The sequence below is a fragment of the Myotis nattereri genome, assembly GCF_964212035.1.
Source record: "Myotis nattereri genome assembly, chromosome: 12".
Classification (NCBI taxonomy): Eukaryota; Metazoa; Chordata; class Mammalia; order Chiroptera; family Vespertilionidae; genus Myotis; species Myotis nattereri.
The window spans coordinates 66,983,117-67,557,325 of record NC_138087.1 but is presented as its reverse complement, the minus strand read 5'-3'; the positions used below and the strand labels follow the sequence as shown (position 1 = coordinate 67,557,325).

General features: G+C 49.7%; 7 protein-coding genes across 10 annotated transcripts; 3 read left to right on the top strand and 4 right to left on the bottom strand.

Annotated features, from left to right (window-relative positions):
• The first annotated feature begins 169,900 nt into the window (after positions 1–169,900).
• Positions 169,901–195,020, top strand: DAB2IP (DAB2 interacting protein). Its single transcript, XM_081103370.1, has 13 exons — positions 169,901–170,047; positions 171,677–171,775; positions 172,697–173,251; positions 174,801–174,945; positions 175,031–175,175; positions 176,949–177,185; positions 178,926–179,127; positions 180,954–181,132; positions 182,875–183,763; positions 184,428–184,580; positions 186,502–186,695; positions 191,245–191,332; positions 192,106–195,020. Exons 1-13 carry the CDS (start codon positions 169,904–169,906, stop codon positions 192,271–192,273), a joined length of 3,198 nt encoding a protein of 1,065 aa, XP_080959496.1. The 5' UTR covers positions 169,901–169,903; the 3' UTR covers positions 192,274–195,020.
• Positions 195,021–217,753: 22,733 nt separating this feature from the next.
• Positions 217,754–405,122, bottom strand: TTLL11 (tubulin tyrosine ligase like 11; the record flags this gene model as incomplete). The annotated part of the gene is given in 10 exon segments (XM_081103361.1): positions 217,754–218,552; positions 240,872–240,978; positions 250,774–251,025; positions 320,822–320,937; positions 321,683–321,778; positions 332,410–332,985; positions 361,057–361,190; positions 368,337–368,433; positions 404,452–405,083; positions 405,086–405,122. Coding segments are annotated over 10 exon segments (2,331 nt in total). The 3' UTR covers positions 217,754–218,268.
• A 27,530-nt stretch (positions 405,123–432,652) lies between these two features.
• NDUFA8 (NADH:ubiquinone oxidoreductase subunit A8) lies at positions 432,653–446,173 on the bottom strand. Its single transcript, XM_081103366.1, has 4 exons — positions 445,974–446,173; positions 440,237–440,400; positions 436,756–436,921; positions 432,653–432,967 (listed from the first exon to the last, which is right to left on the bottom strand). Exons 1-4 carry the CDS (start codon positions 446,022–446,024, stop codon positions 432,830–432,832), a joined length of 519 nt encoding a protein of 172 aa, XP_080959492.1. The 5' UTR covers positions 446,025–446,173; the 3' UTR covers positions 432,653–432,829.
• Positions 445,598–470,353, top strand: MORN5 (MORN repeat containing 5). 2 transcript variants are annotated; one of them, XM_081103368.1, is made up of 5 exons: positions 445,598–445,686; positions 448,604–448,751; positions 450,464–450,575; positions 452,188–452,319; positions 470,082–470,353. In XM_081103368.1, exons 1-5 carry the CDS (start codon positions 445,682–445,684, stop codon positions 470,159–470,161), a joined length of 477 nt encoding a protein of 158 aa, XP_080959494.1. In that variant the 5' UTR covers positions 445,598–445,681; the 3' UTR covers positions 470,162–470,353. The 2 variants fall into 2 exon arrangements, with proteins under 2 accessions (XP_080959494.1, XP_080959493.1); XM_081103367.1 differs by lacking the exon at positions 445,598–445,686 and adding an exon at positions 446,236–446,355.
• Positions 470,354–472,263: 1,910 nt separating this feature from the next.
• LHX6 (LIM homeobox 6) lies at positions 472,264–496,561 on the bottom strand. 2 transcript variants are annotated; one of them, XM_081103362.1, is made up of 10 exons: positions 496,343–496,561; positions 495,135–495,206; positions 494,581–494,763; positions 494,137–494,258; positions 485,652–485,872; positions 483,032–483,132; positions 482,702–482,797; positions 482,321–482,495; positions 479,272–479,375; positions 472,264–474,394 (listed from the first exon to the last, which is right to left on the bottom strand). In XM_081103362.1, exons 1-10 carry the CDS (start codon positions 496,424–496,426, stop codon positions 474,374–474,376), a joined length of 1,179 nt encoding a protein of 392 aa, XP_080959488.1. In that variant the 5' UTR covers positions 496,427–496,561; the 3' UTR covers positions 472,264–474,373. The 2 variants fall into 2 exon arrangements, with proteins under 2 accessions (XP_080959488.1, XP_080959489.1); XM_081103363.1 differs by lacking the exon at positions 479,272–479,375.
• Positions 496,562–507,292: 10,731 nt separating this feature from the next.
• RBM18 (RNA binding motif protein 18) lies at positions 507,293–529,185 on the bottom strand. 2 transcript variants are annotated; one of them, XM_081103283.1, is made up of 6 exons: positions 529,036–529,185; positions 525,356–525,484; positions 517,825–517,951; positions 514,771–514,857; positions 512,991–513,076; positions 507,293–509,255 (listed from the first exon to the last, which is right to left on the bottom strand). In XM_081103283.1, the coding sequence occupies exons 2-6, from the start codon at positions 525,466–525,468 to the stop codon at positions 509,096–509,098; spliced, it is 573 nt and encodes a 190-aa protein (XP_080959409.1). In that variant the 5' UTR covers positions 525,469–525,484; positions 529,036–529,185; the 3' UTR covers positions 507,293–509,095. The 2 variants fall into 2 exon arrangements, with proteins under 2 accessions (XP_080959409.1, XP_080959410.1); XM_081103284.1 differs by lacking the exon at positions 525,356–525,484 and having other exon boundaries at positions 529,036–529,177.
• MRRF (mitochondrial ribosome recycling factor) lies at positions 528,948–571,963 on the top strand. The gene is made up of 7 exons (XM_081103282.1): positions 528,948–529,263; positions 533,077–533,273; positions 535,371–535,526; positions 539,817–539,935; positions 546,200–546,291; positions 563,458–563,617; positions 571,085–571,963. Exons 2-7 carry the CDS (start codon positions 533,090–533,092, stop codon positions 571,160–571,162), a joined length of 789 nt encoding a protein of 262 aa, XP_080959408.1. The 5' UTR covers positions 528,948–529,263; positions 533,077–533,089; the 3' UTR covers positions 571,163–571,963.
• The last annotated feature ends 2,246 nt before the right edge of the window (positions 571,964–574,209 follow it).

Genomic DNA, 574,209 nt, shown 5'->3' with positions numbered 1-574,209 from the left:
GCTTGGAACTGAAGCCCCGGTGCCAGGCCAAGCACCCAGCTCTCATTCGTTCATTGACTTCTCTATTCAAGGATGCCTCTCTCCACTTTATAGCTGAGGAAACTGAGGCTGAGAGAGATTAAATAATCTGTGCAAGGTCAGGAAATCAGTAAGCATCAGCGCCCAGATGCCAACACTGGTCTGAGGTCCGGCTGATACCGAACTTCAGGCTTTTAACCAGAGCAGCAGCTGCAAACTCAAGTTTTCAGGTGCTTTCCACGGAGGCTCGCTGCTGGCAACAGCACAGGCCCTAAGACTGGGCAGAAACGAACTCCCCCTCAACCCTCCACCCCCATTCACCACCCTCCACTCCCACCGGCTTCCTCTTCTGGAAGAAGAGCAGAGGGAAATGGGACAAGCTGCCGCTATTTCTACCGTCTTTTCCACCCCATTTCTCCATGGAAGGGGAGCAGCTACACCAGAGCAAGGTCTGTCCTGCAGGGAGAGAGGCCCACAATGCAGTGGTGGCTGCATGGTTCTGGGTTGGGCCCCAGACACTGGTCCTTTAAGGAGCAAAGCCACCCATTCCTCCAGGACAGCACAGGGGAAGAGGATCCCAGCAGATCCTGAGCACCTACTGCGTGCCAGGCACTGAGTACCTTCTATCTATTGTCTCATTTACTCCTGACATTGACCCAGAATACTTACCTGACATTGACCAGCTCAGGAGGCCCAAGGATCACCCCTGCCTGCTACATGCTGCTCCTGCTGTTTCTCAGCTCACGTCTGCCCCAGCCCCTTCCCGCCACTGTCCCCAAGGCCTCCATCTGCAGCCACAATGCCAGAGGGCACCCTAACCATACCCTGGCCTGACATTTGGGAACACTCTAGTGCCACCTTCTGGCTGACACGGGAAGAACAAGGGGCCAGGCCTGAGCCTCCGGCAGCTGTGTTGCAGGTAAGCTGGCTGATTGACTTGCTCCTGGACCTGCTGCAGAAAGGACCTCGGGCAGCTTCCTACGATGCATAATATTCAACCCAAGCAGAAGATAAGAGTGTCGGGGGGAAAAGAAAAACACAAGGATGGGGAGCACAAAATACCGACCTTAAGGTTCTGCTGTGGTGGAAAGAAGACCACAGACTCAAAAAAACAACACACACACACGCACACAAACGTCGAAGATGTTTAAAAATCATCCATTCAAGGCACAAAGAAATGAGAGGCGCATGTGCCAACCACATCTGAGTGATAACTCGTCTCCGCTCTCACCCGCCAGTTTTACAGGTTCTTTCTATGTGGGCATAGCTCATGATTTCATGCACAGACCACACACACATGTGCACACGTCTTTCTAGAAATCCTATTGGGATGCACAGGGGAGGGAGAGCCTTAGAATGTATATTTGAAAAGTGATTCAAGGTATACATTCTGAAAATAAGGAGAGTCATTAAACTAAATGAGGTATTCAGACGGAAAAGGATTCAGATATACATTTGAAAAGACAATATTCTTAAAAAAAAAACAACCCAAAGGGCGTATAATTTGAGGGAGTAAATCATTAGGATATTTCCATTGCTGAGGCTCTAACTTTTGGGGCACGTGGCACACAGTTCTTTTGATGTGAGGTGCTGGGTTCCCGCCTCACTGCGTTCTTGCTGGGAGGGCCACGCCTCGGCTCTAAGCCTCCCGGCAGGCGGCACAAAGAGGGAACCACAGCCACGTCAACAATCCCCAAAGTCTATGAATGAAGACAAACCAATCGCTCAGGACAGGCATGAGGTCGGCACTAAGACAGGACTAAGTAGCTGGCAGGGCCGGGGGAGGGGGTGTCAGGAGAAGAAACCGGAGTGGAGAAGATGCGGGCCGCTCTGGCCAGACTATCCCTTCTACTCCCACTAGGGGGAGTGAGAGCTCCTTGCCAAGACCTCAGGAAGCAGAGAGGGAAGAGGTCTGGACAGGGAGGCCTGGCCAGCCAGAAAGGTGCAGCCTGCAAGAGGGGTGGGATGGGGGTGGAGGCGGAAGGCGGGGGTGTGGGCAGGAGCCTGGCATCTGGGAGGAGGCTGCCCGGCTTGAAGGCCCAGCCCAGCTACTGCTTTGCAAGGCCCCTCCCCTCTGTGGGCCTGTTGTCTTTCCTATAAAATGGGCAGTGAGGTCCACTGAGAGCAGCGCTTCTCACCTTTTCATGTGCATTCAAACCATCCGGAATATTTTTAAAAGGCAGATTCTGATTCAGTGGGTCTAAGGTGGGATTTGAGAAGCAAGCAGGGAAGACTGGCCCGGGTCCCACACCCCCCCACAGAAGTGGCTGTCCATGTATTCGTTCGTTTGTTCCTGCATTCAGCAAGCATTATCTGGGTTGCTCTCTGTGCCAGGACCTGCCTGGTGCTTGCGGACATAGAGATGGACAAGACCCAGCGCTGCCCTTGAGGAACTCATGGACACAAAACCAGAGCCCCATGTGACCAGTGCTGAGGAAAAAGGAAGCCCGAGGTGGGGGTCGTGGAACACCAGAGAGGCCCCCGGCCAGACATGGGGGTCAGGCTTCCCAGGAAAGACGATTCCTTCATACACTTTTAATGAGCACAGGCAAAGGTGAGGGTGGGGGAGGGGAAGGTGTTTCAGGCAGAGGAAATGGCATGCTCAAAGGCCCAGAAAAGACAGAGCCAGGTTAATTGTGCAGTGAGAGGTGCCACGCACAGACGCACATGGCAAATGCACACACTTGCACACACACACACACATCCCTTTGGAGGTGCAGATGTGGGAAAGAAACAGTATCTTAAAAGAGGTGAGATGAGAATTCTTATTGAAGGAAACTCCGTGAGCTCCCATTGGAATGGGTTGTTATGTATGGGATGGTTTCCATGGCAACTCTCTACTTTCCTCACCAAAGACTCTGCAGGTACAGCTTCCAAGGCTTTTTTAACCCCCATCTGCCAAATTCCAGAGGTTGCTCCTACCCCCACTGTGGGTCCCCACGCCTGGGAGAACCCAACGTCAGGGAGTGTCCTGTCACACACAAACTTCACACCTACCCCACCCTTGTCTGCCCAGACCCTGCCTACTCTTCTCCATCCTTGGCCCTATGCTTCTCCCCTCAACAGCTTTGGGAGATGTCTGGTTATCCCTTTTGGAGGCGACTGAAGCTCAGGGAGAGGCAGAATTACCCAAGTTTGAATCCTTTCCATGTGGAACGGGAGGGGTGTGGTCTACAAAAGGTCAAGGTCCTAGATGCCCTTGCATTACCCCCACCCCAAGGCTAGAGCATGCATTCATCCATCCCATCCATATTGCAATGTCTAGGGCAGCGGTTCTCAACCTGTGGGTCGCGACCATCGGAAGACACATATAGCATATCAGATATTTACATGACGATTCATAACAGTAGCAAACTTACAGTTATGAAGTCGCAACGAAAATAATTTTATGGTTGGGGGTCACCACAACATGAGGAACTGTATTAAAGGGTCGCGGCATTAGGAAGGTTGAGAACCACTGCTCTAGGGTGAACACTAAAAGAATGGAAACTAACAAGCTAATAAAGAGATGACATGGATTAATAAAAAATACCAAATCCATGGAGAGTAAGGGGAGAAAGAAGAGAAAAAGAAATACATTTTCTAACCAAAAAAAGAGTAAAGCACAAAAGAAAATTCAAAGGTAATACAAATATTCTTAAACTGAGTGGTAGGTGCAGAGTGTTCATTTTGACCTGATATATATATACTTTACACATATTAGCTAAATATTCTTTTGTCTCAACCCAATAGCTAATAAGAACAAATTGAAAACACAAAGCAAATGTTAGGAGACTAGGCACATATACAGCAATATGATCTCATTTGCATATATATGTATATATAGAAAAGAAACAGAAAATAGGTGGGACAAACAGAAATGTATACATGTACTTGCAATTGTGGCTGTCTGTGGAGGTGTGCCTGTGAGGGGGTGGTGAATGCGGGAATGGGGGTGAGGGGCTGGGGGGAGTTCATTTCTGCCTTAAAGACATCTATGAAGTTTGCATATTTTTTCAGTAAGCATGTATTGCTCACATAATTACAAATTACACACAGGCTGAAAGTATATTACCATTTTGAAAAAAATAAAAATTTAAAAATATAATGAGAATAGGCCCTGGTGTGCCTAGCAGCTCGGAAAGGCCTTTATAATGTGGGTTCCTTCTCTCTCCCCAGCACCGACCTCTAGTGGAGTGACCGACTCCTGCTGTCGTGACCTGTCTCGTCCACACGGTGGCGCTGGAGGGCTGGTGGTGGGAGTGGGAAGCGGGGAGTGGAGCGTTGTGCGGTGGGGCGAGGCGGCGCCTCTTCCTGAACAGATTTATTTCTTCAGCCCGCCGCCCACGGCCTTACCAGGCGGCATCCGGATCGCCCGCACGCAACAGGTCAATCGCCCCCTGTAGGTGGCTCCGGAGCATCCAGAGCATCTCAGCGCCAGCTTCCAAGCCATTCTCCACGCGTGGTGCCTCCCATCCCACCTCCGGGCACTGAGTTAAAGGATCTCCTATCTCCCAGCGACAAGACTGGATTCCCAGAACATGCCTGCAGGGACCTCACAGGTCTTGTTACATCGTCCTTGGGGCCTGTCTCCAGAGGTAGTGAGCACCAGGTCCCTGGAGGAGTGCAAGCCATGTTGACCCACCTCACCTGTCAAGGGAGCAACAAGAGGGTGGGGGTAGGGGTAGAGGTGAGGGTGGGAATCCTGCCTTGGACCAGAGGACGCTGGGTCCCTCTGGGCTGAGACTGGGTGTTTCTGATCTGGCTCTGAATTCTCCTACATGCAAATCTGAGCAAGTCCCTCTCTGCTGAAGACACTCCAAGGTTCCCCATTGCCCACAAAAAAGGTCCAAGTTCCTAAGCCTGACTGCTGAGCTTCCTCACCACCACTACGCTCCCCAGCACACAGCCACCTCACCGCACCCCTGCTCCGTCACTCCGAATCCTTTCATTCCCTCCACCTGCCATGCGCTCTCACCTCTGAACCTTCCACATGCTGTTCCCATTCATTCAAACACTTGCCCATCTCTCTCTCTCTCTTTTTTGCTAACTCTGATGTGTTCTTTAGACCCTATAGTTTTAAATGTTGCCTCCTCCTAGAAGCCCCATCAGGCTTCCCTCTCCTAATACCACACTTGACTCAAATTATGTATTTATTACTTGCCTCCCTACCCTTGGACAGGGGGCCCCAGGGGGGCAGAGGCCTGTCTGCCTGGGCCGTCACTGCTCCAGGGCAGGATGGTGGGATGGTGTAGTAGGTGCTCCGGACATCACTGTTTCGTGAATGAGTGTTCATGAGCGTGCGTTGTGGGGTGGGGCCCTTTCTCTGAGGTGCCTCGGGGCCTGGCACGGGTGCTTCGGATTGTGGATGGGAAGGAGATGGAAGGGACTGGGTACAGTTACAACAGCCCATCCAGAGAAACCACTGGGCTCCCCTGGGCTCTGGCTGCCAGAGGACATGAACCACAATGGCTGGCAGTTGCCAGGCCTCTCCCCAGCACACAGCAGGTGGCTGGCCAGGCTGGCTTCCAGCAGCACTGGGAGAGGTGAGTGCCTGGCACAGCTCCAGCCAGCTCTGCCCAGTGTCGTCCCTAAGCATGCGGTTGCCTCCCAGACCCCCATGTCCAGTCCACGGGCTCTGCTGACCACCCCGAACATTCTCAGCACCTAAACTCATTTGAATTCATCATCCTTCCCCAAACTGCTTTCGTCCTGGGCCCCCATCCCCCAAGACACTGCCCTTTCCTCCCTCTGCCACGCACTCACCTATCACCAAAACCCGGTCTTTAATCAAAGACCCCACAGCTGCTTTGCTGACCACCCTGGGGTCCTGTGAGGACAACACCCCCTCCCCACCTGCCCCTCCGCCTCATCTTACAACCAGACTTCTTCATGCTCAGCTCCCCAAATGGCTGTGACTGCTCTCCCCTCCTGGCCTTTGTGCGGAGCCCTAGGCCTGGACACCCCCTCTCTACCTGGCAAATGTGTATGTTTTCCTCAGGCTCCCCTTCCTCCAGGGAGCCCTCCCTGGGCCAGTTCCCTTCCTTTCGGCTGCCACGGTCACCTTGGCTCCCCCCGTCTCTGCCTGGGTTGCACTGTGTTGCCAAGCCCAGTGGTCAGTGTTGTGTCCCCAGCTCACTCGGCTGCTCAGCATCGCCTGGCTCCCCTGGCCGTGCCCTCCGTGCCAAAACCCCTTCTCCCCTTGGCTCCGAGGTCCCACTCCCCTCCTGCTCCTCTTCCTTCTGCTCAGCGGCTGCTCCTTCTCAGTTCTCTGGCAGCCCCTTCCTCATCTCCCTGCCTTACCTCGAATGATGGCATGCCCCAGACTGGGCCCCCACACTCCTCTCGCCTTCATCTACTCTCTCCCTCGGTGCCGGCATGTTGGCACGTTAAGTCCCCTCTACGTGCTGACAGGCTCCATGTTCCTGTCTCCAGCCTGGACCTGATTCCTGGCTCCAGGCCCCGCCCTCTCACCTGCTCCTCGCCTCTCCCCTTGTTGGTGTATGTGCACCTCCAGCTTAACAAGTTCAGGTTGAGGTCTTGTTCAAACACCCTTCCCCCAACCAACTCCTCTTCTGGAGTCCCCGTTCTTCTGGTTCCTAAGCCTAAAACCTTGGCATCATCCTTCACTCCTTTTTATCACCCTACATCCAGTGTATCAGGAAAGCCCATGGCTGCCTTCAAAATATGCCAGTGCCCCGCCTCTTCTCACCACTTCCATCCAACCAGCTGGTCCAAGATTCCTCACTAGGTTAACCTCAGTGGCCTGCTGACCTGTCTCCCTGCTTTAACCCTGGCCCACATTGGTCTAATCTCAACCCATCAGCCAGCCTGTCAGTCAGGTCATATCCTGCCTCTTCACTTGGAGTAGCAGCCAAGCCCTTCTCTGCCTGCGAGACCTTTGGGAGCTGACCTGCTCTCCGTGGCTGGTACTTGAACATCCTGCCTCAGACCCTTTGCACTGGCTGTTCCCTCTGCCTTTTTTTATGTGTTTTTATTGCTTTCAGAGAGGAAAGAAGAGGGAGAGAGAGATAGAAACATCAATAAGGAGAGAGAATCATTGATCGGCTGCCTCCTGCACTGGGGATGGAACCCACAATGGGGGCATGTGCCCTGACAAGGAATCTATCGAACGGTGACCTCCTGGTTCGTAGGTCAACCCTCAACCACTGAGCCACGCCAGCCAGGCTGTTCCCTCTGCCTTTCACACTTCCACCACCCATGTCTGCACAGCCCCCCACATCACTACCCTCACATCTCAGCTCAGAGGGGCCTTGCCTGACCATATACAACTCTCCTCCCAGTATTTCCTACCCCTTCCCTCTGCCTTATCTTCCTTATGAGCTCTTCCCGCCAACCCACATATCATATTTGTTCATGAGTTCATTATCTATCTCTTCCACTAGAATGTAGATCTGGGAGGACAGGGATTTTTTTCACTTGAGTTCCCTGCTGTATTCTCAGTATCTGGTACATTTAGACCCTCCTTCACCAGACAGTGAAGAGTAAAAAGACAGGAATATGATTGTATTCACCACCAACACCAGAGTACGCAAGCCATCATCAGCGCTCAACAAATGCTGAAGGCATAGAAGAGTGGATGGGTGGGTAGATGGAGGAAGGGGGTGTGTGTGAATAGATGATGGGTCGACGGACAGGTGGATGGGTGGATGAAGGGATGGACCAAGTTGTCGAATGAACAAATGTTGTCCCAGGCCCACCTCTGCAGGAAGAGGCAGGCCTGTCTACCTGGAGTCACCTGAGCCCCAGAGCACCTGAGATGCTGAGGTCTCAGATCCTGACTGGCCCCAGCAGATTTGCTATGCTCATTACCAGCAGCGAGAAGAAACTGATCTAGATTCTAAGTTCTCATGCCTTTTGATACAATAGTTCTGCTTCTGAGAATCTTTCCAACAAAATACTTTCATTGGTGCACAGAGATAGATGTGTGTGGAGGGGGTCATGGCTGCACTGTTTGCGACCATGCAAAAAGGGGACCAGGCTGATGTCCCTCAGTAGAGGACCACAGGTGAATGGTGGTGCAGCTCACTGCATGGAGCTTGGTGGTTGATACACAAATCAGAGAGATGGATCCATGTGCTGGGATGAGCTGCTAAGCGACAAAAGCATATCAGAGAATAATATAGAATGAGCATGTGTGGCGTGAATAAATACATTGTGTGTGTGTGTGTGTGTGTGTGTGTGTGTCCATGTGTCCATGTCCGTGTGCATTGGAAAGGGATTGGACTCACACTCACCCACCACCCAGCCACGGCCATCGCTGGACACAGAGTGGGATTAGAAGGGAAATTTCCTTGTTAGTGTATATACGTCCTTACTGACTTTTCTGTTCACAACAAGCTCTCCTTTCTATGTAATTGGATACATGTTTTCAAAGAAATTGTCCCTATGTATGTTTTAGTACTTAATCTAAACATACATATTTCTAGCTTCTTGATGGCAGGCAATGGTTTGATAACAGTTGGGTTGCATGGAGGGTGGGTTGATGGGTTAATGACAAGTTCACCCCTTAGGGTGGTGGGTGTAACGAGGTTCTGACCCAACCAATCCTGAAAGCATCACCCAGGCATTCAAGGACCCCTTCTACCCAAATTTCAAGTACACTCTCCCAGGATCCCCCAACATACAGGTCTGTGGTAGGCAGTTAGACAGGCATGAGCAGGAGTTAGCATATCCGGCCCTTGCCTGTTTTGTACAGCCTGTAAGCTAAGAATGCTTTTTACATTTTTTTTAATGGCTGAAAAATAATCAAGAAAAGAGTATTATCTCATGACACGAGAAAATCATGTGAATTTCAAATGTCAATGTCAACAAATAAAGTTGTGTTGGCAGACCGCCTCGTTCACTCATTAGTGTGTCATCCCTGGCTGCCTTGAGCTATGATGGCAGAGCTGAGTAGTTACAACAGAGGCTGAGAGACCCGCAGAGCCTCAAATATTTACTCTCTGGCCCTTCACAGAAAAAGTTTGCTGATCCCCGAAATATAGTCTCTTCTGTCCAAGCAAATCAGCCAGCTGTGTGGCCTCACTGCTTGGCCTTTGCTCTCCTGTCAGGGGAAGGGACAGGGCCCCGAGTGGGTCTGCCTCGGGCCCACCTGTAGCGTGTGGGTTCTTGACTTTGCGCAGGAGAGATTTTACAACGCAAGTGCAGGCGGTTTTGAGAGCACATTCGCTCCAGCTGGGACAGTGAAACAAGGGAAGGGCTTGGGATACACGCAGCAACGGGAGGTATCCCAGGCGTCGCTCCGCTTTGGCCCTCTAGAAACATTCTCGGAAAGAAGTGAGCCACGCTGGGCTGCATGGACTCCCCGAGGAGTAAAAGTCACAGTGACAGACGTGAGCCAAGGCAGGGCTGCTGTTACTCCCTGAGAAGGAAGAGAAAAGGGGGCCTTGGAAACAGGTTCAGGAGTTAGCCCTGGACGAGCTGCGGCTGCCCACTGCTCTCCTGATTGCAAGTCTCACCAGGACCCTTAGAGGTTAAGAGAAACAGGCAAGAAAAGACATGCCTAAAGGAAGAAGGCTCAGTTGGCTTGAGAGAGGGAGAGAGAGAGAGGGAGAGAGAGAGAGAGAGAGAGAGAGAGAGAGAGAGAGAGAGAGGATATCAGCCTTCCAGGTGTGTCCTTTCAGGGTCTCGGTCTCCACGGACTGGTTGGCACTGGGAGAGGGGGCCCTTAGTCATTGCCTCTGGTCCTGATGTCAGCCATGGCGTTGCTCTGTCTAGTTTTGCTGCTTTTCTGGGTCTGGAGCTGAGGTCTAAATGTCATTTCTAATTTAACCAAAACTCTGTTTCTGCGGTTAATAGACCGGAGGCTTTATCCCCAAGATTATTTGCTGCGGATCGGAACCTCATTGTCCTGAGGCCTCAGTGCTTAGGAGAGTGGTTGCTGTGCAAGGGCTTGCTTGGGAGTCATACGAGGCTCCTCTCCGGCCTGCTGTCCCTCCTCTAAGGGCCCAGATCCTGTGAGCAGCAATATGAAAGGCCAGGGGGTCTGAACCGAGCGATATGCCAGGGGAGGGAAATCCCCAGGTGGGGGCCCTTGCTTTCCTAGCTTTACCCACTGCTAGGCACCGGGGGCTTCCCGCCCTGGTGGTCTTCCTCCCCTGGCCTATTGTTCTCGCTCTGCTCATGCCTGTCTAACCGCCTACCACAGACCTGTATGCACTGTCTGTCTGCCATCTCCCCGTCTACCTGCTGGAAATCTCGCCATCCTCAGAGATCATGTACAACCCTCCCCACGGCCAGGATGGCCCCTCACTCTGCCGATCCCTGCCCCTCCCGGCTGATGCCCGGGTGCCTCCCCACCCGCCCACCCCCTATTCTAGTGGTGGTCCTCATGGGCTCTGATTCCTTTCTGTGTCTCCAGCACTTGGCACAGTTTTTGGCTAAAGTTTGTTGAATTGCATGGACTGCCATCATGGTTGGGTTGGTAAAACGCTTCCAGACTTCTTGGTATTGGTTTTTTTGTTGTTGTTTTCTGAATCACCACAAAACCTGAAAACTAGCCAGGAAGTAGAGGCGGGGAGGGGGTCAGGTGGAGTGCAGAGAGCTGAGCACATATGGGGGTTCTGGTGATCGCAGGGCATCCGCCAGGGCAGAATCACGCCGTGTGACCGTGGAGCACAAGCTGGGACCAGTGTGGAACAGCAGCAGGACTGCATTGAGGAGGGCCCTACTTGGAGTCAGAGGAGCTGTCAGGAAGTGAGTTCCCCGTTCTTGGAGGTAAGCAAACACTGTTTGGACCGAGGATGTAATGGAGGAGATTCTTGCTCTTTCAGTGGGGAGGTGGAGGCGGGGGGGGGGGGGGAGGGGGGGAGGAGCACTGGCTGAGCCTCCAATCTGGAGCTCTGGGAAGCCCGAAGTTCTTGGGAACCACGCACTTGGGCATCACCAAGGTCACACTCTGGAGCCTTGGGGAGGAGAGGAGATCCCCCTTATTTGGTCTCATCCTGCTGCTGAAATGCAGGGTGTGCAGTGTCTCCAGGGCTTCCCTAAGGAGGAAGGGCCCTGGGGTCTGGCAGCCAGGACGTGGTTTCCAGAAAGTGGAGGACCCTGGGCCACCATCCCCCTCCCCACAGGCTGGAAATCCCCACACTCCGGCCTTCACTTAGGGCTTGTCTTCTGCCCGGAAAGGCTTGAGGTTCTTTAATGACAATCCAGCCTCACATTGGTGCGGCACGAGGAGCCACCGCGCTCTGGCTGAGTGGACGGCCTTGCAATCCACTGCGCGACCACCAACCACAGGGTCCAGTTCCTTCCCCTTCCCCAGGAAAGACTCACATTTCCATCCCCTCCCACCCAGCAGTGGTGGGAGGATGGGTTGGGGGGGTGAGGGGGTGCTGGGGGGTGAGGCAGGTGAGCACTGCCCTTCTGGAGTCCTGGTTTCCTTCCCGAGAGAGAGCTCTGGGGAACCCTGCAGGCCCCATGTAGGCCAGAGCTGTTGTCATCAGGAGACCAGCCTCTCATGCATGCCCCGGGGAGCAGATGACAGGACCAGCCTGTAACTGCCCTCGTCCCCTGCCAGCTGGCTCAGAACTTGTTAAAAGAAGCCAACCCTCAGTTTCAAGGCCTTCGGACAAGCCACGCAAGCAGAGCCAACCCTTCAATGCAGGGCCCAGGATATAAAGCGGGCGGGGGTGGTAGTGGGGTGCGTGTGTGTGTGTGTGTGTGTGTGTGTGCGCGTGTGTGTGATCAAAGGCTGGCTGGACATTCCTTCTCAGTGACCCTGTCGCCCTCTAGCCTCCCGGCCACCCCCGCCCAGACACGCTTCTTTTCTCCGTGGCTGGGAGGCGCTGCTGGGTGCTCAGTGGGCCAGCAGGGCTTTCGGTCAGGCAGACACGGTCTCCAGCCCCAGCTCTGCCACACCTCGGGGACTTGGTGCTGCCTCTCAGTTGTCCCTTCTGTGAAATGGGGCTCAGAGCACCTCTTTTGGAAAGTTTGCCAGTGAGGCTCATGGAGAGTGCCAGGCTCACAGGACGTCCCCCCCCCCCCCCACCCCAAGCAGAAGACCCTCTGGTCTCCCTCCTGGGGCCCCGCACTTCATGAGAAGGAAGGACCCAGGCCACCCAGACAAGCATTAAGACACGGGAGAGACGCAGGCGGGGGTATCTGGAAGGGTGGTGCCCTGGTGCTCAAGTGAGTGCCCCTGGGTTTGTGCTGATAAATCAAGGCCAGAGGCAGTGGGGGGGCGGGGGGGAGGGGAAATAATTACAGCTCCCGCTGATGCCTCCCACCGATATTTCATCCCGCACATATTTATTGGGGCTCCCCGCTGCTGGGCACTGTTCTAAGTGCTGGGGTACAGCATGGAGCTTGCATAAAAGCAAAGAGGGGCTGGCAGACCACACGCAAATAAATATGTAATGCGATGTCAGGTAGGAGCCTGTGCCAGGAAGAAAAGTTAAGCGGGGGCAGGGGTGGCTAGAGAGTCATGGGAGGGGCGGGGGGTGGGCGCGGTGTCAGAGAGGGTGGCAGGGAAGTGGCATATGACCAGAGACTGCACATAGAGAAGGACAAGGCTCTGGGGCATCTCTCTCCAAGCAGAGGAAGCGGCCAGGCCCCGGATGAGAGAGTTGGGGGGGCAGGGGATGGGAGGAGGGGTGGGAGGGTAAAGGGAGGGAGAGAAGAGAGGAGGAGGAAGGGGAGGCAGGAAGGGGAGGAGATGAAGGGCCAGACCATGCAGGGCCTTGAAGTCCACGCCGAGGGTTCTGGATTTTAGATTTCCTACGCCCTGTTCTAAGCTCTACCTGTATTCACCCACTAATTCTCCTACCAGCCTTTCAGGGACTACCCTTATCCTCTGATCACAGATGAGGAGACAGAGGCAGGGAGAAGTGAAATCACTTGCCGCGGGTCACCCAGCTGGTGAGTGGGGCTGGGAACTGGACTCAGGCAGGCTTACCTGCCCTCACCTGAGAAACCCAGGATGCTCCGGGGCAGACTCAGGCCCAGACTGGCCTGTGTTCTGGAGAGGCAGGCGTGGGTCAGGCGCCATCCTCACTCAGAGCCCCAGGAGGAGCGAGACCCTGTGGGCCCCCATGGGCTCTGTTTGGCCCTGGATAGCAGGATTTAGCTAGAAAATCAGGACCCAGGGCAGGAAATTAACTGAAAGCTCACACAGCCCTGGACGTTGGGCCTCTCTACCAGGAGTTGGTACGTACGATAAGTGCTGCCTACCTTTCCTCCTCATGTCTGCCTGGCGAACTCTACTTCATCCCTCACTGGCCAGCTTGGCTAGCGCCTCCTAAACTAAGGCTTTTCTGATTCTGCTGAGCAGGTGGCTCTCCTCTGGCCTGGCTTTACCCTGCAGGTTCCCTCTTCCAGCATTCAGACCCCTGGGTATGCATTCTTCCCTTTATGTGTCTGGCTCCTGGGCTTGGCCCAGCCCGGGCGTGGCAGGGGCAGACACAGCATCGCTCCATGCCAGCCTTCTGGCCTGGGCCTCCCCAGCAGGGAAGGCAATAAACAAGCCAACCATGAATGCCCACCATCTCTCACTATGCCCACTGCCGGGCTCTCCTGCCCCTATTCCCTCCTGCTGGCTTTCCTCCATGCGGTCCGACTTGGGGCCAGCTGCCATTGTGACTACTTAGCTCCTTCTCGTCACATGCAGTGACAGGTCAAGTCTGGAAGCAGGAGGTTCCTGCTGCTGCTGCTGGAACAGGCTGGTGCAGCCAGCTGTGCACTGGGCTGTGCCCGGAGCGTCTGGACCCACCAGGCCCACCGCTCTATTGAGCTCCGATTCTGCAGCCAGGAACCGCCTCCTCGACATCCGTGTGTCTGCCTACATTTCCCACAACAGAGCTTGAGGTCCCCATCCCCAAACCCTCTCCTGCTGGGTCTCCTCCAGCTCTGTGTGCCCATCTAGGTGCTCCGGCCAGTCAGGGTGCTCTTTCACTTCTTCCACATCCGATGGCTCCGCCACACCTGAGGGCCCCACACGTACCCTGAATCTGTCTGCCTTCCTCCACCCTGTCACCACCACCCTGGGCGAGTACCAGCGTCTGTCACCTCAAAGACTGCAGCAGTGTCCTACCTGGCCTCCCCGCATCTGCTGTGACCCCTCCTCTGACACTTTGCACCCAGCAGCCTTCATGTCACTCCTCTGGCCCACAGAGCCTTCTGGGAAGCAGCCACGGTGGCTTTCCTCTTCCCTCAGACCATTCTCCTGCCCAGCCCTGGCCACCTGGGCCGTCGCTGGGAGCCTCCTACTCTGCTCACTCCTGGTTGTTCTCCCCAAACCTCCTGGCCAGGTCACTGCTCAAATGTCACCCCCTCAGACGGGCCTTCCCCGGCCCCCTGACTGCAAGCAGTGCCCTGTCCCACTCTGGCACGTGGCCCTGCTTTAATCCCACGATTGGCACTTCTCTTCCTCAGAAGGGGTGCGTGCTGCCCACGGCTAGCACGTAAGTCACATGAGGGTAAGGACGCTCTCATCCTGGCCCCTAGCACAGGACCGGGCACAGAGTCAGCATCCGTAACTGCTGGTGGGATAAATCAAAGAACCGGTGGGGCAGACGCCCTTTGCTGCAATGCAGGCATCTCCACATGCCGGCACTCTTTGACCCAGAAATTTCACCCCAGGAGGTCACGAGGTAGATGTGCAGAGAGTATGCCTGAGATGGTCACCACACTGTGGCTTGTTGTGCATCGGCGGGGCAATGGCTCAGATCGGGCATGGCCCAGCCAGAGGGTGGAACGCTGTGTGCCACTGAGCGGGAGGAGATGGGTCTGTCCGCATTGTCATGTCCCCAAAGGAAGAAGTCAGAGCCCAGTGCTCAAGACGGATTTGTTGTAAGTGAGTTCCTGGAGCCGGGAGCTCTGGTTGCACTCAAATTTTGTCTAATTCGTAGAAAAGAGGGGAATGGATTGGGAAGCTGGGAGCTGCCATGCTAATGCTACCCTGACCTTGACGTGTGAGAAAAGCGAGGCCCCGGCAGGGAAGTGCCTGTCTCTGGATCACACCAGTGCCTGGAGGCACAGCCAGAACTGGGGCCCAGGTCCCCCTTCCACCAAGCTCCACCCCCTGCTTTCAGCCAGTTCTGGGGCACAGCCTGGTGAGGGGTGCATCCTGAGCCTCACCGTGAGGCCCTCAAGGCAAGTTCTGTCTTTCAGATCCTCAGCTTCCTCATCTGTAAAATGGGTCCATATCCCGCCACCCCCCCTTCCCTACCTCTTTTGTAGGTGTCAGGACGGTTAAAGTTTAGGTTCGGATCAGTATTACCCTTCCTGAGTGCTTAAGGCACACCTGCCCAGTCCTGCCTTGCCTTTTGGCTTTGATGCACCTTATCACATCCACACAGCCATCCCGTGAGGAAGGGCTGAGTTGCCCCATCCTACCAATGAGACTCCCAGGGGTGAGGTAGCTACCTCAGTGTCATGTAGGTGGTAAGCGGAGAGCCTGGCTACGAACCCAGTGGTCAATTTCAGCCCCCCTGCACCATGTATAATGTTCAGATGGGACCCCCAAACCCCAGGGGCCCTGGAGAGCTGGACCAAACCCCAACTCCTAGACCCCCTCTCCCTACCACAGCCTGCCCCCCACACCCTCTGAGTAATAGACCAGGGAGCCTGGTGCCTGCAGCTGCCGGGGCAGGGCCTGGCCTCCCTGTAATTAAGCAGCGGGAAGTGGGGAGCTGGGATCTTTGTCATCCACAGGGTGCGGAGGGGTGAGGCATGACGGAGGAGCTTCCCTGTGGCTGGGCCAACCACATCAGCAGCCACTGGCTGCGCTGGGAGCAGCTGGGCAGCAGGGGGTGGCTGGGGGCAGCCCAGGTAGGTGTTTCCCTCCCTGCCACCCCCGGCCTGGGTCCGCCTGTGGCCTCCTGGCTTGTCTCTTGTCTCCCATCTCTCTCCTCTGGTGGCCCCTCTGCCTCAGCATCAGACCCTTGTCAACAAAAAGGTAGTCGCCGAGGCTTGGCTTCTAACGGTCCAGCAACGCAGCAAGGTTTCTCCTGCTTTAAGTGCAGAGTGGTAAGAGGGGGCGGGGGGAGGGGGAGGCTCTTGCGGGAATACTCAGGCATCATTGGAAAGGAGCCGTTCCCTGCAACAGCTGCCTCCTGATGCTGCATGTCGCCCCCTGGACCCAGCCCACACGCCCAGGCTGTCATTCAGGTCCTTCCTGCTCCAACCCCAACCGGCTCATCGCCCCTGACATTCTCCCAGTCACTCGTCATCCCCCATGGCAGCTACCCTCCTGTCTCCATGCTTTCCCTCCTGCCGTTCCTTCTGCTCAGCCATCCGAATTCTGCTCATCTCTCTCTGCTCAGTTCACATGCCTCCTCACCCAGGCAGCCTTCCCTGATTGAGCACAAATGATGTACTCTTTCTCCCCCAAGCCTGGGGCCCTCTTCTGTGTTCTGCATCTAATGTATCTTTGTCTCCCCCGCAGCCCCATCCCGTCCCCAAGCACCAAGGCCTCTCTGGAGTCCAGGCCTGCCCCAGAGGCCACTCACGGCCTTGGACAAGTCATGTCGCCTCTCTGAGCTGCACTGTCCTCCTCTTTAAATAGGCGAGCCCGAGTGTCTGCCAGAGGAGTCATTGAGGACTGTGTGAGGCAGGTGGGTACACACTCAGAACAACACCCAGCTCTGGTGGCTGCGTAATGAGTGGCCCCCGGAGTCACAGTAGCCAGAGAGGCCTTTTAAAGAACTCAGAACATGTCACTGCCATGGACCACCCGTAGGGTCAGGCCTGAGAACATCCCCGCGAGGCCCTGCCTGACCCTCCTCCGCTGCCTTCCTTGGTCTCTTCTCTCTGTGCCATCTCCTCCTCACCCACTGCTCCGGCCACCCGGAGCTTATCTGAGGCTCTAACCACCCCATGCACCCTCTCAACTCGAGGCTTTTGACCAGGCCATTCCCTCCATCTGGTACACCTTGCCCCCTTGCTCCCTCCTTCTTCACCTGGCTAACTGCTACTCATCCTTTAGACCCCTGCTTAGGTGCCCATTCCTCTAGGAAGCCTTCCATGACCACCTCCCCCAGCCAGTGCTCCGGCAGCACTTACCCCACACACTGCATGGAGATGACCTGTTTACCTGGGAGCTCTGTGAGGCGAGACTGGCTCCCAGCTGTGAACCCAGCATCTAGCATGGTGTCTGGCACGGAGTAGATGCTCAAAAAAATTTAGTGACTAACTGAATGGATGGATGAGTCAATTTCTGCATCCCCCACACTGCAGGAAATGTCTGCGGAACAGATTTGAGTGGGCGGTTCCAGCAGGGCCTGGGAGAAGCCCCTGGGATTTGGGTGCTGGGTGGTGAACAGAGCTGACCCCCATCCCCTCCCGCAGCGGGTCAGCCCTCCCCCTTCCCACAGGCCCCCGGGGCCCCAGAGCCAGCGTCCAGATGCTAAGCCCCAGCTCAGACTCACCTCTTAGCTTTTCCATCTGCACAGCTGGGCCAGATCCCCGCAGCCAGCGTCGCGGGCAGCCAGGCCCATCGTCCCCGGCGTCTTCCTATTTTAGACATCTCGCTGCCTCGGTCCCTTCTAATGTTTCCAGTCAGGCTGCGGGGGGAGGAAAAAGAGGTTACTGCTACTTTAAATGTACTGTATGAAGGAGAGGGCTGGAAAGGGGCCTGCTTGCAGGAGTACCCAGTCATCTAGTTGGAAAAGCCGCCAGATGGAATACAAAAGGAGAAACCCAGACGCTCATGGAGACAGCCTCGGTTCATAAATCAGGTGGGGCCGGGGGCTGGGGGCCCAAACGCCATGGAGCCCGACTCCCTCCTGGACCAAGACGACTCCTACGGTAAGAGTGGCGCCGGCAAAGTGGCTGAGTGGGGCTTCAGCCGCTGCTCAGGCGGACTTTTCTCTGCTTACGGCAGGAATCTGAGTTAAGCAGGGAGGTGGGCAGGCAGCTGGGCACTGTCTGGTCTTGGGAGCCCGGGGTAGGGGGCACAGGGCTGCAGGGTCCCGAGTGGAGCCTTGGGCAGCCTCCCTTCCCCCCCATCCCCCACCCCCAGATTCTGGACATTGGGGAAGGGGGGGGGGGGCGGGGCGGCGGGAATTCTGCTGCTTCTGTTTTGCTCTTGGCCAAGAAAAAAAGGAAGGAAGTTTGCAGCCCCCCTGCCCCTCCGCCGCCGGCCTCCCTCGCTGTCCGCAGGCCTGCTGGGTGCTGTGGGGAATTTAATTAGTGAGATCCTGCAGATAAATATAGATGGTCCAGCAACAGGAATGCTCCCTGTAATTAAAGCCAGGCTGAAGGCGCTCCCCCCTTTGTAGGGCCCCAGGGGCTGCACTGGAAAACCTGGGCTGATGGTTGGGGGAAAGTTGTTTGGGACGGAGCCCTTGATGAACGCCAGGGGCAGGGACTGTAAGACTGGAACAGCTTGGCCGGGGCAGTGGCTGCAGGCTTGGGGCTCCAGGGGTGCAGTAACTAAGACCCTGATTGCTCAGCCGGCCAGGCTGCTGCCCGGGGGCTAGGAGCCGGGCACACTCTGGATATCTCTGGGCAGCGCAGAGGAGGGAAACAGGAGGGCAGGAGTGTGGCCGAGGGACTGAGGCAGGGTGTGGGGGCAGCCGGTTTGGGGGCTCAGTAGGGAGAAGGCCCTGTCGGCCTCGGAGGAGAGGCCCAATGGAGAGCTGGCCTCACCCCAGCTTGGGCTGGGCGTTGGGAGCCCAGGTCCTCCTGGGACCGCAGTGCCTGCTAAGAAAACTGAGTTCTCTTCCCTCCCCTCTTCGCCCCCGGCCAGTCTGGGCACAGATTCAAGGCCAGATTTCCTTCCTCCTGCAGGAGCGCAGCTCTTTCCAGGGAGAGGGGCCCTTTGCCACGTTGGGAGCTGCAACCCTCAGGGTAGCTTGGCGAGGCCCAGCCTGTGGCCCTGGCATCGTTGGGCAGCTGGGTGGCCATTGGACACAGCCAAGTGACCATTCAGCCCCATCTCCTCTCCCCACATGCCAAGCTGTGTGCTGGGGTCAGGGGTGCGGAGATGAAGGACTCGAGGCTAAGAAATAGTTGGTGCTTAGTGAATGGAGGGAGGAAAGAGAGAGAGGGAGGGAGGAGGAAAGAAGGGAGAGAGAAGGGCCCTGGAAGAGGTCCCAGCCTCGAAGGGGAGACAGACAAATGATCCGAGACTGGATTGAGAGTGATGAGCTCCCCGGGGGAGCCTGGGGAGATTGTCTGGGTGTGTGACAGCCTGCCTGTCTCCAGGGCTGTTCCCCGGGCCTTGGCACAGGGGTGCTTGGATGCTGCCCCTTGGAGGGCACAGCACCGTGTCTGGGGGAACCAGCCCATGACTGAGCAGGGTTCCAAATCTCCATCTCCCCACCTGGAACCCAGCGATGTCTCGGGAACCCACAGCCCCACCTGCTGTCCCAGGTTGCCTCTGGCAGCCTCTGGGCAGGGCAAGGCTGCTGCCCTGGAGACGCGGCTGCCTCGTCCTAATTGTAGGGCCCCGGGCACAGAGCACCCCTTGTCTTCACCTGCTGACCTTCTAGAACAGCGGTTCTCAACCTTCCTCAGGCCGTGACCCTTTAATACAGTTCTTCATGTTGTGGTGACCCCCAACCATGAAATTATTTTCATTGCTACTTCATAACTGTAATGTTGCTACTGTTATGAATCATAATGTAAATATCTGATATGCAGGATGTATTTTCATTGTTACAAATTGAACATAATTAAAGCATAGTGATTAATCACAAAAACAATATGTAATTATATATGTGTTTTCCGATGGTCTTAGGCGACCCCTGTGAAAGGGTCGTTTGACCCCCCAAAGGGGTCGTGACCCACAGGTTGAGAACCGCTGTTCTAGAAGCTGGTCAGGCAGTGAGGTGCCTGGGGGCCGGGAAGAAGAGGCACAGAGACAGAGGACATCGGGAATTGTCAGGCAGGAATGGAGAAGCCCAGGTTCTCCTGGGGAGTGGTCCCAGGTCTAGCCAGCAGGGGTCTGGCTTCAGGGCTGTCCGGGGCCAGGCCAGCAAAGGAAAAATGTGGCCTCAGAGTCACTTGTTTTCCAGGTCCTGGTTCTATGTTTTCCAGGTCCTATGTTCATTCATTTAATAGCTGCTATTCTCAGGTCCTGTTCTAAGTTCTGTTGTTGGAGAGACAAGTCAAACCTTGTCTCTGCCTTTGTGACATTCCTGGGCTACTATGGGAGACAAGTAAGCACTCTGATGAGGAAGGCCAAGGCACTGTGGAACCCTTAACCTCACATGTGGAGTCTGGAAGGCTTCCTGGAGGAGGTGTCTCCTCCACTAAAGAAGTAGGCGATGCTCCTTCGTGAAATACTTTCTTCACCTGGCTGCTGGAATAGGCCATTCTCCTGATTTTCTCCAACCAATTTCTCAGTCTCTTTTTCTGGTTTCTTTTCTCAGATGCCTCCCCCCCCCCCTTTTATCCCCATGGTCCCTTCACCAAGGTCTGCTGCTTCTGCTGCCCACATGATCTGACCCTTCCTCCCTCACTGGTTCGCTCTCTGGGCTTCCGTCACACTGATCTGACTTTCTGCATGCTTATCAAACTAGTTACTACCCCAGGGCCTTTGCACATTCTGTTTCCTTTGCCTGGAGCACTCTTCTCATTCTTCACTAGTCTAACTTTCCTCCACCTCCTCCCAAACTCAACCGAAAAGTCATCTTCTTAGAGAAGCCTTCCCTAGACCATGTTCCTCCAATCCATCCATTATATCCCACCCACATTGTCTCTTTTCCTTTGTAAGACATGTTCCTCTTTGCACTGCATATCATTGTATATGTGCACGTTTCACTGCTGTATCCCTCGTCCCTAAGATCTCTGACAGCTGTTATCCCCAGAGCATAGCTGTCTGGCATGTAGCAAGCATCCAACAAATACTTGCTGAAGGAGTGAGTGGATGCATGCAGTTTGTCCAAGCAGAGGTGAGGAAAGGCATTCCAGGCAGAGAGAACAGCAGGTGCAAAGGCACGGAGGCTGGAGAACTTGGGAGAGTTCTCCGAAATGTCCCGTGAGGGTGATGCTTTTGGTTAGGGGTTGGTGAGCTGAGCTCTTTGGGGGACCCTCGGTGGGGACAGGGTTGGCAGAGGCACAGCTGGGCGTGGGGCTCTGGGCACCCTTCCCTGATTCAAACTGAGCAAGACTTTCTTTAATCTGGTGGACATCCTGCGCTCGAATTCCACTCAGCAGGTGCTCAGGGGCCGAAAGGAGTTTGGTGTGGAGCCCTCAGACTGTGTGAGGAGTCGGTTGCCGAGGAAGGGCCAAGAGGGAGGCCTGACAGTGGGCCAGCCCAGGGAGCAAACTTCGCCCAGCAGAACGCTCTCTCTTCGGGTCCTCACAGGGTCCTGCCATGCCCCCTCCGCAGATGCCACCTCCCACCTGTGCACTGCCAGCAGCCCTTGGAGCCTCCCCAGCAGGGCACCGGCAGTGTTTATCGCCTGGTGGCTGGCGTGACTCCCACTTAAGACCCTGTGATTCTGGAAGGAGGGGCTGTGTCTTATTTGCCATTGTATCTACAGGGTCCTGCAAAGCGCCGGCCCTGAAAAGGTGCTCAGTACACATTTGCTGGACCAATGGACGAGTGAAGGAATGAATGAGTGAGTGAATGAGTGAATGGTACTCATTCCGGCGTTGACTGGCTGCATGCCCCCAGGCACCCTCCCCTCTCTGCGTCCTGTCTCCTTAGCTGCCAGTTGAGGGTGCTGTACTGCATAACACCGGAACGTTCCAGCTCTGACCACCTGAGATTCTAAGTCTGACCCAGCACTCCCATCCGCTTCCCTCCCTGTGGCCTGAGCCCCATCCCAGGTCCCTTTGCCATTGGGTGGCCTGGGCCACGTCCCTTCACCTCTCAGCCTGTGTTTTTGTCTGACAAATGGGCAGACTCAGGCCTGACCTGCCTGCTTCCTTGGTTGTCCTGGGGCTTCAGAGCAGTGACAGAGGTTAAGCCATTTCGGCCGGACACCTGTTGGGGGGAGTCTGTGGCTCATCGAGGAGAGAGTTGGGCTCAGAGAGATGCTGCATTAAACGCTCTGGAAAAGGTTGTTTGTTTTGGAAATCCTGGGGGTGGCAGGGGCAGCTCAGACGCTTGTTTCTTCACAGCAATAACCAACCAGCAAGGACACCTGCCCCAGTTGGGGCCTGAGGCCGGGCAAGTGGAGGTGACTTTGTAAATTCCCCGGTGCTCCCGGTATCACAACCGGTGCTATGTACCTCAGTAGGCAAAATGCTGTGTAAGGGCTTTTATGTCTGTGCCTGTCTGCTAAGGTCCTCACAACAGCCCAGGTAGATTGCTGTTAGATCCATTTTCCAGATGAGGACACAGGCTTGGGGAATTCAGTGATGGCCAAGACCAGACAGGGAGATCAGTGATTCGAACCCAGGTTGCTCCAGAGCCCCGATACTTACTTTGCGGAGCTGAGGGTGTGACTGGGCTGGAGCTGCCTGGAGCCCCTCTGTCTGCCCATGACAAATCCGGCCTCCCCGGGAGGGTTGTTGGAGGAGTTTAAGGGACGAGCACCACGTGGCAGGAACCGCAACCGGAGGCGATGTCAGCTCAGATGAAAACAGCGAGCACAGAAGCCGCCGTAACGGGATAGGGTCAGACTAAAGAGAGGGCTATTTTGGGCTGGAAGCTGTCAGGAGGCCTGATGTCACCACTCCCAGGCCCTTCCTGCGGGAGCGGGGAGCTGACGATGTCATCAGGCGGGTCTGCCTCAGCTGGTAACAAACAGACAAGAACCATAAAGTAAGAGCATGTGCCAGGCCGCATGCCTCCCATTCATCATCACCGCTCCTTTCCTCCAACCCTGTGAGGTTGGTGTTACCGTTCTCAGGTCAGGGATGAGGAGAAACGTTCAGAGAGGCTGAGTGACTCACCCGAAGTCACACAGCTAGTGAATGGCTAAGCTGAGAGTCATGTACCTGAGTCCCACCCCAGAGCCCATGCTCTGAACCCGTGCACTTCTCTGAGGCTGGGAGTGTTGGGACAGAGTGCTGGGAGGTGGGCGCTGGTCAGGCTGCCCTACTCCTCGGGGACGAGCACCTGGGGCCTCCTCCTGGCTCTGCCACTCAACTAATGATGCCAGCCTGGACGACCTGGAATGGGGAAGGAATGCCAAACTCAGGTTCCTTCCATCTCACTCTAGGGCTCTGTCCTGGACCAGCTGGCTGGGCCCTGGGGCCTGATGCAACAGAAGCCACACTCCTACATGAGGTCCTTTCTCAGGTGAAGAAATGAGGCCAGGGAGGAGGAACAGGGACCCCATTTACTGAGCTCTTCCTATGGGCCTGGCTCTGTGCTAGATGTTCCACATGAAATCGTTGAGCCTTACTGAGGAAGTAACAACCCCATTGCTCAGATGAAACAACTGAGGCTTAGAAAGCAAGGCTGTAAGCTCGTGGGGGCCCTCCTGATTGAAACCCAGGCCTCCCAGGTCCTTGTGCTTCTGCCCACCACTCCGGGCTGCCCATTTGCTCTCCTAGCCCCCAATCCTCAGCCCAGGCGAGGCTCAGTCCTGCTGGCCGGCTACGCCTGAGCCTCTGACCTTCCCCAGCCGGGCACGTGGATGAGAGGTAGAGCCCCCCTCTTGCCCCACAGGACTCTGGGAAGAGGCTAAATCAGGAAGACTAGTCAATAAAGAAGAACAGCGAGCCCAGCCAGGGAGGGGCTTAAATCATCTATGCACCCAAGTCTGAGCAGCTGGCTGCACAGGGCCGCAGAGTGAGGCCCAGGAGGGCGGGAGGGCCACCCCTGGACTGGGAGCTGGGCCAGGCAGAGCCGGGATCAAGCTTGGGAGAGAGGAGCTGGTGTCCGCCAGAGAGAGGGGCTCCTGGTGGGAGGAGGGAGAGGCTCACCCAGGAGCTCCTGATGTTTAGAAAACAAAGATATTTCACCCTCGTCCTCTCACGGGCTCTGGTGGGCTCCCTCCTGAACTAAGGAGGGTCACACACAGCACCGCCCTCTGCACCTCCTGTGCCTGGGCCACGTGGCTGTCAGCCTCGGTCTCCTCATCATAGGGTGGGACAGTGCTAGCCACCTCACCGTGCTCCCACTCGCAGGCCCAAGGGAGAGGTCTTCGGGGCCCTCCTGTCCACCCCCCATTATGAGATGGGAAGACGGGGGCCTGAGAGTTGAGGAACCAGAACCACTCAAGGTCCATTTCACCTCCAGAGTGGTCCTGAAATCTGCCCTGATTCTCCAACTCCCAGACCCACCTTAGGCCAGGCTCCACCATGGACTTCTTGCCCCTTCCCAGGGCTCCCCTTTCCTCCCCTCCCCCAAACTCCTCCTCCGTGCACAGCCAAGGGGGGCCACTCACAGACATCTTAAAGTCCCACGGGGCACCCCACTGCAGCAGGGAACATCCCAAACTCACTGGCACAGCCTCCAGTGGTCCATCATCTGACCCCTGGATGGTGCCGCTGTCCTTGTCTCTAGCCACACCCCTTCTTTCTCTCCACTTCCTCATCACGAATTATTTTCTGCCTTGAATGTGCCATCTCTCTCTCTCCTCCCTCACCTTTGCACTTGCTGTTCCCCCGCCTAGAGCACTCCCCCCATATCAGCTCTCCCCACTACTCCTCCCCCAACCTGGACACTTCTGTTCACTCTGAAGTCTCAGTTCCGATGTCACCTCCTCCAGGAAGTTTCCCCTGACTACCTTGTTTGAGCCTCTTTAGGTGCCTGTCTCCACCTCTGGGCTGTGAGTTGCTCCAAGAGCCAGGCTGAAAGCTGGGAGGCTGGGTGGGGTGGGGTGAGGAAGGAGGTCAGGTGACCTGTCAGGGGAAGTTGGCGTCCACATTGAGAGGGGGCCACAGGTGGAAGAGCAGATTCTGGGAGGGCGTGGGGAGTGATGTCCTGGGCTGGTTGTGTCTGAAGCGTTTTCTGTGGGAGAGCCTGTGATGGTCATCTCAGGTGTGGCCTCCGAGAGGCCCCAGTTCCAGCGTGGAGGACCGGAGTGTCCAGGGCCTTCCCAGCTGCACCGACAGCACTCCCTTTCCTAGGCTCCTGAAGTCCTCACTCAACTGCCCAGCCACGGTCCTGCCACCTCCCCCAGGAAGCCAGCCCTGACCAGCTTCTCTGGTTCCTCCTTGACTGTGCCCTCTTGGTCACGCCACCTCTGGTCCTAGGACATCTCACAGGCTATGCCTTGGAGCCTTTGAGGTGGGGCCACACTCCTCCATCTCTTGCAGACTCCGCATTGCCCCACACAGGGACTGACACACAGAGAGAAAAACCCTGCACAGAGCAGCCTCAGCCAGTGGGATCCTGGGGAAACCAAACAGAAGCCCAGGGAGGCTCTGGGTCAGATTGACATGGGCAAGCAGGCGGAAGAGGCAGGCAGAGGGAGGAGCATTCCTGTCCAATCTGGAAGCGTGAGTCTGGCTGGCTGAATCCTCACAATCCCCGGCCTGAGGCGCTCTCGCCGGTGACCTACATCCCAGCCCACTTGTGTATGTGCGTGTGCGTGCGCGCGCGTGTGTGTGTGCGTGTGTGCGTGTGTGCGTGTGCGTGTGTTTGCACGCATGCATGCGACCACGTTCCCACCCTGTGGTTGCACAGACTGCGCCAGAGCCAGTGGGTCTGTGCTCCAGGGATCACGGTTCCTGCAATGGCCGGGGGCGCCTGTCCCGCAGCCCCCACCCCACCTCTGCTCAGGACTCTCTTTCTCTCGCCCTGGACCCAAATCTCGGATAAATGGCCTCATCCTGCCTTTGCGAATGGTGGGATATTAGCGGAGGTGGCCATGGAGGGAGGGGACCTGAAACCACAGCATGATGCTGACACGCAAGGTGGCCACGCAAGCAGGTGGGCTCTGCCTCCTGAGGCCTGGGGTTGCCGGGGGCAGGCCCTGCTCAGGAGCCCTCTGGGGGCTGTCCCGGGTCTGTCCCAGGTCTGTCCCTCCTGGTGTCTCCCTGGGGATGGGAGGGTGGGAGTGGGGTGGAGATCCTTCTCTCCCGGTGAGACTGTCCTTCACCCAGTGGCTGTGCCAACTCTATGGCCTGGAAGTCAGGGCACCTACGAGGGTGCCTGCTCTAGGCCCTTTATTCCCTCCTTTTGCCAGCTCTGTGGGGGAAGGAAGGGTGGCTGTACCCCTCTTCTAGGCTCTCCCCAAGACTGGGCCTCTGGCAGCTTGGAGGGATAGATGGTGCCCATTTGGAGCCTCTCTATTTCTCTCTCTCTCTCTCTCTCTCCCCCCCCCCCCACCCTCTCCACCTCCCTCTTGCTGGGCCTGCTCAGCTCCCAGCTCTACCCCCTCCCTTTGTGCAGGGCTCCCTCTCCTCATTCAGTGGCACAGACTTAGGCACAGCAAGGGGCGAGTGAGCTCGAGATCCCAAAGGGCCCAGCCTGCAGCCTGAATGGCCTGTGCTCCAGCCCTTGTCCTCAGCCCCTCGATGCCCACATCAAGCCTAATCCCTCAGCTGACCTGGGGCTCACTGGGTGCCAGGAAAACCTCCACTAACACAGACGCAGGGCTGAGGGCTGAGGGCTGAGCTGGGGGAAGTAAGGGGACAAAAGAGCTTGTGTTTGGGGATAGAACCTTCCCTCCCTCCTCAGCATGGGGTGGGGGTGGGGGTGCATTGGGCAGTGATCCAGGCCAAGAGGGGCTGCAAGGCTGGGGCAGGCGCTTGTCAGAGCAGGGGGGTTCGGATAGAAGGTGCTGGGAGGGGGTGGGGAAGCTACTGACTGCCTGTTCCTGTTCACAAACAAACGCTGTTCAGGGGCCATGAAACCAAAGCATCTCAGCCAGTTGGATGGAGTTTTGACCAGACATCCTGGGGGTGAAGGGGTCAAGGGCTTTCTTCCAGGCAGGGAGGGGAGGCAGGCCCAAGTGGGAACAGCCAGCAGCCCAAAGCCTTTCTGCTCCCCTGTCTGCAGGCTGGGTCTCAGAGGGATCCAGGGATTGGAGGAGAGTGTTGAGGGGTGGCAGGGACTGAGGAGGTGGCAAGGGTGCCAGAGGCCCCATTTCACCATCTCCCCAACCCCAACCACATGTGCAGCCAAATGAGCTTCTAAAATGCATGCTGAGCCTCCCCGTCTCTTCTGCTTAACACCTCTACTAGCTCCCATGAGCCTCAGGGTCAAGTCCACAGCCCTTGGACAGCCCCTTAAGGATACTTACCTCACCTAACCTGCCCTGGTCCCCGAACCCCACACTCCAGCTGGACCGAGTAAAGGACAGCACCTCAAACACTCGGCCTCACTAGCTTCCGTGTTTCCCACCCCTCTCTGCTGAGCCTGGACCCCTGCCTCCTCCTACGCTGGGCTGACTCCCCTTGGTCACCGCTGCCTCCAAGAAGCCTTCCCAGCCGCCGTGAGTGGGTGCCTGGTGCTTTGGTGGCAGCCCAGGATCAAACAGTCTCTGTGTGACGTCTCTTTCCTGAGGGTATCGCCCATGTCATCTGGTTTCTCTACAGCCCGAGGCCTCGAACGGCAAACTGGGGACTAGCAAGCATTTCGTGAAGGAAAAGCATGTGTTTAAAAAGGGGGAGTAGCCTGGCCTTCGGGACACTGGGGAATGTGCAGGTTAGACCGACCCCACAGCTGCTTGGAGAAGCAGGTGTCGTGTCTCTGTGACCACACTCCCGGGCAGCTCATTCACCCACAGGCAGTGTCAGCACAGCCTGGCCTCGGCGACAGCCCCTCTCAGACGTGGCCCTGATGCCACCACCAGGCAGGACAGGTGCTGGGGAGGGGGGGAAACAGAGGTCCCAAGGGGGCCTTTAGTGGCCCACACTACACTTTGGGCCTCCCTGCCCATCTGTGGAGCCCAGTTTCCTGGGTTCTAAGAACCCCAAGAGCCAATCGACTGTCCAGGCCTCTGGTTTCCACCTGTCACAGGAGCCCTGAGCTGGCAAGGAGATGCCCACAGGTTGCCAAATAGGGGAGACCGCCCTTTCCCCTAACACTGCTCTGCCGAGAGCAGCTCGCTTTCATCTGATGTGAACGTTGGGCCTGCCTGAAATTGTCCACAGAACCTTTGAAACCAGGGTTCTGAGGCTCAGTTTAAAACGGGCTGGTCTAACCCACCTCCTTCTCGAACACATGGGAAGAACAAGGCCAGGAGAGGAGCAGAGGGGCGGAGCCAGGCTGACCCCCTGGCCCTCCTCTAGCACCGCAGCCTCTGCTGAAGGCATAAACATGTGAGTGAGTGAATGAACAGGATTCTGAAAGTAGGTTTTGTTTGGGAACATGCAATGACAACAAAGGACACTGGGTTTCTGGGGCGAGGGGTGGGGGATGGGCAAGAAGAACTGCCCCAGAGCTGGAGGCCGGGGCCCTGGGTCGCCAGGCACTTAGTGTACCTCCACTACGCCCAGCCTGTGCACAGACCCCACACAGGCTTCCCGGCTTTAGCCAAGGCAGCCCGAGGTGTAGAACCAGAATCTCAGGTTCAAGTCCCAACTCCTCCTTTGCCTCCCTGTTGCCCTTGGCCACATCAACCTCCTCTTGAGACTCAGAATCTTTCTCAGTGACGTGGGGCCAGCAACACCCCCATCCCAGAGTAGTTGTGAAGGTTAAAGGGGAGCATGGAGCAGGGGTTGAGCAATTCCTGGGGGGTTCAGGATCCTTCCTTGTATGTGAACACGAGGAAGTTCGTGGTCTCAGGCTCACATTTCAGCTGTGCCCCTTACGAGCTGTGTGACTTGAAGCAATTTCTTAACCTCGCTGCCTCTGCTTTCCTGTCTATAAAGTGGGGATAACAGTAGCACCACCTGCCCCATCGGGTGTAACGAGCTAACCTGCCAGGTGCCTAGAACAGGGCTCCCTAAGTGTTTGTTACCAATATTTGTACTCACACGACAGCGGAGACTAGATCTTACCGAGGAGAGGCCCCCGAAAGTGGAATAAAAGAAGATGAGACCGTGAATGAATGGAAGGAACGTTCGGGTTCTCCCAGGGAATGCCTGTGGTCCCAACCACCCCAGTGCTCACCCGTCAGAGCTGTCCTCCATGGTGGGAGACCCCAGCCCCCGCCACCAGCTCCCTATCCCGTGGCCTCTCCCGCATTTTTTCTGTAAATGCAGAGGAAGGATTCCATTTGCCCCCAGATGGCTTGGGGTGATAAAGAAGTAACTTCAGCCTCCCTGAATCAAATCTTCTCTCCAGAACGTGAAACAAACCTGCAAATTGGAATGGCCCTGGCGCTGACTGTTCTGGGAGGGCACCTCCTGGCATTAAAACTAAATTACCGGTAGATCAAGGTACCTCTGTTATTAGCAAAATCATTCCCTGCGATTACAGAATGCAGCCATGAATCCTGATGGCAGATGAACTTCAGGCGACTTACCTGAGACGAATAACTGCAAAAATCCCAGGCTCATCTCATCGCTTCTCTGTAGCGTTGCAGCCGGGTAATTATGCTAATGGTAGAAGAAATCACCGCTCCTGGTCTGGGATTGGGAGGGCTGGAGACGGAAACGCGTGTGGAGGGTGTCACCGGCTTCCAGCGGGAGCGGCCGGGCGCTATGTTTGGGTCCAAAGCGGCCCTTTCTGAGGAACTGGTTTGGTCCTTTGTCAACTGGAGAGAAACCCATTAGGCAGTCAGAACTGCAGTGGCTTTTCAGACCATCTCACTGTAGGAAACTGAATTTGTCTAAGTCCCACTATCGGGCATGGTAATTCCAAGAAGCAAGTTAAAGTCTAAAAGCTCAGGACCTTGGAGCTGAGTCAGTTCAACTCATGTCGTGCCCACTGGGTGCCAGGCACTGGCCTAGGCGCAGGCGAGGGGTGAGTGCCAGCATTGGGCAGTGCTTCTGTTGCTTTCTGAACGCGGTTTCTTGTCCCCTCGCTAACCTGAGAGCTGCGGCCCCATCCCCATTTTAGAGACAGGGAAATATTGCCTCAGAGACAACCAAGGTGCGTCCACCCACCCAGAGCGACCTGGGAGGCGTCCTGGAAGAGTGGGCAGAGGGGAGGGCATGGTGGGCAGAGGAGACAGCCTTTCCTGTGTGTGTGTGTGTGTGTGTGTGTGTGTGTAGGTGTAACAATGAACAAAACTGGGCATGATGGCTGTGCTCAGGGACATCCAACCCCAGGAGGGGGATCGCACCACAAAGGCATAGCCACCAACTGTGGTAAATGCCACGAAGAAACGTGACCCAGGCTGTGAGTGTGCAGTGTGCAAGGCCAGGGAAGGCTTCCCTGAGGATGTGACACCCAAGCTGCCCTGGGGAGAAGTGAACTGGGCCACGGGGCGGACGGGGCAGAGGAGAGTGTCCGGAGGGGGGAGCCTGGTGCGCAAAGTCTGTGTGATGGGGGAAAGCATGGCGTAACTGGGACCTGGGAGCTGGCTGGGTGGCTGAAGGCAGAAAGGGAGGGGAGATGGCAAGAAGCCAGGACGGAGAGGTGGGCTGGGGCCAGAGCGCCCAGGGCCTGCTAGGCCACATGGAGACAAGAAGCCACTGAAAGCTTTCAAGCTGGCTTGGGGTGAGACGACTGAATCTGTGCTGTGCAAACCTCCCCAGGAGAAGCCACATTCAGAGACCAGCAGGGAGGGCCAGGTGGACGCAGGGAGCCGGCTAGTTCCTCCTGGAGGCCAGGCAAGAGAACCCAGCCAGAGGCTCGCCGGGCCTGGAAGTAAACATTTGGGGCTCGCCAGCGTAAGGACGGCTATTGAGGCCACGGGCCTGGCTGCAGTTGAAGTGGAGAGTCTGGAAGGATAAGAGGGACTCAGACCATCTCAAACTCCAGCTTCTGTAGCCCGGTGGGAGTAAAAGGAGGGAGCCAAGGAGAGGACCAGAGAACTAGGAGAACACCTGGGGGAGGGCGGAGAGACAGAAAAGATCAGAGAATGTCCAGGGGGTGAAGGGAAGCCGAGTCAGGTGAGAGGAAGATGGAAAGGTGTCCTTGGCGTGACTAACAGGAAGGTCATCGGCGACCTTTCTGAGGAGCATTGAGATGGGAGACCTTCAGCTGGGTGGGTTCCTGCCTGGCATGGCCATTTGCATGGAACAAAGAGCCAACTGGGCTAATGTCCATGTCACGAGAATAATATTACATTGTCCAGTGTGATCTGGATCGAAGAGGATCTGCTCATTAGTTCAGAAAATCTCCCCCAAGCCGACGAAATGCACAGTCTTGTTCTTTTCCAGGGCTCATGTAGCCCTGGCGACTTTACGTATTTGTTTGCTCGTACAACATGTACCACTGGCCAATTCATCTTCCAGCGCCGGGGCCAGAAGCAATGTGCCAGCCTCTGTGTTGCCTTGCTGGAGGCATCTGACGAGCGGACATATGTGGATTTTGCATATATAGTGCGGACGATGCATTTGGTAAATCGCTTCAGACGTGTCCCCGGGGAAGGTGCCGCAGGCTCTGTGGCCCCTACAGATGGAAGCTGGCAAGGAAGAGACCGGTCCAGATTGCGATCCCTGGGCTATAAGCAAGAACAGATTGGAGGGGCCAGAGTGGACGTGGGGAGGCCGAGAGGCGGCTCTGTGGTTCTGCGATGCTGCACAGCCCCTCACCCCGGGGAAGGACCAAGGCCAGGAGGAAGCGCTAACTGGGAGCGCACTTCTGACCCTCCCACCGGCTGGGCTGGCCTCCAGGTGCATGTTTTTGTTCATCACTGGAGAACACTCCCTGACATAGTTTTCAGCCGCCCACTTTCTCAGTCACTCCATTGGGTTCCTTCCACCCTCGCCTGTAAACATCTTCCTCTTGGCCAATATTCATATAACTACTATAATTACTACCTGCTCCAAAAATGGGGCCGTGCGTTTTGCCTCCATTACCTCATCGAGAGCCCCTTGCAATAAGCCGCAGCCACACCCCGGTTGTGCAGACACAGAAACCAAGGTGCAAAAGGATGCTGGAGCCTGTCCCAGGTCACACAGCTGGCAGGTGGCTCAGCCCAGGTGTGAGCCCAGGTCTCTCGGACACCAACGGTCACGTGACCTCCCGAGAGCACTCGGTGAAGGTCCGTAGAGTGGGACTGCTTTCCTTTGGGGAGTTTGGCATGACCCCCTTTTTTGTTTCTGAGTATTTGCGCCCATTCACCCCTTTATTCGTTCAACAAACCTCCCTGAGGCCAGACTATATGCAGGTGGTGGGGCGCCCGTGGTGGCTCAGACAAGGTTTGTGACGGGGAGGGGCTCAGTCTGCTCGAGGAGACCCCTGCACCACTGGCTGCAACAATCCACAATGTCATAGGCACGGACAGAGGGGTGGCAGGCGCTGTGGGACCTGCTGCCTGGGAAGGCCCACGACGAGCTCCCAGCGGCTTCACCTGGGTTACAATGGCTCAGCTGGATTGTACTAGGAGAAACAGGCCCTGGCCCGGCAGACAGGGAGGACAGGACGTCCAGGAGTAAAGGCTTTGTGCAAAGGCATGACAGAGGTGGGGGTGGGGAGGGGGCTTGGGAGACCGGGCTGCATGGCGGTGCTTGGGTTCGGGAGACTCAGCTGGCTGGGACTAGGGTGGGAAGGGCCCCAGTGGAGACTGGGGAGCAGGCTAGTCATGTTCTTATGATTTATTGAGCGCTTCACAGACGCAATGACCGCATTATTAGAATAAGAAATCTGAAGTTCAGAGCATGACTGGATTTTATGTAGACTCTTACCATGCTTGCGCTGTCCTTTAAAAAAAAGTTATGAAGAGTTAAAAAACAACACCACACACACACACACACACACACACACACACACACATACACACACCTGTGTAACTACAGTCCAGGTTAAAAAATCAAACCTTACCAATATGCCCCTCCCACCATCCATCAGGTCTCCCCCTCCCCCGAGAGAGAAACTCTTCCCTGAATGGTGTATTTATCATTCTTTTGAATTTCTTTATACTTTTTCCACGTATGTACATTCCTAGCAATATATGGTATCATTTTGTTCTGCACGTTTAAAAAAATCTATATAAATGATATCATACAATTTGATCTTCTGCAACTTGCTCCCCACCCCCCTACTTACTATACTTCAGAAGGAGCGCCAGTCATTCCTTTTCACTGCAGTGTAGGACTTCACTGACAGCCCCACAGTGGATTCTCCCTCCGATGAGCCTCGAGGCTGTTCCGATGCTTCAGTAGAACAGACACTGCTGCCACCAGCGGGAGGTTCCCAAGTCTGGGCCATGGGGTGCGTGCATCGCCAACATGTCTAAATGCGGCCGAATTGTTCTCCAGTTACCCTTGTCCCCTCCCACCAGCAGTGCATGGAGTGCTTTTTGCTATTTCCACCCTTTTGCTGGTCACACGTGGGAAATGGCACTTTCCTGGGCTGTGTTTTGCGTTTTCCTTATTCTGAGTGAGACCAACTATCTTTTCATATGTTTATCGGCCATTCATGTTTCCCTTCTTCAAACTGCCTGTTCATATATTTTGCCCAATTTCCTCTCCCTTCTTTTGAAATTGATTTGTAGAAGATCTTTGCATATTTTGGATATTGTGTTCCAAATATCTTCTGTTGATAAAAAGGGGTTTTACACTTTAATTAAATATATCAATCTTTTTCTTCTGCCCTTGACCAGAATTGAATCCAGGATGAGTCCACAGGCGGATGCTCTATCCATTGAGCCAAATCGGCTAGGGCTTGAAAGATTTCTTAATGGTTTGTGTTAAAGACATAAGAGACTTTAAGAAATCTTTCAAGCCCTAGCCAGTTTGGGTCAGTGGACAGAGCGTCAGCCTGCAGACCGAAGGGTCCCCAGTTCCAGTCAAGGGTGTGTGTCTGGTTTGCAGGCTTGATCCCCAGTGGGGGGCATGCAGGAGGCAACCAATCGATGGTTCTCTCTCATCATTGATGTTTCTATCTCTCCCCCCTCTCCCTTCCTCTTTGAAACCAATACAAATATATTTTAGAAAAGAAACCTTTCAATATTACAAGGTTTCTGCATTCAAGTCTTTAATCTACTTGGAAGTGATTTTGTTTGTTAATCTTCACTTGAGAATATTTTTTCCATTGAAAAAATATTGAGTTTTAGAGAGAGTGGAAGGGAGGGCAAAAGGAAGGGAGGGAGGGAGGGCAGGAGGGAGTGAGGGGGAGAGAGAGAGAGAGAGAGAGAGAGAGAGAGAGAGAGAGATGAGAAAGACATCAATTGGTTGCTTTCTGCAGATGTCCAACCGGGGCTGGGGATGGAGCCTGCAACCCAGGTACATGCCCTTGACTGATGGATAACCGAGAATCAAACCCAAGAACCTTCAGAGTGAAGGTCGGTGCTCTGACCACTGACCCACACCAGCCAGGGCTAGAACTGATTTTTTTATGGGTGGCATGAGGTAGGGATTCCATCTCATTTCCCCGCCAATATGGACAACCAATTGTTCCATAAAAGTACCTTTCATAGATGTTTCTATCTCTCCCCACTCTGCAGCACCACCTCTGCATCAGGTTTCCATACATGTGTGGGTCTATTTCTGCAGCCTCTATCATTGGCCTTAGCCATCTCTCCTTGTGCTCATATCAGATGGTCTCCGTGTACCTTTTTAGTCCCCGAGAACCTCCTCCCTTGGATTAGCAGGGCTAGTGGCTTCCGGAGAGCACATACATGTCTTATTCATCTTTGCATCCCTCTCAGCACCATGACATGAACATTCACCTCATGCTTTTGTTTGCAAAGTCCCCTCACACTCTTGTCTCCTGGGCTCCTAAGACTCTCTTATGCAGAAGAGGAAATTAAGGCACGGAAGTGAGATGGCTTGCCAGGGTCACACAGCAGGAAAGTGTTGGATTCGGGGTTCTGTGGGATCTTAAAGCCGCCCTATACACTCACCCCATATGCCCAGGCTCTACTTGACCCTCCTGCTCTTCTGGTCCCAGATGTTCACTCCTTCCTCCCTTCTTTCAACAAGTAGCTCCTGAGTGATGTGTGTGTGCCAGCTTCTGTCGGTGCTGGAACTCAAACCCTGTGTGTGTGTGTGTGTGTGTGTGTGTGTGTGTGGTGGTTGGGGGGAGGGGCTCTCTCCATTGCCAGAGACCAGTACGAAGCGTGGGAAGTCGTCTGAGGCCTGGGGTCAGCAGGAGGAAGTCCGGCAGAGGTCCAGAGTCCATTGGAAGAGCTCCATCCTGGGTGTGCATTGGGCCCAGGCGCTGCCTTCGGAGAGGACGCCGGCTTCCCCCAGGAATCAGGCGTCCTCCCGCCCTCCCGCCTCGAGAGGCAGGAATGCGAAGGATCAGCTTTCAGCGGAGCTGCGGCTGCCGTTCGGGGAGCTCCAGGTGCAGGCCCTTCCCCAGCGGCCGAATTAACTGGTTCTGTCTGTCCAACTGGGAGAGCAGCTCTCGCTAAAAATAGTGCCCTGCCCCGCGCGCCTGGTGCCCGCCGGGAGCTGGGGCAGCGATCTGCGGAGTCCGAGCCGCCGACGCCCCGCGCAGCCCGGGGAGCCCCGCACGCCCCCACTCCGGGCCTGGCCCAGGTCCCGTCCCTGAAGCCGAGTCCGCGGGCACAGCGCTTCCGCCACAGGTGCCGCGCAGGGTGGAAGGTCCGCGGGCCCAGGCGCGGCCGGGGCGGTGCGGGATGGGAGCCGGCGGCACGGCCTCCCGCGCGCTCGCCTGGGCCTCCCTGCCCCTGCTGGGGCCTCCCGCCGGCGCGCTCTGCGAGGACACGCTCTGCTGCCGAGGTAAGGCCGCCGGCCGCGGGCGTGCCCCTTGCTCTTCCCAGGCACTTGCTGGGGCCTTTTGCTCCTTCGCCACGCCAGGTCCGCAGCAGGGGGGGGGGGGGGGGGACGGGACAGGTCGGAGCGGGTAGGGGGCGGAGGGGGACCCCAGGCATCCGCAGAGGGCTGGAGAGAAGAGCCTAGCGCTCTCTGCAAACGCGCCTTTTGTTTGAAAAAGTTGCGGTGTTGCCACCAGCATCGGAGAAGTGTTTACCTCCCGTTGGCCTCAGCCTTCCTATCTGGAAAATGGGACAATGAAATCATCAAACTTTAATATTTGTTGTGACCCCCCCAAAAAGTTGGGGTCCCCGCTGAAGCGGACCGCTAGCATTCTGGACAAGTTTTCCCGAACCAGATGGGGTCCTCGAAAGAGTAGGAGGGTTAGAATTGCCTTTTCGGTGACCCCCCTCCCCTCCCCCACCCCCACCCCCTACCCTCGCGCCGCCCATTCCCTCCCAAAGCTCTGGACTTGGCATCAGATCCTGGACCCTGTGGTCGGTCGAAGATGAAGGCAGGGCGCACAGCAAAGTTTCAGAGTTTCAGGGGTCAGCTGACACGCGAAGACCCTTGGGGTGTGGGGGGGAGGGTGTAGAGTGGTAGAGGGGTGAGCAAAGCAGAGTCCTATTCCTCAGTCGCGTACACCCCAGTAGCCCACAGCCTAAAGCCGGGGTTTTATCTCTGAAATCCTGGGGTCCGCACGGAGGGCCTTGGTGGACCCCGCGGGCCCGGGTGCGGAGGGCAGTGTGGCCTGGCTTCGATCGGGGGTGGGAGGGAGGGGGCGTGTGGCCCGGCCCAGACCCTGAGCCAAAGCGGGGACAGGGGGCGTGAGCCAGGAATGAGGGGTCCGCCCTGCCTAGTCCGGCCTGGCGGGGTGGCAGTGGGGGGGTCGATTGGTCTAACAGGTGCGCCCCCGCCCCTCCCCTCCCGGCCTCCGCTCGGTGCCGGTCTGGCGGGAGGAGCTGCGGTGGCTGGGCCCGCGATTGGCCGGGCGGGGCGGGCCGGGTGGCCGGGGGAGCCGGGGAGCCGGGGAGCCGGGAGCCGGGGAGCCGGGCGGCCGGGGAGCCGGGGGAGCCCGGGAGCCGGAGCATCGCGGCGCAGGCGGAGGCGCGGAGCCGGCTGGGCGCGCTCCTGCGGGCCGCCGCCTGCCTGGCCAGCTCGCAGCGCTCGGCCTGGCTGGCGCTACCGAAACTTTCCTGCTGCCTGGCGATCCCGCGACCCCGCCGCCTCGTGACCCTGACCCGGGGCGGCTCTGGCGCCTTTGGGATGGCAGCGCCCAGCGGCCCCACAGGCGTCTAGAGGTAAGAGCTAGAGTCTCTGAACCAAGATGAGGGGGCCCCAAGGGCATGCAGGAGTACCCCAGAGGGATCTGGGGCTCGAGAGGGTCTGGAGGCCCTGATAGGAGATACGGGGATGTCGGACAGAGGAGTGAGCTGAGACTTTGCTTTACTCACCCCTCTTCCACCTTACAGCCCGCTGTGCTGTAAGGCTCTCTAGCCAGTGGGTTGACTCGAAACTTTCCTGTGCGCCCTGCCACTATCTCTGAGTCCTTGGGAGAGAACGGTTCTTGTTGTTATAAGGAAACCCCCTCGCCCCCCGCATCAGCTGGGGCCCATAGCTGGCCAGGAGGTTGGGGGGTTCTATACTTCCCAACCTCATCGTTTCCAGTGGTCTCCCAAAACTTCAGACCCTCCTTAACCTCACTCTGAGGCAGTGGTTCTCAACCTTCCTAATGCCGCGACCCTTTAATACAGTTCCTCATGTTGTGGTGACCCCCAACCATAAAATTATTTTCGTTGCTACTTCATAAGTGTGATTTTGCTACTGTTATGAATCGTAATGTAAATATCTGATAGGCAGGATGTATTTTCATTGTTCGCGACCCACAGGTTGAGAACCGCTGCCTGAGGGTCGATCTTTGGATTGCCACCCGTGGTGGCTGTGCAGAGCTCGGCACCCCAGGGCACCCAAGTTTGGGGTGTTGTTTTGTTCAACCCTAGCCACTCCTACATTTTCAGGGGGTGGGGTCATTGAAATGGGGTTTCTTTGTTTCCTGGGTGATTGTACCCTGCCCTCCATTAAAACACCTTAAGCTAAGCAGAGTGGGAACAGGGATCAAAACCAGCCAAGTCCCAATTCCCAGCCTGGGGGCAATTGCTGGCTGACTGGTTACCGATGGTCCATTCTTTTCAGCTGTCTGGCTCGAGTCATAGGGAAACTGTACCCCTCTCCCCAGGTCCCCTTCTGCTGCTTAGGGGGAAACTAATTTTGACTTGAATTTAATTTTGATTGAGGCTGGATGAGTAGATGGGTTGTCACTTATGAGGATTATCACTTTGGCATGATTTCCCTTCAGTATCAAAGCCAAACTTCTATTTTTTCTTGATCTAAGACCATATACCTGAGAGTTAAAAACCAAATCAAACACCAGCTTTGGAGCCCAGAGAACCTGGGTTCAAACTTCAGCCCCACCCTCACTACTGTGTGTCCTTAGGCAGGTTTCCTAACCTCTCTGAGCTCAAGGATCCCACGCCAGGGGGATCTAGTAAGGCCTTTGAGAGGTAAGGCACGAAAGGCTGCCAGTCTGTAACCTGGAACTTGGGCCCTCTTTCCCCTCCTCTCAAAAGTTGGTGTGGACCAGCCCCTCTTAATAAACTCTTTTGAGAAAAGTGCACAGATGCACATGCCTTCTGAGGCATATGATTCCAGTGGGTTTGTAGGTCTCAGATTTAAGACAGCCCCCTCCATCCTCCTCCTTGTCATGAACTATTCAGAAGGTATAGGCTTTCTGTCTGTCACTGATCGCTCTCCTCATCCCTGTTGGACACGTGGAAGTAAAGGTTGTAAATATCAGGGAAATGTGAATGCACCAATTAACCAGCATGACAGAGCGGGGCTGACCTGCAGAACCTGGTCCAAAGTCACCTTCGAGATCATCCCCTCGCCGTTCTTCCTTCTCTGGTGTTGTGTCTCCACCTGGTGAACATCTAGTCCTTTTTGCTGGAATCCTCTAGCGACAGTCAGCCCACTAGGCAGCTGGCTTCATGATTGGGCAACTCCAGTCTGTTAAAAAAAACACACACAAAAAAAAACCCCTTCCTGTTTGGAGTGGAAATCTGTGTCCCTGTTAGTTCTACCCACTGGTTTTAGTACAGCCCCGCAGGCACCTCTTACTGGCTCAATTATTCACTGCAGTCCCTGTGCCTGGCATTCTCTTCCTTCCTTTAGGCATGTAACACAGTGAACTGAATTTGGCAATGATCACAGCACCATTTATTGAGTGTTTATTATAGGCTAGGTCCTGTGCTAAGGGCTTTACACACATATCCTTGCATCTTAAAGACAACCCCATGAGGTTGAGACTTTTCTTATCCTCATTTTGCATATGAAGAAACAGGTTTGGAGAGGTTAAGAGATTTACTCAAAGTCAAATAACCCGGAAGGAACTGGAGTACATCCCAAACCCAGCGTCTGCTTTTAGAGCCCAGGCTTCTAACGGTTACTTTTGTCCTGTGCCATCACGTGTGCCCACGGGGGTGGGGTGGGTGGTTGCCTGGGTCTGTGGGATATGCTGGCGATGCTTTTTATGGCAATCCCTTGGGCACTTGTTGAAATGCAGATTCCTCACCTCTACTCTAGACCAGCTGTGGGCAAACTACAGCCAGCAGACCGGATGCGGCCCGTTTGAAATGAATAAAACTAAAAAAAAAAAAAAAAAAAGACCGTACCCTTCTACGTAATGATGTTTATTTTGAATTTATATTAGTTCACACAAACACTCCATCCATGCTTTTGTTCCGGCCCTCCGGTCCAGTTTAAGAACCCATTGTGGCCCTCGAGTCAAAAAGTTTGCCCACCCCTGCTCTCAACCTAAGAATCTGTACTTTTTAAACTCCCCTGGCCATTCCCCTGTACAGCACCATTTGAGAAACACCGCCCTAGGGAGAGAATATGGGATATCGGTTCCAAGAGATCTGAATTTCAGTCTTGTCTTCAGTCTCTTGAGCTGGTTACTTTTCCATTCGGGGCCTTTCTCCCAGTGGTAAAGTGGGCACGATGTCACACGCAGTGTCTGCTGATGGTTGTGGAAGTCTCCTGGGCGGATGGCAGGCATTATAGGGTAGGCCTTCGGAGAGCAGAGGTGCCCAGGACAGAGGCTTCTCCTGCCACACATGGATGTGTGTGGTAGCAAGCCTGTGGCTCTCAGGAGGCCCTGCTCACCTCTCCACCCTCCACGGCCTCTGGCCTCTTCTTTTTAGAAGTATTGGAGCATCCTGGATGAGGCCCTTGTGCTCAGATTTCACTGCAAGTATGGTGGGGATTCAGGAGAGGTGGGTTAGAACACACACACACACACACACACACACACATACACACATCTTCCTCCTCCGTGGCCCCATGATGGCCTCTGACCTCTCAGATAGGAGGTGCTTCTGGGGGAGGGGGAGGGGGAGGGGTGGACCTGCCATGTGTGCATCTATATTGTAAAACCCAGTAGAAACCTACCTTTTCCCCTGGGTGGCTGCTCTGCTGGCCCACGGGAAGCTCCAGAGAAATGTGTGACGGGAGGCTGGCTGGGCAGGGCTGGCTGCCAGGAGGATGAGGGGGAAAGGAATCGCCCACCTAGGCCTGGGACTATCGGAGTCCCGACCTCAGAGCTGTGGCGTGCACAGAGCATTTTCCATCTCAATCCTGTTTGATCCTGGGAAAGGCGCGGATGTATTAAACACCCATTTTTATAGAGGAGGCCATTGAGTCCAGGAAGCTGAGTGACGTGTCCAAAGCTCTGATGTCTGTGTGTGTGTGTGTGGGGGGGGTGGTGGGGTGGGGAGAGGTGGTAAAGTTTGAACTTGATCCCAGGTCCCTTGACAATGAGCACAGGACTGTTTACACTGGATCCCAACCTCATTGTTCCTCTGCCCCACCTGGTCTGGCTTTGGTGCCAGAGCTCTTACCTGGAAGCTTGAAGACCTGGGTTCCGACTGGGCCACCTTCGGGCTGTGTGATCCTAGGCAGGGCTGGCCATCTTTTCAAACTCTAGTTTTCGGTAAAGGGGGAAGGGAAGGTGTTTAGTTAGATCTCTTGTTCTCTTTCTGCATTTACAGGGAGCGGTGTCCATGATAGGGTCAGGGCTCATGGTGAGTTACTGGGTTGGATTGGAGGGCAGATGGCTTCACTGGGGCTTGCTCTGAAACCAGCCAGAAAGGCTTTTGTGGGCTCAGTGTCCAGGAGCCTCAGGGAGCTGGTTCGGGGGATGGTAGGAGGTAGCCCAGGGTGTGGGAAGGTTGCTCACCTTGGAGTTAAAAGGTATTTTGCACTCTGAACACTACAGGAGGTGATGGTGGGAATAACGGGGAGCCGAGGGGTAGCATGGGGTCTGAGACCAACCCAGCTGAACGCCCCTCTCAGCCCAGAATAACCTTGGCCTAGACCAGGAGGATGTGTACTAGTCCCTTGTCTCTCTCCCGGCGTGCCCTGCCTTCCTTGAGCCCGACCCCTCCCGACTGGTACCTGTGCCTGGATGGCTGGAACCTCTCCCGGGAGCCAGAGCCGAGCATCTGGCTGAGGGGGTCCAGTTGTCCGTTTTCTAGGCCCAGGACAGGCCCCCCGGCAGCCTGGCTTCCTAACGCAGGCCCCGTTAACTGCAGCCTCTGCCAGCCAGCTGCCCTCAGTTTCCCCCTCCATCATGCCTCTTCTCCCCCCACCCCCAGGGGGGGCTCCCTGTTAGCCACCCACAGGATCAAACCCGTACTCCCTGGCCTGGCCATCAGGCCCCATCCTGCTCAGCATTCCTCCCTGCCTCCCTCCTCTCTCTCTGCTCTGCAGGGCCTGTGCCTGGCCTCTCTGCCGGGGACTCCTGGATGTCCTTCTCTCTCGGCCACTGCGTCACTGACCAAATTTTCCTGCCCCTCTGGGTCTGGCACAAATGTCACCTCTACTCTGTCTCATCACCCCACTCAGGGCGAGCTGTCCCCCTGCACGGTGCTGGGTGAGCTGTCCCCCTGCACTGGGGCTTGCTATGAAATCAGCTAGAAAGGCTTTTGTGGGCTCAGTGTCCAGGGGCTTTATTAACCACCTTGCCTTACGCTTCTTCGTCTCCGAGAGGCACTCTGAACTTCTGGAGGGCAAGGCCCTGGCCTTACCTCTTGTCTCAGTGCCCACGAAGTCGGTGGGGTCCGGCGTGGGCCTTCCTGGGTCTAGGAAATGCTCAGAAAGCCTGGTAGGGTTGGGCTGGTTTGTAACCTGGCTTGGTTTTTCTGCTCCTGACTCAGAGCATTTGCCTGCACCCCACTTTGCAAGGCAAACAGGTAGGGGTCCTCTCAGTGTGTGCCCTGGGCCAGGCTGGCTCCAGCCGAGGGACAGACAGAGAGGTGCCTTTGGTGTGCAGAAAGACTTTCCGGCCTCCTTTGGATCGCTCTTGATCAGCTTTTTAAAAAAGTCTATTCAGGCTCTGCGGCATCAAAGACAGAGCAGCCTGGAAGCAGGTCTGAGAAGGGCGCCCGTCCGCTCCCCCGCCTGCTGGCTGCGCTTCAGGTCTCCTCCAGCCCAGATCCACCTGATTCCTTAGAATTCGTAGGGGCGTTTGCAAAGCAGTCATGAAGGGTCTTGGGGGTCACTGTGATGGCTCCAGCGGCTCCGTGGGGTCACATGACTTTCCTGGGGTTGCAGGTATTTGTGGCCAGAACATCCAGAGAAACTGTCTGTCCCGAGGTCAGAGGGGGTTCCTGAGCCCCGAGGCCAAAGGGGAAAGATAAAAAATGAGGACAAAGAACTTATGCAGAAGCACACATTTCTGTAAAACACTGGGCTTGTAAAGCACTTTCACACGGCCGGCCTTGTTTAATGTGGTCCTTCAATGTGACTTTCTGCCGAGGAAACTGAGGCTCTCAGAGACGCGAGGCTGAGCTCGCGCAGCCAGAAAGAGGCCACCCCGGATTCGAACTGCCTCTCACTCCACATCCAGCGCTCACTGCACTCCCCTGGCAGGGCTCGGAGTGGGGGGCCAAGAGGAGGCGCTCCACAGTGACAGCTCCTCATTCAGAGCGAGGCTTTTCTCTGTGACTCTTGTGTTGGAGTCACTTTCCCCGCTGACATCCTGTGATGAGAATGAACTCAGGCAGAGGCAGGGGGGCGGGTGGGACCAGGGAGAGTGGGCCGTGTCCTTACGGGTTTAGTCAACACCCACACAGGTGGGCCGGTGACCAGGTAGGAGCTGTCTGTCCTAAAATAGGAAGCGCCCATCTCCCTGTCAGTCACAGTGGCTGCTGCCATGTGGGAGTAAGGTCCGAGCGATGCTGGGAGTGCTGGAGGGAGATGGATGATGGTCTGGTTTTCGTTCAGATGCTGTCCAAGTCCCTTGCCCAATTGGAGGCTGGCAGGGGCCCTTGGAGTCCCATAGCCTCCATGATGCCTTTGCAGTTGAGGGTGCCACCCATCACCTTCATGGACACCTTCAAGGTGTGTGTGTGTGTGTGTGTGTTCTAACCCACCTCTCCTGAATCCCCACCATACAACACGTGGGGGTTAATGAATAAGGAAATGAATGAATGACCTCTCTTAGCATCTTTGGTGACTCTGTCGGGCTGTCACCAGCTGGAGAATATGTGACAACCGAATCTACCAGGAAATGGCTGTTTGACAGGGGCTGTGAGGACCCGGCCAGGCCAGACATAATGGGAGCTGGGCCCAGCTGGAGTCTTTCCCAGCAGAGGGTGAGCCATCGGCACTGGCCTGGCACTGCTTCCCGGAGGAGAGAATTCCCAAAAGTCTCTGCCAGCCCCCGATAGGATCTGCAGGGTGTGTGAGGGATTTGTTTTCGGCCAGGATGTGGGGAGTTAAAAATAGCCGTCCCGATCCCTTGAGTTTGTGTCACGCTTGAGGCTGTGCAGAGCTCTTGGCTCCATTATCTCACTTGAGCGGCTCGGCAGACGCTGACGTAGGTAGCGGTCGCACTGCCCACTTTAAAAATGAGCGCGGAGGCGTGTGCCCATTCCTCACGTGTCCCGAATTTGGTGGCAGAACCTGGGTCTGTTTTCTGCCCCCTACATCTGTACTCTTTACTCTTGGGAGGAGCCTAATCAAGAGGCTCCAGAGGAGAAATGGGGTGGTTGAGACAATAGGGGTAGATTGTTAAGCAAAGCAGCAGGACAGTGAGAAGACTACACGAACCTAAGGATGGATCAAGGCCCCAGGGGACAAAGGCTCATGATGGGGCTGGGGATCAAAGGCTGTACCTGGCTGGGGCAGGGAAGTGGGGGAAGGCAGGGTGATGGGAGTGGAGCAGAAAAGTGCCATCAGGACCCCAAATCGAGGTCCCAGATACAATAGTAAGGAGCATGTGAACATGATGCTTTAGGCAATAGGGAGCCATTGAGGGTTCCAGAGCACAGCAGTTCCCACTTTATCAACAGTGCACTGCAGTGCAGTGGTGTGCCCCCCAACCCAGCGTTGCTTCAGGTGTCATTCTATGGTGTTTGGTAGAGAGGATTTTTTAAAAATCCTCAGAAGACACCTTGTCCTTCCCTGCCGTTCCTTCTGTACCCCGGCACCACGGGAGAGGGAGGATCCCATGTTCTGCTGCCTTTGGGTTCTCGGAAGAACCAGTTCTAGGCAAAGTCTTTATCTGGGTTTCTTGGATTTTTCTAGTTTTTGATCCAGGTTCTTCTGGTTGTCTGTCTGTCTGTCTTCACCGTGGTGGCAGGAATTAATTGAGAGGAAGGAGGCGGCGGCTGAAGTTCTGGGCGAAGGCTCTTCTCCTCCCCTGGCTTGATTCACTGAAGCCTTTTCAGGCTGCTCTAGTGCCTCTGGCTCTGGGCCCCTTGCTGCTGACACGCTCCCAGACCCCAGAATCCATTCTCTTCCTCCCAGCTTCACCCCACCCCCGCTAGGATCCCTGATCAGACCCCAGCTCCTCGCGGCAGGCTGGGCAACCACTCCAGCAACACTGGCCTCTCCTTCTGCACATTCTAGTGCCCATTGTCCTCTACCCCATACCGGTATCCCCGCGCCACTCCTTCCCCGCTAGGCCAGAGGCCCCTGAGGGCTGAACCAGATCTGAGCTGGACAGACCATTGGAAATCTACAATCCACCCATTTTAGAGTTGGGCAGACAGAGGCTTGGGTTTGCCTAAAGCTCATGAGAAGCTCATGATCGAACCCCGATCTCCAGCTCCATGCTGGCCTTCAGCCGTAGCACCAGCCTGCTTTTCAGAACCACTCTCTCCTTTCTGTGCTCCAGGAGCTGGGAAGCTCTGTGAGAACCCTGGGTTTGCAGCCTTGTCTCCTCCCGGGGCTGGGAGCCAGCAGCGCCAAGCCTGTGGGTTCCCAGAGAGGGCTCCTGGCGTCGGCTTAGTCACAGGGATGAGATCACTGCTCACCTCTGGATGGGGGAGGATGCCAAGCTTTGGGAACTTTCACTCCGAGCCACTTGACGGTTTTGTGCCTGTGTGTAAGAAAAACAAACCTGTTGGTTGGAGCTTTGCACTTGGCCTGCGGACTGCCGGCCTGGGGAAGCTGCTGGGCCATGATAAGCCCCTGGGCGGTGCCGTCTCACAGGTTCCCAGGAGAGTGGCTCTGGGTTGAGAAAGAGCTTGGACCGGGAGCTGGAACCGCACTGCTGCTAGTGTTTGCTCTGCCTCACGTTGGCTCCCTGACCCTGAGCGAGGTGCAGGACCTCTCTGGGCTGTCACAAGGATTGCTAGCAGCTCAGACATTCCGAGTATTCTCCATGGGCAGACACTGGGCTCAAGACTCTCCAAGAATTAGCCCATCGGGTTCTCGCACCTAATCCATGAGATCCCCTTATCATCTCAGTTTTGCAGACAAGGAAACGGAGGCCCAGGGAGGAGGAGTGACTTGCCTGAAGTCACCCAGCTGGAAAGGAGTGCGGGTAGAGTTTGAGTGGAAGTCTTCCCCACTCCACAGCTCACGGGGTCAGTCACTGTGCTCCCTGCCCTCAGCTGCCGGGCCGACTCCTCTGGGATTGTGAACGTTGACTGTGGGGATATGAGGTGTGATGAAGCAGGAGTCTGGTGAAGGAAGCTCTGGGTGTGGAAAAGTCTGAGCTAAAGAGACAATATGAACTACTTATTTATTTTTCTTGTAAAGATACACAGTGACTCAAATCAGCCAAACAAAAAGGCTTTTGAGCACGGGTTTTAAATGATGCCAGAGAAAGAGGACAATAGAGGAAGAGATAGCTTTCTTGAACACACTTGAAGTTTCCTTCTCGCATGGCATTCAGATTCCACTAGGGCTTGTTTCTGTGGTTTCGTCACCCGGGTGAGTGTTTGTTGAAGCAAGCCTGTGGGGTGAGTGGGTGAAGGTGGGGTGGGAGACTCGAACCAATTTGAGGTTCCACTCCTCCCTCCTTCCAGAGAAACTATGGGTCCACCCTTAGGGGGAAAGGGTGCTCCATCTTTGGTGAGCTCACAGGTTGGTGTGTGGGGAGGGCAGGAAGTCTGGGGGGGGGCCTTCCTGGAGGTGGTGTGGCTTGGAGCTGGTCCCAGGAGGACAGTTGCCCAAGTTCCTACAAATAGGTTTGCAAAATCACTTGTCTGGTTCTCTATGGCAGCCTTGCAGCCTGGTCAGCTGGGAAGCCTGGCATGGAGGTCACTTGGGGGAGGAGTATCCAATCCTGCCTCAGTTTCCCCATTTAGGCCAGAGCACCCCTAGGTCCCCTGGCATACCTTTGGAGAGGGAGCAGAGGGGTATGGGTGAAGACGCGCGCTTGAATTCAGGGATGAGTTTGCCACTTCCACGGCGTGCCCTCGGGCGAGTCGTTTCTCCGCCTGCACCCCAGTTTCCTCCCCTGTCAAATGAGGATAATAGTGACACCTACCTCATCGAGTTGTTTCGAGGCGTGAGGTAATGCACGCAAAGCGCTTATCACAGAGCTGGCACCGGGTCAGTGCCTGTCATTATAAACTGCTGCCTGCGCTGTTGTTTTTAGCTCGGGACACACCTCTCCACCTTCACCTCTCCCCTCGCCAGCCACCGACTTCCTGTTGTTGACATCCTCCTCAACAACCAGCGCAGGGATTTTAAGTATTTATATCCTTGCTGGAATTTCTCTTTGTATTGTCTAGTTAATTTCTTGATTGAATTAAGGCAAACAATTTCACTTCCTTTCCCGGGCAGGAGCAGGAAGAGGCCTGGTGCTTTCTTTGCTGTGATTGAGAAGATGATTGAAATATTTGATGAGGAGGATGCCTTCTCCCCCACTCCTGCTCCGTCTTAGAACACCTCCACAGGCTCCATAAATCAAGCAGCGCCCACGTGCTTGGGAAACATAAATCTTGTTGAGGATGTTGATGGGTTTCTGTTGGTGCCAACTCACTGTTTTGACACCTTCCTGTCCATTCACAGAGGGGTGGTTGAAGAGTCATTTTAAATATTTAGGATGAATGGCCTGTATATATTGGGGGAGTACTGGCTGATGGAGTGTAAATCAATACCTAGAAGGCTTCCCATGGGGAGGAGTAATCAACTCTTCTCCATGCCTTGATGGTGTTGCTGGCATTGGGTTCTGGGAAGTGCAGTGGTTAAGGGCCTGGGTTCTGAAATTGACATGCTGGGGGCTTGTACTCCCTGCCCTGCCACTAACCTGCTGTATGAATTAGGGCAGCCACTTAGCTTGTCCTTGGCCCTAAAGCGAGGGATACAATGGCACCTGCTTCCTGGGAATGTTGTAAGAATTGTGCTTTGCACGGTGCTGGCACGTGGTAAGTACTCATACAAGTAAGCCTTTATTTTCACTCAAAGACATCACCTTCTTTATTTCGAGACCCTCCCCAGTCTGACTTTCCAACCTCACCTCCTTCTCTCCAGTAACAACCAGGACCAGCAGGCCCAGGGCTCTCCTGCTTCCGGCTCCCGCTTGGGCAGTCCCCTCGACATGGAATGCCCCCTACTCTGTCTTTGCTCCTCCTTTTTCCTTCAGAATTATCTCAAGCACTGTAGCCTCCATGAAATTTTCCTATAGTGCCCCAACCGGTCCCCTTGAAATGCCTCCTTAATCCCTGTTACGCCTCATGTCTGCCCCCGTTGTTGGCCCAAGTGGGTTCCATGGAATGGCAGTTGGGGAAATGCTTTGTTAACAAAGGAGTTTTGGGAAAGGCTTCGTGTTTTATTTATGCCCATTCGTACAGCAGCAAGTCACCTTAGCAGTTTTAAAGGCTCTGAGAAGTCCTGCAGTAAAGAAACCTGCTGGACTAGTTTACTCTGGAACTCTCCAAATCCCTCCCCGGAGGACTTTCTTCTTGGACTACCCATTGACAAGGCGCTGTGACATTCTTAGGGATGTCAAGGCATTGTGACATCTATGTAATATTTTGAAGTTATCTCCCATTTGATATCAAGGCCCAGAGGGCTCAATAATTGCTCCTGGTAAACCTTGTGTCCCACCATCACCTCCTGGATGGATTGACAGGTCCTTTATGTGAATGCCCAGGGCCAGGTGGTGAGGAACGGCTGAGACTGACAACCAAGAACTTGCTTTCAAAGAGCTTCTGGCCTTTGAGGGGATAAGAAGGACACCTGGAATAGAGAGAGATTAGCTGCCAGTCCTGTATCCCCGAGCCCTGTGTAACAGGAGCCCCGGCCCTGTCTGTGTAGCCACCAAAGAAGGACAGAGAGTCAGATGTCCTTCAAGAGCTCAGCACTGTCCCCGGGGCCGGGAGCCCTCCTGCCTCCCATCCCAACGCCCGCGGACTCCCATGACCCCACTGTGGGTTAGTCCTGCAGGCGCATAGCCGAGGGAGGGGAGGGACGACAGCAAGGAAGAGAAGAGCCGTCTGTTTATCAATGCACAGGCTTCCCTTCCTTTCTGGGGAAAAATGCTTTCTTTTAAGATTCCCCTTTATTATCTGAAATTCTCAAGGGAGCAATTACCCGACGGTGGGAATTATCCGCTGTCTTTATTCCAGCGCCTGTCTGCCTGAGTTCCTTCTTAGGGTAATTGATTTTGGTAATTCAGAACTGGATGTTGTTTTAGGCTGGTGCAGAGGCAGGGGGATGCCCACAAAGGCATCTTCCGAAAGGAAAGGCGTTGGCAGCCAGCGGCGCTGCTGGTGATGGTGATGGTGGGGGTGGGGCGGTGACTGCATTAATGTATTTCTTACCTTTGAATTTTCTCCTTCTTGTATTGAAGGTGCGTGGGTTTCACGGGAGCTAGTCTGACTGTGGAACTGGGGGCAGGTTTGCTGTAGGAAATGAGGAGCTGAGAAGTAGGCCTCAGGCCTGATGGATTTGGTTTCCCCTCACCCCAAGCAGGTCAGTCTTGGGCATTGGCCCTAGCCTGACCCTGACCCTGGCCCTCTCACCCTGTGGCCTCCCAGAGAACCAGGGAGGCAGTGACGACTCCTTGGAGAGCCTGTAGGGACAGGACAGCAGCTGCTGTGAATCGGCTGACCTTTCTTCTGGGCAGACCGAAGAGCTGGCTCCGGGTCCGGCCCCCCCCCCCTTTCACCCCCCCCCCCCCCCCAGCACTGCTGTCCTCTGCAGGAAGGGCAGGTTAGGGAGCCTGGCTTAATGGGGACACGGAGAACAGCGTGAAGGGAGGACCTCAGTGTGAGGAGGCCCGATGACACTGGGAGTTTGATCTGCTCAGTGGATAAAAAGGCAGTGGGGGGCCCTAACCAGTTTGGCTCAGTGGATAGAGCATCAGCCTGCGGACTCAAGGGTCCCAGGTTCGATTCTGGTCAAGGGCATGTACCTGGGTTGTGGGCACATCCCCAGTAGGAGGTGTGCAGGAGGCAGCTGATCGATGTTTCTCTCTCATTGATGTTTCTAACTCTCTATCCCTCTCCCTTCCTCTCTGTAAAAAACCAATAAAATATATATATTAAAAAAAGGCAGTGCGGGTATTTTCTCCCCAAAATGGCACCCCCTGGCTAGTGCCCCAGAGAAGGCCCAATTTCAAATGAGCGAACGCTCTGGACAGGAGAGGAAAAGCTTGGACTAGAAGGTTCCTCAGGTCTTTTGCTTCTGGGGCTTGTCTGGAGGAGGCAGCATGGTGCAGTGGCTTCTGTGGAGTCTCCTCCCTCTGCCTCCAGCCCTCCCTCGTGAGGCCCGTGGGGCAAAGGTTTGGGTCCAGCCACAGAGGTGGCCTGTCCTTTGTCTAATGATCACCCACCCCTTCCACAGCCTTCCGTCTGGGTGTCATGGGGCATTTTCATCCCCATTGTACAGGTGAGGAAATTGAGGCCCAGGGTTCAAGTTCCCACCTCACACCTAGTCTCCTGACTCCTGGTTCAGGACCTTGGGGGTTCTGACGGAGGGGGTGGGAACTCACAAGCTGCCCAGCAGAGGAGGGGTGGCACTCAGGGGGAGGGGATGCTTTCTCTGGTTCCATCACATCTCTTAGCTAGAGTTGGTGCTATATTGCAAAATTCAATGGATTTTTGTAGAAACTTTTTTTTTTCTTTCTCCAAAGGAGGAATTGACAGTGGAGGCACATTATCTCCCATGAGCAAAACAAAGCAGACACTGGGCGCTGAGAAGGATCCAAAGCCACTTCTTGGCTCGGCAGAAATATGTGCTTAACGATGTGTGCCCGAGCCTCGGTTCCAGGTGTGGTGGGGGTGGCGGGGGCGGAGGGGGCTGTGCTAGCCGGTTTGCCAACTCTGCTCTACATGTTGGGGTGATAGAAGCGCTTTCAAGGATTGAAAACAACTTGTTTGAACCTACATGTTGTTGTGAAAGATTCCCGCAAACTTTAAAGGGTCAAATATATGTGCTTAGAAGCCCTTTCTGGCCAATGTAATACTATCCTGTAGAATCAACAGATAGATTGTAATGTGATGGGATGTGATGGAGGGGTGATTGTTGGAGGGTGTGGCTCCTTGCTCTCCGAGGCTCCAGGGAGGCCTTCCTGTCCTGACTGTGACCACAGGGACTGCATAGTCCCTGACTGGAAGGCACATACTTATTGAGAGCCAGCCATGTATCAGGTTGACTCCTACCTGGAGACCACATATGCTTGAGTGCCTACCATGTGCCAGGCACTATGTTAGTGCAGATTGAGAAGTGGTATGATTTTAGGAGCCCCTGTAAACCAGCTCTGTTGCCTGAAATTCCACCATTAGGGATGGATTCCTTTGGCTTCAACATTGCCCTTCTAGTTTAGGTGTTGGGTACTAATGCAGTACTGAAGGGGGTCTCATTCATCTCTAAGCCCTCCTTGGGGTGGAAGTTATTTTTGGAAATGTGGAATTAGGGGAGTTAAACAGGGAACCAGGATGCAACATTGGGCTGGTAGTGGAAGTCAAGGTTTGTACATTGTATGCCATTGTGTCTACCCCACCCTAAGTGCTAAACTTAGCAACTGTCAAAAATTTTAATCATCAAATCTCTTTTAGTGGTCATTGTTTTCCAAGTTTGGATCCTAAAGGCAAAACAAGAACTAAAGGTCCTTCCCGGCCCTGGTCTCCTTCTACAGCCTTCCAGATCCTTCCGCTCAGATGGGTGGCTCCCACTCTGGCCACTTGGGGTCAGCGGCTGGAGGAAGTTACCAGAGCCACCCTCCTAGTTTTCCTAGCTGGACGAATAGTTGTCTGCTTCTACCTGTTCGCCTTCCGGCTCCTAGGGACCCCTCCCCTAATGAAAATATGGGTCACTGGCTGTGTAACAAACACTGACCCTCCCCTCACTCCATAGAGTGGTTAAAAGTATGTGTGGCCTCTGAAGCCCCACTGGGTTCAGGACCAGGCTTGACCAGCTGAGTGACTGAGCTGCGCTTTGCTACTTTCCCATCTGTAAAACGGGATCACAGTACTAACCCCAGAAGATTTTGGAGGTGTCAGTGAAGTAGACAATGCAGGTCAGCCCCCTGGGCCTGGCATGTGAAAGGAACTCAATACTTGGGATCTTTCATGATTATAGTATCACTAGAGTCCTGGTGCACGAATTCGTGCACGGGTGAGGTCCCTAGGCCTGGCCTGCGATCAGGGCAGTCTCGCCCAGTCCCGATCAGGGCCTGCCGACTAAGGGGAGGGCCGCAGGAGGTTGGCTGGCAGGGGGTGGGGGGTGGGGGGAGGGGGAGGTTGGCTGTGGGAACGCACTTACCATCAGGGGGCAGCTCCTATGTTGAGCATCTGCCCCTTGGTGGTCAGTGTGCATCATAGCAACTGGTCGACCAGTCATTCTGGTCATAACAGTCGCTTAGGCTTATATACATATAGATGATTGCTCAGGGCCTCCGCCAGCCTCCCCAGCGTGGGTACGGGCCCTCCAGCCTTCCCAGACTCTGCACCCTCCTGGCTTCTTGCATGCATCTCTGTGGATGCCTCCTGACCCTTCGATGGCTCTTCCCTGGGTGCCTCCTACCAGCTCACCTACCAGCTCTCACCTGGGAGCCCCATTCATGCTCAGGGTGCCAATGACCCTTGGGCCTGAACTACTCCCAACCCTGATTATAAATCTCTCACCCTAATCCTTCTCCCAGTTCCAGATGCAGAAGCAAGCGATTCTCACTGGATGCTCTGAAGGCACATCAACATGGAAGTCCTTTTCTTTCCACTAAAACCACTTCCCCCAATCCTGTTCATCCCTCCCCGTTCAACGTCCCTCTTTCAGGTGAAGGCTGCACTGGCCAGTCCCGGGGCCAGGGAACCCCAGTCCGGGGGTCGCCCTCTTCTCCTTCCTTCCTCCCTCGTGCAGGACTGGTAGTTCCCCTTTGACACTGGCTCCTGGCTCCATCCCTGCCCCGACTCCACTTGGGACAGCCCAGCCACAGCCTCCTGTCACATTGCCTATTTCCCCATCCCTCTCCCCTCTGCCCCAGGGGAGGGCTCCAAACCTTGGTCTGATGGGGTCGCTCCTCTGCTCAAGGGTCTTGAGGAGCTCCCTATTTTCTCATATAGTCTGGGGGTCTCACATTGATTTTCAGGGTCTTCCGAACTCTGGTAGAAGCCTCCTTGCCCACTGTTCCTTTCTCTGCACCCAGGAGCTCACCCAGCTGAATGCTCCATGGCCTCCCGCCCGTCCTGTTGCCATGCCGTTGTTCTTGCGGTTCCCCTGCCTGGAATGCCATCCCCTCAGCCTGTGCCTGCCTGTCAAGATCCTACCCTTGTGTGATCAGAGGCACAAAGCCGGAGGACGTGCTGGCGTCCATGAGGCCCAGCCCCCTGCTTCCAACCAGAATAGCGTGGCTGTTGGTGCTTCTTACCCTTCCCTTGCCTTCCGTGGAATGTTCCTTCCATAGAATCTATAATATTTGCAGCTTGGGCTCAGCCCAGAAATCTCCGGAGTTTATAGGAGAAGGGTGTGGCCTGACTAGCAGGGCCGCCTCTGCAGGGACAAAGTGGGTCTTGAGGGGCGGCCAGAGAGGGACCTCCAGAGCCTGGCACAGAGCTTGCTCTGTTCCTTACAGTTCAGTACTTGAAGGCCAAGTGGGTTTTGTCAGATGCATGGAGTCTAATGACTGAGAGCCCCCCACTGACTGTGCGGGGCTCTGCTTCCCCACCTCTTTGTTGGGAGGTAACATTCCACTTCTCAGGACTTGGGCTGCCAGCGGATTGAGCAATGGTGTGGGTGAGAGCAAAACAGAAGTGGACAAACTAATAATTAACAGATGTCAACTGTTAATAGCTTAAAAATACCGCCAGCGCTCCACCCTCCACCCCCAGGGAAGAGGAAACAACATGGTCACTTGGCCCCTTAGAAGAGGTTGATTCGCGGCCAGCTTGGGACAGGTTGGGCAGAGAGAATGACAGGTACTGTGGGGTGTGTGGGTAGGGGGCGGGGTAAGTGCCATTGCCAAGGCCACTGGGCTTGGAATCACATTGCCTACCAGGGTTTTTCTTGGGGTGAGCACAGTGGCTGCTGAGTGAAAGGGGAAGTTAGAGGGGAGCTTGGGAAGTACCACGAATCTGTCCATGCCCTGGCCCCCAGTGCACCCCCATCCAAGCTGCCGTCTCTGTCCCAGGGACTGTAGGACGCTTCCAACTGGACTCACTGCTGTGTGTGCCTGACACCCCCCCCCCCCACCCCCCACCCCCGCCGCAGCCTGTTCTCTAACCGGCAGCCAATGTGCCTGTGGTTTTTAATTCAACATGGATTGGGTGGGATTGCTCCCGGCTCCCACTGCTCTCTGGCTAGGCCTGCCCAGCATGTACCCCTTCCCTGTCCTCACTGCCCTTTGGCCCCTCTGGCCTCTCCTTCAGCTCCTTTCATGCAGGTTTTGTCCACCCCTGGACCTGGCCTGGATGGTTCCTTGGCCTGGACCCCTCACCTCCTTGGCACTTCCCGCTTCAGCTCTCACCTTCAACGTCCCTCCAGACCCCATGTCTAATAGAGGGTGACCCTCCCCAGCTCATGTCTGCCCGGATACTTGATTTTTCCTTCATAGCATGCATCAGCTTTAACTTATATGTATATACTTGCATACAGGAGTGAGATTTTTAATGCTTGCTTTTCTGTGTTTCCCCCGGACCGAAGCCCACGAGAGCAGGCTTTTCCGGTCTGGCTTTTCACTTAGTACCTGGCATCGTTTCTGGTACGTTGCAGGCCCCAGATAAATATTTGTCAGAGGAATGCACGGGTGAGCCAGTGGAGAGCCAGTGGAGGCCCAACCCTCCGCTGGGTGACAGCCATCTCGCTTTGCCCAGGACTCCCGGGATGTGGGGCCTTCAGTTTAAAACGAGACAATTGCAGGGAAACCAGGCAAATGCCCCTCCCTAGGGACTGGGTGTTGCAAGTTGCTCGTGCTGTTTAATGCTCACAGCCTTAACAAGGCCAGTGTGTGGGTGCCTGGGGTCCTGCACGTCCCTGCTAAGGAAGCAACCAGCTCTTCACCCCCACTTTGCAGAGGAGGTGGCCTTGACAGTGAGCTCCAGAAGGCCATGCCAGGGTCCTTGCTCTGACTGCCCAGCTGGTCCCCACATGGATGAGTCTGGCTGCCGTAACAGAATGCCACCTGGGGGCTTCAACAGTGGAAACGTGTCTTCTCACAGTTCTGGAGGCTCGAAGTCCAAGATCAGGGTGTTGGCAGGGTTGGTTTCCTTTGAGGCTTGTCTCCTTGGCCCATGGATGCCACCCTCTCGCTGCCTCTTCACATGGTCCTTCTCTGTGCACGTGCCCCCCTGTGTCCGTGGCGTGTCCAATTTCCTCTTCCCATAAGGACACTGGTCAGATTAGACTAGATCCAGACTAATGGTCTCATTTTAACGTAATCTCCTCTTTAAAGACATTATTTCCAAATACAGTTGCTTTATGAGGGACTGGGGATTAGAACTTAACATATGAGTTTCGGGGGAATACATTTCAGCCCATAGTACCACCTAGGCCTGAGTGACACCCCGCCCCTTCCCCCCAATATGACATCTAACGTTCTGGTACCAGGCAGGTGAAGCTTTGCCTGGGGAAGAGGTCTCCACTTTTGGGGGCTGGGGGACCCCAGGGGTAATGTTTAAACTTTAAAGTTTTGCTCAGCCGCATGGCTCAGTGGTTGAGTGTCGACCTATGAACCAGGAGGTTGAGGTTCGATAACTGTTCAGGGCACATGCCTGGCTTGCAGGCTCGATCCCTAGTGTGGGGCATGCAGGAGGCAGTCAATCCATGATTCTCTCTCACCATTGATGTTTCTGTCTCTCTCTTCCTCTCCCTTCCTCTCTGAAATCAATAAAAAGATATTTTAAAATAAAAATTTAAGTTTTCTTTGCCTCTATATTGTTTGTATATTTCCTTTTCTTCCACATTTGTCTGTTCTCTCATCCAGCTCAGCTGGTTCTGTCTGGACTGCAGTTCCCACCCCAGCCTCTAAGTTTGGGGGTGCCTCGGGCTCCCTCCTGGTGCAACGAGCCCACTGCTCACCTCTGCCCTCTGACCCTGCTCCTCCTCACCTCATTCATGGCCCTGGCCCAGGTGTCTGTCCGCACTGAAACAGCCCTTCCAGACAGGAGTCCATGGTCCCAGCGGGCTGCCCTGAGCAGGAGGGGGTCTCATTCCTGTGGGCCTGGGGCTGGCCGGCACCTGGCACATGGTGATATTCACAAAGGTTTATGGAAAGCAGAAAGGAAGGTGTCCGTGGAGCAGGCTGGGGAGGGTGCTGGAAGAGCTTCTCTGAGCCTTAGTTTATTCATCTGTAAAATGGGGAGGTAATAGTGACTGTGTCCTGGGATTGTTGAGAACGTGAGATGAGAGGAACTTATTTGAAACCCTCAGCATGGTACCAGGCATGTACTACATGCTCCATAGGGTTGATTCTATTACCTGGGGTTCATCGGCTTCCGTAACAGACCTGCCTGGGAAGCTCTGAGGCTCATTGTTTCCTGCCCCATCAAACGCATGGTTGCGGGGCTGAGGGAGAAGGGGCCCCGCTGTGATGTGTCTGCATCCCCCATCTCCTCTAGGCTCAGCTGTTCCTGTTTGTCATGATAAGAATGCGCCCTTACAGGTATGGCCCTTTCCTGGGTCCTCTCCCTCATGACCACTCAGCATCTTTTCAACACCCCTATTTTTCTTTCCCCCCATTTTGCAGAGGAGGAAACGGAGGCTCAGAGAGGTAAAGTTATTTGCCCTGGGTCACATAGCAGGTAGCCGCAGAGCCACTCTGCTGCCTCTAGAACGCCTGGTCTCTGAGTCTCCCCCAGGGTGCTAAAGGTTGGGGGTGGGCTAGGGAGGGCAGAATAAAAATGAACCTTTTGCCTTTTTTCCTCCTCTTCCCCCTCCTCCCCCCCCCTCCTCCTCCTCCTCCTCCTCCTCCTCTTTGTTTGTTATGGCTGCTCTGAATTCTGAGCTGCCACTCCCTGAGGCCACCAGAGGCAGGGAGTCTGGGCCGAATCTGATCTGCAGCCTATGAGATATGACCTGTCTGGTGCTTGTTTGTTTTACACTGCGAATTAGTTACCTACGTTTAACAGTCAGGAGGCTTTTACATTAACATCTGGTAGCTGCTCTGGAAATGGGATCACCTGGCCATCCTGGCCTGCTTTCCGGCGGCACCTCGGTGGACTGTGGCATGCATGCTCCATCTAGCCTGGCCAGCTTGTTTCGCTCACCCCTTCCCTTCCTGGCTCACGCTGGCATTTGTGTTCTTGAATCCTGAGCGGGGTGAGCAACAGGGCTGGTGTGCGCCCAGGAGCACCCCTGAGGAGCTCATGGCTGTTAAGGACAGGCAGAATCATAATTCAAGGCAAAAAGAGTGGCCCCAGAGATATTCAGACAGTGCTTGGGGCTTTTAGAAATAGTAATGTGGACCAATATCGCCCCAATAAATTTAATAAAAAACATAGTAATATGTTCAGAAGGGCATCCATGGACGGGGCACATGGTTCATGTGCTCCTGCTCTTTGCCAGGCACTGGGTAACCCTGGAGGCGACAGAGAGTATTTGGGACACAGACTGTCCTCAGAGAGCCTGCATTTCAGGGGGTGGGGGTGCGTGGCATCACTTTCAGGGAGGATGATGCTTGAACAGGGCGTGCAGAGGCATTCCAGGCAGAGGACATCGCGTGAGCAGAGGTTCCAAGCTGGGGCCTCAGCGGGTTCCCAGTTGGAGCTTTAGTTGGGGGCCCTACCTTCATGCCCCTCCCCATGGGGAGCCAGTCTGGGACTTAGGATGTGCCTGAGAATGAGGAAGGTACAGGGAGAGGCAACCTGGAGCAGCGCTGATTTGGGAGGACAAAGTTCTGTGTGTCTTTGATTCCTAAAGGCTTGTAATCTGTTCTTTTTTAAAAATAGATTTTATTTTTTAGAGTAGTTTTAGGTTCACAGCAAAACTGAGCAGGGAATACAGAGAGTTCCCATATACTTCCTGCTTCCCCGCACGCACGCCCTCCACCATCAGCAACCCGTACTGCGATCTGCTTCCTAGCATGTAAACACAGCATATTCCATGACTTAGGTAAGATTAAACATTTCCAAAGGGTATGCAGTGAAAATGAAACCTCTCTCCTTTCTTACCCCCCCCACTCAACACACACACACACACAGGCACACATATGCACACACATACATACATACAACACGCACAAACATACATGCTATGCACACACATACACACAAAACATATGCACAAACAGCACACACACACACACATGTCCAAACATGAATACACACATGCATACATAAAAATATACACACACACATATATACACACAGAACACACAAAAATATACACATACACTCCCCAGAGTAACCACTGTTTGTTTGTTTATTCATATTTAAATCCTCACCTGAGGATATGCTTATTGATTTTAGAAAGGGGAAAGGAGAGAAAGATATATATAGAGAGAGAGAGAGAGAGAGACATCAATGTGAGAGAGGACATTGGTTTGTTGCCTTCCAAAGGTTCCTCAACCAGGCATCAAACCCGCAACCTAGGTTTGTGCCCTGACCAGGAATCGAACCCCCAACCTTTCAGTATATGGGACCACACTCCACCCAGCTGAGCCACACTGGCCAGGGCATCGCTGTTTATTTTTTTGAAGAATATGTGAGAACCTGTTTCCATACTCCCAGGGACCTATCCATCGGGTCATCCCACATGCCCTGCAGTGTCACCTGGCGGTGTACCACGTCAGGACCCGTGTCTGCGCCTCCTGCTGCAGCGTGGCCACCAGGATTCCATGTTCAGAAGGCACTGTAATGTGCTCGCCAGGCTCCCGTGATGGACGTGAGGACTGTTTACAGATTTTCCTCCTGCAAACGGGGTGTGTAAACATCCCTGTACACCTGTTCTGCATGCTTGTGAGAGTTTGAGGGACAGGATGTTTGAAGGAGAATATATGAATTTAAAATGGATATTTTACAGATTTTAATTTTTTATATGCGTTGCTGAGTTGTCCTTCACGAAAGTTGTGGCGGTTTCTGCTCTGTCTACGGTGGGTGAGAGTTGATGTGGTCATGAGCTTCTCCAATATCAAGAGCTGGACTGAGCCCGGCCGGCGTGGCTCAGTGGTTGAGCGTCTATCTGTGTATGACCCAGGAGGTCATGGTTTGATTCCTGATTCATGCCCGGGTTGTGGGCTCAAGCCCTGGTGTGGGGTGTGCAGGAAGTAGCCAATCAATGATTCTCTCTCGTCATTGATGTTTCTGTCTCTCTCTCACTCTCCCTTCCTCTCTGAAATCAATAAAAATATTTTGAAAAATAACTGGACTGAGCTAGGGCTGGGGTAGGTTTGGGGTGGACTCCGTGAGGCAGCCAAGGTGGGGGACTCAGGAGGCATTTGGAGTGTGTTTTTCTCAGGGCACTTCTGTGCCCTCGTATACCTATGAATCCTCAGAAAATCCACGAGTCTAACAGTTTTTAAAAATCATTTATTCTGTAACTTGCCTGCTTTTGCTCAATAAGATATTGTGGAAAGGTTTTCCTAGTCACACATGGACCTCTACCTTGCTATTTCCGTCTGCTGCTTAGAGCTTCTGCAGTTGTGGGTGCAACGCTTGATTTTACCACCCTCTGTGGGTTCTGAGGCCCGCACGGTGTTCCGGGGAGCACCCCTGTGGGCCTCATCAGGCTCAGGTGCCAGCCTCCCTTTGTCCAGAGAAGGCACATTAATTCGGGAAGTGGTGATTCCTGCCGTGAGCTCAGAGCAGAAGTGATGGTTTTACCTTGCTTTGAATTCAGGTCTAGCTCCGCTCTGGGTTCTTCTTGAGTAACATGCGGGTCCAGCCCATGCAGTGCCAATTCCTAGCCCCCTTAGCTCTCCTGGTTGACTCGTCAGTGGGCCCCCATCCGATGATCCTGGGGGAGCTGTCCCCTGCCTGTGTGTGTCCCCTGCCTCTGGTGGAAGGTTGGCATTGGGCCTGGCTCACTCTTTTATCTGCCAGAATGATTTTCTTCATCTTTCCTTCTGAAAGAGCCCCTGTGGGGTCTCTGGGTCTGGCCGGAGGTATGGTAGTGGGGGGTGATGAGGAAAAGACTCATTCAGCCCCTACCCACAGGCAATGCTAGTGGCCATCCCTGGTGCTAAGAGCTAGGAGGCTCCGGAAGACGTCTGACTCTGCAGAGGGTGGTCAGTCAGAAAAGGCTTCCTGGAGGAGGTGGTACGAGAGACCGTGGGGTTTGGAGATGGTCTCTGGACTCTGAGGGAGCCCCTGGGCAGGAGGAGGGGCAGGGGCAGGAAAGGGAGGGAGGGGTGTGTGGAGGACTGGCTAAACCTCCTTTAGAGAGACTCTCTGGCCACCTGTGGTTGCAGGGAGGACCACTGTGGGGGTGGGGGTGGGGGTAAAAAGATGCTAATGGGGAGATCTGGAGCCAGATAAACTAGGCTCAAACCCTGGCTTTGTCTGTTTCCAGCTGTGCCTCCTTGGGCCAGTCACTTAACCTCTCTGAGCCTCAGTTACTTTGTCTGTAAAATGGGATCATAATAGTGCCTTGATTCCAGGGCTGGCAGGAGTGTTGCCTGAGCTCTTGCCTGAACACTGGTTGGCACAGACCTGCACAGAGTAACTGGTATGGGTACCCTGTGGGTGACTCAATTAGCTGGGCATGGGATGATGACTAGAGTTGGCAGTGGGGTCCGGATGAGGCCAGAGACACATCCTGGGTGGAGTTCATAGGCAATGGACTCATGCTGTGAAGGTGACAAAGATGATAATGTTGAGTCCCTTTCCTCCCAGGTCCCACCCTGCCTGGGGAGCACTACTTGGGGGCCCTGACTAAAGAAAGCAATCCCTTCAGGGACAGCAGAGAGGTCAGGAGCCTTCGTGAGCAGAACCCAGGTTGAAGGGTGGCCCTGGGGGTATGGGAGGGAAAAGCCCAGACTGCTGGTGCCAGAGGGAGGCGCGGGTTGACAGCGGCCGCCAGACGCGGTGCTGCATTCAGAAAATGTAGCCAGAGATGCTCCCCGAGCAGCCTTTGGGCGCGGCCCCATGGCGCCCTTTCTTTCTGGGTAATTAATGGTGTGTTTGACCCTCCTGAGAGGGCCGTGGTGGGTACAGCAGGGTGGCTGGGCGGGCGCCGGGCAGACCGTCTGAGTCCACTCCAGCCTTCCTTGGCCATTTATCACCTGTCAGGCCTGCTCTTTGGGGACATAAAACAAGTTCTCTGGGTGGCTGCCAAGGGCCCGAGGCCCTGAGCTGGGCTGTCTGGGGCACAGTGTCTCCAAGGGGTTGTCCTCCAGGGGGCTGTGCCAAGCCTGGCAGGGGTTTGGTTCCTCGGTGATCTGACTGTGGCAGGTGGGTGGAGTCCGAGACCCCCAAAAGGTTAGGGACATGTCAGGCAGCACACAGACAGAACCTGGGCTCCAGGGCCAACCCTGCTCTTTTCCCTTCAGCCCCCGCCTCTGAGCCAGGGCTTCTTAACCAGGAACCCCAAGTCTCTGTGGAATCCAGCCTCCAAGAACTTGGACAGAAAAAAAAATTGCATCTCTCTCTTCGCAAACCTCTCATCACAATTGCAAATTGTAATTCTTTCAATTGCAAATGTAGGTGACTAACCACAGTGGCATTAGCTGTTTTATGATTTTGTGGAAATCACAGACACTATCATGTCATAGTGTAGTTCTGTGGGAATCTTGAAGTATTCATACTAGGTCTTCTTATTTAAGGCATAAATACAGAAGCACACATACAGGGTGTACCCAAAACATGTATGTGCACTTTAACAGCTGGTAGCTCAATTGATGTTCCATTCTTTTCAGCCAGACTAAGGTTTGACAAACGAAGGAAATTCACCCTAACAGGCCGCTGGAAGTTTGAAAATGCAGATGAAGTACAAACACTGCCTTTATAGTCATTCAAAGTGTGTCTACACTTTTGGGGACACCATTTATATTGCTGTGAATGTTTTTTAAAATATTTTGATAACCGTGTTTCAATGTAATTGGCTTCCTTTGTAATCCTTGGTATTTTATTTTCTACATTTGAAAATATTTTTCCGAGAGGAGGTCCGAGGCCTCACCAGAGGCTAGGAGGCCCAAGAAAAGTAAAGGACTCGCAGGCTGGGCACTCAGGCGCCCCTGCTCCCTCACTCACAGGGCCAAGGTGTCCTGTCCGCAGTGACTGACTGCGCTGAATCAGCTCCCGTGTCCCCAGCTGTGGGCTGGGCCTGGGGAAAGGAGCGCCCGCCCTCCTGGGGCTCCTGGGCTGGTTGGAAATGTGTGTGTGTGTGGGGGGGGGGGGGGCGGGAGGGGGGCGGAGCAGGACCTGTACACATACAGCTTCCACCCTGGGGTGCATGGGGGGACACTTCCCGGGAGCTGGCATTGGAAAACCCATGCAAGAACTGGCACAGTCCTGGAAGGGGCCAGTGCTGTTGGGGCTCTGAGGAGGGAGAAGTCACTTCCATTGCAGGGACCTGATCCTGGGAACGGCTTCGTGGAGGAAAGTGACATTGGATTTGGGACTTGAGAACTTGGGAGTGGGAGACATGGGGGAAAGCACGCAGGCCCAGGCAACCACATGAGCAAAGGCACGGGGACCAGAAGGCTGGGGCACACGCTGTGAACGTGGAGGAGGGGACGGCAGAGAAAGCAGAGGGGAGGGTGGGTGGGAGCCCCGAGTGCATGGCAGAGAAGCGGGCACCTTCTGTCAGCCCGGAGCAGCCGGGTTCTCGGGCTGGAGTGCTGGTGCTCAGGTTTGGGTCCCAGGACAGGCCTGGCTGCTGGTGGGAGGGACAACTGGAGGGGAGGGGACTGGAGGCTGCCTGGCCAGCGAGGAAACGGAGCCGTCCGAGGAGGGACATGGAGACCTGAACTGAGCCCAAGTTGGGGGTCCTCATGGGACCAGAAAGGGAAGTCAACAGAGTCGAATGATGGGTTGGAAGGTCCACGAGACACTAGCGTCTGAACGGCAGGGTGTGAATCCCACTCTGGGGGTCATTAGCTGCGTGTCCATTATACTCGCAAGGTTTACTTGCTCACCCGAAACGCTGGCTGATAACAGCACCCGCCCGGCAGGGTGGTTGGGAGCCGGAGATGCGACGATGCATTTAGAGCTCGGCACAGGGCCTAGCACAGAGTCAGTGGTGGCCACGCCACAGTGATGACTGCTTGTATCACCAGGAATAAAACTGGGTCCTGGGGGTGCATCGGGAGGGAGGGGCCGCTGGGAAAAGAGGCCAAGTCTGAGGTTTCAGATCTGAGAGGGGTGCTCAGAGAGAGCGACATTAGGAGCTCCCTTGGTTTCCAAGTCCCAGAGCAGGGAGGGTTGAGACCAGCATCCTGCTGTGAGCCCAGAGTGCTTGCTCAGCAGGGACATTCCCGGTGGGGTGGGGGTGGGGGGCGAGGGAGAAAGGCTGGATCTTCAAACCCGGGCCCTGCTCCCACTGGGACTGAGCCTCGGTGCCCTGGGATTCCATCTTAACCTCCCACACTCAGCCGGTCCCTGACTGCGGCTCCCACCCCCACGTGGCTTCCCTCCCTCCTGGGTCCAGGGGCTCCAGCTTTAACTGCTGAGCGATGGCAGTGCTCTGGGCAGTGGGAGCCCACTGACGCCGGAGAATAAATTTGCCACGTTTTGTAGAGCATGCGGAAGCATATTGGGGGGGGCCTTAATCTTCTTAATAAATCGTTCTCAGATTGTACACCATTAAGCCCCCGGAAAATTCATGAGCACGCTGGGAATAGAGACCTCGTCGGGAAGGTTTGACACGAACAACACAATAAACGCGGCTTCTAAATTGGGTCAGGGAAGCCTCCGAGGCCCAGAGAGAGGACATTCCCGCTCGCTCGGCCCTCCCCAGGCCTATAAATTAATCATGCAGACAAAGGGGCCTTGTCCTCTCTTGTCAGAGCCAGGGTGGTGTCTGCCCACTGACCCACCCCCACTCCCACCTCGGCTGCAAACAGTGCGGCCGGTGAGGCATTTCAGCTTCCGTGCTTTGTAATTCCTGTGTCTCCAGAGCAAGGTGGGTGTCCATTTCAGCAAGAGAGATGTAGGTTAGATAGGGGGAAGAACTTCCTGGCGGAGGGTGGGGTGGTGTGAAATCCCGGAACGGGCTGCTCAGGGAACTTGAGGAGACTCCTTTCTTTGGGGCTTTTAAGACCTGGCAGGCTCTTTCCCTCTTTGGCACTCGAGGGCCACTGCCCCGTGACAGCAGTGACCAGAACAGACGTTGCCCCGAGGTCTGGTCTCAGGAACCAGCTTGGAAAGTGCCTCTTTCTGGGCCATCTTAGGAAATGTATTACCTGCCTGGCTTAAGCCAATTGGACCTGGGGCCAGTACCCTCTAAGCCCAAGCCCTCACCATGGTCTAACCACATAGGGAAGTCAGTTAAGACTCTGTGGTTCCCAGGTTCCTGCTAATCCTCAGCAGGTTCCCTCCCTTCCCTGCTGCTCTCTGCCTGTTGGAATCCTACTCAAAAGCCTGGCCTGGATGCCACCTCCTCTGTGAAGCCCACCTTGATGTCCCCCTGCCCTGCCTGTCAGAATCAGTTACCCCTTCCTTATGCTTTCTCTGCTTGGGTCATTGTTGGTGGGTTCCTGGGGGAGTTCATGTGTCAGGTCCCGGAGGACAGGGACTGTGCTGGAGTCCCCTTGGGCCCACACAGTGTCCCTCCCAGGACTGTGCCAGGACTTGCATGGGTTTTCCAATGCCAGCTCCTGGGGAGTGCCCCCCACACCATGCACCCCAGTGTGGAAGCTGAAGGGCCTGGCTTCTCCATGCCAGCTATGGGAATCCCGGGCTCTTGAACTGTAAGTAGAGCAGGCACAGAGGTGGGCACAGGGGAGGAGGCACAGGAGGCTGCCACGGCTGGCCCTGCCTTTACTCCCTCAGTTCTGACACTTCACAAGTCTTTATTCTTTATCCTTTTTTTCTTTTTTCTGAGCCTGCTCAAAGCCCACTGATTCTGCAGGTCTTTGAGGAGGTGAAATGGTCCCCAGGTGTTCACAGGAGGCCCCACCCCTGAGATGCCATGTTTTGAGGAGTCCCCGTGCACATGAAGACCAGCCCAGCCTAGCACAAGCCTGGGCAGGTGCAGCCTCTGAGCAGTCTGCACGGGGTGACGTGTGGGTCTGAGACTGGGCAGACAGTGGGGGTGAGGTTCACCTAAGGGAAGGGGGTGAGGCCTAGTGATCCAGCCTCCGGGCAGACCTGGAAAGGAAGCGGGTGGTGGGACAGGAGAAGGCAGTGGCTAGCCTGGTCAGTCAGCTGGGGAGCCCTTTCTGGGGCTACCTCTGGCCCCAGCCCCCAGCCCTGGCTAGGCTGGGAAGAAGCTGTTTCTCTACCCCCACTCCCACCCCCTACTCACTTGGGCCTCAGAGGTGCCCTCAGCCCCCTGGCCAGCCTGTGGGCCCCCAGGTGTGTCAGTGGCTGTGTGTGTGTGTGTGTGTGTGTGTGTGTGTGTGTGTGTGTGTGTTGGGGAAGCTGGTGCTGGTGAGGTGACTGCATCGTGGAGCGCTGGCTATGGTGTGAAGTGGCCAGACACGGGCAGTAAATGCCGCCCGAGGTCAGCAGGTGGAGAAAGAGAGCCATGAGACCTGTGGGGTCAGGGAGGCTTTGGGGCTACTCATTGGATGCCACTAATTCAGTGCCTAGAACCAATCCAGCACTTGAGAATTTTCCAAGCTCTTTCAGATCCACAAACTCACTCAGTCCCCGATGACCTGGGAGGAAGCGCATTCCATCTTTATTGGGCCAAGGGGAACATCGTGTTCTAGAGAAACTGTGAAGGGCCTTTGCCTCCTGCTGGGTGACCAGCCGGAGCTCTGGTGTCGACTGCAGGTTCAGCGTGATCTCCTGGGGACCTGCTTGGACATGGAGTGAGGGATGATTGGCTTTGCTGTCTAGGGGCCCTGCCCTCAGGGAAGACCGTCTGGGGGGAAGGTTAGGATATGGGTGAACAGACACAGTGGGGGAGAGAGGAGCTCTGATGGGGGTGGGGGTGGGGGTGGGGTGGGGGCAGGGCATCAGCAGGGCCTTCCGGTGGGGTACTTTGGAACAGAGCAGAGAGAGTGGGACACGGGGGTGGAGGCCATCCAAACACAGGGCACTTGTGAGTGAAGACAAGACAGTGGGAAGCGGACTTAGGCCCAACCAGCTTGCAAAGCCTACTCAGCCTGAGCATCTCCTGCGGGCTGGGCAGTCACATTTGAGGAAGCTGCTGTGGAGGACCCTGTGTGCTGTCCCGGGTCCAGAAGTCATTTGGGGGCAAACTGTGGCTGCACCAGTCCCTGGCTGTACCCCAGAGGTCCCCTCTCCCCTCCTAGCCTGGCCTGCTCTGTCCTTCTCCTGGCCAGACCTCCTGCTCCAACCCACTTTTTTATTCTCTCTTTAGCATTAAGAAGAGAGAAACTTGTTTCTTAAGATGGCAAAGTGACTGAGGAGAGGACAACAGTCAAAGGAAGAGAGGTGGTTGCCATGGAAACTAGAAAGTAGAAGCAGAAACTTTCAGGAGCAGGAGGGGAGGAAGCAGGCTGTGGGCCTAGGAGAGGGGTGGCCTGGCCCAGGCTGGCCTGGAATACCCCTCCGCCCAGCACCCCCGCCAGAGGGAGCAGGTGGGCCGCCTGGTTGCTCCCCAGCCTGGGTGTGAGGTGCCTGGCAGCAGAGTGAGGTCAGCAGCTTGTGGCCTGAGGAGGAGCTGGTGCGTTCTGCCCAGATCCCTGCACGGTGTGGAGCCACGGTCACACTTCGCCAGGAGCAGCGCAGGGATTCGTTCCCTGCAGGTCTTTGCACGATGTCTCACCCACTGTTCTAACACGCAGCAATGACGTGGCCCAGGACTGGACAGTTTACAAGGCAGCTTCCCACAAGTTGCCTCATGCAAGTCCCGTGATCGTCCTGGGAGGACAGAGTGGGGAGATGAGGCCCAGAGAGGTTAAGGGACTTGCCCCAGGTCACACAGCTGAGGACCATCAGGATGGGAGTGCAACCCCTGGGCTGTCAGACCGTGCAGCCCTGAGCTCCCCCTGCTTCCCTGCTACTCTTGGTTTGTGAGTGGGTAGCTCTGCCTGGAGCTGTGCCCTCCCTGTAGCCTCTGGAGCCTTCTCATCCCTCACTCCATAGGACTTCCTTCGGGAGCTGCCATTGCTTCCCGTACAACCCTAGGGAAGTTGCTTCTCTCAGAGGCTTGATTTCTCCATCTGTAAAATGGGCATAACAGTACCTCCTGCCGTGAAAAGTAGCTGTGAGGATGCAGTGAGACAATTCAAATCCAGTACGAGGCACAGTGCCCGGCACAGAGCACAGCCTCAGAAACCTCCTTCGCCACATTTGACCCTCACAAGCACCCAGTGGGGTAAGCAGGGCTGGGGTGCAGCCTCCCTGTAGTGCAGAGAAGTGAAACAGGTCTGATGAGTTCCTGCCTCGACCAGGGGAGTTGGAGAGGGAAGGTCATAGCTGTGGAGCCTCTGGAAAGCAGAGGCTGGATGGGAAGTGCCAGAGTCTCCAGCCCTAAAGGTGACCACCAGGACCCCAGTGGGCACTGGGCATCTCAGCCTCCATTCTTTCTGCGAGGCTTCCCTGTCAGAGGGAGTGGGGAGGGGAGAGGAGTTGGGCACCTGCCCAGTCAGCCCTGAATGTGAGGCTCGGACCTGCTCACAGGTTTGGTCTGAAAGGGGCCCTCAGAATCCCACGTGGCCTCGAGGGCCTGCTCCTGAGTTGGAGCCAAGTCTTAGATTTCTCCTGGGAGAGGCCCAGGGAGCCAAATGTATTATTAAATGGCAGAAAGGCAGCACGCTGCGTGTGAAAGATAGTGGGGGAAATTTATTGGATGGACTATAAATCATAGAATGAAAAGCGCTGAAACCTGCGGGGCGGAACATTAATAAGTCCTGAGCTGTGCCTTGTTTGGGGTGCGGGGAGAGGCTATTTTGCCCCATTTTGCTGTGAGCCCAGGAGCTTTAAGGTGCAGGGAGGCCCAGCGGTCTGAGGACTGCAGTGTACATGCACGTACGCTGTGCTCTGCCCCAAACACGACTGTGATGCCCCTCACCCTCCTCTTGATTAGCAGCAGCCCGGTGACAGCCCCAGGTTGGGCACAAGGGTTATGATGGTGAGCCAGGCAGAAAGGATCCGACCCTTGGGGGCAGGGGGGAGCAGTGTGCCAGGAGAGAAAGATGTGAGATGAATCATCAAAAAATAGTTCTCATATAACAGCCAGAAACTGGTAAGTGTCCATTAAAAAAAAAAAAAAAGATATCATTGCACAATGTGATGGGTTCCCTGGAGGAAAGGTGCAGGGAGCCTAGAGAGAATGATGCGGGGAAGCCATGGGTTGTGGGGGAAAGGGGGGATGCAGTGAGTTTGGGGAGAAAGGGGTGGTTTCTCTGGAAAAGAAGAGTGAGTGGGAGTCAGCCAGGTGACTTGGGAGAACCCCAGGGGCAGAGATGAGCCAGAAAAAGTGTCCAAAGACGAGCGAAGCCAGGAGGGCTGGAACAGAGGGCTGTTTGTAAAATGTTTACTTTGGCTGCTTTGTGGAAAATAGACTCAGGGGACAAGAGAGGATTTGGGGGAACCAGTTAGGGGCTGTGGGAGTCCCCAAGGCTAGAGATGGTAGTGACCTGCATCCAGGTAACAATGGTGGAGATAGAGATGGACAGGCAGACTCCAGCTGGAGTTTGGAATTAGCAATAGTCTGTTCACAGAGGGGGCTCCGTGTCTAGGAAGCACACCCCAAGTCGTGTGTCCTAGGAGTGGGCACTGTGGGAGCAAAGACATGAGGGAGAGAAGTGGGGGCAGGGAGAAGGCTGGGACCAGTGTGGCTGAGGAAAGGGTAGGTGTAGGGGGTGATGAGAAGGGGAGGTCGGGGAGGGCGCTGGGCAGCATCCACTGACCGCTACCCCGGGCTGGGACTGGAAGCCAAGGCTTGGGCTTTATTGATACAGGACACTTTTTTACAAACGGCTCTATCTTCTTGGCCCCTAGAAAGGGGCTGGCAGGTTACTTACCAGGACAGGTGAGGGGAGCCCGTTTGTGGCAGCACAGGGCCCCCGGGGCCACCGTTAGGAGCCAGGCTACATGAGACCGAGTCCTGTCGCTGCCACAATCGCCGTTCTGTGCTGTGAACTGGGGCAGTCACAGTGTCTGCCTCTTCAGGTTGCTATAAGGACGCGCGGAATTCATTCTGCCTGGCAGAGAGTGGGCACTGTACGGGGGTTCGTCACCCGTCCTGTGTGACCTCGGGCAGGGCTCTCCCCTTCCTGGGCCTCGGTCCCTCCTGGCTGGTCTGTGCAGACACTTTGGGTGGAGGTCCTCTAGTCTCCCTTGTGCCAGCAGAGTTGCGAGTGCGTCCCCAAGCTGGCCGTGTCCCTTCAGATGGGACTGGGTCCCTCCCAGCCCTGTAAGGAGACACCAGGCCTATCGGGGCTGTAAGGGGATACTTTCATCAGCCCAGGACGCGGTGAGGTCACAGGGCACAGGGACCAAGACAAAGGGGACCAGTCAGGACTGCTGCCCGGCCTGAGCTGACCCGCTGGACCCCAGGATCTAGATTGCGTTGGGGAGCCTGGGGAGGGAGGGGAAGCGGGGTGTCACACTGGAACGGGACCTGGGCGAACTGTGAGGTTTGAAATCCTGCATTTTAACATGCTCCCTGGGAGACACAAGTGTCTTAATGCCTGAGAACTGGGGTTCTGGGCCATCCCCTTTACACCAGTGGGAACAGGGACCCAGAGGGGCTGTGGAAGACACCCAAGTCACTCAGCAAGCTGGGACCCAGTGCCATGCCTCCCTGGGGCCCACAGGGGGCAGGCACAGCCCCGGGAGCCCTGGAGGCTTGAGCCTCCCCAGCCAGGCTAGTGCTCCCCATCATAACACCTGGGCCAAGATAGACTTTGTCCTGGGCCCCCACAGCCCGGCAGGGGGCAGCACCTGCCAGCACCTCCTGAGGACTCCAGGCTGCCCCGAGGGCCTGTGCCTGGGCCTGGCAGAGAGCGGGAAGGCAGGTCTGTGCGTGCGTGCGTGGAGCCTGTATGGGGGTGTATATGAGGGAGGGGGCACCAGGAGGACACAGGAAACATGAGGTCAGAGAAAGGTCCAGAAAATTCTGAAGCCACCTTGCAGCTTCTTGGGGCAGATGCCAGAGAGGGAGAGGAGAAGGCCATCGTGACAGAGAGGCTGTGTAGAGGCCTCTGTAATCCAGGCTGCTTCCCCAGGGATCTTGATAGGACTAGGATCAATTCAGTCCCATCCATGTCCCCTAGGCTTTCTACTAAAGGGGGCTGGGAGAGATGAGGGGGTGGGGCTGAAGCCCAGACTCCAGCCCTGACTGCCCTACTGGCTCCCCTTGTTGTGCCTGTAATAGCTTCATCTGCTGCTGGAAACAGAGGGAGGACCCAGGTGTGTCTGAGTGACCTTGACCAAGTCCCAAGTCCTCTGAGCCCTGGTTGAGGGTGGGATGACTGCTAGATCTCTCAAGGCCTCTGCAATGCTTAGCTGTGGGAAAGCAGCTTCACTTTCAGACTTTCTGAGGACAGGGACCAGTTTGGTAATGAGCCCCCTGTCATCAGAGGTATGCCAGACAAGGCTGAGTGAATTTTACTTAAGCCTTTGCCTGTGGTCCTGAACCATCCCTCCATATGCTGACTGTCTTTCTATGTTAATTTTTAACACGAGGAGAGCCACACCTGGGTAAAGGGACAAGTCCCCAGCTATGGGGGGGAGCCTGGCTGCTCATTTCCAGGGTGACCTTGAACTTGTTTTCCTTGGCCCCAAACTTTCAGCTACTTCCTGTACAAGCAAGCGCAGAAATTCTAGGGCCCCAGCCCTTCCTCCTCCCCCTGGTGGAATTTCCAGACAAAGTGCTGTTCCCAGGGTGGGGGCAGGGCCAGCATTGTTCTGGCGCTCAAAAGGAGTCGAGGGGTGACATATTGCAGAAGCTACACTTAATGCTCACCTACACCTTAGAATGCCAGCTGTGGGCTGGGTGGGATCTCCAGGAAAAGTCAGTTAAGTTCAAAATCATGGCTCTGGCACAGGCTGCCCCTCCTTTAACACCTGCTGTGGCTCCCATTTCTGTCCTGGGCTGGGCACAGAGGCTCTGAGTATCAGTGCCCGAGGGTCCGAAAACCCACCCAGGCCCACCCCATTTTATAAGAGGGGGAGCTGGAGCTGTGATGGGAGGGGACTTGTTCAAAGGCATTTCTTCATCCATTCATTAATTCTGTGCCAGTGCCCTGCAGAGAGTCTACATGTACAGCCTGCCTCCTGACCAACCTCAGGCTGCTGCTTGAAAGTCAACTCTGCAGCCTGCTGTCTACAAACATGTCTCGCAGAGGAAAGCATAGGGCCGGAGATGTGAAGTCCCTTGCCGCTAGTCCCACAGCTGCCCTTCTTGAAAAATAATGGGGGCTTTGAGCCCAGCTTCCTCCATTCACCTCATTCATCACATGTTTACTGAGTACTGTTCTATGCACGGGGGATATGGCTATGACAGGCCTAACAAGGCCCCTGGTCTCATTAAAGTTTGCAGGAAGACAATTAGTGAACAACTGAATAGACAGATAAGATAGTTTCAGGAAGTGATAAGTTGAAGGAAATAAAACAGGGCAATGGGAGAGAGGGGATTGGGGCAGAGGCACTTGAGATAAGGTGGCCAGGGAAAGCCTCGGAGGGTGTGACATTTGCGCTGAGGCCTGAGTGACAGGGAGGTGCTGACCATCTGAAGACCTGGGGTTAGTGTGTGAGGCACAAGGGACAGCAAATGCAGAGGCCCTGAGGTGAGACTACGTTTGGCAATTTTAAGGATTGGCAGGACCGGCTGAGTCTAGATTAGAACCATCTTAGCCAGGGACTCGCTGGCAAGCTCTTTTAAGAATGTGGATTCCGCCCTAACTGGTTTGGCTCAGTGCATAGAGCGTCGGCCTGCGGACTGAAGGGGTCCCAGGTTCGATTCCGACCAAGGGCATGTACCTTGGTTATGGGCACATCCCCAGTAGGGGGTGTGCAGGAGGTAGCTGATCGATGTTTCTCTTTCATCGATGTTTCTAACTCTCTATTCCTCTCCCTTCCTCTCTGTAAAAAAAGTAATAAAATATATATTGTTAAAAAAAATTTGGATTCCTTGGGCCTACCCACCAAGATTTGGATTTGGTGATGCCGGGGAGTCTATTTCTGAACACTCCTGTGTAGTTCCTGGGCATCCAGCCTTGTCCCACTCCTGCAGGCCTGGGTCATAGAGCCAGCCCCCCCTCTCCTAGCTGCAGAGTGAGGATCAGAGAGGGTTGTGACTTATTCAAAGCCCTGCAGCCAGGCCTGGAGCTCAGACCCTCTGCCTCCCAAGCCAGGGTTCCTTCCTTACCACTTTACTTCTCCTCTCTGGAGGGGCTGCCTCGGTCTCACCCCCACTTGGATCTATCTCCTCATCTCTTCTCCCCAATCTCACTCCTCACACACCCTGCACAGTCTGCTCCCAGGGACCACTCCATCCTCTGCTCCGGCCACAGAGTTCTACCTCTTCTCTCAGCTGGCTGTCCTGCTGTCTCCCCCTCCAAGAATACACTTTTCTGCTCTCTACCCATGCAACTCCGACTCAGCCTTCTAGCTCAATGCCACTGCCTCTTCCTCCAGAAAGCCTTCCGGGACTTCCCCCTCTCCTGCATTTCCTCAGTGTGGACTTCAGATCAGAGGGGCTCAGCCACTCTTCCCAAATGCTGCTACCATCTCTCTCCGTCAGTCTTACTGGAGCCTGCTCTGGGCTGGCATCTGTGCTGACCAGCTCTGGCTGTCCTGCTCTCCAGGAGCCCACGGGCTAGTGGGAAAAGAAATGGCCTGGAAGGGGCAGATGTTGACCAGTTTATACTATCCACAGGGCTTTGATTCACTATGCTATTTGATCTTCCGCAACCTTACAAAATACTAGTATCATCATGCCTGTTGTATAGGTGAGGAAACAGAGGCACAGAGAGGTGAAGTCACTAATCTGGGGTCACACAGCCACGGTGCTGGCTCCTGACTGTGAATCTTACCCTCTCTCAGCTTCCTTCCTAGAGCTGGCTACTAGATCTGTTCATCTGTCCTCCTCACTGGGATCTGCTGGGATTGAGTAAGGCCCGTCCCCCTGGGACCCAGGCCAGTGCCAGCCATGAAATGGTTCACAGATGACCAGGCAGGCCTGCCTGGGAAGGAAGGGGCTCTCTGACCTCACACTGGGACCATATGTCACCCCCTCTGGTGGCTCAGTAGGCGTGGAGCTGTCTTCGCCCTTCAACTGGAAGGGGAGGAGGAAGCCTGGAGACTTGGAGTCCCTGTCCCAGGCCCGGGTGGGAGGAGGAGGGAGGTGGGTCCACCTGGAGCTTGGCAGCGTTTCTGGGTCAGGGCAGGGAGAGGAAGTACATGAAGAGAGTGGCTCCAGGCCTGGCCATCTGGGCTGAAATGCCGGCTGCTAGTGTGGGGGTGCAGAGGGAAGGGCCAGGCTGGGGCCTGGAGACTGGATCCCAGCCTCCTCCAGCCACAGGATTGGAGTCCTCAGCTTTGGGGGTAGCCGGCCTAGAGTGGAGGCTCAGGGTACCTGTGGGCAGACTATATTAGGTATTCTAAGAGGGGTGGTCCAGGTAATTGAGGGAGGAAAGTGGGTCTTGGCAGCTCTGTTTGGGACTGACCCCCAGCTCCCATGTGTGACCTCAGCCAAGCCACTGCCTGTCCTAGGCTCAGTGCCCACGTGCAGGGAGCCATGCTCTTCACGCTGGATGGGAGGGGAGGACGGGAGAGTTGATGCCGCATCCCCAGCTTGCCAGGCTTTCGGCAGGGTCCTCCAGGCACATGGCCATCTGAAGGGCCTCAGCTTCCCCGGTCCACCATCTACTCTGACAGTCTGGATTTTATGACAGGCTGTTGACATCTACAAGGGAGATGTATGTCCCCTTTTCTGGACAGAGGGAAATGTCTAGATCCTCATGGAATCCATGGAGGTGGGCAGGACAGAGAGATCACGTCTCTGAGGCCCAGAGATGCCAAAGCGCCCAGAGAAACACAGCAACCCTGCCAAGTGGCCTTCTGCCCCTGTTAGAGCCCTGGCCTCCCCCAAGGCCTCACACCCTCAGCTCAGGTTTGGGTGACTTGATTAAAAAAAAAAAAAATTTTTTTTTTAAATTGATTTCAGAGAGGAAGGGAGAGAGAGAGAGAGAGAAACATCAACGAAGAGAGAGAATCATTGATTGGCTGCCTCCTGCACATCCCACACTGGGGATCGAGTCTGCAACCGTGGCATGTGCCCTGACGGGGAATCGAACTGTGACCTCCTGGTTCATAGATTGATGCTCAACCACTGAGCGGCCAGGCTGGGTGACTTGATTTAAAAAACGCTCACATGCCCAGAGGCTCTGTCTGTGTGTGTTGAAATGTCCACGCTTGACTGGTTCCCCAGTTCCACCTCTGTTCAGGGGCACAGAGCCATCCAAGCCCCCAGCTGGATGTCATTACACTCGCTGGTGGCTTTAGAGAGGAAGCCCCTAGGGCAGTGATGGCGAACCTATGACACGCGTGTCAGAGGTGACACGCGAACTCATTTTTTTGGTTGATTTTTCTTTGTTAAATGGCATTTAAATATATAAAATAAATATCAAAAATATACATCTTTGTTTTACTATGGTTGCAAATATAAAAAAATTTCTATATGTGACACGGCACCAGAGTTAAGTTAGGGTTTTTCAAAATGCTGACACGCTGAGCTCAAAAGGTTCACCATCACTGCCCTAGGGGGTGGGGCTGGGGCAGGGGAGGCAGTGGACTCCGGGCTGGGCCTTGAGTGTGACCTCACAGGGCTTGTCTGCACTTTCTGCTGTGTGGAGTGAGCCCCCATTCCAGCCTCCCCCATCTACTGAATAAAGGTCCTACTCCTGGTCCGGCCTCATTCCCGGATGAATGGTGGACTCAGGAAGCCGTCATTGCCTGCCAGATGGGCCACCTCCCAGGGCAGAGGCCCATGACCTTAACCATGAATGATCCTGCAGCATCCCCACTCACACCCTTGCCCAGAGTTCCAGCTACTCCAAGGTTGAGATCTGCCTAGGAGGCGGATGTATACAGGACTGTCTGGCTGGGGACTTCCTGGTCACCACTGCCCACCTTGTCCTGACAGGAAACCTGACAGGTCTGAGTCCTCCAGACACCCATTGTGTGGGGCCTGGTGTGGGCTCTAGTGTTTCCCCTGTTAGGACATCGGTCCCTCTCCACCTCCTGCTGGTCCTTGTCAAAGCTGTGTCTTACAGAAAGTTCCAGGCTGTTGCCCCTCCTCCATCTCTGCGTTCAATCCTGTTTCAACCTTAAGACTTTTCTCTTTCCACCCTGCCTGGGTTCAAATCTCGACTCTTAGTGCAAGCTGTGTGACCTTAGGGAACTTACTTGCCCTCTCTGTGCCTCCAATATTTTCTGTAAAATCAACATGGTAACCATCTGCCTCATAAAATGCTGCAGACAGGGTCTAGCACACAGTACATGGAGAATAAAAGTTATTAGTATTAAACTCAAACTTCACCCCCAGACAAACCTTCGGAGGCCAAACTTGTAACCTTCCTATGTGAGCAGTCTTGCACTTCTGTGCTCCCCTCCAGGCATGATCATCTCTCCTCCTGGGGGAAGCCTGGTGTTGGATAACTGGCGCTTGTTGCTCTTTTTTCCTCCTGCACAAAAGGGTCCCCTCAGGAAAGACCAGGCCCTTCTGCGCTGTGTTCAGTGGAAGAAATGGGTGATCTGCCCTAATACTGGAGGAGAAACTTTTCTTTATGGGCAATTTAAGTTCTTTCAAAGGTAATTCTGGCAGCAGGCCTTTTGCTCCTTCCTCACTGGCTGTCAACCCAACAGCCCCAGTGCGATGTGAGGCTGCACTGGGCTGGCCCCCACCCCTGCGCCGGGCAGCCCTCCTGCCCCAGCCCTGGCCTGGCGTATGGTTTACCTGGACTTCCAGCCCCACTCTCAGGCCACCCACCGCCTCCTTCCCCCAGGGTGTAATTCTTGTCCAGACACTCGCGTGCTGCTGGTTCTCTGCCCAGAGGGAAATTGTGTGTGTCCATTTCTCCCTGATCGTCTCCTGTGTCCTCATTATTCAAACCGACTGGTGGGGTGTGGAGGGCTTGGGGAGTGTCTCTTGTTGGGGCTCAGACTTGTTTAATAAGGGGATGTTTGAGCGGGAGTCCGGAGGGATACAGAGGAGCTCACCAGGTGGGTGCAGAAGGGACGGTTTAGCAGCAGCCATCTGACCAACAGGGCAAAGGCCGGAGGCGGGAAGAGCGTGGGACCTTTGGAAGCTGAGAGCAGAGAGATCAGGTTGGGTGGATGGGGGAGGATACAGGGGTGCTAGGTCCTTTTTGGTTTGTGGGAGTTCACTTTTGGAGGCTTTGGAGGATCAGTGAAGGTGGTTGTTGGGGTTGGGTCCGATCTGATTTAGCCTGCATAATTCCAGGCCCACCCAGACCCACTGAATCAAGAGTCATGGGGGAACCCCAGAAATACACATTTGTAATGAGCTGGGGTGATTTGGAGGCTCAGACTTGTGAAGGTTGCAACCTTGACCCCCACACAAAGCAGTACTCAGGGGAGATGGGAGCTGGGCCTATTCTAGAGCCCTCCTGAAGGCAAGACCACTGACAGACTATATCAGTCCTGGCCCGAGGCACGCCCCCTTCACCTCTCATGGATCAGCACGGCTTGGCAGGGGTCTGTAGCAGAAGCAGTGTGTGGGGGGGCATTCTCCGCTGCCCCTCCTCCAGTCTAGGCCGTCTCCGGAAGGGGCTGCTTCTGTTTAAAGGGAGGAGGCCACAGGGGCAGCAGGAGGGGGTGGGTGGCTTGTTCCACAGCAGGATTGATTCCAGATGCTCTGTTGGGCTTGCAGGGAGCAGCCTTTGTCTGCCTGCCTGCCCCGGGGTCCTGAGCCAGGAGGAGGGGCAGGGAACCCAGGCCCCTCTCTCCTAGCTCCTGCCCTGCCCCCTTCCTGCTCAGCACCCCAGCGGGGACCTACTTGGTACCCATCGTATGGAGATGTCCAACTTCGGTGGTTGGCAATGCACACCCCACCCCAAGGCCTGACGCTTCCTCTTCATTAGCTGACCCTCTCCCCTCCATAAGGCAGATAGGCTGGGGTATCCATAGCTTCTTCTTGTGAGCAGGGAAACTGGGCCACAGAGGACTTGAGAAACCCAAGTTGAAGGAGAGAGACCATAACAGACTTTCGGAGCCCAACTGTATTTACAGATGCGTTCTTGAGTTCCTGGCTACTTCCCCCCTCCCTCCACACACACATACGGAAATCTGCTTGTTGGGGGGCCCAGGCCAGGAGCACTTGTCCCCTACCACTGTTGAGCCAGCTGGCAGGAAGGCTAGACCCTGGCTGATGGGGGATTCCTGCTCTGGGACGGGAAGTGGTCCAGCTGAACTCCAGGCCCTGAGCAGAGAAGACTGTCGCCCCCAGGAAGACTGAGCTAGACTTCCTGGGGATCCTCCACCCACTCGACACTGGTGGACCCAGCCACGGAGGTTGTTCATTCTCGGAAATACAAGGGTGGGCAGGTGGCTGCAGGAGCCCCACCTGAGTGGGTAAGCTCAGGGCTGGGGAGGAAGATGAACACTCACACTTGCCTCTGGACTGAGGGCCAGGGTCCAACTCTTCCCGGGAGCCGCTGCACTTATAAAAGATGCTCCTTGCAATGTCTACTGTTGAGAATAAGCCAGAAGCAATGCTTAACTCAAAGGGGACTGATGGGTTGCAAGCCCTGTGGTTTTCCATCTTCCCCAGGGATGGACCAGTACTCTGGGGAGAGAAGCCGAGGGAGCTGATAGCTTTGGATCACCCTGTGTGGGTTTGGAGGAGCTATAGACCTCCTGCCCCTCCCCCCTGGGTCCTGGGAAGGCGCCTGGCTTCCAGCTGTGATCCCGGCTTCTTCTGACCTGGGGGCCCTCCCCCTGACTGAGGTAGCAAGGAAGGGGGCTACCCTTGTGAGGTGCAAAACCCGGCCTGGATTCCTGCCCAGACTGCCCGGCCCCCTCCAGTGCCTCACCTTTTCAGCTAGCTGTTCTGGAGGAGGACATCAAGACCGCTTAAGGCACCCACATGTGGCTCTCCCACAAACACACCCGGAAGCCCTGGGCTAAGACCACTTGCCTTTGTTACTTCTCCCTGCGACTGAGGCCGGTCAAACCTTTCAATCAGGGCCTCGATCTCCCTTTCAGTACTTGAGGGGGATAGAGCTCAGGCAGGTGATTGTGTGAATAATTTAAAAGATAAATGCAGATAAATGCAGCTGTGCAGGTTAGGGAGCACGAGAGAGAGAGAGAGAGAGAGAGAGAGAGAGAGAGAGAGAGAGAGAGAGAGAGAGAGAGATGCCACCCAGGGCCAGGAGAGTCCGGAAGGCTAGAGGAGGTGGGCCCGAGGGTGGGCCCGAGGATGGACTTTGGCCAGACGGAGTAAAGCCAGTGCTGGGAGTAGGGCAAAGACGGGTGAGAAGTAGGGGGGTGGGAGTGGGGTCTGGAGGGTGTTTGGTTGGGGCCAGGTAGTTGGAACCTCAAATACCAAGGGAAGTTGCTTGGACTTGTTGCTTTTGGACGCTGGGGAGCCAGGGAAGGTTCTTGAGCTGGGGAGTGAGTGGCATGGAGAAAGCTTTTCAGCAAAAGACTAGAGCTAGTAGGCATCGTCCCTTCCCCCAGCCTCAGTTTCCTGGCGCTGCAGTGGTAAGGGTTGTTCTGCCCTGCCCGCAGGCCTGCCAGGGCTGCAGTAAATGCCCGTGGGAGGAGACTTCACAGCATCTGTGCGGTTTTATTTGGGGCCCATCTAGATCAAATGAGGGCAAGACCTGCTGGATACACATTATGTTTTCTCTACTCTTGGTGTGTTGGAAATAGGTACCATGATTTTAATTACATTGAGAGTGTATCAAACAGGATAGTTTTTAAAATGTAAAGACTGCGTGAAGGGAAGTCTTTTTAACCTGGGGCAGCGGCCAGTGGAATGGTGTCTGCGGGTGGATAGGCAGCCTTGTGGGCTGGTGGCAGAATCGGGCCCCATGGCTTCAGCCTCATTTGGACCCTCACTGAAGGTAACCGGCACCGGAATACAGTGCCCCCTGTCCTCCCCTGTGCGCCCTGGCCAGTCCCGGGGAGCGCGCACATGCGGGTGTGCACCCTCCCGCGGAAAGGGGCACCCAGGACGTCCGGAGTTGGGTATCGGTGCTCAGGCGCGGGTGACCCTCCTGGGACCTGCCTGGGGTCCGGGGCACTCCAGGCCGCCTCGCCCCGCCGACTCCAGGCCGGGATTTCTCCCGCACTGACTTTTCGGGCCGGTGCCAGCCGGGCCCCGGTCCTCGGCCCCCGTGGCGGGGCCGGCTGCTCCGGGGAGGGCGGGGGCAGGAGGAGGAGTTTGAGCGACTTTGTGGGGCAGCCTTGGCCTCGCGGCGGCCGCACCGGCGCGCGGGGAAACGCTGGGACGCCCGCCGGGCCGGCCGGAGCGGGTGATGGGGCCCGTGTGAGCGCGCCCAGGCCCGGCCCGGTGCCCGGCGGGCGGCAGCATGTCCGCGGGCGGCAGCGCCAGGAAGAGCACCGGGAGGCCCTCCTACTACTACCGGCTCCTGCGGCGGCCGCGGCTGCAGCGACAGAGGAGCCGCTCCCGCAGCCGGACCCGGCCCGCCAGGGGTAGGCGCGCCCCGACCCCTGACTCCCAGGGCCCCTACCGCCACTTGCCCACCTGATGCCCGGGGATGCCACGGACCCTGGGATTCCCTCCCCGCCCCTTGGCGTGGCTCATTTCTGTGTTTGCTTGATGCTCGTTCCCCCAGCAGCTCCCTTCCTCATTCTCCCTCCGCAGTGGGGAAACTGAGGCTCCAGGCCGTGGGTAGGGAACGGGAGAGGGCTCCGGGCTTCTCTTCCTTCCACCTCGGAGATCGCACCTCCTGCTCCCCTGTGCCTCAGTTTACTCAGCAGCTGGGCAGTAACGCTGAGGGCCCTGGGCGTTGCCTTCACTGCCCTGGCCTCTCAGCTTCGCCCCGACCCCCACGTCCTCTCCGCAGGGACTTCGCGCTCCACCTCTTGGGTGGAGGGACAGGTGCTTGGACTTCAGGGGACCCTGTCCCCAGGGGTCCTTGGTTTCCAAGGAGCCTAGGCTTGTAGGACTTATCTGGGACCCTCCCAGTGGGTGGGCGCCGCCTCCTGTGAAACGGAGTTTCTCTGTTTCCAGCCCTGGAGGCTGGACGGGAGGAGGGGGCGGCTCAAGCAGCGTTTTCTTTTTCCAGTAACTGGATCCTCAGCTGGAAACGGGTGTGATTCAGGGGGCTGCCGGCTGCGGGGGGAGGTGTACTTCCTTCCACCGCTGGGAGAGAAGGAGGGAGGGGACCCCTGGAAGGAGGAGCTTTTAGAAGCTGCCTGGGAGGCCTGAGTCCTGGGCCAAGGCTCAGGCCCACGGAGGTGCCCACGGTGGGAGGGGGGAGGTGGGTGGGTAGCACCTAGCAGAGACCTGGGCCGAGGTTGCACCATCAGGTTGTCTTGGGAAGCGGGAAGGCTGGCTCGGTGCCTGCTCGCCTGCTCGGAGAGGTGTGTGAGCAAAGCTGTGCTTGGAACCCCCAGACCTGGGATCAGATCCCCGCCCCTCCCGGTGCTGGTTGTGTGGCCTGGGCCCACGGTGTTTCCCGTGGACCCCTGTTTGCTGGTCGCTTGGAGCGTAAATGAAGCAGACAGGCAGTAAACGTTCATTTGCTCCCCCCCAGAATGGTGAAGACTTTTCCCTTGGTCAGAGCTGAGCAACAATATACGGGCTTCCTCAGGAAGCAGGTAGTTCCTGAAGTAGTGACTCCCGGTGCCTGGAAGGGTTCACGTTGAGGCTGGGAGGTGTGCCCAGGTGAGTGCTGGGCGCTCAGTCCACAGGGTCTCTCAGGGCCTGCGATCCCGCCCTTTCTTAAAGGGGCCTCGGCTAGTCTCTTCCTCCAGGTTTGGTCTGGGAGTCTGGAAATCTGGGTTCAAGCTCTGTGATTTTGGGCAAGTCATTTCTCTTTTCTGAGTCTTAGTTCCTTGAACTGTGAAAGGGGGGGCTAGTAGTATGTGGAGGATTTCATGAGAAAAGGAGTTCATGCTGTGAGACATGGTAGTTGTACAAATGCCCAGTCATGCTTGAGCCACTCCATTCATCCTGTACCCCCCGCCCCCCTGCTCAGTGCCCCAAATGTCGTTTCCCTCCACTCTTTTTTTCATTGATTTCAGAGAGGGAGGGAGGGAGGAAGAGAGAGAGAGAGAGGGAGAAACATCAATGATGAGAGAGAATCATTGATTGGCTGCGTCCTGCATGCCCCTTACTGGGGATTGAGCCCGCACCCAGACATGTGCCCTGACTGGAATCAAACCATGACCTCCTGGTTCATAGGCCGATGCTCAACCACTGAGCCATGCAGGCTGGGCTCCCTCCACTCTTCACCTCAGCCTGGTTCCACCCCTGACCACAGAGGCAGAGAGGACTGGAAGTCCCCCTTCTGCTCAGCTGACTGGGCTGGAGACAGTCAACATGTCTGGGTATCGCCGGAGCCTCAGCTCCCAAGCCCCGACTGTGCAGGAGCCCCTCATTGTGTCTCAGCCTTGAAGGAGCTCAAAGCCTGCAGGGAGTAGGGAGGAGATTGTTGCTGAACAGAAGTTACAACTGGGGAAATCAAGGAGGCCTTCACAGAGGGGGTGACATTTGGGTTGGGTCTCATAAGTTGGATAGGATTTCCCTTTGCGGAGGGAGTGGTTAAATTAGAGCCAGATTCAAGCCTCAGCTCTGCACAAAACTATCCTTTGGCCAGTTACCTCTCCAAGCCTCAGTGGCCTTGTCTGGTAAATGCGGGTAGTGATGGCAGGGTGGTTTAAGAAATGAGGGCAAATCAAGGAAAGTTGCAAGTCCATGCTGCCTGGGACTTAGGCCACAGTTGAGTCTGAACTATTGTTGTCCTTACCTTGGACTGAAGGAAAGCCCGTGCAGAAACAGGAAGAAGGAAAATGTCTTAGGTGTTGTAAACATTTTATCGTGGGATGGAGGAGGGAATAGCTGGAACAGTAGTTTGGGCCTGATAAAGGGCCTTGAGTGATGGGGAGTCATGGGTGGGGGGTGAGAGCTTCCTGGCAGTGTGAGACGGGGAGGTTGGAGGACTCCTGTCCACCTGGGTAGGGGGTGGCTAGAGCAGCCACTGACCTCCCTCCACCATAGCCCCAGATCCCTGAACCGGCCCCTAGGGCCACCCTTCCTGAGGGCAGTGCCCCCACCCAGGTTGTAACTTAAGTTGGGGGAGGCCATCCCTTCTGGTCTCAGGCCTCAGTCTCCCTATCTGCTTAGGAGCTTGGTCCCCAGAGGAAGGGGTAGTACCCAGCACCGCAGCCCTGGTCAGGCCTTTGCTCCACACCCATTCTGGCCTCTGCCACTAACAAGGAAGGACAATGACCGAGAACTTGGAGGGTGTGTGTGTGTGTGTTTGTTCAGAAACAGGAAAGTGCAGGGAAGAGTTGGCTGTTGGTGGGGCCCACAGCTGGCCTGGCTGGGGAAATGGCTGTGGCCAGGGTGCCACCTCTGAGGAAGCTCCCTGCCCACCACCCCCTCCTGCCCCTCTGGAGTGGTGGGAGGGGGCTCACTGCGGACTTGAGAGCAGGACTTTCTCCCTGGTGGGGCTCCAAGTGAGGGACAGTGTTGGCAGGGTTCTTCCCTTCTCTGGGCCCCAATTTCCCCATCTGCAGAATGGGCAGTATAGACCTGTTGGCGACTGCCAGAGGCAGGGTGGAAACAGTGACCCTTGGATGGCGGGTCATCTGGCTCTTTCACTTTGTGCTTTGTGACCCTAAGTCCCCTTGAAGGCTGGACATGGCCGATGGGTTTCAGGGGGTCCTCTCCCCAGTAGGGTGTCACCAGCCATTTGCCGTCCCACCAAGGTCAAGAAAAGGTTTGTCTGTCTAATCTATCTGTCCCTCCAGGACTGTTGGGGGAAATGCAAGTTTTCCTCTCACTTTGGATGAAGCCTGGCCCATTCATTCAGCAGGCATACATACTGGGAGCACCTACTGTGTGCTGGACTCCAGGCTGGGCACGGGGACAAGGGGATAAATGGCTTGTGCTCCCAGCCCTTGCCAAGTCCCAGTCTGTTGTGGAGACTGTCTTGATGGGGTGTACTGGGGCACAGAGCATTTTTAGGGCACTGAGAGCTCAATGGTCAGTGGGAGGTAGGGGCTCTGAACTCCCAGCTCAGCCACAAGCTTGTGTGACTCTGGGCCCCACCCAGGGCCTCAGTTTCCCCATCTGTCAAGCAGGGCTAATAGGGAGAACTCTTGGAACACCCACACCCGCACTCATGGAGGGTTTGGATTCTTCTTTTCACGTCTTCACCTGAGTGTTTGCAGGGGTCCAGCCACATGCGAGGCCTGCCTGGGTGCTGGGGTCTTGGTGAATGTTTTCTCCTGAGACGGTCAGTCCCCCCTCTGCACCCATCCAGGCCTCATGGCGTGGCCCTGTGTCTTGGCTGCTGTGTGGTCCCCTCCCTCTTTCCACCAAGGCCTATTTCCTTTCAGGATCTGCTGGAGTCTGTCTGTGGGGTCTTAGGAGGGGGTTCCCAGGAGCGCCCCGGCACACTCTGAGGAATGCAGCCCTCACCAAGGACTGCCGGCCCCCAGGAAGATGGTGATATGGTTGGGAAGGGTGCTGGTTTGACACAGCTGCTTTCTAACTGGTAGCAATGCTTAGGGAAGGACCTCTGGGCCACCGGAGGGAAGGGCTGGGCTGGGACCTCTCCATGGGACCCTAGCTTCAGCAAGACCTACTGAGTGATCCCTGGGCAACAGCTCGGACCCTGTGGGCTGGGCAAGCCCTTGGGGTGAGGGCTGGTTGTGTGTTGTAGCCCCATAGTCTTCAAATGTATACCCAAGGGCCCAAGGCCTGGCTTTCTGTCCCTAACTTGGATGTGCCCCTGAAACTGTATATATACCTTTCTCTGACTTGTCTCTTCCTCTGTTCCCGCTGAGACACAGTCCCTCCTTTGGAGCTTGACCCCAGCTTCTCCAGGCCCTCCTCACCCTTACACACCTCAGAGACTGGGAGGCTCACTACTCCCTCTCATGGCAGGTAATAAAGGTAAAAATGGCTTCTCTTTGCTGAGGGCCTACTCAGTGCCTGCCAGTGAGCTTAACTCTGTACTTGCCTTATCTGATTTGATGCTCACACCAACCCTGTGAGAGGGACACTGGTATTACCCTTATTTTGTAGGTGAGGAAACTACATCCCTAGAGTGCGAGACTCGCCATCGTCACGTAGCTCAGGGACAGTGGAGCCCATCTCTGCCGGACTCCAGATCCTGAGTGTGTAAATGCACCGCCTCACTGTCCAGATGTTTCTGGGGTTAGGCCTGAGCTTGGATAAGGCCACCTCCTTCTCCGGTCTGATCTGCACAGCCAGCGACTCTACCAAGTGTTCTCGACCATCCTTTCCCACAGTCTTGGCCGTGACTCAGGGGGGAGGCAGGAATGGCCTTGTTGGCATCAGTGTGGGGGTCAGCCCTCCTGGTGGCTCCTCTGCCTGCCTGGCTGACTCAGGTGATCCCCAGGCCCCATCTCTCCCAGGACCCCCACCCCTGTCTCCTGCTCGCAGTCATGCCTGCCCACCATATGCATTCCCTGGACAGGTCTCAGGCCTTATGGGCTCAGCCCTGTTTCTCCACCACGTCCCTTTGTGCTGACAGCCTAGTGTTCCCTGGTGTGAAACCCCTGGAGACGGGCAGCCAGCCTGAGACCCGCCTCCCAGAGCTACCCAGGTGCTGGACAGAGTCCAGAGACCCCAGTTCATCGGCTGAATGTCGGCCTCTTGGCCTCTGTGCTTGTTTCCAGCCCTTCCTCATCACCTTTACGAGGAAGGAAGGCCGTAGCTTCCTTTTACCTAGCTGAACGTGTGCCAGGCCCTGTGCCCAGAGCTCCCCCTGATGATCTCATACCTCATTTTTACCTTTCCAGCCCTCTCGGGAGGTAGGGGTCATTGTCATCGCTTCCCTTTGCCAGGTGAGGAAACGGAGCTCAGGGTGGTCCAGTCGCTCGCTCGCCGTGGAGGCCAGCTTCGGACCGAGGCCAGTGGGCGCCGAAGCTGACACCTGCAGAAGCCAGTGCTCTTTTCTTCGGTGCGTGTAGTCCAGGGAGGACTGGGCGGGCCCAGTGTGTGCCTTCGACCTCAGGGGACAACGTTTAGAGTCCTGGTTCTGGGTGCTCTGTCTCTGCCCCATGGCGTCTATACTTCCTGAAACTGGGTGGTACAGGGAGGGGTCGGAGCCTGCTTTGCTTGCCTGCTGTCAGGAGGTTGGAGAGATTGTCCTGTGCACTCTTGCAGCTCAGCTCAGCACTGGGAGCTACCTGTTCCCCTTGACAACTGGGGAAACCGAGGCCCACAGAGCCAAGCCATTTGCCCAAGGTCATGTAAAGGTGGTAGTGCGAGACCCAGTCTGGAGTCCAGATGCCTTGATTTTGTTTGTTGCTTTTCCTAAGATTAGCCCGGCTAGGGAAACTGAGGCAGCTGGACTCCTTGTTGGGTCTTCTCGGCGGGGGACACTCCTGTGTAATTTGACACAAACATGCTCATATCCTGGACCACATATGTGTTTCGCTTAGAAATGACCCGAAGTCTCTGACTATTTTTAACAGGAACGAACAGCTACGATATTTCCCCTGCACCTTCCTGTCGAGGCCACTTGGTTAAATGTCAGGAAAGGGAGAGTATTTCCTGGTCGGGAACATTCAGAGCTCGCTGGGAGCTGAAGTTTTGTTTTCTGTGAAGTAGGTGTTTGGGGAGTCACCCCTCTTATCCCCTCTCTGCTGTTCCCTGAGAAGGTTGGCGTTGACAGTTGCTGGGAGGAAGGATTTGAGAACGAGCAGGCGAGATGCCCTCGCCTGGAGTGGCAGGGTGGTTATTTTTAGCCATCCCGAGCCCGTAGAGGCATTTCAGCGTTTGTTCAATATTTAATTATCCATCTGAAATTGGCCCACGTGGCCTTCAGTTGGGAGCAGCTCTCTGTGTTGCAATTTCCTCTGATTGCATAAATGAGGAAGCAAGGGGAATCTCAATGGCCCTCCAATAATAATAATGGGGCGGGGGGTAGGGGGGGCAGCGGCAGAGGAGTCGACTCGGTTCTCGGAAGACAGGCTCGTTCTGCAGTCTAGACGGACCACCTGTACGTTAGCAGAATAGCCGAGCCTGCGAGGACACCCATCGCGCCCTTGGAAATGCAGCCGGGCTTGGTCTGTGAGTCTCCGACTCCACGGCTGCCTGGCTTTAATTCCGGATGGTTCCCCGCCCTCGCCAGGTTCCTGTGCTGACTTTGACAGCTGCCGGGTACCGAGAGGAGGTTTGGGGATTTGGCTTTTGGAAGTCCTGTTGGCTTTTATTTCCCTCCTCTCTTCCTCCTGACAGACAGGAGAGCACCGTCGGCATCTGGGCTGTGTTAGTTCTTTTTTCTTGGCCGTTGGAGGTGACGCGTTGACACCGCTGTGAAATGAAAAAGGCAGAGCGCAGGGAGGAAGATGTGGGGGCTCTGAGGCTCTGCCCCCCCCCCAAGTCCCTGGAGGATGAAGGAGCAGAGGGGAGGAGAAGAGAGAGTGGGGCCAGAGTAGCAGGGTAGCCAGACATGGGGCTGCTTCTTCGTGTCCCTCTTGGCACGGAGATTTATAAAACTTGGATTTGGAGATCAGAAACCAATAAACTGGCAATCTGTGGAAAAAGCGGGATTCTGATTATTTGTACCTCTCTTTTGGAGACTGAGCTGGCTCAGGAGGGTGGCCAGGTGAGTCCCAAGTGCACCATAAATACTGTGTGACCTCAGACAAGTCCCTAAACATCCTAGGGTCAAAAGCACTTCTAACAATTAGATGCGAGGGAGCATAAGCTGTCATTATAGGTTGGGCGAATTGTCATTATCTGTTCATCTAAAGCCTGAGGGGTTAATTGCAGCTCTATTAGGGCTGCTCCAGAAATAAAATGTGATGCCTGTGGGGGTCAAACCTTCCAGATGATTCCTTGGCATCTCTTTCCCCCAGAGGCTGCTACAAGTGTCACTTGTACCTGTTTATGTTGATGTTTCTCTGCTCCTCCTCCTCCAACTCCCAGGATGAAAAAAAAAGCAATAAAATCCACAGCAGAAGAGAAGAAAATAAAAATCACCTTTAATTCCAGCGCCCAGTGATAAGCCTTGGGTGTATTTGGGGGTTATTTCTAGGCTTTTCCCTTTCTTTCTTAGATTTTTGGAAATTCTAAAATATTGAAAAGTATAAAAAGTATAGAAAATAATATTGCAGACACCCGTGCACTCACCTTTCAGGTTTAACAAATGTTAACACAGCCACACTTTCTTCTCTTTTCTTTTCCTCTTTCTTAGAAGTAAAGTGATTCAGGGACAGCAGGGGTCGGCAGAGTGCAGCCTACAGGCCAGATCCAGCTGCCACCTGTCTCGGGTGACCTGCGAGCTAAGAATAGCTTTTCCATTTTTCAGGGGTTGAAACAAAATTCGAAAGAGGAATAATATTTTATAACACGTGAAAATGATATGTCATTCTCATTTTAGTGTCCATATGTTAAGTTTTATTGAACACAGCCACACTCATTCATTTACCTATTGTATTGTCTGTGGCCGCTTTCACGATCTGTCACCAGAACTGAGCAGTTGAAGCTTAAAATACTGACTTTGTGGTCCTTCAGGGGAAACATTTGCTGACCCCTGAGGGAGAGCTAAAGCCTCCCACACCCTCTCCAGGGGTGACCAGCCTCCTGAGGGTGGTGTGTGTCCTGCCCACACTTGCTTTTTTATACTTTACTACATATGCAAATACTTCAAAACGTGTGGTGCTGTGTTGTGTTACAAAGACGAACAGAGAGAGACTGCACACAGCCGTGAGGAGCGAACCCTGGGACCTCCTTACTTTCCTCAATTTCAGCAGCACAGAAGAAAGGCCAGCTCTCTGCCAGCATAGGCCCTGTGGCTGCAGAGCGAAGAGTCGCAGGCAAACACTCAGGAATGAAAATGGGGAAGGTGACACTGAAGTGTGCAGGGATCCTCAGAAAGCAAAGGGGGAGAAAGAGACTCGGGGATGAGAGAAGCCTTCAGGCCCCTTCACCGATCCCTGGAGTGCCCAGGAAACCTGGAGTTTGCTGGAAGGCTGGGGAGTCTTTGAAAGTGAGGTGCATGTCAGGGGGAGGGACGGGAAGCAGGTAGTGTCAGAGGCAGTGGTTAAGGGGCTCCAGAAGAAGGGCGTAAAGAAGAGCTGGTCACTGTCTACAGAGGCTGAAAAGTCTGCAGGACTTACACGGAGCCAGCCAGGGTCCAGGGCGCGAACCCTGCACGGCCCTGTTAGAGGCCTACACGGGTCCTGGGACAGACCTGGAGGGAACACATCTCCTAGGCTCCCTCTTCCCCCGACTCCCTGAGCACCAGCAGCTTGACTGCTGGATGCTCTACATTAAGGGTTCTCAGGCCAGGTAGCGATTCCCTGGACCCCAGCCCTGTCGGGTCATCTCTGTGCCTCTCTCCCAGCAGACCCCACCCCGGCAACAGTGGGTACCCTCCACTGACTCTGACCCACATCCTGGACTTAAAGACAATGCGAACTCTGACCCATTTCCACTCGAGAGACGACAAGCATCGAAGTTCCATAGTCTCATGACACCTCCCCTTCCCCACACCCAACAACATCATGGACACAAAACACGAGGTACCAGGCGAGGCATCCTTTTCTGCCTGTTAGCCAGGCTGGGATGGGCCTGGAAATGTAGGGAGACGCCAAAGGCAGGGAGGAAACGCAGATTCTGGGCAACTTGGGACCCGCCCTCTCACTGGCCTGTGCACAGAGGCTCCTTTCTCATGGGGCAGCCCCTAGATTTAGAGGTTGCCGGGCTCGAATCCCACCTCTGCGTTTTCCAGCTGTCTGGTCATGTTTTATTTTTCAGGCTTGATGTGTCGGAGCCTCACTTTCTTCTCATTAAAGTTGGAGCTGATTTTTCTTACTTCAGGAGTCAGTTTTAGGCTAAAAATATGCCTATATGGCAAAATCAATGTCCTTCTTAGATTTATTTCTCCATGCTTTCTAATAGTCCTTTAAGAAAGAAAAATGATCTGAGAGAGAGGTAGGGAGGGGGGAGAGAGGGAGAGAGAGAGACAAAGAGAAAGAGACATTGATGTGAGAGAAACATCAGTGCATTGCCTCCTGAACTCGCCCCAACTGGGCATGGAACCCGAAGCCTGGGTATGTGCCCGAGCTAGGAACTGAACTGCCACCTCTGGTGTGCTAGACAACACTCCAGCCAACTGAGCCACACCGGCCAGGGCTGGTAGTCCATTTTTATTGCATGCAGAAATCTACTTGTTTTAGACTATTTGTAGAGAAAACTATCTTTTCCACCGTCAATGGACTTTGAACTTTCCCCCCAAATCAGTCGACCATATCTGTGTGGGACTATTTCTGCCCTTTCTTCTGTTTCATTGGTCTGTATGTCCATCCTTATGCTAAAACCATACTGCCTTCACTACTTCAGCTATATTTCAACATTATAACGTATGTTTTGAAAACAAGTAATATACGCCTCTCAACCTGTTTCTTCTTTCTCCAGGTTGTTTGGCTATTCTAGGTCCTTCGCTTTGCCATCTGAATTTCAAATTGAGCTTGTCGGTGTCTTCAAAAAGCCTGCTCGGATTTTGACTGCAATTGCATATTTGAATCTACCAATCAGTTTCTAGGAGGGAGAAATGGCATCTTAACAGTAGTGAGGCTTCCCAAATGTGTATATCTCCATTTACTGAGATTTTCTTCAGTGTCTTTCCGCAATATTTTTAAAGCTATTGGTCTTGTACTCATTTTGTTACATTTATTCCTCGGTATTTTTGATGCCCTCTGTTAATTACTGTGTGGGTTGGAGAGTTCACCTTACTTGCAAGCCAACAACCTAACCTGGTAGAGGTTCCTGGGTGCTGTCAGGAGACATGAGACTCCGGGGTCAGAGACAAAGGACTCTGGGCTCATGGCACAGCGGGTGGCATGAGCTGCATGTAGGCATCAACTCCCCTTTCCCCCAAGTTCCCAGGCAGTCACAGGTGGTCTATCCTAAGACATAAAATGGTCCCCTCTGTTGTTTTTTCCAAATTATAACTTCATGTCCCTTCCTGGATCCGATATGTAATCTATGGGTCAGCTCTTCCTCAGGCTAAAAATTACACAAGGAACTGAAATTCAGTTTGCTTTAGTATTAAATCATTAACTTAGAAACTTGGAGATAATTTAAAACACAGAAAGGTAAAGAGAGTTTAAAGTTATATGTAAAAATCAATCTATACACATTTAAAACTTATGCCCATCTAAATTTGTTGGAAAAAAAATAAGCCTGTTATATAGTTATGTTGTTCTGATTTAATAATACAGTTTTTGAACAAAAGTGCAGAATATTAAGCACTAAGGTGGAAGTTGGGGGCAAAAAGAAATGGTTTGTATTTTCTGCATGAATGGAAAATAGGATGAATTTAATAATACATATGGATATTCTGTTTGGATCATCATGGTTCCCTCTGGGGTGCTATCATTATGACTTATAAACCCTAAAGAAGTGTTATTGATGTAATCAGCATCTATTCAAAGGATAAATACACAGGGTGCTGAGTGAGTATTAAAAGATGAAATGTTCTTTATGTGCAGACATGAAAACATCTATTATGACATAGCCAACAAGGTGCCATATACTTTTGTGGTTTTCAGGTATAGTATGTGGTTATCACTGATGTCATTTGATAATGAATGCATGTGAAGAAAGACATTTACATTATATATGGTGATGAATGTTATATTTCCAAGAGGAAGCTCGTCTCTTTTTCTTTAAAAAAATTTTTCTAATCCTCACACATGAGGATATGTTTTTATTGACTGTAGAGAGAGAGGAAAGGAGAGGGGAAGAGAGAAACATCAATACAAGAGTGAACCATTGATTGGTTGCCTCCTGTAAGCACCCCTACTCCTGTACATACCCTGACCAGGGATCAAACCTACAACCTGGGTATGTGCCCTGACTGGAATCAAACCTGCTCCAACCAACAGAGCCACACGGGCCAGGGCTGGTGTCCTTTTCTAAGGCAGCTGTAGATTTGGAAAAGGAGAGGTGAGAGACCTTGCGAGCACACAATGCTAAATCGGCCAGCATTCTGCTACCGCTCTCCCTCTATCGTTACTTCAGTGTAATTGGAATAAGTTGTGCTTTCATCAGTGGGTGGATTGGTTTCCTATTGCCACTGTCAAATTTAGTGTCTTAGAACAACATGGATTTATTATCTGACAGTTGTGGAGGTCAGAAGTCTGAAATCAGTTTCCTGGGGCTACAATCAAGGTGTCGGCAGGACTACATTCCTCCTGGCAGGTCTGGGGAGGATCCATTTCCTTGCCTTTTCCAGCTTCTAGAATAGCCGTGGGCAAACTACGGCCCGCGGGCCGGATCCGGCCCCTTTTGAAATGAATAAAACTAAAAAAAAAAAGACCGTACCCTTTTATGTAATGATGTTTACTTTGAATTTATATTAGTTCACACAAACACTCCATCCATGCTTTTGTTCCGGCCCTCCGGTTCAGTTTAAGAACCCATTGTGGCCCTCGAGTCAAAAAGTTTGCCCACCCCTGTTCTAGAAGGTGCTGTGTTCCTTGACTCATGGCCCCACATCATTCCCACCTCTGCTTCCATCACCACATCTCCTTCTCTGCCTTCCTTAGTCCTCCTATCTCTCTCTTGGGACGTCCCTTGTGATTGCAGCGGGCCCACCTAGATAATCTAGGACCATCTCTCCATCTCCAGCTTCTTAATTCAATCACATCTGCCATAGAAAGTAACACTCTCAGGTTCTAGGGGTCAGGATGTGGGCCCTTTATGGGCCATTGTTGTGCCTAGCTCAGGTGGGTAAGGTTTAATGACCTCTAAGGAACACCTCTCCTCACTCTCCCAAAGATGGATGACCAAAGGCTGATCTGGAAAGTGTGCAAGGAGACCTACCAGCTTATCAATGCAATATTTTTGCAAACCCACTATTTGGTTAACTGTTAAGAGCGGATAATAACAGTACAGATGTGCTTCTTTCACACACACACACGCACGCACGCACGCACGCGTGCATCAGCTGGACTACTGTGTCTGGAATGTCCTATCAATCTGGAGACTCAGTGCCCTGTTGGCATGGTGATTTCACCTTTGGCTCTTCCTCAAGTTCACCTGGCCACTCCCGAGGTTGGGGACCCAGGGCAGTAACCCGTAGGCACTCTAGGCTTGGGAGCTCTTATGTTCCTTTACCCGCAGGTTACTTTGTGGCCTTTCCTGATCCACTTTCTCTCTCTGGTCACTTGGGCTGCTGTTGATGTCACTTTTTTTTTCTTGTTTCTTTTCCTTTTTCCTCCTCAGCCATACTCAGAAGGCACAGTTTGTACTGAATCATCATACCACCACCTATTTATACTTTAGTTTTACTATTAGTTTTGGGAAGCCTGTTATTCTTCATTCAGTAAATAGCACCATCATCTGTTCCCACCCGTAGTCTGTCCCATTCTCCAAAGAAAACCTCTGGTAACAAGTGTGTGAGAACTGTTTGTGATATTTTTCTATGAAGCGCACACATCTACAAACAGAAAGGGAAACATCGCATTAGCTGAACCACATAAACAGCAAACATAGGTGCGCCTGGAGAGCCCCACTTGGCAGGGATCTTTCTATTCCTGTGCCTCTCACCGCTCGATGGCTGGCCACTCTCCCCTCAGGTAACACTGGACACCAATCCTTATGCAGCTAGTTGCTCGGGATGGAAACCTCAATTGTTTACACACAGATACGATTATTCCATATAGTTCAATAGGCTAGTCATGAACCTTTTATTTTGAAATGATTACAGATGTATAGGCACTTGCGAAAAAAGAGGTTTTCACGGACCCTTCACGCAGTTTTCCTGTAATTGTAGCACAGTATCCTCCCGCGTCAGTGCCCTCCAGACAGAGGCCCGCCAGGAGCGCACCTCTAGTTGAACAAGTCGGATTTATCAGTCATTGCAGCGAAGGAGACCACACACTGGGGAACCGCGGGGCGGTAGAAAGAACCTCCTGTACCAGGAGGATTTGAGCGTTGGTCAGGTGATTTTGGGGAAGTCTAAGGAAGCGGAGCTTCTGCTAGATTGGCTGCTGTCAGGAAGGGTGGCCAAGTGTGTGATGGGTGATCGCAGATCTTATCTCCAGGGAGACGAGGCAGCATGAGGAGAGCTGGGCTTGTGAGGCAGCAGCAGCCACTTGTTTTAGCCACGGCTGGTGTTTGGGACTTTGTGGGTGGCATGGCTTTTTAAAAATATATGTATTTTTATTGATATCAGAGAGGAAGGGAGAGGGAGAGACAGATAGAAGCATCAATAATGAGAGAGAATCATTGATTGGCTGCCTCCTGCATGCCCCACACTGGGGATCAAGCCCACAACCTGGGCATGTGCCCCGACCGGGAATTGAAGCATGACCTCCTGGTTCAGAGGTCAATGCTCAACCACTGAGCCATGCCGGCCGGGCTGTGACCTGGCTTTTGTCAGATGCTTAAACAAAATTATGCAGTGGCCTTGTTTGGCCTCACTTGATCGTGGTGACCTTGTCTCAGGTTGGTAGCCTGTGGGATTGTTTGTGTCCAACAGGAGCATAACATGGCAGAGCTGCAAGTGCCAGGCAAACTTCCAGATGTCAGGGGCTGCTGCTGTCCCTCTTTTCTGCACGTCGGTGAGATGTGTGCATATACTTCCGTGTCATTTTATCACACGTAGATTCGTGTAACCACCATTGCAGTCAAGATGCAAGACTTGCTCTGGCCGGTGTGTCTGTCAGCCCATGCACCAAAGGACTTGGGTTTCAATTCCCAGTCAAGGGCAGATACCTTGGCTGTAGGTTCCTTCCCTGGCCCCAGTCAGGGCGTGTGTGGGAGGCAACCAATTGATGTGTGTCTCTCATATTGATGTCTCTCCCCTCCTCCTCCCCCCCACCCCCCGCCACCCCCAAACTCTCTTTAAAAATCAATGGAAAAATATCCTTGGGTGAGGAATAATAATAACAACAAAATAAAGTCAAACTCGGCAATTTTGAATTAAAAAAACACACAAGACTTTATCACCACAAAGATCTCTGTGGTGCTGCTCCTTTGTAGTTACACCCACCTGCCTGCTGCCCACCCTCCCTAACCCCCCTGTGATCACTAATCGATTGCTCATCAATGAAACTCCACCGCATTGGGCATGCCATAAGTGGAATCACACACGGTGTGGCCTTTTGACACTGGCTTTCCCCCCTTAGCACAATGACCTTGAGATCCTCCCAAGTTTCTCTATGTAGCAATAGTGCATTTCTTTTTCATTGCTCAGTACTTCATAGTTTGTGTGTTAGCTTTCTCTTGCTGCCATAACCAACTAAAACTTAGAAGCTTAAACAATACAGATTTGTCTTCTTGCGGTACTGGAGGTCAACAGTCTTGCAGGAATAAAACCAAGGGGTTAGCAGGCTGCCTTCCTTTCTGAAGGCGGTAGGGGAAAAAAATCAACTTCATTGCCAGTTCCTGGCAGAACTCAGTTTCATGTGGTTGTAGGACTGAGGTCCCTATTTTCTTGCTGGCTGTCAGCTGAGGCTGTTCCCAGTTTCTAGACGAAGGTCACCCACATTTCTTGGCTTCTTCCATCCTTCCTATCACGCTTAGACTCCCTCCTGCCTCTTCTTCATCATTACATCTCTCTGACTCATCTTTCTCCCTTCCTCTTCCACATTTAAGATGATCCCCACCTGGATACTCCAGGATAAACTCTCACCTCCAACTTCTTCATCTTAAATATATCTATGAAGTCCTTTTGGCCATGTAAGTAACAGCCACAGGTTCTGGAATTAGGGTTTGGACTTCTTTGGGGCGGGCATTATTCTGCTTCACACTTGATGGATGTACCAGTTTGTTTAACCATTCGCCTAGGACATTTTAGTTGTTTCCTGTTTGGGGCTATCACAAATGAAGCTGCCATGAACGGTCTTGTAAAAAAACAAAAAAACACTACAAAGTGGGTTGCACTCTTGTTTCCTTTTGAAATGTACGTTTTTCACTCGACCTCATATTTCTGAGTATTATTTCTGTTGATCCTATAGAACTGGGTCTTCTGTAGCACTGTTGTGTTCCATTGCAGTTCTGAAGGTCAGAACAGCGTCCCTTGGTGTTGTACCCTCTTCCTTGCTGTATAGTATTCCACTGAGGAATTGCCTCAAGGTGCAGTCATCTCTCCTCGCATTGGCACTACGAACAGTAGCGCAGTAGTCATCTTTTGTGCAGATCTCCATGTGCAATGATGAAGCATTTTTCTAGACTGGACATGTAGGAAGGAAATGTCTGGTCCCAAAGTCAGTGTGTCAGTCAGTTTCAATTAGTTATTGTCTAATTGTTCTCCAAACCCTTTTCACTTCTCCTGCAGTGATGAAAGATTTTTCTACATTCCTGTCAACATTTGGGGTCAGTGTTTTTTCATCTTTGCCTATTCGGTGTGAAAAAGGTGTGAAATGGTACCTGGTAGTTTTAATTTTCATTTTCCTGATCACGGTTGAGGTCCAGCACACACATGCACGCCTTCTTTTTCCCTTGTGGTGACTTTTCTCCTGACGCTGCTATTAGAGGTTACTGCCTCTACCTGTTTTGAAGCATTAAGACCTGGGCATTGCAACCCGACAACTAAAATTTGGTGTCTTGTCTGAAATTACAGGATGTTCCTCAGGCCTCCATGTTTCCATGGGAACAAGTAACAGTCATCCTTCCTGATTAGGTGGTGTCCATGGCAACCAAGCCAGCAGCATTTGAATGAAACTGATTTTATTTTATTTATTTTTTTGCAAACATGTGAAGGTTAAAATGTGTTTCTCTGGCTGTGGTTTCCAAGAATAGGAAGGCAGCTTGGCCTTCCGGGTACAGTGGAGACTCTTTTGACCTCTTAGTGAAAAGGGGATCCAGGATCAGCTGGTTCTGTGACCTGATTTTGCAGACTGCAGCCTGGGAGGTCATGTGGAGGTCACATAGTGAGTCTGAGCTGAGGGGAGACTCCTCGACCAGTGCTGCAATGTCTTGGGGAGACTACGAGGTCGGCCAGCCAGTTCTCCCTTCCTAGGATCTGTCCCTGGGGGTGCCACCTTCATGCTGTACCATCTATGTATATACCTGTGGGGGCATGAGGCCCAAGCCTCTCAGTGTCTGCCTCCCCAAGTTAGAAAAGACAAGTTGCTGAAACAAGGGCCAAAGGCAGCTGTGTTTTTTTAAAGCTAAATCCCTGGAGGCACAGTTAGGACTCAGGGATCAACTTCCCGACTTCTTTGCCCATGTCAAATAAAGAAGGTTTTGTTTTGGTTGTGGTGGCGGGGAATGGAGATGGTCGCTGCTCTGACTCCCCTGATCACTGCACTGCTGAGAAATTGTGAGCTCAGAGACGGAAAGGGCATGGCCTGGAGGCACACAGCAGAGCTGGGGTTGAATCCTGTCTTCTCATCCAACCTTCGGCTCCTCCCCGCACCCCTGCTCCAGGCTCGCTCAGCCTTCTCTGAGGCCTAAATGTGGGTTTGGGGTGGGGACAGTTTAAGGGGATATCAGCATGTACTCTTACTTCCTACCCGGGGGAACTTTAGTGGAAGTCACTTGCCTCTCAGCACCTCAGTTTCCTCATCTGGAAAATGGAGCTCATCATGGCTGTTCATTTGTCATGTGGGGGTTATATTTGAATGGGTCCAGAACTTGCATTCTCAAAGGGGGCAATATTGAGTGGGCAAAAAATTGGTTCTTGGAGGGGGGCGGTGACAAAAATTTAACTCTTTTTCTGTATAAAGCTCAATATATGTGCAGTGCATAAAAGTTACTTTCTAAATATGTGATATGACATTTTTTATGGGGGGAAACTAGGGAAAATGTCTTTAAAAAGAGTCATTAGGGAGAAAGATAATGAATAAGAGGTAAGGAAACGCTGGCCCAGAACCCAGGGACCCATGAGGTTATGACTATGAACTTTGTGGTTAGAGCTCATGGCAGGCTTGCGGGAATTGTCCGGTGTGTTTGGTGTGTTGGTGAATAGCAGAGCCCCTGATATTCAGTGTGACCACATCGCAGCTTCTCTCAGGCCTGGTTTCCTGTCCAGACGGAAAGGAGGTTCCATCAGCTGCACGAATGGGGACTGGTTGGTTCTCAGCCGCTGAGATGGCGCCTGGTGGCTCGGTGGGGGTCCAGCAGGAAGCAGATGGCACTTACACTAGGATGATTTGAGGTGTGGGTGGGTGTGGGGAACCGTGAAGAGGAGTGCAGGACCCCAGAGCTAGTGACAGCCGGGGCTGATCCACCCAGGCCCTGAGGGAGGGGAGAGCCTGGGAAACGCAGTCACTGTGGTAGCTGGGGCTTCACTGGAGGGAGCCAGCCGCCCAGGTGCCTCTCCTCCCTCCCCCGATCCCCCACCAGCGTTTCCCATTGGCCAGACAGACCCCATGAAGCTTGGCTGGTGTGGTCTGCACAGGTCAGCAGCCCCTGGAGCAGAAGGCAGGATAGAGAAGGATGGAGAATGGAGCTGGGGCCAAGAGAAGCTGCCTGGAAAGGGACTAAGGATCTCCTTCATTTCCTCTGGAGTGCAGGCCCTGCCCTGAGGCCTCCTCACTGCCTTTCTACCTCTTGATGTAGATGGGCTTGCATTGAAGTTTAAGGCCATTTGGCAAGTCCCTGAGATGATCCTTGCTATAGACCTAATGGGTTAGGGGCTCATGGGCAAGTTCCTCTCCTCTGGTCTCAGCTTCCTCACTGGTAAGATGGATGGTTGGACCAAGCCATCTCTGAGAACCCAGGTTGTGGGCACATCGGAGTTGGTCTCAGAGGAGAGGCAACTTTGCTGGGCTCCTCATGTTCTACTGGGTGACTCCTTGTGTCTCCTGGCTAGAGCCATGAGAACCTGCCTGCCCAGGATGGGGTAGTGTGACCGTGTGTGTGTGTGTGTGTGTGTGTGTGTGTGTGTGTGTGTGTGTTGGTGATAGGAAGGGAGCTCCTAAGAGGCTTCTGGAGGCTGAGAATAGTGCCTCACTCATGGGTAGGACACCATGGCTGTGGAGGTGACTGAGGTGGGGTGTTGTGGTGGGGGAGAGGTGAAGGCAGACTTGTGAGCATGGGAAGAGATTTCCTAGGAAAATCCCAGGAAAAGGGGGTGTTCCCTAAAGTGAGAGGAGCAGGGAGCCCAGAGGAAATGTTAGAAAGGATCTAATTAGGGAGCACAATAAGAGAAGGGGTCACCGGGCTGAGAAGGGGTCGTGGTGGCCCAGGGGTGGCCAGTCCACCTCCCGACCTGGTATCAACCCCTGCCCCAGGGCTGCCCGATGGTCAGCTGGGCCTGAACCTGTTCCCACTGGCCGATGGCCCACCTTCCCTAGCCCCAGGTGGCTTTGTCTGCTTGACCATTGCTAGAGCTCAACCCTGGCGCCTGTCCTAGTGGGGGGAGGGCCAGTTCTCTCCTCCCACACTTCTGGGGCCCCTGTCCAATCAGCTGCATGGAGGGAATGGCCCATCTTGCCCCTGGGAAAGCCTGCTCCTCAGCCTGCTCCTCGGCATCTGCCCGGTGTTTGTGCGCCGCCCACGCGTGGATGTGACCTGGGGGTGTGGGTCTGAGCCGGTCCGTGCTGGCATTTCTGCATGGATGTGAACGTGTGTGTTTGCTGGGCGTGCACCTCTGACTGTAACTGTGTGTTCACAGGCATCAGAGGAACCTCCACCCTGTTCCTTTCTTCCTTTTGAGTCAACAGGTCTTTCCCAAGCACCTGCCAGGCAGCAGCCTCCACGCAGGGGACTGGGGACGTGGAAATGCTTAGGCATGGATGTTAGGAGTTCTGCAGGCAAGCGGCGATCCCCACCCCCCCCCCCGCCCCCCTCTCTGTGCAAACGTTGATAGGAGAGATTCGCTCTTGGCCGTTGCTATAGGAGCGGAAGTGGGCCAAGAGCTGGGGGCAGAAGGGGTTACCAAGGTCCCCTCCAAGGCCTCTGGGCTGGTTCAGGCTGGAAGGCACAGGAAGGGAGTCCTCTGCAGGGCCCGTCACTGGAGCCGTGGGAAAGAGGCAGCCGGTGCCAGGCGTGGTGTGGGGGAGCCAGTGAGGGAGCAGCCAGGTCGGCCTGACCTGGGAGGTTTTCAACAAGCAAGCTCAGGCCAGGGCTCAACGTTTTGAATGCGCCGTCACTAGATAAAATCGGAATATTTCATATTTTAAGAAACCCAGATTTCCAGCTTCTCTTGAACTGGGGGAAGCTCTAGCTACGCTGGGCCCCGTTACCACACTGACATAACCAGCTGGAGCTAAGCTCTGGCTGCTACCCGTGATTCCGTTACCTGCCAGGCCCTTGAACTTCTCTCGAGTTTAAAGCCTGGAAAAGAAGGTCTGAATTGGAAGCCAGAGATCACAGGTTCTCATGTTGGAAGAGTCTTCTTGCATTCCTCCAGTCACAGGGAGCTCATTGCATCTCAAGATGGATGGCTCCAAGTGTGGGTTTTAGGAGACCTTTTATTTATTTATTTATTCTTAAAAATACTTTTTATTGACTTCAGAGAGGAAGGGAGAGGGAGAGAGAGATAGAAACATCAATGATGAGAGAGAACCATTGATCCGCTGTCTCCTGCATGCCCCGCACTGGGGATTGGGTCCGCAAACTGGACATGTGTCCTGACCAGGAATTGAACCAGAGAACTCCTGGTTCCTGGGTCAACACTCAACCACTGAGCCACACCGCTGGGCAGAACTTTCATTCTTTTTGATGATGGAATAACCATCCTATTGTGTGGATGCACGGCTGTCTCTGTCCATTCCTCTGTTAATGGACACTTGCATTGCTTCTACCTGTCGGCTATTGCGAATCACACCGCACGTTTGCATACAAGTATTTGTCTGTGTCTCTGTTTTCAGTTCTTTGGGGTATGTACTTAGGAGTGGAATTGCTGGGTCATGCGATAATTCTGTCTTTAATATTTTGGGGAACTGCTAACCTGTTTTTTTACAGTGACTGTACTACTTCATGGCAACCTGCCGTTCTGGCCAGGATGGGATGACAGGAGGACCTGATGGGGTGGCTCAGTTGTCCGTGCTTACCCTCTCTCTCCCTCTGTTGACAGAGTCGCCCCAAGAAAGGCCAGGCTCCCGGCGCAGCCTGCCCGGCAGCCTCTCAGAGAAGAGCCCCAGCATGGAGCCCTCAGCCGCTGCGTCGTTCCGGGTCACGGTAACTATCTCTGCGTCACCATCACCACCTGGCCTGGGGTGCTGCTCTGTGACCCCACGGCCCCCCTTCCTGGAGCCTCATGGATCGGGAGACCATCCAGCCTCCCTTGTTCTAGGTATCCGATCACTCAGCTGCTCCCCCCTCTGTGGCTCAGCCCCCACCCCTGGGGGCCATATGGGGGTCCCATCCTGTGAGGGAGGGGGCTGGTGGAGGGCAAACAGCCCTGCAGCTGAGGGGCCCAGACCTGAGCTAGGAAGAGAGAGGCTAGTGTTAGGTCAGATAAAGACACCCTCACATACACACACACACACACACACACATACACACACACACACACACACACACACACACCATGCTTCCCCGACTCTTGAGGTGCACAGATTTTGTTTCTACATTTTAAGATCTCTCATGTTATAGTCCATGATGTGTCATAATTTAATTGCTGTGTTTTTTCTTGGTGGCACATAAAATAATGCTGGGTCTTAAAATTGATGGCATATTAGAATCAACAAAATGCAGTATATATATATTGTAGCTATTTATTTTAGTGGTCCCACTAGCACAAACCTAAACAACTTTACAGAAACAGAACCGAGGAGCCTTCATACCTGACTCTCCATGCCCCTCTGTGCCCCCACCAGTCTTGCTGCACACACACAGGCAGTTTTGTGTCCCTTTGCTTCCCCGTTTAGTATGTTACTACGTGTCCCCTGTCCAGTATTCTGCTAGCCACAAGAGACACGGAGGGGTAGACACTTTCTCTTCCCCTGGGAGCTTACAGAGTGTAGGGAGATGGATTTTTGATCATTTGTTTACCCATTCATTCATTCAAAAATGTTTATGGAGTGCTTGCTGTGTGCCAGGCGCCATTCTTGGGACTGGGGCTGAGTAGGAGGAACTGGCCAAGACAGGTGAGGTCGTTGAGGCCCCTGGCCTATGCGTTCATGCTCTCACGTTGGAGCTACATGATATCCAGGAGAAAACCAGGAGGGCTTCCTTGAAGTGGTGTGATCGGGTCTGAGGCCCGAGGGATGAGGAGCCAGCCCTCTGGGGAGCAGAGGAAAGAGGCTTTTGGTAGAGGAAACAGAGGGGGCACAGGCCTGGCTGTCACCCTGCACTGTGAAGTGGGGGTCAGGTGAGCTAGGAGTGACTAACTGCTCCTGTGGCTTGGGAAGGGTTTTCCCCCAGGGAGCTGACTTTTGAGCTGGGTCTTAAAGGGGCACTAGATATTGGGTAGACAGGGACAGTGAGAGGGAGTCCAGGTAGGGGGAGCATCAGTTGCAAAGGCATGGAGGCACACAGGACATTGACCTGTGTGTAGAATGGTGACATACTTGGTGGGACCGGAGGTGAGAGGTCTGGAGGACAGGGTGGGCGGTGAGGCGGGAAAGCTGGGCTGACTCTGGATCGGGTGGAGCCTTTGAGCCAGGCTCGGGGGAGGGGCTTTCCTCAGGGCCACTGGTTCTCCTTCCTGGCGATATGTCATTAAATGCTGTCAAAACAGATTCTTGAGCCTCCTCAGGATTCCAGTGCAGTGGGGCAGGGGCAGGGCCTGGGTATCTGCATTTTAACAAGCTCCATGAGGGAGTGGTTCTGAGCCCCAACCTCTGGATCAGCCTCCAGGAGGGAAGGGAAGGAGGAGACGGTAGCCAGTGCTGAGAGAGGACTCAGGGTCCCTTCCCTGGGTGTGGCCAGGCCCCTGGGAGATGGTCTCCAGCCTGCAGGCAGGGCCAGGAGGCTGGCACAGGGGTGACCCTGTCTCGAGTCAACTGCAGTAGAGGCCAGTCCTGCCTTCCCTGGACCCCTGGAGCCACAGCAGCTGGGGCCTTAGGGAACAATGACCACTAATAACATAGCCAGCTGCTCTGTGCTCAGAGTCTTACACATATGCACTCTTTGACTCCTTGAGACAACCCTGCAGCTGATTTTTTTGATCACCCCATTTTACAGATGGGAAAGCTGAGGTTTAGAGAGGTGAAGTCGCCCAAGCGCCAACTGCTAATGGTGGAGCCAAGACTTGAACCCAGACTCTCTGGCCCTAGAGCGTGAGCACACACTTCCTCTTGCTGGGAAGAGAAGCTGTTGTCCCTACACCCTCCCAGCACCCCATCAGCATCACTTTTTACCCTCTTCCTTTTCTTTTGCTGCTCTAATAGGTGTGTCATCACACCTTGAAGTTGCTATAATTTGCAGCTCTTTAATTGCCAGCTAGACTTGGCATTTTTCCTGTAGTGGCGCCTTTGCTCTGTTTCCTGGCGTGGAAACCACCTGTGGATCAGAGCCAGCACCAGCCCTCTGAATTGCCAGGCCCCCGGGACTCCTGGTCCCGCCTGCCCAATTAGGGTCTGCAGCATGGCAACTGTGCTCAGGCCTCGTTTACCCTCTTCTCTCCACAGCCCTGAGGGGTGGCGCTATTAGTATGCCTGTGTCCCAGATGAGGGAACGGAGGCTCAGAGAGGGGACGTTGTTTGCCCGGTGTCATGCAGCTGCTGAGTGACATAAGCAGTCCTGGATGCCAGGACTGTAGGACATCAATGTTTTTTGTCCTTTTCTGGGCACCTCGGTCCCTTGCTGTGTGCAGCAGTTAGGAAACGGTTGTGAGTTGAGTTTCTGTCCTGAGCTGGTGCTGGGAGCTGGGGGAGGGGACTGGAAAGATCGGAGGTGGGGACCTTCAGTGACTTGTGTGACCTCATTAGTCACGGAGCCTCTTTGAGCCTCCTGCCCTTGCCTGCCTCGAAGGACGGTGTGTACCTTTGCATCAGCCCAGGTCTGACCCTTGATAGGTGCGTAGTAGATGAAACCCATCACTAGGGCTGATGGTGCGTCCCTTTGTGGCTCCAGCACAGCAAAGACTGGGGGAGGGTCGGGTGGACAGCAGAGGGCAGGTGTTTGAGGGGAATGTCTGGCCTGGGCCTTGGAAACAGACCCAGACCCTTTGCAGGACCAGAAGCACACCCTTTCCCCCTCAGCCAGGGCTCCCACCAGCTCCCACGTGCTCGGCCGACTGCTGCTGGGTGCAGCCCCACGGGAGACCCGGGGACATGGTGTTGCCAGGGGAGGCGGGGGAGACAACACAGGACATACCTGAGCAACTGCTGTCTTCACTGCCATTTCAAACTGGATGATGGGATGTCCCCACCTCAAACAGGAATGCACGCCCCTTTGCAACCATGTAGTTTAACGGAGAATCAATGTTTTGGGTTCTGTAGGACTCATTCTGTTCACCTCTTCCATGAAAACTGATGCCTGTCCAGGGTCACCACCCAGCTGGGGGCGCTTCTGAGTCTGGGCTGTTTGCACCCCTAAAGGTGGCCCTTGCTCCTTTGGTGAGTTAGGCTAGGACCGCAGCCACCCCACAGGACATCAGAGGCTCGGTGCTGGTTCCACCTCCACTTCTTGGGGACCAGGGGGCCCTGGCAGAGCCTCAGTTTACCCTTCTGTAACGTGAGTGGAGTGGGCTTTGGAAGGCAGCGTGTGGTTTGGCACGCGGTAGGCACTTAAATGTTCTGAGGCAGTCACTAAGAGAAAGAGCTGTAAAGTCAGCAGGCCTGGGGCTGAGCCTCATATCTGCTTTGCGACTTGGGCAAGATATGGAACCTTTTGTCCACCTGGTGCAGCTTCCTTCTACCTACAGGTGGAGTTGGGGTGGGGGAGTGGTTCCCCAGGGCCGCATGGTGCCAGCAGGCTGGTGTGGTGCTATGGGGGACCCTGGATGAGGGTAGGATGGAGAAATGAGCTGGGAGCAGGTGAGCAAAGGGACCTCCTGTCCTTTCCTGGCCTTCAGCTCTCAGGCCCCAAAGAAATAGTGAGGTCAAGATTCAAACTGAGGTCTGTCTTCACTGCACTAGTAGGGAGTCCTGGAAGGGAGAGAGGGACGGAGGGAGGGAAGGAAGGCAGGTGGCAAGCTGGCAGGCTGGGCCCAGGGTGCTGCCCCTCTCACCTGCCACCTCATGTTAGAGGAATTCATGGTTTGATTTGGGGGTAAGGAGATGGTGACTGTTACAGGTCTCCCCCTGATTCCCCTCGGCCCGCTGCCTTCCCCAGACCTACACTCCCCAGGTGCAGGCTGGGTCCTTCCTCTGCCCCCACCCCTCCCAGCGACCTTGAGGAGAGCTGACAGGGCCGGGGTGTGGGAGGTGGCAGAGGCTCTGGGAAACTTGACAGCCAATTGATTCCTCCTCGGGAAGTTGAAAGTGGAGAGTCGTGTTTGAAGGTTTAGCTGAAATTAGGTCTCACGGCTATTTTTTGCGAGACGGAGAAGAAGTGTCAGAGAGGGGAAGGCACAGGGGACTGGCGGGAGCTGCAGATAAACTCAGTACCCGGTTGATTGCAAATGCCTCTAGAAGTGAGGCTTATTTCCTTTCAACCACCCACTCTTACTGGATGCGCAAATGTCGTATCCTAGGTGGTTCTGAAGCTGTGATGGAGGTGTGCCTGTGGTGCCGTGAGAACCCAGAATAAAGGGCAGTTAGAAAGAATCCCTAGAGGAGGGATCTTTGGGGCTGGGCTTTGAGGGATGTGTAGGAGTTTCTCAGGAACAAAGGGAGAGGAGTACTTCAGTTAGAGGGGGATCTAACTGAATAGGAAGAAGCCAATGGCCCTGTGTGATTAGAGCATTGGGTGAGTTGGAGGCATGAAGGAGAGGAGCCTGGAGGGAAAAGGAGAGGGTAAAGCGTTTGGACTAAAGCTTTTGGACTTCCCCCTATAGGACACGAGCCACAGGGGATGATGGGCAGGAGTGGAGCCAGCAGATCTCTGGGATGTGGACTTTGGGTTTCCCCGGCTGCTCACCCCTCTCCCCACTCCTGCAGCCTCCCTGCAGCCTCCCCATGATTCAGTGCCCATCTTTCTCACACACACAGAAACAGGTACATGAGCACACACTGCAGACCTGTGGGTGATCCATTGTGGAAAGGCTATTGGAAATTATCTGGTCCTCCCCTTCTCTGTACAGAGGAGGGACTGAGGCTCAGAGAGGGGAGGGTCCTCTGCCGAGGTCACACCACACATCTGGGGCAGGGCCTGGAATTGAGCCTAGCCCCCTCCATTCCCCATCCAATGGTCCAGAGTCCTGCTCCTTCCTGTCTTCTCTTCCCTACCACTGAGCCCTTCTCCCAGCCTCCTTATGTTTCCTGGCGGGGGGGGGGGGGGGGGGAGGCCTAAGGGAAGGGACATTTGTGGGTCTGACTGTCCTTGGAAGCCCCTGCTCGCTCCCTCCCACTCCTCAGAACACTGCCACCTCCTGGCCACTGGGTCCCAGCACCAGTGACGGCTGGACTCACAGTTTGGACTGGAGGCTGCCTGGAGGAGGAGTGATGAGGGGCAGGAGAGTGGCGTTCTCTGCTCCCTACGGGTTCTGCCTCTCTGTTCCCGTTAGTGTCCCTTCTCAGCGAGGGCGACTCCGTTGGGCATTGGGGTGGGGACAGAAAAGCTGGTCAGGCTCAGATTAGACGAACCAGCTCTGTCACTGCACATACGGGGAAACTGAGGCTCAGAGAGGGGGGGTTTGCCTGGAATACCTGCCGGGGCTCCCTCCACCACCCCAGGCTGCTCTGGCCCATCTCAAATGCACATGTACATGGGACGCATCCACACCTGTGGCCCACACACCAGTGGAAGGCTGTGCCCGACCTGGCAATAGTGCTGGGTTGGGGTGCTATGAATGGGTGCCCCGAATTCTTCCTCATAGCACCAGGAATTTGCCCCTGAGGCCAATGTCCCGGGGGTGTGAACTAATTTTCCTCCCTCTTTCTCTGCCATTTTTGTTTTTTTATTTTTATTTTTCAGTTGAGCCTTGTGAGCTGGAGTCTCCTAACCCAGCGTGTGGCTGGTGTTCCCAGGCGGAGACAGCAGGCCCCACACCCTCAGTCCCTTCCACCTCTGCCTGTCACAGACCCTAATTGCTATTAAACTGTTCCAACCCAAAAGGAAAGTTACTATCATCTTGGTCTGTGTCCGCCTTACACAAAGAGAGGCCCCCTTTCCTGCAGTGGGAAAGGCGCCTCCCAGGCCTGGGCGCTGCCCAGATGGTCTTCAGGCAGAATGCGGGCCCAGGGGCCATTTGGAGACTCGACTCCTGAATCCGAGGCCAGGCCAGGGTCCGAGGCCCGAAATGGAGGGTGGGAGGCTGCCCCATTAAGAAACAGGAATGTGGTTTCATTTGCTCTGTTTTAGAGATCAGGAGAACTAGGCTCAGGGACTGTCCCAGGGTCGCATAGCCGGTGAGTGGCAGGGATGGGGATCAGACTCTGGTCTTCGAGTCCCACGGTGGGTGTGAGCTAATTTTCCTCCCTCTCTCTGCTTTCCCTTTTTCTTTCTTTTGATAAATTTTTAATGAGCATCAACCATGTGTTGGGACCTTTGTAGGGCACTTGACACATAGTTGCTACCTGCAAAAATACAGAGGGTCACCTGGGGCTTGAGGAGGTAGTTTCCAGGCAGGTGAGGGGAAAGGACACAGGCAGCCAGGGCAGCCCCTGCAAAGGCCAGGGGGTGGGAAGCAGCCTGAGCAAGTGATAACAGGAAACAGCTTAGGGGGATGAAATTTTAGGAAGTGGCTGGAGTGCGAGGGGTGGCCAATTCACAGCAGTGTACAGAGCAAAAGGGATCAGGGGCTGTATTCATAGGAGTATGGAGTCCCCAGAGAGGGAGGTGAAATGGGCCAGAGCCCGTTTCAGGTTGTCAGGAGCCCATCTGTGCCCCCCAACCCCTGAGCGTAGAATGCTCTTTGTAGGGGTCCCTGAGGGCAGGGGTAGAGAGAAGGATCCACTCAAGGAACCTTGGAATCTCTTTCCTCATCCTGGGAGGTGTCAGCTTGGCAGCTTGCGTAGAAAGATAGAGAGGGAAGGAAACAAGGACAGCCTGGGGCACCCCTCCTCTTTCTGCCCTGGGGCTTCCAGGGCCACCTCTGGGCCATTCCTGTAAGCTCCGTTTCCCCCTCCTTGCCCTGGTGGGCAGCAGGAGTCTGATAAACCGGTCCCCCCTAAGGTGTCATGGCTGAATCCCTGTGTTACAGGTTCCTAGCACAAAAGGAGCCTTATCAATGGGAAGCTTCAGTCATTCATGGGAATGTCGGGCTCTGTGACGGCCAGGTGGGATGCTGTTTGGGGGCCTTTCTCTCTCTCTGCCCTTCCCCGTCCCCCATTCCATTCTTCTGGTTTCTCCTAGCAGTCCACCCAGGACAGGCAGGATTTGAATCTTGGTCCATGGCTTCCCTCAGTGGGATCGCTCAGGCAAGTTCCCAACTCTGAGCCTTTGTAAATGGGCAAAGGTGGCTCCCCTTTCTGGTGAATGGGGCTCACCTCTACTCCACACCTTCCCCAGAGCCTCAGGTCCTCCCTTCTGCACCCCTCACCTCCTGCCTCAAAGACGTATTGCAGAGAGTGCCCAAGGGGCCCGGAGACCCCGCTCCCAGTGGTGAATACAGATGGAGGAAGCCCGGGTGTGCGCAGGGCCGTTTCCCACCAATTGGGGGCAGCAGAGTGCAGCAAGTGGACGCCTGGGTGGCTACTTCCAGAGGAGAGTTGAAGTCCCAGGGGTTTGTGGGCCCCCCCTCCATCCTGTGTCCCTTACCCCAGGGCTGCAGGGAGCCGGCTGAGCTGAAAAAACCAGAGCCCACCGCTGGTTGGAGGGAAAAGCTCAAGTCAGGGAGTACCTTGTGTTGGTGGCTGAACTGACTGAGCCTGGGTTGACCAGAGACCTGGGACTTCTGAAAGGGGACCTGTGTCAGGGACACTGGAGGGGACGAGGAGCCCAGGCAGCCTCCCAGCAGGAGGAGGGGCCAGGCTGAGGCAGGCCGGTGTGCCACTGCCAGGCAGTGTCGCCCTACTGTGGTCACCTGGCTGGGCCAATTAGACACTCTTCATGGTGGTCCTTCGAAGGCTTGCAGGTGCCTTGCTCCATCCTCACCTCTGCTTTGAGAGGAAGGAAGGCAGGCGTTCTGGGGCAGTCAGGATGGTGGGCAGAGCTTGGACTTGAACTGCGTAGCTGGGTTGGAGCCAGCTGTACCAGCTCTTTGCTCTGTGCAACGGGGGATTGTAAGGCTCATTTTGCACAGTCTGCGGGGTTGGGCCCTGTGCCGAGCACTCCCCAGGCATCACCTCATTTAGTCCTCACAACCCAAGGGGCAAAGAACACACATCCCACTTTTTTAAGGTGACAAAACCAAGGCAGACGGAAAGTGAAGAACTTGCTGACGATCACTCAGCTCATGAGTGTGGGTTTGAAGGTCTCGCAGAGCCGGTCCACAGCATGCAGCCCAGGCTCTGCCAGCCAGAGTTGTTATTCTCTGTTTTATAATTGAGAACGCTGAGGCCCAGAGAGGGGAGGGGCATTGTCGAGGTCACTCAGCCAACCAGGGACAGAACTGGCGTTTGCACCTGCATCTCCCCATCTTGTCCTGCCCCTGCCCCTGGCCTGGCCCCCACTGGTCAGAAGGTGTCTGTGCAGGGTGGACACCACCCTTCTTCACCCCACCCTGTGTCCCTGGCAGGCCTGCCCCTCTTCCAGGGGGCTCAAAAGAGTGGGTATAGGGGGCTAGCTCAGATGCCTTCATGCCCCACCCCCATGGTATGAAAATAAAGTGATTGTCTCTGTCATATCAAGTGACATTTGGGTTGGATTGCAGACATAATGACATCTGAGTCTTCTGGGGAGAACTGCTTCCCAAGCCAGGAAGCCCTCTTGCGGTGGCAGCGATGACATCTGTTTCCGACACAAGGTCCCACACTGGGATGAGTAACTTTTCCTGTGGAATGTCTGAGATGAGCCATGACTTTTACTGCCCTGCTCTGGTACCTTAGATGGCTCCCAGGGGTGGGATCCAGTTCCCCAGCATTTGAGGTGCCCTGTTCCCCTACGCCCCCCCCCCCCCGGCTGTCCTAACCTCCGTGCCCTTGCACAGCTGGCTCTGCTGCCACAGTTCCTCCCCATTCCTCTGCCTCGAGAGCTCCTTCCCTGCTCCGTGCTCCCCCTGGACCCCAGCAGGCACCCCCTCCCTTAGGCTCCAGAACACGGATGCTGAGACTTAACCATCGCCAGACCTGGGGACTTTCTCAAGGGCAACTACTGTTTCTGATGTATCTGAACTCCAGGCACTGGGGCTGGGCACATGGAGGAGCTTGTGGGGTGAAGGTGTGTGAGAGGCAGTGGATGGATAAGCAAGTGCAGGGTGAGGAGACGCGAGGCGGGCATCCACCTCCTTCCTTCTGAGAGCCCCACACCTTTTGTCTTGGGAGGAGAGGTCAGGACAAGTCACCCAGACCACCACCCGGTGGCAAAGCCCAGCAAGGGCACCAGCCCTGGCCTTGAAATTGACCTTTACTCCACCCATGGGCTCCCATGATCCCTCAGGGCAGGACTCCCAGGTGAGCCTGACCTGCAGATGGTAAATCACCCAGAAGCAGAAATAGCCTATAAAATCCTCTCCCAAAACAGTGCGTTTTGTATCCTGTAGTGAAAGGGCTTTTAAAAGCACTGCTCACTCAGGTGGATTTATGGGGCTGCTGCCTGCCTCTCGCCTCTCCCTCCCGCGAGTGTTTTCAGGTCCCTGGGACTGAGGCACCCTGGGGCCCGGTTGCTCCTGCCGGCTCTTGGTGCAGGGAGAAACAGGATTACACCTCTTCCCTGCCTTGCTGGTCTGGACTGACTGGGTGCCTGGGGGGACAGGGTGGGACCACCTGACCCAACAGAGGCTCCTTATGGCCCAGCACAGAGCTGAAGTCCCACCATCAGTACCTTTCCTCCGGCAAGTTGTTGTCTCCAGAAGGTCCTTCCCATTTATTGTCATCAGATGGGTCACCATGGAGGCGAAAGATACCAGTTCAAGCTGGAAAAGAGTTAGAGATCAGCTAACCAACTCCCTCATTGCACAGATGGGGAAACGGAGTCAGGCTAACAAGCTCGCTCAGAGCCTCCTAGGGCAGCGATGGGATTCTAGAAGAGCGTGGGCTCTGGGTGCAAGCATTCTGGGTTAGACACAGCCCTGCCTCTTCCTGGCTGTGTGGCCCTGTGGAAGCAGCTTGACCTCTCTGAGCCTCCATTCTCTGATCTGCACATTGGGTTGTGAGAATTAAATGATGGGAGCCGCATAAAGCTTTAATACCGAGCCCGAGGCTTAGAGCTTCATAACTATATCTGGCTCACTCTGAGCACGTTGGAATAGGCTTCACCATTATTAATTAGCAGAGCTGGGACCAGATTTCCTGGCTCTGAGCATGGCTTTTTTTTTTGTCACTCTGTGGGGTGGCCTCTGCTGAGAGCGTGCACGCACACAGAGTGCGCAGAGCACAGGTTTTGATGGGGAATAAGTGCCGAAATCAGTGAGTCACCCTGGGAAGACTGGCCTGGTGAGGGGACCTTAGTGACAGGGCCTGGAGGGAGGCAGAGGGAGAAAGGGGTGAGGCTCCCTGATGGAGTCGCTTTCCCTGCAGCCCTGTGGCTCTGCTGCCAGACTCCCCACCGAGAGGTCAGAGCTGGCCGAGGGCTTAAGAGCTGATGGAGTGTCTGTGGCATCCAGACCTCTGGGATGGGCTGATTATGCTGAGGCTGGTGCAAGATTTACAGAGCAGTGAGTCACTCCCTGGCTGCTCTGGGCTATCACGTCCCTGCCTGGACCACAGGAATGTGTGTCTGATTTCTGGTCAGTGATGCTACCCAGTCCTGGGCACTGGCAGGTACCAGGAGGGCCTCTCCCCATGTCCTTATCTCCCCATCCCATCTTCACCCTCTACTCTTTTCCCAATCAGGCACCCTTCCCACCCCCTCTAGACTCTCAGGGTTCCTTAAGGGCCCCCTTTGCCTGGGCATCCTCTGCAGCCTATGTCATAAGCCTGGCCTCGGTGTGTCACTCGGAGGTCAGAGGGACCTGTGATCACTGCAGCAGCCTCCGAGGCGGCCAGGCTCGCTGCTGTCCTCACCAGTGCTCGGCCGTGCTTCTGCCTGGAATGCCTGTGTGTGGCTGCCCTGCTCTAGGTAACCTTGGCCAGCCCACCCAGATTGACCCCAAGTGGGAGCCCTTAAAAAGCCTCCCAGATCCCGTTCTCTGCCTTCCTCCTTTCTCTTTTACACCATAAATATTTGTTAATCCATTCAGGAAGTATTTATGGCATACCTGCCAGGTGTTCAGCACTGGGGACTCTGGCTGCTGGGGCCCCCACCATCCTGTGGGGGAGACAGACATTAAATAAATGCACAATTACAACTGTGATGAGTCTGTAAGGAGACGTGGCCTAATCTGAGGGCATGGGAGGCCCTTGAGGAGAAGATGTGAGGAGAAACTGAAGGGTGTGCCAGGCCCTCTGGGCAAAGGGGTCCTCTGTTCCAGGCAGTGGGAACAGCCTGTGCAAAGGCCCTGTGACAGGAGAAGCTGGCAATTTCAAAAGTCCCATTGAAGACAGGAGCTGGAGCACAGGGTCAGGGGCAGGTCATGAGGGGCCATAGGCCTCATAAAGGAGTGAGGCCTTTATCCCAGGAGCCCTGGGGAGCTGTGCAAGAGATGGAGCTGGTCAGTGGTAAGATCTGATCTGCTTTTTAAAGGCTCCTTCTAGATGCCCTTGGAGAATGAACGGGGGGAGGGTGTCAGGGCTGGAGGTAACAAAAGCAGTGAGGAGACCCCTGCAGGTGTCTGTGTGAAGGTCTAGGCCTGCCTTTGCAGCTGAGGGCAGAAAGCCGGCTTTCTCAGGGCCCCGCACATGGCGAGGCTCAGGGGACACGCCCTGGTGAGCTGTGGACCAGCACCCTGCCTCGTCAGAGGAGATGTGGGTCTTAAAGATGGTTTCCGTTAACTCTTGCTTTCTGTTTCCTTCTGGCTCATGGCTGGCTGGCTCCTGGTGGTTAAAGTCCAAGCCATAAAAAAATAAAAAATGATGACAATGCCAGTGAGGATGATAATAGCTAGCATTTACTGCGTGCTGGGAAATGGGCTAAATTCTTTACATGCGTGATGTCAGACACCATTACAGCAACCTGTGGTGGCTGCCCTTCTCCTCATTCTACAGAAGAGGAAACGGGTCAGTCGGCCAGGTCACTGGCTTAAGGCCCAGAGCCACAGGCAGTGGAACCCGCTGCTCCCCTGCCTCTTGGGGTGGGGGAGGAAGCCTTTGCCTTTTACCTGGGATTCCTAGAGACGGAGGTAACCCAAGCACCTGGTGGCCTTTGAGGTGTGATGATGGCAGCGTAGAAGTATTTGGAGCAGGGGTCCCTGGCTCTGAACAACCTGCTGGGCCGCAAGACTCTGAGAAACCTCATGTTCAGGGAGCTGCCAGGACAGCTTTCAGGGGGTGAGAGCAGCAAACAGGTCATCCTCAGAGAGGGGCACAGGGTGAGGGCCCTGCCCGCAAAGCAGGGGGACCGGGAGGTCACCAGCATGGGCTTCCAGCTCTGAGGTCACCCCAACACTCTCCCTTCCTTCCCATTGTGGTTGTGAGCGTGAGCCTGGTGGGCCTGTGTGTTTGGCCTGGTGTCAGCGTCATTCTGTGAGAGCCTAATGACAGCTGAGTGTGTGTGTGTGTGTTTGTGAGCTTGTATTTGCGAGCTTATCTGTGCGTTTTATGATTGTGTATGTGTGTGTTGGTCAATGTGCACATGTGTTTACATGGTGAGGGCGATGGGGAGACTTGTATATTTACACATGCATTTCTTGTGGGTACTCTCCTCCACCCCCTTGCCTTGTGTCCTTGATCTTGTGTGTTTTTCTGGCCCTGCATATTTGTCCATGTGAACATGTTTAGGTATCGTTATCCAGGTACTATTTTAATTCGGGAATGATCCTTGAGTGTCAGGCTCCACCCCCTCCTGGCTCTCATGGCCCATGAGTTGGTTCTCTGAGGGACCCAGGCAGTCTGTCTGCCTTCTCGGGGTAGGGAAGAGTATGGAGGTCTTACATTTCAAGGGCACATTGGCAAGGGGTGAAGGAGGGTTTTATGGGTATAGGATGGCCTGTGACTAGAGAGCCACCAGGAAGGCACCAACTTAATCCTGGCTTAACATGCAGTTCCTGTTTCACCTGTCACAGTGTCTGACATTCCACCATTAGTGAGTCATTCCCATCTCTTTGATGATGCATACCTCCCAAAGGAGGAGGCCAGGAGGCCTGAGGGCTTGCTGAGGGTGGAGCCCCGGGAACAGAGAAGGAGGGAGGAGGAATCCAGCATTTGAAGGACTCCGTGAAGCCGGAGAATTCACTGGTACTGCCGTGTGGGAGGGAGAGCCCACTGTGGAAGGCAGCTGCTCTAGCTTTCCAGAATCAGTTATCAGCACTGGAAAGGAGCTTGGCCATCATCGAACCCAGCCCTCATGCTACAGATGGGAAGAGTGAGGCCTGGAAAGAAGAAACACGGGGAGCCTGGGAGGCCTTGAAGGGTGGGGTGTGGGCGAGGAGAGGGTGACTCTGGGCAGATCACTGCCTCTGGGCCTCCGGTGCCTTGTCTGTACCATGTGGACATTGGCCCGATTGCCCGCATGAGCCCTCCTGGCTCTCACCCTGTGACTCTGGTAGCAGGACTCCTCACTGCCCCCAGCCCCTTCCCAGAGCCTGTGTCCAGGTGGGGTGAGGTGTCCAGTCTGCCTGCCAGCCTGTGTGCCCCACAGATCTCCTCTCCTGGGGTGCTATCTGGATGGGATCTGCCCCTCCCTTTCCTGTTTACTTGGGCGTGCTGTTGGCATTTGCACAAAGCCCCAGAAAGATACTGAGACACGACTTCTGCTTGGGTGCCAGCCTTGGAACTGGCCATGGGAGGAGGAGCTGGGCCCGGCAGAGGGAGGGCTCATGAGGTGAGGTGCTGCCTCCATCCTGACCACTGCGTCAGCGGCCCAGGGTGGGCAGCCCGGGGCTCACTGGCAGGGCAGGCCCATCCATCTATTTGCAGTGACCTAGGGTCCGTTTGCTAAAAGGGGAGCAGCTGAAAAAGGCAGGACCAAGTAGATGGTGGAGCTGGGGGAAGGAACTCGCCCTTCAGAGAGCACCTACTATGAGCCGGGCGTGGCGCTTGATGCTTTTCACTTAGGGTGAGAAAGTGGCCCAGAGACCAGTGGTGACATGCAGCTCCCAGGTGCCCAAGTGCTGGAATGCAAACCCCTAGGTGCCTCCTGGTCAGGGAGCGAAGCACATGTGAGGATGGGCCAGGCTTCCCTTTCCTGAGCCTCCAGGTCCTCACTTGTGAGTTCCAGGCTCTCAGTGAGAGAGCACACCTTCCCTTTGTCCTCCCACCCAGAGGCCCAGCACAGTGCCTGGGGCTCCGTGGAGGGAGGATGGGCTGAGCTGTCAGTTATCCTTCTAGCCTTTGACTTTTATGTGTGCACGCATGCAAGTGTGTGTGTGTGTGTGTGTGTGTGTGTGCGTGTGCATGTGTAAGAGGTACCCACCCTGCCCATGCCGTGGGCTAGAACTCTCCTGGTTACACGCCCAGCTCTACTGCCTATCAGCTCTGCCACTGGGCAAGTGGCTTAACTTCTCTGAGCCTCCATTTACCCACTTGAAAACCTGACACACTCTGAATTCTGAGGCGCACAGTTTCCCGAGGAGGCCCAGGAGGAGGCATTGGGCCCTCCTTGGGACGTGCAGCGGGTGTCGGGGGCAGAGCGACTTGGCAGAGCCGGAGCACGATAACGGGTAATTTATCATCATCATCATCGCTTGGAATTGATTGAAATGGGTGAGTGAAGAACTCATGTGTCTGGAATTCTGAAAGGCCCTTGAGAAAGTCTCAGAACATCCTGGAGAAGGAGCAGGGCTGTGGGCCCGACGCCAGGATGGTGGCGTAGTGGCTGGAACAGGCGTGAAGGAGCTGCTGAGAACTGCGGTCCTTCCAGCCGGAGACCCCACAGACTGCTGTCCTCCAGTCAGACTGCCTTGCACTTTGGTCAGTGACCCGGATGAAAGCCCAGGGGTCCCCTGGATCAGGCTAGCCGGAGGACTTCCAGATGGGCAGCGGGCATTCACAGCTGTCAGCTCCCAAACACAGGGTTGGACTGGGGGTGGGGGAGGCATGGCACCAGGCAGCAGCCTTGTGCAGAAGCCTCCGGGGCCTGAGTTGACCTCAGTCAGTGACAGCTGTCTGAGAGGCACGGGGAACACGGCTGTGTGAGGAGAGGCAGAGCGCCCCATCTGGGGAGGGCGGGGCTCGCTTCCCACGGACTGTGCGGGACTGTGCGGGACTGTGTGGGACTGCGCGGGACTGTGTGGGACTGCGCGGGCTCCTCGCTGAGCTTGAGACATCAGTGCCTGTTCGAGTGAATGGGAGCTGGGGCCGCCACCTGAGCAGCCGGCCCCAGCTCTTTGTATCTCCAGAGTCTCTGTGAGGTGCCTTTAAAAAAAAACAGCGCTTGTTGAAAAAAGTTCAAAACTACCCAACTGGATGAGAGCCTGTAACTCCAGCCTCACTTTGCAAGCATGCTCGTTCCTTTCCTAGGCATGGCGTCAGGCTGCCAGGCCACCGTCAAGCTCCTCAGATTGCCAGACAGACTTCTACCTGCGGTGGCCACATACCTTCTCAGAGCAGAAATCGGCGGTTGCACTAGAGCCACAGGATTTTAGGAGTTTATGTGTGCCACAAGAGGAAGAAGGTTGAAAATCGCTGTACTAGAGGCAACATCAGTGATAATAATAATAAAGCTGGCAACTACTATGTTTAGTTGCTTAATAGTTACCATTTTACTGGTGATCTCTTACCTCATGTAATCCTTCCCACCCTGTAGATGTCATTAGCCCATTTTATAGATAGGGACACAGGCTCAGAGAGCTCTAGTAATTTGCACGCCCCCACTCCCCCCTCCCTTCAGTCCTTGCTTATCAGAATTAAGATTTGAACACAAGTGGTGGGAGAGGACTTGTGCAGGGTTTGATCAGCAGGGCCATCTTACATTGGATCTGCCTCCTGGAGAAGGTGGGATAAAGTCAGGCGCCTCGGGTGTGGAAAGAGGGGTCCAGAGCTTGATCTGTCCTACTTAAGCCTCACTGCAGTCCCCACCCATTTCACAGAGAAGTGAGGTGAGGGCCTGGCCAGCCATCCCCCGGCCAGGGGGTCTGTGGAGCCTGAGTTGAGCCCCGTTTGCCTTCCTCCAGCTCCCAGCGGGCTCGGCTGCAGTCCTAGAACCTGTTTCACTTAAAGAAGGAACATGATTTTCCCACTGCCCCTCACTAAAGGTTGACTTGGGTCTAGAACAAGATTTTCTGTCTGGAAGACTGCCACTCTCTCTTCCTGAGTTCGGGGCTGCAGCTGCCTCCAGAAATAATGTCTGGGGACCTGCCCGTGAAGGGACAGGAGAAAAGGCTCAGCTTCCTTCGTCCAGCACTGAGTGAGGAGCCACCCTTGAGCCCTCCACCCCACGAAGAGGTCAGTAAGCAAGCTGTGAGGCTGGCCAGAGCAGGGCACTGGACTAACCTTTGACTAACCTTGCTGTGTGACCTTGGTGCCTCATTCACCCTCGTAATGCGTTCTTTTGGATTGGGGTCCCCTTTTAGCTGTGGCTTTCTGGGGTGATGAGCATTTGTTAAGCCTGGCATAGACAGGGACAGGAGCTGAGTCCTCTGGGGGACACAAGGGTAGACATGTGCAGTGTGATGGGAGTGAATGGGGGTCCTCCCCGTTCTCCTAAACTTTGGTTCTCAACCTTCCTAATGCCGTGACCCTTTAATACAGTTCCTCATGTTGTGGTGACCCCCAACCATAAAATTATTTTCGTTGCTACCTCATAACTGTAATTTTGCTACTGTTGTGAATCATAATGTAAATATTTGATATGCTATATGTGTTTTTCCATGGTCGTGACCCACAGGTTGAGAACCGCAAAGAATCACTCTCCCATGATCTGAGCTCTCTGGCCTCTTAATCTGTACATTGCTCACCTCCTAGTGTTCATGACCATCTTGGTCACTGTGTCTGACACATAGTGGGCTTTAATAGATGGTGGGTGAGTGACCGTTACAGAGAGTTTGAGTCCCTAAGTTCATGGTCAGTTGGGAGGCTGCTTGTCAGAGGAGTATTAGGTGTCACCTTAGGAAAGGTGGGGGGAGGAAGTGACACATGCCTCACTCAATCTCCTAGGAGGGGGAAAAAAATTTTTTTTTCACTAAAAATATGGGTAAAGCTGTCAATATTGCTACATAATAAGCAACATAGATTTTGAAACATGTCTTGTGGTTCTTTGTGCCACATGAGTGTAAAAATTGTGAAATTTCCATCAGTGTAGAAAATAAAAAACAAGAAAAAGTACAAACCCATTGGGGGAACTTGCTTGACAGCAACACCTGTTCCAGAAGAACCCATCCAAGTTAACCAGGTGCATCTCCCCTCCCCCCATACCTGGCAAGAGGCCAAGATTTGGAGAGTCAAGAGCTTGTGTGAAGGTGTGGGTTCCTGTCTCCATGCTGTGTTCCCCAGAGGGTCTAATTCCCCCCTGATCCGCCACCTTTTGTGGTCCCTCTGCATTGGGCATTGCCCTGTGGGTGACCCCTCAGGATTAGGGTCCCTCCTGCAGCTAACACCTGAGAGATACCTGGTGAATTGCAGCTGGTGAGAGCATCTTCATGGGTGGGTACTCTGAGCTGCAGAGGTGAGAGGCTTTTGGAGTCCAAGGCCTGAGAAGCCTTCTGGATGAGGTGGCATTTCAGTTGGGCATGTAGAATGTGCAGAATTCTGACAGGTAGCCACAGGGATAGGTCTTCCATGGATGTGAGAGATTGAGTAGGAGGGAAAAGTAAGGGGACAAAGGAAAAGGAAAGCTTGGAGAGGGTGGGCAGAAGTGGGGATCCTGTGGGGAAAGCTCTGGCTTTAGGTTGGCCTGGAAGCTGTGTGTCCTTGGGAAGTCATTTTACTTCTCTGAGCAAGGTTTACCATCTTCATTTTTTTTTTCTTTTTCTGTGTGGGTGATGAGATGATGTATACAACCAATGCTTGACCTTGTCATGTCCAGGGTGCTGGGGCCATAGAGAGGGGCAGATCCCGTACATGGCATGACCTATAGCGGATGTCCACTTTTCCACTGGACCAGAGAGGGCCCCTAAAACTACCCTCTGTTGTGAGATGGATGAAATGTGATGTTCAGATCGTGTACAAATAAGTTAATATCCCATTCGTCTGGAATTGAGGTGGGGGTGGTGAAGCCCCGGAGCCCTCTCAGATAAATTCTCCCTCAGGGTATCTCCCCCCAAACCCCAGTTTTCCTCCCCTTCCAGCATCCTGTGTGTTCCAAGTTCAGAACACCCCAGGCTGTGGCCCCTTGAGGCTCCAAATCTACCCATTCTCTTATAAAGGGAGCGCTGGTTCAGCCTGCATTTCAGTATTGAATGAACGCCTGTCTCACTATTGGGCTAGGAGTTCTTGGGGCTGGAGGTGGGATTAGGCTCTGCCCTGAGTCCAGGGAAGTCTGGTAGATGGAGGAATGACTTGAAAGCCCTCCCCCCAGCTGAGATCTGCCACACTCCTTCCAGGAGCAGCCCCTGTCCACCATGAGTCAAGAACGCACCCAGGCAGCTGTTCCTCTAACGAAGGCCCCCCCCCCCCGCCCCATCCCTGGGACCTGGCTCCACATCTTGAAGCATGCAATGGAGATACTCAGCAAATCCTCAGCCCCTTGGCTCTCCCTGAGCTAGGCACTAGGGACCCTGAACCCAAGGTGGTTGCCCGGCTGGGATACTGTGACTCCAGCCAAGGGCTACCCCCTGAGGGCCAGTGATGGTCATCCACGGGAGGAAGGGCACCCAGGTTAAGGGTCCAGGTGGCCAGGGTAGCCTGCCGGCCCCTGGAGGACCTCACACCTGCTCTCAGAGCCTTCGTTTCCCCGATCCGTGTAACCAGGGTTGTGGGGAGGAAGGCACTTTGTCAATCTGGAAAGGTGTGGGAGGCGTGGATTTTTCAAGGTGGTTGGGGGGTGTGACCTCGTTTCCGGTAGAGGTGAGGGGACCGCGGCCGTCCAAGCCCCCGGGGGTCCCCGCCCCTCCGCAGCCCCGCCCCCTCGTCCCCCGTCCCCGGCGCCCGGGGGGCTCGGGCAGCCTCGGCCGCGGCCGGCGCGACTCGGCTCCGCGTCGCCATGGCAACAGTGGCTTAGGGGCGGGGGCGATGTGGCGGGCTGGGCTGGGCTAGGTTGGGCCGGGCGGGCGGCGCGGGGTGGGCTGGGCCTCGCAGCGCGGGCCGGGCCGTCGGCGCTCGGTCGGCGGGCGGGCGGCGCGGGCTGTGAGCTGCTGGGGCCGAGCCCGAGCCCGCGCCCGCCCTCGGCCGCGCGGCCGCCCGAGCCGGGGCGCGGGTCCCGCGCGGGTCCCGGGCCCAGCGCCGTCGCCGCGCTAACCCCGCCTCCCCTTCCCCTTCTTGTCGCCCCGCGCGCAGGGCTTCCTCAGCCGCCGCCTCAAGGGCTCCATCAAGCGCACCAAGAGCCAGCCCAAGCTGGACCGCAACCACAGCTTCCGCCACATCCTGCCGGGGTTCCGGAGCGCCGCCGCCGCCGCCGCCGCCTCCGCCGCGGACAATGAGAGGTGAGCCCGCCGCCGCCGCCCGACCCGGCCTCCTCGCGCCGCCGCCCCGGGATGCGCCCCGGAGGGCGCGGGGACAAAGCGGGAGCCGGCGCCGGAGCGCGCTGAACGCGGGAGGGTGCGCCACGCCGCCCTCCGGCAACTTGTGGGGCCACCACGGACTGGGGGGTACGACGGGCGGACCCTTCTCTTACCCGCCTCCCCCGGGGTGAGGCCGGGCAGGACGTGCCCTCGGCGAGAAGTCCTGCCTCGCCTGGCCGAGGTGGGCATTGTTTCCCGGGCGCTGCAGTGCCCGGCGCTGGGGACAGAAGTGGCGCCTCCATCCACAGGACTCACCCTCCCCGCCTCTGGAGCCCCTGGGTGTCCGATACAAAAGGCATTTTCTGCTGGGTTTTGCTGAAACCCAGTGGTGAGGAAAAGGGTGAACATCTGGCAGGGAGGAGCAGGGGGCTGGGCCGCTTAGGGGGCACATCTGCTCTAAGTAGGGCGCACGCTCTTCTGGGGGCGGGGGTGAGCAGAGCGGCAGTGCCGGGGTCCTGAGCTCAGGGCATCGCCGGAGGCTGTGGAAGAAGGGCCTTAGCCTCTCCAGCCTGGGCAGCTGCTTCCCTTCCTTACCTCTCCACTCCCAGGGGTGTCTCCTGTTCCCTGTTTCCTTTTCCTGGGCAAGCCAGGAGCAGGGTGTGGAAATTCCAGGGGGAGGTGGCTGTGGGCCCGCGGAGGAGAGGGGGGAGGTAGTTGAGCCTGCCTGGAGTCACCGGGAGCTGAGCAGGCTTCAGCTCGCAAGGGCAAGCCATCCTGTGCCCGCCTGTAGGGGCACTGGGCAGCACAGTCCCTCGGGGCCCAGGTCACACTCCTTGAGCCCTGCCAGCCACCACAGCTTTCCACTTGGGCACAGGTACAGTGATGGATTCCGGTGCCAGTTAGAACGTGTCCCTCCCTGCTCAGCTAGTGGAGGTGAAAGAACGGGCAGGCACCATTCAGCCCCACATCTCAGGCCGCTGGCATCTGCCTTAATAGGGCTGTGCCTTGTGTGTGATCAGCGAGTTGGCGGGTAGGGGAGGCACGGGAGGAATGAAAATGTGTTTCTGCTCCCCCTTAGTTCCAGCAAGGAAAGGAGTACAAGTTATAGCCCAACTCCTGCCCAAGGTTGAGTGACTTTAACTGACCCCTAGCATCTTTCCGGAGAGTCGTCCCCAGTAGAATTTCTAGACCTGTAATTTCTACCAGCCGAGAGCTGCTCTTCCCAGGGTATCCTGCCGCTGCCTGCAGCCAGTTTCCTGCCCCAGCTGCCAAGCCTAACCCGAGGCAGGACCCTCAGCCTTTCTCTGATGGCCGTGGAGCCCCAGGGGACCAGGCGTGCCGTGCCAGGCAGATGCAGCCAGGCCAGAGCTCAGTGCTGGGTGCAGCCACTGCGTCTTTGAAAATCTCGCTTCCCATCTTTGTTATTGTCTCGGAGTCAGGCCACCGGGTTTGCTGCCTTCCTCCCTACGCCGGGCCCCGCCTCCGGCTCTCTCCCCCAGGAACATGCCTTTCTCTGCGCTTTCCTTGGCGGGGGTCAGGAACCTCTGCACCCGCATGCGGGGGCTTGTGTACGTACCCCGTTTTGTGTGCATGTGTTGATTGTCGGGGAGCAGGAGAGACAGCAGGCAGTCCGGCCTCTGAGTGTGTCTGCCCTCCCGGGAGCAGACAGCGTGCATGCCATGTTTACCTCCTTTCCGTGGAGAGCCTGCACCGAGAAGCTGGTGAACGCTTGGCCGGCAACTCTGGCTGGAGGTTGGGGCATGGCCGAGATGCCCTCAAGCAGGTCCTGCCCAGCTTGGCCTCAGGTCAGCATTGCCAAATGCTGGAGGGGCTTGGAGTTGGGGGTTGGGAGTGAATTTGTTTAAGCCCATCTCTAGAAATGGTGGTAAACGGTAGTGGTTGGAGCAGAATGGCAACGGCAGTGGTGTGGAATTGTCTTATTAATTTTCCATAAACAAAATCTGGCTTGGTGGCTTCTCTGGCACAGGAGATTTCCTACGGACGGGCAGAGAGACTGAGTTTGAAATCTCTCTTCCCAGCCTTGGAGCTGAAATAGGCTTGGCTAGGACTGGGGTCTCCTGTTTTGCTGCTTTGGTTAGAAATAGACTCATTGGCTGCTGCTGGGATGGATGGGCAGATATTTCTCTGGGGCACCCCCTGGAGTCATCCTATGTGGAGTTGAGTGAGTAAAACCGACTTTGGCGACCCAACTCCTCCCGCAAAGCTCTTGGTCAAACCTGGGTGAGTGAGGTGCCTCCCTGTACTCTGACTTGGTGTGGTTGTGCTGTTGAAGGCTGGGAGGGCAGAAAGGCTGCCTTTGGCTTGGTTTAGGAACAAGGAGGGGGTGGAATTCGGCTTCATGGGACCCCCACTGGGTTGCCACGCCTTCTGCTGGGGTGGTGGGGGGGAGGGTAAATGCATAGATGCCAGTCTCCGGGATGTGAATGGGAAGAGGGTGGGGCTTCTAGGTGACAAGTGAGAGCCCTGGTCCCTGTGGTCTCCCCATGTAGACAGACAGCACAGGGCGCTTGGGGGCGGCCACTTGGGTTCTGACTTTGGATAAACCTGTCTGCTTTGTGGCTGTTGAAGTGGTTTTGTTGCATGCTGTCTGCGTGCTCTACACACTGCTGTGTAGGGAAGGTTATTTTTGCACTGGAATTCTCTTACTTGGAGGGTGGAAACCTCCCTGGGCTCCCCGGGAAAGGAACCTGCCCCAGGTGTGGCGACACTGAGGCTGGCTGGTTGGGGAGAGGGCTGATGTCTAATTATGAGGCTGGCGTTAGGCCAGCCAGGGCTTGGTGGGCACACTTGGGTACTGGGGGTCCCTAGGGCTACAGGACAGGTTTGAACCTTTGTATTTAATCCCCTGAAGTGGCCTGGGGGAGGTTCCCAGCTGGTCTCCAAAATCCCTGGGCCCCTACACTCTCATTTCTTCTTTGGAGATTTTGAAAATAAGCACCAAGGACAGGTAATCATTGCTCCTGGATAACTGAAATGAATGCTGCTCGGAGGCTTTCCAGGTGAAAGGTGTGCTGGCCAAAGCATTTTTGTTTTGCAGGCTGGAAATGTTGCCGCTTCATTTACAAGGCTATTTTAATGTGGGTAAAAGCGGTCCAGGATGTGGTGGTTCTGCCTTCCCAGAAGATAATTTCCAAGTCACTCGTTTATTTATTAATGTTCCTGAGAAGCTGGGAGGGTCAGCTGGCAATATTACGCTGTCTTCATCCCTTTTCTCCCTGACACGGTTTCTGGGTGACCCTGCCCCCCCCCCCCCCCCATGCTGGGATTATGTCCTCTCTGGCTCTCTAACTATTCCCCTACACCTATAGTTTTTCTGCAGTGATTGTATTCCCCTTCCCATTCTTCCAGTGTAGAGCTTATCGAATAAACGTGGGCAGCCCAGGTGCAGGGATGCAAAGCTGCTGTGTGAGGAGTTAGAGATGGATTATCCCTCCCAGGAATTGAGTTCCCATACCTGAAAGTTATTAATGGTGGGATTCTAGGCTGTGTGAGGCTAGGAAGGGAGATACTGGAAGTTTCAGGTGAGGGCTTTCAGGGACCCTCAACTGGCCCTGAGTAGGTAGGAATTGGTTCTGCCACTTGGGGTGAGGTAGTCCCTGGAGGGGGAGAGGAAGCTTGATGAGGAGCAGGGAAAATGGAAGACAGGATCTGTTTTTCTGCATTAGTGTTGACAGTAGGTGCAGGAGGGGCTGGGCATCCAGGCCTGGTTTTTCTTGCCTGCCCTCCTTCCCCTGTTCTTCTCTGCCTTCCCTTGGGTGACTGTGCAGTATGGACAGTTTCTAGGCATTATGGGAAGTATGCGACCTTTGGATTTGAAGCCAGGCTTTCCTGGAGCAAGTCACTTAACTTTTCTGGGTCTCAATTTGCACATCTGTAAAATGGGCCTGATGGTAATGTTGGTGGAAACATTAATCTTAATATATTTAGCACATACTTAATAGGAATTGTCTGTCCTGTTCAGTGCTATTTCCTTTGCAACTAACACTGGGTTTGCCCATTTCATTTAAGTATTTCTAAAATTTTAGTCAATAAGTAATAGCATGCAAAAGAGGCTAGACTAGCATGTTGCAGGCTTTCGATAAATTGTAGTTAATATTGGTTGGGAAAAGTCGCCTCATCTTGGTAAGCTTCAGTTTTCTCATCAACAACATGGGAATAAAAACAAGTAATCCTGAGGTGTTATTTCAAGGTTCAAGGGAGATATCAGATGTTGCTGTCCCTTGTAAGGTGAAAAGGGCTGTAAAGAGGGTCATTATTACCTTGAACACAAGTAATAGAGTGACCTTTGTGCCTCTCTACACCTGGGGAAGCAAACCTCTTCTATGTGTGTTTTAAAAATCGGTTTTAAACGTTACATTTTATGTTGGATCATACTTGTTTTTAATCATTTAGGCATTTAGGTTATCTAGCTTTTATTAAAATTAATACTGGTATTTAAATCCTTGGATATTTATCTTTGTCTACTTCTTGATTGTTTCCTTAGGATAAAGTCTTAGAAATGGAATTATTAAGTCAAAGAATAGATAGAAATGCCTCCCACTGAAAGCCTGTAATAATTTACACTCCCTTAATGATTTTTGAGAGCGCTCGTGAGCACCTATGTCCTCACACCCTTAAAAACATTTTGGTGTCATCATTAAAACAATCTTTGTTATTTGAATAGGCAGGAAAAAAATGGTATTTCTTTGTTATTTCCATTTCTTTCCTTGCTAGTGATTGAATATTGTTTTCTGAGTTTAATGGCCAGAAGTGCTTTTCCTTTTGAGTCTTGTCTATTCCTGTCCTTTGCCTTCTGACAAGCCCCTGGCAGGATTCTTGGTTGCCTTGTATGGCCTCCCTCTGCTCTGAGAGGCCCCATGTAGGTGGATCTTTGTTAAATGGGCCTCTGCCTTCTGAGAGGTATGGCAGGGAATTCATTAATTATCTACAAGGAAGGCTCTCAGCTCTCTCTCCTCTCTCTCCTCCCCTTCCCCCTGCCTCTTCATAAGGGAATCGGATTTAATTCTTAATCCGATAATTATCATAAGGAGGCCTGGTGTGTACTAGTACACAGCGCTTGGAGAGGTCTTCCGCCCTACTGGGTAGTGGGCAGTGAAAGCCCTGTTAGATTCGGGGAAACTGAGGTACACGGTCACAGGCATGGAGGTGGGACTGTCACGGAAGCCGGGCCTTGCCTCGGGGTCCTGACCACCTGCAGTATTGTGCTTGGAGCCCTGGGCACCTTGGCAGCAAGGCTGACCTGAGCCCCACACCTGAGCAGGTGATTCTGAGCCTTGTCTCCAGAGAGGAGGGGGAAGCCACAGAACACGACTCGGACGTACAGAAGAACCAATTTATTTTTTGCCTTTTCATTTTTATCACCCTCCTTTTAGATCTGCAGCTCCCTCGTGTATCTTCCAGAGATCCGAGCCGGGCAATATTTTTAGGAACGGTGGAAATTAGCTAGTAAGAATGTGATCAGCCCCAGGCTCGCGTTTCAAAGACTAGAGAACCTTCCTTTGTACTGGCATCTGTAGATACATATATGTCTGTGTGTGCACATCTGTGTATGTCTTGCAAGTGCACACCTGCCCTCATGAGTGTTGTGTGTGCGCTATATGTAAATACCCTGTACATGCCTGTGCACTGGAAATGAGTAATGACATGTAAAATGTTTGGACTAGTGCTTGGCACTTCATGTTGGGTTGGACCATATGAAGTGGCTGTTTTTGTAGGTCAAATGTGGGCCTATGGTTCAATCTAATAAGTGCTCAATAAGTGCTGACTACCATTATTGTTATTGTGTCTGTTTATTCTGTGTACATGTGTGTATAGTATGTTCTGTGTTTGAGCTCTCACATGGGCATATCTGTGTGCAGTTTCTGTCTGGGTGTGTGGCTGCTGAGCTGGCCTGTTCTGTGACAAACCGCCCACCTTCCTGGGGAGAACCTTCCAGGGCTCAGCATATACCTGGGCCATCAGGACAGCAGCCCTCTTGCTTCATTCCCTTCAGCCTTCAGGTGCCAGCAGAGCCCAGGCTGGGGTGTCAGGCCTGAGGGGTGCCGTGGGGCCCATCACATTCTCCCCAAGTAACTCTGCCTATTTCTAAGCCCCATGTCTGAGGACATGCAAATCGACTCTTTAATGGAATCCCTTTGCAAAATATTACTTGAAGCAGAAAGTTAATTACCAGGCTCTAATGAATGGCTATTTTAGAAGGCCACAGAAGAGATCCTAGGGAGACTGAAAAGGCAAGAAGGAAAACATCCAACTCCCCTCTGGAGTGCCCGGTACTCCTTCCCAGGCGGCAGAGCACACTTGGCCTCTCCCTGCCTGAGCTGCCGCCCACTCCCTTGGGATTGGCTAAGGGGGAGTGAAAGGCTCTCTTTGCATGCAGACCCTCTGGTGTCCTCTGAGGAGTGGCCTGGGTGCATTCCCACCGGGCGGTGGGCTGTGTGAGTAGCTGTGGATTGCAAGCCTGGACGGAGGTGAGGCCGTACCGCCTTATCCGCACCCCCGGGCCTCTGAGGCCTCTGCCGCCAGGTGACACGCCCAAGACCTGGGCTGTGGGAAGGACAGTCACTGACCACTCTTCAGTAAAACCGACCCCTCTCCTACCCTTCCGGGGTACTTTGGGCTGCTGCCTACAGACCCCCTGTGCTCTCCCTCCGCCCCCACTGCCTGAGGCAGCTTCTGGAAAGGCTAAATCTCTACCAGGGGCCAGCTCCCTCCTCCCGGTGCTCCCCCAGTGCTCAGTGTGGAGTCATCTGTGATCATGCCTGCCCACCCCCTCAGAGCACTGGCTGAAAGCCCAAGGAGATTATTGGGATAGAAATGATGTGCAAGTTTTTCCCTTCCTAGCTGGCGGTGGCCTGTGATCCCTCCCCTCTGAGGTAGAGGGCATCCTATCCTCTGTGGGCATGTGTGGGTATGAGCCTATGGCTGGGCACACAGCCATGGCGCCCCACCCAGTCTTGTCTACAGGCCTCACTGCCTGCCACCCGGCAAACACTTGTAAGAACCTTCCAGGGCGGAAACCGGTTTGGCTCAGTGGATAGAGCGTCGGCCTGCGGACTGAAAGGTCCCAGGTTCGATTCCGGTCAAGGGCATGTACCTGGGTTGCGGGCACATCCCCGGTGGGGGATGTGCAGGAGGCGGCTGATCGATGTTTCTCTCTCATCGATGTTTCTGACTCTCTCTCTCTCCCTTCCTCTCTGTAAAAAATCAATAATAATATATTAAAAAAAAAAAGAAGAAGAACCTTCCAGGTCCTCGTGGAAGCCACCACTTGTGCACCAGAGGTCCTCTCTGAGCAAGGCGGGTGGCGGGGTGAGGACCCAGGGGAAGGACAGGGAGATAGGATTCCCCACCTGCAAAGATCCCTGGCAGTCTGCCTGGGAATATCCTGGGCAGTGGAGGGGTGGGAGGAAGTGACCCCAAGGCTGGAGGTCAAGCCTGATTCTCGGGGTATGCCAAAAATAGGACCACCCTGTACCCCCACTTAGACCTGCTCAGGAAGCCTGCTAGCACCTGACTCCTAGGGTTGTCCCCTCAAAGATCTTCGCCGATGGCTGCGGCCTGGGTGGGCTGGAGGAGGAGAGGAGCTAGAGGGCAGCCCAGGACCTCCTTAGACGTTCCCCCAAAGGCGCCCTGAGCAAGGCTTTGCCACCCCACCCTCCTGCTGCCCTTCCCATGCTGCCACTTGTCCCTTGACTGCTACAGGCCAACCTAGAGCGAACAGAGTTCAGGGGTTGCAGGAACGAGGCTCCTGGGCCAGGCTCTATTCCGTGGGTTTGGAAAAGTCACCGAGTGTCAGTTTTCCCATCTCTCTAGTGGGGCCAGTGGGCAGGAATTGGCCCAGCTAGATGCTCTGTGGGGTGAGTTACTCCTGTCGCAGTGATTCCCCACCTCCCTCTTCTAATGGGCAGCCCCCATGGGAGAGGCTCCCCCCCTGCCCCCACTTCCAGCTGGCTCTGACTACCACCCAGTTAACCCTTGGACCTGCCCTGTTGCCCTGACTTTTCTTGCATCCTCTGGACCCTCGTTGGTAGGCCAGACATGATTATGAAAGAGAGCAGTGGGCAGAGCTATAGACGCACGCTGGTAGCTCAGGCCCTGATTTAATGTGACGGTGTCGTGGCGGGGGTTTCATATGAGGGCAGTGAATTAGTGCGGCGGCTCCCTGTGCCCACTGACTAAGGGGAAGTTAATTTCATGCTCTGTCTTTTTGACATTCGTAATCAAAGCAGTGTATTGCAGCTGCAGACTGTTAGCACGTGAAGGATGTGCAAGCCTTAACAATTTCTGTTTCCAGTGAAGGGGATTGATTAATAGATTGTTCACAGCCCCGCCCACTCTGTTCCTGTTCCCTTCCTGCCTTCTTCCTCCCTCTCCAACTTCCCCAGATCTCATCAGGACACCCAGCCCCAGGCTTGACTGACTACACTCTTGTCTTGGAAGCATAGGGGCTGGCCTCTGAATTGGACTGACCAGCCAGCCCAGCCCAGTAGGACTGACCCTTCATCCTCACAAACCAGTATGAAGAGAGATTGCCTGGGACACCTGGTAAAATGCAGATTCTTAGGCCCCACCCCAGACCTTCTGAATTAGAGTCTGGTGGAATAATTGAGTTTCCCCACAGTTTGAGAACTGTTGCCCTAAGTTTATTTCTTTTGCAGAGGGGCAGGAACTGTGCCCTAGTTGTGGGCCAGTGACTTGCCTAGGAACTGCCCACGCTGTGTTCTTAATGACTCCTTATGGTGAGAGGTGTTTTTGTTTCCCATTTCACAAACATAGAAACAAAAACTTCAAGAGGCGGAACGTAACTGGTCCCGAATCACACACTGGGGGACCCATGTCCAGGCAGTCCATTCCCTGGTTGGTGCCCCACATACCCCCGTTAGCAAGCAGACCCTTCCTTTTTATGGTTGTGGTGCCTTCTTTCAAAAGTCTTTTTTAAAATTTATTGGGGTGATATTGGTTAATAAGATTGTATAAGTTTCAATTATTATAATACGTGATCTGTATATTGCATTGTGTGCCCACAACCCAAAGTCAGTTCATCTTCTGTCACCATATATTTGGCCCCTTTACCCTTAACTCCCCCACCCCTTTCCCTCTGGTGACCACCATATTGTTGTCTAGATCTATGAGTTTTTTGTTTGCTTGTTTTTCTTGTTTCTTCATTTGTTGTTTTCAGTCCCACATATGAGTGAAATCATATGGTTTTTAACTTTTTCTGACTGACTTTTTTCACTTAGCATGATCTTCTCAAGGTCCATCCATGTTGTGGCAAAAGGCAGTATTTCATGTTCTGGCTGAGTAGTATTCCATAGTATGTATGCATCGCATCCTCTTTTCCCAATCATCTATCGAGGGACTCTTCAGTTGTTTCCATGTCTTGGCCACTGTGAATAATGCTGCAATGAACATAGGTGTGCATATACGTTTGTGAATAAATGTTTCCTAATTTTTTCACGTAGATACCCAGAAGAGGGGTTGCTAGGTCAAATGATAACTCTATTCTTAATATTTTGAGGAACCTCCATACTGATTTCCATGGTGGCTGTGCCAGTCTACATTCCCAGCAGCAGTGAATGGGTGTGGTGCCTTTTGAAATCAATCTTCGCCATCCTAGAGGAGTGGCCAGGAGCCCCTGTTGTGCTCGCACAGGAAGGAGGAGCCCGGGGTCTCCCAAGTACGCTTGCATTTTATAGGGAGGTGGAGAGGCTCAGAGAGGTGAAGAGCAGATCTAGAGTTGGAACTTTACTGCTAACGTCATGTCCAGTGCTTGCTCACCTGTGCCAACAAGGCTCACTCTTCTTGCTGTCTCCCTGGTTACAGGTGAGGAAACTGAGGTGCAGAGAGGTGGAGTCACTTACCAGGAAGGAGAGAGTGACAGTATGGTTGTTCAAGCCCAGGTCCACTGAGTGAAAGCTCGGGGAACAGGACTAGCCAACATTTCAGGGCTGGACCTGGTGCCCTTGACCCCCACCGGGACAGTGGCCGGCTGCGAGAGGCCAGGTACCTGCTGAGGGTTTGGGGAGGAGGGTGTCGGGAGGAGAGGAGGAGTCTGGGCCGTGGGGTGTGGAACTAGAATTTGAACTCATGACTGCCTTACTCAAAGCCCTACCCCCCAACACTGCCGCTTGCTGAGGAGATGTGTCAGTCACTCAGAGCCAGTCCAAGGCCCAACTCCACCTACTGCTTCTCTCTGAGCCTCAGTTTCCCCATCTCAACAAATCACAAACCCAAGACTAATACATTGGGAGCCAGCATTCTGGGATTTCTTGAAGGAAAGCAGCTAGCCCAGGGTGCATCCAGTCCTGCCGAGGCTTTGCTGTCCCACCTTCAGGTCATGAGGCCCCAGGGCTGTTGTAGAATGGAGCGGTGGCAGCAGCGTGGGACACAATGTTTTCCATCTTCGCACTCGTCACACGGCCAGCCAGCTGCTCTTGGTGCTGTGAGAACCCCCCAGTGCTCTGGAGTGGCCACTCATGATGGGCCAGCTTCCATGCCCAGCGCCTTGTTCATTCTCTCATTTCGTCATTTTCTCATTTCGTCCTTACAACAGCACTAGGAGGATAGAGACTGTTACTGCCCTCATTTTACAGAGAAGATTGAGGCAAGACACAGACTGCACAATGGGCCCATCATACAGCGCGGAGGTAGCCAAGCTGGGACTCAAACCCAGGTGGTCTGGCTTATTATAGAAAAGCCCACCATCAACCACACATCTGTTCAGATGCCCTGTTTTACAGACGACATGCTCCGTCAATAATAACATCAGTGAACTACCTGCCACATAGAAAGTGCCTCCTATGTGCCCAGCATCGTGTGTTGTATGCATGTCATCTCTGATCCTTCTGGCTACTCTCACAGGTGATGAAACTGGCCTGGGAGAAGTGAAATCACTTATTGGGGATTGCCCTCAGGATGAATTTAGAATCTAAGTCTCTATGGGCCCAGGGCCAGGGCTTCTCTAGTGGAATAGCTAACAGGATGAGCACACCCTATGGGCCAAGCCTGCTCTCAGCCCATCACTGGGAGGAACTCTCATCATCCTCACAAAAGCCTGTGTGATACCCACTGTTGTCATCCCTGGGTTACAGCCAGAAAAGGAGGTGCATAGCTGGAATGGTAGACCTAGGATTCGAACCCAAGTAGTCTGGCTCCCAAGCCTGTGCTCTTAACTACTGCCCGGTACTGCCCTCTCCCTGTTTTACAGATGAGGAAACTGAGGTCCAATAAGTGAAAGCCACTTGCCCTGAGTCAGACAGCAGGTGAGTGGCAGAGATGGGATTTGTACCTAAATCTTTCCAGAGTGCTTATGTCTCCCACCTGAGAGTGCATAACAGCTGTCAGTGGGGTGGAGGAATGTCCCCGGCCACCCATAGCGCGCTGCAGGGCTTCTGTTGCTGAAGTCCCGGTGGTAGAGGTGGCAGCACAGGCAGGCCTTTCTCCCAGCCTCAGTGGGTGGAACCCCCCAGGATGTGATTTGTAATTCATCAGTGATTATAAGAGTCTTTCTCTGTGGGCTGCCCCAGGGTTCTGGGCCCCACATCTCTTTTCTTCTCAGCAGAGCTGACAGAGCTGAGGAGCTGTGCTGCATTTGAATCTATTGATTTATGATGCCTGGTGGGGTGGGGCAGGTGGAAGAGTTCATGGGTAGGTTACACTGGTTTTGCATAGCACCTCCCCTTCCTCTCCAGGTCAGCTTGTAGAGGACACTTTCATCATTGCCCAGGAGGGTAAAGAGAAAGCAGTGATGGGGGCAGGCAGGCATTCCCCCAACCAGCCCAGCCCTTGTCTGGACCTGACCTGAGGGAGGATGGGAGAGTCTGGTGCTGAGACCTCCAGCAAGACTGTCTGAGGGCCACTGATCATGCCGCCAGGCTCCCTGTTGACACACCGTCCGTGTCCCTGAGATGGCGCTGGGCATAGGCGTAACTGTTTGCCTGAGGCCGCTGGAGGTAGGTGTGGGGCAGTGGTCATGCTGAGGCCGGGTATTCGGGCCTTCCCACGGTGGTCTCGTCCAGTTGTCCGAGGCATGTGAAGTCCACATGTTTGGCCGTCTATGAGAGTAGTGAAAACCTGCTCCAAGGGAGTTCAGATCAAGGGATAATGGAGCTGACAGGGGCTTTAGTGAGCAATCTGCCCAAAGGTTCTCAAACTCGGTTCCTGGAGGCGACACTAGGCGTTTTCCTCCACAGGTGTGGGAGCATCCTCACTCTAGAAACTCACTCTTAGGATCCAGGACATTGAAGGCCCTGAGGGGTCCTGCAGTCTCACCTCGGTTAGTCCTGGGCCTTCTGTTCCCGCACCCTTACTCACCCGAGGAGCGGCTGGCAGCATCTGCTGAGTAGTGATGCTCTGCCAAACATTCTTTGATAAACACTAATTGGAAGTGTTACCTCTCCTTAGAAGTGGGTTCCTTAGGAGGGAACTTTGGAAGTATTCCATGCCTTTAGGACCCACAGGAGTAAGTCTTGAGGGATGGCATTGCTGGCCCAGAAGCAGCTACTGGGATGTGTTTTTCTGGAATAAGGCGTCCCCAAGTCCTCAGAACCGTTCCTCAAGGCAGCTACCAGCTCTCCTGTGTGTGGGGTGGGGCCTGGCTTCTGTGGGCCCAGAGCCTGGAGGGGTTTATTTCCCCTTTTGTGGGCTGGGTGCTCCCTCCTGGCACCCAGCTGCTTGGGCTCTGGGCATCTCCATCCCCCACTGGACTCCTGTGGAAGACGGCAATCGGGCAGAGGCTGCCCACTGATTTGCATAATTGCACTGTCCCCTGAATAATTAATAAAGCTCTGTCCTTGCTGGGAGCACTGTCTGCACCGTGATGGGTGGGTTTGCCAGTGCTCTTCCGGAGAGCTGATGGTTCCCGGACTCCTCGGCCTTTCCTGGCATGAGTCCCCCAGAGAGAAGAGAGGGCACTGGATTGGAGGGGGTGTGTCCATGTCACTCATACCGGGCGGGGCTGGCAGTACAGGCTTCTTTCTCCAGGACCCACAAATGGGTCTCGAGCACACAGATGACTTGGGATTCTATTCTTCCGCTTTGTGTGGTTGGTCTCACAAGCTCTTCCCTGAAGTGTGATCAGCTGGTGTGGAGACTTGGTGTCCTTTTTGGTTAGCCTGGCGGGAGGGGGGGTGGGGGGCACTGCTGACCCAGCAGGTAAGGGCAGTGATGGGCGTTTTCAGGCAAAGGCAGGGGAAGGGAGGCATTTCAGTTCGAGGCCTTTCTTCAATCCCTTCAAGTTTTTGGCCTTGGTAAGATCTGGGTAGCCGGGAAGTGACTCCTATTCGAGGCTTCTAAGTCCTTTTTTTATGTCGTTTATGTTGTTGAAGGGAATTTTCTCTCTGGGCTAAGGGATGTTGAGGGCTGGCTGTACTCCTGACATGTAGTTGACATTGGGAGAGGTCCTATAGTCTTTTCAAGCCAGGGGTGTACTTGAAAGGCCTTGCTGGGGTGGAGGAATGTCCCCGGCCACCCATAGCCACCCATAGCGCTGAGGGGCATCTAGGGGACAGTCTTCACTACCTTCCCTAGTCACTGTCCAAAGTGCCCATAGGACTGTTTCTCAAACTGAGTTCCACATTCTTGCAGACGTTAATGGGTGGGTGCTTGGGATAAGAGGATTCCATAGTCCAAACAGGTGAGGGAAGCAACCAATGAACCAAAACAAGTTAAGTCTCTTCAATGCTTGACTCCTAGGAGCCTTTAATGTTAGTGTGCATCTGGGTGTATAGGAGGATATACAGGATGCTCTGCTTTCCATCCACACAGACTGTCCAGCGTCTGCTTGCACATCTCCTGAGATGGGGAGGTGCTCAGGCCATTGCTTGACACTGCCCACCCTTGGAAACCCACCTCTTTGTTGAGTTTCTCTAGCCAGCATTTATGTGGCACTTTATCATTTACCATTTGGCCCTCCTACCAGTTGGGGAGGTGGCAGGGCAGGCATCATCCATTTTATAGATAAACTGAGGCTCAGAGAGGGTAATTATCTCACCCAAAGACACATAGATGATGGTAGAGTTGGCAGTTAAACCATTGTCTGCTAGATGGATCTTCACCTCTTGCCTTTGGCCACCAAAAAACCATTTATTCCTTGTCCTGCTGGTGTGGCTCAGTGGTTGAGCATCAACTTACGAACCAAGAAGTCACGGTTTGATTCCCGGTTGGGGCACGTGCCAGGGGCATGTGGAGCATGCAGGAGGTGGCCAACAGATGACTCTCTCTCATCATTGATATTTCTATCTCCCTCTCTCTTCCTCTCTGAAATCAATTAAAAATATATATTAAAAGAAGAAGAAACCATTTACTCTCTGGGTAAAGGTCGTATGTTGGCTGGCCTTGGTCCTGAGGACTTTGGGGACCTGTTGCTCCGATAGCTCCCATCCCAGCTTGCTTAGAGTAAGTTTCTGGGGGTAGGAAGTAGGTAAGCTAAAACCCTGTTTAATAATGTCTCAGCTGCAAGGCCTGCTTTCAGAGCCATACCCAGATAATGGGCATAAAACTCTCAGATGTCCTGCTCATCAAACCATTCTTGACTCACGCTTTTCTTCTGCCCTCTCTTTTCCTAGGGTGGGTAGGCTCTTGCCTGTGGGGAGGAGGAGGGCAGGGGTGTCCAGCTGCAGGCCTTTCTGAGAGCCATGCCCAGGCCTGGTGGGTGGCCAGGGACAGCCTGTTTACAGAAGGTAGACTCAGAGGTTGCACTTAGGCTGAGGGATGACTTCAGGACCTCAACCAACTGTTTTATGTCCCAGGAGTCTCCTTGGGTCACATCATCAAAGGGACCGACTGCATTGCCTCCAAGTGACATATTTACCTTAGTCCCTAATGAACAGAATTCTTCTGTTGACACGTGGATCTTCTGTTGACCCTAATTTCCTTTGTGATCTGGGCCAGTCACCTAATCTCTGAGCCTTTTTCTCCTCATCTTTAAAATGGGTGTGATACAAAGACCTTGTATGCATATATGCATAACCCATGGACACAGACAATAGGGTAGTGAAGGCCTGGGGCACGGGGCTGGAGGGACAGGGCAGGCTGGAGGGGGTTAGTGGGGGGAAAAGGGGGACTTAATACTTTCAACAATAAAGATTGAAAAAACAAAAACAAATGGGTATGACAATGGTGTTGGCGTCTTAGGGCTCTGAGGTCACATGGGATCGTATATGTCACATGATGATTTTATCATATCTCATGTGCGCGCACACACTCTCACACTTGCACATATCATGCTTTTGAGCTTCTGTTTGAGACCTCAGAATCCTGCCAGCATATCTGGCCGAGCCCTCACAGGGTCCACCCCATCATGTAGCAGGAGACAGCTCAAGACAGACATGAAAGATGTTTGTGCGGACATTTCTCCCACTTAGAAAATCGATACTCTGTGGTCTGCCTAATTGCTCTGTTGCTGCTAAATGAGTCATTATGGAGGGAAAATAGCAAATGCATTGTGAGATTAATGGGAGAAAATAGTTGGCAAATGACTTGCTTCTAAAACTCCAAGAAGGTGTGACTATGAGAAATCTGGAGAGCCACATGCGGCCGAGTCCCAGGAAGCAGCTACTGGCATTGAGAGGCTCCAGAGGTGCGGAAGGTCTGGGGGGCCCCTTTCTGGGCACTGACTTGAATGTCGAAGGGGCTGGAAGTGGGAGTTCCTAAGCGGTCAAGTTTGGAGCCAGCGATGGGACAGGGACCTCAATGACCTACTCCTGAGGAGATGGCCCACTCCCTGCCAGGCACGATGCTAGTGTGGAGGGAGCAGTGTTGAGGAGAACCAGCCTGCCCCTCCTTTGTGGAGGAGACAGGCTGGAATGAATCATCCCACAGGTAGAGTGCAGTTGAGGCACGTGTCCTGAAGGCACTGAGAGCCCAGAACTGGAGGGTTTGATGTGTGGGGGTGGTGGGGACAGCTTCCTGGAGGAAAAGAGGAAAGAGCTGAGCTCTCAGGGAAGAGCCGTCTAGGCAGTTGGAGGGGCTTGTGCAGACCCACTGGGTCTGGGAGTGAGGGGCTGAAGGTCCCTGTGATCTTAACCCTACAGCAATCCTGAGAAGTAGCTACTTCCTCACTTTCCAGGTGAGGAAGCCCAAGCTGAAGTTGGTTAAAAGACTTGCCCAAGATCATGTAGCCCTTATATGGCAGAGTCTGGATTTGAACCCAGGTCCGTGGAGCTCCAAGCTGAGGTGCATGCCCACCTGCATCAGGGAGCTGGCCTTGGCACCTGCTGCCCTGCGGGAGTCTCTACAGCCAGTGTCAGGGACCTCACCCCTGTAGGTCTGGGCTCCGCAGAGGGCTGCCTAAGACTCTCCTAATCTGGGGAGGCATAGGGTGAAGCGGGGGCTGCCAACCCAAAGCCAGGCCTCTCCGCCTTGTTGGGATTTTGCTTCCTCTTCAGGGCAACAAAACTTGGGTAATTTTCTGATGATCAAAACACATGTTGACTAATGACTCCTCTTTGAAAAAGCTCTGTTAATAGCGCCCGTCTCCGATGAAGTGGGTTGATTTATTCCCTGCCATTCTTCCCAGCAGGCCTGTCATCTGGGGCCTACGGCCTGCCAGCAGAGGTGGGTGAGGTGGTCAGCTGAAGGTGCTTAGAGACCTGTGGACTTCCAAGGGTTTTAGGAAGCTCAGCAGCAGATGGGAGCCACCAAGCATTCCTGTGGGCACTGGGAAGGAGGCATTGGGGCATCAGAGGTCATCCGATGTGTCTTGGTTCTTGGATTTAGCTGAGCGTCATGGTACCATGGCAACCTGGCAGAAGGAATCCAGAGCCCTACCCAGGAGTCCAATTCTCAGGTCTAGGGGTGGCCCCAGAGCCTGTGCTCATGACAAGCCCCTGGCTGATTCTGAGACCCACTCACGCATTGAGACCTCCAGCTAGCAGTTCTGGATACCCCCTCTCTGGAAGGATCCCATGCCTCCTGGGGGTGGGGGTGGGAGTGCCGGGTTATCAGGCTGCAGAGTAACCTTGGGACTGGATATACCATTGCCTGCTCCAGCCTGGGACTCCAGGCCTGACCCTGCCTCGTGGGACACTGGTAGGGCAGAGCCAGGTGGGCAGCTGAGTTCCAGACAAGGCAGGAACTGGGCCTGGGGTACTTTGCTACTGCTGTTGGCTGAGAGCCAGTTTCAGCCCAAACTCAAATCCGATTGGCTCTGCCCGGCCCCCTGGTGAGAGGCTGAGTGTTTATTTGGTCTGGTTGAAGAGCCCTTGCTGAGGGCCCTTTGTCCTGCTCAGATTTCACTTCCAAAAGAAATCTGCTTAGTTCTTCAGATAAACAGCAGGGCATCCCCTGTGGGGTTCCAGAGAGATCTGGGCTGGCCCTGGCCCTGAAGGTATAGAGGGTCCAGCCCTGCCCCAGCACTTCTGAGGCTCCCAGAGGGGGACATGGTGGTTCCCTGGAGTTGGTGCCCCGAGGTCAGCTTTCTGGTCTAGTTCCTGCTCCTCCAGGAGCCAGTTCCTCCTTCAGAGAGAAAGCCAGGCATGCCAGACCCGCTCACAGCTCTGACGCCAGCCACCACAACAGCTCTGGCTCTGGGTACCAAATCATGGGTCTCCCCATAGGCAGTCCTTGTCCCTCCGTGGCGGCAGGCTCGGGCCACATGACATGTGAGTCCAGGCATATGTGAAGCAGAAGGAGCCGGGCCAAGGCTTATGCCACACTCTTTTCTCCGCTTGGGCTATGGATGAATTCCAGAGTCTCACTTCCCTCAGTTTGTACCCCAACGTGCCCCCCTGGGACCTGCTTGTTTACACACGTGCTCTGTTCACAGGTAGACAGCGGGCTGTCCCCTTAGCTTGGTTCCGTGCCTTCCATTGGTCTTTGACCAACCTGGGGAACCTGGGCTGCTCACCAGAAAGCCTGGTGGTTGGCCCCCGTTCGTTTCTGATTTGCCTTCCCTGTTTTCTACCCCTCCCAGGTCAAGGCAGCTGCTTAGCTCTTGTCATGTTCCTTTGGTAACATGTAGTAACATGTAGCCTCTGACTGTTAGCAGTGGGTGGGACTCTTGCCTCCTTTGCCCCCAGCTACCAGGAAGAGTTTCAGTGAAGACTGCCCTGTGCACACGTGGTTTAGGAACTCTCAGACAGTCCATGGCCTCTCCAAAGCCGGGGCAGCCCCCCACTCTGTCCTTCCACCCTGGAGAAGCACCCAGCAGCGTAGGTTCACTCCCAGGCAATGCCACAGCTTTTCACGGCAGGGACTGCCAGTCTCTTTAGTGGCTTGGGGGACAAGGTCTTCCCTTGTGTGATGGTACTTGGGGCAAACAGAATTCTGGACCCCAAGAGGCTACTTGGAAAGGGTTGGCTTGCTGCGTTTGCTGACTCTTAGGGCAGGTTCAGACAGGATGGCGATGCCCTATGGTCTTTTTGTCTGGTCACGTCTGAAGCCACTCTGCACAGTGGAAACACATTTCTAAATGAGAGGACACACTGCATCCTATCTAGTGCAGCTGTACAGAAAACTACTTAATGGGCCTACTGTAGCTACCCCTGTGCCTGGAGTCCCCATCAGGGCCCCTGCAAATCTGGCCTTGGGTAGGTTCACTTAATGTTTCACACATGTTTATTACAGTGTCAGTCATTTGCCTTAATATGTTTCAAAGGGGCTGACATACACCTTGGCAATACCCAGGGCTCTCTGAACTAACATCACCCTCTGCCTGGAGTTGTTCTAGCTGCTGTCTGACCCTGCCCTGTGGCAGCCAGGTGCTGGGCACTGAGAGGAGGCCTGGGTGAGAGTCCCATCAGGGTCCTTCCTTCCTTGGATCATTCTCATCCCAGCCCCACCCACCCTCCATCACTCTTCTCTCCTCTCCCCTTTTAGTCCCATGGCTGCCTGTGCTGCAGGTCCGGCCCCCTCCTTGGAGGGGCAGGTACTACTCAGGAGTGAGCATCCTACGAGATGAGCTTGGGTTGTTGGAACTCCTGGCCCAGAAGCCTCAAGCCCCCAGCCATGGTCCCTGTTAGCGACTTGTTTTCACCATGTGAGGCAGGCCCCTGCTTTCTGTCTTGACGGCCTTTTGTGCCAGCGGCCCCACTACCAGGCCCCTGGCATTTTGTGTTGAGGTTTTGGAAGGGCCAGGCGCTCACCCCCGAGCTGGTTGCCCAGACAGAGCAGCCAGTTCTCAATCACTCTGCCTGTGAAGGCAGAATCGCTGGGCTGCCCTGGCAACAGCTCCGCACCAGCCTGTCGGTGTGGCCGCTGACAGCCGTGGCTCCTGACTGGCTACGGCGCCTCCAGCTCCCTCCCCTGCTCGCTCACTCATTACCAGCAGCTTCCTGCATCCTTCAGGCAGAGCGTGCAAAGGAAGTGCAGGGCTGGGGTCCTCGGACTCTCTTGGCTTGCACACTCCGTGCGTGGGTGGGGTCACCCTCCCAGGATTTCATCAATAACATCGGCCTGGCTTGGGCGCCATTCGAGATCAGGCTGCAAGGAAAACGGAGCCTGGCTTCCAAGGTCTTAATGAGTCTCTCGGGAGCCCCCAGACTCTCTACCTCACTGCCTCCCCACTCCCCTGAGCCGCCATGCCCTCCTCATCTCCTGTTTACTCACACAGATGCAGCCAGCATGCCCGGTTCAAATCCCAGCTCTGTGACTTGGGGGAACTTGCTTAACTCTGTAAAAGGGGGATGATAGCAATTCCTATCCGAAGGGCTGTGGAGAGGAAGAGATGAGATTTGTAGCTGAGCTTAGCAGAGTGCCTTGAGACAGGTGCAGTGGCACCTCAGCTGTGTGAGCGTTACTGTGCCGTAGATTGCCTGTCTCATTTTGTTCCCTCTGTCTGAATGCCCCCTTCTCTTCCTCCCGCTCTTCCTCCTTTCATCCTGTCTTTCAAGTCCTAGCTCCTGCTTGAAGCCTGTCCCGATCCCACCTCATCCCGGATAGACTTCCCTTTGCTCTGCATTTTCTGTGCTTTATTATGGGGTCTGCTCCCCATAGCAAGTGAGGCGGCCTGAGGGCACTTGGTGGGATCTCTTGAGCTGTACTGGTCTTGCTGGCTTGCTGTCCTGGGTAGAACAAGGCAGTGTCTGGCACCTTCCCAGTCCTCCAGAATCTCGGTGAACCTGGAAATTCCCCACGCCCCCACCCCCCCCAATAGATCACGTGACCGAGCTCATTCATAGGGCTTTAGAATGAGAAGTCATTCACAGGAGAGAAGCTGAGGCCAAGAGTGAGGAAGTGGGCATGAAGATGCGCACTTCCTCTGTGCCAGGCGCTGTCTTTTTTTGAGGATATTTTTTCCATCGCTTTTCAGACAGCACAGAAAGGAGGGAGGGAAGGGGAGAGAAAGGGAGAGAGAGAGAAACACATTGATGTGAGAGATACATCAACTGGTTGCCTCCCGCACGGGCCCCGACTGGCACAGGGAGTGAACCCACATCCTAGGTACATGTCCTTGACCGGGAATCGAACCCACTCTCATAGTGCACTGCCCTGCACTCTAACCACTTAGTAACACCAGCCAGAGTGATGCTTTATCTCTTAAAAGCTCACTGTTCCCCAAGTAGGTGTGCAGGTCACTAACAGTGTATATAAAAGGCAAGGCAAGGGGTCTGGCCACACAGGTGCTGTGTCACTGCCAGTTCCCCAGCACTCATGTCCAGATGCGCACAGCCCAGATGTGTGTATGCACATGGGCGCCTTCACAGAACTGGGTTGCTCACCAAGGCTGACAGCTCTCTTTAAATGAGGCTGATGGGAAATGGGTGGAGTGGCAGGCACCTTACAGCTGGGCTGCCCCAACTCTGACCTCTGTAGCCCGGCAGCCAAGGGGTGGGTCCCTTTTCCCACCTTGTAGAGCCCAGGGTATGCTGTGGGCCTCACGGCATTCGTATCCTTACTTCCTGGCAGCTCTCACAGTATGACATTGAAGGATAGACCTCCTGTGCACAGGGCCCAGGTCTTCATTCTGGGCCTCTGGCCCCTTCCATGCAGCCTGGTTCAGCGCAAGGACCCAATAAACGTATGCACCATGAGGGATACAGTGAGCCCCAACTATGCAGGTGCGGGTGCAACGCCAAAGGCGGGAGTAATTAACTTTGGTGACACTTCACAACTAACAAAGCTCCTCCCAGTTCCTTTAGGAGGTTGAATGTCTCAGGTCAGGTGTTTATTTCCCTGTTTGGAAACAGAGGCTCAGAGAGAGGAGGCAGGTAGCCTGAGGTCACTTCACCAGCAGGGAGGGGCAGAGCCAGGCCAAGCCCATCTCCCAGCCAGTCCTCCTAGCAGGTTCCTGCTCTAGGCTGTCGGCTATTCCTTCTTCTCCAACCAGCCTTTACCAAGCACCCTCACTGAGAACCAGAGTGACACTCCCAGGCCCAGGAGGCCAGGCCCATGGAGACCCGTATCCCAGGAAGCATTGTCCCTGGGGCTCGTCTCGTTACTCCACCCCAGCAGGGGCAGGGAGGGCCTCCTCTGACACTGCCCTGCTGAGGAACTGGCTGTTGGGAACAGTGACTGTGTTTGAGGTAAGTCAGAGGCAGGAGAACAAAGAGAACCAGCCCTTCCTGCCAATGCGAGTCTGACCTTGAAAACCCAGGAAAAGGGAAGAATTGGCCCCGGCTTCAAAGGGGGCAGGCCTCCTGCAGACGGGCAACGAAGGAGCGTTTGCTTGGTCAGTTCCTGCTGCCAAATTTCTCCTTTTTCAGTTTAACAAAAGTCCTGGGATCAGTGTCTGCGGGCTGGCCCAGAATCCTGCCACTTTTATCAAAGGCGCGGAGACGGCAGGATCCCTGCTGTAGCTTTGACTGGCCTACGGAAGACACAACCACTGAAGCGGAGGTCAGATGTTGACGTGAGAACCTGGACGGAGCCCTGGAGGCTTACCCCAGTGTCCTGCTGCAGGTGTGCGGGGACCCAGGACGGAAGAGCATTGTCCTGTCCCTGCTTGGGGTCTTTCGGGGAAGCAAGTAGAGATCAGGAGTCCTGGGCACAGTGCGGCATTGGGTCTCTAATGGCCTGAGTGTGTGCCTGGAGATGTGTTGTGTGGGTCCTGCCCCATGTTCTGGCAGCAGCCACACAGGAGCCACTGGCTGGGGCCATCACAGATGTAGACACTGGCAACCTGGAGAGAGTGAGTCCTGCCAAGGGGGACAGCTGCCACTAAGCCGTGGCACTGGGCCTTTGGGTTCATAAGAGACAGCAGACATATAGCTGTTTTTGGGTGACATTTTGAAATTTCACATCTTTAAATGTTGGCAATTGATTCAAACCCAAAAATGTCAGACACGATGTGGGCTAAACAAAACATGCATGTTGACCAAATACAGCCTTTACTTCTTCGAGACCTTCATCATAGGTTGGATAAAACCCAGGTGGGCAGAGAGGATCGGTAAGGCCAGGGAGCCGTCCGGGCAACGGTGTGGCCGTGGTAATCTGCATGAAGGTGTTCAGGACAGTGAGGGGACGGGAGCAAAAGGGGACGGGAGCTGCAGGGCCGATGGGGCCAAGCGCTGAGGGAAGAGCCTGATTGGTGTGAGACGCCTGCGGCAGCTGTGTCTCCTGCTTCTGTCCAGCATTGTCACCTTGAACAGAGGCTTTGGTCAGGAAAGAGCGAAGGGAAGAAAGGTCGTTTCAGCTAAGGTGTAAGTAACTACACAGCTTTGGGGGCTGTCTGTCTGTCTGTGTGTCCAGGCTCACGCTCACCTTCCCCTTCCCTTTGCAGTTCTCCTGCAGGTTGTGCAGCTCCTCAGGCACTAGAAGTTCTAAGTCCTTGGGCGCAAGAGGGCTCACTCCCCTCCCCCCTGCCCAGTTTTGCATTCTTCTGAGGGTTAGAACTGCTCTGGCCAAAGCCTGTTTGGGTGTCTTCCTGTTGGGCCTGTAGGCATTGCTTTTCTTTGTTTCTCCACCCTTTCTGCCACATCTGCCACTCCCTCCATAATCCAGATTTGAGTTTCTTTTGAATCGGAGGTAGGGAACATCCGGCCCTTGGGTCTTGGCCATATAAGGCCTGCTCAGTTGGTCGGGCCCTGCCGAGCAATGAAATGTTTGACCAGCCCTGGATAGAGCGTTGGCGTGTGGACTGAAGGGTTCCAGGTTTCATTCCAGCCAACGGCACATGCCCAGGTTGTGGGCTTGATCCCCAGTAGGGGGCATGCAGGAGGCATCCAATCAATTATTTTCTCTCATTATTGATGTTTCTGTCTCTCTCCCTCTTCCTTCCTCTCTGAAATCAATAAAAATATATTTAAACTAGAGGCCCAATGCACGAAATTTGTGCAAGGGGCTCGACCCTCGCAGCCCCGGCTTCGTCCGGAAGGACGGACATCTGGTCTAAGTAACATATTATGCTTTTATTATAGATGTTTGACCAAGTATAGCAGGCTAATTTTTAAGTTAATAATTTTGTATGGACTGCAAATGATGCTATAAATATCCAAATGGCCCTTGGCAGAAAAAAAGGTTCCTCACCCCTGTTCTAAATGATCACCTGATACCGCCGGTCCTTCAGAATGTCCCCTATCTAGCAAGCTTTCATTGAGCACCTGCTTGTGCAGGGCCTTAGGTCAGAAACTCGCAAGTGACTGAAGGAGTAGACAGACACATGGACAGTAGTGGGGTCTGTGTAAAGGAGATCGAGGCAGAAAATGAGGGGGGATGGTCAGGGAGGAGGTGAGGTGATGCTGCCATCCCCAAATGCCTGGGTCTGAGGCAGGGGCTCCTGGCTGGTTTCCCAACCTTGCCTCCTCCCACTCTTGCTCTCTCCTCTGAGTGTGCAGGGGGCTGGCTGACCTGGGTGGGGACCAGGCGGAAGAAACAAAATGTAAGGCAGGCACTTGGCCTTCTGGAGCTCATGGGGTCACGGAAGAACAGATGCCAGCGCCTGCCAGGTGCCCTCTTATTCATTTAACTTTACATTTAAGCCTTTTTAAACATAAAGGTAATTAAAAATACAAACATAAGTGGACCAATTCCAGGCATACAGGAGTGTAAAGCAAAAAGTGAAATTTCTCCTTCCACCTCACCATTGACTGCTGGTTGGGGACTTTTCCTGCAGACTTTCGGTGGCTTATTAAAAAAATGTATCTATGTACGTGTGCTGAGAACATGTGGCCTAGCTTAATCTTACCTCGTTGGCCAGTGAGAGGGAGGTGGAGACCGGTTGTCTGGCCTAGAACCTTTGGGTGGGGTGGGGGCATATCATACAGACCCCTCCTCCCAGCCCCTCAGCTCGGCCGGGGGGGGGGGGGGGCGGCAGGGGGGGAGGGGAGGAGCGTGTGCAAGGAGGGAATGGTCTTTTCCTAGCAGTTTCCCCCAAACTCGGAGGTGGTGAGTGAAAGAGGAAAGAGGCAGCTGGATGGCTGTCTCGTGCAGACAAGACTCCCCAAGGGACCCTCGGGATTCAGTTATTTCTGTTTTTGCTCACCTGTGCCCGGCCCTGGGGACAGGGACAGGGACAGGAATCAGCTGCGGCCCCTGCTTGCCCTGGAGGAGCTCCCAGCCTGGGGTGGCAGAGGTGCATCCAGCCTTAGTGACTCTACCTGGGGACTCTCATGGGGGCCAGAGGGCTGCCGTGCAGAGGCCCTGGAGCCTGGCCCCAGGGGGTGGCTGGGGGGCCGCCAGGCCTAGGCAAGAGTGTTGGCTGCGCTCCAGGAAGCTCTTGGAGGAGGTAGAATTAACTAGGATTCGAAGGAGCTTTTCTCAGTTCCTCAGTCCTAGTCCATCATCGATGGGGCTTGAAGTACGTTCCTGTTCGCAAGTGATAACACTGGATAGAAAGCCCTCGAATCTGTGAGGCGCAAACACTGGTGCTGTTGTTTCATTTGGAGCCTGATTTTTTCCCAGTGGAGGCCCCGTGTGGATTGAGACACAGAGCTGGTTGAGGATGGGGCCTTTCATGGGGGAAGGGAGGGCTCATGGAGATCAGCTGCTTAGACCAGAGAGCCCAGTCTGGGCAGAGTGCTGGCCCTGCTCGGGAGACCTTAGCGAGGAACTTGGTCATCTGTACCCCGGGCCGAGGACATCGGCCTGACTCCCAGCTTCGGGACCAGCGGAGTCCTCCCAGTGCAGCGATAGGGTGTTGATGGTGAGGAGGATGGTGATGGTGTGGAGGAGGATGGTGAGGAGGACAGGGACGAGAAGAAGAATACTGAAGATTCACCTTGTGCCAGGCACCGGCCCTGTGCTTCGTGGACTGCCACCACTGCCACGTCCACGCCAGGCCACCTCATACTTGGGTCCTGCAGCCGAACCCTAGGTTTCCACCTCCAGCTTTGCCTGCCTTGCTGATTTCACTGCCCATGCGCATCCCTGTCCCCCATCCCTTGGGTGCCCCAGACCAGGATCTTTGCCCTCATTGTTCCCTCTTCCCAGGTTGCTCTTGGCCTGTATGTCTGTGACCTGCTTCTTCATTCCATCCAACCACACTGTCAGTCACAGCCTCCTCCCCTCCCCTAGCTGGGCCCTACTGTCTGTTTTCCCAGCCTTTGTGTCCCCCCCATAACATCTCCCAACTAGACGAAGCCCCAGGGGAGCAGGAAATTGATGTCTTCTTCCCTAGTGTGTCTCTAAAATAGGGCCTGACACAAGATTGAGGAATGAACAGATCAACATATTTCATTTAATCTTACCCCCATGCAGCAGGCACGTTGCTACCTGCATTGTACAGAGGAGGAACGTAAGCCCAGAGAGATGGATTGACTAGCTCATGGTCACACAGCTGGAACAGGACAGAGCTCCAGGGTAGGACAAGACTGAGGGGGATTGTTTCCCAGGAAGAGGTTACGGGTGGGGGCAGGAAGGGAGTGAGAAAAGAAACTGGGGGGTGTCAGAGGGCCAGGGGCAAGTTGAGGACATTAGCAAGGGTCTGGACCGGGAGTCTTTGCAAGGGAACCCCAGAGCAGAGTCCCTCTGGGGCCTCACTGCTCCCAGAGACCAACGTGCCACCAGAGTCCAGGCTCCTTGTGCTGGCGGCTCTGGTAACTGACATCATCCATGTCCCCAATGAGCTCAGGCCTCCGCCCTAGGGCGGAGAAACATGGTGAGGGAGGGAGAGTGTGTGTGTGTGTGTGTGTGTGTGTGTGTGTGTGTGTGTGTGTGTGTCCAGCCTCGCTATTTGCCTTGTTGTCACGTCTTCTTAATCAGTTTATATCTGGGAGCGATGACTTCATCTCCTGTGGTTCTCGACAGCCATTGTCAGGCCTCTGTGGAAAGATTGGGCCTGGCACTATCTGAGTTCTGAGCTGGGTTGGGAGAGCCAGTTGGCTGGCCCTAACTTGACCTGGGCCAGAGGTTTATGGTCAGATCTCCTCCAAGAGCCTCCCCTCCCAATGGTCACCCTTAAATCTGGCCCTCATTGTCCATGGGGAGCCCAGGGCAGCAAACTCCAGCCAGCACACCCAGGCTCTGCCCTCAGGGGCTCCTGCTGGCTACTAGAGGAGGCAGATGGGTCACCAGAACCTATGGTTAGAGGGGCTTCTGGGAGTTGGTGGTCTGGCCACAGTGGGAAGGTGAAGGCTGGTGGAAGGTATCCCTGCGTAGAGGAGGGGAAAGGCTTGCTGACAGGCTACGTTGCTGGTCACGTGTGATTGTATGTTGGGCCTGGGGCATGGCAGGGAATAGGGAGGAAGATAGTGGGAAGGCAGGCAGGGTTTGAACTTGATCCTTAAGGTCACTGGGAGCTGGAAGGATTAGAGGAGGTGGGAACTGGTCAGATCAGTGATGTGAGGAGCACCTCCCTGGCTGTGTATGAGGGTGGGTGCTGGAGGGTGTCTGGGAAGAGGAGGAGGAGCAGGAGGCTGGCAGTTGAGGGCTGGCCCCATCTTCCCTATCATCCTCAAGGGGAAGGGTCTCCTCCCTGCCCCTACCTCATACAGCCAGGGGCTGCTGTCCCCACCCCTGGAAAGCTTATAGACCAGGGATGGGAGGGAGGATGGGAGAGGAAAGAAGTCAGGGTCCTAGTCCACTTCCTGAACCCCCAGGCAAGTTATTCATCTCTCCCAGCCTCAATTTCTGGGCCCAGAAAGGAGTGAGAAAAGCAAACATTTCATTTTGCTTGAGATGGAGGTCTGAGCCTTCAGGGGCTGGTGAGGGGCTCACATATCTGTTAAAACTTCTGTTTTCATTTCTTCCAAAAGTGAGAATCTAACTGCCCGACTCCAGCAGGTGTCCAGCAGGGAAATGCTTTGAAAGGGGTCCTTGCCCAGCTGAGGACGCCAGGTTCCCCCACAGAGAGGAGGGCTGGTCTGCTCTGTCCCTTGTGCCCAGCCACCACCCGCCTTCACCGCGCCCCTGGTTCAGCGTTGTCTTTTGGGGCAAGAAAACAGTTCAGCAAACCTTCCCTCAGCATCTTTTATCTGCGTGGGCCTGTGTTGGGCCCAGGACAGGCAGGGGATGGTTAATATACTGAGGCAGCTATTAAGCGGGAGGAAGATTGTTGTGTTGTCTTGTGTTTAAAGTTCTGGATGCAGAAGCAGCTACCCTTGGGGCCAGAGGCCCTGGGTTCTGGGCGCTTCTCTCTTCTGCCCGTGGGACGCTGGGCAGATTACAGGACCTTGGTGTCTTCAGCCCCAAACCTAGGTCAGTCTGTGGTGATCCCTTCCCGGTCAAAAGCTCTGGGACCAGTGTTGGATGTGCGCACACCCCGTCTGAGTGCAGTGTCAGGGCAGAGCCCAAAGAGCAGACTCCGATGGAGCAGGCGGACCTAAGTTTGAACCTGGTTGTCCAGCTTACTGTTTGTGACTTTGGACACATTACTTCCTTCCGTGTCTCTGAGCCGGGGCTTTCTCCGATGTAAATGGGTAATGGGGTATGCCTGATAGGCTGTGCCCGGGCTGCTAGGGAACCCCCCCCCCCCCCGTCATACTCATGCTGCTCAGAGCCTCTTCTGACAGTGCCTGCTCCCTGCCAAGAACACACCCAGCCCCACCTGTCCTCTTCCCAGCTGCGCTGTGCTTGGCGGAGTTAGCCAGTTAGCCAGGCCTCCAGCCTGACCTCCTGGGAACGAGGGCGGAGAGACAGAAACTGGCAGCCCCAGGCCTGCAGCTGCCCCCTGAGCCCTAGGAGGGGCCCCCACAAACAATTCCAGGTGGGGCAGGCAGGGTCTCACATGGCTAAAACCCCCCCTTGATTTAAATACGTTGTTCTTTGGAATTGTGTCTTGCTTTATGAAGAAAGTGTTTGCTAATGAAATTAATAGTGTAAACAAGATTTGGGGAGGGCGGGCAGCCAGGGGAGAGAGGTTATTTAAACACACTTCAAAGAACACCCTTCTGCAGCATCTAAGCCACACCATTTGCATGCATAACGATGGTGCTAATTATAGGTGGCCTCCTCTGTGAACAAGCTTGCCTGGTTGTGCTACATTCTTGTGATCACGCCGTCAGGATTCCCCGGCTGCTCCTCACTAAAGATAACAACAACAGTAATAATAGTGCCTGTCATTTTTGATCTCTCACTATGTGCCAGGCATCCTACCAGGCACTTGATCGTCTTCATCTCATTGAATCTTCACAACAGCTCGGTGTCCCTAAGATTCCTGAGGGTGAGACTGAAGCACTCTGGTGAAATCAGTTTCCTGGGCTCACACAGCCCAGAGCTGGCGGTTGGGGAAATGCCCCGAGGCCTTACTGACCCTTCCATTCTTTCCTCTCTGTGACAGGACTTCTCTAGGACACAGGAGTGTGCTCGCGTTGTGTCTTGAAGCTTTCTGCTGGTGGTTTGGTCCTCTCAGAAACCTTCTTTTGCTAAAGAGGAAGCTGAGACTCTAACAGAGTTGAGGGCAGTGCAAGAGGGGAGGCGGAGGTCAGGCATTTCTAGGGTAAAACCAGGCCCAGCATCTCCACCCACCTTCCCACAGTGAAGGGCGCAGCCCCTCCTCGCCCTCCCCGAGGTCCAAAGGGGAGGGTGTCTGCCTTTCCTACTCCAGCTGGGCTGGGCTTGGCCTCTGATCAAAGGAAATGAGAGGGCAGTAAACAGGTGGGAGGACACTGGCATGTCATCACGTCACCGATTGCTTGACACTTTGTCATAAAATGGGAGGTTGCACATGAGTGGCTCGTGGCCACAGGTAGCCCACAGGCAGGTTTCGTTTGGTTTGAGAGGGTGGAGCGGTGTTTTTTGGTGTGTATTTTTTTTAATTGCTTACCAATACTTAACCACCCCTAAAACATGCACTGGAAAAATCTGGGTTTTTGGGGGGTTTTCTTTGAAACAAACAAAACACAGATGTGGCAACATTGGGCCTCTATTCCTGTAGGCAAAGCATTGGCCTCGGCAGTTCACCCAGACTCCTTCACCCCACCTTCAGGTGCTCACCTGCATTAGCTCTTCCCAGCCGTCCTGGGAGAAGTGTGTGTGGGGGTGGGGGTTCCTATTCTATAGATGCCAACCTAGGGCCCAAGGGGACTGACTGGGCCACTCCACAAACTGCTGGTGAGGCCAGGACTTAAACCTCCAACCTCACTGCCCACCTTGTATGGTTTTCACCTCCTTACCTCCCAGCCCTGCCCGACCCCCCCCCACCCCCCCCAACCGCCACGGAAAGAAGGAAACCTTTCACAGGCCTAATGATTCAGAAATAACCAACAGGGAGCCCGCGGAACTGTTCCTGTCTCCCCCTCTCGCTTTCCACCCTCCTCGAGGCCGGAGGGGACATGGGAAACCTATTCATTTAAACTCAATTATTTTCTCGAAGACAGAACAGAACTGAATTGGGTCAATGCTATATTTGCTGTGCTCAGCTGTTTCCCCTGCAACACCATCACCCACCGGGTGTATTGCTGGGCTCCGTGCCGCCAGGCTCGCCAATTAGAAGTCCCTGTCAGCGGCCATTCCTTGGCAAGCTTGGCTGGGGAACAGGCCCGTCCTCGGCGCATTCCCCCAAAAGGCTGTAGGTATGGGGGCGTTTAATGTCCAACACCAGTCTGCCGTGGAGGTGCTCCTGACAGCGCAGTTTCTGCAAGTGGAGAGACTAAGGCCCGGCGAAGGAGAGTGCTTGCTGGAGAGGCAGGCCTTGGAGTCGGACCCGACGGGGACTGTGCCAGCCGTGCAACTTGGGCAGAGTACGTGACCGCTCGCAGTTCTGTCTCCCACCTGTAAACGAGGCACGAGAACTTGGCACACCTCCTGGGGTGGGGCTGTGGTGAGGTAAATGTGACACAGTATGCCAGGGGTCTGCCTGGGTGCACCCACCTGTCCACACTGCACAACGTACCAGGCTCAGAGCTCGGTCGGGACCCAGGTCTCAGCAGGAGAGGATGTGCTGGGACTTCCTCCTTCTGGTGAAACCTTCCCCAGTTCCCTGCACCCAACCTGCATGTGCCCCTGCGCTGTTACAGATCCCCTGTTGGCCAGGCCTTGCAATGGATACCTTTTGCAGCTTCCTCTGGGCCCAGGGCTTGATGAGTGTGTTTTTCTTTAGCATTAATGTCTGTGTGCGACCCTCCCCCATTGGAGTGCCACCTTCTTGAGGGCAGAGACCAGGTGTCTCATTCACCTGCTTGTATTCTGGCTGTGTGACCTTGGACTGGATGTTTAACCTTGGTGGGCCTGTTTCCTCATCTGTAAAATGGGACAGGATGCCTCCCTCTGGCACATGGCACGGGAAGGGGCGAGGAGTATCAGACATGGCCCGCTGTGGGAGATGCCTGCAGCGGATCAGAAAACACTTGGAGGAAATAAAATCAGATGCTTCCTGTTAGGTCTGACCAAGTAACTGAATCATTACCCCCTCCCCTGGGAACTGACCTTCAGGCCACTTCACAACTGGCATTCCCTTTCACTGAGACCACATTCCACTTGCTGAGACCACATTCCACTTGCTGAAACCATTATCTCTTCTCTCCGGACTATCCCAGGATTCGGACCCGCCCAGAGAGTTCCCCGCCGAAAAAGCCCGCCTACAGTCCTTTAAAACCACCGACTCCCCGTCCCTGGGTGCTGGCTCCATTTGGGGGCTCAGCCCATCTATTCTCCAGATGACCTAGTAAATGTATAATCCCTCACCACTTTGGCTCGTACGTTCCTCCTTCGATGACCCTAACATCTCCCTCCACTCTCTTCACGCCGGGAACCTAAGAGCCGGATTCGGGGGTCCTGGGTGGGTTGGCAGTGCCATCTTGTTGCAGAAGTACCATCGGACTACAGGAAGAAGTGTGGGCAGGGTGTGGCCTGCGGTCTCCCCGCCTCTGCTCCACCTTCTCTGCTGCAGAGGGCTGGGCCTGCCCCAAGGCCAGGTACTCCAGCCTCATAGTCATCTCCAGTTGCCGGTGGTAGGGCTGGGACCTCCCATGCCCTGCTGACCTCTAGGCAAGGCATCCGGGTCCAGTGCCTGCCACTGACCTTGCCTTTTAGCAGTGCTGGAACCTGGAGGTGAGGCAAGATTCCCCACCCCCACCTCACAGTGTTGTCACTGGTCCCAAGGGTTTGGGGTGAGTAAGGGGACACAGTTCAGGGAGGTTTGAATTCCTTGACCTTTTAGGAGGCGTGTGTGAACTCGGGCATTGGGCCTGGTTCTGACGTGGGGTAGTGGTGATAGTTCTGAGAGCAGAGTGGGGTGGTGATAAGACTTGGGTCCTGGCCCTAACCGGTTTGGCTCAGTGGATAGAGTGTCGGCCTGCAGACTGAAAGGTCCCAGGTTCGACTCCGGTCGAGGGTATGTACCTTGGTTATAGGCACATCCCCAGTAGGAGGTGTGCAGGAGGCAGCTGATTGATGTTTCTCATCGATGTTTCTCTCTCATCAATGTTTCTATCTCCCTTCCTCTCTGTAAAAAATCAATAAAATATATATTTTTAAAAAAGACTTGGGTCCTGGGCAGCAGGTAACTAGTCAGAGACAGAAGCTGGGCTCTGGTGGGAACACAGTGAGTAGAACTGGAGCCTGGGGACAGTGCTTAGGGATGAGGGGGACACACACACACACACACACACACACACACACACCCACTGACCCCAGCATACTGTACCGTAGGGGCTGGCAGTCACAGGCCCATCAACTGGAGCCATCCCCTCTTGCCCCCTGACAGCATTCACAGCATTCAGTCCCTGGACCACCGTGCTGGGTGTCACCCAGCACATGGCACTATGACAACCAGAAAAGAGAAATGCTGACCGTGTCTCACCGTCTGTTTGAGTAAATTTACTCTGCGTTTTTCCGAGGAGCCTTCGCATGGGTGGGAATTTACTCCCCTGAATGGAATCATCATTACGTTTTTTGAGTGAACATGTGTCAACATCTCTGTCGAGGGGAGGTTCCAGGATTCTCTGCCGGCTGAAGTCATTTCCACAAGACACTGGTTGGGCGGGAAGATAGGAGTAGTACAAACTGGCTGGCCTGATGGGAGGCGGGGATGTGAGCTGGGGGGATGTCTGAGCAGGTGAAGAGGAGGGAGCGGGTAGTTGGGAGGCTGCAGGCTGACAATATACATGAACCCCCACACATCGAAAAACAAGGTGAGCGGAGAACACATGCGGAGCGGGCAAGGACAGAGAACGGGGCACTGGCCGCTCGGACCAGAAAGACAGGCTGGGGCCAGACCGAGGGGCCTGAATGCCAGCTCCCGACAGTAACTAGCCGTGTGACCTTGGGCAGCTGTCCAACCTTCCTGTGCTTCCGCCTCATTTTAGTACAATGTAGCTGTGGACACCAACAGTAGTTATGGCTCTTTGGAGGGTTAATCAAGATAATGCATGTAAAATACTTAGCACTGAGCCTTACACATGGCTGGTGCCAGGACACATTTGTTGTTTGGTGGTGATGAAACCACACAAGCATAGATGTGCTCATATAAATTAATGGCTCAGCTGCTTTGAAACTGTTACCCAGAGTTGGCCCCCAATCTACCACCGCATTTGCTTCTCATCCTCCGCTGAGGAGAACCATGGTCTCTTCAGAAGCCCTTGTCCACGAACAGCCAGGCTCTGGGGCTGACCGTCGTCTGCAGGGCGTCCCTGTCTGGTCCTGTGTCTGCTTCTGTCCCGCTGATGCCTCCTCCTCCCGCTCAGGCAGTTCTTAGGCCCCCCAGAGAGGGCCTGTCCCCCCACAGCCTCTAGACAGCAGAGCCGTGGTCACAGGAAAGGTCCCTCCCAGACATGAGCCTCTCTCTCCCCAAGGGGATGCCTGGCCCTGCCTGGAAGTGTTCCTTGGCAGTCTTGGGGCTGGCTCTCTCGCACCCCAGGAAATGCAAAGCTTTCTGAGGGAGGAGGGGTCCAGAGAGCCTTGCCCTGTTGGTGAGACACCCTCAGATCTGAAATGATGCGACATCTGGGCTCTGTGCTTTGGGGAGAAGATTGGCCTGCAGGGTGTATATGTCCATCGCACAATTACTGAGTCCCAGGACCTGAAGAAACAGAGATGACTAGACCCCCAGCAGCACCCAGGAGAGGGGGAGGCAGGCCAGGGATTCAGGAAGAGGGAGAGAGCTTGCACACTCCTGTTCCTGGAGACCTTGAGAAAGGCCCCCCCTTAGGTGGGGGCAGTTGAGCTGTATCTTGGAAGGTGAATGAGAATTAGAAATAGGAGGTGTAGCCTGAGAAAGGACAGGGCATGCATGGGGAAAGTAGAAAAGGAGGCCCTGGTGGCTGGATGGAATGGGTGTAAAGGTGAGGAGTGTGTGGTGGGTGGGGCCTAAATTACGGAGGCTGGCTCACTGGAGGTGCTGGAACCAGGAGGGACTGGATCGGGCAGCCTCTGAAATTCCCCAGCTACACATGGTCAAGGATGGTCAGGTGTACTCACTCTGCTTCTGCATATTGTTCGAGATGACTGTGGGAGGAGCTTGCAGGAGGTTATGCAGTCCTCTGAGCTGAGGCTAAGAAGGGGATGGAGGAAGCAACTTATTCATGGCCAAATAGCCGGTAAGTGTGAGAGCCTAAGTTGGGATGTACATCTTTTGACCCCCAGATACAGGCTTATTTCTTTTTAGTTTGTGACACCCCCTCCCCCCCCGTGACAGCTGTCGTGCAGAGTGAGAGACCCTGTCATAGGAGCCCATTTTGTTACAGATATTAGAACTGTGTGGACCAACCAGCAGGGGAAATCTGGGAAGGCTTCCAGGAGGAAGGATATTAGACTTGGGAGGGCGGTAAGAGGGGACGAGTAATAGGTACAAATGGTTGTCTGCGGTGAGGCACTTCTTTCAGATGAAGCTGCATCAACTTGTGCAAGTGACTGAACTCTTTATTGACTTCTTTGTCTATAAAGTGGTCACAGCATCGGCCTTGCCTCTTCGTTGCCACAATTGAACTCAAGTGGGAGGAGGTGGGAGGAGGTGCTCTGCTCCCTCCTGCGTCATTGCCTTGGCTGCTCTGGGAGCCAGAGGGGCGTCTCCTGAAATTTTATTAAGACATTGGATAGGCCCCGATGAAAACTGTGAGGGGGAAACGCCACCTCAGAGGAAAGAGAACCACTAAGCGCACTGCTTGGCTTAGAGCCCCCTGGAATGGGGGAGGGGTGGGGAGGACTTGGGCATTGTTGGATCGCCTGTGCCCAGAACAGGGCACAGCAGGGGGTGGAATGAGTTTGACTTCCCAGGTTGGGGGTTGCTTTGGACCACAGTCAGACCTGTTCACCAGCCCTGCAGGCGCCCCAGCCAGAGTCCTGCACCAAGTAGGTGCCTGTTGGTCTGGCACTTAGTAGGGGTTCAGTTGTTTGCTGAGGGACTGGAGCAGGGGACTTAAGCTGGGGCTTGTGATGCCTCTGGATACAGAAGCCATGGAGTGGGCAGGACCCCAGCAGGGCTCTGACCCCCCAGGGCCCCTCTTTACCCATATTTACATGGAGGGATTAGAATCCCTTATCCCACTGCATCAAGGAGTTGTGCAGCAGCCCCTTCGGTGGAGGCCAGTGGGTGGGGGGCCTCAGTTGAATTGGTCCCACTGGGTGGTGGCTGTCAGGGACGCAGAGTGGTTCCTACCTGTGGTAGAGGTTCAAGGCATTGCTTTGGCTTCTCTAGTGGACAGAAAAGGGGGTGACCCCAGGCAAAAATGTTGGCTTACCTGGACTTGCCCTTCCCTAGGGACTTGTGTTTCACTGAGGATCAGGTGCATGTGACCCAAGGATGAAGGAGCAGGCCAGCGATGGGACCCCCTTTGTGGCGTTCACAAACCTGGGCAGCTCTCCCAGCTCACCTGCCTGTGTACTCCGTCCCTCCCGAGATTAACCCTCCCCCTCTCTGCTCTGGCTCAGCCCAGGAGACCAGGCCCAGAGGAAACTTGAACCCTGGACTGCTGCTGGGAACTCAGTTCCTCCCAGCTGGGTGCCTCTGTTGTTGACTCCCTTAGTCAGGCGGGAGGGCGGGAGTCAGGAGCCCAGCTTCCCGGGCCCTCCAGTCTGGTGACCTTGGTAGGCAAATCGCTGGCCTTGTCTGCACCTCCGTCTTTGTTTGAATTTTTTAAATGTTTGAATGAAAGGGCGGGGGCGGAAGGGTGGGGGCGGGGGGAGCAGTCTACCCCCCCCCCCCCATTGCATTGAGCTGGGGGTGAGGCTGTACTTCCCTGTGATCAGAGAAGAAAGTGTTTGCAGCTGGGGGCAGCTGGCTTCGGAATGTACCCAGCTGCCTGGCCCGGGAAGGGAAGGGCCTGTGGCTGCAGGTGGGCGAGCCGCCTGGCTGGGTGGCGGCGGGTGGTGGGGCGGGCTGGAGAGCATGTGTGTGTGTGGGGGGGGGGGGGGAGGGGGGTGGCGGGAGGGGGGGCGGGGGCGGAAGTCTGGAAGGCTCAGTGTGCAGTGCCCAGGGAGGTGGCTCTGGCATCCCTCCCAGTCTTTTGGTTACCCCCACTCCCACCTGTACAGCTTTAGCTGGCCCATCCCAGAAAGGTTCATTCAGCACATCTGTCAGTGCCTACCTTGTACCAGCATCGGCCTACGGTGTGCCAGGTTTACCAGGTGAGCAGGTTTGTTCCTGCGGACCTGAGATTCTCATGGTGGGAGAGAGGGGGCAAACAAGGTGATTCCAGGTCAGTGCTATGAAGAATATGAAGCCAGGTGATAACTTGACGGTGGGGGAGTGGGGGGGTGGGGGGGTGCTCCTTTAGCGGGAGTGCTCAGGAACGCCCTGTCCTAGGAGAGGACACTTGATCTGAGACAAGAATGAGGCAAAACCAGCCTTGCCTAGAGCCAGGGCCAGCGGAGGGAATGTCCAGTGCAAAGACCCAGAGGCGGGGCTCCCGGCCGTTGATGACCCTGGGCGGAGCCAGCGCTTTAGGGGAGGAGCCTGGGAGGGACCTCTCCTGGCTGTGAGTCTCAGCCAGGCCCAGAGCTCCCTGCTCAGGTGCCCTGGGAAGGACCCTTTCCTGAGGCCGGAAGTGGCGGTTTCCAGGCGTCTTTCTAAACTTCTTGGACCTGGAGGTGGTGCCTACTGGTTACCTGTATGGAAGGCTGTAATTTTCCACTGTTCTCTGGAGGACCCGGAAATCTCTTGATGTTGTCACCGCTGTATTTTTTTTAAGACGTTTGTGAAATTTCAACTTGGAAGACAGATTCAACGTGTACTTTGCAGGAAGGGGAAAGCCTGACTGGGCACGCCTCTTAGATGCTGGCCTGGGCTGAGAGGTCTCCTGATCCGGCCAGAAGTGGCACCTGGATGCCAACCATCCTTGGGGATGAGCCTCTGTGGTATTGGACTCCTTGGTGACAACCTCAGCAAGATCCTGGACCGGGCCAGAGGATCTGCGCTGTGGAGGCCTGCCCATTCTCAAAAGCTGGATCTGACTCCCGGGTACCTGGTACCCAGACCTGGGTCTGCGGAGAGGCCAGGGTTCTCACCGCCAAGGTCTGTGGGTGGCTTTGCCAGGGCAGGGGCACAGGAAGCTCCTTCCCCCGTGGACCTATGATGGGGGTGGAGGGAAACGAGGCTGTGGGGTTGTTTCTCCTGGGAGCCCTCTCCTGGGGCCAGGGCCTCATTGAGGAGTGAAGGTGGTCAACAGCCAGCCAGGACCCTTCAGGGGCTTGAGAGGAAGTGCAAAGGTGGGTGCCCGGGGTTGCTAGGCTGGCTTCTCCTCCTTCTGGGAATCAGGCCCTGCCCTCTGGGAGCATCAGGTCTCGGGGAGGGGAGGCAGTGGGGCCCCTGGAAGGTGATCTAGGCCCAGGGAACTGGTGGGGTTGGCAAGGCAGGCTGTCAGGAGGGGGCTTTGACCTCAGGCTGTGTTCCCAGTGAGGACCCCTGCCTGCTCTTTAGCAGGAGGCTGCCAGCGCAGGTGAGGAGAAGGGGCAAGCCCCTGGGGCTCTTGGACCCAGATTTAATAGTCCTAGCCTGTCTCTCTGGTGGTTAGTATTGCAGGAGAGGAGCTTGACTCCAAAAACTTGTATTGATCCAGACACTAATGAAAAGTAAAGGGGTTTTTGGAGCATGGTTTTTTCTTTTTTTCCTACTAGAGAAAAGGACATCAGAGTCCTAAACCACAGTTTTATTTTTCTCCCTCTCCCTAGATTTGGGGGCTCTGGGGGGTGACGTGGCCTTGCTCAGATGTCACCTCTTCAGGGAGCCTTCCCTGGCTGCGCAGGCCTGTGGTCATCCCTCTGTTCTCCAGTCAGTGAACCGAAGCTGCCACTCTGCATCTAGTCTGTCTCCCATAGGGGCTGGGGGGCGGCAGAAGCCTCTCGCTCACCTGGGACACTCCCCCTCCCCCCCACTCCCCAGGGAGCGAGAGTCATCTCCCTAAGAGGCATTGAAGGCTGGACTCTTGACTTGTGTCTTTCTAGGCTTGGTTTCTTTGCTGCCATGCTGTTTTTTTTGCACAGTCATTATTTTAAACACTTACCGAGCTCTTACAGCATGCCAAACCCCACCCCCTGTGCCTCAGGATGTGGAAAACACAGACGTGGCCCTGGGGCATCCCAAGCTCTGGAAAGGAATTCCAGGTTGGGTGAAGTTCCCTAACTGAAATATAAGTCAGGGATTTCTGTCTGCTTAGTTCAGCACCTGGATTCCCAGCGCTCAAAAGAGTGCCTGGGACATAGTTTGCATTTAAATATTTGCTGGCTGAATGAGCACGGTGCAATGAAGGAAGCATGCTAGGTGGTTCGGTGGGGAGTAATGGGGATGTGTCAAGAGCTGTTGGAATGGGGCAGTAGGGGGAGGGCTGAGTTCCAAAAGATTCCCTAAGCCAGCCAGCCTTTGGAAGAGAGGGAAAATAGAGGAGCCACAGTACAAAGTCCCGGAGGCAGACGAGCCCAGGCTGCCTGCAGGTGCAGGGTGGGGGTTGCTGGATGAGGCCTGAGGGCAGGTAATCCACCTGGCCAACGTCTTCCACCTGGGGAGGACTTTGGATGTATTCTGAGTGCTGATTGGACTAAGTGATGGGTTTCTAGCCCTGGAGTTAAATAATGATTTGCATTTCTAAAGGGTCCCAGTTCCACCCTAGTAGGGAGTTGGGGGGTGGAGTGAGGCTGCCGGAGCAGGTTCCATGGAGTGGATGAGTGTGGGATTTCAGAGGAGGTAGCAGTCGGATTTGCTGATGGGCTGCATTTTAAAGCCAAGGAGAGGTAGGGTTTGTGGCGTTTGAGACTCTACGCTTTAACCACCGAGATGGAGGCCCACTTTGGACTTTCAGGGGTCCAGGAGATGTCAGCCAGCATTTAGATCTGTGAGCCTGGCGCTCAGGGGAGGGGAGGGCTGGAGATAGAAACACATGAGTCCTGAGCACACTGGACATACTTAAAGCTAAGGAGTGGTGAAATCACCAAAGGAAAGTATCTTCCTGGAGGAGTGTCCCAGATCAGATGCTGAGAAGCTACACCTGGGGGAAAGGTGATGCGGGTGCCTGGGGAGGAGCACAGTGGCCTGTGCGGGAGGAGGGGCGCCAGGTCAGGCCACCCCTTGCTGACTAATAACCCTGTGGGTGAGGAGGTGATGGTGGCGCCTAAGTCACCCGGGGCCCTGCTGCCCCAGGGATAGTGGCCACATGGTCTGCCAGGGCTGCAGGGCATTGCTCCCGCCTCCTACCTTGTTTCCTCTGGTGCTCCACACCCGCCCTGCCCGCCCTCCGCACACATGCCGGTAGCTTTAGGCTCCGGGAAGGTAGAAGGAGGCAGGCCTCGAGCCTGGCCCAGCCTTGGGGCGCTTGGGGCCCTGGGAGGCTGTTTGTGCGGCAGGTGTGAGGTGGCTTGTCGGACTGCTGCACAGCTTCCAGCTGCACCACAAACCCCGGGGACACCTGGGGAGTGAGGGGACGGCAGAGAAGGCCAAGTTCGGGCTGGGCTCCACCTGGAGAGGTGACACTCTTATGCTGCCTCCTGATGACAGTCAGTGTCGCTGCTTGGCTGCTTCGTGCCCTCTCTTTCCTCCCCCCTGCCCAGCAAATCCCAATTGGCCTGGGGGTGGGGCAGAGGCAGGCTGTTTTCAGGTTTCAAAGTATTTGGGCCACAGCCTAGCCTTCCTGTCTTTCTGGCCTCCTGGGAGAGGGTGGGCATTTGAGAGGTTCTGGGAGGGTGGTCTTGCCTGGTAGTCATGAGGGTCCCAATTGGACTCCCTCCTTTTTTACAGAAAGAAACTAATGCCCAGAGAAAAGTGACTTGCCCAGGGTTACTACCCAGGACTGGTTTCCAGCTGTGTGCCTCCCGGGATAGCCTGGGCTGGTCTCTCTTCAGTGCTCGCTCTGAGCCACGCTTTGTCTGCAATCAGTGACTCCTCACAGCCACCCCGTGAGGTTAATACCATTACTGTTGTCCATCTGACAGAGGGGGAAACAGAGGCCCCGAGAGGTGACTGGCCTTGTCCAAGAGCACACAAGTTGTATGTGGCACAGCCCAGATTTGAACTGGCCATTCCGGCTTCAGAGCCCATGTTTTTAACCGCCAGGCTGTAGCCTCAAACTTATGTGACTGGGGGTTCCATGGAAACAGGAGGAGGGTGGTAAATCCTTGCGTGGCTCGCCCCTGCAGCTTTAGGCCTGAGGACTCCGCCTGGCCTTGGCCTTTCAGATAGAGGATGGCATCTGAGAAACAGCGTCTACTGCCTGCCTAGCTACCCCAGGTCCCAGGAAATGGCCCGTCTTTTTCAGAGGGCTTGTTAGAACAGGTACTGAGGCCCAGGCAGTCAAGTCTCTTCCTTTCCTCCCCTGGCCCCTTCTGTCTCGCAGTTGAGCAGGCCCTGCCCACCCTCTGGAGTCTTGGGGCCCCAGGAGAGCCTGCTGAGCCCCGGGCTCCCCTCACCTGCCGCCACCTCTGGCCATGCAGCCTGTCCAGGAGGGCCTGGGCCTGGGTGTGAAGTGCCCACCGCTGCAGGTCTGCCTGTCTCCTTCGTGTCCTGCCAGATGTCATGATACAGTGTTCTCATCCGTATGTGAGAAGGGGAAAGACTGGAACCAACCTCACAGGGTTTTGAGGCCCAGATGAAAGCCCCGTGTTAGGGCACCTGTGACAAGTGAGCCCTCATCCTCACCCCTTCCTTTGCCCATGAAAGAAAGGTGCTATTGGGCTGGGGAGAGCTGGGCCTCCGGGAGTGGGAGGGAGCAAGTGGGGGAACGCATCCTGGCTTTGGCTGACCTCTCGTGGCCGGGTCCCAGCTTTCCGCACACTGTATGAAGTCCTGGGCAGGTTGGGAACCTCTGCCCATGGCCGTTCCTCCTCTGAGATGGGGCCAGCTATTGCCTATCTTGTGGGGTGGTTGTGAGGAATAGTGAGCCCGTGCCATGAACTGCTAAGCGCCGTGCCAGGCGTGAAGCGAGTGCTTAAAAACGGCTGCCATTTCTATGCTTATTCTTCAAGATGTAGCCCCATTGTTTTGGGGTTCTTGGAGCCTTTGGGTGAAATTTGGATTTTTTTACTATTGTGCATTCTATCTAAAGTCTTCCTTAGAAGCCCAAGACCTTCTATCTGATCGTGACTCTTTGGTTTTTGTTGTTGTTTGATGTCCTGTTTTCTGTAAAGAAAAAGGGATCTGTGCCTTTAAGACCCTGGTTGGGCCAAGCGGGACACTGTTCCTTTAAAAGCACATTACGGAGAGTTGGAACTTAGCCTTTGTTTAACTAGCCATGATTAGTCCCAGCGGACAGGGCTGGAGTGGCATGTCCAGGACCCGAGCTGGGTTGGACTGGCTGGGCCCGGTGGGGAACGGCGGGCGGCTGGCTGGCTGGCCCGGCCCCCTGGTGTCCTGGGCCTGGCGGGCTCGGTGGCCACGCTGAGAGATGGTGAGCGGCCTGAACAGAGGTTGGAATGAGGGAGGCCGGGAAGGAGGAAGGAGGGAAGCTGCTGGCCCTGGGGCCACCAGCCAGCCTCCTGGGCCCAGGGCCACCTCTGTGAGATGGGTGGGCGCCACCTGTTAGAGAGGGACTGCCCAGGTGCCAGCCTGGGGGGTGGCGGTGGGGGGCTCAGGAATTCCCCGGGGATGGTGTGTCCGTCCCTCTGCAGACATGGACAGCCCCGCCAAAGAGCAAGAAACAGAAAGTGCCGCGGCTGCTTTAGTCTTTAACAGAGGAAATCGGTGTGTTGTTTCTTTCTGTGAGCAAGGCCCGGTGGCCCGTGTGGCGGCCCCGTTGAGAACCGGGAAGCGCCTGGAGCCGATGAGAAGTTTTCTGAGCTGAGGAACTTGGCCTTTGCCCTGAGTGGCCCGACCCTGGCCAGGCTGGGTGGGGCTGTGCAGGGTTTGGGGGCCATGTCATCTCCTTCCCAGCCCCCCAGTGGGTCTCTCCTTTCCCCTCCTCCCTGCCGGTGCCTGTCCCCTGGTCCGTCGGCCTGCGGGGTGGGGTGGTGGAAGACCAGGCAGGCTGTGTCTGGGCCTGGAGTGTGTTTTGCTCCAGCGTAAATATTTGAAACAGTTGTCAGGAAGGAGCCGGGTCCCTGTGATGCAGCCTCTTTGCTGGGGCAGTCCTCATCTCTGAAGCCAGAAACTGTTACAAACTTTCCTGCGGATGGGTCATGAGGAATAACTGAGCTGCCTCGTTTGTCACAAGTATCCGTTGGTCCTTAGCCGCTTTCACTGCCACTGCTGGGGCTGGCAGTGGGTCAGATTCCTACCAGCTTGATGTCCTCCTCACCTTTTTCCCGACGGGGGAAACGACTTGCCCAGGGTCGCACAGGAGGTGAGCGTTCTGGTGACCAGAGTTCCTGTACGTTACCGGAAAGTTGGTTCGGTTGATCCCACGGTTTCTGTCGGCTGGTGAAAGCCTGAGGCAGTGTCAGGCAGTTCAGACAGGGTGGAGTTGGAGCCCGGAGGCCAGGCCTCCAGCCCTGGTCCGGAACTTGACCGAGGGCGAGTTGCAGGACCCATTTGAGCCACCACTTCTTTGTGTAGGCGGAGGTGGGGGCCTCAGGGCAAACCCTGGAGGGTCTTGTCATTTCTGCTGGGACAGCGTGGAGGTGGTGGTCTTGGGGCCAGGCCTGGAGGTGGACAGCCCCGAGTGACCGGAGCCAGATGGGGCTGAGCAGGGCTGCTGTGGCTGGGCTGGGAGGTGCCTGGGAAGCTGCATTTAAAGTGTGTGGCGTGATGGGTTGGAGTCCATGGGCCAGGTGGCAAATGACAGAGCCAGCTTAGCCCAGAGTCAGCCCCTGTGGGTGGGAAGCAGAGGTGGGCTCTCGGAGTCTCATGCACTATCTGGGCCTTGGCAATCCCCAAGGTCTCGGGGCCTCTTTTTCTTAACTGTAGTTGGGCGGCCGGGCTACTTGAGGGTCAGCGATGTGGGATGTGTTCAGTGTGGAGCTGGTGCCTGCCTGTGCACTTCCCAGGTGTGTGGGCAAGTGGGGGTGTGTGTTGGGTGAGGCAGGTACTAGAGAGCCGCAGAGGGCTTAGCCACAACCCAGTTTTCTTTGACATCATTTCTCTGAGTGTCTGCCTTTGCTGGTGGCCTGGGAGCTGTGGCCTGCTGGCACCACCTTCTCCTGTCCTGTCGAATGTGACAGTGGGAAACAGAGCTCTGAGGTCCCCCCTGGGGGTCCCAAGGCCCCCCGGCTCAGTGCCGGCGACTGAAGGTGCTCAGTAACTATACTGGGGTGCTGGACTCGCTAGCCCGGGAGGAGGGGGCATCAGCATAATGAACCTCAGAGCAAATCCTGGCAGGAGGTAAGGGAGGTCCCATTTGTTAGATACAGAAGTTGAGGAGCAGGAGAGGCCCTGTGGGGGTCTACGCTCCCTCGAGCCAGCACCCCTCCCCCTCCCTGCCTTTGCCTCTTGTCTCCCTGCTGCCACGAAGCCCCTCTGTCCCTAATGGTGGCTGGGATGGACACAGCTGGGCTGCAGGTGAGCACTGGGGCTGGAGCGGAGGGTGCCGGCGTTTATTCTGAGCTATGTCTCTCTTCTTCAAGGGGACTTGAGGCTCCTACTTGAAATGTCAGTCTCCTCCAGCTGCTCTGGGAGGCCGTGGGTCGGTGCCTCGGCTGAGGGTCTCGGGGTCAGTCGGCAGAGGCTTTTGGACAGCCCACATGCAGGGAGGGCCAGGAGGGCTCTGCCTGCTGGGCAGAGTGAGAGGCGTCTTGGAAATGTCAGTGGGCCCAGGGAAAAGCCCGGAGCAACCAGAGAGGCGACACAGGGCCGAATGCCCAAGAGAGGCAGGGCCAGGCTGCACACAGGCTCCCTCTGTGGCTCCGAAGGTACTGTTTCCCCATTCTACAGAGGGGATAGCTGAGGCGTGCAGGCTAACAGAGTCACAGAGCATTATGTGTATGTGTTTGTTTCTGAGGAAGGAGGCCTTATCACATTCGACCAGTCATCAGCCAGTGTGGTGCCAGGAGCTGGGCTGTGTTGACAAGGGCCTGGTCCTTGGTTGACAGAAAGCCTGGTGCCCAGGGATGGGGGAAGGACTCTCCCAAGGTCATACTGTCACTAGCATGAATGGCCCACACAGCACCAGGAGACCACATGGCATGATGCCCGGGCATTGGGTGGAGGAGATGAGGAGGGAGATGCTGCTCCTGCCCCGCCCTCACATTCCATGGGGGTACAGTCTGAACCTGGGAGGGCTTCCTGGAGGTGGAGAAATGGGAGGGAGTTGATAAGCCAGAGGGGACGTGGCGTCTTTAAGGAGCGGAAGTCCTTGGTTTTCAGCTCGTTCGTTTATTTATTTCATCATCCATTCCTACTTGGGTCATGAGTCCCCCGAGCCCGAGGCAGCTGTTGGAGGTGTTTCTGGTTTCTGGTGGGGGTGCGGGAACCAGTCCCACAGTGGGTGGTGTGATCTGTGGGGACTGAGGGGTGTGTTTACATGAGAGGTGTGTTTACATGCGTGAGTAGGAGACTGAGCTGGCAGGGAGGGAACGCCTTGGCCAGGCCTTGAACCATTCTCGAGAGCCTGCTGTGCACGTGGAGGAGCTGGACGGGCAGCTGGCCGCGTGCAGTGGGCTGCTCTGGGGTTGACAGTGTCCAGGCTGTGGCAGATGAGGCTGGGGTATGTCTTGGACGCTGTGCTCCTGGGTCCAGGAGGGGGAGGGGCTCTTTACTCTGGATGACTAGGGGTGGCTTACGGTTTGGGGGTGTCACCCTCTCTAATCTGAGTGGCTGGGCCAGGCTTGGTAATTTCTTTTTTTTTTTAATATATATTTTTATTGATTTCAGAGTGGAAGGGAGAGGGAGAGAGATAGAAACATCAGTGATGAAAGAGAATCATTGATCGGCTGCCTCCTGCACGCCCCCTTCTGGGGATCGAGCCCGCAGCCCAGGCATATGCCCTTGACCAGAATTGAACCTGCGACCCTTCAGTCCGCAGGCCTACGCTCTATCCACTGAGCCACACCGGCCGGGGCCAGGCTTGGTAATTTCTCCTGGGGACCAAGAAGGGGATAGAGAGCTGTCCCTACTCAGAAGAGGAGGGGCGCGAGGCCCTCAGCTAACTTTCAATTTGCCCAGATCCCATCCTATCCAATGAGTGCTCCTCAGATTCTCTTCTCTTAAAATTCAGGGCACTTCGCAGTTCCACTGAGGTTTATGAATGTTTAAAAACTGCTGTGAGGTCCCCAAAGTAATTTGACAAGTCTGGCAGCTATTGATTAAAAACCCAAAATTATTCAGGTTGCAGGAGAACGTGAGGGATTAGATGGAAAGTTTTTTTGTTTCTTCTTTCTCTGAGTGCCCTTTGCCACCTCCCTCCCATCCCCCCCCCCCAAAAAAAAAAGAAAAGAAAAGAAAGAAGGGGTGGGGAGGTAAATGTGTCCTGGGATGGTTTTGAAAACTCCATTAGGCTGTTGAATTATACTGGCAAGGATGGGGATGGGGACGGGGGATGGGGGATGCGGGATGGGGGATGGGGGCCTCTCCCCACGTCCCTGGTCTCTCCTCAAGCCTTGTGGCCCAGGTCACCAGCAGGCAGCAATGAGGTATCACTCTGTGGGTACTAGGGTGGCGGTGGCGGTGGCGGTGGGAGGAAGATATATGGCAGTTAGTAAAGGGTCTTATGTTTATACGGAGTTGGCATTAGGAGGTGGGGTTGTGGTGCTTTGTGAAGTAGCTCAGGTGAGGAAATAGCAGCCTAGAGAGAGGAGGAAACCTGTCAGGGCATTGCAGCATCTGTGGATCCAAGGGAGAAAGGGATGCGCCCGAGGTCACCGGCAGATTCAGGGCGTACGAGGACAGGAGCCTGCTGGGGCACTGGCTGACTGGATGCCGGCCCCCAAGCCTGCCCCCGTGTGACGTAGGTTCCAGGACAGTCCCACAGAGGGTGATCTGGCCGTTAGGGTCCCAGCTTCCACTTGTGGATCCTGTGACCCAACCAAGCCACTCCTCTCTCTAAGCCTGGCGTCCTGAAGCTTCCATCATCGAATCCTTTAAGTGATCTGGGGGTGTGGGGAGGGTTGCCCCATGAACCAGGGCTCATCAACCTGTTTGAGTTCCTGCTCTCCCTTACGCTGGGGCGACGCGGCCTTTTGTTGAAGAAGGCTGTGCATCGATGTGTTACACAGGTGAACACATAGTAGGTGCTTAGTAAGTGGCTGCTCAGTGCAGGCTGCTGTAGCCACAGCACGTGATGCATTGCCAGTACTCCTGTCTGGTTGCCAGGATGTGGAGCCTCCTTTGCCAGCTCAGCCCTGTGGTGACAGGGGGAGCACAGGCTCCCAGGCAGTAGACCAGGCCTCTCGTAGCCCAGGGCTGGTGTGGGTATGGGGACAGGGTCATGCTGGCTCTAGTGACTGCTAGGACCTGCCCCCTCGCCTTGGACTCAGGGAACCCTGGGCCAAGAGAGTCCGTGCCTCCAGGCCAGGCCCTGTCATCCCAGGGAGCCTTCCCAGGCCGGACGGGTAACCTCCCTGCCTTTTAAGGACAGGCTCTGTCTCCCCAGGGCCCCGGGTGCCGCAGGGCGGCTGCATTCTTCTCCCTTCCCCTGGGACTCCAGTTGGGCCAGGAGTTGAGCGCTGGCCGCTGAGCAGCCGGTTCCCAGGCCTGGAGGGCGAGGCTGGGCCTGGGGGGAGTTGGCTCTGCTGGGCATTCTGGGTGGGGCACTGTCCTGCCACTAGATTCACTGCATTCCCAGGAGGTCGGCGCCCTTTCTGTGCCTGTGTGCCAGGACCCGTGGGCAGATTCTCAGCACGGCCTCCTGGACCTGCCCGGCTGTGACAGGCAGAGGCATGGTTGGCACGCTGTGACCTGACTCCACAGTCCGCAGGTCCTGCCAGCCCTTAAGTGGGCACCTCCTCTCTGGAGACCAGCTTTATCCAGGATTCTGCCCCTTCCAGGCCTGGCTATGGCAGTGGCAGTGGCAAGGGCCCACACAGGAAATTAAGGGCTTTTTTTTTTTTGAGACATCCCTGCATTTGGGTAGAAGGAGTTTGTCCCATTTTGTAGATGGGGAAAATGGAGGCATGGAGAAGGTAAGGGATTTGAGTGGTCAGAGGAAGGAAACAATGGCCTGGGGATTCCCTATCTTGTCACCCCAAATGTCAGGAGCATCATCTGCCGTCAACCTCGATAACAGCAGGTACATCTTTCCTTGTTCACAGCCGTTCCCTGCTCCTGCCACTGGAACTGTCACAAGTGACTGATGGAGTCACCGGCATTTACCCCTGCTCTCCCTAGCATCTCCCCCACATTCTCACCTGATCCTTACAGCAGCCCCCTGAGGAAGAGATTCATTCTCCCCACTTACGGATGGGGAAACTGAGGCCTGGAGAGTTGAATGATTTAAAAATCTCAAGGTTGCATGTTTTGTAAGGAATGGAGACTAGATTACAGCTGGGCACCCTTGACACTAGGCCCTCCTGCCTATTCCCATCGACAGGTGTATGTGTGTGTGTGGGGGGGGGCAGGGGGGCGTGCGTGCTCACTCCTGGGCTCCTTTCACTGCCTGCCTGCATGTTCTTACTGCCCGCCTGTTACCCTAACAGCCCCCTAGGAGTGTAGGCATCTCCTCCACAGCATGTCTGAAAGGGTCTCCCAGTTCCTACCTGCACACCATCAGAGACTGGGTGCTGACTCTCCTAGAACCAGCCTGGCCCGTGTGGGGCCAGCTGTGACTGAGCTGTAATTGACCTCTCCTGGTCCCAGCCCTACTCCCTGTGGGCATACAGGACAGCTCCCTCTGCCTGCTCTGAGGCTCTTACTTTCCAGGCTATACAACCCCACTTTCAGCTCATTCCACCCATAGCTGGCAAAGTCCTCACCATGTCAGGAACTTGATAATTGCAGGTTTTGTTTTGGGGTCTCCTCCCTCCTTGAAATAATGGGGAATTTGCTAAACTTCTGTGCCACTAACATTTTAAGAGAAAAAAGGGCGGGGTTGAAAAACAGCTCGTGGGTTGCTGGAAGGCTATCAGATAAGGCTGTGGCCCAGGAGCTGGGACAAGGTCTCCTTGTTCCTGCTCCCTGGCCGCACAATGAGCTGCTGTTGGGACCTGGCTGTATCTCCAGCAGCAGCTCTGCCTCTGCCCCTACCCATGGTGTGCCCACGTTTCCTGGGCTCCTGGGAGGGGTGCCCTGCCCCAGCCAGTCTCTTTAGCTCTTTCTCCCAGACCTGGAAGGAGTGGGTTCCAGTGAGCAGGTCAGCTGGCTGTGGGCCTTTCTCTGCCCATCACCTGTGGGGAGATGAGAAGACGAACCTTGTGTTGATGGAGTTAGTCTTGGACTCTGCTGAATGCAGTTCACATCACACGCGGCCTTTGCCACCTGCCACCGTGCAGTCATGGGCGAGCCACCTGGCCTTCCTGTGTGGAACCTCGATCCTGATGGGTTGTTAGGAGAATTAATTAGGTGAGGAGACAGGTGGGACGTGGTGTGGAGTGGGGCTCAGCCACATGGCCTGAGTGTGAGCGCTTGTCCGCTGGAGGGACTAGGGACAGCGTGGTGGTGGTGGCTTTTGGCCTGGGCTTTGAAAATGGAGAAAGGTTTTTGTGAGGCGGAGAAGGTTGGGGGAGGTAGTACGGGTTCGGGAGAAACATGGTCATGGATCCCAGAGCAGAGGAAGTTAGGGACCAGCTAGGAGGAGCATCTTTCCAGGGTGGGTTGTGAGAGCAAGTGCAGAGGGGACATTCCAGGGCGGGTTCAACACCAGATGGAAGTGTGGTGACTTGATTATCTATAGGCCTTGAGGGGACTGTAGGTAGATGGGAGTGATGCCAGTTGGGTAGAGGGGTCTGGCCAGAGGGTGCTGCTGTGGCCTAGAAACGCTGGGGAGATGAGGAGGATCAGGGCTGCCCAGCTGCAGCCAGGATGCCTGAACGAGAGTTCACCCAGGAACCTCCCCCTGAGGCCGGGGCCAGCTGGGGCATGTTTGTGGGACAGGATGTTGGGGAAGGAAAAGTGGGTATTGCAGCTCCAGGCCCCAGGCTCTGGCCACTTTGAGGTCATGTCTGGGCCTGCTGGGCTCCTGGCCTGTCAAACCAGGGCCCTTCGGTCTCCTGGGCAGGCGCAGTCCACTGAACTGTGCCTCCCTCCTCTCTCTGCAGCCCACCAGCCCCTCTGTTTGCACCTCATGGGTCCCTACTCCACCTGCCCTGGTTCCCAGCGTCTTTACCCAGCAGGGTTTCTGTGCTGGGCCAGAAAGCAGCCCGATCCCGATCTGCAGGCTGGGTTTCCAGCCCTGCATGGCAGGCCCAGGGCCTGTGGGTCCCTGCCGTTCCTGGCCTGGTGACTTCCCCAAGCATCTGAGGCAGGTCTTCTCTTGCACTGGCCATGAAGCCCCATGAGGAAGAGCAGCCCTGTGTGGAATATTGACTGGGCATAACAGACCCACCCAAGGCATTGGTCAGGAGTGTGACGGGGGAGCAGGTGGAGGGCTTGTCAAAGGCAGCAGCCTGTCGGCACCTAGCACTGGGTGACGTGTTCAGCCATAGCGCATGTGTGTGAACCACTGCCTCCCAGAGAGGGGGCGCTGGAAGAGCAGAGTCACCCCAGCTGGGATGCTGGTGGGCTGGGCCTCACGGAAAGTTCCACACGGGGGCCCTGTGGAGGTTCGGGTGTTTCTAACTTGATTTCAGTCTGCCTCACAGCCTCCCTGTGGTCTGTCCATTCCCTTGGAGCTTTCAGAAGCTCTGCCTGAGGACATCAATATGGCGCAAGTGACCTGAGCCCTGCCATGTGCCAGCTTCATGCTGGGCCTGGGGGAGCAGGTGCAGGGAGGCTGACTGCCTCTTGGGTTGGGCTGTGGGGTCCCCAAGGGCTGGGGTCCCAGTTCCAGCTCTCATTCCCATGCCTCGCCCAGCACAGGACTCCATGTCAGGGTAGGCTGCTGCCATGGTGACGTGGAGTTTGGGGGTGGAGGGTGGCCTCTGCCAGCCTGTGAGTCCCTGTGAGCAGGACCCGTCCGCTATTCTCTGGATTCCTGATTGCACACATAGTAGCCTCCGCCTCCCTTACTCTGGCTGGTCATGGAAGTAGGTTACAGGTGTGTGTCCGGCAGGGAAGTGTGTGGTGACCCTGCCAGGCCTCACTGACATGAGGGCAGGGAGAGATTGATGGATTGGAGGCTAGGAGCTGAGAGGGAGAGGGATTGGGAGATCTGCGTGAGCAAAGCCCACAGAGGGTTTTGTGCCAATGCCAGGGGTCTGGGCCGTGGACGTGAAGAGGGGCAAGGCCTGCTCAGCTTCCACGCCAGAGGTGGTCTTATCAGGCTTGGCTGGCTCTCCAGCTTTTCCTGTGCCCAGCCGTGGGAGGCAGCTCCCACGGGCACTGCTGTGTGCGGTGGCTCTGAAGAGGGACTTGCACAGCTCTGAGGCAGACTCCACTGGTGCAGGTGCCATCTGAGGCTCTTTCCATGGCCTGTGCTGAGAAACCGAGGCTCAGGGAAGGGTAGTGACTTGTCCAGGGCCACATAGCAGGCGAGAAGTGAGGCCAGATCTGTCAGCCAGTCCAGGTCCAGGCTCCACTTCGGCACCAGGTGGCATCCACTACCTCCGCTCGTTGTGTCTGTGTTGGGCCCACTGTCTCAGGCCTGGGCCCCCAAGGCCCGGCATGTGGACTGTCTGGATTTTGGCATTTTGAGCCTCACTGCCCTCATCTATAAAATGGGTACAGCAGAGGTCCCTGTGACTCTCCTGCCTCAAGTGGGGTGGCATATGAGAAAGGCTCTGTTGACAGTAACATTCTGGACAAATGGGTGACTGCTCTGGTCTTGGACGGGGACCAGGGCGGAGGGGGTGGGATGGGGTGGGGCAGTCCACCTGGGTGAGCTCAGCTCTTTTATGTGGGTCTCAGAGTCTGCTTGGGAGCCAGGCAGACCCTGCCCTGCACTCAGTGCTGACTTTCGGCTCCTGATTGGTTCATCCTCAGCCACTTGCTCCCTTAGAGGCTGAGCCAGTCACGCAGCATCCTGCAGTGGGCAAAGGGACCGGTACTGGGTCTCTGTGACTCCTGCACAGACGTACCCCTCCCCCAAGTCTGCCTTTAGAGGACAAGGACTTGGGGGTTGATCAAGGAGTGACTGCCTCCCACTGGGGGGTCTGGGCAGGCTTCCTGGAGGAGAGGGGACAGGGCAGGGGAGGGGAGTGACAGGCCCAGCCTGACACACCTGCTGCCCACCCCCCAGGTCCCATCTGATGCCCAGGGTGAAGGAGTCTCGCTCCCACGAGTCCCTGCTCAGCCCCAGCAGCGCGGTGGAGGCGCTGGACCTCAGCATGGAGGAGGAGGTGGTCATCAAGCCTGTGCACAGCAGCATCCTGGGCCAGGACTACTGCTTCGAGGTGGGTCCGCTGGGGGCAGGTAGGCTCTGGTCACATCTCCGAGCCAGGCCGGTCTCCAGACCCCTCCTAGAGTCCTCGGAGGCCTCAGCTTGGGGGCAGTGGCTGGAAACTGTCCATTGTTTTTGGCTCCTAAGAGACCAGGTAGAGCTTGGAGATGGGGGCTTCGTTCCTTCTCTGTGGGCTCCTTGGAGACAGACCAGCACTATTCTCCATGCTGGTGGGGGCAAGAGCTCCCGGCAGTAAAAGGGGGTAAAGGTCCATGTAGAATTGCTTAAGCTCCAGGGCCTGTGCCTGAAGCCTGCTCACCCTCCTTAGAAACCCCCTAAATGGTAGAGAGCACCCCCTTTTCTGGGCCAGTCTCCCCCTTCTATAAAGACATCAGAATCTTTTGTGCCCCAGCATTCGGTGACGCAAGGTTTAAGAGCAAGCAGAGGGCAGCAGCCCTACCTGGCAGGGCTGTACCTGGGGATCACCTGTCCAGTCTCACGGTAGACGGGGAATCTGAGGCCAGAGGGGCAAGATGTTAGAGGTCACACCACAAGCCTGAGGCCACGCCAGAACCGGGGTGATGAATGTCGTAGGTGTTCCTGGGAGTTCCTGACTGCTTCTCTCATCAATCAGATTCCCTGCCCACCTCACCCTCCACTCCCACCCACAAGGAGCTTACATAATTAGGGAGCTCTCTGATGGAGGGGTGAGCCTGGTAATGAAAGTCAGCCATTCGGGGACTCGTGGCAACCTCCTGGCAACCCAGCCCCAGGGAAAGAGTGGAATGTGCCTGGCATCTGTGCCACCCCTTGTGCCCATTGTTTCTGCATCAAGACTCCTGGTCCAGCTGGGCTCCATCTGGGCTCCGGCTTCTTTGCCTGGGACAGGCTGACGGTGCCGGGGGACTGGTCCACAGTGGGTGCTACGGCTTGTGCCGGCCCTTGAGTGGCTGGATAAGGAGTCTGGTTCCCTTCTGTCGAGCCCATAGGATGATGCTGGGGGCAGTGGAAGAGGAGGAGCTGCTTGGGCTGGGCTTCCTCCCCGGTGGGGATTGGAGGAGGAGCGAGAGTCCGATGGCGGGGGAGGGTACAGGTTCCAGGCAGGAGGACCCCAGGCCCAGCACACCTGGACAGCCCAGTTTTCATTTCTCCAGTCTGGCCCCTAAAAATGTTAAGTTTCTGTGACCATCGTTGTTACTGTCACTCGGCAAAAGATAACCGTCAGCAAGTGTCAGCTGAGGACGGAGGCGATCCTTGTGCCTACCCAGGGTGTGTCCTTGGTGCCCGTGGCTCCACTTAGAGAGGGAGCAGGTACCCCGTGCCTTCTCTCTTCCCATCCTCGGAGAGTGAGGTTAGAGTCAGAAAGATACTTTCCCGTGGACAAAGGATGCCGAGGAACGGGGAGAGGAGCCAGGGCCAGGAGCCAGATGGTCAGGGCTGGGCCACCCTGTCACCCACTTGGGACAGTGATCTCACGGCACCACCTGCCAATGGGAAATAGGCCATTCTGAGCCTCACTCTGCCCCCTCCCAAGGCAATGCTGCAGACCTGGTGGCTCAAGCCCCAGACCCCAGAGGTCTTCTGTCCTGCCCTGCCCCTCGCTGTGTTCCCCCCTGTGACACTGTCCTATTCGGCCCCACAGGTGACAACATCGTCAGGAAGCAAGTGCTTCTCCTGCCGGTCAGCAGCCGAGCGGGATAAGTGGATGGAGAACCTGCGGCGAGCAGTGCACCCCAACAAGGTAGGCTGCGTCCCCTCTCACCAAAGCCCGGGGATTGCGGTTAGACCCGGAGCAGCGCAGACTCTGACACCAGGGAGCACAGTGGGGTCTCTGGGGTGGGCTGGGTGGGGGCGGGGCAGCCTGTGGGGGTGGGGCCTGAGTGGGCAGTAGGGTTGGGCCCTGGAACAGGGGTTCGAGGTGGCCAAGCCGACTCAGGTGCTGTGGGCCTCTGTCCTCGAAGCTACACCACGGAGGCTGGGCCAGAGAACTGAGAATGGGCTGTTAGGGGGTTGGGTGCTGGTGGCCTTCTGCCTGGACCTCTTGTCTCTCCTCCCCTGGCCGATTCCTGGCCACCCCCCCAATTCCAGCTCAGACCTCTGTCCCATCCTCCAGTGAGCACCGCTGGCCCAGCCTGGCGCCCTGCTGTGTGTTCCCACTGCCCTGGGCTTCCCCCATCAGGTTCATGGGCCCCAACTCTAATCGCCTGCTTCTGTGTCTGCCCTCGTGGCTGACCGGGCCTGGGCTGAGCCTGGTCACCATGACATCACTGCGGAGGGGCCTTAGCAGTGGCCCCCTCTTAAGTGACTTACAGACCAGCAAACTAGAAGGCCTGATACGTAGCACAGTGGCCTGCGGTGCCAAGCGCTGTGCTAACCTCTTACTTGATCTCTCACCATTTGTTCCTATTTTATGGGAAAGGGAACTGAGTCTTAGATTAAGTCACCTGCCCAAGGTCAGTGAGCTCGTTTGAGGCAGAGCAGAGATCCAGCCTCGTGGCCACCAGACTCCAGAGTTGTCCCTCCCCCCGCCCCATCCTGTCAGTGCCTGGCCCGTCCCCACACCTTCCAGGGCTCTCCTGGATCAGAGCTCCCCCAGCTCTGGCCGGCCGGTGGGCAGGTGGCCGGCCCCTCAGTGACCACGGCTCACCTTGTGCACATGCAGGACAACAGCCGGCGTGTGGAGCACATCCTGAAGCTGTGGGTGATTGAGGCCAAGGACCTGCCGGCCAAGAAGAAGTACCTGTGCGAGCTGTGCCTGGACGATGTGCTCTACGCCCGCACCACGGGCAAGCTCAAGACGGACAACGTCTTCTGGGGCGAGCACTTTGAGTTCCACAACCTGCCGCCCCTGCGCACCGTCACCGTCCACCTGTACCGGGAGACCGACAAGAAGAAGAAGAAGGAGCGCAACAGCTACCTGGGCCTGGTGAGCCTGCCCGCCGCCTCGGTGGCCGGGCGGCAGTTCGTGGAAAAGTGGTACCCAGTGATGACGCCCAACCCCAAGGGCGGCAAGGGCCCCGGACCCATGATCCGCATCAAGGCGCGCTACCAGACCATCAGCATCCTGCCCATGGAGATGTACAAGGAGTTTGCCGAGCACATCACCAACCACTACCTGGGGCTCTGCGCAGCCCTCGAGCCCATCCTGAGTGCCAAGACCAAGGAGGAGATGGCGTCGGCCCTGGTGCACATCCTCCAGAGCACGGGCAAGGTGAAGGTGCGTGTGACACACGAGGTTACCTGCTGTTTCCTATGTCCAAGGCATGGATTTCAGCCCTATCGGGGGCACTGACCAGGTGGTCCCCTGAACCCAAGCGTGGTGTCGTGGAGTGAGGGGTTTCGTTCTTCTGCCCCCACCACTGCGGCAGATGTGGAGCTGAGGGACGGGATGGCAGCTTGTAGTGAGGAAGTAAGCAGTGACTTTTCAGTCTGTCGTGGACTCCAAGGGCTTCTCCCTGCCACCCCTTCTCCCCTCAGTGCAGCAGGAGGAACAGGCTCTGGGAAGCAGGAGGCCTGGGCCAGGTCTGGCCTGGGAGCTGTGGCCTTGGACAGGTCACTTTCCTGTTCTGTGCTGGCTCCCTCATTGGGTCCTCACTCTACAGAGCTCTTCCTCACCCGGCCTGGGCTGGGTACCCCTCCATGAGCCCAGGAAGACCCAGGTGGAGGAGCTGGGGTCCTGCCTCCATGTTCCGAGGAGATCCCAGAGGTCAGCTAAGGGTCAGGAAGGGCTCCTCAGATTATGTGGTCCCCAGAGGCAGCAGGAGCTACTTAAACATCCCCCCCCCCAACCCCCCCCCATCATCCCTCCTTTGGCCAGCAGGGCCTCCTGGGCCGCAAGTTCAGTTCTGTATTTGAGGGGCCATGTGTGTGATGTCAGAGAGGTTGCCAAAGTTGTGCGCACCAGAAACCCTGGCCCACGCTGGCCACCTTGTAGCCTCTTTGCTGGTGGCCCCTGCCCTGCCCTTCACCCTCCCCTGGGCCTCTGACTCCCTGCCTGTCCTCTTCCCTCCCCCAAGTCACGAGGCTGGCTGTGGGTGGGAGGAGGGTCTCTGGAGGAAGGGAGCTCCCATCTGGGCCGTGGCAGCAGGTTCACTCTCCAGCCTCCCTGCAGGCCCGGGGAGATGTGGGCCAGGCTGCCTCCTGGGGTCTGCCCATGACCCTGCCTGGGGGCCCAGCAGGCTCATCTACTTAACAGCTGCCCTCAGCAGTGAGGAACTGCTGCCCTGGGTTTGCCAGGTGGGCAGTGGTGCCACCACCTTCCCACCGAAGCTAAATTCCCTTCTCTCCCCAGCTGAGCACTGGCTCACTGCCCCCGAGGCAGCGGGCAGCCTCTGCCTCTCTCCTCCTCTGCCGCACCACGCAGAGCGAGCCATGTCTGGTGTGGGAGACTCATCAGAGTCATGGGTAGATGGTGGAGAGGGTGCCCGTCTGTCCTCTCTGGCATTGATGGTGATGGGGGGTGGGAGTTCCCTGGTCACCCAGGCCTGCTCAGGGCCAAGCAGGGATTTGAGTCCAGCTGGCCTGGCCATGGGGCAGGAAGCTCATGTCCCTGTGGCATGCTCTTGCCCAGGCCTGCCTTCCCCGGTCCCGAGACCCAGCTGTGATGTCACCAGGCGGCCCTGCCCTCCGGCAGCCCCCGAGGTGGACAGTGGAGCAGCCTTGGGAAGCAGGGGCTTCTGGCCGCTGCCCAGGCAGCAAGTGTGGAACCCGAGGGTCCTCCCTACTGGCTGGCCCAGGTCCTCCCTCCTCACTGCCTGCCTCCCCAGGACTTCCTGACTGACCTGATGATGTCAGAGGTGGACCGCTGCGGGGACAATGAGCACCTCATCTTCCGGGAGAACACGCTGGCCACCAAGGCCATCGAGGAGTACCTCAAGTTGGTGGGCCAGAAGTATCTGCAGGACGCGCTAGGTAGGGAGGGTTTGGGCCGGCGTGGGCAGACGGTGGGACATGCCCACCAGGTCCTCACCGCCCCTCTCTGCCCTCCCGGTCACAGGCGAGTTCATCAAAGCGCTGTATGAGTCGGACGAGAACTGCGAGGTGGACCCGAGCAAGTGCTCGGCCTCTGACCTCCCCGAGCACCAGGGCAACCTGAAGATGTGCTGTGAACTGGCCTTCTGCAAGATCATCAACTCCTACTGGTCAGTGCTGCCCCGCACCCCCTCCCTGGGCTCAGCGGCTCAGGCCTCCCCACCCATCGCGTGACCCGTGCTGTGTCAGTGCCTGCAGTGTGCCAGGTGCGGTGCGAGGCATGGTGTGCCGTCCTCATGCGTACGGCTCAGGGAGAGGCTGCTGCCTGTGCCTGACTTACAAACGAGAGCTGAGGCTCACCCCGGAGAGGGCAGGTGGACACGCCTTTGGCCTCACACAGCTTCAGAGAGGTGGCTCTGGGATGGGAACCCCTCTGCCTGACTCCGCAAGTCTTGGCCCTTTTTGGGTTCTCCGATGTGAGGGAGTGTTCCAGACCACGCAGGACACAGTGTGTGCCGCGTGGAGGGTTGGGAGCAGCGGCAGTCCACTGCACGTGTTCATTAGCGAGCGCCCCCTGTGCCTGGTGCTGTTGTAGGTGCTGAGGCTGCACAGGGAGCGAGACTGGCAAGGCCCAGCTCGGGCACCCCCCTGGGGTGGGTGGATGACTTAACCTGAGACCCCTCGTCTGTTGGTGCTCATGTCACAGGCTGGTGATTGGGCCTAGCTAGGGCTCGTGTGGTGCCTGGACTGTAGGGATGGAGAAGAAAGGATGGGGGTCTAAGGAGAACGTAGTTCTGCAGCCCCGAGAGAAGGAGCGGGGCGTGCGGACGGGCTGTTCAGAGAGGACCACAGTCGGGGCCAGGATTGGTGCGTGAGCCACGGCCTGCAGGGAGGGCACCTGCTTGCTCCCAGGTCGGTGTGGTGCCAGCTGACTGCAGGGTACACCCTTGCTAATGGTGAGGCAGGCGTAACTGTCCAGGGCGGGGACGTGCTGCCAGTGCCAAGCACGGGTTATTTTCACACTGCACGGCTGCTCAGACTTTCTCCCGTCACGGCACCAGCTCAGGACCTGCGTTCCCCTCCCCACCCCCAGCGATACTTGAGTCCTCTCTTTGGTCACACTTCTTCCCTTTCTCCTTTAAGGCTTATGCCTGGCTCCCTCTGTGGCCTGCCTAGGTCAGCTCACCCCTCTTGGGCATCCTCTGTCCCAGCCCTGATCCAATCAGAGTAAATCTGATGTAAATCTGCTTCCTGCACGTGCTGGGAGCACCAGGCTGGTAGAGCCCCAGCTCAGGGCTGGGCACACCAAAGGGCTCCGTGATTGCTCAGCAGAGAGGCCTGCTAGGCGAGGGGATGGTGAGAACCAGCGGAGCCAGTGCCCCCCCCTGCACCCCCCTTTGCTCCTGGGCTCACCTGGACCAGCCTGGCCCTTCAGGCTAGGTCACGTGACCCATGGCACTGAGGGGGCGGGGCAGTGACCTGGGAGCCTTGAACTCTGAGGGAACACACTTCCTGCCATGGGCCAGGCTGTTTTCACTCGGCCCTGCTATTCCCAGGGCAGTGGGTGTGGCACTCAGGGAAACATATCGTGGACAGTGATTTTCCATTTCCTCTTTCTGGTGTTTGTCAGACCCAGAGGCACCTCTCAGTTCTGGGTGCCATGGGTAGATGTCATCACTCAGTGCCTGGCCCTGCACCCCTTGCCCTTCCTGAGCACTCGCTCTGCCCGCCCTGTGCTGCCTCAGCTCCCCCAGCAGCCCTGTCCGGTGGGTGATGGATAGGGGGATGGATGATAGAATGGTGATGGGCAGCAGGGCCAGCTCATAGCTATCAGGGATGGAGCTCAGGATTCCATCAGACTCAGAACCAAGTCTCTGCTCTGCACCCACCTGTCCTGGCGCCCTGCCTGACCACCAGGCCCACTCTTGTCTATTCCTGCCCAGTGTCTTCCCACGGGAGCTGAAAGAGGTGTTTGCCTCGTGGCGGCAAGAGTGCAGCAGCCGCGGCCGGCCGGACATCAGCGAGCGGCTCATCAGCGCCTCCCTGTTTCTGCGCTTCCTCTGCCCGGCCATCATGTCACCCTCGCTCTTCAACCTGCTGCAGGAGTACCCCGATGACCGCACTGCCCGCACCCTCACCCTCATCGCCAAGGTTACCCAGAACCTGGCCAACTTCGCCAAGTGAGTGTTGTGTCCCTGACGGGCAGGAGCCCACGGGGGCAGGCCATGGGCGTGTCTTCCCAGGAGCTGGGCTGCGCAATGGGCCCTGCTTTTGTCCCCTCCACACCCCGTCCTCCCTCCCTACCAAAGGTACATGCCATTTTGGTATGTTTCCTTAATTTTCAGAGGTGAGAAGCCAAGATGTTTTTTCCTGCAGCATTTTCAAATGAACATTTAATCGTAAGGATTCTCCCATGTGCTTAACAGCCATAGCCTCATTTTGAAACGAATGACTAATATGCCCTCAGGGAGGAGGGCCCATATTTCCTAGCCCGGCCCCTGAGCCGGTCCGCGGGCTGTTTCACACTGTCCTTGTGTAATGCTGTCAAGGATGTCCTTGCTCGTCGAGCACGTCCGTGTTTGGACTATACCTTAGGGCAGTGATGGCGAACCTTTTGAGCTCGGCGTGTCAGCATTTTGAAAAACCCTAACTTAACTCTGGTGCCGTGTCACATATAGACATTTCTTGATATTTGCAACCATAGTGAAACAAAGACTTATGTTTTTGATATTTATTTTATATATTTAAATGCCATTTAACAAAGAAAAATCAACCAAAAAAATGAGTTCGCGTGTCACCTCTGACACGCGTGTCATAGGTTCGCCATCACTGCCTTAGAGCGCGGGGGCAGAAACGGGAGGGCTGGTCATCCAGTCGCCAGTTCCGGGCCCCTCTGTGCTGGGCTCGGAGTCACGCCTGGTCCCAGCCCTTCGACAGGGGAGGGCGACAGAGGTGCGTACAGTCTCTGAGGAGGGCCTTCAGCTTGCTGGGAGAGGAGACAGAGAGACTTCCTCAGACACGTGCCCCCCAGCTGAACGATGGGAGCAGAGGCAGGGCAGCTCCTGGGAGGGCCGTGTGCTATAGGGACAAGGCACCTGGCATTCCTGAATCTCCAAGTGACAGGCAGGGAGAAGTGGGAGATGAGACCCAGGAGGACGCAGGGACCTGAGGGCCAGGCGGGGCTTTAAGCATGGGGGCGGAGGGGTGGCCCTTGTCTGTTCTGGGTCCTAAAAAGGTCAGCTTGACAGCAGTGGGGAGGGGGTTGGAGGGAGTGGGACTGGCACCTGAGAGACCTCAGCAGAGCACAGCTGTGTTTCTGGCAAAAGGGAATTGGGGTTTGGAGAGGTGATGCAGGAGGCAGGGGCTGCAAGGTCAGTGGGCGATGAGAAGACAAAGTCAGCGGCCTTGCCGGGTGGGAGGGCGGAGGTGACGGGACAGGCTCTGGCTCGGCTCTCTGGCGGACCTGGGTTTCCACTTGGGACAGGGAGTCTGGGAGGAGGGCATGGGCTTGGGGTGACGGTGATGACTTCAGACTTGGCCAGGCTGGGTGCGAGGGAGATGCTACGGACACACGTCTGCAGGCTCAGCAGAGAGGCCTGGCCGAGCATAGATTGGGAATCATCTGCCCACCAGGCCTTGGAAACCTGGAGGGAGAGAGGAAGGAGATTGTGACCGGCAGTGAAAGGGGAATGAGGGCCACAGAACGTTCCAGGTCCTGTGAGAAGGGGTCCTCAGGGTCCCTGAGGAACAAGGGCCCTGAGTCATTAGCAGATCGGCTGGCTGGTGGATTAGTGGCCACAGTGGGTGAGGAGGGATGGGAGCTGAGGGCGGGTATCTCCGAGAAGGAGGGTTTCTGGGTGAGCATGGCTTTCAGGCCGTCCGCGGACCTGGGTCGCTCACCCTGCCTGCTCTCCCTCCAGGTTTGGCAGCAAAGAGGAGTACATGTCGTTCATGAACCAGTTCCTGGAGCACGAGTGGACCAACATGCAGCGCTTCCTGCTGGAGATCTCCAACCCGGAGACCATCTCCAACACTGCCGGCTTCGAGGGCTACATCGACCTGGGCCGCGAGCTGTCCAGCCTGCACGCGCTGCTCTGGGAGGCCGTCAGCCAGCTGGAGCAGGTGCCTATCCTGTCCCACGGGCAGGGTGCGGGCAGAGGGCTCTCCTGTGGGTGCAGATCAGTAGCCTGCCCCGGTGCTGGGCTCACACCTCCCACTCAGCCCCTGAGGCACACGCTGGGATCACTGGGGCCCGCTTCCCTGGTGGGGGTGCCGTGCTCGCTCGCCAGCACCTGCGGGCCGGGCGCCCGTCCTGGGTACTGGGGCTTTGGCTGTGTCTCTGCACACTCGGCGCTGAGTGGGCGGATTCCACGTATGAAGGTGTGTTTCCTACCCGTGAGAAATGTGATCAGATTGAGCTCTTTCTGTGAAAATGTCCTTGTTCTGGGTTTTAAGGGCACCATAAGAAAAAGACCAAGTATGCTCCGCTATACCTTCAAGCACCAGGCAGGAAGTTACAAACCTTCCCACAAACCTTCCCACAAACCTTCCCACAATTGCCCTTGGCCGTCAAGTCAGTTGAAATGGTTGTTGCCCAGAAACCCCTGAGATGGCTGCAGCCACCGGCGTGTGCTCTCTGCCACCCGGGGCTCCCCGCCCCGCCCCTAGCAGCTCTGCCCACAGTGGACAGGTTGTTGGCAGCAAGGGCCATACCTGCCACCGTCGACCTCCAGGATATTTGTTGCTTCCTGGGGCTCCGAGAGACCCCCTTACAAAAGCAGTTCCTGCTGCACCAGGGCTGGGAGGCTCCCGCTCCTGTTCTGTTTCCCGCAGGGGACCACGCAGGGCGCTCAGGGCTGCAGCCTCTGGATGTATCCGCGCGTGTTAGGTGCACACGCAAGCACAGAGCTCTTTTCCTGGTTGGAGTGTGCTAAAGGGAGAACGCAGGTGTGCACTGCAGTGTGTGTGTGTCTCACACTCTGTGTGGACGTCTGCTCCGCGGCTCACTGCCCCCTGTTGCCGGGCACTCGGGTTAGTCCAGCTTTTCACCACCAACAGATGCTGATGCAGTCGTTTCTGCTCAGCCTTGTCCACTGCCCTTTGGCTGCGAGAGACACAGAGGGGAATGGGAACCAAGGCCAGTCACCCCCGTGCCTCACTTCCTGCGCCCCCGTGCCGGCCCCGTGTCTGCACGTGGTCAGCAGCCATCACAGCTGGCGGTGCTGTAGCAGGCCTGAAACGGGCGCTCTGCCTCCCGAGGCTCTGCTCTGTTCACATTCTTTCTGTGCAAAGTCCTACCTGGAAGCCAGCGGCTAAGCAGGTGAAGGCAGGTCCCCTTCCCTCCGCTCGGCCCGCAGCCGGCATCCTTAGCACCGTCAGTCTTAACCATGGCAGTGAGGTGCTGCCTCTGCCTGGCCCTCCACTGTTAATCCCACCATGTGCCTGCCTCTGCCTGGACCATGTCCCCTGGGCCTCGGGTATCCATGAGTCAGGCCCCGCCCACCCTCTGGAGGAGGTGATGTGGGAGGGGCTGTCCCAGAAGCCTCTCAGACGGGGAGTTGTGGGTGCGAAAAGTTGTGGGTGGGAAAAGTTCTGAATTCCTCGTGCGTTTTTCTCCCCAGAGGCAAAGGTAGGATGAACTTGGGTCAAAGGCTAGGACTGGTTCAGCATTTCTCCTTGTGGGCCTCACACCTTCATCTCAGAAATATTTGGGAAGCTGGTAAATACGTAATTGGCACAGTCCTTGGCTCCTCCCCCGCCCCCCCCCCCCCCCCCACACACACACACTCCCCTGCCAACCTCCGACCCTCTGGATCTGACTGGTAGGAGAGAGGCCTGCGTTTCTGCCTGATGCCTCAGGAGTTTTAAACCGCTGTGGCTGCAGCTAGCTCACGTGGCCTCTCCAGGTGGCCCCAGCAGGTCACATCTGCCTCTTCGTGTGTCCACAGAGCATCGTATCCAAACTGGGGCCCCTGCCTCGAATCCTGAGGGACGTCCACACGGCACTGAGCACCCCGGGTAGTGGGCAGCTCCCAGGGACAAATGACCTGGCCTCCACGCCTGGCTCTGGCAGCAGCAGCATCTCGGCCGGGCTGCAGAAGATGGTGATCGAGAATGACCTCTCTGGGTAAGATCCCTGGTGTGCTGGGCGTTGTGGGGTGCACGTGCAAAGTGCACCCCACCTGCATGCAGTCTCAGCTGGGCAGGAGGAGGCCTGGAAATGTGTTGTGCAGGCCCTCAGTAGTGAGCCTCCATTTAGGAAAAATCCGGGAAGGCTGCCTGGATGAGGTGGTGCTGTAGTTTTGAGCATTTTCATTGATGGAAAAAGCATTCTGGGTAGAGGGACTAACACAAAGGCAACAATGTTCTGTCGAAGAACAATTTATTGGTCCCAAATACCTCCAGGTCGTCTAGGTGTGTTAAACATACCAGTTCTCCTGGTATTTGCTAGGCCCAGTCGGAATCTCCAAAAATGGTGTGCAGGATTGTGTGTTCAGCAGGAGTTTGGGTAACTACGCGGCTTTGAGGCTGGGAGCTCAGGCCTGACCTTCACTCTAAGCCCTCAGCCCTGGGGCAAAATGCACACTTGGTGGAGGCAGAGGGACATGTTCTCTAATATTGACATCAAAATGAGGCTATTCCTTTAAAACAGAGGCGTTTATTGACCCCTCTATGCCTCCGTCGTACACTCCCCTCCCTACCAGGGGCCGCCTTGGGCCAGCTGGTGAGGATGTGGCTGGGCCAGCAGAGTTGGGAGCAGGTCTCCCCTGAAGGTGGTGGCAGTGGCAGGCTTTTAAGTGGAGGAGGGTGTGGGGCACAGGACTGGAGGCCAGATGCCACCTCTCAGGTCCCTCTGAGTCTCGGGGTTCATTTATACAACCTGCCTAGTGAGGCAAGTCTTCATTCAGGCGGGCACACACCTTGGCTGAGAGATGGCCGGATGCATGGCTTTGAGGAGACCTGACCAGGTGGCTGCTGGTGTGGGTTTCTCCCAGCTCCACTGCCGCCTCGGCCACGTCTTCGCAGCCCACAAGGGCTGTCAAGTGGTCACAGCCTGCCCTGCCGAAGCCCACCAGTTGGCGCTTCCTCTCTCCGTTCCAGGCTAAGCCAACTCTTACTCCCCTTCCAAGTTCATGTCAAACCCTAAAGTCCTTGCTGCCTCCAGCCCCCTCAGAGCCCTTTTCACCCCCACGGCCTTCCCTCCCAAGCCTGGCTGGCCCCACTCCATTGTGCCGTCCTCCACGGGGCCACATTCGGGGAGGGCACAGCCTGCCACTGCAGGGCAGTCCCTCCGCGCGTGAGTCATGCCTGGAGGATCCTCCTCTGATTCCGTGTTTTTAGCAGGAGCGCCAGCCCCCGCCTGCCTGTCAGTCAGTCAGTCAGGGGGTGTGGCAGCAGGAGGCTGGGCAGGCGAGGCTTCAGCAGGCCCCCACCTTGGTTCTCAGGCTGATCAGGAACAAGAGGAAGAGGCAGAGAGAGCCCTAGTGGCTTTGACGTCGGCTTCCTCTGTGCAGGACCCTGGGGAGCAGAGAGCCACTGCGTTGTGGGATGGGGTTCAGCTAAGGAAAATTTCCAGAACGCCCTGGCACAGGTTCTGTGCAGGAGCGGCCACCTCGGCCAGCCAGTCCACGGTGGCTTCCACTGGGGTCGGCTGCCCAGGCTGTGGGTTTTGCATCTGGGCTCCAGGACTCTCCGATTCTTGCTGCCCCAGCACCTCCTCTCCCTGCCCCCGCCCCCTCCTCCCCCAGCCTTGGCTCCGGCCGCCAGGCCCGGCAGCTTGGCGGGGGCTCTCGGTTCGGACCCGCCTTGGCCGCACTCACAGTTCTTCTCTTCCCCCTTCTTTCCCTGTGTGTGCTTGTCTCCCTGCAGTCTGATAGATTTCACCCGGTTACCGTCTCCAACCCCCGAAAACAAGGACTTGTTTTTTGTCACAAGGTCCTCCGGGGTCCAGCCATCACCTGCCCGCAGCTCGAGTTACTCGGAAGCCAACGAGCCTGATCTTCAGATGGCCAACGGTGGCAAGAGCCTGTCCATGGTGGACCTCCAAGACGCCCGCACGCTGGATGGGGAGGCAGGCTCCCCAGCGGGCCCCGACGCTCTCACCACCGACGGGCAGATGCCTGCAGCTCAGCTGGTGGCTGGGTGGCCAGCCCGGGCAGCCCCCGTGAGCCTGGCAGGGCTGGCCACAGTGCGGCGGGCAGGCCAGACGCCGACCACACCGGGCACCTCCGAGGGAGCACCAGGCCGGCCCCAGCTGTTGGCACCGCTCTCTTTCCAGAACCCTGTGTACCAGATGGCGGCTGGCCTGCCACTGTCACCCCGCGGCCTTGGCGACTCCGGCTCCGAGGGCCACAGCTCGCTGAGCTCCCACAGCAACAGTGAGGAGCTGGCAGCCGCCGCCAAGCTGGGAAGTTTCAGCAGCGCTGCTGAGGAGCTCGGGCGGCGGCCGGGGGAGCTGGCACGGCGGCAGATGTCACTGACTGAAAAGGGCGGGCAGCCCACGGTGCCACGGCAGAACAGTGCCGGCCCCCAGCGTCGGATCGACCAGCCGCCGCCCCCGCCCCCACCGCCACCTCCTGCGCCCCGTGGCCGGACACCGCCCACCCTGCTGAGCACCCTGCAGTACCCTCGGCCCTCGAGCGGGACCCTGGCGTCGGCCTCACCCGACTGGGCTGGCCCCGGAGCCCGGCTGCGGCAGCAGTCCTCCTCCTCCAAGGGCGACAGCCCCGAGCTGAAGCCTCGAGCGGTGCACAAGCAGGTCAGTGTGCAGGTGGAGGGCAGGCGTGAGGGTGGTCCTCCCCGGGCCATGCTGCTCCTCCCGGTCATTTCATCTCCCCTCACCCAGCTGCCATCCCATGCTGATGATGCCACACTCAGCCCCAGCCCACCACATACACCTCTCCTCTCCCCCGGCCCTGCTGGCCTCTGCCTCAGTCCTGTGAACCAGGGACACTGCAGCCTCCAGGTCCCTCTGCCCCTTTCCCCTGAGACAGCTGGGGTCAGGGAGAGAGCAAGGGGTCAGACCATCTTCAGTTCTAAGCCTGTTGATGCCCTGCCCAGGGTCGGACTTGACCTGTGACCTGCTCGGAGCTGGTCTCCAGAGCTCAGCTGCCACGCATACTTCCTGTCACCCAGGGGCTGCACGCAGTACATGGAACTGTCCTGCTTTGGGTAGAGCGCCTGGTCTTCCCGGGCCAGCTCCCCCTCTCACCTGGGCGCTTGACCCTGCCCCAGGCTGTCGGCTGGGAGCTGGAGCCGCCTCGGTCAGGCGCTGTTGCCTCAGTAGGTGCCCGGTCAGCTGAAGGTCCCTTCCCTTCTCCCGTGCCTCTGAGCCACCTGTTCTCGTGGCTCACCGGGTGCTACTCCCGCCTCCCACCCTCCCCCTGCCGCCCGGCAGCCCTCACAGCTGTGTTTCATTGTAGGGCCCTTCACCTGTGAGCCCCAATGCCCTGGACCGCACAGCTGCTTGGCTCTTGACCATGAACGCACAGTTGTTAGAAGACGAGGGACTGGGCCCAGATCCCCCCCACAGGGATAGGCTAAGGAGTAAGGAGGAGCTCAGCCAAGCAGAAAAGGTAACGCTGGACCCTGTCAGTTCGGGACAGGGAGGGGCTGCATCCCTTGGCAGCTGACAGGATTCTCCCCCCGTGAGACCTGAGTGAGGGGGCATTGCTTGCTCCTGCAAATGGCCAGGCCCCTCTCAAGCTCTGGTTTCCTGTGCAGACAGCAGCCAGTGGGATCTGGAAGAGCAGCAGGAGGGTTTAGGTTAGACCTGAGGTTTCCCACACGGGCTGCGCGTGAGACTCAGCTGGGACTTGGGGGTTGAGGGTGCCAAAGAGGTGCATGGAGACCCTGAGGGAGCCTTGTGCATGTGGCGGGGGAGGCATGCGTCCCCGAGACAGCTGGGAGGGTGCCCCAGCCAGGCCCCCTCCACTCTGGGCTGTGCCTGCCCAAGGCCTGGCTCTTTCCCAGTCCCCTTCTCCTCCGGGGGAAAAAGTGGTTCTAAAATACCCACGTTCCGCCCACCACACACATCTGGCCCTTGGTGGGCAGTGGGGCGCCTCCCATTCTCCCAGTGGTGTGATGGCTGCTCTGGATCCATGGCTGGTTCGAGGCCAGAGCCCAGGTCTACCCGTGCGAGGCCCCCAGGCAGCAGTCACTCCCCCTCTCTCAGCCCCAGGAAAGCCCGTGGCAGCCTCAGGCAGGGCCGTGGAGTCAGGCGGCAGCTCCCTCTCTGGCCTAGGGCGAGGTCCATGTCCATGCTGCATGCCGCCCCCTCCCCGTGGCCCACCGCATCCACCTGCTTTCTCCATAATTACGTGCGGGGGACATGGGGCACCGTGCTCCGAGAGCCACTGCTTGGCTGGGGAGCAAGGAGGGCCAGCCTCTCCCCAGGCTCGCTGCGTGGACCTGGGGCCAGGCTCCGTGCCTTTCTGAGGCTCAGACTTCCATGTGTGAATTGCAAGGATGGCCGGAACGCTCCTCGGGCCAGGCTGGAGTGCCCCCTTCCTCCTTGTCCCTTGGCTGAATGAGCTGCTGCTTCTCTCACCCACTTTGCTACTAACCTTCGCAGGCAAATCCAGGCCTTTGTTCCTTGAGCTCCCTGGGGACCTGGTCCTGCCTCTGGCAGGCCCTCCCCTCACTCCTCTGGCCCGCTGAGCAGGGGTGGGCAGAAGATCTGGGGTGGAGCCAGGCTCCCCTGGGGTCAAGCTTTGCTTCAGGGATTACATTGGAGGTGGATCTCTGGCTTTGCTGCCCTCTGACCTCGGGACAGTCCTTGGCTGTTGAGAGAGTTGGGCTCCTCTTGCCAGACTCAAGCAGAGGCTCTTCCTGCCTCCCCCAGCCTGTGTTCTCACGGCACCTTGGCCCCAGCCCCCGACTCCGGCATCAGCCTGCTTTGCCCTCTGTCCAGCCCGCACAGCCTCCTAGCTTGCTGCTTCTCTTGCTGCCTTCCCATCCTTGACTCCCCCAAAGGCTGAGCGTGCTGCACCGAGTCAGATCCAGAAAGCCAGGCCACCTTGCCCTTAACATCCCCTTCCCCTTCCCCCCACCCCCTCACTTTCTCCCACCACACCTGGCTTTAGGGTCAGATAGAGGCTGGGAGGCTGGATCTTACCCCACTGGCCACGCTACTCATGTGACTCGGTCACTTGCCTTCAGAGCCTCAGTTTCCCCTCCTACAGAGCCCCCATCTCACAGGGAACTGTCAAATCTCCTTAACCGTTGTTTGCTATAAAAAGCTAAAGATCTTAATTAAATTTACTTCTGAGTCTTCATCCTGTTCACAGCTGTAAGGTCAGACAAGGGGGGTGGGAGTTTGGGGTGGAGAGAGCCCCGGGTGGGGGCATCTCCTCACAGTGGGAAGTGAGCTGGGGTGGGGACAGTCCCCGGGGTAGTCCGACCTGGATTCCCTCCCTCCCTGGGCGCCTGCTTGGGCTCACGCGGCTGTGCTCTCTGTCCTGGGTGCTGTGCTGTGGCGCGCTGCCCTCCTGGCAGGACCTGGCAGTGCTGCAGGACAAGTTACGAATCTCCACCAAAAAGCTGGAGGAGTATGAGACCCTGTTCAAGTGCCAGGAGGAGACGACGCAGAAGCTGGTGCTGGAGTACCAGGCGCGGCTGGAGGAGGGTGAGGAGCGGCTGCGGCGGCAGCAGGAGGACAAGGACATCCAGATGAAGGGCATCATCAGCAGGTGAGGAGTCCTGTTCCTGCTCTGGGTCCAGTCCTGGCCCCACACAGCCCTCAGGAGGCTCCGGGGAGGGGCTGACCAGCTGCAGGGTGAGTGGAGTGTGGAGACAGGAAGGCAGGAAGTGTCCCAGGCGGTGGGGACTGTGGCACAGGCCTGGAAGTAGAAGGTAGCCTGGAGTGTGGGAGCCCCACAGGGTACAGTGTGTGCTGACGGTAGAATGCAAGCCAGGCCTGGCGGAAGTGAGGTCAGCCGAGGCCAGCTCTGGGAGGACCTGTGGGCCCTGTATGGAGTCCCACTTCCTTGGTGAGCACTCGGGAGTGCAGAAGCCAGATTGGAGGTGCCAAGACAGACAATGAGGACCCAGTTCAGGGCAGGAAAAATAGGAATGAATGTCAGTTACTTTCTGTGGCTGAAGGTGGGAGGTGAGAGGGAGGAAGGAGACAGAATAATCCCCAGACTTTTCTACCAAGAGCATCTGGGTGTGTCGTTGTGCTAATTACTGAGATGGGGAACTTTGAAAGAGCAGCAGTTCAGGTGGGGAGAGAGGGGGATGGTGATGACACCAGTGTTGGATGTGTTGGATTTTAAGGTGCCTATGGGTCATACAGGAAGATTTCGGGGGAGAGGGGATGGCTGTTAATTCTGACTCATCTTTATTGATGGTTTATATCAGATTCTGTGTTGATTCCCTCCCTCTTTCTCTCTCTCCCCCCCCCCCCCCCTACTCCTGAGTAGGGTGGGAGCACCTTTGTGTCTGTGGGCAGGGAGTGCAAAGTGTAGCATCCAGGCCAACCCACAGAGTCCCAGTCCTGGAGTTGACTTTCTTATGACAGTAATACCAGGTACAAGAGCCTGTCATCTGGACACATTTCACAGGAGTGCAGTAGCCAGGATGTTCCCCAGCACACTGGGCTTCTTGCTAAATTTATTCACTACAAAACCCTTCCCAAATCCCTCCTATTTAGACGACCTGTTTTTCTGCTCCTAATTATTGTTTCATTTACCTCTGGGTTTGTTCATTGGAAAATGGTTAGCGTGAGCAGAGGGCCTGTAACCAGGGTCACTAGAAACCCACTGTCCACTTGACTGCCAGCTCTGCTCTTTGCTCTCTCCACATGTGTGGTCACAAAAATGGAAGCACTTTCCACCTAACCACCTCCTCTTTGTGTCTGTTCGCTCAGAGGTGCATGCTTTCCTGAATTCAGTGGCTTATTTAACACATTTATCTCTACTAACCAATCCTGGCATATTTCCTCCCTAATGTAAATGTCAGTTAGGTTGATCGTGTTGTTCAAGTCTTCTGTATCCTTATTAGCTTTTCCGCTTGTTCTGTCAATTACTGGGAAAAGGATGTTGAATTTTCTAATCATAATTATGGATTTGTCTATTTCTCCTTTTATTTCTGTTGGTTTTTGCTTTACGTACACTGAAACACTATTCCTAGATGTATACATATTTAGGATTGTTATGTACTTTGATGAACTGACCTCTGTATTATAAAGTCATCCTCCTTAGCTCTCATAATATTCCTTGCTCTGAAATCATCTTTGATATTAATAAGGCTGCCAGAACTTAATTGTAATTATAGGATTAGCCTGGTATATCCCTTTCAATCCTTATACTTTTAACCCATCTTTGTGTTTCTATATAAAGTGAATTACTCTTACATCTTACTGTTGATTCTTGCTTTTTATTTGATAGTTTCTGCCTTTTAATTGAAGTGTTTAGACCATTTACATTTAATGTAATTGTCAATATAATTATGTTTAAACCTATTATCTTGCTACTTGTTTTCTATTTGGACTGTTTTATTCCCTTTTTCTGGCCCTCTTTTGTATTTTTTATGATTCCATTTTATCTCCTATTGGTTTATTAGCTAATCTCTTTGTGGTTGCTTTAAAACAGGAGTTAGAAATTTTCTGTTAAGGGGCAGGTGATAAATGTCTTCAGCTTTGCAGGCCATTTGGTGTCAGTTGCAACTATTCAACTCTGCTGTTACAGCATAACTGTTTGTGTGGTGTGGCTGTTTACAAACACAGGCAGTAGGCCTGCTTTAACCTTCAGGATATACCAGGCTAATACTGGCTGTAATAATGGGCACTCTGTCATTATCTTCGTTCCTCTGTATTTAGCATACCTTTTTCCTCTGGCTGTTTTTAAGATTTACTTATCACTGATTAGTGAGGTTTTCTTCATGTTTCTTGGGTTTGTTGAGCTTTTGGATCTGTGGGTATATAGTCATGCCTCCTCAGTTTGCTTTCTGGGACTCCCATTGCACATATGTTGGGCTGCTTTATATTGCCTCACCTCCCACTGATTCTATGTTGTTTCCATTCTTCTGTCTTTTAGATCATTTCTATTGCTCTGTCTTCAAGTTCTCTAATCATTTCTTCTTCGGTGTCTAATCTGCTAAGTAATTCTATTCAGTATTTTTTTTTTTATCAGCTATTATACTTTTGCCTCTAGACTTTGGTTTTAATCCCATATACTTCTCTTTACGCTCATGCTTTTCTATATTTTCTTGAACACGTGCAATATATTTATAATAGTTGTTTTAATGTCCTTGCCTCCCGATTCTATCCCCTGACATTTCTGAGTCTGTTTTTACTGATTAGTTTTCTTCCTTCCTGGTTATGGGTTGTGTTTTTCTCCTTCTCTGCATTTTTGGTTGGATGCCAGACATTGTGAATTTTACGTACGTGCTGGATGTTTTCTGTTCCTTTAAATATTTTGGGCTTTGTCCTGGGACACAATGAGGTTATCTGGAATCACTTTCGGTTCTGTTGAGGCTCACATTTACACTTGTTGGGCGGGTCCTGGACAGCCTTCAATCGAGGCCCAATCTGGCAGTTTCTTTCTGGGGATCCCACTGGAGGCCTCCTGCGTTAACAACATCTTTCCACAGTGCTCGGAAGGAACGTGCAGGATTCCTGGAGTGGTTTTGTGAACTTTGCAGTGGTTCTTGTCCCCGCCTGGCTTTTCTCACAGGCATGCAGACCAGCCCTCAGCCAAAGACCTAAGGGGACCCCTCAGGAGACAGTGGGCCCTCTCTCTGCATCTTCCTCCTGTCTGCACTGTCCTGTGAATCCCAGCGCCCCATCTCCTGCCCTCCCTGGGTCTCCTCCATCCTGAGGTCGCTCCCTCCTTTTGTTTGGCCTGGACACTCCAGGCACTGGACGGGGCTCACGCTGCATGTTCCTTTCTTGTAGGGATCACTGGACTGTGCTGCCAGTTATTTAGTATCTGGAAAACTTTGTTTTATATGTATTTTATTTTGTTTTATATGTATTTAGTATCTGGAAAACTTTGTTTTATTTGGTTTTATAGTTTTTTAGTTATTTTTTATGGCAGGAGAATAAATCTAGTCCCTGTTATTCCACCATAGCTGGAAACAGAAGTCTCCCCCCAGTCTAATTTCCCTTCTAATGATGCCATCTACTGCCTTTCTTCTGCCTCCCGCCACCCCCTCTGGTAGGCTTTGTTCCATGACTGCCTTCCTGTGACAGGAACCCCCCACGTGGCCCCACACTCCTTTCTCGTGACTAGTGCTCCCGACCCATTGACTTCTCATGACAGCCCTGTGTGGTGCCTGCCCAGCTCTGTTGACCTCCCTGTGCACCTACTGTGCATGAGCTGAGTGCTCACCTAGGGGACGGGAGCTGCTGCTGGGCTGGGGAGGAAGCCGTGGGAGTGTATGAGCTCATCTGAGGAGTGTTTGTAGAGCGAGAAGAACGGAGAGGAAGCAGAGCCCTGACATCCTAGGGGCAGCCAGGACATGGCATCTGCCAGCAGTGTCCTGGGAGCTGGCAGGGAGACCCAGAGAGTGTGGGCTTCAGAAGCCAAAGGAAGGGAGTTGGGAGGTAGGAGTGATGGGGAGTGATTGACAGTTGTGGGAGAGACCAGCAGGACGAAGCCGGGAAGGGTCTCAGGAAAGGAGCAGCTGGTGACAGACCCACATCTGCCTTAGCTCTGAGCCTCTGCAGATGGCATTCCTCCCGCCTTCTCTGCTTGTTTCCCACCCGCAGACCTTGTCCTTCAGATGTCCAGTTCCGTGTGTGCACCCCCTTCCCGCTCTGTCCCATGGCCCTGAGCTGCCCGTGCAGGGCGTAGCTACTGTCTGTCCATGTCTCTGCGGCCTTATGAGTGCCTTGAGGGGAAGGACCACACTTCATTCATCTCACTGCCACATGTGCCCGGCACAGCCCCATGAGTGCAGAGGGAGGAGAGAGCTCTGGAGTCCTCCAGGGTCTCTGTCTCCCACCCAGACCACGTTCCCACGACCTTATAACACCTGCCACACTCTGGAGGATGGGGAGGACTGATCACCCACGCCCACCCCCTGGAAGAACATCAGGAAAGGGGCAGCCCCAGGGGCTTCTGGGGAATTGGAAGTGGAATTGGGGGAAAGTCTAGGAAGGAATAGGTCCAGCCCACATTGTGGCCAGGGGCCAGCCGGAGGCCCTCTGTCCCAGGCACATGTCTCCTCGGCCACAGGCCCACACCCACCTCATCTGCTCCCTCACGTGCCGACTGTCCTTACCTCTGGCCACAGGTTGATGTCAGTGGAGGAGGAGCTGAAGAAGGACCACGCAGAGATGCAAGCAGCTGTAGACTCCAAACAGAAGATCATCGATGCCCAGGTGGGGGGCTCTGGCCCTTTGGTCGGCCACAGGTGGTAAAGGACCTAGGATAAGGGGGGTGACTTTGGCTTCTCCATATCCTTAGTCATACCCCACTGCAAAAGCTGCAGAGGAATAGGAGAACAGATCCTTGCCCTGGGAAGTCAGACTTGAGGGTCTCAGTGGACCACAGCTCACTAGGACAGGTTGTGAAAGGGTAGGGCAACTCCTCCCCCACTGGGGCAACATGGTAGGTATTGCCTTTCACCAGGGGTGCTAACCAAAGAGTGGATCTATTGGGAGGCGACTGGGGAAGTCTGGAGGTGGCACAGGGAGTGGGAGGGGCTCCGTTCAGAGCTGTGACTTTCCAACTGCACTGAGAGGAGAGACATGTTAGAGGTTTTTGGCTTCCTTCCCCCAGGCCTGTTCCCTTTTCCTCTCAAGCGCCCAGAAATAGGGCCAGTCCTTGCAGACTGTAAACTGCACACAGGACCAGGAGCTGTGAGCTCTGCATGTCACGCATAGGCACAGGGCACCGGGCCTTGGGCGGCTGATGGGTGACACTAGAGCTGCTCTGTTGAGGATGAGAGGCAGGCGATGTGGTCGGCGTTAGAAAGGCAGACTCCAGGAGGTCGTGGCCCATGACGGCAAGGCCACCCTGCCCCACTCGCCCACTGCTCCACGGGCCTCTCCTCCAGGCCACATCCCTCCCCCCCAGCATTCCTACCGGCGCACACAGCCCCAAGGAGATGCTTCCCCTCCGTGACCCCATCTCACGCCCTCTTTGTCCACAGGAGAAGCGCATCGCCTCCCTGGACGCCGCCAACGCCCGCCTCATGAGCGCCCTGACACAGCTGAAAGAGAGGTACAGCATGCAGGCCCGTAACGGCATCTCCCCCACCAACCCCACCAAATTGCAGATTACCGAGAACGGCGAGTTCAGAAACAGCAGCAATTGCTAACCTGCCCGAGGAGAGGGAGGACTGTGGTGGCCCAGGGCCGGGCCTCGGCCTGGGGAGGAGCACCCCACAGTTGCAGCCCCAGCGCGGGGGGTGAGAGGCCGAGGCTCGTCTCCCGTGCCCTCCGTCCACGGTCCCGGAGGCGGCCACAGAGGGAGCCGAGAGAGACTGACGCAGCGGGAGCCCCTCTCTCTTCTGCCCAAGAAGCGTGTTGGGTTCAGGCGAAGAGACTGCACGCGGGGAGTGGGACAGTCTGGCAGGAGCGGGGGCGGCCAGAATCTGTCTCTGTTGGTTATTGAATTTGGTGTGTGTCACCTTTCCTTCTTGACCTGGCCAAGTGCATGTACCCCTCGTGCTCCCCAAGGAGGGAGCTGCCCGGAGGGGCGGGGGGGTTAAAGAGATGGGACCCAGGCTCCCTGGCAGCCAGGCCCCTCCCTGTGGGCCCTGCCCTGCAGTTTCAGGAGCTGACAAGTGGGGGGAGAGGGGGGTTGGGGAGGATGGAGCTGCCTGAGGTCCGTGTCCCCTGCCCGGCTCTGAGCACCTGCCACTGCATGCAGCCTGTCGGGGACCCTGCTGTGAGGAACCGAGGATCACCCAGACCTGTCCCCACATTCCCGCCGCCTCCTTCCTCCCTCCCTCATTCTGCCAAAAAGACCCAGGGAGGCTCCGTCTGTCCTCTGGACCCTCGCACCTGTGGGCCTTTGCCCCACATCAGAGCCTCCGCCCGGGCCAGTGTCTGGGGCTCCCAAAGCCAAAGACCTGGACAGCGTTGGCCCAGCAGCACTGCTTGCCCTCCTGTGGCCCTGCAGGGAGTGGCCGCTGGGGCCCACCCTGAGAGAAGGGCTGAGCTCTAGGGTGAAGAATTCTAATGCCCACACCCTGGGCAGGCGGATAACTGTGGTTTCTTTTCCTTTCGCAGTATGCATTAGAAACAAAAGCCCGCTCGCTCGCTGGAACACAGGGGCCTTTTAAATTGAGCGTGCGCACTGCATGGGAAATAGCGGCCCTGGAGGATGTTAGACTTGCTCCCTCTCCAAGACAGCAGCGGCCTGCACCCGGCCCGTGTGCGGCCGCCGCCTCCTCACCCTTCCCGGGGGCCCCCAGCCAAGGACCAGGCGCCGCAGACAGGGAAGGGGCACACCCCACAGCTGGGCCGGTTTTCCTCAGCTCCAGGCTGTTCTGTAGCTTGTCAGCCTGCGCCCCCACGTGCGGGACATAGGTGGGCAGGAGTGTGGGTCTCTCTGGGCCCCTCCCTGTTCCCAGCCCAGCCCTGGATACAAAAGTTGGGCCTTTGCCCCGCAGCAGAGACGGGCTGAGCCAGGGCCAGCCCTCAGCCTCAGCCTCAGGAAGCGAGGAGACCCTTGGAAAGAGCGCCGAGCCCTTCCTGCCCCAGGGGCTGGAGACGCGGTGCCAGGGCTGGGGTTGCCACAGAGCCCACCAGGAGGGCGAGAGGGGGAGGGGTGGCCCAGACCACACTGAACCCCGTCCTGGGCCTGGACCATGCTCAGGGAATGGGCGCTAAGACGAAACCTGCAGTACAGTCAGGCCAGGGACACGCTGGTGGGCGAGGGCAGCCCCCCAGGGTCACAGACCTCAGGAGGGAAGGCCGTGGGGTCTCACAGGCGGGGCCTGGCCCCGGTGATGTCCTCTGGTTCCGTTTCGTCCGCCCAGTGAGCCCCCCCAACCCCCCCACCTGACTCTCCGCCCACCAATGCCTCCTAGAGCGACCTCGGACTGAGCGCCTCTTAGCAATACGGGGGAGGTCCCAGGGCCCGCAGCAGGCGCAGGAGGCCAGCGCGGTGGCCGGTGCTGGCGGCCTTGGCTGGGCTGTGAGCTCTCAGGCCAAAACCTTACTTACCTAGTGCAAAAACTGTAAACGTGTACAGACTCCAGATTTTTATCTGAATTGCAAGTCTGACCATTTTTGTAAATGTTCTTGGTGTTTGACTGTAATGTAACTATTTCACCTAACGGTTGTACATAGTCCTCTAGTCCTGGTGCTGCCAAGGGCTGCCCGGGACCGCTGCTCCCCGATGGTTTGTATTTTATATTTTAGAGAACAGTATTGGGCAGGAGGAAGACGTTTGGGATTTGGGTGCTGGGGTCTCCCCCGTGCCCGTGGCATTAATTTGTTTGCTTTGCAGTGTGCTGTGTGGGTGGGGGTGATGGGCACATGCGCCCTGGCTGGGCCACACAGAACCCGCGTTGTGGTGCTGGACGGCCTGCAGACAGAGCGCCCGCAGGGCGGGGGTGAGGGAGGACCACGGTCCCAGCCCAGACCCTACGGGAGACCTTCTCCTCTCCTTTGCCAACACAGAGGCGCCTATTTGGTGAACTTTTATGTTTAGGGTGAAGGAAACTGCCAAACTTCCTATAAGTGAAGACTTTTTCCAACTGCCCGATAAGGGGGTGGGGAACCGAGGCCAGAGCTCTCCCCTCCCCCACAGAGCATCTGCCGGATGCACCTCTCCCTCCCACCCGTCTGTCTGCGGAAGGCAGACTGTCCAGGGAAACAGCCCCTCTCTTTTCTACACTCGCCCCCCCAAGCCGCCCGGCTCCCCACCTCCCTGCCCCCCTTTTGTAAGTATGTGAAAAGGACAAAACTGCAAACGTGGAGTCTCGGCCGGAGCCTCTCCAGCTGTGACTTTTAACTATGTAATAATGTACAGAGAAAGTTGTTGGTGTTCTAAGACTGTGTGGCTGTGCAATTTCTGTACATTTGCAATTAGAAATATTAAAGATTTATTTAGCTATTTTAAGCCTGGCTCGCCTCTCCATTCAGCTGTGTCTTGGGAGATTTTGTGGGGGTGACCCTTGGGTCATGGGCTGATGTTGCCCCCCTGTGCCAGCACTTGGTTCACCTGGTGGCACTGCACACAGGGAAGGCCCCTCAAGCCGATGGCAGTGGTGGTCTCAGCTCCCTGAGTGAGCCGGTGTCCCCTCCTCCAGGCAGTGGAGCAGGTGGGCTGTAAGCTCCCCCATGGCTCAGCCAGCTTGGAAGTGAGGTCTTTGCTGGTCCCAGGGTCTCCTGGGAGAAGGGCCCACACTTGCCCTGCAACAGACACCAGCTCCTGCCCAGCTCTGCTTCAGATGCTGTCCCACCTGCTGAAGTCTGCCTCCAGGAGGGGACAGGCCCATCAAGGGGAAGAGGTTGGCCTAGGTCAAGCAAGTCATGGCAAAGTTGGACGGAACCCAACCTTCCGATGTCTGGAAGGTTCCAACTCATAAGGCTCTCCCAAGCCCCCCACCTGCAAGACCGAACCCAAGGCGTCCACTGTGAACAAACGGGCCCCCAAACCCCTTCAGCTGCACCTGTGCACAGCAGGCCTTGCAGCCCTGGGTCCCACTGAGCAGGTCCCAGGCATCACGCAACAACCACTAAGGGTCCGTGCATCCCCTTTGCACATATGGGGAGACTGGCTCAGAGGGGGCAAGTCCAGGCCCAGCCCCTGCCCACCTCAGCCTGGCACACAAGGGCCAAGGTTCTGCAGGGGCAGGGCTGCATTTGGCCAAATCACCAGATAGACACCCTGGCCTGTCCCCTGCACAGGTGTCTCGGCTCCTGCCAGGACCGCGGGCCCCAGCTGGGCAGCGTTTCCACAGAAGCCCAGGGCTGCTCCAGTAGGAGGGCTGGTTCAGGGGTGGGCGGAAGGGTGCAGCAGAGCCACCCGCTGCTGTCCACCCTCGCCAGCCTGACCCCCAGGGGCCCTTGTCTGAGCCCTGGGGTAGCTCCAAACCCTTGTGGATCTATTGCAGGGGGGGGTGGGGGGACGCTGCATCCTGCTCTCCCACCTCATGCCCCTCAAGGCTTAGCTATAAAACATCTTAAGCCCCCACCCCTGCCTCACACTGCCATCTGACTGTGCCCTTGCCCCCATCAGCCTGGGTGACAGCCACCTGCTCAGCACCCTGGCCTCTCAGGCTCTCAACCTCGTCTCCTCTGTCACACCCTCCCTGTCATCTCCCACATTGTCGGCCTCTTCCCTCCCAGGCTCCCTGTGTTTCCTCTGCTTCCCCTCCAGGCTTAGCCCGGCGTCTCCCTCCTCGGCCCCTCTTCTGACCAGATGCTCTGACCATATCAGCCCTGGGTCCACCAATGGCCCCTACTCTCTGGGCGGCTGAGAACTGCAGGACAAAAGCACCCGCTCCTCGTCCCCTGTGGGTGCCTGCCCCCTCCCCGCTCAGCTCTGCTCCCATTCGCCACACCGGGATGTGAACGCAAACAGGAGAGGAGGTGATCCCTTCCCGAGGCAGCTGCTGGCCAGGCCCTACCCTCCGCCCCTGCTGCCTTCGTTATTCCCACCCCTCCGCCCCTGCTGCCTTCGTTATTCCCAACCCTCCGCCCCTGCTGCCTTCGTTATTCCCAACCCTCCGCCCCTGCTGCCTTCGTTATTCCCAACCCTTCACCCCGGCTGCCTTCCTTATTCCCAACCCTTCACCCCGGCTGCCTTCGTTATTCCCAACCCTCCGCCCCTGCTGCCTTCGTTATTCCCAACCCTCCGCCCCTGCTGCCTTCGTTATTCCCAACCCTTCGCCCCTGCTGCCTTCGTTATTCCCAACCCTCCGCCCCTGCTGCCTTCGTTATTCCCACCCCTCCGCCCCTGCTGCCTTCGTTATTCCCAACCCTCCGCCCCTGCTGCCTTCGTTATTCCCAACCCTCCGCCCCTGCTGCCTTCGTTATTCCCAACCCTCCGCCCCTGCTGCCTTCGTTATTCCCAACCCTCCGCCCCTGCTGCCTTCGTTATTCCCAACCCTCCGCCCCTGCTGCCTTCGTTATTCCCAACCCTCCGCCCCTGCTGCCTTCGTTATTCCCAACCCTCCGCCCCTGCTGCCTTCGTTATTCCTAACCCTCCGCCCCTGCTGCCTTCGTTATTCCTAACCCTCCGCCCCTGCTGCCTTCGTTATTCCCAACCCTCCGCCCCTGCTGCCTTCCTTATTCCTAACCCTTCGCCCCTGCTGCCTTCCTTATTCCCAACCCTCCGCCCCTGCTGCCTTCGTTATTCCCAACCCTCCGCCCCTGCTGCCTTCGTTATTCCTAACCCTTCACCCCTGCTGCCTTCCTTATTCCCAACCCTCCGGCCTCACTGTTCTCCACGTGCTGGGCTTCCACCTGCTCCGAGCTGGGTCTCCTTCCCTCCCCTTCTTTAGCTGGAACTGCCTCCAGGAACCTGCCCTGTCTGCCTCCTCAACTCCTGTTCTTCCCCAGCGCACCCCTGCCTCATCGCCAAAACCATGGCCCCCTCAGTGCTCTGCACTACTGTCCCCAGTCCCCACAATCAGGGTCTGCCATCGCTCTGCTGGGGCGGCCCCATACAAAGTAGAATTCAAGGGAAAAAATCTCTGGGACACAGCAAAAGCAGTCCTGAGAGGGAAGTTCATAGCACTGCAGGCCTACCTCAAAAACAAGAAAAATTAATAATAAACTATATAACCCTACCACTCAAAGAATTAGAAAGAGAACCACAAGAAAAGCCCAGAGAAAGTAGAAGGAAGGAAATAATAAAGATTCGAGCAGAAATAAATTACACAGAGACTAAAAAAGCAATACAACTGATCGATGAAACCGAGAGCTGGTTCTTTGAAAAGATAAATAAAATTGATGAACTGTTAGCCAGACTCATCAAGAAACAAAGAGAGAAGACCAAAATAAATAAAGTCAGAAACAAAAGTGGAGAAGTAATCACTGACCCCACAGAAAGATTGTAAGAAAATACTATGAACAACTCTGCCAATGAGCTGGACAATGGGGGTGAAATGGACAAATTCCTAGAAAAATATAATCTCCCAAAACTGAATCAGGAAGAATCAGAAAACCTGAATAGGCCAATAACAACTGATGAAATAGAAGCAGTAATAATAATAATAATATAAAAAATTTCCAGCAAACAAAAGCCCGGGTCTGGATGCCTTCACAGAGGAGTTTTACCAAACATTCAAAGAAGAACTAACACCTATACTCCTCAAACTATTCAAAAAAATCCAAGAGGAAGGATTACTTCCAAGATCTTTTTATGAGGCCAGCATTATCCTAATTCCAAAACCAGATAATGACACTACAAAGAAAGAGAATTATAGGCCAATATCTCTGATGAACATAGGTGCAAAAATCCTCATCAAAATATTAACAAATCAGATCCAGCAATATATTAAAAAGGCCATACAACATGACCAAGTGGGATTTATTCCAGGGATGCAAATCAATAAATGTGATACATCATATAAACAAAGACAAAAATCACGTGATCATATCAATAGACGCAGATAAAGCATTTGACAAAATCCAACACCCATTTTTTAAAATATATATATTTTAAATTGATTTTAGAGAGGAAGGCAGAGGGAGAGATAGAAACATCAGAGAGAGAATCATCATCGGCTGCCTCCTGCACGCCCCCCCCCCACCCCCCACTGGGGATTGAGGCCACAGCCCAGTCATGTGCCCTTGACCAGAATCAAACCCAGGACACTTCACTCCACAGGCTTACGCTCCATCCACAGAGCCAAACCAGCCAGGGCAATCCAACACCCATTTTTGATAAAAACTCACAGCAAAGTGGGAATAGAGGCTGCATATCTCCAAGATAAAGGCCATATATGACAAACCTTCAGCCAACATCATACTCAATGGGCAAAAACTGAAACCATTTCCCCTAAGAACAGGAACAAGACAACAATGTTCGATTTCACCACTATTATTCAACACTATAGAGCCCCAGTGCATGAAATTCATGCATGGGGGGGGGGGGGTCTTTCAGCCTGGCCTGCACCCTCTTGCAATCCGGGACCCCTTGGGGGTTGTCCGACTGCTCACCTGCCTGCCTGATTGCCCCTAACCACTCTGCCTGCCTGCCTCATCACCCCTAACCACTCGCCTGCCTGCTTGATCACCCCAACCACTCTGCCTGCCAGCCTGATTGTCCCTAACCTCTCTGCCTGCCTGCCTTCCTGATTGACCCTAACCACTCTGCCTGCCTGATGCCCCTAACTGCTCGCCTCTCACTGCTCACCTGTCTGCCTGATCGCCCCTAACTACTCTTCCTGCCTGATCGCCCCTAACCACTAACCTGCCTACCTGATCGCCCCTAACCACTCTGCCTGCCTGCCTGATCATCCCTAACCTCTCACCTGCCTGCCTGCCTGATCACCCCTAACCACTCTGCATGCCTGATGCCCCTAACTGCTCGCCTGCTTGCCTGATCGCCCCTAACTGCCTCTGTCTCAGCCCCTGCCACCATGGCTTCGTCCAGAAGGTCATTCAGCTATACAGTCTAATTAGCATGTTACACTTTTATTATTATAGATAGTACTGGAAGTCCTAGCCACAGTGATCAGACAAGAAGAAGTAAAAGGCATCCAAATTGGAAAAGAGAAAGTAAACTCTCATTATTTGCAGATGACATGATATTGTACATAGAAAACCCTAAAGACTCCACCAAAAAACTACTAGATTTAATAAATGAGTTTGGTAAGGTAGCAGGATACAAAATCAACACCCAAAAATCAATGGCTTTTTTATACACCAATAATAAATTCTCAGAAAGAGAAACTAAACAAACAATCCCTTTTACTATTGCAACAAGAACGTTAAGATACTTAGGAATAAACTTAACCAAGGAGGTAAAAGACTTATACTCAGAAAACTACAGGATGTTGAAAAAAGAGATAAAGGAAGATATAAACAAGTGGAAAAATATACCATGTTCATGGATTGGTAGAATTAACATCATTAAAATGTCCATACTACCCAAAACAATCTATAGATTCAATGCAATCCCTATTAAAATACCAACAGCATATTTCACAGATCTAGAACAAATACTCCAAAAATTTATATGGAACCAAAAAGACCTCGAATAGCTGCAGCAATCTTGAGAAAGAAGAACAAAGTTAGAAGAATTACAATACCAGATACCAAGTTATATTTCAAAGCCACCATAATCAAAACAGCCTGGTACTGACACAAGAACAGGTATATAGATCAATGGAACAGAACAGAGAACCCAGAAATCAACCCAAGCCATTACACTCAATTAATATTTGACAAAGGAGGCAAGAGCATACAATGGAGTCAAGACAGTCTCTTCAATAAATGGTGTTAGGAAAATTGGACAGGTACATGCAAATAAATGAAACTAGACCACCAACTTACACCATGCACAAAAATATAAACTCAAAATGGATAAAAGACTTAAATGTAAGTTGGGAAACCATAAAATTCTAGAAGAAACCATTGGCAGCAAAATCTCAGACATCTCTCATAGCAATATGTTTACGAATACATCTCTTAGGACAAAGGAAAGTAAGGAGAAAGTAAACAAATGGAACTACATCAAAATAAAAAGCTTCTGCACAGCAAAAGAAACCATCAACAAAACAAAAAGGGAGCCCACTGCATGGGAGAACATATTTGGCAATGATACATCTGCTAAAGGGTTAATATCTAAAATATATAAGGAACTCATACAACGAAACAAAAGGAAGACAAACAATCCAATTAATAAATGGACAAAGAACCTAAATAGACACTTCTCCAGAGTGGCCAAAATTAACATGGAAGGAGATACCAGTCAATAAGAGAACCTGAGAACCTTCGGCAGACGGAAGCTGGTCAAGAGGCTCAGGGCCAGGGGCCCAGCCAGGGACCAGGTTGGAAATGGGATGCCCGGATCCCAGCTGCCTCCTCCTGCTCTGCCAGCCAGGACACTTCTTCACCTCCCAAATCCTTGTGAGGAACTGGATATTTTTCTCTGAAGGAATTGAACAGTTATGCTCCCGACGTGGGGACCAGGTAAAGCAGAGGACTCGGCGAGGTACGGGGCGGGGGAGGGGGGGTTAGCACTTTGGAAGCGTAAAGTGAGCTTTTGTTTGCTTCCCTCAATAGTGCCCACCCCATGAGAGCCTTCACTGCTCCCAGAATGCCCAGAGCCAGGCATCTTTCCCCCAGTAACTGGGTGGAACACACTTGTTTGGAAAAACTGGCTTCGGAGAAAAGATCTGCAGATATTCCCCCAAACGCCAAGAGCGTGTCAGTCGCAGCATCCCATAACGTCCCTGCCAATCACCATGCCCTGTGAGTGTGTATACACACCCGCAAAAAGCGCAGGGAGCCAGGACCCCCCCCCCCCCCGGGCCCCAGACAGTTGAGGAAAGTGCCCAATGAATCATGGACACTAGATGTGAATCTCCCCAGGCCTCTGCTTCATTATGGCAACAAAACCTCCTATTTGCAAATATAACAGCTCAAAAGAAAAAAATAAATAAAACTCCCAGCAAGAAAGGGAAAGGCCAAATCAACCAGCCCAAGAAAGGAAGCAGGAAACAGAGATAATGCAGGAAAGAGAAGATTAAAAAAACGCACATGACAAAACTCTGAACTATAACATCCTCAGGAGATAAAACAAGAACAGGATGCTGTGAAAGAGAAATCAAGATCAAGAACGAGCTCCTATTAGGCTTTTTAATAAAATATCCGATAGAAGAGCTGGAAGACAAGATGAGGCACTGTCCTAGAAAGCAGAACAAGATATACAGGTAGAGGGCAGGAGAGGGGGACAAACTGGAGCCTCAATCCAGGCTGTCCAAGGTCCAACTATCAGGAATTCCTGGAGGGGGGAAAGGGTAAAAGAGAAAGAGATCAAGGAAGAATGAAAGGGCATTTTCCAGAGCAGAAGGAAGTTTGAGAGTCCAGGATGAAAGAACCGCCCAACAGATGGGACAGACCCCTCCAGGGCACAGCGTCGAGTTCCCCAACTCGGCCAGAGCTGGGCTCATCAGAGCTGGCCTCAGCCAGGAGCCCCGTGGAAGGAAGGGGAAGCCAGGGACACGGGCCAGAGTGAGACAGGAATGATGTCCCCAGAGAGTGAAGCAGGATGGATGTTCCGAGAATCCCTGTGGGGAGTGTCGGTGAGAGACCCCCGTAAGACATGGTGACGTTGTGCTGAGGCCACTCAGCGTGCTGGTGTGCTTTTCTCTGGCCCTGGTCACAACTAGGTAGTACCCTACAGGGCCACAGAACCACACGCAGCGGGGTGCATCCTTATTGCCACAGACCTACAGGTTAGCATGTACCGTCACATGCCACACACACACACACACACACACACACACACACACACACACAGTAAGTCTATATGATGCCCATCTTCCCTTGCTGGTGATGTTAATTCTGGTACCTGCCCAAGGCGTGGCCCAATGTCTCCATTGTATAATTACTGGGCTTTGCTTTTCTGCCTTGCTTACAACTACTGAGCAGTACGTGAGGAGACCTTTCGAACCCGCGCAAAATCCTGCTCCTTATAAAAATGTCCTCCTAGACTTTTAGCAACTATTAATGATTCTTTTTTGTGGTTGTGGGTAATCCTCACCTGAGGATATTTTTCCATTGATTTTCAGAGAGAGTGGAAGGGGAGAGAGAGAGAAACATTGATTGGTTGCCTCCTACACGTGCCCTAACCAAAGCCAGGGATCACGCCTGCAACCGAGGTAGGTACCCTTCAGTCTGCAGGCCGACCCGCTATCCACTGCGCCAGACCGGCTAGGGCTAATAATGGTTCTCGATTGATCCAGTCTTTACTGGGAGGGCTGCAAAAGGTGTGTCAATCCCAGAACTCTTTTCACTTCACCAGTTGACTCCCCACAAAGGTCCTCCTCCCTTCTCCCCATGTCCTTGCTTTTGTCTTATCATCGGTACGGACTCACAGAGCCCTATTATTAAGGGCTTATAATTCATTACTCTACTTAATTACTTGGTGCTCAAATAGTCCCAGATTTGGTCACAGGGAGCTCCTTCAAACTGGTGTCTGAGTCCTAGCGACATGTCCCTAGTGTTGTTTTTAAGCATTTCCTTACTTTCTGGCATTACGAGATGTCTCAGCTCACCTTGTACCTACCTTGGCTTAGCTGTGGAATTAGTCATTTCTCAGAAAAGCCTTGGGGAATGAAATTACAAAGCTAGATCTGAGCGACTGGAATGCCCTTCCTTCTTGACCTTTTCAGCAGACAGTTAGGAAATAAATGAATATACATATACACATATACCTACAATTCAAGGGTACATCCACACATATGCATGTGCACATAAGCAGACATGTTTTATAACGTGAGTTTGCTTCTATACCTTAGTCCCACAGACTCTGAAGCTTAACAAGTATCTGGTGACTCCTGCATCAGGCGACGCAGGAAGAACAGGTGTAGGCTGATCAGAGGAGAAGCAACCTGAAGGGGGAGAAGGTGGAGCTGCCCTACCTGCCCTGAGGGAGGGGCAGGGCACAGGCACAGACTGAGCCGGCCAACCAGGACCTCAGGAGCCTTGCATTGCTCCCGGGGTGCGCCAGGCCTTAGCGTGCCAGGTCTGCAGCAGCCTATCCAGAGGTCCTGATTGAATGCAGTTCAGTTCCTGGTCAGGGCACATGCCTGGGTTGTTGCAAGCTCGAACCCTGGTAGGGGCATGCAGAAGGCAGCCAATCAATGTCCTGCTCTCACATCTATGTTTCTCTGTTTCTCTCTCTCTCTCTCTAAAAATCAATAAAATATTTTTTTAAAAAAGGAATATCACTGCTAAGAACCAAAACCTCTATGGGGCTTAAAAGTCAGTTGTGGATAGGGCCCTCGGCGGTCCCGGATCTGCCTCCTGCTTCAACAGTGTTTGGACGGAACAGACCCAGGGACGCCCCTTCTTCCAGCCTCCGGCCTCTCTCCAATCACCACCTTCAGAACCACCTCAGGGACCACCAACACACCGGTTTTTTCTACCTTCACTCCTTATTGCCCAACAGCCACGAGCTCCCCAATTCGTCAGAATGACTCCACCGAGGTGGAGGCTGCGGTCACCACCTGGCCAGCCGCCTCTGCGGGCCTCGCACACCTACCTCTCTGGGGCTGCTATTTCCTCTGTGAGGATGTGGTCTTGGGGGCTGGGCCGCTTCTGGGAGTTGGCGGAGAAGCTGAGGGCGCTGAGCGGCTCTTAAAGATGCAAAACCAGCGCGGTGGCCACATCCTCTTCCAGGACGTGCTGAGCCTCCCCAGATGAGCGGCCAAAACTCAGGGCCATGGGGGCCGCCCTGGCCTTGGAGAGGAGCCTGAGCCAGGCCCTTTCGGAGCTGCCGGCCCTGGTTCTACCCCATCCCTGTGACTTCCTGGAGAACTGCTTCCGGGTGAGGAGGTGAAATGCCTCAAGAAGATGGGTGACACCTGACTCACCTCCGCAGGCTGCGGGCCCCCAGGCTGGGCTGGGTGAGTGTCTCTTCCAAGGCTCACCCTCCAGCACCATGAGGAGCCTCTGGAGCCCGAGGCCTTTGAGGGGCCCCTCTGCACCCACTGGTGCCTGGCTGTGACCTGAGCCTCTCCCCAAACTGCTAGCCATTCTTTAACCACCCTGAAGCCCTCTCCCACGCATGGCACCAAATGACACGATAAAGCTTTTTGCAAAAAAAAAAAAGTCAGTTGTGATACATTCTGGAACATCAACTCAAAGAATTACCTGAGAATATCGCAAAAGACAAATGATTGGAAATTTGAAGAATGAAACAATTATCCTAGCAGTGAAACAGGCAAAGATATGAAATAACAAGTTGCAAAGAAGGAATAGAAATGGACAATAAGTAAATGAGAATACACTCATCTAAACTAATAATTCAAGAAAAGCAAATGAATGTGACAATGAAATAGCCATTTTCTGGGCTGGCAGTGCTGGAGGCACAGAAACAGAAAGGAGTCAGCCTAAGAGGAAAACAGATGCGATGTGCTAAAGGACGTAGCCCTGGGCTTCCCTCTGCGGCAGCGGGGTCGTGTCAGGTTGTCGATGTGGATGTGGGTCCAAGTTTACGCAACTTCGTATGCTCGCCACATAGTAGGTTCAAAAAGGAAAGGCGATAGATATAGATATAGATATAGATATAGATATAGAGATATAGATATAGAGGTATATATATTTACCACCAATCAATAAAAGTAGCAATTAATAACAAAGTTCATAACAAAGTTCATCTGCTGCTTGGAAATTCACAATGTAGAAGTGAACATGTGTGTGTATCAGAATGTGTGTGTGTGTGCGCGTATGTACCAGGTATACTAGCTGTGATGGGTGTGGTGTGTGTTGGCGTCTGCAGGTATAGCCTGCACGCTGGAACAGGTGGGTATCCCTGGGTGCACTTCTGCACGTGGCCTGTCAGGTGTGGCTCGTACAGCTTTGTGGGGTACAGCTGTGGGGTACAGATGTGGCTGGTGTGCCTGCCCCACCCGTGCTAAAGGCTCCCCAGAGGTGATCGGGGAGACCCAGGGCAGAGAGCAGGGGGCAGAGGGCCGGGCAGGAAGGTAGTGCGATGCCTTGAGTCCGACTCTGCAAACAGCATCCAGGTTCACCCCCAGCCCAGAACCTGCCCCCCGACAACTTCCCTTCCATGTGGTCCCTCCTCCCTTCCAGCCGTAGGCAGGGAGTGAGTGCAAGACCCTTCCACTCCTGTTTCCCGGGCGGAGGTTTGGGAACAGGGTCCTGGCAGGAGGAGGGGCGACGTGTTCATTATGGGAAATAAGCAGCAGGATCGCATTCTAATAAATCAGCACAGACTTCCGAGCCGCACGGGGTCTCGCGGGCTCCACCGGCCGTGGAATTTAATATGATATGCTTCAGCCTGCCGGCTAATGGGCTGCTGCTGGCTGCCACGTGATCCTACCTTCCTGGGACGTTAAACGATGCTGAAAAGTGGCCCAGATTTATTTATTGGGACAGTGTGTGCTCCTGCCTGTGGGTGTGTGGGGAAATGACAAGTTATGAAAACGGGTATTTGTGAGAGAGGTGGGAGGAGACGGAGCCTGGGCAAGCAGCCTGCGGCCTCCCTCCTGGGTCTGCTGCTGGCTGTGCCCCATCCCAGGGTCGTCACCGGCTCCCCCAGCTGACACCCCACCCCACAACACAGAGCATCCATTTCCCCATCTGTTAAATCATTAACTCCACAGGATTCCCCCTTACCTGTCATTCACTCACTCACTCATCCATTCATTCACTCCCAGAACACTCCACTTACGATGGACTGGGCCTGTGCTGGGTTCTGTGAGTGCTGCCCACAGGACGGACAAGACCCTGCCCTCAGGCAGGGAGGCAGATGGCATCCAATCACTGTGACGTGAGGGGCCATCCGTTTTCTTCCTGTAAGCCCTCCCGCCTGGACCCCCACGCCCTGCAGCAGCCTCTCCACGCCCATGCGTGCGCCGCCAACGCCACGGTCCACCCTCCAAATCCTAAACTCCATTATCTTCCAAAACACAACCTGAGCATATTGTCCTCTAAACTCCCTCCAGCGGAAGGAGGAGGACGCCTCCCACTGCCCGCGCTGCCTGCCGGGCCAGCCCCCCGGAGCTGAGCACACAGGCCCTGCAAAGCCCTCCTTTCTGCTCACCGCTCTGCCGCTGCACCTGTTAACCGCTGTCTGACCTTCAGGTCCAGGCGGGCAGGGCCAGGTCCACTCACATTGTCCCCTCGCCAGGGCCTGGCTGGCGCTTAGAAGGTTTTCAGTAGTTCCTGAGTGGGGGTGAGGAGTGGGGGGAGGGGTGGTGACATGGAGCCCTGCCGGCTTCGCAGGCTTCGCCAGGGACACGGTGCCTGGAGGGGATGGAAAGGCACAGACCCCATGGGGTGCAGGCACGGGGAGGCTGTAAGGGCCCCGGGGGCCAGGCAGGGACTCACCTTGATCCTCAGAGTGAGGGGAAGCCATGGAGAAAAGAGCAGCTGGGGGGACCATTACCCAACTCACATTTTTAAGGGTCCCCAGGATGCAGGGGAAAGGCTGATGGTCAACAGAGGGCTGGAGGTGAGCCATGTAGCAGGAGGCCCTGCAGGTGCCCAGTGGGCGATGACAGCAGCGCAGGAGAGCTGTGGGCACATTTCCCATCTGAGGAGGGATGGGTGGTGAGGGCTGACCCAACAGGGGTGGGAGGAGGGCGTTTGGGGAGGAGGAGCTGCGTTAGTGCCTGCATCCCATCAACCTTTACAGACCAGGCAGGGCCCTGGGCCCGGGCCCCTGGGCAATCCCCAGGGCAGGTGTCTGTGTAGATGACGATGCGCCTCCAGGGAATTAGGGGAGAGAGGCAACCTGCTCCCTGGAAGGGCTTTGCTTTATCGTCTGAAAAGAGCAGCACCTACTAAATACAAAGGCCTTCACTGCAGCCTGGAATGCCCCGGGAAGAACCAGTCTGCTGCCTCTTTAAGAACTTGCATTCTGTGGGGTTTAGTGGACATTTATGCAGAAGAACAGCCTGTTGGGCAAATGCAGCACTTCAGGCTGAGAAGGCGGAGAGGCTGGGCTTCACCCCTCACTCCTCATGTGAAGGTGGCCTCCAGTCATTCATTCATTCCACACATTCCCTGAGCCTCCTCTGTGCTGGGCTCTGGCTGGGGGTGGGACCCAGACAGAATGAGCACAGTCCTTCCCTAGAGTGAGAATCACCTTGGAGTGGGTTAAAGGAACACGAGGCCTGTGGGGCCCGAGCAGGGAGGAGGTCAGCTTTGCAGAGGTGGTGGCTGTCAGCTGCTGGGCAAGTAGGAAGCTCACAGCGCACAGGGAAGGCAGGGTGTGAGGGACAGAGGAAGAGCCTGGGTGTGGCCCTGGGGGACTGGAAGAGCATGACACATGTGGGGAATGGCCAAAAGTGTGGTGAGACCTGAGGTAAGGCTCTGGGAGAGAGGCTTTGGCTGAGCAGCCTGCCCCGTTGTTCACCTCCAGGGGGTGCATCTGAGGTTCTCCGTATGTCATGCCCCCCCCCCCCAACCCCCCACCCCCAGTGCGGTGCACAACCTTCAGGCTGCACATGGTGGCCCTGTTGGCCTGGCTGGGGAAAGACTGGGCCCCAAAAGGAGGACCCCCAAAGCCAAGGGAGGAGTTTCAGCTGGACCCAGGTGGTAGGAAGCTGTTTTATATCTTTAGGTAGGACAGTGACACGATCAGACTGGCATTTTATTTTATTTTCTTAATCCTCATTTGAGGATATGTTTTTATTGATTTTAGAGAGAGGGGAAGAGACAGGGAGCGAGAGAGAAACATTGATATGAGAGAGAAACATCAATTGGTTGCCTTCAGCACGCACCCCAACCAGGGATCGAACCCCCAACCTGGGCATGTGCCCTGACCCAGAATCAAACTGACGACCTTTCAATGTACGTGACAAAGCTCAACCAACTGAGCCACATCGGCCAGGGCCAGGTTGGCATTAGAGAAAGGCCACTCTGGCAGCCTTTGGAGAATGTGTTGGCGGCAGAGAGACAGTTGGCTGCTGAAAAACGGCCCATACAGAACACATATTTTGCAAAAATATGACAAAAGGTGAATTCTTTTCATCTGCAAAGAGATGCTACAAATCCACATGAAAAAGACAAGTAGAAACAGAGGCAAAGAACATGGGCAGCCAGTTCACAGAAAAGGAAATACAAATGGCTTTTCAACACATAAAAGTCTCAACTTCATCATATGAGAGAAACAAACGTTACATTCATCATCAGGATGTGACATGCTTTTCACCCATCAGTTGGCAAAGGTCACCGTTTTGACAATAGCTATGTTGGGAGGAGGGGGAACTGACCCTCTCACCTTGTTGGCAGGACTAAAAATTGGCCCAGTCTCTTTGGAGGGCAATTTGACATAGCAATTGCAGTTTAAGATGCATGTGCCCTTTGACCTAGCAATTCGACTTTAGGACACACTCATTCCTGCATACAAAGATGCATGTGCACAGACATCCCTGAAGGACTGTTTGTAGCAACAGAAAGCGGGAAACGACCTAAAAGCATCAACTGGGGCCAGTTCTGTAAACTAAGGTAAGTAATTGCAGGGTGTCATCCAGTGGCATGCCGTGATGCCACTAAAACACTGAGCCAGCCTGCACATACGCATCGTGCAACAATGTCCAAGGAACAGTGTTAAGGGAAAAAAGCAGACTGCAGGTCAGAGTACAAGAGGAGGAAAAGGGGTATCACTCATGTGTGAGGATTTTTGCACATGTGGTGCTGCTTGGAAAGGACACGCAAAACCCAGGAACTGTATTTGCCTCTGGGAACAGACTGAAGATTGAGGGACAGGTGTGCATGGGAAATGGCTTGTCAGTGTATGTCGTTCTGTGCTGTTTTTGTTTTGGTCATATCTATATATCTATATCTATATCTGTGTGTGTGTGTGTGTATATATATATATATATATATATATATATATATATATATATATTTATTTATTTATTTATAAAAGCCTAAGGGACCATTATGACAACATCCAGAACGACCGGTTGACCAGTCACTATGACGCGCACTGACCACCAGGGGGCAGATGCTCAATGCAGGAGCTGCCCCCTGGTGGTTAGTGTGTTTCCACAGCCAACCTCCCGTGGACCCTCCCCCTGGCCGGCCAACCTCCTGCAGCCCCTCTTCTCCCCCACCAGCTGGCCAACCTCCCGTGGTCCCTCCCACCGGCTGGCCGGCCCCCTGATAGGCCTCAATCACCAGCCAGGCCGAGGGACCCCACCCATGCAGGAATTCATGCACTGGGCCTCTAGTATATACATATAAATGCATTACCCTCATGTGTGCATGTTGTGTGTGTGTGTGTGTGTGTGTGTGTGTGTGTGTGTGTGTGTGTAGCTATTGCATATTTTAAGAAATGATGAAAGCAACAAGATGCCAAGTGGCTGAGTGTCCTTCCCAGGTGGTGGTTCTCATTTTTACCCAGGATCCTTGAAGAATGAATTTCCATGAAGGTGAATTTTCCAGATATATTACCAGACTCAAAACTCTTTAAAAGCTTTTTTAAAAAAGGAAAGCTATGTAAACTGTGTAACAGTCTTCCAGATTTCAGTAAGTGGAGACTGCGGAACATGCAGGAACACTCCCGGCTACCCTGAAGCAAGGGGCTCCGAGCCCTGCGCCAAGGCCCCCCTCTGCTGGGATGAGGCTCTTGTCCTTTCCCTCCCAGCAGGTGCCACCAGGTCCCTCGCACAGAGAGAGTGTGGTCCCTGGACCTTGCGTGGGCAGCTCTTTGCAGGCTGCGGAGCCAGGAGCCCTGGCATTGGGGCAGGACGGTGTGGGGGTCGTGGCTCTCTGGGGGCCCTGGGACATTCTGACCTGCAGTAATAATGTGGATGGCTGCTTCCCTCTCCATGCTGTCCCACCAGGACTCCTACGGTGGCCTCGGCTGTAGAAGGGGAGCAAGCCACCCGCCTCACCGCTGTTGCCACAGAGCCTCTAACAGGCGTCTAAACTCCAGGGACACGGCACTCCCTCCCTAAGGGTGATTGTCCCCTGCAGATGAAGGGGTGGGGGTCTTTCCAAACACCTCCCTCCAGCTGCCCTGGAGTCTCACAGGTTCCTTGAGGCAACATTTAGCTTCCCAGGTCAACATTAGCCACCAGAGAAGGAAACATTAAAAGGAGCCCTTTTCTCACCAATTGACCCAAAATGAATAAGCTTTGTCCATCCCGGTGGACTTGCTGTCAAACATTATCACACAGAAAAAATCATCAATACTTTGCGGCCGTTTATATACAATGAGACTGTTAGCAACACTCAGCTTCATTTTATTATTGCATTTTACAAAGTTACCAAGACAACTGAGGCCGAGTGATAGAACCTCGACTTTATGCGCCATGAAAATTTAATAAAGAATTTTCAAAAGCCGTTAAGAGGCAGGAGCAGCCCAGTAAGCAGCAAAGGCCCCACGGAGGGAGGAGGCTCGAGCACCGGGCCCTCTGGCCAGACCTCAGGGGCCACGAGGTGGGCAGAGGACTCCCTGGCTCCCTCTCCTTTCCTCAGCAGACATTTATTCAGAGGCTTCCCCGGTGCCAGGTCCCAACCAGGCTCCTCACACTCATGATGGCACGGTCTCCGCCATAGAGGCCAGGATGAGGGCAAAGAGGTGAAGTCCCTGGTCACTAAGTGAGAGTGTCAGACGGCAACACCCAGCCGCTCGCCCTTCCCACCATCACCCGGGGCCCCTCCGGGGTTCTCAGCCCTCGTCTTCCCCACTCGGAAGGGAGAACATCCGCTGATTTCTCTCTCTGTCCAGCTCCTGGCCTGGCCTCTGCAGCCGGGAGGGGCCCGGGGAAGCTGGCAGGTCCCGATGGCCTGAGACGAGGGCGCTGGTTGAACCTTAGCGAACGCCTCTGCGTGGGAGGAAACATTTCCGCGGGCTCTTGGTGGGCTCATATGTTACCCCCGGGTGCACCGAGCCCCTTGTTCTCTGCTCCCGACATGAGACTCAGAGGCCAATTGTCAGAAACGAGAAAAACATCGGTCATTTTGCCATTTTATACCAAAGCTCAGTGGTGCTCAGCACGTGTGTGCATGCATGTGTGTGCATGTGTGTGTGTGTGTGTGTGTGTGTGTGTGTACCGTATGCACAAGCACTGGGCCTTTCTAGTTACATACAAATCAAGACTTTTGGTCACTAGAGATGGAGGTAATTGAATATGTTGACTGTTCTGCAAAGCTCCTTTGTCCCCAGGAACAGAAAAAAATGTGAACTTATCCCAAGAGGGAGAAATCCATATGCCACACGGGGAACTGTCCCTCACATCCATCAAACCAAGCAGGAGGCTGGCAGAAGGCTCCATCAAGGCGAGGCGGGTCTGAGGTGAGTTCGCACCCCGCGGAGAGGACCGGGCTCCCAGAGGGGACACGGCGTCCTTTCTCAGCTTCCAGGGAAGGCGCTCAGATGCCCAGCGTTTCAAGCCCAATTCTCAACTGCAGGGCCATTAATCAAGACATTAAAACAATTAAGCGATTCTGCTGTGATACTCCGCCAATCACAAGGCAAACACCAGGCGCCAGGGGAGCAGCAGAGGCCATTTCTCAGCTCGTGGATGTCTTCGTGTGGGAGGGTGGCGGGAGGCACCGAGGGAGCGGGTGGCTGCCGCGTCTGTCTTGATGGATTACAACGTTCAAGAAGGAACCTTTCCCTCCCCCTCCTCACACCTGGCTTCCACGAGAGCCTGTCTGAAGACAACACGGCATTGGGCAGCACTCTGTTTTGCGAAACGCTTCCACGTGCACCACCCTTTCCATTCTTCATTCCCAGAGATCAAGTGAGAGCGGCCTGTGCCCCCTCAAGAGGCTCAGGCACCCGGAGCCCGTAGGATGCACGTGGCCCTCTGAGCCCTTCTGGGGGCTCAGCAAGAGGAGGTCAGATCAGACAGCCCTGAGCTGAGCCCCCAGACTCTCGCAGCCTCTCTGAGACGTGGGTTTCCACATCTATGAAATGGGCCCAAGCCCTCTCCCCGCTGGGTTGCACAGCTATGGTGCCGAGAAAGGAGCACGGGGTTTGGGACAGGGGACCTTCCTAGGAGTCCAGGCTCAGCCACGAGGCCTTGCACACTAGTCCCCAAATGTGAAGAGACGGTGATGAGAATCTCCTATCCATTGCTGGGCTGTGGGGGACTGGATGAGAAAGGGCTGTGAAAGTGCCCTGTAAACTGTGCTGTGTTGAACTGATGTCAAATTCAGTGGGAAGGGAGCTGGTTCTAGAAAAGGCACAGAGTGCCATTCCGAGTGTCTGGGCTCCTCCCCAGCGGGTCCCACCACCCCACTGTCAGCACTCACGTGGGGATCATCTGATCTGACCCACCCCAACCCGTGCAATCGCAAGCTGCGGAGCAGGAGAGACAGTTGACACGGACTACCCAGGGGCCGGCATGAGCCCTGCACCTGCCTGGCTCTGAAAGAACTTACTGCTTGGTGGGAGCAATGCTGGGATGCCACAGGGCAGGTGTGATAATAATGAAGGAACTTCCCAGGTTCCCACAGGTATAGGAGGGTGTGGTTCATTCTGTTTAGGGGATTTGCATAGGGGACATTTGAGCTTGACCTTGAAAGAGAAACGTTTCCATGGACAGAGGGAGAGGGGACAGCAAATGCAAGGACAGGAGAGCACAGAGTGAGCCTGCACCCTGTGGCCTTCCCATCGTGGTAAGAGCCAGAATGTTCCCTTCCCATAAGGTGAAAATAGATACAAAGACAAAAAACAGTAAGGTACTTAGGAATAAACCTAACCAAGGAGGTAAAAGACCTGTACTCAGAAAACTACAGGATGTTGAAAAAAGAAATTGAGGAAGATTTAAACAAGTGGAAGAATATACAGTACTCATGGATTGGTAGAATCAACATCATTAAAATGTCCATACTACCCAAAACAATCTATAGATTCAATGCAATCCCCATTAAAATACCAAGGGGAAATTCCATAGACATAGAACAAACTACCCCAAAATTTATATGGAATCAAAAAGACCCCGAATAGCTGCAGCAATCTTGAGAAAGAAGAACGGGGGAGGGTTGGGGGGCAGGAGGGAGGGGGGTAAGAGATCAACCAAAGGACTTGTATGAATGCATATAAGCATAACCAATGGACATAAGACACTGGGGGGTAGGGGAGGCCAGGGGATTGTAATACTGTAAGCAATAAAAAAAAAGAAAGAAAGAAAGAAGAACAAAGTTGGAGGGATCACAATACCAGATATCAAGTTACACTACAAAGCCACTGTACTAAAAACCTGGTACTGGCACAAGAACAGGCATATAGATTAATGGAACAGAACAGAGAACCCAGAAATTCACCCAAGCCTTATGCTCAATTAATATTTGACAAAAGAGGCAAGAGCATACAATGGAGTCAAGACAGTCTCTTCAATAAATGGTGTTGGGAAAATTGGACAGATACATGTAAAAAAATAAAACTAGATCACCAACTTACACCATATACAAAAATAAAATCAAAATGGATAACAAACTTAAATGTAAGACATGAAACCATAAAAATATTAGAAGAAACCATAGGCAGCAAAATCTCAGACAGCTATCGCAGCAATATGTTTACGGATACATCTTCTAGGGCAGCGGTTCTCAACCTGTGGGTCGTGACCCCTTTGGCGGTCGAACGACCCTTTCACAGGGGTTGCCTAAGACCATCCTGCCTATCAGATATTTACATTACGATTCATAACAGTAGCAACATTACAGTTATGAAGTAGCAACGAAAATAATTTTATGGTTGGGTCACAACATGAGGAACTGTATTTAAAGGGCCAGAAGGTTGAGAACCACTGCTCTAGGGCACAGGAAACCAAGGAGAAAATAAACGGGACTACATGAAAATAAAAAGCTTCTGCACAGCAAAAAACCATCAACAAAACAACAAGAGAGCCCAATATTTGCCAATGATACACCCAGTAAGGGGTTAATCTCCAAAATATATAGGGAACTCGTACAACTTAACAAAAGGAAGACAAACAATCCAATTAAAAAATGGACAAAGGACTTAAATAGACACTTTTTGAAAGAGGACATACAGAAGGTCAAGAGGCATATGAAAAAATGTTCAAAGTCACTAATCATCGGAGAGATGCAGACCAAAACGACAATATCACCCCACACCTGTCAGAATGGCTATCAACAAACTGCAAGTGTTGGCGAGGTTGTGGAAAAAGGGAACCCCTGCCCTAGCCGGTTTGGCTCAGTGGATAGAGCGTCAGCCTGCGGACTAAAAGGTCCCAGGTTCGATCCCGGTCAAGGGCATGTACCTTGGTTGTGGGCAACATCCCCAGTAGAGGGTGTGCAGGAGGCAACTGATTGATGTTTCTCTCTCATGGATGTTTCTAACTCTCTATCCCTCTCCCTTCCTCTCTGTAAAAATCAATAAAATATATTTTTTAAAAAAAAAAAAAGAAAAGAAAAAGGGAACCCTAGTTCACTGCTGGTGGGAATGCAGACTGTATGGAAAACGGTATGGACTTTCTTCAAAAAATTAAAATTGGAACTGCCATTTGACCCAGTGATCCCACTTCTAGGAATATATCCTAAGAAACCCAAAACACTCATCAGAAAGAATATATGCACCCCTATGTTCACAGCAGCGCTATTTATAATCGCCGAGATTTGGAAACAGCCTAAGTGCCCATCAGCAGATGAGTGAATAAAAAAACGGGTAAAAAAAACCTTTACACAATGGATATGCGGCAATAAAAAAAGAAAAAACCTCTTACCATTTGCAACAGCATGGATGAACTTGGAGTATTATGCTGAACAAAATAAGCCAGTCAGAGAAAGATAAGTATCACATGATCTCACTCATATGTGAAATCTAATGAACCAAATAAACTGAGGATCAAAAATAGACCCAGAGACATAGAAGCATGAACAGACTGTTGAACCTCAGAGGGAAGGCCGGTGGGTGAGAAGAGATCAACCAATAAACGTGTATGCCTATATGCATAACCCGTGGACACAGACAATGGGGTGATGAGGACCTGGGGGGAGGGGGGTGGGGGCAGAAGGGAGAGGGCTAGAAGAGATTAATGGGGAAAAAGAAGTACCTATGTAATACTCCCAACAATAAAGATTAAAATAAAATAAAAAAACAGATACAAAGAGCAGTGGGAGCACAGGGTCATGGGCAGGGCGCCTGAGGTGTGGATCTAAGGTGTTTCAGGAAGAAAGGGATTAGATTATGAGGGGCCTTGAGTGCTGGCATCAAGGTCTGGGGGCTTCATCGGGGAAGGGATGAGGGTTGGTTGGAGTAGGGGTTCCTGCGGTCAGCCTGTGGTTCTCTGAGTTCTTCCATCCGAGAGGAATGGAGGACGGATTGAGGGGTTGAGGCAGGAGAGAGATGAGGTCTGAGCTAGGGAGAGTGGACAGAGCCTCAGGGAGACACGGGAAGGAGGCATGTTTAGAAGATGGAGGTGCTGCCTCCAGAGGCCCTGGTAACAGCTGCCCTGGACCCAACGCGCCTTTACAAGCACCTCTGCTGCCCTGTTCCGGCCAGGCCGCAGGCGACATCTCCCATGCCCAGTGATGCACGCACCCCAAACAAGGCAGGTGAGCCCCTGCTGGAGGCTGCCCTCAGGGACTCAGCCAGAGAAACAGTGAGGGCCGTGGCTGGACAGCCTGGCGGAATCAGCCGGAGGGAGTGGGGAGAGGAGGCCGGTGGAGGCGAGGGCCTTCTTGGGACGGGCTTATCCCACAGGCAAGCACCGGTCTGGGCTCTGGCCTGGGCTCCGGGTTCAGCCTCTCTGCTAGGAGGAAGGAAACGTCTGCTTTGGCTATCGCTTCAGTCACACCCTGCAAAACCGGTGGCCAGTTACCAGAAGGGCGAACACGGTGGGGCTTCCGTTAGACACCAAAGAGGGGGGACAGTCTCCCTTCACTCACTCAGGCGAAGGAGCGGCCTCTGATCAACAGCTTCTGGAAAACAGGGCCCGTCTGTCAGGCCTCCTGTAAACCAGCAGCCTCATTTCCCCACCACCCTGTGGGGTGGGGTGGGGTGGGGGTGGGGGGCGGGCAGGGCTTACTCTGCTGTGTCTGTAGGGATGGGGACTCCTTCTAGATCTAGACCCTGACCCTGGCGGAGCAGCCTGCCTCCAGGTGGGAAGGGAGTGGCCTTGGCTCAGCCCCGTGTTCTGAGGAGCAGGAGGGAGGCGGCCACAGGACAGGGCGTTGCCTGGGAGCCATATGCAGGGGAAGCAGGTTTTATTGAGAGAATGGCCTGGCTGGAAGGAGGGTCCAGCAAGGATTCAGGTGGGCCCCCTGCTGTAAAGTAACTGGCTAAGAGTGGGCAGGATCTTGATTAACAACCTTGTCTTTGGGTTTGGCAACATTCCTGGGAGACTGAGTGCAAGTTGCTCGTGACTGTGTACGGCCGGCCGTGTGTGTGCTGCCTCAACTGCTCCAGTGGGCCTGAGTGAAGGGGACTCAGGAGACAGGGAGGGTGGTGGGAGGGAGAAGACAAGGACGGCAGGGGAGGCGGACAGATGTGCTGGTCCGGGGCACACTCCTGCCTGCAGGACCCTCCTTGCCCTTCCTTTGTGAGCATTTCCTGAGCCTCCTGTGTGCCTGGCACTGTGCGGATGCCCTCAGACCTGGCATCCTCCTGACTCGGATTGTGATATCAACTCTTCCCAGGGCTGCCAGGACGCATTAAAGGGCCACGTTAACTCAAATCCAACAATGCTGTGGGGAGCGTGACTCTGCAAGGGCAGCCTCTGTCCACCTGTTGGTTGGCCCTGGGCCTGCACTTGCCTGTGGCCATACCCACAATGCCCCTGTGGCTGCCTGTGAGGCTTCCCCTCTGAGGGGACACAGGTGGAGACAAGAGGGAGCCTACTCTTATGCAAGGAGCTCCCCTTTTCCTCCCACCACCTCTGGCACCTGGGTCTGGCCTCATGTTCCTCTTCATCCTAACCCTCACCAGGTCTTGTCTCCTCCCCTCAGGAGCCTCCTCCTCACCCGGGACGCCCAGCACACAGGAGCCCTGGGCAGTGCTGGCCACACAGAGAACACCCCAAATGGGGAGGGCTTCAGTCAGAGGCCATACAACCAGGGGACTCCTGCCTTGGGGTCAAGGTCAAACAAAATCAGGCAAAATGACCCCTGTGGCTCCTGCCAGCTTGGAGACTTGAGAAGCTGTAGTGACTTCTTAGTTAATTATTTCTTAATTAATAACAAACCGAACACTGCAGCAGTAGGCAAGCTAATGAAATAAACGAGGCTAATCTGTTAACTACACCCAAGTAGCACATGATCAGAGGGGAGTCGCGGGCATTTCCACTCCATCCCACAGAGCGGAGGCAGGAAGTAGGCATGATGCTCCCGGGCTTCAGCCAGCGCTCCCGCTGGGCCCCGCAGACCCAGGACTCAGCTGCCTCACGTCCTTTCCTCACCACAGCGCAGCCTGGGCTGTTGGTTCCCCAAACACAACAGTTTCACCCCCACTGTCGCTTCCCATGAGCTCAGAATAGGAGATGCCATCTGTCACCTTTGGGATGTCATATGTCCACTGTGACTTGCAAACGGGTTTACCACCACGAGGCGCTGGGAGGAAGGCGGGCGCGAGTCAGGCGGCCTCCCGAAGCGCAGGACCCACAGCTCGCAGAGTCCCGGCAGGAATCCCGGCAGCTGGCGTTTCTCCGCGTGGGAAGCCCAGGGCCTCTCCAGCCCTGAAGGAAGGGCTTGCTTGTTCCGGGAGGACAGAGCGGCCCTCAGGACAGAGCGCGTGTGGAATGGGAGAGCTTGCCTGCGCCGGGTGGGAGGTGGCCCTCCACCAGCGGGGCAGCCGGGGTGGCGTCCTGGGGCGCGCGGCCGTGAGGGTGCCGGCTCCCAAACCTGCCACTCCGGCCACACACCAGCCGCTTTTCATCCAGCAGGGACAGGTGGTATTCACACAGGTCGATCAGCGAGGCCACCTGCTGGTGCAGGGGCAGCATCTTGAACTTCCTCTGAGCCAGGTAAAAGAAAGCCTCTACGAAGGCCTGCAGGCACATCCCTGGGGGGAAGAGACCAGTGTCAGCAGGTGTGCGACAGCTGCCCCGACTCCAATCACTAGCACTTCCCACCCGAGTTCCCATTCTGGAAACGAAACAGGGCTCAATCACAGGCTCCCACCCACCACATGCCCAGCTGGGCATATACAACCATTGGCAGATTCGATCCTTAAGCAACCCTATGCAGTAGGTTTAATTAGCCCCATTTTACAGATGAGAAAACGGAGTCTCAGAGAGGTGGGGAGACCTGGGCCAAGTCCTCTGGGTAGGAAGTGGTGTTGGGATTTAAGCCTAGTCCAAAGCTGTAGCCCTCTGCACCACCAAAAAATGTTCCTGTTAAAAGCCAGGCCCTGACTTTGATTCCACCGGATGGGAGACAGTTACTCAGGTCAGCCCAATCAGATGGCAATGTTTCACATCTGGATAGAGGTGCTGGCTTTGTGGGTGTATTTGTCGAAAGTCATCAACTTGGACCTTAACATGTGTGCATTTGGCTGTCTGTAAATTTTACCTCAAAAAGTAAAATATAACTGACCCCTTCTCTCTACCCAAAACTATATTCTGCATCATATTAATAGTAGTCCCCTCTGTGCTCCTGGAATGTCCTTTCTTACTTCTTGGGATCTGAGCTCAAAATCACTTGCTCAGAGACCTTCCCTGGCTCCCAGCTTACACCCGGCCCACACAGCTGCCTGCACTTCCCTTTGGAGCGTATACCACGGCTTGGTCAGTGCTCGTCTGTGTGGCTCTTTGACACTGTCTTCCTTGCTGGCTTGTGAGCCCAAGCTCACCACTGCACCTCCAGTCCCAGGCACCCAAAGGTGCTCCATATCGTCACGCTGAATGAATGAACGAGTTCGTTCTAGGCACTTTACAGACATTATCACTAATCTTTACAATGCCTTTTCGAGGTCAGTATTATGCTCCCCTTTACAGACGAGGAAACTGACTCAGGAAGGTTGAGTAACTTCGTTTAAATAAGTTGTGCCGCATGCAGGGTTCTGAGTCTTTCCAATGTCCAAGTGAAAATGAACCCATGACCCAAATTCATGGGATTCCCTGGGCTCCTTGGGGAAGGTGACACGAGGCTGAACCGAATCTGATCTGAGGTGGTGCCCAAGACCCTGCAGTGTTTGAGATGAGGCTGGCGCTGCCTCTGCTTGGCCCACACCTTCCCAGCGGCCTTGCTTCTGGCTCAAAGGCATTATTCACCCGCTTCTGCCACCACAGGTGGAGCCAGGTCACAGGTGGAGTTTGTAAATACTGGGTTCCATGTGGACCCTGGGGTCTGAGAGCTCTTTTCGCCTCGGGAACCTGCGCTGCGCAAAGTTGTTCTGTCTGTTTCCGAGTCCACAAGGCTCCTCTGCTCGGCTTCTTTCGACTCCGGATGCGCTGCAAGCCCCCTGCTCTGCTTGGCCCTGACAGGAGGAGTGACAATGAGAACAATAACCCGGTGTAAAACCCTGTAATGTACACAGAGGGCTGGTGGGACAGAGGCAGGGAATCAAGAGGCAGACGCTTCCTAATCACCGAGTCTGGGGCCAGGGCTCTCCTAGGATGTGTGTGCCTGCCTGAGCGTGTGTGTCACTGTAGGCGGGAGAGTCAGGCGCATGCAGAGTGGAAGAGGTCGGGTTCAGAGCCAGAGAAGCCCAGTGCTGCCCCAGCCCCCAACTTTCCTGCTTGTGGTCTAAACAGCACTACCCAAAGTGTGGTCTGCAGCCTGGTGCCACGTCCAGGAACTGCGAGTCCAGGCCCTGACAAGACAAGGAGCTCGGGCCAGAATGTAAATCCCCCTTCTCATCCATCACCTTGTTAAGTTCAGCTGGCAGCATCTTGAGGCAAGTTCCCCAACAAAGGCAGCAGCTCGTGTTTGCACGCTGGCTCAGCCTGTTGTTCGGGGCTGTGAGCAGCAGTTCGTGGACGGCGCCTGTGAGCAGCCTGGGTCCACACAGCCCTCCCCAGCTTCAACATGCATGCCGGGCGCCACAATCCCGTCAGACGCAGATCTGAGGTGGTGCCCGAGACTCTGCATTCCTGACAAGCTCCCATGATGCCCGGCTGCTGGCCCTCGGAGCACGCTCTGAGCAGCAAGGGCTGAGCGCCTGCTACTCAGCAAATATTTGTTTCCTCCCCTTAATTGAAGGCAGACAGTGATTAGAGCTATAATGCACAGAAAAAATACACCAAGGACCTTTCCCGGGGAAAAATGCATGGCTAAATGATTTGGAAGAAATTTTAAAACGAGAAGTAGGATTTAATGTTATACTAGGTTTGCTTGTCTATATTTTCTGATTTTCTGTAGTAAACACATATGCAATTCTAAAATATGCCATGGAAAACTCTAGAGGTTGGAAAGAGGGGGTGCAAGGGCCGCTGCTTTTAATTATGAGCCCTTTGCTACTATTTAAATTAGAAGTTATGCACTTATATTACTTTGAAAAAAATACAATGTAAGCTTTCTGCATGTATGTCCTACTTTGACATCTATTAACTAATACATATGTGGAAAACAGACGAGGAAGTAAAGGGGAATGGGACATTACTGAAGTCAGAGGTCAGGTGCCGGCAGAGTTTGGTTCTGGTGGGGTCTCTTCCTGGCCTGCAGTCGGCCGCCTCTCACTGTGTCCTCAATGGCAGAGAGTGAGCCAGCTCTCTGGTCTCTCTTCTTATATGGACACAGTCCCATCAGATCGGAGCCCCGGCCTTATGACCTCATTTCACCTTCATTACTTCCTTAGAGGCCTGTCTCCAAATACAGTCACACTGGGGTTAGGGTTTCAACATATGGACTTGGCAGGGACACAGTCAAGCCCACAGCACCCCAGCATGCCCAGCTCTGTTGAGGTGCAACCCAGCACCTGGGGACACTCTCCTACCACTAGCCAAGTCTCTAAAATGACCTGAGCCATTCAGCAGAAATATATATAAGTAATCCTACCCTCTTCCCTGCTCCCCTCTCCCCCTGAAGACCCCTCGAAGCTCTGATCAGAGTTGGAAGCAGGTCTTTGATAACATTGCTTTAGTGACCCATTACAGTAAAAGTAATGAAAGGAAACAATAATAGTGAATATTTATTGAGCCCTCATTAAGTGCACGGCCCTGGGCTAAATGTGGTTATTTAACTTAATTCCACAGAAACCTTATGAAGCAGGTGGGTGGGAGCATCAAACGCAAACCCGTTTCACGTTAGAGGTTCGTCAAAGTCACACACAGCTGATAGGCGGCAGACCCCAAGGACCACTATCTTGACCTCTTTACTCCACGGCTGCGAGGAGTGTTAATTCCAGTTGTGGAGAAGAAAGAGACACCCTCCTTGCAGCGCGAGGGATGGCCTCCTCTGTGGGCTGCCAGCAGCAAGGCGCAGCCAGGTCTGCCGGGCTCTGCACAGGCTGTCCCCACCTGCCTCCCACGCCCCAAGATAAGCTGCTGAGTATTTTTTTGAAACTCCATTTGGGCTGGCGGATGTCGCTGGAGAAAGCGGCCTTTGAAACGTTCCAGTTGTAGCCGTACGCACGTCTCTCACCTGAGACGGCCACTTGGATATTGGGATGCGGCCCCTGACAGAAGATGGCCTCATTCTGTCAATCCGGAGGGGGAGGGCGGGCCCACAGGCTCCTCTGGCTCCAGTCCTCCCCTCTCCACTCCCAGGGAGCGGTCCGCACCCGGCTTAGTGACAGCCCTGGTGGCTGCTCTCTGATAATCCCATCGTCTATTTTGGAGCTTAAGGATGGAAACAAGAATAATACCTACAAGTGCACAGCCCTTGCCAATTTATAAAGAATATCCGTTTCCTTATCTGGCCCTCAGAGCAATGCTTGGAAGACGATGTTACTGCAAGTGCTCCCCATTTACAGTTGAGGAACACAGACCCAGACAGGCAAGCGGCTTGTCACGGCCCCCAAAGTGGGCGAGGCAGCACTTACACCCACATCCATCTGACTCCCAGGCCCAGCCATTTGCCTACATCTGACATCCATGAATTATCATATAGTTCACAGGGCACATTTGCATATGTGAGATAATTAAATCACTGTTGGCTGCCGGAGATACTGCCCCAGACTGGCTAGGAGAGGTTTCTTTTCCTCTCGAACACACGGAGCTCCTTGCTAGGGCTTCTGTTTCACGGCGCTGGTGTGCTGGGCTAGGGCAGCTCTTTCCAGGCTCTTCTCTCTCCCAGCCTTAAATCTCTTTCCCGTTCCTCACCCAGAATAGACGTTTCTGTCTCACAGTGCGAGCCTAAATGTGTAAATACACAGCCTTCCGTTTGGAAGCGTCGGTAGGAAATAAAGCTGAGCGATCTTGACTAGAATTAGCTCAGTGATTCCTCTCTGTGCGGTGGAATGTTCCCCACAAGAGCGATCTGCGAAGGCTGCGTGACTCCGGGTGGTTAATCACCAGCCTCCCAGTCTGCTCGCCACTCCTGGGCACCCCCAGCCTGGCTCCTGGGCGGCTGCGGGGGTGTCTTGAGGAACTGCATGGGGACAGCAAACCTGGGCATGCCCTGAGAGGCGGCATTCAGGTCTGTGGAACAGTGACTGGCAATCGGACGGGCTGGGCTGGATCCCAACTCTGCTACTTACTAGCTGTCTAGTCTCTAGCGAGTCCTTTCACCTCTCAAGGTCTCTGTTTCTTTGTCTGTAAAGTGGGGACTGTGCTGCCTGCCCCTTTTACAAGGCACTGCCCAGAATAGCCCAATACACGCTTCAAAATAGCAGTGGCACCACCGCCCGTCGCCCCCACTCTGATGCTGCACCCTCCCCTCACAGCGACTGCCCGCAGCGCTCTCAGGACACTAGTTTACCCTTTGATGCAGGGAGCTGGCTGCTTGTCTCCACACGTGACTGTGGCGAAGCCAGGGGGCCTTTGCCTCCCTCTCCAGCTCTCACAGAGCGGGCTCTCAGCAAGTGTCCGCAGGATGAATGGCCCACGGACTGGGCCAGAGGAGGAAACCCTGCAGGGAGGTCAGATCTTTGCGCCTGTGCACTGTGTGGCTGCGAGCAGTTCCCTCCAGCTCCTGGCCTCACTTCTCCCTCTAAAATGAGCGGCAGCCTGGGCGATTCCTCTGGATTCCAGAAGCACTGGGAGTGATGGCAGCTACTGAATGTTTTAAAAATGGTAACTAAAATCACACACCACATTTACTGAGGACGCTCTGCCCGCCAGGACTCTCACGGTGCATGTTCCCTGTGTGTGCTCATTTAATCTCTCGGCAACCTGAGCAGCCCAGCCACTCGCCCAAGGTCACACTTCCCTCACCCGAGGGCACACTGTTGGAGAGTGGTGGGGCGGGGACGCCATCACTGCTCCACATGGCCTCTCCCCACACCAGGCGGGAACCTCCTAACAGCCTATCTTCCAAGAGAAGAAAGGGAGAGCTCGGCACAGAAGTCCCATTCTCACAGTCACAGTGTTTGAGCGGCACCTTTGTCCTTGGCTAGATGGAAAAATTAATAAGGGTCAGGAAGGAACCATAAGCAGACTTTGCAGAAAACCATTACCCCCCAGAGGCCTGCAGCACCAGTAACAAACATAATCGAAGACAAAGGCAGCTGCTCCATCATTTCATTGACCACAAGTCACACCATTGCACCAGACTGCCTCAGAGGCCCAGTCCCATCCAGCGTCACCCCTGGTTCCACACGGCATGGACACAAGTCCCTAAGTCGTGATCTGGGAAGACAGTCTCAGGACTGGTCACCACTTCCTGCGACTTCTTCGTGCTATTCCAGGCGCTTCTTGTGGGTGGGATTAATGGCTCCAACGGGACCTTCTGAGGCTCAACACTCACTCCTCAGCAAGTGGTCAAAATCTCTGGCTCGAAAAGAACTTTGAAGATCACGCAATCCAGACCTTACATGATAATAATAACACCAAAAACAACAAGAATGAATAAGAGCAGCTGGCATACGGTGCATGCTCAGTACATACCAGGCACTGCAGCGAGCTCTTTGGGACCCTCTCAGGTAATCCTCTAAACGAAATCTGGGTGGTAGGTGCATTTATGATCCCCACCCCATTTCAGCCTTTGGTTGTTCACCTGTGTTTAATGACATATCGAAGCATTGCTTTTGTCTTGGCTGGCCCTGCAGGCTTCGGGGGTGCAGGGAGGTAGAGACATTCTCCCGAGTCCCAGATTGGAGGTGGTGGTGGGATTTGAACCCAGGTCTGTGAGTCTGCCCTCACAGTGTCAGGTTTACTCAGAGAGGCAGGGAAGAAGCCGTAAATCATGAGTTGGCAAAACTGGCTCTAGCACTTTGTCTAGCTTCTCGTAGTTCCCCTGTGAGATTCGCAGCCACGGTTGCCCTCCCTGACACTGGAAACAATGGTCATCTAGCCCACACGTGGCCATCTCCGGTGTGGGGTGCCCAGCACGTCCCCAGGAGGCCCCTTCTCGCTGTGTGCGCTCTACCTTGGACCTGACATGTGCAAAGCCTCCCCACTGGGCTGCTTTCCCATAGAGCAAATCTCACCCTTCCCCACAATGGCCTGGCTCTGGAGGATCTGTAAGGCAGCAGCCCGGGGATTAATACCACCTGACCTCTGGATGCAAGCCCTTGTGTGGAAGGGAAGGGGACACAGGAACAAGAGAGAGGGCTGTGGAACTGGGGAGCAGAGTGTTAGAATGCAAAGGAGAAGCCTGGAATTTCGTGGGAGAGGAGGCAAGCAGACAGAGCCCTCGGGAAGGAGAGGTAGGCAATCTGCAGTCAGTGCCTGCTGCCCCATCTCCTCAGTCTGATCCCTTCACCTGGATCGTGCCCATCAGCCATCAGATACACCCTGGGTCCTGCACTGTTGAAGCAGCGGCCTTGACAGGGAATCTCACTGGGCATTTGATCACTGCTCCCTGATCAGCCAAATTTCCCAGAAAGATGCTGGCACACAGCTGTCTCCACAGCCTTCCTCCTCTCATTGCGGGGGTGGGGGGTGAGGGGGGAGGGGGAGTGATGGGGGGGATTCGAGACCCCTCCACCAACTGCTTTTGCCAAAAGACTGGGACCTGTCCCTTCCCTTCCTCTTAGCTCGTTCTCTCTGCAGCATTTATTAATGTCTGTGGACACCTCCCTTCTTGAAAAATTCTCTTCTCGCTCTCTGACACCCCACTGGCCTGCTTTTCCTTGTATCTTCCTGGGAACTCTGGCTCAGGCTCGCCTGTCCTCTGCTGGCTTCTCTGCTTCACCTGGCCCAGGCCCAGCTTCTCTTCTCTCTTCCTGTCCTTCATTCCCCAGGCTTTAAATAGCCATGCCTCCAGTCCTTATTTCCAGGCTAGACTGCTCCTCCTCCCACCCCCCAACTGGGATATCTCATTAGCATCTCAAAAAGGCCCTTAGAAATAGATTTCGTGGTCTTCCCTTCCCAATCCTACTTTTTCTTAAATCCTACCCATTTCAATAAATAAAATCCTTGCTTAAGCCAGAAATCCAAGAACCATTGTTGAAACTCCTCCCCCAACATCCAGAGTACTTCACACCCTTGCTCTTCATCTCCACCATCACCATCACCACCACACCCACCCACCCACAGTGGGAGAGGCCATCCTGCCCCTGGGCTTCCTCGCAGCTTCCTCACTGGTGTCCCTGCTCCCACCCTGCCCCCTTCCTACCAGCATCCAGAGCACCTTTTAGAAGCAGGAACCAAGCCAGGGATTCTCCTGCTTTAAGCTGCCCCACAACATTTGGAACACAATCCATATTCCTTAGCCTGCTCTGAGCCTGCTTCTGCAGCGCCCCAAACCCAGTGCACCCCCTTTTCCTGGGTGCCCCCCTATGTTTAATGTCTGTGCCCCCTCCCGCTGCTGTCTTTCATTTCCTAGAAGCTGCCTCACACTTTCCCAGCGGGGGCTCTGGTCAGGGGCCGGCCCTCTGCCAGACACCCTTTCCCTGGTCTCCACCTGGTCTGCACATAGATCTCAGCTCCCTAACCCACCTCCTAATATAAATCAGGCCTTCTCTGCTATTCTCGTTAAAAACAGAGTTATTTTATTTCATAGAATTCATTACATGTGCTTCTGTGTTTAGTGTCTGTCCGTCTCTGCTCCTAGATGTCAGGGGCCTGGGGCCTGGGTACTGGTCACTGCACATCCCATCACTATATATAGTGCCTGCCATGTGGTCAGCTGACTAACTGATGTCAGCTGACTGAATGAAATTGAACTGTGTAGCGCATGGCATGAGGTAGGTGTTTGACGAATGTCAATTCTCTCCTCCCTTCCCTACTTGGGTCACTGACAGATTTTGTGAGCAAGCCTTCAGCATCCATTTAGGATAGGACCCAGGCTTTGTATCACAGAGGCCTAAGGTCAAACCCAGATCTGCTAGGGGACCTTGGCTCATTTTGGGAGCCTCAGCTCTTACCTACCCTGCCTGGCTCTTGCTAAGAGGGGGAAGGTGAGGGAGGTTTCAGTGAGAAAACATAGAGGGAAGGGACCCCACCTGGTGTCCAGCCCATGGAAGATGCCCTGTAAATGTGACCTTTCTTCACTGTCTTTCAGCCATCAGAGGGGCTGGGCCTGGCAGAGAAACGTCTGCTGCTGGGGACAGAGACTCAGAATCTCCATCCACTGCAGCTGTTCTTCGTTTCCCAAATAGTCCAGCTGGGGCAGTTAGACCACCTTCTCACCCAGCAAAGGCAGCGCTGCCTTGCTCCCTCTGCCTGCCCCAGTGCACTGGCTGGGCCTTCTGGAATTCACAGGAGACCAGTCAGGAGCCCTGGAGGTGGACTGAGCCTTGTCCTCAGGAGAGACCCCTTCGAGGAGCTCTGAGGAACCGGCCTGTCACTTGGAGAGGTGAGGGGAGGCAGATCAGTGTCAAAAATAAGACAGAGAGGTGGGTTTCAACTTGACTCACATTAAGAATGTCACTTTAGAGTACAAATGAGAGAAGAGAAATGCTCTTTTATGCGGGAGTTTATTTTTGTCACTTTGTCAGTGAGAAATTGCAGCCCTGAGGGCATTGGAGCTGCACAGAATTACCCAAAACATTAACATGCAAATTGCCTTCTTTAGCGAAGGTAATTTTATTAGTGCAGGAAAACGTTTCTCTCCCTGTACTCACTTCAGGAGCAGGGCTGTCTGGGGCGAGGGGACCACTGCAAATGGAGAGTCAGGGAGAGTCCTGAGCTTGGTTAGGATTCTATTACCTCCTCTTGGGACCACGTGAGGAACACACTACAGTGCCACTGCTGGTTACCAGGGGTGCACCGAGTGTAGTGGGCAAGTGACTTGTTCAAGATCATACAGCATCAATGGCCGAAGAAGGGGTAGAGTTGAGGTCGTGTGCCTGTGTCTCAGTTAACCAGGTGAGCAACAGGGAACCCTTAGGATCCAGGAAATAGCTACTCTGAGAATAAAGGACCCAATGAGATGCCATCCATCCATCTACTCATTCACTTATTCACTCACTCACTCACTCACCCACTCATGCATTCCTTCAATAAAGCTTTCATGGTGCTAGGTAGGCCCTGGGCCTCAGACATGAATCAGGCACGAGCATCACCAGCTCAGCAGACCTTGAGGGCAGGTGCAGAGGGGACTCGGACTTCTGCAAACACCTGTGACCAGCAAGGTTCCGGGGGCCAGGAACCCAGAAGAGGGCATGACTGACAGGAAGGAGGGAGAGGGGCCTGGAAGCTTCACAAAAGTCTCACATGTGGACACTGTCCAGGCAATGGCATTGCAGGCAGGGCGATGTTCCTGACCAGAGGCACAGACGGAAGCGTGTTGGCCTGGCCAGAGCGGCCTGTGGCTGCTGCACAGGGTGTGTGGGAGGAGAGTGGGGCGAGGCTGGGGGCTGGGGTGGCAGAGGGTGAACAGGAGGCTGGCCAGGCTAGTCTCAAGGCTGAAGAACTCTGATTTTATTCTGTAGGGCCTGTTCAGAACAGAACCACGTTCCCTTGAGACTTCAGGAGGGAGGGAGTGTCCCAGGCCCCGGAGTGCCAAAGCGACAGAAGGTTGAATGAGGCTGCGCTTATATAAGCTTGCTCCTCCCTTCACAGAAGCAATCTGTGGGGAAGTGTGGGCAGAGATACCCACCTGCTACCGAGAAAAAAGCACCTCAGTCACGTAAGGTCTCATGAACAATCCAGGTGTGCTCCCTTTCCCAGCAGGCTGCCATGAGCCGGACGGCAGCTGCATCTTATGACTGTGGTGGGACACAGGGAACCGCTCCCACAGCTCTGGGGGCTGCCTTTTAGGGAAGCAAAGGGAAACTGAGCCATTTCAAGCACACATGGAGCTGTTGTGGTATACTCAAGGGGTGTACTCTATCTCAGGGTTTCTCGACCTCAACCCCTTTCAGATTTGAGGCCAGAGGACTCTTTATTGTGGGGTTTGCCCTGTACATTACATGAGGTTTTGCAGCATCCCTGGCCTCTACTCACTAGATCCCAGTAGCAACCTCCTTCGCCAGTTGTGACAACCAAAAATGCCTCTAGATGTGGCCAAATGTCCCATAGGGAAGGGGCAAAATTGCCCCCAGTTGAGAACCACTGGTTTATCTAGACCCCAGGGAATACATGGAGGTCAAGGACACCCAGCCATGGAAGTCTCCCAAGTCCTCCAGTGGGATGCTGGGCACCCCAAGGGCATGACCTACTTTCTCTCCTCTCCATGGGATGAAGGATGAGCAGAGTGTAGTTTTCATCACAAACTTGTATACTGACTATCTAAAAGAGAAATGTGTGATTTACTTCTTAGAAAGATCTAGGAAACAGAGCAGGGAGGGAAGGTAGAAAGCCAATGAACAGCAGGTGGTTCTCCCATTAACTTGCCAGGGTCTCAGAGTCCCTCATCTGTGAAGTATGGGCATTGGAATAAATGATCTCTAAGGCCTTTCTGGTTTTAAATACTACAATTCTATGGCAGTAAGATGAACACACATTGGAGAATGCTACCAGTGAGTACTGGAGTTGGCCCCATGAGAGAGATGGTGAACTATGGGCTGGGTAAGGCTCTGTCTTGGCTAAATTGACCATCTACTTGACTAGAGACAGTGACCTGATCAGATAGCTCATGAGGTTCTCTCTTCATTCTCAGGTTTAATGACTAAACCCAGATCTCACCAGAAATTCCATGGAAAATCTCTGAAAGGGTTTGTATGATGAACACTTCTGGAATGCCTGTGATTTGTGCAGCTTTTCACAGGCCATTAGAATTTAAAGACAAAGAATTGTGGTTCAGAAACATTTCTGAAAGTCACAGTCCAGGAAGGATCTGTGATTTAATTACAAGGTTATAGAGTGTTTTCTCTCTGCAGTACTCTACCACCACATCACCAGGGCTCCAATATAACAACAGTGGATTACAACTGAGTGGGCTGCATGACAAAGACTCTATTTAAAAAGGAGTTTTTGGGAAACCCAAAGGCAAGAGGGAGAGAAAATAAACCAAGGAAACAAAAGCCTCTGGCATCCACAGCTGCAGCAAACATTGAGTTCAGCCCAGCTTCCAGCCAGGTTAACATAAAGCCTCACATTAAAAAGCTGATTGCCTTAGTTTCTAGTTAGTACCAGATATATCAAGTCCAGCTTTCAACAAAAAGTTACAAGGCCTGCTAAAAGGCAAGAATAAGCATGGTCTGAAGAGACACAGTGAACATCAGAACTCGACTCACATATGATATAGAGGTTGGAATATTATCTGATGGGGAATTAAAAATAAAGATAATTAATATGTTAAGGACTCTAATGGAGAAAATAGGCAATGTTCAAGAACATATGGGGAATGTAGGTAAGAGATGGAAACACTAAGGAAGAATCAAAAGCAAATGCTAGAAATAAAAACACCATAAAAGAAATGAAGAATGCCCACAATGGACTTCCAGTAGACTGGACATGGCCAGAGAAAGAATCAGTCAGGCTGGAGATATGTCAATGGAAACATCACACACTGAACTGCAAAGAGAAAAAAGAATGCAAAAAAGGAGAATGTCCAGGAACAGTGGGACAATGACAAAAGGTGTAATATACGTGTAATGGGAATACCAGAAGGAGAAGAAAGGAGAAAGATTATATAAAGTAATAAGGGCTGAGAAATTTCCAAAATTAATGACAGACCCCAGAAAAGGAATAAATGAAGGCAAAATAAAATCTTTTAATTTTTCTTATTCTTCATTGATCTAATAGGTTACTGTTCAAAGTAATAATAGCAACAATGTATTGGGTGATAATATTTTAGGAATAAATGAAATGAATACTATCAACATTGTGAGGGCAGGAGGGAACAAATGGGAATAGCCTATCATAAGGCACCTGCACTGTCTGTGAAATGGCATAGTGTTATTTGAAAATGGACTTATTAGCTGAAAAAATGCATTGTAAATGCTAGGACAAGTGAATTAAAAAAAAAGAAATATAATTGATATGTTAAAAAAGAAAAAATGGAATAATATAAAATGCTCAATTAAAACTAGAGATGACAGAAAAGAAGGGAAGATTGAAAAAAAAAGCAATGAACAAATGCAACAAGTAGAGAGCAGTTGTAAACATGGTAGCTGTTAACCCAACTATATCAGTAATTACTTTAAATCGAATGCTTTAAATATATCAATTAAAAGACAAAAATTATTTTTTAATTGGGGTGGGTAAAAAACAAAACAAAACTCAACTACAAGTGGCTTATAAGAAACCTACCTTAAACATAGACATAGATTAAAAAGTAAAGAAATGGAGAAAGACAGATCATGCTAACACCAGCCAAAAACAAAGTTGGAGTCGCTTTATTCATTTCAAAGCGGACTGCCGAACAAGGAAAATTATCTGGGATAAAGGTGGGCATTACATAATAATCAAGGGTCAAAATATATATAAAATTGATAGAACTGCACAGAAAAGAGACAAATCCACTATCATAGCTAGAGATTTCAACACCCCTCCATCAGTAACTGACAGGTCCAGCAGGCAGAAAATCAGTAAGGAGAGAGTTGAACTGAATGGCACCATCAATCAACTGGATCTAATTGACATTTTCAAAACACTTCATCCAACTAGAGCAGAATACTCATGGAACATTCACAAGACACTACATTCTGGGCCATAAACAAATTTAATAGAATAAAAACCTCAAACTTTGTTCTCCTACCACAATGGAATTAAACTAGAGCTCAACAACAGAAAGTGAACGGGACAGTCCCAAAGTATTTGGAGATTAAATAGTACATGTCTAAACGATATATGTGTCAAAATAAGTCTCAAGAGAAATCTTAAAATATTTTGAACTAAATAAATATAAAAATAGAACTTACTGAATTTTGTGGGATGCAGTGAAAGCAGTGCTTAGAGGGAAATTTATAGCATTGAATGCATATATTTTAGATATTTAAATCAATCATCTGAGCTTCCACCTTAGGAAACTAGAAAAAGAAGAGAAAATTAAATCCAGAGTAGGGAGAAGAAATAATAAAAATTACAGTATAAATCAATGACATTAAAAACAGGAACTCAATAGAGAAAATGAATTAACATAAAAAGTGCATCTCTGAAAAGATCAATAAAATTGATAACCTGTAGTCAGGCAACCCAAGAAATAAAAAAAGATGATTTACTAGACTATTAGTAATTTAAAATTACTAACATCAGAAATGAGAGCATCACTCCTGATCCTGTGAACATTAAAAATAAAAGAATATTATGAATAACTCTATGCCCACAAATTTGGTAACTTAAGATGCAATGGTCCAATTTTTTGAGAGATGCAATTTACTAAAACTCACACAAGGAGAAACAGATAATCTGAATAGGCTTATGTATTCATTAAAGAAATTTAATGAACAATTAATAACTTTCTAAAAAAGAAAGCAGTAGGCCCTGATGGCTTCACTGATAAATTCTACCCAATATTTAAGAAAGAAACAGTACAAATTCTCTGCAAACTCTTACAGAGTACAGAAGCAGAGGGAAACACATCCTAATTCATTTCATGAGGCCAGCATACGCTAATATCAGAACCAGATAATGGCATTTCCAGAAAGGAAAACTACAGATCAATATCTCTTATAAACATAAGCAAAAACCCTCAACAAAATGTTAGCAAATTGAACCCAACAATGTATAAAAAGAATTCTATACCATGACCAGTGAGGTTTGTTCTAGGCATGCAAGGCTGCCTGAACATTCAAAAGTCAAATGATGTAATCTTTCACAACAACAGGCTGAAGAAGAAAAGTCATAGGCCCACAATGATGGATGCAGGAAAAGCATTTGACAAAATCCAGCACCCAACCATGATTTTAAAGCAGCAACCAGCCAAACAAACAAACAACAAAAATACCTCTCAGCAAACTAGGAATGGGGGGAACTCCTGTACTTGACAAAACATATCTACAACACACTACACACTTGTTAGATTGGCCAAATCAAAAAACCTGACAATACCACGTGCTGACAGGATGTGGCACAACAGGAACTCCCAATAATTCCTGGTAGGAATGTGAAATGCTAAGGCCACTTTGAAGACTGGCAATTTCTTAAAAAGCTAAACATTGTTTTAACATACAATCCAGCAATCATGTTTCTAGGTATTTGCCCACAGTTGTTTAAAATTTATGTTCACTCAAATCCGGCAAACGAATGTTTACAGTAGCTTTTTTCATAATCACCAAAAATCAGAAGCAACCAGATGTCCTTCAGTAGGTCAATGGATTAAAAAACTGTAGTGCATCCATCCCAGGGTCTATGGTTCAGAAATACCACACACAGCTCTGCCCAAGGCTTAGGGATGCCCCAATCACCGACTGGGCTCTTGGGCCTGGGACATTTTTGGATTGACATGGTCCTTCCACGTCAGGGGCTTGTGACTACTGTCACTTCCCCAGGCAGCATAGCATGGAGGTTCCGGACCCAGTGCCTGCTCTGCCCCCAAGCACCTCTTTACCCCCCTGAGCCTACGTTTCCTCCTCCCTAAATGGAGTTCTGTGGATAGTTCTGTGGATGAGCCCACAGGAGTATGAACAAATGGACTGGAAAACTGTTTTGTAATCTGTAAACCATACGCACATGCCAGGAACAACGATGGTGGTTCAAACAAAGAGAAAAGGAGCTCCCGTTTCCTTCCTTCCTTACTAAATCTTTACAACAAGGCAAAGTGGATGTCACCCGTTCTGTTTTAAGAGAAACTGCAGCTCCCAGAGCTGAAGTGCCCCTCCTTGGGGCTCCCAGAGAGAGATGCGGGGTATTGAACAGCCCGTCTGACTCTGTTGCTCATGCTTTCCCCACAACACTCCATATTGCCGCTGCTATTCCTGCAAGATCTGGAAAGGGTAAGCAGCAAGTCTGAGAAAAGGGGACTGCTGCATAAAAAGCCATTCCTGTTTTCTTTCTCTCTTTTTCGGGTCCTGAGGCCAGACAGTGGGCGGTGCTCCTGGTCCCTGCGTCCTGGAGGTGAGGAGAGGATGATGAAGAGCAGGCGCTGGCCTGCCCAAGGGGCTGTGGTGTGAACACAGGGCTCCTGGCAGTCCTCACCAAGGGAAGCGGAATTACAGAAAGCGCAGCCTGCCGCTAACGGCTGAAGAGAAGTGTCTGTGCGAGGGAGAGGGAGCTGGCGTTTCTCTTGGCTCACTTGCTTTTATTAAAATAGTTCTGACACCGACTATTTGGTAAGCGTGTAGGGCGCACATCCAGAGAGGCCCATCTGACTCTGAGATGATTTCAAGGCTGAAGAATGTCACTTGTGCCAGACACATCGTGTGAGGCGCTGTGTACAACCTGCCTAGTTATCCTTGGGCCCCGAATTTCAGAGGGAGGGGGGCGTCCATGTGTGTGCATAAGCAACGCTGTGCTAAACATTCCAAGTAAAAATACTTTCAAATATTTCAGTACCTCGTTAACCAAATACATTTCAGTGGGGCTCATTCCAGCTAATGAAAATATAGGAGGCAGGCGATCTGAAGTCCAGTGAGGAAATTTATGGAGAAATAATAACACGACTCAGACACCCACAAGATCAGCTCATTGTCGGGGTCTAACGCCTCCTCTACTGGACTTGGGTTTGTTGTGTACCTACTGTGTGCCAGGCACAGCGTCAGGCTTAAGGCAGGAATAGTTTTTCTTCATGGAGATTAGTCCAGCTTAAGGGGCAGATACCACACTCTGATTCCAGGGTTGAATTAGTGTCGTGATCTGTGTGGTCAAGGAGCAGGGCTGGATGCTGTTGGAGCCATGGGAAGGGGGACTGGCCCAGCTGGAGGGCTGAGGAAGGCTCCTTGAGGCGACAGTGTGCAAGGGGAGGGGTTTCCTGCACATCCAAGTGCCTGCAGTGGAGGACCTCCAAGGTGGCCGGCCACCTGGAGGGAGAGAGTGTGTGTGGGGCTACCAATGGCCTGTGAGTGGGAAGGCGTCCAGTCTGTCAGGCCCCCACTCACTCACTGAGCTGGAGTCATGAGACCAGTGACTATAGGCAGCTGGTGGTCGGCTCTGAATTAAGAGGTGATGTAGACGAGGGTAATGGCCGACATGGTCATCCCAGGGCAGCCAGCAAGTGCCCACCAGTGTGAGAGCAGGCATATTGAGGAATGGTACAGCCTGGTCTTCAGGGGCCATGGCAGGGCCAAAGAGAGAGAGACTGGTTCTGGCTGTTCAGGCCTGCAGCCCTGAGGCCTCCTCGCTGCATGTCCTGCTGCATCCCAGCCTTCCCGGGCCTCAGTCCCCACCACCCCCACTTGCCTGAGCTGCACCCAGGGGTTCCTGTCCTCAGCCACACAGTGCAGGTCAAAGAGGCAGGCAGGCAGTAGGCTGTTACAGCAACAGTCCAGCCAAGGCGGGAGGGCAGTCGTGGAGAGAGAGGCGAGGAGGGCCCAGTACTCTGTCAGGCACCAACGGATGTCTGTTGCCCCCTGTCTCACCCCTCTCCCAGACTGTGAGCGTCTCAAGGCAGGCACTTGCTCCTGTTTGCTCCCAACACCTGCAGGCGCCTGGCTTGAGTGGTGTCCAGGATGCACTTCCTGAGAGGGGTGCAGTGAGAGTGACAGGGTAGCAACAGTAGCAGCCTCGCTTACTGAACGTTCCCTGCGGCAGACCCTGTTCTGGGTGCTTCCCGCACGTCATCCATGGCAATGATTTCATGATCAGCTCCACTTCACAGAGGGCGAGCACAAGGCCCAGAGGAAGGCACACAACTTGCAGAGGCTACACAGGGAGCAAGTCATGGAGCCCAGGGTCAAAGGCAGGTATGGCAGCTCCCAGAGCCCTGGGCTTTGGTTATATTGCCAAACAAGGCAGCCCCAGGAGGGAGGGCATGTAGCTCAGGCGTTCTTCAAGCAGTGGAAGACATGTTTCTTATTTGGTCAAAGAGTCTATCAGACATTAAACCATGTCACTCTTAGATTTCTCTCTGTGAACAAGGGATGTGTGTATGTGCTCATGTGTGCTGTACACCCATACAGGTGTCCCTCACTCATGCTTGCATGGGTGGGGGGCGGGGGGACTCTCCAGTCAACTTTTTCTTGCTTTGTAATCTTGTTCCCTTGGTTACTTGGAGGGACCTTTAGCTTATATCTTAAAACAGCAAAACATCTGGCTGCAAAGTGGACACAGCTGTTAGGGGTCAGAAGCCCCGAGACACTGGCCCTGTGCTAGATGCCCAGGTGCTGGACTCACATGTCCCCTTTGCAAGTGAGATGCCTGTTTCTCAACGAGGACACCGCCGACCCCTCCTTTCATTGCCCAGTCTGGATGCTGCCCTCGTCTCTCCACAGAGAAGTGAGAGGCCACTCGGAAGATTTGAGAGCAGAGTCTCAATGATGAGGAGCAGCTCGTGAGCACAACTTACATGAAGTAACTTCAGCTTCACTGACAGACTCATTTCTTCATTTGATGCTGTGCAACCAGAGGCCACCACACCCCAGGTGTGCTGGTAGTGCCCTCAGCTGATTCCTGTGTTCTGCTAGAAATTTTAAAATTGGAAATTGAAATCTTTAATTTTTTTAAATGACAATTACACTGGCCTGTTGGGGAGTGTGAGGTTGCGTATTACTGAATTCCATCAGCTCCTGAACAGTCACTGACAGTCTAACAGGGAGGAAGGCAGCCTGCTGAGGGACCATGAGCACCGGATGCAGGGGAGGGTCCCTTGGGAGGGAGCAGTGAGGAATGGGCTGGTGTCGTGAAGAGCCACCTATTATATGTGGGTTACTGTCAAGTCTTAGCTCTTGTTTTGGGTGATGAGTTAGTGAATGCTTATGCCATTATTACAAGTAAGTTAACGAAATAAAAGTAGGCTATGCATGGACCAGGGTGGAAGTATCTCATGAACAAGGATTAGGATTAATCCAATCCTGTGCACCTGGCCCAATGAAACAAAGTCAATAGAAAACAAGCCTATTCAAAAGGATGGTCTGAGCTTTAGATTTTATAACATGCATGCTTTTTCTTACTAGTTGCTTCCCCCTCACTGCTCTTTTTACACACCCTTTTTCTTCTCCATTTCAAGGGTAGGTTCGTAAAGGTTCAGGAATTGGGTTAACCCCCTGAGTGGGCACTGAAGTCTCATCAGGGCAGAAGGAAGGTCTGCGCTGCCTTGTAGAAAGGGGACAGGGCATGAGCATTTGGACACAGCTGGTGTGGGTACTGGGTGATGATCTTATCCAAACTGGCTGGCGTTTTAGGCTGGACAGTGAGGACAAGAAAGGGAGACCCTGTCAAGCAGATCACTGCTACTCTAAACCATGGTCCTCACACTCACATCTCCCTGCTTTGGGGATGCGGGCATTTTTTATTTTGACATTCATCTGCTCATCAGACATCCACTGCACACCGAGCGAGATCCTCTTGTGTGCTCTGGGCCATGTGCTAGGCCCTCAGGGATACAGGACACATAGTGAGTGCCTTTTCTGGGTCACACATCATGCTAAGTGCTTTATATGTGTTCTCTCTCTTAACCCTCACAGCATCTCTCCTCTGCTGCTTTCCTTTGTTTGTGGCTCTGGCCCTGCCTGATTGATCCTATGTGTCAACTGTGCATCCTCTGCACTTGTGAGGCTACAGGCTGGGAATAATGCAAAGGCAACGGGCAGGCTGCTCTTGGTTGAAATCCCAGCCTCCCCTCATTAAGCCTCAGGTTTCTCATCTGCCAAATGGGAATAAGAGCCCTATCTCAAAATAAGCATTTATAACAAGTATTTTTTATTTCTGCCACATAGTAAATGTTCAGCAAATGGTCTCTATTATTATTCTTTTTCTTGACATTGGGTCTGTAAATATAATTTCTCTTGATATATTTCCATAGGGCCCAACACCCGCTAACATGTCCAGTCCCTGCCTGTGAATGAAGGAGTGTGTGCCCTTTGGGAATGAGAACCCCCTTCTGGCTTCTTTCTTGTCAGCCCCACAGCGGCTCTGGAACATGGCTCCCACCCCTCTGGCCAGCACTTAACTGAGAAGCCTGGGCCCAGCACCACAGGGGGAAGGAAGGACCCTCTGGTCTCCTTGCTGACTCGTCCAAAGGAGAGCCACCACTCAACCACAATATCCTCCTTTGCCACCCAGTACCTTCCTGGATGGTCCTAAGAACGTGGAGGCATCAGAAGCTCTTTCTCTTTGAGAATCAGGGCGTTGGACCAGCCTTCTCAGGAGGCAAGGACTGGGCACCGGCCAGAGACGGCAGTGACCCTGCGGTCACCGCACAGACGGGCTCTCACTCCTGGCTTTCATGCCCAGCCTGCACTACCTCTCCCCCAGACCCTGTCATTTCCTTTCAGGAGCGATGGAAATGGCACAAGCTCCAGCGTGAAGGAAGGGGAGACAGGCACCTGGACTCCGCACCACCTCCCACTCCAGTTCCTTCCTGCACAGGTCTTGTGTGCTGTGAGTCGACCTTTCACCTCCCTGCCTCACAAGCCCCACCCCTCCTCAGTCAATCACAGGATGAAGCACTGCTTGGCGTGGCCCTGGACTGGGGATGGTGTCCTGGGCCCGAGGCCATGCACTGGCTGAGTCTTAGACAAGTCGCTTTTGCTTGTGGAGCCTCAGGACCCTCATCTGTAAAATGGGATACGCTCACCCCCTCAAAGGCCTGGTGTGAGGGTTAGCAATGATGTGTGCACCTACAAGACGATCTGAAAACTGTATTACTATCACTACTCCACACTCTCGGCTGAGGCAGGCACAAGGCCTGGAGGGTCCCAGCCCGGGATTCTCTTGTCAGAATGCACTAAAAATAAGTCTTTTCTTATCTCCTTAGCTTGGTCAGCAGACCCCAGAAAGCTGGCAGACCCCAGAAAATCTCTCCATGCCTGTACTGTGGGCACCCCCCATGGATTCCATGTCCAGGGAGCAATTTAAGAGGCAAACAAAACAGGAAAAGCTGCTCTGAATTAACAACGGGCCAGATGGTAATGCTAGTTTGAAGCAATAAAACATGATAAATAGCTTCCTGCGGCAACTCCTGATCAATTTCAATATTTAATAATTCCATTGCCACCCCACCCCCTCAGCTGGCCCCCTCCCCGGGATCCTGCCACCACTCCCTGCATTCAACTCACAGAGCAAACACTTTACTTTCTGAAGGCGTCAGCAAAAGCTGTCTGCTCAACTGTCACACGAGCGCTCTGGCCCCCGAGAGGATAATTAATCTGCCTACCCTCCTGCTGCCAGGGAAGCTGCGAGGGACGCCCACTATGGAGACGCACGGGAGCGCTCACCTTGTGGGTTCAACGAGTGTTGCTATTCCCGAGGTCTGCTTCTGAGTTAAAGCGAGGCTGGGAGCTGGTGGCCATCTTACTCTAGGACCCAGGAGTAGGACAAAGCAACCGAGAAGGGGACGGCGGCAGCGTGGAGTGAGGGGCTGACCCACCAGCCGTGTCTCTGAGCCTCCGTTTCCCTCTCTGTACAATGGAGACAACCACACCCATCTCCAGGAGGGTTCTAGCCAGTGCTGCCCATGTAAAGGGCCCGGCAGAGGGCGTGGCACGTAGGAAACACCCGACAATAGCTGGGCAGCTGGAAGCGTCATTATCCACTGTGAGGCCAATCAGCAAACGCAGCCTGAGCACCAACCTGCAGGAAGGGCCTGCTGGTCCCTGAGTCAGGAGGCTGTGGCCCAGGGCAGACCACAGGTGTGTACTGGATCTGGCAGGGAGCACCTGCTGTCAGGCAGCACACCCCAGATCCTCCCCAAGGGGTGCCTACTAACAAGATTAACTGCCAACAAGAGCTCCAAAGGCTTTCATGCCCCTGACACAGGAGGCCTCAGGCACCTGGAGAGCAGGCGTTGGCACCATTTACAGGAGAAGAAACGGGGATTAGGAGGTGAAATGGCTTTTCAAGTTTACATCCCAGAACAGGCAGAGTCAGTTCCAACCTGGATCTCCCAACCCCATTGCATGTCTTCGCCACCAAATCACAGGAGAAAGTTGCTCCCAGGTGCCCCCTTCCCTGCAAGTCCCTTTTGGAGGGAAGCTGGTGCCAAGGGACCGGAGCTGCCAGGTGAGCAGACCTGAGTTTGCTCATCTGTGAAATGAGCCTGGTGATACCTTCTGCATGGGGACACTTACTGAGGGGTCTGCATGAAAGCACTTTGTAACTTTGTGATGGGGGTACCAATGTCAGGTATGGTTATTATGACTTTGAAGAAAAATACCCTTTATAAGGAAAAAGATCAGAAACTCATCCACCTAAAGGTGGATCCTTCTAACTGAAGCCTCGACACCATGCAACCTGGAGGCTCAAGTGGAAACATCTGTGTGGCCTTCAAGGCCTCAGCAGCCCCTGCAACCCCACATCCTCTGCTTCTCCCCTCCCTTCTTGCTCCAGCTCACCTAAGCCACTTGGGGTTCCCAGAGCCTTTCACAGGCAGCACCCCTGCTGGAGGGGTTCTGTCCCACCCTGTGCATCGGCTGATGGCATTCATGGCTCTCCAAGACGTCTCCTGTGGGTGTCCCTTATTAGGAGCGCTCCCTGGGTGCCCGAGAGCCTCTCTGTGCTTCCCTCCCACAGCACACATCCCACTGCACTGGTGGTGTGTTCTCATCGGCCTCCCACTCGACAGCAAATTTTTTCAGGGTGAGAACCAAGCGATCTTCACTCTGGTCCATCCAGGGCCTGGCCCAGCATGTGCTTGGCGAGTGTGTGCAGAGGGAAGAATGAAAAAACAGGTGACAGAGTATTCCCAGTATGAATGGAACCAAAGCCTTAAGCAAAAAGAAGGGATTCTACTGGGGGAATTAGAATTTGGGTGGGCACAGCCTTGTAGCAGACAGTGCCCCTGAACTCAAATTCAGCTCAATCCCTCACACTGATGGAATAACCTTCCTCCTTCCCCCACCTTGACCCTGAAAGAGAAGGAATAGAAAATGTACTGAACTCCCACGGGTCATGGTGGAGGCCAGTCACCAGGTACCTGAATCCCGCTGGTCCAGGGTCATGGAGTTCCATCTCCTTGTGATGTCGATGTAGAGGATGTCCACGGCGGCCATAGACAAGCTGCTGCTGCTCAGCTTGCAATTCCTGCAAAAGACGAGAAGGGACACATCACTACTGGGCCAAACCCATCCTGTTCTGTCTTGCGTCCAGGCCTCTGCCTGGGCTGTGGCCCCACACGGTTTTCTCTAATGATCATATCAGGTGCCTGGATGAGACTGGTGCTCCTTATATGATAGGCCTTCCCTTCCCAGGGCTGGAGCTAAGGAAGGGTGCATGGCAAGGAACGGTGGGAGAGAAGGCTGGAAATGTAAGTTGAGTTTAGAGCAGGGGTGGGCAAACTTTTTGACTCGAGGGCCACAATGGTCTTAAACTGGACCGGAGGGCCGGAACAAAAGCATGGATGGAGTGTTTGTGTGAACTAATATAAATTCAAAGTAAACATCATTACATAAAAGGGTACGGTCTTTTTTTTCAATAGTTTTATTCATTTCAAACGGCCAGATCCGGCCCGCGGGCCGCAGTTTGCCCACGGCTGGGTTAGATCATGTGGGCTCCTGTACTGGCTAATTAGGGTTTTAATGGGCTGCAAAGAGCAGTCATCTGTAATGAAGTGTGCCCACCTGTCCCTACACATCCATGTAGGTTTCTGTCTGCTCTGCAGAGGAAATGGGGACTCCACGTTCCAAAACACACCCTACACGTGTCTTCCCCTTCCCCTCCGCTGGTCTCTGCAGAGGGAAGGAAAGCCGGGCCTGCAGTGCCGTGTTCTCCGGCCAGTGCCCCACAGCTGACAGAGGCACGCTCAGTGACAGTGATAACAGCGTGTCACCGGCACCCATGAAGGTGTCACTGCTGTGCAGAAGTGACCCCCTCTCCCAGGAAACACTCACCAGGAAAGTCCTGGGGCCAAACAGGCAGACAGGGGCTCAACGCCTCTGCACTTGGCCATCTCAGCCTGTCACCCGGAGATTCTACATGGCCCGAGTCAGCACTGTAAGCCCAGAACTCCCAGCGCAGAATGGCAAGGCTCCTCACACCCTGTGTGTGGGCTGAGGCAGCATCGCTGGGGACCCCTGATGCTCATTTCTGACTTTAGGGGAGTCACCTGAAAACACAGGAGGAGTGAGAGGGCAGGGCTCTGAGCTCCCCTAGTTTACGAGCAGGGAGGCCAAGAGAGCCAGGTTCTCGGTCTGATGTCAGCAATGGTGCGCCCTGCTGACAAGTTACAGGGTGTTTGGAATCCTCCTCCTCCCCAATTGTGTCTTATTTGTTGGTGTTTTTTTTTTTGGTCTGGAAATGTGGGGAGGCAGTCTGGCACACAAAAAAGAGCACGATTTGGGCATTCGACAGACCAGGATTGAAATCCTGCGACTTACTTAAACCTCCAAGCCTTTATTTGTTGGTCTCTAAGTGAAGATAATAATACCCGCCCACATGGCTGATGTGAAGATGAGATGAGGAGCCGGCATGGTGCCTGGCACATGACAACTCTTGGCTCCCCCTCCATCTCTTTCCCCTTTCTCCTCTCTTCCTCCAGAACTTGAGCCATCTCGGCCTGTGAGAGGTTGCCTGCGGCTGACCTTGTGGTGGGTGGCCCTGTCCAGTCTGGAGGAATGCTGCTGGCCAGTCAATGTGTGGGTGCAGGGCTCGGCTCCCCTGGCCTGGCCTGTGCTGTGAGGAGATCCCAACACTGGCTGGATTTGCCTGACAACCCTGAAAGTGAGACCTCTGGGATAGCTGTCCATTGGCTGAACTACATCCAATGCTGCTTTCAACTTTCCAAACATGTCCACATCCATCACCCCCCAGCTAATGATAAAATGGTTCTTTGCGCTTCCATTTGTCATCATCCCTTGTGTGAATATCTTCCTTAGGAAGCCGACAGGCCAGGGGTTGATTGGCAAGCAGGATTTGGACATTTCAGAGGCCCGTCTCCAAACCCACGCACATCCCTAACAAGGGTGCCGGAAGTGTGCCGGCAGGAGCATGGACGAGGCTGGTGCTCCTTATATGCTAGCACACTCTCTGGCTTCACCCCGCTACCTTCCTTTCTTCCCTGCCAGCCCTGTGCATATTTCTTAAGCCATCAATTCACATCCTGCTTCCTCCTGGGCTGGCTCCATATTTCAATCACCAGTCACGGTGGCAGACTTCAAAGCACATCAGTGCACAGTTATTGAGCCCCAGTAACAACATGTCAGTGGACGCTGAGCTTGTCACTTCCCCGGTCACCATGATGACTATCTCTATTGGGTTCCCTGGGGCGGGGCTCGTCTCTCCCCAGGTATTCCAACGCCCTGCACTGCTCCCTCCCAAAGCTTCATCAGGAAGGGCATGGCCATGGTTTTCTCTAATTATCATATGAGTGTCCTTTGGGCTCCCTGCTCCCCCCAGGACAGGAGCGCTGCTGCTTGCTCTGTGGGTTAATAGAGTATAAAGAGTGAAACCGAACTGACCGCTGGTGTGTAGTTATTTTTTCTCCTGACAGGTGGAAAATAGAAGTGTCGAACCTTTAGCAGGAGCCGTAATTTACCAAAAAGAATTCTCCACTTATCCCCGTTCCAAGGAAACTCATTCTCCCGGGTGATGCCGGCAAGTACAGTTGATCGCAACATCTGCTGCGGGGACGGGGACGGGAGGAATCCATGCTGGCTGCAGCGGGCAGGAAGTGCTTTAAAAGGATTTGGATTCTGTAGGCAGTTTGGGGGACACCATCTGCATGCCAGGCCTTTTCCTGCCCATTAGCTCTCTGGATCTTTACAACTGCTCTATGAGGGAAGTATTCTTAGTCCCATTTCAGTGATGGGTAAGCTGAGACTCAGCCCGAAATTACACAGCTGGAATTCACATCAAGTCATCCTCTGGAGGATAGGGTGGCCGACTTGGGAGCTTTGGGGAGATGTGGTGAGGGGGCCCAGCCCTGGGCCGCAGGAAGAACCCAGGATGCAAGACTCAAAGTCTCCGGGGGGGGGGGGGTCCCAGGAAATCAGGAGACGGTAGAGAGCCCTGCTGGGAATCTCTGGGATATAAGGCTGGGACAATGACAGGGTCACTGGAATACAGGTTCTTCCAGATTTGTCTCTGTGGTTATAACATTCTCAATAGACATTCCAAAAGGGAAGGACTCTGGGGTTCAAGACTTTAGAATTAATTTTCATCTATCCATCCACTCAATGCAGAATTTATTTTGTGTCCACTACATCAGGCAGTATTCTGGGCCCAATAAGTGATGCAAAGCAGAGTCAGTCTCGGGTACCACTCTCGGAAGTGAAAGTGACCTCAGAGTCTGGGGTAAAAATGTGAAGCCTTGGTAGCCCGGAATCCTTAAGACAGTTTCCCTTAATGTCCTGGGATGCAGTTCTTCAAATGTCTAAAGGATAAAGTCTTCAGTAGAAGAGGAGTCCAACCAATATGGTACCATGAGAAGCCAGAAAAACTCCTAATATGGGCTAGCAATGTACATGGGAAAATTGAGCTGTGGAGTCAAACGCACAGGATCCTGAACCTTGAACTTGCTGTGTGACCTTGAGTAAGTCACTGACACTCTCTGCATCTAAATTCCCTTATTTGTACAAAAATCAGGCTACTCACCATACGAAACTGTTTTGAGGACTAGCTTAGTGCCTGGAACATGTGGGGAAGTGACAAGTACACCCAGCCTTCCTCCATGATGCAAAAACAGCTTGAAGAAATGTTTTGTTTTTAGAATCAAAGGAATTTGGGCACAGATGATGGGAGAGAATCACAAATCATTCAAGTTCATTAGGATCCCAAATATAGAAGGATTTAAAATGATCATCCCCATTTCCTTTCAACAACTACCGACATCTCATGGGAAATTTAGACGCCAACTTTTTCCACTCCATAAAATCCTATTTATAGAATTTCTTTTGTATTCATCCTTCTTTGTGCAGAGACAGAGATTATTTTTACCTGTAGACGTGTCTATAAGGTGAAAACCAACAATGATCAATATTGGTTTTAAAAAACACAAGCCACTATCTAAACACCTAGGGGGCGAGGGGAAGCAACTCCGGTTAATGATGCAGATAGCATACTAAAGGCTATTGCAACCCCAGGTGTGGACTCACAATATTGCCAGGAAGAGGTCATCAGGGAAGAGGGGGATTTTCAAAGTCACGGAGGAGTTAATGCCAGAGGAGAGGCAAGACCCATTACACTTCCCTTCTTGAACATTCTAACACACCATGTTGCCTCTCAGAAACCCCGCCCCCCAGCTACCCATTATGAAGCCTATTAATATCTTCTTTTGAGAGAAGGGGGCAGAATGGGAAAAAAGAGAAAACCATTTTCTAATTTAAAAGGAGACCAGGATCAGAGGCCACGGAGGGATGAGGGCGGATCTCCGAGGAGGACAGTCTGCACGAAGCAAAAATGCTCAGAGTGTGGGGCAGCCACCTCCATTGTCTAGAAACCAACCCAGTTGCGGCAAACTGTTTAGTTCTCAGGCTCCGGAGATGGCAATGCAGTGTGTGGGAACTGATGTCAAATCCTGATGGAGGACACGCTCGGAAACCGTGTTCTTAGTGAATTACACAGGACGCCCCCAAATTAGCAATCCAGGCGCAGGAAAACAACACAAATGCATTTCTCTCAGAGGAAGCTGTCACACTGAGGAGCCAGATCATTTCTGTTTCTCAGAGAAAGAGAAGTCTCCACACCCCAGCAATTATTATGAAATAATAATAAAGAGGAGACAGAGAAAGAGGCACTTAATTCATAGTAATTTGTGCTACTCTTATGTGCCTCCCAAGGAGATGACAGCAAAAGCTGGTTAGACAGTTAAGTCTAGACAAGAGAACGACAGTTCGTTATTCCTCATTTCCTGGTGGAAGAGAAAAATAGGACATGGCCGGACCGGCATTAGCATAACTCACTCCTGAAACTGCTGATCTGTGCAGCACACTGTGAGCGATGGCCACTGGAAATAGATTCAGCTGGAATGTTGGCTATTTTGTTCCCTCCAGTTCTTTGCGAGGAACGTGGAGAGAAAGAGTGGTGGTAGCGACGAAAGCCAAGGACAGCCTCTGCCCTGTGTGGGCTCTGAATGGAGGCTCCGTCTGTCCGGCCAACGTGTGTGTTTCCCGAGCAGTGCTCCAGAGAAGTCACTTGGTTCAATGTGACATAAGGCATAAATACTATTAATTTATAATGAAGCAAGTTTTAAATGAAGTGCAAAGGAGAGAGGGGGAATAGTTGTTAGCAAGAGAAAATGCTTGTTGTTAAATTTAGCTGGCAAGGCCGAACATACTCAGATAAACCTGAAAGCAGAGGGTATTGTCTTTTATGATTAAATTGCTGTTGGGATCTCTTGGTACATTTTAAAAAGGAAAAATCTATTAATAGCCGTGCAACGTTTTCTCTATTTCTTCTTGTATCTTAATTACTCAGGACACTTGCTGCCGTGTGTGTGTGTGTGTGTGTGTGTGTGTGTGTGTATCGGGGATTGGGGGGGCTCACTGTCTGAGTCCGTCTGCTCTGCTGCCGCCATCCCACTGCAGACATCGCCATCCCCTGCAGACATCGCCATCCCCTGCTGACATCGCCATCCCTGCAGACATCGCCATCCCCTGCAGACATCGCCATCCCCTGCAGACATCGCTACCCCACTGCAGACATCGCTACCCCACTGCAGACATCGCTACCCCACTGCAGACATCGCCATCCCCTGCAGACATCGCCATCCCCTGCTGACATCACCATCCACTGCAGACATCGCTACCCCCCTGCAGACATCGCCATCCCCTGCAGACATCGCCATCCCACTGCAGACATCGCCACCCCCTGCAGACATCGCCATCCCCTGCAGACATCGCCATCCCCTGCAGACATCGCCATCCCCTGCAGACATCGCCATCCCCTGCAGACATCGCCACCCCACTGCAGACATCGCCACCCCACTGCAGACATCGCCACCCCCCTGCAGACATCGCCATCCCCTGCAGACATCGCCATCCCCTGCAGACATCGCCATCCACTGCAGACATCGCTACCCCCCTGCAGACATCGCCATCCCCTGCAGACATCGCCATCCCCTGCAGACATCGCCATCCACTGCAGACATCGCCATCCACTGCAGACATCGCCATCCACTGCAGACATCGCCATCCCACTGCAGACATCGCCATCCCACTGCAGACATCGCCATCCCCTGCAGACATCGCCATCCCCTGCAGACATCGCCATCCCACTGCAGACATCGCCATCCCACTGCAGACATCGCCATCCCCTGCAGACATCGCCATCCCCTGCAGACATCGCCATCCCACTGCAGACATCGCCATCCCACTGCAGACATCGCCATCCCACTGCAGACATCGCCATCCCACTGCAGACATCGCCATCCCCTGCAGACATCGTGCTCCCTTCTCACGGTCGCTGTCCTCCCTCTCACACACACTAACACAGATGGGGAATTATGGCTGCAGGACCTAACAGTCTCTAACATCACAAAATGATTTTTTCATGCAAATGCCCTTAATTATAGAGAACAAAGGGATGGAAAAGCAGAAAGCTGATCACACAGAGACAGATTTGTAGCCATATTTCTGACATCACCCAGTTCCAGTCTGAGCACATTGTAGGAATCTTCTTGGTGAGAACCATTCCCCGTTGCTTTCTTTTCAGGGCGGTGCGTGGACACAGCAGCCCTCTTACTGTGCTCCTGGCTTCTCACACCGAAGCTCACACGCCCGTGCTCTCGATGGCAGCCATGCTTTCACTGAACCCCCATAGGGTTGAAAAGTTATTTTCTGAATGGCCCACACTGATACACGTATATTGAGGTTCTACACAGAAACCAGCAGTTCTAGTTTCTCCTGAAAAATCACAAGCTGGGGCTGCTAGCCCAGGTATCCTCCCCGCGGTGCGCTCTCCAGGCTCCAGGCCGTCCGCCCCTCCTTCTCCAGATCAGTCACTGCGTCTGGGTGGCTTCCCGCCTGCTCCTGGGGGCACCGGAGAGTGTGATTCCTATGGTTCACTAGCTTTTCTAACCCCCCTCGCTCTTCCCTTTTAGTAGAATTTTATTAGGAAAAAAAGGAAGCATTCAGTTCCCACCATCAATTTAGCCTGATGATCAACTTTTCCTAATTTCTGAACACGAGCCACTCATGAACGCCATTCTCAGGCTCTCCCCGCTCCTGGACGGGGAAGCCCTCCTTCACTCGCAGGCAGACTCCGGCTTACAACAGTCCAAGCCTGCCTCCTCGGGGCTGCCTTGGTTCCACCAGGCAGGGGAAGGGTCCCTCTTCTGTCCCCTCTTCTGTCTGCTACCCCAGGGCTCTGCCAAGGATTGCATTTAATGACTTGTTCCCTGTGTGCTGTCTGCTAGACTGAGAATCCCCTGACGGTAGGTGGGACTCCATTATTTATCTCTGATTGTCCTATGGCTACCGGGTGCGGGAGAAGTTGTTGGGTCAAACCACACACTGTCCTTTTCCACACGAGGCTGAGACAGAGCAGGCCTCCCAGGGCCAGGTCCCCTGCAGCACCCAGGCTGTTGTCCACATAAAGCTGAGCCATTCCGCATTCTTTTTTTTTTTAAATATATTTTATTGATTTTTTACAGAGAGGAAGGGAGAGGGATAGGGAGTTATAAACATCGATGAGACAGAAACATCGATCAGCTGCCTCCTGCACACCTCCTACTGGGGATGTGCCCGCAACCAAGGTACATGCCCTTGACCGGAATTGAACCTGGGACCTTTCAGTCCGCAGGCCGACGCTCTATCCACTGAGCCAAACCAGTTAGGGCCATCCCTTACTCTTGTGGGTCTTGAGTGGATCCTTCTGTGCAATGGCACAGGGGCTGGGAAGGGCCCAGGAAGCTCCTGCCTTTGCTCTGGAAGGTCTAAGCCCCTGGACGTGTCATGCTGAGAGAAGACTGCGCACCCTCCTCACTCCCCTCTGTCCCTGCACATGTCCACGGCACCTCAAGAGCCCTCATGACTCGGGGCCCCTGTCACTGAGCTGTTTCCCTATGTCCCAGGCCACAGCAATCACAAAGGGGCAGAGAATGTTTACCTATTTTTCTCCTCTTCCTCGTTGTTGTCACTGTATTAGGACAGCAATATATACAGAACAATTCTATTTCCCAGCTTCCCATGCAGATGGCAGTGGCCAAGAAGATAGATGAAATGGAAGTCATTGAATACAGCTTCTGGAAAGCTTTGGAAAAGGGTCTAATTCATTTGGCAGAGGCCTTCTGCACATCCTCCTTTCTTCCTCCTTCCTGCCTGGAACTTGGCCATGATGGCTGGATTTTGAGCAGCCACCTTGTGAACACAAGGCAACTCTGAAGCTAGAAGCTCATACTGAGGATGGATGAGCAGAAAGACAGAAAGTGGGTGCTGACTACTTTGTGGAGTCATTAACCAGCCCGAGAACCCCCACTGCCAAACTTCCTGTTATACGACAGAAACGAATCGCACTATCTAAACTATTTAAAGGTGGGTATCCATTACTGCACATCAAATGAAATTCCTAAGCGAGTCAGAGGGTGTTGTTATTTTCTCAGAGAAATAACATGTGTCTGTTGACTTTCTTGAAATTTCAACTGCCTACTAGAAATAATAATCAGACTCCCATTTAACAAACAGCTCCCCTGAACTAGGCACTGGGCCAGGTGTTTTATGATATATTATATCCCAACCTCATGATAACCTTGCAAGGCAGGAGAGATTGTTCCCATTTTACCAATGAGACTCAGAGGAGACAAGCGACTTGCCCAAAGCCACACAGCAATGCACTTGGCTTTGAAGCCAGACCCCAAAGCCTGTGCTCTTCCACTAGCTTTCTTTTTGCCCCTGAAACTAACACAAAGCCCTTCTCAAAATCACCGAGCAAATACTACTTCAGGGTTACTGAAATGGCAAAAATTCTGCTGATACTGCCATTTACCATTCTATCAGAAACATCAGAGTTAGAGTTAGAGTTTGTAAAATTCCCTTAGAGAAAACTGGGACAAAAATGGTTCCTCAGTCAAAACTTCTAATTATTTGCTTTAGTGAATAAACCATGAAGTGTGTGACTTTGAGGAGCAAGGTAGAGATAGTAAAAGCAACGATGAGAAAAACAACGGTAGCATCAATGCTGACAGTTTGTCTGAGGTGTACAACACACTGTGCTGGGGTACAAGGAGCTTCACCCCATTTGATAGGTCCATCGAGGTTCAGAGATGGTCATTAATTTGCCCAAGGGTTACACAGCTAGTACATGCTCCCGTATTGCCCCCACGTGTCCCAGGTAAGAGGCAAATGACGAATAATCTACAGAGATTAAGTGGCAATGGCTTATTTTGTAGGTGTCAGCAAAAATCTAGTTTTATCTTGAAAATCATGCAAAATGTATATTATACTCTATAATATAACCTTGTTATCTTTATAGTAGAGCAAACGTGTTATATTATTTATTGACTGAATTATTTAACTTTTCTCTCCTGAAACTGACACTTTGGAAAGATGTGCCTTGTCTCTTGGCTGTGGCTTCATAAACACTCCCCACGCAGCCACATGCTGCTGGGAGAACATCAGCCCAGTTCAGGAAGCCCAGGTTTGTCTGAGTCCGGGGAGGGGGGGGTGGGGGGGTGATTACTTATATGTGGTTTAAAGACCTGGTTCAAGGTAGCACAGAATTGTTTTTTAACCACAACATAAGGTTGTGAATGCTGACACACTCATAATATCCATTCATTCATTCATTCAACAGAGAAGACACTGGTCAAATCCAACCGTAGGGGGGCCCTGACCCAGCACCAGAGCCCCCAGCCCCCAGCAGCAGTAGGGCAGATGGGACTGGCCAGAAGTGGGGCTGGACCCTACCCTGCCCGCAGCCCAGGTCAGAAGGGCCGGTCTCACTGACCTTATGAAGGTACGGAAGCCTGTTGGTCCTAACTTCATTGTCCCCTTGATTCCCAGGAACCGGATAAACAAGTTTGCCATCCTGTCCACCAGGCGCAGGTAGTTGAACTGCTTGGCATACTTGGGGAACACCTGCTTGAGGCAGATGGAGGGCAGGTGGGCTTCAGGTTTGGGATTGCCTTCCGAGGCGATGGCCAGATCATTGTCGGAAGGATCTTCCTTTCCGGCTGGTGGGTTCTCCAGCTGCTGAGACCTGAAGCACACAAGGGATTAACAATTGAACCAACTGGATCGGGTTTTACAGCACAGAGAGACTTTCTCTTGCACAATCTCCTTTCCTTTAGAGTTACAGCAACCTCGGGAGGTGGGTATTGTCACCATTTTTACTGTACAGACCAGAGAACTGACTTCAGAGAAGCGACCTGCCCACACTCAAAGAGCCAGTCCATGCCAAAGCCAGGATTCAGACCCAGGACAGGGCCTGCCCTGGAAACTTATGCTTCCCCCATCCTAACATCCTGGTTTCCCAATAGGACAACTTCCTTGACTATATGTACTCAGGATTCAAGAGAATACTCTATTTATTATGGAACCGTCTGGATTTGATTTTTAAACTCCTACTTGTGGGTAGTAATTGAATAATTAAGAAATATAAAAATCTCATTGAGGGTTGGCAAGAAGCCATAGACACGGTTAAATGAACAATTTGCAAAGATACATCAGTTATCTGTTTCTAGGAATAGGCACAATTATATTTTTGGGCTTAACTATTTTCTTATTTGGAACTCATACAAAAAATGGTTATATTGCTGTGATTCCTTAGTCAGGATGTTTTATGAAATTATTCTGATATTCAAGAAAATTCAACATTGTTCTGGGGACACAAATGTTCCCTCCTGCAAAGGGGAGCGGCCCGGGTTCCCAGGGGGCGCAACTTTCCGGCAGCCAAACTGGCTTCATCCTCATCTCCTTCAACTGGAGGCAGGAAGTAAAAGTCAGGTGGTTCCTTCTCAAATGAAATGAAATGCTCTCCTATTAAGGTTATAGGAAGAAAGATGAGAAAAAGCAAGCAGCACTGCTGATGGAAGTTAGCGCTTAAGTTACTAGATAAGTGGTACGCACCGACTTTATAAGCACTCATTAAGTTGACTTTAAAGGGAAGATTTGGAAATGTACAGTGTGAATACACTTAGTGACCAGGGAAACAGCTCAGAAAATGTGTCAATCGACACAACTGTCCCACCTGCACGATCTCGTGTGCTCTTCACGCAGCCCCGTGAGGTAGTCTGTGCTTATTACACCCCTGTTCCAGGTGGAGACACTGAGGTGCAGCAGGGTGGGGCACCTCTGCGCCCCAGCTGGCCCGAGTCATAAACCCGTGCTCCTCACCAGTGCTCACTCCATTTTGCCATCATTACTCTGCAGCACATCACATGCACGTCGGGGCTTACAACACCCTAAGTACTGCTATTTATTGTTCGCTTTAAATCGTTTTTATGGGCTCTAATAGTAATTCATGCCCTTTGTAGACAACTTGAGAAATGTATTACGGAATCAAAACCATTTGTAACCCCACGAGTCAGGGATGAACTGTGTTAACGTTTTGATTTATCTGTCAAGTTAGGATCACATGACACACAGTTAAAATCCTTCTTCTTGCACACTGTAAGTACCTTCCTGTGGCACTGAACATGTTTTCAGGAGCTCGATTTCTCATGGACACGCAATGCTTCGTAGTGTGCCTGAACCATCACTGAATTAAGGAGTGAGTGTCTGCATGGCCTGTCTTTGACTAAACAGTCAGGTGACCTAAGTGATGTGCTCCCTCAGAAACAACACGTGTGACTAGATGCAGCCTTGGTGTCATTATGTCCAATGACATCATCGATTTCCTTTTATTATGGTCTAATGTACATAACACGCACTCACCATTTTTAAGTATTTGAAGTGTATGACCCTATGGCATCCAGTACCTTCACAATGTTGCAGAACCCTCTCTAGTTCCAGAACAGTCTCACAATGATGTCATTTTAGAGAAGAAACCTTAATCCTAGGGAGACAGCAACACCAACGGGCCATTTAATCAGCAGGCCCTCCAGCGTGGTGGCCTTAGCTCGGCTGTCCTGGTGATGGGGACCTCTCAGGTCTTCCCGATGGCATGTCAGAGGATGTCTCCCTCCAGGGTCCACAGCCTGCGTCCCACCTGCCCCCAGAGCCTTTCACGTTTCTCTCAAGGGCCGCAGCACGCAGCGGATGGATGAGCACCATTCCCTTCCTTCTGCATCCCAATTAACAACCTCAAGATGAAAAGGGCCTTCCAAGCCACAGATGCCATTTTCCTGGACTCAAAACCACAGATTCAGGGGGAAAGGGTTTTACTCGACTGGAAGAAGGTAGTAAAGATATAGCTGATATATAAGAGGAAATAAAACAATGAGGAATAGCATCTTTGCTGGAGATAATTTCAGTTATCACATTGAGATCCAGGTTATCACAAATACTATAAAATCTTGTTTTTACTTAATAGCACTTTAATGGAAATGTCGGGCTTATGAAATAGAAGTGACTAGTAAAAAATATAAATCAAGTTTACCAGTCCGTTGGGGCAGTTTTTTAAAATTGAATTTGGTGTATCCTTGATTCATTAAAATAGGGGAAAGCATCTCAGAATGGTTTATTATCATTTTTCAATAAAATGGAATTATTTTTATTAAAACTCTTGTGAAAAAACACCTAATCTCTATTTTGCCTGGCAAGCAACTGTCAAAAATCACCAGTATTTACTGGGGACCTGCTACATATATTTCAAGCATTGTGCCAAGCAACATATCATTTCATTTGCCCCCTCCTAACAATTCTGAGAGGTAGGTAGAAACTGTTCCCATTTCACAGATTAGGAATCTGACGCCCAGAGAACCTGAATACATGCCCAACATCACAAATCAATAGTGGAATCAAAAGTTATACTAAGGACTGTCTCACTAAACACTTTATATTTATTTCACTATATAATTCTTATGCTAATAATTTGATTGAAATCAAACCAAAGACTTTTCTTCTTCTGTATAAGCTGTGTATATTCCCAGAAATTAACAACAGAGAAAGGCAGACAAAGCAAGGAAAAGTTGCCGATTCAGGAAAGGCGCTCGAATTCTCTCAGAGAAATACTTTCCGTTTTTAGTTAAGCATCCCTTCGACAATTTATTCATTCATGAACCACTTCGCAAGCACTTACCTGTCCCTGGGGCCTGGGACACATAGGCGAGGTGCACACAGTCCAGAAGCACTTGACCCAGTGGGGAAAGACAAGCCCCATCCATTGCAATCACTGAGGAGGTGGAGGTAGCCACGTGAGTGTCCAGAGTTGGGGCCCAGAGCATGTGGAAAGAGCAGGTTTGCTGGGTCTCGGCAGGAGGCGGTATGCCTGAAGAGAAACAGGTGGGCATATGACCTGAAAGCCCATGTGGGCCTGGGTCTTATGGGATCTGGAATGTCAGACAAGGGGGCTTGGATTTGGTGGGTTTTAGGGAGAGAAGTGCGGTGAAGACGAAGGAGTCTATCAGCGGGATGGTCCCTGATTGGGGATGGATGATGCCAGGAAGCTACTGGAACATCCAAGCCAATGATTCTGAAAGCACAGTCAGTCCCTGAAGCAGCAGCATCAGCATCAGCCGGGAGCCTGTTGGAAATGCACATTCTTGGCTCCACCCCAGACCTGTGGACTCAGAACCTGTGAGCGAGCGGGCAATCTGTTTTAGGAAGCCCTGACCTGACGCTGATGCCACTGAAGTCTAGCTGAAAGATGACTGGTAACTGCTTGACCATGGGGGACAGAATGCCCTGGCTCATGTTCCCGGCGATCCTGTGATCCAGCAAGAGAGCCTGGTGGGCAGTGGCGCTGCACTGGCCAAGGGAGGTAAGCGGGCTTCCTCCCCTATAGTTTGGCTGAGACCTGTCCCCCCAGTCACTTGGAATTTCAAATGCACGTTGGCATTCTTGAGGAAACTGCTAGCTATGTGTGGCAGAAGTCCCTTAAATTAGCCCAGCAGCTCATTTAAAGAGTTGGAGGATGAAGGCACTAAAAATAAGCATAACTACCATGTCGCCCAGCTCTGTCACTTGATAAATGTCTGCCATCACAGAGGCCCCATTTGCTTGATGATGATATGCTATTTGAAGAGAAGGCGACAGACTACAGAATGGGTGAAGCATGCGTTTCCAAACTGATGAGGAAAAAGTCTGAATGAGAGCTTTTTGTCTGATGTTCAAGTCCCTAGAAGACCTAGACCAGTGATGGTGAACCTTTTGAGCTCGGCGTGTCAGCATTTTGAAAAACCCTAATTTAACTCTGGTGCCGTGTCACATATAGAAATTTTTTGATATGTGCAACCATAGTAAAACAAAGACTTATATTTTTGATATTTATTTTATATATTTAAATGCCATTTAACAAAGAAAAGTCAACCAAAAAAATGAGTTCGTGTGTCCCCTCTGACACGCGTGTCACGGGTTCGCTATCACTGACCTAGACCCACACTGGGTCTGTTCCCACCTGCTCCCCTTCATCTGCTGGCCTCTGAACGCTTGCCTGGCCACTTCCACCTCACTTGTCCACTTTCTTCCATAGCATCGCGTAACACCAACAGCGACACACAGTGTTGATGGTACTGGTGGCACCTACCTACTATGTGCCAGGAACTGTCATTAAAAACAATTAATCTTACAAAATCCTATGAAGTGGAGTTATCATCACTTCCATTTTACAGATGAGGAAACCAAGGCACAAAGATACTAACTAAACAAATTGTGGATCAGGGACAGAAACCCAGGAGGCAGAGTTCCTTATTTCTAACTACTGCACGATGCCGCTTCCATGCACGGGAGTAACCAGGCACGGAGCACCCGAGGGCCAGGTGGGTTACTTGTCACATCTCCTCTGACCCTGGCAATGAGCCTATAGATTAGGTACTACAAGTGGCCCCATAGGCCCTATTTCTCCTGATGAGAAAAAAATCAGCTTCAGAGAGGCTAAACCACTTTCTAAAGGCTACTCTGCTATTAAATGGCTGAGGATGAGGATTTGAGCCTGGATCTATTTGAGTTCAAAGCCCAGATGCTTTCCACCCTATCACGCTGCAACTCATCCTGGTTACACAACTTCTCTGAACTCCTCTTTTCCTCCCCTACAGAAGTTTCTGACTTATGGGGTGGTGTGAGGCTTACCAGGGAGAGTGGCTGGGAGGGTGCTGAGCCTAAGCCTGGCACACAACTGTTTAGGATAAAGCACAGCCTTTCTAGAAAGCGTCCAGAGGAGTCTGCTCAGAGGCTTGTAACTGCCCTCAGTGTGATGCCCTGGGAGGGACCCGCACTTGTCTGAGTGGCGCTGTTCCACTGTGATTGCCAAACAAATCAGCTATGGGCTCACACGAATCACGGACGCACGGTGTTTGTTGCGTTTGTTGCGTTTGTGAATTAACGAAGGCCTGGCAGCAGCACAGCTCAGGTCTCTGTCCCTGCTCGGGAGGATCCCCAGAGCTGCCTGACCCGGGTTCTGCAGGAGCATCTTCCTGCCAGGCCAGGCAACGCATGAACACAAGGACACTCACAAGGACGTACTCTATGGCCCCCATTCCCACTGACCAGAGCTCACTACTGTGGAGCTGGGAGGCCTTCAGGGCTCATGGGGCCCAGTCCTCTCATTTTCCGGATGAAGGAACTGACAACTCATTTTACAAAGACCTCCCATATGCTGCTTTTCTAACAGGGCTCTGCTCTGCCCCTCTGCCCAGAGCGGTATCGCCACCTTGTCCCTCTTGCTCTTTGTCTCAGAGCTCGGGCAGTTAGTGAACTGTGCCGTCTCACAGGCCAGGGAGGGGTGCTGCCAGGTGGTCCGAGTGAGAGGCAGGGGGTGCTCAGGCTCCGTGCAGATCCCAGCTCTGCACTCTCCACCTGGGTGTCCTTGGGCAAGTCAGATAACCTCACAGCTTCAGTTTCCTCTCATGTAGACTGGGAATAATAATGGCACTAACCTTTAGAACTGATGTAATTACAGAGCAAAGGAATGCATGGTGCTTAGCACAGCCTCAATACCTGTGAGACACCTTGGTTAGATTCACCACATCTTTATCTCCCGTGTGCCATCATCGCGAGAGGCCCCCGGTCCAGTCACCAGCCTCAAGGTGAGAGGTGGGCATACAGCTCTGGGAACTCAGGAAAGTATGGAGTTTCCTTAACCAATTTCTGACATTCTGCCCCGCCCCGTCCCTCCCCCACCCCCAAGCCCCTTTAACTGGACACCAGACAGTGGCCCTGTTCCTCTAAGCCAGGTCACCTGGGGAATCTCACTGCAGACTGCCTAAGCTTGGACTGCACCTGCCTCTTGTCCCAAGCTAACTAAAGCCCCACCATTTTCTCGGGCCTCACTGAACATCTGCCCCTTATCTGACACCATGGCTCTCTACTAAGGATTATTGATGCCACAAAACAATGCCACAAAGTAACTGCCTCTCTCCACATACAGAGCAAGTTGAACTCGGCTTAGAGGGGGCACTAGCAGTGACCTCATTTGCCTTTATGGGGAAGTCGAAGCAATGCCACTTGCTTGAGGTGGTGGCAAAGGCAGGCCCACTTCTCCTGACTCCCTGTCCAGAGCCTTAAAAAAAGAAAAAGAAAAAAGGAGAAAACAACATCACTATTGGGCTGAAATGCCAGACGCCAGAACTCTGACACTGAGGGCGAAGCTCCAGGCTCTCCCAGCCACTCCGGCAGGCAGGGCCCAGAATTCTTTTGCCCAAAAGGGTTGCCAAGTCCCTCCTCAGCCCTCTGAGTGCACCACCCGTCTCTCTGTGGACGATTAGGCTCGTGCTAGCTTCTTACAGAAGCCCAGAGAAGGATGTTTCAAACTGTGAGTCTTGTCTGTGCTGGCTGCCCAGGGCCCCACCGGGCAGGCACGTCTGGTCACTGCCTGCTTACTGCCCTGTCTTCCACATTGCACACCACTCCCTCCTCTCTTAAATGCTCGTTCCCAATTTCCCCTTGAAAAACACCATCCTTCCCATCTTAGATTCCATGCCACCTTTTCCAAAAAGCTTCCCAAAGCTATTGGAGATAGAATCAACCATCCCTTTCTAGATAACCTTCCAGACTTTGTACATCATCATCAACATCATCATCATCGTCATCATCATCATCATCATCATCATCTTTTCTTCGCAGTCATTATCACGACTGAAAGGGTGATCTGTGCAACTGTTTGATGCCTGTTTCTTTTACTAGATTGAAATCTGGGAGGGCAGGCAGTGCTCTCATTTATTATGATGGTGTTTATAGCCTCAATACATTCCTGGTACATAGTAGGTGCTCAGAATATCTGGCAGTAAATATAGTAACTGTTTCAATGAGTTCTCATGACAATTCAATTAATTAGACACAATAATTGGCTCAGGTTTACGTCGGAGGACACTGAAGCTGGGAGAGTTAAGTGGGCTGCCTAAGTGATAAGCTGGAACTGAAATGGGTGGCTGTCTCCAGAGGCCACATTTTAACCCTGACACCACCACAGCCCTCTGCTTCTGGCTGCCGATTACTGGGAAGACCTGTCTATCTCTGGAGAACAGCAGGGCACTATGTGACAACCATAATCAGCGGTTGTATTAGCCTCTCTTTTACAACCTCCAAAATTAGCAGAGAAGGCCAACTTGGGCTTTCATTGTCTAGTTCTGCTAATGAAGGGATCCTTTTAATTACATATTCAGTGTCTATCTGCAAAACAAAGCATTTTAGTGTTTAAACACAGTTCTGTACCAAAGTCTAGAGCTGTGTGAATACAGACAATAGGGAGAAAACCATGTGTAGAAGTTATTTTTTGTTGAGACTGTAATTCTTTTTGGCATTCAATTTCTTCTAAACTTAGTTCATTTTCTACAGGGCTCCTAATTCTCCTTTGTATACTGTGTGCCCAGTGATGAGGATCCAGGCATTCAGTAGGCGTGTCCCACGTCAAATATCCTTCCCCATCAGGTTTCCAATGAAATGGTAGCTTTGTGAATTTCACTTGCCACTGATTTGCCTTGAGGGTGCTCCCCACCAAGGGGGGCCAGTGCGTCCTGCCAGTCAACCCTACATTCCGGGTGTTGAATGCAAAACCGAAGGTGGACTGTGTCCCAGGGGCTAGTGGCGTTTGCATCCCTGTATAGGATTTGTACTAGTGTGAGTGAGGTTCATGTCTGAGGCAATACAGCCCTGACTTTGCATCTGCACTTGGTCAGGGGATAAGGAGAGTAACTCTTATGAGCTCGCCCTATGGGCCAGGAACTCTCCAACACATTAATTATCCTGGTTAGGCCACACTGAGACCCTAAGAGGGAAATATTAACCTGCGCTCTGGAGCTAGACTGTCTGGGTTGGAATCCTGTCCCTAACAAGCTGGGGACCTTGGAAAGGGTCTTAACCTACGAGTGTCTTAGTGTCTTTATCTGTTTCATGGGGATAGTAATTCTACCCCTGTCACAGCAGTGCTGTGAGAATTAAATGGGTGAATACATGCAGAGCATTTAGATCCATACCTGGCATGCGGTAAGCACTCAATAGGGGGTAGATGTTGTTATAAAAGCTAAAGTCAGGTTAAATGAAGTACTCAAGGTCACACACCTAACGGTATCATGTGATAACCTGGGTCGGTCTGACTTGTGTGACCCTGTTCTTTCTAGGCTTCAATAGAGGTTAGGGGAATCCCAGGGGTTTCTCTGCTGTCCCCCCAATAGGGGACTACAATCACAGCCTACACCCTGGTAGCGTGACACACCCCACTCCCGCCTGACCTCAGTGTGAGCACACTGGTTTCTGTCTCTACTGCTCCAAACACACTGCTCTCTCAGAGTTGACCATGGACCTCCTGATTGCCATCGACCTTGATCTTTCTCCAGCTCAGCTCTTCATAGCATCTGATGCAGTTGGCCACTCTTTCTGAATGCATCTGTGCCCACGCATTCTCCTAGAGTTTTCCTGTTCTCTGCTCTTCCTCTGAGGGCCCTTAGTGGGAGGTGGTACCTAAGCCTGTCCTTGACCTGCTTCCTGCCCTGCATAGCCTCCTGGGGCCACCTCATTTACACACAGAGATGACCCCAAGATTCCCTTGTGGCCTGGCTGCCTATGTCCTGCTCACCCTTTTGCCCACAGCCAGGTCCAAATCCTGCTCGTCCTTGCAAGCTCACTTCAAATGCCAGGACAGGCCTCCCCTGGTCCCTCCCACCCAGATATACTCTCTTCCAATTTCCCACAGCACTTCCTTTCTTGTGGAATCTGTCATTTTCTAAACTCCCATTATGGCCACTGAAGCCCGTGGCTTCTTTCTCCCATAGACTGTGTGTCTGAAGAAAATAAATCCATTTTTGTTCCCCTCATAGTATTCTCCACTTAATAGGTGATGCAAAAGCAGATGTGCTGAGAAACGACTGTGTAAGATACATATTCTTTAGGACAAATAAATGAGGAATTTGGTGTCCTTTTGCCCAAAGGCAAGAAAACAGACAGGGTAATCTCTGGGTGTCATTTTCAGCTTAAGGTTCTATAAAGACATTGCTCAGCGTAATAATACAACAAAAGTAATTTATGGTAATAAGAATAATAGTCATCCTGGGTCCACTCTGTACTAACTGAATGGCCTTGGGGAAGTCGCACTATTGCTCAGCCTGCTTCTCTTCTGTAAAACTGGACGCAATGGGATGACATAAAACAAGAGGCAGGGGTTTGACTGGAGTGCTAGAGAAATGGTAGTTATCACTCACTTGACATTTATAGCATACCCCCCTCAAAAATCAGGGGCACCGAGCAGCACAAGCCCAACCTCCTCCGGGAAGATTTAACTGCCTCCTCCAGTCCACGACGTTCTTTTCCTTCGAGAACTTTGATCCTAACAAATTAGGTTTAAAAAAATGCAGCTAATAAATTAGGCATGCATATTAGCAATCAGGTCCAGAGAGCAAGTCGAACTTTTTTCTTCATGCAATTTGAATTCCCCTAACATAGAGTTGTTGTCAAAATCCATTAAAGTATTTAATTTCACTTGTCATTGCACAATTCCCCAAGCAGACATCCAGACAGTTCACAGAGCTGTTTCTCACAGAAGTACTAAATGTTTAGTTATCATGGTACATCTTTTCAGCAATGTCTCCCTGATGGCTCGAGAGACTCTCAGAGATTGCTTAAGTTCAAGAATAAGGTTAGGGAGGGAGGCAGAGTTGTAGGGATTACACATCAAGCAGGCCTGGGTTTTAGCTCCAGTGCTGCCAATTACTAGCTGAGTGTCCTTGGGGAAGGTACTCAACCTCTCTGAGCATCAGTTTCCTCATTTGGAGATGGGTGCACAGGGTTTTAGTGGCACTAAATGGAACACCACATGTAAAGAAATGTGAAGAATGCCAGACATATCACTGGTCCTCAATACGAGCAATTTAAACATTCCCAAAATCAGGGTCTAGGGACTGCTGCACACTCGCCACCCCCTCAAGGGATAGCCTTAATGAGCAGTGTATTTATTGGGACAACAGTGGCCAGAATCACTCAGTCCTGACTTTCTTCTTTCACAGCAGCCTCTCCAAGCACCGTTCAAACACATGAATATCCCACTTGCCAACTCACCTGGTGGGGATACAAGGTCTCCATGCCAGCGGGCATGTGGTGGGGACTCCTTCTCCCAGAAAGAAAACAAAAGTAAGTCTGTCATCTGGTTTCCCTACTAATGAACAGTGAGCTGAAGTCAGAGCTGGCCTCTTCTTGGTGGTCATGGCAACGCTAACTGACCTACCCTGTTCTGCCAGGGAGCAAGGGGGACATTGGGGAGGTGGTGGTGTGGGGATGAAGGACCAGGTTCATGAGAGAAGTACTCTCATCTGTTAAAAAAAAACCAACTGCTGGTAAAAGTACACCCCTCGCCAGGGAATGGCGGAATTCCAGTTTTTATCATGTAGTCCTTTGGTGATAACTGGATGTAGAGGCTCCCAGAAAGGCCAGTTCAAACCCGTGAACGAGCAGATGTTGACTCCTCAGCAGAGAGAGGGAAGGCGCCTTTTGTGCCTCGTGTCATGCTCGGCATTTGGAGAACGGCGGCCTCGCGCCTGCACCGGTGCCTCTTGCTACAGTGCAGTGTCCAGTCTGTGTTTCCCATCTGTGGTCTAATGCAGCTGGGGAAGGATGAAGCAGTGCGCCCATTTCACAGGCAAGAAAACTGAGTGCTATGACCACAAAGTGGTGAGGACTGACCCTTTCCTTTTCTCTTTCCTGATTAGCATCTGCCTCCCCAAAGGCTCCATCCATGACAGTGCTTCAGTTCTTCCCTTCACTCTTCACTCTGTTTGGCTTTTAAAAGTCACCTTTTAAGTCCATCCAGTCAAATCCACTCTGACATCCCATTTGCATCCAAGTTGAACGTGATTTGCTCCCCACCCCCTCTACCCCCCTCAAACTGCCTCTTGCCTTTTCCATGTTGTTATTGGCAAATCCAGCCTCCCAGGGAGCCAAGCTCAAAACCCTCAAGTCAGCTTTGGCTCCTCTCTCTTCCTCACCCTAGTTTCTGGGGACCTGTACAGAAGGCTCCCACTGTCCCCTCTACATTCAGAGACTCTGATTCAAATATTCTGGGGAATCGGAGCAGCGGAAGCAGTAAGTGCTGCGGTCCCACAGAGGCTGTGGGGTCAAGGTGCCTGGGCTCTTGCTGATTTCATGCCTGTGCGCTAAGCACCTGCTCTCCTCTGATCCTCACTACAGCCTTTGAGGTTACCATGATTCTCATCAGGACTCCCGTTTTTGTATGAGACACAAGAGTGGTGATCCAATTTGCCCAAGGTCGTCTGGGTTGGCTCCTGGGAGAGTCCCTCAGGGAGGGCTTACACACCTTGATTTCAGACTTCTGACTTCCAGACTGTGAGGGATTGCATTTCTGTTTATGGTAACATCTGACGGTAGCCCTAGGAAGTCAATACATACGAGGTCTCAGTTTCCTCATCTCTGAAATGGGTAACCTCAGAGAGCTACTATGAGATCATGTAACTGAAAGCAACTAGAATGCTATCTGGTGCACTGGAGGTCCTCCATTCGAGTTACTTGAACCAAACTAAGAAATTCTGAGTCATTATCTTGGAAATTTCTCCCCTGGGCACCCCTGGCGAGCTGCCTCTGTCTACAATATCAGGTTTGTAAAATGTTTAACTTCAGAACCCAAGAGCCAGAAGGAGGAGCCACAGGGAGTATCTGCTCCGAGCCCAGGTGTGGAGGATGAACGGAAGTCGGCAGGGAGGTCTGTGTCCTTGTGAGGCTGGTGAGTAAGTGCTGGCCCGGCTCCAGCTCTGATGAGCCTGTCACAGTGGGTTTCACAAAACATCTGTTTCAGGAACAAGCCTGTTGTTTCAGGCAAGCTCTAGAGAAAATGGTATGTTTTTCCTATACTCAGCCATGACATGTTCACTGGAGCTGAATATTTCTAAATGTGACCAATATCTTAAGTGGCAGAAGCCCATCAAACTCCTTGAGAACACAGATTGCTTGTGGGCAGCCCAAGCGGCTTGGCTTCCTTGGCGCCTGCAGACCTACGGCAGCTAGCAGTTCGGGGAGGTGGGGGTGGGGAGTAGCGAGTTCTCTGAAATTGGTCCCTCTAAAGGTGATGCTTAATTCTGCAAGGGAGTCAGGTCCCCGAGCTTCATGCATATGGATGCCCGCAGCGGTCCAGTGATAACCTGCAATTTCTCTCCCCATGTTAATGGGCTGCAGTTGGCCGCTGAGAACTCGAGTGGGAAACGCACTGCCTGTGCACATATCAATGATCCCTGGGACTGAACTTCGCTGGATTTAACTTAATTCCAACTCAGATAAGAAAGCACCTGAGCAGCATCCCATGTGAAGTGAGCGGACCGTGCCTTGGCATGAGATGGAGAGAGGGCCAGAAGGCAGACCAGCAATTAGAATGTGACAGACACTTTCCCTGCAGTCCCGCAGGTGAAGGGGGGATGTGGGCCAAAGAAGCAAACTCCTCCAGATCCTCCAGGCAGAGGCTCCTTGGGAGCAGACACAGAAAGCTGTCTTCTCCTTTGTCCCTGGGGTAGGGATGTGATCCCAGTAGAGTGCTTCCGCCCCTACAGGCAGATCAAGCCCAGAATACGCCTGCCTTCACAGTCTCCTCCGCCCCGGCAGCTGGCGGGTGTGCTCCTAGCGAGTCCAGCCTGAATGGCTCTGGGGTGGGGCGGCAGGGCCCTGGGGTGAGCCATGCCCACTTCCCAGCGAGCCCGGAGCTTCCCCGCTGCAGAGTCTCCACTCCTTTCTTTGCAGCCTTGGCCTCCAGTCCCTACCCCATGTCTCTGGGTTCCAGGCTCCTCCTGGTCTCATCATTGACCCCGTCCTCACCAGTCTGCTGCGGGGGTCCCAGCATGCCATGGGGGCAAGCCATCCTGTGACCTCCACCATTCTGCTTACAGACACCCCCAGCCCTCCAGAGCCCCTTCCTTGCTCCACTTTCTCTATAGCACTTGCCACAATTAATCAGAGTATAGGTTTTACTCATTTATATTTAGTTTATTGTCCATCTCCTGCCCTCTCACCCTGCAGCCTCAATAAAGAGGGTCAGTTTCACAAAGGCAGCGGGTTTGATGGCTTTGTTTACACTGGCTCCTCAGTGCTGGCACACAGTAGGCGCCCATGAGTGTTGGCTGAGTGAGTGAATGCATCAATGGCTGGCCCCTCTCTGTCTGCAGAATGGAGTCTAAACTCTCTGGCCTGGTCAAGTCCCCTCGTGCTCTGGCTGTGCCCCTCAGCCCCGTGCCATACCACATTCCTGTGTAAACTCCAGCCAGACTGCACTGCTCACCAAGTCCTTCTGTGATGTCCCAGCCTCGGCCTTTGCACGTGCTGTTGCCTCTGCCCAGAATGTCATATGTCACCTCGCCCCACCCTTCTACTGGCATGGATGCCCTCCCCCACCACCCTCCATGGCACCCTATTTTTACTTCTTTTGAAGTCTTACACGCTATACTGCAATTGCTCATTCACTCAGCAGCTGTTTCTAAACGCCCGGCTCCGAGAGGGCAGGATAATCTCACTCACTCTCGATTCTCAAGGCACGCACCAAGCACACTGTAGCTGCACGGCTAATGTCTAGGGGGAAATGAGCCAGCTCTTGAGTAGCCACTGTTTCATGTGTGAGAAAGGGGCCATGCCGCTCCCGCGGGAACCCGAGGATTAGGAACAACGTACAGAGTGGGCAGCACCGACCACGGCTCCTGGCACAGGGTGGCCACTGCACACCTAGCAGCTCAGTATCGGCACTCCGATGCAACCGAGGGATCTGCTGTTAGAGCTGCTGTTTCCACTGTTCTAGAAGCCACCAGCTGAAGTCCTGGCATCATTCTCACCTCTGGGGGCCACCCTGAGAAGTGTCGGCTCCAGGGAGAATTCCTGTCCTTTGCTGTCTTAGCCGTCACATTCTGGCAGCTTGCCCACTGAGCAGAGAAGACCTCTAAGTGCTCTCCTCAGAACTGACTGTATTTATAAGCAGCATGCCATGGAACTGAAAACTTCTGGCGCCTCAGGGACCAACTGTTGGGGATCTGTTGTTTTCCATCTGAGGACACAGGTTCAGAGAGGTTGACCGACCTGCTCACAGGCTCACAGCTAGGTAGGGCTTTCGCTTCCTCCTTCCTTAATGCAGAATTTTAATTCTTTCTGGTTGAACCTAGTGGGCCTTAAGGAATTGATAGATTAGTCTAAAACTCTCCCTTCGGCTAAATCCTGACCATATCATCACTATAGTAATCACTTGAGACAGAAGGAAACCTTTCGTACTTCCATAATCTTCCCACAAGCAGCATCAAGTTCACTTTAGATGCTGGGAAACTTTTCCCAGGGACCGTCTCTGCTATGCAAACAGAAGAACAGATGTGACTCTCAATCCTCTCAGTCCTACTGGCCCCCTGCGCAAATGGCCTGCCATCAACGGAGGGATGGCAGTGTCCACCAGGGCCACAGCCACAGCCACTCTCCCCCTTGCCATGGGCACAGGGGTGCTGTTCGTGGCTGCACTGCGTGGAGGGGGCAACGGCGGGAGCCATGCAGGGTCTGGAGCTCAGGATGTTGGTGGAAGGAGCAGGAAGGTGAGTGAGGGGTGGCCCCAGTTGGAAGTGAACCAGAACCCCCTTTCAGTGGGAAGGGAGCTGTGAGTCATCTGCCACTACCAACAGACTAATGCACAACCTCTGGCCCCGGAGGAAAGCATTACTCCTAATGATTATTAGGTGTAATGACTAATTAGTAAAAATAGCTACCATTTACCAAGTGCCAACTGATGCTTGGTACTTAAGGCATATTATTTCTTTTTCCTATTTTATGCTTCTTATTTATTTTCTATTTTTCTCATTATATAGTCAATAGATGCTCATGGCAAAAATATTTAAAGATACCGAAAAGCAGAAGAAGGAAACAGAAAATCAAGCCAGCCTTTGTCTTGCCGCCCACACATTGCCACTGCTCCCAGGTTGGTGTCTTCTCCCCAGGATGGCTCTCTGTGCCCCTGCCTTCCCCAAGTGTGTGTCAGTGTGCGCAGCCTGTGAGATTTCACATGGTTGTGATCTCCCTTCTACAAAAAACTATTTTTAACTTGGGTAGGGTATTATTATCTCCTTTTACAGATGAGGATCCTGAGGCTCAGAGAGTGCAAGTAATTTGTCCAAAGTCACACAGCAGATAAATGGCTGAACAGGGACTCATGTCGAGTCTTTCTTTTGTCAAAATCTTTTTCCCCTCTTGCCAGGCTGCTTCCCACTCATTAAGGACGAACTGGGAATAGGACCATCCCCTACTGAGAGGCGAGAGGCACACCTACAGGTGTGAGAGATGCAGAGTGTCCCAGCTACGTGACCCGGCTGTGTAGCACCTGACTATGGAAAGCTTCGACAGGTGAAGCTTTGCTGAAGGCATTCTGTCAAAAACTGGAGAGATCTGTGTTTTCTGTCCAGATAGATACATGGGAAGCTGAAATCAGAAAGCATAGGAACTATTTTTTACAAGCTGTTTCTCACAAGACAAATACAAGTAACTTCTACAGAGCGGCTGCAAGACGGCTGGCCTGGGGGCCTCCTCCAGCCCCGCCAGCCAGGCTGTGAAAGGGGACACTACACACCCGTGGGGAGGGCACGGTGATGGCCTGGGTCCCGTGCTTTCTCAAATGGCCTGACAAAGCTGTAGGTACCAAACGTCTTTAAGTGGGCAGCAAGCAGATAAACTGGGCACAGGGCTGACACTTGGCAAGGAGCTTACAGCTGATGCAGGAGCCACCTGAGAGCAGAGAGCTCCAAAGGTGCAGACACAGATCAGATTCCTTTCAGATGAAAGAATTCATGGTTGAAAAGAAAAGTTGGGGGTGGGGGGGTGGGGATGGTGCCTAGGGCAGAAGCAAATGGATGACAGCCCTATGTGCATGGAAATAAAACAGTAAAGACAGAGGACGAAATACTGTATCTTATTGTTACCTTACACAGCTCCCATTTAGGAAGAGTACGTTGCCAGGCTTTCCTCCCCAGACATATTCAGGAGCTTCTCCCTCAGTTTGAACGAGATGACTGGGACAAGTCCTGCTTTGCTGCAGAAAAGGCTCAGGGCGAGCCTTGTTCCTATGTGTCTGTCTGTGTGTGCTTCTGTGGGTGTGAGTGAGTGTGTGTGTGTTCCACTTCTACACACTCAGTTACTCTAACTGAACAACCAGCTGTTGAACCCCATCTTCTGGATCAGCCGTGGGCAAACTACGGCCCGCGGGCCGGATCCGGCCCATTTGAAATGAATAAAACCAAAAAAAAAAAAGGACCGTACCCTTTTATGTAATGATGTTTACTTTGAATTTATATTAGTTCACACAAACACTCCATCCATGCTTTTGTTCCGGCCCTCCGGTCCAGTTTAAGAACCCATTGTGGCCCTCGAGTCAAAAAGTTTGCTCACCCCTGTTCTGGATCCTACCAGAGTCACATGATTGCTGTGAGTGTGAAATGCTTGGTGCTCCCACCTCAGGGCAGTGCTCAGATACCCACTCCTTACTAGCTCCAGGGGGCTTCAGCCCCACATCCTAACTCCAGGCCAAGAAACCGCCCCATGGGCCCACTTCACCCAGGTAACTCCTCTCCTCTTGACCCAAAGCCCAGCCGCATCTCTTAGCTCCCTTGGCTCACTCCCAGCTTTAGCGACCAACCTGCTCTGTGCTGCCTTTCTCTCTCCCTCTTCCCTCTTCCCTCCCCAACTCCTAGGTCATCTTTTTCTAATTATTCCCAACAGGAGTGACTCACACTTCTCATTGGTGGGAACAGACATGTTCGTGGTTGCACAGAAAGGTATGTGGAAGGAAAACTGCAGGTGCCTGGACTTCAGGGAGGAGCCTAGAGGACCTGCAAGGAGTACAGCACAGACCCTAGTGCTGAGGAAGCCCCTCCTGTGCCATTGGGAGACATCCAGGTGGGGGTTCAAGTCCCAACTCTGCCACTTAGATGCTGTGTGACTTTGGGCAAGCCACTTAACTCTTCTGATCCTTTTTCTCATCCTTAAAATGGAGATAGCTCCCTTGCAAGGTTGTTGTAAAGACTAAGTAATATATTATATAAATCAGCGGTTCTCAACCTGTGGGTCGCAACCCCTTTGGCGGTCGAATGACCCTTTCACAGGGGTCACCTAAGATCATCCTACATATCAGATATTTACATTATGATTCATAACCGTAGCAACATTACAGTTATGAAGTAGCAACGAAAGTAATTTTATGGTTGGGTCACAACATGAGAAACTGTATTTAAAGGGCCAGAAGGTTGAGAACCACTGATATAAATACATATAATATATAAAATACGAGGTTATATATTATTTTGGTAAAATGTTTTAGAACACTCATTTTACATACATACATACACACACACACACAAACACACACACACACACACGTGTAGGTATAAACAGTGGCTGGCACAGAGCAGTCACCAAGCTCTCTGGGCTGGCCATGTCCACACTTCACAGACCTGTCGAGGAGCACAGATGCAGTGATGTGGTTAAAAGGGTTAGGGGGTGGGCAAATGTAAAATATTTAAAGAAGACACTGAGGTGTGTGCTCTTCTGTGCTTGAATGGAACAATATCTAGCCCGTCATTTACAGCTAGGGATCCGCAGGCTTCCCCAGCACGGCTCAGGGATACTAAATACAGCCTGGGTTAAATAAACAGGCCGACTTCACTTCACACTCAAGTCTGAAAAGGAAACCTAAACTGCCTGAATTCCCACATTCATGACAAAGCTCTCTGGAAACAGCATTGGAGAAAATCTAACAACTAAAAATATCTCCATCTTGAATAATGGTCATCAAAGGGACAGTGACAACTGCTTGGTTTTTATGTATGACTAGGGGCCCAGTGCATGAATTCATGCACCTTGAAAAGAACTGTGGGCCGTGAGGCTGTGGTGGGCACAGGGGTGAGTCTTGGCCCATCCTCCATGCCCCTGCCCGGCCCCTCCAGCCACAGCCACTGGTCCTGTCTCCTGGCAGCGCTGCTCCCGCCACCAGACGCAGAGCGATTGGAGCCGGCACCAGCAGTGGATGTGAGCGGGGCTGGCGCCGTGTGTATGCGTGGCAGCTGCTGCCTGATCACTCCCGAGGAGCAGGGGGAGGTGGAGAAGCCCTGAGGGGCGATCAGGGCCGGCAGCCGCTCCCACCTGCTGATGGTGCTGAGCAATCGGGGCCAGCACTGGGCGCCAGCAGCAGGTGTGAGCAGCGCCTCCAGCGCCAGCAGCAGGTGAGAGTGCCAGGCGGGACCGCGGCATGCAGGAGCAAAGAATTTTCAGTAACCACCAGAGGTTCCCGCGATGACAATGACCAGTGCCCCACCTTGGTCTGGCGTTCCCACTCAACTGCTCCACCATTCCGCTGTGGCCAATGCCCACCATGTTCCGCGTGCGCCCCCTGCTGGTCAGCACACGTTGTAGTGACCAGTTGTTTGGTTGTTTTCCCTTTTGGTCTATTTGCATATTAGCCTTTTATTATATAACTAGAGGCCCGGTGCACAAAAATTTGTGCACTCGGGGGGGAAGGGGGGGTCCCTCAGCCTGGCCTGTGCCCTCTTGCAGTCTGGGACCCCTCGGGAGATAATGACCTGCTGGCTTAGGCCTGCTCCCGGGTGGTAGAGGGCAGGCCTAATCCCTAGGTGCAGCCCCTGGTCGGGTTCAGAGCAGGGCCAAATGGGGAGTTGGGGCGCCGCCCCCTGTCATGCACAGAGCACGGTGGATCGTGAGGTTGCGATGCCACCCTCAGTCACACTCAGGGTAGGGCCGATTGGGGGGTTGGGGCACCGCACCCTGTCACACTCAAGGCAGGGTCGATGGGGAGGTTGCGGCGCCACCCCCTGTCACGCACAGAGCAGGGCCAATCAGGGGGTTGGGGCACTGCCCCGTCACGCATAGAGCAGGGCCAATCAGGGGGTTGGGGAGCTCCCCCATCACGCACAGAGCAGGACGGATCAGGGGGTTAGGGTGCCACCCTCTATCACCCACAGAGCAGGGCTGATCAGGGGGTTGGGACGCCGCCACTGTCACACTCCGGGCAGGGCCAATGGGGAGGTTATGGCTCTACCCCATCACACACAGAGCAGGGCCCGTGGGGTGGGGGGGTTGGGGCGCCGCCCTCTATCACCCACAGAGCAGGGCCGATCAGGGGGTTGGGGTGCCTTCCCCTGTCAGGAACAGAGCAGGGCCGATAGGGAGGTTGTGGCCCCGCCCACTGTCACACACAGAGCCACAGGGCGATCAGGGGGTTTGGGCGCTGCCCCCTGTCATGCTGATCCCGGTGCCGGGAGACCTCGCGGCTCCACTGATCCCGGTGCTGGGAGGCATATTAGCCTTTTACTATATAGAATAGAGGCCTGGTGCATGGGTGGGGGCTGGCTGGTTTGCCCTGAAGGGTGTCCTGGATCAGGGTGGGGGTCCCCACTGGGGTGCCTGGCCAGCCTGGATGAGGGGATGATGGCTGTTTGCAGCTGGTCACATACCCTTCAGGGTGGGGGTCGCCACTGGGGTGCCTGGCCAGTCTGGGTGAGGGGCTGAGGGCTGTTTTCAGGCTGGGACTGAAGCTCCCAACTGCTCCTTTTTTTCTTTTTGTCTTTTTTTTTTAATTCTGAGCCAGCTTTAGCTCTGAGGCTCCAGCTCTTAGGCCTCCACTCCTGAAAGCAGGTATCTAGTTTGTTTAGGTTCTACAATCGAAACTCTGTATCAACTCCAGGTCTGAGATCCCGGCTAGCTGAAAGCTGGTTTCTGGGGTTTTGTTTAGCTTCTATTTTTGTAACTATGTTTCAAACTGCCAGCTCAGAGTCCTGCAGCTGCAGGCGGGGAACGCTGGAGTCCTCCATCACTGAAGCAAGCAAGCCTCATGTTAGTTTCAAGCTGCCTGGCTGCCAGCCGCCATCTTGGCTGGCAGTTAATTTGCATATCTCGCTGATTAGCCAATGGGAAGGGTAGCGGTCGTACGCCAATTGCCATGTTTCTCTTTTATTAGATAGGATACTGAGCCTTTAATATACGCTCACCTGGAGCTCACCAGCCAGCCCTCGCAGCTGGAGTCCCACAGAGTCAGTCCTGGGACCTTGGGCAGTGGCTCAGCCCTGCCCAAACCTTGAGCCAGGCCTGGCCCAGCAGGCGGAACTGCAATTGGCTGAGCCCAGGGTGTTCTTTTAGCTTAAGCTGGGAATCCTCCAGCCTGGGGCAAATCTGACTTAGTGGCTACCAACCTCATTCTCATGGAAGTGGTCAACTCCACCCAACGGGGCTTCTGCCTCGGTGCCTGGTTGGCACTCCCTCCAGGAGCTGCCCATTAGGAGGAGGCCCTGACCAAGGTCCCCGCACATTTGACTGGGCTCCTTGCCTGCTTTGTCCACCAAGGAAGCAGGTCCAATTCTCTGTACTCCTGCATGTTAAGGCTTAGGGATAAGGATTCCCTAAGAAAAAGCGTGGAATGGTGGGAAGTTTGGGAGAATGAAGCGAGCTCATGAAACCACGAGGCCACCAGTGCTTGGTTACCTGTGTGGACTAGTGCCTGGCCTTCCATGCTCCTCCTGACGTCACGTGTCCTCAGCTATGGACCCAAACGATCCAAGTTTGGTTGGTCATGCTCTTCCACTTTGAAAAGTTCCCATCTCCCGATCTCACATTGGCTAGGACCTCAAATACACAGCTGGCCAATGCTGTATATTTCTACCCAAGTCCAAGTTGTGGGGGTTCTCTCTAATATCACTGGTTTTCATATTGTAATATCATGTCTCTTTGTAGAATAAAGAACTATGTAGGTAAGAGAAGAAAACTCTCACTCATCAGTGTGGCTCAGTTCAATTCCTGGTCAGGGCACATGCCTGGGTTGCGGGCTCCATCCCCAATAGGGGGTGTGCAGGAGGCAGCCGATCAATGATTCTCTTTCATCATTGATGTTTCTAGTCCTCTCCTCTCCCTTCCTCTCTCTGAAATAAATAAAAACATATTTTTTTAAAAAAGAATAAAATTCTCATACATAACCTCACTATTCAGAAATTATCACTTTTAATATTTGGGCAAATTCCCTTCCAGTCCTCTTCTATGAATATAATAGTTGAAATCATACTATATATACAATTTTGGAGCCAGCTTCTACATTTAACATTTTATTATATGCCTTTTGCCAATCACCACAATTATTTATAAACGTATTTAATGACTGAACAACTATCTCTCAAACTAGTGGATATTTAGGTTGTTCCTGACTTTTCACTATTTGGGTGAACATTTTCACACAAGTCTTCCTCAAATTTTTTTTTTATATATTTTATTGATTTTTTTACAGAGAGGAAGGGAGAGAGATAGAGAGTTAGAAACATCGATGAGAGAGAAACATCGATCAGCTGCCTCCTGCACATCTCCTACTGGGGATATGCCCGCAACCCAGGTACATGCCCTTGACCGGAATCGAACCTGGGACCTTTCAGTCCGCAGGCCGACGCTCTATCCACTAAGCCAAACCGGTTTTGGCCAAAATTTTTTATTATATCTTTTGTATAAAGTTCCAGAAGTGAAATTTCTGAGATAACAGAGATATTAACATTTTTAAGGCCCTTGGTATATAATCTGGCTTTAGTCTGTGACCTTACAAGTTATCAAGAAATAAATTCTTAGTCACCAATTCAAAGCTTTGAAATCTATAATCTTTTGTTTGCCCTGAAGTTAACTACTTACATCACAATAAAATAGGGTGACACGTTTTTCCATTAATTTCAACACAAATATGGGTTTAAAAATATTTCACATAGGAGTGTGTGAAACTAGAAGAACTGAGATTAAGCAATATTTTGCAAGTGACCCACAGTCACTTTCCTAATCATAGGAAACAGTCATTGAGATTTGTATCTCTAATTATTCTTTATATCCAGCTCTCAAAGCTATGAATCCAAGTCTGAGTTAGTACCCTAAACAGCCAGCATTGGAAACAGTGAACTCTATTTTTGAGTTTCTTGTGTAGAATGTGAACTTGGGATGTCAGCTGCTCAAAATGCATTTATATAATAAATTTAAAAACTATATCTGTCTTCTCCATGAACCCTCCCCTGATTCCCTCAGGCAGAATTAATCACCCTTCCTCCCACAGCTCGTCGCTGGGGCCTCAGTTAATACTTGCTTTGGGTTATTTGAGTTATTTATTCACGTTGCCCACTAGGCTGGGAGCTCCTAGCAGGCACACCTAGTGTGATTCCCAAGTCTGAGCACGAAGATCAACAAATAACAGGCACACCTAAATGGTAGGAGGATTGATTTTCAATTTGCCGGTAAGCACGTGGGTTGTGTGCTGCTAGGAATCTGGTGTAATGGATGGGCCCAAAGGGAAAACAGAAGGAGGTGCAATGCCAGCCCTGAGGTTGTCCATACAGCAATGGTCTGAAGACGAGACTATTTCTACTAAAAAGCCTGTGGTTCCAAAACGAAAGAAAAATTCATTCATTCTTTCCCAGATATTTATGGAGGACCTCCCAGGTAGTAGCATTGTGCTAAGTGATGGAACCCAGAGAGGAATACAGCAGTCCCCCCTTCTCTGTGGGAAATATGTTCCAAGTCCCTCAGGTAGTACCAAACCCTATAGATCAGCGGTTCTCAACCTGTGGGTAGCGACCCATTTGGCGGTTGAACGACCCTTTCACAGGGGTCGCCTAAGACCATCCTGCATATCAGATGTTTACATTACGATTCATAACAGTAGCAACATTACAGTTATGAAGTAGCAACGAAAATAATTTTATGGTTGGGTCACAACATGAGGAACTGTATTTAAAGGGCCAGAAGGTTGAGAACCATTGCTATAGATACTACGGCTTTCCTCTACACACACCTGTGACAAATATTAGAAATTAGACACAGTAGGAGATTAACAACAACTAATAATAAAACAGAACAATAACAATATACGTAATAAAAGCTACGTGAATGTGTTGTGTCTCTCCGATAACTGATCTGATAATGGAGACATCTACTGAGTGAGTTAACAGGCAGGGAGCGTGTACAGCGTGGATCCGCTGGACAAAGGGTGATTCATGTCACAGCGGGACAGAGCAGAACAGCATGGTTACCATCATGCTACTCAGAATGGCACACAATTCAAAAGCCTATTAATTGTTTATTTCTGGAATTTTCCATGTAATATTTTCAGAACACAGCTGATTGAGGGTAACTGAAATCACAGAAAGTGAAACCGCAGAGAAGGGGGGGTGCCTGTGAGAAATCCTTTCTGCTGTCCGAGACTCGTGAAGAAATGATGACCACACAGAGGTTTCAGTGATCCTACTAAAAGGTTATCCATGGACGAGGGAAAGTACGCATGTCAAACAGAGAAGACAGTCTGGTCTCCCGTTAATTGGAGACTACCGCCTTTAGTTGATTATCTACAAATCTTTCAAGAGTCTTTGGAGCAGTTACCATGATCCAGCACCTGCCGTGTCTAGGTCACCTGCTCACTCATTTCTATTTGGTAGTCACTTCCCAAAGAAAGGTAAGACCTTCGAAATCTGCTAAATCAGTGGTTCTCAACCTTCCTAATGCCGCGACCCTTTAATACAGTTCCTCATGTTGTGGTGACCCCAACCATAAAATTATTTTCATTGCTACTTCATAACTGTAATTTTGCTACTGTTATGAATAATAATGTAAATATCTGATATGCAGGATGTATTTTCATTGTTCGCGACCCACAGGTTGAGAACCGCTGCGCTTTCTTCTTACCACTCGATTCTCCAGGGACTCTCACATATATGCTTGTTTGCCGTGAAAAATGTATTACTTTCAATCATATGGATAGTATTTTAAAATATACATATCAGGGAAAAAATGTCTGAGGCCTAGGGATAAAGAGTCATTAAGAAAAAGCATGGAATGATGGGAAGTTTGGGAGCAAGACAGCCAGGGATAAAGTCCCTGTTCTGCTGGTTATTAATCCAATGACATTGATCAATATTCTCATCTATAAAAGAGGGGTAATGATACCTACCTCCTAAAGAAGAAAGGTGGGGGTGGGGCTGGTATGAAGAAGAGGGCAATCTACAGGTTAGATGTGAATATCTAGTGCCCAAACACAGGGCCTGTGGATGGCTTATGGAAGAAGAAATCTTCTGGTGGGTAGAAGAATGAACAGGAGCCCAGGCATTGGGTGACTCAATTCATTCCCCTTGAACAGCCTCAGTTCTCCCACCTGTCAAATGAGCAGGCTGGAATAGATGACTCCATGGGCCCTCCCAGTTCTGAAGTTTTATCAGACCCCTTGTTTCTCTCTTCTCAAGTGTATGGGGCAAGGGACAGTTCTTCAGCCAAGAGCAGTGTCAACACTGCCATCATAACAGCACTCATTCAGGCTTTCACATGTCCAGTGGCCTAGCTCCCTATTATAATTATAAGCAGAATAATTAGCACTTGCCCGAGAAAGTCCTGCCACATGCTGGTGTTTCATGAACTATGCAGAGATCCATCTCCCATTTTGCCAGTGCTGCACTGGGAATCCATAAAATACTGGAGACTAATAAAGTCATCTTTCATTTCAATGGTTGTTTTCTCCCCTTATGTCTTCACTTGTTTGTCCACACGGCCAGAGATTTCTCCAGCTGGTTGAGCATCTAGTCCGAGGAACACGCATGCAGATGGGGTTTGTCCTCTAGGAGCTGGTGTTCAGGCCTCTCTCCTTGGCTTGTAGAGGGCTGTCTTCTCCCTGGTCCAAATTTCCTCTCCTTATAAGGATGAAAGTCATACTGGATTAGGGCCACCCTAACAACTTCGCTTTAACTTGTTACCTTAATAAAGACCCTACTTCCAAATGAGGTCATGCTTTGGTACTGGGGGTTAGGGTTTCAACATACAGATTTTGGGGATGACACAATTCAGCCCATGATAGGTAATCAACTAATTCATTCATTTGTTTGCTTGTTCATTCATTCTTCCAATCCTAATTGAGTACCTCACACGTGGCAGACTCTGCCAGGTACTAGAGATACAAAGTGGAGCAGGGCCCTCCCCGCCATGGAGGACTGCGCTTTTGGCAGAGGCGTCACCCACACAGAGATCACTCGGTGTGGTGTGTCAGTTGAGAGGTGGACACAGGGACATGGGGGCTCTGCTCACCCGAGACTTCAGGGCAGGTTTCCTAGGCTTCCACAGGGTAGTGATGCTGGGGCCGCGAGGGTGAAAGACTTGGATAGAGCCTTCAAGGGGGCAGGCTTGAAGAGAGAAATGTCTGGATTCCATGCAAAGGAAACCACATGCTGAAACAAACAGGGGCGCGGGCAGAATGGGCCCAGGTCTGGAACTAAGGCAATGGAGGAGGAGCCTAAGGGGTGGGGGTGCGGGTGCGGGAGAGCAGTGAGAGAGGAGAGATGAAGGGTAAGGGCTCGTAAAAGCAATCACCACAAGACTCCCGGGTAGCAGGGAAATCTCCCCCCAGAACTCAGGCACCGAACCACTTCCTCTATTTAGAACATGCTGAGTAGTTCTCAGCATCTCGGGAGTGGACGCTGGCTCTTATGATGTTCTGCAGCCTCAGCACTTAGGCTAGAATCTGGCATATAGCAGATGTTCAACAACTATTTCTTAGATGAATAAGTAATAGTAAGCATTCAGTGAGCACCAAGATGGGATGAGTTCCAGACACTAAGATGATCCCCAGCCCTCACAATGATTCTATGAGGCAGACATGATTTTCCTCGTTACAGATTAGGAAGGCGAGGCTTGGAAAAGTTATGAGACTTGCCCAAGACCAGAGTCAGGAAAAAGAACCAGGATCCGAAGCCAGGTTTGCCTGAGCACCATGCTGACCCTGCTGGATTCCCTCAAGGTCATCTCTCCTGTGACCTTTGATAAGGAATGCAGGGAGCCCTGACCACTGTCTCTGTTCTCCAGTCACCCGCTCCACCCCAGACAAACAGGCCAAACCAAAGCAGTCCATTTAGAGGGCCCCTGGCAACTCATTATCAACACCTCTTTCTGCTTGTCTTACCCTAAGAGCACTTTCCACAATACAGATCTCAACAGTGAGCCTTGAAGCTCCTGCTCTTAGTCATCTTGACTCAGAGTTTCATTTTTTTAAATCAGCCTGACGGCCTCTGAAAATGGTCAAAGATGAGACTAATTATTTCTTTAAGACGTACAGATCCATCCGTTGGCAACAAGAAGTCCAGGAGGCAAAGTTAAATTGCATAGTACATCACTGTCCTCGGCCCGTTCATCTCTGCCACTCAGTTCAGTGTAAAATTTACAGCAGCTATTACCTCTGTGAAGGGGTTCGGGTCCTAGAAAATACAAGCTAAATTTTAAATAGAATATTAATTTTAATGAAAGCTTCGGGGGATGCTGTTTATGTTGCTTATCTTTCGCACCCGGTGATTAAGGTAATTTATGCTTAATGGAAAGGATATTTCTAATCCACAGACAGGCTCAACACCTGTCTTGGACGGTGTTTTTGGAAGCCTTAAGCTGCTTGTGATGGATGTAATAAAACTGAGATGCTACTAAACTGACACCCGAAGGCTGTGTGCACGGAGGACCAAGGACATTATGTCTCTGCCCAGTGCTAATGTTGAAATAGCATCCAAGTCCCAAGCATTTCATTCTGTCAGCCCTTACAAGTCCTGCCTCCTACTCTTTTGTGTTAGTCCATGGACCGGTCCAGGGAGAGGAAGCTGGGCCGTGGGGTTAGGGGTGAGTTGTTCCCCATCAGTTCTTGAGTTCCCACCTCCATCCACATGCCAGTGCTCTGCTGGATGCCCAAGAGCCAATTGATGTTTCTCTCTCAAATCAATGTTTCTCTCTCTCTCCCTCTTCCTCTCTCTCAAAGCCAATAAACACATATATTTTTTAAAAGATTCTTATTACTTTATTCAGACAAACCTAGACTAGTTTGACATTTTTAAAATGTCAGTTTCACATGGTTCAGGCTAATGATAGGTACTTTCCCCCCATTATCCTTACAGAGAAAAATAAAATGTTGGCTACTTTCTTTATGTTATCTCCACAATTTGTTTTTACATTTATTGGTTTATGAAATCAGAAAGTCTAGAAATTACTTATCTTATACCAGCAGGAGCTGGCCCCAAAACACACTCATAAAATTTGGCAGGAGCTATCAAAATTTTAAATCACCTATTTTTGGACCCTGCAATTTTACTTCTAGGAGTCTATCCTACATAAATATTGGCATATGTAGACAAAGAAACACACACACACACACACACACACACACGCACGCACTGTGGTGGGGGTGGGGGTATACCTGGTAGTACGATTTGAAATGTGGAAAAGTGGAAATAACAAGTGCCTGTTATCTGGGATTATAAGAAGTATGGTAAGGCCCCCAAATGGAATAACACTCAGGCCATAGAAACAATAATGTCTATAGCTGGCTCTACTCATACAGAAGATCCCCTTACTATCCTGATAAGTAAAAAGAGCAAGTCATAGAATGACACGCGAGCAGCAGAGTGCACAGTGTGATTCCATTTTTCTAAAATTTACAACAGGAAAACAAACTGACATCTCCTTGGAGGTTAAAACACCAGATAAAGCCAATCATTACAGTGGTTATCTCTGGAAAGTGGGCCTAGGATTGAGGGAAAGGCTAAATGGGACGATCGGCCTTTCAATTTATATACTTGACATAGTGTCTGAATTATTTACAAGGAAGACATAGTATTACTTCTATAATTTTTATACAAAGAAAAAAAAAGGGGAGGGGGATAAGCCTGGATATACAGTGGTTATGCAAAGCAGAATTCAAGAAAAGACAGAAAAAGGAAAAATTCATTTTCATTCTGGGGTTCAGGGAAGGGTGTCAGAGGAAATTCTTACTGAGTGGGGCTTGAAAAGGTGGCTGGAAGTAAGAACAGAGGAAATGGCACCCCAGCTGAAGGAATCATGAGCTTCTGTGAGCCGGAGGATGGCTAACCACATTAGACTTTGATTTGTAGCTGATGACAGTCAGATGGTTAGAAAAATTCTTAGGAAACTTGATCTCTAGTTAAAGATTCTTGTGATTTTATTTAGGCATACCTAGTTTCTTACCAGGTAAATGTGTCTTACTCAGAACCCAGGCCAAGGGTTGGGAAGCTTTGCAGACATGACTGATGGCCCGTCCAACATCCATTTCCTCCCTTCCCTTTTCCTGGTAGAACTCACAGGCTGTTTAGGAATCCATGCTCCTTCTCAGGCCACGTGCCTCAGGGGAGGCTGACCCCAGCCCAAGATGCAGCCCGGGGTGAGTTCTGATTGGTCTAAATCAATCGTGGGGGGCCCACTCCCACGATGGACAATATTGATGTTGGTTTAGGGCTGTGACCCAATTTTGGCTGTGATGTAACCAGATATCTACAGGGGGCTTTTGAGAATGGTTTCTTGACTCTTTAGAGACATGCGGGGAGGGGTGGTCCCCTTTCCTGTCTGGAGATGCTGCTAATTTGGAATACGATGCCTGAAACTATGCGGCCACCCAGTGACTAGTGGGGAACAAGCCTGAGGACAAAGTGCTGGAAGACAAAGGAGGGGAAGCACCTGGGTGCTCGCGGATGTCATGGGGCCCCCACACGAACTGGCCCCAGAGCTACTCCAGCTTTCGACATCTTTTCAGGGAGGCAATTCGCTTCCTCGAACTGAGTTGTGCCAAATTACGTTGGGTTCTCAGTTACCGGTAGCCAAAATATTCCAACAAATTAAAACATATTCTTTCCAGTGACAGGATAAAATCATATATTTTATTCACACATATGCTTTCTGTTTAGTGCCAGAAGTCACTTTAACTTCAATAAATATACTTACCTTTAAAACCCACTGGAATTGATGGCTGCACAACATTGTGAATATACTTAATGATACTGAACAGTACACTTTAAAGTTGCTAAAATGGCCAATTTCAGGTTATGTATATTTTACCACAATAAAAAAAGAAGGGGAAAAGGCAACCCCAGCATCTGGTGAAGTGAGCATGAGTTAGGGACAAGGGGTATAATCTCTAAATCTTAAATTTCTCATTGCTCTATAGGAAATAAATTACACTTAAAAAAATCCACTAGAATCTTCTGCCCATATAATGGAATAATATGGGGCCATTAAAACGACAAGCATACACTTCCTTGGACCGTGACAGAGCGATAGCAAACTTACACTCCTGCCTTAAACAACCATAAAGCTAAGACAGTGTTTGAGGAAAGTGTTTTTATCATTGGACGGTAGGCAGTGCACACCTGTGATCCTTGAACAAAGGGAAGCAGGAGTGAGCCCCATTTACCCAGGCGCCTTGTAGGCCATGGGCCAGAGGGGTGGGGAGCCGCCGATTCTCAGAGCTGCTGAGGCCAAGATCAGCCCTGGGAGCTGAGGTGTCTGGACTGAGGTGTCTGGATGTGTGGGGTAGGGAAACTGGGAGCAGCAGTTTGGGTTTGGGGTGGGGGCACTCCTCACACCCTTGACTGAAGGCTGAATGTGCAGGGCCGAGCCCAGGGAAGGGCTGACGCAGGTAAGCGCACTGGCCGGAGGTCCCGGAGTGATGGGAAATGCTAGTGTTGGCGGGGAACTCCGTGCCGTAGGAAGTTGTGTCCCCTGAGGACAGCAACTGCCATCTGTTCTCATGCTGGATGTATCCCCAGAGCCCAAAACAATGCATGCACACAGTAGAGGTTTAATATGTGTTTGCTGAATGAATGAATAAATGGTGCCACCGAGCTGAGTCTAGGACAGATGGCATTAAGGGCAATACAGGGGCTCTCCAAGAAGTTCCGATGGGGGAGGAACTCGGCCCTAGAGGCTCTATGGCTGAGCCACTGGGAGTGAAGAGGCATTATCTGTGACAATTTTAAAAGTTCCTTCATTCACACATTTAATCTCTTCTCTTACTGATCTTGCTCCCCCAAAGGACATGAAATAATAGCCAAATGATCAATAATTATAGAATATAGAAAAAATACATTGGGGTACATTTTCAAAATATAATTCCACGCAACAATGAAAATGAATGACTCCCCACTATATGCAACAACGCAGATGACTATCATCAACATAATGTTGAGTGTGAGAAGCCAGATACAACAAGAACCTATGTAAAACTGCGTTTATATGTAAAGTTCAAAAACAGGCAAAGAGAACAGATGGTGTTAGGAATCAGGATGGTGGTTACCTGTGCGGAGGAGGCAGTGGTGGGGGGAGAGGTCTGGAGGGAAGGGCTTTCATCTGGTGATGTTCCATTTTTTTTGTCCCGGATTTCATTACCCTAGTGTGTTCACTTTATAATTCCCTGGGCAGTATGCTATGCACTGAGCAGTATACAATGCAGCATAAATCATGCGCTTTTCTCTGTGAATGGTATTTGTCAATAAAAAAGTAAATGTCCATTTAACGGGGATATTTTATAAAGATTAGAAGTTAGACTACATGATGGAGAAAATAGGGACTAATTTAATTGATTTAAAGTATCCATTTTTGTGCTTTTTAATAAAATCAATCTTAGGCAACTTTAAAGATGGCAATGTAACTTTAAGAGTTTCATCCCTTTGAAATACTTTAAAATAATGTGTGTTTTTTACTGTGTTAAAATACATATAACATAACATATACTATCTTAGCCATTTTCCCGTGTACAGTTCAGTGGCATGAAATGCATTCACACTGCTCTGCAGCCATCGCCACCATCCATCCCAGAACTCTTTTCCGCTTGTAAATCTGGAACTCCACACCTGTTAAACACTAACTCTCCTTCTTCCTCCCCCAGCCCTGGCAACCACCACTATACATTCTGTTTCTATGGGTTTGACTACTCTAAGTAGCTCACATGAGTAGAATCATATAGTATTTGTCCTTTTGTGGTTGACATTTCATTTAGCATAATGTCCTCAAGGTTCATCCATGTTGTAGCATAGCTCAAGATTTCCTTCCTTTTAAGGCTGAGTAATATATGAATATATCACATTTTTGTAATCCTTTCATTAGAGATAAACATTTAGGTGGCTTTGGCTTTTGAAATACTTTAAATTTTGATTTTTAAAAAACACATGCATGAAAAAAATAAAATAATAAAAAACACATGCATGACCTTTTGAAAAAAAGGATATACAATGGCTTGCAGAGATAGATAGATGATAGATAGATAGATAGATAGATAGATAGATAGATAGATAGATGGTAGATGGGTAGATAGATAGACAGATGCGTTAAAATGGATCCACATGTAAATAGGGTTAAAGAAAGAGCATGGGTAGGATAAGAACACAAGGATAAAGGTGAACTAAACACAAAGAAACACATGTTCCAATGGTTGGCACTGTGAACGGTAGGGGCAATGGGTCACAGATTTGGCTCCAAGCTTCCTGATAACCAAAGGAAAGAGGGAAACAACATTTGAAAGATTCACTTTGACAACAAGCTGTTCCGATACAGAAGACATGCCAGTTGCTCAAGGAGAAGCCAGTTTTTCCTGGAACTGATGCCAGAGAGAAATGTCCCCCGGGGTGAGCCAGCGAGTGAGGTAGGCATGACGTCCTCCCTAGCATCCTAACACTAACAGCTAACACTTCAATATGGTTTAATTCTGTGCCACACACCGTTTTCAGTTCTTTACACACACAATGTAAATTTAAAACCAATGCTTCTTATAACGTCTCCCACCGCAAAGCCAGCCCCGAGCAGAGTCAGGAAAGGCAGCGGAACAATGGTCCCCAGAGCAACGCTCTCTGACGGTCTGGCTTGACCCAATGTTGGCGATCCCATGGATCCCATGTCCTTCGGTAAACTCCTGGGTGTCAGTAGGCAGCAAATCACTGGGAAGTAGATAGACTGTCTTCCAAATTTGGAGCCAAGCTATTTTCTTTGGAAGTCAATCAAATCCCTTTTTAAAGTTGATGTGCCTAACAAGACTTATACCCCATCGTTACAGGAGTGGGCTACGGGAGGATCTACGGCCAAGGCTAAGATTTCCCTCTCAAAACTGTCCGGTGTCTGCTCTAAACACAAAGACCAGTCACTAAGATTGTAGGCCCAAGTTCATGCCAGCAAATATGGCCATGGTCATTTCCATCTCAGTGATATAAAGGTAGCAGTCCCATCACAAGAGAGGAGGTGTTCTCTAAGGGGAAGAGCACCCCTACCCACTACCGAGGGCCAAAGACCCCTTTGCCTGGGGAAGGGAAGGAGAAAAAGGATGTTCAATTAATGTGAACAGCGTGGAGAACATCCTTCTGTCTTTTAATTGCCTTGACTACTGCCAACAAATTTTTAATCTTAAAATTAGTTATCACTTTGTTGTTAACAGTAGGGTTTGCATAAAGGATGAATTAAGAGACACTAATTTGTTTTCTGTCGGTTACTCATTTAAATATCTGCTTGAAGAGGGAAATCCTGGTGGAAAACTTGCTGGCGGTGTGCAGAAGAGTTAAATCAGACATAAGTCTATTCTTCAGGGAGCAGAGTCTAATTCACTGGTTCCTTCCTTCTTCACTCAGCAAACATTCATTTCACACCTTCTTTGGTGCCAAGATCTATTTATATCACAAGACAGGTTGGATCAGGCTGCTAGGCAGAGGCACCAACCAATGTCCTAAGGGCACTTACATGAAGGGCTTAATCCAGTTAGGGCAAGGGAGGTGATCAGAGAGAACTTTCCAGAAGAGGTGACTTTAGAGTTGGACCTCAAAAGATCAGTGAGATTTGTTTTACAAAAGAGCTCACCATAGGATTCCTCTAAGTAACAATTTTTTTTTCTAGTGCCTTCAATTACCCCTGGTCTGATTTACACACCCTTTTAGAAGCACAGCTGTTGTGTAAATTAAACCTCAGTAATCCTTCCCCGGGGCTGAGCCCGTTTAGGAGAAATTCTGACACTGGCTGATTTATTTCTGCGCGCTTTTTCAGCACCTTGAGGATTTCAGCCTAGTGACTGCAGTTAGGAGGCACTCCAGTTGGGGATGGTTAGACAAAGAGGGAGCACGGGATTGTTGGGGAGAGAGCAAGAAAGCAAAGCAGGCAGCCTCGAATGGCAGATATAGGGAAGTAATCCTAAATCTTAGGAGAAGAAACATACAAAGGGCTGCTGGTCTGCCCTGGAGAGCGTCTTCAGCCTGCAGAGGAACCAGGGAAGCATGACAGTCACAGACTAAACCCTTTTCCTCTGCGTTTCCAGGATTAGGAGGTAACATCTCTAAGAAGCTGGGCACGCTACCTGCAAACAGTCTGCACTCCCTCAACATCCGCAGCTGCTACTGCTCTTCTTCACCTTCACCCCCTCCTTCCAGAGGACGTTTCTGAAACCCACCCCACTGGGTTGAGCCATCCAGTCCCTTGAAAACCCACAGAAGTCAAATCGCTTGCAAATTATAACAGTATGAAAGGCACACCTGCAGACAGACAGGTCTAGAGAAGCACTCACTTTGTTGGGAGAAGTTGAGGTTGGAGGTTGGGTTTGTTTGTGGGTTTTATTTCATTGTTTTTAAAATTTTGTTTTTAGCATTACCATTGGGGTTTTTTTCTTTTGGTTGTTTGTTTACTAATTTGTTCAAAAACTGCAAAGAGCACCTTTTTGGAACCAGGTGACACCAACACTTATGGAGACACCCTGTGGTCCAGGCACTGCCCCAGGTGCTTTAAGAGAGTGTTCACGTTTGATGCTCCCAAGATCAGGCGCAGAAACGGGTCCACGGAGAGCAAGTGGCTTTCCCTGCTCACAGGGCTAACAGGAGCTGCTCAGGCTCCACCCCTGAGCTGTTTGGCTCCAGTGTCACCCTGCCTCCCTTTAGCTCTGAGGGAAGGGACACTCTGGTTTTCATCCTCATATGAGAGAATGCCTCCCTCCTTGGCGTTTGCTTCCAGACGAGTGTGGTCATGGGCTTTCCGCAGTCTTCCCAGACATCACCACCTGGGGTGAGCCACCAGCTCCCTCATGCTCCCAGCACTCAGCACAAGGCCTGGCACACAGTAGGTGCTCAGTGCATAGCGGCGCTGTTGAATCGGACTCACAAATGAATGAACATTTCATCCCCTCCCAGCTCCCTAACAGGCTGCTGCTTTACAACGCGGGGCGGCAGGAGGGGCTCTGGTTTTCCCAGGTCCCTGAGTTCTCCACACTGCATTGTGCGGTTGGCTGCCTTGTTAGTTTTAACCACAACGTAAATTCACAGTTAGAAGATGCTAAGAAGAAGCCTTTCAGAGGAAAATGGAAAAGACTTGGCAGAGCGGGGCACCGGGGAAAGGCAGGCGAGGGTTCTGTGGATGAAGACGAGAAGTTTAAGGATGAAACAGAAGACGGCAGGTGGAGAGAGGAGCTTGGCAGAGAGCCCTGATGAAAAGGCAGGGGTCAGCGTGAAATTGGGCTCTTCCAGAAAGAAGAGAGAAAAAACAGACCCAGGCAATTTCCTGCAGAAATACCTGTGGGGATAACAAGCATTTTTTTTTTAACCCGAGCAAAATCGTCAAGCCCAGCCACTTTTATCATCTCCCATGCGTTCCGGAGATTTCCCCCGGCTCCTGAGAGACATTTATCTCTCCCGGAGACAGTCATTTGTCACGAGGGCTGGAAGCTAACCAACGTGTCTGTAAGCAGGTTTGGGGCTCTAGATCATGAAACAAACGGCAAAATATTGATTTTGTTTCTTTTCAACCTGTTCTAATCCAACGATATCATCTTATTACAAGGGATTTCTCTCCTCATGGCAAGGAGAACAGGCTCAGCGGACACTGAGGAGAGCGAGTCAGGCACTCGGCGCTCCATTTCTCTCCTGAAAGACGCTTTGTGGATGTCTAACACGCAGATGCTCAGTCCCAATCTTCTACCAGGACATTTCTCAAGGGGGGACAAGGGACCGAAGACCCTGACAGGCAGAGGATGTACAGTTTTGTTCCTAAGGCTGAAGCTAAAACCCACAGAAAGTGACTCCATGTCAGCCCGGTGCTTGTTGGCGGCTCAGAGGCCCAGGTGCCCAGGGTCCCAGGCTGGGTGGGTGAGGCCTCCCACTGCCTGGCCCCCCACTGCCTGGCCCCCAGCACCTTGCCAGCCTCTGGCCTGCAGCCCACCCCTCCTCTGATGACCCTCCTCCTCTTGTTTTGGACACGCCAGGCCTGTTCATGACTGGGTCTCTGCTCATGCCCTTCCCTCTGCACAAGACGCCCTCCCTCCTCCTCTCACAAACAGCTACTCATTCTTCCAATTCATGGGAAGCCCCCAAGACACTCTTAAGCCGAGCGAGCTGCTTCCTCCCTAGGCTCCCATAGCTTCCGATACCAGGACTCTCCTGGCTCCCACGCTGCCTCTTGGGCAGACCACATGCTCCTCGGTGGCCTTTGCAATCTTTCTGTGCACAGAGCCTAGTCCAGAGCCTGGCAAAGCGTCAGCTCAAGGCAGGTCTGTGGGATGAATGAATGGATGGCAGTTCCCCTTCTCCTCCTCCAACACCCTTTGTTGAAGAACATCACCCACTGGGTGAGAGGGGAGCGGCCATCCAGGGCCTCTGATCTCAGGATCAAAGGCACAGGGCGCTCATCCGAAGACAAAGCCTTCATCTTTCCTTCCCACTTTTCTTGTGCCATGGGAGCTCTGGCACATCAATCTCTCCCAGGTTTTGTGTTCCTCAAAGACACCCGTTTGCCCACATGAAGGCTCTGAAGCTATTTCGCCTTTTGAGGGGCTTTTCAATCGTTAGAGCTATAAGGGGATCACACACTTTGAAGTCCCCTTCACTGGTGCCTGCCAGGAAGTAGCCACGAGTTTTTAGATGTGCAGAGCCTCTGCTTCACAGAGGGGCCAGGTCTGGGCTCACCGCCAGGATGTGCTGGGCAGGCCAGGCCCTGCCCACATCCCATTCCTGGCACAAGGCTTTGGGGCCTGGAGCGCCAGGCGCTTCCAAACTCTCCTTGCCACCCACGTGCTCTCTCCTCCCGGCCTCCGGGCTTCTGCTCACCACGCTTTGTTTAGAATCTAAAAATAACTCCTCTCTTATTCAGTGCCATACAGTTTACTAAGGACTTACTCATATCGTTCATTCCTTTTATTCTCAGGACAACCCCATTGTGGAACACCGGCCAGCACCTACCATGTGTGGGCCTGGTGCCAGGCGCTGGGCTGAGAATGGAGGCTCATACAGGAGGCCCCGCCAGCCCTCAGAGGTGGCGCTCTTACTGCACTGGCGTGGGCCAGGAATCTGAGGCTGGGGAGAAGGTGCAGCTGGCGGCCTGTCTCAGAGCTGGCAGTGGCAGAGTGGGGGGTTCGGGTCCAATCTCCTGTCAGCTAAGCCCATCACTTCTCTCCCATGTCACCACTGTGTCATTCTTTCTCTTCAAGGCTGAAGCAGTGGCTTAGGCACCAGACACACTTGGCTTTGCATCCCACGAACTTAGCTGTATTCCAGCACATCACTGCATGTCTCTAAAACAGTCTCCTCACCCAGCAAATGGAGAGAATAATGCCCCCCACCCCCACCCCAGCACTGTTGTAAAAATTAATTGAAATTGTTTACAAAGCTCTTAGGACAGTGTCTGACACAGAGCACATGCACCTGTGCACAGAGAGAGATTTTATTATCATCACTGTCTCTGGGTTTTACACTTTCCCCTGGAACTGACCTTCCTGGTAACTATTTTTGTCCAACAAATGTCAGCACCATTATCCTCTATAAATTGCCTGTCCTTGAACTCTGATCCAGCTTTTTAGATCAGTAAATCTCAAAAAAAACAACAACAACAACCAAAAACACAAACCCACAAAAAACAAAGCACCATGGATGGAATCTCTACAAAGTGCCAGGCACTGCCAGGTAAAGGAATCTATAGACATATGAGGCCCCTTCCTTGCTCCCAGGAAGTTCGCAGTCTAGGGTGAAAGAAGATGGCTAATAATTTTGAAATAAAATAGTAAGTCCTACAAGAGCACCGAAAAGGGGCATCTCTTGATACTCATGAAGCTAAGAGAAGTCAGGGCAGACTTTTGGGGGTTGCGTTCTGAGTAGGACGTTGGTGGGAGACTGGGAATCAGCCAGGCAAAGAAAGGGTCGAATGAGAGCTCTGCGCAGGACGAGCAGTGAGTGCTGGGCCGTGAGTTATCCTTTATCTGGTCTTACAGTCGGGATCACTGTACTCTTCCCCGATGGTGGAAGATTAGTTTGGCAAGGTGGCAAGACCTGGTCATGGAGGACCTTGTATGACCCATGGTATTGGGTTTGGATCTAACCACAGAGGCCAATAACCCTTACACATTGGTGTGCTTACAAAATCACCCAAGGAGCTTGTTAAAATGTGTGTTTCTCGTCTCAGGCCCAGAGACTTTGATATTATTGAATATGGAGCCAGGAGATTTCGATGGGGGTTCTCCAGGGACCACAATCTTAAAGTGCATGTCAGAGTAGATGACTGAGAACCAGGGAAGAGGGGTGTGGGACACATGGTGTCTGTGATTTAGAAAGATCCAGAATTCTGTTTCAGAACCACCCCTCCATCAGCCCCTCCATGGTAAATTTGATGCTGTTTCTTTATAGCCATGGTAGAATATCTTAAAAACTTTTGTTCAATTTTATGTACATACACAACATACACTTGCCACACTAGTATGAAATGACTTATTTCTTCTTATCTGGACACAAAAAAAACATCTTTCGCCTACTAGAGACAACCCCTGTGATTTTCAGTAGAACAGGCACTTTCCGACAATCTCAGCTATCAAAACATAGCCTCCAACATGAAGTGAGCCCAAAGGCCCAGGACTACAGAGTGTCTCCAGAAAACTCATGCATCTTATTTTAGGAGAGCCAGGGGCATTCGTAGCTTCTCTCCTGGCGTAGGAGTGTGTCTGAGAAATGTGGGGGGAGGGGTGGACAAAATATCACCATCAGACAACAGTGCCACAAAGCAGAGCCCTGCCAGGGATATGCGCTCGCTCATTTGTTCCTGAAGCAGGAATCAGTGCTCTCCCTGTGCTGGCTGAGTGCTGGGAACACAGGCCAGGTCTTCAGGGCAGCAATTCGTCAGAGCCCGACAGAGGGGAGCAGAGTGCACAGGCCACCGGGCTCCTCTGAGCATTTGTAGAACAAGGTGTATGTGGGGGGAGGGGGAATCACAGTTCTTTTGGGCAATAAGGTCTTATGGTTTGAGATGCAAAATGGTGACCCCCAAAAAGTTAATATCAACTGTAGTTAAGAAAATAAATATATGTAAGCTTTTGTAAAGATTTTCAATTTTGAGTGACTAAACTGTTAAATTTTGGTGATAAGTGGAATACGTGCCTGCCATTTGAAACGAGTTCACTTACAGGGAACACTTTGTTCCCCAAATGAGAGGCAATGAGAGGTCAATAAACGGAAAATCACGGGATTTGAGCACTAGAAGAGGCCCTTAAAGATGGCCCAGTCTAATCCATCGTCTAAGAAAATGGAGGCCCAGGGAGACCTATTCTGACCACGCAGTAAATTCGGGGCAAAAGAGAACTGAGCAGTGATGCTCCCGGCTGGACCAGCGGAAACTCCCAGGGGGACCGTGTGGCTGTGATTTATACGTCATGGGGTAAAGCATGCAATAGCGGTAACTGGGCTCAGGGGGAGAGAGAAAGGCGCTCAGCTCTTCAAGGCACTTGGCCTCCAGGAGCTCTTTTACTCAGTAGTTTGAGGGCTAATGAGAGTAACCAGAAGTGATCATTTGGGGAAAATACAGATACAAATTGGTTCATTTTCTCAGTTACACAATTACTAAAACCATGTTCCACATCTTAAGACGTGTCACTCAATAACAAAGCTTAAGGCTGGTGATGAATTAAACTCAATCCCATATCAATCTGCACCAGACAGTGCTAGTCCTGGAGGTGACCTGCTGCAAGAGAGAAAATGGCTCTTGAGAATCCTGGGCCAAGGGTCAGAAGGACCAGAGCTCCCAACTCCCCGGTTGCTGCTGTCACAAGGGCCTTATGGGCTACAGGGGTGCTGAGATGCTGAAGGCTGAGCCATCAGGGCCCCAGGGCGCTTACTCAAGACAAGGCTCAGAGGCCTCAGGGAATGGAGAGGAATCTATGTCAGGCAGAAACTAGGCTTTGCCTGCAACTCCCCAAGTGGACCCAGCAAGCAAGCCACCTCTCTGGCCTCAGGTCCCTCTCGGGGGAATTCAGAATGCATACTCACTCCCCACCTGGCAGGGTGCGGTGGGGATTAAAGGAGACGCGTGCCTGTGAGCAGCAGCATGGTGTCCCGTGCAGAGGGAACAGTAGGGAGAGCATTAGGGCTCGGACTCTGGGGTCGGCAGACATGGGTTTGAATGCCAGTTCTGCCACTCAGTCAGGCAGTGCTGGCGGTCATGACGCCTCCCTGCACTTTGACCTCTGGGTGTCTGAGATGCAGCTGAGACACCATCCACACCTCAAAGGCAGTGCTGAGGAAACATGTTTAAAGGCACATTCCTAGCACAGACTCCGGCCCACAGTAAGTGCTCACTTTATGTTTTCCGTGGACGGCGGCCATCAGCGTTAGAAGCCATATAATCCCACCCTGCCCCTCTTCCCCGTAATTGAATTTGTACTCCTTCACACAGTGCGGAGACGGGGAGCACTCGGGCAGGCAGCACAACCAGTGGGCTGGAACCCATCTAATTACTCGTTTCACTTTATTCTCCCATTAATTGGTAACATGGCAAGGTTCAAAGACCTAATGATTAGTATTAGCTTTCCCTGCTCGGTGAAGCCAGCTATCTACCCACTCCACCCGGCTCAGCCGTTCACTAGGAAATTGCCTGAGCGGCAGCTGTCACATTTGTCAAGTGCTGAGAGCGCTTGGTAATGATCTAATGCGCTCGGGGCAGAGAGCACGTGCTAATGGTGACGGGCCACCGACATCCTCAGAGCGCCCTGCAGCACGCAGACCTCTCCCAGAGAGAAGCCGGGGAAGCTGAGTGGCTGAGAGGCTGAGAGGCTGAGATCAGCTGCTCTGTTACCAGACTCGGGTGAGGGGAGGAATATGTTCGTCCACACTGCCCCACCCTCGTCCTTCCAGCTTGTTCTATTCAATCTCTCCCCTCCGCCGTGAAAAACTGAAATGCCCACGGACATAAACAATTTGATGAATGTTGGAAATATGCCTCAAGATACTACAGAGGATCCTCCCACAGGGCACTGTCCCATCAGGCCAGCCACCTCACTCACCCCGTTTTCCTGAGGGTACCACAAGTCCCACTGCATTCTCAGCAAAGAAATGTTGGTGCCAACCCTGGCTCCTCTCTCGCCATCCTCCTTTATGGCTTTTCTCAATGAAAAGCACATAAGGGCCTCTCGGTCTATATTCTTACAGCATGTGTCCTGCCTGTTGAGCTCTGGGGTCCAGTGGGCTGTACATTCTATTGTCTCCATTACAAGCCCATGAGTTCTTGAGAGTTGACCTTCATACACTGTGCTCACTTGCCTCCACTGTGCCCAGGATGTAGCAAGGACCCTGGAGCAAGGTGAGCACTATATATATATACACACATACACACACACACACATACATATACACACACACAGACATATATATACACACACACACAGACATATATACACACACACACATACACACACACAGACATATATATATACACACACATACACATACACACAGAGACATATATACACACACATACACACAGACATATACACACACACACATATATACACACACACATATACACACAGACATATATATACACACACACACATACAACACATATATATGTTTTTTATATATATATATATATATATATATAGACACACACATGTGTACATATGTATATATTATAAAACGAGTATCAGTCTGTATTGCACCTAATTTAGCATCCGATTTCCAAGGACACTGTCCTCTTTGGGAACACAAGCCTGTTTCTCCTGCAGCTGCAGCCCAGCTGGGTAGCAAGCGCAGCCTGGGCACATACCAGGCTCCCCGGATGCGTCTGGATCACAGAGTCTCAGAGCAGGATGAGCCCTTCATTTCACAAATGGGGGAAGTGGCCTGTCCAGGTCACTAGCTGCCAGGAGGAGCTCCACTCCCAGACCTCACCGGCGGCACAGAGGCCTGAGCTACTACAAAGGCTTTCTCCAACAGTTCAAAAAGAAAATCGCATCAAACCTTTCACAGCAGTATGGCAGACTGATAGATTTTGATAACCCGCCTTTATTTAAAAAAGGAAAATTGAATAATAAGGCTAATTCCCACTGATGCTGAGAATAGGGGAGGTCTGAGTTTATACTTCAAGAGGTTGGGGCTCACAGAAAAAATGATGTACCATTAAAATGAGCTGTTTGGCAGATACAAAAAATAAGTGCCCACTGCAGGGAATTCTGACTACAAGAGACAGGAAAATCGGCTTCATTAATGACAAAATGCAGATGCTTTTCTTCCTGAGCTGAAAAGAAACCACTGAGTATATTACACTGGAGCCTGTAAAGAGGTATGTGAGGACCCTCTTAAAAATGTATGAAATCTCAAGGAAAAGATTCATCAGCGGCTCCCTTAGCCTTGGAAATGTCGGCTAATTATTCCTCTCTCTTGTGTGAGACAGGTGGTGATTAATATAATACAACAGACAGCAGAGGAGGTGGTACTTGCAAAAGAGACACAAAGGGGAAATGATAAAGGAGGGACATAACAAGAGTTTAGCCTGGCTGGCATGGCTCAGTGGTTGAGCATCGACCTATGAACCAGGAGGTCACGGTTCCCTCCCCAGTCAGGGCACGTGCCCAGGGGTTGTGGGCTTGATCCAATGTATGGGCTGTGCAGGAGGCAGCCAATCAATGATTCTCCCTCATCATTGATGTTTCTATTTCTCTCTCTTTCTCCTTCCTCTCTGAAATCAATAAAAATTTAAAAAAGAGTTTAGATCTGAAGGTAGAGTGGAAGAACACATATATTTTAACATGGAGCCTGTGGAAGGGAAGGTCGAGAATGGGCATAATGGATACAGGAAGAGAGGCTTTCCTGAGCTGTGATGGGTAAGAGTGAGTAGAGGTAATAAAAGAATCCTGGAGAATGGGGAACAAGTGTGTTTTAGGCAAAAGAAACTGCATGTGCAAAGGCCCGGAAGCGGAAGGGGGATAGAATGGAGGAACATGTCAATGTTAAGAAAAGTCCAAACCTGTAGAAAACTTTTATAAGTTTATTTGAGGCCAAACTGATGACAGCTGCTGGGAAGCAAAACCTCAATGGATTGAGAAAATGCTCCAGAGAATGACCATTTTGTAGCTTATTTCATGCATTAGAATAAAAGGAGGAGATATAAGGAGGGTTACATGAAATCCATGGGTGGTAGACTAAGGGGGCAGGAGAAAGCAAAGCGGGGGGAGTCTCTGGGATGGGATAAAAAGGCAAAAGAGAGCAACACCTACTTGCTTTACATTGGGGGCTGGTACAGGATGGTTAATAAACACTTGCAGCACATAGAGATGGCGTGGGGTGGCGGGGAGACAAGATAACAATGAGGGGTTCTGTGGTCTCGTGCTTTGATGGGAGGTTGTGCCCTGAGAGGTCTGGAAAATATCACTCTGACATTTCAGAAGTGTGTTATTTTAGATGGAAAATACAATAGACAGGCTCACTTAAGGTAAAGATTGACCTTTGTCAAGGAAACTGTACACCTAGGACATGACTACCTGCCATGACTCGCTTCTAGTTAGGAATCTTTGTGTTCAGACCATCCTGTGTGGTTACTTTCGTTCTCTGAGTTTGTAAGGCCACTGTGCTGCCGCCCCTACACTTGCCAGGTTTAGTATGTGGCCTCTTTTTCAGCCACAAACGGATGGAGTGATGGAAAGAAGGCAGTTTGCGGGGAGTCGGGATTATCAGGAGTGATGTAAGGTGAGGCACAGGTCTGCATCTCTAGGTCAAGGGTCTGCATCAGTGCTTCTCAAATGTTTTGGTCTCAAGAGTCCTTTATGTTCTTAGAATCTACCGATTTACCATAATAGAAATTAAAATGGACAACTTAAAAAAACATTCATTAAAAATAACAATAAAAATGCATTATATGTTAATGTAAATAACACTTTTGTGAGGATATTTTCCCCAAAACAACAACAGGTAAAATATTTCTATATTTGTATAAATTGCTTTAATGTCTGGCTTAATAAAAACCTTGTCAAATGGCGCTTTCTTAAAGGTCAGTCCCAACGTGGAAGCTGAAACCATATTAATAAACTCTCTGCACTCTTTTAGGAAATCTATTGGTCTTTCTTGCACTTTGCATGATTCTTTAACCCCTGCAGAATATTCCAACACCATGCACTGGACATCTGGAAAACACTGGTTTATACAGATCGTCCAAATGTTGTACAATTCATTATACAATACTCAAAGATTACATTCATTAATATTGCCACTGAGCTCATGAAAAAAAAAATTTAAATATTGCAAAGCTGTTAAGTTCATGTGATAGATATGTTTTCTTAAAATTCAAATTTTTGCTTAAAAGTTCCCATTTTATCATTGGTGGCAAATGCTATTGGTTGTTTTCCTTGAAAAGAAGCTCATTTTTTTTCAGTTTCAAAGAAATACCTGCCAAATGCCCACATCTGAATAACTGAAAGGGGCTCATGCAACTTGCAACTCAAACCATCATTCGAAGAGCTTTCTGCTAGACAAGCACTGTGTCTCAGGAGGCAGCGGAAGTGCTTCAGCTTATACTTGCCATTTTGTCACGCAGAATATTAAAAAGAAGTGCACTCAAGGGCTGAGATTTAATTAAATTAATAACTTGCACTGCTTCTTCAAGGACGTTCTTATGTGAATCTGGTTTTTTGTTTGTTTTAAACTGGCAGCGAAGAACACAGTGAGTGCTAGTACTGTTTGCACGCAGAGCTGCTCTACACCATCAGTGTAAAAGTCACCACAATGAAGAGGCAAATAACGTCTTAGCATTATTATAATGACAACAGTTTTGACCCTCCAGGTATCCTGAAAAGATCTTGGAGAACCCTGGGTGTCTGGGGTCAGAGGACCTTGCTTTGAAAACAGCTGGTCGAGACTAGGTTGTGCAAACCTCATCAGGCATTTCACATGGTCTTATCTTTAGCCTATCAGGCAGTGAAAAGCCATTGAAGTGTTGTAAGCAGGAACTTACCCCAGTTAGATCTGAGTGAAAAGATCACTCTGGCTGCTATGAGGAAAAATAAAATGGGTGGAGAACAGATAGGTGAGGAGAAAATAAGTTATGAGATTCTTAGAACCATCCAAACCGGAGAGGACGGTGGCCTAGACAGTGTGGTGACAGTAAAGACGGAGAGAGTGACAGAATCACGAGATCTTATGGAGGTATACACAAGAGGCTCGTCTTCCTTCATAACTGGAACCTGACATCGGCTCACTCTCAGGTGTTCCAACAATGGCACAGGTCAAACTTTATCCAGCCTTTCAAACAACAGTGTACCAGCAAAGGGCTTCAATGGCCATGCTAGATTATTTGAATACGTGTTTGATTGCTGGTCATAAATCCTATTTCTAAATTACATTAAATTGTACACTCATGGTAGCCTACAGCCTCTTCTCTTGCCCACCCTTTCGATTTCTCCATCTCTCCCTCCCATGGAGTTCTAGCCGTGTGGGAGCTATGACCTCCTCTCTTTTTCTTGATTATCCCTCTCCTTCACGCACCCACACCCCATCACACCCCATAGGAAGGTAAAATATCCCTGGTATCAGTGCCTGGTTAGATCTCCTCAGACTTCCTGGACCACTGTGACGTTCTCCTATCTGGCCTCCTATTAGATTGGCATCCTCCCTTGTCTTCCTGGCCTCCCTCAAGGCCCACCTCAAATGTCACCTTCTCTGGAGAGTGCTTCCTGACCCACCAGGCCCAGGGAGTTACCTTCTCCCCTGAGCTCTGACAGCGCCTGGGCTATCACCACTTATCATCTGGAGTCTCTCTGGATACCCCGCATGCCTGCAAGGTACAGAGAAGCCTCCATTAAACATTTGCTGATCTCTTCTTTTTCTATTTCATAGACACTGGAAATATAATTTTTTAATTATACTAATGTCTTAAAACATGATTCAACTCTAACTAAACAAAGAGGTCTTTCTTCACCATTGAACCCAGAAATGTTGGCTAAAGGTAAGAGAAAAAAACGGAAAGCTCCTCAGAACTCCAACTGCTCCAGGAGTGGGAGCCAATTAATTTCCCAATGTTGAAAATTAATGCATTTAAGATTCTGCCATTTACATTCATTTTTCCTCATTAAAATATTTTAGCCGTGCTGAGCCTGTCACTATCTACTCGCACGTTCAGAAGAGCGCTTGTACAGGGGGACCTCAGGGTCGCTAGACACATTCAGGGGCTTACTCCGTACCTTCTACAGTTACAATTAATTTTAAGAAACTTTCAAGTCAAGTCACACCCATCACGAAAGTGAGCCCTGAACACGAGCACATGCCTTTTGCGCTGGCTTCTAAGAGACTCGGAGGTGGAAACCGCCTTCCTCTCTACCCCTTCTTGTTGCTCTATCTAGACCAGTGAGGGCGAACCTATGACACGCGTGTCAGAGGCGACACGCGAACTCATTCTTTTGGTTGATTTTTCTTTGTTAAATGGCATTTAAATATATAAAATAAATATCAAAAATATAAGTCTTTGTTTTACTATGGTTGCAAATATCAAAAAATTTCTATATGTGACACGGCACCAGAGTTAAGTTAGGGTTTTTCAAAATGCTGACACGCCGAGCTCCAAAGGTTCGCCATCACTGATCTATACCAATGGCCTCAACTACCACTGATGTATGTACTGGTGGCTATGAAATCAGTAATGACAATGACAAAATGATGACACTAGGCAACATTTATTGAGCACTGGCAACATGCCAAGTGCCTTGTGAACTTCTTGTACGTGTATCTCACGTATAATTATCTTGACCTGTAGTGTAGGTGCTGCTAATGTCCTCATTTTAAACACAGAGGAAACTGAGGCTACATGAGGGTAAGCACCTTGTCCTGGTCACTTAGCTGACAAGTGGCAGAGCTGGAGTTTGCACCCATGTGGTCTGGCTTCACAGCCCATGTGAGGACTTCTCCCGGCTCGCCTTTATGACAGCCGTTAGACTTTCTCCATCTGGAAGTCCCCCAGGTAACTTAACGTGAGCCCGTCCCAAATTGGACTTCATGTCTTCCCCTGAAATCTATTCTCCCTGCTGCATTTCTGACCTGGATTAACTGTTCCACTCTCAACCTCACCATAAGTGAGTTCTCCAATTTCTTCCCTCATCAGATCCGTGATTCCGGCCCGCTGAGTCAAACCAAGAATGGTCTCTAGTAGATCCCTCTCTCAGCTCCACTGCTAAATGCCTTGATCCAGAGCATTCATTTTCTATCTGCCGGCTGACCTCTAGTTAGTTCTCACTCTTCCAGTCCATCTGGGGGACTGTCCCCCAAGAGACATTTGGGTGGTACAGACCACCAACTCTCTCTTCCCAGTTTCTTCCAGTGGCTCAGACCACATTTCCAGGAGTATCCTCATTCCTTTCCCTGCCTTCCTCCAGGGGAGCCACAGGAATACTGTCAACTCTGCTTCTAAGCACACTCAGGCCTCTCATCGGCTGGATCCAACCTGCCTTTGCCCCATGTGGCCCTCCAAATTTCTGATCTCTTTTTTTAACCTGAATATAGCATGTGCTTTCAAAGTTTCATGCCTTGTCCTAGCCGGTTTGGCTCAATGGATAGAGTGCCAGCTCTCAGACTGAAGATCCCAGGTTCGATTTTGGTCAAGGGCACGGACCTCGGTTGCAGGCTTGATCCCAGGCCCTGGTTGGAGCATGTGCAGGAGGCAACCAATCGATGTGTCTCTCACATTGATGTTTCTCTGTCTCTTCCCCTCTCTTCCATTCTCTAAAAGTCAATGGAAAAAATATCCTCAGGTGAGGATTAACAAAAAACAAAACAAAGTTTCATGCTTTTGCACATGTGGTTTCCTCTGTCGGATACTGTCCCTTTCTCTGCCTGACGGGCTTCTCTCCGTCTGCAAGACTCCATCTAACATCCCCTCGAAGGTGCGTCTAAGTCCCCACAAGCAGGTGGCTGCTCAGTGTTCTCATGTCCTTTCACAGCTGTATTACAGAACTGAGTGCCCAGCAAGCCCTTGGCATTGACGATCCTGCAGGTCACGGCTAGCAATAGAGTGAATGAAGATAAAAATCCTCATCACAGATTGCCACCAGGATGAAATGAGATGACATATGCAAAACAACTTGCATGACTTGATTCACACCTTCCACAAGGCAGGTATGAATTAGTAAGTCACTTAACTGGTCAATGAATCTAGCTGATCAATAAACAATTGGTTTGTTTCTGCACAACAGTTAGTAGTCAACTTAAAGAGTCACAACAGTCCCTCATGACTGTCTAGGGCCAACTGTACTCTAATTCTTCGTGCATCTTTTTCTCCCTTCTCCAGCACAGGGATTGGGCAGCCCAGCTTTCTTTCCCGTTAGGTATATAGAACATACGGACACTAAATTAAAGATTTGTTGAAGTAATAAATGAAATATGCAGATTGATTCCTTGGGCACTGGAAAGATTCACCATCCCCCTCCCCCAGACACATAACTCACCTACTGGTTATATACAAATTATTTTACCAGGAGGCAAAAATCTTTCCCTTTACAATGGAAGAAAATGTACAGCTCAGCAAAATGACAAGTTGCTATATTTCGCAGATCTTCATACTGCTCAAGAATAATGAAGATAGTAAGTGTTAAACCGACAAATGCCCAGAAGCCAGCATTTGTATCTATTTGTCGAAGCGTCTGTCTCCCCTGTATATAGAGAGCAGCTCAGAGGATCGTGCCTCACTGTCTCCCTTGTTGCCCATCACCATGCTCACAGGCACCAGAGCACCCTTCTCCACGCTTTCTCCTTAATGTACTTATTTAACGTCCCTCTCTCCTTTGGAATGCAAGCCCCATGAGAGCAGGTGGCATGAGTCTGCTCCATGGCTCTGTCCCCTCTCCTAGAAAGCATCGGCATGCAGCAGGTGCTCAGAAAGTGTCTGCTGAGTCAATGAGTGAGTGATTCTATAACCTGTTCTCCTCGCTTTTCATGTCTGACCAGAGAATAACAATCTATCCTCATAAAAAGTACACAGTTAACAGTGATAGAGTTAAAAACAAACAAACAAGGTAATGTAATGTTTTAAAAATCTCTCAACAGTGATTCTATACAATTATCATTTTCCTGGGAGGAGGAATGAACTATGACCAAATTAACAATGATAAATCCAGCCTAGGAAGGCTGGTTATACCACGAATAACCACCAAAGAACTGAATTCTTGCCCTTGCTGTAATTTTAGAATTTGGGACTTTATTGCTGTAGTAAGTCAGGGAATATTGAATGTGTTCCTTTCAGTGAACTCAGGTGGGATGACAACAGTCCAGGGGAAGAATTAGTGGTATTTAATCTACATCCCTGCTCTACTCTTGAAGATACATTTAAAAATCACTTTCCAGATGCTGTTTAACTAAAACACAAATTTCAAATCATAAAATGTGGTCAATTAACCATAGGCAGGTGGATAAAATGAGCACATTAAAGAGAAGAGATTGTAGCACAGAACATGCATGGACTTGAGCCCAGCCTTGGGCTGGGCTTGACCCTTACGGCTGTGTGACCTTGGGTTCTCTGAGATCATATTTCTTCCTCTATGAGACAGGATTTGCAAAGTTCCTGTGAACATTCAACAAGACAATAATATCTGCAAAGCACCCGCACTGCCCCTGGCACCATACTCAGTAACAATAACATGTAACAGTAACAACAACAATCTCAGAAAAACGTGGCAGGAGTAAAACACCGGATATGCTTGTTTTCAGGGTGAAAAAAAAATTACCAGCAGGGATTCTTCATCAAATAAACTAGTAATTTTAGCAACACAATCTGGAGGCCTGTGGTTTAACAAGCAACTAATTAGAAACTGACGCTCCCTGAGCTGTGAGTGACATCAGCTTAAAAATGCACATACACAGAGGGAAGTCAGGCACAAGGACAGTCGTGGGCCATGCTCTCTCCGGAAAATACAGCTGAAAACCCCAGATGATCTCTTTTAATAAAATCTCTGAAAAATACTCAGATTAATAATATGAACAAAGGAGGTCTTCTGAGGTTCCATCACTTTAATGCCACTTGGCATCAGACCATTCCTGCCTGTTTGGATTGTGAAAATAATGAAGCGATAATTAAAGGTAAATTATGCAAATGAAAGAGCAGGCACACAAGCTGGGGCGGAGGATCGCTCTGGAGGGTGAGTGATCCACTGGTCTGTTCAGTGGACCAGCGGTAGATGATTCTCCTGCCCGACAACAGATCACGTCACTGCTATCCCTCCACTAAAGTGTCTGCCGGGTGCTGCGCCCTGCCCATGGGCAAATCTAGAGCTCCTTGGCTTGGCATTTAAGGCCTTTTGTAATCTAATCATGCCTCATCCCTGCTGCTTCCTACACCCATCATCTTCCATCCAAACCAAAGTACTTACAATTCCCCAAACTCACCCTAACCTTAATGTTTCCATTTAGGACAATATTAGAGAGAGAGATTATTTTGAAAGCCAATGTCTAAGTCCTTTAAAGAAAGAAAGTAGTCCACAATGAGCCATCACAAACAAATCCTGTGATAGGAACTGCTCTCCCTGAGGAATTTCTGGAAACAACAAAAACATTCCACTTCCTGGGTTCCCAGACATTCTGGTTTAATTGATCGAGGTGAGGCCCAGGCTCGGGTGAGGTTCCCTGGCCAAGTTCAAGAATCGCTGTTTTAGGTGTTTGCCAAAAGATCCACCCAGCCTGCTGCCTTCGCTATGTCACCTGTTCGGTGCCTACGACACTTGAGTTTGGGACCCCTGACCCATATCACCTTACTGAGTCCTTGCCATCATCCTTGGGGTATACATTTTACCTCAGTTTATATAAAATGAAGTTTGGGTTAACTATCCTGGCCCCGATACCCCAGCTCTCAAGGTTTGTGTGTGGGGGGATGGGGTGGAGGGGGTAAGGGAATGAGGACAAAGCAGGGCTGTCCAAGTCTGATGGCCAGACTGTGTCCTCCCCACCCTGCTCTGCTGCCCCCTGCAGTGGGAGCTCCAGCTGCCCATTGACTCCTTCCAGCTCGTAGTTAAAAATCAATCACAGCTTGAAATTGATTGCTGTAGAAATATTTACACCATGGACATAGGCAAACACTACAAATCAGGGCTTTCTGGTTTTGTTTCTAAAAGCCAGTTTACCAACATACCTCTTAATACCAAGGCACCAAGAAAAGAGAGAAAAAAAGGTCAAATTATGTTCCTTCAAATTCAGGAAGCAGGTGTGTAATGCATTTTAGAAGATTTCAACTCCAAACAGTTCAAATTGAAGGAGTTTGGGGGCTTAAAGAAATGCACCTTGAGTCTGTAGAAAATGCACATCTGTAATTTTTATTAAGATGCCGCATGGGTACAGTGTGCTTTGTATGCTGCTATTTGCTGGGTGAGCTCGGCTGAGAGCCACTCAGCGGCAGTGGAAATGAAAGTAAGAGTGTGAGACAAGGTGTTTTGAGGTGCTCCCTGTCTCCCACCGGGAGCATAATAGAAAATGTTCACGGAAACCAGCGGCCAGGCAGCCCTGTCGCTGCGTTAGCTGCCCAGATAGGTCGAGTTCCAATACTGAACCGCTGGATCGGAGCCACCTGTTGAGGAGGCATAAGGAGAGACTAACAGAAGTGACCCGCCCTCTGCGATCTGGGGTTCCAGCAGCTCTGAGCCGCATTCTTCCCTCACAGCATGGCTCCTCACCAGCACGGCTCCATAGCTATAAGCCTAGATAGGCTGGCCAGTGCTTTTAGGGGTTCAAGAAAGAAGACTGTAAATGGAAAAGGAATAAAGGAAACGACTGCTTACTGAGTGCCTATTTTTACAACCAGGCATGAGCTAGACAGATATGAGCTTTCATGTATGGTACCAGCACTGACATTTACTGAACAACTATTACATGTCAAGCCCTATCCCCAGCCCTTAGGTACATTATCTCATTTAATCCTCTAGAGCAGTGGTTCTCAACCTTCTGGCCCTTTAAATACAGTTCCTCATGTTGTGACCCAACCATAAAATTATTTTCGTTGCTACTTCATAACTGTAATGTTGCTACTGTTATGAATCGTAATGTAAATATCTGATATGCAGGATGGTCTTAGGCGACCCCTGTGAAAGGGTCGTTCGACCGCCAAAGGGGTCGTGACCCACAGGTTGAGAACCGCTGCTCTAGAGCCTTGTGAAGCAGCTACCATTACCCCCATATTGCAAATGAGAAAATTGAGGCGAGGATATAATAGTTGCCAAGGAAAGGGTTGCTCTGTTGGTTCATGCCAAATGACATTGACATGAAAGCCACAATGACACACACCAGCCTCCTCCAGCCTTTGAGAGTTTGTCATCAAAGTTCCTCCCAACTCATACAACTTAACAAAAAGAAGATAAACAATCCAATCAAAAAATGGGCAAAGGATCTAAATAGACACCTTTCAAAAGAGGACATTCAGTAAGCCAAGAGACATATGAAAACATGCTCAAAGTCACTAATCATCCGAGAGATGCAAATCAAAACAATAATGAGGTACCATCTCACACCTGTCAGACTGGCTATCATCAACAAATCAACAAACGACAAGTGCTGGAGAGGATGTGGAGAAAAAGGAACACTTGTGCACTGCTGGTGGGAATGCAGACTGGTGCAGCCACTATGGAAGACAGTATGGATTTCCTCAAAAAACTAAAAATGGAACTCCCATTTGACCCTGTGATCCCACTTCTGGGAATATATCTCAAGAAACCAGAAACACCAATCAGTAAGGCTATATGCACCCATATGTTCATAGCAGCACAATTCACCATAACTAAGATCTGGAAACAGCCTAAGTGCCCATCAGTAGATGAATGGATTAGAAAACTGTGGTACATCTACACGATGGAATACTATGCTGCTGTAAAAAAGAAGGAACTCTTACCATTTGCAACGGCATGGATGGAACTGAAGACCATTACGCTAAGTGAAATAAGCCAGTCAATGAAGGAAAAATACCACATGATCTCACTCATTTATGGATAATAAAGGCCATTATAAACTTATGAACAATAATAGATACAGAGGCACAGCTGCCTCAAACTGATTGTCAAACTGCAACGGGAAGGCCGGGAGGGTTGGGGGGCAGGAGGGAGGGGGGGTAAGAGATCAACCGAAGGACTTGTATGCATGCATACAAGCATAACCAATGGACATAAGACACTGGGGGGTAGGGGAGGCCAGGGGATTGTCAAGGACGGGGGGAAAAAAAAGGGCACATATGTAATACCCTTTGTAATACTTTAAGTAATAAAACAATAAAAAAAAAAAAGGTTCCTCCCAAGGAAGAGACCAGGGCACTGGAATGATCCAAACCTGCTCCCAAACTGGACTCTGCCCAGGTCAGTGGGCGGACTTTGTAAGAGTGAAATGCAGATAATAAGACCTCCTAGGGCTGTGGTACAAACTAGCCAAGAAAATAGCTGGCGCAGTAACACTGGGCAAGGGTGATGTTGCAGATGACGACAGAGGACAAAGAGGAGGCAGAGAGAAAACACAACCTCACCCCACCCCCATTTCTCTTCCTCTCTCACTCTCCCTCTCCCTCTCTCTTTCTCATCCTTCAACTCTCCTTCCCTCTCCCTCTCCCTCTCTCTCTTCTTCTCCCTCTCCCTTCTTCCCTCTCTCCCCCTTTCATGGGTGCCTCTGGCAAATGGAGCTGTCCCTTGAAGCCTGACAGCCGAGTATCGGCTTGTGAACATGCCAGGCCTGTGTCAAATTCCCACTAATGATTTTTCAGCATAAATTAAATGGAGTGAATACTTTCTAATGGCCACTACAGAATTACACGACAGCTTTCAGGAGAATCTACAAAAATAGCTGGAATCAGAGGAATGGTCATGCTGATGCATGGAAGTTTCTCATTAATTTAATTTCTTCCTTCCTTCTGGCTTGTGGACCTTCTGTGCAAAAAGCTGATAGAAAAGAGATGCGCACAAGCCACGGGGTACCCCCAGCCTATTTAGATAAGCTACATCGGGGGCACTAACAGTGTTGCATAGCAAGTAGGATGTTACCTTATATTACATTAATCCCACCACCAGGCATAGCAATACTTCTTCACAGTTATAGAAATTGTATAATTTACAAAGGACATTTCTATCATATCGAATTTGACTTTCTCTGCTTTATTGAGCACTTGTCATGTGCCTGGTATCCTACGGATGATCTCGCTTTGCGTTCCCAACGCCTGATTGCGACTGCTGTTTCACAGGTGAGGCTTAGCCAGGCAGAGGCCTTCATCGGGGATCACACTTCATAAGTGGAGACTAGGATTTGAACCCGGGTCTATCAGGCTCCAAAGCTTCTCCTTTTAACCCCTACACATCTGCTTCCTGTGAGGTGAGTGTGGCTGTTTTGGGGGAAGGCACTGTTTCCCGACCCTTGATTTCTCTTCCAGGGTCAGGACCCACTTAGGAGAATATTTTGGGCTTTTTTTTGCCCCACCCTCGCTCTACCCTTGAGGAAATAAAATGTCTTTTTTTATGAGTTTGGAGGGAGGAAATGGGTGAAAATGCTCAGCCCTTCTTCTCTTCCTCTTCTGCTGTGCGCCAGGGCCTGGCTCCCCATCCCACAGTCCTGCTGGGAGTGCCTGCAGGAGCCTCTCTGGATTCAACACCTGGAGGCTCATTTGCCCACAGACGGAGGACATTCTCCAGCATCGCCATTTCCACAATGGAGGTGATATTTGGGCTCTTCTCCTCTTTAGTCCTGTATCTTACTCTCCAGTAATTCAGAATGTAGGTGGAAGAGAGGGCTGCGGATTGGACCTTGAGAGAGTCTGTCCATTCCGATCCCCGCTGCACAGATAAACCTCGAGGCAGGCGTGGCTCTTTCTTAAAGAAGAGAGAGCTTAAGCATCAGCAAATACGTGATAAATGGCCCCAAACATCTTACCCTATAGGAACCTAATTCCTTGAGTTCAGATTAGGACACATAGTTTAAGGAGGAGAAAAATGGGAGAGTTCAGGGATAGGGCCAAAACAACTCAAATGTAAAACAAACTAAAAGATAAAGCACAACTTCAAATGACTACATCCTAAATCAAGCCGAGTACAGGGGCGTACCCTACCCACCTTGAGATCTTAATCTGAAAGCAATTTTCCCAATTACTAAGAAGGAGCCAAGAACCAGTTTATGCAGATTACTTCCCCTCCTACACCCACACACACAAACCAACAACAAACCGTATGGGGGTAAAACCAAGCTAAAAGAACTGAGCCATCTATAATTTGGAACTCCTGAGATTTGCCTGCTGCCAGAGTTCTACCAAAATGCCTACTAAGTAATAAGCCTGAGTTTATTACTATTCCTACCAATACAGAATGTTAGAACAGAAAGGGCTCTCAGCAGTCAAGATCACAGTCCTCCGTGAAGAGATAGAGCCCAGGTGATGGAGCGGGGCAGAGGAGCCACGCGAATTAGCTTCACACCCACAGGTCCCAGCGCAGTGCCTGGCCTATAGCATGTGGGAGTGAAGCAAGCCAGTGGCAGAGCCAAGATTAGGACTCAGGTCTCCCACACCAGCGTTCCTTCCTTTTCTTATATTGTGTTGCCTGTAATAATACCGATCTGTCTGTTTCTCTGACCTCATGCTTCCAAACTATCACCCTATGACAGGCCAAGTGAACAGGCTTCCAAGACCAGAGGAAAGATTTCCCGCAAATAATTGGTAGAGTAAGTGCTGAGATTCAAACCATGGGAGATGCTGGACCACCTGTGCAATAGCTAAGCACAGAGACAAGCACCACTCCATCCCCTGATTACAAGCACCAATTCACCAATTTCAAAGATGCTAGCAATGAACTTGGGCAGAGAATAAATGCAAAGCCTCATGATGTCACCCTCATGAAGCACTAAGATTATTAAAAAATGGCCTACTGTATCAGAACTATTTTTAGAAGCACAATCCTGTTTCTCTTCTTCAGACTAATTAACGTTCGTGACCAGGACTAGAGTGTTCTGAATGCCGTGGAGAGGCAACTCATTTGGGTGGGAAGCAGGAGGCCGGATGGCGAGAGCTGTCAGAAGCACATCCAGTGTGAACGCGCACACTGCAGATGAAGAACACAACTTCCAATTAAGCCTGCCGCAAATATCTGGCACCTACTACCTGGAGGTTTAAAGCAACTGGCAAAATGTGCAGAGTCTAAGGGTTTTTAAGGGATAAAATCTTCTTTTAAAAATTTTTCATATCTCTCTTTTTAAAGGGAATAAATCACATGCACTTAGGGGCTCCCAGCATTTTCCCGCCATAGCTGACTCTAGAGATGAACAAACCACAGCCTGAAGTGTGGGGGCTTGTCCAAGGTCAAATGCCAAGGTGGCTGTGGGGCTGACATTCATCCCAGGACCCTGACTCCCAGCCTAGGCCATCTTCCCTGGTCAGAGCTGCCTTTCCATGGGTAAACCGTAACCTGTGGTGCAACAGAGGAGTTCTTGAAAATCTACAAAACACGTTTTTAATTTGAGGCACAAACTGAGCAAATGTTTTGCATGAGGGATTATTTTCATTAAAATATTAATATGAGCATCATTCATTTACTTCAACCTTGCTAAACTTTACTAAGCTGTCCATTTACTCATATAAATTCCCATTGGATCAAATGTCTTTAGAAATAAAACATATTTTTGCATGGTGGAAACTGCATATCTAATGTGTCCATCAATAAGAATTATGATATTGATAATAGAAATAGTAATTACCACTTATTGAACTCCTGTGTGCTCAGCACTGTGAGAGGCACTTTGTATAATCACAGGAAGAATTTTAATTATAAAGTATCTACTACTTATTAAAAAGTTAGCATGTCTAGTTATTATGCTATGCATTTAAGTACTTTAATTCATGTAATGATCACAACAATCCTAAGTAGTTATTACTATTATCACCTTTTATAGATGAAGAAACAGAGACTTAGAGAAGTTAAGTACCTGCCCCGCCCAACACCGTGACAAGAAGAAAAGTCAAGATTCAAACCCATTGAATTCTAGAACCTTTTGTCTTTTCCATTACACGGTGCTACATGCTCATTTATAAAAAGTACTGGTTCAAGTTCCATTTCCAGCCAGGGTATTTATGAAGGTGAGGATGAACGAAATGGTGCTAAGATGACCTGTTCCCTGTAAATGCCTTGTCTGTGGTTTGGAACAAAGTAACCCCGCTACCAAATTCCCTGAAGAAAAATATTGCTCACAGCATCGAGTAATCAGATGATGCTGAAATGGAAACTGGTTCAGAACTACAGTGAAATTTGTGAGTAAAATACAATTTGCCTGTTGTTCATTTTTAAATATTCATAGCAAGAACGCATTCCCATTTTCAGCAATTAAATGGCTAAAATCTGCAACCTGATGTATTTACTGATCATGAACACTGCATTCCTAGAAGGACCTACGTTTAAATTAGCAGCCCCGCAAGCTGTCATTCCAGCGGAAAACCAAACAAATGAGACAGAAATGTTGCTGTTGCCTAGAGAAAACATTTTCTCCACCACTTGTTCTGTTGTAGAGAAAGGCTGAGTCAAAATTAAGGATGCGTCAAGGACTTTGCCTGCAAACCAGCTAGAAGAGACGGAAATATCTACAACATTCCCCCTCATTAGAAGAAGTGTGTTGTAAGGGTTCGGTTGTGCCTTAAAGGTTAGATTTTACAATCACTTAATATTTCACTTGTCTTAAGAAACTCGCAGAGAAAGGCAGGAAAAGGAAACAGATTAACAGGAACGTGAATTTATGAAGCGGGCCTGTGTTTTCAGCTCTGTGGTCATATGCAGCGTATGCGACACCTATGAGTAGAATTATAGAAAACTGGGGCATCTTGTTCTTTGTGTTATTGACAAACCGTCTCCAGTGCCTCCTTCACCAGGGGCATCGGACATCTCTCTCGCATAAGGATGAGTCCTGACAACCCCAGTGAGAGCTCAGTGCCAAGCTCCCCAGGGCCTGAGGGGCTGGGTCCTCAAGTGGTTTGGAACAGACAAAGGACCGGGGGCTGGCAGGCAAGTGGTTCTCAGTGTCCTGTTGTGCCTGGACCAGCAGCATCCTTATCACCTGGGACCATGTTAGACACGCAAACAAATCGAAACTGTGGGTGGTACTCAGCAATCTGGGTTTAGCAACGACACCCCCTCCCCCACCCCGGTGATTCTAACCCCCCACTAAAGTTTGGGAGCTGCCCCTCTACAGTCTGCACAGCCTCTTCTGTCGGTCCCTCCTTAGCTGCAGGCTCTAAGACCCTACTAGTATATCCAAGGACTCTGCCTCCATCCAGCCCAGGGCCTGTGCTGGCCTCAGCAGGGGTAAGTTAGCAGATGCCAAAGAACCCGTTGAAGGGGCTCTGCAGTGGTCTTGCTGACTCAGACCCAGAGTGTGATGCCAGCTCTGCCATCCGGTCGCCATGCTGGCTGTGCTTAGAGGACTGCAGTTCCATCTGAAACTCTAGGCTAGACGGCTAAGGCCTGGTCCTTGCCACTTCCTCCCCCACCCCAGCTCCAGCCCCACTCCCAGGGGAGCCACCTGTGCTCTCAGATCTCCCTCCCATTGTCTGGAAAGCCCAGAATCAGGAGGCTCCCTGATTCCGCCCACAGACTCTAAGGGCAACACCCTGCCCATGCAGTTCCGCCACTATCTTGGAAATAAGATCCCTGATCTAGATTACAGTTTGGCTGCTGGCTCTGTCCCGCCCCATCCCAGCTCCCTGCTCTCTCCCCATTTCCTGGCTTTGTCCCTTTCCTCTCAGCCTGCTCATGCCCAGCATACCCAAGATAACTGAGCACCACTTGAGAATCTTGTAGAAAATTCTTGTCTACGTAGACTTGGCTACCAGCCCCTGCCTGGGGCTCTGCACTGAAAAGGTCCTGCTTCAGCCCAAGTCTGGCAGCCCCCTCCCATGGACCCAGCAGTCCTGGAGGCTAAGGAGACATGCCCACACGATGACTGTGTCCCATGCTCTCTGGGCACCCAGCACCCTGTAAGTCCCCTCCTCAATGGCTGGAGTCCATCTTCCTAAGGAGGAATGGTGCTTCAGGTATACCCCCCGCCCCCCCACCCCAGCCCCAATACCTGAGGAGCAGTGCCCACCGGGCTTAGGTGTGTGAACTGGTGAAGCTCCCCACCCTGTGCAGTGGTGGATGGTGTTGGGAGTGGGGAGAGAATGAGGGCTGGCAGGAGGCTGGGACCTCAATGTGTGTTCTTCTTGGGCCCCACAGATGCGAGGGGCAGGCCTGCACATGCAACCTGGTGACAATTAAACCAGATGACAGATGTCATGACACTAATAGGAACTCAAGAGACACTGTGGAGTTAGTGCACCTGGCGGTCTGCTTTGGTCCCCTGCTGGATGCTCACAGCCCACCTGCACCTTTATCCCACCGTGCGGGCGAGGAAACTGGGACTCGGGGAGGTTAGGTGACTGGCCCACCATCTCAGGACCAGGAACTGAACCCGTGTCTGTTGATCCCAGAGCTGGCACACCTTCCCTACATGTGGCTATTTAGTTTCATCTTAAATACTTCCAGCTACGTGAACTCACTACTCCTTTGATCCAATCTGTAATATTTCAGGCAAAGTAACTTGCTTTTTTCTCCTTTCCTTGAGTTTAAATCTCTCTGCAAATTTCAGCCATGTTTCCTTGTTCTGCTCATTGGAGGCTGCAGAGTTTTATGCCCTCCTCACACAACAACCTTTCAAACTAAAAATGGCAAAAATCCTCCGGGGTCTTTTATTCTCCTCACCTTTTCCTCCTAGTGGAGGATGTCCAGCCCACTTTCTAATCGGGCCTCTGAGGACAGATTCCAGTCACTGTCCCTCACAGCACCTCAGAGAGGTCATGGCAGGCACAAGTACAACCTATCAGAGGCCTCGGCTAGATTTGCACATGTGGGCAAACGTTCCCATCGTTGGCAATGCCCTCTCCTAAAACCCAAGCCTGTGGGTGTCACGCGTCCTTGCCTGTAAAATGGGAATAATGACTCGCACCTGCCTCGTGTGCATCGCTGGGTGAGTATTATTCTAGGTCACTGGCTTTGAAATGACTCCCTGAGCTGCAGAGCACTGTACAGCTGTGGGGTGACCATGGCAATGATGCTAATGTGCAAGAGGAGGCTGATCGGGGAAGCCCCCCCCCCCCCGAAGCAGGTGCAGCAGAGAAACCCTCCCCACCTGCGCCAAGAGCTTAGTTCCTCCATCACTCCTCTTGCCAGGACACAGGGCCAGGTGCTTGTGAAGGACGCCGAGGCACCCGCACAGCTCTGAGAGCCTAAAACTACATTAAAACAGCATGACGATATGCAAAAGGTGCCTAGAGGGCAGGATGGTTCTGTGCCCAGCAACGGAGCCAGCAAGTGGGTGAGCCCATGAGCATGCTGCCCAGAGTCAATGCTGGAAAGAGCTGAAGAATCTGCCAGAAAGAGGGGCAGAGTCAGGATCTCCACCTAGACCTCCTCAGTTCACTCCACTTCACCAGTTTCCCCTAGATCCCTGGATGACATAGTGTCTGCTTTGCCCATGTGAATGCCTTGATCTACTTTAGGGAACATTTATTCCCATAATGGGACCCCCCCTCCCTCCTGCCCCTCTGGCTCATATACCCAACTAACTAGTAGAACTCTGTAAACTCTCTGATCATTCATTGTTCTTGCTTTTCTTTATACTTTCACCATTACGGTTGCATCTCCATAAAATAAAGTTTAGTGTAGCCTGTTTTGAGTTTTATTTCATTGGAACCATGCTGTAGCTATTCTTCCATGGCCTGTCTCTTCTGCTCAACACTAATATCAGCACAAGGAGCTACAGTTTGTGCATTTCTATTGACATACAGTATTTCAGTGAGTGAATACCCAGGATGCATGTATTTTTCTGTTGATGGACAGTTAGATTGTTTCCAGCTCAGAGCTTTTGTGAACCACCCAGCTAGAGTTTTTTCTGTGCCTTGAGGGTCCCATGTCTATCTTGCCTTGTGGCTCTCAGGAGGACTTGTTTTCCCTGCCTAGCCCCCTCTCACTGTCTCCGCCCTGCCCTCGCTGCTGGTGCTGCCACTGCATCCTGACCTCGCCACCAGCACAAGGCCCACAACACTCATTCCTTCGTGCATGCAGGCCGGCACTCACTCAGGCACGTGCTAGCAGCTCCTCCAGGCTGACCCCGGGCTGCAGAGGCATGGAGTCTGGAGGAAGAAAGCCATCCTCTCTAAGCAAGTGGAGACACCCACCTCGACAGGAAATGCACACCCTGAAGCCCGTCCCCAGCTGGACAGGGAGTGCTGCTGATTCTCACTGTGATGAACTCACAGCTCGGACGAACTAGGGGTGGATCCTCCCGTGCTGAACTGTGCAGATTCCACCCTCTTCCCCACCCTCACATTAGCCTCTGTGGTGAGAGTTGCCAGCCTCTGTGATGCTGCTTAAAGGGAAGAGGAAAAAAAAAAAAAAGGAAACTGTGTAACAAGAAAAGGAAAGAAAGCAGCTGGAGAATAATTTGGTGTGATAACCAAGAGCTTTCAAATGATTACTAAGACTGGCTTTAATTTTTATCTTTCTTTTCTTTTAATCTAGCAGATAATTAGAGGGAAAGCAAACCCGTCCCCACAGCCAAAGATGAACCTGTCACTGTTGGAGCTCCCTTCCCACTGACTTCACTAGCTCTTCCCTCACATTCTTTTTTCCTTAAAAAAAAAAAAAAAAAGCTGCCAGGTTGTATACATTTTTTTCATTTAATTAAATGCATTCAGATGGGACATTTCCCATGGCAAAGGCTCTTAGGAGTAACATTTTCCCCTTCCTCCAATTTAAGAACTCCTCATTGCTCTGCAGGTTTAAAACATCCCACTGCAAACTCCCTTTTATGGATGAAGGAACCAAAGCTCAGAGAAGGGAGCAAACCGTACCATTTACAGCTGTAATGGCAGTGCCAGGATTCACCATGCGGCCTCTGACTCCGGGGCCCCTTCTCTAAGTCACTCTGCTCACCCCTGTGCACTAAAAACCCGGGCGGATCTCCAAGCCTGCTTCCCAGGGGCTCTCTCCATCCTAAGACAACATTCAAATTGCACACAGAGCTTTAAGCACAAGATGCTGGACATAAATGAAGCATCACCAACACGGAGACAGACTCTATGAAAATTATGTTTAGAGTTGTTAATCAAAAGGGAAAATTACTGTCACACACACACACACACACACACACACACACAATGGAAAGAAACTAAAACAGCATAAAAAATTATATAGCATGGCCCCAACTCTAAAACAATATAGAGGGAAGAAAAATTTACTGTTTTTATGAACTAAAGCATTAATCAAGTTTAAATCTGGAGGTTGAATTTGCTGGAGACTTTATTTCATGCTATACACTTTTCAACATTTCTAATTTTCTACAATAAGCACATATGATTTTTCTATGAGAAAAAAAAAGATGTAGTAAGAAGTGTGTAACAGAGAAGCACCTGTCCTTTCCACCCCAAAGCACCTGAAAGGAAGCATGGTTGGTGGTCTCGGCCGGCCATGGACCTCCTCAACCCTGCTAACCCCTTGGCCCAGCTTCCTGCCTCCATCCTTCCTCCCTTAAACTTACACTTTCTCGCCAAACCAAGCTCAAGCGAATGCAACCTCTTACCACCTCCAAGAAGCCTGCCAGATTACTCCAAGCCAGCTATTAGGTTCAACATATGAAAACTGCCATTCTTGTAGATCCAAGGAAAGGTCTAATATTGGTGACATCATATGGTCGGACTTACTTCTTGGCTCACCCTGTCCTCTTCTGAACTTCGGAATGTTGCCAGCCTGGGGGGCACACTGCACACAAAAATAATTTTCTGTCTGGTACTGTTCTCTTTTGTCTCATGTGTAGATCCTGCTTTAAGTTGGTGTTCTCTGCACACTGGCTTATGTTTTATTCATTCTGGTTTTGAAGGTTATTGAAAATGAAATGGCCACAGAACTTCCTCTCACAAGAGATAATCAATCAGGCACAGGCACTTACTCATGTTCAGTGCTTGCAGATAAAGAGATGAGTCCGTGCCCCAAAGTTTACAGGGAAGGCGGGAACCCGACCAGGTAATGATAACACCTCATGGACACACATCTCTCTGATGGGCTAAATACCTTCACAAACATTCTCTCTCAAGGCAAGAGTAAGACAGACCCGGCTTTATGTCTCCATCTGTTGCTCGTAAGTAGTGAGGTCTTGGGTGTGTCACTCAGCCTCTCCAAGTCTCAGCGTCCTCACTTACTAGTATAAACTGAGCAGTGATGGCACCGGCTGCATGCAGCTGTCGTGAGGCCGAGCTGGGGGTGAGTGGACACATTATTGTGCACTCCAGAAACAGCTGATGAAAGAGGCAGAGGGGCAGCCCTCACCTCCACTGTTTCTCTGATGAGAAAACCAAACTCAGCGAAGTATAGTGACTAGCCTGAGGTCAAGTAGAATTGGTACCGAAACGTTGGTATCCTGAGCGCAGACCACACCGCCTCCTTCCCAACGCCAGCAGCTCCTGGCTGAAAGCACAGACACTTCAGGCTCACTGGAGCAAAGCGTAAGGAAGTTTCCAAGCGCATTTGCTATCCCTTTACTACCTGGAGTGGCTCTGGAAGGGCCGCCGCAGGATTCCGCACTGCACTTCCCCAGAAGGGGACGGACCAGCCATATGCTTGTCCTCTGTCCCATTTGCTCCCTGTGGACAGACGGGCTCGGCTCCTGTCTAATGGTTTCTGAAAAGACACTCACATCAGCTCAGGAAATTCCACCTTTCCCATAAGCCTCAGAAATAGTTCCCACTCAACTAACTTCATGCAAAAGAGCTCATGCTGGTTACTTCTCACTTAATTCTTCCACATTTTTCAATGGAAGAGAGTTGTCTGGTTTTATGTCTTGCACACAACATAATGCACCTATCAGCAGTCATGTCCTGTCTGCTCTCACTAAAACGTGCACGCACATTTTTCTAGTTTGCTGACGGCCATTTAAAACGCGAGAACTTGCGAGGTTCGGAGGGGGGCACAGCGTGTCTGAAGCCAGGACACCCAACCTTGGGCAAAGTGCTTCAGCTCCCTGTAGCCTCTGATGATAACAACACTATTGGGTTCTTAACTTTTGGAAATTATGATGAATTTCTGACCTTTTCTCTAGGAAAAACACACATAAACACAATTTTGTGTAGTTTGGGGGTTCACAGATACCCTTAAATCCTTCCTGTACTCCTGATTAGAAACAAACTCTGGTTTCCTTAGCTTGACATTCAAGGCATCACCTCTGGCCTCTGGGTCTCCATCCCCGCTCCCCAGGAGGCCCTCCTCTCTACGAATCCGCTTCATACACTCTCTCCAGCTGACTCAGAGTCCCAGTTTCCCCCAAGAGAGCCCTGTGCCTGGTCTCTTCACCAGGGATGGCCTTCCATCCATTTTCATGCTTCAAATTCTATGCGTCCTTTAAACCCATCTCTAGTGCCACCTCCTCTTTGTCAGTTTTTTATTTTTTTTTATTTTTTAACTCTTCAGAAAATAATTATTTTCCTACATTTTCCTCCCTTGGCATTTTGTCACACTTTCCACCTCATAGATATTTATGTGTGAGTCTTGCCTCCTCAACTGGCCTGTGAGCTAATTCACTTCTATAGTCTTCTCCCTGGCTCACAGTAGGTACTCAATAAAAACTCTAAATAACCAATGCCTGTTTCTCTAATGCACACATGGTATAACTGAAATGCACGTGGATATGCAAATATTTACCTCCCAGTGTACTAGATTCTTGACTTAGGAGAAATATTCAAAGATGCTTGGGGTCTTGCCACAAAGGAATCCTTAGGAATTAACAAAACCCAAGAATTTCACCAAAATTTCAGCTGTGCACACATGGACAGGCCATTCTCCTAAAAAAAAGTGTTTCCAGAAGAATGCTCTCTGATAAGAAAGGTGATGTTCTACATGTATGAAGGTATATTTAGTTGGGAGAGTTTAGAAACCTCTCTTCTAGCGTAGAGGGGATTTCAGTGGGACATACTGCCAATTTAAGGGCAGAGGTCCTCTGATTAATGTGCTCTCAACAATCCTCTCCAGGACAGGACAGAATTACCATCCTCCTCGGATGAGCTGGATCTGAAACAAGACAATGGATGAAAGGACGTCCCTGGTGGAAGAAATGAGCCACCAGGCATAGAACAGAGCCACCAAGAGATTCCTTGATCTCTGTTCTCTTAGAATGTCTCGCCTCGCCTAGATTCCATGCGGAATGGACCTCAGGTGGGATTCACCGAATATGTTGGTTCTCAACATGGCATAGGGGCCATCCTTGGAGTCAAAGTAAGAAGTGGAGCCTGAGCTCCCAGTGAAGCTCTGAGAGAACAACCCTCTCTGCATCAGGGCAAAAGCTGCCCTGCAGGCTGAGCCCTGCCTGTGTAATAAGCCTGGTTGTTATGGTGACAGGAGGTAAATGAAACTGGGAGAGGAGGGGGAAATGTTACTGTGGGAAAGGGGCCTCTGTGCCTTATATAAGGCAGGTTCCAAAAATACACTTTTGAATAGGAGGCAAGCAGTGTACACCCAGCTCCCAGGCACTGCATGGCATCGTGATAGCAAGAAAATTCCCCCAGAGTCCTCCAAGCCTATCTCTGGCTTCATTTTTATTACTCTGGGGTCCTCACTTATTATGATTCCTGAGAAAGGAATCTGGTTACCAGAAATATCTACATTCCAGAAAAGGAGCAAAATATGAGTAAAATGGCTCCTTCAGGGGGTAAACTGACCTCCCCAAAATTAATCAATTGATGGCATCATCTTGTTTTTAAAGTAATCAGGGAATGCAATTTATTCACTTCTACTTCTGATCGAATTGTAAAAAATTTTTTTTTCAAGCTACCCAAATACCTTTTAATAAGGGGGTGGGGGAGAAATTTTCTGTTGATTTTCCTGATTTCCATCCCTTACCGTATGAGCTTAGCTTTGAATTGAAGTAGAAGCTGAAGGTCAATGGAGCATTGTAGCAAAGCAAAGAGAACCCTGGGGTAGAAGTCGGGGGACCCACAGCTCATCTGCTCTGCCTCTAACCAGCTTTATGATTTGGGGCAAGTACTGACCTCCTTCTTGGTTTCATCTTGTATGATTCAGAAACACTATACACACAATTCTTAGGCTGCCCCATAGTTGGTGACGTAGCTGTCACCATCAGCATAACTATAAAGTCTGACTGGCCACCTGGTGACCTAAAGAACTCGAGTTTGTCTAAGGCTTTCCCCCATGTGTCATTTCATATGATGACCATGACAATCCAGCCCAGGAAATGCCATGATCCCATCTTATAGACAAGATCAGAGAACAAAGCCACTTGGCCAAGCTCCTGGAGCAATGATTGGAGATTGAGGACATCGCCCCAGACCTGATGGATGCCATGTCCAGCGACTTGTGGACACTGCTCCTCTGTCAGGGATGCTTAGGAGGAAGATTCCTGAACCAGGAAGTTGATTGGCATGATGGTTTCTAAGGTCCCTTCCAATTCTAATAGTCTGTGCTTCCATCCATAAAATAAGGGGGTTAGATTAAACCAAAGGTTTTAAAAACTTCTTGTAGCAAAAAGCTTCTTTCCCCTCAAATGAAATCTATGATAGAATGCCAAAATAGAAAACAGATCATTCTGGTTGAAAAAGAGATGGCTTCCACCAAATGCCCATCAAGTGACAAATAAATATAAAATGTGGTCTATCCAAATAATGGAATATTATCTATTTATATTTTTTATTTATATAAAAGCCCACACGACCAGCCACCCAGCCAGTAGCTATGATGTGCACTGACCACCAGGAGGCAGACACTCAACGCAGGAGAAGAAACTAAGGCACGGAAACATGGAACAGACTAATGAATCTCAGAGGGAAGGGGGGAGGGCAGGAAGAGATTAACCAACGATCTTATATGCATACGTGCACGGATTCATCCACTGGTAGGATCCCTCGGCCTGGCCTGTGCCCTCTTGCAGTCTAGGACCCCTCGCTCTTTACTGTCCTCCTGCTCGCTGCTCCTTAGCACTGCTGTGGAGGTGGGAGAGGCTTTTGCCACGGCCACTAGGCTCACCAGCCATGAGCCTGGCTTCTGACTGAGCTGCACTCCCCCTGTGGGAGCGCACTGACCACCAGGGGACAGTTCCTGCATTGAGCGTCTGCCCCCTGGTGGTCAGTGCGCATCATACTGACCAGTCGTTCTGGTAGTTCCACTGTAACAGGTTGCTTAGGCTTTTATAATATAGATGTTATCACAGTTCCAAATAGTTCTCATATGACAGAGATTTTATTCCTAACCCAACAAATAAATATGCCTGGGCCTGTTACATCTTGCTATTTGGAAACAGACGTTTCCATTGGCAACCAGCATCAATGCCAAAGTGACCTAGTAGCTTCAGTTTTAGGATATATTATTGATTTTAAACTCAAAATTCTACTTTAAATATACAGAAAAGATAACAGGAAGTAAGCATTGTTTTTTGTGTTTTTTTAAAAATGTTTTAGTAGATAACTTTATTGTTGGGTAGTAAATGAAGCATTATTAAGTGCCTACTATATATTACAAATTTTGCACATTGTTTCATTGAAATGTTATTATCTCCATTTTATAGAAAAGTATACTGAGGCTCAAAACTGCTTTGCAACATCCCCACAGTCAGAATTTGAATCTCAGTCTCTCTAGATCAAGAAAAAGCTCTTTCAACTATGCCAAAGGGTATCAGCAAGTTCTCTCCCTGGAGAAGGCATGAGGACTGATTTCAGTGCCGCCACGAACATGACTGCAGCCTACAGGCCCCCGAGGTGTGTGAAGAGGCATGATGCACAGACACATGCATCCCAGGCCCTTCTAATGTCCCCTCGGCATCTTCTCAGAGGAATTTAGAGATTTGAGCAGTTCAGGCAACTACCTACCTTTTGCCTTCAGTCTGTGCAGAAAAATGAAGACCCACCTCAGAAGCCTTGCTGACAAAATGACTTAAGAAGGAGCTCCTGAGGGACAACTTTTGCTAACAAGATGGAGAGAGAGGCTAGCATACCCTTTGTTTTCAAGGGTGTAGGTCACATCCTATGCAAACGCAGAAGCTCTGCCTTCGAAAGGTAGCTTCCAGCTGAGAAGTCTATGTGCCGTCATTTCCTACAGTTGGAGTGACATGGTCTCAGATGTGGACACGGGTGATTCAGTGCAACCCTGTGCCTTTTTTGTGGCCATAAACATGGTGCTTTTCCAAGCTAGTCTAAACATTTCTACACAAAGGAGTGGAGACGAATTTCAGCCTTTTTCTCTGCCTGGAAAAGTTATCAAAATGATCATAATAATCTCTTGTGTAGAAGTACACCTCACAAATTACAAAACGCTTTCATGAACAATCATTGCTGTTTTTTAAAGATGAAATTAAGGGAAATATAAATAATCACATTTAGCTATTAACATATACCCTTCATATTGTAGGTAAGGAAAGGGTGAGATGAAAGAATTTTTATATTAGAATTGAAGTCAGGTTCTTGAAGTTCAAACTGCTCCTGGTTATCAATTAAAAGAAAAGTCAATGCTTTTTAAATTAAAGATGAAGTGCTGCCACTTATGACTTAATAAGTTGTAAATGCCTTTCCCATCCTTCCTAATGGCTGTGTGTCCCACTGCTACTAAAAATCACATCCACAGCTCACGTGAGCCATGACGAATGCCAGGTGTAGGAGGTAAAGCAAACACTTAGAACAAGAAAAAGAAAGCAAATCACGTTCAGATCCACTTAATGCAAAAATGATTTTGGTGGCAGAGTTTGAGAGGGCTGGGGCCACGCAATGGCCTTTGAACTTGTACCCACCGAAGGAACCAGAATGCTAATGTAACAAGGTCACCTTTAAAAAGCTTGTACCACCATGCCACCAAAATCTCACCACAGTCTTTCAAGACCTAATCTCTACTGGTGAGATCAATAACCATTAGATACTCATCATAGATTTTCGAGAAATGAGTTGTATTGCAATTAATCTGACCAAGCTGCATTAATCTGTCACTTTTCTTTAAAGATGGCTAAAGAACGCAGCTGCAAGCATGCACACATGGACATTGTCTGGCTGCCGTAGTGTTTGAGTTGCTCCGAGGACTTGGCAGACCTGCCACGCTGTCACTTTAAATGTCTAATGGGTGAAAGCCACATCTGGCAGGCTCGGCCCATGCAAATGAGAGGTGACTGTCCTTGGCTGAGTCTTGCCAACAATGACAGTGTGCACCTCACACGGTGAAGTGCACTATAGAGGGGAACTCAGTCAAGCAGGCACCACCCAGCCTGACTCAGAGTATGTATGACAAACACTCCATCAGAGTGACATTTCCTGCAGGGCAGTGGTGCCAACCATGGCTGCATGGTAGAGTCGCCTACGGAACCTCAGAAATGTCTGTGGCCAGGCTTCCCGCCCCGGCTAGTGAAAATCAACATCTGTAGAAGGGGGCGGTGGGGCGCCTCGCACTGGTGCCTCTGAAAGCTCTCCAGATGATTTGAGAATGCAGCCAAGGGGAGGGCAGTACTGCAGGGTGGTTCTAACAGTATTTGAGCTTGAGCCCAGTTGGTGAGGGGCTGCAGTCCAGGAACCTGCAAAACACCACTTGCTTAGGGAAGTCAGCATTCCTCACAGCCTTGAACCATAGCTGACAAGCGCTTTACTTGTCTGGGAGCATTTGGGTCGATCTCATTTGTCGGGGGTACAGGGAGTGCTATTTGAAATGCCTGTCTTTGATTTTTCTGCCTAAAACCACCACAGTGATATTTACTCAACCCTTATTTTGTGGAAGCCAGGAATTTAGGGAAAGCAAAACAAACAAAATACCCAAGTGAAATGTCATTCATTTCAGGGGTGATTCCATGGGAGGGGGGCATGCTTTCACCAACATCCCAATATGACGTTCACTGGGTAGGTGGGACTGACAGGAACTATAACTGTTGTGAATATTATAGAGGCACCAGAAGTCAATAAATTGGCTCTGCAAATATTGACATGAAAAGTTTATACTGCAGAGAGTGCAGCCATCGTGAAGAAAATAAAAAGGAAGCAATCTTTACTCACCACGTCCATGGTACTTATGGCCCTCTTTTGATTTGTTTTACTCTCTCCCTCTGCTTGAGGATTTCAAAGAGGAACACCACGTGAACAGTGGTGGGCAAGAGGAGACCCCGTCACTAGGGGGAAGTGGGCTTTTAGTGAGACTTTCAGATTCAGATAACAGCTAGCTAGAAATTCATGGGCAAGTCTCCATCTCCCGAGTCACTATGTTTGGAGCCTGATATTCATAAATGAAAAAATGATTCATTCGATTATTTCATATGTAAATCTCACTCATGACGTTAGCATGTTCCAAGAACTTAACTTACCTGCTGCATAGGGCATGGGGAGCAGTGCTGATAGAAATAGATGATACAAAAAGCACTTACTGGTTCTCTCTTTTCTTCCTCAGTGGGTCCATGAGGCGCAGGGTGTCTCTGATCACGGCCACTTTCACCTCCTCATCGACAAGGCTGGGGACATTTTCAAACACCCCTGGAGAAAGCTTGAATGGTAAGAATTCCATGTTACAGTGGAGACACTCAGGGATTCAGTATCAAGTGACTGTCAGTACCCAGTGGTCGAATTTGCTTATGTTAACTAGATACGAATATTTTAAAGGCTCCTTGTATATGACCTTTAAAAAATGTCAGTTTCCTCTTACAAATTAACAAGATGCATGAGGAGGAAGAATAGTAGTATTTTTTTATTATTATTACAATTATACATGCTCACTGTAGAAAATTTAGAGATATCGAAAGGAGTTAAGAAAATTAAAAGAATCCACATAATCCCCCTAAAACCTATTACTAGTATTTGGTGTATTTCCTTCCAGTCTTTTTAATATATTTTTTTCGGGGGGGGGGGGTACAACCACTGTTAAATGTACTATTTATCTTAGTGATTCAAGCATGTCAACATGGCTAAATCATATTCATAGAATTTCAATTAGTTCATCTCCCGAGGCTAATTAGTTCATGTCAAAACTGATGGAAAGGCTCAGCTGCTTCTACATTTCCAGATCTTAAAAATGGGAAGAACAGCATGCTGGGAAATTACCACAGGTCGGATAGGTCTTACATTAATAGACTATGTTCAGAGCTCAACAAAACTGGAGTTATTTAGACTCGAACAGAACTTTGCTGTGCATATTTGGGAATGCTGAATCTTGTTTAGCCAAGTGAGTAATAAGAGAGCAGAAACATCCAGCTGTACAGCAATATATTCAATGAGATACTCAAAAGACTTACTTCTTGCTCATGCTCAATTCTCATGCTGGGATTTGCATTAACTTCAAGTAGTATAGGCTTCAGATTTTTCATTAGAAGAATGTCAAAGCCTAAAATCTGCACAGGATAAAAATAATTCAGAATTACTCCCTCTAGCTGCAATTTCTTTTCAGGAATTGGGGTTGGTGTAAAGGTCAGTAAAGTGAAAATAAATTGAAATGTGGCCCCCAACCTGGGCCTTGACCCTGGCTTCTCTTGTCCGCAGCCCCTCTTCCTCTGGGCATACTTGTCAAGCCAAATGGACAGCAGAACATTTTATAGGAGCCTTGATAATGGGATGAGTTCCCACAGTGCATTGCAGCACTATCACCATCATCTGAAGTGCTACTGATGATGACCTCTTTCTTCTTTAACAGGTTTTTCATTATGTTAAGGATCAGTAGTAGTCCATCAACTTCTCCCTCTCCTTTTGTTCTCCTCTATTAAGTTGCTTCTTAGCTAGATCTCTGAAAACCCAAGGCTACCTTTGTTAACCTTGGGTGTATATCAGTATCACTTAAGGACCCCTTTCACAACCACTGTGCATCCCCAATCCACACCTCTGAGTCAGGATCTTCCAGATTGGAACACAGGCAAATGTATTTTGAATAACAAATTCCCCTGATGATTCTGATATACCATCTTAGCTAAGGAGAAGGGAATATTTATTAAGCACCTACTAGGCACCAGTAACTTCATCATCTCATTTAATCCATGTGACAGTGTATTTGAGGTAGAGATTATACTCTCCATGAAGCAGAAACTGAGTCTCAGAAAGGCCAATGGATTTACCCAAGACTGCCTCCCTAGTAAGTGACAGAGCCGAATTTCACACCCAACCAGGACAGGCTACATAATTTGTGGGACCCAATGCAAGATGAAAACACAAAGCTCCTTGTTCAAAAAGTATTAACAATGTCACAATAGTGAGAACAGAGCACGAAACCAGGCACGGAGCCCTTTTGACCATGGGGCACTGGGTGATTGCGCAGATCACATGCTCACGAATCTGGCCCACGCCCAGAGCTAACTCCAAAAGCTAACCATTTGTTGGCCATCTGCCCTTGAACCCAGCATGCTGACTTGGTGAGGCTTTCTCCTCTTCTAGCCTCTTTCAATTCCTTACAAGCCCTAAGCCACCCGTGCACCTGGATAATTCCTCCTCATCCTTGAGATCACAGGTCCTAATTAGATTCAGACTCAGACAGTAAGGATGTCAGGCTCTTAAGAGACCTCTCATTATCTCTACCGGAGGTGATAAGATAGAAAGCTTATAACATAATTGATGCAATCCCAAAGTTTCAAAAAATAATGTGGAGAATAAAGGAGAGAAAAGAAAAAGATATAGCTGCACCCTCCTCTGTAGACTCAAGAAGATGGGGGAAATTCATTTACTTGTCTAGATAGAATATGTATCAGTTAAATGATAATTATTAAACTGTGGCTTTATCCTTATTAATGAAATCAGAGCCTAACTGACCATTTGGGGGGATAATTCAAGACAAGGTTATTCTTCAAAGAAGGGCAATAAGGATGAGAAGCTGGGAAAAGTCATCCTCACTCTATTTTTCTTTCCCTGGTCATGAAACGGAAAAAAATGGTAATCCAGTAGAAAATGTTACATGTATTATAGATCTGCTTAATAATATATGACAAGTGGATATGAGTGATGAGGCCTTTAAGAGACTCTGGTGACATCATCCGTCTAACTTCAGACCTGGTCTGAGACATGTGATGTGGATGAGGCCACAGGGAATGGCGGGCTGTACCAACATTTATCATCCTTGGTCATCAATGTTTATTTTTTGCTACATCTTAGAAGTTTGGATTCCCACTTTCTCAGCCTGCTGGGCTCATTCCAGTTCAACACACAGTGGTTTCGTGAATATAAAGCTATAGAATGTTGGAGAAGGGGTGACAAAACCTCCTCAGCCATACTGACCTGAACCTGCCAGTGGCGTATTTTCCAGAACCCAAACTTTGGTGCCTATAATTGAAGATGTTGGATGCATGTAGTTGAAAAATGGTTTGGAATCAGAAAGACCTAGGCTGCAATTCCAGCTCAGTATCTCATTCTAGTTAAACAACTCTCGGTATGGTGCTTAGCCTCTAGGAGCTCATTTACCTTGTTTATACTAGTAATTGGAGATAACAGTGGCTACCTTGCCGGGCAGTTGATCATGGAAGGAAAAGGTACCTAGGACTATGTTCATCATACAGGAGGTATGATGACTCAACATATGCTGACTCCCTTTCCAGTTTCCTACTTGTCTCACTGACAGGAAATGGCATCGGTGGCTTTGGAGTCCAGAGGAGCTAATTTCAAATTTTAGTTTTGCCTTTAACTTGTGTATCTACAGGCAAGTTCCTTAGCAGCCCTAAGCTCCAGTTTCCTCACCTGTAAAATGGGAATAAGAACAGTCCTTACCTTAGTTCATTCATATGTAAAATAGCTATTGAAATAGCTATTGAAAGCTAAAATAGTTCCAGCTCAGTATCTCATTCTAGTTAAACAACTCTCGGTATGGTGCTTAGCCTCTAGGAGCTCATTTACCTTGATATTTAGCTTCTGGAAAGATATTTTAGCTTCTGGAAATACAGTGATGAACTAGACCAAGTCCCTGCCCTCATGAAGCAGGGAAGCAGGACCAAATAAAGACAGAATGTATTTTTCACAGTGCCTGACTGTAAATATTCAATGAAAGTCAGCTTTAGTATATGTATTTTTTCACAGGATCAAGGAAATATGAGTTGTTTTCTTCTCAAAAGTTCAATAAAATATGTTGCACCAATGGATCTCAATAAACAGAATCATAGAACGGAAAGGAGCTTAGAGTGGATCTTGTCGTAAAATCCAAGAATGATGAGCTGGCAGAAAATTGGGATTTACTTGATCCAGTGTTTTTTAAAACGGGGTGTTTTTCTTTCTGGGAAAGCACTGGAGAGGCCAGATCAGATCAGCTTCTACCTATATCCCATACTGGGGTTCCTAGGAAAAAAATTCCATTGAAAAAAAATTACTAATCTAGTCTAATACCTGCGTTGTGCAGACCAGAAACCTGCAGCTTAGAAAGGGGGAGTCCTCTCACTGGTTCCATGGAAGAGCAGGAATTGTCAAATGGTAAGAGAGAGAGAGAGAAGAGAGAGACCTTTTCAATTATGTGATACTCTGTTCTCCTCCAAGTAATTCAGTCAGCACGTATGTGTTGCTCACCTCCTACTTGAGGGGTCCCTGGGGATTCAAAGATCTCTAGCCTTCATCTCTGACTTCTGGTAGCTTCCAAAGTTGGGGAGAGCACTAATGTGAAGGCTCCAAGCTACATTCCAAGGAGAGGGGATTCTTTCCTGAGATCCAAAACTACACATCCTCCTGCATCCAGGGCATTCCAACTGAGGTCCCAGACTCCTCAAATCAAACATCTCCAAGCTCACTATCTGTGGTCGGCAACCTCTAAGGTCCCAATGAACCCGACCTCCAGGTGTTCATGCCCTTGCATAATCCCCTCTCTTTGAGTGTGGACTGAACCTGGTGACTTCTTTCTAAGAATACAGGGCAGAAATGATGGGACGTCACTACCAATACTGGGTTATAAACTATCGTGACTTCCACCTTGGCATGCATTCCCTTAACTCTCTTGCTCGCTTACTCTGAGGGAGGCCAGCCTGTGTTGTGAGCTGCCCAATGGAGAGGCCCAGGTGGGACAACAGGCGGGGGCAGGAAGCGGGGGCCTGAGCCAGCAGCCATATGAGTGAGCTTGAAAGAGCTTGGGATGACTGCAGTCCTGGCCAACATGCTCACTGCAGCCTTGTGAGAAACTTTGAGCCACAGGCAATTGGCTAGGCCTAGACAGAAACTGTGAGACAATAGTTTACTAGTTTAAGCTGCTAAGTTTAGGGGTAATTTGTTACACAGCAATAGATAATTAACATACCATCTTTCTAAAGTCAACTTTGCCCCCGGTATTCCTTATCCACCCAATCACACAAGGCAAAAATTTCTCCTTCATCCTTCCTATCTACCTGCACACCAACTATTGCACATTCTACCTACCAAGAACTATCTAGATCTGCCCTCTCCTCACTGCTCCTAGTCTGGATTAGGTCTGCACCATCTTGCACTGGGACTTTCCCATTTGTTTCCCTGATCCCAAACTCACCCCTCTAATTCAGCAGGCACAGGGGGCTGACACAGTATTTTTATAAATGCAATTAGAATATCAACACTCCTCTGCCTAAAATCCCCACCTACAGAATGAAGTCCACATTCCACAGCATGGCCTACAATTTCCTCTATGGTCTGGCATCTGTCTCACACTCAGCTTTATTTTCCCCCACTCACTACTGCACATCTCAGGCTCCAACTGTGCCAAACTATGAGTAGTTCTAGAATGCTTTACTCCCCTCTGCCTTTATACTATTTTGCCTGGAAGACAATTTTACATATCAAATATTTAATGAGCACCTACTAAATACTAGGTACTGTTCTAGGCACTGGGGATAAAGCAGTGAACAAGGCAAAGGATGTTTTAACATCCTGCCCTTTTGGAGCTTACATTCCAGTGGAGAGAGACACACAACATGGGAATTATGAACTAATGCAAGGTAAGAACATTGAGTGTAACAGTGGGAGAAAGGGAGGGTCTGGTGGTTTAGATAGGGATGGTTAGGGAAGTCCTTTCTAAGGTGACATTGGTCATCCCACTGTCTTCTGACTTGTATAGTTTCTGATGTGAACTTTTTGGTTACATTAAGTGGTTACATTTTAAAGCCTATTTGCAAGAGTTGCTTATGGAATGGATGTAGAAAGGAGGAAAAATAATTACTAAGGATGACTCTGAACACAATGTGTGCTTATTTTCTCTCTAGCTGCTTTTAAATTTTCTTATCATCATTGGTGTTCCATAATTTAATTATGATAAGCCTTGAGTGTGCATGTGTGTGTATGTGTATGTATCCTACTTGGAGCTTCTCAAGCTTCTTCAAGAGTTGCTTATGGAACTGTGGGGTTTATATTTTTGTCAAATTTGGAAATCTTTGGCCATTTCTTTAAACATTTTTCTGTATATTCCTTGTCTCTTCTGCTCAGGGAACTCCAATTATACATGTTAGACCACCTGCTATTGTACTACAGGTCACTGATGGTCTGTTCATTTATTTTTCCTGCCATTTTCCTATCTCTGTTTCATTTTGGATACATTCTATTGCTATGTCTTCAAGTTCACTGATCATTTTTCCTTCAGTGTCTAATTTGCTGTTAATCCCTTCCAGTGAAATACTCATTTCAGTCATTGTATTTTCCTCTCTAGAAGTTCCATTTTGGTTCTTTTTACTAGTAATAACTTCCATTTTCTCTTCATTAAGCTCATATTTTCTTTAAAAATTTTGTACATAATCATACACCTTAGCTCCCTCCTTTTCAGAATTCTTCTCACAGAACTCCAGCCACCTCAGCCTTCCCAAAATTTGATCTCCATTTCCTCAACTCATTGAGGTCACAGGGGTCTGTTTAGGTTTTTCTCTCCCTGGGCCAATGTTCCAGAAATTGCCCCAAACAGAAAACCAAGGCCACTATAGTTTTATTCCCTTCTTCCTCAGGGATCCCAGTGCTGGGCTGTCTATTGTTCAAAGTCTTAAAACAGTTATTTCATGCATTTTGTCTGGTATTATACTTGTTTGCAGGGGGTTAGGTCCAGTCTTTTTTTTTTTTAAATATATTTTATTGATTTTTTACAGAGAGGAAGGGAGAGGGATAGAGAGTTAGAAACATCGATGAGAGAGAAACATCGACCAGCCGCCTCCTGCACACCTCCTACTGGGGATGTGCCCGCAACCAAGGTACGTGCCCTTGACCGGAATTGAACCTGGGACCTTTCAGTCCGCAGGCAGACGCTCTATCCACTGAGCCAAACCGGTCTGGCATTTTTTTTTTTTAATGTATTGGTTTTGTATGTATAGGTCCAGTCTTTGTTACTCCATCATGACCAAAAGCAAAAGTCTCAAGAGGTGATATATGAACAGGGACTGAATGAAGTGAGCAAATAAGTGGTTTGGAGAGCTAAGCTAAAGCACTTCAGGCTGAATGAACAACAAGAACAAAGGCCACTTTTGAAGAACAGCAAGGAGCAAGAGTGAGAGTGAGGAGTAGGAGATGAGGTTAGGTAAAAAGACAATGGACAAATCATGCAGCATCTTGTAGGCCATGGTAAGGAGCCAGGATTTTAAATGCAACGAGAACACTATTGGTGAGTTTGCACAAGGGAAGTAATTTGATCTGACATGTTTTAAAAGAATCACTTTGGTTACAGTGAGAAAAGGAGGCTATAGATACAAGAGTGGAAATAGGGGCATCAACTAGGAGGCTACTGCTGTGGTATAAGTGCAAGGTGATGGCGGCCTAGACTGTGAGAGTGGCAGTGGAGCTGGTTAGAAGTGGTTACATTTTAAAGCCCATTTGCAAGAGTTGCTTATGGAATGCATGTAGAAAGGAGGAAAAATAATAACTAAGGATGACTCCGATTTTTGTTCTGAGCAACTAATTGAATGCTATTCATGTACTGAAGCAGGAAAGACAATGGAGAGTTGTTTCAAGAGGGAAATCAAGAGTTTCATTTTGGACATGTCAAGTGGGAGATGCCCACTAGAAATCCAAGAAAGAAGATTAAGTGTGCAGTTGGTTATACCAGTTTGGAGCTCAAGGAGAGGTCAAGACTGGAAATACAAATTTAGGAGTCAAGGGCACATAGCTGATCCTTAAAAGCCCTGGGGCTGGATGATATCAGAGAGTGATTGTAGATAAGAGGGAGCTCTCCGAGTATTGAGTCCTGGGAATCTCCAACACTGACAGGTCCAGAGGAAGGGGCTGAGAGGCAGGAGGGAAACCAGAAGAGCATGGTGTCCCTCACCTTTTCCTGCTTGGTGAATTCTTCATGCTGTAAGCTCCTGCTTAAGCATCTCCTACTCTGAGCAGCCTTCCCTGATTGAGTTAGGTAGTTAGTGACTCCCTTTTCTGTGCTCTCCCAGCATTCTGCACGTACCCTCTTGCAGCATTTATTACAAGGAATTGTAATTCCCACATATTGGTCTTCCCCACTCTGCTTTGTACCACTTAAGGGCACATCCATACCCACATACCCCACAACTAGCTCGTCTCAGTGAGTACCCAGGGCGTATGTGAGAGTCCAAAGGGGAAAAAAAGCCCAATATCAGAAGTGGTCAAGGAAGGCTTAACAGAGAAGGTGGAATTTGAGCAGTATCTTGTTGGAAAGCATTGGATTTCTTCCAACAAAATTACAAGAATAGGAGAGAGCATGGCAGGCCAAGACAGAAGAGAACAAACACAAATTATGTCCAAGAGACAGGAATTGGCTCTATTTGGTGAGCCTGCAAGGTTCAGGAAGTGTATAGGGAAGTGAGGTTGGAGCCAGGCTGGGAGGCAACCAACACTAGGCTAAGGACTTGGTTCTTAAACTAGGTTCCTAGGAACACTGGTGTTCCATTATGTTTAAAATATGACCATTTCATGGTTTCATATGACCTCAAGGCGCTTCCTCAGAGACAATTTTGAGAACTGTTGTTATAAATAACAAGTGGTATAATAATTAAAACTGTCATTTATTAAGTGTTTACTGTGCCAAATGTTCCATGTGGCTTTCTCTCATTCAATCTTACAACAGTTCTGTGAGGTAGACACAAATAGTATCTCTACTTGCAGATAAGGAAATTGGGGTAAAGAGAGGTTAACTTGCCAAGCTTGCAGCTAGAAGTGCTGGAAGGAGGAGATGGGATTAGCTCAAACCCAGGGCATCTGAGAACGAAACCCAAGGCCTTGCAAGACCCCTAGACTGTTTCTTCCCCTCCTTCCCATGGGCTGTCTGGGGCTGAAGTGGGAGGAAGAAGTCACAAGAACAATGAAGAAAGAGGAGAAGCACCTGAGGATCTAGGGAAGGTGTCTTCTCCAGACATGGCGGGGGGGGGGGGGGGGGGGTGTCACGGCCAAGGAAAGAATTAGACACGGAGCTATAGGCAGATAGAGACCGAGCAATGGAATTGGGATAGGATGTTCTTGAACGCTGAGCTGGAAACTTTCCCTCTGCCTGTGCATTTCTGCCACATGAATCATCTATACCCAGACAGACCTCACTGTTTAAGCCAAGGTCACACTTCTGCCCTCAAGAAGACTGACATGAAGATATGTTGCTGGGGGCGGCCAGGGAAATGACAGGGGGAAAGGCCAGAATGACAGGGCGGCCACGTTCCTAGGCAACACATTACAGGAAACCTGCCCACAGCCCGAGCTATGCCAGCAGCTGCTATGGACCATCACGATTTCCCAAGTAGTTATTGTGGCTATGATTGGAAAGGGGTCACAGTCACATGTTTAAGATAAATGTAATTTTATTGGCTGGGGTTTATGTCCTGGAATGCTGCAGTCTGGGCCAGGCCCAAGCTACAAGTAAAAGAGGCTTCATAGCAAAGAAATAATGCATCATACTGCACATGCACAGAACATTATTACAGTTTGCAGAACCCTGCATAATCTTCATCTCATGTGAGTTGGGCAACAAGCCTGTAAGGTAGTTGAGGAAACTGAGGCACAGAGAAATTAAGTGACTTATGCAACATCACACAGCAAGTCAATAGCAGAACCATATGTTGTCCCCAAATCTTTGGGTTCCAAGTTAATTCAGGTGTATGAAACTCAAACTAATAAGTGTTTTAACAAGTGATATGAATAAAAAAAGCAAGAGAGAACTCCAAGGAGAAAGGATAATATTTTATCAATTGCTGTGAGTCTGAAATGTGTGGTGACCACATTTCAAATACCTAACACTTTCTAGTTGTCAAAGCCTTTTCACCTACATTACTTCACAGCACTCCGAGGGAGGCAGGTAGGGAAGTAAGTGGTCATTCACAAAGAAACAGAGGCCCAAGAGCGCCCCCTGGACTTTACTTCTGGTACTGTGCTCCTCCCCTGATCCCAGGCCTGGAAGCATTTAGTGTGGTCAAGCAATAGAAAATGGTCACAGGACTGTGGTTCCATTTGCTAGATGTGATCTGTCCAAACCAGTGGCTCTCTCCCTGTCTGCCCTCTAGTTCCCCACAGCTTGGGCCCCTGGTTCCACCCCAATGGCCGCCCAGGCCGCCTGTCCACAGCAAGACAACCGCCCTGACCCTCCACCCTGCACTCTCACTGTGCCAGGGCTCTGTGGCTTGGCCATGCAGGCGGCCCACATGATACTCCTAGAATAGATGTCATGGCCAAACAGATGTGACCACACAGTCCCCCGGGATGACCCCTGGATGCCTCCACGTTGCAACTGTCCCCTTTGCCCTAACGTATTGATGGCTCTGGCCAGGCCCTGTTTTTTCTGGTGCTACCTCTAGGTTCTGCCCACTGACCCTTACTAATGCCATAAGCTACATACCTGATGGCTGAGCTGGACATCCTGCCTGGGAACCAAAGCCTGGGAGTCCAAGAGCCTACGGACAGGTCTCTGGATGACAATTAGCCCCTCCTGAAACTGATCATTGCCTGAATTCCCTCCCTCCCCAAAGGGTTCCCCCAGCCTGCCTGAAAATCCAGCTGACTGGTGCCCAGCGCCTGCAGCAGCTTCCGTGGAGTGGAGCCTCCCTGCCCCCTCCGGGACCAGCCTCCTCTCCAGCTGTTACTTCCCTGTCACAGTTTTAGACAGAGGACTAGAAACAACCCTAGTGTTCATTGACAGGAGAACTGATGAACAAACTGCTCACTCACAATGGGCTGTGCAGCAGTGGGAATGAAACGGCACCAGCGATTCCCATGAACACGCATGGAAAGAATGTTACTGTGTCTACACACCTTACAACAGTTCTTATAAAGCTCAAAAGCAAGCAAAGCAAACAATACGTTGTTTAGGGATACATTCAGGGTACTGTAAATATTTTTAAAGCAAGGAAGCGATAAACATAAAATTCAGGATAATGGTTGCTTCGGGGGTCAGAATGGGATGGGGAGCAGCATGGTAATTGGAACTCTGGGGTTGGGAGGTGGGTTGGGATGATTATTTTGTTGCTCTGCCTCATAGCTTTCATATATGTCCGTGTATTATTTTTTTATATACAACTGCTGCAAGATACTTTAAAAGATTAGATGGAGAGGGTCCCAGACTCCGTCTTATTACCTCCTTCCCATTGTGGTTTAGGAAACTGTGTCTTCTGGGTGCCATGGCTCCACTCCACCGCCCCACCCCCTCGCCGTCCTCACCTTCGCAGCCAAATGACCTGAAAGAATGCTCTACCCTCATCCTCATTTCCTTCCTACCACACTCTGGCTCAATCCCCTAAATTCTGACCCCTGTCTCATCACACCACTGTCTCACTAGCAGCTCAGACAGTGCCCGGCCCCCTACTCAGCTGGCGGTAAAAATTGCAGAAAGAAAGAATGCATAAATGAATGGCAGGCACTGTGGTTTGCATGTTGTCTCATTTAATTCTTATAAGATCCTTAATCCTTTAAGGGAGGTACTATTTGTCTCATTTTATAGATGAGAAAAGGGACGTAACTTACCACAAATCACACAGCTAGCAAATAGAAAACAGAAGTTGGACCCCGGTTTAACACTAAAGACCACCCTAGCAACCATCCCTCCCCACCTCAGGTCACATACCCCCACCTCATCCCCCACGAGGCCAAGGCTGGGAACTCCCAGCTGGGAACTAGGGTTGGTTACCTGAAAGCATGTGGGCCCCGGCCTCCCTGCAGGGATGTCCGACTGGTAGAAAACTTTGAGCTCTGGAGTCAGGGCAATGACGGTCTTAATCACCAAGGAGATGATATCAGACCAGACCTTCTTGATGTCAACGCCTTTGGAAGACAATCTACAAAGAATGCTAGAAAAAGTCCTTTTGCTGCCTGTGCTAGTGCTGTCCGAGTGGACAAAGTTACCGCTATGGATGTTCAGGGAGTAGTTGGTTAAGTGCATAAAGATGTGGTGCAGGTTTTTGGGAGTGGGCTCCTGGTATGGCTCTGTACAAAATCTGGAGAGTCCATCTTTGGCTATGTAAATCTCTAAGGGGTCTAAGGACTTCAGTAAGACATACAGGCGAATGTCAAACTTGAGCTTGTCGATAAGGAGAGGTTTGCAGATGTATTCCTGGACCACCGCCGGCCTGCGCTGCAGGGTCCCTGCCAGGCGGATGTCACTGGGGTCTTTAATGAGGTAGATTCCGTCACCCTGACAACCACCATCAGGTTTCACAATAAAAGTGGGCTTCCAGGAGGGGTCACCGTCTTTCACCATTTGAACCTGGGGGGAGAAAAGAAAGGTTAGCGTGATGTTCTTCTCCTCTCTGGACCCCCAAGACAGAGCAGGATGTTGGCAAATGTTTAGTAAATGAGTGACAAAGTGAGTCCTGCCTATGTGACACTCACTGAGCACCTGCCAGGGAGATAACACTGTGCTAGGTGCCAACACAGTAACCCAAGGCTGCCCCCCAATCTTGTCCTCCAGGAGGGAGATCGAGAGCACAGAGGATTTGCTGTCATAAGACCTGGGTTCGAATCCCAGATCTTTGCGGGTTATTAGCTATAACCCTGAGCAAGTCATGTAATTGATGATGATTATTGTTTAAGAGTGCCTACTATGTGCCAGGCACTATATTAGGCACTTTACATACGTTATCTAAGAAAGTATGATGGCTCTCCTCTTATGATACAGAAAACAGGAGATGGTACATCAGTTGTTAAGAGTCTGGGCATCGCATCAGGCTGCCTGGTCTAGAATCCTGGCCCTGCTACTTACTGTGTGACCTTGGGCAAGTTACTTAAGTTATCTGTGCCTTCCTCATCTGTAAAAGAGGAGAAAGAGTGTTCGGAGGATGAATGAGATAATAAATGCAAAGGGTTAAGCCCACAGGCCCTGACACATCCAAGGCAGCCATCAAGCCTAGCTGAGGCTGTTTTTCAAAGATGGAGTAACTTGCCGGCTAACAGAGGGGCAGAACTGGGATTGAAATCCAGATCAAAGACTCTAATATGCTCGTACCTCCCTCTGTACTGCCATGTCTCAAGTTCCTCGTCTTAAAAATGGGAATATAAAACAAACCCTCATGGATCACTGTAAAGAAGAAATAAACTAAAATGTGCAAAGGGCCAAGCACAATACTAAACACAGAGCCAGTGTACAGAAATGCTAGTTTCATCATTTATATCTCTTGTTAGGCTCACCTAGTAGACGTAGCCAATCCTTCAGTCTATTGAGACTTTTATGAAACTAGATTCTGCCATCCATAATATTTGCTGTCCTACCAGCTCCAGGTCAGCAAGACATTCACATAATTATCCAGGCCACTTGACCAGTCCAGACAGTCAGTCTGGATCCAGGTCTGCATAATTCATATGCAGCCAATTCCCCCGGACCCTTGTCATATCCTTCATGCAGCTATGGGGAATGTATGGGCTGAACGCCACGAGAGGAGGTTTTCACAGGGGGCGGGGTGGAGGGGCTGGAGGAAATTGAAGGGTGGGCTTTAAAGCCACTCTCTCTGCCACATCTGGTGAGAAAGAGCCCAAGAACAGGCGTTCCTTCCATTCTGAAGTGTGTAACTCAGAGTGCAGCAGCATGCCCCAGTGCTGGGCTCGCCTTGGCGTCCACCTTTGCTGTGTAAGCCCAACCCAGGACACGTGCACTCTGGGTTTTACTTCTCTCTCTGACCAGCCTATATTTCTAAGTGAAGCTTCTGCCAATTCCTTGGGCACTATCAGTTACTCCAGGCTTGTAAGAGATCTTTAACAATGGAGAAACACTTAAAGCCTTAATAATGGCCCACATCAATTTTTTCCCCTTGTCAGCAGGATTCGAGAATGGAACCTCACCAGAGATCAATGCAAGCCTCCCTGGGCCCTCCACCAAGCCTTTCTTGCAACTGTGACCTTGACGTTGATGTGTAGTTATTTAATATTCATCCAAAGCATTCATACGTTTGGCCCTTTACAGTAAATAGAAGTGTGCTGGAGAAATGGCAGTTATGGATCAGGAAGTGAAAAATGTCAGGCTTGCACCGATGGGTAATTCCTCCCTCTGGAAAGCTTCTGCAATGCTGAAGATGCTAACAGTTTAATATATTATCAGGAGCAATATTTTCTCCTTTGAATCCAGGATATGCCTTAAATAAATTAAACTACATGGTCAATAGTCTCTGCCATTCATTGCATTACTGGATATTTCTTTTGCTCTTTGCCAGAGTAGTACCATACAAATCAGGATTATTAATACTAACAGAATCGCTGAATTTTTAGAACTGGAATGATCCTTAGAGATCAGCACAGCCCGGTCCTCTATAATTTAAATGCCGAAGCTGAGGCTCTGAGAGGTGACATGACTTGCTTGGGTCTCACAACTGGCTAGGCAGTGATGGCGAACCTAGGACATGAGTGTCAGAGGTGACACGCGAACTCATTTTTTTGGTTGATTTTTCTTTGTTAAATGGCATTTAAATATATAAAATAAATATCAAAAATATAATTTTGTTTTACTATGGTTGCAAATATAAAAAAATTTCTATATGTGACACGGCACCAGAGTTAAGTCAGGGTTTTTCAAAATGCTGGCACACAGCTCAAAAGGTTCGCCATCACTGGGCTAGGGGGATGGTTAGGTTGAAAGCTGAGGTCTTCTCACCCCACTGCACATTCCCTGTGCCATTTTTCTCTCTGATAAGATAAAATCAAAGGTTCTTTTCCCCCCTGAATACTATAGGAAAGATTCTCTTAATGTAGCAGACACGATTGTTCTCTGTCCTCACATTAAAGAGGGTAGCCCTGAGCATTGCCTCCTTGGAACTGGAAGCACAGATCCAGAGCTTGCCAGGACCTCTGTCTGGGTTCCTGGCACAGTCAATGGGAAAGCCAGATAGGTGTGCTGAATGTGGTTCCCCCAGCCCTCAGACCTTTCAGCAACTTCTATTTTAAAAAAGGAGAGAGATTTTCCAAAATTTCAAATCCATTCTCCTCTGAGGTTTTACTCAAGAGTGACCCTTCCCCCCCAGCTATTTAAAGTTATTAATGTTAAGAACTAATGCATTGGTTCTTAGCAAGAAGTCATGGACCAGAATCTAAATATAATCTATATAACTAGGCCCCAACCCCCCAAATTCTGATGTAATAGATGTGGGAAAAGACCTGGGCAGGCGTATTTTGGAAAAAGCATGGTGGGTGATTCTGATGTATACTCAGTTTGAGAGTCACTGGACTAATGTGACTTAACTAAAAAGATAATCTGGTATTAACATACTAAATGAAGTTTTCTGCATCGATGTCAGCCTGAACATGGGAAGACCTGCACTTAGGCTAAAGCTGATGGTATCTCCATTTTTACCCAAACCTGCTGTTGGCTGTGAAATCCATTATCTTGTAACTGTATGCACTGATGGCTAAAAGAGATACCACGAGGATGTGGTGGCCTGATTGCTTGGCAGTCATCGGGCCTGTTAAAAAATTTATGTGTCTTTTACCGCCCCCTAGTGGATATTTAAGAAATATGACTGGGACAACCCCCCCATTCCCCCCATTCAAAATTCCGACTCTTCTTAGCATTAAGACACTATTAAGATGCTAAAATTGTCTCAAAGCACCACCACTAAAAAGCTGTGGTACCGTTACGGTAAGATTATACTTTGGGATGGACTCATCTCTAAAATGCCAGGGATAGCCAAGGTCACATTCATTTTCATACTCTGTCTTAATTATTTTCAGGGGTCTTCCCTACTACACAGATTGACCTACCTATTTAAATTCTCTCAGCCTATATAAACTTTTAAAATTTGGGTAACGTGAGTATGAAATTCTGGAAATACATGCCATAAAAAATCAGTAATTTGTATATTCCTCATTGAGCTTTTTTTTGTGTTTTCTAAACTTTCCATTAGAAAAAAAAAATAGCAATATCAGGCAGCAGTGAGTGCCTCTAAATATAAAGATTTTCATAAGGAATAGCTTTTGGTGAACAGATAGTTGCACCTCCCTGTTCATAGCAGCATTGCTCGCAATGGCCAAAGGTGGAAACAACCCAAATGTCCATCAGCAGAAGAAGGATAAAAAAAAAAATGTGGTGTGTGCACACAATGGAATATTATTCAGTCATAAAAAGGAAGGAAATTCTGACACCTGCTACAACATGGATGAACCTTGAGGACACTATGTTAAGTGAAGTAGTAAGCCAGACATAAGAGGACAAATACTGTATGCTTCCACTTATGAGGTACCCAGTGTAGTCAAATTCATAAAGACAGAAAGTAGAATGATGGTCGCCAGTGACTGGGGGAGGGAGTTAGTGTTTGATGGGTAGAGTTTCAGTTCAGGAAGATGAAAAAAGTTCTGGAGATGGGTGTGGTGATGGTTGGACAACAATGTGAATGTACTTAATGTCACTGGACACTTAAAAATGATTAAGATGGTAGTTTTATGTTATGCATATTTTCCCACAATTTTTAAAAAGTTGAAAGATGTTTAAAAATAGAAAATAAATAGCTTTTGGTGTAATAGAAAGACTACTGAAGCGAAGGACAGAAAATCTAGCTCCTACGCCCACTTTAGTCAGGTGACCTTGAGAGAGTGACCTTTGAAAGAGTCACCTGACCTCCTGGCCTCTGTTGTACTCGCCTATAAAATAAAGAGGTCACACTAAGGTGCCTGGCTTCTGCCCGCACACAAGTTCTAACAACGATTTATCTTGACATCACCACAGTTGAAAGCTGTGTTAGAACACGTATGTGACATTAGTCAGTGGAGAGTTCATACTGAGTTGCTGTGAGCAGCACCTCGGGATAATCTACCAGCGCGGATCTGGATGGGAGATTTACGATGCACTTGAGGAAGTTGGCTGGGCATCTGGGGGAAGCAAGCTAAAATATTTTGAGAGAGAAATTCAGCAACAGGAATACGAAGCCATAAAGCACTATTAGCAGTGAGGGGCAGGTAGGAGGATGATTTCTTAAGAAACTGTATCTGCAATACCCGGGAAGTCAAAGCCAGTTAGAGTAGTCCTCTATCACTCAGATGGATGTATATCCCATCTTAGCAACCCAGGCCCTTCATGGCACAGGCACAGGCAGAGCTTAAGTAAAAACAAGCCTCTGGGGAGACAAACATGTCACAAAGCACATGCTGGACATGGTGCAGGGACCAGCCCTTTCCCCTTCCAGCTTCAGCAGACCGAGCCTCACACTCAGGGCAAATCCCTGTTCCCAGCATCAGGCAATTCCTGAGTCAGTTGAAAATCAGGCTACCCAGGGCCAGACTGTGAGATAGCAGTTGAGGCGAAGAGGAAGAACTGAGCAGGAAGATGCTGCCACGTGGGTTTTATGAAGGCAGGAGAGAGTGGCATATGTCTGGGGAACTGCAAAGAGCCCCGATGGCTGGAGAGCAGAGAGTGGGTGGAGTGGGGAGAGCACTGGAAATCTGACTGCTGAGACCTGCCGGGCAGATCACTGCAACAACAATCACAGCAGCCCATACCCACCGGGCACGCACTCAGGGTCAGGTGCTGTTGGAAGCACTTCACGGGCACTATCTCATTCAATCCTCAACAATCCTATTTACAGATGAGGAAGTGGGGACCCAAGGACATGAAAAAATCTGCCAGAGGCACACAGCCAGCAGGACTGGGTCAATATCTGAGCACAGGCATCAGGCTCAGCAACCACGTGTAGAATGAATGAGGGTATGTGAGGAAGGGGAATGGAAGATCAAACCTGGGTATGAGAGGGGGCCTGGCAGGGAACGGCCCTGAATATCATTTAGGAAAGTTTGGACAATGTCCTGAAGTGATGAGGAGTCAGTGAAGGTTGTGAGGAGGAAGCAACATAATTAGCCATGTACTTAGAAATATCATTCTGGCTGCTGCGTAGAAAATCTGGGGGGTGGGTATGTGGTCAGGGACAGAGGGGAAATGCCTGAGCCGAGGCTCACAGTGGGGTTAGGGAAAGGAGTCTGGTTTGAGGAATATTTTGGAGGTAAGATCGACAGGACTGGGTGACTAGGTGAGGGAGACAGGAGCATGTGGGACTACTTCCGAATGTCTAGATGGATATTGCTATATTCACAGGGCATATAAGAGGAGTGACAGGGGTTTAGGGAATGCTTGGAAGAGGATGAGCCAGATAGAGGGACCTAGAGGGCACCCAGCTGGGGAGGTTCTATAATTGTATGGAAATATGGGCCTGGAGCTTGGGGGAGAAATCCGGGTCCTCCAGTCCTCGGATGATGGGTAAACCTTCTACAATGGGCCAGGCTACTTGAGGAAAGTATGGGCAGGGAGAAGAGGACACCTGGGAACAAGAGGTGGGGCGGGCAGAAAAGATCACAAAATACCTTGTATTTGTACTTGAACTGTAGGCAATGGGTAGATTTGCAACAGGTGGGTAACATGGCACCCATATCATTCTGGCAGGATGGTTTGGAAAGAATAAGGAGATTTGGGGCCTATCAAAGTCCCGAAGAGCTGGGCAGTGGCTGGGATGGGATATGGCACAGGGAGGCTCAGAGGCACCTGGTGACTGGATGGAGGTGGAAGGTAAGGGAGAGGGATTCAGTAGTGCTAGGGGAGGGTACCATCTACAGATTTAGGGAATACAGGAAAAAGAGCAGTTCTGGACAGGTGAGGGGTGGGGGGTGGGGGGTAGGGGAAGAGTTCACCTCATTGACTGAATATCAATTGAGCGCCTATAGCAATGGAGCCAATTTAGGACTTCATAACCTCATTCCTCAAGCACCTTACTGGTCATCAAAACCTGACTGTGTTGCCCAGCATCTCTCATACAGATGATTAATTTTGATATAGCAACTCTCCCAGTGTTAGCAGAAATAAGAACTGCTGTCTGGCAGCAGTAAGGCTCAGATTTTAAACTCAGACGTGGAATATCTGGCACCTGATGGTTAGAGTAGGGCAGCCACAGGCCCCGGGCAAACTGTCCTCCCACTGTGTGGACAAATATTCTCAGCACTCCCCGGCTTTCAGGAATTCCAGTTAAAAAAACAAACCTAAGTTGCAAAACAAAGCCTTTGCTCTTTTAATCACTGAGGCATACCCTGGATTTACTTGAACAGTTTAAAGAAACTAACGAGAATTGTTCCCAAGGACCACTCACGTGCAACTCCTTGGCATGGCTGAGGGGGTCCTCCTTCCTGGAAGCTAGCTCTCTCTCCACAGCCTATTTCCTGCCTTCCCGCCCCGCCCTCTTCCATGCCTCTGTGCTGCACATGTGCTTCCCCTCGGCCTCCACTGGCCTCCTTCCCACTTCTTTGCCTACAGAACTCCTGCTCATCATCCAGGGCCCAGCCCACAGGTTCCCTCTGAGAATCCTTTCCTGGCTCACAACCCTCCAGGCAGAACAGCCACTCTCGTCCTCTGTGCTCCCACGGTGGTGGCATCTAATCTTTCTCAGCACACCGCTCTCACACTGTCCTGTAACTACATGTGTGACTTTGAATTTAGAGCTTTATTATATTATAGCTACATATTTAAGTACATTATGAAAGCTAAGAATATGGGTGCTGAAGCTAGACTCCCTCCAGTGCTAGAGAGCCCAGCCCTATTGCCACTTAGTAGCTACATAAGCCTCAACTATTTCCTTACCTCTCCGGCCTCAGTTTGTCAACCTGGAAAACAGGAGTCATAGTAGTGCCTCTGCCATAGGGTTGGTGTGAAGATTACAAAAGGTAAAGAATGTGAAGTGCCGGGGCTAACAAATGGTGAGCTATTATTGCTATTGATTGTCTCTCCCATTTGAGGATGTGCTCGCTGAGGATGAAGACCAAGTCTTATTTTACTCACGATTCCCAGTATATAGCAGAGTGAGTGCGTAATAAATGTCCAAAATGAAGTGATAAGAAAGCTAGATTGCCATAGCATTTAGGAACCCAGGAACATTAGTTAATATATATCTAGTTGACAGATTGCCAGATAAACTAACTTCTTCTATAGAAACAAAAGTATTTTAATGATAAGAAAGCAGAAAGGGAAAACTACCACCCGTGGAACACATCTCCTGCGTTATGTGCTGTGCGGCCACCATCCAGGGAATCCTCCAACAGCCCTGCAAGGAGGGTGGATCCCAGGGCCAAGGTCACACAGCCAACGGGCAGTAAAGTTATAATGAAACCAAGTTGATCAGAGTCAAAAGTCTGTCATCTTTCCGTAACAACTATGTTCTTTTTTTTTTTTTAAATATATTTTATTGATTTTTTACAGAGAGGAAGGGAGAGAGATAGAGAGTTAGAAACATCGATGAGAGAGAAACATCGATCAGCTGCCTCCTGCACATCTCCCACCGGGGATGTGCCCGCAACCCAGGTACATGCCCTTGACCGGAATCGAACCCGGGACCTTTCAGTCCGCAGGCCGACGCTCTATCCACTGAGCCAAACCGGTTTCGGCACAACTATGTTCTTTGGGAAAGCTCAAAGCAGTTGAGATGTAGGAACTTCTGTTATTACAGTAGGAGGGAAATCACTGTGGGAACACAGTTATAGCCAAGCCAACCTGCTCATCTTGCCTGAGTTGGGGCCAGCAGGGTAAGAAGAGGGACTCCACACAGCCACAGAGCTAGCTGCCTATATCTTCACACCAGCCAGGAAGGAATTATCTCACACACACACACACACACACACACACACACACACACACACACTTTATAAACAAAGGAATGGAAGACTTGCCCAAGGCCACACAAGTAGTGGCAGAGCCAGAACGAAAGCATGAAATTTCCAGATTTCCAACCCCAGGTTCTTTCCACCATAAGTGTTGGGCGCGCTGACGTGGTCTTTCAGACAAGACCGTAGGAATAAGCACTCTCTCCTCGTTCTCAATAACAACATCGCGTTTGGTATTACAATAAATTTCAGTGCTTTCCAGAGCTGTCGCCTTATTTAATGATCAATTCTCCATTCTAGGGAGAATGAGGACCTTGAGGTCCAGAGAATAAAGTAAGAAGCCTGCAGTCCCCCGGCCAGAAGTCCTGGGGCCAAGGTGCCCTTCCCTTTGAAGGTGCTCTCAAATTTACCTGGGAGGTGACAGAGCATCGTGAGGCAGCTTGGGGAAGCTGGCCTTTCTGATCATGACAACCAAATAGCAAAGAGGAGCCACTCTGCGCACTTTCCAAATCCAGGTGTTTTCAAGGCAATGTAATGGATCCCACTTTCAGTCAATAGCAACTTTATGTGGCCATAATCCACCCATCATTAGTGAACAAAGAGCCACTCTAGAACACAATAAATCCTGCTTAACAGGAAGGGACCAGTTGTGAGACTGTCCATGTTCCTTTCAGGTCGCCCCATAACGCCTGAACCCTTATTGTTGGAGACTCATGAGGGGAGTGAGAACCCAAGGACAGTTGGTTCACTGGCCAGGCCAGTCATCCCTGCCTGGCCTGTCCCGCCCTCCTCTCCCCTGAGTTTCCCTAGCACAGGGGCTCAGACCAGGCCTGACGGGCCTGAGGCTGCTTCCTAAGGGCCTTGGGGCATCCCTGAGCATGGGGGCCCCTAGGCTGCTGCTCCCCTTCACCTCCACCGGGGCCACATATCTGAGTGTCCATGGGGAGCAGCGAGTGCAGGGCACGGGCTTTGGAGACAGACCTGGGTTCAAATTTCAGATCAGCTGCCTCATAGCGGCGGGCCCTGGCTGAGCTACCTGACCTGTGTTCAGTATCCTCCCCGTCACAGGAAGAACAGTGCCCAGTTCCCATGTTGCTGTAAGGATAAAATAATACCTCGCATTTGGACTTAGCACAGCACTATAGTTGGTATTAGTTCATTCTACTGTATCACTCTGCCTTGGTTTCCTGATCATCCTCCAGATTCCCTACTGAGGCTCATCTCAGACCAGCTTGGTTCCCTGGTGGCTGGGCCTGTCTCAGCTGTTTCCTGGTCCCCTTGGATGGCAGCCTCACCTTTCCTCTACTCCTTTGGGCCACCCAGCAGAGTCCAGCCCACAGCCTGGTTTGCCGCCCTGGCCTCACAGACCTCACTCCCTTCCTTTCTTCCCCACAGACTCCTACTGAGGTCCCAGAAGGCATCGCGGCTGATTCCATCTGAACACAACACTCGATTGCTGAGTAAGCTCCCCTTCCAGCTAAAATCGTTTTCCCGATACTGAGGCTTTCCTGCTAATGAACTGGCGAAATAATCTTTAGCTCACCTCCAAATGTATATGACTCCATTACAATCAAAAGCCCTAGCTTTCCTCCTTCCCAGCACCAGAGTCCCTCATTTGCCTCTTACATTCTTGCCATACTTTACACAGTGCCCTTTAACAACTATGAGACTATCCGTGTCCTACTTTGCAACACTCCCAAATGCCCTTCCACCCTCTGAGGAATGGTGCCAGCCCTGTCACCATGTACACAGGAGATCTAATCTACAAGATAAGTAACAGCGTTTTCGTTTTGGGATTTTGTAAGTAGAGGTTTTCCTCTACTGCATGGAAACCCACAAGCCAAGACACCAATCTACTCCAGAACCAGGCTGGGCAGCCAAGTGCCTGCCGGGGACCAGACAATCATTAGCCTGATCGTTGACACCAGGAGAGTAAGGACAGGGTCTCCACAAGAGCTGGATTCCAGCCGCTGGTTTAAATGTCAGGGAGAAGCGGGAAGGTGTTGACATGGAAGGAATTACTTCGACATGCCTTTGATCACCGATGCTCTGTGGTGTTCTAAATGAGCGCGCTGGTTGGAAGCCAAGCGGGGCAGAGTTTTACAAAGAAACTCCTCCTGTGCCATGGAAGGCCAGCTCTGTACGCCACTTTTCCTTAAATAAACACTGCGTTCCCTCCCCCTTCACGTCAATGGGAGCAGGTGACCACGGAACGAGAACTTGGGCTCAGCTCTCCATGGGCTCACAGGGAATGTCAGCCCAGCAGTCCCTTCCTACCTCTGGCCATCACTTAACTTCAGAGTCACCTGTGAGAAAACTTCCCTGTTTCCTTAATAAATCTGAGAGGGAGCGGAGGACCTCTCTCCATGTGGAAACAGGCTCCGCTGTCTCTTCCCCCAAAGCCACTTCCCTTGGGGGATATCTCACTAGTCACTGTCCCACAACAACGAACTTGGACAGGAGGGGAGTTTGACCCCCTTTAGTGCTCGGACCAAGCAAGGGCTCCAACGCTTTCCTTAGCTCCTCCCGACCCAGGTGCAAAGCTTTGAAGGCTTTACCGATGACCCGAGGGGAGCAGCAGGGAGATGAACAGCGGAGAGACTGCAACTGCAGAGTTCTGTTTAGAGACCCTCACCTCAGTGCCAGGGCTCTTCGGTGTGGCCCCAGGTGGTGGCAGGCAGTGTCCTCCAGGCCCAGGAGCGCATCAGGTCCCGGCGGCTCGGCTCTGAGACCTCACCTATGACCCATAAAGACAGGGCAGCTGTGCTACAACCTCAACAGGACAGCATTTCAGGGTATCAGGATACGATCCCATAAACTAACAGTCATAGAGAGATGTGCACAAGAAATAGTAGGGTATTTGTTACCCTACAGCAACACTAACCTCATCCATGTAAAAAACGGGATTGCGATAAACCTCTCTGGCCCAGCATTTCCAGCCATGCATGCCCAGGAACACTTGTAAAACTGTAATGTACCTGGAGAACACCGACAGGAGCTCACCCACATTCTCATTAATAATGTGGACCGATTATCATTTCAGTGTATAAGACATGGTGACACGGTGACATTAGTCAATGGTGACATTAGTCAATATGTATTATAACACTAAATATACAACAATTAATCTGAGGGACCATTTACTCCTTTGCCTTCACCTTGAATCCAAATAGGATTGATCTCCTTGTTAGTGGTTCGCCCGGATACTTTTTAAAGCATTCCCTGTTATCTAACAAAGGGGGAGTCCACACACAGCAGAGATAAGTCTGAGTGCTTTTTCTCTGATAAATCTTTCTACCCCGAGCTGTAAGTGCTTCCTAAATATCTAGAAGTTGCTTTAAATGTGTCACACTGAGGGAAGGAAAGGAGCAAGAGAAAGAAAAGGCCATTCATTGAGCATCGTGGTGGGTGGTCTACAGTGATCTTATTTAATACTCATCCCATGAGCATCTGCCAACAGCCCATGAGGCAGAGTCCTTGCTGAGTTTTAAAGAGGAGGAACCAGCTATTTTTTAAGATGATCATGTAGAGGCTGGAGCCTGGTCACCTGTCCGGGTGTGGAAGGGATTCCCCAGGGGGGAATGGCCTGGATGGCTTCTCAGGTTCTTTCCAATCCCGAACATTTGTTTATTCTTTGGTCTCTAGGCCTCAGGAGTATCTCTGACTTGCTGTGTGACTGGGCCAAGCCTCTTTCCTTCTCTGGGTCTCAGTTTCCTCATCCATACAATGGAGGCATTTCTCTGCTCAGGATTCTCTCTAGAAGCTCTCTGGAGAAGAAGGGTTATGACAAGACTGCCTACAGGATAGCATTGTGCTATGAGAGGTCACAACCTTGCTCCCCCGTGGGGATGCCCACCCTGTGTGCAGTGAGACCGAGGCTGCCTCCCTCCCTAGGCAGGGACACAGAGCGGGGTCATCCTTATTCTCAAAGTAAGGTGGAAATCAGGGAAACCTGCAGTGTTGGACACAAATCTGGAAAGTGTTAAAAATTAAATGCCTTTAAGCAAAATACAGGCATTTGTGTTTCTTAAAGGAAAAAAAAAATGCTCTTGCTCCACAGAGATCAATCAGTGCTTCTCAGTGGGACCGATACTGCCACCTAGGGAGGGTTTTGGAAATTTGGGGGAGTGCTTTTGGTTGTCCCAGTGAATGGAGAGTATTACTGGCATTTGATGGGCAGGGGTCTGAATGCCAGATGGCCATGCACTCGGCAGCCCCGCCGCACCTTCATAAAGTGAAAGACCTATTTGTGTATGACGTAGAGATAGCCTAGACCAGTGGTCGGCAAACTCATTAGTCAAGAGCCAAATATCAACAGTACGACAATTGAAATTTCTTTTGAGAGCCAAATTTTTTAAACTTAAACTATATAGGTAGGTACATTGTTATTAACTTAATTAGGGTACTCCTAAGGCTTAGGAAGAGCCACACTCAAGGGGCCAAAGAGCCGTATGTGGCTCGCGAGCCGCAGTTTGCCAACCACGGGCCGAGACCCCTACCCACTGTCATGTGTAAACAAAAAGAATTTCCCACATGACTTAAGTTTAGCACCACTATTTTCTAGGAATGCAACAACCATGTAAATACAGGAAAAATTATACTTCACCTCCCCAGCCCTGGAATTTTATCAAATATTTCAGAAGCACTGCATTGCTGAAGCACATACATGGCTTATGGTATCTGAGTTACCCACATAACACAATGTGATTATATGTAAAGAACAGTTTAAAATGCCAAATATTTAGCCCAGCCAGTGATGCTCAGTGGTTGAACGTCAACCTATGAACCAGGAGGTCACAGTTCAATTCCAGGTTGTGGACTTGATCCCCAGTTGGGGGTGTGCAGGAGGAGGCAGCCAATCATTGTCTCTCTCTCTCTCTCTCTCTCTCTCTCTCTCTCTCTCATCATTGATGTTTCTCTCTCTCTCCCTATCCCTTCTTCTCTGAAATCAATAAAAATATATTTTAAAAAAGGAAAAAGCCAAATATTTAAAAATATCATATTTATATCATGTATAATATGTAGACATATGAGAGAGAATCTGAATAATGTTAATCAAATTGTCCTACTTTCCTTTTATCCAAACTCATTCATGACAGGTAGGTGCAAGGATCAGGCCACTTCATTATATATTCTTATTAACTGTGCTCCCAGAGCAGTTACTTATTGAAATTTTGTTATAATTTTGTTATAAAATAAAATTTTGTTATAAAGAACTTTTTCTTTTTAAAATAACATTTTGGTGTTGTTGTCTTTTAAAGAACTATGTGTGAAGGTTGATTATATTTCATTCAGGATGGTAAAGAGAATGTCACAAAATATGTTTATAAAAGGGAAGGCACTGGACTGACACCCCTATAGCAGTGAGCACACTCAGCACCAGCACAAAAACACTAGGGCTTCTTGGAAATTTGGCTGATTCCCAGGTTGGTGCAGGGAAAACATGACAAAGCCTGGGGCCCCTTGTTGTGGCAGAACAGAGCGCTCGGAGAATAATCGGGGCTGCTGAGAGGACACCAGGCTCCAATGGACAAATCTAGGAGCATCTGAGCTTCAAAATAAATAAAAGAGGATTATAACTCATCGAATGACATAAGAATCCATGAGTCCACACTAATGTGCATGCACATTCACATAGATAAATAAATTAAAAGGCAAAGTTCTTCCTTGCAGTAGAAACTCAACTAACAAATGCAGAAGGAATGCTGGTTAATCACCATTTGGCAAACATCACAATAATAACTGATTTAGGCAAGAATCATTAACTGAGGTTAAAACTAGATGTAAAAGTTTGAGGAGTAACAAGATATTACATAGTCTTAAATACTTAATCATTAGAAAGGGGGAAATGGCAACTCCTCAGTGGAAACCTGGCAGACACCAACTTAACCAAATGATTAAAGTAACGTCACCAGTAATGAGACATGTTGACATCATGTGCCCCCCTGAGAAAAACACAACACAGCTTCTGTGCTATTCCTGCCAAAAATGTATTTCCTGAACCTAATGAGGAAACCCCAGACAAACCCAAATTGAGGGGCAGTCTGCTAAATGCCCTGTGCTCATAAAAAATACCTATGGCATGAAAACAAAAAAAGACTGAGAAATTCTTCCAGATTAAAGGAGACTAAAGGGGCAACTGTCAAAATCTGAGTAAATTCTGAATATGATTAAATCATAAAATAGTGTTGATCAATGTTAATTTCATGATTTCAATAATTATATCGTGGCTATAAAAGAAAATACTCTTTTATTTAGGAAACTAGAGGCCTGATGCACGAAATTCGTGCAAGGGGCTCGGCCCTCACAGCCCTCGCAGTCCTGGCTTCATTCAGAAGGTTATCTGGAAGGATGTCCGGTCTAATTAGCATATTACACTTTTATTGTTATAGATATGCACAGTATGCTTAGGAGTAAAAGAGCATCATGTATGCAAATTATTCTCAAAAAGGAGGGGGGGAGCACAAATGTAGCAAAATACTAACATTTGGGGTTGAGTGAAGGGTGTACAGAAAGTTTTTTATTATTCTTACAACTTTTCAGTAAGTCTGAAATTATGACAAAACGAAAAGTTAAAAGAAAATGGAAGAGAGCCATTAGTTCCAAAATAATAGAAAAGCACTTATTAGATCTATTCTAACCAAACAAGTCCTTTTATCCTACTCTTCTAAGACTTCTAGAAAATGTATGGGGTTAATTTCAGGAGGAGGCAAGGAGGGAGATAGTGCAAGTTTGGGTGTGAGGGAAGGACAGAGAATCATTCATTAATGAGGCCAGAGAATTCAATTATAGCATCTTTCTAAATTCAAATCTCGACTTCACGTCGCCTTTCATTAGAACTCCTCCAAGAAGCAATTACACAGAAAAGAAGTTGAACAAGAAACAGAGTAGGAGAGACTTCTTCATTTCTTTGGAGATCAGGAAAGAAGGTACAGGCAGAGCAATTTTCATAATTTCCCTTTGAAACAGGCACTGATCTCAAGATTGGTTCCACTATTTTCTTACAGAAAATTAGGCATCTCTACTCAAGTGACTAAGGCGACATCACGAAGAACTTTTGCAAAATGAAATGAAAGGACAAAAATTGAAGGGTGAAAGATGATCTTTTCTTCACTTTAGAAAGCAGGGTTTTCTTGACCTTTAAAACAGTCTCCCAGAAAAATGTTTACCTCTCTCACTTTTTCACTGCTTGCCTTTCTTTAGAGGGGAGTGGGGGACACGTTAAAGCAGCAGCCCTCTAATGATAGTACTTACCTCAAAATTCCTCATACAAAATCAGGACTGCAACACAGCAAGATGATAATAGATGTCATTTAAAGCGCTAACTGTATTTGGGACCAAATTGGCGTGTAGGAATTAAACAATAGAGTTTCTACTTTTAAAAGTATTATTGTACTAGACTGCTTATGGAGGGAGGGGGAACCTTAGTGGGAAAATGTTTAAGCCACGCTTGATGCCATTCGGTCAAAGAGAAGTCTTAGCTCTTTTCCCTCCTAAAGGATCTATCATCAAATAATAAGATGACTAGTCTCAAGATTAGTTTTTTTATTAAAAATTAAAATAAAGCCATTTCCAATAAGCTAGAAACACCCATAATACTTTGTGTAAACAGTCTTAGAGCTAGCTTAAATTTCCATCTCAGACCACAAAACTTCTTTCCATATTCATTCATTTCACACACATATGCCTGAGTATCCCCAGATGGAAATGACCCTCTAAGCTCCCTGGGAGCCCCCAGTTTCACAGGGACAGAAGATAAGTAAATGTCCATTCACTGAGGGGATAGAGTATGATTCTCATTACATCCCAGTGGTGTTACAGGTTTTGAGGAAACTGAGGCTCAGGATAATTAAGTAATTTATCCAGGTACACACACTTTAAAAGTGATGAAGGAAGGATTTTAACCCAGGTCTCAATGACCCGAGCCCTTGCCTCACTATCTCTCAACCAGAAGCACTACCACAAAATAGTGTGTTGGGGGCCCTATAATTGAGGGAGAGTCCAGAAGGGGTCCCAGAGGAACTGTCCATGGGTCTGGGAGGCAGGAGAGTGGGAGGTGGAGCAGGAGAGGGGGTATCAGAAAAGGCCTTCATAGATTTGGTGGCATCAACTCTGACACAGGAAAGCTCAGAAAGTTTGTCAGGTGGACAAGCACAGAAGAGACAGTCAGAGGTGCAAGAACTTGGGCAGATATGAATCTTTCTGAAAGGGCTTTAGAGGGAACCAACAGGAAGAATATCTTGGCTTAGCCAATATTTGCTGGCCTCAGCCAACCACTTCACAGGGCTTGGGACGGAATGTGCAGATACAGCTTCAGTGACCCTCCTGGTGGGGTGAGGTGGAGGTGAGGAGCCAGCCAGCCCCCGTGGGGTTCCAGAAGCAGCTGCAGGGCAGCCTTCACCATCAGCGCTTCCCTACGCCCAAGACTGCACTGACCCAGCATTTGCAAGACGATGATTGATTACATAAGGCCCTTTGTGCTCCAGCTAAAACCTTGGCAGCAGAAATTTGTGAAGAATTTTAACTCCAGCAGGGAGTTTTATGGAAGTCCAGAAAGCCAAACTCACAGAATCAAAAGGTTAGAAGTGGAAGGAACCTTAGTTATGTTCTGCAATCTTTTCTTCTTGCAGAGGAAGCACGGAAGCCTGGGGATGGGGGTGTAGATGACTTGGCCAGGGTCCCATACCCAGCTAAGAGGTGGCAGCAGGGCATAACACCAAAAGCACAAGCAACAAAAGCCAACATCAACAAGTGGGACTACATCAAACTGAAAAGCTTCTGCACAGCAAAGGAAACTATAAACAAAATGAAAAGTCAATCTACAGAATGACAGAAGATATTTGCAAACCATATATCTGGTAAGGGATTAATATCCAAATTATGTAAGGAACTCATACAATTTAATAGCAAATAACAATAACAATTTCATTTAAAAATGGGCAGTGGGGCCGGAACCGGTTTGGCTCAGTGGATAGAGTGTCAGCCTGTGGACTGAAAGGTCCCAGGTTCGATTCCGGTCAAGGGCATGTACCTGGGTTGCGGGCACATCCCCAGTAGGAGATGTGCAGGACGCAGCTGATCGATGTTTCTCTCTCATCGATGTTTCTAACTCTCTATCCCTCTCCCTTCCTCTCTGTAAAAAATCAATAAAATATATTTAAAAAAAAATGGGCAGTGGGCCCAAACAGAGAAAACGTACAAATGGCCAACAGGTATGTGAAAAGATGCTCAAAATCACCAATCATCAGGGAAATGCAAATCAAAACCACAATGAGATGTCACCTCCCACTGACTGGTATGAATGTAAATTGGTAGTCACTATGTAGAACAGTATAGAGCTTCCTCAAAAAATTTAAAACTAGAACTTCCATATGATCCAGAATCCCACTTCTGGGTAAGGAAATGGAATCACTATGTCTAAGATGTAGCTGCATTCTCAGATTCATTGCAGCACTGTTCACCATAACCAACACATGGAAACAACCTAAGTTCCCATTAACAGATGAATGGATAAAGAAAATCTCTCTTCTCTCTCTCTCTCTTTCTCTCTCTCTCTCTCTCTCTCTCTCTCACACACACAGAGAGAGAGAGAGAGAGAGAGAGAGAGAGAGAGAGAGAGAGAGAGAGAATATTATTGAGCCATAAAAAAGGAAATCCTGCCATTTGCTTTTTTAAAATATAGTTTTTATTGATTTCAGAGAGGACGAGAGAGAGAGAAAAATCAATGATCAGCTGCCTCCTGCACATCTCCTGCTGGTGATCAAGCCCAAAACCTGGGCATGTGCCCTGAATGGGAATCAAACTCTGACCTCCTGGTTCATAGATCAATGTTCAACCACTGAGCAACAATGGCCAGGCAATCCTGCCATTTGCAACACATGGCAAACTCATAGAAACAGAGAGTAGAATTGTGGTTGTCAGGGATGAGGGATGAGGGAAATGGGGAGATACTGGACAAACTTTCAGTTATAAGATAAATAGTTCTGGGAATCTAATACATAGCATGGTGACTACAGTTCACAATACTTGAAACTTGTTTATATACTTGAAAGTTGCTAAGAAAGTAGATCTTAAATGTTCTTATCACAAAAATATTGTAATTTATGTGAGATGATGAATGTGTTTACTAACCTTATTGTGATGATCATTTTGCTATATATATGTGCATCCAATCATCATGATGTAAAAATATACAATCTTATGTCTCAATTATATCTCAATAAAACCGGGGGGACGGGGGGGAAGGAGGTGGAGTCAGAAGTGGAGCAGATCTCCTGACCCTGGTTCAGTGTTTCATTTCACATTAAATGATTGCAGAGGGCAAGGATACACTGAACCTGTACCCCTAGCACTTGGCACTTAGTAGGTCTCAGGAAATGTTTGAACTGTACTGAGTCAGAGGTCTGAGTGCACTAGCTATTGTAGAGTCATGCATAACATGAGCAAGAACCCTTGATTATGAACCTCTGTCTTCTCATCTGTAAATTAGAGATAATGATAATTCCCCAGATCGAGGGAGGGTAACCGAGGCCACGCATATAAAAGTACATGGTGAACTGTGGAGCACCACATAGATGCCAGTGTCACTCAGACTAATTAAAAGGATGTCCTAATGAATAGAACCTAAGCATGCTTTTCCAGAGATGAGCACCATCTTGAGTTTTGGATGATATTTTTCCAGTAAACAAATTGAGCTGTTAAGCAAGGGACACAAGAACAGCATGATATATCTAAGCAGGCGGTGAAGTTCTATTTTTGGCAACAAAGGCAATAAAACTTGAAGCAGCCAGGGAGGTGAAACCATGCCTCCTACAGCGTCTCTGCCAGCAGCTTTGAATCATCTGCCTGCTTCTGACAGCTGGAACCCCGTCACTTCTGTCTTGTCTTCTACCAGTTATGCACCAGAACCCTGGCCTCCCGGGCTGCCAGGCTGCATAAGCAGAAGGCATTCTGGTCTCCCTGACGGCTCCCAAGCTTGCTGCCCATCTGCAGAGCTCTGTGTGGGGTAGAGTTTGGGCATCATTGAGAAAGGTCAGCAGCCCAACCACCATCTCACTGGATGGCATTATTTTGGTAAATTCCTCATGGCCCAGGTGTGGCCTACACCCTTTTAAAGTGACAGATTGGGTCAGGCTAATACCCTTGGCCTTGGAGAAGCTAACTTTTGATGGCTAAACTCACAAGAGAAATTATTTTAAACCATACGTATTAATTTGCAATTCAATTTGGCAAATATACTTGACTTCCCACTACAGCCAGACACTGTGACAAGCACTAGGGATACAATGATGAGTAAGACTGATCCAGTCACTCTCTGTCCTCGTGGAACTTAGAGCAGGAGAGAAAGACAACTAAGCATGTAGTCACTAAACAGTGTGATAAACATGAGTACAGTGTACATTGAAGAAAGAAAACCAAAATGCCTCCCAAGGGAGCTGGACAGAGTAGGCTTTACAGAGAAAGTAAAAGATAAGCAGGGGTCTGAATTATTAGCAAAATTGGTCAGGTGACAGAAGGCTGCTCTGGAGTTGGGAGAGGGGCAGGAAGGATAATGACCAGTGCTCCAGGCAAAAGGAGAGGCGTGTGCAGAGGCACAGCTGAGTACTTAAAGCAGTTGAATATGGAAGGATCTCAGAGGAAGAGGTGGGAAACTGGATGCTGAGGCTGCAGAGGTGGGCAGCGGCTCTGCAAGGCATGTGTAGGAGTTTAAACTTCACCCAGTAGGTGAACTTCAACTATCGGGTGCCCTGAAGGTCAGTCAGATCAGCATGCTGTCCACATGAAGAAAAATGATGCAAATAAGCAACTCACCAGAAGTTTGATAAGTGTGGGATGAGGACAAGGAACATATGCTTCATATTGCAGCTTTTCTTTCTGCCTGGACTCTGACCCACTTATAAGTAAGCCCACATTTTCCTAGTTCTAAAGCCAGTGGAGAATACTGTTCCCTGGGGGTTTTGCAAATAATGTGCTTCATTCAGCCTCGAGGAGCTGAATCAATCAAAGCTAAATAAGGAGGGTAACTGGAGAGGAGAGTGGAAGGACCCCATGCTCACTGGTTCCCTCCAAGAAACTTGAAAGCATTATTGCACAGCTTTTTGGCTTTATTCGCTGAAAAATTCTTCTGCTGCGAAATACAAACTCCTTCACCATAATAAATACTGTTTTGATAACAAAACTGTACTTTTCTCAAATACCCAGATGGGAGACCATATGCAAAATAAACTCCAAGGAATTTTTTTATTGGCCATCTGCTAAAATTGGAAAGGAAGCCTGCATTCTCCTCTAGTTTTCACAGAAATTTCTACTGAGAATCCTACTTGCTTCCTCCTGGTGCCACCTGCTGATCATATTTGGGAACCAGTTTTGCAAATGGTTATAGCAGAGGAGTGTGGATCTTCCCCTTTCTTTAATGAAGCAAATTTAATCCTAATTAATGTCAGAAATAAAATACCCACAGTGTCAGTTTTTAGAATGTTTCACAGCTACTCAGACCTCTTCCTGTTCCTACCAAGAATCACAAACCAAAGCCCACTACTGCTCTGAGAGCTCATTGCCATGGCCCTGGCAAGACAACTTACTCTCATAATTAAATGCACCATTTCTAATGATGCCTTTGGTTTAGCTTTATCAGTCAAAATGTAAATGCACAACTCTTTAATACTGTAATTCCACTTTGAGATGTCCACCTAAAGGAAATGCTGGCACAGGTGTAGAAAGATAAGTATCTGAGAGAATGCCCAACAGCATTACTTATTAAACCAAGGAATTTGAGAGCTACCTACATGTCTATCAACAGAGAAGTAATTTTAAAAGTTATGGTGCATTCATATAATTGATTACTAAATAGCGCTGACATGGAAAGATGCCTAAAACATATTCAGTGGGGAAAAGAGCTAAAAAAGGGAATGTATGGTAAAATGCCATTTTTAAAGAAAAAAAACTATGTGTGTTACAGTGCATATTTGTTTATAAATAGGAAATAGCTGGAAAAATATACACTAAAGTGTCCAGTAATTTCTGAGGAGTGGGAATATTTTTTCACTTTTTATATTATACATTCCTATATTTGAATTCTTAAACTGAATGTATAATTTTGTATTAAAACAGAGGTGATATTAAAAATTAGAATGCCACATGTGTTCTTTTTTAATTCAGATTTGCAGCTAATGAAGCACTGATACATGGGCAATCTTTTGGTTTGAGTATTTGCATCAAATACTCACTGGATGCTCACAATCACTCCAAGGTTACAATCATTTCCCCATTTAACAGCTGAAGAAATGAGCTGAGAGGAGAAGAGACTTACTTGAGATCCCATGAGGAATAAGTGATGGAACCAGGGTTTTCCAGTATGATCAGGTTTTCATAGTCTTGTTCTGCATGTGCCAGACCCTGAATTAGCAGATTCTAGATTATTGTCCTTTAAGAGACAAAGAATTCCTCTTTTATATTAGGGAACTATCCATTCTAAGTACCTTCAGCATTAGTTAAATGGTCTGTGACACTTAAGAGTTTAGAATGCTACAACAGAAAGAGACGGAGCAATTGCCAACCCCCACACCCTCATTTTACCAATGATAACGAGTCTATCTGAATGGCTAAGCTCAAAAAGCTGACAGGTAAGCAAAAAGCACTTGCTCAGCTTCCCATCTTTCCCACTAAACCTCCTCCTCCTCTGGGGCTTCCCATCTTGGCAACTGCATCCCCACCAGATTCCTGAAAGCATCAACTGTACCTTCCTCTGCATACCCCTGATCTGTCTCCAAGACCTATAGATCCCACCTTCGAAATATCCCTCACATCTGTCCTTCCCTACATAAGACATATGTCTTAATACAACCATCAGCATCTCTTTTGCTTTTATAACAGAGTTGGGGATTCTAGCCAGGACAATAAGACAAGAAAAATAAATAAAGGGCTGATTGGAAAGCAAGACATAAAACCATCCGATTCTCAGAGAACATGATAGTCTATATAAAAAATCCCATCAAACCTTCAAAATAAGCTACTGGAACTATTAGGAGAGTTTAGCAAGATTGTAGAATACAAGATTAATAAATAAAAATGAATTGTATTTCTAAATACTCACATGAAGTTGAAAACCAAAAGATTGTCCATGTACCAAAAATTTGAAATACTTAAGGATAAATTTTAAAAAAAGATATGAAAGAGCTGTACATTAAAAACAAAACAAAAAAAATCATTGTTCAAAGAGATTAAAGAAGATCTGGGTTCCAGTGAAGATGGCAGTGTAGGTAAATGTGATTCTCAAATCCTCCCACAACTACATCAAAATTACAACTAAACTAGAGAAAACTCATCACTCAGAACCGCCTGAAATCTAGCTAAACAGAACTCCTATAACTAAGGATATAAAGAAGAAGCCACAGCAGACTGGTAGGAGGGGTGGAGACACCAATGTGCTGGTCCTATACCCACAGTGGCGGATAAAAATCAGGAGATATATCTCTTTGTAATTATTAAGCACTCTTACCAATTAAATGCAATGAGGGACCATGGAGTGGATCCTGTACCAGAAAAAGGACATTAATAGGAAAATAGGAAAAATTCAAATAAGGTGTATAGTTTACTAATATTATATCAATGCTAATTTCCCAGTTTCAGTACTTGTATAATATATTAATAATAAGGAAAGCTAGATGAAGGGTATATGTGAACTCTCTACTACACATTTGCAACTTTTCTGTAAGTCCAAAATTATTTCAAAACATTTACAAAACTGAAGGCATTTCCAAACAAACAAAAGCTGAGAGAATTTGTCACCAGCAGACCTGCAAGAAAATTCTTTAAGTTGAAAGAAAACAATACCAGATGGAATCCCAGAGCTACACAAAGGAATGAAGAATTCTGAAAATGTAAATGTATGGGTGAGTATAAATGACAAATATACTCATTTTTCAATTTCTTTTTTTTTTTTTTTAATGTTTCAAGGAATTTCTTTTCTTTTCTTTTTTTTTATTGCTTAAAGTATTACAAAGGGTATTACATATGTGTCCATTTTATCCCCCCGCCCTAAACAGTTCCCCAGCCTCCCCTATCCCCCAGTGTCTTATGTCCATTGGTTATGCTTATATGCATGCATACAAGTCCTTTAGTTGATCTCTTACCCCCCTACCTCCTGCCCCCCAACCCTCCCCGGCCTTCCCGCTGCAGTTTGACAATCTGTTTGAGGCAGCTCTGCCTCTGTATCTATTATTGTTCAAAAGTTTATAATGGTCTCTATTATCCATGAATGAGTGAGATCATGTGGTATGTTTCCTTCATTGACTGGCTTATTTCACTTAGCATAATGCTCTCCAGTTCCATCCATGACGTTGCAAATGGTAAGAGTTCCTTCCTTTTTAGAGCTTCAATTTCTTTATAAGATAACTAGAGGCCCGGTGCAAGAAATTCGTGCACACGTGGGGTCCCTAGGCCTAGCCGGCAATCAGGGCCTATTGGGGCCATCTCGCCCAGTCCCGATTGGGGCTGGGGCAGCCAGGGCCTGCTAGCCAAGGCCTGTTGGACAGGGCCTGCCGGACAAGGGGAGGGATCGCAGGAGGTTTGTGGCCATGGGAGGTTGGCTATGGGAGTGCACTGACCACCAGGGGGCAGCTCCTGCATTGAACATCTGCCCCCTGATGTTCAGTGCACATCATAGGGACTGGTCAACTGGTCGTTCTGGTCATTCCAGTCATTTGGTTGTAACAATCACTGAGGCTTTTATATATATAGATGGACTTTTCAAAGCAAAAATAATAATGTATTATGAGGTTTATAACACAGAAGTAAAATATATGATAATAGCACAAAGAAAAAGAGTGGAAGTAGAAATATAATGTTGTAAGGTTTTTATATTTTACTTGAAGTAGGAAATACTTAAAGGTAAATGTGATAAGTTGAAGATTCATTGTAAACCCTAGATTCTAGGGGCAGAGAAAAAAACTAAAAACACTTTTAAAAGCAGTATAACTGAGAAGTTTAAAGAGAAGATAAAACAAAACACTAAAAATATTTAATTAATCCAAACATATAGTATAAATAGAAAAGAAACAGAGAGAGGGCACACTTGAATCCAACCATATTGGTGATTACATTAAGTATGAATGGGCTAGATACACCAATTAAAGGGCAGGGGTTGTTAACCTGGATAAAAGACCATACCCCAATAACACACTGTCAAAAAGAAGCACTCTTTAAAATATATAGACAGGTTAACAGTAAAACACTGGTAAAAAGATATACCATGAAAATTCTAAGCCAAAGAAAGCCATAGGTGCTATATTAATATTGAGTAGTCTTCAGGACAAGGCAAATTTCCTTATAAAAGAGTCAAATCATCAAACTAAGAACAGAACTTTAAAATATGTAGAGCAAAAACTGACATAACTAAAATGAGGAGACAGTCCACAATGTGAGTTGGAAATTTCAACATACTCTCTCAATGACTGACAGAACAAGTAGGCAGTAAATAAGGGATACATGAACAGTACCAAGTCCCAATCTGACCTAACTGACATTTGTAGAATGCTATCCCAACAACTCCAGAGTACATTTTATTTTTAAATGCACATGAAACATTCACCAATATAGACAATGGGTCATAAGCCAACTTTGTAAATGGGTCATTAAGACAACTTTCAATAAAGTTAAAATGAGCAAGGTAATACTGAATACATGTTCTTATGTCAACAATTAAATTAGAAATCAATAACAAAAGATACTGGTAAAATTCCAAAATTATTTAAAAGTTAAACAACATATTTCTAAATAACTCAGGGGTCAAAGAAATCTCAAGGGAAATTATATAACATTTTGAACTTAACGGTAATGAAAATGTAACATACAAAAATTTCCAAGATGTATCTAAAGCAGTGCTTAGAGGAAAACATTGCTTTAATGTTTAAAATCAATGAACTTAGGTTCCTCTTTAAAATAGCTTTTTATTTTAACTTTAAATAATAAAGAATTAAAATTAAAAAATAATAATAATAAAATAGCTTTTTTATATTAGAAAGAAGAGACAAGTAAACCCAAAAGAAGTAGACAGAAATAATAAAAATTAGAAATCAATGATACAGAAAATGGACAAACAAGAGAGATAATAATAAAATCATAAATTGGTCCTTTGAAAAGAACAAAAATATTAATAAGCCTTTAGCTAGACTGATCATAAAAAAAAAAAAAAAACACAAATTACCAATTTCAGCAATGAAATAGGGGAGGATCACTACATATCTCATAGATGTTAAAAATAATAAGGAAATACTATTTTTAAAAATGTTATGTCAATTGATTTTACAATTTAGATGAAATGGACTAGTCCCTTGAAATAAAAATTACCTATATGTATTTTTTAAAAATAAAGAAACATATTGCCAGAAAGAAAGCTCCATGCCCAAATACCTCCAATAGTGAATTCCATCAAACATGTAAGAAATGATACTAGTACAGTGGGGCCTTGACTTACGAGTGTCCCGACTGACGAGTTTTTCGAGATATGAGCTGTCTCTTGGCCGATTTTTTGCTTTGAGTTGCGAGCTAAAATTCAGGTTACGAGCCAGCTTCAGATACCCCACCGCTAGTTGGCGCAGCGAACGTCACAGTGAACGCCACAACATCAGCCCAGCATCACGTGTCTCACTCGTTCACTTTTTGATTTGACATACGAGTAATTTGAGTTACCAGCTCTGTCACGGAACAAATTAAACTCGTAAGTCAAGGCCCCACTGTATTATATAAAATCTTCAAAAAACAGAAGAAACATTTGCCAAATCACTTAATGAAGATTGCCGGATACCAAACCAAACAAAGACATCAAATGCCAGCATTTCTCATGAACAAAGACACAGAAAATCCTAACAAAATGTCAGCAAGTAGAGGTTAGCAGTATATAAAAAGAATAATATATTAGAACCAAGTAGGACTTATGTCAGGTTAGTTTAACATTTAAAAAATTAATCAGTGTGATTCATCATATTAACAAAATAAAGAAAAAAACCATGTCATCTTCATAGATAGATAAAGGCATTTGACAAAATTAAGCACCCATTCATGATGAAAAACTTTCTGTAAACTATAGAAGACATCGCCATCAAGTTAATAAAGGGCATCTATGAACAACCTCTAGTTAACATTAACATCGTATGTAACAGTGAAAGGCTATATGTTTCCCCCAAAGATGGGAACAAGGCAAGGATGTCCACTCTAATCACTTCTGTTCAACATTGTACAGAGGTCCTAGCCAAGTGCAGTTTAACAAGAAAAAGAAATAAAAGGCACATAGATTACAAAGGAAGAAATAACATTTGTTCACAGATGAATTAATTGTATACATAGAAAATCCTAATAAATCTACAAAAAGGGACTTCTAGAATTAATAAGGGAATCAAGCAAAGTCATATGATACAAGTTCAAAATTAAAAAGCCACTTGGATGTTTATAACTAGCAACAAACAATTGGAAAATGAAATTCAAAAATATCATTTACAATAGCATAAAAAATAAAAACTTGTAGGGAAAGCTATAAAACCCTGCTGAGATAAATTAAGAAAGATATAAATAAAGGAAGGGGGAGTGGGAAGAGAGTAGGCAAAGAACTTGTATGCATATATGTATAACCCATGGACAGACAATAGATTGGTGAAGGCCTGGGGAGGGAGTGGGAAGAGGGTACAGGGGGTCAATGGGTTTGGCTGGTTTGGCTCGCTGGATAGCGTGTTGGCCTGCAGACTGATTCCAGTTAAGGGCTCATGCCCAGGTTTCAGGCTCGACCCCCAGCAGGGGGCAGGCAGGAGGCAGCAGATCAATGATTCTCTCTCATCATTGATGTTTCTAACTTTCTCTCCCTCTCCCTTCCGCTCTGAAATCAAAAATATATTTACATTTTTTAAAAATAAAAAGTCATGTATCTAACTCAGCACTGTTAATATGTCCACTGTCTCCAAACGGAGCTGTAGATTCAAAGTCCTTGCAGGCGTCTTTGTAGTAATAGGACAAACTGATTATAAAATTGACCCAGAGACGCAAAAGTAGCCAAAACTACTCTGAAGATAAACCAAGTGGGAAGACTGGCACTCCCTGATAAGACCGACTATAAAGCCATAGCTTTCCTAGCTAAGAGTAAACACACAGATGAATGGAGCAAAGTAGAGTCCAGAAACAGACCAAAACATACATGGCCGATTGGTTTTCAACGAAATATTTCATGCTCAAACATACTGCTTCAATATGGAATGGGTGATCTGAAAACTGATTCTGGAACAAATTGACACTTGAAAGGTTTCCCCCGCCCCTCAGTTTGTCAGACCTACTCCCTGGCCTTGAAGCGGAGCCTGACCTCCGACATTTCGTACCCTGGGACCACACCTCCAGGATTCACTCAAATAGTCTCAGTCCTCGTATGGGCTCAGCCATCTGCTCCAGCTCTGTTGCTCTGTCTCCCTGGCTCCCCAAACGCTGACCTCCTGATGCAGCTCCAAATATCAGTATCAGGACTGTCTCCTCATGTCAGGACCCACTTCTTCAGTTTACCTACCTGTCACCCTACCTGTTCAACTCTGCAATCTGCCATGGTCGCTGCCAACACCAACTGTGTACTGTTAGACACTCCCTTGGCCAGTCTCAGCTCCCTGGGGACCTCTGGCCCCAGCTCCCAGCACACAGAACCCAGGACACGGTCGCAACCACAGTATGATTCAAGGCCATGGGACGGAGTGCCATCTACCTGAGCAGTAAAGAGCTGGAACTCGTCAGGCAGAATCCAAGAGCGAGGGTAGAAGTTGTACTCCTCAGGAAAGAGATTCTGCATAATTCTCACTGCTCTGCTCAGAGTAATTTTACGCACCATCTCCGTCATGCCTGGGGAGGAGAGAAGCTGTGAGGTTTTAACAATAGTGGGCCACTAGCTATAAAACAGCCATTGTTTGGGACTTTTAAAACCACCCACCCGACATAGTCACTTTTCAGACTGGATAAAAAAAAGGTATGAGTTGTTCCCCACGGTGGTGACTCCTGGTTTGTTAAGACCTACCAAATTAATGAAAAATTTGAGGTGATAGGTGAATTTTTTTCCTTATAAAAATGAAACATCAATTCAAAGGAATGAGTTTCCACCTAGCTTATTACTCCATTCTTTGTCAGCCACCTAGATAATGAATAAAGAGAAGCAGTTATAGCTTACATTTAAAACTTAATATCTTTTTAAAATTTGGGGCCACCATACATATTTCTGGGATTCCTTGCATCTTATACCCTAGAGAATAGTGTCTAGTAGACTGTGCTTACATCATGAGAAGCTTAATTAAATTGTTTGTTTTAATCTTTTATGAGTATTAAATGTATAAAACAAAAGTATATATACCTTTCAGCATAAAATCTATCTCCCTAAAATAAGGACAGGGACTGGAGAAGATACCACAGTATAATTACAGTTTAAGGGGAAAATGGAATCCATAGGAGTTCTTCAGTTCTCGGTACTGATGCGAACATTGACCAGATCTCAATAATTTATCAGGAGGGAACTGAAATATCTCACTTATAAAACATTTGAAAAGAATGGCGGACTTCCCCCCCCACCCCCCCACCCCCCACATCTTTAGTAACACTGACAAGAGAAGTGAGTGTTTATCCTGGCAAATTTTAAGCAAATTATTTTATATTTTGGCATGCTTATTTCTCAAAGCAATATTGCCGCTAAAAATGGCCTTCACACCCTAGCCTGTTTGGCTCAGTGGATAGAGTGTCGGCCCGAAGGGTCCTGGGTTCTATTCCCATCAAGGATACATACCTCTGTTGCAGGCTTGATCCTGGCCCTGGTGGGGCACATATAGGAGGCAGCCAATCGACGTCTCTCTCTTACATTGATGTGTCTCTCCCCCTCCCTTCCACTCTCTTTAAAAATCAATGAGAAAATACCCTCGGGTGAGGATTAACAGCAACAACAACAAAAATGGTCTTCACCCTGAGAGAGCTACATAGTCCCATTGCTGACACTAGAAAATTGCTGAGAGAAGTATTTTTTTGTTGTTTTTTTTTAATCCTTGACTGGAATTGAACCCAGGACCCTTCAGTCTGCAGGCCAACACTCTATCCACTGAGCCAAACCAGCTAGGGCTGAGCGAAGTTATTTTTAATAGAAAGTACCAAGCTTCATGTTAGCTCGGCATGTCCGAATTATCACACCTTCCAAGAGGGCACGATCAGATTGAACGAGGTTTCTCTAACTGCCATGTGCAGGAAGCAAAGGGTAAACACTTGAGAATGGAGGTTTTAATGACCTACTTCTTGATTCCCTCAGCATATTAAAAAGAGCGATACACCTAAAAATTGCAGCTTCAACATGTCAATGCCCAGGTTCTTAGTTCTTGTTTAGAAGGATATGGAGAAGGATTAAGCAAGAAATAAAGGGACTTAAAAAGTTCTAATAAACTATGCTCTAATGTGGACTCTTCGATGTATATAAAAAAAAAATAAACAAACTCACTGAGGACACTGTCCTAAGCTTCCCAAGAAACATGCATGAGTTTGGAAAATCAAACCTCTTCCTCTTTATTCCCCTATGAAATTTTGAGTTATAAACACTGGAGCTGAACATAGGGGACACAAAAACAAATTGTCCGTTTTCTTGGGAACTCTTCACTCGTGTCTGACAAAGGTTTCCGTTAGTATTAAACTAAACCCTCGGGACGCACTGGGGCGCAGCACCTTACATCACACAGATGCTGCCTCCTGACCAGAATGTGGTGGTACGCTCCGCATCAGGGCGCCGTAAGCGGGAAAGGCTCAGAAACCCCTCAGCAGGTCAGAAGGACACACATAACAGACAGAAGTGCTGTGAGAACAGGAGCGCCACTTGAATGTTCCAGAAAAATTTTATGAAAATTGAGGTCCAGCAAGTGAAGTAAATATTAATTTTCAATCTGCAGTAACTCCTTCTGTGCTGAGGATCAGAGGTCCCTACACCAGCTAAGGTTCTGTTTCCGAGTTTACCTTTGTGTCTGTCTCCAGGTAGTTCTTTCCTGAAGACAGTCAACTTCAGAGGCAGTCCTGCCAACCAATGGCTACTTTTCCCAGACCCTGCCGGCCTGCTGGCTGTAGGCAGCTGAGCCCTAATCCCGCCAGTACACCTGTCTCCAGCAGGCACCTGTGTAGACCTCCCTCAGTCCACTGACCACCACAGCCTTTGTTCCCCTACCATATCTTGGCTGTGATGCCACCCAGTGCTGAAGAAGAAGAAGGTCTCCACCCTTCACTTGAGCCCATGAGGATGCTGCTGGCATCCCTACCCTCTGGCAGTGGCTCAGAAACAGATGTGAGGCGTGCCATCTTCTCTCAATAAGATGCTGGCAAGAGTAGCCGGCCTTCTAGCTGAGCCAGAGCCCATGTTCCCAGAGTAAATGTGTGAGTAGGGAGGTCACTGCCAGAATCTGTCTCCCTTCTGTAAGCAGCTACAGTGCCTGACCCTATCTGTGACTCCTGCCCTAGGCTTTGGGACCCATTCTGACCTGAGGTGGAGCCTAGGTCTAAGCATCAGTTCCCAAGACTAGGAACAAGGCACTCTTTGACCCCAACTTTGTAGTCCAATTAAATAAGGAGGAGTTCAACTGCTTTTCTGGGGTTCCATTGCTTTGTCCCCAATTTTTAGAAATGTCTTTTGTTCCTGGTACCTGAGCAATGCCTTTGCCTTGTTCTCTCCAATGTTCTTCCTCTGTCCCCCCTAGCCTACTCTGCAAGGGCTGGGGTCCTCCTGTCTGTGGCTTCAGGACCTACTAACAGGTTCTTTTGAGGCTGACTGGGTACCTGGGTTTCTCATTGAGGTCTCTCCCAAGATGTCCCTGTCTCGGCAGTTCCCCTATTGACTGGGAAACCCGCTAATGCAGGTTGAAGCTTCTCACACCAAGATCTTGCCTCCTGCCCCTCTCACCCCGCCGCCCTCCCCCCGCCCCCCCCCACTCCCACCCCCAGCACCAGGCCTGGGTTCTTCTTTTTGCAGCAAAGTCCCAAGACTTTGTGGATCTCTTCCCGTATGGAGTTACCCAAGAGTGTAACAACTTTGCCCAATTTAAAAAGCAAAAACAAGAAATAAGAACAAAATAAAATCTGAGCTGCTCTGGAAGCATTATTCAATCCAAATATCATTTATAACAGAAACACAAACCAGCTGTCAAACAACGAACAGTCCATTCAGATCCATCCGCTTCCCTCCATTCCCATCCCCACTGGTAAGTTCACTTTGGAGGCCGCAGCAGCCTCTTCGCTCTCTCTCCATTTCCTCTCTCGGCTTCCACCCACCTCCAGTGCACCTCTTGGCATGATCTTTCCGAAATCCAAAATGCCACTCTGGGGCTTAAATTCCTCAGCGGCTTCCCACGCCCTTCTGTCCCGGCCTGGCATCACTCCGCTGCCCTGTTACACGTGAGCCTTTCTAACCGTCATGGGCCACTCCCCCTGGCTGGGTGAGCAGTGAGTTCTAAGCAGTCTGTCTTTGCACCAGCTCTGCTCCCTTGCTTTACGTGAGGTTCAGGCCCATCCATCCCTGGAGGCTCAGCTCATATGTCAATCCTCCTCTCCGGGATCTCTCACTCCACCTATCCCAAGCTAACCTGGGTGAGGGCGAGTGTCCTCACTCCAAGCCCCCACAGCATCCCAAGTTTCCTCTAACACAGCACATATTTGGTAACACACTTCCCTCTCCACATGCCTCTCTCCTTGTCCTTGAGTCCCCAGCCCAGCCCAGTGCTTGCCAGACAGCTGCCCCCATGGATTCCTCAGTGGAGCCCCTTTCCTAGTCCCCTCCTCAGAGTGGGCTCTCAGGCACCACCGCCATGTGCTGTCAACATCTCAGACCCTGAAACTCATCAAAAGACTTGTTTGTAAGCTAAGAATTGAGAATTTCAGGCTTTCTTAAAGCAGATTATTTTTATAGAAAGTCTTAATTCATCAGTTAAGATATAATAACAAACCTTGAGGGAAATTGCCCATAGGAAAGTGGCTAAAATCTAACATGCTGACACAAACAAAATAAATTACTCCCATACGCGTGTCCAAAAGTTTTGCTTTTCAGTGTGGGAAGTATTTATACTTGCCAGGAACGTCCACTAGAACTTACTATAAGTAACATACAATGCATACAAAGTGCATTTGTTAAATAATGGGATATATCGGAGACAGAAGATAAGCTTCGACACAAACTGGAGCCAAAGGACAGACTGCTCGGTGATCACCCACTGCTGAGGACTGCATCTTCCTCAGAGCGGAGGGTGTGGCCATACTGTCACTCTGCCTAGAGGTTCAAGATCCTACTTTGTCATTAGAGCTAATTAATTGCTATTAGTAAAGTGGAAAACTATATATGTTAATCACTGGCAGGTGGAATATAGGATGGGACAAACTTGCTTCTTTGAGATAAATACCCTTTTATCACCTTTAATGAAACCAGGCCTTTGGCGGTATTTTTCTCTGTATTTCTAGTTTGTGTTCTGAATGGAGGGTCACGGCTCCTACATTTTCCTTCTCTCTAGACAAGGCGTGACAGGTCAGAAATGTAAATGAAGCCTCACTTATGATCAGGTCTTAGGAACTCTGTCCTCATTCAAAGTTGTTCTCTTTCAGATTATACTCTCCTGATATCCCAACAGGTCCTTTAGTAGCACCAAAAAGTCACCTTTTTTGCCCTAGCCAGTTTGGCTCAGTGGATAGAGAGTTGGCCTGCAGACTGAAGGTCCTGGGTTTGATTCTGGTCAAGGTCATGTACCTTGGTCCCCGGTCTTGGTCAGGGCTCGTGGCGGAGGCAATCAGTTGATGTGTCTCTCTCATATCCATGTTTCTTTCTCTCTCTCTCTCTCTCTCTCTCTCTCTCTCTCTCTCTCTCTCTCTGTCTCTCTCTCTCTCTCTCTCTCTCTCCCCCTCCCTTCCACTCTCTCTGAAAGATCAATGGAAACATATCCTCGGGTGAGGATTAACAACAACAACAAAAGTCACCTTTTCTGTGCAGTAAGACAGAAAGCAATAACTATTCCATTAGACCGTGTGCAAGAACCCTGAATGCAAGCATCATTCTTGTTCTGTAACAGAATCCTCTCTCCTTCTCTAAGGACAAATTTGACCTCAGGTTAATTTTCTAACTCTGTTCCCCTGGAAACCAATAAAAGTGGAGAGTTAGCTGTGTTACTAGACAACAAAGGATATGGTTAAAATGGCCCTGATTGGCAAATTGCATAGATAGCAGGTAGGAAGTCAGGACTCCAGGCTTTCCTGAGAGTGGTGATGCTTGTCACTGAGCATGACGCTGGCAGGAACCCTGGAAGCTATGCTGTGGAGTAGCTACATGAGATCTTGGGTCCTATGAGTCATCTAAGCCAAGACAGATTCCCATCCACCAGTGTAGGTCTTGTTTCTTTGCACCTGAGCTTTCACTCGAGGGACCAGACACTAGCTCCTGGAACCCTTGCAAAGACTCTGCTGGAGAGACATGCTGGGTACTGACCCGCTGGCAAGCTGTGTGTCCTGACCTACATCCTTCTACGTGAATCTGAGCCACCTGAGGTGTGGGGCAGTTTGTATGCTCAGCTGAAAAGCCCCTAGTGGACAAGGTACAAACAGCCAGTATATAATGTATGGATACTAGGTTTTCTGAGAGGTGTTGTCCTACAGATGTGGCATGTACTGCCAAAGGGAAAAAACAAATTGATTCTCCCCTTTTCAAAATGAGCATAGTCCAGCCGGTGTGGCTCAGTGGTTAACCGTCGACCTATGAACCAGGAAGTCTCGGTTCGATTCCCATCAGGACACATGCCTGGGTTGTGGGCTCAATCCCAGGAGGGGAAATGCAGGAGACAGCCGAGCAATGATTTCTCTCTCTCTCTCTCCTCTCTCCCCCTCTCCCTTCCTCTCTGAAATCAATTAAAAATATATTTAAAGCAGAGAATTTCTTTAATAAAAAATAAGTAAACAAATAAATAAAATAGGCATAAATAATATAACACTGAGAGAAAACACCTTATATTCAGGCAACTACACTCTGGTGAAAGGACACTCATGTCCTTCCACCAGTGGAATCAGACCAGGAGAGCAATTATGTCAAAATGATACATAAACATGGTTAAGGTTTGGGAGGAAATACAGAAATATCTATATTGTGGTTTTGTTAAAGGAGGTGATGATCTTTTTAAAAACAATTTTTATTATTATATTATAACATGCTTGGAACCATCTGTTAAAATTTCTGAAAATCAGTTGAAGACGCTTTGGCTATGATCAGACCCAGCTCAACAATGTTCCTTTCCCCCAAGCACCTCCACTCACTGTAACTACCCTCTTCACTTAGTCATTAAAAATAATGAATAGCAATCACAGCAGAAGAGGGCGGTAGAGGCACAGAGGGTGGTGGAGAGTGGACTGGGGGGGTATCTTAAAATGTTGGCTAGGCCACTTTCCTGGCACAAGTCCCCTCGCAGGCAAGTCTCACTGGGATAATGGCTTTGGGTAAAAGCAGAGGTTCTGCCACCTCTTATTCCCAGACAGGTGCATTTGATTTTTAAAATAGTACCTCCAAATGTGATACTTAAAGAAAATGAAAATTGCTAACCCCATTTCTGTGACATATTCCTAGAATTTTAGTACTTCTGTTTCCTGCAAATTATTTACGTAAAATGGTCTATTTTTTTTTCATTTTGAGAATATAATCCCCTCACCACACCCCCATGTTATATCTATAACTGAAAAAGTGAAAATCATGTTCTTCCACCAGTGGAATCGACCAGGACAGCCTGTCTTTTGATGTTTTTGAGCCTCCAATCTTCAACCCCCTGGTGGGTTAAGTCCAGATTCCTCTGCATTAGCATCCCTCCCAAGGTGATGGTGCCCAGGCAGAGTGCAGGCAGCAACTCCAATGAAGAGATCTCGAGTTTGATCTCAAAGCACTGTCATGTTATTGAGGACAAGTGCACCCTGAGACCCAGCCTGGAAACATTCGTAAATGCCAGCAACAAAAACAACAGTGGATACCTGGAAACTTGTTCACTTGACCGGAGAATATGTTGTTGTCATGAAATGAAACACCATGCCAGTAGATGTCACAGGGCGAGCGGCGGCCAAAAGGGAACTAGAAGAAAGAGGAAAAAATGTGACTAATCATCACAAGAGCAAGAGGAACAGCGACCACACTGATATCTACCGGGTACAAACACCAGGCACCCGGCACACATCACATGATTCAGTCCTCATAATAAGCATGTGCTGTCGCTGATATTCTTTCCCATTTTACAGGTGAGGAGACAGACTCAGGCAGGTTAAGTAACTTGCTCAGGGTCACAACCAGGAGGGTGGAGTTCTGATTCCATGTGGCAGGCACTACACTCATGACTTTACAGGTACCTTTTCATTTTAATCCTCATAACTACCTACCAAGGATTATTCCCATTTTGCCAATGAGAAAATTGGGGCTGTGAATGGGATTCTAATATGCCCAAGGTCACACACAGCTGGTAAGGGGAAGAATCAAGATCTAAAGCCAGGTCTATCTGGATCCCAAGCCATTCTTCTCTTTCTCTGAAAACTACAACTCTTAACCCAGTCCCCAAAGAATGAATGAGCTTTCACAATCTCTCTCTCTCTCTCTCTCTCTCTCTCTCTCTCTCTCTCTCTCTCTGTCTCTCTCTGTCTCTCTCTCTCTCACACACACACACACACACTCACACACACACACACACACACACACACACACACACACACACACACGGTCCATAGGGTAGGATGCATCCCCAGTGCCTAAAAACAGTTCCTGGCATTCAGTAAGAGTTTTTAAATAAATAAATGAACAAACCAGGAGTGGTCATCTGACTCAAGGTGAGATAACCAGATTCTCCCAGGAATTTGGAAATCAGAGATGCTGGGCAGCCTCGGCTGGCCCTTGAACTGGAAGTAATAAAAAGCCAGAGCCAGGCAGCTGTGCTTGGCTGTGTGCACAGAGAAGCCAAGGCAGCCAATCTGCTGAGAGAGAGAGAAAAGGAGCAGGTGCAGAGATAAAAGTAGAGGTGAGACGCTGTGGCCCTGGAGACACATATTGAGGGACCCCAGTTCCTAGGGCTTCCAGGTCCTGGACCCAGAACCTCCTGAGCCTGGCTGTCCTTCCTGTCCTTGGGTCCTATAAGATAGTCTTGTATCCTTAAAACACACCTGCTTTTTGCACAAGCTATAGGGTTTCCCTCACTGAGACAAAGGGCCTGCTCTTTCCACCACTGCCTAAGTTATCAAATTTGATCTAATTCTGAATTTACAGAATTGTTATCAAAGTTACCAAATTCTGCATTTACAGAATGTATTTTTAAATCTGTAACTCAGATGATTCTTGTTAAAGGAAAAAGTGAAGACATGTTAGTCCATATTTAGAACCTGCTTGTTTAAAGTCCAGATGAGGAGAAATACCAACACATTTAATAAAATCATTTGATTTTCCCATTCTAAGACTACAGTTAATGAGAATTTTTATATACTCCAAGTTGAGAGGGCCACATTCCAATGGAAGAACACAGCATTACTAATGAAATGGTGGTGACTCGAAGCTTTCCAACTATTCCCAATTAGAATGAAGGCAAACAGCCTCACGCACTTTAAATCATTCACATTATTTCTAAACTGTGCCAAACTGAAGCATATGTTACACACTCTATTAGCATTAACAAGTTCCATCTATAATGTACAGCATTTCACTCATTTTCTTTGCATCCAGTGGACTGAAGTTATTAATTCGGTACTCATAAATACAAAGAGATACAACATACATTATTTTCTTCCAGCTGCTGGGTGCTAATATGGAGAAAGGGAATTAACTTAACCAGGGAGATATCTCTAAAAGAAGACTCTCCAAGCAAAGTTTCTACGATGCAAAATGATTTTGCTGCTCAAAATGTGGGACCAACACCTGCTCTATGTTGGGGGACAACTGTTGACTCCTTATCACCCATATGGTCACACCTCAATCCTTGCTACCTTCTCCCCAATCAACCCTTCATTCAGAAGTGCCTCTAACTCATTTTGTTTTGAGAAACTGCCTTTTTAAAAAATCCATTCATTCAATAATTACCATGCCAGGCACTGTGCTAGCTACTGAGAACACAGAGAAACACAATTTTAAATAGGTCAAAGGCTTCATAATCCCATCTCTTTTAAAGATCTTTTTCAATACTGCCCATTTTCACTACCTCTGGCCAACATGCTACTGGAAGTTCTAGCCAAAGCAATAGGCAAGAGAAAAAAATACAAGCTATCCAGATTGGGAACAAATAAGTAATATATCTGTTTGCATATGATATTATTTTATATGTAAGAAACATTAAAGACACTCATACACACAACTGTTAGAAATAAACAAATTCAGCAAAGTTGCAGATACAAAATCAATACACAAAAATCATTGTTTTTCTATACATTAACCATGAACAATCCCAAAAGGAAATTAAGAAAACAATTACATTTACAGTAGCATCAAAAAGAATACAATACTGCCCTGGCCAGTTTTCTCAATGGTTAGAGCATCAGCCCTGGGAACAAAGGATTGTTGACTCAATTTCTGGTCAAGGGCAATTTTCTAGGTTGCCAGGTTCAATTCCCGGCCCCAATTGGGGTACAAGCAGGAGGCAAATAATTGATGTGTCTCTCAAGTCAGTGTTTTTCTCCTCTCTCTTTCTTCCCCCCTCTCCCTCCCTTCCACTCTCTCTAAAAATCAATGGAAAAAATATCCTCACTCCTTGGGTGAGCATAAAAATAATAATAATATAATACATAGGAAATCACCAATGAGGCAAAAAACTTGTACACTGAAAACTAGGAAATGTTATGAAAAAAAAAAAATAAAGACACACATAAGTAAAAAGACATCCCAAGTTCATGGATTAGATGATTTAATATTGTTGAAATGTCAATTGATGGTATAAACAATTGATATAAAATCCAAATGAGTTGAAAACTTATTTCCACATAAAAACTTACACACAGATGTTTATAGCAGCTTTATTCATAATTGCCAAAACTTGGAAGCCACCAAGATGCCCTTAGTGGGTGAATAGATAAATAAACTGTGATATATCCTGACAAAATTATTCAGCACTAAAAAGAAATGAGCTCTCAAGTCATGAAAAGACATGTTGGGAGGTATTAAGTATGTGCTTTTAAGTGAAAGAAGCCCATTTGAAAAGGCTATATACTGTATGATTCCAGCTATCTGACATTCTGGAAAAGGCAAAACTATAAAGACAGCAAAGGGATCAGGGGCTAGGGGGAAGGAAAGGATGATAGGTGGAGCACAGAAGATGTTTAGGGCAGTGAAACTACTCTATAGGATACTGTAATGCTGGATACATGTCATTATACATTTGTTCAAACCCACAGAATGTACCCTACCAAGGGTGAACCCTAATATAAACTATGGGCTTTGGGTAATAATGATGTATCAATGTAGGCTCATCAATTGTAATGAATGTACTATTCTGGTATGGGATTTTGATAGTGGGAGAGGCTGTGCATATGTGGGGACAGTGAATATAAAGGAAATCTCTGTTCCTTCTACTCAATTTTGCTGTGAACCTATTATAGCCCTAAATAAAAATAATGGAAATAAAATTTGAAAAAAACATCATGGTACTAGCACAAAGACAGACATATAGATCAATAGGATAGGATAGAGAACCCAGAAATAAACCCTTGCATTTATGGTCAAATGATTTTTGACAAGGATGACAAAACTATTCAATGGGGATGGGAAAACTGGATGTTCACATGCAAAAAGAATAATGTTGGATCCTTAACTTACACCATACACAAAAATTAACTCAAAATGAGCCAAAGACCTAATCATAAGAGCTAGGAAAAATATGGGGGATAAACTTTATGACATTGGATTTGGCAATGATTTCTTAGATATGACACCAAAGCACAGGGAATAAATAAATGAATAAATAAATAAACAAACAAAACTTCATCAAAATTAAAACTTTTTGCATGAAAGGACACTATCAACAGAATGAAAGAGCAACCCATGGAATGGGAGAAAATATTTTAAAATGATATCTCTGACAAAGAATTAATATTCAGAATATATTTTAAACTGCCTACAACTCAACAACAAAAAGCAACCCAATTAAAAAATAGGCAAAGGATTTGAATAGACATTTCTCCAAAAAAAAGATATGCAGATGGTTAGTATGCACATGAAAAGATGCTCAACAATGCTAGTCATTAGGGAAATGAAAATTGAAATCACAATGAGACACCACTTCACACCCATTAGGAGGGCTATTATAAAAAATAGTAATAAAAATAAGTGTTGATAAGGATGTAGAGAAATTGGAACCCTTGCACATTGGGAATTCAAAAAAGCTTCTGTGGGAACATAATTCCACTTCTGGGTATATACCCAAAGAATTCAGGGACTCGAATAAATATTGATACACAAATGTTCACAGCAGCATTATTCACAAACACCAAAAAGTGGAAACAGTCCAAGTGTTCATCAACTGTCCATCAATGAATAAACAAAATGTGGTACACATATACTACTACTCAGCCTTAAGAAGGAATGAAATTTTGACACCTGCTATAATACAGATGACCCCTGAAGACATTATGCTAAGTGAAATAAAACAGACACAAAAGGACAAACATTGTATGGTTCCACTTATATGAGACAGCTAGAGCAGTCAGATTCCTAGGAAAAGTAAATGGTGGTTTCTAGGGGTAGGGGAGGGAACAACAAGGAATTATTTGTTTAATGGGTACAGAGTTTCAGTTTGGGAACATGCAATAAGTTCTGGAGATGGATGGTGGTGATGATTGAAAAACAATGTGAATGTATTTAATGCCACTGAATTGTACACCTAATGATGGTTAAGATGGTATGTCTATTTTACCATACTAAAACAACATCAAAAACTGTTTGCTTACACCCTGTGACACTAAGGGGCCATTTGAGGCTCTACTCTGAGCTCTCTGTAGCCTGGAATGGTGCATGGATTTTCATAGGGCAACTGAAAATTGACAAATGCTTCCCAGACTCCCCACTCCCCATTTTTCTCAAGGTCACATCATCACATTTACTCCAGGAGATTCAGAGACTCCCTGAAGCCTCTAGCTGTTAAGAGACACCATGTTAGAATGAGTATGTGAAGTTATGAATAGTAGCTACACAAATACATCATCATGATCATCACTATCATTAAAGTTAACATTTAGGTAATGCTATGTGTAATTGTTAAACAACTTATCTCATTTAATCCTCACAACAACCTTATGAGGAAAGTGCTACTATTAATCCTATTTACAGTTGAAGAAACCAAAGCTTTGAGATATTAACTAACTTTCCCAAGGTAAAAGCTAGTAAGGGCAGAGCCAGGATTAAATCCAGGTCTGCCTGACTCCAAGGCCCATGTACTTAACCAGCTACACACAACTAATCTTGAACTGATCACTGTAGTGGAATTTATCAGTCACACATGAACCATAGTAACTAACCTACCCTCACACTACATGCTACCATCTTTTCCACAAAGGAAGTGGCTCTTTCAGCAAATACACCTGAAAGGACCCAAAATCCCTTTCCCTCTTGCCCAGAAGGACTAAAACACACTTGCAAAATAGCCAGGCTCAGACAAAAATTGAAGTCAGTAAATGTCCTTTGAGCATATTTGTGCTTAAGGAACTGATATTCAGGTCCCTCTTCTAATGACCCAGAGAGCAAGTTTGAACACCCCAAGGGCTTTTGCAAAAAGAAATTTCACAGTGCATGCTGATGAAAGCACAATTCACATTTCTGTACTTTGTGAATGATTTTCTTCATGAACAGAAAATCTTTCAAGTGATTGGGCATAAAAGTGGCAAATAAGCTTTGATATGGGCAAGCATATGTGTAATGCATCTACAGAGGGAACTGACCCAAATTGCTGCTTTAAAATGAGGGGCCGGAAGTACTCAGGGGAAACACAAAGAAAGTGTAGCAGCCAGAGCACCATGCTTGGACTGGGAAGACCCTGGCTCAAGCCCCGACCCACCACACCCACCCGGAGGCCTTGACATGTGGACCCTGCCCCTCTAGGCCTCAGCAGCTCATCTACAGAAGAGGAAAACAACAGCAATAAAACCTACCTACCTCGCAGGGTTGTTATGTGGACAGAGACAATGCATGGAAAAGCATTTTATAAATAGCAAATTGCTGTTATAAAGGACAGGTTATTGTTTTTAATGTCCAAGGAAATCACCTCATTAGTAACTTCAATGTAAAAAGATGCCATGAAAATATCCAGCACCATTAGGACACCTCTGGAATAAAAACACCGTGGTAACCTGCACTTAGGGGCTTTCCATGGTGTCCCCAGGCAGAGTTAATAGAGTCCCCTCCGATGCCCCCTCTGTACTCTGTTGATGTGCGAGATGCAGCCACCACTTTGGGGGGGAGGGGTGGTTTCTGTTTACATGACTGCCTCCCCACCAGACAGAAGGCTACCCTCCCCCACCTACCCATCTGTTGCAGGGAGCTTCCAACCATCCCTGTTTCCTGGAACTCATACCTGTGTAGTCTTCACCTACACTGTTACAGACTTGGTCTGTGTGACCAATAGCTACAGCACAAGTGACATTCCGATATTAGGAAACTTCCAATATGCTAATATCTTTATAAAAAGACTGACACACCTCCCTTCCCTCTCTCTCTCTCTCTCTCATCATCATCATCATCATCATCATCACCATCACCCATTTTGGGGAAGCCTAGGAAGAGGTAAGAAATCAAAGCCTCCTGACCACAGCCATGGGAGTGAAGGACGTGGATCCTTTGGCCCCAGGCAAGTCTTTAGAGACTGTGACCCTGTCCCGCAGCTTAACTGCAGCCTTGAGAGGGACCCTGAGCCACAACCCTCAGATCAGCCACACTCAGACTCCTAACCCGCAGAGATAATAAATGTGTGTTGTTTCAAGCTGCTAAGTTTGGGGAAAATTTGTCACACAGAAATAGATACTGAATACACCATTCCAGTTTCAGAGCTGGGTCATGGAGAAGGAAAGCATTCTGAAAATGAAGGAATCTAAGACTAATACAGCTTTATAATGAATATAATAATAACTATTTATTGAGTACTAATTATGTGCCAGGTATCTTACATACATGCCTTCATTTTGCACATAAAATAATACAATCTTGTCTGGCTGGTGTGGTTCAGTTGGTTGAGCACTGTCCCATGTACCAGGAGGTCACGGTTCAATTCCTGGTCAGGACACATGCCCAGGTTGCGGGCTTGATCCCCAGTATGGGGCATGCAGGAGGCAGCCAATCAATGATTCTCTCTCTTCACTGATGTTTCTCTCTCTCTGTCCCTCTCCCTCTCCCTTCCTCTCTGAAATCAATAAAAATAATTTTTTTAAAAAATGCAATCCCACTGCTAATAAGTGGCAAACCACAACTTGAAGTCATGCTGGTCCATCTCCAAAGACTGTGCTCTTTGGACTGTTCCAAGAGAGATGGGTAGATAGATGGATTAGTCTGCGACCAAAAAACTGAACAAATATATCTATAAAAAATTGAGTTGTGATTAACACTTCAAGAAAGATTGTGGCATGCCATCAGTAGATGAGTGGATAAAAAAGCTGTGGTACATTTATATGATGGAATACTATCCAGCAGTAAAAAAAAAAAAAAAAAAAAAAAAAAAGTCTCTTACCCTTTGAGACAGCATGGAAGGACCTGGAGAGTATCATGCTAAGTGAAATTAGTCAGTCAGAGAAAGACAAGTATCACATGATCGCACTCATATGTGGAATCTAAGTAACAAAATAAACTGATGAATGGAGTGGATGACGAGACGTGGAAGCATGAAACAGAGTGCAGAATCTCAGAGGGAAGGTGGGGAGGGTGAATGGGTGGGAAGTAATTAACCAAAGACCTTGCATGCATATATGCATAACCCATGAACAGACAATAGAGTGCTGAAGGCCTGTGGGAGGAGGAAGGGGGGGGGCATATGTAATACTTTCAACAATAAAGAATTATTTTTTAAAAAAAGAAGAAAGAAAGAAAGAATGTGGCACAGAAATGCCAGAGAAGGCCAGTTAGAAAGGGAAAAGGCTGAGCAATTGCCCTTCAAGAATTGACTAAAAACTTAACACTTTTCTTCAATCAAGAAAGCAAAGAGACAGACCTAGCCTCTTTGGCTCAATGAATAGAGCATCGTCCTGCGGACTGAAGGGTCCGGTTCGATTCTGGTCAAAGGCACATGCCCGGGTTGCAGGCTTGATCCCCAGTAGGGGGCGTGCAAGAGGCAGCCAATCAATGATTCTCATCATTGATTTTTCAATCTCTCTCTCCTCCCTTCCTCTTTCTGAAATCAATAAAAATATATTAAATAGAAAGAAAGAAAGAAGACAAAGAAAATACTGGTGGAAATCCATCCAGTCCTGAAGGGTGTGCCCAGATGGGGCTCGGTTCTCTATGCCGAATGTGAGCATATCAAAGGAAGGTGAGCCCCCTTCAAGCCTAAGAGAGGGAGGGCAGCTCACTCTATTACTCAGCTCTCAGCAATGGCATCGCTATCCTCTCAGACAGGTGAGAAACGCCAACCAACCACCCCACTGAGGGGCCAGGCTCCTTCCTGCCTGTGCAAAGTGGGGCTGATGAGAAAAGGCCTCCCTGTGTGGTAAGGGACGGGCTGGCTTCATGACCCCAGTGTCTCTGGATGGGGCTGGGGGAAAAGCCCACACATAGGTCAAGCCTGCTACCTGAGAGGGACAATAATGGCAATGTGATTGGTTATTAGATGGATTAATAATGTGTCTGATCACCTGGCACCGTGCCTGGCACACAATGCCTGGTGTGCAGGAGGTGTTCAAACAGTGCTGCTTACCTTCCCTGCTTCTGCTCCTTCCCAGCACCCTTCACCCAAATCCATTGGCTGGTGAGATGTTACCCAGAGGAGCTGCTGGGCAGGGTGTTTTCTAGGACCAGCCTCAAGAAAAACGTGCACAAGCTACACCAGGGGGTTTGCAGCATGTAGTCTCCAAGTGGGCACCAACCTCTGCAGAAAGCCCGTGCTTGCAGGAAAGCTCCTTGACTTGAGGTCAAGAGCCTGGATTCAAATCTCAGCCCTGCCAATGACTAAGGCCCCCAGTTTCATCATCTGAGAAAGGGGACTAGCAAAGCCTTCCACACAGGGGGTGCAGTGAAGATTAAAAACAATTATGCAAGTAAAAGAGAGTTTGTGACCGGCCTGGCACATTGTAAGAGTCCAATAACAGAATATTGAGAGTGAGCCTCCCAGATTGCTCCTCACCTAACTGAGTCTCATGGTGAGAAAGGAGAGAAGCAGAGTCCCCAGACATCCCCCCTGTAGAGAGCAGAGGCTGGCCCTCAACTAATCCACCTTCTGGAGAACAGCAGTGAATCACAGCCCCAGGGATTCCGGAGCCAGCCTGGGGTAGAGACAGGCGTTTACAGATAGCACGTTCTGTGTGACAAAGTGCTGGGCGAGCCCAGGAGGAGCAATGTTTCCAGGCAAGGCACAAGGCGAGGAAAGTTTAACCAAGGAGGGGCCACTGGAGCTAGTGTGAAGGAGGCATTTGCCAGGCAGAGATGAAGAGAAAGGGATGACTGCAGGGCAGGGAATCTAGGAGAGCATGAGAGCTTCCGTGTGCCCGGGGCCAAAGTTGGAGCAGTCCCTGGGCCAAGACAGATCACGAAGGGCTCCTGGGTAAGCTGAGGAATTGGAACGGGATTCTGCAGGTGGAAGAGAGCCAAGGGAAGTGCTCAAGCAGGGCAAGGCTGGCCGGGCGAGAGTGGAGGGTGGAGGGGAGGCAGAGAGAGACTGAGAACAGAGACTGAGGATGAGGAAGCCAGCCAAGGCTGGGAGAAAGGGGATGGGGCAGGGCGATGTCTGGGCAAAGAGAGAAAGAATGCTCTGGGAAGAAGCATGGGAAAAAAGCATGGTTCAGTGTGTAAGAATTACTCTGCCACTCCATGCACTTCTGTGCCCTTTTTCTGTGCCTCTTCTGTGCCCGTGGGCACATGCCTGGCCCATCTCCTCCAGGTTCCTCGTCGTTGGGGATGGAGAGGACCCCACAGGGATAAGTGGCACTGAGGAGCCTTCCAGTTTAATACAGCGTGTCTGGCTCCAGTGGGTTTCCCAGGAAGACAATAATTACTCATCCTCTAATAGAGCCAATAAATACAGCAGGAGGATAAGTAATTAACAACCTTTTGCTGGAAAGTAGCAATTCTCATGATCTATGAAGTTTCCCTTTCCTGTTCACCACTTCCTCCTTACCGCGAGTATGATACTCTGGGTAACTATGCCATTCCCTGTTCACTGAATTAATACAAAGCAGGCTGTATTTTTTATTAAATCCATTCATTATAAATGATGCATATGAATTGAAGCTGGAAGAGCTGTGGTAAGGCCTGTCCTCTGCCTTGCTTCTGCTTCTGATCGCAAGACTTTTAATGAGATCAAAATTGTTACCAAACAATTTAACTACAGAAAAAAAAAGCCCATGTTGGAAGCAGAGGAAGATAACGTTGCCCCCTTCATAATTTCAGTCCCGCAGCAATCTTCTCCAGTTATTTATTCTGATGTCTAATTTCCTGCCCGTAAAGAATCTATATTAGTAGTAATTATATTAGGCAAGAGAAAAAGAAACACTTCACAAAATTCTGAAGTGATTTACCCCTCAGCTTGCAGTTTTAATTAAAATTCCAGTTTATTTAGCAAATAGTCTGAAAAGATTAGATACCAATTTAGCACTATGTGCTTTTTCCACTTTCCAATTCATAAGGGTGACACAAACAACAAAATAACCACATTAAATGATTCTCCATTCCATCATAATTCAGCCTATGGAAAAGCACTCCAATATCAATTATAAATTAACTCCATTACGCTCTGCAAAATTATCAACAGTATCTCTCTGCTCTCTACTCCCTTACTGTGGGTAAATTATATCAATCCACCACGAGGCGTCCAATTACTAAGTCTCTTCCACATCAAAATTTTAAATGTGTTTATTAACTGAAATGGAACAAAGCAAATCAGGTTTCCCATTTCAGCAGCACTTTTCTCCCAGCCAGGATATCAAACAACTTTTCCTGAAGTCACTCCTGACACCTCTTGGGACAGCTCATCCCCAGCTAACCAGATTCCCATGACATTTCAGTACTTTCCACAGTGGCAACTCCCACTGAAAGCTGGTCTAAAGGCACCCTGGTTCGGCCAGGCCATCAATTAATTCATTCAACACACAAGCAAGTTGTGCCTTGGAGGCAGGCAGCGCTCAGGGAACGCCAAGAGGCTCCACCTATGGCAGCAGAGGGTTGGTGGTAGGATACGGGGCTGGAGAGGTGAAAATAGGATGAATGAAAGAGTCCTGACCTTCCAGGAGCTCAGAGTGCAGCAGCTGAGCCAGACACATAAGCAAATTTTTGTAATGCCTGTAGCCACTATCTTACTGAGCATTACTACACACCTGCCTCACCCACACTGTCACCTTTAATTGCTACACAACCTTATGAATAGCCATCCTATCCCCATTTTATAAAGGAAACAAACGAGGCTCAGAGAGGTAGGGGACAGTTGAGCTGACTCTCGATGAGGAGAGAAGTTGCCAGACTAAAGAGGGAAAGGGGTTCCCACAGGAGGAAACAAAAGCATGTGTAAAGACCAAGCAAAGAGCAAGCGAGAGCCTGGAGATCCAGGCCTCCTCTGTCTCTGGCCACGAACACCCAAGTTGCCTTCAGGCCTGTTTCCCCATTTGCCACACACAGGTATTTCCCATTCTGCAAACCTATGAGGGTCTGCTCTTCTTTTCCAACAACTGATTATGATTTGTGCTGACCCTGAAGCATCCAGTGCTGTCTTAATAATGTTCCCCAGGGACCAAAAAAAGTGGTTTCCTGGGGGACTTACTAGGTAAAGGAGGATACACTCTGCCCCCCCCCCCAAACTCCTTTGTGCCTCCTGGCCCTAAAACCAGCCTGTAATCTCCCAGAGACAGGCCACTGACTCATCAAACCATCACATATTATTAAAAACGTAATTGTACTAATAGTATCTATAATTGTTTAAATTGTGGCTACTATTTATTGAGTTCATATTACATGCTGCATGCACTATCTCAATCAGCCCTCACAACAACACTGTCAGATAGGTAGACATATCACCATTCCATTTTACAGCTGAAGAAACAGGCACAGAGCAATTAGATAACTTGGTCCCTGGTAGTGTATCCAGTAAGTGGTAGAGCAAGGAACAGAACTCAGGCCATTATGTCCTCAGTCCCCAGAGAACTAATCCTAGGAGAAATGAATGAGGTTCTGTTAACAACCATAAAATTCCAGAGACAAGGAGATGTATATAGTAAGGCTGATGGGTGTGGGGAAGGGAAAGAGGAGTCCAGAGTAGGGAACGGGGCCCGCTGGGAGCTCTCCAGAGTGCTGAACCACCTCTGCCAAAGTACTCTGACTCAGAGCGCCTGCTTCTTCCTGGTACCTCTGCCAAACCTAACCCTCACCTTCCGATTCCCGTGCTCAGCAGAGCCACTAACGGAATAGAGTGAATAGAAATGGGAGTACATCTGGGAGACAAACAGTTATCTTTTACAAGTACCGAGCTCAAGGAGACAACAGGACATCTAATTAGAACTAGCTTACAAGGGATTAGAAATACGGGAATGGGAGTGAAGAGAAATCAAAGCAAGAAGTGCAAATTCTTGAATCACAGAGAGAACTGGAGAAAGGAAAGGGTGAGTGCATTTTTTTTTGAGTGGTTACTGAGAGAGAAAACCAAAGGGCAAGGGTCAGACTAGGGGACTCCTTCCTAGCTGTCCTAGACAGTGGGTACCAGGAACAAACAACTAAACTCCAATGTTACATCCAAACGGTGTTCCGAGTGGACAGAACGTTGCTGTCTATAACTGTGAACCTGTGAATAACCACCACAACTCCTCAACCTCCCCTGCAAAGAAGAACAGGAAATGACAACATATTTAAGGGAAAGATAGAAATTAGCCTGCCATAAGGTGACATGATTCAGGCCAATCAAGGTCATACCTACTTTACTTGAAGTAATCATTATAAATTTGAGATGGCACTCAGAAAGACCCTGTGCCTATCTTGGGCCTTTCAGACCATAGAACCTCAAGGCTGACACCATGGGACATTTATGAATACATCTCTCCCCCTGCTGGTAACAGAAATATTAGAAAAGCACCTTTATTCTCCAGCTCCATCCCCACCTCTGCTCTCCTACACTCCTTACATAACAGTTACACTCTTCTATTAATCAGTCTTTCACTCAGTAAACGTTATTATGCATCAACTCAACAGCAGGCACTGGGGACTCAGAGAAGAATAAGGCACAGTCCCTGTCTTTAGGACGTGAACTTGTAAATAAGTCACAATGCAAAGCGGCAAATGCTCCAGCACATGAGGGTCAAAGGGCAATGGGGGCATGAAGCAGGATGTGAATTACTCCTCTCGGGGTAAAGATGTGATTTCGTAAAAACTTGTTGAGCTGGAATTTGTCAAGCCCAGAGCCAGGAAGATAGTCTCTGGTGGAGGAGTCAGCCCAGGAGTAAAGGCATGGGAGCATGTGGGAACATGATTAGAAGTCTCTCCAGGGCAGGAACAACATCTTAATTCTCTTTGTATTCCAGGTACCTTGCCAAGAGCATAGGGGTATGGTGGGTGTTGGCAAGTAATAGATACTGGAAGAATGAATGGCATGTGGTTTGGTGTGGAGGGAATAAAGCAAGACTATGGGGTCTTATAACAGAAAGTAACCAAATGGAACCAGAATCTATAAGCCTCACAACAAATCTTAATGTGAAACTGCTCAGGCATACAGCAGATATGTGCAGGCTCTGGTCATCCATTTCTCCAGCCCAGGGCTTAATGACTCTGCAGGTGAATGAGGCAGCTCTTATAAAGGAACTGTACACCCCTCAATGTGGGCCAGTTCAAGGGCGACGGACTAGTTCACAGCTAGAGCTACCCCTTCTGTTCACAATTTTAAAAGAAATTATTTTAAAAGCAAAAACAACCAAATAAGGTGGAGCAGGGGTTAGAATATGCGCATCCTTATCAAACTTGGGAGTCTCCTTTTGTTTCCCATGTTGAACTACATTGTCAAGTTCCAAATATCCTCATTTTTCAGAGCTTAACACAGCCAACAGCTGTGGCAAAAGTCACTGCTTTCCCTTGCTCCTTGTGATGGGGTATGTTATGTCTCTACTAAGTATTTAAATAATACCTTTTAATTTACTTAGTGACCTCAGAACAAACTGATTGATGGCCCAGCTCAGTGGGCAATGACAGCTGGCATTTCCCTGATGGCCACATAATTGGGCAATTGCATTAAGTGTATATCACCCTTTAGATCAGCTAATGTGGTCTATTAAGGCAAAGCCAGCCCACTCATGGCCTGCAGTCAGCTTCCACAGCCCACAGGTTTTTAAGCACTCTGGTACCAGTTTAACGCCTTTGTATTTTCACAGTGTTATAAACCTGGTGCTTTCCTGGTGCATCCTGAAGAAATTGAACCAGCAGAGTTAGACTGGAAAAACCTGTATCCTATTGCAAATAATGTAAGTACAAATATTAATGGAATTAAAAATCAGGAGACCTAAGATTCTAGTCCTAATTAATTAGTTCACCCACTCAACAAACATTAATTGAATGCCTATTATGTGCTGGCTACTAGACTAGGTGTTGAGATATAACAAAACCACCACCATCCCACTTGCCAAGTACTTACTATGTGCCAGCCTCAGTTCTAAGCACTTCAAAGGTATACAGTCACTTAAAACGCTAACGACCTTAGGGGTAAGTACAATTCTCATACCCATTTTATAGAGGAGGAAATAGAGGCACAGAGAAGTAAAGCAACTTGCTTCAGTTTTTAGCCTCATAAGGGGCACTGGCAGCTCCACTGGCCAGGTGTGGGCGGAAAGACCTCATAAGGGCAAGTCCTCCTATACTTTAAATCTGAATGGCAGTCAACATCCAAAAGTTATTCCTAACTGGTTAGGAAAACAAGATAAAATTCTGAATTTGGTTCAGCTAAAATCAGCCTGGATTTCACAGTCAAAGGATTAGAAGAAATCTTCACAAGTCAAGGTTCTTATTCTCTTCTAAAGAATTCTAGGAAAAGAGATACCATAAAGCTACCTTTAAAACCCATTCTACCATGCATGATCTTTTTAAAATACTACGTTAATATAATTATGCCATTTTCATTCCCAGCACCAAACTGAATAAAGAAAAGTTAAAGAAATGCTAGCCAAAGGTAAAATTATTGGAGACCTCAAAATGATTCACCAGAATAAAGTTAAAAGACTAGTGGAAGACAGTCTTTGGGCTTGGGAGGAAAAAAGAAGACTAACCTCTAAAACTTTAAAAATATTAGGGACTTTTTAGAATAGTGTGTCAAGCAAACAGCCTTAAAGCCTCAGTTTTAACCTATCAGCTATCCAGGACAATAATCATAAGTGGGTTCTCCAAAGGAAGGCAAAAACTAACACTTATTACATGCCTACTGTATGTCAGTGGCTTCCACGCTCACTATTTCATTTAATCTCCTGGTACCCCAGTGGATAGATTGTATTCATCCATTTTTACATGAGAACAAAGCCCAGAGTTCATTCACACTGCATTGTGCTAAGTGTTGGGTGTGCAACAATGAACACAAGAAGCATAATACTAAAATAATAAACATTACAGTAACAAGTAATAAACGTGAGAGTCATGGTTCCCGCTTTCATGGGACTTAGAGTCTAGTTGGGAGTGACGGACACTTCAAAACTTATTACAAAAATGATCATGAGTGACCCAGCTTGAGGGGCCTTGGGGGATGCACCCCTGAGAGCTGAAGAATAAGGAGACAGAGGAGGAGAGGGGAGGTGGTGAGAGAAAGGAAGACCATGTCCTTTCTGCAGGCGGGGGAGATGCAGCAGAGGCGGAGGACGTTCGGTTATGTGCCCGAGATAACACCATTTTAAGTGATCAGGTGGGGGGTTTGGATCCCATGCTTTCTGAGTGCAGAATTCATGTTCTCATCTCTGCCATATAAAGTGACCAGCTGTGCTTCAAATCTAAGTTGGCCACTCCACAAAGAGGGTCTGATTCCCCAAGATGATGCTCAATGTTTCCCAATATCATCTGCTCATAAGAATAGCCCAAGGGAGATTGTTAAAAAAATAAAATAAAAAATAAGAGTTTCCAGGTCCCACCACTACTGAGAAATCAAATTTTAGCAAATGCCCTAGGTGCCTCTTGTGATAAGGCAAGTTTGGGAGATGCTAAGTTAAGGCTTCAGGAACTGTAAAACCCAATACACAGGAGCTTACTTTTAACTGCCAGCTCCTGGATATTTTTAAGAAATAGGCAGAGCTCCTTGAAGTAACGTAGCTTTCCAAGAAGAAAAGGAATGGGGGGGGGGGGGCAGATAAAAATCCTCTATCAATCAATCAGCCAGTCAGTCAAATTAAAATGCTCCCTTCCTTTCTTCCAGATTTCCTATGGATTTTTACTGTCTCTTATTTTGGATTAAGTAATGTCTTCTCAGTATGGATTATGTGACTGCTGTCAAAACAAAACCCATTCCCACACCTGAAGGCTCAGAACATGCTACTGATTTGGAGTCATTGCTAATTAAGGAGCTGAGTAGAGTAACAAAGCAGCAAGATAATAAGAAACTACAAGCCGCGGCTTTCATCTGGGAGAGGTTACGGATTTATTAGAGTCCAAACACTTAGGTTCAAATCCCAGACCTACCACTCACTAGATGAAACATGGACAAGTTAATGAACCTCTCTGAGCCTCGCTTTCCCCAACGGCAAAGGGGACTAATAATACCCCCTCTGCAGAGTTATTTCTGAGCCGTAAGTGAGATAACAGAGGTGGTGGCCTGATGTTATCAGGCCTTTAACAAATGTGTGTTAATAAATAAAACAAGAGTGAATTTATAGCCCAACAAGAGGAGTGTGCTAACATGGAACCAACAGCTAATAAGATATATGAAATTAATAAAAAAGATTCACAGGCACAAAGCACTGATTCTACGCCATGTTATGGAAAACTGGCCCTCCCCAGGATATGATGGATGCGGTTCTCTTGATATGATGTTTGAAAATGTGGGAATGGGAGGGAGTTTAATGTGCCAATTTTTGTTCATAGGCAGTAGATCTCCTGGGAGCTAGAAGAACTGGAACCCAGGATCCAAAAAAGTGAGATTGAGTGTCAAGGTGACATCAGCTCAAAGGCTGGGGAACAGGGGGAGCAGAGTGGTGGTGTGGGGGTGTGGTGAGTCATTAATAATAATAATGGCATACAATTCAGAAAGTGCTTTAAATGGAGAAGTTTGATAAAGGGTGTGGGGAAGACATCAGGGAAGGACACAAATCACCAAGCCAGAGTTCAGGGTCATGCAGAGAGCAATATTGAACTGAGAGGCAGAGGCCATCCAAAGATGCAGATTGGACTAGCCACCTGAGAGTTCCTAGATGAATGAGGTCAGGCCTAAGGGTGTCAGATACCTAGCTTGCAGCCATAACAGGTCCTCCTCTATTACACTCTGAAAGGCCACAAAATCTTTAAGAGGTGCTGCTAATTATCAGATATTCATACAATAGGTAAACCTTGACAATCATTGAAGTTCTACTGATTTCCTCATTAAGAATAAGAGAGGCCCACTGAGTAGTATCTTCATCAAGACTTGAGTTCAGACCTTGGTTTTGCATGACCCTGAGCAAGTTCCTTTCTTCGTCTGGAAAACAGGAATAATATTTTTCACTTCAAAGGTCTGCAAGGATTCAATGAGATAATGTGTGAAAAATAGCTAATATAGAGAATGCACTGGATGCTGTTTGCATCTGCCACTCAAAAACAAACAAAAACATAGATTTTTGTTTTTATTGCGGTCAATCCAACTCCTTTGTTGGGTGTAGAACTTAGGAAGTTGGTTGACAATTTGTTTACGTGGGAAAATAAACTCTGAAGCTAAAGGCCGATTTGCATTTGCATTGGTTTATAAATCTGCCAAATATTCCTGCTGCGGAATCGGGAATCGAGGCATCATGGGAAGAGGCAATAAAGGTTTATGTTAGTAATGGCTTTAAATGTAAAAAAACAAGGTACTTTATCCCTCACCTTCTCCTGACAGGACAAGTCTCTAATTCCCAATCCTTTCTCTCCACAACAGCTCTCAGAGAGAAGCATTCCAGATTTTAAATCCTATTTTTGAAGAGAATTAAATGCACAGTGTGAGTCTTGGTTTTTTATCCTATGGATGTTTTCACACAAGTGAACAGAGAAATATCCAAGGACACGGTCACTGCAGCTTTATAGAGTGGCAAAACACTATAAACAGTTCAATGCTGTCAATGGGCCCCTAGCTAAGTAAGTGATGCTACACACTTACTACGGAATGTTACGCAGCTCTAAAGAAAGGATGCAGTAAGTCACAACACACCGATATAAAACAATAGCTAAGCTACATTGTTAAATGAAATCAAAGGTGCAGAGTAGAGTGTATCACCTGAAAGCATTAGGTAAATAAAAGGGCTGTGTACACTAGTTCACTTGTGTAGTCGTAGCTCTGGAAACACACCAACAGACTGCTCATCGTGGTTGCCTCTGAGGAAGTGAAGTGAAGGTGGGATGAGTGAGATACATATTATTCAGTGTTTATACTTTCATTATGTAGATTTTTATCATGTGCATGTTAATAAATTTCCAGTCAAGTAAAATTGAAATACATGATAATAATAAAGAGAATAGTGCCTAGAGTAACAATAATAGTCACAATGTATTGGATAACTATTACGTACGTACTACTTATCTCTCCATCATTGTCTAGGGCAGGGGTCACTATCCGCTATTATTCAGCTGAGGAAACTGAGGCTCAAAGTTTGGACGAGTTATTTAATTTAATTTAAATCCACGCAGCTAGCAAGGAGCAGAGCCTGGATTTGAACCCAGTTTTGACAAACTCCAAATCCTTTTTCCACACTTCATTGTAGCAGAACATGAGCTGTTCCCCAAAATCCTTCTCCTCCTCTTCCTGGACACGACACTAGATGACATTTCCCAGTCCCCCTTGCAGTGATAAAGACTCTTTATTTGACCAAATTCCAATCAGGCTCCTCTAAACCCTCTTCCCCTAGGTCTCAACCTTTGCACTTCCATATTGGTCTCTGTATTGCCCGGTTTTAGCAAGAATCCTGCTTAAGTTTAGAAAGAACACCCCCCCCCATATCTAATCCCCCTCGATATGTAATCAGACCCTCATCTCCCACCCTGCTTATCACCCCCCTGGCCTGTCTTCAGCAAGAACCCTATCAAACTGGTTTAGCCAGGGCTCCCCTTCACCCCTGTTTCCTCTAGGAATTTTCCACCCGCTGACCCACCCTGCTCCCTGGCTCTAAATCCCCACTTGTTCTTGGAGTGGAGCCCACTTTCATACCCAGGTCTCTCTCTCCTATTATAACAGCCCCTGAATAAAATGCGTTTGCCACTCCTTCCACTCTGGTTTCCTCTGTGCCATGTGTCTGGGCTCCCCCCAGTGGAACGTGGGCAGAAGTGCTCTGTGCCGCAAGCAGGACGCAGAGAAACCTCCTGTGCGTACTCCTCACTCCTTCCTCGCCTGCTGCCTGGCTGCTGATGCAGACTCCGAGGATGGCAGAGCCACAAGTGGAAAGACCCCAAGTCCCCAAATGACACCCCACCAAACTGCGTAACTCCACCCAGGCTGTTCACAGGGCGAGTAGGAGCCTGCCATTATGTTGAGCCCTCACATGTTGGGTCTCCTTGTCACACACTTCAGCCTAGTCTAACAAATACACACAGTGAACAAAGAAAACAGATCCTGAGAAGCACAAAATCCCCTGGTGTTCAACAGCATCACTGAGTGCCAGCCCCGGGCTTGGGGATACAGCAAGGACTAAGAGAGTCCCTCTCTGCGCCTTGGGAAACTGCCTGAGTATCTAAGCCCTGTCTCTGTGGTCACATCAGACATATTCCAGAGCAAGTCTGTTCACTATTGGTCAGCAAGGGTGTCAGGACAGAAGTCAGGCGAGGCTGGGGTGAGGAGTGTGTGTGTGGGGGGGGGGGGGGGTGGTCACTCTCCCAGGTGAGGGCAGGTGAGGCCAGCACAGGCACCTATTCTCCATTCTTCCAGGTCCCTGCATGAGCACCTGCTCTAGCCAGGCACTAGACACAGACACAGACACAGACACACACACACATACACACATACACACACACGGAACCCCATCACTGTCCTCAAACTGTCAGGGTTTGGTACCCCTACAAATCAGTGACCCCCATGAAAAGCAATGTGCACAGAGGGATGGACCAAGTGCCATGACGACAGAGAGGGAGAAGCCGCTGCTTCTGTTGGGAGGGCGAGGCTTCATGGTGAGGCTCATAACTGACTGGATATTGAAGGGGGCTCCAAGTTCAGCGCGCAGGGAGTGGAGGGAACAAAAGCTATTCCAGGCTGAGAGATGGGTGTGAGCAAAGGATGGAGGCACCAAACTAGCCTGGCTGTTAGGACAGAGTATAACCAGGGGGTGCGAGGGGGTGAGGAAGCCTGGCAGGAGTGAGGCTAACTGGGGAGAGTCTAAGGGCCTTCAATGCTTTGCTGGGATGTGACCAAGGACTGTGAATGTAAGCCCATAACCCAGTCTGTCCCCCCAGTAGGCACCTTGTCCCTTTGGCTCTTGCAGACAAGGCTGTCTTCCAACACCTCCTACTAGTAAATGTGACACCAAGGAGGAATCACAACTAATTCTCTATCACCCCGCTCATTACTGTCAAGGAGGGCAGACAAGGTCTCTGAGGGGCAGAGAAGCAGAGGAGAGGGGAGGCCGACAAGAGGGAAAGGATTGAGAGGGTGATGGTCAGCATCACTCGCTGCTCAGAGTAGTAAGGACGTGTCAGCCTCCGCTAAAGACTGCCCTGTAGCGTGTGCAGCACCGCACCAGGACCAGGGGCAGACAGATGAGCTCCTGCCTTCGGGGAGTGTTCACTCTACACTGGCACAGGCTGCTGACCTCCACACCATTCACCCTTTGCACAACAATTAATCATGGTTTGTCTCCGAGAGAGAACAGAGCGCACAGGGGAGGCAGCGTGGTGCAGGGAAGGAGCAGGCACTGCGAGGGCGGACCCAGGGTTGAGATGCTATTTCCACCTCAATGGCCAGTGTCCCGGGCACTCGGCTTCCTCACCTACAGGACGCACAGCACCTTCTCTATAACCACTAAGTAAGAAAATAAAAAATGCAAAAGCTCCCAACCTGTGTGCCTGGCTCAGCTGGGACCCCATGACGGTTTGTTCCCTTCCCTCCCCCTTGGAGGAGGGCCATGCATGTGAGTGGCTTCTTTATGCTTTTGTTTCCACACTGTCTGAATATGATTTAACTCTGCATCTTCCTCCTCAATGAAGCTGAAATATATCATTGGTTACGTAATGGCCCATCAAGCCATGAGGCCTTTATTAAATAGCAGCGTGATTCCCAGGCAATGAGAATGCCAATGGCCCACAAATCTCTCCCCACTGCTTTGGTGAGGACAGCTTTCGGCTGCCCCCTGGGCCTCCATCTCTTTCTGCCTGGAAGGAGGCTAAGGGAAGGGGGCGCCATGACCTGAAGGAACACATTATGTGGCCCTCCGTGGCTGGAAGACAGAGTCCCCTCCCTCATCAGAAAGTAGGAGAACGATCCTGGGGAGAAGAGACACCAGGAGCCAATTCTCTCCCCAGGACTGCCAACCTGCCTGGCAGCATGGGACAAGGAGACTGCACTTGACTTGGCATCGCCAAAGTCCTGGGTTTGAGTCCTTCAGTCAGTCCCGGCCCTGGTTACCTCATCTGTAAGGTAGAGCTAATGATATAAACACCACTTGCATCAGAGGGGTGCTGGAAGGTTCCCCTGCCAGAAGCTGGAAATTGACCAGGAACCCACTGTCTTTGCCCTCAGAGTTTTCTCCACTTCCAGTTAACCACCCAACCCCTAAACACACCTTCCACACCACAGCCAGAGTGTTCTGTCCAATATACAAATGTATTTTTGTTACACACATCGATTCAAAACCTTCCAATGGCTCCCCAACCTATCAGCCTTGGCTGCTGCCTACCTCTCAGGTCTCTCCACTCTCCCTTCCTCAAATTCTGTATTCCAGCCACATAAATGTTTGCCATCCCCCCAATTTCTTGTGCTCTAGCATGCCAACAAGTTACCGTGCATGCTGACCCCTGTCTGAATACTTGTCTTGCTTCCATCCCAGGAAACCTTGCTCGCCTCTCTCTTCCATCCAGACTCAGCTGAGAGGCCCCTGCGATAGGAGGCCCTCACTAAGCCTGAATCTGAGCCAGCTGTTCTCCATCTCTCTTTAATACTGCTCTTCCTCCACTAGAGCGTGATAACTAGACAGTGAGCTCCCCGATTCACTCTTGGGGTCATGCCTTTGTTTGCCCTATGCTCAGTGGAGTCCATGGCACAAAATAAGAGTTCAGGAATTGTTTGAGGAATGAATAAAAAAATCATTCAGCCAATATCTGTCAAAAGCTTATTATATAAGATGCCAGGCATTGTGCACTGGAGTGTAAGGATTCAATAATAAACAAGACATATGTCGCTCTTGCACTAGTTGAATTTAAAATTTGATGGGAAAGAGGCCGGCTGGGGTGGCTCAGTGGTTGAGCAAGGACCTATGAACCAGTTTGTCGCAGTTCGATTCCTAGTCAGGGCACAAGCCTGGGTTGTGGGTTCGATCCCCAGTGTGGGGTGTGCAGGAGGCACCTGTTCAATGATTCTCTCTCATCATTGATATTCCTATCTCTCTCTCCCTCTCCCTTCCTCTCTGAAATCAATAAAAAAAAATTTTTAATAAAATAAAGAAGCCGAAACCGGTTTGGCTCAGTGGATAGAGCGTCGGCCTGCGGACTGAAAGGTCCCAGGTTCGATTCCGGTCAAGGGCACGTACCTGGGTTGCGGGCACATCCCCAGTGGGAGATGTGCAGGAGGCAGCTGATCGATGTTTCTCTCTCATCGATGTTTCTAACTCTCTATCCGTCTCCCTTTCTCTCTGTAAAAAAAATCAATAAAATATATTAAAAAAATAAAATAAAATAAAATAAAATAAAGAAAAAAATTTAAACTATAACAGGGAAAGAAAGAAAATTAAACAAGCTATAACAATAAAGCTGATTCATGCTATGATATCAGAGCCCTGAAGACAGCAGAAGGTGTAGGCAAGAGGAGAGAGCATCACAGTCTTATTAAAAGTATAAATACCTCCCCAATCTGGAACTCACTTACTTAGAGTAGCTACCTCACTTACTTAGAGTAGCAGGAATCTAGAAAGAAGGTTTAGAGGCTACTTGGCAGCCAAATATGTCAAAAGACTATGCTCCTTACTCAGTTCTCACACACACACAAGCCTTTGACCTTGTCTTGCCTACCTCTGTCTCCTACCATACACACTGCTAGTAGAACTCAGCGTCTCACATTAGAATCACCAGCTATGTCTACCCACCTAGCCTGGGGCCTGTAAGGCCACCACGTCTGGCTTTTTAGGTCATGATGCTGTCCACAGACAGACATCTTTAATGTTTTTAACTCTTTTCATATTTTATAATTATATTTTTTTACTCTACTACAAATGGATTATTCATAACAAATATTAGTAATATGTAATTTTACATATTAAATAAAAGTACTTATTGATTTAAGCAGGGAATTCAGAAATATTCTGGTTGGGTAAACATACATCAGATGATTTGGGCAATTTTGTACTTACGATGAGAATTTTCTGGCACATGATAGTCAAGTGTCTTATTTTGACAAGACAATATATATTGTTCTCCTTTGACAAACCGGATTATCAAAAGACTTTGTTGGTCCAGTAACATCTAAAATAGACTATGTTTCTAAATAAGATCTGCTTTTACATCTGATGTATAATTGGTGAGTTCTTTTAACTTTTTCTTAAAAATCTTTCATTGGTATTAGTACACTAGATAAATGTGAAGTTTCATACTGGGGTTCAATCATCTGATGTTTTCTATGCCAGAATATTTCTGAATTCCAAGTTTAACATCAATAAGAACTTCATTCTACCATGTAAATATCATTCGATAGGTAATATTCATTTCTCACTAATAATCCATTTGCTATAACAAATTTGTTTTGAGGTATAAATGATATATTGACTAATTTAGTATTTTTCTCCTTAAGGAGCAGGGGCACCTTTTTCTAATCCACACAAAAGGACAGTATGAGATAGAAGTGGCCCTGGTTCAGGACAGTGTCTTTACTAACAGTGCCTTGCACAGGGCTTGGGGCACAGCAGACATTCAGCATATATTTGTTGAATAATGAAGACCTTTCAAGGCCTCAGAACTTAAGATCATATCTGCATGCTTTAGTCACCATACTTTCCGGAAATACTTCTGCACATTCTAATGGAATAGTACTGCATAAACTCCTCAAACAACAATCCTTAGTGACCAGCTGACACTTATTAAACTGTCACCCAAGAGGAACCATTTGCCTCCCTCTTTGTTCCCTGCACACAGCCCTTTTTCCAAGAAGAATGTCTTAGGAGTAAGAAGTTTTCACAGTTATAAATACCATTAGAGGAACATAGTTGCAACCTACCTAGAGAGTCATAAAGTTTCATAATTTCAAAGAAAATGTCATAAAAATCCAGTAAGAGGAAAGGATTTGTGTAGGTAGTTTCACACAGAGCCTAAGATTCCTTAAGAAAGGAACGAGTGCACAGGCTAAAGAAAGCTATGTTATCATGGAAAGTAAACCCGGCCAAAACCCAAAGATTACAAACAGATGGCTCTCTATTTCTGGCTTGAACTCTGCCATGCCAAAGATAGGATGAGTTTGCTGCCTGGAATATATGAAGTAAGTCTAAAGAAGCTCAGGGCCAGATGCTAATAAAAAAAATCCAATCAAGTCTTTATGTACCAGGGCTTTACACGATAATATCTTTTTAGGCTGGCAACAAGCAACTCCATGAGGTCTGATTATATGATGCCCATTTATATCTACACTAATAAAAGAAACATGCAAATTGGTGTCACTCCGCTACACCCACCAGCCAATCAGAGCAACTATGCAAATTAACCCAACAAAGATGGTGGTTAATTTGCATATGCAGGCACGGAGCGAAGACTGAAGACTCCAGCCGGAGTGAATACTGAAGAGGCTTGGCTTCTCCACTGCAGCCGCACTAAAACCTGCAAGCCTTGCTGCGACCGGACTAAAACCTGGGTTCTGGGTGCCAGAGGAAAACTGGTGCCAGCAGCCAGGGGAAGGAAGGCTTATTGAGCGAATCTTCGTGCAACAGGCTTCTAGTCCTGTCTAATAAAAGACAAAAAGGGTAATTAACCATACCTTCGCTATGCTTCCCATTGGCTAATCAGCGAGATATGCAAATTAACTGCCAACAAAGATGGCAGCTGGCAGCCATGCAGCTGAAGAGAACATGAGGCTTGCTTGCTCCAGTGATTGAGGAAGCCAAAGTTCCCAGCCTGCCGCGGCCCGGCTCTGAGCTCTGAAAGCAACAGCTCCGAAAGCAACAATGTTTCAATTATAGAAGCTAAACAAACCCCAGATACCTGCTTTCAGCCAGCTGCGGCCTCAGAGCTGGGAGTGCCAGTGATGGCAACAATGTTTCAATTACAGAAGGTAAATAAATCTCAGAATAAAAAGAAAAGAAAAAAAGGAGAGGCTGGGAGCTTCAGTCGCTGGCCAGCCTGAAAACAGCCCTCAGTCCCTCACCCAGACTGGCCAGGCACCCCAGTGGGGACCCCCACCCTGAAGGGGGTGTGACCAGCTGCAAACAGCCATCAGCCCCTCACCCAGGCTGGCCAGGCACCCAAGCGGGACCCCCACCCTGATCCGGGACACCCTTCAGGGCAAACCAGCTGGCCCCCACCCATGCACCAGGCCTCTATCCTATATAGTAAAAGGGTAATATGCAAACTGACCCTAACAGCAGAAAGACTGGGAATGACTGGTCACTATGACACACACTGACCACCAGGGGGCAGACGCTCAATGCAGGAGTTGCCCTCTGGTGGTCAGTGCGCTCCCACATGGGGGAGCTCTGCTCAGCCACAAGCCAGGCTGATGGCTGCCAGTACAGCAGTGGTGGTGGGAGCCTCTCCTGCCTCCTCAGCAGTGCTAAGGATGTCTGACTGCAGCTTAGGCCTGCTCCCCACTGGCAAGTGGACATCCCCCAAGGGCTGCCGGGCTGCCAGAGGGATGTCTGATTGCCAGCTTAGGCCCAATCCCCTGGTGAGCAGGCCTAAGCCAGCAGGTGGTCATCCCCCGAGGGGTCCCAGACTGCAAGAGGGCACAGGCTGGGCTGAGGGACCCCCCAGCCCCGAGTGCACAAATTTTTGTGCACCGGGCCTCTAGTAAATATATATATAAAAGCCTAAGTGACTGTCTGACCATTTGACTGGTGGCTATGACATGCACTGACCACCAAAGGGGCAGATGCTCAACACACAGGCACAGAAACATGGAACAGACTGATGAATCTCAGAGGGAAGGGGGAAAGAGGGCGGGCGGGAAGAGATTAACCAAAGATCTTATATGCATACTAGACACCCAGTGCATGAATTCGTGCACCGGTGGGGTCCCTCAGCCTGGCCTGTGGGGATCAGGCCAAAACCAGCAGTCCAAGATCCCCAAAGGGATCCCAGATTGTGAGAGAGTGCAGGTCAGGCTGAGAGACCCCTAATTATATAGATAAAGAAACTAAGGCTCAGAATAAAATTGGCCTAACATTATATTGGCTACAAATCGCTAGGTTTTATCTACCATGTTATACTGCATCTCAGGTGGCAGAAAAAATTATATGGAGCCCTCATAAGAAGCATAAACTTTACTCTTTAGGTAAATATTCAAGTTAACCCTCACAAAAACAAAATAAGTAGCTGTTACAGTTGCCACTACTTTATGCCACCAGGACAAGATTCCATTAGACACAGGTAACCAAGGAGCCCATCTATAATAATAAAAGGGTAATATGCTAATTAGACCAGATGTCTTCTGGACGTCATTCCAGACATCCTTCCTGACGAAGCCAGGGCATGATGGGGGAAGCCAGCCTGGGTCCCAGGTACCTGCGGGTGGCCGGAGGGAAGACAGTCTGGGTCCCAGGGGCTAGAGGAAATCCGGTGCTGGCAGCTGGGGGAAAGAAGGCCTACTCTTTTTTTAAAAAAATATATTTTATTGATTTTTTTACAGAGAGGAAGGGAGAATAACAGAGAGTCAGAAACATCGATGAGAGAGAAACATCAATCAGCTGCCTCCTGCACACCCCATCCCGAGGATGTGCCCGCAACCGTACATGCCCTTGACTGGAATAGAACCTGGGACCCCTCAGTCCGCAGGCCAACACTCTATCCACTGAGCCAAACCAGCCAGGGAAGGAAGGCCTACTCTTGCATGAATTTCATGCATTGGGCCTCTAGTATACCAATAACAGGCAATATTGCAATGCAGAATTAGCAACAGGGTACACTGGACTAATCTGAGTTTCTAAAGCATATTTCCAATTACAACCTAGGAGACAAGCATTCTTCAATGACGAGAACTGGGTACACTCGTAGCATTTCTTCAACAGCTTTATTGAAATACTCTAGAGGCCCAGTGCATGAAAATTCATGCACGGGAGGGTGGGTCCCTCAGCCCAGCCTGCCCCCCTCACAGTCCGGGAGCTCTCAAGGACAGAAGGCAACCCGGTGATCAGGGGAAAGCGATGCCCCATCACACCTATGCTGCTACCACTGCCAGCAGCACAAGCCTCAGCTGGCCCTGGTTACCTAAACCTCAGGTGGCCCTGGGTGGCTAGGTAGCCACCATCCGAGGCTTACCTATGCCTCGGGCCAACCCTGGCAGCTGGGGGGCTGAGGGGACTGGGGGACTCCGGAGGTAGGCACCCTGGCAGGGCTGAGAGGACTGGGCGCCGCCATCTTGTGGCTATGGGCACTGCCATCTTTGAGGGCTGGCAGTCAATTAGCATATTCCCTCCTAATTGGCTGTGGGTGCCGCCATCTTTTGCAACGGTGTGAGGGTCAATTAGCATATTCCCTCTTTATTAGATAGGATAATTTCTATACCATACAATTCACCTATTGAAAGTGTATAGTTCAATGGTTTTTAGTATAGCCATAGAGTGGTCCTTGGTACAGATATTCAGATTCTTCTCTTACACCCTCAGGGGAGGACAGCACAGCTCAGCCCCCCTGAAGTCAGCCATGCTTTGGTTAATAAGATGTGAGCAGTCACTTCTGGAGAGAAGTCTTAAAAGCCACAATTTCCCATGTTCCCTTCCCGCAGTGACTTATTGTGATGAGCTGGAAGCATGGGTCTCTGAATAACCAAGATGGATGAGAACCCCATATCCCACCACCACCCCCACCAACCCACACTGAACCCTTAAGTGTGAGCAAGCAATAAACTTTTGTTTTTAAGCCACTAATATTTTGTGGTTGCTTGTTACCCTAGCCCAGTGGTCGGCAAACTGCGGCCCCTTAAGTGTGGCTCTTCCACAAAATACCACGTGCAGGTGCGCATGTACAGTGTGATTGAAACTTCGTGGCCACATTCAAGGGGCCAAAGAGCCGCATGTGGCTCGCAAGCCGCAGTTTGCCAACCACTGCCCTAGCCCAATTTAGTTATGCTGATGCATACAGGAATTAGAAAAAAAAATCTGAAAAGAAACATACCGGACAGAGAAACCAAGATGGCGGCATAGGTTAACGCCGGAGATTGCTGCCTCGAACAACCACTTCAAAAAACAACTAAAAGACGGAACGGACATCATCCAGAACCACAGGAAGGCTGGCTGAGTGGAAATTCTACAACTAGGAGGAAAAACAATATCATACCCAAACTCAGAGGAGGCGCAGTGCTGAAGTGAAATACTCAGGTGCGGAGTGCACGCGGAGCGGGCTGGCGGCGGAGGGCGCGGTTGTTGTTTTCAATCGGGAGGGAGTTTCAGACTCTGAGCTCCAGATCCGGGCGAGTCTCTAGGGACCCAGACTCAAACAGGAAAAGCGGGACTGTCTGGCTTCGGTCAACTCGAAGGCAGCTTTCTCTCCGAGGTTTGCAGCGGTTGCTGGGACTCTGTGAGGCAGAGCCCCTAGGGACAGAACTGAGAGCAGCCATAACTGCCCCCTCCAGCCCGCCCTGTAGATCCCCGGGGACCCGCCCCGCCCAAGCCCTGCGCAGAGCCATTTGCCGGATAGCCTCAGGCAAACGCTAGATTAGCACTGCCCTAGAGATCCAGCACAGAAGCTCTCCCACTGCAGACACAGCGGACTCTCATAGCCAGTTAGCCTGGAGGTCAAATCACCCCCGGTATTGCCGACAACAATCAAGGCTTAACTACAACAAGACTGCGCACAAAGACCACTAGGGGGTGCACCAAGAAAGCATAAAAAATGCGGAGACAAAGAAACAGGACAAAACTGTCAATGGAGGATATTGAGTTCAGAACCACACTTTTAAGGTCTCTTAAGAACTGTCTAGAAGCCGCCGATAAATGTAGTGAGATCCTCAAGAAATCTAATGAGACCCTCGATGTTATGATAAAGAACCAACTAGAAATTAAGCATACACGGACTGAAATAACGAATACTATACAGACTCCCAACAGCAGACCAGAGGAGCGCAAAAATCAAGGCAAAGATTTGAAATGCGAAGAAGCAAAAAACACCCAACCAGAAAAGCAAAATGAAAAAAGAATCCAAAAATACGAAGATAGTGTAAGGAGCCTCTGGGACAGCTTCAAGCGTACCAACATCAGAATTATAGGGGTGCCAGAAGATGAGAGAGAGCAAGATATTGAAAACCTATTTGAAGAAATAATGACAGAAAACTTCTCCCACCTGGTGAAAGAAATAGACTTACAGGTCCAGGAAGCGCAGAGAACCCCAAACAAAAGGAATCCAAAGAGGACCACACCAAGACACATCATAATTAAAATGCCAAGAGCAAAAGACAAAGAGAGAATCTTAAAAGCAGCAAGAGAAAGAAAGTCAGTTACCTACAAGGGAATACCCATACGACTGTCAGCTGATTTCTCAACAGAAACTTTGCAGGCCAGAAGGGAGTGGCAAGAAATATTCAAAGTGATGAATACCAAGAACCTACAACCAAGATTACTTTATCCAGCAAAGCTATCATTCAGAACTGAAGGTCAGATAAAGAGCTTCACAGATAAGGAAAAGCTAAAGGAGTTCATCACCACCAAACCAGTATTATATGAAATGCTGAAAGGTATCCTTTAAGAAGAGGAAGAAGAAGAAAAAGGTAACGATACAAATTATGAACAACAAACATGCATCTATCAACAAGTGAATCTAAGAATCAAGTGAATAAATAATCTGGTGATCATAATAGAATCAGGGACATAGAAAGGGAATGGACTGACTATTCTTGGGGCGGGGGGGGGAAAGGGGTGTGGGAGATGCGGGAAGAGACTGTACAAAAATCATGCACCTATGGATGAGGACAGTGGGTGGGGAGTGAGGGCGGAGGGTGGGGCAGGAACTGGGAGGGGGAAAGAGGAACAATTGTAATAATCTGAACAATAAAGATTTAATTTTAAAAAAAAAGAAAAAGAAACATACCGAACTGTAATCCGGGTGTTGCGTCCAAGGAGAAATGGTGGGGAAGAAGGGAGGGGAATGGAGAGTGGGGAGCAGGGATTTTGTTTTTTATTTTATATACTTGTGAACTGCATATGTTTTTATAAGCACATATTGTTTTGGGAAATTGAACAAAGGAATTTGTAAATAACCTCAGACATCCAGAAAGTTTTCCACTGTTGCTTTCTTAAATTCCAATAATTCATAGTTCCAACACAAAGAGAAATAAAATCTCCCTACCAGCATAAAGAGCAATATGGAAGCTGGCCTTCATAAGAGTCCAAGGCAGAGGACTAAAGGAATCCCTGGAAAAGTAACACTACACCTGGGGATGATGGCATGGCGGGAGAGGGGGGGTGGGGCGGGCAGGGGGGCGGGGGCGGGAAACCACCCTCTTCTTCCAGCTCCATTAAGGATGAAAAGGCTTTATTCAGATGACACAGAAGCAGATGGGAGAAGAGAAGGCACCATCAGAAATGCCTGCTAAGGGCTCAAGAGGCATTTATAAAATTTACTAGACAATGGTTCAAACACACCCAGGGAAACAAATGTGTACACAAACAGCAGCTGAGGCAGCAAGGCACGAGGTGCTGTGATGCAGAAGGAGAGGTGTCAGCCCATTTGGAATAGAGAAACATGGTCACTGTCCTCATGGTTTGGAGTCTCTGAAACAAAGAGCTCACACGGTAATAGATCTTGGGACAGGACTTTTGCAAACTATTACAACAAAGGTCCCTCTATCAAATCTCTCATCCACATTAGCCGGTGTCCATGGCACCACTGTGCCCATATACACAACCTACATCTCCAGGGAGGGCAGCTCACGACGACAGTGGCATCTATTCTCTGAGGCGCCTTCTCCCTAAGGTTTTCTTTAATGAGTGTGTGGAAACCACAAAAGAATATACAGGAGATGAAGAGAGAAGCTCACGTGACTGGAAGTAGACCATACAATTTTGTAAATATTTCTTGATCATCTACCATGATCCAGAAACCATCCCTCTCTCTCATGTTGTAACTTCAGTAGTGACCCTGTAAACATGATTTTCCTATTCTACAATAAACTTACATCTTATCTCCAAGTTCACAGAGCTAACATATGTGATTTTTCTTTTCAAACAAATTTTAAGGCTATGGGCACAGTTGAATTAGACCTGACCAGAGTGGACATGACTGAAATGGAATCATCACTTGGCGTGGTTCACTTGGGACTGAGAGTGGGCAAGGGAAGCCCGGGCTGTATGTGGAAAGAACCTGTGACCACACCCAGGCAGAAGCGCGAGCTTCTTGGTACAGCCTTTCAGCATCCTCTGTGATCGGCTCCTTCTCCCTCCCTCGCCACTCTCCCACATGCTCCCTAAGCTGCCAGCATCCCATCCTACATATAAAACCTGATCCGTACTCCTTGCTTTTGTTCCTACCCTGTATGAAATGCCCTTTACCCACTCAACTCCCAGACTAGATTGTAATAGTCTGTGGCTATGTCTGTCCCTGGACTAGATTGCCCTGGGCACTGCTGGAGGGCAAGGAATGAATCCCAGTCACATCTGTATCTGCAACCCCTAAGCCAGGTCTGCAGACAGAGAGCCAGAAGGGAGCAGGGGGAAAAGAGAACTGACGGCTGGCGTCAAATGAAATACCTGTTTCAAATGCTGGCTCTGCCACTTACCAGCTGTGTGACCTTAGATAGGTTAACCTCTGTGCACTCAACTTCCTCCTCTGTAAGAGGGAGACAATCGGGTGTTTACTATATTGGGGTGTTGGGAGAATGAAATCCTTGTATGCATGTAAAACACTCAGAAAAATGTCCGACAGGGTGAGAGGTATACAAGGGTTTGTTACAGTTGTTGTTGTTGTTGTTAAATGAACGTGGAATGAAGAAAAGTAAAGGAGGAAGAGAGATTGTGCCCTGTAGCTGAGCAAATGTGGGAATTCACATGCTGACTGGGTGCTGCCCTGCTAAGGGGACTGTGTCATGTAGCCCCTCACTATGCACTCAAAAGAGGAGACAGAACTTTCACCCTGGTTGGTATTTATGACCTTATTTCTTGCCTGGGATACCCACTCACTACCTGCCAAAGCTGGCCAGCTGGGCACCCTCAATCCTGCAGCAGTCGCACAGTATGTCATGCAAGGAACACTGGCTCAGTTCCTTGCACGGCAGCCCCCCGTAGATGTTCCTGCTGCTAGAATGTCAGTGCTGAGTGTGAGAGATGATCTTATCCAACATCACCCTGGAACAGATGGGACACCGAGGCCTGGAGAGCTCATGTGCTGGCACCTTGTTAGGACCTGGTTTACATACAGGCTACTTGTCATGAAGTCAACTTTGTAGCCGGTACTAAGAATGCCATAGTCAGGGTTTAAAGCTGGAAGAAACTTTAAAGCTTACCTAGTCTGGCACTTTTCAAACTCTACATTCTAGGTTCAGATGAGATATGGGCTCCTTTGCAAGTATTTCATTCAGTCATTTGGTGAGTATTCACTGAAAACCCTCACTGGGCTGGGCACTAGGGACACGAGTCAGATGCCACCCGTCCTCAGAATCTCACTGAATAATAGGAGGCAGTGGCGTGACGTAATTAATCTTACATCTAATAGTAAAGTCCTATTGTAAGTGAATTATGGTGTAAAATATACTAGAATGAGCATCCCTACTCACACGAGGGGGACAGGGCGGTTACCAGTAGTGCCCTGGAAACTGCCCACCCCATTGACTTCGCCAGTGCAAGGGTCTCAGGTAGCATACCACCACCATTATGTGGTTGCAGCAGAAGAGAGGCTAGAAACCACTGAACCAGCACAACCCGCCTCCATCCGACTGACAGACAAACTGAGGCCTAAAACATTTAATGCCAAGACATCACAGCCAATTCATGGAAGAATGTAAAATTCTGTAGTGCTCACATAGCCTTCCAAAAAAACAGTCCACATCCCACAGTGTGGCACACTATCTGAGCCCTGCCGTTTCTCCAGCCTCATCTCGCACTACTGTGCCACCCACTCAATGATCGAGCCATACAGCACCCCAAATACACCTCTGCTTTGCCCAAATATTCCCTCTACCAGGGATCGGAGTCCATAGTCCCTAAATAACGTCTACTCCTTTTCAGCACTCAGAACTCAGCTCCCATCTCTCCCTGCCAGAAAGCCCTCCTTGAGTGGCCCTCCTCCACCTCCCACAACACATACAACTTTACATAAAGAGAGAGAAACACTCATCACATGACGTATTCATTCATTCAATAAAGATTTATTGAGCACCTTCTATGTGCCAAGCAGCTGAGGTAAATAAAATAAAACCCCTGCCCTCATGGAGCTTACATTCTAATGAGGGAAACAGACAATAAACAAACAGTACATAATACAGTGTGAGGTAGAGTTTAGTGCTATGGGGGGGGGGGGAGGGGTGCGGAATAAAGAGCATGGGTCAACAGAGGGATCAGCACGCAAGGCCTGTCTGAGGAAGTGGCATTTGATCAGAGATCTGAAGTGACAGAGTCAGAAATACACCTAATTGGGAAAAGAGGGTTGCAGGAAGCAGAAGCAAAGACCCTGTGATTACTGCAGTGTTTCTTCACTTGTGTTTATCCCTTGAACTTTAAGGTCCTGGAGGGCAAGAGTATCTTACATCTGAAGCATCTTTGATCCGCAGGGCCCAGCATCCACCGAGCACACTTACGGAATGAGTGAATGAACCTGGGCCGGCATGTATGCCTGCTGATTTCTGAGTCCATCTGGCTCTGGCTCTCAAGATCTAGCCAGCTTCACATCTCTCTCTCCCACGGGGCTAAGCTACGCACAGGCCCTGCTTGGGCCAATCAGCTTGCCTGGCGCTGTGGCCTCGTTACAGTCCCTGGATTCTCTCTTCATCGGGACTCTGGCACTGATGAGTTCTACAATTTTATCTTGTTCTGGTCCTCAGATCTCTGGTGTGAACCTGGGACCCTGTCCAGAACCGGGAGTCCTCCCTCACTTTCTCCAGGTGTCCCAGGCTTGAAAGTCCTCCCCTCAATCCCAAGCCCCAAGGCTGAGGACCCTACCACCTGGCGTTATTCCCCAATGGCTAACCTCTACTTACCTGGAAGTCAGCCCTGCCTGATTCTTAACTTCCCTCCAAATCACACGACTCCTTCCTGCTGGGACATCAAAACTGTGACCTCATCCATCCTTTCTGTGGCCATCTCTATGCATGTTCCAACTTCATAACTGCTCCTGGACATCTACCACAGCCACAGCTCAGGGCTAAGTCCCCGAGTCCTCAAGTTGCCTGTGGCAGATCCTGTCCCATCAGCAGACCATGTGGGCCTAGGTCTCCAGACTCGACTACCCTAAATCACAATCCTCACACACATGAAAGCAAGTTAAATATTCTTAGAAGCTGCAAATAAAGTCAGATGACTTTACCCACTAAGCCAGTGGTCGGCAAACTCATTAGTCAACAGAGCCAAATATCAACAGTACAACAATTGAAATTTCTTTTGAGAGCTAAAATTTTTAAACCGAAACTATATAGGTAGGTACATTGTTATTAACTTAATTAGGGTACTCTTAAGGCTTAGGAAGAGCCACACTCAAGGGGCCAAAGAGCCGCAGTTTGCGACCACGGCCTAAGCCAACTGCAACAGACATGACTGGATGTCATTGGTGCTTCATTCCAGCCTCCACGGGGTCAAAAACGGGTTCAGGAACAAATAACCCGTTCCTTCCTTCACCCTTTCATCCACCACTGACTGACACCTGCTGCATGCCAAGCCCTGGGACATAAAATACGGTGCCTACACTGAGGATGATGATGATGGCGGCGGCGATGGGGGGGGGGGGTGGTTATAATGGTGATGGAGGAAGTGAGTATGGTATTTATTGCACACTTGTGCTATGCTACAATAATAGAATACTTACAAAACTGTGAGATAGGTATTATTACCCTCACTTTACAGAGGACGAAGTAGGCTTAAAAGGCAAAGCAACTTGCTCAAGGTCACATGGCTAAGCGGCGGCGGGGCACGGTGAGAACCCGGGTCTGTCTGCCTACAAAGTACAAACTGTTCCACTGCGCAAAAGTCACACGCGAAGGGCCACAGAAATATAACTTGGATGAAAAAGCGGAAGAGAGGGGGTTCCAGGCCTCCGGGACTCACAAGCTAGTGGAGGAGCCAGACATATAAACAAATGTCTCCAAAGTGGGGGGACCGGTGCTGAGCGCCGGGGACCAGAGCTGTAGGGGAGCCAGCGGCAAGGCCGGCTCACCGGGCGGGGGCTGACAGCCTCTGGGGGTGACTGGAGAGCGCGCCCACCCCGGGCCCGGGCCGCCGGCTCCCGCGGGCTCGTCCCACCCACCCACCCCGCACCCCGGCCCCCGCCCCCGCGCCCCGGCCCCGCCCCGGCCCCCGCGCGCGGCCGCCTCACCTCCTTCCACTGCAGCTGGCGGATGCTGATCTTCAGGGCGTCCAGCGAGGTCCTGGCCTTGGAGCTGTCCACGGTGACTGGCCGCACCGAGTAGTACTCGTCCGACCGGCGGCCCGGGCTCCGCTTGCCGCCTCGGCCCTTGCCCCGGGGCTTCCCGAGCGGCCCGAGGCCCCGCGCGGGCGCCGGCTTCATCCTGAACCCGGGCGGCGTGGACGGCGGCCGCTGGAGGAGACGGGCGTCGCCCTCCTCGGCCGCGCGGGGCTGCGCCGGGGCCCGGGCCGCGGCCCCCTCCTCCCTCGCCTTGCGCTCCGGCTCCCCGGACGCTCCAGGGTCCACGCGGACTGGCCCCGCCGCCGCCGCCGCCTCCCACCCGGCCGCCAGCTCCCTCTCGGAGCTGCCCCGCTGCATGGCGCTCAGGGCCGGTGCCAGCGCCACTGCCACCGCCGCCGCCGCTGCTCCGCCGCCGCGGGCCGCGACCGAACTGCCGCCGCCGCTGCCACGCGCTCCCCGCCCGAGCCCGTTGCCATGATCGCTCAGGCTCCGGTTGACAAGGGCAGTCGACGCCTCTGGACGGCGCGTGGGGAGGGACAATCGCCGCCGTCCAAGCCTCTGCGACCTCACAGGCGGCGGCACCACGTGACCAGGCCGGTCACAGAGGCGGCGGCGGCCATATTGGAAGAGGGCAAAGCGGAGAAGAGGGGACGTGGGGCAGGGGAAGGGAGGAGCTGCGCCCGCAAGCCGGCCCAGGGCGCAGAGCTCCGAGCCGCTGGAGGCGACATGCAGCGTAGAAAAGTGTTGGGCACCACTGCGGCTCCCGAGCCTGGGCCTGGGGAGCAGAGGCAAAGCGCTCCACCAAGAGGCCCCACCCCCGCACCACGCCCTGGGACGACGGCCAGTCTGAAGGACGAGGCATAGCCTCTCCCATTGTGAGGAACTGCACCATCAGCCCGACGAGGGACGTGACAAGTCCAGGCCCTGAGGGAGCAGCTTTCCGGTGAAGAAGCACCTGCTGCTCCTGGGAGAGCCCCCACCCAGAGCGGGGAGCCCCCTTTCCCAGGGTCGGGGAGCTCCCTATGGGTGGGGAAGCCATGGAGAAGCCCTGCAGATTCCCTCTCAAGTTGTGGGCATTAACCACTACTTTTTCTATTATGTCGGGTTTTGTGGTCAAATAAACAACAAAAAGGTTATCATTTGAACCGATTTCAGGTGTCCAGTTCAATAGCATTAAGTACATTCTCATCGCTGTGCACCAACCATCACCAACATCCATTTCCAGAACTTTTTCTTCTTTTTTTAAAAATATATTTCTTTATTGATTTCAGAGAGAAAGGGAGGAGAGAGAGGAACATCAATGATGAGAGAGAATCATTGATCGGCTGCCCCATGCCTGCCCCACTGGGGATCGAGCCCACCACCCAGGCATGTGCCCTTGGCCGGATTCGAACCCCGGGACCCTTCAGTCCGCAGGCTGACGCTTTATCCACTGAGCCAAGCCAGCTAGGGCGTCCATAACTTTTTCTTCTTAAATTGAAACCCTATACCCATTAAACCATAACTCCTCATTCTCCACCCCCCAGCCCCTGGCAGCCGCTGCTCTGCTCTCTGTCTATGCACTTGACCCCTGGAGGTACCTCATAGAGGTGGAATCATACAGTGTCTGTCCTTCTGTGACCAGCCTATTTCACCCAGCACAATGCCTTCACGGTCCATCCATGCTGTAGCACGTCTCACAGTTTCTTCCCATTTTAAAGTTGAATAATGTCCGCTGTATCTATCCACCACATTGTCTCCGTCCATCGTCAAAAGATACTTGGTTTGTTTCCACCTGTTGGCTATTGTGACTAATGCTGCTATAAACACGGGCGCACAAGTATCTTCCCAGGCCCCTGCTTTCAATTCTTTTGGGTTGTCAGGTGTTTTTAAAGCCAATCCAAGGGGAGGGCTTTATTTCAGTGTTTAAGTACAGTCAGCCCATCACCTACCTGCACCTGGGTTACTAAGAGTGCTTATTTAGAATGCAGGCCCCTGCACGCCAGAAGCACCAGAGACGCTGAGGAAGAACATCTGTGTGGGCCGGGACGCCTGCATGTTAAATTAGCTCCTCTGCTGATTTTAAGGCAGCCAGAGTCCAAAACCACTGCCCTACATGCTGTACTCAAGGCTTCTGGAGAACCTTGGCGCTGTCCATGGTACCAAAGAGGAGCTCTCACAGTCCCCCAGTCTCTCTCCACCAACCTACCCCCCAAAATCCTATCTCTCCTCCTAGTATTTCTGGTCTCAGCAAAGGGGCACCACCTTCATTCAGTCATCCATGTTTGAAAGTTGCAAAGTTTTAACTCACCCTCTCCCCTTCCAAAAACCAGTCCATTTCCAAGCCTTATAGATTTTACATGAAAATGTCTTTTGCATCTGTCCTCTCTTATGCATTCTTATCATCATTGTCCCAATTCAAGCGTTTACCCTGGGTCATTGTACCAGACTCCTCATGGGTCTCCCTGACTCCACACTCCTATGCATTCTCCACACTGCAGCCACACCAGCCACTCTCCTGCTTAGGAACCTCCCGTATTCCACTATCTACAGATGAAGTCCGAGCATGTTCATTTTCCGAACCCTTCCTGGTTGGCACGCTCTGAAATCACTCTTCTCTCCTGCCTCCATCCCTTTGAGCACTCCCTGGACTTCCTCTCCCTTTGTGTCTCTGCCTGGGAAGCTCCTATGTCAGACTCCACTTGGATGTCTCCTTGATCAAGCTTCCCTCAGTCCCCAAAGGCAGAAATAGTTACTCTCTCTACCCTTCTACTGACATGCATCATAACCTCCCACCAGGGTCTGTCTACTGAAATCATCTGAGCCTCCTCCATTAGTCTGGAAAGGAATATGTCTGGTTCGATTAATCTCTGTAGCCTCATTTCCAGGGGCTAGATCAAAGGTTGCCTCATAAAGTAGTATGAATTCATAACTTAGTAAGTTGTCTTCCACTTCATTTGTCAAACCTTCATAGGCCATTTCAGGTAAAGATATTCGTTTTGGCCTTATATCTAATACAACTTCTGCATCGAGGTCTTTGCACTCGCCCTTCCTCTGCCTGGGACACTCTTTCGATAGATCTCTACCCACTTCTTCAGCATTCCGTGTAAATAACATATCTATAGAGAATACCTCTGATTTCTCAATCTAAATCAGACCTTTTCAGATGAAATAATGATACAAGAGGAATCATAAGGCAGTACACAATTAAGTGCCAAATAAAGCAAAGAGTCAAAAATCAGGGCTTCAGGAATGAAGGATTTACTGTGAATTAGAATGCTAGATAAGACTTGACTTCACATAAGAGATAGAACATAAACTGATGGAGTAAGACTCAGGAAGATAGAAGGTAGGCGAGGAGGTCATTCCGGAGGCTGTGGGCAGGGCTGCCCTATAGAGTCATGCAAGTGAACCACAAGGCCTCACAAGAGCGAATATCCAACTTGTGCTCTGCCCGCCAAGACTCACCCATCAAGGCGTTGTCTGCCCAAAGTGGGCACCTTTACTGATTGGCTCAAAGGATCCTAGGGCTAGTGGTGGCCCTGTGTTGAGGGAAGGTGAGGAAAAGGCTCCGTGCACATAGATTTAAGATGATGATAATCATAAGCCTTGGGGGTGGGGGGTGGGGGATGGGGGATGGGGAGCAGGCTGGACTGTTTGAAACACAAGCCTTGGAGGAAGGAAGAACAGGAAACAAGGCCTATTTGAGCTCAGTGTCAGGGGTTTGAAAGCTCTGGCTTATCAAGAAGCTCTAATATATGTTAGTGGAAAATTCAACCCCATATGGGATTCCCCAAAGAGAAGCCTCAGTTATGGCTGCTGAGGAGCAAGAGCAGATTAGAGTTAGGGACTAGGACTACTTCTGAAATATATACAAATGTTTTAAAAATAGGTCTCACCAGTAGGTGTCTCCTTTTCATTCACAGCACACACCACTGCTGATAGAGTCTATACTAGTCTATCTATATATATACAGGCCTAAGTGACCGAACAACCAAACGACCAGTCGACCGGTCGCTATGACACCCACTGATCACCAGGGGGCAGATGCTCAATGCAGGAGCTTCCCCCTGGTGGTCAGTCCGCTCCCACAGCCAACCTCCAGCGGCAGACCAACTTCCCGTGGTTCCTCCCTCCACCAGCCAACCTTCAGTGGCCCAATCGGCCCTGATTGCCAGCCAGGCCGAAGGACTCCACCTGTGCACAAATTCATGCACTGAGCCTCTAGTTTACTTATAATGGTTTGTCTCACTGGCCAGAATCCAAATGCCAAAAGCAAGGCGTGTACTCTTCTTGGTGATCCCATTTTCCAATGCCTAGTTCAGTGCCTGGCAGAGAGTAGGCATTCAATATAGCAAATGTATGAATGAATGAATGAGTGAATGAATGAATGAAAAATTAAACTGCTCAGATATTCAGCAGTAAGGAAATAGTTAAGCAAATTATGGCAAATGCCAATGACAGCTTTAGCCTCCAGGAAAATGTTGACAATGTAATATTAAGCAAACTGTGCAAGCATTATAATTACAATGCTTAAAATTGTTCTGCGTAAACAGGGCCTGGAAGAATATAGAGCCACATGAGAACAGCTGTGGTGCTGGGGATCTTGGTGAAATCTTCCTCTCAATTTTGACAAACTGTATCATCGTTGAGGCCCTTGAACCCAGAAACTCATCCTATTTCTAGAGATTTCTGCTACGAATCAGAAAGGCAGACTAAGCTTTACATAGTCATTTATTATCAGTGAGAAATCTCTCTGTCCTGGGGAACTGTATAAAGCATTTTGCATACATTGTGTCATTACCTTCCCAACAGCCTGGGATAAGTCCCATTATTAACCACATTTTACAGATGGTGAAGGAAATTGCTACTCAGGGAAGTCACTTGCCCACGTCACACAGCTAGTAAGGGCAAAGACAGGATTCAAACTCAGGGTGGTCTGACACTAGCACCTGGCTCCCAACACCCACACTAACTCCCACACCAAGACTTTGTTTACAAAAACATACGACATATGTTTAAATATAATCGAGTCCATATATATGAATGTGTATTTATACATAAACATATGTATACACTAATCCTCAGCTATGTGAAAAGTACGTACAGAAAAAAGGCTTGGATTCTAATATGCCAACATACAGTCCGGCTGGCATGGATCAGTGGTTGAACATTGACCTATGAACCAGGAAATCACGGCATATGCCTGGGTTGCAGGCTCCATACCCTAGTGTGGAGCGCGCAGGAGGCAGCCAATCAATGATTCTCTCTCATCATTGATGGTTCTATCTCTCTCTACCTCTCCATTACTCTCTGAAATCAATAAAAATATTGAAAAAACCTTCATCAATTGTTGTTCTATCACGTTTACAGCAAGTCCATATCCAGGGAAAGAAACAGTTCAGGGGAGAGGGGTGTGGGCCGCTTTTACTCCAGCTGGGTTTTTCTGCCATGTTAGAACCAAAGGCTGCCACCAGGTGGCGCCTTCGGTCCGGTTTTGTACGAGGCTGAAGAAGGATGAGGTGCAGAGAAGTTCCCATCAAGCATCTGAATAAAATGGAACAGTTCCCACCTGGTTTTATATGCAAACATATATTTTTTGTTTTTAAAGCTTGACTCGGAAGTGATGCATGACAGTTCTGCTTACTTAGCATTGATCAGAGCAAGTAGCATAACCTCTGAGTTAGAGAAGCTAGGGCTAGGCAGTCCCACCACGTGCGGAAGGAGGAAGCCAGAAGTGGTTAGTGAACTCCCTCGTGACAACCACAATGCATCTCAAATAGGGACCAGGGTATTGGGCCCCAGTCTCGGAACCACACTTTAAAGGAAGGAGAGTAGTGTGACCCTCAGGGAGCTTAGTGGCTTCTGGCAGCTTCCAGGGTGAGGGCAGGTAAAATGCTCAGAACATGCCTGGAACATGGCCGGCACTCAATAAATACAGTCACCTGGCCCCCAAAGGATGATGGCAGAGTATCAACATGGGATGTTGGAAGGGATCTTGAAGGTCATTTAGCCGGAGTCCCTGTGTCAGAAATGAGAACAGAGAAAGGGAAACGAGAGAGGGAGGGTGAATGGGGAAGTGCAGAAAAGATTCTTCTTGCCTGCAGCCTCCAAGCCAAAGCCCCACCACCCAGGCGACCCCTTGCTGCTCTCAATCTTGGCAGGAAGCAGTACCCCCCTCTATTGCCTATAGTAACAGGTGTCCCTTGGGAGGGGACATGTAAGCTGGACCTTAGCAGATGAGCAGGAGTTTATCAGCTGGAGGAGGGCTGTCCATGCAGAAGGAGTGGGGTGTGCAAAGGCTTAGAGATGAAAATATGATCAGCGTTTTGGGGGCCTCACCATGGGGAGGTAAGTGAAGGAATGGGTGTTTCAGGCAGGGGGAGGTGTCCCTTAACCTCTGTGGCTTCATTGAGTTAAGGAAGAAGCCTGAAGAGACCTGAGGAAATCAGGCAGGAGGAGGAAACTGGAATTGAGAAGGAGAGCTAGGAGCCAGCGCTGGGGCTGCGGCTGGGGAAGGGGACCAGCTGCCAGCAATTGAGGCCTGTTGTTGGCTCCTCCATTCATTCCCAGTCTCTCTCTCTTGGAAGCTGATTAGTGATTGTTCCTCCAGCTTCTTAAGAGGCCAGGGGATTGCAGGGAGGGAGAGAGGGAGGTGTGCCTGGAGAAGCTGCCAGGCTTCCGTGGAAGAATCCAGAGGCAATTTGGGAGGCAGAAGAGACCTCTCTGACAGCAACCTCAGCCCTCTCCATGCTCCCTCCTTTTGCAACCAAACCTGGGAGGTGGTGGGGGGGGGGGGACTCCTAAAAATACTGAGGCAAACTGAAACACATTCCGAAGCAGAGGCACTTAAAAACCATGGGATTGGAGGATGAATGGGGCAATGGAAAAAAGTCCTTGGATCACCAGACACACAGGCCTGAGTTTGAATTGTATCTCAGTACATACTTACTGTGTGACCTCGGGCCAGCAGCCTAACCTCTCTGAGCCTCAGGTTCCTCGTAAGGTTTGTGGAGGAGGTTTTAGGAGGCAATGCTGGCACAGTGGTTGGCAAAAAGTAAGTGCTCAGTAAATTGTGATGGAGAAGACTTGAGGAACTCGATGGCTATCTCCATCTTCAAATTTCAGGAGTGCTGTCCTAGAGCAGAGAGTCCTAATGAGGAAGTGGCATCTAGAGAGGCAGGGGCTAGCTCAGCGCTACACAGAGAGGAGAGGGCAGCCTCCAACGCCACCTCTCCCTACCCCCAAGTACTGAGATGCAAAGGCCCTGAGACTTGTCCCTACCAGGGTTCACATCCTGGGTGTGAGTCACATCTCAGCTGGGGTGGTGACCCGACAGCAGCCAACCCTCTGCCTCTCTCCAGGGGGGCTCCCCCAGCTGGCCGCTGCACAATCCCAATCCCTCTGGCTTATTTCCTGGCCTGTCTCCCATGAGTTCCTAGTTGCTGGGGCTGCACAGAGGGGCTCAGTGCCTGACAGATGAGCCCACCAGACCCTCTAGCCCCTCCTGTGAATATACAAAAATACTGACTAGTGTACTTTAAAATGGTGCATTTATGGTAGGCGAATTATATCTCAATTTTTTAAAATTCCAAAGGAATTATCAGTGTGACTTGGTATGAGGTTTGATAAGGATTGAATGAGCAAAGCACCAGGCCCCAAGTGGGGGTCCAGAACTCTCTGGAACCCAGCAACAGCTAGCTTGGCTCTCTTCTGAGAGCTGGGGAAGCTTTTGGCCTGCCTGCGTTCCTCCCCTCTTAGCCCCCTCTGTGGCCAGGATCTGCCTGGTACCCTTATACCTCGGAGGCCAATGCCACAGCCAGTCCTGGCTCAGTCCAAGGACTATCTGCAGGGCAGGGCTGGGTAGCTTCCCTACAGGGCACAGCTGCCCTGGTGTCCCCAGAAGACTCCAGGCCCATGGCAAGCTCAGGCATCCTTAATTGTTCCATCCCCACTGTTCCTGGCCTGGGTCTGCTTGTTGCCTGTATGGGTGGCTGGGGCCCTGTAACCCTTACCCCAGGGCATGATGTGGCTCCTGTCATCTCTCTGCCAAGGCCAAAGCCACCAAAGGATGGGGACTTGTCCTTAATGCTACAGGACTGGGTCCATAGGTCTGGGGGCCCCTCAGCTCAGCCTCAGCCCCTGGGTGCTGGAAACGCATGGGGCCTGGTGGCTTCAGCTGTAGGTCATGCCTGGCACCTCACCCTCTGCCAGAATCTCCACGACTCCCTGGACCCAAAGACACTCCCAACATTACCCAAGACGGGGCCCAAGACACGTTCCATGTCTTCCATTCGAAGAAGAAGTTGAAGTTCCCTCCCCCAACTGCCCAGGGGTGGGGCATGTCTGCTCTGGATGCAGGGAGGCCTGGAGGTGTGCTCTAAGGAAGGCACATCTCCCCGTTTGTCTGCTTGTTTCTGTAAGCGTGCCCATGAGCATGTGTCAGTGTGTGCCTCAGCTTGTGTGTACATGTGCATATATGCATATGCATGCTAATGACACAGGACCTATGCACATTTGCAAGTCTGTGTTTCTCCCTATGAAATGAAGGGGATCCCCAACATGTTCCAGGACATGATGATGTCCAATTGCCACACTTTACAGGGAAAGAAATTGATACCCAGGGAGCCCAAGATCACACAGCAGGATCTGGAAATACAGTCCTTAGAATATAGATGGAAGAATGCTGGGCCAAGACATGACCTGTTCTTATGCTGCCCTCTTGTGGTAAAGAAAGGACTGCCCAGCTGCTCCCCTGAAGTACTACTGTAGGTCCATAGATGTTCTGGTTGGTCTGCTTTTCTCCGTTCCAGGCCAGCTTCCCTCAACCCCTGCCCTGGGGTCCCATCCCCCCGAGTTTCTCAGTCTGGAGGGCCTCAAGGTCAAGGAACCCAGGTTTCCCTACCTAAGCCTGGTCCCGTTAGGCAGGGACACCTACCGGAGGGGGGGCCAGCTTTGTGTTACTGAGCTAGTGTCTGTATCAGGGCCTACCTGGCCGCCCCACTGCCACATCCTCAGACCTCACCTCTTTATCCTCTCTGGCTTTTCTGTGACTGATCACACTCTTTTTCTTAACATTCTCTCTTTCCTTGGCCCCAACAAAGTGACACTCCCCAACTGTTCCCTGTCAGACTGTGACACTTGCTCCCCTCTGACCCTGGCAGTTGATGTTTCCGGGGCCTCTGACCTTGCTGCTCTTGCCTGGATTGGCAGCTGGATCACCTAGCAGGCAGGCAGCTAGCCTCAGAGTGCCATCAGACCAGGAAGAGGGGGAGGAAAATGTCAGTTTCTATGAACCCACCATTTGGTGATAATGGCATTTTTATAATCCATGAAATGTTATAGTCTACAATTTAGCATTCTTCTTCTTGACTAGTGAAGGTAGGGTGAACACCATCAACTTTTCAGTGCTTAGGGCTTCTAAGGGCCCTGCCTGTGTAACCTCACCTATTCATTGCTATCAACCAATAACCTTCCAACTCCCATGGGAATGCCACCAGACCTGACTTCACCCGCCTACTGCCCGCCCCTCCCCCCCCATGATATGCCCTTGGCTCTCAGGATCAACAGATTCAAATTGTTCCCATCATCTCTCCCCTAACACCCATCCAGCACTGATATCCCCGGAGGTCACTTCACTGTCATGCTCCCCTCCTCCCACTCCCTCCCACCACAGACCAATCCCTCACCAAAGCCTGTTGAGTCAATCTCCTTAATAGCTCTGGAATCTGCATCCTTTTTACCACCCACGCCAGGCCCCTGCCCTGGCCAGGCCACTGCTGTCACCCAGCTGGCCCTCCTGCCCTCATCCTCGTCTCATTAGCGGACTCTTACATGCCCATCTGACCATGTCACTTCCCTGGCTGAGCCTGTCCCCAGGTCCCTGTTACCCCCAAGTAAAGTCTATGCTTCTAAGACTGGCCTTGAAAGTCCCTGAGATATGGCTTTGCCACCCTTGGCGACCACATCGCCCACCACCCATCCCACACCGATGCTCCAGGTGCTGAGAAGCTCTCAAATTTGATGGTTAATGAACAAACTGAGCCGGAGGGTATCTGGACTGGGTGGGGTATGATGAGGCTGGATATATCATCCACTGGTGATGGCTTCCAAGGTTGTCAGCTCTGCCACTAAAGGCCAACAGTCTGCAGGTGGCTCCAGCTCAGCTTGTATACCTCCCAGGATGGGGAGATCCCTCCCTCTCACCATCCCTGGATGGTCCTCCTGTTAGTGAGATCTGCTCCTGGGGTCCATGGAAATAGGGGCAGGGAACTGAAACTCATCTTCAGGGACACCTGCATGCCCTTTCCTCCCTGGGAGTCCCAGTTCTCTGGGTCTGGGTGCTCCCATTATGGCTTAGCTGTGACTCTAGGAAGCCAGTCCGGGCCTGACAAAGAGAGTACCAGAACAGCCACCAGATGGCAGTGCTGTCCCATACGCAGCCCCTGGGACCAGCCTCAGATGGTGTGGGTCTCTCAGGGAGGTGTGTGTGTGTGTGTGTGTGTGTGTGTGTGTGTGTTATTTTGTGTGTCTCTGATAGGGACATTTGTCTAGAACAGTTGGTGTACATGGCAGTCCATTTTTGTGCACATCTGAGTTCCTCAATTCCACCCCAAGAAGTATCTTGGTCATTCCAGGAGGCCCCAGGGAGGAGCACAACCTCACCCTCTGAAAAGCCCCCATTACCATCAGCGCCACCAGGAGATCTGTTGGTCACACCTGGGCCGCAGGCACCTGTCGACTAGGGCAACGACTCCAATGAGAAGAGGCAGACATGTTGTGGCTTGAGGCCCAAGGCTTGGAGGCACAGCTGATCCCGACCTGTGGGGCCCATGTGGGCTGGGAGCCATCAGGCCCACCTCCCAGCCTCTCATCTGCTCCTGCTCACCAACACCCTGCAACAAGGATGGGGTGACTGTGTCCCCATATCACAGAGGAGGTATTAGTTTGGGTACCAGGTTGACTTGGCCCCAGTCCCCAGGCCTCACAGGTCAAGCCCCTGGAGAAAGATGTGTGTGTGCCCCTACCCATTGTTTTAACGGAAGGGCTTGCCTGGAAACAAGGGTGCTCAGGGGAGGGAGCTGTCCTGCTGCTGCTTAGAAGGGTCTTGGAGGGCAGGAGGGTTGCCTGCAAGAGAATGACAGCCCTGTGCAAAGGCACCAGGTGGGAGAGAGCATAGCCTGGCCAGGCCAGGTGCCTGGGCTGCAGGATGTGCTGGGGGATGCCTGGGGGAGACAGGAGATACAGCCACAGGGAAGAACCTTTCTCCCAAGCAGCCTGGCTTGGGGGACTGGCCCAGCCACCTCACCCTCAAGGCCAAGGTGGTGGTGGCATCCACCTCCTATCTCCACAGAACAGACAGGCCCCCATCCCCGCTCCCCAGGGACCCAGAAGCCTGGAGAATTTCTGCAGCTGGAGCCGGGAGGGGAGAAGGAGCTGAAAGTCCCTGTGCTTGAGGCCCCAGACCTGAGAGGGGAACGCAGGGCGATAGAGATCTAGAGAGAGTCCGAGAAAGTGTGTCAGACACACGGAGAAACGGGAGAGAAAAGAGGGAGAGACGCGGGCGAGAAATAGAGCCGGGAAGAGAGAAAGGGGGAGAGTCAGAGTCAGGCGACTGACGAAGGCAGAGAGAGGACAGCGAGAAGGGGCGCAAGGAGAAGGGGGAGGGCGAACTTTCGGGGCCGCCCTCCTTGCGCCTCGGGGCCGCGCCGGTGCCCGCAATCAGGCTGGCAGGAGGCAGGTGGCGGGACAGACAATGGCGCGGAGGACTGCGGAACCTGGGAGTAAATCTGGCGTTGCCTTTGCAGGGCGCGGGGCCGCCCGTTCATCTCGATGCAAAGGAGAGACGAAATGAATATGCAGCGCGGGCTGTAATTGGGCCGCCGCGGCCGCGCCGCCGCCGCCGCACTATAATTTTCCAAACAGGATCTTGCAATCAGGGCCTTATTCATTAGCGCATAAACAATTTTGTTTCTCGGCACTCGAGCCTGTCAATCACGCCGAGAGGGAACATCTTGGCCGGAGGCGCGGGCCCCCGCGCGCGCTCCCACGCGCGCCCCCTCGAGCGCCGCCAAGTGGCTTTGTGCCCGAGGCCCTTGGGTGCTGGGGAGGAGGGGCACGGAGCACGCGGCGGGGCCCCCAGCCCAGCAGTTGGGAAGTAGGGGTGGGGGGCGAGCGCGGGTTGGCGGGCTCACCACCCCACGTTGGAATCCTGCCTCTGCCATCTCCTGCCTGTGTCCTTGGGCACTCCCGCTGCATTTCCCCCCAAGAACTAGAGGAAGCATCCGCTGAGAGAAAGGATACCTAGTGCTCTGGATTCTGATGGGGGAGGGGGAGAGGCATCTAGCCCCTTTTATTAAAGAGGGGATCAGGGTCCCACAGAAGGCTCCTCATGGCCCAGGCCCACCCAGAGCAGGCCCTGGTGACACTGAATGCCTATGAGGTTTCACCCTGGTTCTCCAAAGAGCTGGGCACAGGGTGGCTGCCCCCAAAGGGGGCACACATGCCTGTGTGGGCTTCATGCTTGCTGGCAGCAGGGTCTGTGTGCCCCAGGGCACCTAGGATTCTGCAAGTCATCATGTGACTATACAAAGGGCTTTGTGCCTGTGTGGTTGTGACCATGTGTCCTGTAACTCTGTGTGTGTGTGTGTGTGTGTGTGTGTGTGTGTGTGTGTGTGTGAGATAGTGTGTGTGGTTGCTTGGCTCCCTCTCTGGGAGACCATGGAGCTGAGTAGCAGGACTGAGTGTGGCTGTGTGTGTGAGGGAAGGCTGTGTGAGACAGGTTAGGTGACTGTGTGTGTGTGGGGGGGGGGGGGTGTCCTTTAGAGCCAGGTGACCTGGCAGGACCATGTCTGAGGTTGGCTCAGCGCTGCTGGGGGGCAGTTTCTTTCAGGACAGATGACAGCTTCTGCCCTCTCCACCTCCTCCCTGGCCGCCCCTCCCTCAGCCCCACTGCCCTGCAGTCAGCCAGGATGCCCAGGCTGGACAGAGGAGCTTTGGCCCTACTGACAGGCCCTGTGTGGCCGGGGGATTCACCTCCCCAGCTGTGAGACCCAGCCCTGCTGCTCCCTTCATTGAGAGAACCCCAAGGCTTCCAGAATTTCAGGGCCAAGTGTTCTAACCAGCCCAGCTTTACATAGGGAACAGCAAATGGGAAAGAGAGCTGCCTGAGGTTCCCCAGCAAGCGTGGAGCAGAGCCAGAATTTGAACTCCTGTCTGTCTGGCCCCCAAACAGGGGTCTGGGGCCTGACTTCCTCAGACACAAACACACATGTGTGCACACACACACACACATGCATGTACGTACACATACACACAACACAGACCAAGCCTAAGGACTAGCCGAGAGCAGAGACTGCAGGCTACGGAGATATCCCACTTCCTTCCACTTGACACCCCCCCTCTTCTGCAGTGTCCCACCCTCCACCCCCCTGCATAGTCCCTGCTCTGCAGAGACAAAGAATTTGAGGATGTGCTGGCAGCCAACTGACAGGCCATCAGTCTCTGCCCAGACACCCTCTTCACAGCTCGAGCCCCAGCCCGGATGCCACTCCACCCGCTGGTCACCCCCAGCACCGGGCCAGGAAGGGAGGCGGTCAGGGAAGGGGCTGTGGGGGAAGGCACGGAGACCGGAAGCCCAGAGGAACAGTCTTCAACCTGTGAATCCGGCCACGCTCGGCCCCACACGAGTGTCTTGCTGCATGGCTAACCCCAGCCCTCAAGGGACCCAGGCTATCTGTAAGGCAGCTGTTGGGAGCGACTCCTGGGGGACAGTCCTTGGCACCTTGGTGTGCTGGACAGAGGCCAGAGGCAATGGCTTTGGACCAGGAGGCCAAGGCTTAAAGCCCAGCTCCGTTACTTCCTGGCTGGGTGTCCTTGGGCAATTTGCCAAACTTTCCTGTGCCTCAGTTTCCTCATCTGTAAAGAAGAGCTATTTAATTCACTTGGTGTCCGCTTGGCACCAGGTTCTTAGTAAATGATAGGATGAAGGAGAGCTCAAAGGAAGGGGCCCCTTGAGCCACATTTATCCCCAGAGCCCAGAGGCCAGGCACATGTTTCAGAGCTTTTCCTCCTAAGGAACCCTCCCTCCAGGCCCCCAGCTGCTGAAGGTCACTGAGTCGGGGTATCTAATGGTCTCGTTCCAAGCCCTGTGGGACCCCTCATATGAACACTGTGATTGGGGGCCATCACGTGGCCTCATCCTGAGGGGCAGGCTACTCTGCTCATGTGGAAGCAGAACCCAACACCCGAGGGTCAAAGTCTCTTCCCCAAGGTCACCAACAGGGAAAGAAGGCATCGGGACTTGAACCCTCACCTTTGAACACTAAGAACAGTGCTCTCAGGTTGGGGACATCCAGGCTGGTGCCAGTCCAGCCCCCTGTCACCAGGTCAGCAAAAGTCACCAATCACTGTCTCTTCTGGGGGTTGCTGGACTGAGTGTGATCCAGGATGGAGATGGCTTAAACCCAGGTTAATCAGGAAATACTAGTTCTGAGGCCTGGGCATGAAAGCTAGGCAGTAGGGGTGGGGGAATGTTGAGGAGGGAGGAGAGGAAGCATGTCTGCAGGGAGGTGTAGAGCCTAGAGGCATGCATTTCATTGGGAAAGATCTCTGTAGATCACCTGCATCCCAGCCGCCTCCTTCCTGGGGGCTTTACTTTCTAGGTGATCCATGAAACATGGGGCAGGGGAAAGAGTTCAGAGGGTTTACTAGCTGTGTGACCTCCAGAAAGACACTCAACTTCTCTGGGCATTGCTTCCTCATCTAGGTGATAGGAAGAGCTTTGTAATAAGAATTGCTATTCCATGCCCAATGCACTATTCTAGCATCTAGCCCAATGCCTCACACATAGTAATTGCTCATTAAAAGTGTGTTGCATGATTGACTGATGGAGTGAGAAGGGCTGAACCAAAAGAAAGCAGCAGAAAAAATCTGGGCACTGACCCATGTTGTTCCCCTTCCCCCACCTTATCCCGAATCAGCTGGTGTCCCCAAGCCACCTCTACCGACTCAGCCCCACCCAGGACCTCATTACTGGTATGTCTAATGCAGTAGTCACATGTGGCTATTGAGCACTTGTCATGTGACTAGTCCAAAATGAGATGTGCTCTAAATGTGGAAGAGATACCTGTTCAATATATCAATAGATATATTGATAACCTATTGAAATGATAATATTGTGGACATATTGGGTTAAGTAAAATGTGCTATTCAACTAACTTCACCTATCTCTTTTTAGTGTTGTATTGTGTTATTAGAACATTTAAAATGACATGTATGACTCTCATTTGTGCCCAGTGTTGTTTCTGTTGGACAGCATCTAGAAGAGGCTAAAGACTGCAAACCCCAGAGGACTCAGGGGAAAACTCTGGATGTTTAGTGACGGTGACCCTAAGGCTCTTTCCCAGTGCCCTCAGGCCCAGCACACAGCACATGGAGCCTACCTCAGTTTCCCTATCTGGCCTTCCAGTTCATTGTGGCCCCAGTATCCTGCATCCCACAACCTCAACCTGAATCAAAAGAGCACCTGGTAGGGCCACCCCCACCAACTCAGAAGTGCCTTAGGCACACATCTACTAATAACCAACTCAACCTTCACCCACCCAACCATTTTACCTGGTCTCTCTCTCTCTCTCTCTCTCTCTCTCTCTCTCTCTCTCTGTCCTTATACTTCTCTCGATCCCTTCTGCACACCTCTTGTCCAGGCCTCATTCATTCATTCACTTGGCAAATATTTATTGAGTACCTATGTGCCAGACACTCTTCTTGGTGCTTGATATGCATCAACGAGTGAAGCAGACCCCTCTGCTCTTGTGAGCTGGCATCCAAGTGGGGAAGATAGAAAATAAACCACATACACTATCAGTGGTTCTCAACCTTCTGGCCCTTTAAATACAGTTCCTCATGTTGTGACCCAACCATGAAATTATTTTTGTTGCTACTTCATAACTGTCACGTTGCTACTGTTATGAATCGTAATGTAAATATCTGATATGCAGGATGGTCTCAGGCGACCCCTGTGAAAGGGTCGTTCGACCGCCAAAGGGGTCGCGACCCACAGGTTGAGAACCGCTGCACTATAAATAAGGAAATGGTATGTGTTAGATAGATGCTAATTAAAAACAAAATAGAGCCAGATAAGAAGGATCAGCGCCCACACTAGTCTACCTGCCTTCATTCTCTCCCCGTTCATTCACCCCCCTTGGGGGGCTTGAGGGATCTTGGGTCCAACCATGCTACCGCCCTGCCTGGAAGCCTCTCGGGCTCCCCAGTGCCTCCAGGTGAAGGTCCAAGCTCCTTAGAGTGGCATGCAAAGCCCCGCATGATCTGACCCTGCCAACTTCATCCTCCAGCCAGCCGCTCCCTGTACTGCTCTCTAGCGCCCCCTGCCGCCCCCTCTGCCATGAACACCCTTCCTGGATTCCTCTGTTCCTTCGCTTGTTGTCATCCCTAGAGGCTCCGCTCACTGTCAGGGTTTACGCAGGTCACGCATGGATCCCTGTATCCTAGGCGTGAGCGTGTGCTTCAGCCCCACGCCCGCTGCTGCCCCAGCTCACGCACATGTGCACGGACTCTATATGAGTAGGCATGCCACGTTCCCATGTGCCCGCCCCCTCGTAGAGGCCCAGCCAGGCGCAAGGGCTGCCCAGGTTGTCTCGACTTCCCAGAGCCTCAGCGGGAGCAGGCACTGCAATTCAGGAAGTCGCCATGGCAACCGCTGGGCCTTCCTGACATCTCCTGTAATCATCGCTGGGACCTGGCCACCCCGCTGGGCTTCCTGGAGATTTGTTCCCTATGATGGGAGGCTTGGGGGTAGAGGGGTCCTAACCTCCAACCCTCCTCTCTTCTCCTGTACCCCCTCCCCCACCCTCAGGATGGCACCATTGCCAGGCTGGGACAGTGTAGTGTTGGGGAGGGGGCTCCCCTGGAAGTAGAGACGGAGTTCTGGTCTCAAATAAGCCGTAACCAAAATTAAAGGTCTAAAACAACCCCTCATCTGTACAAGGTTTCAAGGCATCTGTTTAACAGAAGAGGAGCTTGAGGTCAGAGAGGTGGAAAGAAGGGCCAAAGTCACCTACCCCAGCTGGATGGGCCAGGTCAGGGACACAGGGGAGCCCCAGAAAAAAAGGCTGTCTGGGAAGGATGGGGCTCAGGAGCATCCTTCCTCTACCAGCGCAGCTGAGCCTGCCTCCCTTCCATTTCCAGCCAAGAGTCTGTTCTAGAGCCGAGGAGTTAAGGGAACCTCTTAGACCCCAGGGCCCTCCGCAGTGCTAAGAGCTTGGGACTGGGAGGCTAGAGGCCTGGGTTCCAGTCCTGACTGGCTCTGTGACCTTGGGGGAGGGATTTTTTGCCATCTCTCAGCCTCACTTAACTGTGTTCTAGATTAGAAGATGAACCAGATGACCCTCAAGGGCATGTCCCAATCCTACAGGCTATGTTTTCTGTTCTATAGCAAGACAAGCTCAGGGGACATCGCAACCCTGGGCAACAGTGAGCTGTGATCTTGGGAAATGCCAGACGCAGACCGCTCCCCTTGACTGATGGGCCATGCTTCACACACACTCTTAGAGAGTCAGGAAGCAGAACAGTGTCTGTTCTCCCTGTGCCCGCCGAGCTTTGAGTTTCTTAATTCGGATATTGCAGTGTCTATTTCTCCATCTCAGTCCAGTTCCTGCCAGAAAAGTCACTGAAGTGAGGAAAAGGGCACCATGTTCTTGCCACACGCCTCATGCCCCGTTTATGCCCAGGGATGGCCCCATTTAATTCCCACAACCACTCTGCCAACTACGTCTTACTGTTTGCATTTTATGAGTGAGGACACAAAGGTTCAGAGAGGTGGTGTAGCTTGCTCAAGGTCACACAGTCAGTACATGGTAGAACTGGAATTTGAACCCAGAGCCTATCTGATTCCAGAGCCCAGGAGAAAGACCATTCCCAATTTCTGCTTTATGCAGTTGCCTCGTCCCACCCGCAATAACAGCTCTGCTCCCTGGAACTCCTCTTTCTTGGGTCCTAGATGCTGCCCATGACACTTCCTCCTCCTCATCCAGGCAGGAAAGCTCTTAGACTCAGAATTCCAGAGCATCAGAGGTGAAAGAGCCCTTTGAGTTGATCCAGACCAGCCCTACCTGATCGGTTCTGCTTCCACACAGATGGGGAAACTGAGGCCCTGTGAGGAAGAGCCAGAGCTGGAGCCAGAATGAAAGGTGCAGCCATGGAGCATGGTGAAAGGGGAGTTCCACGGAACAGGACTTAAGGGGCTATAGGCCTTCACCAAGAGGGGCGCCAACGGGGCTCTGGTGATGGCTCCTAGGGCAGACAGGTCTGCTGGTCAGGGCTTGAAGGGTTTGGATTTGGACCGGCAGAGAGGAGACACGAGGGTGGGGGATGGCCGGCCTGGCTGAGCTGAGGGGTCAGGCGGCCTTGGCTGGTCTCCCATCTCTAGCCCCAGGACAAGCGCGTGAGGTGGAGCTGAAACATTCAAGCAGCTTCCTCTCCTTTGTTGGGAGTGATGTCGCCTATTTCCTGGATGTCCAAGAACAGGCTTCAAACAATAGCGCTGTCAGGAAGCCAGGAAGGGGCTGCTGCCCTGGGCCTGGGCCTGCCCCATCCCTCCCACCTCCTGAGACCTGGCCAGGCCATCCTTTTCGCTTATCTCTTTGCGTCTGATGCCTCACTCTGTCCCCAGCCGGCTGTGTTTCTGGGAGCAGCCCACCTAACTTCTCTGGGCCTCAGCTCCCCCGCTAAAACCTGGGAATTTATCCTTACCTAGAGGAACTGGCACATTGATCCAAGTGGGTAATCACAATAGTAGTAGCAGAAACAGTAATTGACACCCCAGACATAGATAATGCATGTGGGAGTGCTGGGCACTGAGTAGTCATTTGGAAAACGTGAGTTTGACTGAATCATCGAAATTGTCAACTCACCTTTTTTCAAGCCTACTAAGTGCCCAGCATTTCCACATGCATGATCTATATCTGGGGTGTTAAGACTGGTTAAGAGTTTATAGTGCAGCCAGTATGGAGGGTCTTTAAAAAAAATTAAGAATAGAACTACCATATGATCCAGCAATTATTCTTCTGGATATTTACCTGAAATGTATGAAAACACTATTGGTAAAGATATATGCACACCTATGTTCACTGCAGCACTATTTACAATAGCCAAGACATGGAAACAACCTAAGTGTCCGTCGACAGATGAATGGATAAAGAAGATGTGGTATATACACAAGGTAATACTACTCAGCCATAAAAAAGATGAAATATTGTCATTGCTACAACATGGATAGATCTTAATAGTGTAATGCTAAGTGAGATAAGTCAGACGGAAGAAGAACTAAAGCCATATGATATCACTCGTGTGTGGAATATAAAACAAAAAAAGGAACAAGCTAACAAAACAAACTCATAAATACAGGCAGCGGAACGGTGGTTACCAGAGGGCACGGGGAAACACTGGGTAAAGGAGGTCAAATGTATGGAGACTGGTGGAAACTAGATTTTTGGTGGTGAGCATGCCATAGTGTTTACAGATATCAAATTCCAATATTGTATACTTGAAAATTATACAATGTTATTAGCCAATGTTACCTCAGCAAATTTAATAAAAATTTTTAGAAAGACTTAAAATTTTGGAGTCAGACGAAATTGGGTTTAAATCCCAGTTCTGCCATTTTCGAGCTGTGTGACCTGGGACAAAGCCATAACTTTCTGAGCTCCAGTTTCTTTTGAAACAGAGCAAAATAGGAACAACAAGAATACTTATTTTGAAGAATAAATGGGCCAATAAATGTCAAACATTTAGCACAGGGCTCAGCAAAGAGTAGGCCCCAAATGTTAGCCGTGCTTCTTACTGTTTCCATGATGGGCCTCCCACTTTCCGACCTAGGCTCATGCTGTTTCTCCTGCAGGCAAGTCCTTCCTGTCTATTGTCCACACATCCAGCTCAGCACAACTTTCTAATTCTGATTGCAGCCCCACAGGCAGTCCAAAGTAGGAAGATTGGGGGATAGGGGAGGCTAGGGGACTGTCTAGGGCGGGGGGATAAAATGGACACATATGTAATACCCTTTGTAATACTTTAAGCAATAAATTAAAAAAAAATCTAAAACAACAACAACAAATAAAAAACAACAAAAAACAAAGTAGGAAGATGAAGTCAAAGCTCAGTCCTAGTATTGCTGCTATCCGACCCTGTCCCATGTGTGGGCCTTACTTTCCCTATATGTGAAGTAAAAGGAATTTATTGGTCTCCAAGGTCCTCCCCCTTCTGATGCCCTGTGAGGTAGTCCAGTCTCCCACGAGATTCCTGGCCCTGGGTTTGCCAACAAGTGGGAGGCCAGACACAGCACAAGAGGGCCTCTGCATCCCCTGTTCACCCACAGGCTAGAATCCTCCCCAAAGATGAGAGCTATCCACTGAGTCAAGCTGTCTCCAGGCTTGGAGGCTGGGTGGGTGCTTTTGTTGGGGAACATGGCCTTTTCATTAGCATCATTGTCGGCCAATTAGCCCAAAGCTGACTCACAGGGAACGCTGGGGTGGTGGTGGGGGGGATGCCTTTCGGGGGCATTGTGTTCCATCAGCCTTCCTCCCCTTTCTCTAGAAAACCTGGGCTCCCCTGCCTGTCCAGCTTGTCAATCAACCGCACTGCTGGGTGCACCTGTCAGCTTGAGGGGGTCACATTTACTGTGCATCAATGTGGTGCCAGGCACTGTACGATCATCTTGTTACCAAATCAACAGAGCCACACTTGTTACCCTCATTTCTCAGAGGAGGAAACCACACCTCAGAGAAGTGAAGTCGTCTCCAGTCCAGCAGAGGACTGAACCATCTCATTAGTCACCAGACAGAGCAGCCATTTGCATCCTGCTTGCCAAGTGAGTGAGGAGAGCTGTGTGGCCTGGGGCAAGCCACTTCTCTCCGGTCTCTCCTCCTACCCCCATTTCCAAGCTCTCCCATTCACCAACTCAAGCCAACAGCTCAGCCTGGAGTGAAGCAATGACCCCAGGTTTTGGAGGTAATCAGGTCTCAGTTTAAATTCTGCTTCTGCCAGAATTTATATACACACAGTTCCTGTCTTTGAGACACTCAAGTCAAGAAAGAGAGTTAGACCTGTGGACAAATGATCACTGTGTAATGGGATAACAAGAGAGCCATATCTCATAGACGTCTCCCACGGGAATAGAAAGTCACTCCTGTTTTTTCACTAGCTGCTCAGGACTGCATCGCATTGTCTGGCTGTTGCAACTCATTCAACTGCTCTGCTACGACCAAATGACCTTTAGGTTATTTCCTCCTATGTGTCCGTTTTTACAAGCAATGTGCAATGAATATCCTTGTACACATCTTCAAATACTTGAATCAGCACTTCTGTAGTATAAATTTTTACAGGTGTGGAATGGTGCAGAAAATTGGCCTCCAAACATAATGCATCCGTTTATACTCCTCCCAGCAAGGTAAGAGAATACCCATTTCCCCATATCTGGATCAATACTTGATATTATGAACTTTTTATGGTTTTCCTGAACTAATAAAATGGCACCTCGTTGTGGCTTTAGTTTGCGTTGTTCTACTCATGAGGTTAAACATCTTTTCATATGTTTATTGGCCATTCTGATTTTCTCTTCCGAAAACTGCCAGTCCACAGCCTTTGCAGATGTTTCCATTAAGATCCTTGTCTCCCAACCACTCCCTGACTCAGTTTACCTCACTCCAGCCTCCTTGGTTCAGCTCCCCTCTGTTATTCCCAGTGCTTGCTGTCTGATTCCATGGGGGAGGCGGGGCAGGGAGGACCTTCCCATTCCAGCACCACCCTGCGGTCTCAGCCAGCGGAACCTACAAGGGCTGAGGGCTTCAGACCGGACTTGGCCCAATCAGAAGGTGGTTCAATTAGCTATGATCTCCAAAGGGTTTCTGTCCTTTGACTTTTAAGATCAAAGCCTTCATAATAATCCTCTTAACAAACTTAGGCTCAAATAACAAGAAAGTTACATGAAATGATTCCTAATGAGGGAGATGGATGACAAAATTCCTGAACCTCTTCCATGTCATGCCTTTAAATATCAGCGTGGGAGACTTTTAAAAAACAACAACAAGGGCCCAAAATGCTCTTCTCATTTTAATAAAATTTCCAAAATGAACTGCCCAAGCGATTAGATCTATCTCAAGAAGATCATCAAAACTCTACCATCTCCCGCAATGAGTTGGCCAGTAGAGAAACTGTGTTTCGTGTAACCCTTGGCATGGAAAAGAGCCTAGATACCATCTTGGCTCAATACTTGGTTTTACTGCTAAAGAAAGTGGCTCAGAGGTGAAAGTGCTTGGCCAAGGTCATATAACAAGGTCAGAGATGGAGCCAGAAACAGGAACCCATCTTTCTCCTCCAGCAGTTCCTGCTGCCCGTCACACTGACACGGAAGAAAGGCTGCTCAAGAATTTTCTTGCAAGTTCTTTGGTTTGAGTTCACCATTGGGAACCTCAGATCCCTGGGAACGACCCCAGCAACACAAAGGTGCTACACGTCCCACAATCTAAACAAACAAACAAACAAACAAACAAATAAATCCTGTTCATCAAACCACAGTCACATCACGTGACACCTTAGTTTGCAGGTGAAAGAAACATTCCTATCATTTTCTTTTCAGCTCCAACTCCTCCAACAGAGGAGCAGAATTGATTAAAATGAGGCTTCCAGAAAGGGCATATCTGCCTAATTTGCATTCAATCCTCAAATTAAAGGAATACCAGCATGCAATTATATTTCCTATTACCATAGCTGAACCTGACCTTTTCTGCTCCTCCCTTCAGTTCACAGACACCATTTTTACTGAAACCGTGACGGGGATTTGGGAGGCTCTTTTGGAAAAAATGGAAACAAACATTTTAAAAACCCTGAGAGGTCCCCCCCCCCTCCCCCGCCACCCGCCACCCTGCAGATTTTAGGGGAAATCTGAGCTTCTCTTTGAATAGAAAATACCCTCGTGTTTATTCAGCACAGAGGGATACACATTTAGTGCTTAACTAGGCTACTCCCTTTTGGGAAGGCCAATGGCTGGGTGACATTCACTCAACAAGTGGTGACCAAGTGCCCACTATCTCCTAGCCACTGTTGTGTGAAGAGGTAGGTGCCACGGAAAACAAAATGCGGTTCTTGCTCATAATGCATCCAAATGGCCAGAATGCACAATCGCGTGAGCACGGAGGAAGGCGCCATTTACCGTGGGGGGTGTTGAGGGACTTAGAGCTGCATCTTGAGAGAAGGGTTCGCCAAGAAGCAGTGGGAAGACTCTTTGGGCCAAGGACACAGCACAAGGAAAGGGGAGCTGTGTGAAATGGCACAGAAGAGAGCTCATTCAGATTGAGTGTTGGGGAGACACGCAGGAGATGAAGCTGCAGGGCTCTAAGTCAGACCCTGGCGAGACTGACTGTCGCACTGAGCAGTGTGGACATTATCCAGAACGTTGTGGCGACACCTGTCAGGAAATGTCCCTGTCAGATTAAAGACAAGGGGAAGGAAGCCACAACTGCACTGGGCTTAAACCCACCAAACCACACTGCAGCCAGACTTTCTGAAGCACCGAGTCTTATGCTGCCTCAGGATTTTGCTTCTGCTGTCCCCTCAGACTGGGACACTCTTCCTTGAGCTGGTTGGCTCCTTTTCACCCTTCGGGAGGAAGGCAAACAGTGCTTCCTCTGAGAGCTTCCATGGCCTCTCTTCCTATACACCCCCTCCTGCATCCCTGAGCTCCTGGCTTTTATATGAACCTGTTTGGTTCCTTCGCAGGACTATCACATCTGAAACCACCGTGTTTCTGTATTTACCTAGTCATTGCCTCCATCACTGGCTGGATGCCCACAAGAGCAGGGCCCTGCCTGTCTTGCTCATCACCCATGTCTGACACACTAACTAGCACCTAGCAGGCTGTAAAATATTTGCTCAGTGAATTAGAGTTAATCAATGGATTTCCAGGGTTCTAGCTGCAACTGTATCTCCTTTTCTCCCACTGAAGAAAGACTATTTGAGTATAAATGAGCAAGTGTCATATTCGTTATCACAAAATCTGTATGTCCAGGCCACACCACAGACCAATTAAACCGGGAAACCTGGGGGTGGGAACCAGACATCAGTATTTGAAGGTTTCCAGGTGATCCCAGTGTGCACTGAAGGCTGAGATCCAATGACCGTGAAGGCCATTGGAAGTAGACAACCTCCATTTGCTTCTCAGACAGACCACTTCTCAGATGTGATACCTGGGGCTTCTTCCTGGCCCTCTCCCTAATCTCTTGAATCTGTTCTAATTTATTTTTGCAAAGTAAATAGATTTGTAAATGTCAGTATCTTATTAAAACAAATAGCACGGGACACACATTACAAATGACACACAAAGACATCACAACCCCCAAACTGAGGCAGCTGGTACTTTTTAAAACTCAAGTATATCATGATCCATTTCAGAGCATAAGAATGTATGTTATTATACCCAAAGCATTTCAGTTAGGATTTGATACTTACAAAATGGCAGTTTAATCTCAAAGAATTACTCCTATTTCTACATAATTAGCTCGTTGTTTCATGGCAAGGAGAGGGTTTGGATGGTCTATGGAAAGATAGCCCTTGCTGGGTTGGCTCAGTGTACAGAGCATCGGCCTGTGGACTGAAGGCTCCCGGGTTCAGTTCCGGTCAAGGGCACATGCCTGGGTTGCAAGCTCAATCCCCAGTGGGGGACATGCAGGAGGCAATCGGTCAATGATTCTCTCTCATCACTGATGTTTCTATTTCTCACTCCCTCTCCTTTCCTCTCTGAAATAAATAAAAACATATTGGAGGAAAAAGATAAATCTGGTGTATAGTTGATCATATCCTGCATGCCTGGCATGTGCTGGGCACTAAAATGTAGACATATAAATAAGACCTGGACTGAGACCCAGTGCCATGACCAGTGCTACTCAAATAGGCTGTTATAATAATCGCTGTCATTTATCAACACTATACTATGCATTTCATGTGTATAACTCATTAAATCCTCAAAGGCATCCCAGGAGGTAGGTACTATTATTATTCCCCATTTTACAGATGAAGAGAATAAAGTACAGAAAGGTTAAGTAACTTGCCTAGGATCACACAGCTATTAAATGACAGAGACTGCATTCAGATCCAGACAGCCCACTCCAGAGTCCTTGTGCTCAACCCTCAGGCTATACTGTGTCAAGGGAACAAAGGAGCAGGAAAGACCACTCTGGCTGTAGGAAGGGGACGCTTCCTGGGGAAGACAGCACTCGTGTTTGCCTTGAGAGATGGGTAGACTTTCAAGAGGCAGAGATGGGAAAAGAATTGCTTCCTGGCAAGTAGATGGCAGCTTTATTGAAGACTTGGAGTTTGGAAAACACTCTTGAGAAATGACATTTGGGAGACTATATAGAGGACATGATAAGGAGAAGGAAGATAACGGTGGGACATTTTGTGGGGCATCCACGTGCCAGTAAGGATTTGGCTGTAGTTAATAGCCTTTCTGAAGGTTTCTGAGCAGCAGAGGCACACACAGCAAGTGGAGGAGGAACTGGAGTATGAGATGAAGGCAGGAGACTGCATCAGAAATAGTGTCAGAAATCCCGGCAAGGGGACAAAAACAGGCTAGGACAGTGACCATGAGATAAAAGAGGAAGTCCCAATGTGAGAGATAATCGTAGGAACTCACCAGGGCCTGGTACTGGAGTGAGCAGGAGTCAAAGGTGCATCTCATGTTTTGACACTGGAAGGATGGAGACACCATTAACTCAGGGAAGACAGGAACAGGCTTGGCCGAGGAAAAGGGGCAGATAAAATTCCTTTGGGAATGTAAGGAATCAGTCTCATTATTCTCAAGCAGGAAGATTTTTCTATTATCTGGAGCCCTGCTCAGGGATCCTTTACTCTACTTCCAAATTGTCCTGTGACCTTTTGCCTACTGAAATTGCAAGATGCATTTGTTCTGAGAGATTTTAGGAATTTTATCTTTACTTAGACTCTTCGGTCCTAGAAGGCTATGATGTGGTATAATTCTATCAAGAATACAGGAAAGCCAAAAGTTAGTTTCTTTGTTCAAGGAATTCAAAGCAAGGTGGGGGGGAGGGGGACGGGGGGGGGGCGGGGGGAAGGCAACAAGAACTGCTGTCCAACTTGGGCAAAAGTTAAAACATCCTAGAATTGAATTTAAAGACATTAACAGTTCAGGACCTGCTGCTCTGATTCTGAAGAGGTGAACCAACACTCGGGGAGTGCCCAGGGCTGGACACTGAAGCAGGACACTCATAGATTCTGTACTCAGAAACAGTATGGCTTATCCCCTCTGAATCAGCATCTTCCTGTTCCTAAGATCCCCAGGTGATTCATAAGCAGAGGCATATATTTGAAGTATGGGCTTTGGAATCAGATGAATCTGAGTTTATATCTCAGCATAGCCACTTTGCCTCCTGGACCTGCTTCATGTATAACATCATTCAGTGGCCCTATACCTTGGTTTCGCCTTACAATAACCTGGGGAGCTTTCAAAAACTCCATGCCTGGACCACAAGGCAGACAAATTAAATCCGGATCTCTAGGGGTGGGGCCCAGATTATCAGTAATTAAAGGTCTCCAGGTGATTGTAGCCCACATCCAAGGCTGAAAGCCACCGATGACTCTGAAGGACACAAGTGTGGCCACTGGAACCGGACAATCTTCATTTGCATCCCATATAAGACTGGGGCTTACCCTCTCCCTAAGCTTTAGTGCCTTGATCTGTGAAATGGGCATGGCATATAACAGAATCGTTTTCAAAGGTGAAATGGGCATGACATGTAACAGAATCGTTTTCAAAGGGCTCGAAGCATTGAAGGTGACATATGTAAAGCACTTGGCACAAGGCACACAATGCAAGTCCCAGCTTCCTTTGCAGAAGAGACCTAGGAAGCAACATATAGCTTGAGGTATCATGTAAATGCCAACTTGGAGCCATCCTCAAACTTTCACATCAGAGGTGACTTCCAATTACTTGGCCACCAAGAGGTTAATGGATGTTGCCGTAGCTGTTTTATAAATGTAAGAACCTATTATTTTTCTTCATTAAATTGGAGAATGAGGCAAAGGCAGCTGGCAAGGAATGTTTTCAGAATAGGAGGGAGAAGGGTCACCTAAAATGATCCCAACTGTGAGGTCAAACAGGGTGAGGATGGAGGAAAGCAGACCATGCAGTGCTCTGTCTTTAGTGTCCGAACACTTGTGGCAACAGGTCCTGCACCTCATCCGCCCAAGGCCTCCCAGCAATCTCCCCACTTAGACCATCTAGAAGGGGAGTTGGAAAGGTCTTCAGAAAGACTCTTATGCGATGACTTCACATTTTTGAACTCAGCACATTGGAAACCCACGCCCTGGGAGTTGAAATGACACGCAGGGTCATATGCAATTTCAAGCCTCAACCAGGTGTAAAGTGACCCAGTCAGATGGAGAGGAAATAGCCTACTAGTGAAAAAGAAACTGAATGAAAGGGGAAAATAAAGACATAATAGGGCTTTGAACCAGAGCTTTATAAATACTTGTGGCTTTAACCTGCTCAGGAGGTAGATAAGCATGTTCCCTTTAGTTTGTCCTCAAATTCAACCTCTCACAAGAGGTTAAGGAACACACCCAAGGTTGGAATTGACACTCAGACCTCCCGACTTCCTGGCTTTGGAGCTGAGAGCTCAGCGTCCACCTCCCTGGTCTATCAGGAAAAACATCTGGGTTATAATGCTTGAGGATGGGATATCAAGGGGAAGTGGTGGAAGTTTGGTTCTTTAAGAAACCCTGAGCAAAACTGCCTAGGACTCAGCCAGGAGGCCCCTCCCGTGGCCTGAGTCACAGACTCAAACATTTCTTTGCTTCTCCTATGCTGGACACTCCCCTTGTATGACCTTTAAAAAAATCTATTTCAGAGGTCAGATGGGGAAGAGAGTCGACTCCAAAATGTGTGAACATCTTCTCCTCCCTTCCCCAAGCAGCTGTCTCAGGTAACAAAGCCTTTCCATCATCATTTCTCTACCAACAAACTGCCACATTGGCAAATGCCTACTTAAAGCCAAGAAAGGAACAGGCAGGACCACAAGAAGAAAACACAAGGGGAAGTCATCTTTAAAGGTCAAAAGGTTATATAAAACATAATAAAATACAACTGTTTCCTTTAAATTTTTTAATGGCCAGGAAATGGTATAGAATAACTGCCAAGTCACATAAATTAACTTTTTGTTAATGTTTGTGATCCCGGAAAGAACTCTATCAGTCGACGCTAACTGCATGTGAGTTTTCATCCACTGTCTGGGTGTGTGGCTGAGTGTGGGCCATGGACCCATCTTTACATGGTCCAGAAATAAAAGCGGCTGCCGTGTTTGGCAGGCTTCAGATCTCCTTCTACTGGAGGGTTGGGCTCTGGTCTCGTTCTTGAGTGATAGGGATTCTCCGGTAAAGGTCGATCTGTTTTCACTTTGGTGACCTGCGAGGGGTGAAGAGGAAAGACGCAAAGGTGAAAGTCAGGTGGAGTGCTCTGTGACCCGAGATGCCTCCCATTGTTTCCTCTCTGCTTCTCTGCCCCAACTACTCCTCTTCTCTGAGCACCAGCAAATCACATTTAGACTCATTCAACCCTTGAGTAAACATTTACGACAGTTCACTTTGTGTCACTCCACATGGCAGAAGTTTGGGACACAGAAGGGAACAAGATATACCCTGTTATCAAGGGGCACAGTCTAGTGAGGGAGCCAGACAAGAAAATCAACTGCGACTTCCTCACCGAATTACGGTAACCGTGACACAAACCCAGTGCTAGGAGGGCAAGGACTCCACACACCTAACCTGTCCTGAGGGTTAGGGGCCTGGACTATTTCGGGGGGAAGTGGGGTGGGGAGCAACACTTAGCTTAATCTTGAAGGATGACCAGGAGCCAACAGGAAGATTAGGAAGATTCCCAGTGAACAGTCCATATGTAGGCAGAGAGGCATGTCTTTAGAATGGCCAAAGCAAAGGCTGCATGGAGAGTGGAGGAAAACGGAGCACCCACCTCACCACTACCCAGTGCTGTCAGAAGAGATGCTGGGCACATTGTTCCACCACCCTGGGGGCAGGGGTCCTCAAACTACAGCCCACGGGCCACACGCGGCCCGCCGAAAACGTTTATCCGGCCCGCCGGGTGTTTTTGCCGCCGCTGCCTGTTGCTGAATTTGTTCATAGTTTTTTTTTAAACTATAGTCCGGCCCTCCAACGGTCTGAGGGACAGTGAACTGGCCCCCCGTTTAAAAAGTTTGAGGACCCCTGCCCTGGGGTATTTTGCAGAGTTCACTGGGGCTACCTAGCTAATTCTCAAAGCCAGGTCTGTGTCCAAAGCCTGTGCTTTTCCATAGCACGCTACACTGGTAGGCAGGGGCCAGCGGATGAAGGGTAGGATATGCCAAGGTGTTTGAATTTTAACCTGACGGAAACCTGAAGCAGGGAGGTAACTCAATCACATCTGCAGGCTGAAAGGTGCAGAAGCTAAACTGGATAGAAGCGGAGAGCTGAGCTCACAGGCCAGGCAAGAGGGTGGAGCACTGAACTGTAGAATAGGGAGAGAGATGGAAAGTGTTTACACCCACATTATCCCCTCAGATGGCCACAAAAATCTCTATTGGAAACCCAGCAGAAACTGCTCTCATTTTAAAGATGAGGAAATAGGCCCAGAGAAGACAGACACAAGGCCACAGTTATTAACTGTCTGGTTATCTAGAGGTCTGAACTCTTCAGTCACTCCACATAACATGACCAGATTAGTCTTCCTATATCATGAACAGAGCTTTCATGTACACAATTAGTAATTATTACCATAACCACCCTACAAAGCATTATTATCTCTAGTTCACAGATGAGGACAGGGAGGCTGACTTGCCTAAGATAAAGGTACACGGTAAATGTCAGAGCTGGTGCCAGAACCCAAATCTTCTGACTACAAGCCCAGAGTAGTCTTTTGTTTGTTTTTAAAACAGGTTCTCATCTCTGTGCTGTAATTAGAGATCAATAATGGTTCTTTACTGCTGGAGAGAGTAATTCCAAATGCCCAGCTGGCATTTGAAGCTCCTTTAAGGAATTCAAGATATCTCTGAAATAAATTGAGAAAAATCTTTCTCAAACAGAAGGCAATAAAGGAACTCTTTAAAAGACAAATGATTGTGGAAAGAACAGTAACAACTTTCTCTTCTGCACCACACTCAAAAAAAAAAAGGTGCAGAAGTATGTGGCTAAATGAATTCCTAGGTAAATGACCTTGAGCAGCCTACTTAACCTTCAATTTCTTATCTCTAAAAATGGGGCCACGAGCTCCCAAGGTTATTAGGATCATATACAAAAAGTGCCTGATGTATAAACAGCAGGTGCTCCATAATTCCTTTTCAATATTACTATTGCCAGGATGATAGAATCACGGGTGAAAGAGCAATTCTTCCTAGGAGAGTCAGAAACTTCAAAGGACATGACATGAGAGCTGAGACTAGACAAGTGGGTAGGAATCACTAGGGGAACAGGTTCGATTCCGGTCAAAGGCATGTACCTAGGTTGCAGGCTCCTCCCTTGCCTGGGCCCTGGTCAAGGTGCGTGCAGGAGGCAAGCAACCAATGTGTTTCTCTCACATCGGTATTTCTCTCTGTCTTTCCCTCTCTCTTGCCCTCTCTCTGGAAAAATATCCTCAGGTAAGGATTAAAAAGAAAAGTGGATGAAGCTAAAAGTCAGGTTTTGTCCAACTGACAGAAGGAGACTGGATACTGATTTCAGCATAACTAAAACTGATAATCCCCTTAAAGAAATAACTTTTGAAAAAAGGAAACAAAACTTTTTTTTTTTAGGGTTTTAAAAATGTTAACACACAGTCTCCTAAATAAATATGCTTTCTTAACAGCATGAGTTGTTAATTCTCTCTTCATGAAAGACAGAAATGAGAAAAGGTAGTTTTCATTATTAAATATGCAAGTTCCACTTCTTTCCAACTTAGAATTATCAACTATTAAAAATTTGTTCAGTGCAGCAAAAGAAGGTATCTGAAGTAAAATAATCAAGCCAGATACTAAAAACAAATTGCTAAGCCATCCATCTTCTTGTGACACTGAGCTTAAGACCACAGACAATATACACCCACAGAAGGAAATGGACAGTAATTGGTGGTCTGTGTGCCCAGCACGAGGTTGGAGATTCACGTGGGCTCTCTAGCTTAATCTTCACAGAAAACTGGGATTAACACAGGTGCCAGACCTGATATGATAACAAATTTTAAGCAATCTGCTTGGGATCCCATAGCAATTAAGAAGTGGAACCAAGATTCAAATCTACTATCTGTCTCCACTAAAACCTGAGTTTTCCCTCCATGCCTTGGTACGTATGCTGTCCCAGAGGTAATGCAGGGTGATGAGGCTCAAGAAGCAGGGATGGGTCAGGAAGGGCTTTTTATGCCAGGATATAGAGAGGACACTTTATCTGGCAGGCACAGGGAGCCCCTAAAAAGTTTTTAAAAAGAAAGTGACACTTATTTTCCACACAGATCATGCCTATAATGAAGATATAATTATTTCCTAAATTCTTCAATGTCAGAGGATGCACTGTCTTCTAAAATCCGAATTGATCTACCTCCCTTCCCAGAAATACACATAGCCCAGGTTAGAAACTCCTGTCCAAGAAGCGGGGACACTGAGAGGATTCAACAATTCTTCCTGCTGATCTATAGGAATGATGACTGTAGAAGAAGGGAGAAAGAGTGGGAAGTGAAGAAAAAAGACATTCAGGTTTCCAGCTCTGATGTTTCAACATGTGGTGGTATCACAACTGAGGTAGGAAATACAGGAGAAAGGGTAGGAAAACTTAACAACAGGCATGTACTTTGTTTACCTTAGGTATGTTCCTGAAAAATCTGGCATAACCCCGATCCTATTTCCCCACTGAATTCCACCATAACCTCAATGTTTTCAACCAACAATGTGTCTGTCCCCTAACACTTTGTTTATCCTCATCTACTCCCTTCTGTTCTTCAATTAGTTAATTACCCACAAACAAATCTGCACATGCTGGAAGATCTATTTAAAGGAGCATCTCTGTTAAACTCCCTTCGGGACTGTGCATAATCACTCCCTAATTAACCTGTTAGGTAAATTTGGATTTCTCACATCATACCTGTACTCGCAGAGAACCCTATTCTGACCACCTCCAGCCTTAACCTCCCCTTAGTGGGAAAGTGAGCAGAGTGAGACGCCAGCAGGACACTTTTTTTACCTTGGACAGCTCTCCCAGGTCAGGGCGCACCCAGCCCAGCTTGTCTAGCACACACTCGTCAAACTTTGCCTGCTGTTTGCGACAGCGACGGAATAGCTGCTGGCCACTATAATCAATGCAGGTCCAGTATTCTGTAAAAGGTTCTGCACAGTGACGCTTTATCTGCCTGGAAAAGAAGGGTAGGTTAGGGGGGCTCTTTGCAAAACAATGAAAAACAGAAATGTGGGGGGAAATAGGAACAAATCTCCTCACTTGGAGCCTATTTATTCTTTAGATCCAATTCTAAAGATTATCAACTTAGCAAGTTTAGAAGAGACAGAGGCATAAGCAGAGATGGGCATGCTGATAGAAGTCAGAGGGGACAGATAATGGCAAAGGAGACAGATTATAAAAAGCAAATACACAAACTACCAAGCAGAAGATCCTGGGAGCATTCAGGTTAGAGGCAAAATGCCCTACACTCCTCAAAAGCTCAAGGTCCTCATTCTATTAATGCACAGAACAAAAAACAGAGATTACTGTTGTCAGTAATAAAGTTAAATTATATTTGGTGCTCTTTACGAAGCAGCAAAATAGCATATTAATTATTTTGCAGAATTCCCCTTCTCTTACCGTTCAACTTTCCTAGTAATCAAGTAAATGCAAACTAAAGCATAAATAAAATACCATTATATTATGTAAAAGCTGTATTTGAGGCCATGGAAGAAATGCAGAACATCTCTTGTCCCAAAAGAATAATTTTGAACTACTTGCTTGTCATATTCCAAGACTCTAGCTACACTCAACATAGAAATCTTATTTATCATGGCTCAGAAACAACCTCAGAGATGGTCTACGGAAACAGAAAAATCTGCTTTGTATTTCTGCTTGGTTCCATTGGTATCCGTTTCTTATGTACCCTTTGCAGGTATTCTGAGTATAACAAGTATAACCTTGGGGGTGATGGGGTGTGCAACAGGAAGGAAGAAGGACTATGAATGCCCTAGGGAACTATTCTGATTTACCTCTAGCCACACCTGGCTGGATTTCCATGGTGCACAAAAGTGATTCGCAAGTGATACTGCAAATCACTGTCAGTGAGCTACTGTTTCCAATGGGAGTTTTGTAGAAGAAGGTCTGCAAACCACTACTCTGGTACTTAGTCTCTGCTCTGGGCTCTGGCACCCTGGCACCCGTATCCAACAGTCATCTACCTATACCTACAACAAGCAAGTTCAGCAGTGAGAAATTCCTCTCCTGGAGGCAATTAGACACCTTAGGAACTCGTGAAATTCAAATATTTCCCACTTAAAAAAGAAAAAAACACACACAAATATTTGCTTTGCCAAAGTTCTCTCAGAAAATAAAAAAATCTGGAAGTATTTAAGATCTTGCTTCCTGGCAATGTTGTCAATTTTGGCTCAAATAAACTCTTAATTAAAAAAAAATTAAAGAAAAATTAAAAAATAAGCAATGTTAGAAATCAAATCAATGCAAATTCAAGCAAGAATACCATTTTGGCCCTGACCAGTCTGGCTCAGTGGATAGAGCGTTGGCCTGCGGACTGAAAGGTCCCAGGTTAGATTCTGGTCAAGGGCATGTACCTTGGTTGCGGGCACATTCCCAGTAGGGGGTGTGAAGGAGGCAGCTGGTCGATGTTTCTCTCTCATCGATGTTTCTAACTCTCTATCCCTCTCCCTTCCTCTCTGTAAAAATCAATAAAATATATTTTTAAAAAAAAAAAGAATACCATTTTGTACCTGCCAAATGTTTAAATATGTAATGCTGGTGAGGTATACCAAGATTCAGTGCTGAGGATGTAAAAATGTTTAAAGCCTTTTATAAAATAATCTCACTGTTGGGAAATTTTTGTCAAGGAATTAATTTAAAAATGAAAAAGATCTACACACAAAGGTAATCACTGCAGATTTGTCCAAAACAATCAAAGCTGGAATCAACAATGATGTTTAATAATAGGATTTGGTCAAGTACATTATGGTTGGTTTATCCACCAATAGAATATTATATAGTCAGTAAAAATGATGACCATGAAGAGAATATAACAACCTGAAAGAACGTTCCCAACAGTTTCAAGTGAAAAATCAATTTTAAAATGTAGACACACTATTTTAACCACAAAAATATCTTTGCATGTGGACAAAGACAGCAGAAACAAAAAAAGAAAACCAGCCATTATGTGACAAAATTTGATTTTTTCCTCTAACGTCATTTAGCAGACATCTGTGGGTTTTGCCTAGCCAGCAGTCATTCCCCATTCTTCTGTAACATCCTTCTAATTTTCCTTTGGGAAACAACCCTTCCTATCTCCCAGCAATGTGGTTTAGATGAAGCTAAGTCTACTCCCACTTCAGGCCAGACCAGCCATAGCATTTATCTCCTGCAACACAACTAATTCAAAGATAAGCATATGAAGTCAACCAGCCAGGCCAATCAGAGTCAGCCCAGGGACCTCTGCTCATATTACTGAAAAATTGGCACTCTGTGTCTACATCTGCTAAGCAAGAGGCATAGCAGTTTGGAGAAGCTGGTGCCCATTTTTGCTATAGCAAGGAAAGGGTCTCTTTGAAAATAAGTTTGACAGAGAAAAGCAGAACTAAGAGATTGGGGGAAGAGAGGAAAAAACATCACATTGTTGTGAAATTATTTAAGGCCTTGAATCCAGCCCTGCCCAATGCCAGTCCTATTTCTGGACTTAACAGTTGCATGAGCCAAATCCCTTGGAGTTAAATTCCAATCCCTTTTAACAGAAATCTGATTAATATGGCTGTTAAACCATTTTTCTACAACTACAATTTGGATTTTTTTACTTATAGTATCAAGCACAGTGGCCTACCCAAAACTTGACTCTGAACACACTTTTCTTTTTTTTTTTTTTTTTTTTTATATATTTTTTATTGATTTTTTACAGAGAGGAAGGGATTTTTTACAGAGAGTTAGAAACATCGATGAGAGAGAAACATCGACCAGCCGCCTCCTGCACACCCCCTACTGGGGATGTGCCCGCAACCGAGGTACATGCCCTTGACCGGAATCGAACCTGGGACCTTTCAGTCCGCAGGCCGACGCTCTATCCACTGAGCCAAACCGGTTTGGCCTGAACACACTTTTCTTTCCATCCTGTGTGTTCTGTAGTAATGGCCATGATAACAATCTAGGGATACCAGCTAGCGAGCACTGAGCTGAGTTGTTCTTATGTGCCTTTTCAAATTTTTCCTAACAATTCTGTATAAGATAGGTATTATTCTATAATTTGGAAATTGAGATTCATGAAGATTAAAAACTTGCCAAATAATAAAAACAAATAACAAAAATAACTATCAGTTATTGTGTGCTTACTTTGGTCTCTCTGATTTCGAAGACTCGCTCTGCCTACTAACATTAGTCACTAAAATGATCCTTTCCTTTAATTAGCTGATGTTCACTGAGATACATGTACCTGGATGGTTCAATCAACTAGGCACTGATGTGCAAAGATTTTTACCTGAAGAACTTCAGAGCACACTGGTTGACAAGCTTGCCTTCCTCTAAACACCGCCGCGGGTCTTTCTCTTCCCAGCGGCACAGCATGAACTCCTTGTTGGGTTTGTCGCACTGAGCGCCATAGTGATGGGCCGCAGCTTTAAGCACAGCTGAACTGACTTTCACCTGGGGAAAGGAGCAATGGGAGAAAGAGCACAGATCTGTGACTAGGACATGGCTTCCTCAACTTCACCTCAGGCTTCAAAACAGAGGGGACACAAAGATAGCTGTTATGACTTTGCCAAAAAAAGTAAAGACAAGGGGACTGCCCTAATGACCCATGATGATCTTATCTACACTGCTTTGGAGATCACAAAGCTCTTTCACATCCATGGCTTTATACACCTTCAGGACCCTCTCCTATCCCCATTTAGACATGGAAATGGCAGCCCTAACAGAATCCTTAGTCTGTATAACAAAGGGAGCTCTGAAGAAAGATGGAGGCTTCTGGGTGTAATGGGAGAAATCAACCCTGGAGAGCTTTTATGAGTCTCCTCTCCAGGATCAGAAGTGATAGAATATCAGAGTGTACAAGAATATTAGCTAATACCTAACTAATACAGGTGCCAGAATAGTAGAGTATATCTAATAGTAGAAAGATATCTAAAATCCCCAGAAGATTGCACAATCACAGAAGATGAGAGACTAGAAAGCATCAGTACGATCATGTCATCCAGCAAGTTATTACTAATAATAAAGTACTAAAAAATGTGAATTTTTAAAAATTATTGAGCATATCCCAGGTAGCATCCCTACAACTGTCAGTCTCACTTGATTCCAGTACTTTTTTGAGGCACCAGGGCAGCTTACAGCGGCTCACAGGAACTGAGCAGCACCTGACTATCTACCAGCTGCTGCAGGCACGGCCCTGCTGGCCTTTTCTGTACCTTTTCTTGGGCCAGTACCACAATGTTTTAATTACTATAACTTATCAGAACACTTTGTTGTCTGGAAGGACCATCCTTCCCATTATTCTTCCTTCTCAAAATAGTCTTGGCTATTCTTCCAGACAAACACCGCCCTCCACAAAAAAAAAAAAAAAAAAAAAAAAATTGCAATGGAACTGCATTCAATTTAGTTACATATTAAATTAAAAGAGCATTTTTACATTATTGGGTCTCTGTTCAAATTTTCCACCTCAGAGTCTTTCTCTAATCATCTCATGTAAGCTTGCATCAGTGGTCACCCTATGTGTGACTGCTAGAAATGTAAGGTCCAAGAGGATATGGATTTTTCAACACAGATCCAATAGATGTCAAACTATAGTGAAATTTTAACATTTACTTTGGTTCACCAAGCACCCAAAATAGTGTCTAGCAGAAGTAACTGTTGAATATTCACTTCTGGGCCAGGTATTGGGGATACAATAGTTACAAATAAGGTAAGAATACATGAATCATGCCTTCTCATCCAGAATGCAGTATGTGACTATGCTTATTCAGGTCATTCTTGTGTCCCCTGGTTAGTTTCCTTCACATAGGAACCCCGCGCATTTCTTGTTCATTCCTCAGTACTTTAACAAGGATCTTTTTTCTATTAGATTTTCAAATTGGTTACTGCTTATGTGTACACTGCATCTTCTCTCTAGCTATACCTTACTGAACTCTTGTCAATGCTGATGCAAAACTCAAGAGAATTAATGAAAAAAATTCTACTTACAAATAGAAACTGCTTCCTCTCTTTTCTGATATTTACCCTTCCTTTCTTGTTCTCTTTCCCATCTTATTGCTCGGACCCAGACCTCCAGGGTAGCACAGATGAACAGTGATGGTGGCAGCACCCATGCCTTTTTCTTAACTTCAAAGTTTGGAATGACATTTGCTGCTAGTGTCTGCAATATTATTGTTTAGATTTTCCTCATTAAGAACGTTTCTTTCTGATCCTAATTGGTTTTGTTTTACTGATGTTTTCTCCATGAGGAAAGACTGAAATGTTCAGGTTTCCTTTTCATTAATCTATAAATGTAAGGCAGAGCATTAATAAATTTTCTAAAACTGACCCATTGTGTCTAGAATAAAATCTAGCCTGTCACAGTATATTATGTTTTATAATACCACTGGATTTTATTTGCAAATATTTTATTAAGGAGTTTTATGTGAAAATTTTATAATTATTATTTCTATAATAAAAATTATATAATTTTATAAATTTCACCCAGCTTAGCTTAAATTACTAAACTAAAAGGCAAAGAAAGATGAAGAGAGTAATTCATCTATATACTACAGAAAGAGGAAAATAAAGTTATGACTATGTCTATTAATATTACAATTGTTACAATTATCAAAGCAATTAGTTACTTATGATATAAGTGAAATTTGCCATGGCAATGCTAGTAAATTTGTTTAAAAATCTGTAAAATTTTGTATTAATAAGTGTTTATTTAGGTTAATTAAGTGGTACACACTTGTTTTGCTATATTACCTATAAAGAACTGGAAAAATAAAAATCAAGACACAAACTTTTTTTAAAAACTTAATATATTTTAAAAATTAAGCTAGCTATATTTATTTCTTTGTCAAATGCCTTAAAATATCTTTAGATGGCTGATTTAATAACTCAAATGCCTTCATAGCTATCATGCCCCAAAAGACAACGGAATTCTTTGCTTTACTTTCCTATAAAAGTCGAGGTCCTACCAAAATCTAGATACACCCATGTTGCTGAGCATGTAACATATGCTATCACAGGGAAATAAAGAATGAGAGCCACACACTGACTCTATCCTGAGGAAAAAGAGATGTGCTCAAGCTGACATAGCAGGTCAGTGGAAACCACAGAACTGGAATCCAGAGAATGACCTCCAACCAGGCCTCTTCCCATGACATCACTATCACTGAGGTGGCACAGAACTTCAGAATGTCATCATCTCCCCTCACCTGCTTCTTCACTGAGACTGAGGAATTCCAACAGAAACAACATCCTTTCACAGCTGCTCACTGTGAATAGCCTCTCAAATTCATTCAGCTCCCTTTGTCTCAAAGAACACAGAACTTCAACCTCCTTCCTCATTTATCCTCACAACAGCCTCACTGCACAGGTTTACGTTCTCTGCAGGTGTGGAAAAGAGGCAGAAAAAGTCTTACAATCTACAACCAATCATCTAGTCCTGTTCTCTCTTCCTTAAACCACGTCAGCGCCTCTTTTTATAGTACTTAATTTATAGTATGACTTATATTTTACTTAATTTCTGTAAAATGAAGGATAATAGTGCCTATTTGATAGAACTGTTATGATTAATATATTGAGAATAGTGCCTAGCACACAGAAAGCACATTATAAGTATTAGTTTGTGTTTTTTACAGAAAATTGCCAATGTGTACAAGGATCTTCCAGCCCAAGCTGCTGACTACCTTCTCCATAGGGTGTACCATCACTCAAAAGTCAGTGAGGTCCAAAAAGTGTTTAACTTGCCTCTCAACCTCATACTCCTTCTGGCTTCCTCGGTCCCAATGTCAGGCTGCAAACCTGACATTGATTCCTCAACCTTTCCTGCTTCTGATACCTAAGTTTTGGCTAAGTCTGATCAATTCTAAACAAATCTGTTCTTTCCTCTCTGTGCACAGTCACCAATTATGTTGGGGTCAACAGCCACCAAGACTAGTCTCCCTCTTTTTCTTGTCCTCTCTCCAATCCACTCCTCACAGAGCTGTTGCGGTGATCTTCCTGAAAGACAATTCTAAGTTTACTCTGCTACTGAAACAAATTAACAGAACCCTGGAAGGATTCGGGTTTAACAGAAGTACAAAGCCTGAACTTCCTATGGGTACTCAAGCCTCTGGATCCAAATCACCCATGACACTTCAAACGGGAACTTCTTGCTGTTCTCTCAGAACACGGAACTCCCTGGTCCCAGAACCCATTTTTGGTCCCCTGCCTTTTCCCATCTCCTTACCTTTGCTCAGATCCTACCCTCGCTTAGAAAGCTCTTCATTCCATCTCTGCTTATAATTCTTACATTATGCCCAAGAAGTGTTTGCTCTGCTCCCTTTATAGCCTCAGGAAATTAATTCTACAGCTGGAATCACTTCATCGTACAAATAAAATAACGGTGTCTGCAAATGCTAAAAGTGACTAATCAAGGTAACTGAGCAGTTAGGACTAGAATTTAGCAACAACTGCAAATCATACTCTCTTAAACCACGTCTGCCCCTCTTCCATAGCATTTAATTATACTGTCTTTTATTTGAGTTATTTATGTGATTACCTGTTTCTCAATTTAACTGTGGGAAGCCTAAAGGCAAATGTATTCTAGATATAGAATACTTGCAGAAAGTGAAACCTCAGATGTTTGTGGTACCAAATTAAAGTTCCAATGAAAAATACAGCAAGTTGAGAGCAAGCCAGCTTCACAGTGGGGCAAGAAACAAAAGATTGACTGTTGGCAGCACTCACCCCCACCCAACCCCCGCCTCCACCTTTTAGCAAATTTCACTTTATGATAACGTCCCTGAACACAACTAAAAATTTCTTCATCTGAGAAAAAAAAACAGTTGCCATTGTCACAGCCATATAAGATTAAATGGGGTAAAAACACTTAATACAGTGCCTGGGATATAATTTCTGGCACATTAATTTTAGTCTTGCTGTTCTCTCCTTCATTGTGGCCTGATCTTTTCTTCTGCCTGATCCTGTCACTCCTCTGCCTTAAAACCTTCCACCTCCCCCCCATCGCCTCACTTACAGGATAAGGTCCAAAATTCCTAGTCTGGCCTTGTGCAGGTTGCTTCCCAGTCCTGCCTCAGCCCAGCTACCTCTTCCGGCTCAGCGGCCGCTGCTTCCCACCAACACTAGAGACATGTCAAATAGCACTTGTCTTCCTAAATAGAAAAGGGTCTGCCCCAGAGTCACTTAGAAGCATGGCTTTTACAATCAGAGCCGGGTTCCTATTCCAGCTCGTCCACCAACTAGCCAGGTGACCTTGGGCAAAGAACGTCCTCCCTCATGACCCGTTCCTAACTTACAACATGGCGAGACCAATCATATCCCTCCTCGGTGTCGCTGGAAGGATGCTCGGAAATCCCACCTGGCGTCTGGGAAAGGCTTCTCAGGTTTGCTATCCTGGTATTATACGGTCTTCACTTCCAGCGCTAGCTACACTGTGCGGTCACTGCTCCTCGAACGTCTCCTTATTAGATTCTAAGCTCTATGAGGGCAGGGACATTGCCTGTTGTTCTCCAGTGTATGCTCATACGGCAATTATTCAAACTGTACCTCTTGAATAACTGAGTGCTTTAAATGGCCTATTGCCGAACACCTCCCCAGGGCTGTTAGCAACTTCACTCTCCAATACCATCTCCTTTTCCTGCGGGTTTCCACCTCCATTCTAATGCACTCTGCACCGACGATGCTACTGTGAGCAGCCGGGGCTGCATACTTACTTCGCAGGGAGGTCTGAGTATGAAGTGACATGAAGTAAGTAAAGTGCCCCTGGTCGGTGCTTAATAAAAAGTACCCACTGTAACTCACAGTCAGAAGCAGGTCGCTGTGGGGGAGGGGGGAGAGTTCACCAGCCACAGCGGGCTGGAGTGGCGACTCCCGGAGCTGAGGAAGGGGCGTCCGGGGGGTTGACCTGTTTGTGTTGGGGGGCTGGGGGTAAAGGGGCCTGGGCCCAGGGTCCGCTGAATTAAAGCAGGGCTGGGCCCAGGACCGGGAAACTTCAGCCACATGCCCCGCTTGCCTGCCTCCCGGACAAGTCTCACCTCCTCCACTTTCAGATCCTCCAGAGTAGGGAGCTCCACTATCCCCGGCATGATGTCGGTAACCCCGACCCGGACGAGGCAGCCGCAGCCGCGTCGCCCCCGTCTCCTTGAACTCCCCTTCCGACCGCGGAAGGCCGCCTACAGCCTGCGCATGCGCAGCCGGCGGCACGCAGGCGCACTGCTCTGCGCTCCTGCGAGCCAGGGAGCGTGCGCAATGCAGGAAGTTGAGCGACCGCGTTGGCTCCGCCCACCCCTCCTGGTTGTCATAGTGAGGCGGTGTACACTGAGGCTCCGGGGTCCCAAGGCCTGGAAACTAAGCTAAGCTGGCGGGCGCCATGCAGTACACGGGGAGCCAATATATTGGAGAATTTGTAGATGGGAGGTAAGGGCCTCATTTCATTCATTATGTCTTGAACATCTGTGCCTTTTAAAGGGACCTTGTAGTAGACACTTTCACAAACTTTATCTCTTTTAACCTTCAGAACAACAATTTCAGGTAGGATTGTTTATTCCCATTTTATAGTTCCGTAAAATGAGACCCAGAGAAGTGAAGTAACTTGCTCAAGCGTCAAAGCTGAGATACATTCATTCCATATATATTTGGGCTGAGGCAGAGGCAGTGGGTCTGCAGGAAATAGAAACATGTAACAGTTTGGGGATTTCATTGCCAGGACTTAGCAGTAGATTGGCTCCTAGTCCTACTCACAGACTGCTTCCAGTCCCAGCCCAGTGCCCAGGTCCAAACTTTGAACTGGAGAATTCTGATACCATTTCATGAAAATTGAGAACTCTGAGGAGGGGCTGCTTTGAAAAAGAAGAGGGTGAGTTCTATTTTGGATGAGCTGGAGATGTCTGTAGAAGGTTTATAGAAGGACAATGATGTCCAATTTGCAGTAATAAAAAGGGGAGCTAATCTCAGAGAAGGATTAGATGGAAACTATGCTTAGAAATGATGTGATGGGACTAAGCAAAGAAGAGAAAAGGATCCATGTTTATTAATTTTTCCTGATCACAAGCCAAGTATAAGAGCAAGAATTAAAGGAAATATAAACCTAAAAAAAAAAAGAAATTATGTGATCTCAAGCAAAGTGGTAGTAGAAGAAGAAAGATTTCTTTCTCTTTTTACTTCTTGCAATAGAATAAAGGCAAAACAGTTTTTGAGCTCTTAGTATATGCTGGGCATTCTGCTACAGTTTTGTAGCCATCATTTAATTACCGCAACACCTTTAGGGGGTTGTAGTCATTATCCCCATTTTGCAGATGAGAAACTGGCTCAGAGAGGTGAAGGAGCTTGCCTAAGGTCACACAGGCACAGAGAGGTGAAGCCAGGCTTGGACTCCAGGTCTGCATGGCTCAGAAGCTGTGCTTTAACCACAGTGCTTTCACGATTTGGGCCTGGGGCTCAGTGGCATCTGTCATCCATTCAGTCATCTCACTGACCTTTCTGTTTCCTTCATTTCTTACTCAGTAGATGTTTGTAGAGCATCTGTTTAAGAAGAAACATGGCCGAAACCGGTTTGGCTAAGTGGATAGAGCGTAGGCCTGCAGACTGAAAGGTCCCAGGTTCGATTCCAGTCAAGGGCATGTACCTGGGTTGCAGGCACATCACCAGTAGGAGATGTGCAGGAGGCAGCTGATCGATGTTTCTCTCTCATCGATGTTTCTAACTCTCTATCCCTCTCCCTTCCTCTCTGTAAAAAATCAATGAAATATATTTTTAAAAAAAAAGAAGAAGAAGAAGAAGAAACATGATTCTAAGAGTTGAGGATACCAAGGCCTTCCTCCTAGATCAGTGGTTCTCAACCTTCTGGCCCTTTAAATACAGGTCCTCATGTTGTGACCCAACCATGAAATTATTTTCGTTGCTACTTCATAACTGTAATGTTGCTACTGTTATGAATCGTAATGTAAATATCTGATATGCAGGATGGTCTTAGGTGACCCCTGTGAAAGGGTCGTTCAACCGCCAAAGGAGTCGCAACCCCCAGGTTGAGAACTGCTGTCCTAGATGCTTTGATTAAATAGGGGAGATGAAATATACAATTACTAGACAAGCGTCCAACAGAAGTACTAAACAAAAGCCTAAAGAAGTTCAGAGTTAGGAGCAGTGACTTCCAGCTAGTGGAGAAGAATGGAGAATGAGTAAAGGAATGAATGAATGAAAGCATTCCTTAAGCAGACCCATGTAACCCGTCCAAATTGTATACTTTTCCAAATATCCCACTTGTGGTGCAATGGGTAGGGTTGGGCTGGTCTTAGCAGGAAAGACACAGAGCCAGCTGCCAGGAAACCTGGCCCTAGTCTCTCCTTCACAGTGCTTACTGTGTGGCTTGGGCACACCCCTCCCCTCTCTGGGCCTACCCAGGGATGTTCCCAGGAATGATGGATATTTCAGGACAGCCTCCCTGTGAGGAAGAGGAGGAACAGCTCACACTCTGCCTCCCTTCATCAGCTCCTCTTATTTTTGAGCTTTTGAAGGAAACAAAACAAAACTTTTGGTTTTAAGCAGAATATTGCTGGGATGCTAACATCTGAGGACCGGGGTTAGGTTCCTCCTTGTCTCCTGTGCCTGCTGGCTCAGATCCTCCCGCTGACACGCAGGGCTCAATGATTTCCCTTTGTCGTTACAGGATGGAGGGTGAAGCCGAATACATCCTCCCTACTGAAACAAGATACGTTGGGTATATGAAGGACGGCATGTTTCACGGCGAAGGAACCCTGTACTTCCCCAATGGGAGCCGATACGATGCCATTTGGGAAAAGGGATTGGCTGTTCAGGTGATTAGCCTGGGAGGGCGACTGCAGAGGAGAAAGCCTCAGACAGGAGGACTCCCACCACACACACATACACACACATGCACACACACCACCCTGCCTTCCCTATCCGGTGCCTCCTCTTGACATCCAGGGATCTGAGGTCTTCTCCCTCTGGATCCAGAAGGGCCCCTGGAGAGGCCCTGATGGTAGGCCATGATGAGTTTGAATCCTGTTAAGCCACTAACTGTGTGACCTTGAGCCCATGACTTCCCCTTTGAGACCCATGTTCCTTATCCAATAAATTGGGGATGAGTTCTTTTAATTTCCTATTGCTGCTGTTATAAATCATTACAAAGTCAGTGCCTAAAACAACAGAAACATGTATCTTACAGTTCTGGGAGTCACAAGTCTGAAACAGGTGAGCAGCCCACATTCCTCCTGAAGGTTCTGTGGGAGGATCCATTTTCTTACCTTCTCCAGCTTCTAAAAGCTGCCTGTATCCCTTGGCTCATGGCCACCCATCCCTCTGCTTCCATCATTCCATCTCCTCTCCCTCTGCTTTTGTCATCACCTCATCTTCTATCACTCTGACTCTCTTGCCTCCCTCTTATAAGGACCCTGGTGATTACATTGGGCCCCCCACCCAGATAACCCAGGATAATCTTGACACTTCAAGATCCTTAATTTAAGGACATCTGCAAAGTCCCCTTTCCCACGTATGCTCCGCATATTCACAGGTTCCGGAGATTAGATGTGAGTATCTTCGGGGACCATTATTCAGCCTGCCACAATAGTATCAGGCACTTCCTGGGATGGCTGTGAGAGTAAATGAAGCAGTATATGTGAGCACTTAGCTCAGTCTGGCACACAGTCGGCACTCAATAAGTATTAGCCGTTACTGCCACTGATACTATCGTGTTAAGCCATCTAATCCAAGGATTCTTAACCTGGAATTTGTGGGTCACAAACAGAATTCAGGGAGCCAGCAAAAAGCTCCTGATCTATATAGAAAAGTTTTGTGTGTATGGGGCTATATTTTTCTCTGGGGAAAGGATCTATAACTTTCATCAGTCTCACCAAGGGTGTGTGTGGGGCTGGCTCATGACCTGAAAAAGATTTAGAAACACTCCTGGCCTTAGAGCTTAAAGACTCTAAGCCCCAGGAAGGGGATGTGACTTACCCAAGGTCACACAGTGAGTTAATAGTATTGGAATTTCCACCCGTGTTTCCTGATGCTCAGGCCAATGCGATGCCTGCATCCTGGGGCTCCCTTTAGCACTAAGGCGGCAAAAGCAGAATGGACGTGTTTGCACAAAGGACCGTGACAGATGGCTCTGACCTTTTGAGCTTTGATAACAATAAAAGAGTGGTAATAACTTTAAACATCTATTGAGTGCTTACTACAGGCTAGGCACTGTGCTAAATGCTTTGCATCTACTGTTTCCTTGAATTTCACTGAATCAACCCTATTAAATATGTACTATTGTTATCCCAATTGTACAACGGAAGACACCAAGGGCTAGAGGGGGTAGGTCATCTGCCCAAGGTCACATTTCGTCATATTTTGAGTGCCAGGCACAGCTCAGCATTGAACATCCATTTCTTCTCATCATCTGTGAACGTTACCACTTCTTTTCTGTGGCAGTTCGGGCAGTCACCTCTTCCCTTGGCGTCTGTCCTTCTTGGTTAAAGAAGGGCTTCCTCAGATCCCCTGTGTGCTCCTTGTCGTCCAGGGCACCTACACCTTCTCCGACGGACTGCAGTATGACGCAAAGAACTGGCATTACTGTGACGGCTACGACCGGAGGTTTTACACCGAGATCTGCCACGGCCTGAAGCCTACAGGTACCCGGGCTCCTTCACTCCCAAACTGAGAGGGAGACAAAAGGCAGTTTTTAATAAGTGGGCCGTGGCCTATTGAAGTAACCCGAAGGAGAGGAGGAAATGAGCAGAGGTCACAGAACACGAAAGAGCCAGGTTCTGGAGCCACCTGAGAAACTTATAAATGGCTCCTCCTGGATTAGCGATGACGGGGCCTGGACTTTGTCATGCGCGCTTCACCTGAACAGAGGCCTAGAGGCAAAGAGCTCCCCGGCCACAGGCCCCCAGCTCTCACTCAGCGGCTGGTTTGGCCAAAGCTGGGCCTCTTCAGACCTGAAGGCAGTGCGATGACCTTCCCTGCACCCTGCCCTCTCCTCCTCTGACTCCCAGCAGAGCAGCTTGATCCTAAGCACCCACTTCCTTCCCAAGTCACTCAGCACTCTGCAGACCTCTCCAACAGCCCCCTTCAGTGCCAGGGCAGACATTGTTAGGGCAGGGAGAGGGTTCGGGCTGCCCCTTCACCTCTCTGAGCATCTGGGAGATGGTCATGTGCAAGAGGCCTCAGGAGAGAATGCCAGAAAGTGCTTGGCATGGAGAATGCGCTCAGTAATTGTTAGTCAATGGTGTACCTAGTGGTCATCATTAACCAACATAGGAGAGCCTACAGTGTGCAGGACCCTGAGCTATGAGCATGAGGCCATGTTCACTGAGCTTCCAGGCCTCAGTCCAGAGGACAGGGAATTACGAGAACCACAAATTCTATGAAACCCAGGAAGTTATTCATCCCAACCCTGTCCCCTCTGCTCAGGCCTCCATATTCCAAGATATACAACATGACCTAAAAGATGCACCAGCTCCTCTTGCCCTCGTGGTGGTTCCCATGTCCCCAGTCGTGGGCATGGTACCTAGGCCCTCCCCTCCCCTGATAGCAGAAACTTCATATACAGGTTACAGACTGGATATCTACCCGCTTCCTAGCTGGATAACTTTCCTAGCAAGTCACTTGACCTTTTGGAGCCTCACTTTTCTTATCTGCAAAACAGGGCCACAGGATTGCTGTGAGAATGAAGGGAAATAGTAGGAGTCCTGCGCTTAGCCAAATACCTGGCACATAATAAGCGATAAATGGAGGCTATGATGCTAATTTGGGTGAGAGTCAAGGTTCTCTATTACCTGATCCCTGTCCACCTGGCCCATTTCTTTCCTTCTGTTCTTCCTTATACGTGCCTGACTCCACGGGCTTCTGAGTGAGGTGTAAGCACCTGCTCTGGCCTCTGCCAGCACCTTGAATGCCATTCCTCTCCTTACATGCCTTCGATCCACATGGCCAACTCGGAGGCATCCTCAGGGTCTCACTGACTCCAGAAATGTGTCCTTATCATGGTGTCCCTAGAAATGGAAGATGGGGTCAAAGAAAAGAGATGGGGGTCCAGTTCCTAAGACGCCCCCTCACTGAGCCATTTCTGGGACACTGCTCTGGGGCACTGCTCCTGCTGCTTTTGCTCCTGGCCCTCAATGGGGAGTGTTTAGTCCAACAGCGGAACCACTATTCATATGCCAAAGTGGACTTTGGCAGAGGCTAAGTTTGAATTTGGCCTTGGTGGTGAGTTAATTATCCATTATTTATCCTTTCAAGGTATCTCTCAACTCTCCAATATGGACCCACCTAGAAAAATCCCTCCAGGCTATTATGACTGTGGAGATGGCTTCTACAACCCGAAAACGAGGGTCGTCAGGGACTATACGAATCACTTTCTGCGAAATGCCGGTATGTTTATTCTGACACCCTGTGGCACATGTTTTCTCTTCTCTCATCCACACGCAGGTTTGTGCATGTGTGTGCACACACATGCATTGGATGAGAAAGAAAATTTTACCGATAAAAGACCAAAACTGATGAGCTGAATGTTTCACTAATTGAAAATCTTAAAACTCTCAACTCTATACACAGTCACAGAGTGAGGGAAAGGACATTAGTGGTCTGACTGTGACAGCACATGTGCTATCACTGAAAGGCTTAAGGTACTTTTTTAAAAAATATTTTTTATTGATTCAGAGAGGAAAGGGGAGGGAAAGAAAGAAACGTCAGTGATGAAGGAGAATCATTGATTGGCTGCCTCCTGCATGCCCCACACTGGGGATCAAGCCCATAACCTGGGCATGTCCCCGGCCTGGGAATCGAACAGCCACCTCCCAGTTCACACGTCCAGTGCTCAATCACTTAGCCACACCGGCCAGGCTAAGGTACTTATTTTTGCATGGTCCCCTTCAACTAGTATTTAATGGACACCTACTGTATGCTAGACACTATGCTTGGTGTGGGCAGCAAAACATGGAAAAGCTAGACACAAACCCCCTTCCTTCATGGAGTTTACAGTTGGACAGAGAGCAGACAATTCCTATAAACAGTTGACTACATCATGGTATAAGCATGACAAAAGGAGAAAACATGGCCCTAGAAAGGGGGTGGGGCCAGAGAGGTGGAAATGCTTCTGTGGGAACACAAAGAAGGAGCACCTAATCCAGAATTGGAAATTTGAAGAGGGTCTCAAGAAGGAAATGACAGCTAAGCTGAGACCCAAAGAATAATTGAGAGCTGATCACAAGGCACAGGGAGAGGTTTTCCAGCCAAAGGAGACATCACAGCTAAAGGCCCAGATGTGAGTGATACCAGGTGGTCAAAGAGGACTGGTGGCCCCTCAGCCAGGGGCGTACCTTGGAGGTTCCAGAACCTCAATTTGCTAAGTGAACACTAGCTGATCAGACTGAGAAGGACTGACTGACAGTGACCAGACTAGCAGGAAGCTAATACACAGGGTAACCCAAAATAAAATGTACACACACGTTGAATAATTATAAAGGCAGTATTTATTAAAATACATTTGTTTTCAAAAGGTAATGGAAATCATCAGCTGTTAAAGTATGTATATGTTTTTGGGACACCCTGTACAAGTAAGAACATGAGCATTTTCCTTTAACACAGTGATTCCTAACCTTTCTCTTGTCTAGAGTCAGACTCACTAGGAATAACAACTATGGACCTCCTCCTAGAAAAATGTATAGACATGCGCACACACACACACGCATACATGTGTACACACACACACACAGACACATACATGTATTTTGTCTGTAATCTTAAGGGGTTGGTAGTCTCTCTAAAGATCCAGATCAAGAAACTCGGCTCTATATTGAGAAAGAAACTGCTAGGTAGACCAGAAGGCCTGTCCTGGTTGCTACGAGCAGCCTCTCCCATAGGGAAATTTGCACAGTGTCCCCTCTACTACACTGTATAAATTAGCTGGGAGCATTTTTATAGAACTAGGGTTCCATAGACATATTTTGGGAACTGTGTGTTGGTATAATCGTTCTTCAGTTGTGGTACAGTGCAACTACTCATTTTCAGGTTTTTAGGTTTGAACTATATCCTAGTCTTTTCTCACTGAGGTGACATCCTGGTCCCAAGGAGACTCACAGTCCAGTGGGGCAGATAGACACAGAAACACACAATCACAACAGAATGAGATATGGGCCCTGGTCAGGGGAAGCTCTGGAGGATGAAAGGGTGTTGAGGAGGGAGAACTAATCACCTGGCTGAGGTGGTGGAGGGTGTCAGTCAGAAAAAAATGGTGCCAGAAGTGATGGGTCTTAAAGATGAGTAAGGAGTTCATAAATAAGAATGTTGTGGAAGGATATTTCGGGCAGAGGGAACAGCATGTATAAAGACACAGAGTCATGTAAAAATGTGGTGTGGTTGGGGAATCAGAAATTGTGTTCCCAGAATCCTGTGGGCAAAAGCTATGCTCAATGATAAACTTTAAAAAGCATTTAGGGGGATGAATAGGCAGAGCACAGGGATTTTTAGGACACTGAAAATACTCTATATGCTACAATGATGGGTGCATGCCATTATATATTTGTTCAAACCCATAGAATGTACAACACCAAGAGTGAACCCTAATATAAACTATGGACTTTGGGTAGCTGTGATCTGCCAACATAGGCCCATCAGTTGTAACAAATGTACAGCTCTGGTGGGGGATGTTGGTCATGGGGAGACTATGCATGTGTGAGGCAGGAGGTATATGGAAAATCTCTGCACCTTCGTCTCAATTTTATTGTGAACCTAAAATTGCTCTAAAAAAATTAAGTCTTAAAAATACATCATGGGAAGGGAAGGCCATTCTTAGGACGTTTGGAGAAGGACAGACATTGATGATTGTCTGGTCAACAAATACTTACTGAACAGTTGCTATGGACCTGGCTTTGTATTCTGCATGAAGGTGATAGCAGCATCATGGCCTCTTCTGTCAGGGAGCAGGAGAAACTGACAGTCAAATGGATCATAACACCAAGTTGCTGCAAGAGAACCTAGCAAGGATACTTAACCCAGGATGTCAGCAGGCTAGGGAGGTTTCCTGGGAAAAGCAAGATCTAATGTGCAACCTAAATAAGAGCAGACAAGTGCAGCAGGGTTGGGAAGAGTGTTAAAGGCAGAGGGAACAGCACATGAAAGGATTAGAGATGGGGGAGAACCCTGCTCATCTAGGGACACATCTCACCTGGAGGTGAGACAGCAATATGCCAGGAAGAGGAGCAAAGGAGGGAGCCTGAGACGTGGGAAGGGTGAGGGCAGTAGGAAGGATTGTGGGTGTCTTTGCATTTGAAGGGCAGTGGGGAGCAAGGGGAGGTTTCAGGCAGGTAGGAAGTAACTGATTTATCCTTTAGAAAGATTTCTGTGGTTACATATAGAGAAGGGATCAAAGGGGATAAAATCAGAGAGGAGATCCTTCTGGCAAGATGACAAGAGAGGGACATCTAAAGGACCCCATGACCCTGGTGGTGGCATAGAGACCTGGGTTTGAGGTCCTGCCCCTCCTCCCCCACCTCGCTCTCAAGCTGCCTGCTGGCTGACCCTGGGCCAATGCCTTCCCTCTTTCTGTAAAATGAGAGCATTGGGGTAATTTCTAGGGTCCTTCCAAACTGAAGAGTCTATGATGGAGGAGAAAGGCAGCCAAGAGGTATTTTGGTCCTGATATTATAGGACAAATCAAGGTTGGAGTGTCCTGAAAAACCACTAAAAGGAAGTCTCTGTGAGTGGCCACCTAGTCATTACCCTTGACTCACCCTGCCAGGGACTGATTCGGGCTTCTGTCCATCTTCTATTTCCCCCAGGGCCTTTCTCCCCTGCATTCCGGTCTGTCCCCATAAACAGTTCTTCCTCTTGGCATCCTGGAGGCACAGGGGGTGCGGGCCCTGCAGGCCTGAGGCGGGTGACTGAGGCCACCCCAGAGTAAACACAGGGGCCTGAAGCACATGCCACCTGGATGGGGCACCAAGAAGGGTTGCTTGCCTGTGGAGCCTCTCGGAACTGCCTCAGCTTCTTCCCCAGGCAGAGAAGCTGGTTTTAGGCCTGGCTGGAAAGCCCGGGACTGCTAAGCTGCAAACTGCAAGCATGCCTGACCAGTCTGGGTTTGCTAGGTCTGGGTTCTCAAGAATGCCTTTCTTACTGGGGAAGATGGTTCCTGCTTGCTGGATTGCTGCAAGGATTTAAATCCATCCCTCCACTCATCAAAGCGTCTGTGAGTGCCTACAATGTGCCAGACTTTGGCGATCGGGCAGGCAAGAATTCTCTGGGACTGGGACTCTCAAACCTTTAGACCCTGGCTGGCAGTGGGGAAAGATTTCTATCATGGCCCAGTACACACACAAACACATGCACACATATGTATGTATTCTTTCTACATGTGATATACTATGATATTTTCTATTTTTTTTTATTTTTTAAAGTGCTGGTTGCTATCTGCAAAATTGATTTCACAGTCCCCTAAGGGCCAGGGCCAGCCATTGATAGGCCATTGTTCTAGGCAGCCTTCCCTAACCAATCTGTCCCTCCCTCCCTCGCCCCCTCCACCTTTCTGTCTGGGTTAAGTGTGTCTTCTTTGTGCCCCACAAGCCTCACTAATGGCACTTAGTCTGTGACAGAAGTAGCTTTATTTGCTAATCTCCCCACTTGAGTGGGAGCTTCCTGAGGGCAGGGATTATATGACTATGTCTGATTCATCACTGGGTCCCTGGCACCTCACACAGGTCCCATGACTCAGAGCTGATTATGAAAGCAGGCAGGTGGGCAGAGGACCTGCCCACAAGTCCCTCATATTTTTCAACAAATTATATAAAATTCAGCCCCTGGCACATAATAAGCAACGCATTATTCTGAGTAATAAAAACAACCCATTATCGTCATGTGCCATTTAACAATAGGGAATCCATTCCGAGAAACGCACTGTTAGGTGATTTCATCGTTGTGCCAACATTGCAGAGTGCACGTGACGTATATCGAGATGGTCTAGCCCACCACAGACCTACGCCGTAGAGTATAACCTCCTGCTCCCAGGCTGCAAGCCTGCACAGCACATTACTGCACAAAACAATGCAGACGGAATCAGGCACAGGAGAAAATAATGCAACCAAGAGACATGGTAAGCATGAGGTGTATGAGTACACTCTAAAATAATGATAAAAAGTACAGTAAATACATAAGCCAGTAACTCAGTCATTATTATCATTATCAAGAATGACATACCATACATAATTGCATCTGCTATACTTTTCTACAGTCAGCGCAGTGGGTTTGTTTCCGCCAGCATCACCACAAACACATGAGCAGTGTGTTGCGTGGCGACCTTTTACACGGGCGATGATGTCACTAAACGATGGGAATTTTTCAGCCCCATTATAATCTTACTAGAGGCCCGATGCATGAAATTCGTGCAAGGGGCTCAGGCCTCGCAGCCCCGTGGCCCTGCCCACTGGTTGTTCTGCCGTCCGGTCTAATTAGCATATTAGCTCTTTATTATATAGGATAGGACAACCGTCCATGGTTGACCGAAACATTGTTATGCAGAACATGACTGTATATTTCTCTGCACGTCAAAAAGCTTGAAAGCTTAAGCATCAGAGTTCCCAAACCAGCGGCTCTCATCCACAGCTCAGGGAAATGAAGCAGGGAAAGGAATGGTCCCTGTGGGGGATCCTTGCATGGCCTTACCTGCTTATCTCTGCTTTTTCTACCATCCCAGTGGGTCGTTTGCACTGGACACCTGGTCTCAGATAGGTTAATAACCTGCTCCTCATCACATGGCTGGTGACAGTCAGAGTCAAACCCAACTTGGTCCCAACTCTGCTCTTATCATTCTCCTTGTCAGCTGTGTTCTGTAATTTATTTTTTCCTCGGCTACCTCCGCTCCTAAGCATGACTCATTTACAGTTGTTCCTTCACCAAACACAGATCCTGGCACCCAGTGGGACCACAGCAATGTTCCTAAATGAATGCAACGGGCCATTTTAGAGTCGTAAGATAAAAACAGTTCCCAAACCGGAAGGCTACCTTATTTTATAAAGGGTCCTTTACACGCTGCAGGCCAATAAGGAAGAGCTTAGGGTATTTGGGATAATTACCTTTAATATGGTGGGAAATTGAGAGATGGACTCTGCCCCTTTCCTCTTTTACCCGTCCCCCCCCCCCCCCCCCCCCCCCCCGCCGCACCACCACCACCTTTATTCCTCCCGGGAAGGCTAAGCCAGAGCTGTTGGCAGCTTGCACACACATCTCTTCGTGTAGCTGTTGCTTGCCTCAATGCTACTAGCAGAAATCACTTACAGAATAACTGCACCACTAATCCTTACTCCCTCCCCGCAATTAATGACACCCCAGGCGAGTGTCTCAGCTGAAAGGCACATTATTAATATTCAAAGGAAAAAACCCTCATAACCATTTTAACATATACAACTAACAATGAACTAAATTTGCTTTGTGGAAGACAGAGAGTGAGCATCCCAAATTAGTTTATGTAAAAGCTGAAATTCTTTCCCGAAAGGTCTCAGTACCAGCCTCAAAGAATATCCTGATCATCAGAAATGCCGTTAAGATTCCCGCCAACATTATCCCCTTTGTTGTCTGAAATGTCGAATCAAGCACATCTGGCAAATGTCCTAGAGCTCACAAATCTTTCAAACAGCGTGTAATTCGATGGTTAAAGAGATAACACCACCGCTTAATCTTAATCGTGCTGCTCTTCAAAAAAAGCACCAACTTTCCTTCAATCAGAAACAATGGATTTGGCTTCTTAAAAATATCACATACGAGTGATTATTTGAAGAGAGGGCCCCTCTGCGCTTGAACCTGTGGGTTCCAGACAGAATTTAAAATCAAATCACAAGCCTCCTTTGAATGTGTGCTCAGTTAAATGGACAATGGGAAGAAAGGGTATGAATTGGGGTCCCAAGAGTGACCCCCATGGCCTGTGGGATTTGCTGTCTTTGGGAGGTAACTCCAGCTTCACCAGGCGAGGACAGATGGAGGAGGATGAAGATCATGATGTGGTGAGAGTCGACACTGACTGAGCATTTGCCATGCACAGGACACTTAGCTGAGGGGGAGGGGAATATTGGCATGATCCCTGTCTGACCAAGGAGGAAACAGGCTCCGTGGGGTTAAAGAATTTCCCCAGGAAATTTGGCAGGAAGCGGGATCCCCACTCAGGCTCCCCTGCTCCGAGAGGTTTTCCTCTTTCCACTTGGCCAGGCTAGCTCCAGGATCGCCTGTCTACAGAGGCAGGGCATGGTGCTCCCAGTGGCGTCTCTCTACTCCCACCCAGCTGGAGAGAAACTGCAGAGTGAACCCCCAGAAATGAAAGAGCATGTGGTCCTCTGAAGTTTCTCTGAGATTATTTAAACAGTTGAAAACCAAAAACATCCCAAATGCCCAATAGGAGGGAACTGATTGAATAATAGATGGTATGTTCTTAGCATCAAATGCAATGCAGCCATTAGCATGGGAGTGAAGACATGGATCTACTGATACTCAAAGGCACCCATAGTTTATGGCCAGTGACAAAGCAGACCAGCATTACTGAGTACTTACTATGTCCCAGGCCCTGGCTTGAGCACTTCCCATATTGTATTGTATTTTGTCTCACCTAGTCCTCACAGCAATGCTGTGAAATAGTGGTCTTGATTACAGCGTTTCCACTGTCCAGACGACAAAATGGAGGTGGGGTGAAATGCGTCGCCCAGGGTCACACAGGTTATAGGCGGCAGAGCTGGACTTGGAACCCAGGTCCAGTTGACTCAAAGCTGAAGATGACGTTTAGCTGCTTCTGAATGAGAAGCTGGAGTTTACTAATGAAAGAAAGACCAGAGCGAGCACCTTCCTTACAGCCCAGACATACAACAAGAGCCCAGGACTGTAAGATGGCCTCAGGGCACTCTTTCTCTCTAGAGTTCTCTGCCTACTTTATTGTTCAAACTGACCCAAGAAAAAGGTCTCTCCATGCCACCGACAAACCCAGACTCCTTTCATCTTGAAGCCACTGCCTTCACCCGGCAGGTGAGACACTGGAGACCCAGCGAGGACAAAACACCTGCCTGACCTTACACAGCCTGCCTGCGGGACAGCCGGCTGGGCCCCGCTTTCCCACTGCCAGCCAGGCCTCCTCCTGCAAACCTGTCTGTCTCCGGGCTTCCCTGGTGGGTTCTGGAAAAAAGGCCCAGCGAGTCTCCCGCACAGCCCCTCCCGCTGTCCTCGCTCAGCAAGACAAAAGGCAATTTACCTAAATGTATAATCACCTGGAGGCTGGCAGGCTGGAGCGTCCCTGCCTTATCTGTGGTATTGTTAGCAGCGCCATAATGAAGGCTTTGTGAGAGATAATATCCCACTTGTAACTGCCAAGTAAAATGCCCGCACAGATCACACCTCCCGCCAGCACACTTGGGCATCCGCGACAAGCAAAGGGGGTACAAAGGAAGAGGATGAGCACCTCCACAGTGCCAGGGACTCCATCCCTTCCAGTCCTCTCAGGAATCTATCACTATCCCTCAAACTGAGGGGAAACTGAAGATCGGAACGTAAGTTATTTACTGACGGGCGGGCGCAGCTACTGAAAGGAGGAATTGGCATTTGAACCAGGTCTCTCTGACACCAGAGGCCACGCTCTGCACCAACAAGGTGTGCTGTGGCCTTTTCTGGGTCATGAACCTCTTTGAGAATCCAGGCAGAGCTATGGCCCTCCCCAGAGAAGTGCACTTGACCCCAGGGAGAGAATTTTGCCCACAGAGGGTGGCATCAGCCTGTCCAGGATCTTTGCTCCAGGAATAACCGCCCGCCCCCACTTGCTGCTTCTCCCTGCCTGACCTGCGGGAATTGCCCCTTGCCCTCCTGGAAATTCCCCTTCCAGCCTGTGCCCATCGGATTCTGGTAACAGCCCGTGCCCCGCCCCCTACGGCAGCCTCCTCGAGGCATCCAGAGGACACAGCTTCCCCTTCCGTGGCTGGAGTCAACCCAGGCCAGCACTGCAGTGGTGTTTTGTCTCCTTTCACAGAAGTGAATGCCAGGCCAGAGTGCAGGGGCAGAAGTCACACCTCTCTTCCTCAGCCTCCTCAGCCAAAGCTCTGGGAGTCAAGGCAGTTGGCTGAGAGCCCTCCTAGACTTCGGGGCAAGAGAGGCAGGCGTGGTCAGGGGCCGGCTTTAGAGACACCAGATCAGCCACCAGATCCCAGCTCCGCCATTTGCCAGCTGTGTGACCTTGAGCGAGTCTCTTAACTTCTCTGAGCCTCAGTTTCCTCATCTGAAAAGTGGGGGTGGAACTAGGACCTTCCTAGTTGTGGTGAGCACCATTGAGATGATGCAGGGGGCACAGGGAGAGCCGTGCCTGGTCCATGAGGAGCTTAATGCACACCAGCGATCACAGTTGCCATCATTTACACCTGGTGTGGGGGTGCTGGTTGAGAAGGGGCTTCCTGAACTCCGTGCTCCACAGGGAGGAACCAGTGTCACCTTGACAAACTGCCCTCTGACCTCCACCCACCTGCTTTTGATTCAAAGACCGGACTGGAGGCCTGGAGGCCACTCTCTCTCCAACCCTCAGCATTGTTCTGGGTCTCCCCAGACACAGACCTTCACTGAGCCCCCATGTCTCACTGCCCCCGCCTTATTTCAGCCCGCAGCTTCTGCCAGCAGGAAGACAGAGGTCCCAACAGCCAGGCCTCTGCCCTTCGGGCCATCATCCACACCAGCTGCAAAGCAGGGGCAGAAGGGAGCAGAGGTCAGAGTCAGGCCAAGCGAGTGACCTTGGCCTCAGCACGTTGCTCCCAGAGCTGCCTGTGTGCGGTGGCATCATGAGTGTGTTTACGGCCTGCAAACTCCGTTATGAGTGCTTGGAAAATAACAGTGGCGACTGGGGAAGCAAGCAGAATAGCAACAGCGGTGCTGATGTTGGTGACTTGATCTCTCCCCCCACCCCCCGCCCCCGCCTCCCCCGCTCAGCACACACTCGCTCTGGAGTGAGTGGGGGGAGACATGGTTCCATTGGTCTTGGGCCCGCTATGCCTCCTGTCACGTGAGCACCTTGCCACACTCAAGATGACTCTAGAATTTGAGGATATGTATGTTTTACCAACGTGGTCTGCATCTGGACCTCAATCGCAGAAATAACTGTTCCAACAATGCCAGAATACTGACTGCGGATTCAATGAGATGACTGCACACTTCCTAAGAGACTCCCAAGGGTCGTCATGACGATGCACACTTTTCCCTTTACCCACCAACTAAAGGACCTAAACTCTCGTCTGGGACAACCCGAGCTGCGCCTGTGAGGGAGGTGTTTATGAGGATTGCATGAGGTCAGACCTGCCGAGTGCAGGGCATGGCACCTGGACATGGAAGTGCTTCCTACTACCTGGTAGCCATAATCCTTGCCCAGACTCGGCCCTCCCCAGCCACAGCCCTAATCCAGCCCTGGGGCTGACCTTGGAGGCCACACCCCAATCGTTTCAGCATTTTTAAACCAAGCATATCCACACTACCACATTCAATGTGATTTTTTGCTTTCAAACTTCGAAAGGATTTTTTAAACTTTGCTTGGTAAATTGTGTGACCACCAGACTTTAACAACCGGCTGCAATTTCTGAAGAGCCATGTGCACACTGGAGAATTCTTGAAAAATGAGGAAACCAAGCCTTCAAATTGGTTTCAAGTGTAATAAAATTGTTTTGATTTCTAACTTTAATAATTAATTAAGCCTGAATGCATTAATTATAACATTTAGTAAGTTCAGCTTTACAGATTCCCTGTTTATTTTAGAGCCAATCATTTTCCAAGCCTCTTATATTTTCCCAGGCCTTGAAAAACTTGTGGGCGCTGCACCCTGCACCTCTGGTTCCCAGTGGGCGCAGCAGCCGGGGCTAATCCACCTTTTGCCCACCACACCCAGACAATGCTCCTTTCCTAAGTGCCCCCCTGCCCCCAGCTTTTTGGGGGCAGGCTGTGCCCAGACAACAAACCCAGTCAATATTGGTGATGCTGTGGTCTTGGCCTCTGGCCACCACCACTGCCATCAAAGTTCAAAGCTTCTTTCTTGTCAGGAGTTGTGACGCGGGTGTGGCCACCCTCACTTCAGGCCCTGGTCCCCGCTCAGGGCCTGACCTCGCCCCACCAGCTCACCTAGCCCTGCATTTGCACAGAGGGTGTGGCTGCGCTTTTGGGACGGGCGCCTGTCCACAGGCCAGGGCGCTGGATTTGTGTACCTCCCATGCTGGCTTGGAGCCACGGTTCACACAGAGGTCTTGACCCCAGGACAGGAGTGCAGCCCCCACGCCAGAGCCTCCTTCCCCAGAGCCTGTCCCGCCTGGCAGTTTGGATGAGCACTGAGCCATCTCTGCGGGTTGGATGTGCCTCCTCCCTCGGCCTCTGATCACACACACACTCAGACTTCAGGCACTCACACACTCCCCGGCCAGCCACACGCCGCGTGTCACACACGCTGACCATTCCCATGCACGCACTTTCTCCGCTTCACCTCAGAACCACCGCTTGCACACTCACAGGACACACCTATTCGCGCTTGCACACACACCACCCTTAGGTTCTCACACGCGTTCACCCATTTGGAAACATGCCCGTTTGTGCCCATGCACAGACTCGCTGAGTGTGAATTGTGCGCCAGCACACTTTCTGCCCTGGTGGGATGAGGTGGGTGAACTGATCCACCCCCTAAGCCTGTTTCCTCATCTTAGATGGGGCCAACCCCATCTCACTCGCTGAGAGGACAGACATGACCCTCTGCCCACAGGGCTGGGCGCCTCCTAGGAGCTTGGCCGGAGTGAGCCCTGCCCTTCCCCCAAAGCTAGACGCCTTGTTTCATGCAGGTGTCCTCCCTTTCCCGCCCCACCCCACACCCCCAGGGTGGGAGCTGCATGGCCCTGGTGACCGCAGGTGTGCTTGGCTCAAAGGTGTGCCAAGAGGCAGCAGAATCAGCTTGTGGGTCCCAGGCACTTGAATCCGCCCATTTGCCCTCTCTGGGCTTGCCTGCCCCGGCCTGCCCACCTCGCTTTGAACAAAAACCATTAGCTGAGCTGCCGCTCTTCATCCTTAGGATGATGATCCTTGTGTAAAGGCCTCCTCCTTCCCCACAGGGAACCAGAAGTCCCAGGGGTGCTCTGATGAGTCCCCCAAGATCTCGCCCTTGAAGGCATCCAGTGTGGGAATCAAAGACCCGTCAAAGTGATGACCCTAGCTCCCACTTTCTGAGTGCCCCCCTCGTGCTATTCATCCTGACCAGTCCTCACCCTGCCCTCTGCGGGAGGGCTGGTTAAAGCCACTGTAGAGACAGGGAGCCCGGCTCAGTGAGGGGAAGGATTTGTCCAAGGTCGTCAAGAAAGTTGGCAACAGGGCTCGGTAGGACCCAGAACTCCCAGGCCGTGCTGTGCTGTCACTCGGGCCCTGACATCCACATTGCAGAGACAACTTTTGCCTCTCCTTCTGGTCTGGAGCATTTCCTGTACACCAAGCACTGTGCTGGGCACTTTTGAGGAATGATCTCACTTGCTCCTCACAAGAAACCTTCCAGGCAGGCTCCTTCAGAGATGAGGAAGAGACCTAGAGAGGTGCTCCAAGCTCATGCCCCAAGCCTGGGCTCTTATCCATCATGCCACACTGCCTCCCTGCCAACCAGATAGGGACTGATATTGCCTTGCATCTTGTTGTGAGATTTTCAGACTCTTTGCTCCCCCACCGGCCCGCTGACCTGCAGACTACACTAATGACACCCTGGCCCCACGCAGGGGCCTGTGCAGGCCTGCCCCTCCCACCCTCACTGTGAGGCAGGCCCCAGGCCCGCCAGGGCTTTGAGCTTTCTGAGTGTGGTTGGTGCCCAGGTATGAGCCCAGACAACCCATCCTCCTGGTGCGGTTGGGCTGCCTCAAGTCAAAAAAGGAAACAGCAGCTGTCGGCCCTGGCATGTGCTCTGCCCTCAGAAGCTCCATTTGCTGAGGGAGGGGAAGAAATTCTTCCCCATTTGTCCAAATCCCACAGGGTAATAAACCTATTACTTTTATGTCCCCAGATGTACATTACTTTATCCATTCATTCATCATATGTTTATTGGATACATTTTAAGTACCGGACCTGTGCTGGGGCCTGAGGACCTGAAGTGAATCAGATGTGGCTGCCCCGGGCTGGTGGCGGTGGCTGTGATTGGGTCAGGGAGGGTGACATCCAAGCAGGGCCCATGGGGGCGGAGAACAGCCAGGAGGGCAGGGCCCCAGCCACACACATTCTTGAGGGTCCTTCAGTTTGGATTGTGACAGGACTAAAAGAAAATCCTGTTCATCAGGCAACTCTACATTCACACCCCCTTTCCTGGTCACACGGCCTCCAGTGCACTGTGGCTTTATACTTCTTTGAAAGAAATACTGAAATAACACTCTTCTATTACATTTGGTTGCTTATGTTAAAAGCATTAATTTGTACATGTGTAAAACATACTGCAATTGTTATACTCTCGCTTAGATCTTTCTTTACTTACATATACACTAAGGCCCAGGAAAGGAAGGCCTTGCACCTGAACCAGGTCCTGAAAGGAAGGGTGTTCCCCAGTGAGGAACAGCATGTACAAAGGCCCAGAGGCGCTGGTGAGCATGTACCCAGGGGGACTACAGGACCTTAGGGTGGCTGCATTTCACAGTGAGAGGCGAGTCGGGGAGGACGGCAGGCTCGGAAGCAGGAAGATCTGGAGGGCCTTGAAGTCCAGGCGAAGGAGCGGAGAGCCTTTTCAGGGAAGGCTTCTCAGAGGGGAGCCCGTGGTCAGGTCTGGGGTCTCTCTTGCAGCAGGTTCCTTTTCTTCTCTATAAGAAGCCCAATTCTCCTAATGACTGGTGAGGCCCATTGGGTGGGAGGTAGGAGGTGGGTATATGCAGGTGGCAGCAAGGTCACTTCTAAAGCTGCAGAAGGAGACAGAGAAATAGTTCTGCCCCCAAAGCAGTCAGATCCGAACTTGAAGAATGCCTGAGTCAAGCCTAGGACAAGAGCGATAATGTGCCATTTGCATCACATCATATCAAGGCTACACACTGTCCATAGGGCTGATCACTGTTGGTGTTGACCTTGACCACCTGGCTGAGGTGTGCTTGTCAGGTTTCTCCACTGTAATTTTTTTTACTCCCTTTCTAGATTGTCCTCTTTGGGAGGAAGTCGCTATGCAGCCCACACTTAAGAAGTGAGGTTATGTTCCATCTCCTTGAAGGTAGCATATTCCCATAAGTTACTTGGACTTCTTCTACAGGAGATTTGCCTCGTCTCCGATTTTATGCATTGTTATCAACATCTTTATGCTGGGTCTTTTTACTGTTTAGAGGTTCAAGCACCCTATTGGCATTTTGAGGAACCTACAAATATTTTGTTTCAATTACTAAAAATGCACGAAATTACCAAGGCATTAAATTGGAGGGTAGGAAAAAAGCCAATAATTACTTTTATTTTTTCCTATTGTCGAAACACTTTAACAAGAGACTTGGAAATACCAAAAATAGAAGAACCTTTCTAGTCCTACTGCTCAGAGCTATTATTCACACTCAGCTTATTATTTTTAATTTTTCTCCTGTACACAGTTTTTACTAGTACACAGATTATACTATGTAATTTTATGTCTTGCCTCTTCCCACCTTTCTTTTTCACTTATCATATAAAAATAAATTCTCCTATGTTGCAATACAGACTTCATAGCCATATATTTTCAATTGCTGCTAAATATCCCCTCACATGACTCAGTGTCCCCCTCCTCCACCCCGCTCCCCAATTTAACTCAATGCCTAGCACATAGTTAGTGTTTGGAAATAATTTGTTAAATGAGTGAATATATAACAAAGTAATCACTCGGCTGTTTTTAGAAATGTAGCTTATTTCAGTTTTCTTGATTCTAAATAGATTACTCCCTCAGGATAGCGTCCCATAGTGGAATTACTGGGCCAACGGGGGGGGGGGGGGGGGGGGGGCGGCGCAAAACTTTTCAAAATAAATGCACCGAACCAGAAATCTCCCTCCTCCTCCCTCTGAACCACCAGCAATTGTACCAAGGGTAATAATTTACAATTGATTAAAGAGTTTGTGGGATGTTTTCCCCCATCATTTCCCCCCTCTTCTCCCCCCTCCTGCCCAAAAGGGGAGAAATTATCTGAGAAGGTGAAGATGTTCTCAGACAATCATATTAACATATTCCAACAATTGCAATTTGCAAAATAGTAATCACAACTCCCGGGATCTGGGAGGCGTTAATCAAAGCGGCAGGTTTAATTCCATTTTAAATATTGATGAAATGTGCTGGGGATGCCTCACCCTGGCGTGGCAGGGCCTGGAGCCTCTGCAGGCCAGGGAGGTGGAGGGAGGGTTGGTGAGCAGCTGCCGGGAGGGGAGGCATCTGCGATTCAAATTGGTGGCTGTGCAGCCAGGTAGAGAGTGAAAGGGGTAGTGAAGAGGGCTGTTAAGTCCATTGCTGTCAATTTGTAACGATCAGGGAGGGGCCGAGGACCGGTTCCGCACAATACTCCCGGTTTGTCTGGTTTCAGGGGTTACCACTGAAGAGGTTGCAGCTGCACTGATTCGAATAGCCTGGAGACTTCAGAACTGTAATTACCAACCAGGCTGCTCCGTGTGGTGGCAAAAGTGGGCTTCACCAGCGCTTAACTCCTTGTGTGCCGCCACTCTCCCCCCACCCCCACCCCGCGGTTGGCAGCCACACTCAGATTCCCAGGCAGCCTCCCCAGGGGAAACCGAGGCCCACTAGCTGCTTAGGGCAGTCTTCCAAGCATGCCGGACAGCCAGCCTTTTCCTTAGCCCACCGCTGAAGAAATAGTGGGGTGGGGGTGGAGGCAGCCTCACCCTCCAGCACCATCACTTCTGCCTTGGAGTCGGAAGTCAGGCTTTGGGGTCTGATGAGCCTTGGTCTGAATTCCAGTGGATACAGCCCTGGGACAAGGCTCATCCCCTCTATAAAACGGGGGGGGGGCGGGACGGAAATCTCCCCTGCCCTATTGGGCGATCACAGAATCAATGAGATCTGGTGTTTGTAAAGCACAGAGCACACAGAAGGCTGTCAGTATGCCTCCTCCTCCCTGATCTTGGACATGGTGCTTCCACAGCAGAGGACGGTGGGCAGGGGGATCTGATTCGGAGGGCAGGATTTTTGTTTTAGCTCTAGGGGAGTCCCCTGGTTCTCCAGCTACCGCCATTTGTCACTCAAGGAGGATAGGTCGTCCTATCCTCCCTTCTCTTAGGCAAAAGCTGTAGCCCTGACAACTGCTTGAGGGCAGGGGTTTGGGTAGTTCTCTTTGTCCCCAGGGCCAGGCACAGGGAGAACTAGGGATGAGGGAGGGACAGCAGGCAGACAGCGTGGTGCTACCAGGGCTTAGTTGGGAGTCTGATGAATGAAGCATGTGTACGATTCGATGACACTTCTCATGGACTGTAACCCAGAGAAGTTCTCCCACATGTCCATGAAGGGATGTGCCCAAGAACATTTATCCCAACATTATTCCTGGTAACGGAATCTGGGGGCAACTTGCATGTCCAACAATGGGAGGATGGATAGTAAAACGTGATGGAAGCCCACTGTGGAATATTAGGCAGAAGTTTTAAAAAAACAAAAAGCAGCCATGCAATGGAAAAATTAAGAAAGATCACCAAGAGCAAAGATGTGTCATTAGAGACAAAGGCTAGGATCATCCACCCCCTCACATTCCCAGTTATGATGTTCAGAAGCAAAAGATGGACAGTGAAGAAGACTGACAGAAAAAAAAAAGGATTCATTTGAAATGCAGTATTGTAGGGGAGCGCTGGGGAGCAGCGGGTCCTAAGGCAAAACATCACTGGAGGCAAAAATGACCAACCTGAAGCTGTCCTGTGTCAGGCACATCGTGAGCAGGCAGGGTTCTTTGGAAAAGACAATAATCCTGGGAAAAACAGAAGGCAGCAGGAAAAGAGGAAGACCAAATACGAGATGGATTGGCTCCATGAAAGAAGCCACGGGCGTGAGTCTACAGGAGCTGAGCAGGGCTACTGAGGACGAGGCTGTGGCCCTCACTCATTCACAGGGTCGCCAGGAGTCAGAGCCGACTCAGCAGCATAAACACAAGAAGCAACGAACTAGATGTATGTGTAGCTACCAGAATAGATCTTGAAAATGTACCGCTGAGTGAAAAAAACGAAGACAATGAAATTCACAGCACAATGCCACTCGTGTAAATTAAAACCACATACGCACACAAAACCACCATACACATTTTACAGAGCTGCATGCATGTTTAAGGGTACGTATCCCACCATTCGAGTCTCTGTCGCGGTTGGGGAGGGGCTAGGTCTGGTTGGGGGCGGGGGGATATGGGGAAAAATAAAAATCAGGTCAGTCTGGAGAGGGGCCTGGAATAGAGATGACGGTGGTGGACTGTGGGCTGAAGAATGTGTTCCGCTCAGCGCTCTCCCAGGTTTAGAAAACAGGTCAGGCCTTGTAGTCAAACAGCCCGAGGTGGAAATTCGGGCTTTCCACACACTAACGCTGGCTGTGGACACGTGGCTCGACTTTTCTGAGCCTGTTTGTCCATCTGCAGAACAGTGGGATCATTGCGGTCATTTGGTCACAAGGATTAAGTTAAGGGAGATAAACACACGTCGGGCCTTCACGCACATCAGATGCTCTCCATTCCCCACTGAAACGATCTGAGTAAACAGAGGGTGTCAGCCCCCTGGGAACCACAGGTACTTGGAAGGGTCCAGAACGGAAACTAAGATCCGAAGGCTCTGACTCCCAGTACTGCCAGCAGGGCCTGGACCATCCTGGGGTGCTGTTTATGGGTGTCAGACTGGGCAGATGCTGGAGCGAGCTGCCCTGTGAGTACCTGGTAGGCCGCCCAGCCTGGAGTGGCCAGTGTCACTCCTACCTCCATCAGCAGCGTCCACCAGCTATAACCCTTTTGTGTTCAATTCCCCCAAGACCAGGCACTCACAGGCAACTGAAGGATCCATTGTTAGTGAAAGGTCTGTTCCTTCCCAACACAGAGCTGGCTAAAGAGACTGGCCACCAAGGCCACCCCGGGGTGCTGGATGGAATTCACCCACATCCCAAGACCCCACCTGGGGGTCTCCTGGGGTAGATAAGGCCCCGTGAGCCCCAACAATGACCAGCTCTTCCTCTTCCCTTGCAGATGACGATGAGCATGAGTGGATTATCCGGACGTGTCGGAAGGGCTGGGACGAGTTTGTGGGTCACAGGCCCACGCTGTGAGCTCTGTAGCCACCTCGGCCAGAGGTTTCCCTCTGCTCTACTGGCATCGGCTGGCCCTGGTGGCAGACTGTAGTTCAAGAACCTGAACTTGACTCGGGAATAAAGGCAATTTGCACTTCCGCGTATTTCCTATGCACATGGGAGTTTGAGAACCATCACCTTACAATAATAGATACATGTAATTGAAAGAGCAACTAATGTGTGCAGGTGGTGTGTGTGTGTATTATCTCTGCTCCTCACAACCGCCTTTAAGAGAGGGAATCTGAGGTTCAGAGAGATTGAGTGACTTACCCCAGGTCACACAGCATTTGAATCCAAGTCCTTCTGAAGACAAAGTCCAGAATCTATTTACTATACTGAGTTGCCTGACTTACCAGTCTTGGCCTCACAGGGAATAGAACAGGATGACTGTGCCTAGACTCTCAGCTGGTACCTTTGGGTAGGCCCAGGAATGATTACCCAAGGGCTGTCTCTCCCTCTGGCAGCTGCTCCATTTGAGCCTCATGCCTAAGCCCAGAATCAGTGTGGTGCTATAGAACAAATGCAGCTTTGGCATCATACACACCTATATTTCAATCCCAGCTCAACCATAGGTATCATGTAATTTTGGGCCAGTCACTTCACTTCTCTGAGCCTGTTTCATCACCTGTAAAATGGGTATAATGATGCTAAAAACAATAGGGTAGCTGTGTGGATTGAATGAGATAATCCAAGGAGCTGTCACTTAGCAGGTGTTCAATATGTGCTTGCTTCAAAGAAAAATTTGTTAGCTGTGCACAGAGTAATTATTCCTCAAATCACCCCCCAGAGACCACATGCCAGCTGACAGCCAGAAGAGGAAGCAGGGACATGTTCTAGGGCCACAAGCATCCTGGATCTTTGTATAACTGTCCCTCCTTAGAGGCTGCTGGATCTTGCAGGTTCCTGTGCCTTGTCCCATGGCTCACCAGGAGCTGCCCAAGAGGGAGTCAGGCCCGGGAGGACTCGGTGGAGCCAGGAAACTGGTCTTCAAACTAGGAAGCCAGAGATGGCGTGCTGGGGCAGAGTCAGGAGTCAGAGGTCAGCCTGGGCCCACTCAGCTACATCACGGAGGGGTCTTGGGAGGTCACCTTTCTCTTCTGGTGCAACACCACCTCAGTAGAGTGATAGGATGGAGCTCTACTGGGGAGTTCCAAACTGGGTTTTGAAAACAGAAATTATATCCATTCATGCAAACACACACAAAAAACTAAACTATTTTCAAAGATATATAACTAAGTCAACATTTGACAAATAGGTTGGAGGAGGGGGAAGAGGCAGAGATAGGGTCAGGGATGGGAAGTGCAACAACTAATAAAATAAAGCGGGGGGGGGCGTGCAGGGGGCGATGGCCTTGTACACCCTGAGCTGAGGTTTACAGGCAACTGCGCAGGGCCATGGCGCCCAGCATGTGGGAAGGTGCTGGGGAACCCTCTGCACCAGGCAGGCCATGCCTCTCCTCTCCTGCAGAGCTTTGGCTTGAATAAACTGTTCTGCTAATAATAATAATAATAATAATGATAATAATAGTGATGGCAGCCAGCAGAAAGGTACTTTCTCACTCCCAGATTACAGATTACGTGGTGGCTTTGGAACCCAGAGAGGCCAGCATGAGATCCGGACTTGTGCCCAAGTTCAAGCCCTAGCTCCCTTCACATCAATGTATCAAATTCTCCCCCATCTTCCAAACAGGTTCCTCTGTGCCTCCCTCCCTGGCCCCCCCAACACCTCCTCTCTTGCAGCTATTCTGTGAACTCCTCAGCCAATTAGATCCCCTTGGCTCTCACACCATGTTGGTGGGATCCGTCCCTTCCCAGCATTTGCCAGATGGAGAGTTCCTCCAGGGCAGAGTCGGCTCGGATTCTCAGGCTCCCATGAGCGAGCCGGCACAGGAGTGGGACAGGGCAGCAGCCAGATCTCCTACAAAGCTCATTAGAGAAGAAACCACCATCATGCCTTTATGACACTCAGTTTACTAACTGGGAAACGGGACCCATTTTCCAGGAAGGGGACGGCACAGAGGCCCAGGGCCCTGAGCCTTGAAGAGAGCAGGAAAGAAATGGAATCCCATCGCGTTCTGGATGTAAGTGCCAGCACTTCTACTTGCATTAACTTTATTTATTACACAAATAAGACATTTACAAAGCACAACATGAAAGGTATGTAACAAAACAAACATTGGTTTTACAAAAAAGTGCTTACAATATTTTTCCATGTATGTGTGTGTGTGTGTTCCCCTTTTGTATTTAAATAAATAGTCTCGATGCCTGTACATTCCCAGGCTGCTCTAACAGGCTAGTGGAGACATGTCTGAACTGCAACATGCTACGACCACATGATCCACGCAAGGAACAGACCCTGGAGGAGCCCCAAGGCAGAGTGGGTACTGGGTGACCCTGGGTCGGGTGCAACTGGCCATCGACTACATGGTTGCTCTTGGGGCCTCAGGAGCAAAAATCAAAGTTCCCCAAGACCAGGGATCAGGCCCACACCGCTGTTAGTGTCAGCCCCCAGAACAGGGCCAGGTACACGTTATTCATCGGATGAGTTCTGAACTGAGCGGTGCTGACCGCATTCCCACTGGTGCCTTCTCTTTGCCCTGAGCCAGCTGGAACCATCTTCAGAAGGGAAAGGAAGCAGGTCCCCTTCTCAGGCTGCACCCAGGCCTCGCCTTTCTCCAGATCCCCGAGCAAGGATGACATATTGTGTAGGCTTTCATGGTAAGTGCCAACTTCAAACATCTGAATTCTGAAACCGTTTCCAGACTCAGTAACACAGGATACTGTAATTGACTAGCAATGTCTGCCCTGGGTAAAAGCAGGGACAGTCGATGCATATGTGCCAGGGGCTTGCTTTCCCCGTCCTACAGTCTCCTTCCAAAGGCAACATACCAGGTTCACCAGAGCCGGAAGGAGGACTTGGACTAAGCCAGGATTGCTAGCAGCCTCTAGGGGAAATGCATCAGGACACCAAGTACTTGTAAAATCACAGGATAAACTTGGGACAAATGGGTGTCCCCCTGAAAACATAAATTATGGTCTTGTGTAGCCCAAGCCCTTTTGTTTGGGGTTGAAGAGTTGCAGCAGGACAGGGTGGGTGTGAGCACAGCTGTGTCTGGCCTCTGTTCTCAGGAGTGGGTGGGGGAGCCCAGAGGGGCCAGCTGGAAGCTTGGGCTTGGCACGCTCACCTAGGCATAGGGCACCCTCTCACTATTCAGATATGGGCCCAGAGTTAACATTCTGACTGCCATTTCCCTGGGCTCTGTTCCCCAGCCCTCCATGAGAGGTCTCCCCAAAAATGACAGGACCCAAGCACCCCTACTAGGAGTCCATGAGTGGCCAAAAAAGGCCCCCAAACATTTGGAAATGTCATCACATAGTTCAAACACCACGTCTGCTATGTCATCTGAACACATATGTGCTGGATAACTAGGTAAGAAGAGGGTCTCCCACTTATATCCCGAGTTTTCTCTCTCCTCTCCCAGCCCAGTGTGCCATATCCTTCTCCTCAAGCTCCAAACCGATGGGTGTCTTTGTGCCTCCCGGCCCCTGCCTATCCCCCACCTCCTGGTCTGGGCAGGCCTCCATCTCTGCCCTTCTGGGCCTCTCAGGGTTGGTCAGTGTTCTCTTTTCTCCCTTTAACTTGACATAAGCAGACAGATGGAAATGATAAAATTAGAACATAAGCTTTCCTTTGGGGACACCCCACAGACACTGTAGAGTTTTCCAGACAAAAGCAACAGAGTGGACAACACTGGGGGTTTTCGGCTTTCAGAATTCAGAGACGGTTCCAAGGAAGTAGTGAGTAAAGGCCAACATGGGAGGAAAGAAAACCTGTAAATTAGAAGGCTGTTGGCGTTGCACAATTCAATCCGGCCTTTTGCTGTTTTAATCAGCTTCAGTTGAAGATGAGTCCTGTCTAAATGGAAAAACTGGGCTGTTGTTTTCACCCTGATTCCAAATCTCAGGGAGCTCTGCCTTCCAAGAGGAGGACCCCGCGGTGCTCCTGGCGGTTCTGGTTCTCAGCAGGAGAGGGGGCAGCCAGGCCCACAGGCCCAGCTGGTGGCAGGAGGGACAGCAGATGAGGGGTGGATGCAGAGGTGGGTGGATTCCTGGCAGCGCTCGGACACTGCATTTCAGCGGCTGAGGGACAGCTGTGGGGTGCCCATGGACAGATGCGCAAGTGCAGGGAGCGTCAGTACTGGAAAAGGATGACCTGCGGAAGGAGGGTGTGGGAGGTGGCTGAGCTGGGGGCCTGCCCCTCCAGTAGCTCCCCAGAGGTCCTTGAAGGCACAGAGAATGCGGATGGCCCGGGGCCCAGATCTGGGTTCAAATCCTGGCTCTGGTACTTACTTGCTGTGGACCTCGGGCAACTCACTTCACCTCTCTGAGCCTGTTTCCTCATCTGTAAGATGGGGATGACAAGACCTCTCTCGCTCAGGATGGGGAGGATTCAGTGAGATACAAGAACAGCAGCAGCCGAAACCGGTTTGGCTCAGTGGATAGAGCGTCGGCCTGCGGACTGAAAGGTCCCAGGTTCGATTCCGGTCAAGGGCATGTACCTGGGTTGCGGGCATATCCTCAGTAGGAGATGTGCAGGAGGCAGCTGATCGATGTTTCTCTCTCATCGATGTTTCTAACTATCTCTCTCCCTTCCTCTCTGTAAAAAATCAATAAAATATATTTAAAAAAAAAAAATGAACAGCAGCAAAGGTCTGCTGGGCACTGCACCCGGCACCCGGTGCTACGGAAAGTGCCTGACCGGCATTTGTGGAGCCTCATCACAATCCCTCGAAGGTGCTCCACCATTATCTCCATTTTATAGGGGAGGGCACTGAGGCTCAGGGAGGTGAAAATCAGTGAGCTCGCGGATAGGTTGCACAGCTACGAGGAGGCGGACCCAGCACTGCAGCCCAGGCCTGGCTCCAGAGCCAGCTCACTATATATCACACCGCCTCTACCTCTCCACGATCACCACGGCAGCTGTCATCATGCTTATGACACACCATGCAATGGGCCAAGCACCTCATGCAAACTTAGTCTTCACAAAGCCGAGAGGCAGGTGGCTGAGAGAGGCCAGGTACCTGGCACACAGTGAGTGATCAGGGACTGTCTGCCCCTGTCCCTCTTCTCTTCCACCTAAAGCACCTGGCTGACTTCTCACGCTGCTGACACAGCCAGCTCCCTGAGGTCTGGTCAATGTGATGTCTCAGTAAAGGGTCAGGTGGACCACAGTTAATTGTTCCCGAGACATCAAGTGGGTATAGCCATGTGGCTGTTCGTTTTCTGATCAGGAAGGTTACTTGCCCAGATCAGTTACCATGAGGAAGAGACGGAGGAAAGCATAGCAATAACCACCATCTATGGCTACTTTCTGTGTACCAGGCACTGTGCTAGATTCTTTTTTTAAAATGTTTTTACTGATTTTTAGAGGAAGTGAGAGAGATAAAGACTTAGAAACACTGATAGGAGAGAATATCATCTATCAGCTGCCACTGCACATCCCACACTGAGGATCCAGCCCAAAACCTGGCCATGTGCCCTAACCGGGAATCGAACTGAAGATCTTTTGGTTCCTGGGTCAATGCTCAACCGCTGAGCCACACCGGCTGGGCTGTGCTAGGTTCTTTACATGCATTACTGCATTTGCTTTCAGCAACAAGCTTGGCTGTGGCACCTATTATCTTCTCCATTTTGCGGCTACAGGAACTGAGGCTCAGAGAAGCTGTGTCCCCAGGTCTCAGAGTGAGAAGTGGCAGAGCTGGGATTCTGAGTCTGCCTGACTCAGCTCACACCACATTGCCTCACCCACTCACCCAGCCTTGGGCAGTGCTCTCCTCTGGCCTCTGGGACACCTGGCTCTGGGCTCTTATTAAAGGAAACTCTCTGGTAAGACCCCTCCCCTCTGTGGACCTCGGTCTCTCCATCTTATCAGTGACTGCTCGGCCCTGATTTCTAAGCACCTTCTAAGTTCTGAAATTGTGGGACTGGGGGCCATGATTTGGAAGAAATGTGGTTCTGGAAACTCACAGGTTTTTGTGGCCAAATGAAGTTGTGGTGGAGTGCAGAGGGTGCTACTCCTGAATGCTCAGGGACCGTTCTCCTGGCCAGACCAGTGATGCTCTCGATCAGTGGGTTCAGGGGCCTGCCCCAGTGGGGTACTGTGTCTCCTTAGAGCTAGGCTGGCTCAGGCCTGGAGTGACTTGGGAGAAAGCCCATACAGTTCTGCACCGACTGACCACACACAGCCCCCCAGCCCCCAGGGATTTGTCAAGATGTGGACAGAAAAGGCCCCCAGGAGCTGGCAGGAAGGCTTGACAGTGAGAGGGAGAAAGATCATGAAGGGAGGGGGGGCATTTTTCTGCAGAGCAGCTGGATGTGAAGTTGGGGATGCATCCCAGCAAGAGAGCTCTGGCTCAGCAGCCAAACCTAGGGGCCAGAAACCTTCTACAGCCAAAGCTGCCAGAGCCCAGGCTGGCTCATCCTTCAAGCTGAACCAGACATAACCACAAGCTTAGCTGAGCAACCAGAAGGCCAAGGCTCCTCTCCAAGCTCTGAGCACAGCCCTAAATACTCCCAAGGCTAATCCCCTCCAGATAACGCCCAAGCCCCTCACCCAACGGTCCCAGCCCATCATTATGTGACCCCTGTCACCACCCTGCCCCACTTCCCTGGGCCTCAGTCACACTAAACACCCCTTAGTCCCTCAAACCCAGACTCCCCCATGCCTGCCTCTGTGCCTAGCATGTTCTCTGCTCCCAACGTGGAACGCCCTTCTCCTCATCCCCTGCTTCTCCCCTAGAACTTTCACTCCCTCTTCTGGGACCTTGAAGGCCATGTTCGTCCCTCACCTCAAGTGCCCTGTCACCTGCACTGCAGCTACCCGCCGCCGACTCTAAGCCACACATTCCCAGAGGACAGGGGCCGTGCCAGCTGGCCTCTGCAGTCCTGTACCAGGTCTGATGAGACGAATGCTCTCCTGCAGGAGGGGAAGCTCTGAGGCAGGCAGTCCTAGGATGGATGCCAGCCCTACCCACGCTCTCTGTGGCCCTGGGCCAGAACTGCTGTCTGAGCCCCAGTGTCTGCAGGTGTGAAACAGAGTCAACGGAGTCAATGTAACTATCCTCCCAGGGGGGCTGTGGAGGCCAAGGTCAGACAGAGCACTGTGTAAACTGTAAAGTGCTCCGTGAAAGGACATGGTTACTGATCGAGATGGACTTCGGAGTCCGACAGATTCGTTGCATCCCTGGACAAGTCGTCGCCTCTCTGAGCCTCTGTTTTATCTTTACCATGCGGATGCCATCCTCACACCCACAGAGGGGTTGGGAGGCATCAGACAATGTGTGTAAGTTTCTGCCATGAACAGAGGAGCAGCTCCTACTGTGAGTATGGCAGTCCCAGAGGGGACCTTCCTGGGATGCGCTCACCCATCACCAAGTACTGTGGGATTTTGTCTTGAACACTACCGGTTACTTATAAACCTATCTGTTCAACTAGGTTGTCTGTACCTCCATACCATTTACCTTCCCCCATGGTGCCCAGCAGCAAGCCCAGCACACAGTAGGTGCTCAGTCAGGAGGCAGAGTAAGAGGGACTATCCTGGAGGAGTGCTCCTCGCCTCTGGCTGCCTGCCGGAATCACAGGGGCTGGGTATTTATCACACCTGCAGATCCCTGGTCTCTGCCCCAGACCTCGCCATCAGCTTTCCAGGGGCTAGGCTGGGAAATCTGTATCTTTACGAACTCCCCAGTTGATGCTGAAAATCACAGCAACAGCAACCATGCTCTGCTGGACTCAAGGGTCCCTGGGGGCCCTTCCAGCCTGAAGGCCCTGGCTCTCTCTCCTTGGCCCACCACCCAGACTCCCAGCACTCCCTCTCTCTGAGGGCCACTACAGTGATATTTCTGACAGGCCTCCAGGGACCACTCCTGCCCCAAGACAAAGTCCACATTCCTCCGCCTGGCAGGCCGAGGCCCTCACCCTCACTGTTCTTCCTCCCAAGCCTGTGTGCCAGCAACACTGAGTTGCTCGGTGTACTCCGAGAGAGCTTCTCATGCCTTCCCCAGGAACTCGGATTCAGCCTTCAGGCCTGGGCTCAGACATTGCCTTCCTCCAGGAAGTCTTCCTTGTGTCTTTCCTGAGCTGCACCCCCACCCTCCACTGCCCAGCTCCCGTGGCGCCCCCATCAGGTTGATCACAGTGTTATAACTTTGGACTGTGGCCTCCTCAAGGGCAGGGACCATGCGTTCCTCATCTCTGTGCTCTTGGCAGCTGACGCAGGGCTCCTGGGCACGGTCAGCATATAGCAAATGTCAGCTGAATAAATGAGTAAGTGAATGAGTAAATGCACAGGTTTTCATTCAAGCTCTGTGACCTTGAGCTACCTGAGCCTCAATTTTCCCCTTTCTAGAATGGGGGCAGGTGTCTTAGAGCAGTGGCTTTCAGGCTAAGCGCGAGGTGTCTTAGAGCTGGGGGGGGGGGGGGGACAGGGACTCCCTCTGCAGTTTCACCCCAAGCAGCTCCATCCACTTGCATCTCCATTATGGGACATGGAAAAGATTTAACACAGGTTTCCAGGGCTTAAGAACAAAACTTTCAAGCCACTGGACTGAGTGCTGTCTAAACTCCCCTCTGGATGTTTAGTCCTAATGCTGGAGACCACCAGAAACCAGGATACCACAAAGGAGACCCTGCCAGTTGACCAAGATCACTTGTTGACCTGCTATCCCTGGGCCTCACAAGCTGGGGATATTCACTCCCAACAGACAGGAATAAAAAGGAGAAAGGAGGGGGAACCAGAGAGATGGTGGGAGGCAGGGTGGTGTGTGATATGAGCCCCCTCTGGAACCACAAAGTTTGAGCAAAGTAACTGAATTCAGAAATCTGGAAAAGAGGAGGCCAGCTGTCAGTGCAGACCTGCAAGGAGGGCTGTGCACATTGAACACACTGGCACCTGCTGGAGCGACTGCCTGGGTGGCACAGAGCATGCTGGGCAGAGAGGCATGGTGCCTGCTCAGTGATGAGGAATGCTGCCAGAAACCCATTCCCCGCAGGATGGCTCTGACCCACCAGACCCAACCTGGCTCCATTTACCTTCTCACCCCGGTTGGAGAGCGGCCCATCCATATCGGCTTTGAGGTGGACGGGGGGCGCGGTGTAAGGCAGCCGGCAGTGCACCTGCCCGCACTGTACCTGACCTGTGGATGAGAGGATGCCTTGGAGCCCACACCCAGCCTCCATGCAGGATCCCACCTGGACCACTTTCACCTCTGCTACTTACCAGCTGATTGACCCTGGGGAAAATTTCAATAGGGTTGGTTGCAACGCTCTATGTGAAAGACTTTATAACCTATAAAGTTCTATAGAATTGTCCAGCTGACTGATAAACAAATACTCATAAATGAATATGTATCGAACAACTCCTACATGCAAGGCTGTACCCCATCTATTAGGATCCTCCCTTGGTGCCCTATCTCCCTCCCAGGTATCACCTAAGCTTTCCAAACACACCTCTGAGAGGACTCTGCACTCATATGGCACCTTCTTCACGATGCTCTCCCTGGCCGCCCTGTTAATAATTGCAACCCAACACCAACACACCCACACTCCCTATCTCTGCCAACTAGAATGCAAGCTCTAGTAAGGACAGGAATTTCTGTCTGTTTTCTAGTTTCTAGATTTTTGTGGATTTCCATTACCTAGAGGCATGGCATCCAGTAGGTACTCTTTAAATATTTGTTGAGTAAGTCTCCATACCCTATTCTAACATCTAAAACTGTGAGGGAAAGTCCATCCTAATGTCTGACCCAAACTTCTCATGTGTCAGCCTCTTTACCACTTCCGTAGAAAAGTCCATGGCTTCCTCCTCCCTGCACTGCATCTACTTTGGTAACAAATAAAGAGCCCTATCCAGAGATTTACAAATTGGTATGTAACTTGGGACAAGTCCCTGTGCCTTTCTGAGGCAAAGTCCCCTCATCTGTTGTATACGATTGGGAATTCTTAACCTGGGGTGTTCTAGGAGTCCATGAACAGCCTGGAATGACCTGGAAAACTATGTATGTATGTGCATTTTTGGGGGGTCCGGTTCCAAAGTTTCTTTTTTATCAGATTCTAAGCTCTAAGGCTCCAGGAAACTCGGGTCCTATGAATTTAGTTAACTGCAAAGCAAAGTGCCGAGGTGACCTTCAGCCATGCAGCAAGAGGCAGCAGGTCCACATACCCTTGACAGCTCCTGCCCCAAGCTGGGTTCCACCTCAAGGTGGAGAGGGAAGGGCGCTGGGCATCAAACACAGATCTTTGGTCTACAAAGTGTGAGGGCAGCGTTCTGGCATGACTCTGGAGGCCATGGCCCCCTCCCAAGGGAGTCACTTAGATCCATTACTAACTCCACAGCAAGTGCTAGCTGGTAGGAGTAATTCTTGGCACCCAGAGAGCCCCTGGTCCTTGGTGCCTTTAACAGAAGAACCACATCTTCTACAGCCTCTGTGCAGCCTGAACGTAAGTCATTGTTTAAAACAGAAAGGGAGAAAAAGTCCCTCCTACTGAGCGGATGGTTCAGAACCGAAACAGTACAAAGAGACAGTTTCCAACTGGCAGCCTGGTGCAGTAGGCAGAACTCTGAACCCTCAGCTCTGCCAACCAGAACCACCGCCGCCATCACAGAGCAGCTAATACTTATCCAGCAATTACCAAATGCTGAAAACCTAAGTCGATGATCTCACTGAATGCTCACCACACTGTATTGAGATAGGTATCCTTACTGTCTTCACTTTTACAGATGAGGAAACTGGTATTCAGGAAAGCTAAGAAGCCTGCCCAGTGTCCCACAGCCAGGAAGTGGCAGGGGTGGGCTCTTCAGCCTAACATCAAAGCCCACACTCAACCATTAAAGGAACTGGTTCCCACTAACTTACTGAGAACCCTTGGTTTCCTCATCTGTATAATGGGATAGTGATCGCTAATGTTTAGAAACATAATTAGCACCTGGCACATGGCAGGGGCTCAGTAAACAGCAGTGTCTCTCTGACCTCTTCCTCTTACTAGAGCCCCAGAAAAGAGGGTTTGAGTTTGTGACTATATTGTAGCCACTTTTATTTTTCCGGTCGTGCCCAGCTTTGAGGAAGCAAACAATGGAAACACCCTTGAAGGGAAAGAAAATGTGTGGTAAGTACCTGCTCAATAGCAGATTCATTGATGTTTATCCCCCAGAAATGCGCATCACTACACCCTCTCTCCTCCAGGTTCCTGCTCAAAGTTCACTCCACCATGACTGCCCTCCATCTCCCCACAGTGCTCAGTGCCCACTGCCATGCCTGCCCTCCCTCCTATGTCAGTTTATTAACTGTCTTTCCACCCATGTCCCGCCCTGGAATGTGAGCCCCAGAAGCACACAGGCCTTGGTCTATTGTGTTCCATGTTGTATCCTAGTGCTCAGGATACAAAAGGCACTCCAAAAACAACTACTGAATACACCAGTGGATTTCCACAACCCTGTGAGGTAGGCATTATTAATGTCCCAGCTTACAGATGGGGAAACTGAGGTTTAAGGTGGTTAGGTGATTTTCCCATGGCCTCGCAGCCCTGAGCATTCCCTCCACACTGGCCTTCTGCAACCCCAGAGGCACCCAACGCCACATGCTCCCTGGGTCAGGCTGCAGACCTGCCTACAGTCAGTTCCTCTGCCACGGGGCACTCCTAGTTCCCACTCCTTGTGTCTCACTCATCCTACCCATCATTCCCATCTCAGCGTGTTGGAGAGCGCCATCTCCACACTCCCACCCAGCAGCACCTTTCCTATAGGAATCACGGCAATTAAAACACACGCTCAGCTATCTGGTTATTGTCCCACGTCGTCTCTCCCACCAGAATGCAAGCTCCACCGGAACAAGGACTTGACCCATCTAGCTCTTTCCCTAGTCCCCCGGCCTCGGTACAGAACCAGTGCTTGGAAGGTACTTGAATGGTCGAATGTTTGCGTCTACTGGGGCAGAGCCGGGTAACAACCCCTCTTCCCACCTCCTAGTTACTGCGAAGCCCGCATCTTCACCCAATGCAGGTCCGCCAGGCCTCCCCACGCCTCCGCCGCCCCCGCGCGCTCCTCTCCCGCAGACCTGGCGGCCTGGGTGTCGCAATCACTTACTCTCGATGTAGCCGTGCAGGGTGACCATGCGCGCCCGCTCCGGGCTGCTGAAGGGGGAGTAGTGGATGTCGTCGGATAGGGCGGAAGGGAGGCGGGACGGCGGCGCCCCGGACGGCGGCACAGGATGCTGCGGCGTGTGTTTTTTATGACGCGCCCGGCAGTTTTGAAACCACACCTGGAACGACAGCCTCAGCAGCCTCAACCTCACGGACCAGGGTCGGACGCGCCGCCGGGGGACCCAGTCGGGACTGCCTCGTCGCTTCCAGAAAAAAGCGGCCTCGTGCGCCCAAGACGGCCGCCCTGCTAAGCGCTGCAGGGGCCACTCCCAGACCCCCTAGGCCCCGCCCCAGACCCGGAGGCCCCGCCCTCCCCCGGCCCCACCTGGATAACCCTCCGGCTGAGGCCGGTGAGGTCCGCCAGCTTCTGCAGCGTCTGTGCGTCGGGGTTGTTGTCCTGCGCGAACTGCGCCTGCATAACCTGCCCAGCGCGGGAAGGGGCGGGGGTGGGTTAGGAACTGGCACTCGGAGGTCTCCAGGGCCCTGGCCCAATCAGAGGCTCCGGCCTGGAGGCCACGCCCCAGACATCTACAGCCCCGCCTCTCCGCCCGGGGGGGCGGGGTCCGGGAGAGGCGCAGCCAGGAGACCCTCGCAGCCCCGCCCACACCGACTCCCCGCCTACAGCCGGCCGGCCGCTCACGGCCTTCCCCGGTACCTGCAGCTGCTCCGCGGTGAAGGATGTCCGCGCTCTCTTGGCCGGCTTGGGCTGGCTGTCCTGCTCCGAGGGCACTGCCCCCTCCAGCGTGAGGCCGTTCCCTGGGGGCGACAGAAGTGGCTGACCTCGCGTCCGCGTCTCTTCTAGCGGCAGCCTGAAAAGGACGGGGGTGGGGGGAGCTGGTCCCAGGAAGGGGCAGGAGCGGAGTTGGCTGGGGGCGGGGACCCCAGGGTCCTAGTCTCAGAACTCAGTCCTTGGGCAAAGGGCTTTCATTTCTGAGCGTCCGCTTGGTATCAGACGGTGTGCCATTTCCGTCCCACGGCCCTGAGGATGGGTGACACTTTCCTTGCTGCAAAGCGGAGGAAACTGAGGCTCAGAGAGAAGAAAGCCCCTGTCCCGACCTCACACTAGTATCCTGACAGCTGGCTGACTCCAGCGCGCCAAGCTAAACTGGAGAAATCTAAGGCTGATGAAAATAGTAAGCAAGCAGGCTACAAACCTGTGGTCCTCATTTTGTAAAAACTGATAAAAGCAAACAGGTTGGAAGGACAAAAAATTTTAAAACGTATGGAAGCAAAAAGGTTGGAAGGTGTTGCAGTGGTTCCTCCAGGGAGTGCAATTATGGAGATTCTACTTTCAATATTTCTGTAACTTTGGAGGTTGTTACAATCATATGTCACTTTACTTCTCTAAAGTTCAATTTTAACTGGACTATATTTAGCTATTCTCTTTCCACTTATATTACTTTTACAATCACACTAAATATACTCCCATTTTATTTCTAATATCTCAATTTTCTGAATACAAAGGTAATGCCTGCTCCTTCTCAAAAACTCAGAAATTTTTTTTTAAAATCAGAAAATTCAGTCAAGCACAAAAAAGAAAATTAAAATCACTAACAGTTCCACTACTGTTCATAGGAAAAATATACAGTCATAGAAAAAAAATCTGGAAAGATATACACTAAAATATAAGGGGTGGTGGCATTTGGAGTGATTTTTATTTTCTTTTTGCTTAACCACTTTTTCTAAATTTTCTATGGTGTGTGTGTGTGTGTGTGTGTGTGTGTGTGTGTGTGTGTGTTTAAAAAGTAAAACAGTGGCCAAAACTGCTGGCTAGTCAGTAAAGAAGATCCAAGGTCCCAAGCTTTCACGCTCCTCTGCATGGTAGGAGTCTAAAGCGGCGCCTGCCTGGGAGAGCAGGAATTTAACTGGCAAGGCTGACTAGGGATGCTCCTACTTGGTCCAAGTGTGGAAGGAGCCTGAGGTCACTGATGGATGGGCCATGGTGTGGGGAGACCTGTGACTCCTGGGGTTCCATCCTAGCTTCACTGCAGGTGGACATAGCACCCAGGTTCACTTAGTCTGAATCCTGGCAGGATACATTGATGGCCTGGTGTGGCCCTGGCCAGGAACACTCTGGGGATCCCTAACTCGTCCCCAGAATGGAAATTGAGGCAGGGTAACCCACACCCCTCCCCTGAGGCACTGTGGGTGGGACAGACATTTTGTGGTATTAATGTCTCCTAGGAGAGCAAGCAGGACAACTATTGGTGTGCCTGTTGTTTCCATGGAAAAATTAAACTCATAGAGGGAACCACATCCCAACAGTCTCCCTTGCTTGGAGAAGTCTGATTAAGGGGCCTCGGAGCTTGGGAATGGGGTGGTATGGTATGGTGGTTAAGAACTTGGGCTTTGGAGTCAGGCAGACATGCTAGTCTATAACCTTTGGCCAGTCACATACTACAGATAACCTCTGCCTGCTTCCTCACCTGTAAAATGGGGATACCCCAGCTACTTCCTAGGGCTGTAAGGATAACATAGAATAATCACAGAGAAGTGAGCAGCTTTCACAAACCCAGATAAGGGAATTTTGGAAAGGGTTCCTGCCTCCCCTCACAGCCCAGCCTCTGCTCGCCCTTTCCAGCCCCCAACCTACCTGTAATCCAGCCACCACAACCCCTGAAAGACCTGGACCCTGTCCCTGGACCCATGTGCCTTGGGGAATCATAATATCAGAACCAGAAGAGATTTAGGTCTATCTTTCTAGTCCACCAGCTATCTTGCACAGATGTGGAGACTGAAGCCCAGAGAGGAAAGGAAACTTCACAAGTCAGAACAGCATGCTAGAAGCAAAACTGGCGCTCCCCTCTCCAGACTCTTCACAATCCAGCATGAAACCCCCACCTCCAAACCTCTGGCTTGGAGCTGATGGTTTGGGAGTTGGGAGAATAAGGTGGGTCATTTCTCCAGGACAGCTGGAGGGGATGAGCCCTCAGGCCAACCAGCACTATCCAAAAGTGGAGTCGGCTGTCCCATGATGAGAATCCTCTCTAGAGTTCATTGACTGCCTCCTGGCTTTGCAACACATCAGCTCATCTCTCTTTGGAAGGTCCTATCATAAGCCCCATTTTACAGAGAAAACACAGTTGCAGGGACAGGCAGTGACCTCGGACTCTCAAGCCAATGGTGGGGCCAGAAGTCTGGGCTCCCGGCACAGCCCCCAGGTGATAAGGTGAGCACCTGTCCCTAGAGAAGTGTGGGCAGTACCTGGGGTGCTGGGGTGGGGTAGGGCTGAGGGCAGAGGTGTGGCCAGGTGCTGGGCGGGGCGGGTTGGGTACCGTTCTCTGCGGCCCTCTTGAGATTCTCGATCATGGTGTCGTAGTGGATTCGGCACAGCACCTTCTCCTCAACCAGACCAAATTCCTCGCCCGTGGACAGCTGGCGCTTGCACGAGAAGCAGGCGAAGCAGGCCAGATGGTAGGCGTTGCCGCGGGCCCGCCGCACCCAGTCGCTGGCGTAGATCTGCCGGCCACAGCGTGCGCACTTGGTCCCAAATCGGCTGTGGGACACCGGGGCAGGGAAGGGGAGGGCGAGGCTCAGACAGGCCACCCTTCCTCCCTCCAAACCCAGCAGCCAGCCTGTACCCAGGCTTCTAGCCTCGGAGCTGTCACTGGCGAACAAATATCCCTACGCCTGCATCCACCACTCTCCCCCCTTCGCGTAGACAAGATCTACCTAGAAAGTGAGCTGGTGGGTGTTTTTATTTCCTTCTTGGTGTTTTTCTGAATTTTCCAAATTTTCTACAGTGATCACTTACATTTGCATATAACATCAATCTACTCAATAGAAATATATCACGTGTTAGGGAAAATAGAATAATAGTAATAATGAGTAGGCAAATCTTTGAGCACTTACCACGTGCCCGGCAAGATTCTAAGTGTTTTATATTGAGCATCCCTGTTAATCTTCATTTTTCAGATGAGGAAAATGGGGAGCGGGGAGTTAAGTCACCTGCACAGGTCACACAGCACGCAAGGATAAGAGCCCGAGATGAATAAACTGTACCCCAGCAGTAGAGAAGCGCAGTTTCTCAGAAGCATAGATGTGCATGACTGGCTTGATGACTCTGAGAGAATTGTTTAACCCCCCTGAGTTCTCATTTCCCTTGCCCCGAGCTGAACTAGATGACAACAGCAATGCCTGCTACTATCTGTTCAGTGCGCGGCAGACTATTAGGTAACCAGCTAGTCACAAACACAGAAAGCCAAGATCAAATGCCTTCTTCCCGCCTTAAGGCTTTCTTGAGTCTGTCTCTTTCCTTTCTCCCTCCCCCCTTATAGTGCATTTTGGGTACAGCTGCCTCCACCCCAAACTGGGAGCCCTCAGAAAGCAGCAGTCTGTTTCGCCCTGTGCCAGAAGTCACCCCAAGGCCTGGTCCCTGAGAACCAGGGAATGCTTGCTCCTTAAGTGGATGTGAGCCTTCTGAACTCTCTGAGCCTCAGTTTCCTCTGGTGCACAGTCCACGTCAGGGACTGGAGCCACCACTCCTCCAGCCGCTCAGGCTTGGTAACCTACTCATACACTCCTCCCTCTCCTTAACCCCACCTCCAACCAACCATGAGACACTGTTGGTTCCTTTCCTAAGTATCTCTGTGACCCATCTCCTCCTCTCCATTGTCCTGTGGCCTCTTAAGTCAGGCTACCACCATGCACCCCTCTCTGCCAGTCTTAGCTCTCATCCCCCTTTCCCCAGACCCACTCCTGCCAACCCATCCTCCACAGAGTGGCCACAGTGAAGTTTCCAGCATGCATACCGAACCCTGGCCTGCCCTGCTTAAAACCTTTTGGTGGCTCCAATCTACCCTTGGGATCTGGTCCAAGACCCTTGGAGTTTACAAAGCCCAACAAACCACATCCTGTCAGGCTCATCTCCTCCTCCCTAACCTTCCTCAAGATCTCCCACCCCAAACCCAAGTATGAGCCGCAGCCGCAATGGAAGGTCATTCCCAGGTCTTCACGGGCCCCCTCAAGTATTTTCCCACCCCGGCCTTTGTGAGAGCTGATCCCTTTTCCCACACTCCCTCACCCTCCAGGAAAAGTGCCACAGCTCCCCCAGCACCACCCTCTCCGCATTGGTCACACCGGTTTGTAGATGTCTGGTTCTTTGGATCTCCCACCCCAGGCCTTCCTGGGAGAGGACCAAGAAGATGTGCCTCTGTGTCCCCAGGGCCAGCACACTTCCATCCGGAGGAGCCTTCAGAAACGCTGTGAGTGTGCGAGAGAACCAGCCCAGCAAATGGGCTCTGGTTACAACATCCCCACCCCAGGAAGCCCAAAGCTACTGTCTCGGACCAGAAACCACAAACGGTTAGCTCAGATCCCACTGCAAGACTTTGCCTGGTCAAATGCCCCCCAAACAGAGGCGATTCCCTGGCTCGGAAATTCGGCTTCCCCAGGGGACAGCCCAGCACATCCTGGGTCTCTGTTCACCATCCCTCAGTAGAGGGGAGAAGAACCCGCTTTGCCCACCCCAGCCTATTCCTGCCACAGGCCTGCCCGGTTCTGCTGACAGTCTGGTAGAGGGCTTGCTGCAGTCCCGGGTCCTGGGGTGCAAAGCCTTCAATGCACACCTTGGTGAGGTGGGAGCTCTGGCACCCACTTTGCACTGGTGGCATCGGAGGTTCAGAGCGGGTGAGTGACTAGCTCAAGACCACAGCGAGTAGGGCCCGGGTTGAGGTCCTCTTCAAGGTGCAAAAAGTACCTGGAATCTGCAGAAGCAGCCAGACTGGCGATGAGAAGATCTGGATCCTGGGTGATGAACAGGAAAGGGGCTTGGTCTGACTCCGCCGTGTCCCCACTCCAGGCCCTGGATCCTGGAAACTCTGGCACGCAGGGCTTGGGGCCCAGGGGGTTCGGGAAGGCAGAGAGTGCGTTCCCAGTGAATGGGAAGAGCCAGGCGACTTTGCCTCCCCTCTGTGGTCTCCGTGCACCACCGCCGGTGCTCCACGCCGGTGTAGCATCCCGGGTCCTCGTGCTTGGCTGTGCGGGATTCCTCGTCCTCTGCCTGGGGCGCGGGTCCCAGACACGCTGCACACCCCCACTCCACGAATCCGAAACGCCCGCGCGGTTCTGCGCCTACAGTGCTGCTCAAAGTGTACCCATCCCCTTCATTCCAGGTGGGTGCCGCGGGTGACCCCTTAGCAATTTCCTCAACACCCCCCACACGTGTCACCCCAAATGCCAGGAGCTGTCCCCAGCCCTGGGATCTCCCCGCGCTCTCTGCGGCTCGACCCAGTCAACGAAATCATCCTCGAGTTGGATCCTTGGATGGAGGTGAGGATGGGATCATTACGCAGTTTGGGGTGCGTTGCAGGCCGCTCCGGAAGCGCGTCCTCCATCGGGGCAGGGATCAGCGGCACAAAGAAGGGGAACGAGGACCTACGGATTGAGGCTCTGACAAATCGACAGACTCCTTCCCAGGCGGGCTGTGAGGCCTGAGCCACCGGATTCCGGAAGCAGCGAAATTGGCGGCGGAGAAAACGAAACTTCAAGAAAAGGATGTTTGGGAGCTGCGAACGGAGCGCCAACGGGATTAGGGGGCGCGGCTACCGCCCCCGCCCCTCCGCCCCAGCCCCCAGCGCACCCCTCTCCGTGTTCCTCCGTGCGCCTCCCGGCAAAGGCGCAAAGGACAGAGGCGCCCTGAGGGTGGAGAGTTGCAGGAAAGATGCTGCGTATCTGAACTGCTGAGAAGAGTTAGAGTGGGCATCACGCACCTCCTGGCCCTCTCCTCCGACAGCTGGTAGCCGCGGGTTGTGCGGAGGGAGCTATGCTCCCTGGACCAAGTGAAGCTCACTCTCCGGCCTACTTCCCCTGGATGCTCAGCAGGCGCTCAGAAATTATTAGCTGGATGAATGAGCCTCAACGAAAGAGCCCATCGGAGTTTCACTAGGACCCGGTCCCCATCATGAAGCCACCCGTTTTCTGCAGGAGGAAACCGGACGCTCAGAGTGGGAAGGCCAATGTTAATTCCGAAGCTGGTGAGCCAGGGAGCCGAAACTCAAACCAGAGTTCACTTATTTTACGTTAAGGATGCTTCCTCGATGGCCTTAGATTCTACAAGGCAAACAAGGGAGATTGTAGGAGGAGCCCTGCCTATCCCCTCTGCTCCTTTTCTTCTAGGCAAACTCTTAGAAGAAGTCAGAGAAAAACAGAACCAGCAATTAAGAGGTTAAAACACTCCGCACCCCGGAGGTCCCCTGCCCGAGGCACCTCCCCCACCTAACTTCTCTGCTCCCTCAACATCTGTCCCCCAACAGCTGGGCTGCTCTCTGTAAGGGTTGGGGGTCGCTTCCCAGCTCTGAGTCTCCCAGGCACCCTCGCCCTGAAGGAGGGGGCAGGGTTCTCCGGTCGGAGCTTGGGTTCTAGGCAGAAGGCAGGCGAAGGCTGGGGTCTTGCCCTAAGTCAACTGGGCCAGCGGACAGGAACTTCAGGGGGAAGCCTCAGTGGCCCAGCCCAGGGCACTCTCTGAAGTTTGCCCACAAACTCCGGGAGCACACTTAACTCTTTACTCCCCACTCCCATGGTCAGGAGGCAAGAGGGCCAGGGACCATGGGGACCGGATCTTGGCAAAGTCAATCCATTCGGGGCCTCTGAAGGAGGCCGCTCCTGCCCCAGTGCTCCCAGAGCCCACCCAGGGAGTCTCACATCACAGCACCCAGCAGGCGCTCCCTGTGTGAAGGCAAATGAACTGGACAAGGACTCTTAGGGTCAGCAGAGAAGGGTCTTTGCTAGTCCACAGGCCCCACCTCCTTGGAGAGAGAGGCTGCTGACATATCTGACCAATAGAAGAAGCGAAGTGTATTGAATGTTTAGACACAGGGATGGTGGAGTCAGGCAGCCCTGGGTCTTCTCAAGGGTCTGCCACTGAAGGGCCTCAGTTTCCCCTCCTATAATGTGAGGAATACGAAAGTATCATAATCACAGGGTGGACCTGAGGAGCCAATGGGATAACGCATGTAAAGAGCTAGCACAGTTCCTGGCTTCGTGGTGAGCTCCATACCTTCCACCCATGACCAGTGTCCCCACCCATGCCCAGCCCCTTTCCCACTCTGTCTCACTGTGTGACCCTGGGTTCTTCCCCTGCCACTCTCTCAGGATATCTGTCTCGCCAACTATGCAATGGGCATGATGCTTCAGGCGGCGGAGGGGGCCAGGAGAGCACTGTAGATCAGCCCATGACCCATGTGGGGGGCAGCAGCTACAGGTAGGTGGATCGGAGGAAGCTGCCTGGGCTTGTGGTTGATACGAATGCCCCAGAGAGGAACACTGTTTTTTTCCTTTACTTCTTCAAAGAAAATGGAAGGAAACAAATGGCCTTAACAATAACAACAAAAATTTGAAGAAATTAAAAGCAATATCATATTTCCCTGGTGGTAACTTTTTTCTGCTAGGACTCAGGGAGGGTGGGAAGCTGGGAAGCTGCTGGAACCCCCACGGGCTGTTGAGGTCCCTGTTAAAAAGAGGGAGTTGGAGAGGCTGGGACAGAGAGGTCCAGCAACCTGTTATCAAGGGCAAACAGCCAGTGGAAAACCAACCCCTCCCAACAACGCAAGTGAGCCAGGGACAGCACCAGACCGCCAACCTCCCTCCACCACTTCCCACCTCCCTCTGCAGCTTCTCCGGTGACTTGGGAGTGCCCTTCTAACTTCCAACTTCCGGTTCTGCTGAAGGAGACTGAAGGAGGGTCTACAAGGAGGGGCGGGATGGGGGATGGAACCTAGAAGACCCGCCCGTGGGGGATAAGACCCCAATGCTCTCTCCCCCTCCATTCTGACGAGGACATTGACCTCTCTTGGGTCTTGGGCAGGGTGCTCCAGTCCACCTTGGGCTTCAGGAAACAGAGGGCTAGAGAGTCACAGAGCATGGTCTCTTCCTGAGCCCCAGCTCTTGAGAGGAGCTCTCTGCCTCCCAAGCCATCATTCATGCTCTCTCCAGAAAGACCTCCCTTGCAGCAGCCACCCAGCGTCTGGGCTGCTGCTCAGAGCAGGCAATAGTCCCCTCCTGGCACTCTGCCGGCTTTTCCTTTCCCTTTTTGTGGGTTTCATTATTTTTCTTACAGGTGGGGCTGCCAGGGAAGGGTGATGCCTGCAGGGAGACCTGGCTGGGGGAGAAAGGATCAGAAGAGCCACAATTCTCCCCTCCTCCCAGGGAATATGAGCTTTTATTCACTCCATTTTCTTAACCAAAATCTGTTTTAGTTTTGCTTTGGGGACTCTTGTCACTGGAAAAGGATTATCGCTCAGAACCTTCAGCCCAGAAATGGCCCAGCCCCATCCCTCCAGGCAGGCTTTGCTTCTCAAACTGCCTGAGGAAACGACATTAGGGGATTGTGCCCAGCATCCAGCCAGCCAGAGTGGCAGTGGTAATCATCAAGACACCTACAGCACTTGCCATCTACGGAGCCTCTGCTGAGCCTTCCTCCGTTTACGCCCTCTTTGGCAGCTTTCAGAGACAGCCCTGGCAGTAGGTCACTGAGGGCAGAGAGACGCAGTGATTTCTCCAAGGTCACGCAGTGATTCCGTGTTGTCCTGATGGAGCTCAGTCTCTGGTTCACCCCAAAATAGCTGCACATTCCATACTCTAAGTCACCGAAGTAGGAAGGGGGATTCCAGAGCCAGTGGAGGCTCTGAATGGTGGGGTCAGGATCTGAGTTTTGACCAGCCCTAGAAGGTCTAGTAAGCATAGCATTTGAGGAGGCTTGGTCCAGCCTGGGCATGAGCTGGGGCTGGAGAAGCAGCAAGGAAATGTGGGCAGGTGGCTCATAGGGCTTCCAGGTCTGTTATCATCAGGAGAGCCAGGATTAGGGTCCAGCCCTGCCTTGCTCTACAGGAGGAGGCTGAGATATCATCCTGTTGGATTTCCCAAGCTGGAGCTGTGTCCCTGGCTAGCTGATGAGCCCAAGGAGCACCCCCCACCCCCCAAATGGCAGCTGAACTGGAGTCAGGCCTAGAACAAGGAGGTATCTAGACAAGGACTCTAACATCCATTTCCTGCCTTGGCCAGCCAATAGCAGATGGGATAGTGCAGGGAAACATCACACTCTGGTTGCGTACCACACAATAACCCTGCTCTGCCATACACATACACAGCAGTCCACACCCACAAATCCACATTCATATCCCTTGAGTCCTCAGTGCCTGGGTGAAGGCATCACAGATTTCTGAAGCCTCACCCTCTCACCTCCAGATCCCTGTCCATATGCAACCTTGACCTGACCTTCTTGTGCACTGGCATTCACACATAGACACTCACACATAGACACGCACTCTTACACGTGAACCAAGACAAATGCATGTCATAAAGGAACATATATGCTGTCCACACATCCCTGACCTTGCTTAATGACACATTCCCTCAGTGCCAAGACACAGATCCAAACAAGACACACACACACACACACACACACAGTTTTGCAAGCTGACCCCTAGGCCACCTGCACACCCTGGCTGTACACCCTTTCACACCCATACTTAAAAAAAAGAGTCCAGTTCTTGAGCCATGCTTCCGAAGGTTTTTCCAGAGTATCCCAGTCCAAAATGCTGCAAACTTCCCCCTAGATTCAAGGTCCTCTCTTTCCAAGTCCCAGAAGACTCAAAGTGGGGGTGAGGGGGGTTGCATTGATTTCTACCACATTCCCTGACTCCCAAGAAGACTGAAATCATGGCCTCTCCCGGAAGAGAGGACCGAAGGGAGGTCACTGGAGGTGGTGGTGGGGTTTATAGGAGGGTAGTTTTCTCTCCTTCCTGAGAAAGCCCCTGGGAACAGACATCCCCTCCCTGAAACTAATCACACTCCACTCTCTCAGGACTCTCTAGGCCCGGTGGTCCGGCAGCAGGCCAGGTTCACGCTTCCCGCGGAGATCCTGCGGGTGGCCGCTGAGCCCTGACCTCGCAGTGAACTTGACCCCATGGCCGGGTCAGGCAGGAGCTTCTAGGTTTGGAGCGAGGCGCGCGCGCCAGCAGCCGGGACGGAAGGACGAGCTCCACTGGAGTCGCCAGTCCGCCGGACTCGGCCTGCCTCCAGGAGAGCGCACCCCGGGGTAATGCTGCTGGGCTACAGCGCCCTACACTCCCCCTTACAGTCCGGGAAGCCCAAAGTCGGCCTAGACCCAGGACTGGCTGAAACGATGACGAAGCTGGGACTGGAACAGCCACCTGGGACCCAGTCAGGACCCCAGACATTAGAGCGACGCCAGGGTCTAAGTTGCGGCGGAACTGGAGACCGAGGTTGGGTCTTAGGAAGAGGTGCTTGAATCTGGGTTCTATCTGAGACCGGAACCCAGCGCGGAGCCGGGGTCAGAGACAGGCAAGCCTGGAGCCCAGCTCAGGGTCCCGCTCTGGGAGCGACGCCGGCGTGGCTGGAGTCGGAGTAGGGCCAGAGCGCACTGGAGAGGCAGCCAGATCAAGGCTAGGATCCGAGCGGGTTGGGGCCAGAGCCGGGACATCAGAACTCAACCGAGGCGCTGGAGATGGGAACTGGAGCCCGAGATTCAGGCAGGACCGGAGACAGAGCCAGACACGCGACGGAAACCGAGTGGGCCGCAGGAACAGGAGGCGGATCTCGGGCCAGACCGGTGCTGGCACCGGCGCGAAGCCTGGAGCTCCCAGTTCGTGGCGCTGCGAGCCGGCGGGGTTTGCGCGGCGCCCCGGGAGTGCACTCCGGGCTCAGGGGCTCCGGAGCCAGACACCACGCGCCGCATAGAAGGCTTCCCTGTGCGCCCGGCCTGCCTGCGGGGACACTGTCAGCCCGGCGGCCGCAGCCTACCTGAAGTAGTCCATCTTGCAGAAGATCTCCTTGTTCTTGATGTAGCAGCTGTTCTGCTGTCGCAGCGACGTGCGGCACACGGAGCACTCGAGGCACCGCACGTGCCAGATGAGGTTGTTGACCTGGGGAGGGGGTAGAGTGGGGGCGGCTCAGCGCGGGCCTCTTTGCACGCCAACCCCCAGCCACCCTACAGACAGAGACGCTGGGGCTCTGACGGTGCCCGTAACCTCCCCCACTTTCCTTCTGTAACCCAGAGGCTCAGGGAGGTAGAAACAGACTCTTCCCGCGTTTCAGACGGGACCCCGGGGGGCGCAGAGAGACACGAAGACCAGCTCAAAGCCCCAGGGTCCGGCAGCGGCTGGGCCAGTACTCGTGATCAAGCGCAGCTTCTGGACTGCACCCCACACCCCGCCGCACACCCGCAACACCCCGCCCTGGTTTCACCTTGAGCAGATACCGGTCCAGGATCTCCAGGCCGCAGCTGGAGCAGATGTTCTTGCCGGCGGACGGCACGGAAGAGGCGGCAGAGGGCGGTGAGCAGACCGACGGCGTGCTGGGTGTACAGGGGGAGGCCCGACCTTCGTCCTTGTCCAGAGCGCCTGCCAGGGCGTCGGCGTCCGACTGAGCCTGCAGTGGCGGGAGAGAGAGAGCCGATCGCTGAGCCAGGGGCCCAGCGCTGCAGTTGCTTCCAGGACACACCTGGGCCCCCAGTGCACCAGTCGACAACGAAATTCCCCTCCAGACGCCAGGCCCCGGGCTAGAGAACTGGGATGGAGGAGCCTATTGGAGAGGAAGGGACGGGTTCGGCTATTCACACGCGCGTCCTGGGGGTCGGGAGCGGTCAGAGCCCACATTCTCGGTCGGGAAACTGAGGCTCAGAGAGGGGGCGGCGCCCTCAGGGATTCCCCCCGGCGCAAGAGCAGCGGTTTGCGGCCGGAAAGCCGGGCCAGGTCTCGAGGGCAGGACCGCGGACCGAAGGCAGGGCCGAGCTCACTCACCATGGCGGGCGGCGCGGTCCCTTCCAGGCAGCGGGCGGTCGCTTTGCAGCCGGACCCGGGCTGGGCCATCACCTGGGGGAGGGGGAGAGGGAACGCAGGCGGTGGCGGCTGCCGAGCTGGCTCCGCTCCGCCTAAACCCGGCGCCTCCCCGCGCCTGTTATATAAACCAGCGCGGAACAATGAGTCCTAACTTTGTAGTGGGCATTTAAAGCCCTTCCCCACAAAAGCGGTGTCTCTCTAATGAAGCAATTTGAATTTGGATTGGATTTTTTCCCTCTCGCTCCCCCTCTCCCTGCACTTAACCCGTGGCTCTTGAAGTAATCGCTTAGTTCCCTTGCAATCCAAGCCTCCGAGGGGGAAAAAAACCACGCGCACATACACAAACTACCTGCAATTAGAAATTGTCGTGAATGCCCAAGATAAGAGGTAGCCAGAGTGTCAATTCCAACTGTCAATCAGTGAGATCCATCAGGCCGCCCAAAGAATTGCAAATTTGATTTTTTAATGGTAGTAATTAAAAATCGAATTTTTTCTCCCTCTACCCCCCCCCCTTTCCCCGCTCCCTTCTCCTCCTCTCGACACGAAATGCAAAAAGGAGAAAAGAGAGAAAGAAAATAAAAAGGAGATTGGAGGGGAGTGTTCGAGGAGAATAAAACGCGGAGCGCGGGAGCATCCGCCCACCGGCCCCGCGCGCCGCCAAACTGACGCGGCGATATTGACACGGATTCAGGTGCCCTTCGAGGGCCACTCGGGAGGAAACCCGGAGCAAAATGGGGGCAAGATCGGGGCGAAACGGAACCAAAACGAGAATACAGAGGCGTCCGAGAGCAGGACAAGACACCCTCCAGCCCCTCGGCGCGCCCGGGACGGCCCCGCGTCCGGATCCTCGGCGTGGAGCCCGCACAAGCCCCGGCGCAGGGGCGCTACCGGCGCCTCTTCAGATGGACAATACCCGCCTCGCCTCCTCCGGATTCTCCTGTGCCTTGGCTAGATCGCTTCTTGAGAAATTCCTCCAACATTTGAATAATGTGTTCCCGCTTTCCGCGCACCCACCCAGCCCGCGCTCGCGTGCGCTCACACACTCACAGACACACGCTCTCGGGCGCACCCCGCACCCCCGCCACAGCGGCCGCCCGCCACCCGGCCCGCCCCGCCTGGCCCCTGCCTGACCCCGGCCGGGCCGCCCCGCCACTCGCTGGCTGGCTCACCTGGTCGGCGGCGGGGCCGCCCTCGGCCGGCAGCCGGCAGCCCTCGGGCAGCGCCGGGGCGGCGTTCTCATGCTTCCAGTACATGGGCCGGGGAGCCGCGGGCCCCGCGGGCGCGCAGCGCAGGGAGCCGCGCGGAGAGGGGCCCCGGCCACAGAGCGAGCAGAGGCTGCAGCAGGAGCAGGAGGAGAGCCAAGGCGCCCGCTCCGCCGCTCCGGGCCCGGCCCCAGCCCCCGCCCCCGGCCCGCGCGCAGCCCCGGCCTCCTTGGCTGCCGCCGCCGCTGCCTCGGAAGAAGGTCCCGACAAACTTAGAGAGGCCCCCGCCCCCTCCTCCTCCTCCTCCTCCTCTTTCTCCCCCTCCCGGTAGTCCTCCTCTTCCTCCTCCTCCTCCTCCTCCTCCTCCTCCTCCTCCTCCTCCTCCTCCTCCTCCTCCTCCTCCTCCTCCACCCCCTCCAGCTGCGGCGTCGGCCGCCCTGCCGCTGGAGCCCCGCTCGGTCCAGGATGAGTCATGCGTGACCAATCCCCTCCCCGCCGAGGGAGAGCGAGACACACACAGCGAGGCAGCGACCCAGAGACACACACACACAGTCATATAGACACACAGAAACTCAGAGCTGCTGCGAGAGTCTGAAACACGCGGACATACAAAGGCACTGGCAGGCCCACAGCCACACAGCCCTCACGCCGCCCCTCCCTCACAGGGCACCCGCCGCCCTCAGGCACAGCCCCCCTCCCAGGGACACACCATGTAAAGTCACACCCGATGCTCTGTTGGTGCAGTCCCACGCCTGGTACCTCTGAGTGCATGCGGAGGCAAGTGACTGCCCTTCACCTCATTTACAGGAAGGAGTACAGGCATCCACTGCCCTCACACACCTGCACAGACACCTCGGCTCCATAACGGCCAGAGAGCGCACTCGCTCCTCACTACTGAAGGGATTTGGCCGGGTGGGGAAAGGGTTCTTGGAGGGGAGGTGTTCCCCTGAATTCCCCTGGGAGGGATTGCTTGGGACTTGTCCCTTCCCTTCCGGAGGTGCTGAGCCATCCAGCCTAATGCCCCTCTCGCCTTCTCCATGGTTCTGCTGATGGAGGGGAGGGAAAGGCAGGGGGGGGGGGCCCGGGCGTTGAGAGAGGACACACAGACACCGACTCTCAAAGACAGAACCTCACACAACAAACATCCTACAACACACACACACAGGTGAACACTCACAGCCTCAGCCCCCTTCTCCACACACAAACTGACCCCAGAGAGACACGTGTAAATATACAGACTCTTCTAAAAACAAACGTGCACACTCAGACTTAAACCCAGCCCTATGGACGTGAGGACGCGGCACCTCCACCTCCGTGCCATCACTCATACCGTTACCTCCTTAGTTACCCTCATTTACAAATGTAAACACCCCACACAAGTGTCCTTACACTTGTACACACATTCATTCTCGGGAGAGCACAGACTCCCACAGTGCTTCAAACACATGTAAAACCTCCTGTCCTCTACTCAGACACCCACAGACACGCACACTCATCCCTACAGGTGGCCAAATAACCACTTACAGACAGAAACAGCGCCACACCTCCGCAGACACAGGATTCCCGGGAGTCAGTGTCAGTCATGCACACACCCAGGCACTTCCTAATGGACAAGGGCAGACAAGGGTATCTGCACAGCAACAACTCCGAAAGATACAAATATCTGTTCCTTTCCAGGCACCGAGGTACACAGAAACAGCCCCAACCCCAGCCAATGGCGTCGCCCACCCTCTGTACCCCTGCATTCCAGTCATTTATTGCTCTCAGACAGGAATTCAGAGTTAAAAGTTTCTCTCTAAACCCTAATCTTTTACACGAAGAGCACAATTGCAACGTGAAAGCTGGTGAGGTGTGTGCATTTACACACCTGTGTGCACACACATACACATGCACCCTCAAACATCCAAATAATCACAAACAACCTAGCCCCCCTCAGATAATCTATTTTGCACATAATAAGCCCAGTTACTGCTCCTGGATACTTTAATCTGTGACAGGCTTGGCATTTTATAATCATGGTTTCATTTTCTTTTAACAATAACCTTATGAGATAGTGTATCTTTTTTTTTTAAATATATTTTATTGATTTTTTACAGAGAGGAAGGGAGAGAGATAGAGAGTTAGAAACATCGATGAGAGAGAAACATCGATCAGCTGCCTCCTGCACATCTCCCACTGGGGAAGTGCCCACAACCCAGGTACATGCCCTTGACCGGAATCGAACCTGGGACCCTTCAGTTCGCAGGCCGACGCTCTATCCACTGAGCCAAACCGGCTTTGGCGATAGTGTATCTTATTGTACTGATTTTACTGATGAAGAAACTGAGGCTCAGAGAGAGCACGTGATAGGTCCAAAATGGTGTCACATGGCTAATGGCCAGAACTAAGAACTCAACAGCAGATTCGTCTGACATCAGAGCTTATACTAGAATTCCAGGCTGTATACATGACCATGTCCACTCTCTGCATACACACACATACTCGGGTGTGCACTATCACATTAAAAAAACAACAACAGTATTTGTCAGAAGACCTGGATATGACTCCTGGCCTCACCACTTATGGGCTAAGCTTCTTTTCTCATCTGCAAAATGAGAATAATGATAGGATGACCTTTATCTCCTTCTCTTCCTCCCTTTCTGGGTGGCTGGGGAAAGCGGGAGGTCACTGAACATTATACAGACCTGCACATCTGCCAGATGTGTGAGTGCAGAAGGACTCCAGGAAGGGAGAAGACCAGGACGATGGTACTGGTTTGCAAAACTCCTCAGGCAACAGGTGTGGAGGAGGCTTGAGCTAAAACTAGAGGCAGATGAACTATGGGTGGATTCGGGGGAGAAAAAGAAGTATGAAAAGAGAGATGACTGCAAAGACCCAGGGGCTGGACAACAAGCTGTGGCACTTCTATGAGAAGGAATGGGAAGCATGCACCCTCTGAATGGTAATAGTAATAACTACCGTTTGTGGATCATTTATTTATTTATTTTTAAATATATTTTAATTGATTTCAGAGAGGCAGGGAGAGAGAGAAAGAGATAGAAACATCAATGGTGAGAGAGAATCATTGATCGGATGCCTCCAGCATGCCCCACACTGGGGATAGAGCCCGCAACCCAGGCATGTGCCCTGACCAGGAATTGAATCGTGACCTCCTGGTTCGTAGGTCAGTGCTCAAGCTCTGAGCCATGCCGGTCAGGCTGTTGAGCATTTATGTGCCAAGTACTGACTTACCCGCATTTCTCTTTTGGGAACCCCAAAGAATGTTATATTATTATACCTATTTGATAGTTGAGAAAACAAGCTTATAGGAGCTTCATTTCAAGCTCTAGCACTCAGACTCCAGAACCTTACTTACTATTCAGTTTTGCCCCTGAATTCTGATTGGATGCTCAGAAAATCAAAACTGGAATAAGAGGCATTAAACTCAGCAGTGAAGCACAAGGACTCTGGAGCCAGACTGCCAGGGTGCCCATCTTGGCACTGCCCCTTATTACCGGGGTAACCCTGGGTAAGTGATTCAGCCACCCTTCAGTCTCACTTTTCTCCTCTGTAAAGTGGGGAATGATAACAGATTTCACTTCTTATGTTTGTGAAAATGAAGCAAATACTGCATTTTTTTTTTTAAAGGCTTAGAATCATCCCTGGCATGCCGAAAGCAACAAATAAATATTAGCTATCATTACAGTATGGACTAGCTGTGTTGTCCAGTTGTTACTCTACTGGATGCCACTTCAAATATTTTATGGAGGAAGGCAAGGCATAAATCAACCAATGATCAAATATTATCCTGAATAACTTGCCTGAGGAAGCTGCAGAACCATTATTGCAACCCAGGGCTTGCCTGACTTCAAAGAAGATAAAAATGAAATTACTTTGGAAGAGAAAACTCTCTTCCAACAACGCCTGGCTGTAGCAGGAAAGAGAGTCCAGACAGGAGTGCCCTTGGCAAAATCAGGATCAGCAAATGTAATACCTCCCATCAGGACATTTGACTTCTTCCTACAGGAGACTGGGCAAGTCTTTTCGCTTCTCTGAGCTTCAGTTTCCCTACTCGCAAATGGGGATAACAACACTTACCTCTCTGGATTGTGGTGACAATGAACCATCTATTAGAAACTAATATCTTTAAAGTGTTGCCTCTATTCCTGCAAGAGCACCTTCCGTTGTAAACTGTTATAAGTAGTGTACATAGGCCATGTCATCAGCACCCTCTGTGAACAATGTCACCTAATTCTCACCTCAATCCTTCTCCTGGTCCCTAAACAGGACGGGGTGGATTTTGCTACCCTCCTTCACCTGAGTCCAGGTCCTTGGTTTGGGTTTGAAAAGAGGCTTCATTAGTAACTGGGTAATTCTGTGGGATCGCCCCCAGCAGCGGTTCCGCCCTGCCGGGGAGTAATTCTAGGAAGGTAATGTGAGCTGGGGGAGGCTGGGGGAGGCTGGAGACCCTGCTTCACATTTATTTACTCTGACAGCTAAATTGGTGAGCAAGGGGGAAATCAGATGAAAGCCATTTTCAGAGTAAATACTAAATACAAAATTTAAACATTCAGGTTGTGACAAATGGGAAAGGAGGCAGTGGGATATAAGCGGACAGCCCTCCCCACTCAGGACCCTATCTTCACCTTGCCACCTTCCTGGGCATTTCCTGTTTGACTAGAGGAAAGAGCATGGAATGGGTTTAGCACTGCATGACCCTGGGCAAGAAATTTACCTCTCCTGGCCTCTGTGTCCTCTTGGCTAAAATGTGTGTGTTGCTTGAATCCGATGAGTGGGCAAGTGATGGAGGGAGCTCTAGCCTTGGAGTCAGAGAGACCTGAGGTCAAATCCCAGCTCAACCACATCCTGGCTGGGTGAACTTGGAAAAGTCACTTATCTGAACCCAAGTTTCCTAAACTTTGGGGATAATATCAAGCACCACGGAGGAGTAAATGAGATCATCCGTGTGAAAGGGCTTTTTGGACTTGAAAGTATATTGCAAATAGGAGCAGCTATGGTCACCCGAAGTCCCCTTCCCATTCTGACATTCACTGTGGAAATCCAGGTCAGCGGGCATTTATGAAGGACTTACTCTGAACCAGGCTCCAGGCTGGGCAGAGGAAATGCGGAGTGTGTCATCCTGGTCCCTGTCCATGAGGAGCGCAGTCTACCGGGAGGGAAGAGCGCCAGCATTTGCAGAGCAGTGACACAGGTGCTGGAGGACGAGGAGGAGGGGCATTAACCTGGCTTACAGGTAGGTATCAGGAAAGGCGTCCTAGAGCAGGTGACCTTTCAGTGAAGTCCTCAGGGATGAGTAAGTGTGAGCCAGGCCATGCCTGAGGAGAGTTGGCTCAGAATGGCGAGTGGGTGCACAGTTAGTGGTGTTCTGTCTGGGGTAATGTCGGGAGATGAGACTCAGAGGTAGGTAGGAGCCAGGCTGTGGAGGGCTGAGTGCTGAGTTGAAGAGTCTGGAGCCATCTTCAAAGCTCTGGGTGTATGAGCCAACAGTTCAAGGAAGCAGCCTTCTGTCTCTGCAGAGGCAGCATGGCATGATGGTGCTTAGGGATCCTGGTCTGGAGGCAGGTGCCTGCCTGAGTTGATGCCTGACTTTATTACACACTGCTTGTGGGACCTAAGGTGAGCAACAAACTCTATGAGCCTTAGTTTCCTCAACCACAAGTAGTCATCAACAGAGAACCCATTCACAAATGCTGTGATGATTCTAAGAGACCAAGGCACATCTCTAAGCTACAACCTTGGTACTGGCCTGGCATCCAGTAAGCACTCAATCACTTAGTGCCATTGTCATCTGTAAGAAGAGAGTATAAAGAAGGCACAGGAGACAGTAACTAAGGGGGAGTCCTTTACGCAGCTAAATTTTCCTTCCTCAGAGAATTCTGCTCTGACCACGCTATTTGAAGTAAGTCCCTGATACTAATCTTTTTCCAGCAGAGTGTATGAAAAGCTTAAAAATAGGCTAGATTGGAATAACCTTGCATAGCATGATAAGGAATTTCAACTTCAAAATATAAACGATGAGGGGCCATCCAAGGCTCTTAAGCATGAAGATGATATGGTCAAATTGGGGGTTTGGAAAGATGGCCTAAGCAGTCGACCAGTCCTTCATTGAGCCCTGAAGATATTGCAATAACCTTGGAGAGAGCGGATGAGGCAGCTGCAGAGACAAGAATGGAAAAAGGAATATAATGAAAATGTAGTTATTGTATGTTACTTTATTGTTATATATGGTCATATATTATATACATTTATAGCGCGATATATATATATATATATATATATATTCTATAATACAACAGCCTCCTAAATAATCTTTGCATATTAAATAAAGTTCTACTTAATATAGAATCATATATGGTATATAACACTAATACATATAGTATTTACAATATATGTAATATATGATTCTATATAACAACACCTATAATGTTAATATATAAAGTTCATCATTTAGGAGACTGGGTGTGGGCGTGGGGGAGCAGAAAATGTCAAAGATAACTCCAGGTTTCTAATTTATTTTTCTCCATATGTTGTCTTCAAAGACACAGAACACAGCAGCAGTTGGGGAGGGGCTCAAGGGGGAATAATGAGCTCAGTTTGGGTTCAAGGGTAATACTCAGGTGGAGGTGCCCAGGGGTGAACTGGATATACAGGTCTGTAGATCAGAAGAGAGGCTGGAGCCCTAGCTGACTTGGCTCAGTGAATAGAGCGTTGGCCTGCAGACTGAAGAGTCCCAGGTTCGATTCTGGTCAAGGGCACATGATCCCCAATAGGGGGCGTGCAGGAGGCAGCTGATCAATGATTCTCTCTCATCATTGATGTTTCTCTCTCTCCCTGTCCCTTCCCCTCTGAAATCAATAAAAAATATATATTTTAAAGAAGAGAGGCTGGAGCTGAGACAGGAACTGCAGACACCTCAGTGGAGGGTTGGCTGGTGAAGCCATGGGAGCTGGGATTTGACAGCATGCAGGACTAACTCCGCGCACAGAAGAGGGTTGACTCGTTTGCTTTCTGATTTCACGGGAAAGCAACTTGTCCCTGAGGGTCATCTCATTTTCAGTAGAAAACATTTTTAAATGATAAAGCATATATGTAGTGATAAGCACTAAATCAGAATCAGGTATTTAAGACGCAGAAAGGTTATTAACTGTGTGGGGGGACGAGGATGATGGGAAGATGTCTGTTAGATACACGGAGGTGTGCAGAAGGGACTTTCCAGGTAGAAGGAAAATCTTGCACAGGGACATAGGGAGCTGGGAGATTGCATCGTGTTTGGGTAGACAAGCACTTTCCTGTGGTTAGGGGAGAATACATATTTGGGCAGATTATAGAAGTCCTCAGCCCCCTGGCTTATCCTGTGTCTAGGTATTCAGAAGTGTCTTAGCTCCTCTCCTGATCAGTTCACTTACTTCCCTGGGCTTTGTTCTTCCTCTAGCACTTCTCTTAACCCTTTTGCCTGGCTTGTGCTTCAACATTCTTCGGCGCTCAGCTCAGGTGTTGTTGCCTCTGGGAAATCATGTATATATGGCCTCACCTCCACTTCCGGCTTGGTTAGGTGCCCATCTTCTGTGCTCTTGCAGTTCCTGAGTCTTCCCTTTATCCTGGGCCCTGGCACAGGGACCACACCTCAGCATCCTCCACCCTGCACCCTGCACCTCCGGCACGTGGCAGATGCTCAGTACATGTTTGAGGAATCAGTCACTTTCCTTTGGATGAGGTACCTATCAGAAAGCTTGTCAATGGAGAGAGGCCAGAAGAGGAAAACTTACTTGGTTTTATTTTTAAGGCTAAATTTTCAATTCTATTTCTAGCTTAGAAAGGTCATAGGACATAGCGAAAATAAAATGGCATTCTATATAATCAGTAATCCTAGCCAAGTAAGACTGAATGCACAGGAATGAAGGTACAGCACCATGTTCTGGGATAAATTCTGACAGACTTGTTTTGGCTTTTTTTTTTTTTTTTTGGTTTTTTTAAACCTAGAATTCAAGTCTCTCTCCAGAGACCACTGTCTGAGAATGAAACCGACCCAGAGGAAAACACAATCAAGAGATAGACAGATTCCTGACCATATCATTTGAACACCTGGACTTTTCAGTTACATGAGCCAATAAGTTTCTTACCATAAGGAAGTTGGAGTAGGGTTTTTGTCACTTGAACTAAGTCTTGACTAATCTGTTCACACAGCTGGGGCTAGAAATCAAACTCAGGCACCTCTGACACCAAAGCTCTTTGGGTCTTAGTTCCTCATACAGATGATGGGATTTAGTCTACACTTGCATAGTGTTTTCCAGTACAGTGATGCTTCTAGGCTTGGATAGCCAGCTCTCTATTTCAAAAGATGTATAAGGGATCAGAGAGGTGATGAGGAACTGACAGTGCTAACTGTACACCATTCCGTCACCTGTGTTGATTTGATTCTGTGCCATTAACACCAGAACCTTCAATACCACAAAAATTTAGAAAGACATTTCCACTAATAAAACATAGTTCAGGGAAGGGCTCGGCAAACTTTCTCTGTAAAGGGCCAGATGGCACATATTTTAGGCTTTGTGAGCCATAGTCTTTGTTGCGCCACTCAACTCTTACTGCAGTGGGAAAATTGCCATAGAAAATACACAAATGATGGACATGGCTGTGCTCCAAAACAATTTATTTATGGACACTGAAATTTGAAGTTCATGTAATTCACATGTGTCATAAAATAGTATTCTTGACTCTTTCCTCAATCATTTAATGTAAAAGTCATAACCTTGTGGGTTATAGAAAGAGGGCGCAGGCGTTTGCTGACCCAATGACCCCAAGACTAGGTAGGTGTTTGCAGGCCTGGGTTCTAATGCTTGCCCATGAACTATGTGATCCTGGCCAACTCACTTTGTCTCTCTGGGTTTCTTTTTTCCATCTGGACGATGAGATTACATGGGATAGCCTTTCAAGGCCCTTCAGCTCTCAAGTAGCATAATTCTGACTTTTCATCAACAAATATTTGAGCAGCTATTACATACCAGGAATTGTTTTAAATGTTGGGGATATATGCCTGGCTGGTGTTGCTCAGTAGTTGAGCATCGACCCATGAACCAGGTCATAGTTTGATTTCTGGTCAGGGCACAGGCCTGGGTTGCAGGCTCCATCCCCAATGTGGGGCGTGGAGGAGGATGCCAATTGATGATTTTCATTATTGATGTTGCTATCTCTCCCTCTCTCTGAAATAAAAACATATAAAAATATTTTTTAAAATGTTGGGGATATACTAGTAACAGTGAATAAAAGTTCCTGCTAACATGGAATTTACATTTTAATGAAAAATATTTAGGGTGGGAGCTTGGGTGAAAAAGGTGAAGGGAGTAAGAAGCACGATTGGTAGTTACAAAGTAGCCAGGAGGATGTAAAGCACAGCCTAGGAAATACAGTCAGTAATACTGTAATGACTACGTATGGTGCCATGTGGGTACTTACTTTAGGGGGATCACTTCTTAAATTATATAAATGTCTACTATGCTATATACCTGAAATTAATAAAAATATTAAATGTCAACTGCAATTAAAAAAATTGGGTAATGATAAGTATGATTCAGAAAATAAAGAAGGGAAAAGGATTGGGGAGTAACAGGGCTGTGAGTTAAGAAAGGGAGGTCAGGTGGCCTCTTCATCATTGATATTTGCACAGACACATCAACAACTGAGCAGTGGGCTGAGGAACAGCTAATGTGAAGGCCAATGGGCCTGGAGCACAGTGCACAAGGGGAATAGCAGAGGGCTCCATGGTCAGACAGGCCATTTAGGCCTTGTAGGTCTTTGGAGTTTGTTCCAGGTGTGACGGAAAGCCATTGAGAAGGGAATGACATGCTCAGATTTTCAAGGATTGCTTTGGCTAATGTGAGAAAACTGACTCCGAGGTGGCACTGGTGGAGGCAGGATAATAGGAAGGTACTGCAAAGATCCAGATGAGAGATGACAATGGCTTGATGGAGAATGGTAGCGTTGGAGATGGGGAGAAGTGGTTGGATTCAAGACATATTTTGAAGGTAGAGTTTACAGGACTAGATAGAAGCAGGAGAGAAAAAGAAAAATCAAGAATAAAAATGATGGGAGAAGTCCTATTTTAGGAACATGATTACATACCAGTAGTTGACAGTTAATTTATGAGCAAGAACTGATCCTGTTCTTTTACATAGTAATATTACAAACGAGATATATTTGCTGACTCAAAAATTAACTGTACCTACCTTAATAGTAAACAACAGGGCTCTAAGATATTTGGTTTTAAAAAACTTTAGCTGTTGATTTTTGACATGATTTGAAAAATCTTTCATTATGTGATCCTCTGCCCCAAAACCGACATGCCAATTACAGAAAATCAACTGGTTAGGGTTACATTTTACATTTGATAAAATAGGAGCTGAGATTAAGATAGTTCACATTTCGTCTGAATTATTCCCTCAATTATTCACTCTTATATATATCAAAATTATAAGTGATGCGATTTTAGCAAAACAGTAAGCCAACAAATAATTTTGAAGTATAGCACTTGTATTTTACAAACCTTTCACTAAACTGCTTCCAGCACATTTATGACACACACATTTCTTCTTTTGAAACTTCTACTTTGAAAAAGGGATTAGCCACAGTATGATGCTTTCAGGGACTTCCAATAACGATTTCTTTTTAAATACATTTGCAGTGAGAACAGCTAGTCTTTTTTCTCATGTCTAACAACAGAATTAGGCAGGTGTAAAGGTGGAGAGAACCGTCTCTGAGGTCGCCTCTAGCCAGCCTTCTGCAGAGAAGGCTCTTAGATACAGCAACCCCGACCCAACCCCTACCTCTCCCTGACACATTGGCCCGAGTTCTGAGGCAAAACAAGCCTACCAGAGAGCTGCAGTCTTTATTCCAGAAAACAGATGAGAGATGACACAACTGCACAGACACCGTCTTCCATTTATTCAGAGGAGTAAGAATTGGTACAAATAATAAACATTGCTTTAAATACAAATAAATAATTCTGGTTTCTAAAGGAAACAGCTCTAGATAATTCAAAGTTAAGTATTTTCTAAGTTCCTATTAAAAATAGAAGACTATTTTGCATTAAGTGAGTTCTACATCACCACAACCCTTTGAGGACTTAAGGATAAAATAGTGAATTCTATACTCTAAGAAGTCACCAGAAAACTGGGAGATGATTCTCCCACCTCTGTAAACTATCCCCCAAATGGAAGGAGAGTTACGTGCATCATAGACAGAGCTAATGAATGCAGAAAGTATTTAATACCTAAAGATATCTAGAAAGATTTACCTTGGGAAAGGTGGTAAGAACTTCCCTGAACCAGCTCTGTGAATTCTGAAACCCCACTATGTTGACGTTTTGGTGTAAGTGTCTTAAATTCACTTATGCTCATAGGAAGACTTAAGTTCCTATAGTGAAAGTTTCCTCTCGCTATGAATGACAATGGTAAAAAGTCTGTAATCACTAAGAATGGCACCCTAAGGTGAAATAATGATTTATCTGGTGAAGAGACAATGGTGCTGCCCAATGACACAGTCTGTCCACCTGGCACCAGGATGACCACACCACTGAGAAAAACACACTACCTAACCACACTACCAAATAAACACGATTTATTTTTCTCTCCCTATTGTTATAAGTCATGCAGTCTTTCAAGCCTTTAAAAACCACATAAAACATGAGGTCATTACCATCTTGGTGCCAGAGTAGTGCCTGCTCCACTGTGTCCACTGCTTGTCCCCACCTCACCCCACACAGGCAATCCAATTTCTTCTACTAGACCCCTAGGCAATTATTAATAAATAATGTTTGATAGAGATCAATATAGAAACATTCAGGTTTTCAAATAAATTTTGTTTTCTATTTAGATTGATCATGATACAATTCCAAATAGAACATTCTCATGCCATAAAAACAATCTCATGCAATAAGTGCATTTTAAAAGCCCCATGTTAATAACCAGATTTGTATTATAGAAGGCAGGATTATTTAGATTAAAAAAACGATGATCACTATAGAATAAAAGCTGGATTTCCAAAGAGAACTTCTGTTGTGGTACAATATGCTAAATTTGATTCTATAGTTTTGTTGATGCAAACGATTTTAAGATATACGGCATATTTTGCTAATTGGGATTTTGAAACAAAAAGCATAATTGTTAAGCAGATTACCACAACATTTGCTCAAAGAACCAGCTCCCTTTTGCCAAGAACTTTTCCTTTTTAGTCCACTTGGAGGGATTTCCATAGTAAATTCTAGAACAACAATTCTCAACATGATTCAAAATCTCCCACTTCCCTCCCTGTCTCTTTTATGTCGTAAAGACACTTGAGCCCAGGAAAATGCCCTTTTTTTTTTAAGACAGACGATAATAAATTTAGTTTCCTGATTTAAATAATAACATTTTTTGTTTGCCTTTCTCTCTGGCACACTATATAGTGTTTCTGGAGTTACAAATCCAAACAAACCAGCCAACTAGAGCATCCCAGTGTTCAAATCACAATTTTGGAAAGAATCCTATTTATTCTGGATGATGCTCAATTCCACACATACTTCAGGGTAGAAACATCCATAGGAACAGCCAAAAATGTTATTTTACCAAACTCTAACATGGGATTATGCTCTGCTGGGGAGTACCAGTCACATCTACAAAGTACAAAGGCAGAGGGTTTCAGGTGTGGAGACCAATTTGCTTTTGCTGCTACAGTGATTCATAACCATCATCTTCGAGATTTCCATGCTGTTCTAGAATAAGGAGTAGTCCTTTTTTTATCTGGTGGCTTAAAGTAGGAATAAACAGGCGCTGCTGGGTACTCGGCATCGGGATTTTCTGCCATCATTTTCAGCTTTGCTTCAATGGCTTTTATCTTTGCAGTGACGCTGGAAAAAGGACAGCAGAGGATCAGAATGGGCTTGGGTACATTCAGAAAATACTGTGTATTTCTTCTTCCTTGCACTTCTCATTCATGTTGTAGAAGCAACAATACTCAAATAGGAACATTCAAACACACAAAGAATAACCAATGCTCTCATTTCAGGAACGAGATCTGAACCACCTGTTAAGTTTTTACTTTAAACCCAGACACTGTTAGGAGTACTTTGCATATTGTCACATTTAGTCCAAAGGTACAAACACTGTGTCTTGGCAGCTAGTAGGCACTCAGAAATAATTCATGTTGGAATTGAAAGCAGGGTCTGGAAGAGATACTTGAATACCCATGTTTATAACAGCATTATTCAAAATAGTTAGGATACAAAAGTAACCCAAGTAGCCATTGATGGATGAACGGATAAGCAAAATATGATTCATAATACATTTTAAAATATTGTTCAGCCTTAAAAAGGAAATTCTGACATATGCTAAAACATGGATGAATCTTGAGGACTTAATCTAAATGAAACAAGCCAGACACAACAAGATAAATGCTGTATGATTCTAGTTAATATGAGATACTTTAATACATTTAGAGACAGAAAGTAGAATGGTGGTTGCCAGGGGTTGTTTAATGGGTATAGAGTTTTAATTTTACAAGATGAAAAGAATTATGGAGGTGGATGGTAGCGATGGTTGCACAATAATACAAATGTATTTAAACACTACTAAACTGTACACTTAAAATTTGAAAAAAATAATTCATGTATAATTGAAAGCAACATTGTAAGGTAGGTTATAGCCTTATTTTTGTACAGAAAGGTTAACTTATTCAATGTTAGACATAGCCAGTAAGTGGTATTGGTTGAGATTTGACTCCAAAGTCCATTCTAGTAACTATTACATTGTATCACCTTTTGAATCACTGAATAATAATGGCAAAAAAATTCCTGGAAATTCTATGAAGTTTCTTTTTAATGACAAATGTTTGTTTATAAAGGCTATCATTTACAGAGTGCTTATAATGAACCAGGCATTGTGCCCACATTTTATAGATAAAGAATCAAGTGCAGAAAGGTAGTGACTTGCCTAGGTTCATACAGCTAACAAATTACAGAGTTGAGATTCAAGCCCAATTTGTTTATCAAAGTCCTTGCCTTTCTCCTCCATCAGGCTGGGAGCTGAGCAGCCCCGTATTAGAAGAGGTGAGGGGACACTGTGGAAGTTTTAAGGAAGTCCATTCTGATCAAGGTCATGGCAATCCTTGGATCAGAATGCACTCAGGCAGTGGATGTGTTTTAGCTCTGGCTCCCTTTATTCTCCATTCTTGCTGCTGTTCATGATAACAGTCAGGGAGAGAAGCGTAGAAGGAAATGTACACATGGCCTTTTAGATGTCCTCAAAGGTGTGCACTGCTGCACACGCTCACACTTCACATGAGCAATGTGAATGAAAAATGTTATATTACCAAGATGCATTCTGCCTCCGCTGTCATGAGTGGGACAGTGGGACATTGATGTTGTATGAGTCACACGGAAACAACCGTCTCTGATTAGGTAAAGATGTTAATACAGCGGTTCTCAACCTGTGGGTCGTGACCCCTTTGGCAGTCCAACGACCCTTTCACAAGGGTTGCCTAAGACCATCCTGCATATCAGATATTTACATTATGATTCATAACAGTAGCAACATTACAGTTATGAAGTAGCAACGAAAATAATTTAATGGTTGGGTCACAACATGAGGAGCTGTATTTAAAGGGCCAGAAGGTTGAGAACCACTTTGTTAATAGAAAGATGTAAGCTGAGGTTCTCTGGGTTAAAAAAATGAATGGAAAACACTAGGTTATCTATTAAAAAGTGAAAACACTGAAAAAAAGAAACTAAAGACATGTTCACTGTAATATGAAGATCACCAAGCAAAAAAGGAGAAATCCTTTTCCTACAGGGGTAGATTTATGAAAACCTCCACAGATACAGATCTGTAATTACAGAGGCTCAATCTTAGTGGGAATATAGCATATTGGACATAAGTTCCTAGTGAACCTATTGATGTCATTATACTTTTTTATTTATTTTTTTTTTTTTAATATATTTTATTGATTTTTTACAGAGAGGAAGGGAGAGAGATAGAGAGTTAGAAACATCGATGAGAGAGAAACATCGATCAGCCGCCTCCTGCACACCCCCCACTGGGGATGTGCCCGCAACCAAGGTACATGCCCCTGACCGGAATCGAACCTGGGACCCCTCAGTCCGCAGGCCGACGCTCTATCCACTGAGCCAAACCAGTTTCGGCATACTTTTTTAAATTTCTGAAAGTACAAAACAATAAAGCAGCACAAAATTAAGAAATACCAATAATATTAAACTTGTATTAGTAACACAAAAAGTTAATTTACCCATTTTATTCCTCCTGAAAACATTTCAGGATCACCTTCACTTTAATGAGATGCTTGCAAATCTGCTTTGTTTGGTGTAGATCACACAAAAGACAGGCTTTTTGTCTGTCTGTTTTCTCTTTGGCTCTCTATCCAAATAGGCATTGCTCTCCTGACTTTATGACTGAATACTGGTTTCTAATCCTTGTAAAATGCTGACATTTCTTCACATATCTTCTTCTCTTCCCCTGGAACAGGCTTGAGAACTGTATTCCTGCAGTTACAGTTGGAGTTTCTCTGAAGTAACTAAAATACTGAATTTTTAAGTCCAGTAAAACTGGCATTAAATGTGATCCTGCTATTTGCTACCGGCGTGATCTTGGCCAAGATATTTTACCTTTTTAAGCTTCACTTTCCTCTTACGTAAAATGTGCATAAGAGTACTTTTACCAGAATTTTATAATCACATGACATATGGCATGTAAAGTGTTTAGCATAGCGCCTGCTTCATAGTAAGCTCAATAAATCTTGGCTATTGCTATTGTTAATATATCTCCCTAGGCCAGTGGTCGGCAAACTCATTAGTCAACAGAGCCAAATATCAACAGTACGACGACTGAAATTTGAGAGCCAAATTTTTAAAACTTAAACTATATAGGTAGGTACACTGTTATTAACTAAATTAGGGTACTCCTAAGGCTTAGGAAGAGCCACACTCAAGGGGCCAAAGAGCCGCATGTGGCTCACGAGCCGCAGTTTGCTGACCACGGCCCTAGGCTACAATGTAAAAACCAAACATACCCCCAAAACTCTACTTCTGCTCAGCTATCCATTTAACTTCTTCTTTCTCAACCCAGCCCTTAGTTCCTTTTGTTCTGAATTAACTCCAAAGATGTAACTGACAATTTATACATACTAGTACCAAAAACTGTTATAGTGGCTGAGATGGTACACAGAATTAAAGTGCTGCAAAGTAAAATATTGTATAAGGAACTCACAGTTAGGGAGGAATTAGTGTGTAATGACAAATGCCAAAGAGACACAGGCCTTATTAAAATGCTTATTTTTAAGGTAAAGACTGTGTCTGATTTATCTCTGTATTCCCAGTGCCAAGCACAATGGCTGGTATGTGGTAGGTATACCCAGCTTTTTGTGGATGAATTCTATTTATAGGGGGATGGAAGAGAGGAAATGTATACATTCTGGAGTTTAACTGAACACATTCTCTGAACATGTCAAACGTTAGTAGATTCTATTCTAGATTTAGAGTCTGAAGAGTTACTAGAGCATGGATGAAGGTTTGGAATGAAGAAATGGCTCAAGCTCTTGAGTAACTGTGTTTTTCTATAGTACACCATCTTACCTTAGGTTAGATTGAGTGGGCTCAGTGCTAGAGGATGGCTCAAGGCTGATTGGAAGGATCTTATCATTCTTGTTATGATCATACCTCTAGAAGTAAGAAAAACAGAAATTACTTCCTGTGCAAAAACCAGCCCTTTAACTGCAGAGCATGGGTCTGTATACTTCAACCCTACCAGGATATCATCAGCACATTTCTAGACAATTTTAGGACAGCTTTACATTTAGAATGAATGCAAAACTCCACACAATTTTGGCTTAAAGCTATACATTTAGAAAAAGAAGTTTAGAAGAAGCCTCCCACCAGCCATTAGTTCTCCTTATCTGGTAGGGAAAGAATTTCTAGTTTCAAATTCACGGGTGGCACAGGTACACGGCAGGATTGCCCTTACATTCTTATTTTAATGGTCACATATCACCTTTTACCATATTTATTTTACTTCATCCAAAACACTTAAAAATTTTGCTAGATTTTTGCCAAGTACCAAGCATAACATTCAACTCTTAACAGGCCTGAGTGGAGAAGAAAAATAGTAATAGCTTTCAGCCACTGATACAGAAAACATTCTCCAGGAAAAGAACAGTTTAATTTGATGTGAGAAATTATATACTTCTTGTAAAAAGTAAAAATAATATGACAGAGCAATCAGGATCCTCTGGTCAAAAGACCTGTAGGAAAAGTAAAGTACGAGGCACAGAGAGTCTCAAATGAAAGAAGGAATGAAGAATGGTTTCTCTTGCGTGCCTTTTCAGTGAGATGCAGAATGAGAAAATGACAGCCAGTCTGGCAAATGAGACTGGATTTTCTTTTGAGTAAAAAAGTCTTTGGTAATTTTCCTCATTTCTATTTTCCAGGTAGTGAGCCCTGGAAGCTGAGAAGACTCTGTGGCTGACCACCTGAAACGCAGGATCCAAAGTGTCTGAGCTCTGTTTTCCAGCTTGGACACTGAGCTCAAATGTTTAATTTCTGACTCTTCCAGGAAGCCTGTTGGGTGGAGTCTCTGATCAAAAACCCATGCTCATATAGCTAAAGACTGAAGCTCCAGTTTTAACGGCCACAAATCTTTTTGCAGGTCTCCCAACCCCACTGCAGAAGGAAGGGAATCAACTCCTGAGGTTACTCCAGTCCCTGTACTTCACCACCTCTTTCAGTTTCCCCAGCCAGGACAGAAAGCCATTCATTTTTAAAAATGGTCATAGCTTTTCCAGTGCGCTCTCCCAAGAGACCTCCTACAAGACGAATAAGGCAGTGTGCCACTTCTCAGGCCTTGAAGACAATACAGACCCTGCAAAGTACCAAAAATAACTCTCAAAATATCTGGTGTAATGAGATGCCAGTGTTTTAAGCACTCATGCAAACTACCCACTTCTCAAGCATTTAGAATAAACATATTCAAACTCTTCACAGACTTGAGAGGCTGGGGAGAGTCTAATAATGCCTAAAGCAACTAATTTTAAAAATAAATACATTTTTTTTTCTTCCAAAGAACCACCCCACCAAAAAAAATGATAGAGGTCTGAGTATACACATCAGCCACATGGAAAAATCAATCAAAAACAGAATCTGTGGGTATGTGGAGAGAAACAATGAAGGAACTTAATCCCTCTTGAGATGCTTCTCAAAAGAAAAATCTGGCAACACACATGGTAAATACAAGTAGGAGACCAGAGTATGGCTGTTCCAGATGTGAAGAGACTGGGATGCAAATGGGTAAGTGGACAATTGTCTTTCGGAAGACTCATTAGGATGAGCTGAAGCTGCCTTTCCAGCGTCTCACACTTACCTTGACTTGAGCATGGGCCCATCGCACCACCAGCTTCTTAGACAGAGCCAGCTTGCCATTGAGACACTGGATGGCTTGTTCTGCTTCCTGTCCAGGAAAGGGCCTACAGTTAGTCAACAAGTCAAATGGCCGACAAGCTACATGTATTCACAAGGGCCTCGTTAGCTGCTGAATTTCTAACCACACCACTTTTGGTAAACAATTGGCAAAAAGTTTACAAAGAAAAAAAAGCAAAATAATAAAAAGGGTATGAGTTTTTTAGTCAAACAAAAATTTAAGTGGCTCTGTCACTTACTGGCAGTTTAGTGTTTGGCAGGTCACTTATAAATCACCTCTCTGAATATTAGCTTTCTCACCTGTAAAACATGGAGGATACGTACTCCTCGATGGTTTGTGAGGAGTAAAAGAGTACATGGAAAGCATGGAGCGTGTGGGAAGCACTCACCCAACATTAGCTGACAGTATTGTTACTAGGTGATACCTTCCTACCTACTTCTGTTAGTCAGGGCAGCACTTACTGTGTCAAGAACTAGTACTCCCCCCAGGAAGCCTGGAACTGTATCCTGGACTAGGGCTCATACTCCCTGGATCCTAAGTGAGAAACAGTAATGGCCTCAAAGGATACGGGAGTGAAGAAAACTAAGCCGGAAAAAGCAAGAGTAAGTCAAAGAGGCTGTGAGCAAGGTATCTGTGAGCCAATCTATGCACCTGGCTTTCCAAACCAGAAGTCCCCTGACCTTTTCCCTATCAGACACAGGAGCAACCAGGCTGAAAGGAATTCCTGAAGCTGGATAACAGGCACTCTAGGACATTCCCAGGAAGCCTGGCTGTACTTTTCCATCCTGCTGAGCCTTCTCTGCTCTGTGTGTATCCACAAGGCATTCGGCCAAGAGGAACCATGTTCACTGGGGGTGAAGAAGCCCTTAAGGAACAAAGAAAAGAAACAGGGACAATCTATTTGTGAGCTCAGGCATTCCAGTCTGGTTTTACTGGTGGCTGCTTTATTCCTCTGGGGCTTACCAGTATGACCTTCAACAAATACTTATTGAGTACTCACCATGTGTCAGATATTAAATAGTCACTGGCTTCCTTGCCTCACTACAGCACGTGAAGTTACAGGGATGAATAAGAGGGACATGTTATCCTCCTTTTAAGTTTCATTTAGTCAATCAGAATTTACATGGCACTCTCTATTAATTCTGTAGCATCAACACTAATAAGATGCCAGCAGTGACAAATGCTTCAAGAAATAATTTCCTACCTCTATACCTTGTTTCAAAGTTCTTGCAGTCAACATTACTGTTAAATGTCAACTAAGTTTTCCTATGCACCTTCATCTAGTCTCTCAACGTCCTATAAGGTAGGAAGGGTGTAGGCTTTTAATCCCCATTTTTACATGAAAACTGAGACCAAAGAGGCTCAGAGACTGGTCCAAAGCTAATAAACCAAAGAGCCAGAATAGGAGACAGGCGTTGTGACTTCTAGTCCAGCAAGGCCACAGATTTTAGTTGTCTGTAAGAATTGTCACCACGCTCTATCATTGAGGAAAAATAAAGTATTTACTAATGCTAACCATATCGGGCATTCTTTCAGTTTCCCCAAAACTTGAACAATTAGAGCAGCAATGTATCACTTATTGCCTATCAGAGCTGCAAAAAAAAAAAAAAAAAAAAATCCCCAGTACGGGGCAGGACAATGACATCTCAACACATACCGACACATCGTTTCTGGACAACAATCTGGCAGTTGTATTTTGAAAAATATGCATGGCCTTTGTTGATGCCACTCCATTTTCCCGAGTGCAGTAGATATGCATGGTTAGAGTTGCAAATGTATTCACTACTGCACTGTTTACACTTGTGAATCACTAGGGAGAACCTAAATAGCTAACAGTTAGTTAGTCAAATACCATATGTTCATATAATGAAATATTATGCGGTCATCAAACATCCTGTTGATTAGCTTTTAAACTGAGGTCTGCTACATGTAATAAAATGTATAAATATTAAAGATACAGATTAATGAATTTTTACATATTTAAATCTATACCAGTGAAACCACAATATTATGATACAGAATGTTTTCTTGCTGTGTATTAGGTGAAAAAAAATTTAGTATACTTTGAGTGCCAAACAGGATCATATAATCCTATTCATGTATTATAAGCCATATATGCGTGTATGTATAAAGTCTTCCAGGTTTGTTGTTTTGTTTGTGGGAATGTGAAGAAAGAAGAAGAAACTAAGAGACACACAACTAAAAATTAACTGATTATTTCTGGATATCTGGCTGATAAATTAAGCCACGTACCTACTGGGTATATTTTCATCTATAATAAGCATGCTTTACTTTTGTAATAAGAAAAACATCCAAATACAATTATTAATAAAACAATAGCTAGACAATGTTCTCACATAAAACTAATAAAGTTACAGAGAGTACTGAGCAGTGTCTCTATATTTAATAACATTCAAATTCAAGTTCTTTATCAAATCGTATCCATCCCAAGGACAAAATTTTAATACAAGATACATGTATATATCATGATTGAGGCTGGATGTTTTCTTCCTTTAGATATATATTCAAATTTGTATGCATTTATTTGGAGACATTCAGAAGAAGGGTAAATTTTTAAGAAATTGAAAGAAAAAAGCGTTTGTGGGTGGCTCACCACAGACAGGGAGGGCTTTTGTACCACAGGACAAAACTACTGAAAGAGGAGGCGGCTTTGTTGGTCAGCCACTAAAGGCAAAAACAAAGCAGAGGAGGGAAGAGGATGTCCATTTGCTTCATGTGGGCATCCCAAAGCATTTGGTCAGAAAAGTAGGTCAGCCAGCCACCTTTGTCAGAAAGCCTAGGGAGGGTAAATTTTGGAAGATATTCACTAATTCTTTCATTTACCAAGGACCTCCTTTAAGATTCAGAGCAAGGCACACAGGCATTAATCAGACTTGGCTCCTGCCCGCAAGGAACTGCTATTCTAGCAGTTAAAAGACATGCACAAATACTTATGGGAGAGTCTAAGTACCGTGAAAGGGGAAGCAGTCCAATTACCTGCTTGGTTTCAAAGTTAACGAAACAGTACCCTCTGGGCTGTCCCTCCAAAGCACCTGACTTGTGGAAAAGGAAGTCGAACTGCTTTACCGTGCCAAACTTCTGGAGGAGCTTCAGGAGGTGGTATCTGTGGGGAAAGCACAGTCCATGAGTACGCTCAGGGAAATCTGTTGGCCAATGAGCCTGAGTATGAGATAAAAGCAAGAGATAATTTACTCCAGGGATAACATCTCACGCCCCCGCCCTCTGCCTTCCTCCAAACTGCTCTGTTAGTCTATTTGGCAAACAGAGTTGTTTGCCTCTATTTGGAATGGGAACGAGAATTGTCATGGCTATGCGTCTGTCCAGCACAAAACTACCAAACAAAAAACCACACCTAACAAACAGCTGTCTGGCCCACAAGCACCATTTGTTTTTCTTTTGGAGAAAAGCTCAAAAATAGTGTCGATTTATTTATTTTTAACTTCTTGGCAATGAAATAATATTTGTGAATAACCACAACTCCATCAGAAACACACACACTCCAAAACACACACTCACACTCCAAAAGTCAAAAATAAAGTAACACATACACAATCACACAAATAAGTAATCTAGAAAGACTTCCCTATTAGATTATAGCATTAACCCCACACTGCGCTTGTGAGAAACTGCCCCAAACCAAGCCACAGCTAGTGTCACTTCCATTATTAAGTGCTTGAGTTTCAATCTCTGATGTGACTGAACGCCAGGACAATGTGGAACCACAGTGTGACTGAAGCTGGTCTCACACAGGACAGGGAACCTGGCCAGTTCCATCCAGCTGTGGGTAACTAACAAGCCTGTTTCTTAACACAGTTTAGACTCTGGAGCATGGTTGAATAAAACATATAGCTGGCCAGGGAAGAAATTTATTCCAAGCTATTGCTTGCCACTCTGCCCTTCACCCTCTTCTTGGATTCCTTTCTCTAAAACTTATTTGGTTTGTATAGAGCTTTTAAGTTATTCAAACAGATGTGGCCTTAACAGGTTGCTGTGGCCAATCTCAATTCCGACTTCCTGTCATCTGATGCAAGGGTGAGACAAACCAACAGCTCTCCCGTTTCCTTTTCCTTTGGCCTTCCTCCTGGCATCCTCCACACTATTCAAATGGAGTCAAGGCTTTCTCTAAACAATGCTGTCCCTGTGATACTAAAAAGGTATCAGCCCACATGCTAAATCTGTTATTACTGGGAATTCGACCCCACAGGGAGTCAGTAAAGCTGTCCTTACAGCCACATTTATATTCACATTGTTTTCTAGGAGAAACTCATCAAGATTTTATTCTTGACTAAGAATCTCCTTTGGGAGGCAGAAAGATAGGAACTGGATCATAAGCTCTACTGAATTTGACACTAATACACATTGACAAGCAAGCCCATTATCCTGGATCAGGTGCCTGACAAAGTAGAGAAAGGAAGACACAATACAGGTCTTTTACTGGGGCAGGATGCAAGGATCCCAAGGTATCCTGTGGATATTCATCTGGTCTTTAGACCTATTTTGAAAGAAAAAACAACCTTCTCGTTTCTAAACTCTCAACTCCCATCAGGAGACCTCAACTGTGAGTGAGAATTTAGGAGGTGATTCATCAGGGGAAAGGGAGACACCTCAGCACACATGTCTGGTTTACTTGATTTTTGGAACAGCAAGAGTGAGTCTCTGCCGAAACCGGTTTGGCTGAGTGGATAGAGCTGGACTGAAAGGTCCTGGGTTCGATTCCGGTCAAGGGCATGTACCTGGGTTGTGGGCACATCCCCAGTGGGAGATGTGCAGGAGGCAGCTGATCAATGTTTCTCTCTCATCGATGTTTCTAACTCTCTATCTCTCTCCCTTCCTCTCTGGGGGAAAAAAAAAAAAAGGGAGCCTCTGAGCAGACAGACAGGCTACAAGAGTCTCCCTCAACGTCTCTAATTCACAGCTGCAGGTCCCACTTAGTATATCCATCAAACCATAGCACTGCCCCAGCTGCTATGAATGGTGGGTCAAACCTGTTTGTTTTTTTGTGTTTTTTTTTAAACAATCCAAAGGACTCTGTGGGCTGGTCATCTTTTCATTAGCTCTATTCTGCTTAATAGCCGGAAGGTAAGATGATCGGCATTTCCTAGGAAATGAATTTTAATTTACTCAGGAAAAAAAAAAAAGCCGGCAGATTATTCTTTGAAAAGCTAACAAATACATTTTGCCCGAGAAGCCCGACCTTAAGATTCCAGGAACATCTGCTTAGGTCTGTGTCTTTCAACTTCTCCAGGATTTCTTTTCTTGTTTGATAATTTCTTGAAATTATCGGAACACCGAAACAAAAGGAATGAAATGTTTACTATTTTGCTTCCTGGAGATGGGGACTGCAAGCTCTGATAGTGAAAAAAGCCTGAAGACTCTTGCTTTCACATCTGCAAGCACTTTCATCTGCTGCTGAAGAATGGGAGATCTCACTACTCACCAGAGCCTTGCTTCCCTGCTGCAGGAAATGTGGGCCCTGCAGGCTTCTGGAGCTAGAGAATTACTACACCAGCAACTTAAATCAGTGTTGTTGTTTTTTGTAATGGGTCTTTAAATGGCATTCCTGCCTAATGGCAAATAAGTAATTAATCTATACAAATGTTAAAGCAAACAACTACTATGTGTCAAAAACTGTATTGGGCTCTTGGACTATCCCGATGAGTACAACTAGGTCCTTGCCTGCAAGGACTTCACATTCTGGTTAGAAGAGGGAGATATGTAATCAATTACAGTGTCATGCTTGCACATACGGGTAAGCATAAAGATGAAGAGGACCATTGTGCAGGAAAAGTAGTGGTCAGTGAATGCTAAGTACACAGATATATAGGTGACAAAATGTCTGATCGATTGAAAGAGAGTTGGGGAGGCACTAAGAGATGAGGCTGCAAGGCAGGAAGGAACAGGTTATGAAACATGTTGTGTGCTTAGTGAGGGAATTTTAATTTGATGCTGAAGGCAATGGGAAGCAACAAAATGACATGTAAGATGATATTTAGTGCACAATTTGTTTCAAAGGAAAATTTTCTTTCTAAACTTATAGAAATTGTTATGTGGCAGGTCTTCATGGTCTATGCTTTGTATGTAATAGACTGGTCTTACTGTGTTCCAAATTTAAGTAAGCAAACAGTAAAGACTGCTTCATAATGCATTTATTTTTCCTTGCGTTCTAATTTATCTGTCAAAGTCTGTATCAGAAGGACAGTTCCACCTGGATGACTCTCCACTGCTTTCAAGTTTACTTACTCTACCCCAAACTGACCTCTTCCCCTCCACAAACTTCTGCCTCTTCCCAGCTATCCTAGGGGTCAGTGTGGACAAGATTCTTTTACATTTCTCAGGCAAGAAACATTAGGATCATCTTCAACTCTCCGCTCCTCTTCAATCACTTTTTCTTCATCTGATTCACCACTGGCCTCCAAGTTCACTGTCTCTATCTAGGGGATATTAATGGCAGACCTGTAGCTGAACTTCATCATTAGCCTTGCCCCTCCAATTCATCCTTCATACTAATTTTCCTATTAAAACACTAGAGGCCCGATGCACGAAATTCGTGCAAGAGTAGGCCTTCCTTCCCCGCTGCTGGCACCGGCTTCCCTCGTAGCCATGGCTTCATCTGGAAGGATGGAAGAACGTCTGGTCTAATTAGCATATTATGCTTTTATCATTATAGATCATTTTCATGATATCAGTCTCTTGCTAAACACCCACAATGCGTCTCTTCTACATGAAATTCCATCGGGTGTGAATTAACTTTTAAAGACTATTTTAATCTGATAGTATTCTATTTCTCTAAATATTTTCACTATCATTTAGTATTCAACCTCTCCTTTAGTAAAAAGGTCTTCATGAGCCCAGCCAGTATGGCTTACTGGTTGTGCATCGACCTACGAATCAGGAGGTTCCATTTGATGCCTGGGTTGCTGGCTCCATCCCCAGTAGGGGGCATGCAGGAGGAAGCCAACTGATTCTCTCTCATCATTTATATTTCCATCTCTCCTTCTCCTTTCCTCTCTCTGAAATCAATAAGAACTTTTTTTTTTTTAAATAAAAAGAGGTCTTCCAGATATTCTGCTCACACAACAATCTTATTCCTGCCTTTATTTATGATCCACCATTCATTTAGAATGCTCCTTCTTAGAGAATTTAGAGAATTTCTCCTGGCTTTATTCCTGTTCATACTTCTTATGCATAATGCTGTGGCTATTAATTTGGCCTTCTACACAGCATATTTAATATTTGAAAAAGAAAGCAGCATTAACCCTTCAGAGGAAACCACAGTGTGGAAAATAGACAATATCTAAAGACATGAACTTTTCAGTTTTTCTGTTGAAGATACTAGTAATACACACACACACACACACACACACACACATATATATCTAGTATTTATTTATTTTAAAAATCTTTGTTGTTGAAAGTATTACATATGTCCTTCCTCCCCCTCACCCCCTTAGTGATATTTAGAGGTGTTGTTTTATAGTTAGATTTGAGTCCCATAATTTAAAAGAAGTCCTTACATTTTAAAATTTAGACTAGGATACTTTAGGTTATAACTATTCAATTATGTGAACTATTACCTATTTGTGCAAAGAGCACTAAATCAGGCTGTGGGAAACTGAGTCAACTCACTTAACTCTTCCTATAGAAGAGGGAAAATATCTGTTCCACTGGCTTCACAAGGTTGTCACACTCTTAAATAAGATGAACTAATGCAATATTAGAGCTAGAAAAATGTTCAGATCATTTAGCTGAATATTCTCTTTATAGGTAAGAAATATTAAGTATAATGTAATTGAAAGGAATCAGAATATAGTAGAAAGAACATGAGTTTGGAATCTGCTACCTCCATAAATAAGAGTATGTCATCATTCCTCTAAGTCCAAATCCCTAAGATCTGTTTAGTCATTTGGATATTCCTAGAGAGCATGGCCCTAAAATGGGCAGTTTTACAACCACAAAGTGAACACAAATAACGAGCAGCAGAATATTAGAGTGCTGGACAGTTCGTTAGGAATGCATATACTGTTGAGAGGAGAGCCTGACTCCGATTAATAACTAACAAGCACATGCACATAGAATTACTATTAAAAATTGTGCGGTAAAGTTTTTAACTGTCGTTGGTTTACATATTTCTGTAACTATTCGTGACAGCAATTACTATAATTTGTCTTCTAATAAGAGGTAAAAAGCATTTCTATAGGAGGGGTATTCAGATAGTTTATAGAAGAGATGGTAAAGAGTATGAATATACAGAATCAAGAGAGATAAGAATGGTTTTGTTGAATGGAAAACAGGCAAGAACTAGTACCAATCTGTTGGTGGGTGTCAATTTCATTACGAAACCCGGAGGTGCTCTGCAAACTTCTGGCAAGTCATTAGAAGTTTAGAGATTTGGATTCAAACAATACCCTCTGAGATTGAAGTATAAGCCAGGCACCACAAGGTCACATAAGTTTTATCATGTAATCCTTCCAATGTTTGGGAATGACTGTATTTTAATAACTAGTCTAGGCTATTACCTACATTAAGAGGAACAGGATCCAGAAGTTTCTCTGCTTCAAACACTTGGAAGGAAATCACATATTCCTACAAGATAAGACCTATCATACTAAAATGTTAGTTTTCTTTGTTATAATTAAGTAAATTAAATAAGGTAATATTAAGTATTTCAAGCTAATCATAGGCTATGATTGGTAGCTATGTCTTTAAAAAAATTGATTACTATTTAATCAATTGGCTTAACAGACAAAATGCTTTAAAATGAGGAGTCCATAGAGGAAGAAGAGTGAAAATGATCTCTTGTGATACAGAAGTGGGAAGCCGCAGGTAGAAGGCCCCGACCTGCAGGTTAGGACTTGCCACCCACCTCTGGCCTGATGTAAAAGAGCAGAGGCACCAGAGGGAAAGTTTTGATTCAGTGTTGTTAATGCTGTAACTGAAGAAAACATTCACAGACTCCAACTTACGACATAAACCGAGGTGGCAGGTGCCCACTTGAACCTTCCTGACAAGCAGCAGGACACACTTAGAACAAGGGTCTCATTACAGGGAACTGCAGCCAAAACAATGAACAGTTTCCACACTCCAGATTTCCAGTCAGACAAGCAGGGGTAGGAATGGAAACCATTCTTGGGAGTGTCCCCTCACAAGCTTGGGTTTTAGATGAGGGAAAGTTTTTCTGATCAACACACATTAACTGAGAGGCTGGGCAGATTCACACATTCATCCTCAAAGCCATGAGCCATAAAGAGAACCAAAATCAATGCACAGTCTATATTTCAGGGCCCCCATGACCATGGTCACATTATATGGGGCAACACAACCTTAAATACCATCATAATTTCCAGAGGGACCGAACAGTATCTACATTAGCTGATGTGAGCTTGAGCAGGTTTAAGGAACTAAATTTTCTGTCATGTATGTTAGTTTACATCCCTTTTCCTGTCTCTTAATCTCAACCCTTAAATGTACCTCCTCTCTTTCCAGACTCTGAAGGTTCCGCTGTCTCTTCTCCCCTTCCTTTTAACATTATTACAAAGGGAGTAACTACTAGGACTGATGAAATCTTCCACGTTTACTTTAAGCACTGACCCCATCTGGCTTAATCCACTCATCCGCTACCAACCACCACCCTGAACAACTGGGAGAAGGAAAAACATCTCCATTCTCTTTGCTCAGAAATTCCTTTCCACTATAATGTCCATAGTGGGAAGAGTGGGGAGTCAGGACAATTCAATTACTTTTCTGACTGTGGTGGGCAAGGCACTTCCATCTCTTGGGGCCTCTACTGTGGGTTAAGAGAACTGGACATATCAGAGATTTTCAAATGGTCCTCATGGAGTCCAGTAAGTGATTGCTAAAGACAGGGTGGGAGTTACCAAAGGCTGTGAGTGCGCCTCTTCCCCTCCTTTAATCAGAGCAGCTCTGAGCTTTTACTTTATATATATGTTCTTATTACTTTAAGACAAGGTTCCTCAGATTTTAAGAGTTGGAAAATGGCTTAGCATAGGGCACTTGGCACACAGTAGGCACACAAATCATTTAATGAATGAAAACCAAAGGGACTGAGGTGATCTCTAAGATCCCTTCCAGCTCTGACCTCCCATGGCTGTTTAACATGAATTAAAGTCAAATGCTGCCCCTCTACCTGCCTATGAATATACTGAGACTTCTGCTTGTTCCTTCATTTTGAGGAAATCATGCCCAAAGCTGATTCTAGAAAATAATTTCCTGATCATGGGTACAAGGATTCAAATAGTTGATCTCTGGCAAGTAGAAAAAAGAATATAGTTTAAAGGCTATCCAGGTCTATGTCTTTGCAGTAGAAGAGTCCAAATGTAAGAAAAATACCAAAATAACAGGCTAATAATAACAACATCACATCTCCTTTAAAGACAACTGAAACGTAAGTAAAAGGGCCAAAATATATCCTACATCCTTAAAAATTCTTCTGAACACCACTGCAGACATCCCAGTTTCTAGGCAATGAATCAAGATGACTTTGACTTACTCTGTGATTTTGGGGTCCAGATTGCCAATCCATAACCGGTGCCCTTCCTGTAGGGAACCCTCTGACAGGATGGATGCGTTCTCCAGGGGAAGAGTTTTGGTTTCTGCTTCCATCAATCTCTATTAAATACTAAAGGAAATGCGAACATTCAGACAGCAGAAGAGCAACACTGTGTGAACATGAGACTTCAAATTCAGTTCAACAAACATTTATTCAAGGAGGGAATGCCCTGGGCAATCCTTCAAAGGCCTCAGTTCTTCCACAACCAGGGCCCCAGCACCAGTTCCCTTGGGACAGCTCCTCTGGCAGCCAGAAAGTAAAAGCTTCCATTTAAGGTGAAAGGGGTGTGGTTCTGTGTGTAGAAACTCAAGTTTTCCTCTTCTGAAGCCAGAGGCTGACTGGGCAGGAGGCCAAAGTCTCTCTTACTACACGATACTCCAGTTTAACAATTATCACCCAAAGTAAGCCTTGGAAACCACCAGAAAGAAAGTTAATGGCACTGAAGAAGATGGGTAAGGCGGAGCAACAGTATACCTCTTCCTCGTGAAAGAGGCAATACAGGAAATTAAAGGCCATAGATTTTGGAGTTAGAACTGAGTTTGCAAGCAGGTTATGTGACTTGATAAATTACCTAAACATTATAGGCCTCCTTTTCCTCATTTATATAAATGGAAAGAACAGTTCTTATCTTACAGAGCCATTGGGAAGATTAAAGGCAGTGCATGAAAAAAATCATTAAATGCTACATCTGACAACAGTAAATAATCAATAAATATTAGCTATTATCATGTTTAAAATTTTGAGAGGCTGGGAAGAAGAGATGAACTTCCTCCTTAGTTAGTCCATTTCTACTATTTACTAGTTTTGTAACGTTGGGCAAATTATTTAACCACCCTGTGCCTCAGTTTCCCCATCTGTAAAATGGGAATAATACCCCATAAGAGTTGTGAAGACTTACTGAGTTAATTCTCTTAAAGCACCTAACAAGCTTTCAATTAATGTTAGCTTAAATTATTACTAGTCTTAGTTCCTGAAATGTCTCATCTCATAGACAAAAAAGGAAAGTGAGGATCATGATGGCTACAGTAGTATACAGAGCAAAAACCCGGTGTCAGGAGACGAGGTTTCAAATTTTGGCATTTCGACTGGAAGTCACTTCTCCCTAAGTTTGTTTCCTCGTCTCTACATAATAAACCTTGCCCTGCTTATACCTTAAGGTTGTTGTGAGGACAAAGACAAGATGCCAGATATAAAATACAGCATTCATGAAAATATAATGCAGCAAAGAAGAGATAAAAGGGCTGGGAAGATGGCAGGCTGTGCCAGACTTCAGAACTCCCTGCTACAGAAACATGTCCTATATAACCAGAAGGGCCTCAAGAGGTTGGTGCGGCAGGAACTGTTTAATAACAACATTGCCATTACCTCTTACCATCTCAGTACAGCCTATAAAGTCTAGCACACAGTAGCCCCTAGATCAGTGATGGCGAACCTTTTGAGCTCGGCGTGCCAGCATTTTGAAAAACCCTAACTTAACTCTGGTGCCGTGTCACATATAGAAATTTTTTGATATTTGCAACCATAGTAAAACAACTATTTATTTTTTTAAAATATATTTTATTGATTTTTTTTACAGAGAGGGAGAGGGATAGAAAGTTAGAAACATCGATGGGAGAGAAACATCGATCAGCTGCCTCCTGTACACCTCCTACTGGGGATGTGCCTGCAACCAAGGTACATGCCCTTGACCGGAATCGAACCTAGGACCCTTCAGTCTGCAGGCCGACGCTCTATCCACTGAGCCAAACTGGTTAGGGCAAGATTTATATTTTTGATATTTATTTTATATATTTAAATGCCATTTAACAAAGAAAAATCAACCAAAAAAAATGAGTTCGCATGTCGCCATCACTGCCCTAGATAATTGTTTGTTGGCTGTGTTTATTTCCACAAAAGGGTATTCTTCTGCTTTTCCCACTCACATGTTCAATCTGTTTGGCAATGTGCGACAAGCAACCACTAACTGCTAACCCCGGGTTATGTGCAGAAAATAAAGACATGAATAACCCATAGCTCTTGCTCTTACCTCCTGTGAGGAAGGTGAGACAGACATAAACAGAATCCCAGGAGTAAAAATAGGAGGAGAAACATTTTGTCTTCTCCCTACTTTCCTTCCTTTCCTCCTACTTTCTTAGAGATCATTCATTCAAAGAAAATTTACTGAGGTTCTATTTTCCAGGTATTGTTTAGGTCAGTGATGGCGAACCTATGACACGTGTGTCAGAGGTGACATGCGAACTCATTTTTTTGGATGATTTTTCTTTGTTAAATGGCATTTGAATATATAAAATTAATATCAAAAATATAAGTCTTTGTTTTACTATGATTGCAAGTATCAAAAAATTTCTATATGTGACACAGCACCAGAGTTAAGTTAGGGTTTTTCAAAATGCTGACACGCTGAGCTCAAAGGGTTCGCCATCACTGGTTTAGGTCCTGGGGACAGAGCAGTGAATAAGTAAGTACCCACAGGGTACTAATATTTGGAAGAGGGGCAGGACACAAAAAAAGCAAAATAAATAAGATGTAATTCGTGGTAAGTGCTGCAAACACAACGAAGCAAGGTGACTGGAAAGAATACTGAGGTTGGACTACTTTGGAGCTATCGGAAAGGCCTCTAAAGGAGATATTTGAGATGGAACTTGAACAACAGGACCTTCTGATTGTCTCATGTCTAAAAACAGAAATGATACCAATAGCTTCTTAGTATCACAGGAGGGTACCATCTTTAGCGGGAAGAGCACAGGAAATGGGCCCCAAACATCTGCATTCAACTCCTGGTTTTTTGCACCCCGTGACTGTATGACTTCAGTGAGTCATGATCCCTTCTCCCCCTTACGTGTCCTCGCCTCAGAAAAGCTCTTTCTAATGGAGGGAGCTCCCTGTTGGTCTCTATCACAGCCACCTTTTCCTTTCCACACAATACTGATTCATTTTCTGTGATTTACTGTTTTATCGCCCGTTTCCCTCACTAGAATGGAAGCTACTAGAGGGCAGGGCTTTGCCTATTTTGATCACGGTTCCATCCCCAGCGGCTCGAGGCCAGCGCTCAATATTTACTGAATGAATGAACGAAGCAAGCCACTTTTCCACTCGCAGCCTCAGTTCCTCCCTTCTTCCTAGAATGGGCACCATTATCCCTCTCTCTGGGTCGTTAGGAGGCTAAAACAAGGCAGTGTCGGTGACAGCTCAGCACAGCGCTTTTTGAGAAACGATGAAGTGTAACGAGAAATCAAGATGGCCCGAGGCTTTCAAAACCCTTTGACTTTGCAACAGCGACAACACTTAGATTGTTAACAGGCTGACAAGCACGCTTTTTCACCTCTCCTCCCAGCGGAGCTGCAACAGCCCGGAAGCCAGGAATAGTCACTTGGGGGAAATGAAGTGCAGAGAAGCAGAGGCACTCGTTCCTAAGGGCTGTTAACGGCGGAGTCCCACGTGGAACCCCGGCTTCCCGACCCAGGCCTCGAATTCCCAGAGGCGGCGGGTCACCACTCGGGTTGTTATTTCCGGGCCAGCGGCGGGACAATCCGGGGCGGGGCCTGACAAGCGTCTTCTCCGGCCGCCTCCCCAGGGAGGCCCGCCGGGGCCGGGGCTGTGGTGCAGGGGCCCGGACTCACCTCCTGGCCTCGGCGTCTTCCCCTCGGCTCATGCCCCTAGAGCAGGTCCCCACCCCGCGGCCCACCGCGCTCCAGACGCCTCCGTCTCGACGTTACCTGCCGCCAGGCCGCGGGTGACGCACTACGCCTGCGCCGCCGCCCCGCCCCGCCCCGTGACGTCACGACGCCAGCGCCGCCGCCGTCGCCGAGGTCGCCAGCGTCTTTTCCTAATAGCCTGGGTGATAGCTGGTGAGTGGTCTCGGCGCGGCCTGGAGGCGCGCGCGGGCTCCCGGTGCCAGAGATCTCTACCCCAGGACTTCTTAGGGACCGTAGGGGGCCTGATCGTGGTACCCCGACAAGTCCCATCCAGTCCGGCTTGACCTTACGGCTGGGGGCGGGACCTGTAGCATCAGAGCCGGTGTCACGGGCTGGGGGCGGAACACGTGTCATCAGCTAGGAACTTCGAGCGTTTGATGTGTGTGTGTGTTGGGGGGGGGGGGCGGGGGAGTCGCTTACCAAATTGTAGCCGCTATTTACTAGCCCATCACCTAGCAGGAATACTAGTTTCCAGAACAATGCCACGGGTATAGATATCATTATTCCCATGATGAAGAAACGGAATCGCAGAGGAAAAAAAGAAAAACTTTACCCGGGTCACGTGGCTAGTAATTAATGGAGCTTAAATCCCAAAGCCTCAACTTTCAACCCTTACCCTGTGCCGTCCCGTCCCGTGGCAAGACGGTTGTCATCTCAGCAGCTTTCCCCTGTTTACAAAGTGCGTCTGCAGCCCTTATCTCGTTTGCTCCACGAATGGTATTATCACCTACACGGTACAGATGAGACGAAGGTCCCGAGGGTCTGACCTATCTAAGCTCACATCTTAGTAAGTGCTGGAACCAAGACTCGCTTCCGGGTCTTCTCTAAGTTTGGTGCCTTTTTCCTTTCGCCACATCCTATTGCATTTCTCAGAATCTGGGAGAGTCTTATCATTGGAAAGGTAGTTGAGGAAAACAAAACCTAGGCTACAAGCCACAAGTCAGTCGTGGAGCTGCCACAAGTGCTTTTTGGATACAAGGTGGTTATGAATCTAAAGAGGACGCTTGGCAGAGAATGCTGAGAGAGGAATATTGTAATCCAGACTTCCTACGTCTTAGGCAAAAGCTCCTCCTCCACCTATGGAAGTGTCTTATCCCTCCTGTGGCTGTGCCAGGGACTTGCTTCTGTATATAGTCAGGTACTATACATAACTTTACATGGCCCCGAATTTAGAGGAAAACATGCCTTGCTATCTAAGGTGAAAATCTGGCAAACGAGAAGGTGATTGAAGCAGTGTTGGGAAGTAGAGCTCAGGAGCTACTGTCTGAGGTTTAGATTCTCATTCTGGTGCCAGCATTGTTACCTTGGGCAAGGACTTAATTTTTCTAGACTTGCATTCATATATCCATCTCATTTATTCAGTGTCTTCTGTGTCCGGGGACTGTGCTAGGCTCTGGGGATACAGCAGTGAGCGAGACAACTATAGGCCAGTCCTTATAGTGCTTATAGGAGCATGGAAGGAATTAGACAGTGATCAAATAACGACACAAATATTAACTGATATTGTTAAAGTAGGTTCTATAGAAAGGCTCACATGAGTTAATGTATGCAGTAGAGCACTTAGAACTGTTTCTGGCACACAGTTATCACTATATAGGTAGTAGCTATTGTTTCATTATTAGTGTTAACAATTATCTTAATAGAGGCTCATTAATACCACCACGATAAAGATGCGGTGTACCATAGACTATAGCTCAAAAAGGATAAATGGTCTACCCAAGGTCATACAGCTAGTAAGTGGTGGTGGGGGGGCTGATATTCTAGTTCAAGACAGCGTGCTTCCTGCCACAGTTTTTCTGAGTATAGGATAATTTTGTTGGATAATACTTGGGCTCCCATAATAGTTGCTTTTCTTGACTTCATCTGTGCTGAACTGAGTGTTAATATGCATATCCTTAAGGTAAAGGGTCCAAGGGACTGCCTTTATTGAACTTCCACTTTGAAATTTCCTGACTTCTGTGCAATTAAAACCTACGCCTTAAGCATTTCAGCAATGTGGTTTATTTATAGAGTTGGCTTCCGGTTCACGTGTACTGGGTCTGCTTTTGGGTGTTGTGTTTTCTGGCAAAGGTTGTTTATTTCTAACCCATTTTGATTTCCTGTTGCTTTCTGGATTGGTATTATGACCTGCAACAGGAACACCAGGAAACCTGTCTTAAATGGAGTAGCCAGATTGAGACCTTGTCGATTAAAAAAACAAGAAACACACATTATTATACAGCCATATTTGGATGTAAGTGTGGGTTAGGCATTGGCTATATTAGGCAAAAACCTAGATATAGAAACCTCACTTAGAGCCAAACTTTTGTGGACAGTTTGGCTGACATAGGGCAGAGCTATTAGCTCCATGCCCTTAAACAGTGACTATGTCTTTGAGCCTCAGTTTCTACATCTGTAAAATGGAGATTATTATACTTTCTTTGTGGTATTAGTAAAAGGATTAAGTGAAATCCTCGTAATATGGATAAAGCAAGCAACCCAGGCCTGGCCTCAATTAATAGTAACTATTGATAATAATTAAAGAAGAGGAAATGCTATTCATTTGTTGTTGTTTTTTTGTCCAGATCTGTTTTTACTGACTTCACACACTGATCACTGACACCTAGCATCTCTTGCTCTTAAAAATTCCATCAGGAGAAGCTATTTGCCCTTTTAAAAAATAATGATAATGATAGCTTTTACTAAGCTGTGTTCCTGGCACTGTTTTAGAGGTTTTACATGTATTCACCATCTCATTTTAAGATCAGGATATTTTTCTCATTTTGCAGATGAGGAAAGTTATACCCAGAAAAATGGAGTGAATTGCCCAAAGTTAAAATTTACATCCAGATCTGACTGACTCTGGGCTACCAGTACATCAGTAGTGACATTGAAGATTTCTTTATTGTGTCTGACCGTGTCGTGGAAGTCTTTGAAAGGAAAAGTGTCAAAGCGATCAGTAGATATCCCTTTTGGGGGCTCCAGCTGTCTGTTAACCCCTGGGCCAAGTGTTTTATCTGCACAAACTCATTTATTCTTCCCAACCCTAAGATAACTATATCCCCATTTGACAGCTGAGGAAATCAAGGTGCAGTGATGTTCAGGGACATTTAGTGAGTGATGGAGCTGGCAATGGGTTCCAAGCCTTCCTGGTTGCAAAACCCATGTTCTTACTCAGGCTGTTGTACTACATCAAAATTTGAGGATGAAATTTTGTTTCGTTTTAGTGCAGTATGAGACTGATTTTCAAAGACAGTAGCTTCCAGATATTTGAGGCTAATTGTTCTTAATTTTTAGATGAGTAATAGCCCGATTCTTGGCAGAAGCACATTTGTCAGTTTGCTAGGACTGTGTTTTATCCTAGAGGTAGCTGTAGACTCTAGCATCTTTCCATAGTCAAAGACCTCAGAAGTATAATGTGTAACTTGTGTTAGCACAGAAAAGGGTGGCATTTTCCAGAGCTTTAATTCTATAACATGGAAGACCTCAAACCTCAACCATGCTTCAGACTCACATTAAAGTGCATTCTAATTGGTAATCAGTGCATAAGGAACCAAAGAAAATTTTAATTAAATGCTGTCGTGTGAATTTTCCAGTCATTTTATGCCTGTTGAAATTGTTTTCTTATTTAAAGTTTTCTTCCAGCGCTCTGCCCTCCCTTTTTATAGTAGTGCCTTTCCTCTTATAAGGATTTAATTAGCATCGTTTGCTTAGCTCTGTGTTTCTTGTGTACTAAGAAGCATTTGGTGCATGGGGATTTGGAGTCTTACAGACTGGGCCAGTTACTTAAATCTCTGTGAGCCTCAGTTTCTTTGTCCTGTAAAATGGGGCTAATCATATTTCCGTGGAGGCTGTTGGGAGGAGGATTACAGATAATGTACTTAAATTGCCTAACACCTAGCTCAGTTTATAGGAGTTGCTTGATAATTGATTCAGATTATTTTCTGAAGTTGTAATAGAGTCTGTTTTTGTCTTATGTTCACACAGACTGTCTTCAGTCATGGCCTTGGGTGTAAGGTGCTTCCGCTTGGGCCATCCTGCCTTTTGCAGTTCTCTCGCAGCCTGGACCAGGCCTGTTCCGGAAGCTGTGCTGAGGACAGTGAGTGGAAGACAAACTGACCACGGGCAGGACGTGGCCTATGCAGTTATGCCAACCCGCCATTTTGCTACCAAGAAAGCCAAAGGTATAGGCAGCTGACCTCCTCCCCCTTTCTTATATTTAGCCCTTGAATTATCATAGCTGGAAGGACATCAGAGACGTACTGAATTTCTCCCCTTGCCACATGAGGAAATGGTTTCTCACATAATACAATTGATTCGCTTAAAAGGTCACAGTGATAGAGAACCTACGGCCTGTTTTCTTATTATCATGTTGCTCATATGTTACTATAGCTCAGAAATGCCTAATTTCTTTCTTTAAATTTAGAATTAAAGGTATAATGCTTGAGGGAGGGATCAACCCATTTTTCTCCTTATAGTAAGATCTATGTTGGAAGTAAAATTAAAACCAGAAGGTTGTTGGGTAAAGGGTATTAGAGCTATGGATTTAGATGGATGATCTTAATGGTTTGTGTCATCCAGGAATGAGACTTTGATATACCCCAGATCTCAGCTTAAATGTCACTTCCTCAGGGAAGCCTTCCCTGACCTCTTACACTGGGTCAGGTCCCTTGTTACGTGCACTCGTGCGCACTGTTATTTTACCTTTGATGTACTTAGCACAGTACTCATTAATTAGTTAATTCATTGTAGGTTCGATTATTGTTTGTTATATGTCTTCCATGCTGGACCCAATGAAGGGAGGGCCTATGTTTTTCTTGGTTAGCATCTAACAGAGCTTGACATATAGTATGCTTCAAAAAATTTTGTTGAATAAATGAGTGACAGAAAATTGTCAAACAGACCTGCTATTTGAAGTGGTGGGTCAGGGGAGTCTACTCCCAAGGATGGTGCTAGAAATATGCTGCTAAATATTTTTTTTCCATTGACTTTCCTTATATGGTTTCATGCAAACCCTCCCTTTTCTGTTAATAGGAAAATTAACAAGTCACTGAAAGATTATTAATGCATAGAAGACTCATGTCCTCTTAATAGTGACAACAGTATTAACTTTTGATTTGTATGTTGTATTAAATTTTAAAAAAATTCACCTACATTTAATAATTTAATCCTTATAATTATCCTTTGAAGGGATTATAATTATCCAGTGAAGCACAGGTCTCACCATTTTGCAAGTGAGGAAACATGAGGTACATAAGTGAGATAAGCACTATACAAATAGCACAGGATCTAGCTCATGTAGATGTTCAGTAGTCTTTGTTGTAAATGAATTTCAATAAGTGTTTACTGATTATTTAAGAAATAACTGTAGGATATTATTTAAATATTTTTCTATTTTTCTCCGTCCCTCACCCTTCAAAAATATTTGTATTACTCACCATAGTGGTCAGAATGTGTATGAAAAATTGCCATGATGGCTTAGACATAAAACAGAACTTTAGTTAGCTTCCAATGCTGTCAGTTTTCTAAAATATAAGCCATTGTCACTACCATTGGTGGTGGTAAATGTTTCTGAACTATTGTTCTGTTTGTTGGTGGTAGCTATCAGGTACTTTGCATATCCTTGTTTTAGTATTTATTTTATAATTAATAAATATATTTCTGTATCTCCAATTAGACCTTATGCAGGCAGCTTAGTGAAAAGTTCATCGGTTTAAAATTAGGAAGATCTGGGACCAAATCTTGGTTTTACTCTTTCATGATCTTATAATATTAGGCAAGTCATTTTAACTTTCTCATCTTCTGTTTATTTTTCTGAAAACAAAAAAACAAAAAAAAACAAGGAATTAATTCACTTATGGAGTGTCTGCCATGTGGATAGTACTCTTTTAGGTATTGAATTACTTAATTTATATCCATGTAGCAACCTAGCAATATAGATATTATCCGTTTTACAGATAAGGAACCTGGTGCTCAGAAAAGTAGAGTAACATGCCCAAGGCCATAAGGCTAGCTTGCATTATAGCCAGGATTTTCACCTGGGGTATCTCTGTATAAAGTCTGTGCCTTCAGTAGTGTCTGAGAAAGTGCTTTTAGCACCATGCTCTCTAGTAGACTCTCAGTAAATGTAGACATTTTTTTTATAGGGCAGTGATAATGTTCTGTAATTTTCTAGCACTTGGAATTTTGCCCTGCACATAGTAGGCACTTCTTCACTGATTGTTTATTGTCTCTGTTTATTGTCTGCTGTTCTTTTTATTCATTGAATGTTGACCTTTTAGCCAAAGGAAAAGGACAGTCCCAAACCAGAGTGAATCTTAACACTGCCTTGGTGGTGGATATAATCAACTTGGAAGAGGTGGAAGAAGAAATGAAGTCTGTGATGGAAGCACTCAAGGATAATTTCAATAAGACTGTCAATATAAGGACCTCACCAGGTTAGTGACTGGACCAGTGTTTTGGAGAAGGGCGTGGGGGAAAGATCGTGGTTTTGGCAGAGCTGCGTTTTCGTTCCAGCTTCGAGATTTACTAATTGGCGACCATGGGCAGTTACTATACTTTTCTGTTCCTCTGTTTCCTTGTCTCATTCCTACCTTATAGCTTTGGGGTGCATATGAAAATAGTGAGGTAACATATGTAATGGTTCCGACACAGTGACTGGCACGTCATTAACATTTATTTATCCATTCAGCAAATATTTGTCTACTACGAACCAGGCATTGTACTGGTACACGGTGGTGAATAAAACAGGCATGCTCTTGGCTCTCATGGTACTCTTAAAAAATTGGGAGTTTTATTATGATAATAATAAACAACTATATATGCTTCTAGGTATTTAGTCTCATAGTAGCTGACATCTTTGGTCTGACTTTTTCCAATTTGTCCTGTTTGGCCGTTCTTATCCCTTACTGGGAACCAACTGGCGGCAAACCTGCCCACCTGAGGCATTTCTGTACCCCCGTGTTTGACCAGGAAGATTACGTTTGGGTTAATAACTTCCTGAAAGTGGCTTTTCTAAGTGGGAAATGTCAGAACTGTCTAGGCGAACTGTTTGCAGATGTGATGGAAGAAGTGAGTTGTCAGCTAATGGTGCAGGCAGGCAGGCAGGCAGGCAGGAAAAATCCAATTGCTGTAAAATTGGCCTTTTGGAAATTGTCATCATCTAGAGTCAAGCCTGGGACCCCCTCTGAAGATATCTGTGGGAGCTTGGGCAGTTCCCACTCGCATCTTGGTTTGGATAGTAAGGAAACTAGAAAATATTTCATGAGCTTGTTCTTAATAAAACCAAGTGAAAAATACACAGCTCCATTTATAAACACCAGCAGAAACATCCTGAGTTAAGCGACAAGATCCAGTGTGAAACCAGAAGACCATTCCGTCATTTGTCAACCTTTAGACTGGGGCATTCTGCTTTTGCTGACAGTAGAGCGTGCCATTCAGTCTCTCCCAACTGTTTATTTTAAACTTGCTTATTATTTTAGGTATGAAACTGATAAAGTGCTTTGTTTCCCCTGTGCTTTCTGGCCTGTTAACATTCTGTAGCCGAAACCAGAGAGTAGTTTGAGAGGAGCTCAGGGAGAAATGTGATACTTAAAATTAGTTAGCAAGCTCCACTCTTGTTGAACTTAAAAAGATGATGGCCTGGAAAGAGGTTGGGAGTGTAATTTGTTAAAAGTTAACCTCTGAGAAAATGAGGGGCAGGAATGAGGCTAAGGGAGATTCTCGCTGGGGACAGATTGAGGGAAAAGGATTTGATACATTAAGTCGATATGGATTTAGGGAATGGGAACACCACGCTGCATACTGGGAAAGCCCATGTTGGGACTCCTGTGGCAGAGGATCTCAGGCAAACCAGGAAGGCTGAATTAAGATCCATTTTCAAAAGGCCTCCCGTTGGTATTTCCTCTTTGCTTCTTTCTCTTTATGGTTATGTTTGTGTAACGCTCTACGTAGAACTTGGGGCCATGAAGAGACTGGATGAAACAGGCTGAACGTAGCCAGTCTTCTTTTTTTTTTTTTTTTGGCTAGATCCTTCTATATCATCTTTCATTACTATCTGAACCAGCAGGCACTTTTCTTCTTACACCTTCATCTGTCTACCAACAGTTTCTATCTTCAAGGTAGTTGATTGTTTTTAATAGTTGTCTAAGATACGGGTTTATTCATTTGTCCATTCTTGCTCTCTCTCGTTCATCCATGCATGTATACATTCATTTATTCATCAAAGCATTACTGAGCACTTGTTTTGTGCTGATTAATAGGTGCTGTAGATAGAGAAAAGACATTCTCACCACCTTCCCAGAGCCCTAATTCGAAGGAACACACTTAATCCAAAATGTGTAAAATTATAGTAAAGCAGAGTGAAGACCTTAGCTAGGAGTTGGTCAGTCCTGGGTTTGAATTCAAGCTCCGTTGTTAAGAGCTCTTGTGACTTCGAGCGAGTTACTCTCTGTGCCTCCATTTCCTCATCTGTGAAATGGTGGAACTATCTCAGGGTTATTGTGATAATAAAAACAAATCAATTATAGACACTTTTAGCACAATTTCTTGCTCATAGGAAGTGTTCAACAAATATTGGCTATCATTATTGTAGATGCATAAGATGTTTGGGAACTCATGAGGGGGTTTGTAATACAGTTTAGGAGGTCAGATAAGACTTCTGAGGTTAGAAACTGCTAGAGGTCACAGTTCGATTCCTGGTCAGGGCAATGCCTGGGTTGCGGGCTCAGTCCCCAATGGGGGATGTGCAGGAGGCAGCCAATTAATGATTCTCTCTAATCATTGATGTTTCTCTCTCTCCCTCTCCCTTCCTCTCTGAAATAAAAAAATTATATATATATATATATATACACACACATACATGTATATATATAAATATGTGTGTATATATATATATATTTTAAAAGAAGCTATTATAACTGAGTGTTAAAGAATGATCAGGAGTTATCTGAACAGACAAGGAAAACTATATGCTAAATGTCTTGAGGCAAGAAAGATTGTACTAGAGATATTATAAATAGATTAGTTTGGGTAAAATATAGGAAAGTCAAGAAGTAATAATAATAGTTATCATTTATGAGGCACTTATATATGCCAGAACACAGTTATAAGTGCTTTCTGTAAACTCTTTCATTTAATCCTCAAGCAACCCTCTGAGATAAGTACAATTTTTATGCCCCATTTAGAGATCAGGACACAGACACAAAAAAGGTTGAAGGATCTTCCCAGGGTCACACAATCATGAGGTGGCAGAGTTAGTATTTGAACCCAGGACATTTGTCTTCAGAATCAAGGAAACTTTTGCTATTATACCTCTTGAGCTTTTCTGGATTAAAGCCAATGGTATCAACCACCTTCTCTTTGTGGTGATATTCAATATGGTTGAGTACTTCTACTTAGATCTTTGGGCCATAGTGTGGTACTACATTATTCTAACAATTCCCCATTGTTTAAAAGACCCCTTCCTACCCACCCCTTTCTCTTTGTGTCTATATGAGGGGTTCTTACTGTTAATAGTATGGTCCCCCCCCCCACTCCAGTTCTCATTTGAATGGGGAACTAGGGATTTTAAATAATGCCCCTTTTCTATCTGTAACCATGACTTTATTTGCTTGCCTATTGGGTTTCTGAAAATTTTGCCCAGGGTTTTCTAGAATTCAGATGTGGAATAAGATCAGATCCAGGGTAACAGTTAAGTGTTAATAGCTGGTGTATGTTTGGTTTTTTTTCTAAAGAGGATCTAAGTACCAAAATCAAGGTGGGTGGTATAAGAAAAGGGTTTCAAACATGGCTGCATGTCAGATTCATGTGGTGATCTTAAAAAAATTATAGGCTTCCCCTAAATCACAGACTCCCAATCCCTTATAGAATTGGGATCGCTGGGGTGCGGCCCAGGAATCTAAATGAAAAAACTCCCTGGTGATTCTGATGCATTTGAGTTCTACTGGTAAAAGGGGAAGAACCCTGACTGGAATCAGAATTTAGCATACCTGAGTTTGAGGCTTGGCTTTTTTTTTTTAAGGTTTTTTTTTTTTGTTCTTATTGTGTTGACATTATTACAGACGTCCCCTATTTTCTCCCCTCTTCCCTTCCACCCAGCCCCCACCCCACTCCACCCCAAGCCTTCAGAAGCTTGGCTCTTGAGTATTTTTTGTTAGCTCCCAAGTCTCATTTTTCTCTGTGTAAAGTGGAGATCGTAATACAGTGCTACAGAGTAGTTCTAAGAGCTAAGGGTTAATAAGAGGTATCCTCTCTATGTGCTTATTTTGTGGTGCTTACACACTTGATGGTTTGTATTTAGCTATAAACCTCACTTTGATCCTCTAAGTTATTGTTTCACTGAGTTGGACACCAAGGTATAGAGAAGATAAGTAACTTGCCTGAGGTTTCATGGTTAGTAAATGGCAAAGCTGCTGGAGCGGTGACCAACTCTTTCCAGTTTTAGCTCTGAAAGTCCTGTGTCACAGGAAACCTGTTAGGCCCAGGCACACCGGGATGGCTGGCCACCCTAGTTGCTGGTAGGAATTCCAGCCTCGTTTTCTCAGTATGTCGAAGCTTTTCCCATCACGGGCCACTGCTGTTCCTGTGAAAGCCCCTGGAATGGTCTTGCCACATTGATAAGGGACCCAGAACATTAGTTGAATCTGAAGTAGATAGGGACTTAGGTGTGGGGCTTCTAAGGTCTTTCTGAATTCTAAGACCCTATAATTTTTTATTTATTTTTTTAGGTTCCCTTGATCATATCACTGTGGTAACTGCTGATGGGAAGCTTGCTTTAAACCAGATTGGCGAGATCTCCATGAAGTCGCCACAGCTGATCTTGGTGAATATGGCCAGCTTCCCAGAGGTAAGGTGGCCTGGCTCACAGGGTCCTTATTCATGCTGTCTTTTGGAAGGAGGAGGCTGGGTCAAGGCAGCAGAAGCATTCCCTCCAGCTTGGGATGAAACAAGAGAGAAGGCATAATGGAGGGAGAAGGAAAAGCTCTTTCCTGTCTCTAAGTTCCTTTTCTGCTAAACACTATAGAAGCCAGGCAAGTAATTTGACTGCTGCAGCAGGCCCCATCTAAGAAAAACAATGGTGGCGATGCAGTGGTTGGCGCTTGGCCAACTTGGAGGGGACTGTGGTAAACTGGGGAGCCTGTGCCCTGCGAGCAGCCTTTGCCCAGAAACGTAGGCCTGGCAATCAGCATTACCAGGTATTACGATTTTTTATTTCCAGAAGAAGCCAAAAATCCACATTTTTATATAAGATTCTTGTTAAATATTGATAACTAATTCACTTTTTTTTTTTAAGATTGTGAGAAAAAACCACTTCAACGAGCCACTAGTTTGTGACCTCTGCAGTAGTGTTTGAGCAGATCCTCCAGGAGGTCACATTCCGTTCACACCAGACTGACCATTGCAGAGTATTGCACAGAGCACAGTGCTTCCCAGCCTGGAAGGTGGGCTGCATTATTGCTGCCACCTTGGGGCTGTGATAGGAGGTCAATTTGAGGTAGAGAAGGGGCTTCTTAGTGGTCCCGTGGGAATGGACCTGGATTTGAAGTCCTCGAGGACCTGGAACCTGGCCCCATCTCCGTTGCTAGCTGGCTGTTTGACCTTGCTCCACTCCCTGGGCTGCCATTTCCTCATTTGTTGTTAATGTGAGGTGAAGGACGCTCAAGTCCCTTCCTGTTCCAATGGTCTGTTTCAGTGTGTCTGTCCCAAAGACATAGACCAAAGGTGAACATGCTAGATTTGGCAGACTGGATTAGAGATAGGAGTAAGAAAAAAGCCCTTGCTGTGAACACGTTCAGACCATGTGTCTTTTGAATTCCTTACTCCCCCATTCCCTTCTCCATACTGCAGCCAGAGCGAACTTTGAAAAATATACATTGGATTATGTTATTCCCATGCTTTACATTTATTAATGGCTTCAAGTAGTATCAAAGAAAAAGATTACTGTGGCTTAGAATGCTTTGCATGATGTGCCCCTGCCTGTGTCTCCCAGTGTCTCCAGTCTTGTGCTACTGACATCCTTACACACCTCTCTAGCTAAATTCATCTTTCAGTTCCTCAAACACACCATACCCTTTGCATCCTCAGGGCTTTGCAAGGGCTCTGCCCTTTGCTTGGAACACTGTTGATTGGCTAATTGCTATACCTCTATATCTATATCTATATCGCTATATATACTTATATATATATATCCATTTTATTTATTGGGGTGACATTGGTTGGGTCACAGATTAAATGTCACTTTCTCAGGGAAGCCTTCCCTAATCTACCCAATCTAAACCACTCCTCCACACTAAGCTCTCTTATAGACCACGGTTCTTTTTCTTTATTGCACTTATCATTATTAATAATTATATCTTTATTTTCCACCTCACTTTCACTAGATTGTAAGCTTGGAATGCAGGAATCATATCTAACTTACTCATTGTGTTGAGCACCTAAAACGGTGCCTGGCACATACATGGAAGCACTCAGTAAATTTTCCACAAATGGATGAATACTTGTTATTAGGTTGATGGAAGGGAGGCTCTCAATCCTGCTGTTACTGAGGAGCTGAGAAATGGACTAAAAGGGAACAGTCAACTCTTACCCTTCGTGGCCCCCTCTGAACTGCTGAGGCCTCTCCGCCTGGTTCACCTAATCCCATTGGCACTGCAGGCCAATTTAGGGAATAGCCTCCTAATTACACAGCTTGAAGACCTCATCAGGCAGATTGCTTTTCAGAGCCAGCCACTTCTGTTATTAAATGGCGAATGGCATTCACAGAAGAAGTGTGATTGGCCACCAGTGCATCTTATGAGGTAGGAGGAGGTATTAATAGCTTAATTTTTTTCTTAGGAAGTTAGAGTATATCTTCATTTTTCAACCAAAGCATCTCTGCCTTCCAAGTTGAAATTCTGTGGGTTTTAAAGGAGAAAAAAACCCCACAAAAAACTTTTACAAGCATCTCAGTCAAGAGGTTCGTTACAAGGACAGAATGAGGAAGTGTGAGTTACATTGTCTTTTGAATTCCTTTATCTCATCTGGTGTATATATTAAACAAATAGTCTTAACTAAACATTTCCTTCCTTCACTTTAGAAGCTGTCCATTGAGTACCCAGGTTCATAGCTTCAAAATGCTGAGCTAATCCTCTCTGTGTTTATGTAATTCCTTTCTGTTTCACATGCGGTTGGTTTTCTTTCCAAACCTGTGCTTTTCTGTGTCATGCTGTAGTGACACGATGCAGATTTACATGCATAATCCTTTCACATGCATTGAAGACAGAAAACTGTGTTGCATTTGTTTAACATGTGTCCTGCTTGATAAATGATACACATAGTTGCTGCTTTCCATAAACTTGCCTGCAGCTAGAGTTAATGATGGGAAAGAAAAGAAGGGAGTAAAAAACCAAAGCATGATTTGAAAAAGCAAATGGAAAAAAAAAAGTCTGTAGGCGCCATTATTTCCCTTGTGGAAGGAAGAAAGCCAGTGTGTATTGAGTGTCTACTGTGTTGCCGGGCACTACTTTCTCATGTTTTGTTTTTACGTGATCATGTTTTGTTTCTAGGTACTCTCTAAAATTAAGCATTATATGTTCCATTTTATAGATGAGAAAACGGAGGTTCCGAGAAGTACAATATCTCCCTGAGGTTCACACCGTTGTGACAGAACCAAGATTTGAACATAGATCTGTTTGGCACTAAAGCCTGTGCTCCTTTAACCATTCATTCATTAATTCAACAAATACTTTTTGAGTTCCTGTAAGATATTAAGTTTTAGTTGAGGTGCTGGAATTAATTCCCTGATGATAAAAACAGACAAGGTTCCTGCTTTCATAGACCTTACATTCTAGGGACTCTTTGGGATATAAAGGAAATGGAAGGCCAGTCACTGAAATGGCACTAACAAAGTTGACTTGAACCCAAAGGGTTAAGGACTTGACCTGTCCAAAAAAGTTTTATCATCTCTTGTCCTTTAGCATAGATGAACTTAAGAATGGCAATAGCAGTCTTTGCTAATTGATGACAGCACTCCTTCCTGCCTGGGCCCAGATGGGATCTGTGATCTCTCTCTCCAGAGTTCTCTAAGCAGCCACAATCATTTGGTCAGTGTTGCCATTTGAGAACTTTCTGTTTGCCTTGGGGTACTGGTGAGCATCCCTCCAGTGAGGGGACAAAGGCTAAGATAAAAGATGGAAATGCGATAGAAATATATTCCTTTTCATCTGAGCCCTGAGTAGTTCAGAAGTCATGTTGGGAAAATGACTGTAATTCCCTGAGTTTCTGCATCCTACCACATCAAACCAAAATATACATATTTAGAATGTTTTAGAACTACCTCTTCTGGTAGGTTTCTTTTCAAAATGAAACCTGATTTGCATTTTTTCTGCATATGAAAGGACACAGAACAAGTAAAGTACAAAATAAGGATTTGGGGGAGTTATATATAAGAAGTAAAAGTAAGGAGATGAGTTTGTCTAATAGATCTGAGTCAGTTTATTAATATAGTCATGCAACAAGCTTTTACTGAGCACTTGCCATGTGCCTGGCACTGAGCCTTGTACTGGGAAGATGTAGCTATTGAGACATAATGACTGTCCATCTGGGTATCAGCTGTAGGTGCTCTGGTGCTGACTGGGGAAGGTTGTGTGGAAACACTGGGGTCCTACTGTGAAAGGGAGGGGCTGGTGGTAGGATGTTACCACAGTGAGTTGTCAGTCATTCATTGAGAAGCATCAGAAAAGGATTGGGAGACTTGAGATCAGGCTACCTCTTCAAAGTGGAGATTCTCCCTTTATTGTTAACTGTAGAAAATCTGTGTCATTTTATTACAGAGAAACAGCGATCAGACTACCAATCCCCAGAGGGAAAGTAGGGGAGGGTGGGGGTAAGGGGAAGACATCAACCAAAGGACTTGTATGCATGCATATAAGCCAAACCAATGGACATGGACAACAGGGGGATGAGAACATGAGTGGTGGTGGGGGAGGGGGGGAGGTTGGGGGTTAATGGGGGGGGGGGGATGAGGACACATTTGTAATACCTTAACCAATAAAGAAATTAAAGATTAAAAAAGAAAAAGAAAATGGCTGTTCTGTTGCAGAGGGATATTTTATTTCTTTATCTAGCTCTTCTATTTACCTTTATCTTAAGATACCCTTAAAGGAGCTAGATACCCTTAAAACACCAGCAAATTATTTTTGGGCTACTTAAAAAAAAGTCAAATCCCCTGTGCTACTAAATACTTAAGCTAGGGGATCTGGAAGAAAATATGGACAGAATAGCATCACTGGACTGAGAGTTGTGGAGCCTACTGTCTCCTCTTAACTCTGCCAGTAAGTGGAAGTGTGATGGGTAAGGTCCTCACTGTACAGCTCTCGGCTCTCTGGAAGACCATATATGCTTAGGGATGTGACTTTATCCAACAGGTCCTATATACAAGAGGAAGGGACTGTACTTGGCTGTCACAGTCCCTTCCAGCTCCAATAGTCTGTGGCCACAGGTACCATTTTAAGAATTTACTGTTTTAGCCCGGTCGGCATGGCTCAGTGGATGAGAATCTACCTATGAACCAGAAGGTCACAGTTCAATTCCTGGTCAGGGCACAGGCCCGGGTTGCAGGCTCGATCCTATTGGGGGAGTGCAGGAGTCAGCCAATCAGTGATTCTCTCTCATCATTGATGTTTCTGTCTCTCCCTCTACCTTCCTTTATTGATGTTTCAATAAAAATGTATTCTTTAAAAAAGAAAATGTACTGTTTTAAGCAGTAGCCACACTATTAGATTCTGTGTACAGCCTCCCATGGAAATGATTCATCTGATGTGAAAGTTCTGGTTTATCTTTTCACCTATGATTACCCCTCATGTCTCTGTAGAATTAAAGCCATTTAAAAATAAAATAGGTAAGTTTTCAAAACCAAAGCAAACCCTGGAAAAATCAAGTAGGTGTGACACAAACCCCATTCTTTTGAACCAGAAGTCGAGGGAGGAACTCCAGGTCGAGAATTGGTCCTGTGAATCCAAGTGATGTGGATTGGCTCTGGTCAAAACTAAAATTCTTTGAAAAATATCAGAGGCCTCATTTTCATGAATTTCACACTGTCATGCCAATGAAAGCATCTCTCTTCCACACTGCTGTCTTTTACCTTTTAGGATTGCATGCCAGATGTGGCTATATTGTTGCTTGAGGTGAGGCGCTTTGGGAAATCAGAGTACCAGTGCGCCACCTGGCCCGTTAACCGGACTGTGTCAGAGAAGACCCTGGAGGATGACAGGGAGGGTGACAGGCAGGACAGCAGTGCATAAGCTACGTGATGACATACGCTCAGCCTTGTTTGGGGGTTTTGTGCATTCTTACCTCTATATTTTTAATGTATGTAATAACTCCCCTAGGTGTTACTGTGGGCCAGTTACAGAGCAAGATGCATTGCTCACGCGACCTCATTCAGTCCTCTCTGAGGTGTATGTACCATGTGGTCTCAGGTTACGGAATGGAGGCCCAAGAGGTCAGGCTTGTTGCCCAGGGTCACATGGTAAGCAGAGCTGGGATTTGAACTGAGCTCTTTATGACTCCAAAGTCCATGCTTGCAGCCAGTAATCCATTCTCTCTTTCCTGGAGCACACACCCACAGGGAGCCATTGCTCATTCCAAAGCATGAGTGAGGTAGCTGTGTGTGTAGCTACGAATGAGTTAAATTTATTTACTCATTCCAAGTCGGCACGGGTATATTTTGAGTGTAAAATGTCAACTGGAATTTTTAATGTATAAAATCTTTCATCTGTCTTTACACCAATCTTTGTACAGACCAGCCCCCCTCCCTTGAGGATTTATTGTGGTTTTGATCTGTCTTGCCTCAAACCATTGAAATCTTTTCAAAGAAGCAGAGCTGTTTTCTTTTTATTTTTTCCTTCTCTTTGCTTTTTTTCCTCCCGCAGTACACTGGTACCAGGAGTGGACATAGTTTGCTATTCTGCTTGATCAAAGCACTCTACACCAATGTAACTTCCTGATCTTACTGGTAACAGAACTAAATGTTTCCATGTTCTGCCAAGATGGGTTGCCAGTTATCGACAGAGGGCTTGCATCTGGTAATAATTATTTACTAATTCTGTTTACCTTTTGATCTGGTTTTCAGTGTACAGCTGCAGCTATCAAGGCTATAAGAGAAAGTGGAATGAATCTGAACCCAGAAGTGGAAGGGACGCTAATTCGGGTACCCATTCCCAAGTAAGTTTGGCTGAAATTTACATATTTTGATGTTGGTTTCCTTGGGGAAGCCAACACCCATGACACTGTTAGGCTGATAGCATACTTTACCTGTACTTCTCCTCCTGGCAAATTCCAATATCTTTTAAGGTCCACTTTTACTGATTCAGAAACATTTATTGAGTATCTACTGTGTATGAGGGCTGGAGATGCAGCAGTCAACCTGATAAAGTCCTTGACCTCATGTACTTTATGCTCTGGTGGGGAAGATGGGACACATAAGCAGATAAAGGCATTGCAGATAATGAGATGCTACGAGACTTGCTGAAGGCGATGGTGGCAGGGACAGTTTTAGCCTGGGAGGCCTCTTTAAGGAAATACCTTTGCTGAGAGCTGAATGAGGAGGAAGGGTCAGCCTCGGGGAGTGGGAACTGCCAGCACAAAGGCCCACGTCAGAAAACACCTCGATACTTGTACTCTCGAATCCATGTTCCTTGAAGAGTTATTTTTACCTTAGTCCTTGCTTGTTGAAGAATTTTAGGCATAAGAATAGGATATTGTTAATTATATAAACATATAGAACTTAGAGTATTAAATGAAAAAAATATACAGCAGTCCCCCTTATCTGTGGTTTTGCTTTCAGCAGTTTTTACCTGTGGTTAGCTGTAGCCCAAAAGTATTACATGGAAAATACCATAAATAAAGAATTCATAAGTTTTAAATTGTGTGCCATTCTGAGTAGTGTGATGAAATCTTAAGCCGTCCTGCTCCATCCCACCTGGGATGTGAATCATTCCTTTGCCCAGCGTATCAACGCTTTGTATGCTAACCGCCCATTAGTTACTTAGTGGCTTGTCTGGGTTATCAGATCGACCACTTATGGTATTGAAGTCTTGTGTTCAAGTCACCTTTATTTCATTTAATAATGGCCCCAAAGTGCAAGAGTAGTGATGCTGGCAATTTGGACATGCCAAAGAGAAGCTGTAACATTTTCCTTTAACTGAAAAGGTGAAAGTTCTCAACTTCATAAAGAAAGAAAAAAATCTGATGCTGAGGTTGCTAAGATCTACGGTAGTAAGCACAAATCATCTACCCATGAAACTAAAGACGGGTGAGTACAGTATGATAAAATATTTTGAGAGACCATATTTACATAACTTTTATTATAGTATAATAGTTCTATTTTATATTAGTTACTGTTGTTAATCTCTTACGGTGCCTGATTTATAAATTAAATTCTATCATCAGTATGTAAGTTTATGAAAAAACATAGTATGTGTAAGGTTCAGTATGATGCACAGGCATCCACTGGGGGTTTTGGAATATATCCCCTGCAGGTAAGGGGGAGGGGGGACTACTGTATGTTTATTTTTAAATTAAAAAAGAAAAAAATGATAAGATTTTTACATGTTTAAGAAAGAGAAAGCCATTGTGCCCAGAACTCAGGGAGGGAGGAGAGAGTGTTAGGAAAGGGGGTTAGACTAGTGAGTAGAGGCTGATGGTCAGGCCACGGTAGGAGTTTGGGCTTTATTCTCATTGTAATGGGAAGACATTGGAGAGATTTAAACAGGGGAGTGACCTGATCGATCTGATGTTGAGTTTTGGGGGTCTCTCTGGCTGTTGATCAACAAATGGAATGTAGGGGAACATAGTAGACACAAGGAGAACAGTGGGGAGGCAGCTGCTGTAGTCCAGGTGAGATATGGATCTTCCGCCTGCTCAGATTCCGTAGCAGACAGAATTAGTTTCTCCTCCGTAATCTCATTTCTTAATTAGCCTTTTTTTTTTAGTCCTCACCTGAGGAGTGAAGATATATTTTCCATTGATCCTAGAGAGAGTGGAAGGAAGGAGCAGGAGAGAGAGAGAGAGAGAGAGAGAGAGAGAGAGAGAGAGAGAGAGAGAGAGAGAGAGATAGAGAGAGAGAGAGAGAGAGAGAGAGAGAAACATCACTGTGACAGAGACACATCTATTGGTTGCCTCTCATAAGCACCCCAACTGGGGCGCGGGGGACCTGCAACCCAGATACGTGCCCTTGACCAGAAATGAACCTACAACCATCCAGTGCACAGGCTGGCACTCTAACCATTGAGAACAGGGCACAATTTCTTAATTATCTTTAAGTCCCTATTCCTACAAAGTGCATTAAAGTAATTCATTCCATCATTCAGCAAATATTTATTAAGCACTAACTACATGCCAGGTACTTTCCTCGCTGTCGAGATATAGCAGTAAAGACAGCAAACAACAAAAAGCCCCTGTCCTGGGTTTACCTTGTAGGTGAACAGGCATAGTAAACAGAAAACAAAGAAATGCATAATGTAATGCCAAGTGATGGTAAGGACTGTGAAGACAAACAAGCAGGATAAGGGGTTAGAGGGAGTTGGGGGTTTTATTGTGGATCGAGGTTCAGGAAGGAAGTGGCATTTGAGTGGAGAACTAAGTGAAATGAATGAATGAAGCTTTCAAATAACTGGAAGGGGAAAGGAGTGTAACACTAGTCGAGTGTCTTTCTGTGCCACATATTACCCTGTATTTTTAAAAAAATATTTCTTTATTGATTTCAGAGAGGAAGGGAGAATGAGAGAGAGATAGAAACATCAATGATGAGAGAGAATCACTGATCAGCTGCCTCCTGCACGCCCCCCACTGGGGATCGAGTACGAAACCCAGGCATGTGCCCTTGGCCGGAATCGAACCTGGGACTCTTCAGTCCGCAGGCTAATGCTCTATACACTGAGCCAAGCTGGCCAGGGCTCCCCTGTATTCTTTTACACATGTTGCCTCATTGTCATACCATCCCCTCCAGGTAGGTTTTTTCCCCAGGTATGGAAAGTTAAGCTCAGAGAGGTAAAGTAACATCTCCAAGTTCACACTGCTAATGATGTAGCCGAGACCTAAACCGCGATTAGTTAGTTCCAAAGCCCCAAGATGCACCCAGGTTAGCAACAAGAATTAATCCCCAAACTGAGAGTCCAGGAACTTTCCCCACTGAAATTTTTCCTGCTTTGTGACCAGAAAATGGCAATCTTACTTCATTGTGTTCTCGGTACTCTGTAACAATTAACACTCTGCCTTGAAAGCATATGAATTGGAAGCGATATAGCCTAGTACTTAAGTATCAGGTAGACCTGGGTTCAAGTCCAGGACCTATTTGCTTGGTTAATTCATTGATTTGCTCAGCCAATTTTCTGCAAATGTGTCATGTGCCAGGCTTGGTGCTGAATGCTGGGAATGGGCAGACCTAATGTTTGCCTTCATGGAGCTCACGGACTATGCTAGGCCCTCTGTTTATATTACCTGCAGCTTACTTGGGAAGCACACTCTTACCCACCGTTTATAGATGAAAACACTTAAATTAAGGGAAAGGGACCTGCCCAAGGTCACATGGTCAGTAAGTGGCAGTCAGGGTTTGAACCCCAAGTTGTTCTGTTACCAGCGTGCAGGCTCTTTCTCCTGTACTCTCGGAACAGATGTGTCATTCTGGAACCTGCTAAGTGGACTCATGGGCATTAGAAGCGAGATTTGCAAGTGGAATGGATAGTAGTCAGCAGGTTTATTTTTTAGTTCTTGCTCTCCTGTCTGAAATCTTAGAAAAGCCACTTAACCTCCCTGAGCCTTGGTTTGCTCCTACACTAGATGAAGGGGCTGCTCTCAGTGGTCTGCCAGATCCCTCTCGGGGCTCCAGAATTCTGCCAAGCTATGAACTTATGCTGCCGAATGCTCATTGCTGGCTTCAGTTCTCCTTCGAGTGGCCTGACTGTGTATCATGTTTGCCTTTCAAAGATCTAGCTCACATAATGCGCACCTCTGCAGCCCCACAGGACTTAGCAGGACTTAACGATCACTCTTGGTGCCGTGTATATTAGTTTGAAGGATCAGTGAGTTTAACTTGAATTTCCAAAGACATGGGGCTCTGTTACATTCTATTTTACATTATTTTATGTTAGCTAATGGGCGTAATCCAAGAGAAAGTTGACGGACCAAAACCGTCTGCTCCTGCAAACCTCATTTTTTATATACTTTCTTCCCTCTGACAAGGTGGCAAGGTCATGAGGCCCCTTACGGAATTGTACGCTTGGTAGTTTTCCAGATAAAAAATGAATGATCTGTTCTTTATTATGGAGGCTGCGTCATATGAGAGGATAAAGGTTGATTTAGATGAAAAAAGGACCAAGGTTTATATTTGGTTTTGGCAGTGACTTCCATTTGATTCTGGGCATGTCACCCTAGCAGCTTGCTGCTTTCGAGTGCCTTATTTGTAAAATAAGCAAAGTAATAATGATAGGTAGAGATTTGGTAGGATTAGTAGAGAAAATAGATTAAGTAGTATGATCTCCTTAGAGGAAAGAAGCTATATAAATGTAATTTTATTATTTTAGTATACTTTGAATTTTAGATATATACACACACATATACAGTACACACAGGGTGGAGCAAAAGTAGCTTTACAGTTGTGAGTACACAAAACAGAGTTTATTTTTATACTACTATTTATTAATTATTGTATTATTTTCCATAGGAAAAACTGTAAACCTACTTTTGCCCCAGCTTGTATATACACACACTTTGGGAGGAAAGGAAGGAGTGAGGAAGGGAACTAATATGTTGAGTACCTACTATGTGCTAGGAACTGTGCTTCATATACACAGGGAAAGTGGAAAAGTACAGTTACATTTCTGTGTTGGTAGCACACAAGCATGAAATTGAGTTCTGGCTTGTCTGCTTTTTAACTGTGTGATAATGGCAACCGTCTCCACCTCTCTGACTCTCAGAGAATTCATCTGTAAAATACTTACAGGTCTTGCCTTATATGGTTATTGGGAGATTTCAGTGAGATGATACGTTGTTTTTTGAGGTAATGATTTTAATGTGTAGCAAGCACCCAGTTAATGGTAGCAAATGTTCTTTCATTCCCTTTCATATATAAGTAGGATCATCATTCCCTTTTAAGGATGAGGGAACTTAAGATTCAGAGAGGTGAGGCATTGAAGCTGGGTCACAGAGCTGGAAATTGGCAAAGCTATACAGAGGAAACTAACACACCAAAGCTGATGTCAGGAGTTTGGGAGGTGGGAGGGAATCAGAAACATAACTTCCTAGGCTCAGTTTCTGATTATAACATGTTGAGTTTAGTTCTAGGAAAATTTGCCTTTCCTGATTGATCATGATTCTTCCTCTGCTTAATGACAGCCTGCAAGTTTGCTTTTTTTGCCTTAATTCTGGATGCCCAGAGCTGTTTTATTTTTAGTTGCAGCAGATCTCAGTTAGTGCTTCACCCTCATTATACTCCTTCAATTCTTATCTTCTCATTTAAAATTAGTTGACTGAGTGTGTGCCTCTTACTGTAATCTGCCTCTGATCCTTTGGGGAAGTATGTGGAAGATAATCCTGAATCAGTAAGAGGTCAGACTTGGGGCCCAAAGTGGTCCTTGTCACTCAGTCCTCTTCACAGCCCTGGGGATGCAGCTCTGTGTAGCTGTGTGCAGGGTTTTCTCCTGGCTGTCGGCCAAAGACCAGCGAGCCTCAAGCTCGGGTTATGTCCGTACCCACTGACAATGTGTATAGCTTTTGTATTCTTCCCTGGCTAGTGTTCTTTCATTTAGAGAAGTCAGTCAACTGGATAGATTATTTGAACATCCCCTTTAATCAAGATTCACTGAAATCTAATCAAATTTTGGGTGCTATTTATTAATCAGCTACACTAAAGTTTTATTGCCTGGAGATGCTGTGCTGAGAGCTTTACAGTTTCTCCCCAAATTCTCACAGCACTACTGTGATGTCAGGAGACTGTTCATATGCCCACTTGACTGATCAGACCTGCAAAAATTCAAATCCTACAGAAAAATAAAACTGTTTACTGTTCCCCAAGTATTCTTCCCAGAAGTAACTATTGGTAAGTTTAGTATATATTCTTCCAGATTAAAACAAAACAAAAAACGCATATACAACATATAATTTACATAAATAGCATTAAATATCTCAGTACCACAATTTGCTTTTTTAAAATATATTTTATTGATTTTTTACAGAGAGGAGGGAGAGAGATAGAGAGTTAGAAACATCGATGAGAGAGAAACATCGATCAGCTGCCTCCTGCACATCCCCCACTGGGGATGTGCCCGCAACCCAGACACACGCCCCTGACCGGAATTGAACCCGGGACCCCTCAGTCCACAGGCCGACGCTCCATCCACTGAGCCAAACCGGTTTTGGCACAATTTGCTTTTTTGCATAACATGGCTAGTGTGCACATTTTCATGGTACTTTCATTGTGTGTGGCTGCAGAGAAATTCCCTTTGAGAAGGGTATAATACAGATGAGGAAACTGGGGATTAGTTTAAGTAATTGCTCAGGGTCACAGATTAGTAATTGGAGGAGTGATTATTCAAATCAGATCTGTCTGTTTCTGAAGCCCCCGTTCTTGCCACGTTATCACATTGCTCCTTGGAATATTGACCAGGAACCTACCTCCTTCCAGCTCTGTGGCCTCCTTGTCTAGCTGCCGTATCGCCTAGTGGATCTTGTGCTAGGGGTCTTATGTATAATGTGCACATTCCAGGAAATATTCCCTTTTCTTGCAACACCCCCTGACACATAGACCTTTATCCATCTTGAAAGAAAAGAGAAATCAGAGAAGAATGCCTAATAATTTAATTTGGGCCGGGCAGCCACAAACTGCATTTGAGCAACTGCAGCTGCCTTTCCAGCCCATTCATTTCCACCGCCTGCTTGCCACCCCTGCTTTCTCAGGGCCATTCATTCTGCTCAGTGCGTTCCCGTGCCTTCCAGGCTTTAGGATGCCTGCCTTCTCCTCTTCAGTGTTGCTTCCCACCTGGCCTGTGGCTTTTTAGAAGCACCTCTTGTTATTTCAGGTCCCAGCACAGATGTTCTGGTTTAAACACACAAGAACATTCCATCAGGAATCAAGAGTAGAGTTTAGACCAGTGATGGTGAACCTTTTGAGCTCGGCGTGTCAGCATTTTGAAAAACCCTAACTTATAGGGTTTGGTGCTGTGTCACATATAGAAATTTTTGGTATTTGCAACCATAGTAAAACAAAGACTTATATTTTTGATATTTATTGCTGGGGTCCAGCCCCAGTGGTCCAGGGGTTCCCAAAGGTGTGGACGGAGTCGGTGAAGAATGTTTTACACGGAGACAGCGTTCAGAACTCTCTAGCTTTCCTTAGTCTCCGTGGATCTTCCCTGTGCCTGGCTGAGGCCTCAGAGAGAGATCCCAAGGCAAGCTGAGCCTTTATTTTATAGTGAGAGGTAAACAAGGTAGTGGTTTCCAAAGTTACACTGTTCTTGTGAGTTTCACTTGTTTACACTGTTCTTGTGAGTTTCACTTGTTTACACCATGGTTATACTTCTGGCACTTCCTCAGCCCATTAGCTTCCCAGATAAGATCTAGGGAGCCTCATAAGGTCAAGCCTAATTATGCTAAGAGGACTGTGCCCTCTAAGCTGGGAATTGTTTGTGACTTTGCCCACAGGTCAGTCCGAGGCTTAACCCTATATCAGCTCTCTACAATTTATTTTATATATTTAAATGCCATTTAACAAAGAAAAATCAACCAAAAAAATGAGTTCGTGTGTCACCTCTGACACGCGTGTCATAGGTTTGCCATCACTGGCTTAGACTGAGGAGAAAATTGCCACCAACACCTATGCAGAAACTACACCCCAAAAGAAAGGCTCGTCCATATCCACCCCTCCTCTGTTCTCCACCCTTTGTGTCCTGCACCTGTTCGCAGGACCTGGCAGTTGGCAGCTATAGGTCAGGTCACTAGTCCATTGCCGTTTCTATAGATTCCCTTTCTCCCCACTGCACTTGGACTTGTAGGGGAGCTGGAAGAGTAGTAACAACCTATATATCTAAGCAGAACTTAATGTTACAGCACTGCTATTCTTGTAAGGTTAGTGCTTAGATTGGTCTGGCACCAGGTCTGGAATTCAAGAGTCAGACTGCACTGGGCTCAACTCCCAGGTCTCCCGGGAACGTGTGTGGTTGGTTACTTGATCTGTCTGAGCCTCCCTCTTCTAACCTGTGAAGTCCAGGTGATGATACCGCTGATGTCATGGAGGTGCTGTGAAGACTCGCTGAGCTAATGCGTGCAGAGCACTTCAGCTCAGAGCCTGGCGCGTGGAAAGAGCTCTGCGAGTGTTAATTATTGAAGGGGAGCAGGTGACATTGGGCCAGATGTCCAGGCAGATGTAAGTGGACGCTTACTGTGATGACAAGATTCCTCCTTATCTCCCTGTCTTGCTTTCTTTTCTTCACAGCACTTATGTGTCACTTTGTATATTTATTTTCTCTCTCTCTGCCTCCTTCACTAAAATGTGAATAGGAGGAACTTTTGCCACCTTGTTCGTGTACATATAAGCAGAAGCTGTTGCTTATATACATAAGCTGTCGCCCTCGCTCCTGGAGCAGGTCCTGGCGCATAGAAAGTATGCAGCCAGTGTGGACGGAGTCAGTGGATGTGAGCACTCACTACGTGCCCACTGCTGTTCCAGGTGCTATTTGTATTTTAACTGATATGTTCACAAGAGTCTTTTGAGGTAGGTGTGCTATTACCCCTATTACAGGTGAAGGAAATGAGCCACAGGGAGTGGAGTTCTTTGTGCCCAGTGTCACACGGTTAGTAAGTGGAAGAACAGGCAGTCTTTCTCAGAGCCCGGGCTCGTAGCCACCATGCTGTCCTCTCTCTCAGTAGAACACATCACTAGTACTTTTACTGCTGATATGATTAGCAGCTGTAGAATAGTCAGTACCTATAGATGCAGGGTTCTCCAACCATCCCCCTTCTCATTTGCTCCTAACACTAACTGTGGGAGAAAAGTAGCATTTACTCTCCCCCCATTTGACAATTGGAGGAAATAAAAACGTGTAATGTTTACTGAACACATCATCACATGCTAGCACATTTAGTAACATAATATTTATAACAATCCCACTAAGTTCATGGGATTGTACACATTTGTGAGATGGGAAAACCAAGGCAAAGAGGTGAAATTACTTACCCAGGGTCATACAGCTAAGAAATGATAGATCTGGGTCTCACACCCCGGCAGTCTGGCTTCAGAGACAGTTCTCCCGGATGCTTCTCTAGACATCCTTCCCTGAGGTTCAGAGAGGAAAAGTTAATTGTCCATAGTTACTGATTTACTCTGTAAGTGACAGAGCTGGGATTGGAAATCAAGTCTGCTGTGGTCCCCAAACCCGGGTTCTTTTTCCTGTGCTTTCGAGCTGATTGCACTCATTCCTGGACTTGGATTTCCATCATTCTGGGGTGACAAGGAAGAAGGTGAGTGACTTAATCAAGGTCACTCAGCTGAGAGTTCGGAGCTCAACCTCCTTTCTCTTTCCCTCACAAGGGACTGTTCAGGATGGTGTGTCTGGCTTAGCCAGGCCTCAGTCACAGGACAGTCCTTTGAAAGCAAGTGGCCAGTGTGTCCCCAGAGAGAAGTGAAGTTTCTGCTGTGGGAGAAGCCCTTGCAGAGTACATGCATGATTGCCTTTGGGCAAAAAAGACACTTACTGTCTTTCTGAGACATTAGGGCACGTAAGCCAGACCTGTGAGTCAAAGGGGGGTGGGTGCGAGGAGAGGGGAATTGCATACCTAGAAGCATAGGAAGTCTGGCTGGGCTACGCAAACAAAAACATTTCCTTCAGGCCAGCGCCCACCGACAAGCAGTCAAGCAAGGCAAGGCGTGTGTCTGCTGATTGCAGGCCGATGCTCCTGGTGGGGGTGGGGTCTCCCTGAAGCCCAGGGAGGAGGTGACAGGGTTTCTCTCCACAAGCTGTCAAAGATGTGTTTGATGCTTCCTTCTCCCTCTGCCTGTCCCCCTGAGCTTCTGGAGCAGAACTTGAGCCTCCACTGCCCCGGCTGCCTGCTGCCTCCTCGGTTCCCATTCTTTCCTCTGTGCTCACCACCCACTCGATAGCCCACGCTCCAAGTGACTAAACCCGTTGGTCATTCTCTCCCTCACCACTCACATCCTCTATCCCCAAGTCCTGGAGATTCTGCATTAAAAGAAGAATGCAGCCACCATGAATTGAGTTTCCATAGCACATATACACTGTCATTTCTCGTAATCTTGCTTCCACCCTCTTAGAAACACCCTTACCCCCATTTGGCATGTGAGGAAAGTGAGTCTGGAGAAGTTGGAAGCACGCTTACAGTTCTAAAGCTAGCAAGTGGCAGAGCTGGGACTCCAGGTCTTCCTGGCTTTAGCGCATGTCCTTTTAATCCTTTAAACTCTCCTGACCAAAGATCCTTTGAAGTCAAGAGCTGTCATATTGTCACAGATTTGTACTGTAATTGCCCGAGCTGAGCACAGCTTCCTCTGATACACACCTGGCGAATGGCTTTGTATGGGTGCCCCGCTCTCCTTGAAACCAGAGGAAGCATCTTTCAGTCCGTGGGCCTCTCTGCTTGTGTGAGTGACCAGCGGGCCTGCCCTCAGCTCATTGTTTGTGGGAACACGCTCAAGGAATTGTGCAGGAAGGCCCCCATCCAGGATGTTACTGGAAGACCTGCTGGAGGAGTTTGTACAAACAAAGTGTGACCTTGCCAGCTCAGCCAAACCCCTGCCTTGTGTTGGGAGGCTCTCTGACCCGAGCGGAAAAGCCTTCTGCCTCCATCACCCAACCCAGCCAGGCTCCTGGGGGCGTGTCCTGAGCTCCCCGCTGCCTGCCTGGAGGCTCCTCTGCAGGCGTTAGCCACACACGTAGATCTGGTTTGTACATTGCCATCTACACAAAATACAAATCTCATCACGTTCCCTCAAACAGCTATGGTATTCTGTGTTGTTCTTGGGAACAGTCTACTAAGACTCTTCCCTCCTGCCCACTTTTTTTTAATTGTGGTAAGATAGACATAAAAAGTTGCCATTTTAGTCATTTTTAAAAATATATTTTTATTGATTTCAGAGAGGAAGGGAGAGGGGGAGAGAGAGAGAAACATCAATGATAAGAGAATCATTGATTGACTGCCTCCTGCATGCCCCCTACTGGGGATTGAGGCCGCAACCCCGGTCTGTGCCCTTGACTGGAACCGAACCCGGGACTCTTCAGTCCACAGGCTGACGCTCTATCCACTGAGCAAAACCAGCCAGGGCCATTTTAGTCATTTTTAAATGTACTGTTCAGTGGAATGAAGTTCATTCACTTTGTTGTGCAACGAGTCTCCAGAGCTCTTTTCATCTTGCCAAACAGAAACTGTACCCATTAAATAACAACTCCCCATTGCCTGATCCCCCAGGCCCCTGGTAATTGCTGTTTTACTTTCTGTCTCCATGATTTGACCATCTAGGTACCTCATATAAGTGGAATCATATAATATGTGTCCTTGTGTGTCTGGCTTCTTTCACTTAGCATAAAGCTTTCAAGATTCAGCCATGTTGTAGCATGAACCAGAACTTCCTTTTTAAGGCTGAATACTATTCCTCTGTATGTCTGTACCACATTGTGCATCCAGGGTTCTGCTAAGACTCATTATGATGTTACCGGTACTGTGTCCTGCCCTTGCCAGCCTCTCCAGCCTCCTCACTTGGGCCATCTTTCTCCTCTCTGTGTGCCGTTCTGCAGCTGCACTGCCTTTTCTTTTCTTAATATATTTTTATTGATTTCAGAGAGGAAGGGAGAAGGAGAGAGTTAGAAACATCAATGATGAGAGAGAATCATTGATTGGTTGCCTCCTGCATGCCCCCTACTGGGGATCGAGCCCGCAACCCAGGCATGTGCCCTTGGCCGGAATCGAACCTGGGACCCTTCAGTCCGCAGGCTGACACTCTGTCCACTGAGCCAAGCCAGCCAGGGCATGCACTGCCTTTTCTTAGTGTCTTGAGAGTATCCTCCTTCTTATTGGAAAAGTGCCCGTGCTTTACGGAGGCCATTCTGTCTGGTGGGAATGATCTTCCCTTAGCCCTGACACTCTTTACTCTACTTAAATATCACTTAGCTTAGTTATCACCACACGTAGTTCCTGGAGCCACAAGGAGATCTTGGTCAGACTGCCTTTCCCTGCTAATTATTTTAATTGAAGTCTCTTTGTCTTTATTGTATTTATTAAGACTGCATCATATTGATTAACTGTGCATGTGTTTGTTTAATGATTGTGTTCCTTGCCAGACTGTAAACTCAGTTAGTTTGTTGTTGCTGTTGCTGTTGTTAATCCTCACCTGAGGGTATTTTACCATTGATTTTTAGTGAGAGTGGAAGGGAGGGGGAGAGACAGAGAGAGAAAACATCGATGTAAGAGACACACATCAGTTGGTTGCCTCCCACATGCGCCCCGACCAGGACAGGGATGGAGCCTGCAAGCCAGGTACATGCCCTTTACCGAAATAGAATCTGGGATCCTTCAGTCCACGCTCTATCCACTGAGCCAAACTGGCTAAGGCTAAACACAAATGTGTTTGATGCTATGTCCTTAGTGTCTGACACAGTGGCTGGCACATGATAGGTGCCCAGTAAATAGCTGTAGAATGATACTGTAAACTGCATGAATGAATACTGAAGAAAGAAAATTTCAGGGCTATGTGCTGGGAGCATTTGTATTTTAAAATGTGCATGAGATGTTAAATTACTAGTCAGATCTCAGAAAGTCATCTTACTGAAGCATAGATTGTTTGCCCTACCCTTTCTCTGTTGATAAAAACTTTCATGAGTAAACTCTTCATTATTTGAAGATGCCTCAGTGGTTGCCAAAACATAAACAACAATTGCAACAAAAGCAGCTTACATTTTCTGATTGTTTATTCTTCACCAAGCCTTGTAGTGTATACTTTCCATGTATTATCTCATCGAATTCTCACAATAACTCTGGAAGGTAGATGTTGTTTTTTGTTTATTTGTTTTCAATTTCTATTTCCAGATGAGATCATTAAAATTCAGAGAGGTTAGCCCTGGCTGGTATGGTTCCATTAGTTGGGTATCATCCCATGCACGGAAAGATTGCCGGTTTGTTTCCCAGTCAGGGGACGTGCCTAGGTTGTGGACTTGATCTCCAGTAGGGGGCATGCAGGAGGCAGCCAATTGATGTTTCACTTTCACATCGATGTATCCCTGTCCCTCTCCCTTCCTCTCTCTCTAGAAAAAAAAAAAAAATCTATCAAAATATTTTTAAACACCTCCGAGTTTAAATAGCTTGCTTAAGGTTAGTCAGCCAGTAAGTGGTGGCCCAGACGTGCAGGGCAGTCAGGGTGGAGCTAAGCTTCCTAGGCCACACCCTCCCCTGGTGCCTTTTCCCTCAGTAACTGGAATAGCCCTCTTTTTATCTGTTCTATATGCCGTGATTTTCTTTGAAACCAGAGTTTTATGGCTAAAGAATTTAAAAGCTCTGGGCCTCCAGAACAAATCTGACTCGGTTTGCACCATTTTATGTCTCATACCCTCCTGCCATTATATTTCTCCCTGTGCTTCTGCCCGAAATGCCCTCTCCTTTCTTCTGCAGCTGACAAATTACTCTGAATCTCCTGGGCATTTTCCAAATCTCCAGACAGTACGCATGCTCCCTCCACAGAAGGTCCGTCCCTCTGACCCAGCAGCAGCCATCCTCTTTCTCAGTTGTGGTTGACAGTTGTCCCTATCACTGCATGAGCCTCCGAGAAGGTGGCCCAGGCCTGCCTCCGCTCTGGAGCTCCTCAGCCTGGCCCAAGGTCTGGCGTGGAGCGCGGGGGCCTCTGCCAGTGCTTGAACCAGTGCATGCCAGGCACAGAGAGGCTGCTAGACAACTGGCTGCGTTCAGCAGCCTGGAATACAAACCAGGGTATACTCACAGAATCCACGAATGTGAGATGGAGACGATCGGATGTATTAATCACTGGTTTGGAAAGGCATTAAAATATTTCCATAATATAGTATGTTTCTTTTCTAAAACAGATGTGCCCTCGTTTCATGAGAAAGTAATTAAGTGTGTTTGATTAAAACATTCATAAATGCTATCATTTACTCAAGGCTACTATATGCTGCTTTCTTTATTGGTACTTTATACATGTGATTGCTCTCCCAGTCACCTTAAGATATTTAGGTGTTTTTAATATTTCCACCTTAGAAATGAGGAAACTGAGGCTCAGAGAGAAGTGAGTAGCTTGCCCAAGCATAGTCAGCTCTGGGTGATAGGTAACGGGAATGAAACAGGTCAGTCTGACTTCAGAGCCACTGCCTTTCCATCACCCTCACTGCTTCTGACCTTGTATTTTAGATACCTTCCATGTCAACACCCCAAGCTCAGCCCTGCCCATGCGGGTGCCCCTCTTCTTCCTTCCCTTTTCCCCCTCCTCACTGTGCTCCCTTCTCCATTTCCTTAGATTATTGCTTATTTGCATCCTGAAACTGAAATATTTTTGTCAGTGTCAATAATTGGATATTATTATTTGTGGAAACTGTCTGGTGTTAGTGTGGTAATGTCACATTTACACTAATAAATAAAAAATGCACTTATGAAGGCTAAATTACATATATTGTGATTTTCTTTATATTGCCGTTTGCTCTTAAGATTTTTTGAGCCCCAATTGATATTTTTTTAAATATATGGTATTTTTCCCTTCATGTAAAATATAAATAAAACAATGTAGTGAAGAGGAAGTTGATAGATAAAAATTTTTATTAAAGATTTTCTAAACAGTAGGTTACCTATTTCAAATTATATATGAAATATAAGATTGAAATACTTCTTGTTAGGGAAGTTTGAGAGGTTTCTTACAGACTTAGATTCATTTATTTTCTGCCCTCCTAGTATTTCAGCAGGATTAAGTTTTTTGAATCAGTGGATCAAGTTTTAATTTTCCTGTTCCTTCCTTATACCGACATATGCTTTGGCAGAACAAAAAAGAGACCTAAACATGTCAGCATGATTTTTGTTCAATGAATTAAAAACCATAAAAGTAACAAGATCTGATCCAAATCCCTAAACTCCTGACATGGTGGTTTTGTCCTTTTTAGTCCCAAGCTTCATATTACTGGCTTTGAAAAGCTTTCTGCCTGGGAGCAGAGTCGTGGCAGCGGTGCTGGGTTTATGTGAAATAGAGTACAAGGGGGGCAGCATGGAGTAGTGGAAAGAATACGGGCCAGAGAGATCTGGGTGTGAATCCCAGTTCTGTCACTCAAGCCTATCGGCAAGGCACTCAGCCTCGGCACCTCAGTTTCCTCTGGGCAGAACGGGGGTATGAGAATCTAGTTCAAAGAGCTGTTGTGAGGATTGTAAGGAACTATACCTAAAGTACCCACCTGGCATAGAGGGGCTTAATAATGGTAGTAATTGGGATCATTTTTATTTTGAGAATACCTTCAATTAGCTGAATCCAGAAGGATTTCTTTATAACACAGCTGTCCACTTTGTCTGTAGTGTATCTTTCTCAAAAATGTTCAGTTTTCTTCTCATCCCATCAGGGAAAAAATACCAGGTGGACGCTACTAAATCTGTAACACATGCTTGCCACTGTTTCCCACGGAGCATGTATCCAGAACTTGGGATTGTCCTTACTGGGCAGGAACTGCATTGATTTGAGGGCCAGGAACCATATGCCAAGGACGTCCACTTCAGGACCCAGGGGGGCAGAGGAATTTTGTCATACTAAGACCATTGACTTTTGAGACAGGACAGACTGGCTTTGATTTTGTGTAAGATATTTAAAATTCCTTTGGGTCTCATTTTTTCATCTGTAAAATGGAGTTCATGATCTTACAAGGCCTCCATGATGGGAATTTCTGGCCTCTTTTCTTGTCATGCTCCTTTGTTATCTGCACTCCAGTCAGTTCCTCAAATGAAACTTGGTCTCTGCAGCTCAGAGACTTCCTACCTGCTCTTTCTTCCTCCTGGAAGTCTCCCTTTGCCACGCCAGTGCTGGCAACTTGTTCTCGCCCTTCAGATCCTAGTGTGGTATATTAGTCAGAATAGGATGGGCTATGCTGTAGTAACAAGCAACCCCCAGATCTCCACGGCTTACACAATAGAAACGTATGCCTTGCTCATGCTGTATGATGGGCGCTGTTCGTCATAGTCACTCTGGGAACTAAGCTGATGGATATTCATATGCCACGTATATTGTGGCCAGCAGAAGCTAATGTAGTGGAACACACACTGGCTCTTGAAGCTTCTGCCTTGTGGCACTGCCCATAATTTCTCTCACATTTCATTGGCCAAAGCAAGTTGTGCAGCCACACTGGGTGGCTAGGGAAATGCATTCCTACTGCAAGGAGTAGGGACCAGAATGCTAGTGGAAAGACCTCACAGCCACCACATTCATACATTATTTTTCTAGGAAATGCTTCCCTTAACTTGGACAGAAACTTTTGAGTTAGCTGAGCTTCTTTTGTGCTGTGACATCTGATGCTTTCCCATGTCCCTGTCCACAGCACTTCTTACTCTATGTTGTCAATTTCTCTCTATTGACCTCTCTGCCCAGCTAAGCTCCTTAGGGGCAGGACAAAATGTTCATCAGTGCCCAGCACTGGTTTTAATAGGTATTGGGCCCTTGATCTGTACATGACAAAGAGATGAAGGCAGGACGAGCGTGATGGCTTACTCTGTTGCTGGGCTGTTGTGATGATTAATGTAAAACAGGATTAATAATAATTGCCTCATACAGTTGTTGTAAGGATCAACATATAAAGTGCCTGTCCTGGTGGTTTATAGTAGGCCCTCCATGTGCTCATTGTTGTTATTATGATGAGATGTTAGTAGTAAACATAACTAACATTCATTAGCATTTATCACATGCCAGACGCTCCCCTGGGTCCTTGTGGAAGTTGACTGGTGCATTGCTTCTCGCGTTGTTTCCCGGTCAGTTTTGAGGTGACTCATAAGTCATTTGCTATAATGATAGTTAAGATTCTGAAGGTTGCTACTTATTTGTTTGGGGTGAATTAGAGATTTAAAGATGATGCTGTTTCTATAGTATCATTACTCATTTGCATCGCTTTCTTTAGTGGGAGAGAAGGGGATGGAGTTACAGCCAACTGTTGCTTCCTTTTATTGAGCAGTTAAAATGTGCCAGCAGTTAAGCAGTACTCTTACTGGCTCTTCTCAGCTAACTCACCAGGAACCTTACTTGACCCTGAGCACCTCCATGGGCATGTGTCAGGAATGTGAAGCTCATCCACCATCAGAGAGTAAGGTGACAAACTGTTGAGCTAATGGACAGTGTGATGTTACTGGTAAATTTTTCTCTTTTATCAGAGTAACCAGGGAGCACAGGGAAATGCTGGCCAAATTGGCCAAACAGAACACCAACAAGGCCAAAGACTCCTTACGGAAGGTTCGTACCAACGCAATGAATAAGCTGAAGAAATCAAAGGACAAAACCTCGGAGGACACCATTCGACTCATAGAAAAGCAGGTACTGTTCCCAGCAGATGTAATGCTTCTCTATCTGATCCAGGGACTCACTTGTTCATGTCTAAAGTGAGGAAAATGAGGACAAGATACAGCACCCTGGTCCTTCATTGATGTGATTTTTGTTGACTGGGTCTCTGTCCTGGGCCTCGCCCTGTGCTGGGCCCTGGGATTAGGGAGGAGGAGGAGGAGATCTGCTGACCTTTCACTGTGTTCCAGGTTCTGCCAAACACTTTCCATCACTTCATTTATCCTCGTCACTACAAAGCTGTGAGGGGTAGGCAGCAAGGAAATAGGTCCAAGGAAGTTGAATGGCTTGCTCAAAGTCATACTGCTGATAAAAGGTAGAAATGGGATCCAAAGACAGGTAGACTGACTTCAGAGCCTATATACATTATTGCTTTCCTGTCTGAGGTTGGTGGTCTGGGTGCTGAGAAGTGAGAATTTAACAGTGTTCTTGGTGTGCCCAGTGGTGGCACTTACACCTGTCACTGGAAAAAAAGGGGACATATATAATACTTTCAGTCATAAAGGTGAAAGAAGGGAAGGGGAGAGGAGGGGAGGGGAGGGGAGGGAAGAAGGAATCTTCCCTGGCTGGTTTGGGTCAGTGGACAGAGCATCGGCCTTCGGACTGAAGGGTCCCAGGCTTGATTCTGGTCTAAGGGCACATGCCTAGGTTGCTGGCTCAATCCCCAGTAGACGTACAGGGAGCAGCTGATCAATGATTCTCTCTCATAATGGTTCATTCTATCTCTCTTTCCCTCTCCCTTCCTCTCTGAAATCAATAAAAATATATTTTTTAAAAAAGAAAAGAAAGAAATCCAACCAGGAAATGACAGTGGCCTGACCTGGGTGGTACAAGTGGAATTAAGGTAGGAAGATGAACTTAACAGTATTTAGGAGATAGAATTTATAATGTTGAGTGTGCTGTAAAGTGCTCACCCAAAGCCACCTTGTCCACAATAAAAGCGTTAGTTTAAGTAAGATTTTGAGTAGGATGTGGACCAAGAGGGAAGGAGTGGAAGGCAGGACACCTGGAGGAGGCCATACATGGACTTCCTGCTCCCCTTCTCCTGGGCCAGCTAGTCATAGGCCAGGCCAGACAGTCCCCCAGGGGAGAATTTTAGATGGATTCTTGGAGCTAGCTCCTGAATTTTCTGTTTCAGCAGGTCTGCCCAGGAATGTGTATTTTTAAAAAGTTGCCTAGGTCAGTGGTTGGCAAACTGCGGCTCGCGAGCCACATGCGGCTCTTTGGCCCCTTGAGTGTGGCTCTTCCAAAAAATACCGACTTCTGCGCATGGGCCACGAAGTTTCAATCACACTGTACATGCGCGCCCGCACGTGGTATTTTGTGGAAGAGCCACACTCGGGGCCAAAGAGCCACATGTGGCTCACAGGCCGCAGTTTGCCGACCACTGGCCTAGGTGATTCTGCAAAAGCAGACAAGGTGTGGCAAGGCACCTGAGTTTAAAAGAGATTGTTCTACAGTTGGTGTCCTGTGGCATTGGGGAGGTTACACAACTCCTCAGCCTGTTTCTTCTGTAACAAGGGACGTGTAATTCCTGCCTTGAGGGTTGCCCTGGGGCTGCTAGAAGTACCATTACCTGACACCCAGACCCTCAAAGCTCCCTTTTTGCCATCCCTGTGCTCTCCTCTCTCCCCGCATCAGCTGACAGAGATTCAGAGGCTAGCTGGCCTCTCTGAGCCCTGATCAGTCCTGGGAGAGTCCAGGCCTGGCTCCCGCTGAGCCAGCTCCTTGTCCATCTCCCCGGGGCTTTCATCTCTTCAGCTGACACTTGGCCCCTTGGTTGCTTCCTGGTGGTAAGTCCTCACTCAGCAAATCTGGGCATCTGCCTCAGGGACCAGAGCCCGTGCTCCTTGCAAAAGAGAATGATCGGATAACCAGCTCTCCTGAGGAAACCCCCTTGACAATGACCTTGCTGGAAGCCTTCTGTCCTTGGCACCTGGCTTCTCACCTTCCTTTTCAGATTAGATATTTTATTCAGTGCTTGTTACTGTACATTATCTTTCAAAGTAACTTTATTCTTTTTTTCTGATACTAAACTAATCCATGTTTCGTATAAATTTTTTTTTAATTAAGAAGAAAGTAAGTGAAATTTCATCACCCAGAGATGACTATTATTTTAGTATATGTGCTGCCGAAGCGAGCACCAGAGATGACTATTATTAACATTCAAATTATCTCTGTAAGCATTTATGTAATATTACAAGAAAAAAGATCCTACTATATATTTATTTCACCACAATCTTTATTACTGAGATATTATCATTTAAATATTAGTTCTGCCATTATTGATAAAGACTTTTTACTGTCATGTGGCTCAAAGTTCAATAAGAAAATAGAAGGCAATTTTGTACACACTTCATTTTGTCCTCTTTTCCTGACAGAAGGCACCGATATGCAGTTTTTGGTGTATGTTTTTATTTAAGTTAAACAGGCAGGGGCTGATTGTTGCTTTATCAAGCAGTTTTTAAAATATATTTGTTTACTTTGTTCCTGAGTATCAAAGTATTGTAGAAAATGCAGAGAGTTCAGAAGACTGTTTTAAAAAAATGGGGAAAAATTCACCCCATGATCCCACATTGCAGGAACAACTGCTCGTAATATTTTGGAATTTTTCTTCCCCCCCGCTTTTTTTTAAACGACATTTTAAACATGATTGAGAACATGTACTGTACATGCAATTTGTATACAGATTTTTATTTTCTGTTCGGCATTAAAACCATTAGCATTTTCTTGTGTCTTAAAAATCTCTTTATAAACAGACATTTCTAATGGTTGCAAAACTGTCTGTCGTCATACCATAATTCACTTTTGTAAGCCCTGTTGTTGGACATTTAGTTTGTTTAAACGTTTGTGTTATTTTAAGTAAGGTTGCAGTGAATATTTTTATACACACATCTTTGTTGAGATAATTTCCCTAGGATACAGTCCCAAGTGTGGAATTACAGCGCAAAGGGAATGCATGTTTTAAGGTTCTTGGTACAGAGTGCCTAAATCACTCATGGGTTTTTAGAATGTGTGTATTTAATTTTTGGGGGGCCTTTTCTAATCCCTAATATTTGAACCTAGAACTTTTAATGTGAGCTTAAAATGTTGCTTACGTTAGGAGTGTTGCTTTTACTTCCACACTCCATTGGAAAGATTAAGTTATTCTTTGTATAAATCCATACAATTTTTCTAGAGGATAGTATGGCAGTATATACCAAAATCCATACTTTTCTGATTCACTGACTTGGGAATTTATCTAAAATAAATCGTCAAAAATCGTATCTATAGAAGTGTGTGTGTTGATTATGTATAATTGTAGAAAACTGGAAACTGTCTAAGTTTCTAACAGTGGGAAAATGAGTTGTTTTACATTCCTTAACTGGAATCTACATATAGCCACAACTATAAAAATATTTTACAGATGTACTTTTCTTTGGAATTTATTTTTTAAAGGTAGATTACATAACAGTATTATCATATGATTTTATTTTTATAATGAAGAGTTTCATGTACATAAAAAGATTGGCAGCCTATCCACTTAAATGTTAATGGTGGTTATTTCAGGTAATGGGATTATAGGCAATTTTAATTTTATACTTTGAGATTTTCTTAATTTTTAAAAAAATTTCCAAATGTCTTTTGAGGTCATACATTTCAAAATTCTGTCATAAAAATGTTTTGTCTTCGGTCTATAAGAAGGAAATTATTCTGTGTTGGGTTCTTTCCCTGCAGTCATGTCTAACACCCCTCCCCCCCCCAATCCCCCAAACGCTGCCCCTCCCTTCCCTGCCCCCAGCTCAGGCCAGCTCTGCTGAAGAAGGCCCAGGGTCTTCCAGCCGGGCTCTGACATCTGTCAGCCTGCTGTTTCACCTTCGCTTCAGTTTGCTGTAAATGGGCCTGCTGAACATTAAAGCACTTGGCAGAAACCACCAGTAAATCTGGCCAAGATCCTTTCACTGCTGCCTTTTTCTGAGAAACGGAACTGCTCTGAAGTGACGCTGGGTGCTAGTGGGGCTGAAGGAAGGAAAGGCTCCTAGCAGACGGGCAGCAGGCGGGACTGAGTGAGGCGGTGGGAGCAGCACCCCGTGGCACCGAGGGTGTTCTGAGCCAGGCCTCAGGAAGGGTGACTCGCTACCCAGGCCTGCCCCAGGGTGTACTGTGTGCTCCTGCCTCCCTCTTCCTCTCTACCTTTCATTTTCCTGAACTGAACTTGTAGGGAGCAGTTGTGATGGTGATGGTGATGCTGCTGATGCTGCTGGTGGTATAGTCCTTGCGAGGCAGCACACGGTAATGGAAAGGGCTCTTGCTGTGCAGTCAGTACAGCTCTTTGGCTTGTCAGCTCCCAGCCAGGTCAGCAAATGGCTTCACCTTTCTGAGCCTCTGGTTCCTCACTGTAAGTGGGAGCAGGAAGCCTCTCTCACAGGATTGGTAAGAGGACCAAGTCCCACAGCTGCTTAAAAGTGGCGAGTACAGTTGCTGGTTCTCAGTAATTCTCTGCCTATGTGCCCATCCCACGTCTCTCCTCACCAGGGACAGGGATTGACTGTTTTAATGAGCCTAGCACGTCTGCCTGGAAGGAGGCAGGCGAGGTCAGGTGCAGTGGTTTCTGTGGGGGGCTGAGTTCTTGGCTCAGTCTTGTTACTGACTTTATGCGATTCTGCACGGGTTAGTTAACATTTTATGCCTTGGCTTAGTCCTCTGTAAACAGGGATAATACCTGTGCCACCTGCCTTATAGAGGTTATGTCAGGTTGTTGGATTTGAATGAAGTAACGGAGAACAAAACACTTTTGCACACTATAAACTACTATGCAACCGTCAGGTGAAATAATTAACATTTATAATACATTCAAAGGAGATGAGTATGGTATTTCATATGTTTTGAAGATTATGTGAAATAATGCATGTCAACTTTTTAGCCCATTGTCAGGCATGTAGTGAGTGGGAGGTGTTGGTATCCTTGTCGTCGTTGTTAATCATCATTATTTTAAGAAGTCTGATGGAGATGGAAAAGATGAACTTGCAGGCAGACCGTCCCCAAGGGCACTCTGTGCCTGTAATATAGTAGAAAGTTAGTAAATATTTTCATTAATTAATTAATTTGAAAAGATGTCAGGAAGTGACAGTACAAATCAGAGTAACACAAGCAGCATTTGCATAGCAAATAACCAATTTAAAACATGCTTGCATATTCATGACTTTGTTTAACCCTCCCAACTACTCTCTAGGGAAGGGACCAGCACCCTATTTGATCGATGAGGAAACTGAAACTCAAGCGGGGGAAAGGACTTGTGCATTGTTACCGTGCTGAGAATTTACCCCAGAATCCACGTTATCGAATTGTTCCCCTAAGTACTCCCCCCCCCCCCATCTCCGTCTCGGTCCCCAACGCCATTTTTCCAGAGGAGGCTTGCAGCCTACACGTGCTGGAGTGCTGCTGGGCACCACGCCATACCCCATGCAAGGCAGGCTGCGCAGGTGGGGGCAAAAGAAGCATTTCTAGGGTTTGCAGCACCTGAGTGAGGAGGGACCGAGCAGCCATTCTGAGCCGTCGCTCTCCCAGAGTGCCCAGCAGCCCCGGGAGCTTTGCTTTTCAGCTAAAAAATGAGCAGTTGTTGCTATGGTGAGAGCCTGGCTGTTTGTGCCGGGGGCCAATTGCTCCAAATCCTTTTTAGTTTCTACCCTTTCCAGGGCATTTATTTTGCAGTTCCTGGCCAAGGCCTGTGGTCTGCAAATAAAGATGTCAAACAGCCACTGTGCTGCTGAACACAGATCCTCAGCACTGTGTACCCCTCAAAGCTTCCTGCCGAGGCTTCCTGCCTTAGGTCCCTTTAAGACACGGGAGGGAGACTGCAACACCTACCAAATTGTACTGTGTTTTTCATTCTGAGGGAGTATTGGTTTATTGCAGAAAATATAGAAAAGCACAGAGAACTTTAATAATTATTCATTTAGTAACTACTTCCTGAGCACTTGCCAGTGCTGGGGATGTGACAGATGCCACATGAATAATATATCAGCTATCTTCCCATCACTGGAAGATAATCACTATTAATATTTTGACAGCGTTCCTCCCAATTTTAAAAATATGCATAATTTTGAGCATTTGAGATTGTTGCTGCTTTATAGCCATATACACAGTTTTGTATCCTTTTTCTTTAATTCAGGGGTAACATAAGAATGTTTCTATGAGATTATAAATAATATCTTTAAGCATTCTTTTTCCATGATTACAAAAGCAATCCATGCTTGTTATAAAATAGTTAAACATTCAAACGTTTCAGAAACATATACTGGAATCTTACTCCTATTTATACCCTCTTCCTAAGAAATGGATCCTCTTAACCTGTTTTTGTTGTTGTTCGACCTCACCCGAGGACATTTTTTCCCATTGATTTTTTTAGAGAGTGGAAGGGAGGTAGGAGATGGAAGAGAGAGAGAGAGAAGCATCGATGTGAGAGAGACACATTGATTCATTGCCTCCTGCACATTCCCTGACCAGGGCCAGGTAAGGAACCTGCAACCCAGGTACACGCCTTGATCAGAATGGAACCGGAGACCCTATGGTCTCGGAGCCGACACTCTAACCACGGAGCAAAACCAGCCAGGGCTTACCCCCTTTTAATTTTTATATGTATCCAACTATTTACCCATTCTTTCACTTTTGATTTTCTGATTTTTCATTATTAAAAATAAAGCTTAGGTAAACATCTTTGTTTTTAGAACTTTTTTCAGATTCCACTCCTGTGGTAATTTTCCCATTGAGAGAATTTCGGGTTAAAAATGGTATGAACATTTGCATCATTTTGAATCCCTATTGATGATATGTGACCTTATCCATTTCACCAGAGCGTCTTGGCATTGAATATTGTAATTAAAAACCACAACATCAAATTTTGTTAACTCTGATGACTGAATTATGTCTTGTTTGAATTTCCATTTCTTCAGTGTCTATTGAATTTTCCATGTTTGTTAACCAGATGTACTTCATCTTTTCAAGACTTTTTTCTGCTTAACTGTTGGGATCTTAATATTCTTCTTATCAGTTAGTGTGAGGGCTTTATATAGTAGAATGTCTGAGTGCAGGAAATTCTAGAAGTTCCTTAAGGGACAGATATGGCTGGCTTCTCTGTACTCTATGATAATAGTTAAGAATTTGGAATCAGACTACCCAGGATTAACTTTTGCCATTGCTACTTTCTAGTTGTGTATCCCAAGCAGGTAATCTAACTGCCTCAGTTCCCTCACCTGTGAAGTGGGGATAATAATGGGGTACCTGTTAGGAATCAGTAAGGGTGTATACATCAAGTTTTAGTAGAGTGCCTGGCTGGGACTCAATGAACGTGAGCTTATGTTGCCATTATTACTTCCCAGATAACCTTGTCAGAGTTCTGGACTGTTTCTCCCCTGCCATCTTCCAGCCCTGGTGACCAAGCTGTCTCATTTCGTGTTTTTGCAGATCAGCCAAATGGCTGACGACACCGTTGCAGAGCTGGACAAGCATCTGGCAGTGAAGACCAAAGAACTCCTCGGATGAAAGTCACGGGGCCAGTTTCTAGGGACCCACCTGGTGGCAGATTGGCATCTCTGTACCCCGTCCACACGGAAGGCCGACACCCTGTGCTCATCCGTCCTTGTGAGGCCCAGCCTTCCAGAGGGACACCCAGACTTGTTCAGTCCCTTCCTCTGGCCCCGTCGCCCCATTCTGCTCTGGGCCTTCTGGCACGGCTGGACCTTTCGAGAATGTCTGCTGCTGCCTAACGACCAGGGCCACCGGCAGGCTGACCACTGACTAGTCCTCATCTCAGGAGCCCCCTTTCCAAATAATTAGTTGGGCCCTGTCCCCAAATTTCAATGTTGCTTGGGCTGATGTGGGCCTTCACTTATGACTGGATACTTTTGCGAGAGGCCTATTTTCACCAAGCAATGAAATCAAAATAAATTGGAAAGAATGATAACCTCAAAGGAAATGATAGAGTCCGTGTAGATGAGTGATTTCTAAGGAGCTGGTGTGTGGAAAGCAGCCAGAACAACACTTTTCCCTCAGAGTCATTTCACACATGCTCTTTACTCTCCGGACCTTTCCCCCACCCCTCACCGGGCCAGTCCTGTGCCTGCTTCACTTCTCGGGGGGCTGGCACTTACTCGGAAGCCTCCTTCCCCCGGCTGAGGACCCCTGGTATTGGCTTTCACCCGAAGAACCTTAGCTGTTCTTTTTGATAATTAGTCTGTATCCTCAGGATTTGACATAATGCCTGGAACCAATAGGCACTCAGATGTGTTGTGAATGAATTGCACATAATACTTGCATAATAAATGCTGGCTTCTTTTCCTTTCTCCCCACTGTTAACACTTTCATTCCATCACCTTCCGCTCTTGCTCTTTCCTCAGTATTTACTTGGTAATGAGGTACCTTCCCCCCAGGGTCTGCTTCTTAGTGACAGACAAGCGATTTATTGTGGCTCATCTTTGGGTACTGGATTAAGTTAGGTTTTAATCGTTCATTTGTTTGTTTATTCACTCATTCATAATATAGTCATGATGAGCTAACTACAGTTCTAGGCAATATTTTAAAAATATATTTTTATTGATTTCAGAGAGGAAGGGAGAGGGGGAGAGAGAGAGAGAGAAACATCAATGATTAGAGAGAATCATTGATTGGTTGCCTCCTACATGCCCCTCATTGGGGTTCAAGCGTGAAACCCAGGCACGTGCCCCAACTGGGAATCAAACCATGATCTCCTGGTTCATAGGTCGATGCTCAACCACTGAACCATGCCCATCATGTGTGTCAGGTACAGTGCCATGTGCTGGGGATACAATAATGAGCAAGATGCGGCACTCGTCTCTGAGGGTGTGTGGTGCCCTGGACTGACCTGCTATTTGTAATGTCATGGGTGAAAGGTAGGACATTCATCCAGTTCTGTCAAATGTCTGCCTTTAGAAGGGCATCCACTTTGGCAGCAGCCGGGCCCAGCCACACTCTGAGCAGCATCAGCTTCTCCACTGTCTGACTCCTCTGGGGCTCTGTTCCGCGCTGGGGGGCATCGGGGTGCCCTTCGCCCTCTGCTTGCACTGGTGGAGCAGGCTGCATGGCAGCCAGTGCAGACTCAAGGTCAGCATCAGGTCGAAGGTGAAAGAAGCTGACACATGTCCTCTGTCAGACCCTGTTCTCCAGCCCCGAGTAGCCATCCCACAGCTAGAAGTCAGCTGAAGGAAGAACAGGGTCGGAAAGAGCCATCGAGGAGCCTTTTCGGGGTAAGCCGCATAGCAAGGGCTTTGCAACGGTCTTCCATGAGTGGCCGAAATCCCCCACTCACTGCAAATGTGCTTCTCAAAGATGCAGGATTTTTTAATAAACAGAGGAAATGATAAATTATGTTGTAATTCCACTCCAAAGGCATTTGGTTCTTAACAGCCAAATCCTCTGTAGTCTTTAAATAAACAAAAACTTATTTGGTGAACAGACGGGGGGGAAATTGAAAGATTTTCTGTACTTGGGTTCCACATGTCAACAATTTCTCTCCTGTGTGTATGTTGGCCAAAGCCGAATATCATGATAAATGAAGAAAGGAAAACCTCAGGCCCAGGGCCGTTGCAGCTCGGCAAATGGCTTTCAGCTGATTGCTCTATTTCGGTTGACATTTATCAAAGACTTTCTCTGTTACTCGGCGTGTCAGGGCTTCGGTGGCGGCAGGGACGAGAAGACTACCTGTTTGGATGTGCTGAGTAATGAGTAATGCCGGAGCGATTCACTCTCCCTCTCTTCCTTCTTCAGTTTCTCTTTCAAAGACGAAAAGCTGGCTATGGACATTCTCACACTTGCCAGAGGAATTAATTAACCATCTCTTCTATTCAGTTCAATAGCTTTCAAAGTCTCATGAAAAATATAGGCCAAAGAGAATTCAAGAACTCTTTCTGGTCATTTTCTTTCTTCCTTGCATGTGGTGTGTGTGTGTGTGTGTGTGTGTGTGTGTGTGTGTGTGTGTGTGTGTGAAATGACAAGAAACCAGAATGTTAAAAATTAGAAGAAACTCTTCAGACGCACTTATGCCCCTTTAAAAATTAGAAGTGTATCCTTCCAGACCTTTCTCTGTACATACATAATTTTTTTAAGGTGAGGAGAAGAATTATTCTGTTCCTATTCTGAAGCTTGCTTTGTTTACTCAACAGCATGGCCACCCATCCATGTGTGAACATGTGGACACAATTTCTTCTTTTTCATTGCAATGTAGTATTCCACAATGTGAATGCACCATAATGTATTTCCCTATTACCTCTAACATTTAAAAAAATTATTTCAAATGCATGGAGAATATTTCTATTTAAAGTGTTCTGTTTTTAAATAAAAAGAAGAAGCCCTATTCTAAACTTATGTTTGGTAACCTTTTCCTCAACCTCAGACTAGCATTTATGGAATGCCTGCTGTGGACCAGGTATCCTGGCTGCACACTCGTGTTACTACATTCAAACTTCCGAACAATCCTAGTTGGTGGAGGCATTACTCCTATCTGTGTTTACCTGTGAGAAAACCGAAGTTCAGAAAGGGTATTTAACTTGCCCAAGGTCACACAGGCGGTAAGT

What these genes read in the sequence shown, in the direction of transcription:
- DAB2IP (XM_081103370.1), top strand. Translation starts at nt 169,904, where the DNA reads ATGCCCAGGGTGAAGGAGTCTCGCTCCCACGAGTCCCTGCTCAGCCCC. An exon ending in AAGATCATCAACTCCTACTG is followed by an intron (nt 175,176 to 176,948) that starts GTCAGTGCTGCC and finishes ATTCCTGCCCAG; the next exon opens with TGTCTTCCCACGGGAGCTGA. An exon ending in AACCTGGCCAACTTCGCCAA is followed by an intron (nt 177,186 to 178,925) that starts GTGAGTGTTGTG and finishes CTCTCCCTCCAG; the next exon opens with GTTTGGCAGCAAAGAGGAGT.
- NDUFA8 (XM_081103366.1), bottom strand. Translation starts at nt 446,024, where the DNA reads ATGCCGGGGATAGTGGAGCTCCCTACTCTGGAGGATCTGAAAGTGGAG. An exon ending in AGGATCTGAAAGTGGAGGAG is followed by an intron (nt 440,401 to 445,973) that starts GTGAGACTTGTC and finishes TCCTTTCCCCAG; the next exon opens with GTGAAAGTCAGTTCAGCTGT. An exon ending in TGTGCTCTGAAGTTCTTCAG is followed by an intron (nt 436,922 to 440,236) that starts GTAAAAATCTTT and finishes CTTCTTTTCCAG; the next exon opens with GCAGATAAAGCGTCACTGTG.
- MORN5 (XM_081103367.1), top strand. Translation starts at nt 446,309, where the DNA reads ATGCAGTACACGGGGAGCCAATATATTGGAGAATTTGTAGATGGGAG. An exon ending in AAAAGGGATTGGCTGTTCAG is followed by an intron (nt 448,752 to 450,463) that starts GTGATTAGCCTG and finishes CTTGTCGTCCAG; the next exon opens with GGCACCTACACCTTCTCCGA. An exon ending in CCACGGCCTGAAGCCTACAG is followed by an intron (nt 450,576 to 452,187) that starts GTACCCGGGCTC and finishes TATCCTTTCAAG; the next exon opens with GTATCTCTCAACTCTCCAAT.
- LHX6 (XM_081103362.1), bottom strand. Translation starts at nt 496,426, where the DNA reads ATGTACTGGAAGCATGAGAACGCCGCCCCGGCGCTGCCCGAGGGCTGC. An exon ending in GCGGCCCCGCCGCCGACCAG is followed by an intron (nt 495,207 to 496,342) that starts GTGAGCCAGCCA and finishes CCCCTCCCCCAG; the next exon opens with GTGATGGCCCAGCCCGGGTC. An exon ending in CAAGAGGGCCGCAGAGAACG is followed by an intron (nt 483,133 to 485,651) that starts GTACCCAACCCG and finishes TGTCGCCCCCAG; the next exon opens with GGAACGGCCTCACGCTGGAG.
- RBM18 (XM_081103283.1), bottom strand. Translation starts at nt 525,468, where the DNA reads ATGGAAGCAGAAACCAAAACTCTTCCCCTGGAGAACGCATCCATCCTG. An exon ending in CTGGACCCCAAAATCACAGA is followed by an intron (nt 517,952 to 525,355) that starts GTAAGTCAAAGT and finishes CTTTCCCCACAG; the next exon opens with ATACCACCTCCTGAAGCTCC. An exon ending in TTAACTTTGAAACCAAGCAG is followed by an intron (nt 514,858 to 517,824) that starts GTAATTGGACTG and finishes TTTCCTGGACAG; the next exon opens with GAAGCAGAACAAGCCATCCA.
- MRRF (XM_081103282.1), top strand. Translation starts at nt 533,090, where the DNA reads ATGGCCTTGGGTGTAAGGTGCTTCCGCTTGGGCCATCCTGCCTTTTGC. An exon ending in TGCTACCAAGAAAGCCAAAG is followed by an intron (nt 533,274 to 535,370) that starts GTATAGGCAGCT and finishes TTGACCTTTTAG; the next exon opens with CCAAAGGAAAAGGACAGTCC. An exon ending in TTCGACTCATAGAAAAGCAG is followed by an intron (nt 563,618 to 571,084) that starts GTACTGTTCCCA and finishes GTGTTTTTGCAG; the next exon opens with ATCAGCCAAATGGCTGACGA.